At 38.2% G+C, this 492,903-nt stretch overlaps 8 protein-coding genes and 1 long non-coding RNA gene across 16 annotated transcripts; 6 read left to right on the forward strand and 3 right to left on the reverse strand.

Moving 5' to 3' along the window:
- Nucleotides 1–101,920: 101,920 nt before the first annotated feature.
- On the forward strand, nt 101,921–115,031 carry cttnbp2nlb (CTTNBP2 N-terminal like b). The gene is made up of 5 exons (XM_004070744.5): nt 101,921–102,067; nt 103,930–104,037; nt 110,547–110,798; nt 111,011–111,118; nt 112,339–115,031. Exons 1-5 carry the CDS (start codon nt 101,999–102,001, stop codon nt 113,629–113,631), a joined length of 1,830 nt encoding a protein of 609 aa, XP_004070792.1. The 5' UTR covers nt 101,921–101,998; the 3' UTR covers nt 113,632–115,031.
- A 59-nt stretch (nt 115,032–115,090) lies between these two features.
- On the reverse strand, nt 115,091–120,055 carry capza1b (capping actin protein of muscle Z-line subunit alpha 1b). 3 transcript variants are annotated; one of them, XM_078950581.1, is made up of 11 exons: nt 119,938–120,055; nt 119,668–119,800; nt 118,629–118,692; nt 118,486–118,537; nt 118,225–118,288; nt 117,841–118,047; nt 117,669–117,748; nt 117,408–117,486; nt 116,689–116,760; nt 116,504–116,566; nt 115,091–116,361 (listed from the first exon to the last, which is right to left on the reverse strand). In XM_078950581.1, exons 2-11 carry the CDS (start codon nt 119,704–119,706, stop codon nt 116,221–116,223), a joined length of 861 nt encoding a protein of 286 aa, XP_078806707.1. In that variant the 5' UTR covers nt 119,707–119,800; nt 119,938–120,055; the 3' UTR covers nt 115,091–116,220. The 3 variants fall into 3 exon arrangements, with proteins under 3 accessions (XP_078806707.1, XP_004070538.1, XP_078806708.1); XM_004070490.5 differs by lacking the exon at nt 119,938–120,055 and having other exon boundaries at nt 119,668–119,908; XM_078950582.1 differs by lacking the exon at nt 119,938–120,055 and having other exon boundaries at nt 116,695–116,760; nt 119,668–119,903.
- Nucleotides 120,056–120,119: 64 nt separating this feature from the next.
- Nucleotides 120,120–129,209, forward strand: LOC101160809 (acylaminoacyl-peptide hydrolase). The gene is made up of 23 exons (XM_020704704.3): nt 120,120–120,263; nt 120,676–120,805; nt 120,891–121,017; nt 121,142–121,229; nt 121,338–121,413; nt 121,518–121,609; nt 122,099–122,173; nt 122,285–122,422; nt 122,557–122,648; nt 122,741–122,781; nt 123,766–123,887; nt 124,005–124,065; nt 124,184–124,281; nt 124,420–124,471; nt 124,595–124,683; nt 124,810–124,948; nt 125,082–125,165; nt 125,566–125,646; nt 126,836–126,924; nt 127,207–127,397; nt 128,332–128,434; nt 128,519–128,625; nt 128,722–129,209. Exons 1-23 carry the CDS (start codon nt 120,252–120,254, stop codon nt 128,825–128,827), a joined length of 2,193 nt encoding a protein of 730 aa, XP_020560363.2. The 5' UTR covers nt 120,120–120,251; the 3' UTR covers nt 128,828–129,209.
- A 547-nt stretch (nt 129,210–129,756) lies between these two features.
- tlr9 (toll-like receptor 9) lies at nt 129,757–133,637 on the forward strand. Its single transcript, XM_011477168.4, has 3 exons — nt 129,757–129,990; nt 130,214–133,186; nt 133,283–133,637. Exons 1-3 carry the CDS (start codon nt 129,874–129,876, stop codon nt 133,487–133,489), a joined length of 3,297 nt encoding a protein of 1,098 aa, XP_011475470.1. The 5' UTR covers nt 129,757–129,873; the 3' UTR covers nt 133,490–133,637.
- A 2,356-nt stretch (nt 133,638–135,993) lies between these two features.
- LOC101160317 (ERC protein 2) lies at nt 135,994–315,771 on the forward strand. Of its 3 annotated transcripts, XM_078950583.1 has the most exons (19): nt 135,994–136,197; nt 138,454–139,554; nt 143,497–143,520; nt 143,677–144,423; nt 151,754–151,909; nt 153,159–153,251; nt 154,005–154,172; nt 171,435–171,602; nt 186,748–186,885; nt 188,852–189,040; nt 193,387–193,422; nt 201,726–201,919; nt 209,858–209,951; nt 218,991–219,143; nt 222,006–222,166; nt 258,567–258,714; nt 265,602–265,763; nt 271,452–271,514; nt 314,557–315,771. In XM_078950583.1, the coding sequence occupies exons 2-18, from the start codon at nt 138,700–138,702 to the stop codon at nt 271,476–271,478; spliced, it is 3,513 nt and encodes a 1,170-aa protein (XP_078806709.1). In that variant the 5' UTR covers nt 135,994–136,197; nt 138,454–138,699; the 3' UTR covers nt 271,479–271,514; nt 314,557–315,771. The 3 variants fall into 3 exon arrangements, with proteins under 3 accessions (XP_078806709.1, XP_078806710.1, XP_078806711.1); XM_078950584.1 differs by lacking the exon at nt 218,991–219,143 and having other exon boundaries at nt 135,996–136,197; XM_078950585.1 differs by lacking the exons at nt 151,754–151,909; nt 153,159–153,251; nt 218,991–219,143 and having other exon boundaries at nt 135,997–136,197.
- Nucleotides 196,368–199,327, reverse strand: LOC144994105 (uncharacterized). The gene is made up of 5 exons (XR_013657508.1): nt 199,020–199,327; nt 198,448–198,505; nt 198,244–198,305; nt 197,337–197,432; nt 196,368–196,847 (listed from the first exon to the last, which is right to left on the reverse strand). It is a non-coding gene; the product is annotated as an uncharacterized LOC144994105 (long non-coding RNA).
- Nucleotides 315,772–317,298: 1,527 nt separating the features above from the next.
- Nucleotides 317,299–329,774, forward strand: wnt5a (wingless-type MMTV integration site family, member 5a). Of its 3 annotated transcripts, none has more exons than XM_078950586.1 (6): nt 317,299–318,353; nt 318,756–318,910; nt 321,294–321,445; nt 323,186–323,433; nt 327,131–327,423; nt 327,984–329,774. In XM_078950586.1, the coding sequence occupies exons 1-6, from the start codon at nt 318,314–318,316 to the stop codon at nt 328,440–328,442; spliced, it is 1,347 nt and encodes a 448-aa protein (XP_078806712.1). In that variant the 5' UTR covers nt 317,299–318,313; the 3' UTR covers nt 328,443–329,774. The 3 variants fall into 3 exon arrangements, with proteins under 3 accessions (XP_078806712.1, XP_078806713.1, XP_078806714.1); XM_078950587.1 differs by having other exon boundaries at nt 318,809–318,910; XM_078950588.1 differs by lacking the exon at nt 318,756–318,910.
- A 26,362-nt stretch (nt 329,775–356,136) lies between these two features.
- Nucleotides 356,137–482,082, reverse strand: cacna2d3a (calcium channel, voltage-dependent, alpha 2/delta subunit 3a). Of its 2 annotated transcripts, XM_078950589.1 has the most exons (37): nt 481,591–482,076; nt 481,325–481,406; nt 465,662–465,778; nt 452,246–452,305; nt 429,444–429,606; nt 419,123–419,254; nt 418,220–418,431; nt 417,328–417,402; nt 410,234–410,323; nt 409,236–409,349; nt 404,250–404,328; nt 400,510–400,643; nt 396,840–396,857; nt 392,256–392,327; nt 391,890–391,970; nt 391,259–391,333; nt 389,628–389,711; nt 389,464–389,535; nt 388,788–388,849; nt 388,653–388,720; nt 386,892–386,937; nt 386,432–386,529; nt 385,278–385,371; nt 385,010–385,105; nt 384,769–384,890; nt 384,038–384,115; nt 370,893–370,954; nt 369,619–369,663; nt 369,464–369,526; nt 368,302–368,372; nt 366,318–366,393; nt 366,142–366,194; nt 364,345–364,400; nt 362,592–362,706; nt 358,080–358,197; nt 357,045–357,122; nt 356,137–356,974 (listed from the first exon to the last, which is right to left on the reverse strand). In XM_078950589.1, exons 1-37 carry the CDS (start codon nt 481,716–481,718, stop codon nt 356,882–356,884), a joined length of 3,282 nt encoding a protein of 1,093 aa, XP_078806715.1. In that variant the 5' UTR covers nt 481,719–482,076; the 3' UTR covers nt 356,137–356,881. The 2 variants fall into 2 exon arrangements, with proteins under 2 accessions (XP_078806715.1, XP_078806716.1); XM_078950590.1 differs by lacking the exon at nt 396,840–396,857 and having other exon boundaries at nt 481,591–482,082.
- On the forward strand, nt 376,303–382,439 carry lrtm1 (leucine rich repeat transmembrane protein 1). Its single transcript, XM_011477165.4, has 4 exons — nt 376,303–376,839; nt 378,496–378,874; nt 378,979–379,184; nt 380,688–382,439. Exons 1-4 carry the CDS (start codon nt 376,803–376,805, stop codon nt 381,194–381,196), a joined length of 1,131 nt encoding a protein of 376 aa, XP_011475467.1. The 5' UTR covers nt 376,303–376,802; the 3' UTR covers nt 381,197–382,439.
- Nucleotides 482,083–492,903: the final 10,821 nt, after the last annotated feature.

Consider the following 492,903-nt stretch of genomic DNA (forward strand, 5'->3'; position numbering starts at 1 on the left):
TAAATATTTGTTATTCTCAGACAGGGGCAGGTGAAGGAATGCTTTATAGACAGCTTTGTGAAAAACAGATAGTAATTTCATGTAATTATGGTTAGTAAAAAGTCTAGCTAGTGCTTAAATAAATTGTAGAGTTTAAATATCGGCCTCAAGTATCTATGTCATTATCTATTGGCCATCATTAATTCATGGGATCTTGTGTCAACTTCAAGCTTTTAAAAAGTAAAACCGTTTACTGCAGGACTCCTGATTGAATGAATCAAACACATTGGAAACTGGAAATCTGTTAATCTTTGTCATTGTAATGTGGATTCCACTCTTAATACAATTTCAAAACATGTTAGTGTGAACATTGTGAGATAAGAAAAACAAAACTTCTAAAGGTGTCTTCACACCAAACGCAAATTGTGCAGCCAGTTTCAATGTTAAGTCAATGTACAGACGTGATCAGAGGTCTTGTGGTGCAATTTGAACTTCAGGCATGGAGTGTCGGTCTAGTTAATAGCGTGTTTCAAGTGACATGTCATGGCATAAATTCCGATATGTATACAAGTTCAAATAAATCTGCACTTTGGACAATAATTTGCGCCCAATCCATCAATCAGGGATTCTGATCAAAATCGGATTCTGATCTGGTTCTCCTACCAAACCTTGATATTTTTCCTATTTGTATTGACACAATAATAAAAATAAAAATTTCTAGTTTTATTTTTTCTCTCCTTAGACTATTACAAGACAGAAAGTCACCAAACTTAGTCACAGCAGATGGAAGTTTAGCTAATAACGTCCATCAATCAGATGCAGCTCCTGCAGTAGATGGTGAACCTCACAGTACGATGTCATGAACCCAGACATGGAGACAAGTTTACCGACGCCTTTGTAGAGCTCTTTAAAATAAATAAACTTGATCTTCTAACATCATCCGTCTCTTTCATGCATTGTAAATGAGATATAACACAGTCAATGTAGCAATGAGGCGGAAAACTTTGGACAGTAGCTCCTTCCACACAGCGGGAGTGGCAGGTTTATGTACACATTTTTGGACAAGCGTAGAGCAGGGAATTTGTCGTGCGTCAAAACAGAGGCAGCGGATGCGAATTTGCCCCGCTAATCGTGTTCGGTGTGAAAGAAGCCCAGGACTTGAACATAATGGTAAAAGAGTTTCAATGAAGGCAATCTCATCATCTAGAGGTTTTGAATGCCTATAAAGACTATGGAATATTTTCTGAGACTAAAACCTATTTCTAGCTTTATTTAAAAGGGTTCTGATAATTAGCAAAATAAAAGAAAAAAACAAACAAAGTTTAGGTTAAAAAATTTGATTAATTTTTACTTATTACAACACCCTTACAAATTCTGAGATATGACACATTTCTGTTTTCATGCCTTGGAATGAGAAGGAGTCACAAAATCTATTACATGACAGTTCTATGAACTGCTGTGAGACTGAGTTGGGATGCAGTCGCCTTAGAAGCAGATAATCCTTTTTTCTTTTTTTTCTTTTTGTTTAACCTCTAAAGACAGAACCGCTTTGATCCAGTAAGCTCCGTCTACTAATGGAAAAGTTGAGGTAAAGGTGACAGTTCATTTTCCCTCAATATGGAACTCACTCATGTTACCTTGATACCTCTGCTGATGGCTGTCTCAAGGCTGCCATTAAAACACACACACACACACACACACCTACACACACACACACATACGCACACACACACAGGTCTGGCTGTTTCACACACACCTACTTCAGTCAGTACAATAAAAGGACTTTCTTCACAAATAATTCAAATGTTTTTGCTTTTGCTGCAACTGAATAAATTTTTATTTTTTGGCTTACTTGAACTCAAATATTTGTGACTTCCCAGCAAATTTTTTGCTTAGTTGGTTAAATCCTTATTAGGTTTTTAAAAAAATATTCTGTGAATTTTTACTCACTTAAACCTGTTTTTGGAGTGCCACACGGGAGATGGGCTGCATAGCTTTGTACTGTTAGCGAAAGCAAACAGTGGCAGCAGAAGAGGTTATAGACGCGTTCTTGGCGCCCTTCCACAGCACAAAGAGACAGCAGATCCTGCATTCATTCCAATCCTGTTAAGGTCACACTTTTGTTTACTGCTCCTTGAAACCAACACCTCTGCCAACGCAGGCTCCACATCTCAAAGTTAACTTTTGAATGCATTGTCTAACATTTAACTTAAGGTGTATTCAGACTGGGAAACCGTTTGGTCTGGACACAGTCGACTTAATTTGGCCCCGATTGAGTCCTGAACCTTGCGTTTGGACTGTGTTCCGACTGCCATCAGGGGGACTTTCCTGTTATGGACTATTTGTAAACAAAACCATGGGTCTAAAGATCCCTTCAGTCATTGGTCAGAAAATGGGAGGGCGGGGCAAAGGAGCTAGAGACAGAAATTATGGAAGGCCTGCACTTTTAGTCCAATCAAACTGTATATTTTGCTCACAAGTTTTGAATGTCTGTATAAACATCAGGTTCAACACTTTTTACTTGCTTTTTTAGTCCTGTGGAATCATGCTGCGGGGCTGTTACTGGCAAGAACACAGCTAAGAAGGCACGATAAATGTTTATAACAAGGATTGTTGGGAAAACAAATACATGCACACACACACCCTCTCAAACACACACACATGCATTTCACAAGGAAGGTGGGACCATCTGTCCCCTACCCCATCTCTGGTAGGGGGTACCGGGCCCTTGCCAACAGTGACCGTATTCCCTGGGTGCTGGCTTCCTGTGCCCAGCAGCCCTCTCTCCACGCAGGGAGAGAGGGCCGGGGGGTATCCGAGCCCCTGCGTGTTTGGGTTCTGGTCCTTGCCCCTAAGTGCTGGGCCTCGCCAAACTTTCAACTGTGGGCGAGCCTGGTCTTCTTGTGGACCCCCTCTTCCACTGGGTGTCCTCCTCCTGGGTGGGGATGGCTGGCCCCTGCCTTGCCCTCTCCTGGACCGGGTGGGTGGCTGCCTGGAGCGCCGGCTGGGTCTTCCTTGGCAGGTCCTGGCTCGTACCTGGAGTTGGGGGTGGGGGGATGCCAAGAACTCCTGGGTGGTGATGGGGTGCTCGTCTGGGGCTGTGGGCGCTCTTCTGGGGCGGGGCCCCGCGTTGGGCCCTCCCGGTGTGGCGGGGGGGCTGCTCTCCTGGTTGGGCAGGAGCTGCACTCTCTGTCCCCCCATGCCTCCCTGCTCTCTGGCTTTTGGGGCCCCCGTGGCTGTCCTGCTGGCCCTGGCCTGGGAGCGGGATGTGATCGCCCGGGGGGGCGGTTGTTCTCTATCTGCTACCGTGCAGGTGTTGGGGGGTTCTGGCTGCCGCAGCTGCTAGGGCGAGGGTCTTGGTGTGGGGATGGCTGGGAACTCTCCCTCCTTCTTCTTACATCCCATCATCCATTTTAGAAGAACATAAACACTCACGTGAGCACAGCTGTTAGCTCACCTTTGCACAAATAGTTTGCGTGATTGAATGAAATACCTGAGACTAGTTGGTTTGAAGCCATAAGTATGCATGTGTGAACATTATTTGTATTGTATAAATGTTGACATGTGAACATTTTTGGAGCCAACAGGTATGTTTGTGACTTCTCGGTGTGTGTGGACAGGCCCCGCTCTTATAGACTTGTATTACATCTGAACTGTAATGATTATAACCATCCAACAACTTTTTGCTTAAAAAATGGTTTACCCCCCCCCCCCCCCCCCTTCTATAATCACCCTCCTATCCTCCCCCTCTCTAACATCCCTCTCTCTCCTTACCTCCTTTCCTTTTCCGTCCGGTCCAACACAAATGATTTTCAAATATGATTAAAATGAATAAAGTTTGGCCTCGATTACAAAAGGGGTTTATTCAGACACACACTTGGTTTGTCAGAAGATTCATAACCCCTGTTGTTAAAGTAAAATATGTCCAACACAAGAGGCCTTTACCTCTAATCTGTTTGCCCAGCTGTTGGACAGGACAAGTAAAAAAAAAAAAAGACAGCACCTGCCAGGTATTTAATTCAGAGGAAGTCTCAACCAGGGCGGGTGGAGTGGGGTTTTGAGTTTTGAGTTGGAGCTGTGCTGGTTGGATTGTTTTTCTTTTTCCCCTCTTGGTTCTCAGCACTCTTATACTGCTGGATTGTGTTATTTTAGTTTGGGGTTGGACCTTGGTAGCATTTATTTGAAGGCTTTGTTTCCTTTCAGCAGTTAGACTTTGTTCGGCAGGCTTAGCTGGGAGCTGCTGACTCCGACGGTCAGTTCGGCTGGGTCGTCTCCCTGACGTATTTTACGTTTGGCCAAGGTTCCAATCTCTCAGTTTTGTCTTTTTGTTTTAACCAGCACAGTAATTATTTCTTTTTGCTTTACAGGACATGGGTTCTTCCACCCAATAAACTGTGTTCCTCAACTTCTTGGTGTCCAGTTTTCATTTGTGATGGTCCCTTTGTGATTTCCCCTAGACTGAGACAGGTTTGCCTGTCGGGGCCACAACACAGATTATCAGGGGAAATGAACTCTGGCTCCCTTTCAGCGAGCCAAATGTGTCCAGTCTGAACACACCCTAAGCAAGAACCAAAAACTTGTTTTCATCTAATTTATTGAACCTTTGTTGTACATTTATTTTAAATAAAAAAGAATAAATTGATATGTGGTTCTTTTTTGTAATCCAGCACATCTGTGCTGTGTGAAAATCTGAATTTGTATCAAAGCTATTACATTTTTTCTTTATTTATGACTTTTGATATGAATTGGCATTGGAAAATGTAAAAAAAAAAAAATAAGGCCACACAGAGTAACACAAACATCAATTAAACGTCAAGTAAGCAGGTAAGAGGTCCACTGTAAACCTCCAGTAAGCATACTCAGAAAAAGGCCCTGAAAGTGCACTGTAACTCTTCTCCCAATTTTCTCCTCCATCACTCTTCTCCTCAGGGCAGAGGAATCACGTGTAAAGAGATTGTTCCTGTCCTATCCACTTACTCTCAAAGAGAATCTACCAGCAACACACACCTGCAGTAACACTCCATGCAATCTCTCTACACAGACAAATGTACATTCAGCAATGTCTGTTAAATATTATACCCTACATCTGAACACACCTAGGTCTTGTCAGAGCCCATCAAGACTTAACTTACTGCTTTTTATTGTTCCTATACATTTGCAATTTTAAAGTGATCAGGCTATTATGATTTTAGGGACACTTGACCTAATTTTAAATTTTTTTTTTATTTTTTATTACAGTTTCAGTATTTGACCCTTGTTCACAGATGGCATTGTGAGCCAACAAACTGAATTTATCCTGCAATTAATAAAAATCTATGGCGGGACTTTTCCAAAAATCTCTGAAGCTACGACTAAATCACGGTACCGCCATTCTTATCAAAGTGTCTTTACTAGAATCAAATAAACACAACGAAAAAAGTATTTTATGATCTTTCCTATTCCTAACTACTTTGTTTTATCAGGGCCTATTTGGATGAACACAGCTGATCTCCTGGAGATGGTAAATATTTTTAGATCATTTAATAAGGGCAATTTCCCACGGCACACCTGACCATCTCCCATGGCACACTGGTTGAAAAACACTGCTTTAGAAAGCACTTTGGTCTTAACCCTTGTGTTATCTTAGGTGACCCCACCCTTACTTTGACATGTTCTTTCTACCATGACAAAGGTGGATAAAGGTGGAAAGATTTCATGTAATCCATGGACACCAGTGAGGATCACAAATCATTGAAGAAATGGTTCAGCGCACTGTCTAGTGGGTCTAGATGGCCCAACTCCCAACGTTAAAGTGCCTAGGATAGCACAAGGGTTAAAGGAGTAATGAGAACACTTTGATCTGTAATGGCGTTTGTAGTGTGACTGTTTGGGATTGTGGACAAAATAAATTCTTTCAAATTCAGACAATGTAATTTTCTGGATTTTTTTCTCATTTTGTCTATTGGTTGAGGTATAACTGTGATGAAAATTACAGGCTTCTCTCATCTTTTTAGGTGGGATAACTTGCACAATTGGTGGCTGACTAAATGCTTTTTTGCCCCACTGTACACCAAAGATAAGTGGTTGAAAATTACTTGACAGGGTACAATTTTACCTAGTAGTTATGTATTGATTTAGAGAATGCCATGATCCTTTTGAATGCACAGATTCTAAGCAAGGGATTAAAGTACTGTGAAAGTGCTGTTTTTCTAAGCTTTTACCAGAAAGGTCGCTGCCCTTTCTGGTAAAAGCTTAGTAGAAAAACGGCACTTTCACAGTACTTTCCCCCCTGCTTAGAATCTGTGCATTCAAAAAAAAAAGAGATCAAAAGGTCACTGTCCTTGGGCTGCATGGTGACACGGTGGTTAGTGCTCCTGCCTCACAGCAAGAAGGTCCCCCAGTTCCAGTCTCAGCTGGGGGATCGGAAACAGAACCCCTATGGGGGATCCTTCTGTGTGCAGTTTGCATGTTCACTTAGTGCATGTGTGGGTTTTCTCCATCTCTGGCTTTCACTTACCGTCCAAAAACATGCTTCATATGTTAATTGGTTACTCTAAATTGTCCCTAGGTGTGAATGTGCATGGGTGTGTGATTTGTGTGGCCCCTGCCTTCTCCCACAAGTGGATGGGATAGGCTCCGGCAGCCCCATGACCGGATTTAGAAGATGAATGAAATGTCACTGCCCTTTGAAGCAAAAGGCTAGTGGACATGCAGGTGAATGTCCCACTGGTGACCTGGATTATTGACAGCATCACATATAAACTACATGATGTGTGGATGGATGGTGAGCAGTGCCAAAGTGTCCTCACTGAGTGGTCTTCCTGTCTGTTTATCAAAATTCTGGACGCTGATTATGAGAGTATGAAAAATGATTGGTGGAGTGATGCACAGGGAGACTGGCAACTCCACATGAACTGACAAATGCAGTGCATATTATTAACCAGTGAGTGTTTGTACTGATTGGGATATTACTGGGGTGTCCACAAAGATAAGATGAGCTCTGCAGATGAAGCTGACATCTTAAAAACCAGACCCACCTGTCATTTCTTTCCAGAGAACTCTGCAGGAGTCTGCAGGGCCATCATGCAGATGTTTGGATCCAGCTCAGGATGGAAATGATTGAAGCAGCAAGATGAGGACAGCTGCCGAAGGTCAAGTTGGGCAAGAAAGCAGACTTTGTCTGAGTGGAACTGGACTTGTGCCAAAGTTTCTCTGTATTTAATACAATGTTACTTCTTCTCCTTAAAAATCTCAAATAATGACTATCAATAAGGGCAACAGAAACCCATAGGAGGTCCGCAAAGTCAATAACCTTCAAACTGTTTCTAAAGGACAAGAAAACAAGCAAAACACTGTCACCATTCTCTTGTTTTACTAACAAAAAAACTTTTTCAAGCAATGCTTATATTATTGTGCTTTTTTAGTGAATGTTAAAAAGCTCCCAGCTCATTTAAGAGAGGCAGACACAGTTTCTGTTCTCAAAGCTAGGCTTAAAACATTCGTCTTTGGACAGTCTTATTGCCAGGGTAGCTAGTAATCAGACAATATTTAACTTATTGCTCCCCCTACCAAACCTACTGTAATGAAGTTTGAGCGAATAATTGAATTTTCATTACATCCATAATACATATTTCTTCACAGATCTAAGCAGAGAGATCATGGTTTCATAAACTTGGCTAGGAGCACTCCTCCTGCTCAGATTAAAACTATATTATGTCAATACTGATATACTAAAAATGTAGATTTTCTATTATTGCCATTATTATTACCAATATGCTATATGTGTCATAGTGCATGCATGCAACATACTATTAACATGTTTGAATTAACAATTAGTTAGTAGTTAGTTGCTAGTAGGCTGCTAGAAGTTCGAAGCTTGGGAAAGTATGGTCCACTGGGGTTCTGTCCTCTATTCTCATTTTCTTCTCCTCTCCCCTTTTTTTGATCATTCATTTATCATTTAGTTCTCCATGCCTCCGTTTGGTGCAGTGCGATTCATACATTGTCCCTCTTTCCTACTCTTCTCCTGGGGAGCTGGAGTGACTCCAGATTCCAGGTAGATCATCTGTGCTCCTGTACTTGTCCGTGGACCTCGTTTCTTGCTCGACTCGTGCCCCCAGCCATCCCCCAGTTCCATCTGGATGAAGCCCATCTGCTATATTATTCAAACATGTAGAATTTGATAAGCTAAATCTTCTTTAACAGTTCTGGTACAATCACCTGTCTGTCCTGAGAGAGGATCCCTCCTTCATGTGGACATTCTTGAGGTTTTGTCGTTTTTCTCTCTCCCTGGAAACTGTTTATTTTTTCTTAGGAGTTTTCCTTACCAAGAAAGAGGGTGAAAGGGCAAGGATGTCCAGTTTAGTTTAGTCCTTTTAGTTTAGTTAAGCAATCAGCTCTTTTATTTATAATTGATTGTATGTTTTGTACAATTAGTGAAGCCTGTTGAAACAACGATGCTGTAATATTGGGCTATGTACATAAAAACAGAATTAAATTGAATTTTATAGCTTCTGTTTTGCTGCATTCTAAAGCAGATTTTCCCTCATTCATGATGCTTAAAGTTGATCTCTGTGTGTCTCCCAACTAGTTTCTAACACAACAGCCCTCACTAATTTAATTGTGCAGCCCTTCCCTTATTATGTGCATGAGTCCCGTCATATTCAACTTTTTTGTGTTTGCTGACTTTTCAATTTACGTTTTAATTTATTTCTTTGATTTCTCCTAACATTTAAGTTTGCAAAATGTTTTATCAGATTGATAGATTTTCAACAAATTAATGAAAAGCTTTCCCTGTTACAAAATAACTTGTTCAAAAAAGTATCAAATTTTTCTGACATATTTTCTAATGACAAAACAAACAAAACAAAGTGTGTAAAGTAAAATGTGGATATCTGTCTGCATTTGTAAATAGAAGCACACTCCAGAAATTTGTTTCTGGAAACAAATTTAAAGTAATTTCAAAGCCAAAACCTTTTGTCCTATTTTTATTCTTCCTCCGTCTGTGATTAAACTTTTAAGCTTCTTACTGAGAAGTATGCTCAAATGATTTCCTGTTATTGCTGTGCACCAATATGAAAAATGGTAAACTTTACTTTGTAAATACTGAGCAGAAGACATCGGCCAAAAAAGCAACACAGTTGATTTGATTGCATTTAAGCAATTTTTTTAATTTATGTTCCCTGAGATCTATGCATCAAGAAAAATGCAGCTTGTTTTCTTTTTTTTACCCCCACTTCAACCAATCTCTTTTCAAGGGTTGTCCTCTGTTTCATTTGTATTAAGAGTTGGGAATCTTCTTGGATGATTGCTTAAGTACTTGGAACATCACTGCATCCTAATGATGATGACGAGGAGTAATCACTGAGGGTTAATAAGGATGCACAGCACTAATCAGGACTGTTCGTACCTCCCAGCCTTTTTCTGAAGTCACAGGAATGTAACTGATTCTGCAGGAGAAAAGCACAAATGAAATAATAGATTGAAGGACATTTATAATTGTAAAACTTATATGGGTGGGTTTATTAGTTTCATAAGCCAACATTATTGTGCTGCTGCTAATACACGCTGCTTGGACTATCACTGTTTGGAGTTTCCTTCATTCAAAATGTTTAGTGATTTGTGCAGATTTCTCCTTTTCCTTTGCCTTTATTGTGCATTTTTGTCCTATTTCCACTTGCTATGACCTGATGGCCAGCACATGCTGTTATTCTCATTTTGCGCACTTCTTCTCTCAGTTATTTATAGATGTTGTCTCGTCAGTCTTTAGATGAACCAAAATGTCCTTTAAAAAAATGAAAAGGAAGATAAAAATAGTAACAAAATCCCCGCCACACGTTTCAAGAGGTACAGCAGGGGCAGGAGGAGACAGACGGCCAACTTTTACAACATGCTTAGAAGATTTATTGGTAAAAAGGTGCTTTATTGCAAAACTACTCACCAGGTTCATAACTTCATTTCCTAATTTAATACAAAAAAAGCTTCACAAAATAAAGTCAAATTGAGCTCATGAAGAGAAAAATTACATTTAAGTAGAAAAGTGACACCAAAAAAGATGGTATGTACTACAACACAATAATGCTGAAAAAAACAAAAAAGAGAGACAATAAGGACTAGATAATAATGACATAAAGAGTGTAAACCATTTAATTTTGGTTGTAAAGAAAAGAAGTTGTGCACAGAAAGAACTCTAAAAGTTAAATATCTTGCCAGCACGTCTGGACTCTGCTCACAGCCTGACTGTGTTTTCTGGGGTCAAAGTCTTCTTATATGGTCAGAAGAAGGTGCAAGTTCATGAAGGGCTTTGTAACAATTAAGAATATTTTTAAACTTTTGCTGGGAGGAAGTGCAGCACAGCTTTAGACAGAGGCAGCATCTCTCCATGTACGCCTGTTGCTGCAGAATTTTAGATTAGATGAATCAGATTGGATTGGATTATCTCAACATCCCCTTAAAAGGATTTTGGGATAGTCCAGCCTGGAAAAATACCTGTGTGAGTAATTTTTGTTTTTACTATTGCTCTGTGGTAGGAAATCTTTGAAAAATTGCGACGTTCAACCGAAAAGCACCCAGCTGTGGATATTTGAGAGAGGATGGCTTGGAAGAAATCATCAGTAACTCCAAGCTGACTGTCCTTTTGTTGCAGAGGAGATACACTAATGACTAAAGGTAGCAGCAGACAGTATTAGTCTCCAGTGATGACTGGTGAGAGACTCAGCACTGATCACTGTGGCACTTTTAGATGAGGGGATGAAAAAGGGGCTGGTGCTCATGCAGTAACTATGCCAACCTGTATCAAAAGGACAAGGTGAGAATGTGTATGGAAGTTCATCTTTAGCGTTCACATTAACAGGTATGGTAAACTGAAAATATGAACATGCATAAACAATTAGCACTTTACATTTAATTTATTTTAAAAAGATTTTTATGAAACAGACTGAGGTTCCTCCCTTCCAGGTGCAGACGCACTGGTGATTGTTTGATCTACATAGCTAATATGGCATAGCGAAAGCCTGTCATGAGCGATCTGTGGACGAATGAGCACACTTCAGTTGATATGGATAATTCACAAGGCAATGGCAGGCAGGGAAAAAAAAATGTTGTTTAAGAGCTCATGAGTGCATTTCAGTATTTGATGGGGATGATGCTGTGAGAATAAATGTCAGAATCCGGCAAAATGTCACTGTGCTTTCTCTCAAAAATAAATTGTTCTTCAATATTAAGGTGAAATAATAAATGAAAGTTATAGTTAGTTGGTGCCAACTTTTAAGCCTAATTCATTGATCAGCTGCTCCGGAACATTTAGCCAATGTTAACGTGATGAAATGCTAAATGGAAAAGAGGAAGTATTATGACAATTAAAATGTAAACTGATTGTTACGCCCTAGTATTGGTCTAGGGGTATAACATTTAAGTAATTGTTTTGGCCACCAAATTTAAATGCACAAAAACACCAAACAACTGTCTCTGTAAAAAAAACAAGTGTATTTACAAATTAATAAATAACAAACAACAATAACAGAAAGGTGAAGCAAAAAGGCTTCAGGGTGAACAAAGCCCAAAATAACAAACAAAACTCCAACCTATCTAAGCCCAGAAAACAATCGTATCTGAACCAAAAGAAAAGAGAAAACAAAGACAAACACTATCCTCCCAAGACTTACAAAAACCGGAGAAAACAAGTAGTAAAGAAAATGGCAGTTCTCCCCTACAGCTTCACTTAAACAAAATTAGGCCAAACAAAACTACAGAGTGGGCCTAAACACACAATTACAAGTACAACTAAGTGCAACACACAACAACACAGGTAATACAAACTACAAAACAAAATGGACAGGGGGGCCACGCTGCAGAGGAGAAAGGTTGCAGCCAAAGTCCCTTCTCCCAGACTGGAGGTCCACACTGTGTTTTTGAAGGCTGCCTCCATCAGTTTGGGTCAAATAGGAGCCACACCTTCATGCACCACACCTGGAAAGAATCAGACACACATACAAAGATCTACAAAACCATAGAAGTCCCACTCTGATACAAAAAAAAAAAAAAGAAAATACACAGAAAACAGAACAAACAGAATAAACAAATACGGCCACAGCCGTAACATAATGAAATTGTTGATTTTTATATAAAAAGAAACCATGGCATCCAGGGTGTCTGCCAAAAAAATGAAATCAAATGAAAATACATGAATAATTTTAGCAATTAAAAAAATAAAATAAAAAGCACTCACAAAATATGAACATTTAATTTATCACAATATTGGTAAGAAAAACAAAACTGTAATTTTAAAAGAAAGCAATGATTGATTACCTTCTACTTCATGTTTGACACTCCACAGGGGTTAAAACAAATGAATGTGGCAGCATGGAGCAGGGGTAGAGTGGTCAACCTCTGACTGGAACATTGAAGGTTCAGTTACCGCCTTACCTGTCCTCGGGTAAGACACTGAACCCCATGTTGCTCCTGGTGATTACAGGTTGTTGCCAGTGTTTGAATCCATCATTGTATGATTATATGCGTGTGTGTATGGGTGAATAGTGACTGTAAAGCACCTTGGGCCTTCAAGATAAGCAGTAAATCAATAAATAAGTATACACCATTTATCATTTTAAACAGTTGGAAGGAACAATTTGCAATTAGCGCTTTTAGGTACTCTAATATTATTGATTTCTTAGAAAATTTTAGATAAAAAATTCACAAAACTTAATAAACAATTCACTATGGAATCTTGCTCAAATATGATGGAATTCTTGCAAAGCTGTCCTGGACAATATAGCTTGCCTGTTTTGCTAAAAGTTGTTCTGAAACTAAACCAAAGTGATAATTTTTGGTAGACGTTTAAGAATTATAGTACTGATAAATGGATAAACAGATCATTTTTAAGAGTGAAGTGTGTTTCCTTGTGTCAATTGACAAACTTGTCATGTATTTCGGCTCACTGTGCAGTGGATCTGTTTCCCATTGTTCATGTTAAATGTAAGTAAATTGTGTATATATTCTATTTTGACTTTACCATCTTCTGTGATGCCACAATAGCTTTTGGAAATTCCAGTATTCCTATATTCCACATATTGTTTAATATCTGTTGAAATCAGATTTCAATGTTAAACCATGTAAACCCTTTGGAGACAGTATTTAATTAGAGGTTGCAGCATCAGGCAGGGGACTGAGGTATAAAGGTTGTTAAGTAACTATCTGTTTTAAATTAGTTCCTGCTAATCTAGGGGCAAGGTGATTGTAAAGTTTCACCCTATCTCATTGTGGACAACTTGTTCAATATCCTATTGATGTAGAATTACTTAGCACACCGCGTACATCTTTTCTTCTTTGGTACCTTCCATAAGAACATTAATTCTGTCTTGCAAATCCTAAAGTTTCTGATCTGAATGCAAGAAGTCCATTCTAGGACTCCATATCCTACAGCGAATACAGTTTATCTCATCAATGCATGTTAGCAATTATAGCATGATATGTCAAACTTTGCCAGCAGGAGCATTGGAGGTTTAGAGGAGTCTAATTAAGAGAACAGAGTAAGCTCTCCTTGCCTTGGCTATTGAGCGGACTCAGCCTTGCTTTCCTTTAGCTTATTTTCATCATCAGTGATAAAGTGGAGTTGTGTGAACAGAATACATCAGTATCTGGTAGAAACCCCCATATGAGACAAAACATGTAAACCTGACATTTTCATAAACTGGATCTCACTGAGCAAAGTGGTTTCATAAAAAATATACTCCTTTTCTTTTCTTTTTTTCAAGGATCATTTTTACTTTTGAAAATCTAAAAAAAATAAAGATATTCACACACTTTTCTGGTGTTTGCATAGTTTTGTTTGACCCCTCTCTAAGCCAACATTTTCAGCTTTAGCATAGGTTGAACAAATTTTGCAAGACATCAATATTGAATTGTGAGTTTAATAATAAAAAGTAAGGACAAAAAGGACGACGTTTCTCAGCTTGTATTGGAATAGGGAGGAGGAAGACACTGTAACCCTTGCCAACTATCCAACATGGATAAAATCCCTTCTTTTTCTTTGTTGAACATTGGTCAGTGTGCAAACAGTGGCAAATGTGCCCTGAAGCACAAGTTCTGACCAAACAACAAGTTGAACAAGGCTTTCGTAAATCCCATTGTGAGTGTTTCTCAAAAATGCTTGTATGAAAAGGAAACCCTGCTGCAATGCTTACATCAAGAGCGTCATGTGAAGATGCTACTGTTCTTTATCGTGTTTGATTCATTAAAGTGGGTTTGAAGATATCCTTTCTCTGCCTCTTTGGTCCTCCTGCTTCTTGCGATCTTCATCACTGCCTTATTTCCTCCGATCCTTTGGATGTGCCAGACCTTCAATTTAAGCAGTGATTTTCTTTTCTCATCTTTGTTTTCCTTTTCCAGACTAACACCCAGCTGCACAAACAGTGACGTCTTGCAGAGTCATACAGTCTAACTCTGAGAAAAACCCAAATTTGAAGATGTCTTTAAGGTGGATTGGAGAAGGACTCCTAGGATAAAACCTTGCTAGAATGTTTGTAAGAAAAAGGCAAATCTATACTTTCAGGAAAATTGAGAGAATTTCTTTTACAGATGGAATAAATAAAATCAAAATCTGTTAATTTGTACACACTAAATATCTATTTCTGTTGTTACTTTTCTGCATTATCATTTGTTTGTCTGAAAGTGGAGCTTTGTGAAATTAGTACATAATGAAACTGTTAAGGATGTATGATAGGGGTTAGCATCTTTCTCTCGCACATGATTCAATCTCAATACCTGTCAAAAATCATTCAACTAAATTTGTCGTGATACGATATAGTCCACATTTTACCTAATTATTTACCTAAATAGGTATTCCCTTCTCTACCTCTGCCGGTTCCAAGCCCGGTTTGAGAAGGTTGCGTCAGGAAGGGCATCCGGCGTAAAACATTGCCAAATCTACCATGCGACTCGTTCGGTGTGGCGACCCCTGATGGGAGAAGCCGAAAGTGGAAGAAGATTTACCTAAATAGGTAAAATCTATATTAAATTATTCATCTGGCATCTCAAACTAGAAAGGAAATGCCTTTTTACGAGAAAAACCTTGTTTTTCTTACTGTTGCTTTTTTATTTAAGCAACAAAAACAAAATCTCCATCAATTTTTTACCATTTTACCAACAGAACCTTGTTTGTTTCAACCTGCACTGCTGTTACTCCCAGCGCTCGGCTGATTTTTGTGTTACGTATCTGTATCCTCTACATCCCTAATGTATGATGAAGAATATAGAAGATATTATTGAGTGAATGGAAAATGTAATTTGCTTTAAATATCACACAACTGTCACCTTTTTCATTTGCATTTCCCATTTGCAAAAAAGAACACTCAAAATACCCAAAAAGGACCATGATGTTGCTTTGAATCTAAAAGTGTCAGGTCATTGTGATGGTTTTGGGACTATTTCTAAAGCAGGTAATTTAACTGGTAATTAGATGTTATCTCATAAACTCTGTGCTATACTGGTAGCTTTTCTGGATTGTCGTTGTTTTCTCACTAAATAACTCCTGATCCAAAACCTAAAATGACTAAAGAGATTGATGCACTGAAGAGGCTCTTCGGAAACATTATTACCCTGAATCAGACAGGCATAAAAAAAGGATTCAGAACTGCCTCCAAACAAGCTGAAATGTATGCTGTTTGCTGATTCAGTGCTTCTCTACATTAGCTGTGTGGTACAGTAGATGATTCTTTCAGTCAGAGGTGCACCACAAGGATATACATACATCATAGAAACAGCTGGTTATTTTTGAAGCTTTTCTTAAGGCACATTTCCATTGTTTCATCTATACTGATTCAAAAGTCAAGTATAGATGATTCCTTGCCATAATTGAAGATGGACAGGAAATGTGAACGTCAACCAGCCTGATACGAGCGCCTGCATCTGATACAACAGAGGGATCCGTTTTCTTCAGCAGACCCGGCAGGGCTTAACGAGAATCTGCGATATGTTGTTATTGATCACCACTGTCAGACCAAGGCTGGGATTCACAGCAGCTTATCCTCCATTCATTATGCCAATGATTAAGATGTGTCAGGCAGCCTTAGATTCTCGTTACTTGGATGGAAGCTGATGGTGGCAATGACGTGCTCCCTAAATAGTGATGTGCCCCTGTTTATTTCTTGGAAAAATCAAGACATTTTACACAGAATTGCTCAGAATTACTGACACAGACAGCGATCTATTTGTGGTGTTCGTATTTTGAAAACTTAAATGGGCTGCAGACCATGAAACAGCTGTGCCTCAACCTGCTGGAGACATTAGTGTGTGAATGTGTGTGCACATGTGCATGCATGCTCGTCTGTTTTAGCTCCTTCATCTTTGTTTGCATATGGCTGTATGTGTTTGTACGTGTGCATCATCACCCTGTCACACTGTAATTATAAAATGCACCTGATCCACTTCTCTAACAAAAATGGAAAAAAAAAATACAAACAACCTTTTGTTCTCATTTAGAGGAGACAGAAAAAGAAGGCAGTATTATTTGGTTGTTACTGCTTCCAGGCTGTTCTAAATTCATAAAAAAGGAATAAGCTGGATGCATATGAATGATTAGTGTTTTCTTGCAGACAAAAAATGTCTGCACTGATTACTAATCAGTTGATTAGAGTTTAATCAAAAATCTGACAAACTTTTGCAATCTTTTTTAAGCTGAGGCTCTCATGCAATAAATGGCAGTGGGACAATAATTTTATTCAACAAGTTTTCCTTAAACCTGCAAATATAATTATTCATTTATTTTTTTTAAATATTCTCAATTTAGCCACTTAAAGCATTTTTTCTGTCACTGACATGTTTACGGTATTGCTTTCCAAATTTCTGCAGTTGACTCGTCCTCTTAACCGGCAGGTAAACATCCAGAAGGGGGACACTAAAGCAAAAAGCAATCTGGCAAAACAGGTTGAAATTCTGGCAAATTTTAAAATAGCACTAGTGAAATTGAGAATGAATTGGTCCCCTAAAAGAGCAAATTCTTTTCTCTATATTTCTCTGAAATTTCAGTTTCCACAGTGAATCAACAACAGGCAGCCCTTTTAAGGGAAATCTACCATCTTCTCTGAGGAGGATTTCACAGCAGCTGACACACTTATAGTCAGGTTTTATCAACTTGTACTTTGAAAAAGAGAGAGGGAAACACTGACAGAATGACAGACAGATATAAAAAGAGGAAGAAAAAAAGACAAACTTTTGAGAACACAATGCTGATTTCTGCTAAGAAAATCTAAAAGTTTTAAGGATTTCTTAATATTTACATTTTTGTTAATTCAGGAGGATTTTATTGTAAAATCAAGTGACTAATGTCTTGAGTTGCAAATGCTCCATGGTTCAAACAGATACTTTATTTTATGACATAATCTTTCCTTAAAATAAGCAGAACTGATGTTGGGAGGGGGGCATTCATGAAGGAAAGGTCAATACCTAAAATGTTTCTCAGTATTAGAATTAGGAGTTTCTCTGTAATTATAAAATGCTTTTTTTTGAGTTTATGTGTTTTTTCTTTTCAGTAAAAATGCAAAATTTTCGAAATACTCTCAAAAACATTTTCATTTTTGGAAATGTTTTAAAAAATGAAAATTGCTCCTTCTGAGCCTTTTCAGATTAAAGTTATGGGTTTGACAAATTTTTGTCTAATTTAGAGAATTTTGATAGTTTTTTCTTTTTTACAAAACAAGCAGCTTAAACTTTGGAGTAAAAATAGCAAGACCCTCATCATCTGTTGATCTCTCTCCTGCTCCTTTCGATATATGGAAAACCCATTAATGCAGTTCACATCTGTCGAGTGTTTAATCACTTTTCACTTGAAGTTTTGATAATCATTGTCATCATCATATTGAAAACAAAATTGTGTCATTCTGTTTGACTATTTCATAAATACCTCAAATGCTCTCAGTCTTTTGTCACCTTACAGTCTTAATCATCTTTTTCTCTGTTTTAAGCCATGTTTTCCTCACTGTTCTACCCAAAGCCTATTTTCTTGTACATCAAATCATCATGTTCTCTCAGCTTGATCTGCTTTCAAAACCCCTCAGTAATCTTCCTGCATTCCTGCTTTCATCTGCTACTCTTCCCCACTCGCATGCACCGTCTCATCCCCTTTATCTTTCCGGTGTCTGTGCCTCAGATTCCTTTAAGCTGCAGTTAATGATGAATGAGACCCACCCTTGGGGCACAGACCTGGGAAGCTCTGTGGGGTGGTGCTCAGCCACCCACTGGACATGTGGGCCTGATTCTTTATTCATGGCCTGCACTAACAGTACTCCTACATCTCAGTACCTTTACCTTTGAAGGACCGTCACTTTCATAACTCAGTGATTTCAAAGTTTTAGCACTTCACCATTTTTTCTGCCTTTTTCTCAACTTCTACTTTCTCAAAGCAGTTCCTTCCTTTATCTGCATGGCGCTCCTCCATGAATCAGGTGTTTTACTCAATTTATCTCAGAGTGATTATTTTCTGAACAACCTCATTTAAAATCAGGGACACATTCTCCCCTAACTTCCTGATAAAGTCTTGGGGTAATGGCAAAGTTTTATTTAATGTCTCATTGGTGGTTTAGTAATCTATCATTCAGCCAGTACAATAAGAAAATGCAAATGAAAACAAAAATAAAAAAAGACCCACATCTATCTAATGGTGCTTTTGCACAAACTGTAGATATAAAAACTTTTCACCATTTAAAAGACGATTAGCAAACATTAGTTCATTGTAGACGTTTGTTGTTGCTTTGGTTCAACTGAGAGAGCTCTTAACTGTCATATGGAAGCTTTTCTTCTGGTAAATGCAGCCTTCACTTTCAGTGTTAATCTCACGCTGAGCAGCATTTCGAGTGCAGGTGCAGAGCTAATCCTCACAGAGAAGTTGTGAATATCAGTGATTCAATTGAAAATCTTTGACTGTAAATGCAGGAGTTAGCTGCTATATCACCCACTGGTTTGAAGGTTAATAAGGCTTTGACACGACCGATTTAGAAACCACTTTGTATGGTCAAACTCACTGCATGTCACACTTCTTTGAAGGCATACTATGGTTTTATGCATCTTTATGTGTTCTTGAAGTTCTCTATAACTATTTCTATTAAAATCAATGTCCTTTTGTTTGTGTATCTGTTTTTCTTTTTTTTATTTGACATGTCAATTTTTGGCAGTCTCCCATTGTTGCTCTTTGTGAGTGTTTCCCATTTCTGTATAAATGTTTAAATAATTGGGTGAAAAGATGGTTCGGTTTGGGCACAGCCACGTGTATGATAGGTATCATATGTGTTGGTATATGAGTTGACATTAAGCTTTCAACACAGTGGGGGTAGTTGGGGAACTCCCCAAGACAGAAAAGAAGGCCAAGTTTTAAGTGACTAGCAAGATGTCAGAGCTCTGACCATTTTCTTTTTTTTTATTTCACCTGTCCCAACCACAGGGTTTCAAAATAAAACACCTTCCACTTTGTTCACAGTTTAACACCACTGACACCTCTTTTGATTGTTGTAATTTTTAAGTACCACCTCCATGTTATCAAAAGTGTCTGCTATTGAAATAAACATTTTGGGCAAATATAATGAAATATTTAATATTCAGTATTTTCTTGTAGCACCGCACTTAACACTCCAGACAAAATTCAAACAAAGATATAACTAAACAAAATGATTTCACTCTCACCCCTCTATTCCATCTGATGGTTTGTCCCCATCAGCTGATGAACGCTTGTGTGCATCAAGACAAAGTCAAAACAATTTTCTCATATATTACTTTGTGATGTTCATGCTGTATGAAAAGAGATGATTGAGTGATTGGGATGGGAGGGCTATTAAAAATACCACACATTCTGTAATTTACTGTAAGCTGTCATCGTTCAAAAGGTTAGATACATATGAAGAGGTGGAAATAAACGGATAGGAGGCAGATTTTATTCTGTAAGTCTTTTGAGAAAATCCTTTAGACTCAGCTGGGTAAAAAATTATGATAAATTTATCACTTTCACTTTAGTTTCAATTTTCTGACCTGAGAACAGTTCCGCTCTTTTTTGTATACAATCTTTTATTAGAGGCAGATGAGTCAATAGTGAGTTTGAGTGTTGCCACTGTCAGTGACTCAACACCCACTAACTCAAAAGATTGACACGTCAAAGATGTGGCTTGAAATTGGAGACAGGAAGTGCTGGAAAAATGGGTTTTGAAGTGTTCAAAAGTTTAAAATGGGTTTAAAAAAGCTAGTAAAACAGTTTAAGCACATTTTGACTTTATTTTATTAAGTTTCATGATGCTACTTGCCGTCATGAAACTGAAGTCAAAGTTTAAGTTATTGCTGCCAACATAACTGACTTTTAAAGTGCTCTCACTGTTTTAATCTGCCATCCAGCATAGTGGTGACAATGCCAGGCTCATTTAAAAAGAGTACACACTATTTATGTTTGTGTATGACAGGACATATGTAACACAATGTGGCCTTTCTCCTATTATATTACTACCCTGCCACTCTAAAGGAATAGCAGAAGCATAATAAACTGTGAATTTCTTGTCCTTCCGAAGTTACCTCCTGCATGGACAAATGCTTATTTTTACTGACAGCAGCGTCAGCATCTCCAGCGAGATGATTGGAGCAGTCAAACATCTCTAGCTTAACAATATTTACATCTCTTGACACACAGCTACGCCCACAGTTACAGGTTGCTTGACCTCTAGTTCATTCCGGCATGTTTTATTCATGAGCATGAATCTTTTCTTAAGACGTCAATTGTGGCTGTAACTTTCTTCTGTCAGACATCCACCTCCCTATCATATCAACAATAAAAATATGCAACAGTATTGATCACAGTAGAGACATTAGTATTGATCACCTTTGGTGTCTTTTAAGTATCAAAATAGCAGTTTTAAGAGAGTCTATAATGTAAATACACATATTTTGGTACATATTGGAATCCAAAAGGTCTCATAAGTGTAATGCTCACAAGAGAAAAGATTTATCTGTGAGGCTTGGTGCCTTTATAGCATAATCTTTTATGCTTTATTTTTTATCAGCATATTTTCAGGTTTTGACTCCTCCCGTCACCATGCCGCCTGCATTTGGGTCCTCCACAACCACCATCACAGTCACAACCCAAAAATAGTTTGACACATAAACTGGGTAACCAAGACAGCAACTTAGAGATTGAAGAACATTGTGTTCTTTCGCTCTTTACAGTATTTCATCTTAAAACATGGCTGTGGGAAACACAATTCTTTCTGTGCAAGTACTTCCACTGAAACACAACTTCATTTGATTTCTATTTCTTTTAAGATTCTAAGTACCAACTTTTTATTTTAGTTTATCAAGCTAAAACCAAAGGAAGTTAACATGTGACAGGGATAATCAGGTATGTTTTGGAAAAACAACATGATCCATAAATAAAAGGTTACTTTGATCCATCTCCACAAATTTACAAATCCAAAAGCTTTATAAAAATGTATTAATAAATTTAACCTTTAAAACACTAAAATGTGTTAATATTTTTGTATTTACATTTTATGGACCAAAAGTGTGACAAATACTGACAAACAAAGCATGCATTTAATGTAGTCTCTATAGTTTATAGCCAAATTTAAATGAATAATAAAACTTATAACTAATTATAATTATATAATGGGTAAACTCAACAAAATTTAGCAGCTGACAGGGCTAAAGGTCACGATGTGGAAACATGCCAGTAAAAAAGGTATGCTCTTATTATTTGCAAAGAAAAAATAAAAGAGAAAAATCCTTTAAACACATCCACTTTTTGGGCTGGTTTTATTTATTGCTTTTCTTTTTGTCAATTTTTGAAATGATTTTCAGTCACATTTTCTTTCTCTTAGAACTCATAATCCCTCTTCTGATCAACATAAAATGTTTGGTTTGATACATTTTACTGACACTTTCTATTATTTTAAGAATGTTTAGCAAAATAAATTTGTTTTCTGATTGAATATGAAAACAAAACACAGTTTTCCTTTTCTAAAGGGTTGCAGGAAGTGGAATTAGGAACGCTGACTCACAAAATGAAGTAAGTGTTGCTGCAACTAAAGGTTTACATTTAGAATTTAAAACCGAAGCTGTTATTTCCTCTTTTTCTATCCTACTCTGCAGTAGCTGCCAGGAAAAGCATGATAGTTTGAGTTTAATTAAGCTAAATGCATTTCCATTATTGTTAAATGAGTAAATACTTATGCATTAATACAATCTAATAAATAGTGAAATATGTACTTCATAGGTACAATAGTCATGAGCAACAGGAATCAAAAAAGGTTTTCTTAGAAATTATTCTGCTGCTGCTGCAACATTAATGAAGGAGCAAGTTCCAGTCTGTCCTAATACGTCAGCTCACCTGTTGAAAGACAGGTTTTCCATCTGACTTGGCCGCATGGGTTGGTTTAAGTTCCAGTGGAACGTGAACTGAAATGGTTAATGAAGCAGAAACTGTACCCATGCATGGAGGTCCTGTTGCAATCACAGGTCCTCCCCCAGATTGACCACACACAACTCAGTTTAATAAAACTTTTAACAATGAACCTAAAACATTTTCAGGGTTTGGTCTAAAAATGTTAAAATGTACCTAAAGCAGGATCTCATAGGGACCAAACAAGTCACGAGGGCATTACTAAACTCAAACATATAATTATTTCAGTTTATATTATTTTTTATAAAAAAATTAAAAACTTTACAAATTATCTGATTCAAAAACATGGAGGTTAAATTATAATTAAAGTGAGTTCAAAGGAGGTGAATGCTATAAGGAAGAGCAGTTTAGTTGACGATTTGGATCTTTTTTTCTTAGGTTTTAATTTTTGATTGGGCCGATGCTGTTCACTTCCCCGGCTCAGTTTCGTTCTGATCAGTTATTCATTGCCTTTTTGCACAGTGTCATGCTGTAAACCCAGAGGCCACAGAGTCACATCAGGACACTGTAACATAAGGGGCTGTCGCAGTCAATGAAGGAAAAGTCTCATTCAGTTAAAGACACAGAAAGAAGAGTGGTTTCAATTACATCTACTGGCAGGAGTCTTTAAAAAGGGTTTTAAAAGATACCAATAGAAACTTTACTAAAACACAGAACCTAAAGATTTTATTTTAAAGCTATCAAAATGCAATTTTTAAAACAACAAAATAATTATTTATGAAATGTAATCTTCAGAATGCATGTAGAAACATAAATCATAGATATATATTTTTGTTACATTATTTTAAAAATGTGTTTATTTTTTCTTCAATACTTCTTTTAGTTATAACTCAAATTTATCAACATCTATAAAAGCTTTGTTGTAGTGTCTCAACTCGCCAAAAGTTTTTCTGTAATTTTTTATGCAAATTTGTCTTTTTTTAAAGTATTTTTTACATGTGTCTATGCAAAACTATCATATGAATGAACTCAAAAGGGGTGGGATTATATAAGCTCTCTTCTTTCCACTGCTTTCCAAGCAATATATATAGCTCTACATGACATTAGTCAATGATCACTGTATTTAATTAAGCAAATCGGACTTAGGTGTGTCTTTGTTTTTTCTGTTTTTATCTATGCATTTTATTATTTTGCAATAAGTTTGATAAATCTGTGTGATTTTTTATTGTATTGACTGCAATGCTTGAAATCAATCAATGCTTGAAATCAATCAATCAATCAATGTGCTTTAGAGTATTTTCAGTTCAGACAAAAAGTTCACCTCTCACTGCTTGTTTTTCTCCAGATATTGAAGCAAATTTTTGTTTGCTTTTATTGTGACATAGAACATTTGGCTTGTGTGAACTTCTTTTTTTGGTATACATTATCACTGCCCATTATCACTTTTTGATCCAGACTGGGCAGCCAATCAGAATCAAGTATTCATCCAGACCATAGTATAAACTGAACTAACTAAAATATAAACACCCAGGAAGAGTGTTAATATTCACCAATGTGAATATTTCTTTAAAGCACCTGGTGATGTATTAAAGTTTGGCTTTTGTTTACTGAAGCAATAGGCATCAGAATTGGTCTATAAAAGAAGCAGAACATTGAAGCCATGTGTTTTTTCTTCCGCTCAACAGTAGAGTTTGGTAAATCCACTGCATACTCTTTTTATTTTTTTGACTTTGAAAATAATGCATTTAGAAATTGCAATATCCATTAGATGCTGGAAAAACCTTGGTTTCTACTAGATGGGTAATTATACCAGAAATGGTCCTAAAAAGGTGACATCCACACATTATCTCTATCTTGACCTCTGCAATACAGCTGCTAACCAGCATTGCGTTCCTGCGTCACAGTCCATAACACAACACACCTCTGCCCTGATAATGCCCCCACAGTGATGTTCCCAAGAGTGAGAACACACACGTGCACACACATAGACAGCACATCCTGTCCTACAGAGTGACATCTGTTGCAAACTCATTTGAATGACGCCACAGCTGACTGAAGACATGAACCTGGGTGCTGTATATGCAATAATTTGTGTAATGAGGTCAAAGAGTTAAATTTATGACAAAGGGCAGTCTTTCTCCTGGATTACAACCATTCTTGGTTTAAAAAGGTTTTGTGCAGATGAGCTGTCAGCATTATTGCTGTGCTTACATGTGATATTCATTCAGTTTAAAACGCTGCTCCAAGTGTTACCACATTAGACATTCAGAAAATTTAACTGGATTAAGGACAGTCACTAATCTTTTTTTTCTTCTTTTTTTTCGCTAAAACCCTCCATAAATAAGTAAATGATTATAATTATGCTGAGTAATTATACACTAAAGATATTGTGTGTGTAGTTTATAATCATTCAATAATCCACAAAAAATTACGGCATAATGCCCAAATGTCAACTTCAATCAAATTCACACCAAAAACAATATGCATGCTTGTTCATAAGTGAGTGCATGTAGTGAACAACACAACAGCAATTAAACGTGGCTTTGTAAACAATAAATTAACTGTAGTGCCCTGAATGAATTTCCTGAGATAATTAAACTGGATCATCTTTAATGTTCATGCTGAAGTAATCAAATGTGAGGCATTTGCCAAGTCCATCAAGACAAAGTGAAGGCTGTTGTAGATGCAAACCTGATTGAAACATCTTTAAAGGTCAGCAAAGTTATGCCAGAGAAAGTTTAATTCAAAATCACTTCCCAAGAGTTTTATTTTACCTCCCATATTTTACACAAGGACGCCCTGTATTTTAAGGCGCACCGTCAATAAATGGTCTATTTTTTCCATACATTAGGTGCATCAAACTATAAGACACGTTAAGCGAGACAAAAGAGTCAAAGATAAGTGTTTCAATCAGTCAGATTTTATTTACTGTTTTACTTACAAGGGGATTCCACAAAATTCTGACTAATGTGAAGAAACTAATGAGTTAAAATACATATGGAGTTGACGTCAGCTGGATTCTGCTCCATTAAAAAAAAATGTTTAAAAAATTAATATTTTAACTTTCCTGAAGCACGGTTAAACTTTCTGATTTATGGTTTATGAACATGTGAAATACTGATGATAAAAAATATGTTATACAGTTAAAAATATATTTTTAATGGTACTGTTAACAAGCTGTGCTTAAAGCTGAGATTAAAATAGTATTTTGCTCATGGAAACACACATTTGTCTCTATAATTGATAGCAGAGATGTTATTAATGAGCACCCTGCTGTGAAACTTTTAAATGCAACTCGTCGCTGCAAAACAAGATTTCTTTCGCATTGTTAAACTATTCCCCTCCAGGTCTTACATGCTGACTGCATTTTTTTAAGGTACTAATGAATAGCTAGTTATCAGTTTATCATTGATGGCATTCAGAACCCTCACAGTTTTAATATAAGGAATTTTAATGGGCCAACCCAAGAATAACTTGGAGAAATGTTTACAGTGCTTACAGTGAATGTGGTTAGTGGTTAATACCATTGAAAGGAACTGTAATTTCTACCTTGTGTTTCTGAACAACAGGATCTTCATTATCTGACACAATCTTCTGTCTACTTAATGCTTGATATCCTGAACCAAAATAATTTTCAATTTGACAATAGTTAGACTAAACCTCAGTCATATTGTTAATTTTTTTGTACTTCTGTGTGGTGTAAAAAATGAAATTATTGCAAGCATCTGTTAGCTGTGGTCATTGGTCATATATCATTCTTGATTTTCCAAATTTCCAGAACAGTGGCCTCTGTATGAAGTCCCTGTTTGACCATCTTTTGATCTAGTGGTTTTTTATGCCGTTCCTAGGATGGGAGTTTAGTAGAATTTCACCTCTGGGCTGTGGGCGGGGATGTGGGCACATAGCCCCCCCCCCCCCTCCCCTTTTTCACATCACCCATGATGGACCTATCTGTTTAGATTTATGTTTAGATTAGACGTACATGGATCTAGTTGTCTGCAAGTGGATGCATAATGGAGCAGCGCAGGGAGCTTGTGGCCCACCCGTCATATGTTCTACATAGCAAATACACTCTTTTTCACAAAACATTTTTTATGTGTTCCTGATCCATCATAATTTGAATAAAGATAACTCAGGAATACAATTTTAAGCTTATTTTTATATATGTGTTTCTATGATCAGAGGTACGCTGAAAAAACATGCTAAAACACCAAAAATATGATTTTCATCATAGTGGGTCTTTAATGCATGAAGATAATGTATAAATACTTTTAATAAACTTGACTTACAAAAGAACTTTGAAACAAGTTTGTTCTTTGATGCCATACAGGATTTTTGGAGTATTTTTGCTTACCGGTAATATAAAGGATGTCATAACCCACATTAGGTCCTGCTCACCAGCTTTGGTACACATCTGACCCACATAATGGTGGTTGGTGGAGGTACTAAGCTTTATGTGCTGGGCTAGGTTTTTGAAGAGGCTTTAAGATGAAGCAAACTCTGTTCTTGTCTGCAGCTAGAGAACTCTGATCAATTTTCTGCCAGTGTTTGCACTTGTTCATCATTTTAACTTTAAAACACAACAACCCAGTCATATACGCGTTAGACGATGAGGAATGTTTTCAAAGAGGTAGAAAAACAATTCTTTGCCTTTTTTTCAAGGCAAATTATTTTACCAGCAATCACAGTAGACAGTTTTTTTGCAGGACCTCATCACATTAATTGTATTTAAAGTGTGTCTGACATCATTCATTCATCTTCTTCCATTTATTCCCTTTCGGGGTCACGGGGCTGCCGGAGCCACTTGTGGGCGAAGGCAAGGGGCACCCTGGACAGGTTGCCAGTCTGTCACAGGGGAGAGTGTCCACAATCACACACCCACACACTCTCACATTCACACCTAGGGATCTGACATCATCATTCTGATATTTTTAAATACAATATTTTGTTCTGATTTGGGTTTTACAGCTTTTTGAGCTAAACTTCTTTTTAAAGTCAACTTTGTGACCTTTTGTGGAAACCATGTAACTAATTATGGAAAAAAAATCTCCTACAACCTCTCAAACATCAAAGTATTTCTGAAAACACTTTTGCAACATATTTATGTGTATTTAGACTAATTAGGGATTCTACGCATTAATAACACCTTAAATGTGAACTCACCCTGACCCATTTGATGAACAGCTATGTCTCATATAAAGCCCTGCATGAATTATTCACTTTGTGCCCTGTAGCTTTTCATGTGAGCACTGAGGCCAGAGTAGAAATGCAATCCCACCAAAGACGGAACTGTTTCTACTTTTTCTTTCCTTTTTTTAATTCCAAGATGTGAGCTCCTGCAGTGAGTCAGACGGTTGTGCTCACCATAGCCTAGGGGCAGTCTGCATCCAGAACATTTCATCTGGATATGATTTCAGGATATAGTGAGGAGAACTCTTTCACTTTCCGGAGCATGGGGGTCAGTTGGCCAACAAAACACGGGTTTTCCATTAAGCACTGGCAAAGCTAGTGTCGCCTGCGGTTGCATATTAGGGAAGTGGGAGTTCTATCTGTCACAATGCAGCCTGTGCCATGTCTCACAATACTCAGCTGGCCCAATACTGTCAACCATGAGAAAAGAATTGACCCAAAAAGAATGATTGTGGGGAAGAGTCCTGAAATGGAGAATATAGCATGAAGAAAATAACAATTCTTTTTTGCCTTTAAACAGAAAAAAAAGAAGAGAAAGGAAAAGAGAAAGATTTAATTGAAAGTCTGACAGGGCCGAAACAAAAAAAAAATGGAATTCAACTTAGCTTTAGGGCAACTACGCCTTAAAAGTCATTTACTCCACGTCATCCAAGCAGGTCAGGGAGCAGACGTGTGCACAGATGTTGAACAAAAAAACAAGGATGAAAATAGTTTTAAGGGAAGCAGAGATAACAAGTTGTTTATAAGATGTGAAAGCCCAGAATAGATAATTATTAATAAATAAATAAAACATACAAAAGTTAAGAATAAAAATTAACACTGTTCTTGACCTATTCCATCATTTAGAGGAACTTAGAGTTAAAAGTGTATATAAATATTAGTACATTTTTACACATAGCAAAATAAATAGGATTTTTTTCAGCTGGCTATCTTTTAACTTAATATACATTTTAAATAGATTTGGTTGCAGAACTTTAGTGTCACAGCAAAGTGTCACTCATCATTTCTGGCTTAAACCCAGAGTTGATCCTTGGTCTGGAAATGACCATTTAACACAGATTTGTGTCAGTTTGTTGACTTTTTAGTTACACTGCTTCTCAAACTGACAGTAAATGTAGAAAGGTAAAAGTTAATTAGTGTGTGCTGATGCAGAACAACACAAAAATGTTGCACCCTAAGGAACTTCTAAAGGCACATCCTGACCTGCAGGCACCACTGGAGTTCCCACAAGCTTTTACAGGATGAGCTTTCACAGAATTTGAAAACCTAAAGGCACAAAAGGATAATCCAGCATTGTTACATTCTGATGTTGACTATTAGGTGGTGTGTACAAATAATTTGACTTGCTCTAATGTAAAGTGTGTTTTTATAGGCTTCCCAACAGGTATGAAATGCAAGGACAATGATTTGACCCATTATACACAGCATGCTTGTTTAAAATAAAACCAAGTTATACCTTTAAAAGCATTTTTCTATTAAATCAGATGGATGATCAGATGGATAAAGATAATCTAAAGACATTCATAACAGATGACTTATTTGACTGTGTTTTAAACAGAACAAAAAATTAAACAGAAAAAGCGTCAAGCAACACCAAGATCATTTTTTTAGCATTGATTAAACATGGAACCATTGACAACAGGGTGCCAAAATGAATAAAAGAAAACTAAACAAGAAAAATGAACAAAACAAATAGAATGTAAAGATAGCTTTGTCAAATCTCAGCAATTTAAGAGTGAAGGTTTCCAACTAAAGATATGAGACAGTAAAACTCTTCAACATTCTGAGACATCAACTATGGTTAGAGCTTAATTTTGCCTTATAAAAAAAGGCTAAAGAAAACTGGAAGTGTTATTTTATAAAGGAAATGAGTGCTGCTTAGATAATTTTGATTTTCCTAATGAAGAATTTTATTAATAAAAGAGAAAAAAACAACTGCCACAAAACAATAACCCCACAAAGTGTTTTTATAAAGTAATTTTGTACATTTTATGTTCCAGCAACAGCAATATTTCATTTTTTTCCGTACAGACACATGTTGTAAGGATATTTCATACCTGTACATGTAACTTTACAGTGCTCTGAATTAAAATGTCAGAAAGGATTCATCTTTTACTTTTAAATGTATAAACTATTGTCAGCCCTCCAATAAAAAACAGTTTAACTCGTGAATACATCAGAATATCAAGGTAAGTGTTCAGCTGCCTGCTAGATGCATTAAGAATGTCCTGGCTGCAGCTGGACGGGGCATTGATGCCAGGCTGGGTTGACTCATCAGTGTTCTCCTTGTGGTGGTCATGGAGTTGGGCTAAAAGTTTGGGTAAGACCAGTCAGCAACAGATTCTTTGTCTTCAAAAAAGACACCTGAAACATTTGCAGGTGGTGTTCTGAAGCAACTTTGTCTGTTGCAGATCAGTGAATCCGCACTAAAAAATGATGCAATAAGACTAAGAGCCAGAATTCTATCTTGAATAGTTAGTTTGGTGACTTCACCAAAGCTAAGTTAAAAAAGAAGGCAGTGATTATCAGGTCCAGGGTATTTAAAAATGGAAAATACCATGAATAGCAGGTAAAAAAAGAGTTGTGAAGCAAAAAACTAATATTTCTTCTAAGAGTTAAGTTACACAGAGTTGATGATTAGACCATTTGTGTTTTTGTAGTCCTTGATCTTTGAAAAGTTAGCAAAGAAAACAAGAAAACATTTAAAAAGTCCAATTACAAGTTGGCATGTAATACTTTGCATGATTGTGCGCACCTGATTGAAATTCATGGATGTACTTGTAGTTTCAACAGTCTCTATGGTTAATTGTATATTAGGCTTGAGAGGAAGCACAAAAGCCTTTCACATTAACATATTAAGTTATGCGCAGATGGAAAACTGCACAGAGAGCTGAAAGTGATGAGCAGAGCTCCAAATGAACTTTTTTGATCACTAGCCAACACTACCAGTAGATTGCCAATTGAATTTCCACTTGCCAAATTTGTTCTGGAAAAATAAAATAAATCTTGTTCAAAATTTGCAAAAAACAGCGCAGTTATTCAAATTTGATTCACTAATCTGCTTTTATTGTTCTTATTGTAAAAATAATCCAGACGACAAAACATTTTTTCTTTGATGACAAATGCAAAAAAACTTGAATTATGACTTTTAAGTCATAGATTTACGAGAAAGAAAGTCATGTGAATGAGAATGTAGGTATGTGAGTGGTTAAGGATAAAATAGGTATTGTATGGCCCCTCATAAGGGGCTCTGGTTTGTCATTCTTTCCAAAATACTCAATTCTAACGCCTCAAACTTACAATAAAACATTTGCAATTCTTTGAAAAGAAAATTTATTTTCCTTAAAGTGCCACCCTTTCACTATGTAAGGGGTGACATGATGGCATGAATGATCTTGAAAGAGATATTTTGGGCATCCCAACTAAGGGCAACTCAGATAAAAGAAACTTAATGAAACACAAGTTTAAGGATATGTATTCTTTGTTCAAATCAAAATCTTACCATTGAGCAAGAGTAAAGAGTCATTGGTTCATCTCATCAAGTACACTCATTTTTATATTCCAAAGTGATACATTTGCTGAAAGTACTATAGTTATGTATCAGTCTGCTATCTGTGGAATATGCTTACTTGTGATTCGTAACCTAAAACATGCATTACAGCACTTTTTTATTTCTGCCATCACTATTAAGATAATTAGCACTACTACTCTGTAATTTCCTCTATTACTATACATGCTTCTTAAACACTCTGTGTTAATTTGAGGAGGCAACATTGTCAAAGTCACTCCATTGAGTTTTATGGGCTGAGGAGCAGTGATGATGACTCCATTACACACATATTGACTTCAGGTACGTGATTTCCATGTTCTTTATGTGAGTCCGCCTTAACAAATGGTCTGACTTCCACTCTGTACTGCTCAGTAACTGCCATTTAGCAGCAGGGTAACAGATGGCTGATATCTACGCTACGCCGTGTTATTTGTGTTCTGTTCACACAGACGCAGAGACATGTAATCTGTGTGTCATAAAATCTAAAGTTTCTCATCTGAAACAAAACAAATACATGGCAGTGAGTGAAAAAAAAGCTTTATCACGCAAAACAAAGAGTCAGAACCTTTGTTCTCCTTATACTTACCCCTGTATTAGAAACAGAAGCTTTATTGTTACTGCAGGTTGGGGGTTAATACAAAAGAAACACTGCAAGCATTTAAGTTGCACAACAAAAAAAATGAGCCATTGCAGTTTAGTGGAAAACATCACTGCTTGATTGGCAATAAAATAAATTGACTTTAAAAGACAAAAGCTTTCTAATTTCCTTTAATTAAAGTTTGCCACAGTAATTCAAAACCCTGCATCCTTAATCTACAGCCATTAAACAAAAATACAATTGTCTGTGTGGTTGATCTGATGATAAAACACAATGTTTCAGTATGCATTAATTGTATTGCTATTTGCGCAGCACAAAACAAAAGTATACTGGTATATGGAGGCAATTTATACTTGGAGCCAGACATTGTTCTGGGCAATAGACGAGGTTCATATTGCAGCCCTGCAGCCCAGAGTTTTATTTTAATTTCTTTAGCTACCACCAAGTACATAACCTGCTGGGCTCTTGGAGATCTGAGATCTCGCCTCCACTAAAAAACAATTGGGCTCCACTTTAGTAGAGGAAACTAACCCCATTGTCGTAGACACATCCCACTGAAGCTGCTCTCCTTCATCATCTGACTTCACTGACAGGGACCCATGTCTAATAATCTAAAAATTTCCCTGGTTAAACTGATTGTTCAGAGATTCTTTTTCATATTTGACACTTCTGACTTCACATTTTACTTGTGGTTTAATGTTTGAATGGTCCAATTTTTGGGGGATAAATGAGGGTGAATATTCAGGTCTGAGACCCAAGCTTCAGTTGCTGTGAAACAGATGGTTAGCGCCTACGCCTTTGCAGTTCATTATGACACTGGACACATTGTGACTGGAATGTTCATGCATGAAAACCGGCATGCATAAAACCGAGACCACTCGCACAAAGTTAGCCTTTTTTACTGCTACTCATAGATTAGGAGGGCACTGAGGCTGCCTGGCTGATTTGTTTGCACACTGGCATTAGATCATTTGTGTGTGGCAACATGTACAACTGTTCTTTTTGCGGCAGATCAGTTGTAGGCTATCGGTGGACTTCACCAGGAAAGAAAACATAATCTCTTTTACTTGAGAAATCAGACTTTTAAATTTCCTTTAAAATGCTGATCACAGTTAGAAACAAAAAGTCAGATAATTGAGTCTAAAACTTGTTTGTGTGTGTGCGTGTGTTTAGAACAAATGCAGAAAAATAAATAAAAAAATGGCCAGATGTTCCATTCATAATGCTAAGTTTTGTTTTGATGACAAACTGCAAATATGACCTGAATGTTATTTTTTATGCTCTCTTCCAGCAAGAGACTCTTTCTGTCTGACACACTTTGTTTTTGACAATAAACCTTGCTCAGAAATATTTCTACCTTACAGTATTTTACTTTTTTGCTTTTTCCTCAGCATATTGTGACATGCAAAACATTTTTCTTATAATTAAATGAACAACACATATTTTAACCAAGTTCTGCCTCCGATTGTGGCAAAACATTTTTATGGAAATAGAGAATCCAACTAATTACACATTTTTTACATTTTTTATTTTATTTTAGTTTTTAATTATATGTCATGGGATATCGTTTGGAGTACTCAAGCCAAGAAAGCAATTAAAGTAAAATAATTTCCCCAAAATAACTGACAAATGTGTTAAAACAAAAATATTACAAGTAAAGAATCTTGGAATGACCAACCCAGAAGCCAAATATTTATTTATCTGGACTGTGTTTATTCTGAGTGGGGTCTGTGGAATTGCTGGAGCCTATCACACCTAAGATAGGGCGCAAAATGGAAAATCCCTGAATTTAAATCTAAGGCAGTTAATGAACTGGAACAATCACAGCTGTGGTAATTACAAACACAAATCTGGTGTGTTCATGGTCTAATGGGAAAAAGTAATTTTTTAAGAAACGAAGTACTAAAAAAGTCAACAACTTCAAACACAAATAAAAACACATGTGTTAACAAAACTAAGAAAACTTTATGAAAGACACAAGCCCCTCAAATGTGCACCACAATTATGACTGACAGTTTTTAAAAAAAGTTGTAAGAAGTACAAACTCAAATGGAACAGAAGTTTCTAGAATAATTATCGTCGTGTGGGTAAATAAAATAAGGCAATTCCTTTGTTTTCACTTGTTTACTGCTGATCACAGTTTTTTGAGTTGAGTTGCACCTAATTATGTTCTATTGACTTGTAATGAAATCGAAATGGCAATGCTTGTGTATTGTCCATTTTGGTTATTTCTGAAACTTAATTCATGTCAATTAATATTTATTATATGCACTTTATTCTTAAAAGCAAATGATAGAACCCCTAATTCTGTTGCTCAAAAAAATGCTAGTAAAACTAGACGGGTATATAGACACTGGATAAAAAACAATCAAACAGATTTTTATCAGTTTTTCATTGAAAAATAACTATTTTTCCTTCTTTCCCCTATGCTGTTTTGCCATGCTAAATTATAATCCAGTGAAAGGTTTAATCTTCTGAACTGAGGGCATATACACTGAATGTCACTGTCAAGGTTAAACCAAATCTAGAAAAGATTTGAGCTCATTTTCACTCCTGCTGTAGCAGCATCAATGAAAAGAACTTAATTGGAAACAAACAATTCACTTATTTTATTTTCGACATGTTCCACATTTTTGAGAAGACACTACATCACAAAGGCATGGCTGCAACAAAAGAATATGGTCCTTACAGATCTCCAATGGGAAACTGTTAAGACATGAAAAATGGAAAGCTATGTTTTTTTGGGGTAGCAAACAAGGTTGAGTGTCACTTGTATTATTTTCCTTTCCAACCCCAAAATTTCCCCTAAATGCTGCGAGAAGGCATCATAACAGCCTTCGGTGGCAAAAGCGTTTTTTTTTAACACAATTGCTGAAAAACTGCAGCTCAAACATAGTTTGAGCCATCTGCTTTGGGGTTTCTTTTAATTACAAGCAATGTGATCTCAAACAGAGATTCACAAGTTTGGTTTTACCCCGAAAATAACGCACAATTTAAACAATTTTTGGATAAACATGGTGGGGAGTCAATGAATCACTCAAAGTTCAAAGACCTTGACATTTTTCCCTGAAGCAGTCTAAAAAATCAGCAGTACTTGCTCAACGCTGGTGTAAGTGTTGGTTCTCTGGCGATTACAGTGGGTTACCTTTGTGTAGAGTGAATAGAACATCTGTGATCTAATAATATCCCCTTTGCCATGCATATTTCATGTGTTTTTACAGCTATTTCTCAGCCTGCTTTGGTGAGTCATTTAGTCGTACATTTGGATGTCACAGCATACCTTGGCAAATCAGACTCCATTTCCTGCTCAAATTACAACTCATGTTTAATTCATGACTAATACATACATTCTAATTTGACCATACTGAATTATTGAGGTAAAACATGATAAATGATGAGAGAAACATTGGTTTGGAAGCTTAATCATATCCAAGAATTGCTTGTATAATGCAAACTTCACATTGCACAATTTTAAGGAGGGCAGAACACCAAGGGAAAAACTAATCAATTACCGGTAAGTAGTCTGCAGTTCTTCTAGTGTTCTGAATGATCATATCACATCTGGGATCTGTGAAAAAGCATTCCCGGTACCATGATAGGTGCATTGAGGCTTGATACAGATCATCTCATTTGTTAGCTCCCTAACCTAACAGTTGCCTCAGTGTTACTAAATTATGCAAGCTTGCACTCAATCAGTCAAACCAAGCCAGAACATTCCAACTCACTTGGTGTTTCCTTGACTGGAGCTGCTCAAGTGGCAGCTCCTTGGAGCGGCTTTGTGTTGTGGAGGTTTCCTACTGAATGTCTGCTGTTACGATTTTGAGTTTTCTAAAGCTTTTATTATCCATCTTCAATTCTTCCCAAATGGATTTTCTGTTTAAACAATAATTTTAGCATTAGCTTTGATAATTAAATGATAACAAATCTAAACTTGTTTGTGACATGCTACATGTTAGCCGTGTTGGGGTATTTACGATACCTGTGACTCCCAGCCTTATTTAACAAACATTACTATTAACACGCATACTCCTGACCTTTTTAGTACATTTAACAGTACAGTCCGACACAGCAACACGTTAGCAGCGTTAGTCTATTTACAGTAACACCAGTGACTGGATATGGTGAACTGGACAAAATGATCCCTCCCCCCTCGCGTTCCAAATAGGAAGTACCCGCTGGCTCCAAAAAGCTAAAATCCCATAGACTTGAGATTAATAGAACATGCATCACTCAGTCATTACATTTATCAGAATAACTATTCTTGCTCTGATACCTATTTCAACATGTTCCTGCTAAACCTACATTTTTCATTATATTTTTTTTTATAACAAGTTATTCATTTTATAAACTGACCAATTAGATGCCTCAGTAAAAGCATGTGGTGCCCACTGCCCCTGTTGATTGACAATGTTTGATTGATAGATTCTTCTGAGCCCATTTTCCGTGGTATGGATGTGGACAAACCGGTTTACCCCTGATTGGCGACAGTAGTTGCCATAGAAACGTTGACTCAGACCACTCGAACCAATAACTGTCATCTGGCTCCAACATGGCGATGTCCGTATCTTGGAAAAATGGCGACTGCTTTTGCTTCATTTTGTTGGAGCCAGAAGTAAGGCATTTTCTACTGGTGATGTCGTACTTGCTCCATCCAGTTGTCAATAAACAGTCAATGAGTGACACCCAACCTTGTTTGCTACCCGTAAAAAAACAAACTGATATTTTGACAGAGCGCAGTTTATCTCTCAAAATTGCTTTGACCTAGTCCGCCTTATAGTGCATTATAGTTAAAAGCTTCTTCAATCTGAAGATGACAACTCAAGGACAGTTCTTAAGAATAATTGAAAATAAGAACATGGACGTATAGATTTCTATTCTGTTGTCACTCTGTCATCACTGCTATCACTCACGAGGGCTAAATCATTAGGAATTCTTGCTAAATGTAACACAGATGTGTGGTTTATTTTTTCCCATAAGTCTATGAAAAACTGCTGGGACGCTGCAATGATGTCAGAAGAATATCTACCACAGAGGCATTTCTTCTCATTGTTCTTTAACAATTAATTTTAATTTAATTTTTAATTTATTTTGGAAAGAAACCTTGACACTGTGGAAGCTTGATCTAATACATCCATAAATAAATGATTACTTCACTGAAGATCTGCAAGCGGTAAATAAAAGTAAAAATATTGAAAATTCCAGATAAGCCAAATGTAGTCAATTTTTAATTCAAGCCAAGGCTATTTGGTTTTAATTTTAAAAAAGTTTTTGTGACTAAATTTTTTAACAAAGATATACAAATAGAAAGAGCTCAGATGGATGTGGAATGGAAATTTCTTGCATTGTGTCTGAGGTTGCAGATGAATGCTAGTGTGGAGGTGGCTCCTCTAAATTTCATTATTACCATCAGCAGGAGAAAGTGGCAACCTTCTGCTGCAAGAAAAATCTGCCAGCCCCCCCCCCAAAAAAAAAGAAAAAGAAAAAAAAGAGTAAACAAAAAACGGCACAATCCAACATTTTAGTAAACTTCCTCCACACAACGTATCCACGATTTCTGATCACAAATATTCCCCCAGCATCAAGGCTCTGAAATGATGGTATGTGTGTGACACTGAGAGAGAACCATATACCATATTTTCCGAGCTATAGAGCACACCTGAGTACAAGCCGCACCCCCCTAATTTATAAAGGATAGGCCATGTAGTACACACACAACCCGCACCTTTCTACAAGCCGCATGTTGTAACAAATTATTTGGTGAGTCACCGATCATTCTGCCCCAAAAACTGTACAACTACAATCAGCCTCAGAGAGGCTGAAGTACACAGCATTTCAGCCAATTTATTTGATCACACCCAAGAACATTCAAACAGCATGGACCTCAATTCTGCTCACAGACCCCTCAGTCATGGTGAGGAACTTTACACCCACAATTCCCCACTTCTCATGAGTCTTAGGGGCTTGAGGCAGGGCTAACCCCAGGTCGCCACACTGTGTTGTAGATTGAATATGTATATGTGCTGATACCACACGCATGTCTAAGAAGGAGCAGGGAGCTGCAGCAGAAGGAAGGGAGAGCACTGAAACCATGGAAGTCTTCTTCTTCAGTGTGGGATTGGAATAGCGTCAGACATTCTTGGCCACACACTCTCTGTGTCTCCTTCGATGTATTTTCAGTGTCACTCTGTGGCAAATTCACTCCTGAGCTTGCTCTGTCCTCTCCGTCACACAGCAGACCGGCTTTTCCAAACCCGTTGGTGACGGTGGATTTTTTCACATTGCTTTTAATGAAGGGTTTTAACTTGAAAGCTGCGTCATATTTTAGTGGCGGTCATGTGCACTTTGGGTCTAATGGCACCAAAGGATTGTGGGATGCAGCGAAAGTAGGGCTGAGCATGGGTGTTTCTTTTTGTTGCACCATGACTGAAGGGTCTAAGAGCAGAAGTGAGGTGCATGCTGTTTGGCTGCTTGTGGGGTGTCAAAATATATGGACTTGTTGCCTGAAATGGGACTATACATTCAGCTACCTCTCTGAGACTGTTCAAGGCAGCAACAGGTACATCATTATCCCCATGTCCCACACTTACCTTGTCTGGTGGAGCGCCCCTGGCGGCTGTCAAAAAAATGCATAAATTAGCTGCATCATTAAATAAGCCGCTGGGTTGAAAGCGTGTGACAAAAGTAGCGACTTATAGTACAGAAAATACGGTATTAATTAAAAAAAAGAGACAAATGGGAAACGTAGTGGTCTTTAAACTGTAGAATGATTTCAGTTTATTTTTACTTGTATTTGCAATGCTTATCTGATGTGAACAAAACCTCTCGTTAATTTTCATTGAAAATGATTTGAACTCAGTTTTGGGAAAGCTGATTTAGACACAGGAATTTCATAGGCTTTGCAGACTGTGACAAAAAAAATTGACATTGATTATGACAACTGATTGAGGTGCTGAGGTAAAGTGGTCAAACCATGCCCTCCCACATGTCTTTTGGCAAGACATCAAACCCCATTGCTTCTGGATGCCTCATTAGAACCTTTCAATGTTGCTCTGCTGTCATATAACGGGGTGACTAGGACTGTGAAAAAGTACTTTGGGGCTTGAACAAGGTAGAAAAGTGCAATAGAAATACAAAAGTCAATCATCAAACTGACTGATTCATCTTTACGTGGTCCATTTTCATTGTTGTAGTTTGACCTGAGCAGTCAAATGTCCTCTGCCATTGTGTTCATTTAGCTTAAACAGAGGTCAAGTTAAATTGTGCAAATAGAAAAATCTACCATTCCAATCTACTTTAAAATCTCTCCAATCAGCTCTCCACTGACCTGCAGAGCTTCCCAGAGAGGTCATTGAAGGATAGAGAAGGCATTGACTCCTGAAGGCAAAACGGTGTTTGGATCGGATTTTACCTTCAAAGCTGACTTGATTTAACATGGCAAGATTTTCCCAGATGCATAGAAAGATTTAGCTTCTTATTTATTTTATACCATCATGAAACTTACCGGTACATAGATTTGTGGCGAGAACCTTTAGAATGCATTCTAACACCACATCCCAAAGGTTTTTCCCTTTTAAATAAACAGTCTTGATACTAGTATAGTAGTACTCAAATAGTTTCCCTGGGTACGATTACATAAAGGCATCCGTCAGATTTACTCTAAATAGGAGAAAATGCTGATTATGTCTTCTAAAGGGGTACTGCAAGGTGGTGTGCTGATTAGCCCTGTTGCCTTACAGCAAAGAAAGTCCTGGCTCCAAACCCCCATGAGAGATTTTTATTTGTGAGCTCTCCCTATAGATTGTTTTTCCTACTGAACTTTTCGACATTGAGCATCACTTAAGATTGTCCCACATTTAAAACTCCACTGCCGTCTGTTTTGCGTTATAAAACGAAGTGACAAAAGCTGCAGTGCTGCACACAAAATTCAGTGAAAAGCAAGAACTAAAATATGTTGAAAGTGTGATGTACAATCTGAAGACATACAAAATGCAGGTTCTATCCATCACAATAGACAGTAGACAGAACAGCAACAATCCACTGTGGAATAACACAAAAGGAGTTGATGATTATTAGGAAAAAACTGTACACCAATATTTGTTCATTGATTGCATTTTTAACAATTTGAGTCCAATGTTTCAGTTTTTAAATCAGCAAAGCTTCTTGTCTTCTTTTTATTAGAAAATATTTGAATCTTTGAAATTGCACCGCTTTTGTTGGTTCAAATATTTTACTCTTTGGCCATTTCTTTAAGTCAAAGTCCTCCAACCAGAACATTTGTGACATAGGTCATAATTAATTATCTGCATAATTACAATTCTTCTCTGACACACTATTCAATGAGATAGAGATATTGCTATTGGTTATAATGAGCTGCTAAATAGTTGAATGAATATTGAGAGTGGACTTGAGCTGACGGTTTGAAAGAGCTCTCAGGCACATCCTTCGATGAATTATGTGAGTTATTCTTCATCCGTTCCTCCACGCATTCCCTGTAATTTCATCCCACTCAACAATATGCAATTCAATATATTTTCAAAAGAGTGCAGTAGCTGTGATTGTGCTAATGGCCTCAGCTGAAGGAAGTACAGTGATTTTTATTAAATATAATGAATGCATGAGACTCATTTTTTACGGGATGTCAGTTTTTCATGAGATGCAAAGAAGTCAAATTGAGATTGTTGTGGATCAGATTCACCGTCAATGCAGTTGGGATAAAATATGTGTAGTTTAAAGTCTTATGTCTTCAGCAGCCATGACAAATGATTAACTCTAATCATGTGTCTCCCAATGCTAGGACTCATGAATCATTCCGCATGAACAGATTAATAGCTCATAAATCTTATGAGGAACATTATATTTCTGCAATTAGAGCAGCCAAGCTGCAGCACTGGTCTCATGGTATATTCAAAATGTTTGGTGAATATTAAAGTGAAAGAACCAGTTAGGAATACAGATCTGAGCTCACAGAGGAACTGACTCTCACTGCAGAAATACATCACAGCAGTCAAGTGAAGCTCTATTAATGACAGAGAGAATACCAGTGGGGAATTACAAGATTTGATGTGAACGATGCACTAGTTCTGCCACTGTTATCAAATTGTTGAGAATCGTCATTAGCCCATTTACAAATAATGGTTGCCGTTAAAGGATGTTTTTATGAGATGCTGAGAAAGATGATCTGACTGGGGCTCATGATAACATTAAATGAATGACAATTCTAAAAACAGTGATTTCAAAAAATCAAACATTTAACACCATATGAACATGAAGAGAAATGGAGAGAGTTCTCCTTTCTTCCAGCGTCTCATCAATCTTATTGTAAGCATTTCTCATTACAACTGTGTGCTTCCAGTGAGAAAGCAGGAGATACTCCTTGGGGTGCTAGAGGGAAGTGGTGCATTCAGAAACCCATAATAGTGTTTGAGGATCTCACAATCTGTAAATGGTTGTATCTGAACCATTTAATACAGACAGCAAACTTTACTGGATTCGGTCTCGATTAGTGATGTATTAGCACAACTTCCACAAAGGCCTAAAACTGAATAGTTCTGGCAGAAAACACTATTTTTAGAATCAATCCTTCCATCTTTAATCATTCTTATGTGTTTAAGAAACTCCAATAAACGATACTTCATGGAATGAACTTCATAAAATCAAACATCTAGCTAAGTTTGTTTTTCCTTCAACAAACTATATTTAATCACTTTGACTGTTAAATGCAAACTTAGTCTCTGCTTTCTTAAAATGTATTCACCTTTGTGTTTTCCTGTTATTTGACTGACTTTAAAATAAATCACATTTTAAAAATTATAATAATAAAAAAAATCCAGAAAAATATATCCGTAAATAATGCATAAATCCATAAAATACCACCTTAATTGTATTCCTCTGCAAATTCTGTGTTTGTAAATGGATTTATGGCGTGGAGTTGCTTTTCCTTACTTTGTGTTCTAATGCATAATCTGTTGAAAAGACATAATACAATTATGCAAACTCATTTTTGCAACAAGAAGGGAGATACAGCTGTTTATCTAAACAATCACTAAACGTTCTGCTTGAGTCATGAAGATAATTTCATGCTATCAGGGTATCATTCTCATGAGGTAAACAAATTAAGGCTTTAAGTACAGGAGCACTATGGATATGTTTGAATGGTTTAGGTTAAAAAAGAGAAGAAGAACTCGTCTTTTCTCATCCAAGTTTCATGTGGTTTTGCTTGTTTTTTAGTATAAGTGGTCACGAGAGGTTAAATGCTTCATGATTACTCTATTTTACATAATGTGTGAATACATTTATTCTCTGTTTAAGTAAACCATGTTTACTAGCAACAATTATGATCCACTTGGATCTCTATCTTACAACATGGACTCCTGACTCTCAGTGTATTTACTTACTTAACAGGTTGGTTTTGTCAACTACTGCCCTTCTGCTTTGTTTAAATTAAAAGTTTAGTCAACCATCATCAGCTGACTGTACCGTGAAGCTCAAATGATGCTAACAGAGTCTGAGTTTCTTCATCACTTGTGGTATTAAGCACAAACTGTACTTTTCCACCTGACTTCTCTGCTGTTTTTAGTATGAATATTTAATCTTTGCCTCACACCACCTTCTGTTTGCAACTTTTGTGCCCATTTCTTTTTCCATGTTGTCATTTTTACGACAGCACCCTCAGTGTGAAATCATGAAATGGGATTGTTTTCTGGAAAATACACATTAATACATTTAAAAAGCTTAATATCTGAGATTTTTTCAATCGGTCAAATATGAAAAATGCACTTCTTTATTAAGATTAGGGCAAATATACAGTGGGCCAAAAAAGTATTTAGTCAGCCACCAACTGTGCAAGTTCTCCCACTTAAAAAGATGATAGCCTGTAATTTCTATCATAGGTATACCTCATCTATGAGAGACAAAATGAGAAAGAAAAAAAATCCAGAAAATCACATTGTCTGATTTTGAAAGAATATATTTGCAAATTATGGTGGAAAATAAGTATTTGGTCTCCTACAAACAAGCAAAATTTCTGGTTCTCAAAGACCTGTAACTTCTTCTGTAGAAGATCTTCTGTCCTCCACTCATTACCTGTTTTAATGACACCGTTTCAGAATCAGAATCAGCTTTATTGGCCAAGTACAGAGCATATACAAGGAATTTGGCTGCGGTGTCTTATGCTCTCTTGCAAACCAAGCGAAGTATAGAATATGTGTAAAAGGGTAAAGACAAAAAAGATAAATAGTTGTAAAAAATGAAGATAAATATAAATGCAAAAAAAATACAACGGTAGTGGTCAGTACGTGTCGTGTGAAATTTTGGGGGTGAATAGCATAAACCTTGACAGGTAAAATTTGACCAAAGTCTTCACCCAACCTGGAGGAAATATTTCCCCTTCACTGCAGTGGATAGCCCCACCTTTAGAGCAGAAGGAGCAAAGAGAGGGTTACACAAACAAACTGCCCGGGTAACCAAGGGGTGGCTTAGTAAGAAGTATTTCAAGGTCCTGAAATGGCCAAGCCATTCTCCAGACCACAAACCCATAAAAAATCAATGGAGGGAGTTGAAAGTGTGTTGCCCAGCGACAGGCCCCAAAACATTACTGCTCTAGAGGAGATCTGCATGGAGGAATGGGCCAAAGTACCAGCAACAAAGTACCAGTATGCAATTTTTTCAATTATCAAGATTAAAATCAAAACCAGTAGATATAACCGAATGATTAACTAGACATTAATATTAACTCTGGACACTTGTAACTAATAATTATTTGTTTAAAATTAAGTATTTTTATTTGTTTTGAAATGAATAACAAAAGCATTCCTACTTTCTTACACAGTAACAGTAAACTATTCCATAAAAACTGTTCGTAAAGCTAACCTTTAAAATACAGAAATGGACATGAAGTGAGGCAGAGAATTCATTAATTCAAATTGTGATTTAAATTCCAATCTTGCTGTATTATCCTCTGGCTGTTATGTTACTTTGGTACACTTAACTACTTTGTGTTCATCGTCTGGCCGGTCTGGGTCATTACTCATGAGTGTGTCTAAAAAATGGGTCAGTATAATGGCTTGGTGTGTCCCAATGTGAACTCAAAGTGCTGTGCACCCCTTAAATGTTAAAATATGTTTCAAGGCTTGAGTGCAATTTGAGTCTAAATAAAACCAGTGGCTATGGTAGGTGCAAATTTTAGTAAAGAATCTTGCATTGCCACTTTTACCGAAGCAAGACCTCCAGAAATAATGTAAACTTGGAAAAGTGGAATTCAGGCCATATCTTACAGCAGATGGAGTACAATGTGTTTTTGTTCTCCAATTTCCTGTCAAAATTACAAAAAAATACCACCATAAACCTTTCCACTTGCTTTGTTAAATCCAAAAGCAGAACTTCTGTATACCAACAGTATGTCTATAGAGGTGCCTCTGATTTATATAAACATGTAAATTTAAATGCTAATCTGAAAGTAAAAGGTGACTTCTAGCTTTTTCATCAAACCACTTGTGTAATATGAACTCTTATTTCTCCCCCCGTGTAAGAAAGGTGAAATGCAATTTTCTCTCATCTCTCTGCAGTTTATTTTGTTAGGCCATAGCCTGCACGGATGCAAGCTGAATCACAAACACATAGTGCCTTTCATATGCATGCTTCTAAAGCAGAGTTAATTAGAAAATATATACTTGTGTGTGAGGCAGGGGCAATAAATATTGTCTGGTAATGAAGCTGCTTTGCTTTTTCTATGTCATATCATTTGCAATCCGGGTTGGACTATTGCGTTAAAGTGAACCCACAATACCTTTTATCAATGTGCTTCACATCACCAAACACACCCTCATCCTTCTATGCTCACAGATGGAATGGCTCCTACATGTAAATAAGATTCCTGTTATTTCTTCACAGAAACAAATTTATCATAAAATTAGATCTATTTACAATATTGTCAACAATTGGCAAAGACATCAAATTTTTCTAAAAAAAATTTTTTGTGATGATTATCTGCCTCTAGGGATGTATTCAAAGCCAGGAGGGACTTTGGCTACAAAGCAGAACCTGCTTTAAAGAGCCATAACCTGGAAATGAATATTCATTCAGTTTTGGCAGAAATATTTGCATTCTATGCCAAACAGAGGGGGAACTCAGCTGCAGGATGTCAGTGTGCCAGGTGTGATCATACTACAGGAATAGAAGTGGTTTTCATACCAACATGAAGTCCTCCGAAAAACGAAAAAAAAAGAACCAATGTCTATCAAAACAGTCCTGCAGGACTTTAATTTTCACAGCCAGGAAATTGAATTGCCTTAAGGTTGGTTGTTCTCACAACATGATTGTTTAAGTTTGTACCCTCATCCAGTCAATTGATTTTGACTGACAATATTTGACAGACTTCCAGTTAATTGCAGAATTTGTATGCATGCATGTATTTAGCACGCAAGCTTCTTAAAAGAGGAGAGTTCTAAGACATAAACAGGTAAATCTGATTATGTCTAAGGGGGTGATGCAGTAAATGCATGCAATAAGACAACTTCAGTGACAACTTTTTAAAATTACCGAAGCAAACATTATAGCAATTAAAATAAATAAATATGACCAATTAGGCTTTCTATCAGTTAATCTACATCAATAAAATCTAAATTAGGCAAGGAAGAGACAATATTTCTATTATAAGACGTGTTCTTTGAATTTTCATTTTATTCCTTATTTAATTTAATCTTGTATTCTGCCCATACATTATCAGCTGTAATGTAACCACTGTAAAGCACTGCAAGGTTTATTATTTATTTATTTTTTGGGTTTTGATTTTTGTTTGTTTGTGTAAACCTTCAACTGTATGAATGTTTTACTATAATACATTTCTTTGGCGTGTTATGAAAATGTTTGCACTTTTGTCTTTTTTATAGTGTGTCTTTCACTAAATGATTGCTACACACAAGTAGCAGTCACTAGGCTACTTTAATCTACGGCACAGTAACCTAGTGAACTGCATTTCTTTGACTTAATATGAAATAAAATGGTAAACTATTTAGAGGGCCTATGCAAAATCTGCTTTTTTAAACAATGCCTTATAATGTCCATTCCTCACAAAAAAGTCCCAAAGCAGAATTTTGATCCATTTCATCCATCTTTGAGCATTTCTCTCAAACCTTGAGCTCGGAGCACCAGCCCCTCCCAATCCACAAAAATGAGTGGGTATGTAGCTGCATTGGACAAAGTAATCGGAATAAACACCTGATCAGAATAAAAATGTGTCATGTAAACGCACCGTTCGGAATACTCTGTCCCGATTAGACTCTATCAGAAGTCAGAACTCTGTCTCCCCCTCTGGTCACTGGCGGAAGCAGTCTCCCAGAGTACTGAAGCACTTCATATCCCAGCACACCCAACGTGCACTTCCTGGATGCCACATACCTGACTCTCATTCACTCAATTAACCACAGCTACCAGTCGTGTTCAGACAAAATAAAGGCTGATGTTTTTCCCACATGTTTACGTAAAGATAATAAACAACAACAATAATAATAATTAAAGCGCGTTTAGAAGATCATCTTGCGCCATGCCGCAGCTTTTTTTGTTTACCAAATAACTTGTTATTTCTTCTACGGTCGTTTCTTGTATTTTAGATAGTTCTGTGCATGTCCAAATGATTTATTCTGACATCTATTCTGACATATTCGAAAGTGTGGGATTTGTAAACGTTTGTTACAATCGGATAAGGTTTTTCTTTATGCATGCACACAGTTCCATTCTAATCCAATCTTTGATCCGATCCAAGATATTTTGCACATGAAACCCCAGCTTGTGTGAAAGTGAGGAACAGTATGGGTAAAGGAATCTGTCAAAAAGAAACATATTCATGTTTATGCATGCAGAAAAAATGTGCATACAACATTTAGTTTTACGTTTAACATGTCTGTTGTAATTTGTCTTGAACATTGCCCATGTTAACTCACTGTAAAATATGTCACAGGAACTAAGGCATATAAATCGAGTTCCCAAAACATGGATTTTTCCAATTTGCGTATGCGTTTTGACATTTATTTATTAAACTAAAATAAAATAGAACTTTTTAAAATGTTGTTGATCCCATAACAGGTAAATTATCTTGTCACTGCAGCTCTGTTGAAAATTGAATCAAATAGATGATAATACAGTGATCTCCGGCTGCATTTTGTCGATGCCAGGCGTCAACAGCTGATCATGTAAACAATGCACCAGCGGATCGTTGCATTTCAGACCCAGAAGTGGTGAAAAAAATCTCAGAAAGGGGTAGCAGACATGCAATTCTACTCATCTAGGGCCTCATTTATAAACGTTGCGTACACACAAAAGAAGGCGTACGCCACTCTCTACGCAGTAGTTGATATTTATAAAAAGCAAACTTGACGGGAAAATGTGCGGTCCTTCACGCAAGCTCTGACCCAGGCGTACGCACAAAAACGGGTGAAATGAGAAATGGCGACACCGTCGGCAGATGGAAGAAACACGGGAAAGTGAAAATGACAATACTGCCTCTCAGAAATTACATGACGACTTCACAAAGCAAGTCTTACAATTAACAGCCTACACGAACACCAGTTTGATCGATCAGCAGTGAAACAAACAAAAACAAAAATCAAACGAAAATTACAACAGAAATTCAAATGAACACTTATTTTCAAAAAGAAAAGTGACATATGTTCTGCAATATTGGTATGTTGTGCAATTCATCCTCATAAATAATAGTTAACAGAACGAAATAATGTACAAAACTGATATTCTCGTCAGTGTGTCCGTCTGGCGGAGCAGATATGGTGCGGGCCTGCGGACGGACGGACAGACGTACTAATTGTCCACTGGGGAAAGTTGTTTTCATATTAAAACAATTCTTCATAAGCTATGGAATTATGGTATTCATACATATGCCTTTAGTTTGTTTTATCTTTGATAAAACAATTTATGGCGTAAGTCTCAACCATTCACAAAGCAACAAGAAATTACATTTGCGCTGAACAATTTCCCATTTCCACGTTGATTATTACCGACATCTGTAGCTTGTCAGATGCAATAAATGGATGGAAATAAAATGCCCCATCACAATGTGTAATGACGCACAATGGCTGATTTTGCGCTCTTAGAAGATGTGGCAAATGGAAGAATTCGGAGAGAACGCATTTTTAGACAGCAAGAAGACTTGCTGGCAAACAGGACGAGTGGCTTATGAGCCGGATTCCGACTTACCCGAGCAGTACTGTTGGACCTCTGCGGGCTTTTGGGCCTGGCGTTACAGAAGAGCACTCGGAGGAACAACGCGTGTCACCCGGTGCATCTGGCGCTCCGGTGCCCCCCCCTGGCGATGCAGCGCTAGACATTTTTTATACCTCGACTTTGATGTCCGACCATTTCTTTTTCAATTCGGCCACGGTCCGAGGTTGTGAAGCTACAGCATTTGGCGTCTGCCACCGTTCGCCACTCAATTGCCTTTTTGGCACTGCAAAAGAGTGCAGACGCTTTTTTCCCTGCTCCTGCTGCTTCCTGCTTTATTTGCTTTTTAATCATTTAATTAATCTTTTTTTTTTTTTTTTTTTTTTTTAACTTGTCCTGTCCAACAGCTAGGCAAACAGATGAGAGCTGAGGGCCTCTTGTGTTGGACATATTTTATTTTAACAAGAGGGGTTATTCATCTTCAGACAAACCAAAGGTATGTCTGAATAAACCCCTTTTGTAATTGAGGCCAAACTTTATTAATTTCAATCATGTTTGAAAATCTTTGGTGTTGGACCGGACGGAAAAGGAAAGAGGGGAAGAAGAGAGAGGGACGTTAGAGAGAGGGGGGGGTAGGAGGGTGATAATAGGAGGGGAAGGGGGGTAAGACCATGAAGCAGCATAGAGCAGACAGGTTTACTGGTTGTTTATCGTTACGGTACGGTTCAAATGTAGTACAAAAAGGGCGGGGCCTGTTCACACACACTCAAATATTATCAACACACCTGCTAGCCGCAAAAATGTCCACATGTCAACATGCACACAAAACAGATAGTGTTCACGAACGCATACCTATGCCTTTAAACCAACTAGTGTGAAATCTTTCATTCATTCAATCATGCAAACTATTAGTGCAAAGGTGAGCTAACACCTGTGCTCAGGTGAGTGTTTATGTTCTTCTAAAATGGATGGTGGAATGTGAAAAGAAGGAGGAGGAGCGCCCAGCCACCCCCACACCCATACCCCCGCCGCAGCAGCAGCGGCAGCCGGAATTCCCCCAACGCCACACGGGAACAGGCAGGGAACAACCGCCCCCCGGGCGACCAAGACCGCCACCCAGGCCAGGGCCAGCAGGACCGCCGCGAGGCCCCCAGAGCCAGAGAGCAGGGAGGCGCAGAGGGAAAGAGAGCGCCGCCCCAGCCCAGCCAGGAAAGCAGCCCCCCGCCGCGCCGGAAGAGCCCAACGCAGGGCCACACCGGTGAGGGACGCCCACAGCCCCAGACGAGCACCCCACCACCACCCAGGAGTTCCGGGCATCCCCCCGCCCCGACCCCAGGTACGAGCCAGGACCCCCCAAGGGAGACCCGCTCCGCACTCCAGGCAGCCACCCACCCGGCCCACGGTTGGTCCAGGTAGGAGCAAGGCAGGGGTCCGCCGCCCCCGCCCAGGAGGGGGGAACCCCGGGGAAAAAAGGGCGGCCCACAAGGGATGTTATAAATATGGCCCGACCAGGCTCGGCCATGTTGGAAGTTTGGCGGGGCCCAGCGCCCAAGGGCAAGGACCAGGACCCACCCCCCAGGGACACGAACACCCCCGGCTCAGGTGTAATATGAACCCCCCCACCGTGCGGAGAGAGCAACGGGACACGGCCGCCATCGCCAAGGGGCCCGCACCCCCCACCAGGGAAGGGGTAGGGGACAGATGGACCCAGGTCCCACCTTCCTTGTAAAATGTGTGTGCGTGTATGGGTGTTTGAGAGGGTGTTTGTGTGCATGTGTGTGTGTTTATGTTTGAATGTATATATTGAAGGGGGAGGGGTGTGTGTACTAAGGGGGGTGCAGTTAAAATTGGCGAGTAGGGCACTAAGGGGACATCTCCTGATTACTCACAGTGATGTCCCCTCACCCTCCACACCAAGGGGCCCTAAATGTCTAAGGTGCGGTTAAAATTGGCGGGTAGGGTGCCAGGAGGACATCTGCTGCTTGCTTGCAGTGATGTCCAAGCACCCCCCCCTACCAAGGACCCTACATGTCTAAGGTGCAAATAAAACCGAAAGAGGGGGGGCCCACTCCATACGGCAACCATAGGAGGGGGGCCACTCCCAAGTAGCCCCCCCCCAAGGCGCATCGCAGGCTAGACCCCCCACCCCCTCACCCTAATATGAGGTTACATAAGGAAGGGGGTAAGTTGGGGACAGCTGGTAGACTGTCCCCCGGTGGTCAAACAGCCGTCCCCCAGCCCACCCCCAGCAAAGGGGCCAGGGCCACCCAGCCCAGGGGCCCACCCCCGGAGGCGCCGACACCCCAGGCCCGGCACCACCCACCCCACACAGAGAGAGAGGAGCCAGAAAGCGTCACCCCCCCCCGGAGCAAGCCCAGGCCCCCACCCCCAGACGCCGGCCCTAGAAGAGCTCTGGTCAGGCCTCGACAAGACCGAGGAGGCCAACCGGCCGAGGCAACCACTGATTGCCTCAGCGGAGACCCCGACCCGCTAGCCCCCCCGACCCGTACTAATAATGGGCCCCCCCTCCCCCCCAGAACGCCCCCCCACAGGACAGGGCCGACAAGCCCCCCACCCCACCCCACCCCAGACCCCGCAGCCGAAGCGGGTGACACCCAGAGCGACCGGGGGCCCCGAGAGGGTTGTCCCGTCCCGTCCCAGAGCCAGGGAAGGGCCGATCCCAGCCCCAGGTGCAGATGGGCAGCCCATCCGGCGCCGCTGGGCCCCCCCCACCCGAGCAGGGCCCCCCGCCAACCCCCCCCAGCACAGGCAAAGGGACCACCCCCCCAAGCCAAGCCAGACCACCACCCCACCCCCCCACCACGCACCCCCACACCCAAGCCCAGAGGACCACGCAGCGCCCCAGCCCACAGGAGACCAGAGAGACTGAATTCTTTCAAAGTTACTTGAGCTTTGGGCTGACATTTTTTCCAATAATTAATTAATCATTTTTAATCATTTTACTTCTTCCACACATCCTGGAATATCAGACTGGTCATCCTTTTTTGTGACTTCTACCTATACAAATCAATATTTTTGACAACCCAGCGACATGTCCGGAAGAGGAAGAAAAACAAACTCCCACTGTGAACGCTGTCGGATCTACCAACAAGAAATAAAAGAGCTACAAACACGGATATTTACTTTGGAAACTGAAAATGGACTTCACAAGACCCTTCCAGTAACATCGGGTGGTAAGAAGCCTGCTCTTACCACAAACGAGAAGAATAACAGTGACATAGACCTGAGTGATGTTGTGTCCTTTCCAAAACTTTGTGCGGAGGAACTCTGTGTTAAGCCAAAGCGTAAAGATGACAGAACATCCTAAATAAACCTCACAAACAGATTTTTACCCCTAACACAATGTGATATTGAAGAACACAGTGAAATTGGACCACAGAGAAGGAGTCATAATGTTGGCAACAAAGCACAGGCAGAAAGAAAATCTGTGCCAAACGTCAAGGTCAGAGATACGCTGCTGCTTGGAGATGGCGCTATCAGTGGAGTCAGCCACAGAAGAATGCAAACTTTATGTTGCCCAAGTTCTACTGTTCCAGTGATTACAGGACTCTTATCTAAAGTCTTGTACCAAGGAGTTAAACGAATAATCATCCATGTAGGTGCTGTCGATATCAGAAAAGAACAGTCCGAACGTTTGAAAAAAGACTTCATCAAGTTATTTGAAGAGATTGACAAAGTAGAGGTTGAAGCATTCATCAGCGGACCTCTTCCTAACATCGATGGGGTGTCACTCAAGTTCAGCCGTCTGTTTCAGCTGAACAATTGGCTCTCCAGAGAGTGTGCTTCCAGAGGATTGCATTACATTGAGAACTTCAATACATTCTGGAAGCGAAAGGACCTTTTCATGGGAAGAGGCCCACACCTGAACAGAGGTGGAGCAAGAGAGTTAGTGAAGAACCTCCTCCACGCTCTGGGGCATAGAGGCCAAGGCCCTGAAAAGGCAGCAAGGAAGGACCGAGCCAGTGTCCCAGGAACCACAGCACAACGGCAACAACAACTACCTCCACCAACACCGGTCAATGACTTGGATCCGGCAGCACCAGCACCACAACCACCTCCACCTAAGGACTCAGCTCCACCAGCATTACAGCAACCACCTCCATCTAAGGACTCACCTGCACCAGCACCACAACAACTACCGCCAGCTAAGGACCCAGCTGCAGAACCACAACAACAACCACCAGATTTGGCCCCAGAAATTCCACCATCTGACCAGCTGTGGGCGCCCCCTGCTACATCTACTCCCAGTGAAGACTCACTTTCCTTTTCGTCCCCCCCACTTTCACCCATGGCCCTACCTAGCCATTTTGATAGCCTCATTAAGTCAGGAATTAAGATGGCTCCCCTAACACCTGTGAGCCTCACACCACACAGGAGCTCTCCTACCCCTCCAGCGCCCCCTCCTCATCCTTCACCCGAAGTCCCTCCAACACGGCCTTCATCCAAACCCCCTCCAACACCCAAATCCCGTCCAGCTCCCACTCCTCCCGGTCCATCACCCAAACTACCCTCAACTCAACCTCTCCTGCGCGCCTCTAGACGTACTATTCCCCGGAGCTAGGATGAAACGGGCCCCCAGTGTCCTAGGAAAGGTTATGTCAAACTGGGGCCCTGTGATGAACAGCTTCTTCTGGTGCTATACCTGTAGTTGCACCACGTAGAATGCAAAAAAGGGCAGTTAGACTGTCCAATCAAAGAAATCTAGTTCACATCCCTTGCAAGAAAGTTTTGACCAGTCCCAAAGAAACTAATCTCAAACTTGCTGCACTCAATGTCAGATCTTTATGCAACAAATCATTTTTAATCAATAATCTTATCTCTTCTTTTAATCTTGATTTTATGTTTTTAACTGAAACATGGCTTGACAAAAACACAGGAAACATAGTTCTAGTCGAATCAACTCCCCCCAACTACAAACATGAATCGGAAATACGAGAAAATAAAAAGGGTGGAGGCGTTTCTGCACTGTTTAGAGATAATATTGCAACCCGCAGACTATCATTTGGTGTGTTTTCATCATTTGAGTATGTGTCCTTTAAGATTGAGTTAAAACAAACTCCTCCCTTACTCTGCATAGTTATGTACAAACCTCCTCAGCACAGCCAAAGTTTTATTGATGATTTCACTGAAATGCTCTCAGTTGTGTGCACAGACTTTGATGGTCTAGTCATTACAGGTGATTTTAATGTTCATGTTGATAATGTCAATGACAGAAATGCAAAAGAGCTCAATGCTGTCCTTGAAACCTTTAGTCTAATTCAGCATGTAAGTTGCCCCACCCACAGCAGAGGGCACACTCTGGACCTGCTCATCACAAGGGGGGTTACTATTTACAATGTCAGTGTGGTTGATGTCGCCCTCTCTGATCATTTCTGTGTATTCTTTGACCTGTCTGTTGCTCCCAAACCACCGCCTGGCCCTGCAGTTGTCCAAAGGAGACAAATAAATGAGAGCACTAGGGCACAGTTTGTAGAAATGATAAACCCTGAAAACGTCTCTGGTGCCAATGTTGATGAAATGCTGAATTCTGTTACTTCTAGCATCTTGAATGTTCTGGATGCCATTGCCCCTATGAAAGTTCAATTGAGAAAACATAGACAGAAAGCTCCCTGGAGGAATGATGATCTAGTCAGGGCACAGAAACAACAGTGCCGCAGAGCCGAGCGAAAGTGGCGCAAGTCAAAACTCCAGGTTCATTATGGAATATATAAGGCGGAGTTGTACGCTTATAACCAGATCTTATGCAGAACAAGGGAAAGGTACTTCTCTGAAATAATTGGAAGTTGCAGCAGCAACTCTCGTATCCTGTTCACAACAGTTAACAGATTAACTAACCCTCCAACCCAGCTACCAATAGAATTGGTTTGTACACCTAAATGTAATGAGTTTGCTGTATTTTTCAATGTCAAGGTTCAGGGCATTAAAAAAGCCATCAACTCCACAACACATATAACTATCGAACGGCCACCTACTCACTCTAAGCTGACTCACTTTATACCTGTCACTGACCAAACTGTCCAAGAGACCATCACCCGTCTGAGCTCGTCTACATGCTGCCTTGATGTGTTACCCACTAGATTTCAAAAGTCTGTTTTGAACAGTGTGTTGCCATCAATTACTCAAATAGTTAACATGTCTCTTCAATCTGGAATATTTCCAGAGGCCTTAAAAACTGCAGTCATTAAACCCCTCCTGAAAAAGAGCGGTCTTGATCCCACTGTACTGAATAATTACAGACCTATCTCTAATCTGCCATTTTTAGGAAAAGTCCTTGAAAAAGTTGTCTACCAACAGCTCACTGACTTTCTCTTATTAAACAATTCGTTTGATGTTTTCCAGTCAGGTTTTAGACCCCATCATAGCACAGAAACTGCTCTTATCAAGGTAACCAATGACATCCGCCTGAACACTGATGATGGAAAAGTCTCTGTCTTAATCCTGCTAGACCTGAGCGCTGCCTTTGATACTGTTGATCATGGGATCCTTTTGCACAGACTCCAAGACTGGGTTGGCATCTCTGGATCTGCCCTAAATTGGCTCAAGTCTTATCTAGAAGACAGGAAATATTTTGTTGAAATTGGGAGTTGTGTCTCAGACTACATGGGCTTGAATTGTGGTGTGCCCCAGGGATCGATCCTGGGACCCCTTCTGTTCAACCTCTACATGCTGCCACTAGGGCAGTTAATACGCAGTAATAACATATCTTATCACAACTATGCAGATGATACTCAGATCTATGTGTCACTGACAACAGGTGAATATGGGCCAGTGGATTCTCTCAACCACTGCCTCCAACAGATCAGCGCGTGGATGCAGAACAACTTTCTCCAGCTAAACTCAGACAAGACCGAAGTTATTGTTTTTGGCCCACAGAAACAAAGAGAAATTGTCAGCAGCTACCTTCATTCTCTGTCTCTTAAACCCTCAAATCAAGTCAGAAATCTAGGGGTAATCATGGACTCTGACCTGAACTTTAACAGCCATATCAAGTCAGTAACATCAGCAGCATTTTACCACCTGAAAAACATTGCCAAAATCAAAAACATAATCTCAAAGCGAGACCTGGAGATACTTATCCATGCATTTGTCTCCAGTAGGTTAGACTACTGTAACGGCCTGCTCACCGGCCTGTCCAAAAGAGCTGTAAAACAGCTTCAGTACATCCAGAATGCTGCTGCTCGAGTCCTGACCAAAACCAGGAAGTATGATCACATTAGTCCTGTGCTCAGGTCTTTGCACTGGCTCCCTGTACCTCAAAGAATAGACTTCAAAGCAGCTCTGCTTGTGTACAAGTCTCTCCATGGCCACGCACCAAAGTACATCTCTGACATGTTAGTGCCATATGAACCATCTCGTACTCTGAGGACCTCAGGGACCGGCCTCCTGTTGATTCCCAGAGTCAGAACTAAACAAGGGGAATCAGCGTTTCAATATTCTACAACTAAAATCTGGAACAGCCTCCCTGAAGGCGTAAGACAGGCCTCTTCTGTGTTCATGTTCAAATCTAGACTTAAAACATTTCTGTTTAGCCGTGTATATGACTGAAAGGTCCTATCTGCACCTTTCTTTCCTTCCTTTCTTTTTAAATCTTTTTTTTTTTTTTTTCCTTTTCTTTTAAAGTAAATTTTATGTTGATTATTTCTATGATGTATTGTGATTTTAATGCATTTTTCTGTTTTGTGAAGCACCTTGAATTACTTTGTGTACGAATTGTGCTATACAAATAAACTTGCCTTGCATTGCCTAATGCCCACACTGTGCCCTCCAAACAACACTTTTCTCCTCTTTTCCACCTCGCCAACGATAACTTCTACTTCACATTGAGTCAAGTTACGTTTTTTTCATTTCCTCTCTGTGTTTGCCATGATCTCGCAAGACATGAATATTAATTTGTGGGCGTTTCACGGACTATTTATGGGCAACTATAGGCGTGTCATGAAGCCGCAAAAGCTGCGCTGCATTTAGAATTGGTTGTGATTTATTAAGGGAAAGATGCGTAGGATGTGCGTGCGCACGGTTTTATAAATCCGAATATTTCTGTGCGTACGCACGTCCTATGTTTCATCCATACGCCACTTCTGACGCAAATCCTACGCAAAGTTTTATAAATGAGGCCCCAGATCAGGATGACAAAACAAAAACAGCTAAGCTAACTTGCAGCTAAAGTAGGCAGCCGACTGTTGCTGCACTAAAAAAATCAAATAAATTAATAAATAAAAACGTCAGTAGGATCAGAATACCCAAATGCGGCTGGACATCGCTGTTATAATCTGTTGTTTTATTATTCAACAGTGCTATTGTATCAAGATAATTTCCCTTCCAGATGAACCATAACATTCTAAAAATTTAATTCTGTTAAGTTTAATAAATGAGGCTCGAAGCGCACGCTCACTCGGCTGAATCGATGTCTTGGGACTCGATGTTTATGCCTGTGACCCTGTGACGTATTTTTGATTAACAGCGGAAATTTCTTATTCAAGACAAGCAAGAGTCATATTCAAAACAAAGACAAATTGTATTCAAAACAATCATGTCAAACGTAAGACTAAATGTTGTTTTTAATATTTTTATTTTAAGTTATGCACTAAGTATTAATTTGTGCACAATTTTGTCTTTATGCAGACGTTTTTTATTGACAGTTGTCTTACCCCATAGAACAGCCTCTTCCAAGAAGAGTCTGAGCTGCTAGCACCGCCCCCAGGCTAACAAAAAACACCCACTTTCTCTGCAGAGCTATTGGTGTTTGGCAAAAACGCTTACATTTTATATGAACAATAGGCACACCTTCCCAGATATTCGGATGTTGTTTGTTTTTGTGGGGGACACGCAGACACACTGCTGAGGCAGACTTTAGGTTGACGTCATGAAATAGGGGGCACCCACAAGAAAGGAAAGGCGGTGCCTTAGAGATCAAGTCATCTTACTTCTAGGTAGGAAAATGAGCGTGCGAAAGTAACACCGATTTCATTAAAAATATGTTCGATAGTGTGCCAAAGGTAATATATTAAGGATATAGTTTACTACAAAAGTCTTAAGAATAGCATGATCAATGCCCTTTAAATGTGGTTAAAAACTGGACAGCGTTGATTCTCTTTTTTTGAAAATGTTGCAAATAAAAGACAGCCAGGTCCAAGGGGGAAAAGTAAAGCAGGTCTGCAGCTGTAACCAAAGTAAACAACAGTATTCGTGTCTTTCTACCAAAAGCTGAGGCTGTTCTGTTAAATATTGTAATATATACATCATAGAGTTTGCCTCTGTTTGCAAAAAGCTTTCTTGTTATAAACCAAAAGGACTTTCCCCACACAAGTAAAATATATGTATGTTGTTTGCTTTAAATATCATTACTTCAAGTGTTGGTAGCATTTTGCAGGTGCTCATATTCATAAATTTGCAAACCTATTGAAATCAAATCATAAATATTGAGCATATTAATCATCCTAATGTATATGTAATGAATAAAAAATGATGAAAAAACATGATAAAGGAAACAACCCAAATGAAATAAAGGTTTAAAAATCTGGAAAGTGCTTTAAAATGACCTGGAAAGTTCCAGCTTTTGCTTCAGTAAAGAAAAAAATGCTAAACTAAAGCAGTGAATGAGCAAGAACTAGAAAATAAATCAATTTTATATGTGGTGTGTGAATAGTTCTGAAATTGAACTGGAGTTGAATGCTGTCAGGCAGGAACTTTTTAGGAAAGGCCGATTCACATTTTATTCAGTACCCATGAAGCTTACCCAGTTGCTAACTTCTTTTACACCCTTAGGAAATTATAGAACTGACATACAATATTTGACGCAACCACAATAGATTTGGAGCAAAACTAGTTCTGCAGGTAGCTTGAGAAATACAGTTCTAAATGTGTCTCCAGGTGCCTTTATAAATGAGTCATGTGTACAGAAACTCGGGTGTCTGGCCATAAAAACTGGAAATATCATGGTTGCTGAAACATCCTGTAAAGTGAATCAAGCATCATTAGAAATTTATGAAACAGAGGAAAAATGGTCAATAAAAGTAAATGGCACTCCTCTGGTTGATATATTGCTTGAGAGAGATGGTTCAAAGTAAAAGTAAGTTCTTTGTCAAGCCACTAACTTCCAGCAATAATAGGCCGAGTTCTTTTTCTACCCCCATGGCTTCTCCCTATCCCTCCAATTGTAGGGGCACTTGGAGGGAAAGAGGTGTCTGAAATAGTTTTCTGAAGGGGAAACCCTTGTGACGGATGGCTCTCTATTTCTCCGCCACGAGTGTAATCTACGTTGCGCTATGCCGCGGAGGAGAAAAGCATTTCTTCACCTGGGTGAAGAAGTTTACATGCAAATGTAAGTAATCACGCTTTGCTTTAGCAACTATTGATAACGTCTGAATTAGAAGTCGCTATTTTTGTATAACTCTTTGTTTAAAGGACTAAATGTACGGGTAGGGAGAAGCCATAAGGGTAGGGGAAGAATTCGGATTCGGCCTTAGAGTACATGTCGAAAACGTTTGCAAGCTTTATCAAATATCTAAGTATGTCAGGCCAATTTTTGTTTTCTTTCTTTTTACCTTTTTGTGCCACACAATGCAAGTTGTGACAAAACCTCAGTGTAATGAGGAAAAAAACAAACTGATTGGTTGCACAGATTATAGGGTTTTTTGGCTTGATAGAGAAGTGGCCATGTGTACACATACACACACACAACACACACACACACACACACACACTCACACACATATACCGGTACAGAATAAACTGTTAGAAAAAAAAAAAAAAGATGTTCTTATGGAAGCAAATGGACAGTTCCCATTAACCTGAATCTGATTTATTCACAAGTGTATAAAGGACAACTATCCTGGACTGTGCAGCTGCTAACACAGAGGGAAAAGTAAAAATCAAAGGGGACTCTGGGGACTCTGGTGTAGCTCACTTAATGAAAAACTGCAGCATTTTTATGAAAAATATGCAGCATCACAGCTGGAACCGTAATTTCCCTGAGTATAAATTGCAGGAACCAAAAAAATAATAATAAAGAAGAAAAAATCGTACATATATCGATCCGGAATATAAGTCGTACCACTAGACAAACTATGAAAAAAACAGTGACTCATACTCCGAACGGATGTTGACTAAGTTGAAATGAAAATTAGTTTTTTGATCTGTATTTATTTATTTATTTTTTTACCAACAAGTGACGAAAGCAGCTATGAACTATCACACAAGGATTCCCACTGCTAAACTCAACAGAGACTGGCATCAGAAAAAAGGCATTCAATAAAAGCAAAGACAGTACACCCCTTGTTTGAACTACTGTCAGTAGGGCAAAAAGTTTAAGGCAATAAAAGCAAGAGCAAACAGACTTGGAAATAGGTTGTAACCCAGAGAGCCAGCTTTGATGTTTCTTCAATCCAGAATAGTGACCCCTTTGATTTGTGTTGAAGTTTGCTTGTAAGTTGCTGCTCCTCTATAATGCTACCCTAATCAATTGCTTATTTTTTGCTGCTAGTTTTATGCCGTTCTATATTTTATGCTATATTTGGCTTATGGCTTAAAGTTTTATTATTACATAAGTTGTCAAATACATGAATATAACATTTGGTGGTTTAACTTCCAATACAACCTTTGATGCTAATTATTAAGCATAAAAGGGTACAGTACTTTTAGTATGGTCTGACTGAAATTAAACATAAAATTTCTAAGTTTTGGTAGGACACTCCCCACTTGAGAGGAGTCAGTTGAGTTGGCTCGTGCATCTGGTCCTGATGCCTTCAGGACGCATCGCTGGGGAGGTGATCCGGGCATGTCCCACTGGGTGGAGGCCTCTGGAAAGACCCAGGACATGGTAGAGACTACGTCTCTCAACTGGCCTAGTAACGCCTCGGGGTCCCCTCAGAAGAGCTGGAGGAAGTGGCCAGGGAGAGGAAAGTCTGAGTATCTTTGGTTAGACAGCTGCCCCACGACCCAAGATGAGTGGAAGAAGATGGAAGGATGGACTTTACCACTAAGCTGTTTTTATTTTTAGCTGAACTGTTAAAGTAGCAACAAACTGGGTCAAATGTCACATAAACATAAATGAAAATTTAATTTTTAATTATTAAAAAAAGACCATTTCTGCAAAGCTACGGAAAAAAAACATGAAAGAAGTTTCCTTTTACTTATACTATTCAAGACAAGATGACTGTTTAAAAGAGAAATTTTGTTGTTTCTCTTTCGGCTTTTCCCATCAGGGGTTGCCACAGCGAACGAGTCGCATGGTAAACTTTGCAATGTTTTACGCCGTATGCCCTTCCTGACGCAACCCTCTCAAAGCAACCGGGTTTGGGACCGGCACAGGAGCAGAGAAGGGAACAGGGAGCAGCCCGGAGTTGAACCCCGGTTTCACGGACGGAAGGCGCCGCAAACCAGCACGAGCTAAACCGGCTCCCTGTTTAAAAGAGAAATGAATGGTACAAAAATAGTTATTGAACATTAAAAAGCTTTATTACAGCTGGAAAGATTAACAATAGCATTCAATTTTACTTTGGCGGGATCAGTCTCCCTCTAAAGGTGCCCTGTTAAACTGTCTTGGGGGCATGTATTGAGTGCACATTATCGTTCAGAATAGCTGTCATTTTACCTAGCTTAACCTTTTCTACCACTTGTTTCACACAGTCGTTAGTGATTCTAATTATAATGCACACTTCTGAATCAACGAATGGATTTTATTTCTGTCAGAATTGTGAGTAGTCGTTCTACGGCTGAAGAAAAGAATGCCAGTTATCGGGAGCAAATAAAGAAAGCACAGAAAAACTTTAAATTTGTTGATTTTTTTTGGGAGATGAAGTCTGCTGTTGAACCCTCTAATATGCTTTGTACAAATTAAGAACTGCTACTGAACTCTTCCAAGAAACTTCACCTTTCTTTCCTACTGTACATGGGCATGTTCTGGGTTCTGGAATCATCCTGATGTCTGAACATTTCTCTGCTTTAGGTCAAATTTCTCAATGATATTGAGAACTACCCCCTCACCTTGCACTGCTAGAGAAAAAATGTTTACAAATGTATGCTTTAATTTTTAACAGGACATAAACCCCTGGTTCACTCGGAAAGGCAGAAAGGGATCAAATCCATAAACAAAGACAGTGCTAATTGCAAGCGTTGCTTATTAAATTTGAACACTGAGGATCGATGTAGCCATTGATCTGCATGTTCAAATAATTTGTTGCATAAGTAAAAGCCTGAATGCAAATAAGTATTTCATAGAATTGTCAAGTGCAACCCTGTAACGCTGATAGTGAAACTAATGCCTAAGTCACATGCGTCCGTACGGGGGTTGACCCATACGGGTGCTGCTGGGTTTTGGGTTGTCAAGGTCTGTGGAGGGTTGTAAACAGGTGAGGCTGCATTTTAGGGTGAGGGCAGGTGTGTCTTGCAGTTCTTGGAGCTCCGGAATGGAAGGTTGTAGATTTAATTCAGGCCGATAAAGATTTTTCCACAGAACAGACTGGCGACAAGTGATTTTCAGCCTGTATCTCCAGAACAGAAGGTCATAGAGACTCCAGAGATAATTAAAAAATTACCCCCAAAATGGGCGTAGCTCCGGAACCATAAATCCTAGAGAGAAACAGACTTCACCGATGAAGTCTACATCCCATCTCTAGGACCTTACTATCAAAGGTTAGAGGGAGGTATGACAACCCCACAAAGCCCTATACGCCTTACACTTATGAGTCTGAATGGTAATATAGAAAATGGATGGATTGAAAATAATGTTGAAATTATATTTTTCTCTATTTTAGTATATTGCACAATATTCAATTAGCCTTGCTAACCAACACACACACACAAAAAGCGGAAAAAGATGTTAAAGGTCATGTAAGGCAAAAAAAATATTCATTAAAAGGATACTTTTCATTTCAGTTTAAACTCAGCATTGGAACATTTTTCAAGGGTGATAAAGACAGCAGACTAAAACAGACAAAAAAGCATAAATGGCATGATATCCATCATCATTATCACTGCCAATTCTTCTCTGCAGCTCAACTTTGAAGTCATTTAATGCTATAAATATTCTCTCATGATTTTTCCAAGGGTTTTTATCTGTTCAAAAAGCTGAACGGGTAACTGAGAGGTCCTTTGAGGCTGAATCCCCATTGGAAAATGAAGTGATTTGAATATAAACTATGATACCCAGAGATGTGCATTCTTTGCCAGTAGCTTGAAGTGGAATGGGAGAAAGATAAATATGGTGACAAAACTGAGGAGACAGAAGATGAAAAGAGTTGTAATGCCAGAGAAATCTGATAAAAAACTGATAAGGAATCAATTAGCTCACGTTATCGTTGTTTATCTCAGTCATCTAAAGAAGTGTCCCTTTTTTCCATGCAGATACTCTTAATCGTCAAGATTCAAAGAGGATTTCTGGGATGTTTCTTGAAAGATGAAATATATCAGAAATTATGAATATTTTGGCCTGAGGGTATTAAAAAAATTCCCATGATTATAAAAACATGAACTTTGATTTTATCAGATATTACAGGGATGAGTGTGCCTGTAATCCTAGTTTGTCCTTCAACTGAAGTCTCCTTAAGATAAAACCAATAAAATAGTTCTAACTTTTGTGCATATGTTTAGCTGCTTATCAGAAAAAATCAGTCAGCAATGACAAATTTGGGGATTTCATCTGAAATTTCTGCACAACTTCTGCAGTTTTAGAAAGTCAGTCCAGCATTTTAAAACCACACTAACAACTGCCTTTTACAAATAATTCCTTTTTTTTTTCTCAAAGATGAATGAAATGAGCAGACAGGCCAGGTAACAAGCAGACTAAAGGTGCCTGAGCATTATTGTGAAATATGATTTGTTTTAGGAGACATCAAAATATATCTAAAATATCAGAGATAACACAGACTTGCAATCCTATTTAGGTCAGCGCCCTAAAAGTTTCCTCGTTCACCAACCTCTTTAAAACTGTTGAAGAAGATGAAAACAAATGTACAAACAAGCTGCATATAACCTTAAATCATTGAGTTTCCCCTTCTTGGGGAGTACTCTCTGTTGGCTGACATACCCAAATATTAGAAATGGATTTGGCCCAGCCCATCAGACATAGGGACTGTTTGTAGACAGAGCTAGATTAGCATATTCATAGATTCCCATGCACTGAAAGGTTTAGAGTTATTCACAAGACATTTTTGGGCCGGGTTTTCAGATTTCTTTTGGTACTCTGTAAAATATAATGATTACAAGTACCACTAATGAGTTGTTTAGGGATTCGGAATTACTAAATTGGAAAAAAGGTTATTCTCCGTAGAGCTCAGAAATACTCTTGTCTTTGACCCTGCATCTGAAATGAGCTTAAACTGTCAGGTTCATGGATTTGAAAAACAAAGCTGCTTCATGTGCCATAAATTCATGAAGTGCAGATGTTTATTTAAAGTTAAATTAGAACTCTATCTTAGTTGATAAGTTATATTTATTTATGCTCAGACAGTACACATTAATAAAACAATTAAACTGAAACTAGTGGATTTGTTACTTAATTTATAATCTTTATAACAAATGCCTTGTATTTGTATTTATCTACATCTATCTCTATATAGATAAATATATATATGACATGTATTTATATATATGTAGATGGGAGCCGGTTTAGCTCGTGCTGGTTTGCGGCGCCTTCCGTCCGTGAAACCAGGGTTCAAATCCGGGCAGCTCCCTGTTCCCTTCTCTACTTCTGTGCCGGTCCCAAGCCCGGTTGCTTTGAGAAGGTTGCGTCAGGAAGGGCATCCGGCGTAAAACATTGCCAAGTTTACCATGTGACTTGGTCGTTGTGGCGACCCCTAATGGGAAAAGCCGAAAGAGATATATATATATCTTGTGGCCAATCTAAGGCACACCTATGCAATAATCATGCTGTCTAATCAGCATCTTGATATGGCACACCTGCAAGGTGGGATGGATTGTCTTGGCAAAGGAGAAGTGCTCACTATCACAGATTTAAGGCCCATACACACCGGGACGAATATTCGCCAGCGTTTTTCGCCACATTTTTTGTGTTCACACCCAGGCGATTTTCGCTGACGATGAGCCAAGCGAACATGCAATTTCATTCCCTGACATTAGATGGCGCTTAATGTAAACAGAAGTACTCCTGTACACAAGGTGGCGCTGCGCAACTTTACGCTTCTTAAACTCGCTTTTCCCTCAGAAGAAGAGAGCAAGTATTTACGCGCTTGTCAGAATCATACAAAGAAAACATGAATATTTCAAGCACCAGTTGCTCCAACTGGTGCTTGGTTCAGGGATATTTTAGAATGTCCGTCATTATTTCTTCGCGGCTGTGTAGATGCCACTCGGCGTCTATCTTCTTCGCTGGTATGTGTGCTCAGCAAGGCAGTTTTGTGTCTGAGCGCCCCCAAGTTGTGTTTTACTGTAACTTCAGAAGCCCCAGACACGTGTGCAAAAGCGGCATTCTCATTGGTCGAAGAGATTTCGACGCGACGCGTCAGAAAAAAAACACGAACCCGAGGCGTTTTTTTTTTTTGACGCTTTGACGCGTGGCATTTTTTCGCGTTGGTGTGCACACGCTCATTGGTGCCCTTTGTTTAGTCACGAGGCGTTAAACGTCGGCGAAAATCGCATGCGAAATTTGTCCCGGTGTGTACGGGCCTTTAGACAGATTTGTGAACAATATTTCTGAGAACTGGTTATTTTGTGTATGTGGAAAATGTTTCACATCTTTGACTTCATACCATAAAAAATGGGAGCAATAACAAAAGTGTTACGTTTATATTTTTGGTCAGTGTTGATTCCTACAAGTGCACAAAGTTAAATGTACAAAAATAATGAAATGGTTTCTGAAGTGAAATAGTCAGTTTTGTGAGGATTGTGCACTTTTTTTGCTTTGACTGTTTTTATTTGTTTTTTTTAGGTTCTTTTCATGTTCTCTTTTCAGGTTTGCTCCTGTCAGGCCCACCAGGTTCAAGTTATCAATTATCCACAGCTGTCTTGATTCAAAGGAGTGATCCTCAGTGTATTAAAGGGTCTGGTTTTCAGATGATCCTTGTCAGGTTGTCTGCTTTGTCGCACATTTTGTTTCCCCTTGTCTTTCATGGTTTTGTCAAACTTTGAGGTTCTTTATCAAAGTTCCTGCCATCAAGCCTGGTCTATAATTTTTGGTGCCACAATGCATTTCCTGAGAAGATCAGTGTCTAAATGTGTCAGAGACCAATAGGTTTGCTGACAATCTTAGCCGCATTTTTAAAATAAATGACAGAAAAATCAAAAACTTTAAAGAGCAAAACTGTTATAAAATTGAAAAAGCTGGATGAAAAGCAAAAATTAGGTCTTCCAGGTGGATTTTAAAAATAAAATGTAAGCTGACTTTATTGGGACCATAAGAGAGAAACCCAGTTATGAGTTGAAAAAGACTATTTTGAGAATGGAAAAAACAATTTTTGTAAACCTGCTAAACTATCATGATAGTGTGGTTTGTTTTAAAATGTTGCAGCGTGTGAGATGGGTTTTACTGGTTAGCTGCTTTAAGGAAAACATCAAAACAAGAAAAATAATCTGTTTATATAGTTTAAAGTCAGTTTCTCTTACAACTCTGGTTTTTAAGCAAGTGAGAGTAATACCATGAATCCCCATGAAGAGGGGTAGACAAAGTATTGTAGTCTACTCTGATGAAAAAAGTTAATTTCAACAGGACGAGTCACATTATCAGCAAAAGTAGTAGTTAAAAGTAGAGTAATACTCATGCAGACTTTAAGTAAGATACAATACAAAAAAGTTTTTACTTTAAAACTTTTCCAATTTAGAAATAGCCCTACAATTAGCTAGATAGTATAATGTATTTCTGTTAGCAAAGGTTGCATAGGTTTAGAAAAAAACTTTGTCTTTTCTTGTTGAGCCAGGGCCCAAGTTTACCTCCACGTTTCTTTTATTTTCATTTAAGTCACATTAATATGTTGTGTATGTAAGTGAGTTATATAGACTACATTTTGTAATAGTTACCTGTAGACTTCAACAAAAAAATTAAACCAGAAAACTGAAAAAAACAGTCTAACCAAAAAAATTCAAGAGTAATCATTTCATAATTTCTCTGATACCACCAGTACAGTCTACGTCAATCTACAAAGAAAAAAAAGGGATCAGCTAAAAGATAAGCAACAATCCAGTCTTTTTAGCTTGTCAGAAAAAGCAATGAATGACACCAAAGTGGTGCAGTTTGTGTGAGCATTGGGTTACACATAGTCAGTGTCAGACAGAACCTGAATGGGGAAACCCAGATATCATTGGATCTATTGGCTTGGCTATTGTGTCTGCAGCAGTGAGCTGAATGCATGGGAAAAAGGAGAAGTATGGAAACATCGGAGACATTACCTCTGAATGACAGTCGATACCACCCTGGGAGAATGCACGACATTAAATACTGACAAGGTTTGTGTGCACTTAAGTGATGACAAACAAATGTGTGTGTATGCAAAGGTTTTAGTGACTTGTGCACTTGCATGCCAATGTAGGGTCATGTGATGTTCCCAGCCCTGCAGCTATCTTTCCCTTGCAGACCGTGCCAAGGTTTGGAACACTGTTGAATATTTCATTATTGCCAGTGATGCTGGGTTTTGGTTCTCACCCTATGTGGCCTTGGGCTACATGGTATAATGGAAACCTAAGTGCAAACAAAATTTTTCCAATCAATACCTGGAAAAAAATACTCAAACAAATCCATCATTCAGCAAAGATGTCATTTATTAGGTACATCGATGTTTCCAAGCAACAAAATGGTAACAGCAAGCATCCTTATATGAGAACCGCTGCACATAAATCTGTTATCTAAATCACTGGAAAACACACTTTCTTGCACAGTGGTATACATAAGCGAAAAATACCCCGTGCTCAGACATTGAGAGGCTACAGTGATGTTACAGCCTACACTCACAGGAAGAGGTTTAGTGATCAATAGAAAATGAATAGTTCACTTAAGATATCTCTTTGAGATGTTCTTCTTTCAAAAATGACCCAAGTCTTGGTAGATGTCAATAAAACTACCCTTGAACTTGTTTATGTGCTAATAATATTGAATCACACCCTGTGTTTTGAAATTATAGGAGAAAAAAAGACTGATTGTGATGTTCTTTGAAGCTACGTACACACCAGGCATGTGTGGTGCATTCAAGAACCTGCCGAACGTGGGTTCTTAACCCATGGTGTTGACACTGGATTCTCACTGATATTGCTAGCGCATGGGCTCATCGTTCAAAGAGGCTTGGTGTGACATGTCGAAGCGGTGGAAATCTCGTGAATCTTGCTCCAGGCTTTTTCTTTCACAGCTCTATTCTGATGTACGAAAGACTTGGTGTCATAGAATTACGGCACAGATTAGAATTAGTAATTTCTTCTTTATTATCGATTTTTTTAAACTGTTGGTACCACCATGTTTTGAAAATGATGCGACCTGTTTGTCAAAGCAGAGTCCCTGATTGATCAAAAGTATACTTTAAATTTCAGTGAACGTTCAATTGAATTGAATTTGAACATGGAAGCCCGAACCGTTCATATGCGTGTGTTCACATAGACTTTTTCTTGGAAATCATTGCTTTAGAGATTACACCTTGATTTGGAGAAGCACGTGAAAACCTTCTGCAAACATCTTTGAAAAGAGTGTGCAACAACATATAAAACAGGAGAATATTAGTTTCTTGATGCTTTCTAACTAAAATTTCTTCAGGTCTGTTGGACTTGATTACTATACACTAAGAATCTGGATGCTGCAATATGTGTCTGGTGTGAGAGCAACCCTTTCAAAGTGAAACAACCCAGGGAAGCTTTGTAGCATCCACGTTGCATCATCTAAGTACGAGCGGCTTCGGGCCACAGGTTGTCAAAAGAATATTCATGATGTTTGTGGACACACGGCGATTCTTCTGGTGAAAAATTCAACATCACCGCTCTTTTCTGGAGGCAGTAATGACAGGCCAGGACAAGATCCATAAATCAGAAGCCGGTGGGGGGGAGGCTCATGAGCAGAGGGGGAAAAAAATAAACACAAAGGGCAGACTCGATGTCTTCATTCAGAGAACATGAGAAGTTGTGCATGAGTTGTAATACCCTGCAACCATGATGCAGTCTGTGATTCTTAACAAACTGACACTAAACGTTTGTGTACGACTCCAAAATCCTGTTTAAATAAGTAATCTATCAAACACAAGCGTTAAAACCCCAAAATCTGCTAAAAAAAAAAAGTATTGATATTCGCGGTATTTTGGATTTGGTTTACTGGGGCCAAAAATTAATAACATTAACATGCTCCATATACATACTTTTCTGCTCCTAGCATCCCAAATCAATGCCTAACTGGGGTGTTTACCAAATAAACACATTAAATTTTACCCAACACAGAAAAGAAAAGAAATCTAATCGTTGCAACAGGACACAACAGTAAAATCGTATCAGTAGAAATATATCTTCAGCTCCTGAAACCCATGATTTTTATCAGTTGTTCAGGATATTTTATCAGCAATTTGCAGAAATGTGGTATTGTTGTTGTTTTCTAAACTATAAATTACTCTGAGGTCCAAGCTTGTTGCTGCCACCACCTTGAAATAGTGTGAGCAGTCGAAGGACAGACTGATTCATTGCTGTGTTGTTTGGTGTCGAGAAGTCATCCGCTCTATGACACTGTGGTGCCGGTGACTGCTGTTAAGTGGGTGGGGCGGGTCATAGAGGTAATTACAGAGCTGCTGGTTTATTCTACAAATGTCTTCTTTGCATACATAAACATTGCTGTGGGCGACACATTAAATCTCATGTAGTAGGATGGTTGATTGACTGTTTCTGTAGTGCTTTTGGTAAGTGACCACTTAAAGTGATTTTACACGACAAGCCACATCCACCTGTTTGTGTGCACGTACACCACACTAACTTATCCCATGTGCATTTCTCTATCACAAAAGTCCTTATTAGTCGCACTCAAACACAAATAATACATCGAGGGGCAGCAGGCGGTTAAGTGTTTTGCCCACAGACACATTGTTACATGTGAACCGCCAAGGCCAAAAACCAAACCACCAATTCTATCAACAGATGACAACCCACTGCCTTTGCATAAGTGAAATGAGGCTCTGTGGACCTCGGTGCATTAAAGGCTATGTGTGAAGTGCTTTTTTTTCACATAGGCTCCACATCAGAGCGATTTCATTGATACGTTTTATTTTTCTTCTTCACTAAATTCCTTTCCAAGAGAAAAGTCACTCTTATAGCAACAAATAAAACTGACTATTTTGGACAAACAAACAAAAATTTCAGCTTTGACATAAAATCCAGAGTGAGCATTTCATTTTTATTTTCCATGCCTGATCTAGAATTTGAATTCTCTCACAGTGGGGTTGTAGCGGTTGGATCAGCCCAAACAGATTTACCCTATTTCCAATCAGAAATGATTGATTGCCACATAAACAACATTAGGTCTTTAAATCTGCCCACAGGATTGTTACCAGCTGTTTCCTGACTGGATGACTAATTTAGCGAGGCTGTAGTGGCATTTTAAATTTCCCTTTTTCATTAGGAGTGAGGATGAGTTCTTAACAAGGACATGTTCCGAGCAGCTGGCTCTGATGGACATCTGCCATTTTGTCCCTTGGGCGTGATGTTTTATGTATATTTATGTTAACAAACAGCATGTTGACACCGGAATGGCAAAAAAAAAATAATGAGATGCTTATGTGAATATGCAGAAGAGGAAGAAATAAGGTTATGCTATGCAGAGGCGTAGAGAATCTTAGCCCTTCTTCAAATCACTGTGTCACTTTCCCTTATAAAAAGAGCTGCATAAGATATGCATGTGTGCCAGTAACCTAGATTTTGAAATGTTTTATTTGACAGTTTTTCTCCTGTTGCTGAACCAAGTTAATGGGGGCTCTTCTCACTGCTTTGATGTCTCCACAAAAGTTGTGTAAGTAACAATGTTTGTGTGAGTGCATCTTTACTTTCGTGAGCTTCTGCAAATCTCTTTTTTTTTTTAAATCGAATTAAAAAATTAATAAATAAACGAGTCAAACTAGGCCACCGATGCATGCCTGCTGCCGTTTAACTGGCACAGTATACCCATCGCAATAATTTTTAGTTCAAGAGAAATGTGACTGGTAGGGCAGAAATCTTGATTTAAAAAAAAGGAATAACTTGTTGCAAAAAAAAAAAAAAAAAAAGGATTGCGTTTCAAATGAACTGTTGAAGTCACAGAGGGAGTCAACACTTCCTATTAGCATGGACGCACTTTTAAGGTCATAACAAGTTTATTCATTATTCAGAACTGTACTGTACATTATATTTGCATAATTGCTGCATTTTTGTTTTTTTTGTATTCTGTAATTGTTCAATAAAAAAAAAATTATCGTGTACACAAACAGGAACATGTAAACAAATGAAAAATAACCACAGGTACACTTATAAAATGTATAAAATCCAGGAAAATGTTGTTCTTAAATCAAGCATAGACTGGAAAAACGAGAGAAAGTCGAGATCATGTTCTATTTCCTTTAATTATCCTGTTTTGGACTCAATGACTCAAATGTCATATTGGCAAAAACAACATAACAACCTACATGCACCCATTTTTAGTTTGGTCCTTGATTTCATCAAATTAGTGATTCAAAGTTTGAATTTTTATGGGAATAAGTACCCTTTAGGTGACTGAATGTGGTCCTCACAGAATTATTCAATCGAGGTCAGTCTTGTCGAGGAATAGGTTACTGCTTTAACCACAGTAGTTAAGCACAGTTTGGCTTCTTTTAGAAGAATTGAGCTGACAGGAAGATTGGTGCAGTGTCAAGAGTGATGCAACATGTTTGTGTTATAGAGTTGAGCAAATAATTGAAACTGACAAAGTAAGAAATGACCTCTATTCTGCCCTCATTTAAAGCTGGGAGCTGCGGGTGGGATTTCAAAGAATTAGACTCTGAAGCAGTTACAATCAGCATTCACTGGACGCTGAATAGACTTCTGTCATCAGAAGGCAAATCAATGTAGAGCTGATACCAAACTAAATGAATTGAGGTGGTCTGAGAATATGGTCAGGTCAGATTGAATTAGTCTGCACAGACATATGCTGTTACTGATCTAAAAATATCTATGATTATGTTTCTCAGATGAACTGTAATGAATGATATAATATTGGAACATGGCAATTTAAGAAGTTAATGATATCAGCAGTTAATCATATGGCCATTGTAATTAATGTGGGTAAATTATATTCAAATTGTTAGTGATGAGATAAAAAAAAAGACTTTTACATCACTAAAACAGTCGAAAGCAGTCTTATTTTTCTAAAGGGTGAGGCCAGACTGTATGGCTCCTGCTGGGTTGATGTCAGTGAGAAATGGACCAGACTGTCATAAAGTGTCTAAGGTTGCAGACCCCTGGTCTATTTTATAAATGCTTGAACTGTACTGTCAAAGACTACATACATTTTAAAGGCAAACACTGAACAGAAACATTGTAACAGGAACAGAACAATGCAATTTCTAGTTTCAGGAACTTTTAAAATCAACTTTTAACAATCTTAAAACTAAGATTTCAACGAGAGTATTTGAACTTTAGTCCAAAACAAAAACAAAAAGTCAAAACTAGGATACGTTACCTCATAATTACCTATAAGAAAGCTGTTCACACAAAGTTTTTTAATGAAGCCCCATCTTCACAACAGTTACTCGGTGGACTCAGTGCTTCATTTATGTTCCTACATGCTTTCAAGGATGTCATTTCTTTTTTTGTGTGTGGCCTCTCAGACTTAAATTAAACATTGAGGGGTCTGTACCATGCTTTTCTTAAGCCTTTCAGAGGAAACTATATCCATATAAATGATAATATATTACCTTTAGCACACTACAGAACACATTTTTTTCTGAAATATGAGTTATTTTAGCAGCTGTGGTCTACCGATCACCACTATCTCTGGGGAGAAAGTGGGTGTGTGTCTCAGCCTGGGGGCCGCGCTGGCAGAACAGACTCTTCCTGGAAGGGGCTGTTCCTCACTTTCACACATTTGAATGTAAGAACCCACTTATTTTCGTGGTTTGGGATGGGCTAGTGCTCAGCTTTTTTATCGTCAGAATTATATGAACCGATCAAAATATCCCTTTGGGATTATTTTTTGTGAGGAATGAACACTATAATACACTTAAAATCTCAAAGAAGTTGATTTTGCATTAAATAGGCCCTTTAACACTAACAACAGTCTATGCGGTAAATCCCAACCAATCCTGACTATTGCCACCTCACTCCATTATTGCAGCATGTTAACAATATTTAACTTACACTGTGCTGGAAGTAGGACAAAACAACAATCCTATAACTTACAAAAACTTTTTTTTAAACTTTAGAATAACTTAGCGCTGCATTTGTGACCAGCAGCCAATGGGCTTAACAATAAATATGGTCACAACGTGATTTTATAAAGAAATGCCATTTATGAAAAGTTTATTTCAACCCAAATTTAGATTGCTGGGAATAAGTTCCCAAAAAAAACTAAAAGCAGCTATAAATTCTATTAAAAATATTATAAGAGCAAAAGGAGTTCTCAATCTGCGTGTTACGCATGTAGATTAACAAAACAAAGGACAAAGTACCAATGTGAACATGGTAAAAATACATGGCAAACAAAATGAAGGGGAAACCACAAGAAGAGGCAGCTTTTGAAGATAAAATCTCTTAGGAAAAAATTAAATTCAAGGCAATAAGTAAAAGCTAAAAACAAACAAACCAAAAAAATAGATATGACACTTCTATGATATGAATATGTGCTGGTCAACGCCTGTACACAGAGTTTTTAAAAACGGACAAAACCAAAATCAGAAAATTGATCTAGTTGCCTATATCATTTGTCATACCAGTGACAATTGTACATGTGTCCTCATCACAGATTAAGTGTGCATTCAGAAGGAAATTTGGTACTTTAACAAGTAAACGTTTATGACAACATTTTGTTTATTTCTCACCCACAATAAAAGATTAAAATTCCGATATTGCATCAAAGGAATAAAGACATGTCAAAGGGGAACTACTGTTTTCACGTAGCTTTAATGTTATGCTAACATAAGAGGCAGCAGAAAATCAATTAAACTACATATTTTAAAGCTTTGCATTAAAATTTCCTCCAAACAATTTTTTTTTAAACACAAAAAACAAAACTTGCACAGTGTCTACCACTAAAAGGTTAATTATTTCAAGAAAAGGGTTAGTGTGAACATCCACATTTTCCATTTCACCTTGATCTCCCATCGGAAACCTCCTGGAAAACATCCAGCCCAACCAACCATGGGTAAACTACTCTCTCCGTCCCTTGTGTCCTTCAGTTCTGTGACATGGAAGAGAATCCACCCATTTTTACCAGATTTTAATGAATGTTTATCATTATAATTTGCGTCATAGAGAATATAATTTCTTAAAGTCTTTATTTCAATCATAAGAGTTTTTATTAACCAGTAAGTTTTGAATTTAGTTTTGAATCTCTTTAGGTCACTCTAACCTGCTCTTTGCTGAATACAGATCTGTTTTGAAATAAAATCCTTATTATGAACAGTAGCGTTTCAGAAAGTATTTGAAGCACAGGAACAATAACATTGAGCAAGTTTATGATCAATTTTTCATTAAAATATTTTCTTTAATTTCCAACAGAAGGGTTAACAATTTACTTTTTTAAGAAGCACATTTCATAAAGGGAAAAACTGAAACTGACATTTATTTCGGGAATTAAGGTGCAGCTGTGCCGCTCAGGACAAATCTGATCTCTGAAGCTGAGCAAGTCTGCTAAATTAGTCCTTGAATAAGTGACCAGTTGGGAATACCATGTGGCACATGCCAGGTGCTGTAAGTTATTGCAACCACATAAGGTCACTTTCCTGCGTTACCATGTGGCGATCTCAAGTGCAGGTAAATGTAAGGGGGTTAGTCACGAAGGGCATCTGCTGTTCAACTAATGCCAAACCACATGTGCAATGTGTAGCCAAAAAACACTTTTGAAAACAAATAAAAAAAGTCAGATTAATAATGCATCCCACTTGTTCAAGCAATTGGCTGCTGTTTATTTAAAAAAAAAGGATTCTCTTTGGCAAGTATGTAGACGCCAGATTAAACTGTAGGCACTCGTCATTTAGCTCTGCAGTGACAGACAATCTTTACCATTATCCAGGTGTGTCAGCCAAACTCTATTACTGGAAAACTCCTTTTTTGTTTTGCTCATTTGTTTGACTTTAAAATGCAGAGGCAAAGACAAAACGCTTTGCGTGCAAAATAAAGACCATGCAGAGACACCACTGTAAAGTGTCTGCTTTCTTTCACCTTCAGTCGACAGTGAAAGCCAGGATCTCAGTATTGGTTGACTGAAAGCTTTCACACTGTGACAAATGTCACATTTTTCCATTCTAGCAACAAAAAAAAAAAATGTTGAAAGCCCTCAGTAACTCTGTCACTACACCATGATGGCACATAGAAGTGAGACTGCAAATTTCTTTATTTTTTTTCTGCAACAATGCATTTCACACAGCGGGGTGGGATAAAGGAGACACCACAAACAGGCCGTGTGAGTAAAACTGTTGTGAAAGTGAATACCATGGAATACCAAGTCCATTAAATTACTAAGAGACTATCGACAGTCTAATTTGATTAGCATGATAGCAAATAACAAATAACAGCATAAAACCTTTGTTGTAAATATTTCTAGCTTGACGGGTAAAACATAATTAAGTAAGCTGTAAAAGGGCAGAAGAATCCTATTCTGAAATGAGAGAACCATCATTTGAGAAATGTCACTGCCTCTCTGAGACAATGACAGTTGACATAAAAAGGTAAACTCATTACATAGTATTGATGAAGAAATGAAATAGAATTATTTTCAAACAGGCTATAAATCTTATGCACTCTCTATCGGTTAAATACATTTTAGGTAATCACTTGCAGTATGAGAAAATGTTATTTTTTTATTTCAGAGAAAAAAGGAAAGCAAAAATGAAAACTGTTATTTTGCCATTATGGTGACACTCTACAGATAAGGCTTGTGATAGAAGTGCATACAGAGCTGCTCAGGATAAAAAATTATTTGGATAATGTTGGAAATAAGCTAGTTGGAGATCCACAGCAAGGCTAGCAAGTTCAAGTTCAGGTTCAGGTTCTCACAATAGACCTGGGTGGTCACACCACTGTGGTCCCTCCTAAGCAAGGCTTTTGACCCAAACTTCTGCAGTAGAGCAGCTCAGAAGCTCCAGGTAGATCTGGGGCCTCCATGACTATGAGAGTTCACTCTCAGTCAGATTTTGTTGTTATTACACAAAACTCCATTTTATGGCAGTTTACAAAATATTCAATACACCAAGAATCAAATAATCTTATGAAGGGATAAACATTTTCTCTAGACAACATCAGTAGATAAATAATTTGTGTGTCTGAACACATCCATGTGTTAACTTAACTGCTAAAAGTCTATGATTTTATTGTTTTTTTTATCACACAAATATTTATGTTATATCATTTGACTCCAGTTTTTCAGTCCCTCCAGGATCTTGAGGGCGTTTTTTTTAATGATTTTTGTAGCCTTAAAGAGGGGAAAGGATCACTATTCTTATTCAAAAATCGTGACATTTTTCAATTATAATTAACAAAAAACTGAAAGAGGGTGTACAAATTTTAAAACAGTTGCTGCTTTACCAGTCTTTGGTGTGCAATGTTTTGTAACCCCACAAAACAGGCACAGTGTTGATGACATTCTTAATTAAATAGTGTTTTTTATTTAATAAATAACCGTTTTTTTTTTTTACATGTTTGTGCAAAAAATAACAGTAAAACAATTTAATACTAGCAACATACTTGGCAAATTATACAAAAAACTACCAACGTTTTATGTTGAAAATTTACCATTTAATTTCTAATTTGGCATGCTGAGGTTTAATTTCTATTTATCATTAAATTAAAAATATCTAAAACAAAATAATGTCTTTCATCATGTTTTTCATCAAGTTTTTTATTTTATTTTCACCAGCGTAACTCATTCATTCATTCTTCTTCTAAACCTTTTTTGTCCCTTTCGGGGTCACGGGGCTGCCGGAGCTTGTCCTGGGTACTCATGGGCGAAGGCAGGGGACCCCCTGGACAGGTCGCCAGTCTGTCGCAGGGCAACGCCAATCACACACGCATGCACACTCACATTCACACCTATGGACAATTTAGAGTGACCAATTAACCTATGAAGCATGTTTTTGGATGGTGGGAGGAAGCCTAAGACCCCGGAGAAAACCCACACATACACGGGGACAACATGCAAACTCCACACAGAAAGGTCCCCATTGGTGTTCTGTTTCAGGTCTCCCAGCCACCGTGGAGCCTACTGTTACTCTTCATTCATTTAGGCAGTTAACTTAATTTCAAATTTCAAAAATATTTAAAGAAAAACAGAGTGGTCTCTGCTCTCTCTGGCTTTCATTCAAAATAGATGCTGGTGCTGATTGGTAGATACAAGGGAGGGAGTGGCCTCTCGCTCCTCGTCTCACTCGGTCGCTCACAGTCTCAGCAGAGCTCAGCCGCTGTCTGGAGTTTTTCTTGAAAATTATTTGATCACTCGTTATATTAACTCATTCTTGTCCTCTATCCTCTTTCTGGTTGCTAGAGCTAGTGCTAGCAGTAGCAGTGAAGCTACCAGTCCAGGGGCATTGGCGGTGCCAGCAGAGACGGACTCATTGGGCGGTACTTCAAATTTGAATCTCTGTGCTCAGAGTGCACACTTTAGCACCGTCAAAACCCACAGCTCTGGTTTTCCCCAAGCCAAAGCCTACCAAAGCCTAACTTTGGTAAGAACACTAGCTCATTCTTCCCAGGCTGGTATCGTAGAAGACCATGGCTGGAATATTCAGCAAAGCTTGATGCAACCTTTTTGTTTCCTGTGTCGTAAATTTGGAGGGAACAATGACAGGGGTCTGGTTTTCACAAAACAAGGATTTAATAATTGGGAAACGGCACTGGAAAAAGACGAGGGACTCATAAAGCATCCATCAATTCAATGCCACATAAAAAAATGCAAAAACCTGATCTGAAACCTCCCAAAGTCAAAGTCAGCTTTATTGTCAAATATGCTGCATACACAAGACATACGGCACAGATGAGAGAGAGGCCACAGGGGAAACCATTAGTAATCGGTTTGGGCCCACTCAAAAATAAATATTATTAAAAAAAAATTGGAGAAGTAGCTTAGTTCCTTGCAGTAAATGAACTTCCACTTCGTGGCAGTGTGGAAAGCTCAAACAATGATTTTTCTGCAGGACTTTTCTTAAAAATGATCGATTATACACTGACAAAGGACTCCAAGATTAACGAAATACTCTCACAACATCCAAAATTATTTAAAAATTGGCCAAAATGGTAAGAAAAAATTCAAGTATGATTATGACAAAGCAGATTCTGCTGGGTTTTGTATCAAAAGTGATGGAACCGGATAAAGATGCAATGTGGAGAATCTGTTGGTCATTATCAGGTTTGTCTGTAAAGGTATTTCGGAGGAACACCTGATTGGTCTGCTTGACCTCAGTCAGTTAAATGCTGAATTTATTATCACCCAAATTCTTGAGCATCTTTCAGCTTAAGGTTATAGTGCAGCTGAAATTGTCAGTCAGTGCCATGACGGAGCTTCTTTCATGAGTGGGGTCAGGGGTGGCGTTCAGGCATTATTGCAAAAAAAGGTAGGGAAGGATGTACCTTGTATCCACTGCTACAACCACCAACTGTGAGTTATTGGGGCAAGGGCGGTTTTTTGTTAATCCCTGTGTCTCACATGTCCTCGTTTCAGAGATCTTGATTTTCCCTCCAATGTCAATCTTCCCACAGTGTGTTCACCTGCCTTCCCTGATGTGCGCATCTGTGTGTAATTGTTTAATCAGAACTCACGCGTATAATCTGCGTCTCCTCTGCACTTGTTTTGTGCGTTTCACTTAGCTATGAGCATCCTTATCTTCAGAGCGAGTTTATCATTAAAGCTGAACTTTCCTGTGGAAATCCTGCGTCCCGCATTTGTGCCCACACCGCATCCTGACACCAACTGCATTTGGCAGTGGTCCATGCAATGCAAAGAGAGCCATTTGCAAAAAGCTTTTATGATCTATCAGGATCCCTGCACTCATTTTTTTATCGTCATTATGTGTCACAGAACTATAATGTTCCCTCCCGAAAACAACTGTTGGGGATCAGGTTGACAAGCCATCATGATGTGACCAAGTGCCTTGTGGAGAATCAGGATGCTATTGTGAGTGTCCTGTGTCCAGATGTTACAGAGAACAGAGCTGCCAATGTTGATATCTGCACAGAGGAATCAGGGTTACTGATGATGTTAAGGAGGCATCCTTTCTTTGAAACAGGAAAGTTTCTTCTAAAAGTCCTCAAAGTCTGCAGATGCCATGCTGCAGGCTCATTCTGTTGACCCGTGCTATGATTCAGAAGTACTCAATGCATCTCTGCAGGCTCTGAAGCAGATGAGGGATGAGGAGAGTGAGATATTAGCCAGCATGCCTGCACCAGCTGCTAAAAGAAATAGAACAATGAGCTCAGTGCTCACAGGTAGTGTTGACATGTCCACTGTGGGCCGTGCAGAAGACTCCTTGACTCCTTGCCAGGCTCTGAAGAGAGCTCCTCTAAACATTTTGGACATAGCCATTGTACAGATGGAGTCAAAATTTTCCAAAAGCAATCTTGACCTCATGAAAGCAGTTGTCTTTAACCTCAATCTCCCTCTTTTCTGGATATTAAGTCCTCTGCAGAAAATGGCAGGAAGTGACAGTGACAAACTTTCTAACAAGATTCATGTCGCAAAAATACTGTTGAAAAAAAGTTCAAAAAGACTGATGCTGGCGGCAATGTAAAGTTAGTAGTCCTAGCCAGTGTTTGCAAATATCTACATGGATATAAGAATGCCTTTCTTTAGCTCCATCGTATGTTCTGTCTGTGACCTCCATTGTGATTAGTGTATCATCTGCATCACGTGAAAGCTCTTTCTCTACTTTTTCACAAGTTACCTTAAATAACATCATAATAGCTTGCATTTTAAGTCATATTCTTAAATGATTTTACATATTTGTGAAAGGAACAAAACAAGGAATTAATCAAAGCAGACATTCAGACCAATGCTGTATAAAGACCTGCAATGGGTGGCTACTCACATTAAACCGTGCAAATATAACCTGTATTAACAGGCTAGTAAGCTTTTGGACCCTTCTGTTATTTAAGTGAAATTTGTACCAATGGCAAGCTTCAAACATTCAACAGGAAGAACATTTACAGCCACAGCATCAGGAAGCATATGTTTGAGTCGCTGTGTAAACATCAGCTCTTTAACAGGAGAACCTTTTTCTCACAACTTCAGTTGCTTCTGAATAAACTCCATGTAGTCCCAGATTAATCTCGGTGTCAGTACACACAGCAATTTGTCTTGACAAATACATAACCTACTCTTTGAAAATTAAATTTTCAAAGAAATAAAAATGACCTGTCATGTCTTCTTTCTAATATCCTTTATTATTCATGAATATAGCAATAAAGTAGCTGAATTTTTCACCATATCTGTGTAAGTTTTTAATACTTCTCTGCTCTGAAACATCTGCAATGCTTTGCCTGTGGATTTATCATCCATCAGACAGACCCTTGAATCTCCACAGCCCAAAACAAAACGAACACTTTAGTTAAGATTTTACTCATTGTTCTTAAATCCTGACTTGACACTTAATTCAAAAGGAAGCAAAGCATCCCCAACCTGCCATAAGTCATTATTTCAATTTAGACTAATCAGTGCTTTTGATCGGCTTCTCCTGACAATCACAGGTTACTCCAAAGTGCAGAGACTAATAAGCATTTGCTCAGGAGATTCATTGAATTGAGCCCTTTCGTAACGCTGATCACTCTTGTTAGTATGCAGTAAATTACATTTCCAGTTTGGATTTGGATAGAGGGAAAGATGGGAAAAAGGGTGAGTATTCAGCAAAATCCAACAGGTTAGTTCTGCTCAAACCTTTTGGGCAAAAAAAAAAAATCCAGTGCCTCAGACTTCTTTTTTTTTTTTTTTTAACAAAAGCTCACCATGTAACCATTGCCTTTTCCATCCTTCACATTATCCCTGGAAAGTTCCTGCAAACGCCAAGAATATTCAAAGCTTTGAAGACACTCCACCCTCAATCAGCCCCCATCTTCCCCCTACAGCACAATTGATGCTTACCAACAAGGTTGCCTAGCACCAGTTGCTTAGTAACCACCAGGCCATTGCCTTCTACCACAAAACGTCATGCTAATTCTATGTCAGAACTATTTTTAGAAGTGCCTTTGATGTATCCCCCTCTCTGGATTGACAGAGAAAGTCTTTTTTGAGTGGTACTTGGTTTCGAGCTTCAGCTGCTCATCTTGGGTGGAAATTAGAAGCTGGCAGCTGCCATGAACAAGCATTTTCTTACTAAACCAGTTTTGTAATAAAAAAAGGGTCATATCTTAAAGTGTAAGTGATCATAGCTGAGTGCCTCTAATTTATTTTCCTTTTTTGCAGAGATTAACAGCTGTGATGGTCTGGTGCTCAATTAAAATAAACATTTTTTCAAAAGTTTTATGCTTCTAAAAGTGCTTTTTCTTGTAACAAGGAAGTTGATGAAGGAAAGAGAATGGGAAATGGCACAAAAGATGTCCAACAAAATATTTATGTTGACACTTTTTCAGATGTATATTCCAATTTAAAGATATATCATCCCTTATTTGTTATTTAAAATGACCCTACCTTAGAAGTGATTATGTTTACTATTTGCTCAAATTGGTGAATGTAATTAGAAACCAAACTGTAGGCCAGGAAAATAACTTTTTAAAAGGAATCACCAAAATAAAAAAAAATGAAATGTTTTTTTTGCACTTTATTGCAGCTATCATTTCCTGCTGGCAAAGAGGAGTTAATGCCAAGTAATTAGAAAAATGAATAGAATTCTTAAAAAAATATCAAAAAACAATTGCATACTTCCTTCAGAAAGGGGATACTTCTTAATGTCCGTTTGTATATAACATGTACTACAGTTTTCCTGCCAAGGCCCTCTGTATGTTATTGTTCTGTGATTTTTTTTTTAGTAAGACATAGTAGCCTTCACTTTCTTCTTCTTCAAGCATCCATCAAAATATTAATCACATACAAGTCCAGAGACACAACTCAGCAATATGAAAGTGTCTCATTTAAAATCTAGGTATAAATGGATTATTATTAGGCCACTGCATTCATGTTAACTCGAAACCAGACTCCTTTATTTACAGGTAATATAATGAATGATGAATGTGTTCTCCAACATACCCTACATACATGTCAAAAATGTTGAAGCACATCTAGTTTTAATCAAACACGTCGTCTCCCAAGCTGTGCACTTCCCACTGACAACAAGGAAGCAAAAGCGCCAATTACCCAGACAACAAACCATTAAGTAACTCTTTTTGATGCGTCGTGTGTTTAATGGAATTTCTTTGAAGACAGACCCAGCTGAGGATTTCCCTCTTTGCTTGTGATCAGCCTGTAAAACTTTAAAGACCCACTCCAATGAAAATATGTTTTTGGTGTTTTTAAGCATGTTCTTGTACCATTTCTCTCATTATGGAGGAGATGTGTATGTGTGTGTGTTTATGTATATGAAGAAATTAAGCTTAAAATTGCATTTGTGGGTATGTCTTTTATTTAAATTGTTGTGAATCAGGAGCAGACAAAAAAATGGAGTTTGGAAAGGCTGGTTGTGACGTACATAATTTTGTCTAAAAACAGCATAATTACAATTAGTAGACCACTGGCAGCACTTGGCAACAAATGGATCAAAAGCCCACCACCCCCGGAGTGGGACTTTAACAGCAAGATGGAATATTATGTTGTATGTTTGAAAACTGTTGGATTTACATAAAGCAAATATGCATATCCTTTACAACTTTTTAAGGTTCTTTCTTACAGAAAATACATTGTTTAGTTTTGATAAATATAGTACCCTATTCCAACAACCTGGAGGAAGCATAGACACCTGTGGCTAAATATCATGACAGGTATTTATATTCACATATACTAAATAATAATTCCTTCGACTTGATCATAACCCAGCGATCATTTATCTCAGTCTCAACTCAAGGACATTTTACACTGACAAATAACCCAAGGCAGCAGTAAAGTTGAATAGCCTTGTAAATTCTAAAGTCAAAGGTGTCCATAGTTAACAAATGTTACATCGTTGGAAAGGCTGTGGAACCGTGTAGGATTTGAAGTGACAGGTCATCAGAATCTCAATCAAGAACATGTGATTGTGCTGTGGCAGCATTAGATCAAGCAGCAAACAGCTTTATTACGTCTGTGATCCTGAAGCGCCCTGACAGTTTTATCTGCGCATCCTTGTCTTTTCAAAGGAAAATAAATAGCCTAACTGGAGCAGCACAGAACATGTTTTCATTAGTTTAATGACGAGTGGCGTTGGATTCACTGCCTCATGGTAGCTGCTGGCTGAACCAATGTCAGAATTTGTTTCACACCCATATATGCTGACAAATCCCCCCCAAAAAATATTTGTTTCTACCAGTTGATACCAAGCCATTATGTTTATACATTTCATTTTAGTCTATCAGTAAATTTGAAAAAAATCTGAAACGTCTTGTAAACCAATCTGTTCTCAGAGACAAACCTTATCCTGGACAGAGAAAAGAGGGAGGTTCATGTGATAGAGAAATCATGGAATAAATTTGAAGCTGAATCTAGGCCTCGTTTTTCATGCCAGAATTGAAGTTTTAAAATTATTTCACACAATTAAATTACCTATTTAAACAACGTGAAACTACCTGAAATAAATTTGAAATATCCAAGTAAGCCTAACCACCATTTAAAATTGCAGCAGTTTATCTGCACTGACTTTCAGCTCCTCTGATCTGTTTCTGTAATGAGACCTTCAGGCTGTCATGCAGTAGAGATCATTGAAGATGGTTACACTTGGCTGACTGCTCTTCTTCAATGAGTCTGACTGTACCCCTTGTATCTCCTACCGTGATTTCCCAAAAGCTTAACACCTTACCCAAAAAGTTGTGTGTGGTTGGGTGTGTAGGCGTGTTTGTGTGTACATGTCTTAGGCCCATATAAGAAGTTATTTCTTCGTCCGTGTACTGTCTTACACAAATGTGTTGGCTCCTTTTTTTCTTTTTTTACCAATCTCCTAATCTTAAATGTGTAAACATCTGCATAATGTTTAAATTGTATTTCCTGGTTCTTCAAGTTTTTAAGTTCACTCTCGTCCAGGGGTCTGCAACCTTTAACCAGAGCCAATTGAATCCATTTCTCACTCCAATTTGCTTCACTGTTGTCTTTGCATCGCAGCCAGAAATTTGTAAATGAGAAGTGATCCTTATCCTTATTTTCGGACTATATGGCACACTTAAAATCCTTGAATGTTTCAACAAGAGGAAACCTGCCGTAAAGCAAGCCCGCTTTATGTTATCAATTCTGGTTGCACTTAATGATCTCCAGTTGATTCTCTATGGTAAACGGTGCTATAAAATCTGTCAAAATGTTTTAGTACGACTTGGTAAACTATGAAGCCCCACCAGTGAGGAATTGTTGGAGCATTTTAGGTATAGCCTGAAGCCTCGTGAAGCTATAAGAGCCTTCTGGCTCTACATACTGCTAGCTATACTCTACTACTGTGTTCTACTTGTGAATAAGTGAAATAATGTTTGACTTATCTGCGTATTTTTGTTTGTTTTCTTTTTCACTTGAAGCACCTTTTAGTCTAAACTTTACTTATAAAAGTTCAAAATAATTTTATTTTTCTTCAGAGAGCCATAATGGAGGGTAAAAAAGCCATACGTGGCTCTGCAGAACCTTGATGTACAGTACGAGGCTAGATTACTTTCTGTAACCAGTTAAGAACTTACAGCAAAGTATTTCACTTACTGGTAGTTTAGATTCAGTGGAATTATTTACTTTAGATTAGACTTCTTTGTGTTGTTTTTCTTTGCGCTACAATTCAGTTCAATTCCATTTTATTTATATAGCCAAATATTACAACAAAAATCCTCTCAATTGGCTTTAAATCAGTAATTGTATAATGAACATGGAGTCATAAAAGTCAATCGGTAATTGTTAAACTAAACTAAACTGACTAAGCTAAACTGGGCATCCCTGCCCTTCTCGGTAAGGAAAAACTCCTTCCGGATAAAAAAATAAAATAAAACGGGATTCCGAATAAAAAAGAAGAAACCTCAGGGATGTCCACAGGAAGGAGGGATCCTCTCGCAGGATGGACAGGCAAAGCTCACAAAAGATCTGGAAGACAGTTTTTTCATGTTTCAGCATTTTAAAAAAAATCCTGCAGCAAATGATACAAAGCAGGGTGGCTCATTCCTGGTCCTCGAGATCTACCACCCTGACTGTTTTCCAGATCTCCAAGTCCTGCTAGCTGCTGATTAGTTCAATCAGATCTCTCTACATTCTGGTTGAATTAACACCTGGTCCAGGTAATCAGCAGTAAGCAAAACAGGGAGAGCTGGAAAACAGGCAGTGTGGTAGATCTCGAGGACCAGGAATGAGCAGCCCTGTTATAAAGCATTTATCAAAGTCTTTGAACATAAAACAACACATAAGTTTGGGTTACCAGTGGAATAATACCCAAAGAAGTTTCCAAGGAAAACTCGATGCACAATCTCCTGCAGAGAAAGAAAGAAAAGCATTATCAGTGATTTTCCTGATTTCTAGCAGAAAAACGTTTATAGTTTTTAACCAACTGAATCCACATGAAGCACACACACTTGATCGTTATAGTCTATGTTACTGCAGCGGAATGCCCCACAATTAGAGCTCTATAGAGAGAGGGGGAAAAGAGCTGGAAGGTGAAAAGGTCTCTGTGGTGGAGTGGTGGGTTGAGAGAGCGTACAAAGGCTCGCTGCTTCACATGGCACTTTATAGCATGACCTTCGATCACAGCATGGCTGTGTCTTTTGTGCTGTGCATTTTCGAGCGCCAGCTAAAAGCTTTTCCTGGCTCCTTTGAGGAAATAGATTTGATCATGGAGAGATGAGAGTGACACAGAATAGCAATCTATACTAAGGCATCTACAATTTCTCCCTCTTCCAGTTTCTTTTATGTTTGTTAAAATGGTGTGAAGAAACATCCCTGTTTAGTCCAGTTCAGTCAATAGAAGGTTTTGTATCTATCATGTACAGACTTTTCTTCATCTTTCACATTATCTATTGGGTATTAAGAAGTGTTGTCTGTTTGGACGAATAGGTTAAGTAAGTAGTATCTTCTTTATCCATTTCCTGATTTCCTGATTTCTTTGAAAATATTCCTCTAATTGTTTCCAGTTAGTTTAATTAATAGAGGAAAATGAAATGATAAACATAAAATAGGCAGATGTGAAACCGCAGCTACTTTAAATAGTTGCAGTGACATGGTTAAGGGTTTTTCCCTGACTGTGATTACATACAGTGGTTTATTCTGGACACAGAGGAACAGAGTGTGCCTTGAGCTGCAAGGAGACTGGTGTTTATCCAGCAGCAGCTCTTTTATCCTTTGATCTTATTTATTGACATCCAACATGAACAGATCAGAGGCTGTCTGTTGCAATACTGCGTGCTGAAGATTAAACTTTGCAATACCTCTGCCAGCCTCATGCAGAGATCCTGTAAACACACTGAAATACTCTCTGACTTGTAGCTACTATTTTTATTGTCTTCTGTGTTTTGGATGAGAAACAGAGTGATTTGCTGAGCAGGAGGGAACAATTTGTAATTTTCTCACTGTATGCTACATGCAAAGCTGTCTACGCCTGTGGTGAGATCTCTGGAGTGATGCAAAATGTAAAAAGAAAAAGAGGCAATGCAGAGGAATGTGGCCCAACTATAAAAAGAGACTTTATGGATCTTCTTTAAGAGGATCGTTTGTAAAACAGAAGAAAATAATGATTTAAAGTGTTATCTTGGGAAAAGATAAAGGGGGAGTTATGCAGACACAAATTTTATTAAATTTTTGTCTGCATCAGATGACTGTCTTTTTAGGTCTTTGTATTTTTTTAATGAAAAAAAAAATAGACATTTAGTGTACTAGCCCCGAGTTTTACGTTCATTTTACAAATAAATACAAAAAATTATTTTGACATGCCATCCAGTGTAGTACCATTCTGTCAGTATTCAACAAAGAATTAAATACCAACTCCTGTTTGTATCAGCAAACACAAAATCTGCCACTGTAGTAACCCACGTAGACCACAGGTGGCACTAAACCAGGTATTAGACACAGAGCAATAAGAAAACATGACATGACGTGACTGAATTGGTGGGGGTTTCAAGATCTACACTAATCTTCCTGAAATTCAATGCACTACATGGAATAGCAACAATGAAAAAAAGGCAGAGGAGAGCCATGGATAAAATAATACAACAATGCAAATGGGATGCAATCGTGTACTTCTCTTTGTTGGGGCTATTTCATCAGCTTTTTAGAGTACTAAAACAGTGGGACTTATCATTTAGACTTACAACAGAAGTTCATTAGTGATTAACACAGCCATAAACATCCCTGTTAAGACTCCTGTTAAGACCAAGCCAAGAGGAAAGTTTGAAAATGATATTGTGCCAGTAGGTTTATGACATTTTTAAAGAAACAGACTCAATTCTCATAAAATTATATAATTAATTCTCATGGAGTGCTAGCATCTGTTAACATTCAATGTTTTGAAAAAAAAGTACAATTCTGGGCAGGTTGAGGGGAAGTTAATGCACGACAGGGTTAATTCATGGGTGGACTTCACAAAACTACAATTTTACTCTTTTTCATAAAGGTTTATAGCCCAGTTTAGCAATGTGTCTGCACAGCTTGAGTCTTTAATGGAACTTGGGCTACGCATCTCCCAGATTTGAAACTCGTCTTATTGTTTTGGCTTATATCTCGATTCTTATGTGTTTTTTTAGTTTGTTTTTTGGTTTGTATATGTGCAGGTTGGCTCTGGCATCTCCTGGGTACTCCGCCCCCTTCCTGTGGGTTTCCATGGAGCTCTCATATGTGTCTGTATTTTAGTTAATTGGTTCAGTATTTAAGTAGATGTCTATAACTCCTCAGTTTCATCTCATTTTGTATCCTTATCTGCTGCTTTCCAAGGTCGTCACTGAGAATCTTTTGTCTGTGATTTTTAATATTTTTGACCCACACCTGTGAGGATTTCTGTCAATAAACTTTGGATTCACCTCTTCCAATTTGTCCACTGGATCTCTCTGCACTTCTGCTTTTTGTCCTAACACTTGTCTTAAGACCTTATACAACTGTGCTTTTGCAAATTGTGTACTTATCTTGAAAATCAGATTTTAAACAATATGTTTGGTTATCATCATTGAAACTCATTTGTCAAAATGTGTGCAGGTATTATTGTGATTGAAAGCCACAAATATGAGCAAATGTGTAGTCAATCAAATCTGAAAAAAAATAGTGGACAGTGATCATTTCTGTTTTAAATCTTATTTTTCTTCTGCACATGCAGAGGAAGGATATAAATAATAAAAAATATTAATATAAAATATTAAATTCTGACTTCAGAATACCGGTACATTCCTGTCTGCTATTAATTAGTAAAGATCTCCTTGTAGGACATCACGATCTTTGATTAAATCCATGTTTAATCTAGAATTTATCGATACTCAAGTGTGAGATGGGATTTTAGTATGAAAAAAAAAGATTTTTAGTGAAACACCTTTTGGCAATCTTGATTTGTGTTTCTGCAAGATTCCAAAGAACTGGGGTCGGATGTATACAAGGTTAACAGAAAAAAATTATTAGAAGAAACTGATGATTTTACTTTGAAGTTAGAGGCCATAGTTTTACTCCACAAATGGTGGTTTGCTCTCTGGGTGAAAGCTCCTGCCACAGATGGGAGAGATTATGTATCTTGGACTTTTGTTAAGGATTGAGAAATGGATCAAATTGATGATTTGATGAAATATTTAGCAAATTATAAGATGGATTGATGCAACTGCCATAATAAAGTATCATTCTGTTGTAGTGGAGAAGGACCTGAGGCGGGCTGAAATGTAAAGCTCTCGATTTACTGGTCTATGTTCCTACCCTCACCTTTGGTCATGACTTTCTCTTAACTGGCCCGGGACCGCCTTGGGGGTTCCCTCTAAAGAACTGGAGGAAGCATCCTTGGAGAGGGAGTTCTGGGCATCTCCACTGAGACTGCTGCCCCCACAACCCGGCTAAAGATAGGGGTAAAAACAAAAACGCATGGATGTTGGAAGTGATTATTTGAAATGGATCACTAGTGCAGATCGTTGTAGCCTTTTTATTGCAATGGAGTATAAGGTGTTTCAGTTTTAAATTATTTATTCTTTCTTTCTCTCACACCTTGGGCTGCTCCAACAGGCAGCACCAAGGTGTCATAGAAACATAAATAACTCAACAGCCTGGCTTTAGACGTGACCCAGAGACATAAATCAGAGATTGCATCAGAGTACAATAATATGAAATTACATTTACAGAGGGAAGTAAAATACAGTCATGCGTTCAGACTCATGTCTTCACTCAGAAATTTGTGTTTGTTAATACAGATAAAAAGCAAGAATACAGAATAAAAAAATAAAAAAGCTTGTCTTTGTTCTGGATGAATGGCATATTTACAAAGTAATACCCTGTAATTTGACTTTGTGTAGTAGGTCAGCAATCTGCATCAATTTAACAGCTGGTAATTGTCCAAAGTGATTTTTTTTCTTTTAAAGCTAATGAAAATTGATTTCTGCTCTTTTCACATGTGGTTTCTGTTTGGCTGCAGCATGTGTTCCTTCCACCTCAGCCGTATTGATGAATGTTGGGTCAACGTGAGGGGCCATGTGATCCATGAGGAGTTTGAATCCATCACTACAGTGAAAGGCAGACAGTGTGATGATGAGAATGATTAACAGCCATTTCCCTGGGCATTCGTCAAAAAGAATTCAGTGCTTTCTTTTGCTAACCAGAAGAAAAATGAATAATTACCTGTAGCTGGAAGTAGTATGTGAAAACGTCTTTGTATTTTTCTGTGTGAACACTTATATTACTGATACATTTGAGGTTTCCTTAAAACCTCATAAACTGCATGCAGAAACTGCCAGATGAGAGTGGGGCAGCAGATAGAACAAACAACAGTAAGAATACAAGCATGGAGATCATTTATTGCTGCACTCAGAGCCAGAGGTGAAAGGCAGAAGTTAAGAAAACTCACAATAAAGTAGAGGAAGCTCTGAGTTTGCACAGAATACTAGAATAAAAATGTTCTCCCTGTCCTCACTGTTTTTGTTAAAATGTCTGTGCTGTTCTTGCTGTTTTACTAATTCCAAATGAAAGAATTTTGGATTATAAAATTATTTTTTTTGCCATTTAAAGTCCCACTCCAAGCAATGCTTGATCTATTGTAAAGTATTCCCAGTGGTCTTTTATATTTGGTAATGCTGTTTTGTGGCAAAATCAAAAGTCTGTTTTCTAGGACATGGTTTCTGCAGAATGGCAGTAGTTCAGTAGAAATTCACTTCTGAGTTGTGGGCAGTTGTTGATGCATAGCAATCCTACCCCAGTTCATGTCTTCCATATGTTTACACGCTCTCTTGCTAGTTTACAGCCCCTCACAACTCCAACGTAACATTAGTGGTATAACAAAAATGGTGAGCATGGATCTATCCAGTTGTTTAAAGCCATTTAAAGCCAGATTCCAGCTCAGACGAGGAAAACGAAGGCGTCACAACTTTAAAGTTTTCCAAACTGCATTATTTCATTTTCTCCTGATTCACAATGATTTTAATAAAAAAATACTCAAAAATGCCATTTAAATCTCAATTTTCTTTGTATATGTCCTCCATCATCAGAAAAATGCTACAAGAACATGTTAAAAACACCAATAACACAACTTCTATTGGATTAAGAAATATTATCAAATGCATTTTATTTTTCTGCAAAATGGAGCAAAAATGTTGAAGTACGTGGCTCTTTCTCTATGTGGTATGCAATTCACAGTTTAGGTATTCATGTTTGAAGGAACTTGTATCCAAACTCTCACACACACTCTCACAGACATTATTGACTTCGTGAGAAGCTGACGAACTAAGCTCAGCAGCATTGAGCCATTTCTAATCCTTTGTGTTTGCTGCTTTTGGTTCGTTATGGTAAAGAAGAGAGTAAACAGAATAAGCAGACACCCCTTCAGCAAATCCACAAATGGCTTTCACAAGTAACAGAGCCCTAATCCAACAAATATGTTATAGGACCCACTAATTTTTTTACTTGGAGAATCTGAGATTTTAGGTGTGAGAACAAAGTGAGAACACACACACATAACACAAACACGCACTACACAGTTATTTTCCCATGCAAAGCGCTGAACCGCTGAACGGCTTACCTTCTGGCTCACAGCACAGACTTTTTTGTTGTCGTGGCACATTGGTTAAAAAATTGTCTTTGTGGTGTTGTACTGAAACCACTCTATCACTGATATTGCTGCTTTATTGCCAATAGGAGGCTTTACATAAAATATTGCATGTTACATAATACTCAGTCATTGCTTTTAAACCTAATCTCATGTCCCCAAATCACACGTGATTATGCTGCATGTCGGTATTTGGCTTTTCACAGCTAACATGTTTATGAAGGTTCTCAGTCATCCCGACCTTGTTACCACAAACTCTACTCTTCGGGGAACTGGACTTAAAAAAGCTGATCTAGAAGACATTCCCGTTCTCATTCAAGCAGATTTGTCAGTTAAATTTCCGGTTATTTCAATACTGACCACTTCAGAGAAGTGACAGCAATATCATCTTTAATAGTTGGATGTCATGTGAGCAAGTGTAAAAGTTCTTAAATCCAGTGATAATTAGAGTAGTTGGCTTCTTCTTTGCCTTTCGGCTGTTCTCTCTATAGGGATCGTCACAGCGAATCATTTGCCTCTATCAAACCATATCTTCTGCATCCTTTTTGGGCATGCACTAACTCACCTGCATGACCTCTTTGGCCTTCCATGATGAAACAACAAGGGAGCACAATAGAGTGCTTTGTGGGCCAGTCCCATGTCTGGGTGAATGCAGAGGATTGTGTCAGGTTGGACATCTGCCGTAAAGTCCAATCAATCACAAACAGAACCATCAGAGTGGTTGGCTGATGTCCAATGACTTAGTGGGGGTTTTGTTGAGTTAGAGTTGGAAACACTGGTTGAAGTTTGCCTGTCTATACAAACCACTTGCTTAAACTTTGTAATTGAGACATTTATCACTTGCAGTTTCGTCGTTTTTGCCACTTTCCAAGGTGTGAAGCGTTTTCAGAGAACCTTGGGGAATTAAAGTGTAAAGAGCTTGGGAATTGCACTGCACTCTGGATAGAAAGTCAGTCTTTTTTTTTTGGTTCTCAGTAAAAGTATGTTATAAAAATGGCAGACAACAAAAGATGATATATGCTAAGTAATCTTTTTGTTAAACAAAAATGCAAACACAATAGCTTACTGCTTCTTTCAACATTTGCTGTCGCCATCTTGCAAACCAATCTACAAAAACAAAACAAAAAACCTGAATTCCATAACTGTGTACATATCTGTTTTTATTTTTTTAATAGAAGTTTTACTTTGTTGACTCCGGAGCCTTGGACACGATTTAAAAAATAATAATATGGCACATTGTTCCCTCCAATTAGCATTTTGTGTGCACAGAGTAGTATTTTGTGTGCTAAAATGAGGATTTTATTAGGATTTTATGCAGACAAGTTATCATTTTGTGTGTACAAAAGGCATATTTTAAGGGAATAATTCATTTATCTATTTTTTAGGTCCTGTCCAGGACTCTGTAGTTAACATAGATTGGCATGTGTCGTTGAAGACTCATTCATCTAGGTTGATTCCATCATAGAAGTAGGTTTAGGGGCTGTCATCTGGACTTAGTTTTTAAAGTTAGAAGTTTCACCTCTTATCCAAAAGGCTTTGTCAATTCTAAATTAGCTGGTAAAAGAGCTGGTATATATGTGCTCATTAGGGAGGAGTCAGACCTGGAACTGGTTGGTGTTGTCAACTTAGCCTACATGGTTTCGTGGCCCCTAAACCTACTACTATGATAGTCTGGCGCAGCACAGTTTTCCGTTCTGGTTGTCTATAATTTCATTTTCATAAAACCCCGAGGGTCACCAGTCTGTAGTAAATTTCATTTCATGCTAACATGCTTACAAATCACCTTCCACAAGTCACAGGGGTCATAGTTAAAGTGAGTGCAGCACTGTTCATGAACAGGTAAAACAGTATTTTTTAGGTGTGAAATAAAAAGGAAAATAAAAACAGTTCTTGGGCCCAAATCCCTTTTCAAGTCCCCCGAAGATAATTCCTACATTTTATTTCAATCAGTCAAAAACCTATGTTGGAGTTTCAGGATGTAAATTCAAACTTGACCTTTATAATTTTGACAATACATTACTTTAATCTATTCAAGTAATAATTACATTTTTAATGGTTTTATTATTGTAATGTTATTGTAATGAGTTTCGAAAAAAAAATTGTGTACAAAACATAAATCTGTGACTGAGACAGATCTTTCTTTTCAAATATATGCTGTGCATAATAATATAACAACTATCTCCTTTTCAATGATGGCCATGCTTTTCATGTTCCTAGGCAGTTATGGATAAAAAAAAAAAGAATACAGGACAGTTAAAATAATCATAATAAGGTGATCTGTGCATGTGAATAATTTGACTCATTTTTTTCCTTCAGCAAATTAAACAATGCACCAGCTTTGATCTATGGCTGGGTAATGCAAAAGATATAAACATATAATCCAGCTATGTCTGTCATTGAATTAAAAAAAACATGACTAAAATAAGGAAATATGTAATCCTTTGCAAGATCCCTACAGCAAAGATAAGATTTGTTGTGTTTATTGAGAAGCTTAAAGTAAATCTGAAGAAAACTAATGGTTTGCAAAACTTTGCAAAATAGTCATCAAGCCTTTGATCCTTTCATGTTAGTCTGTTTTAATCAACCCCAAATTGCTTATCACTTCACTTTTATTATTGTGACCACATAGAATTGTGGGACTGAGCTTGTTTTTCTCATTTTAAAAAGGCTGGTCTGGTATCCTCTGCTAAAGGAGATAATAAAAATGCATGAGACCTCCCCACATTTTTAATTAACTAATTTATTTAATCGAATTATTTTATTTACTTCCGGGTCATTTTGCTCAGTAAGGATTCTCCCTTTTATCTGGACAGATGGTGTCACAGGCTCGAAGTTGGAGGAAGGGCTCAGTTTACCGGTACATGGATCTGTGCATACTAAGCGACGCAAGAGTTACATCTAAGCCTTTTTCTAGCATGAAAGGATTAGTGATGAACTGAGATGAGTTTAAAGGTTTAATCAATGCCAGCAGAGGGATTTTCAAAGTGTAAGGTTGGAGTTGTGGTATTATAACCGTATCTCACTCTGAGGGCATCAAAGACACATTTTTGTCAGAGCCTGTGGTGTTTATGAGATGAACACAGGAGGTCCTTTAGCATTAATGCGTAAGAAGTGCCGATAACAAATTCTTTAGATTATTTTAATAATTAATTTATCACAGGAAAAAGGTAACTATGCAAAAGTGACGACGAAGATTTTGGAGAACTTAGTAGTGGGATTTTTTTTTCTGAACTTATTGTACTTTTGTAGATACTTTGTCCCTGTTTCAAACATTGTTATGGCGCAAAACACATGTTAATCACATGTATTGAACACTTATACACTTAGCTATTCAGTGTTTATTTATTAAGTTGGATTTCAATTATATATATTTTTTAATAACAAATTACCAGCTGCCACAGTTTATTGGAAGGGCCCTTCACACAGGGTCACAGTAGATAAGGTTTTTCATGTCTCTTTGAGGGGGTTATGCAGTATGTGTTTCTGCTTTAAATTACATTTTTCCTGTTTTCCAAACTAGTTTTAACATTTGCAGTAAAATACTTTACAACATAATATGACATGGTCGTTCAACATCTGTATTTGAGACTTTACAGTTTTGCCATTGTGTAAAGTGCATTCAATTGCCAACTACAGCACAATTGAGCCCTAATGTTAGTTTAGTATAGTTGTTATACATTTTCTTCTTAGTTTAGAGGTATTACAAAGATAATAAATTGGTATTTTATTCAAAAACACAGCTGAGACAAAGTGTGCTACATTTAATACTATTTTTTTTTTTTACAAGTGACGGTCGTACTCCAGAGGTAGAGCGGTCAAGCTCTGTTTGTCAGATTGCAGGTTTGGTTTCCGCCTCGTCTGCCCATGTGTCGAAATATAATTGTGCAAGACACTGATTCCCACATTGCTCCCAGTGGTTGGGGTTGGCGCCAGTGTTGGGCAGTCGAGCCATCAACAGTGTGTGAACAAATGAGTGCATGGCTGAATGGGAGTGTGACTGTAAAGCACTTTGGGCCTTTTAAGAGAGAAGCGCCCCTTTACTCTATCTTATTTTTGTTTTAATTGGTGTGGCCAAAACAGGAGTAGCCAACAAAACTGACGTATTTACAAAAGTGGCCAAAGAATGCACGCTGAATAAAAGAGTCTTCTCCAAAACCCCCATCTTGGCAAAAGCACTATGGAAAAGATTTTGAGTAAAGTATTGGTGTCTTTACAGTGATGTTTGCAAAGAACTGCTGAAGGAGACGTTTACATTACTTTGAGGAGATTTAAAGGACGGTTTTTGTATTTTCAAAATTTGGAGTTGCACCGACCTCAACTTTGTCTCCCACTGCTACTATTTAATAAGGGTCAAGTCATTGACTCTGCAGAAATGAAATTCACACCAAGGCTGTCAGCTTCTGTGTGCCTTTTGATACATGTACAGCAGATAAAGTATTAATGAGTTGGCAGAGAAATGGGTAAACAAAAAATCCTTATGGAAACATTATCATCTTTCACTCTCCTCCTCAGTGCTTAAGCTGTCATTAATACAAGTTTCTCACATTCAGTTTTCTCACTTTATGTTTCTAGTTTTTTAAACATCATCATTGTGACAGCGTCGATAAGAAGCGTGTGCATAATAGGTGCCTAGTCAAAAACTTGCATTCCAAAACGACCATGCAAACATAACCAGTTTGGTGCTGCTCCATGAGCAAAACACAGATAAGAGTAAGAACAATGTCAGAAATGCTGGACTGAAAGCAATCAGTGCTGAATTTAAAGCTGTTAAAGCCTGAAGAAAAAGTTTTTATTAAAAAGATCTTCTCCAGGCAACAACTCAAGAGCAGAAATCGGGACAAAAACACAGATGCTGTTTCTAAACCAATATTTATAAAATGTCTTTAAAGCAAGTGAGAAGTTTCCAGGTGGTCTGTGTAGATCTTTTGTTGGTGAGCAGAGACAGAGACTGATGGTTGAGGTAAAGCTGGGAGGCAGCAATGACTCAGGGACTCTGCAATAAGTACAGGCAGTAGTGTATGTGCAGAGGCTGACTACAGGACAATGATGAGCAGATGTGACAACTGAACCTTCAACAAAAAGAAGCAGCTCAGTTGCAAAGACATCGTTGAAAAGCATCCTAAAATCCCACAGTATTCCTACTTTTTGCTACTTTCTTGCTCTGAAGGTTGTGATAAAAGATTATTGTTGGACAAAGATTACACAAGTAATCTTTAACAAAAAAAGATGTTGAACTTTCTATTGTTTTGCAGCATGAAAAGTTTCCCTTAAATGCTGGATTTAATATGGGATTTATTTATAATGCCTGGGGGCCTGACTTTGACGTCTGAAAAATCTGTTTGTGTTTTTGCAATACATTTTCTTGTCAAGCTAAATAAGTGAGTGCATGAGCGTACATGTATTAGTGTTTGTCTGTGCTCCACTAATAAAAAGAGTCACTCGTCACGCAGACAGTAGCCAGACATCCTAAACCCCCAGGCTCATGTCCAACAAATCAGAAAAAGCTTTCAAAACACACTAAAGATAGATTGAGAGATTATGAGTCCTCCTCCCTTAGCAGCTTTCACACATTCAAAAAATGCTCTAGGTATTACAGAGCAATTTTAAAAAGTGACCCTTAAAAGCCCTGAGACTTTACTGTTGCACGTGCAGCCAAATCCAACTGTTGTTGTTGCTACTTATAGTGCAGGGTAGATCAGTATTCAATAAAAAGAATATAATTATGCACAGCATGGAAGATTTTAAGATGAGCAAGTCTGTTTTGAGTTCATTCAGTGGCTTCTTGGGTGGGAAAAAGCAAAAAAGTAGGTTTAAAATGATTGAAGCCATCAATATTTATATATTTAGTTTTTTTCTGAGATTTAAAGCCTTAAAGTCTCACCTAGTCAACTTTTGATATATTTTCAAAGCGTTGCCAGTGGTCTTTTCATTATGATTATGCCACATTTAGCCAAAAAAAAAAAGTTGTTTTCTAGGTCATAGTTTCTTCAGAGCGGAAGGAGTTCATCAGAAATTTGCCTCTGAGTTGTGGGCAGGATCACTGATGTGGAGTGAGCCTGCCACATTTCCCATCACCTCTTTGTTTACACTCTCTCCCTCTAGCTTACAGCCCCTCACACCCCCAATCCATCATTACAGGCACAACAAAAAAAAACACATTGAAGCTGTCCAGCTGCACAGGTTTGAGCCAGATACCAGCTCAGACAAGGAAAACAAATATACATAAATCTGTTTGTCCGCACATGGATCAGGGAGCTTGTGGCCCGTCGACTGTAGTAGCTTAATCATAATACAGGCTTTTTCCAACGCCTTTTTTTTTCATCTGCTCTTGATTTACAACAATTAAAAAAACAAAGAAATACTTAAAAATGCAGTTTTAGTATAATTGTCATGGCGCCTGTGTCAGACTCCTCCCCCTCGAGCTCTGCTCCATTCTGCTCCTGATTACCACCAGCTGCCGTCACTCTCCTCATCACCACTTCGGCTCTTAAGGAGCTTCAACGCCTCTAGCCAACGCCAGTTCGTTGCCCTTCAATGGTGACTCGCCTGGTCTCAGTTATGCTCTGTTTTGCTCTACCTTGCTCTTGATCCAGAACTAACTCTTGTTCTCATGCCTCAGGAAACCACTTCATGAGTGATGCCAGTGTGGACCCTCTGCTAACCAGCACCAGTGAGCCTGCAGCCTCTACCTCTGTCGCTAACCGCGTTAGCACCTCCAGCCACGCCACAAGCCATTCTCAAGTCCGGACCTCGTCAAAGCCAAGCCATTGTCTTCCACGGAGAAACAATAAATCTTTACTCACCTTCCACTTACCTGTCATTACTCTGGGTTTGCTCTGCCTGAATATCATGACAATTTTCTTTATGAAAAATGCCACAACAATGTTAAAAACACCCAAACTATGATTTTCATTGGAGGGGTTCTGTAGCTGTAATCTTAATCACATTTACATTCACACTGTCACAAGTTGTAAAAACTAAAATATTTCTGAACTTTTTAAATTTAAAAACCATCGTATCATTGCAGACATTTTAGATCTCTTTTCACATGATGTTGCTCTTTTTTACATGTCAACTGCTGCTGATCTAAGTCTCTAACAGTGATGAAACTAAGACAAATACAACTTTAAAGTTTGAAAGAACTATCTTTGAAGTTACTGTAAAACAAGGTTTAAGGTCTGATTAAACTGTTTTAGCCAGATCGTGTTCCAACCATCACTTTGACCTGACCAAAAAAAAACTTTTCATCAATGAATTCTGCGTCTAAGTGTTCAATGTTTAGCGTACTCATTCAATTGATTTAGCAGTTTATCCATCCCTACAAAATTCTACTCCATTATGAAACCTTGAAAGTAATCAACAGTAGTCTGGGGCATTTTGTAAAACTACTGCCTGACAGGAGTTGGATCCAGTTCCTTGTTATATTTAAGACTTACTGTGTATCACAATTTATATTATGGTTTACAATACACCTTATCCCAATTAAAGGATTTGAACGTGTTCATATTTAAGTTATTTTTGACAAAATAGGTTTGGACTTGACAAGTGTTGAACTTCATGCTTAAATTCAGACCCCTGTCGACAGGTCTGTACAAAGTTATAGTTTGACGGCTATTAACGATATGTCTGTACAAAGTTAGAGTTTGACTGTTAATAACGCCCCCTGTTCAACTCCCAGCATGACTTAGCACTTTTGAGCCCCTCTTTCTGTGAGACAATAAACAGGGTAGTCAATAGAGGAGCAGTTCAAGACAATTAATTAGTAAAATTACATCATCAGTCAGAGATGGGGCTCAAAACAAAAAGGATACTGCTTAAGCTATTTTTCTCAGAGAAAATTATATTATTTTTAGAAATTTATTTTTCTTTGCACCGATTTAAAAGCAGTTGAAAATTAAAAACGTTTCCAGCCTCCAGTTTCCCATTTCCATCATCTATTATGACCCTGCACTGCCCTCTGGTGGCGAGAATACCAAACCTTTGATTTGGTTCACACTGAACGAGCAACAAAATATTTTTTTTTTTTAGCCATTAATTTTGCACAATTCTTGAAATAGCTTTTGCTGATGGCTGTGCTTCAAAATTAGTCATCAGCCTCCTCTTCATGCTCCAGTTTAAATGTCTCTTCCTGCTGTCCGGCTGCCATGTTAATGCAATTCCAGGGTGACTCACTGAAAGGCTTCCACATTCAAGGCAGAGAGAGAATTATACACACTAACACACAATTACTGCATCAGGAAGGTGACATTCACCAGGGCTCTACTCAAATAACCACAAAACAGAGGTTTTGCAATAGCAGTTGTAACAATTCACCCTCCACTCAGCGAGGGGTATTTAAATGGATTTTAAATGCTTCTGTATCTATGAAGCAAAACTCTTCTGGGGAAGTGTGAGCTGCAGTGAGTGTGAGGTTTGTTGACCAGACACCCAGGTGTCCCCGTCAATGTCACAAGCTGCCTCTGACACAACGAGCTAACAGGAGATCAGACATAATTAGCAGGTCAATCTCTTCCTCCCAGACAACATCTGGAGGACATGCTGGTCATCCAGCTACTTTTAAACACCTCTTTTTGTCCCCTGTGCTCAGAATAGCATTAAAATGCATTTCACCTCACACTAGTTTTGTACCAGGGTGTTGAATGTTGAACTGAGCTGCTCTCCCGGCAAACTAAGACCACATCTGATGTATTAACTGAGATAAATTTGAGACGTTATGTATGATTTTCGACTTCATTTGCGGTAGTTCCATTCATTAATGTCACCATTCTTGGAAACGCATCTTTGATACAAGACCATTGCTGGTAGACTGTGAATGGACACACATTGACAGATGATGTCTTAGATTGCCCTGACAGAGCCAAAGGCAACTTTCACACTTCAAAAGAGTTGGAAGGTCCTTGCTATGTCCTCATGATGCTGAAGTTAAATAAAGGAAAAAGAAGCATAAAACATGTTAAAAATGATTATTGTTACAAGAATTTCTATATTTAGGGACAGGACATAATTTTGTCACAAAGAATAAAGACAAAAAAGGCCAGTCTAAATCACATATAAACTTCATTTGAACACAATGGTGGCAGAATCCAACTTACATGGTGTGCACAACAGATGAAAACATCAAATCAAATTAAACTTTCTTATATATCCCTCTTTTTTTAAAAAACGTAACACAAAGAGCTTCACATTAAGAAAAAACAAAATAAATCATATAAAAACAAGCATGAAAATTACAATAAACCCCCCACCCCAGACCTACACACAACCACCAGCCCTATTCCCACCTCCAACCCCCTAACTGATGGAGATAGAGAAGGGGAAAACGGCTGAGCACAAAAACAAAATGTTGGTTGTTGTAAATGCTAAAATGTGGGACTTCCCTCTCTGTTAATAGCTGCACAGCCAGCCAAATGCAGCATCGCAGGCAGGGACCAGCCTAACCACAGCTAAGTGGCGATGCAGGTCCCCGTGTAGAGCTGCAGCGGCTGAACAGCAGTTGACCCAGAGGGAGGGGGTCCAAATGAGGAAGCACCGGAAATGAAAATTGAATTAAAAAGTAAACATACTGATAGAAACAATAAACTAAAAAACATTGAAATACGGAATATTAAAATAAATGATTAATAATCTAGTGTAAATTCATAAAACAAGATAAAATTGATAAATAAATACAAAATTAAACAAATAAATAAAATAATGAAAGCCAGGTTAAAAGGTGTGCCTTGATCCTTTTCTTAAAAGCAACTATGCTCTCTGCGCCCCTCAGGTCCTTTGACCAACTGTTACAGAAACAAGGGCCGTAGTGCTGAAAAGATGCCTCTCCATAAGTTTCGGTTTTTACAGTGTGAATGGTTTAGAAGACCAGAGGATCTCAGGGTCTGCGAGCGTTCACTTTTTTTTTAAAGGAACTTCTCAGTATTTTTACTTTTTTAAACTTTAAAAAAGTTTCTTGACTTCCCCGTTAAAGCCTGGGCTTTGGTTGTCATTTCCACTACTCTGTTGTGTACAAAAGGTAAAAATTAAATTAAAATAAAAATGTGTTTGAAACCAGTAAGTCACCCAGTGAGATGAAATGTGTAGCTGACACTAATTTGGTGTCCAACTAGAACTTGACACAGTAAAGGTTAACCCCTTTCTAAATGTGGAGGCTTCTTCTTTCTAAATTTTTCTTTTTACAAAGTAAAGTTTGAATGCAATGCTAATTAATAAACAGAAATACAATGCATTGGTAAAAAAAAAAGTTTATATCTTAGTAATATAAATACTATTGGTAAATATGGGAAGGTGTGGGGATGAATTTTCTAGTCCTTTACTATGCAGTTTAGTACAAATTCTAAACACAGTAAATCAAAGTGTAACAGAAGCCCTTTACTGGCTATAACGGACAAAATAAGGTCAAAATAATCCCAGTTTAGGGGTTTTATACTGTGTTCACTAACAGCAAGCAAAGACAAACCTTATTTTTAGGTGTACATTCTGAGTTTTAAACTGATAACTAATGGGAGAACTTGAATTATAATAAAGCACCTGTGTGTATTTCTGGTTGGTAGATTATAGGGTTAAATGGACCATCACAGAAGAATAGAATTATTACCTCTCGATTTTTTTCTCCAGTGGGCGACTGACTTTATTAATTTTAAAACAAATATTCTAAATTGTGTTTTTTCACTCACTAAATCTGGTCCAGGTTCTGCACAGTATAGCATATGTAAATAACTTCAGATTAAACAAAAAGTTATTATGCTTAGTCCTTGCATTGTACCATTCTTTTGCAAGACATATAATAATATTTATAGTACACAAATTGACATAATAGTTCATAACAGCATGCATAATGTTTGCAGCTTGAAGTTAAAAAGATTAAGCAGAGCACTGAATAAGTCTTACTGAAACCCTCATAAAAACACTGCCTGTGTCTTTGATGTCAATGAATAATCCTTACCATAAAAATCTGAAAAGTGTCTTCCATTACAGCACCGCAGTGTGGATTTGTAGATTTAATAATTGTCATTTTTCGTAACAAGATATTAAAAAAAGAAATAGGGTTGAATGGTTTGAAAGGACATGATGAACAGGTAGTAAAAAGAGTTCAATAAAGGGCTTTTACTAAAAAGTGTAAAATATTTGGGCAATCATTTACGGTAATTTAAATAGCTGCTATAACCATTCAGAGACGTGACTGCAGATATTTTGTTTCCAGGCAAAGCAGGATTTTGTTGACTACTACAGTGATAGGAACCGTCACAGGAGACAATGACCAACTGGGAATCTCTTCACCCTGCGATCTGGGTGAACACAGTTGCAATGCCTACATTTGGCCAGTAGGGGGAGATAAAATATCAGAATATTAACATAGCTCTAGCTTTTTTGGCATGTAGGCTTAAATCAAGTCTTATAATGTTATTTCTACATTTTTGACAATTTAAATTAAAAAAAAAAAACGTTTCTTTCAATTTGGATACGAAACAGATTTTTTTTCATGCATGGAAGCAAGCTAACGCGCAAATTAGTGGTCAATTTTAAAGAATCGTCAAGCACTATTGCAGTGGGCAATCCTCCAGCATTGGACGTCCGAAACAAAGGGGTTTATCCGGCAGACGTGGGAACGCCTGTGTCTCCGCCCCCCGCAGAGAACTTCGTCAGTCATTGGTCAGTTAGTTGCACTCCGCCCTTTTGATTGGCTGTCTGTCTAGTCAGTGAGCGTCTGTTGTTCACGATCGCCTGAAAGCAGGAGCGCCTGTAACAGTGGACTGCTTTGATACATGCTGTTTTGGAGTCACATTTTTTGGATTTGGACAACAATTAACGACAAGAGACTGAAGTGCATGAAGGTATGTTCCCATTGTAACCTTAAACAAAGTAGTTTCAGTCTCAAACTATTCTTTTTTACATTTAGGTAGGAAAGTATAATGCTAATATAAAGGCTCCAAGCTGATATTTTTGCACAATACTTTACTGTTAATGAGTTGTTTAAATCTTAACATAAGCAGTGTTATTTGTCAAATGAGTCCCCAGTACATTCCCAAATAACTGCAGGATATGGGCAAGGAATTTAGATTTTGAGTTCACCATCAGGTTAATGGGTGTTCAGTATTGATTTTGCTATTATCAACACAGCAGAACCACACATGATCACCAATGTAGTGATTTGTGTGGCTTCAGTGACACAGGGTAATGAAAGTTTATGCTGCCAAGTTGAGAACATCCCCATGTGTCAGACAAAGGCCCAGGGTGGGTGGCAGGTGGATCCTAATGCTGTTCCTCAGCATGCACAGCTACCATTAACAGCGACTAGTGCTTTAAACAGGAGCAGGCCTTTGTTAAATACATTACTTTTTTATATATTACAGCAAGGGAAAAATAATGTTGGATAATAAAATATACCACAAAGTCCAGGATGTAACCTTTTGCACACACTTCAGGAAGGTGTAACTAATTATGGTATATAATGTCTAATTATTTTTGCTCAAATCAAGAATTTTATTGCAAGTGTATGTAGTATTAATGGCTCTGTGTTGAAGATTTCAGTGCTCATCATTATGAGCTGCTACTTTAAGGACTTTAAAGTGGGTTTTAGCAGTTAACTTCTGAGTGATGTTCTTCATGGTTTGGGTATCAGTGGAATGCGGGAATGACTTCCCATGGTAGCTGATTTATAGACCTTGATACTGGATGACAGATGGGGAGTGCAGCCAACTCCTAAAATTCTCTCTGTTGTCTGTACGTAAACATGTGTTAGGACAAAAAAAAAATGAAATCAGCTTTTATAATACGGGACAAGTAAGTAGCTTGTGATTAACTGCTGGTTCACACTCTGTCACTGCACTGTGAATGTGCGGTGAGCCACAGAATGCACCCAGGAATTCTGCAGATGGAAAATAGTCTGGGACATTTTTCTGAAAGAAAGTAAATAGTGCTTGTAGAAACTCAAGAGGAATTTTAATAGATGCAAAACTATCAAAACAAAACAAATAACAGAGAATAGAGGTGGAATGCAAAATGCAGCTTTTTATTTACAGGGTTTAACAGGTTAATGGGTGGTTTGGAATTAAATGGTTTATTAAGTTTCTTTTATTTGACTTGACTGCTCAGTCAAATCTTGCCAAACACACTTATGATAATCAGAAAATCTCCCATGTTCCAAGGAGCTGAATACAGAAAGACTTCTTGGAAGTTCTTAATAGGTAAACTTTGAGATGATTATTTTTCTCACACAGTCATGGATGATGTCAGCTTTAGAAGTGCTGTGTCTTCTCCTCAATAGTCTTGCACTCAGATGAATCACAGGATGCAGTGGATTAAGTGTGGTCTGGCTAAGAGGTTAAAAAAAGGTTTGAAGGTATACGTTTTGCCTCAGTTTTGTAGTTTAGAGCATAACATTTTTTTGGCTGTAGACATTTCAAACTAAATAAGGCAGTAAAGTTATCATCAGTTCCCAAGTAAACCTCATGTGTAGATAGCTTGTTGCTTATAAGCCTGAGCACAATTCAGCAAGGCCACATATGTGGCCCAGAGTCCAACAGCGTATAACTTCTGTACCAGACACAAAGAGAACTCACTTATGTCATGTGCTACTAATAAATCAGTTTATAACACTCAAAGTGCTTAAACTTGCTCAGTTTATAGGATAACAGTAAGATGAAGAAATAAATGCTTGTTTTATAACTTATTCCATCTGTTCTATTCACTCCAGGTGGAAAACATGAGTGTAGATGCTCTGAGCAGAGTGGAGCTGCTGACTCTCCTCAGTATCATGGAGGGTGAGCTTGAGGCTCAGGAAGCAGTCATCCACTCTCTGAGGGTGAGTTTGAAGCAACACATCAACGCACCAACGCCCTCGCCTATTCATGCCATAACACACATTTAGGGAGTATGTCTACGTTTTGTTCACAAAATACATTTTACACACTGGGAGAGGAAAAGAATCCCTTGTTCCTATGGTTTTAGGATTGCATGTATAAAACCTAGGATCAAAGAAACAACACATAAGATACTGTGGGTCATTATGATTTATTTAGAAAAGGTACTAAAAGTTGAAAGCTGGGTGTGGGAAACTAAATCCACATATTAAATATCTTGTAAAACAGTGTTCAGTAGAAGTAAATTCTGTATGACGTAATCGAACCTTTGAATGATTGAGACTTTTGTCATCTATTTTTAATGAGGTGTCTTGGAATTATTAAGATTTATGCATATTTTTATGCCTTTAATCCCTTGATTAAAGACTACTGTATATTTGAGTTAAGGGCCTACCTTCAATTACCTTATAACAATAGCATAAGTCTTTGCTTATTTATCTGATGCATTATAGAATTTGTTGTGTACTTGGGTCGTACACAAAAGCTCATAGTTAATAAAACAACCCAAGTCCTGTGGAGGAATCAAGCCTGAATCATTAACCTACAACCCCATGCTTAATAATGAACAAGATCTATGTGTAGATATATGTGCTGAGTTACGACATTACACCTTCACTTTGGTGTAATATCGTTAAAGTAAACACTTTTTACAGCTTTTAGCACTAAGATGATCTGGTTTTAGCATTACGTAACAAAAAAGAATGTGAGCTCACTGGGAGGGGATATGTAAACAGGAACCTGAGGAAACACGGCTTGAGAGGACAATGGCACAGCGGCCATTCTGCGATTAAAAGCCTTTTATTTCAACAGAGCAGCAGTGATATTGCTAGACCAGTCCACTGTGTGTGTGTGTGGGTGTGTGTGTGTGTGTGTGCTCCGAGTCCAGACTCATTGCAGTTCATAAAGGGGACATCTGAAGGAGGTCTTCTGTGACGATTTGTATCCCACCTTCATTTTATTTCATGCAATTTAAGCTAATATGAAATAACAGAAAAATGTTGCTGCAACTAAAAATTTGACTTTTTAGCCTTTCTGGATTGTTGTTCGGAAGTAAATTCTAATCCTTAAAAGTCCTTGAAATGCGGATTTATGTATAATCTAATACAAAAAGTCACCAAAATACCGCCACTTTAAACAACTTAACTCTAAAGTGCACATCGTGTAATAAACCTCAGACATTACTCAACAACAACTTCAAAGATGACTACTGTTGGAGTGCAGTTTCTCCCATGCTTGTTCCTTAAATCCCTTTTTGTCCTGTGTGACTCATTCACTCATATCCAGTGAAAGACTCAAGCAACAATGCTTTTCAGTGTGTGTGTGCTTGTCGTCCTAACAGCTCTCTCCATGCCTCTGGCTGCTTTTCCCATTCATGAGTACAACAGCTGTCCTTAGTTTGGATTAAACTTCTCAGACCCTGAAAGCTCGGCTTGCCGTCTGAAATTGGGATTTTGGCTCTGTGATGATGAGAAATACAAGTCACAATTGTTCTATTGTAAAAAAAAAAGCCTTCATTAGGTTAAAGTGTGTTTTTTTTTTTTTTTTTAAGTTGCCAAGATGTGATTACAAGGGAATTTCAAGTTCTCAGGTCTTGGAGAAGGAAAGGAACTTAACCATTTAAAATCTAAGGAATGTAATTTTGATTTAAAGTGCTCCACACACCCAAGCAGTCCCTTTGGAAAAGGTATACTTAGCTTGTTGCGTTTTTTTTGTTTTTTCTGTTTCCTAAACATAGCCACATTTTGGGGGGTCTTTCATGCTTTACTGTGACCAATGCTGCTGAACCCTCCCACCCACTAAAATGAGAAAAAAAAAACCTCCCCACACACATTTTGGTGGTCTGTGGATCAACTTAAAGACTGTAGTGTTTACTTAGGAGACGATGTTCAGTGCTGTAGGCTGAAATCACTGACTTCCCCTTTTCCCATTTAGGGTCTTTACAGCAAATTATCTCTTGGTCAATGCTGGTGCAGAATCTTTGTAGAGAGTAAGGACCTGCTAGCCAGATAATGTAACCAGTTGTGCCCCTCTCCTTCCTACAGTTTAATCAGTAACACAATTTGTCTTCAACTGGTGATGAAATGCAGTACGTGCTAGAAGTTTCCCTGCTTGTGGAGATGATTGGAAGACAAGTGAAAAAGGTTTTCAAATCCTTCCCGCTGTTTCCTGCTTTAAATTTGTTTCCTGTCACAGCAACCCCATGGATGCTTGCTGATTACTCAGGGCAACCGTGCTAAGTAACTTTAACCCATGCTTTACCCGACTTAACAACTTTTTTTAAAATCATTTTCTGCTTGTACTGCACTCCAAATAAGATGGTGTCACTTTTGGGACATGTCTCTGCAGATAACTTTATGCTGTTTCTATTTGTCGTCACTAAGAAAGCAGAACCACAGTTTAACTGGAGGGAACATTCCTGAGAACTAACAACAGACAATCCCTGCATTCCAAGAGGTGTGGCACATCTTTTGAGCTGACAACTGCTTTTATCTAAAGGGAGCTAATTCTATCACTGTTTTTGTCTGAAAACCGCGAAAATTTTCTTCAATTCAGCAAATGAATAAATCCGCAGATTAAATATTAAGTGGATTTGATCATATTTTCTCTGATTTTCTTATTGTTTTATTATCAAATAATCAAAATTGCAGTTTTATGATTAAATTTGTCCCATTTTGCATCACAGCTTTTACAGTTTAAATGCTCGGCTGATTCTCTGCGTGGAGTTTCTATGTAGTCATATCCTCTAATCCTAAAAGGCTTTGTCTGTTTTTGTTGGCTGACGCATTTTCCTGATTCTTTAAACAATAGCAACTGGCTAAGGGTGTGTTTTTCAGATAAGAGTGTGGACTGTTACGACTCAGGCCACTGCCCATATCTGACATGTTGTCAAGACTTGTGCAAATACGTTCAAATATCAAAAGGCAGCAGCAAAACGGTTGCCCTCTAAGGCAAAATATTCCAATTGAAAATCCTTTCAAGCATCAGCCCATGATATCAGTAACAAGCGGATGTTTGCTTGACTGCATCTGATGTGTTTCTCTTTGCTAATGTGAACACACAGTTCTCACCGATCGCTGGTCAACTGAAACCAAGACCTTTGATGTCTGCCTTTTTGACATTATATGACATATTTTCACCCGCACCTGGTTCTCTATATTAAACAGGAGATTGCTCTGATGCCAGGAATGAAAGCAATAAAGTTCGCCAGGCCAAACCAAGACAACAATCAGTCTGAGGTCATAAAAACTACAAACCGTCGCCCTTGCCCCATAACCGCTAAATTCCCTTTCCAGTTAAATTGTTGGCCCATTTTTACACTAAAGCACTTCCTTGTTAAAATGAGTCTCCCTGTTTGCCATGTCTGAACACAGACGGAGGACATGTTTCATCACTAACCACTCGTGTTTGCATTTGTAAGGTTGTAAAAGATTACAATGCGGTGTTTGCTTGGTGTTCTTACAGTTAACTCACTCCTGTATATTCCTAATGTGTAGGTAAAAAGACAAGTCCTAAAACCCACCTTATTGCATGTTTTAAAGCAAAGCTAATCTTGCTCTTATTCCCTTGTCGTTTATTTCATCTGGATGTTAAGAATCTGATTTCAGAGCACTGTTCAAGCAAGGGGCACACCCAATTTTCCTACACACCTTAAAAGGATCTGTGGATCCACACAGTTGAAATTGTAAATAACAGGAGGAAACAACATCACTTTATTCATGTAAAGTTAGACTTTACACATTGGTGACCTTTTTTTTAGCAGCACTTGAAGGAACATAGCAAGAAAGTTATAATTTGTTTTAAATGTACAGGTACTGGGATTCCCCTTTATTTTCTACAGTATAAGAATAATTACATAAAATGTTAATGTGAACCTAAGCAAATCTATGATGTGTGAAGAAGAAACAACAGTAGCACTTCACCAAACATTTCCACTATCAGCTCTCTTTAGAGGAATGTGTGCTGAGTGATTAGAAAGTTGCACAACCAAACACACCTGTGCTTTAGAGATTAAATCAAGAACTGCCTTTCTGCTAACTTTATGCTGGGTGCATTAACCAGCGCTCCAAAGTGTCAAAATGGGAAACGATAAATATGAATATGTTTTATTCCCAACACACTGGTGCAAATGATCATTTAGCACATTTATTCTGGAGATATTAAGCAAAGTTACTGAGAAGTTTCAATATGATTTGCATTTGGTCCTATTTAAAAGGCAAGTTCAATAATATGAATTTCTCACAATGTCTCAGTTTCATTTTCTTTAGAAAACGATTGTCTTTGACAGATAAACTGGTGCAACAAAAATGACACGAGGTCAGAAAGAATAAATAATGCACAGTAATTCATTTATATGATGTGTCAACATGATTTACAACCATAACTTTATGCGTTTTATTACCAACAAGTATAATTTGCACAAAGTGAGTGTCAGTGGTAGTTTACCTAAAGCTGCAAATTGAGCTCTCCGAGATGATATTTTAAGCTGTTCTTTGTAGGGCAGTGGATGTAACAAGTGGTTATTCTGTTGCAGTGTGATGAAACATAATTTACCAGTTCTGTGTTCATAACAGACCTTGCTTTTACTGCTAAACTACACAAACTCTGAGTTATATATATAGAATGGCTGACTTCAGTTGACGGTTTAAAACAATTGTTTGTTTATTAAAATAACAAATAAAATCCTCTGATGCTAAATATGACAATAAATGAATGTTTCAGTCACAGATAAACACTCAGCACCCCTCAAAACTGTAACATAGTGACTGCTGGAGTTCATTGTGTGACAGCCATTCCTTAGGAATGGCTTTGCGGCTCATTTCAGCTCCCAGAGGTCATGTATATACCCTCAGGTTGCATGCAACTGACTGACAATGAGGTTTTTCAGGTGAAAGGCATCAGGTTGTCCCTCACACCTAGTCGCAGCAGCTGGAATGCATTGAAGAACAACAAGCTTCAGCATATCCATTTCAGTGGCAACTGCATTCAAAATTAAACCGTGTGCATTTGTTCCCACGGCTTTCTATAAAAGGTATTTGTCATAAGTAGTTTGGCAGGAACGAGGACTTTGGAGCCAATGGGATTTTGCCTCTTGTGCCCTTTCATGAAGGGAAGCACACTCTGTCATTATGATCAGAACTGTCCAGACAAAAACCAAGAGAGACCAAATCCACTGATTGGGCCACCACACACACACACACACACACACACACACACACCCACACACACACACACATACACGCGCAAACATGCACAGCACCCAGCCCTTAATAGCCAGCTTAAAGGGCTGTTTCATTGAGGGGAAAAGGGAGTTTTGTCTAGAGCTAAATGAAGAAGCATTTGCTTTCCTCTGAAAGCCAACACAGAATCACAACATACATATACTTCCATGCTTTGAATGCTAATTCAAAGCGCCTGGACATGAACATTAACCCCTTTCTTGTGCATTAAGGCTTGCTTAGACTCAAACATTGCATGAGTCTGACAGCACTGAGACACTGCACAGGTTGTGTTATCCGTTCACAACCTTTGATCAGTCTGAAAGAGCCCCAAATGCAGCATCCCTGCTGAAACCCTCTGGGTGTGTTTCAGTGCCACAGTAAGAAAACATTAAAGAAAAGGGATGATGACCATCCAGCAGAAGAACACAGTGCTGTGACAGTTTGTCAGTGACTAGTGAGGACCCCATGAAGTGACAAAGACAGACACCCGAAAGGGAAACCTAAGTGAACCATGTTGCAGATGCTTATACTCACAGGGACTCAAGCTGGCCCTAAATGTCTCCAAATTTAAAATCTACTGTTTTGTTGCTAATGAGACCCCCTATGGCACTGTGACACAGAGTGAGGTCAGCAAGGTCGCATTCTATTTCATTCAAAGAATCCTAAGCAATATAGAATAAAGTCACCTTTACTATAACTTTTTTTCTACTGATCCAGCTTCTTCTTTTAAACAAATAGTACTTTGGGATTAGTTGAATGTGTTTCCTTTAAAAACATGTCATGTTTCCGTCTAAAAGAGAAGTTAAATGACAGTCCTTCACCCCAGCATCCCCGGGGAGGAGTTAACATCTGCCCCTTGTGGGGGTTGGACAGCAGTGCTTCACCTCTTTGTGTTTGGGTTGACAGGGACGACCATCTGCTTGCACTCATGCTGACAATAAAAACAGCACAGATTTCCTGCACACTCACAGAAGCACACCCATTTGATGTGTATGTTCAGTATTATTTACAGGTTCATAATTGGTTTTTGTTTTACAGTAAGAATCTCACACAGAATTGCTTCATGTACTGGTCTGTGGAGCCGTAAAGGAGGCTCCATCCACTCAAACAGACACTACCCAATAAACACACTGCTCTCTATTCAGTTAGGATTTACTATACACACAAATGGTTTGAGCACAAGCTTCACCAAACAGCCTAAACTAAATGCATGTGTTGTGTGTTCTTGTTAGGCCCGGCAAAGAGATGCTTTTGTCCAGGAGCGCTACGGACAGTATGATCTAAGCGATCCTTTCCTGGCCCTGCAGCGGGACAACAAAGCTGCAGAGCACCAGCAGACACTCACCCAACCTCACGCACATCTGCAGGGCCGGGCAGTGGGTCCAAACCCTCTGGCTGTGCTGAAACTGGTAATGACCCACTGCAGGAGGATGCAGGAGAGGATGATGGGACAACTGGCTGCTGCTGAGAGCAGACACAGGAGGGTAAATGGCAAATCACACCCATATGTACCCACAGAAATTCATGTTAGGTTAAATATTTAGTAGAATATCTTCTAACATAAATATAATAACATGAAATCCAGTTTGCCTAGTTTCCCCACATTTAAAGTAAATTTATTTCCCAGGGTGATAGGCTTGAATATTTTAAGTTACAGAGTTCTAAGTCTATGTTTCATTATTTTTTCCATTTACAGGTGATAGCTGATCTTGAGGAGGAGAGGAAATGCTACGCCCAAGAATCTGCGCGGAGTGCTGACTTTGCTTTCATGCTGCAGACAGAGCGAGATAAACTCCTGCAGCAGGTGTGCCTTGAATTGCCTTGAACATAGAATGCACATAAATTTTGCTTTTTTTTAACAAAGGTAAAATAAACGTAAAAGAAGAGCAGCCATAATTATAGTCTGCTGAGGTGGTTTGGACATCTGGCTGGAATATCACCAAATGCTCTTCTAGTGAAATGATACAGGCTCAGTCAGGATGAGACCCCAAAGCAGACCCTGGACATGCTGGAGAGATGATATCTCCTAGACTGGCTTGGGAACACCTTAGTATCTTTTCAAAATAGCTGGAAGAGGTAGACAGGGGCAGGAAGTATGTGGCTGCCTATGAAAACTGCAAGAGGGACCCTGGACTTAAGTAAATGTGTAGGTGGCAGATGAGCATTTTTGGTGAATCTTTGTTTTTTTTAAAGGCACAGAGGCTCAGTTCCATCTCAGCCGGGTGGAGAGGGATGGATTTTTGTAAAGAACTGACATTGACACCAAGGCACTTTTCCCAAATGTACAAGCAGAAAATTTTTCCATGGGAAACAGATGACGAAGAGGCCATTGTTTTGCTGTCCAGCAGCCAAGGGACTTTATGCTTTCAGGAAACAAGAGATAATAGATGTTCTATTCTAATGTGAGATCAGCCGTGAGCACAGCATATGCACAGAATGCAGACTCAACACAGAGGACTTATGCAAAAAAGATTTCCTGAGTGTCTTCCTCAGGCTTTCCTGCCTTTGGTGTTTTGTTCCATACAAACCAGAGAGGGCACACGATTTAGTTTTATTGTCCCTCATTTCCTGTTTCAGACTCATCAAAGTTTTCAGGAAGTAACCGTCAAACAACCCTGCTGTGAAATAACTTTTCCATAAACATGCCAGGCAATCATTAACGTGTTGAAATAAGAACTGCCACTTGTTTGTGTATCTCTGATGTGACACATCCTCCTTATGGATTCTCTTTGGGATTGAGATCTATTAGATTGAACCAACTTTAGAAAAATATCAGAAAAAAAAAAATCAAGAGTTGACTGACTGCAAAGGGGATAAGCCAATCTAAGCCATGTCTCAGCAAATTTAGAATTTATATCCCAGGCAGTATTCTCTGACAAGGCAGCAAAACAGCACAACTAAAATTACTTTATTGTTAACAAAAGAAAAAAAAGCTCTATGGACATAACAATGGTGTTTTGCCTCCTTGTGGCCAAATGCGGAACAACCTATTTGACACAATGCATTTCTGTTTCCTCCTTGTAGTTGGAGGTGGAGTGTTCAACAGTGCAAAGGTTAGAAAAGGAGAGAGCACAAGTGGTAAGCAAAGTGGAGGAGTCACTGTCCCAGCAGCAGCAGCATTCCTCGAACCTAACACTGGAGCTGCAGAAAGCAAGTAAGCAAGCTCAGGAGGAGGCTCAGAAGGTGTCCCAACTTCAGAAGCTGCTACAAGTAGAGACAAGCGCGTCAGAGGAGCTTCGAGCTATTCTCGAGGAGGAGAAAAGCAGGTCAGCCCAGGTGGAGGCCAAATTAGAGAGGCAGCAGGCTGAGTTTCATGCAGAACGAGGCCAGCTAAAAGCCAGGCTTAAAGCAGAAGAGGAAAGAAGCAGGGAGCTTGAGAAGCAAGTGCAAGAACTCAATCAGAGGTTGGCTGAACCTCAGAATTGTATAGGAGTAAAGGAGGCCATAAAAGAAGTAAAGGAGTCCAAGTTGACAATGGTGTCGACCCATGTTCAGACAGACCACAGTGGAAAGATAAATGTCGCTCCTAAATCCTCCCCACTGCCAAAGACCAACGGCCTTCATCCTCTAAAAGATATAGACGTGTCACAGGAGGAAAAGGGAGCAGAAAATGGAGTGGAGAATGGAGGTGGAACATCTTTGCATTTCCCTCTTCACCCTGTGTCCCACCCTCATCCTCATTCTCCATCCAGCACCGCCTCCTCTTCCCTCTCCTCTTCCCCCATCTCTTCTCCAGTTCTTGCTAAGCGACTGGGCAGTCCAGGCTTCCATCAGTCCTTCTTCCATGCTGGAGTAAACCAGCGATTCCAGGCTGCCAGGAACAAGTTTCAGAGCCAGGCTGAGCTGGAACAGCAGCAGCATGGTGGTCCCCTTTCCCCCAGAGACCTCTCTCCCACCTCAGCCTGCACTTCTCCTCCACCAGAGCACAGTCCAGCTAAGCAGCTAGCTCGCAACACAGTCACTCAGGTTCTGTCTCGGTTTACCAGCCAGCAGGCTGGAGTCAAGCTGGCACCAATCAGTAGTTCTCCATTTGGGACAGACTACCGCAATCTAGCCGCCTCTCCTACAGGGGGGAGATCACCCTCTTCAGGGCCACTGTCTCCTGGTATCCGCTCCCCCCTCACTCCTCGCTCAGAGAAGATCCACGCTTCTCCAATACCACTTAAAAAACCAGGTATCAGTCCAATGCCAGGCTCACCGAGCCACTCATTGAGAACAACCCTTTTTCCAGAGCTGACTGGGAACTGTGGACACAGCAACAGTGAGCAGGATGGAGGGAAGGGATCAGACCTGGTCTTAACATCTACAGGTTCCTGACAGCATCATACAAACACTACTTCCAAAACAAGTCAGGAATAAAAACATCTTTTTTTTTATAATATCCCTGTCTCCTGTTCCTTGTAAAATGTCTCAGTTGCACTAAAACTCCATAAGTGTGGTTTTCTATCAAGTCAGAAAGCGGCTTACATTCAAGCTGATGATGTGACAGGTTTAGAGCCAAAGGGTGGCACAAATATTGAATGGAAAGTCTGCATGAAGGGCAAAAATGTTTAAACAAAATATTTTCTAAATACACAGAAAATGAAAGAAGAGGAAAATTGAATAAACGTTTAAAGGCACTAATTAGAAATAATTTTATCTCTTATTCAATTAGAAAAAGGTTATGAAGAAACAATATTTTCATTTTTTTAATAATTAAAAAGAAACCAAATTAGAAAAGAATTTGCAACTGAACACATTGAGCTTCATGCTGAACATTTTATTTGCAATCAAGCATAATAAAATACTGGTTTTAGAAATAAAATGCTGTTTAGCCATGTAACCCTTGTGCTATCCTAGGCACTTTGACATTGGGAGTTGAGTCATCTAGACCCACTAGACAGTGCTCTGAACCATTTTTCTTCAATGATTTGTGATCTTCACTGGTTTCCATGGATTACATGAAATCTTTCCACCTTTATCCACCTTTGTCATGGTAGGGAGGACACGTCAATGTAAGGGTGAGGTCATCTAAGATAGCACAAGGGTTAAAAAGAACATCTGCTCTTCCATTAACTGACAGACAACTGGAAAACAAGTCTTTAGAACTAGGAATAAACATATGGATGCCCTTTCAATTTGTTGTTTTTATAAACTGTAAAACAAATTCTATAGTCTATACTTCATACAACTTTAATAGATAACGTTCAACTGACTGTTCCTCTCCAATTAACAATTACTTTAAGTTTTGTTTTATTTAAAACACTAACTACTAGCAAAACTGCTAAAAAAGTACTGGGAGTTTAAAAGTAGTAGTAGTTTTAACCTTTTTCCAGATGTTGTAAACTATACTGTAAATATCTTTGAAAAAAATGCAGCTGCTGTAAACAAAATTCACATGCATGTGTTCTATTCTATTTTCCTCTTTATTAAAAACACTGAGCTTCGTATTCGAAAGAAAGCACACTTTGCACTGCTTTGCTGTGACAGGTTTTAGATCAAATCCAATTCTTTTCAGGGATGACAGTTCAACAAGTTTTATTGTAAACTTATGCTATCAGCTTTGTATTGGAAGCTAATGTTTCCTTTCTCCTCTAGTTATTACTAGTCAAACGGATTGCAAACTGTTAAGTCTTGTAATTTTTTTTCTGATCTAATTAAATGTTCAGCAGTGAATATATCTTAAACATTGCTTTGAACCAACTTTATTTTCAATAAATGGTTCCTCTTTGAAAGTTTCCATTTGTCAGTTTTTAATCAACTTTGAATTCCAAGTACACAGTCATCAGCAAATAAATGACAGAAAGTCAACATGTTTATTCCATTTGTTTCAACAAAATAGGGCAGTACAGTCTTGTGGTGTAAAGTAGAAGTATAATCTGTGGGTTGTACACAACACATAATTCAGTTGGCAAGTTAAGTGATGAGAGGTGGCCGACTCTGAGGTCATGTAATGCAGAAATCCTATTACAGTACATCATTTTGCCACACGGTTATTACTGTTTTGCATTCATCTGGAATTGGTAACTACAGTTTGTTACAGTTACAGGTGTGATACTTTAAGACTTTCAACAAAATCCTGCATATTAAAATAGAAATATGCATACAAGAAGGAGGAATTCTTTACCATAGGAAAGAGAATTAGTCAAAACAGAAAATCTTGTTTATATGAGCATGTTTCCCTTTTACAAAGGAATGCTGCACAGCAATATAGAGGTTTTCCCAAAGAAAGAACAAAGAATGCATGATGGATTCAGCAGTAGAGACAGCTATGTGCTATTCCTTCATTACAGCTTCCATGGGTGGAGAATCCATACGTCAGTGGACCATAACAGACAAAATGTAAACATTCTATTTGATTTGGAAAAGCACAGAAAAAACTTAGAAGCAGAGCTATGTCAAGAATTGTGCTAACTTTGAATTTCTTTATTTAATTTGCATGGGATTATACAAATTGTTGGTTAATTAAGGTAAGCTTATTTTGGGTAATATGTCAAATTACTGCAATTATGTGTCAAAATCCTTTCAAATTGCAGCCGTACTCCCGTTTCAGGACACATTAAGACAAAAGAAACCTTATTCTGAACTGATATTACACCACACTGCAACCCTGTTCTGATGCTTCATTCTTCCCTTTAGTGTTGGAAATTGTAACATGTTCATAGCTGTGAGTCACGCCTAAATGTCTTTTCTCTAAACATTCCTGAGCACAGCTCTGCACACTGTCCCCAACAGTTTACACCCCAAAGCAAACAATGAGTTCTGAACTTCTACCTGCACCCTCGTCACCCCAATGTGAAAATCTTTACTTTGAGAATCCCCTGCCCCACATTGATACACTTATGCTTTGGTTAGTCCTTGAGCATACATAAATGGTCTGTTGGCCCAAAGAGGCGTGCAGCATCCAGGTCAGTGCACGATCCTACTCTAGGCGTTGTGCATCTCTTTGCCAATTTTGTAACTCAGGATTTTATTCCAGTCGATCTTGGTGCGTGTAACAGGCAGCTGGCGACGCAGGGCCTTAAAGGTCGTGTCAGACATTGTTTGGTAGTTCTCATTGATTGCAGTCTAGGGGCAAAAAAAAGAAAAAGAAAAAAGGAAAATCCAAATTTTACACATGCATGCAGCCCCTTTAAAGTACATAGTGTACACTATTCTTTAATATAGTTCAAATACTGATTATAAATGTAAATAACATTCTCTTACTAACCTGGTAGTCATTTTCAGCATTCTCAATAATGTCAACAAATTCCTTTGCAGTCTGGCTTTCGCTCTGAAAATAAATAAATACATTTCCACACCGGGTGACAGTCCTATCAATCAATACCTGTGGCTTCCTCGATAGCATTTTATTTCATTTCTATTCAAATGATCATGCTACATATTTGTACTCACGCTCACAGGTATTGACTCTTCTATCTCCTTATGACTGACCAGCTGCACATTCCCATCCTCATAATAGTGCACCTACAGGCAGTCAAAAACACGATTGAGTGAAGGAAGGTTTGAAAAAGAATCTTTTTATATTCCACTTATAACGTACAGTAAAGCACCATCATTCATTTTGTTGCCAAAAGTAGATCTATGCTTCCAAAAAACAAAGATAAGACTGGTGTTTACAGTCTCAATTGTCAACCAATGACTATAAAGCTAGCCATAGTTTAAATTTGTATAAGCTTTAAGGTAAAGGTTAGATTTGTTTCAAACAGAAAAAGCATCCTTGTATGCGTTTTATAATGGATTGAAAGCCACAGTCAACTTCTTCACATAACAATCAAGAGTTTATTTTTTATCATGACATTAAAGGTTACAAGGAATGTGTGATAAAAGAACCTTCAATGTTACCTGATAGGGTTTTATTCAAGTTAAAATCAACATTTTTAGTAGAACTTGTTTAGTTCAATTATATATTTCCCCTTTACTCAATTTGCAACAAACCATTTAATCCAGGACTCCACTTAGTTTAGCATCGCATTGAATGGAAAAAATACTGAAGAAAAGTTTATTTTATTTAACTGGAAATAAATTCAGGGATGAAGGGGTTAACTATACTAACACTGAATTATTATTTCCTTGAAAAGGTTTAGCCTCTTGTCATTAAAAAGCAGACTGACCTGAATTTTCAATACTCCAACAACATGAGCAGTAGACTGACCAATAGTCAGCTTCCACTCTGACCTACACCGACCATTCCTTTGTTGGAAAAAGAAATGTTTGAGATTACAATGGGAAAGCAACATGAACCACACAAAAGGCCAAAAGGTTCAATTCTGAAGTATTTAAACACATTACTGCAGTGCAACTCACACACACAAAACATTCAATCAAACACAGAAACAAAAAATGCTTTAAACTGTTCAGGAAAAATTGCCTACCAGAAGTTCTTTGGCTGAAATTGATGGCCCTCGATGCAGGCTATGACTGTTTGCTGACCATCAACCGTTTTTCCATATACCTGCAACACACCGATATTTTGGATACGGTTATTAAGAAACCAATAATGCCGATCATTCTAAATGTAGAGTCTTTTGTGTTTTGATAGCTCACCGTACAGACTCCAGTGGAATAGTGCTCTTTGACATAGGCACTAAGGGCAGTATCACATGCATCTCTCCAACTTCTTAGAGCTGTTTCCCCTTCATAAGGCTCCACATCACTAACCTCTTTTCTTAAGTGGTCAAAGTGAAATGATAAATGGTTTCGAGGGTCCAGGAAACGTCCCTGACCCAAGTCACCGTGTTCTGTGATCAGGACCTAAATAGAAATGACATTTCAGTCTGAAGAATCTTGCCTTGGGAGCCTAACACACTCATTTTTCATAGGTGAGGTTTTAGCAAATAAAGTTTCCATTAAATAAATTACCAAGTGTGTTACAGTGGCATAGCATATTAGGCAGAAGGCAAACGTTTGTTTTAAAAGAAGGATACATACCGGTTCTTCATATCCTTCTAACTTGGCAGGAGTGAACTGGTCCATGTTGTACTGAGCAAAGGAGCTGTGCAGAGAAAAAATATATATACAGTCAAGATAACTGCTAACATTTAAAAAAAAAATGGTTTTGCTATTACAGTTTGTATTGAGGTGTTTGCATAAATGAATGTCAGCAAGCTGAAACAATGAACGAGACTCTGGTGTGCAACACTATAAATTATTTATGCAATGAATTCTTTGGGAAGGCTAAATATGACTCACTGTGAGGCCCCCTCTCTAAGAAGGTTGTCATTGTTAAGAAGAAGCCGCACATCTAGAAAGACAGAACATTTTCAAATGAATACAATTAGTATCTTTACTAATCGAACATATCCAATAATATTGGTCATATATATTTATCTCACCGTTGAAAACCTCGTTGAACTCTCCAGGAGGGGCGTGAGTCACAAAGTTGGCAGCAATGCGGACCTATAAAAATGAGAATAAAATAAAAAGGGGTAAATTCACTTTTTGGTATTTGTTTCCTGGTTATTATCAGCATATTTTTGGAAACATGGCTACAATTGGAATGAAATTAATCCAGAGTTCCTATTTTGCAGAGTTATTGTGTTCTAATTCAAAAGATTTTTCATCTTTATTTAAGACTCTCGATTACTGAGAAAACTAGCTAAATACAAAAGCAGCAGTGGTTTGTAATTCAAACTAATAATTGAGGAAATAACAGAGTAACTAACACGATTGTAAAAAAATAATACAAAAACAGTGTCAAAATTATTTTAATAATGAGTAAATTGTGTTATTCTACTTTGTGGAATGAACTATACCCTATAGTGGTTATATCTTTAGATATATCTTTACAAGAAAAGAAAAAAAAACATGTCAATCCTCTTTAAAAATGTTTTAAGGTAAAGAAAGGGGAAAGAAATCATAATTTAAAGAAATGTGGAAGAACAAGGTTAAGTAATTTAACCTTGTAATAAACTTTGCCTTTAGAGGCACTGGCTTTTCACAGGGGCTTCATCAAGACTTTTCTCAAATCAAGATAAATGTCTGAGCAAATTATGATCTGTTACTTCAAACCAGAAATATTGTTAGCTGCAAATGTTAGCTAGAAATGTAAACGTCGTACCCTCTTTAATGTTGTATCATATCCATGCCCTTAAGTTATTTTCGACGTGCGGGTAAAAGCTTTTACCAAAACCTCGAAGTTCCAAATTATTAAATTGCTAAAATCCAATTAATTTCATATGTGAAAATTCAGTTTTACTAAGGTAAGCTTAGTTTAGCACGGTCTGGTAAGCAAAAGATAGCTTTAAAAAAACCTAATTGACCTATTTCAAAGGGAGAAACAAAAATGATCATTATACCAATTACACAATAACGTATTATGGGCACAAATATTATGAGGGGGGGAAAAAGAGAGCAAATATGAGATCATCAAACCTTCTCTTCATCTGACAGCGGCTCCTCAAAGTCAGCCATCTTGGCTTTGTGACTCCACCCACCCTCAGTTTTGAGTCTATGCCAGATACTGGTCTTCACCTTCTTTCTCTCGAGCTCAACCGAGGTGTATATTCTACTCAAATAAAAATAAAAATCTATCAGACAGAATGTCCATAAATTCGCCTCCAAACTGGATGAGTTACTTTAAAAATCTACATTCAAAGTGGTGGAAACTCAAGAGGGCGTTGACAAATAACTAGCAATATTTACCAAACAACAACTTCCTGTTTCAGATTTGTCTTCAGTATAAAACTTTTCCTCTCTAGTTCAGAACAGCGTTTCAAATAGGGTGGAAATTGACAATCAGTCAAAAACCAACATCCAAAATTGATCTGACATAGGTCAATTATACACTGCGTGTGTACACGAATAACCAGGAGCAATGCAGGAAACATTCGGCTTTTATTTTTTTGAAACAGGAAGTTGTGACAGGTTTCTAGGTTTGTGTCCGGTTGGCATTGCTAGTTTTTATTGTGGCATCAAGGAAATATTCCTTCCGAGTACAAACAAGGACCGCTCCTGTTATGGAGTCACAGGTATGAATAAAAGAAACGATAATAATAAAAACGAACGTTGCATTTTGAATAGAAACCCCTAAATTACTTGTAAATTTAGAACACAAAAACGAGTGTATTGAACTGACTCGTTAGTCTGAATCCATGGATTCTGTCCGTCAGTTCCGGCAGCACGGAAGTTCCTAGTGAATGGACATAACTCCCTGCCAAATGGAAATAGATTGATTGCTTCACTATTTTTCTTTGCTTAAAAATCAGCTACTGCTTAAGTTTAAACTTCAAAATTTTGCTCATTGTAAAGTGAACATAGTAGTTAAGATGTGTTTACTGTGTCAACTTTGTGTATGCTAGCGTCCTAGCATGAGGTCATTGTTCGCTGTCAGAAACTAAGTTCGTTTTACTCAGACGCTCATATTCCTCTGCGGGTCGTCAGGTGGTGACCAACCCGGAGGAGATAGCCAAGCTGTACAGAGAACTCAGCCTGTATCCCAGTCTGAGCAGAGCGGATGTGGGACCTGTCATTACCTCTCAGTATGGAGGCAAATACAGCAACATCTACACAGGTACTTTTGCTTTGCAGGGCACAACTTATAGATAAAAAAAAAAGTGTTTATCAATAGCCCATATTGTTGTTGCTTTTATGAGCAGAATGGAGCCAGCGAGATTTGGAGAGGAATGAAAATGTCAAGTTTTGTAGGCAGTACATTGTATTTCACGATGACAAGTCTTTGGTCTACTCTGGAGCATCAGGAAACTGCACCGAGATCAGAGGAGAGTATGTACAATAAGAATGAATCATGTTTTTTTAAAATTATATTTTATATTTATACATATTTTTAAAACTATTTCAGCATTTATATATATTGGCTGAACTTGACCTTCTTTACTTGTGATATCAGGGTGCTAAGTAAGGATTCTCCTTCCGGTGAAATGAAGGCAGTTGTCAGAGAATGCACGATCAAAGGAGAGGAAAAGCAGTTTCTGGAGGTGTGTAGTTGTTTAATTATCTTTTAAAAAAAAAAAAACGAGTTATTTTTTTATAAAACGTATTCCATGTATTTTCCCTCCATTTCTTTATGTTGTGTTGTCTTACAGATCTGGAGTAAAAACATCAAAATGAAGAGCATCAATCTGACAGCCTTGAAAAAGCACGGGAAAGTCTATGAAGATGGTGAGTTTTGTTATGGTCATTTTTTTTTTTTTTTTGGTCTTTTGGGAATGTTACCACCATGGCACATCTGCTGGTGTTCATCACACTGTGTTTTCAATCTTCAGAGCAGTTTGGCTGCCTGGTCTGGTCACACTCAGAGACGCACCTGTTGTATGTGGCGGAGAAAAAGAGACTAAAGGCTGAATCATTCTTCCAGGTCTGTTTTTTTTACCAGCCTGCATAGATGGCGTGTCAGTGCCATCCATGGATCTGCCATCCAGTGTCATCTCATCTCATTATGGCAGACTAGCTTCCCCCCCATGTCTGGAATGTATTGAGTTATTGAACACTGAAACTGCTTGAGCTATCTGTTTAATCAGGTGTATTTGCTCATGTTTAGACTGAATTATATTCATCCTGCAAAGTGAGTTTAACAAACATGCTGGGATTACACAATGTTACTTCAGTGTCCGATGCTTGTTAGTGTTGTTTTTCATCGACAAAAATATTTTCCATCAGTGGAAACACAACAAACTCGTTTTTGTTTACGTTCTTTAAGAAACGGTAAGAATCTGGCCCACCTTTCAAACACAATGTATCGTATCAACACTTAGTTTCAGTTCCAATTCAGTGTTTCCCTAAAAGTATTAATGTAAATCAATAAAATCTAAGGTCAGGAACTATTGACGTATTTTTTTTTCTTTAGATGGTACCTCCAGAGTTGTCTTCTTCTATAGATGAGGAGGAGACCACAAGGTTGGACAAAAAAGAGACTGTTAAGGTGATCCTGCTTTATTGTTTCTTTAAACTTTTACAGTTTATGTCGGTAGTTAATGTTTTTCTGTGCTATATTGTTGTGAAATATTAAGTTTTTTTCATCTCAATCCTGCAGGGGGAGCAATTTGCCTACCATGAGGACTGGGGGGAAGCCTTAGTCAACAAGAGCTGCCCTGTGCTTTGCGTTTTGGACATAGAGGGTGACAACGTATCTGTGCTAGAAGGAGTGCCTGATGATATTTCACCTGGACAGGTCCGAATTTATTTATTTAGATTTTTCCTACAGAAGTTGCAGCCTTTAGATTGTCATCAAATTCTTAAATACCTAATCGATCTCCAGAGGGATATTAAGTCTGACATACAGCATCCATGCTGCTTTTTCTGCAGGCGTTTTGGGCTCCAGGTGATACAGGTGTGGTTTTTGTTGGCTGGTGGCACGAGCCTTTCAGACTCGGCCTAAAGTTCTGTCCAAACAGAAGGTACTTACAATTATCACTGCTGGGGGAACTCAAAAGATTTGTCAGAAGGGGCCTCTTTCTGTGCGATACTTTATGTTTCATTTTTTCTGCAGGTCATCTCTGTTCTATGTTGATCTCACTGGTGGAAAGTGTGGTGAGTAAATACTTTTTCTAATTTATAAGATGAAGTGTAAAATCAAAATAACTTGATTTTATACTATAAAATCAAGTTATTTGGTTTTATACTTCTCACATATGTTCATTGTTTCATAATCAACTTAAATCAACCAGTAAGTATTATCGATGAAGAAATACTTAAATAAACCTTGAATAAGTTTGTAAAGCCTCTTAAAACTCTTTTCCTTTGCTCCTTGAAGTTTCTTTAGGCTGGACACAGTGTAATTTTAGGGTGTATTCAGACTGGACCCTGGATTGGTACCAGGAACTCCTCTCTGACCTATCTTTCTAGGTGTTCTCGGTTCATTTCCAATCGAACTGAGCTTCGGTTTGCTCTGAGATTCCTTAGTATGAATACAATCCGTTCTGAACCAAATAAGCCACCATAGCCGACAGAAAAAGGGTCCAACTATATGTGGGAACATTTATTTTAACACAGCTGAAAACACTTCTTATCTGCTTTTCTGTGCTGCCATGACATCACCTTAAAGGCTACCTTGTAGTTCCTTATGAATTCTCTTTAAAACGGCACAACGATGAGACAACAACTCATTGAAATGTGATCGGATGAATTCACACTCATACATTTTTTTTAAACGTGGTAAACATTGTTTCTCACCGTTTTCCCGACAATCTATAAGCAAACATTGTTAAGCCTGACGTTGATACAGACAAAACTTGTGAGCGAAATATAAAGTTTGAATAATTCTCTGTCTCTAGCTCCTTTGCCCCGCCCTCTCAATCCCTGACCAATGACTGAAGAGATGTTTAGTCACATGATTTTGTTTACAATCTTTAGTCCGGAACAGGAGAGTCCGCTTGACTGCAGTCTGAACTCAGACCAAACGCAAGGTTCAGGACTCGATCCGGATCAAATGAACCGGACTGGGTCCAACCCAACGGACTTTTCCAGTTTGAATACACCCCTAATGTTCATTTCCGTCTGTAATCTTCAATTCAGAGCAACTTTCGTCAGGCTCCAGTGCAGTGTGCTCTCCCAGGCTGAGTCCAGACCAGTGCCGAATCATCTATCTGGAGTGTTCTGTCTATGGACCGCACATGCAGTGCAGCAAAGTCTGCATGGTAAGACAGAGTGGACCGCCCTTTTATTTTGATCAAACACCCCTGTTCTATTAAAGTCAAGCACATTTGCCTATTCAAACCAACTTTTTTTTTTCTTCTGGCATTCTTTGTTTTCAGTACGACTGGTACACTAAAAAGACCTCCGTGGTGGTTGATGAGGTGAAGCGATCAAAAGAAGGTTAGGAATTCCTTGGGGATGAGATGAGCAAAGTGAATGTTTTATTGCGTATAAAACTTAATGTCTGCATTTACACAGATTCTTCTTTGTGTGTGTGTTTTTTTTTAAACCGTCACAGATGGTTTTGCTGGCATCTATTGTTCTCAGTTGTCTCCGAAGTGCTGGTCAGCTGACAGTCAGCGGGTTCTTATTTCCTGTCCTCAGCGCAGCCGCAAGGTACATTTAACAACAGTCAAATATTAGGAGATAACTGAAAGTTTAGGAGACATTTATCTTCTTTAATCAACATTTTTGTGAATTCTAAGCTGTCTTAGTTCTGAAAAGTTCATATAATGCTGTACCTATGATGTACAGGATCTTTTAACAGTGGATATCAGCACTGGGAGTGTCACCTCTCTCACTGCAGGTGGGTTCTGGTTTTAATATTGGTGTAAATAAAAACTTTTAGTATCTGTATCTAAGGTTCTGCTTATGACTAAGTAGTACACTGTTATTAGCTAATGAAGTGTTTCTTTGTTTTGTTTCATAGAGTCTGATATTGGTAGCTGGTGTCTGCTGAATATAGAGAGAGATCTTATGGTGGTCAGCTGCTCCTCCCCCAACTGTCCTCCATATCTGGTGCTGCTTTCATTAACATCCTAAACATTTTTAATACATATTTTATATCCTATTTATGATGTAACCTCTTCCATTAAGCTTTACTGCTTTAAAACTGAAGATTGAGTATAATCTGTCTTCTTCCAGAGGGTGGGCTTTCTTCCCAGCAGGGATTCTCAGGAGAAAGTGGTCTGGGTTACTTTGGAAGGGTCACAAATGTTGCCAGATATTGGCTGGCAGATCATGACATTTACTCCTCCACCAGAGCAAGACAACAGCCAATACCGTAAGATTTCATATAGTAAATGATGCCCACTTGTGCTGAAACGATAACTGTGAGCCAGGAATACCTGGAAAAGGAGGAGTTTTGTCAAGGGAATTATAAAACGGATGTCCCTACAATGTTTTCTGTGTTTCAGCTGGTATTGATTTTGAAGCTTTGCTGATCAAACCAAAGGAAGTTAAGGCTGAAGGAAAGTTGCCTCTGGTCGTCATCCCACATGGTTTGTCTCTGATTGTCCTTGTTTCTTTGGTCGTGGACAGTTAATAAAATTCTCTCTTGTGTTTAACATTGACTGATGTGACTCCAAAATAAAATAGCTTTGTATTTGAAAGTAATAAACCTTCACTATTAATCCAGATAGGATTTATTTTTAGGATTGACCTCATGTTTGGGTAGTTCATCTAGAGCTACGTCTGATAAGACTGGCATTGGAGACAGTGGTTGCTATGACAATGGTTCTCTTTGTGAAAACCTAAGCATGATCTTTTAGTCTTGTTATTCTTATAATGAAGAAAACAAATTTCCTTACTTGTTTTAACATCAATGTCAAGCTTAACAAATGCAGCAAAAGTTGGGAATCATATGTGACCAGACTTTAAAAAACACGTCTCTTTCATAAGGTGGTCCTCATTCTGTGATTGTGGCTGAATGGATTCTGTCCTCCTCTGTGTTGTGCAGCATGGGCTTTGCTGTCTTACTAGGTAAGGAACACACACTGCAGCAGATGCCATGGCTTCAAGTCTTTATTTGGTTTTTAAGGCAGTACTTCCCGCCTTTATTCTCTACAGTTTCATACAATTGTAAATGCTTTGTATTTTGATTGCTTTCTTGCTATCTATCTGACTGATAGATGCCAGGAGTGTGCTTTAAAACAAAGTCCTTTATTCTTTATGCCAATATCTTTAAATGACCCAAGCGTATCTTTCCCCCATTTTATTTGCTTCATCTTTTGGTGTCTTAGCAGCTGTGTCCCAGAATTAAAAAAATATTGAAGATATAAACTGTTGGAATAACTGTTTAGCTGACAACATTGTTAGCTTTTTTTAAAAAAAAGAAGAATCTAAATTTCACTTTAGTACCAATCAAGCATTTTTAACAGGTAAAAATGCTTGATCTTGACTGCCATCTTTCTTTCTCTAGTTTAAGCTAGGTTTAGGGAAAAATGCCCCAATAAGATTCAACATGAGACTTTTTTTTTGTTTAAACCCTGTAGGCTCAGATTTTAGCAGCCGGTAAATACACAGTCATGGGATCTTCCTGTCAAGTGGTTATCTCTCAGTTTCTATAGTTCAATGTTTCTTATCTTCCTTAAAATATATATGGTTCTGTTTTATCAACAAAAAAATCACTTCTTGTTTTAGTTCCTTTTCGCGAAGCATGGTAGTAATATCTTTCTTTAATGTGAAACATTTAAACTCTAATTGCTGTTTGTGTGGTTGACTGATGGAAATGTTGATGCCTCACTTTGGATATTTACATTTAGTCGTTTTTGGGTAACCTTACACATGAAGATCGTCTTTGTGAAAAAGCTGGTTAATGTTATTTCCCTGTCTATGCGAACAGACATGCATGTCTCAGGAAAACGTTAGTTAGCAAGGAAGTATGTGCGTCTGTTTACATTTAAATTCACCAAACCCAAAGCCTCTTAAACAGCAAGTAATCCAAACAACAGAGTTATTTTAGACAATCTCTTCAATCCAGAGTAATGAGATCCAGAAAATTCTCTCCATTAAGGCCATGCAAGCCACTGATCATTTCAATAAGACTTGAGGAATCCTTTACATTTTCCAAATTGCAAGAAGGGATCTGTGGCCAAAATGTTCAGGACTGCTAGAAGGACTATTTCCCAATGTATTGCCTCACACACGAGTGTTTTTGTCGTCCTTTTAGTGAACTATCGAGGGTCTCTTGGCTTCGGTCAGGACAACATCCTCTCATTGTTGGGCAACGTCGGCTCCCAGGATGTCAAAGATGTTCAGGTAAGAACAAAGGAAATGACAGTGACACCCGATCGCCATTTCAAACTTTTGCTGCTCTTGTTTCAAAAGCAATTTTCAGCTGTGTGTCGGGATCAGGATAATCTAGTTTACTGGCTTATATTTTTAGTGGTTTCTAGTTGCCATGGTTCCTCTTTAAATCGTGGCTCATAATAGCTAGAGTTATAATAAGCTTGACCTTTTTTTTTTTTTATCCTTCTCTCTGCTCTTATTTTCATGTGTCTCACAGATGTTTTACCCTTTTTCATGTTTGCTTCTCACCAGTTTGCCGTGGAAAGTGTCCTGAAAAATGGCGAGTTTGACGGGCAGAAAGTAGCAGTTTCTGGGGGTTCCCATGGTGGTTTTTTGGCCTGTCATCTGATTGGCCAGTATCCAGGTTTCTACAAGGCCTGTGTGGCACGTAACCCTGTCACCAACTTAGCCTCTATGGTTGGCAGCACGGACATCCCAGATTGGTGAGCGTGCACTTCACGTATTCTCTCTTACATTTATTTTTTCAAAAATGTCAGTTGTGCAAAATGAAATTGGAGATTTAAAAAAAAATCTATTGATCTACATTTTAAATAATGACAATCCATTAGATGTATCAGTTCAAACAAATGTTTTAAACTTTTGCCATTATTTTTTAAAGATAGAAAGATCATTAAAAATGTGATTTAGAAAGCATCCCTTTCCCTAAACTGTCTACCCGTATATCCCAGCTGACTCTTTTTAGGGTATTTAATTTTTTCAATCTTACTCATGTTGCTCTTTCACCAGAAACACCGACATAACTGTCAGGAAATTTGTTTAAAGACACACTCCAATAAAGCTCATCTTTTTGGTATTTTTAACATGTCTTTCTAATGATGGAGGACATGTATAAAAAAATAAGATTAAAACTTCATTACTGAGTTTTTCTTAATTCAAACCATGGCGCAGCTCAGGCAGATGCATAAAATGCCATTTGAAGAAGCTTGTAGTTTTTACGTAAGATGGTGAGCCACAAGCACCTTGCTCCACTCCATTCCAAAGCAAGCAGACAAATAGATCCATTAACATTTTCCTCGTCTGAGGTGGAATCTAGCTCCAATATTGCTCGCCATTTTTGGTGCACCGTTAATGATAGGCTGGGAGTGTGAAGGGCTATCAGCTCATGGGAGACGGTGTAAGCAACAGCCCCACCCAAAAACTCAGAGAATGTCTGATGAACTCATGCCGCTCTGCAGAAACTATGTTCTAAAATGGCATAATCATAATCAAAAGAACACATGGAATGCTTTTTTAAATTGGTGAAAAAGATGATCAGAGTGGGACTTTAAATTTTTTGTTTTGTATAATTTCAGCCACAATATTCAGTTTGGTACTTGTATTATCTGCTCGACTGGTGTTTAACTGTTTTTTTTGCAGGTGCGTGGTTGAGGCTGGTTATGACTACAGTCACGACTGTTTACCTGAGCCTTCAGTTTGGGAACAGATGCTAAACAAGTCCCCCATCAAACACGTCACGCAGGTACTTGTGACGAAACCAATCCATTACTCACCAAGGACTTTACTGCTTTACTTTCATATTTCTGTATTTTATTTGTGAATGTAGGTGCAGACACCAGTGCTGCTCACTTTAGGGGAAGATGACAAGCGTGTACCCAACAAGCAGGGAATTGAGTACTACAAAGCTTTAAAAGCAAGGCAGATCCCTGTTCGGTAAGGAAACCCCAAAGTACAAAAACAAAAACCCTGCAAGCAGAGAAAATCATCTCTGTAGTTTAACTTCATAATGTTCTGATGTTTATTGCTCAGGCTGCTGTGGTACCCAGGCAACAACCACTCACTCTCCAAGGTGGATGCAGAATCAGACGGCTTTATGAACATTGCTCTGTGGATAATTCAACACTTGAGTCTGTGATAACGCCGTGTGAAAAAGATTACCTCAACCGGGGTTAAAAAAAGATCTGTTTTTAGGTCCAATCCAAAGCATTGCAGCTTCTCTTCACTAAAGGGCAAAATCCTTTTACTCTCTTATTTTTCTTTCTTTTTTTAACAGCAACAGGTTCTTCAAGTAACTGTTTAAACTTTTAACAGCAGCTGATGAAAAGCCGTTGTGTTTCTACAGAAATATGATTTTGCTTTGATTTTGCAAAAACGAAGGGCTTTTGAGTCTTAGCTTTGAATGATATTGAAGAAATAAATTCTTTCTAATCACATTTTCCATTTTTTCCAATTATTTGAAGTCAAATCAATGTTACTGTTTGGATTTAGTGCATTTAATAAAGTGATTTTGAAACTGCTCAGAGTGTGGGATGAATCTGTGTGTGTGAAAAAAGGGTAATCTGTACTGAAGTGATATATTCACCATCTGCGGAATGACTGCTGTTGTTTTCCTTCAGAGTAAATGTCAGCGTCATTGCGGGTAAACGATTAATTACACAGGAAGCGTCAAAAACGGCAGCTTTGGATCCTTCTGCAGGTGGTTTTCTTTTTTCTTTCTTTTCTTTTTTGTATGCTTTCAGTGCAGACTGATGACACAAGTATCATCTGGGCTAAATGCAATCACGAAACTTGGAAATGAGTGCTTGCAATCAGCCTAAAAAGAGCTTGAAGATGGTTTTGGTTCATCATTGGATCAAAACTATGATTTCAAAGATTCTAGTATTTCTTAAGTGGTTAACGATTAAATAGGCCCTACAAGGTTGATTGCCAATGGCGGATTCTCCTTCTGTCACTTGTCTCTACCTTTGTATAGCCACAGAGTAAAAGCATAGAAAAAAAGATTAAATGTATGCAGAGGAGACTACATCAAAGATGTCTTTTTTTGTTTTAAAAAATACAATTTTGCTTTTAAAATCTGCCAACAAAATGTTTACACATGGCTTGCCTCATTGATCTCAGTTTGGTCACATGGTTTGGTCCAGACTTCTGCATCTTCAGCCACTAACTTTCACTTCTGCTTAAATGAAACCTGTCACTGCACGATCGGAGACATGCAGTTTTCAATTTACAGAGTCACTGCTTGGATTGCTGTATGTACATTTTGCAGCAAATTTTAAACTACATTTACAGACTCCTATGGTAAGTGATGCAACTTTATATTCTGTACTACAAAAATCTTTATTTTATTCTATCAGAATGTAAGCAATGGCTTTTTGTATTACAATAACAAAGTTTTTAATATTTTTTTTAATTTTAAATGCATTTTTGTTTATTTAATTATACCTGTCTTTACATTTTAAATGGCATGCGTGGATTATGTATTGGTGGTAAATTATGTATTATTTGGTGTCCTTCATTTTAGGCATCGGTGACAACTTCCTTCATCCTTCTCCACCTTTTTACTTTTGGAAATACAATAAATACCAATTTTTTACCATGTGAAGCTGACGTGAATTCCATCTCCGTGGACTGCTCCTTCAGACCTCTCAAGTATACACCCTCGTTTCAATCTTCCTCTGTGTTGGAGATCAATTTGGGCTACACCAAGATAAAACACGTGGGACATCATGCCTTTGCAGGTGTCCCAAACCTTAACACTTTAAGACTAATGGGCAACTGTGAACCTGACAGACTGGGAACAGTGAAGAGCCAAAAATGCAGAGTCGAAATTCACCGCGATGCTTTCAAAAACCTTCAAAATCTCACATCTCTTTATCTGTCAAAAAACAGCATGACCTCCATTCCTCTGTTACCTGCAAGTCTCCAGTTTCTCGATCTTCAGCTCAATTGCATTATTAATATTATCCATCCTTTAAACACGCCAAACCTTCACACACTCTTACTTAGCAAGAACTGTTTTTATGCAAACCCCTGCAACCAGTCTCTTTACATCAGCACAACAGTTTTCAGAGGGCTTCCTAACCTGAAAAATCTGTCATTAGGGTATAATAATTTGACTTCTGTCCCTAAAGGACTACCACCATCTCTGACAAGTTTGGATCTAAGAGAGAACACAATCACAGAAGTCTTAAAAGGAGCATTTTCCCATTTGACTGCCCTTGAGAACTTGAATTTGGAGTGGAATTGTCAACGCTGTGATCACGCAGCACGCCCCTGTTTCCCCTGTCCAAACAATCTCCCTCTTCATCTGCATCCAGAGGCATTTTATTTCGAGAACAGCTCCATTTCTTTTTTAAGCTTGAGAGGAAATTCTCTAAAAACAGTTCCTCCTGGCCTTTTCAAGCATTTGAAAAAATTAAAAGGCCTGGACCTTTCCGACAACCTTTTAGCATATGAAATCCGAAATGGGACTTTTTTTGAAGAGCTCACAGGCCTTACTTGGATTAGTCTGATCTACAACTATGAACCACTAAAGACATTTTCAGAACTGATCCTGTCCCCGCACATAAGCAAGATATCTGGTCTTCAAAGTCTCCTGCTAAGTGGCAACTTTTTCCTCAAACTTTCAAATGACAGCTTTAAAGTTCTGTCTACACTACGGAATCTGACTAAACTGGAGCTGAGAATGAACTTCATTAGTGCATGTAACCTGACCTCCCTGAAAAAGTTATCATCTCTCAAAGAAGTTGACCTCTCCCAAAACATGCTCAATTTCCTTCCATGCTGTTCAAAGTCCTCATCTGGGATTGTGGACCAGGAGACTTGTCAGAACCAGAACTTGTACACAGATCATGTTCACGAACAAATTCCCATCGTGGTAGATCGAGAAAAGACATCAAGAGCTGACACGTGGAAATCCAACCAGCAAACTCTGCCCGAAACGGGAGAAAACAATGAATTTAAAATACAACAACCATGGGACTTTAAAAAAAAACTTTGCCATCAAAAGCTTGATTTTGATCTGTCCCAGAACGACCTTATGTCACTGAACAACAGGGTTTTTGTAGGGCTGGAGAATGTAGGTTGTCTAGATCTTTCTCTCAATTATATGAGCCAGACATTGAAAGGTGGGATGTTTGATGGCATGAAAAAGCTGGTGTTTCTTAACATGTCCTTTAATAGACTTGATCTTTATAACGCACATGCTTTCAGTGAGCTCAAGTCCACTCTGAAGCTATTGGACGTTAGCAATAATGACTTTCATTTTAAAATGAGGGGCATGGGCCATAGTTTCATGTTTCTTAAAAACCTAACAAGCTTGGAAGTGCTGAGTCTGGCAAACAACGGTATTGGGATGCGAATAGATCAGAGGCTGCTCAGCAATTCTTTGAAGTACCTGTACTTTAGTGGAAACCACCTTGACATCATGTGGGGCTCTGACAACAACAAGTATACCCACTTCTTTCAAAACCTGACAAAGCTCATTTACCTGGACATATCAAACAATGGTCTTAAATCCGTCTCAGAACAACTACTGATCAACCTTCCAGTAAGCATCAAAGGTCTCAGCATCAGCAACAATTTACTTTATTATTTTCCCTGGCAAAACATCTCAACACTTGGCAATTTATGCCACCTAAACCTGAGTAGAAACCTTCTGACTTATATGCCACCACAAGGAGCAGATTTTGGACCTTCTTTTTCCCTTCTGGACCTCAGTCACAATCATTTCACTTTTATTCCTGAGAATTTCTTCAGCAAAGCTACGTCCTTAAGATACCTATACCTCAATCACAATCAGATCAAGGCGTTGAGCAATCAGCATCTCCCTGCCCTCTTCAAAAATGGGAGTTCTCTTCATGAACTTACCCTGCATGACAACCCCTTTCAATGTTACTGCGACACATCTTGGCTTGCAGATTTCTTGCGCACCACCTCCATTCAGATTCCCCACCTGACCACTCATGTACTCTGTGAATTCCCAGAGTCCCAGCAGGGAAAAAGTCTACTGTTCATGGACCAACGCTCTTGTCAGGACATTTATGGCAGCTTGGCCTTCCTGATCTGTTCTTTTTTTACTATAGTGCTCACTGTTGTACCTCTCCTGAAGCATCTGTATGGCTGGGATGTGTGGTACTGCTTGCAGGTGCTGTGGGCTGGACATAAAGGCTACTCTAAACTGCCTGGTAACGATTCCTGTCATCACTACGATGCTTTTGTCGTGTTCGACACCAGGAACGGGGAAGTAAGGGACTGGGTCTACAATGAACTGACTGTTAATTTGGAGAAGTCTGGAAACCGGAGATTTTGCCTTTGTTTGGAAGAAAGAGACTGGATTCCTGGAATTTCCTGCATCGACAACCTACATATGGCCGTAAAGAACAGTGGGAAGACTGTTTTTGTGCTGGCTAAGGGTGCACATGGAGCTGAGATGATAAATGGTGTGATGCAGCAGGCTTTCTTCATGGTTCAGCAGAGGCTTCTGGATGAGAAGGTAACAGTTCAATATTCCTCTTGGTGTCATTCCTACTTCATCTAAACCTGGTGCTGTCTTTTAACCCTTAATTTTTCCTGAATCTCTTTTTTGAAGATGGATACAGCCATACTGGTTCTATTGGATGAGACGTTCCCGAAACTCAAGTATCTTCAGTTGCGGAAGAGACTGTGCAGAAAGTCTGTGCTGTCCTGGCCAATGAATCCCAAGGCTCAACCTCTTTTCTGGAATCAAATGAGGGTTGCACTGGCATTAGATAACCTGAAACTGTATGATAGCAACATGAGTGAAAGCTTTATATAATATTTTAGCAAACTCAGAAAAAACAAAAAGACTATTTAACATAACCAGGTAAAAAATGATTCCATTTATGTAGCTATTTTGCTTTGTGGGACTTCTTTTGTTCGTACTGCCCTTTTTGTTTTAGACCAATTGTGCTCTGTTGTACTTCCTGAAAAAAACCCAATCAGAAGCAGAGGTCCTGCAGCAGGTAAACTGTTCTAGTCTTTTTATAATTCTCCAGGTTGCCCACACAAAAGCAAATTTTGCTTGTTTTTAAATAAATAACGGCTTTATTCAAAATTGCATCAAATTGTAAAATGTTTAATATGTTTCAGTACTTCTGGCTTTCAGGATGCATTTAAGTCTCCCCCTGTCTTGTGATATCACAGAATGTATTAGTTTCATGTAACTTTAATAGTTTGGAAGGAATTTCTGGGTTTGAAACAAGATTAAGATTATTTAAGGCTAGAAACTTGGATGCATAATCGATAAAATATATGAAGAAGGGCTTCAGTGGCATATTCAATCGAAAGCATCCCCACCCTTAATATGACAATTTCACTTCTCTCTGTTATTTCAGATCACAACCAACTTGATTCATGAATTTTTTCATGTTGCCGGGAAGATGATAACAGAAAATTTAGATGATGCTTTTTCTGTAGAACCTGCAGTTCACTTTTAATTCGTTTTATTTTTAAAGCTTCCGGCAATATAAAAATACCAACATGAAAGTAACAAATGGTCAACTTAATTGCCTATCTGCTGACTGAAAGCATTGTAGGCTGCAGCTGCAGTTTCATATAAAGCTGTCTGAAAGTCTTGTTTTAAAGTGAAAGTCTTGTTTTTAAATGTTATTGTATTTTATGCCCAGCACTTTGAGTGACATGTGTTGTTGTAAAAGTGCTATATAAATAAAGGTTGATTTGATTTGAAGGAAAAATGAACTTTTTTAACCCTTTAACTGACTGCTCAACCAAATAGTTTAGCACCTTTGAAAAAATATTGCCAGACCCACTCCACTGACATTTGTCTTCTTGGAGTTTCTATGTTCTTGGAGTATTTTTCTTTTGTTAATGTGACGTTAAACAGCAAGCCAAAAGCTCCAGGCTCCACTCCATTTTGACGCATCCACTTGTAGAAGGCCAGATCCTTGGATGTTTGCTCGACTGAGTTGGCATCTGGCTCAAAGCTGTAAGGCTGGATCTGGCTGACAACTCAGAGGCAAATTACTGAGCCGCTCTGCAGACACCACTTCCAAGAAAAAAACACAGGTATTTTGCTTTAGGCTAAAAATGGTATAATCATAATGAAAAGACCACTGGAAACACTTTTACAATAAATCAAAAGATGATTGGAGTGGGACTTTAAACGCATTGATTGTGTTCATAACTCACCTATGGCAACAAGAAATAGGAAAGAAAAGTAATTTTTTTTCTTTGAAAGAAGAAAGAAAAATTATTTATTTTTCTTTGTGGGATTTTTTTAATTATTCGAATTAAACCTCTTTTGTGGCTACTTAACACTGCGAATTATCTGCCTCCTTTTAACCTTATCCTTTGCATCCTCCTTGCCACCCTCATATTTTCCTTGAATGCATCCATGAACCTCCTCTTTGGTCCTCCTTTGGGTCCCTTTCCTGGTAGCTCTAACCTCTGCATCCTTTTACCAACATAATAACTGTCCCTCCTCATGTCTAAGCCGCCTGAATTTGAAGTCTCTGCCTATTATCTCCAAAACATCTAACATGAGGTGTACTTCCTTAACCAATTCCAAATTGCTTGCAGATGCCCTTTTTCCATTGTTGTCCCACCTCCACCTTTACCTCCTCTGTCACATCTCACCACTGTCTTACAGCTCTCCAGACTTCTTTATACATAACTTTTTTTTGTTTTTCCGGATATTTACACAGTCCTAAACCAGATCCACAAAGACACAAAGCAGCTCTTATTAATCTTCTCTGAGGTTTTCCAGAAGCCTTCTTAAAGCAAATACTGCAACTTTTTCTTGTCATTAAATCATGGTGTTGCTCACAGATGCTCACATCTAACCTCAACCTACCTGCAATTGCTTCTCCCCCATAAATCTGTGGTGTGCCTTTTCAGATGAATTTCTCTGTAGTTTCCACAATTCTGCCCCCCCCCCCCCAAATAAAAAAAAAAAGGAAACCAGAACGCTTTTCTATTCTTCAGAACAGAAACTCTACTGCCACCTCTGTGCCTCACCTGTTTACGTGAGGCAAAACCATCAGGTATGAAAGTTCTATTTGCTGTTGGTATAAATGATTTAGATTTGGTTTCACTTTAGATGCTCTTTTTGACACAACCCTCTGCAGTTACTTGAACTTGGTACCAACACATAGAAGTGTTAGATTGTCTCAGTTCATTGTTGCATAATATGGACCATGTGTAATGGCATTTGTTTTAATCCATCAATTCATTTGTAGTAAAACTGCATGTTCACTTTTATGTAATAATAGAGAATTAATTTATCTGTTCTTTCGTGGTGGCATCAGCTGGCGCCTAGTGTAGGTGTATATGGGGTAAGGAAATCATCCAATCGTTGCGCTTTGGCGCATGAATCGCGCACGCGCCAGCTGGGTTAACGCGCCCAAGCGGTTCCAGTGGCAGGACAGGGCAGGTCAGGAGCTGAGCTGATGAGATCATGGAGTCTGCGCCGAGGTCGGACAGGATACAGCCGGGATTCAGTGGTGATGGAGAGGTACCTGTCCGGTAAGATGAAGCTGCAGGCTGACTCCGCACCTGGGCTGTGCGTTTTTATAGGAGCACACATCTGACACATGTCCAAAAAACGTTTGAAGACAGTTTGCGTGGTAGATTATTATGTAAAATAATGCTTGAACTCATGTGGCCGTGTGCATGAGCGAGAAACTAATCCCTCATTCCATGCTCGTAGTAGAATGATTACGGCGTCTGCGTACAGGATGCTCACATGTAGAGCAGCCTTTTCGCTTTATCAAACATCTCTACTTTGTTTTGATTTTTGCATGAAAGGCTGTCAACTTATGAAGAAGCAGGTTTTGGCGACAACTTTTGGCGCAAATGAACGTGTGTTTTGTTTTCCTGCAGTTAAGGAGGTGACTTCACTTGCACTGTTCTTCGCAGCAACAGCTGGTTGTCAACCCAGAAGTGAGCGCAAGCACCCGTAGAAAGATCCGAAGTCAAGTAGACGTTTATTCCCAACATTTTCACTCGTGTTCTCCTTTTCTGACCCAGTTTTCGTGTAGCCACTGTGCTTCAGCACGAGAGTATTAGGCTGCGTAAAATTGGAGCGCATCCATCGAAATGGAGCAGTTGACAGTTCTGTCTCAATGCAAATATGGACACAATGTTTTATTAATGCCAGCTGACAGGAACCTATATCAAAATCGTATCAAGAACTGAATCTAACGATAACCAAATTACACCAATCTGCCATTGTTCACCTATTTACGCAATTACTGATTCCATTGCTTTTTCGTGACACTTAATTCAATGTTAAAACAATCATGCATATAAAGGAATAGACAGCTAGAATATGACTGACAAGCAATCTTAGCCAATCTCTTAGTTGCATCCTGTGCAGAGATTCCCAGCACCCAATCCTCTTAGATTAGAGGAGGGATTATGATTTGGATTTGCCTCCTTTTTGCAGTTACTATCTGCTCCATCATGGACTAAATAAAACTTATTTTGATTCCCTGAGAATAATTTCAAAGCACCTTTAATTTTGCATGCCCGTTTTTAGTTTTGTTTTTTTCATTTTACCGGCTACGTTTTCCACTGAATATTATAATGATCTAACATTACTTGTTAAATTAAAATAGACTTGGTTTCAAAGTTTAGCACAATTTAGAGTTTATCTCAAAATTAAGTCTAAACTTTGGTCTTGTATTTTTATTTAAATCATGCAGCATGTCAATTGCCAGGCATAGTTTGACTTTAGATCAGTATTTTTCCCATAAAGTATTGGTAGGTAATAAATGCAATAACCCAGTGCGAGCCACCTAGTGAGCCACTTTTGGTAAGCAGAACTGGCGCTGCGGGATGAACCGACCCCAATGTAATAACTGGTCATGTTACATCTACTATCAGGAAAGTCGTTGGTAACCTTTTGCATCTAACTTATTGTTTCAAGTCTGGCATTTATAATAAAAAATAGCTTTATGTGCCTTGACCAAGGTCACATCATAAATACCCACATTTGTATTCTATTTCTAGTACTATACTATACGAAGCCCATCGAGACGACTGTTCTAGTGAATTTGGGCTATACAAATAAAATAAAATTGAATTGAATTGAAATGAATTACTAGTCTAACTAAAGAGGTTGGGCAATTTTATTAATATTTGAGAAAAAATAAGAATTTTAAGATTGGTATTTAGCCTGTGGGTGAATCTCTATGCTACCCATCAGCCCTATTATTTAATATTAGTGTTCAAGCGTAACGATGGTCAAACAAACCAGCATAAAGCAAAACACTATAAACAAAGGGGCTATTGTTTACTTTTCCTGTTTAGGAATGACTCAAAAATTATAACAATCAATATCTATTGTCAATTTTTTAAAGCTATGTGTATTATGTCTTTCATTAAATTCTCTTTTTTGTATTGTAACTTGCTCATGTTAACAGGCTGTGAAAGCATTTTGATTTTTTCAAACCTTCTGGAGCCTAACATAGTTAACTTATGAACCTTCCTTTGTTTTAGAAATTCTAGATCTAGTTCTGAGTTACTCCTCACTCGTTTCACCTGTTTTAGATGTTATGCATCAAACATAATATTTGTTTTAGGGTCACAAAAGGAGGAGCAGCTTCTGAATTTGAAATTACTCTGAAGTGCTTGGAATGGAGGTGGAAGAGGTAGGGGTCGGTGAAAAATTAGGGCTTTGGCTGTAAAATTGAGATTCAGCCCATGTGTGTGGTTTTTAGATGCTAATGTCTTTTCTAACATTACTTTTGTGTGTGCTTTATGCCTTTGTTTGCATAGAATCCGCAATGATCTTCACTGTAAATGAAATCCCAAGACCACTGGCCAGTGTGAGCCTTATCTGCAACAATTTAGTTATAAAAGAGCCAAAAAAGACTCAGCCTAAAGCTATACAGCCAGAGATGGGTAGGTGAAAACCAAGAGGCCACAGGAGGCCTTTATTCAATGCATCATTCATTCTAGTCCCACAAAGGGATATGAATATATTTTCACCTCCAACGTTTTCTTTACAAATACCACATAACAATGCCTTTAAACATTAGACCCAAGCCCTCGCACAGCAAGCTGTCCACCGCTGCTGCTAAAGGCAGCAGCCATGTTGACGGCAACACAACTCATTCACGCTTCTCCAGGTCCCCTAAACAAGGAAAAGGCAAACAGGCTGTAAACTCGACACCAGGGTGTCGCTCTGGGCTTGAGCCAGGGTCCGTCTGTGGGGGGGCGCCTGCCACGGCATCTAAATTGACTGGGACACAAGGGTCAGTTTCAAGGCCAGGCTCAAAAACCAAAACTGGCACTGCAGCGACCAAAGCCACTTCATTTGGGTCAGCAACAGCTCCAGGTGGTAAAACTCTGTCTATGGAAAATATCCAGTCTTTGAGCGCAGCCTATGCAACTTCCAGCACCCTGTACCCAAATGAGCGAGAGTCCTTAGAGCCGTCTGGTGGATACCCCAAAGGTACTATGACAGTGGGTCGGAGTACCAGCCGCTCCTCCTACACTGGTGGGACAACACCCATGGGAAGCAGCCCAAACATCACATCCTCTGGGATGCATCCTACGTCAGACCCCTGTGGAGAACCAAATACGCCTTCTAGCATGCGTAAGCAATCTGGAAGACGCAGGCAAACACTAGATTTGGCTGGACAGGAGGAGGGTTCATCAAATGACCTCCAAGCTCAGCTGAGAGACCTGCGCAGAGAGAATGACAGCCTCCGGAGAGAACTAGATGGAGGGAGAGATGGAAAGACAGGCCACAATATGAATAGCGTGAACTTCTGGAGCCCAGAACCAAAAAGAGACAAAGGAGTTAGGCGTGAGGAGGGACTACGGCCTTCAGCTCCGAAAGACCACTACAGGTTGAGCCAAGAAGATTCACAGGTATGAAATGGAACAAACACTTTTACAAAGGTAAACTGCAACATCTATTGCTTGAGCTGCTACAATTAAACCAGCTTTTGAAATTTTCAATTGGGTGTCATATATTTTCATTATGAAGATATCAGATCTTTCCAATCACATGTCACTTTCACCTCTCTACAATTACCCCTGCTTCATTATCCCTTTTGTTTTCCCCCTAAAGGTTGCTTTGAAAAGCTTCTGTTTTGTTGTGTTGTGGCTGTGTTTGCCAGCCTCCATGTTTCCATGGAAACTTGCAATCGTGACAGCAACTCAAGGTGTTTGCAAGATTCTTAAAAAAAATCTTACAGCTTCTCCTTGAGGAATGGTGGCCAGTCTGTTCTGTGTCATGTCTTCTCTGTGTTTATTCCAGACAGTCTGGAGTGTTATCCATCTGTCTGCATCACTCACTAAATGTCCACTGTGGAGTGCCTGCTCTTATTTTCTTCAGGTGTTTATTGACCCTCTGTTTTTGTTTTGAAAAGTACTTCAAGCGTATGGCTTAGTTTTGTTGTCTTATAGAGTAACATTTTCTTAGTAAAATTAAAAAATGATATACTGTTGTTACTAGAAACAGTTACTTTTTAATTTCTTTCAGCTGCCTTTTCATGTAAAGTGAAATCATCATACACTTACCTTTTTATTGTAACCAAGGAAAGGCCTCTACATTTAAATTTGCAGCGTTTTCTTCTCACCTAGTCATAAAGTGTGAGGTCACAGTGATACACGCCCACACTGACACAGACACACAAGTTCTTCTTATCTCAAAACAGCCTTTTTTGATATCATTTTAGAGTTGAGCAAAATTTCAATTAAAAAAGGTCTGCGCTGTCAGACACAAGCTGTTGCAGAGATATAAAAACTTTTTGGGGATTTGTGTCTCTAATTTATATGGAGCTTACTTGCTTGGCAGTCATCTTTGTAATAAAGTTAATAGCTGCTATAATTTCCAGTAAATGTCAGATTTAGACATGAAAAGATACAAACACCTTGTTAGCATTGGTAGCTGCTTTATATTAGCTTATTGCTTATCAGCCAATATTTTTACAAAGCACAAAGGATCATCAACCTCATGTGTTTTTGTTCTTAACTTTAACCTTTTGTTCCCAAAAGCCAAAAGACACAGTCATAAAATGCTATGTGTTGTTGCTGAATCTTGGTTTTTATCCAAATGTTTACAACCTTTATCTTATCCGTTCTTTTCTCTCCTTTGTATTCTTTCTCCATTTGCCCCTCATTTGTTCGCCGTGACACACTTGAATACATTTCCATCTAATGGGAGAACTTTGCTATAAGCATCGGCAATATCACCTTGCCTCTCAGTCCCCCCCCCCCCCCCCCCCCCCCATTACCACCTGCTTGTTTTTTGTTTGTGGCTGTTGAACTCTTGAATGTGTTTGTGTACCTTTTTGTCTTATCTCCTGGTTATGTATGTGCTGCTGTGAGGTGTTGTCCTCCGACTCTGACTTGATATTCAATGCCGGTTCTTGCATTGATTATCTATGGTCAGCCGTGCGTCCTCTCCACATCCTCTAACTCTGTGTCCTTCAGACTCTTCAACTCCTGTATGCCACGAGAGAGGAATTAGCATATTGGAACAAGCATCATCATAACTACTTTTAAGGTTCTACTAGTTCTTTTATGCTTTTTGGAATTATTAAAACATTACTTTGGCCGTAATAAAATATAAGATAAAGATGAACTAAGTAAAAGAAAATTAAACATTTAAGTGGTGTTTTTCTTATTAGAAATAGAGGGGAAAGAAAAATATGCATTAGGAGGTGTGCTAAACCTCAGCAGCACAGACTGCTGAGGTTTGCGCAGATTTGTATGCGCAGATTTTGATTTCTTTATGTATTGCTGTTTTTTAAATTTTAATTTTAATGCTACTGCTGCAATTTTAAGATAAGTTTACTGCATCTTAAAGTAAATTATTTCAGATTATGAGGAATCTACTCTAAACCATACTTTAAAAAAAGAAAAAGAAAAATCAATGGATTTTCTTCTGCATTTAGTGGGATTTTTCATCTGGAGAACCCGAGTCAGCTTCACTTTTAAGTACTGAGTGGATGGCCAGCATTCAACTTTATGGTATTTGAAAGCAGAATCCATTATTTGCAGCAACAAAAAAATAGCCCTAGACCACAAGTGTCAAACTCAAGGCCCGGGGGCCAAATGTGGCCCTCCATGTCATTTTATGTGGCCTGCGAGAGCATAAAAGTTTTTAATTTCTTAAAAGAAAATTAAAAATTGGTGTGTATTTATTCATATTTTGGGGGAATCAGGCTTGAAATATGGGATTGGGCAACTATACATTAGGACTCAAACACTGTCCATATAACCTAACCCGACAGAATCACATTTAAAAGGATTAATGCTAGAATAACAAGCAAACATATGTTTTCTATGCAACTGTAATTGTCACTTCAAAAAGTTATAATACATAAATAATTAGTTATTTAACATTAAGGAGTCGTTACATTTTTTTGTCAGTACGTTTAGTTACATATATAAATTATATCTGGCCCTTTGAGGACAGCCGCTATGCTGATGTGGCCCTCAGTGAAAATGAGTTTGACACCCCTGCAATAGACTATCACACTACCACCACCTAATTTGGTTACTGGAATCATGAAAACAAAAGAAGAAAAAAAAAAATGAAACTACTTAGTCATCATTAGTGGATCATATATAATGTGATGCAAACTTTTTAAAAAGTTAATTATTTGTCTTCAATTCAATTCAAGTAATGACATTGCAAATAACGTTCATCAAGATTTTCATCTCAATATGTCTTTCTGGATAGCTTGAGATAGCCATTTGTGTTCTTCACATGCCAGCAGAGGTTTCATCTTCACTAATTCTTCATCAATGCCATATTTTCTTCAGTTTTTGTGGTTCATAAACATGTGCATTTAAGGGCAGCCACCTGGGAAGGGTCATCCACCCTGTTTTATGTTTTTTGTCTATGGTTGTTGCAGTGATTTATTACATTCCCAAAGCTTTAGAAAGAGTTTTGCAACCTTCTAGACTGATTTTTTTGAGGTATATTGGTGCTACTTTAAATATTTACCTTACTGGGTGTCTTGTTATTGCTTAAATAAATTGGCATCTATAAACAGCATTTATACGTGGATTTTCTTGGTCTAATATTTTCATTTGTTTGATAATCTGAAGGAGTAAAGAATAATCATGTACAAATAGAAAAGTAAAAAAAGAATGGAGAGTTTTTAACACTACTATTTTCCCCAGTAAAATTTTATTTATACTTATAATCTATTATTTGGCCAGTTCCCATGATGCAGTATAATGTTAGTATTGACTACTATATCATCATGTAACAAATACACCAAACTGACAAAACTAGATACTGTAAATAAAAATGTTTTCCTTGTCGAGAAATATTAGTAACTCATGATGCAACAAAGATTTCAATTCAAAAGTGGAGAAAATTGTTTTAATATAAAAAAAACAAAGCAAGAAATCTCACTTGCTTTAACGTTTGAATGATTGTTGTAGATGATGCAGAGCCTGTTTCCATGCATAGCTCCAAATTTACTTTAGTTGAACTTTTTAAACCTTTTGAATATATGTGATACAGATTTTTTAAAATTTTTTTGGTTCAGAAAAATTGGTTAAAAGAAATTGTCCAAAATTTAAAAATACCTTGGCATTTCCCTTCCTTTCTCTTTTTGTCACTTTATGTGTGCATTTGTCATTTTTATTTCATCCTTTGTTCCTTTTCTGTTTCTAAAAGAAATCTCGCCATCTGGTGGTCAAAGTGAATAACTTTGAAGCAAAAGCTTTTACAAAAACCTTGTAATTCCCATCATGCAAGGATGTATAGGCTTTCAGAGGTTTGTGTGCGTTATTTTGGATTCATGCATGTGTGTGTATGTTTTCTACATCACTTCTCTGCTGCAGTCAGGGGATATCAGAAGAAACAAGGTCTGTTTTTCTTTTTTATGTCAGCTTCACATGAACACAGAAAATCATGTGTGATTGTACTTCTGTCAATATTCATACATGATGGGTAATTTAATGTGGGTGTTGCAAATTAAAGGAGGATGTTGAACTAAAAAACACAACAATGTGTCTTCATAGCATCTGCCACTAACAGTTCAGGAGCTTCAGGAGGAACTGAGAGCTCACAAGGAGATGAACAGTCGATTGCAGCAGCAGCAGCAGCATGGGAACTCCTATCGAGAGCACCATATGGACCAGGACTTTAGAGGCCGGCCCAGTCCTGGCCACAGCCCCAGGCAAAGTCCCAGCACCCTGCACAGCCCTGCATCAAAAAACAGCCCCAAAGCAAGCCCGTCCAACACCTATAATTCAAGGCAACAGGAAGCTGACATCATCATTCACAGCCCTGGATATGGCTGTAACACTGCAGTAGCCACACAGAGACTCAGTCCAGCCAACACCCTTCAGCCTGGACTAAAGAACAGCTCCAATCTGTCCCTCTATAACCCCAACTACACCACTGGAGTGGTGCCCAGCTGCAACTCTTTACGCCCTCGCAGCCCCTGTCAGGTGCCTAGGTGTGACGGTTTTTCCTCACCTCGCCTTGATCCATCAGAGGAGAACTTCTTCAGATTGCAGTCGGAACATGACCGGCAAGCCAAGGAGCTGTCTTTACTGAGAAAGACCATGGAAGAGATGGAGACGAGAATTAATTCTCAGAAGCAGACGCTGGGTGCACGAGATGAGAGCATTCAGAAGCTTTTGGAGATGCTTCAAGGCCAAGGTCAGGCCCAAGGTCACTGGGGACGAGGCCAGAGGACAGGGATAATTACTATGGCAGCACAGGAGGCCGAGGCCCAGTTGGAGAACATGCACGTGAGAGAGGTTTGTTCTTTTTCCTGAAATATTTTTAAAATTTTCCTCAGATCTCATAGTAGAAATAATAATGTAGAATTTTCTGTAAATGCTTTGTAGGGAGCATTTCTACCTTATGCACACAAGCGTCTTTTTTTATGTCTAAGTAATTTATGTAAAAAAAAATGAGATTAAAATATGAATTTTGCAGTTCTTGAGTAAGTAGCCACAAATTCATTCATTCAGCAGGAATGTGGCTTTTATGGTGTTTATGGAACTACAAATATTTGTGTCATTAATGTCTCTTTACTGAAATAACTTTGGCCTTTTGTTGGTGCTTTTAGATTGTGTCTGTCGATGATATTAGCAAAAATAGCATTTCTTCATCTGTACATGTCTGTGTGAATTTGTTCATGTGCTGTATTATGTAGAGTGTGAAAGCAAAAAGCAGCTCAGTTGGTCTTATCAATGGGCTAGATTAACATACGGAGAGCTCTAAGCCTGTGCTCAGCCATGCAGTTTTCTGCATGCCTTCTACTCTCCCGTGTATGCACATGCTCAGATGCTCATGTGCCAGTTGTCTCTGCAGTGTGTTATGGATTTGGCAGCCGTCCTATTACATATGGGATGCATTGAGCTCGCTGTGAGTACAGCTGAAAAAGTTTTAGATAAACTGAGAATATATAGCAGTCCATTCAAAACAAACAACTGCTTCATGGTATGAGTCACCCTCCTTGCATTCATCAGTCTTTGTCAAAGGCCATCCCTGCAGTGAGTTCTGAAGCGGCACAGGTGTGCCTGTATCCTCCACCATAAGGGCCGGCAGTAGGCTGCTCTACAGCTCCTCGTTCCTGCCATATCTATTTTTAACTCCCTAATCTTCTTAGCCTTTAACTTCCCTACCACTATATTTGTGTGTGTGTGTGTGCTTCATGTCTTTGCATAGCTCTGATTTGTTTGTGTCATGATGTTCTTGTTAGCTGCAGAATGACAACACGGAGATCAGCAATGTGTCCAGTCAGAATAAATCTGGGGTTCTGCGAGCGTGCATGTGTGTCTGTATGTGTGTGAGCATGCGTACACATCTGGAGCCTATCGGCTTATCACGCAAGAACACTCCCTCTCAGGATTGCCGATGGCTGGCGGGATCTCCACTCAGCCAGTTTTTAGCACACTTTTTTTTTTAAGGACCATGTGAGTGGCACGACCCATTTAAATGCAGCCATTGCTGTTTGTGTGTATGTGTGTGGCTGCATATATGCAGTTTATGGGACCCAAGCGTTCTTTGTGTGTAAGAGGTGAGTACCTGTTCTCACACAGTTTTTTTTAACCTTTTGACAGCTTAACACATGGTGTGTGAACTGTGCAGAAGGAGGGGGGGGCAACTGGGTCTGAGTAAACTGTCAGGGAGGGATGTGCTCTCCTAAGGTAGAAAAACACGCAGTGTTTGTCTGAATATTAATGTATGATTAATGAGCAAAAACACTGACCTTCCTGATTGAAAAGAGAAGGTCTTGTTTTTTTTCCCCTTTTTTCTCTCATCCCTCTGCTCTCTTTTTTTCGATGTGGATGCAGCATGTGGATACGTTTTCTGCATGACTATATATCAATAAAGACTTGCCAGACATCTCTTTGGGTGCTCAAAGGAAAAATAATCTTGGGAAACCTTTATGACTTATTCTTCTTGGTCTTAATAAAGCATTTTTGTGCCCCACAGCTAGAATTTTTGTATGAATTTTTGTAATTTTTTCATGCATTGCAGTGAAAAATGGTCAGTGGTATTGTGGAACAGCTGTCCTCGACAATGTTCATTCAAGCGGCCACTTCCAATGAAAAGTCTATGTAATTGTGTGCAAATGCGCTATTCGGGCTTCCACGTTCAAAACTGTCGCACTCACACACATTTTTAAGACAGTTTTCGGGCTCTAAATACAAAACGCGCAGCCCTTAAACGAACTTTGACCATTCATGGACTCGGATTTGGTAGTGGGGGAATTCCCTGAAGTGTCAACCATTTGAAAATCGATCAAAAATAACAATTGTGGTTTGTGTCTGGCCAAGATTATATGACACCAAGTTGTTCATATATCAGACTAGAGCTGTGAAAGAAAAAGCCTGGAGCAAGATTCACAAGATTTGCACCGCTTTGACATTTCAGACCAAGCCTCTTCCAACAGTATGCGGCGAACATGCGCTAGTAAACAGTAAAAAAGAAGAATTTGCCCCTCACTGCTTATTATTGTGAATACTGCAGGCTAAATGCAAGTTCTTCAATGTGCGTCACATATCTGGTGTGACTGTAGCTTTATAGTGAAGGAATTTCTTCTGATGAACTCCAGGGAAAATAATACTAAAAGCTTTACATTGTGGCACACAATTCTCCTTTCTTGACCCATCCTGTCAAGTGGACTAACAAATACCTTTAGTTTGCTTTGTCAGTGAGTCGGACATCATTTGTGAACTTGCACAACATTTTCAATTCTACCTCCTTTGAACCATTCAGGACTTACAGACCACAGCCAGATGTGAAACCTCCTGAAACAGCTGCTTGTATTTGTGGTTGTATGGACTGCAAATGTGCTGTATGTATAGGTGTGGCGCCCACTCCATCACTCCCTCACCTGCTGATGTGTTTTGTCAGAGGGACAATGTGTGCACAGATGCACTCTCACTTGTGTTTCCTGTTCAACTGTGTCTGCTGTCAACCTGTTTTATCTGCATGGGCTGAACATAACGGGGCACTGGCACATCTGCTCAGTTGGATGTTGAGATGAGCGTGTCTATGTGACATCAGGAGAGAGATTCCCATCTCTTGACTTTTGCAGCAGAAGTTTTTAGTAGTGCCAGCACAGTCCACAGAGTGGCAGTGTTCTGTTAGAGATAAACTGCAATCCACTGTGATGAGCACTTACAACTGCACACTGGGAGGCAGGAATCAAAAGATCCAAAAATAACAGTCTCAGACCAGTGGTCTGTTTTGACCCAGCCCTGTCAAAGAAATGCTCTCACATACATGCAGTCTCTTTTTGTAAGATTTAAACTTTGGCATATATGACTACTTTCTTGCACATCTCTCAACCAATGTTGTCCCATAGACTGCAGGGGTTTTAACGTGAATTCTAGTTTCTTTATTGTAATATTTCCTTGACTGTGCTCTTAATGACTCTGAGCATGTTGCTCTGCTGGTTAAAAAGTGATCGCTTGTGGCTCCCCTGGCGTCAGAATTGCTGCTGCTTGTTTTGGACTCTCCTTCATGTCTGTTTCCCTCTTTTAAACTCAAATGAAACTTTGAGAATTTATGTTTTTAAAACTTTCTAATGGCCCATTGTTAAAAGTTGAACTTCACATTTGTGGTTTTTTCCCCCATTATCTTTTCTGTGTACTTACATATGCTAACTGGCTTCACCACAAAATCATGATGCCTCCTTTCGATGAGTGTTTTAAGTCTCTTTCTTTCTTCTCCAGGCAGACATGGTATCTGTAGCACTTTGATTAATTGCTGACAAGTCTGTCTCAGATGGGGCTTTTATGCATTGGCTACTTTCAACCTTGGCCCTCTCTACAAGCCTTTTCATGCTCAAACCTGGGCACAAAAACTCCACACTAAATCTCGACACTTTCTCCAAACAACCCTTTCATCCTAAAAAGATGTTTATTCCCACCATATTTCCATTTGTCTTGTCAAAACACTCTTTTAAGAGACCCAGATTTCTGGTTTCCATAAAAAATCGTAAAAAACAGGAATAAAAAAAAAATACCGTAAATTAAATGTTAAAAGACAAAACAAAAGCAGAAGCCGGAAAAGGTACCATAGGACATCTATGATTGGATGATGATATTTGTCCCTCATTTTAACAAAACTAATTTGACATGTAGAGATACAAAAAATTCTCCATACTAATCATAAGACTTCTATTAGCATGCAGACATTGAAGACATATTTGAAAAACCTCAAATGTCAATTGTCTGTCAATTTTTTGCATATTGTTCTTGTATATTTGGCCCACTTCATGCCCTTAACTTAAAAACTAGTGTTGAACCTTGTGACATAGCTTCACTTAAGATATTCTGTAATGTTGCATTTTCATTTATTTACTCTATATACTCAGTGATAACGACCTTAAACACATGGAGCAGATAGGACAGTACCTAATGATGTCTTCTCTTCCACCATTGCAATACATTTTGATAAAAAAAGCTCTATAAATTTTAAATCTTCAAGGCAAAGATCCAGTAAAGATCTATGGGAACTGGATGGCAAAACCAACAGATCACACATTATTACATATTCGATTAGTAAAATATTAGGACTGTTGTAGTAATGAGAATGAGGGTCTGTGAGGGGCATGCCCTGACAGTAGTAATCCCCCCCAACTTTATCCATAACTGACATGGACATGAAGATATTTTCATTTTCATTTTAATTCAATTGGGGGAATCCTTTTATCAATTGTTTTGGTCAGGAACAACATGTCCTTTAATTGACTTCTCAACTTTCTGGTTCTGTGTTCCTCCTTCATGTCAGTCATTTTAATGCTTTTGGCTATGAGACCTCTCTCGAGGTTCATTTTGTCATGGCTTTTTGATTTTGCATATGCATTTCATTTTCAGACCTTATTCAATTGAAGAAACACGTGTGCCACTTTCCAGCAGCTGCAGAAGGCAAGTCTCGCACTGCTGTAGAGATAGAGTTGTCACAAAAATAAAAGAGAAAGATAAAAAATGAGTGTCAGGTTGTTGATGATCTACAGCTTTGAGTATGTTTTTAAAATTCCTTCACATTGACAGTTGATTTTCTCCTTGCCTTAGACACCCTCATGCATGTGCTCCAACACCCCGACTGTGACTGATAACCAAAATGACTGCTTGCTAACTCAGTTCTTTATCAACCATGTGTATTTTTTTCAGCTGAAATGTTTCTGTCTTAAACAAAATTAGTCATTTTGCGATATCATGGCTGTTGGTCATCAATTATTGATTGAAAAAGCTTAGCGCATGTGCGACTGAAGGTGTTGCTAAGCAAAGGGGTGTAGAGAGCCAGACGGCTGGGAAAGAGACAGACATCACAAATGGGACCCAAGAAAAAGTAACGTAGAAGCTGAGAGACAGATTTGTATTACTTAAAGTTTAGTGTGTCATCTACTTGATAGCTGAAGGTAAAAGATAAGGCTAAGAAAAGAGACGACAGCACATGTTTTCACTTAAGACTATTAGATCCGTTGGAGGAGAAAAAAAGTTATATTTTGTGAACAAACAGGTACATTTTGTAGCATTAATTTTATGGCATTGTAATTGAAGAAGAACTAAGGGACAGGGAAAGAGAGGGATACAAACCTAGACAGGACAGACTGAGAATATCTTTTCAAGTGTATCAGAAGCTGTAAGCATTTGAAGGTGCTAAAGATGATGAGTCGCCAAGCCTGCTTTTACCGGGTGCCACCACCGGAACTTCATCGGCGGACCCAACTTCATGTTGATCCGGCCAACACCAGAGGTCTACAGACAGTCATTGATACAAAGGTAGGAATAGAATTGGGATAAAACTCATCAGAATGGACAAGATTTAAGTTAACATATTTATTACATCAGGATAAAAGTACAGTACAGTACATACAGAATCTTGGGAGTGGTAATCCTTCAATCTCATTTCAGAGGTGTTCCAGAAAGTTCTCTGGTTTAATCGGGTATCAGTTTTATGCAACGCAGAATGTTAATTATTGATAGGCATAGCTACCATGGGATCTGTAATCGAGAAGCTAGCTGAGCAGAAAAAAGCAGTCACAAACTTACATTCATAAATAGTTTGAAGAACATTGTCTTATTGTTACCAACCATCTGTATGGCAGCCATACCCAAGTGGAGTCCATTATTGGCCCATGCAGAGTTGAGCACTTATTCAATTTGTTTCAAATGTCACATATGGAAGCTTTCACTCTCATCTTAGCCCTTTGAAGTTGTTACTGCTGTGAAAAATGCAGCTGACTCCACATGTGTCTGTGTGTATACACACCCCCACACACACGTGTACAAACATGCGTGTGCACGCACACACATTTCCATTCAGTAATTGCTTGTTCCAAAAGTGGCTGATTTATAGCAAAACCACAGTTATTTTTCACACATACTTTGTGATTTGTCTACCAATTAACAAACTGCACATGTGCTATTCAAGGATGCCTACAGTGTTGTAAAAGGCCAACTTAGATCTGACTGACTTAATCTGAAAGAACGAAGCAAAGAGAAAGACATGAGGGCCCTGACATGTTGAGGAAGGCGGGGAGGTACACTAACTTTCTCTGACGGTGCACTACTTCTGATTGACCTTGTGTTTTTCCTTATAAAATGCTGATGTAAGCATTCTAATTCTTCTGTAGCCGAGCATGTAGCATTTAAAATGTTGCTGTGGAATCTGTAATGTTGCTTTTTTTTCACTTTGTAATTGCAGAGCACAAACCCCCCTTTCTGTTTTGATCCTGATGTTATCTGGCAGGTACTGTTCTGAGTGCTTCTCTCTTGGTTTTTCCGTTAACATTAGCTACCGGTTATTTGCAGTTTGCCTCCCTTCTTGTAGTAAATTCGGTTCCTGCATCACTGTTGATGCAGTTGAGCTTTTATTACAAATAATTTTGGGTTCAATTCACTTAATTTTCTTTTGCTAACTAACTGTGGATCTTGTCACAACATGATCACTTTGAATTGCGGCCACTAATGGAGCTTTACTTTGAAGGAGTATACTTTCATCCTTTTGCATTAATGTTTAATATATTTTGGCCTTTGTGCATTTAAGTTTGATGCGTGTGTGTGCCTTAAGGAAGGTATGTACAGTAGGGCACACTCGGTAAAGCTGATGTCAGAGGATGTAATAGAGGTCAGATGTGTGTACACTGTTTGTGGTTCATGCAGAGGGCATCATGCTATCTGCTTTCAATTATTTCATTATTTTTCTGTTCTCTTTCAAGTTACAGACTTGATTGTATGTGAGCTAAACAACTTCAGAACCAGTCCATGACAGATGCTACCATTCTTGTAAAAATACCTCGAACTTGGTTTGAGTAAATATGCCAATTTCATAAGTTATTTTGCTTTAGTCAATATTCTTTCATTCTTTTTCTCCTTTTATTGTTTGACTATCCTCTGTTTTTCAAGTTTCATATATAATTCAAAGGAATGGAAGCGTGTCTTCTTAGAGTGACGTGTTTGGAAAATCTTGTTGATTTTCTCTTTGTGCATAGACTTTATTTTACAGGATTAATCAACATGCTAATAGTATATTAATTTTTCCTTTATTCCTGACATTTTTTTAAAACTGTTTTTATTCCTAATCACCTTTTTCCTTATTTACCTACCATTGCTGGTGCAGGATACCAAGATCTCGTCCCTGGAAAGAAACATCAGAGACTTAGAGGATGATGTTCAGATGCTTAAAACCAGTGGGGTGCTGCACTCTGACGACAGGCATAGTGAGCTCAAGCAGGTGGAGGTCTACAACAGCCACTCTAAATTCATGAAAACTAAGGTAGAACTTCACTGCATGCTTTATAAGCTGATGTATGACTCAAAGGATGCATGGCTGCATGCCTGCAGACACATATATATGGTATGAAACTCTATTGCATGCTCACTTAAAAAACAGCATAAAATAAAACTTTACAACACTGCAGTCCTGGTTTTTAATGCATGCATAGAATATGTTTGTATTTAAAGATTCTTCATGGAAGACCAGTAAGCAACACAAAGCTTGGCTTGTATGTTTCTGTAATACTGTATCTGAATGGTATGTGGCTGCATCACACTGGGGCTGTTTGGTCCAGACCAAACCTTGTCCCCTCTGAGAGTTAGTATTATTTTGGCATCTGAAATCTGAAGTCTCATTTCCTGCAAGTCTTTTGGCCTTTTCTACCTCTCCTTTTGGTGACAGTTGTCTTTTTGATTAACAGTTTCTCTTTAAAACCTGTTGTTCTGATGTGAGCAAAGGTGGAGACAAGAGGGCTGTAATGTAAAGAATTTTGAGCAGTCAAGAATATTAGAGGACATTTTTTCTTTAAAAAAAACACAAACTGATTGTTTAGTTTCAGTTTTCACAGAGTTTCAGTCTATGGCTGATGGCTGTCGTTGGTGAATTGTGTTTCATGAGAAATTGCATTCATTAATGGTACTCTTTGTAGCCCCTATTTGTCAATGATTCAGGGAAGTTCCTGATGCAATCATAAAAGAGATGTTTTTCATGAATACGCCTCTGACAGATGAATGTGAGCTTACAACAGCAGAGGAACAGAGGAAGGAGCTCTCTCCTCACCCGTGATATACATCACAGTAATAGCCCTGGCTCGCTTTCGCATGTCTCATCTTTCTGTGTACAGTCACATGGAAACACAGACAGCAACCACATATGCAGACATGCACAGATTCATTCTATATCCTTGAAGTGTTTAGTGTCCTGGTCTTTCAGCGGTGCTGGTGACTGGTGTTGAGGTGCCGCTGTGATAAGAGAAACTGGAGAGGGCAGCATCCTTGTGCTCTCAGGTTCCCTCTCTAAACAGTTTCTGAACTTTGATCCACACAAAAATGAGAAAAAGTGTTGAAAATGTTATGTTCTGATAAATGAACACTTAATTGCTAAACACAGATAAAGAATTATTGCAGAATGTGACGCCTTGAGAACCCTTGGCTGTGTTGTTGAGTATTAAGTGTGAAAAGCCATTGCTGTGCACATAAACATTGCTGCAGTTGAGTGGCTTGCTTGCCTCTTGTTTCTGTCTTTGTAGGAGAAGGCCTTATCACCATGTGTGTCTTCCATCAGACCAACTCCCTCCTTCCTCTTCCCCACCCAACATCCTTGGATCACAGAACAGGCAGAAGTACCCCACTCATTCATCTTTCTGCTCTCTCATTATTTCTTTCATTTCCAAACAGTCTTTGCTTTTACTTCTAATCATGATTCTTTATCTTTGGTATCGGTTTAACCCACCTCATAGTCATTTCCTGATTTTTTTTTTTCTATCACTACTTTTAATCTCACTGCAAACTTCTCTCTTAGTGTTCTGCCCATTTTCTGCATTTTGGGCTTTTTCTGTGACTGCAGGTGTTTTGGCCCAAAACTGTGATCCAATCAGAATGTCATTTCAATGAAGTAAGCTTTGTTCAAAACATTTTAGGAAATCTCTTTCTTCAATCTGTATAGAGCTATTTTGGCCCCAGTAGACACATTCCAGTCTGCAGTGCACAGCAATTATCAGCGCAGAAATATTCATGTGCTAGTGCATTCGATTTCCTGTGTGGTTTTCTGTCAGATCTGTATGAATTTTTCTTTAAAACTAATAATTTTCTATGTTGTGGATTTTGTATTTTGGACCTCTGTGTGAAAATTGATTGTAAAACTTGGCAAGTTGTTCTGTGTAGCAAGACATGACATTTCAGATCATGTATATAAAATAAATGTTTTTGTATGGGTGAAGTGGCTTTGAAAATGTAGAAAAAGTACAGTTTTCAAACTGAATAGCTGCTTGCTTTTTAACTTTTGAAACAATAGATGTTTTATCACTACAAAAGAGTGATGTTTCTGATTTGATTTAAAGGTTTTTATATCAAATGCATATGTGTTTGATTGTCAGATAGAGACGCTGAAGCAGGAGTTGAACAAGAAGGAGTCGGAGATGCAGGCCCTGCACACCAAACTAGAAACACTAACCAATCAGAACTCTGACTGCAAGCAACACATTGATGTCTTGAAGGAGTCACTGGCTGCCAAGGAGCAACGTGCAAATACATTGCAGACAGAGGTAAGTGGGTCCATGTTCATAAACACTTACACATATTTTAGCGATTCGAACACCATACCTACTATTTTTTACTTTATATTTTTAAACAGCAAATATGACATCTCTGATTTCCTGAATTAAAAACCTTATAAGTGTGATTTTTTTTTTACAAAATGTTCATCTTCTTGTTCTGAAGATGAAAACTGGAATGGTTTAAAAATATAAAATAAAATATTTTTTTTCACATGAAAAATTGTTCAAAGGCATTGTGGTCTATATTTGCCAAAAGAGTGAGGATCAATGCACTCTGATTTTCACAGAGACTTCTGGGAATTTACTAAGGGCATTGGATTTTGGAATTGTGGATTTGGACAGATCAAAATGGCGGGCAGATCATGCATCCTCAGCACAAACTGTAAAAAAGTTTCTCATTGAAAGACCCCCAGACATTTTTTTTTCTAAGAAGTAAGACAGGTCAGCTTAGGTATAATATACATTTTAAAACTTGACTTTACTGGCATCTTTCTTTCTCTTCTTCTAGAAAGGCATTAAGGTGGGTGGTAAAATGTCTGTGTGTGGCTCACCAGCGGCTCTTATGTGAGGGCGGGTCAGTCAACCAGCTGTAGGAAAGCTGGCAGCATTTTTTTTCCATTTTTAAAATTCGTGGACTTCTATGATTTTTATCTGTGATATTAGGGGTGGAAGTAGACTGTAATGGGAGAGCAGGTGTGTGTGAACATTTAGCATGTTCCCCCGTCACTTTTGAAACTGATACTTTAGATCGCTTTGTATCTGCAGTTGAGAGCAGCCTGCTAACTATGTCCACTCATTGGTACAGGAAGCAATTTGAGCCAAAATTAGGTGTAATTGTCCAAACAAGTGCAAAGAATTTTGGCTCTTGCTGTTAGCTGAATACATCATACCTAAAGGAATTGTTTTTCTGTGGGTGGTTTTGATATGTCTGTGTTACCAAGCTCAATAGTGTTTCCACCTTTTGATGATGCTTTTGAATCACAGTGGGACATTGTTTTTGTGGTGACATCTACAATGATTTGGACTGAGCACTGTGGAAGCCATTTTTCTACCAGTGTGTCTAGTAACATGTTGGCAATCAACAAAGATTCAAATCTGCATGTATTTATGATCAAAATAAATGCACAGTTTAAGTTTTGATGTAGCTGAAAGTTGTTGTTATTGATTAATGAAAACTGGAATTAATGAACCCTCTCAACATTATTACTGAGTCATGATTTTCTTCTTCTCATGAGGTATCAATCAATTTTTTCTTATTACTTTTCTTAGCCTAAATCAACATAATTTAACCTATTTATAACAGTGGTCCAACTTTAGTTTTTCATTGAATTTATCAAGAAAAAAAAAAACATATTTTTTTAAATAATAATGATCCTGTGGCAGCTCATTTGTTTAGAGACATAAAGCTGTGCAGTAAAGGAAGGAGCAAAAAAAAAAAAAACTGGAATGAACTGAGGCTTTTCTTTTGTTCTATGTACTGCTGCATGTTTTCTCAGAATAACTGTCAAGAAATTACAAAGAAGGTAGTTTTTACTGGTTAGTTTCTTAGCTTGAAAAGATCGACATGAGTCAAATTTATCTGTTTTTGTTATGTCATCGGTAATAAATTGTCAACCTTTTCAGACTGCATTTTTCCCAAAGAAGCTGTATGTTTTTAGATATTTCCGTAATTTAATATGACCAATTTTCTTTTTTATCTTGCAGATTTCTGCTATAAAAAACAAAAAAGAACAAAAGAGCTACAAAAACTTTTTCATTATTACATTTACATACTGGGTAAAAGCATTTATAAAAAAAAGACAATACCAATGCAATTAAAATGATGACATAATTGTTGGTAAATTGCTCATTTTCCCAATTGAACCAGTATGTTAGGAAAAATGATCGCAGCCCAAAGAAATAACTGGCTTTGTCCATACTGACACAAAAACTCGTAGAAGTGGAGTCTATTTAAAACAGTTGAACTGTGTTGTTTAGTCTGTTTACAATGGAAAGAACTGGATTTCAAAAAAGCAGAAAAGAAACTAATTTAGCCTTGCTTCTATACGTGAGATGTCATCTTTAACAAATCACAAAATGTCTACAAACATTTTTAAGTTAAACTTGTTTTCTTCTTTGAAAAGATAAACAAATAAATAAATAAATAGGACCTACATTTGGTAGTTTTTGCTTTAAGCGACTGCACATAACATTTTTTTGTTCCAGTTAATAATTGCAATTTATCGAAATATAGTTTTTCATAAAAAATGTCAAAACACACTTCAAATACTTAAAGTAAAGTACTTATTTTAAACAAAATACACATAGCAAAAGTCTCAGTGTGAAACATGGTTCATAATATTAACTGTCAGACACTGAACCTCTACCAGTGTGGCATACTGTGTGGTAAGTTGGGGCCCTGAAGCCCCTCAATTTTAAGGGTCAGTGATGACAAAAAGTTGGCGAAAAGTGTTTGAGAGCTTTTCTGAGTTGTCCAAGTATCTTTATATGCTGAAGGATTTCCAATAAACCTGTCTGCTAGTGTTAGAATAAGATGTTTTGCTCAATTAACTATTTCTGTGTGTCAACATCTCTGTGGATATCTTAGTTTTCCTGTTTATGCTTTGCTCTTTTATTGCATGTCAAGGCTATAAAGTAGGGTACTGTAATGGTTCAAATGTTCACCGCTTCACTGTGTTTGCGGCCTGTCCTCTCCTTTATAGCTCGCTGCTTCTTCTAAGACTGTAATTGGATCCAGATCACCACAGATGCACACAGCTGCAAACACAAATCCGTAGACACAAAGGACACATATGCTGTCAGTTCTGATTGCTCCACTCTCATCTTTTGGTCTCGAGAACTTCCTCCAGCTATTGAAGTGGCATTTTTTCCCACTTCAGAGAGGTTCGGGTTTCCTGGACTAAAAGGGTAAACCGAGGGATGAGTAAAGATATTTAGTGTGCATTAGTGGGCCCGCAATCGACCAACATTCCTTTGCTGCATGTCAGTCATTCAGCTGGAGAAGTCAGACGTTCTCTCTGGATCCCCCCAATCTTCCATTGCTTCCCATCCATTCATATCATTGCTTCATCCCCCTGCTCCACTTTGTTTTAGCTTACTGCACATGCCATTTAAAATTTATCAAGCACCCAACATTATCCTTTGTTCAAGGCTTGACTCTAGTGCATCAAGCCCTGCTTCATATACAGCAACATTCACATATTAATATAATTGGTTAAGGGAGCTTTATATTAGAAACATTCTAAAAGCAGTTTACATCAGGATGGGACTAAAGACATGCTGAGCGCAGAACAGAGAAGTCACTGTGAGGAAAGGAATGAGTAAATGGACCTGTATTTATTTGTCAGTCAAAGTTAAGGACAGCCCCCTAATGGCTATGATTGAATCTGTCTAACAAGATAACAAGAAAATGTGGAAAATAATGAGTGTACATGTGTGTGTGAGCACTGAGAGCCTGTCAGTATCAGTGGAAACTTAACCCTTTAATACAGTAGATGTGTGTGTGTTTCCTGTCCTGATCTGGACAATGCTGGGCTGTAATGATACCCTGGCAGATCGGGTAACCTAATAGAAACTGTCCTGCATATTTAACTAGTTGCCAACAAAGGAACAGCTAATCCAGCAGCTGAGAAATTTGACAAGGTTTTGTTTGACTGTTTAATTATAAATTTAGAAATTACTATTTTTTTTTTTAAAAAGGAAAAGATGCAAAAGACAAAAGACTTAAGAGGTTAAGAGGTGAAGGAACTACTTTGAGTCAACAAATTTACTATTTCTTGTTGAATAATGGGCTCAAATATTATGTTTGCGCACTGAAAATATTCAGTATTTACACCTGAGCTCCACAGAGATACTCATAGAGAATACCAGTTAAGTGCTTTAAAACTTTCCAATAATGGTAAAGTGACCATGCCTTTGAGAGGTATTCTCTTCTTATTTTTAAGGTAATTACTTGTCCATTCAACTTCTCCTAATGCAGTACACAGCAACAACTCAAGCTTCACTAAGGTCTAAGTCTGCTTTAAGGTGTTAATGCATCGACTGTATAAGAGAACTAGACTGAGTGTGACGTTACCCTTAGAAAATGGCTTACTTCTGGCTTCAACCAAATTAAGTCAGTTTAGTTAACATTTTTTTGCGACATGGAAGACGCTATACTGGGGCCAAACTATGTCAGTATGCTGTGATTGCTCCAAGCTAGTCTTTTCTATGGCAACGACTCTTACCAATCAGAAGTGAGCTTGTTGGAAGTCCACACTCTACCAGTTAAAGGTAGGTTTGTGAGAATCTGCCAATCAAAAGTTCTGATATGAGACCACATGCTTTTACTGAGGCATCGGATTATTATGGGATTTTGGCTTCTTGGGGGGTACTTCCTGTTTGGAGTATGAGGAAGAAGGGGTTACTCAAAGCAGAAATCAGAACAATAAATCCTATAAAACAGATATTCAATGGATACTTGGTAGTTGATGTCTATAGGTTTTTTGATGTAGTTTGCCTGTAAAACATAAGCTAACATTGCTCTTCAAACAGTTTTCTTTTAATGGCATGACTTCATATGTGTCTACCAGACTTAGCAATTATTTTAATAATTTTAGATGAAAACATAAGAAAAATCATTGTTCGTATATGAGAAAAGTGACAGAAAAAAGGGGAAGAACACAGCTTTGTGGATAAACGTATTGGCTGCAAGCATTTGTAAGCACATTTTTGTTTGCTTACTCTTTCTGTTACCTTATTTGCCGTATTTGTCACTTTATCTTTTTTCCCAACACTTTTCTGTTTCTGACTTTTTACACTTGCTCTGAGTTAATTCCCTTCCCCACATCTCTACCCTGGACACAAATGACATCAGAATAAAGAACATGCATCAAATCAAAAATAAGTATAAAGTTGGTGAGCTCACCAAAAATGACCAGGATACTGTTGGGTTGAGGTTGGAAATGTTCTGTACTTTCTTTAGGCCTGACCACTAATGATCAACTTCACATTAATTCTTATGAGTCCTGGAGAAGCTTCAACATGTGTGGACCAGCATGAACTTAACCTCATTTGAACTCGCTTGACCATAGCGACTGTTCTTAGTCCCAGCAGCAGGATCTTGGGTTCCTGGACTGTTGTGGTTTGGGATTCTGTGTGAATTGTACAGGATCAACCCTGCTAGAACAAACATGGAACAGTCCAAAAAAAAGTCCTTCCAAGTTCTTCTGAGGCCATGTGGAAAAACCATAAAGCAGAGTTGTGGGGGTCATCTACACTCTAATCCAATCTAATTCAGCAGCTCCACTGTGATTTAGTTTTTTCTTAGTTTTAACTGCATGCTATCAGCAAAATAATACTTTATATAATACATTTGTTTGTCAGTGAGCTTGTGTTATGTGGCAGAGTTGTGACAGATGGAGAGCTGGGACTATTCCTCTCATTACATTTTGGCCCCTAAAATATTAGAATCATTTCATCTCATTTTAAGCAAAAACAAGACTTCCACACCAACCAATAAATTACATTTAAAAGTCAAATAATTGTATTTCTTGTGGACTTAACTTAAAAAGTAATTTCAGGAGTTTATGCAAGACCTATTGATCTTCATCTAAGACTATAGATTGAGTAATTCATGCATCAATGTCCCACCCAAACATTAATTTTAATTGTTTACACTCATTTTCATAAATCTTTATTGCTTTTAATTTGGAACAAACTTCAAACACACATAAACACAGAGGTATAATGTTAGCTTTGCTTGGTTTTGCTTTTCTCCAACAACTAGTTAACCAGAAACACTAAGGCGATGACGGACAAACTGAGATAAGCCCCTTTCCTTTTGTTCTGAACCCCTCTCTGCTCAGGGTCACTCTGACTTGGTTGACCACTTAACCTCTAATTTCATCCACACATATAAACACAGACACACAATGGCACCTTTATACAAACACTCCAAGCCACAAGAATACATTCAGAAAACAATGTTCTGCCTAAATTACAGAAAGTTCAGCCTCTGTTAACAGGAGGTTTCAAACTAAAACAAAGAACCCTGTTTTTAGGGCACATTTGTCTGTTAAAGTCTTCTTGCTCCAGGATACGGGGTTGGAAATTAAACAATGGCTGCGCGGTGAAAGTAGTTTGAGGTGTATATGAAATTTCTAAAGTCTTTTAATGGCTCATTATGAATACAAAAAAAGAAACCCTTGTTTTGAGCAAATAGGGTTAAGAAACTCAAGCTTTAACTAATGCTATAATTTTATTTTATTTAATAACTATTGTAAAAAAAATGTTGACCACCTAAACCAATCTTTAACAGATGCAGCATAAAAAGTGGATCAGTTTAATTTAGATTCATGCATGCCTCTTCTTTCCACTTGTTGCATCTGCTGACAGCAGACAGCTCAGTTCAGCTATGACAGGAAGTGGAATCCCTTTAGACAGGATGCATTTACATGAATGAAGCACAGGAAATGATCAGAGAAGGCAAACGTGTTAATGACAGAAATGCCTGCAGCGTGTCAGTGTTTATCTGTGTGTGCGTGAGACGTGTCTGTGCACCTTTTGTGTTTGTTGAAAGGTGTAATGATGATGGATGGAGGGCAAAAGAGGAATTGAGGCAGCTGTGCAGTAAGGCTTAGTGTGATTGCACTCGGGGTGATCCCCTTCATTTTCAGTTATTTATTCATTCACTCAAACAATGCCAAAAAGACCGACTTTCTGGCCTAGAAAAAAAAAAGCATATCACTCATTCTGTTGATAAAGGATTCTTTGTTAGTGGATCCTGAGGATTTTGGAACGTCTGTGTGATTGTGTCAGCTTGCAGTTGTGAGTGAAATTGTGCATGTTTTTCTTTTTTTGTCATGCTGTACATCTGTGCTTTCCCATGTTCTCTTTGTAGCCTGTAGGCATAGAGCTGTGTTCATGAGGTTTTGTCAACACAGGTTTTGGGGTACAAGGAGACCTCGCCCCATTCTCCACCCTAGAGCCCCTGCTGTGAGGCAGTTTACATCTGCTAACTATTTTGTTCTGGCCTCTAGGTAACTCTTCTATTCAATGGTTCTTTTGATGTGACTTGCTGTACAGTCAACCCATGACTGACACATAACCAACCCTCAATGTCCGGGAATGCCCCCTATTCTTGCAACACTACCACAATGATGACATATCTAAGATAATTAGGAAATGTCCAAGGGAAATAGTCATTTTTAAATCCTTTTGTGACACAGCTGTATAATAATGTTTGAACATAAGTGTCCTACACTGAGAATATCCTTGTACAAGAGCCAAGAAAGACCAATGCTCTGTGTTAGGACTTGTCTGCAGGTGTTTTTAGGCCTTTGCCAAGCTGATACAGGTATTAAGGGTTGTTAATGGTTTAATTTTTTAGTACAGCAAATTGGAACCAACATTTCTATACAGGCCTGTCTCACAGGAAGCATCATAAAAGTGAGATTGAACAAAAAAGATATCTAACATCTGGTTAAGTCCCCAAACTAAGATACAAAGAAAACCAGTGGTTAAAAAAATCCTTGTCAAAAAAAAAATAATATCAAAATCACAACATTCCTGGCACACAAAATGCTTTGGTGCAAATTTGTTTTACTGTTTTTAAAGGCAATTTTTCTCAAAACTAGGTTACTGTGAAACATTTCAGAATCATAATCATTTATCAAAACCTTGAAAGATTAAAACAGGGTAAATCAAGTAAATTGATGAAAACAAAAATTGCAAAATGAAGCTAAAAAAAAAACAAGTACTCCGCATGTAGCTCCATGGTCACAGCACAGTGCTCTGCTCTTTCTATGCAGAAAGATTTTCACCCTAAATAGTACGAGTCACAAAGCATCATGTTTCATGACATTACATGTAAAACCAACATGTAAAAATTGATTATCACAATGCACAAACAAATCTTTTTCTAGATGTTTTGCTTTCTTGATCTTTGCTCTGCTCACCTGTTTGTTGAGGAGCTAATTTATTAGTTTTTATTTCATTTATATTTTTTAATTAAGACAGTGCACATTATTTAAATGTTGCATTAACTTCTATGTAAATGAGACAGAGTTCTCTAACTGGTTAATTATGGTCCGCAGCAGCAGTCACTGACTGCAAGGACCATATTGTTTTCACAGTTGGAAAGATTTCGACGCCTTTCAGATTTGATCCCCGCCGCATACTCGAAAAGTCACCAAAATGTGCACACACCTGGGATAAATTGAAAAAGAATTTTCCACAAAGTGAACGTCACACCCCCGAAGACCATGACATCACGGCAAGCGATCCCGTAAAAAAAATGAATGGGCTGAAAATCGCGTAAGGGGCCAAAAAAAAAAAAGTCAAAATACTGTCAAGAAACTGAAACACATGTGTTGGAGATATCCCAAGAAAGTTCTGAAATCATTATGGGACTGCCACACGACCTACGGCTTGGTGGCTATTTTGTGGCGAACTTTGAGAATTGGCGAAATTTGTGTTTTTCCACAATATGGGAAAACTACACTTTTGTGTGAGGGATTTTCACGAAATTGCACACACTTGCTGCCAGCTCTAGTCTACAAACACCACAGAAGTGTTGTTGACCTTTGACCTTGGGAAAGGCTGCCATTTTGCATTTTTTTTAAAAAGCCCCTTTAGCGCCACATACAAACGAAAACTCGTCCTAGGGATTTTTAGCTATTGTCTCGTAACCTCTCAGGCATCCATAGCAGGGTGCTGTGGACAACATGTTGAAATAAGAAGTTGTAGATTTTGAACGGCGTGCATGTGGCAAATTCGCAACCGTTGCGATCTTAGCTAGCTCGCACATTTTCTTTCGGAACAAAGGAACGCTGAACAAAACGATGTAACACACGACAAGATCGATAAAGGAATGTGGCCGTGGTAAGCAAAAAACCGTCGCAAAAAAATGTGCTGACTCGGCAAAAACAAAAAAATTCGGAACTATCTTTTGAATTGACTAACAAAACCAATATATCCTTGTCTGCAATATCCAGAGGAAGTTTTGAAAACATTACGGGATGGCGACATGACCTACGGTCTAGCGCCCATTTTGTGCCAAAATCTGTGACTTCGCCATTTTTCACAAAATAGAAAAATGATTTTTTTTCTAGCGATTTTCACGAAATTTGACGCACATGTTGGTAGCATAAGTCTACAATCACCTATGGAGTTTCGTCAACCTTTGAGATCGGGAAACGGCCGCCATCTTGAATTTTTTTATAAAAAGCACCCTACCAGATCCAAACGTAAACTTGTCGGGATTTTTATCAATCGTCTCAAAACCTCTTGGGCATCAATGGCAAGCTACTTTGGACAGAATGTTGGAATTAGAAGTTGTAGATTGTCAACTGCATGGGGGTGGCGAGCTAGCAAATGTGGCGTACTGTTATAACTCTTATGTTTATCAATGGAATACTGTGAAAATTGAAGACACGCTTTCATGGCTGGAACTGAACATAATGGAAAACACTGGATATGGACATATAAGGAATGTGGGCGTGGTTAACAAAAAAAAACACTGTTACTAAGGACAACAGAAAGTTTACTTTTTCGATTCGTCTGAAACATTTCGTCATCCCAATGCGACCTAGACATTACATGGTTGCTATGGAGATAAAATCAACAGAAAAGCCGCCATTTTGAAAAAAGTGGATTTTTTTTAATCAACTTATGAGAGATAGCTCTCAACAGTGGAGCAATGTGTTTTTCTGAGTCAGTTTATGATGCTGATCGCTATGCTAGCACTTTTAGCCACATTAGCATAACTAGCATAGTTATCAATATTAACATCTTAAGCAATGTGTTTTTTTGAGTCAGTCGATGATGCTGATCGCAATGCTAGCACTTTTAGCAACATTAGCACAACTAGCATGGTTAGTATAATTAGCATAACCAGTTTTGAGTAGCCTTGATCAAAGGTGGGCGGTTAGGACGGTGAGGGCGAATGTGTGCGTAGAGGTGGGCGGCGGGACCGGGTAGCGCCTGCGGGCCACACAAAGCCACTTGCGGCTTTGATTTTTATTTGCTGTCCTCTTGCAGGAAAGAACAGTCAGTTTGATTATAGGAAAGACACATAAACTTACAAGAAAAGCATAAAATAGTAGTGGTCACACAGGAGTCAAATACAAAATCACAAGCGAATGAACAAGTCCAGAAAATGTACATGCATTATCTACTTGTGTGTACCGGACTGTTTATTAGTTTTTTAAAGATAAAATAAGTGACAGAGTTTTTAGTTTAGCTGCCAGTGTGAGTTCCATGACTGTAAGCCTCTGATTGACTAAACCATTTGACCGAATATTGTCCTGCACTTCTGCACATTACAGTTTCCTCTGATCAATGCTCTTGTGCTGCATATATTTTTTTTAAATATACAATGAATTATATAAAAAATGAGGCTGGTATCCAGAAATATCTGATAACTCTCAAAATCTCCAAATCTTCCCCACATCAATTCATTCTTTGGCTCTTTCATCTTTTCATCTTCAAAATAATGTTTGAGTGGGACTTTATTATTATTTTTTTAAATCCTTTTTTTTGTTAAATTTATCATTTTTAAACAGGGGGAAGTAAAACCATCTCTCAGTTGTACTAATTTGGGCAATTGACAAACCTTCTCTGTCAGACTGAGACATTTTCTCTTAAAGTGACAATTAATCCTATTAACTAACTTAAATAAGTTCACTTTGTGGGCTGCCTGCACTCACAAGGAATGTTTTCAGAACAGGCGATGGCTCGTTTCCCATCGCTGAATTGGAAGGTCAGCAGGAGTATAAATGTTGCTGTGCTGGTGTTGGTGCATCCCCAAGCTTTTGCTGCGGTTTTGCTGGTCGTGCCATCTAGACTGTGGTCTGCTTATATGGTCTCCGTGTTGTTTTTTGCAGCCCTGTGGCAGCATCAAGCACAATACCTTTGGATATTTGCTTGCCTTTTGTAAAAAAGTGAGGCAAAAGGAGAGGAGATGAGAACAAAATTTGTTGTTTTTTTAACTTTTTTTTGCTTAGCTATTTAGTTTTTTTGAATCCACAGGTGTCTGATAATCTGAATTTTTCTTGTGGACTAATAGTCTTTTTTACATGTAGAAATAAGTTTAATTGCTTGTGTATGTAAAAACAAAACAAAATGTAAGTAATTGTATTTGAATACATATGCAAATGCTGGATAAGCTTGCTTCTGTTATTAATTCAAAGAAAACACATGATGGCCAAGAATTTATATTTATATTTTTGAATACATACCACATTTTTTACTTTTTTTTCTTCGTTAATTGTATGGTGTTGAGTGAAACGCTGGAAAGTCAATGTGGGGAAAGATAGGGTGTTATAGATGTGTTTTTTATTTATCCACTTTGCCTCTCAACACCGTCTCCAGTTTCTCTTGTGAAATTTAAATGTATCTGCTTAAAAGGAGGGTAAGCCATTTACTTTTCTTTTAGACCTTCCTTATTTCTTTCTTACTTTAAAACATTAATTGAGATGAGAAAATGTAGTCTTTGAATCTGATTCATATTGGGAAAATCACTTGTTACAAAGAAACACAAATCCACACGCAGACTTCAGGGGATCTAGCATGAAAGTAACCAGGCTCAATAACTTCAAGAATTTCTCAGTCTTACACCAGCTTCCTTAGAGTTTGAGGAAAACTGCTGAGGGTTTTGAGTACAATCAAAAGTGTTAAATGTCAGATGGGAACATGAGGACTGGAGATGGGTGGTGTTAAAAGCTGAAAAGCAGACAGAAGCAACAGGTCAATTACCCTTTTTTTTCCACTGTCCACATCCCAACATGTATTAACATTTCAAGGGAAGCTTTTCTGCAGTGAGCCCAAACCCAATGATCTGAGAAGAATTGCTATAATCTCTTTCAATCTTCTCTCACTCCCCCTGCCTTCACTCTTTCCCCCCTTTTATCCCTTAATCTATCATGTATCCTACAGTCTTGTCGTGTTTCTTGTCTATTCTGTCTACAAGGGAGTGCTTTAAGAAGGTATTAGTTCGGTGACTTTGCAGTGCTATCACAGCTTAGTGGGCCGGTGCAGGTGAGACAGCAGGTTTTCCTGTTCGACCCCTTCGCCTGCGTTGGTGGACTTAGCTGGGCTGTGCTCTCTCTCATTCCCTCTGCCAGTGAAAATGTCTTGACAAGAGAAACACACACTGGTGTTGTAAGCACCACATGGTCATCAACTGATAATAACGTGGACATGCATACTTGACAGAGAAAGGATTAGTGCTTTCATGACTTTGTACATGTGTGAGTGCAAAATGTGATTGAGGGAGGACAGAGGTGTTCTCAGTACCAGATTTTGGTTGCCTGCCAAAGAAGCAATGTGAGATGAGTACTTCATCATCTTACACCTGGGGTACATGGTTGTTTCTGATGGTACAACATGAGAACCCCCCCTCCAACAGTCCCAGGACGTCAGAATCCTTGTTTTTTGCTCACATTTTCCCTCACCCAGGACAGTTCTTCTCTGTATGTGCTTTTAGAAGGGCAAATGACTAAATTGACCGCTTTACCTCCGTAGTGGGAGCTTACTTTGGTCACTTGCCTTCATAGTGCTTTTATTGAGCTCAGTGCCTAAACTCATGACCACAGGTAAAAATAGTGTGCTGTCACTTCTACTGTTAGCTCGAATCCAAATAGCTTCCCACCCCTACTGCTTCTCCCTATTCCTATATTTACCCCTCCAAGCAGAGAAATATGGAAAAAATAGTGTCTTCAGATTTGGAAGTTACTACCGCTCGATTTAGTCATCAATAGTTGCCTTTCATTTACATTAGTGCATAGCTGCCAGTGCTCAGAAAATACACAATATCTGTTTTTGTTTTTTTTTTACTTTAAAAAGCAATGAAAAAGAAAATATTCTGTGCTTCAGAGCACAGCCACGAGAAGAAATTTCTCCTTCGTGCCACAAGTGCAACAGTGATTATCCTACTGGCGGAGGGATACCCAGCCCTTAGTCGCTATGGATCTTTCTGAAAAAAACACTTAGGGACATTGCTACAGCTTCAAATGCCCTACAATTGGAGGAATAGGGGAGTAGCCAGAGGGAATAGGGAAGCAATTCAGATTTGGCATTAGTTGTACAAATACTTGTACATATTGCTCCAATTTAGAATATTTGCCAATCTATAAATATAAAAACTAAAATGCTACGTACATGCCGGGCATGTGTGGCGCGTTCAGGAATGCGCTAAATGCAGGGTTTTGAACACGCTTTTAGAATGTGGTGTTCACACAGGTCTGTCACTACTTGATTCTAGCACATTTACTTACAGTTGGAAGAGGCTTGGTGAGAAGTGTCGAAGGGGGGCAAATGTCTCAAATCTTCCTCCAGGCTCTTTCTTTCACAGCTTTATTCTGATGTATGGAAGACTTGATGTCATATAATTCTTGCTAGGAACAAACCGCATATTAATTTCTCCTCCCTGATTGACCTTTAAAAAGTTGGCACTTCCATGTTTTAAAAAGGGCGCTAATCATATGTCATTACCAATTTGTAGTCTCTGATTGGTCAAAGTTTAATTGGTTTAACTTTTGATGCATGCCCAATTGCTATGCGTTTTGCACATACATCCTGAAAATTGACTTAAAACTTGCGTAGCGATGCGTGAACTCAGTAGTTTTGAGACCCCGAAACACGCAAATATGTGGATCTATATTTTTTATAGACTTTTTATCGAAAGTGGTAGCTCAAGGTTGTGAATGTAGCATTACAGGGGCAAGCAAAACCTTGGCATCAGTTTCAGTGATGGTTGTTGAACAATATAACAGTAATCAAGTAAATATAGAGTCAGATCTGTTTCCTGAGGATCAAACATTGATAGCTAACATGTTTCCCTTACATTAAAACCTGAAGCACATGGTTTGTAATGTCTTTTAACCCTTGTGCTATCCTATGGGGTAAGCTGACCATTGACGTGTTATCCCTACCATGACAAAGGTGGATAAAGGTGGAGAGGATTTCATTCAATTCAATTCAATTCAATTTTATTTGTATAGCCCAAAATCACAACAACAGTCGTCTCGATGGGCTTCGAAGTAAAACATGAAATCAAAAGGATCACGAATACAAAGAGTTCAATAGAAAAATACTAAAATGAACTAACAAACTGACTAAGCTATACTGGCATCCCTGCCCTTACACCCCCCTTCGCGGTAAGGAAAAACTCCCCAAAAAAACGGATTCCGGAAAAAACGAAGAAACCTCAGGGGTGCCCACATGAAGGAGGGATCCTCCCCCAGGACGGACAGGCGATTTACCAGAACTCTTAGAGAAGAATTAACTTATCTAAATCTACAACTACATATATAAAAGTCCAGCAGACGAGCTTCATCCAGCCGTGGTTGTGGGGACAGTCAAAGGCGCGAGTCGAGCCGGAGACAGGAACCACAGCCAGGTGTAGGAGCAGGAGCAGAGACGAGGTACTCGGTCAGGTACAGAGCAGAGACGAGCCAGAGATGAGCCAGAGGCAGGATCCACAGCCAGGTGTAGGAGCGGGAGCAAAGGCGAGGTAAACGGTCAGGAACTGGAGCACGGATGAAACAACTGGAGTCTGGAAGCACTCCCACTCCCCAGGAGGGGAGAGGAAAAGAGGGACAATACATGAATCGCACTGCACCAAACAGAGGCATGGAGAACTAAATGATAAATTATGATCAAGAATAGAGGAGAGGAAGGGTAGAAGTAGATGAGAAAAGAGGACAGAACCCCAGAGCACCATAGTTACCCCAGCTTCAACTTCTAGCAGCCTTTTAAAAGAAATAGTTATTAAGTTTAATTTAAACAAATTAACATTAAGTTAAATAATCTCTGAATACTAACTAGTCTGACAATAAGCCCGTCCAAAGAGGAATGTTTTCAGTCTAACTTTGAATGTAGAAACTGAGTCGGCCTCTCTTACATGAGCTGGGAGTTTATTCCATAAGACAGGAGCTTGGTGGCTAAACGCTCTACCTCCAACCGTACTTTTACTAATTCTAGGAACCACAAGCAGTCCTGCATTTTGCGAGCGAAGTGTTCTCATTGGATGGTAAGGGACTATGAGGTCCTTAATATAGGACGGGGCCATTCCATGTAAGGCCTTATAGGTTAACAGGAGGATCTTGAACTTGATTCTGGAATCAACTGGGAGCCAATGGAGCGAAACTAACACAGGAGTGATGTGATCTCTTCTGCTAGTTCCAGCTAACAATCTAGCTGCTGCGTTCTGAACAAGCTGGAGACTTCTTAAGGAACTCTTAGGACACGCTGCTAACAAGGAGTTACAGTAATCCAGCCTCGACGTAACAAATGCATGGATGAGTTTTTCAGCATCATTCTTAGAAAGTATATTTCTGATCTTAGCAATATTCCGCAGGTGAAAAAAAATCATGTAATCTATGGAAACCAGTGAAGATCACAAATCATTGAAGAAAAAAGGTTCAGCGTCTTGTGGGGTCTAAATGACATCACTCCCAATTTCAGAGTGCTTAGGATAGCACAAGGGGTTAATAGAAAGTCATTGGCTAGCAGGGTGGAAGCATTTTTATTTTTATTTTTATCTTTTTTTTTGTAGTGTGACAGGCTAAATTAGCACTTTACATATTCTTTTTTTTAAGAAACATAAATAGGTTCTGCAGGTTGTTCTGCTAAGATATCTCCTTTTTTGTTCCTTTAGGAAATTCCCAATTTCAGTTGTTATCACTGTTTTCTGCAAGCATGAAGAAGTTGGTTTGTCTTTTTAATGTACTAGAGTTTCCAGGTTGTTGTATTTTTCCTATGATGTAACAGACCAGACCAAACAGGACAATCTAACCCTTTCCCCTCTGAGAATAGATGCTTCAGACTCTTAGGTGCCGATTCTCATCCCAAAATTGTACTGCATTGCCAGCTGGAGGTGCCCTATTTGAGGGCAGTCCAACCACACCATCCACAACAGTTAAAGATACAGCTCTGAGCTCAAAACCTTCGACACCTTTTGCACCGTGCCTAGAAATAATATGTTTATGATTTATGAACACCAATGGGGATGAGTTGGCAATATGATGTGGCTCCTGCTCCAGTTGTACATAGACCAAATGGCCAATTGTAATGAGCCCAATAACCTATATTCCAGAAGGAGTGTCTCCAAATGGACAAAGCACATGTGGAGTATTTGGAAAAAGTCACTTGCACTCTCTGATGTCCCAGTGAGTAAAAAAAAGCTGATCTAACATCCCACAAGTGGAAAGAAAACCCATTGATTTAGTTGAATTTGACACACCATAAGTGACTGTCCCTGCCATGAAAAAGGTACAGACTGGACCCACACGAGACAGTTTTATATCCTTATTCCTGAGACTCTCACCACTAATAGTCTGTCAGTCTGGGTGTAATTTCTCATATTTCTTATCACGGTCAATTTTTACACTGTTGTCTTTAACTTGCTGTGAAATACATCCCAGCAAGAAAAGTCCCCCCCAAGATTTTTTACTGACTTAATTTTACCTCCAAGTGCTCAATCTTCCTCTACAAATCTCCCAGACTTGTTAAATATTTGGGAGATGAGCAGAGGAGTCTTTTTTGAGTGTTTTTGCTCTGTCTACACAGTGTCCAAGTATCCCTTGTTAAAACTATCATTAACATCCTCTCTCTAACTCGCTCCCTTTATGAGTGTGTCTATTGAATTCAAATGAAAAGCACATATGTGCATGTTATGTTGAAATGGGTTCACCATGTGCACCGTAGCAAAACAGAAATCTATCATCTTTCAGCTCACAGCCAGATACGGAAGATTTCAATGTGTGTCCATGAAGTGAGCTCCGTGATCTATGACAGCATGGAAGGCCCTCGAAACTATGGAACAAGCTCCACGTTCTCAGTCCACAGTGGGTTATGTTGTGGATATTAGGGTAGAGTCCAACTTTTCTGACCAATGTGTTAAGAGATTTTAGTTTTGTGACGTACTAAATCTTAACACATACAGTAACCAACCTGACTCAGACTTAAAAAGTCTCATTGTGTGAGTGCTTTCTCTGCGCAATATTTAAGTGATTCTAGTAGACTATTACCCCAAGTTGTCGTTTGTATTGATACAGGGTTATATCACACTATATTGGTTCCTAGGTAAAAATTAGGGATATAATGATGCACTTTTCCCACAATTCAGCTCAAACCTTAATTTTTGGGTCATAGTTTTATTTCAGTTCAATATCTGATTTGTTTATTATAAAACAACAACTAATAACTTGGAAAAATCCTTTTTTTAACATTATTCTGTTAACTTTTTATTGCATTTATCAACTTCAGGTGGATGCTCTCCGAGTTCGTCTGGAGGAAAAGGAACAACTGTTGACAAAGAAAACCAAGCAGCTGCAGGATTTGAATGATGAAAAGAGCACACTAACAGGAGAAATCAGAGACATGAAGGACATGCTGGATGTCAAGGAGAGAAAAGTCAATGTTTTGCAGAAAAAGGTAATCCACATACATTTTACTCTCCTTTTTTTACTTATTCAACTGTCCCAGTCTGCATTCTACCTTTAGTCATTTAGTCAAACAGGTTATCAAAAATAACAACAAAGAAAGAAAAGATAATAATAGCAAGATGAGAGAACTAATATCAAGAAATGCAAACATTTCAAGTTCAAAGAAAAATGTTCTGTGACAAACAGCAGGTAATGATACAAAAGAAGCATTTTAGTTTAGCCCCAATGTAGTCTGTTTTGTTGGTAATTTCAGGGAATGTTAAAAGACATCTTTCATTAATACATTTTTGAGTATACAGGTGTCCTTAGACAGCAAGAATGTTTTCTGTAAAGGGATTAAACCTCGAGTTAAGTAGATATTTGCATACATCAACTATGTAGGACCAGATAAGGAGTCTGAAAATGGAATGAAAAGACAAATATTGTAGATCGGTGCAATATGTTTAGAGAGGGATAGTTGGTCATATGTTCAGAAAGATCCAGATATATGAGGACGGAGGAATGAGCAAGCAGACTTCAGATATGATCATACAGGCCACATCAAAACAAATGAGATTACACGTTAGAATTTAGAAAGCTTTTTTTGATACTACTTTTACTGTTCTCAAGGTTTCATAGACAGAAACACTGTTTCCTACAGCTGTCTGTGTTGGAAGGATTTTGAAAGTGGACAGACTGATAAACCATCAGAAATCATGAACATCTCTTTGAAATGAGCAAAAGTCCTGTTTCATTAATTTGTTTTTTAAACCGATTCTTGGCAACAGTAATTTAAAACCAATTTTTGATTCACGTCAGTCTATTTTTAACTCACAACATTTTTGTTTGTTTCATGATATTTCAGTCCTATGTGGATATTTCTTTCATTAATGGTGGAGCACCAACACTTTGTCCAGGTCTTTATTTATCCTTTGGTGCCACTGGCTCAAATGAATCTAATGGATTATATGACCTTTTGTGTGTGGCACTCTTATTAACTGGAATGTTCCCAGAGGACATGGTTCCCATCCGGAACTATGTCATAGTTCTGGATGGGAACCATGTGAGAAGACCAGATCATGCTGTTATTTTAGTGGACACTGATGTTATATATCTTACTGCCAGTTGCTGCCTGTGGCACTTCCGGACGTCAGCCAGTCAGGTGCTGTAATCCTCCATAGAAACAGCTACATGTGGTTTGGTTAGTCTTTGTTCTTCTATTTTAAAGCACACGTAAAGCAATAAGACAGCTTCTGTCAAGGCCCCATTCATCCCAAAATTGTGTTTGTTTTGTTAAAAGTTCAAGTCCCATCAGCTGTAACACACCTGTGTGTGCAAAATTTGTTCTCAGCATTCGTCACAGTCTTGTTCGAGAACTAGTTGGATGCCCCAATCTAACCCTTTGTTGTTGAGTGTCAAGCACAGTATGTTACCTCCCTAAATAATTGCAATAAAGCAAACTGTGTTATATCTTTTTTTCTATTTAGCAAGCACCTACCTGTTACTCGGCACTTCTATTCCATAACCAGCAATTGATTTTTGTGTAATGACTAAACTTTATCTGTCTTCATTTCATCCTTCTTCTATCTAACAGACTTATTAGGAGAAAGTCAATTGTGTGAATACATAGATTTTTTTTAATCGTGTTGATCTCAAAATTATACATAGTTACGATTCTTTTTCAAAAAGTTTGTTCTCCTCAGTGATATATCAATTTTTAGTATTATTTAATTTTTCAAGTTATTCTATATAGTCTAATATTTTTTTTGAAAATATTTCCAGTTTATCATTGTTTTCATTGGTTTCCAGAGTTTGTAAACCAGAGAATAGCACTTTAAGTGAACTTGACTGTACCAGGAAAAGATACTGGTAACACTTTTTCAAGGCCTTTTAAATTGTTACTTTAATGCAACTTTAATCTTAGCTACATGGTCAGTCATTAATGGATGAAGAAGAATGGTCATTTGAGCTAAAGAAACAAGACTAGAAAGGAAAAAGACGGTTCACACTTCAGTGGCAAAAGCTCTGTCTTGTTTCTATATACTTTCTGCATCTTCATGATGATGTGGCTTAGACTCCTTCAAGCATAATTTAATAACAGCTTGTAAATGAGTGGACAGAATCTGTCATTCAGAGCAACAAGTCACTTTTGAAATTTATGGTCACACACATCCATAAACACTCACACACATATGTGCACCGCATGTTTGAGAGATCCTAATGACTTTAATAGGGTACATATCTAAGCAAGGCACGGACTACCTGTGGGGACAAGCTGGTTGTTCCTCTATACACTAATTATCAAGACATAAAGTTCCTCTTGCAATTTCCTTGTTTCCTCTCATGTCTTAAAACTGTCCTCCCTCCTCCCTTGCTAAGTTCATTGTGATTTTGCTGTAAGGGTCACACAAGTGTCAGTCTTTTTGAACAGCACATGACTGTCTGTTAGCTGAGCTTATCCAAAATATCTTAACCCTTGTGCTATCTTAGATGACCCCACCTTTATATTGATGTGTTCTCCCTACCATGACAAAGGTGGATAAAGGTGGAGAGGATTTCATGTAATCCATGGACACCAGTGAAGATCACAAATCATTGAAGAAAAAAGGTTCAGCGCACTGCCTAGTGAGTCTAGATGACCCAACTCCCAATGTTAAAGTGCCTAGGATAGCACAAGGGTTACACAAAGGTTTTGTCTATTCTTTTTAACCATATTTCTTCCTTAAAACAACCTGTTGCATATCACAGACTCAGCTCCAAGTTGTCCACAGGGTCTATAGCCTTCAGGTTTTGTTTCAGGGCAATGGCCGAGTTTCTTCTTAGAGCCAACACTGCCTTGACTTCTGGACAAATTATTTCTGGATTACTGTGAAACACTTTTACCTTAGGTGGCGCAGTGGTTAGCGCTCTTGCCTCACAGCAAGAGGGCCCCAGCTGGGGGACTTTGTATGTTCTCCCCGTGCATGCGTGGGTTTTCTCCAGGGACTCCGGCTTCCTCCCACCATCCAAAAATATGCTTCATAGGTTAATTGGTAAATCTAAATTGTCCATAGGTGTGAGTGTGAGTGTGCATGGGTGTGTGATATGTGTGACTCTGCGACAGACTGGCGACCTGTCCAGGGTGTCCCCTGCCGTCACCCATAAGTGGCCGGGATAGGCTCCGGCAGCCCTGTGATCCCGAAAGGGATAAACGGAAGAAGATGAATGAATGAATGAATGAATGAATGAATGAACTTTTACCTTAACTGGCTGTGAACTAATTTTCTGTAGACGGAACACCTTAATGCTAAAGTTATTTTTTTTCTAACTGTGAGTTTTCAGGAATTAAGCAGCCATATTGCAAAATCTGCACCTTATTGAAATAATACCTCAGGTTTTGTCTCAAATAAAGCCATTCTCAGCTTTTTATTCTCTTGTCAGTCAATCAGTTACTTCATTTGTCCTTTGTGATGGCTTTGGGGAGGAAGATGTTAAATTCACATGATAATCTCATCATCCAGATAAAAAAAAAAATAGCAACACAAAGATAACCATCAAAGTCTGATTTCTTTTCCGGGTTTTATTTTTCCCTTATTTCTTGTAAACTGCATCCTAAAGATCTGTATACAGTAGGATATCCAGGATTTTTATCTAGTTTCCTTCCTAGAGTTCTACTCCATAAATCAGTGTATTTAAAAAACAGAAGCTCGAGGTCAGTCTGTGTGTGTTTGAAGTATTTATCACTGAAGATACATGTTTTTCATGAAAATAAGTGTCTATAATAACAATCATAATTTTCCAACCATGTTTTTTTTTTACTTTTAACTTTTAATACACAAAAACAGAAGTCCATAAAAACATCTGTAAAAAAAAATGTTTCTCAAAACTCCAATATTTTGCAACCACCTATGTGACACGGGAGATTGTGGTTTAGCTAGAGTAATTAAAAAAGTGGAAATTCTTATAAAATCTTCAGAGTGGAATTAGTCAACCATACTTTGTCGGGCTGGTAGTCCTTTCTGCATAATACATTCACTAATGGACAGATCTTTAGAGGGTTAAGAAGATGCAGCTGCTGCTTCGACAAGGATTCTGTCTACACTGCAAACAGGTCCAAGAGCCCACTTGGTGATGATAATAAAAGTTGATGACAGGTCAAGGGGTGCATGGTGTTTGAGTGTGTGAGGTATGTGTGTTACTATAACAGTCAAAAACTGGTTGGAAAAAAATGGCAGAAGTCTTTGTTACGAAAGAGCTGTTCATATTTTACCAATTTAAGCAAACCTTTGGTTGTCTGTTAAAACTTTTTTTTTTAATAATCTCTACTTAAAGTGTGGAAAGATATGCAAAGTACTTTTTGTATTTTAAGATGATATGGGATTCAATGTCTTCCCTCTGTAGCCTCTTTTAGAGTTCTCGGATCTTATTAGTAAAAAGGGTAGATTTGACTGTCACTGGAATAAGGAGCACTTTGTGTGGTCAAGTTAGTCTTATATATCACAACACAGAACAGAGGAAGCTCTGTTTAAAACCCTTGGTCAATCGGAGCGTAACCAATGCATAATGACACATGTATTTATTTATTTTTCTGCTTTTGCCTTTATTAGCATTTTCCTGTTTCCTCTTTGGCCAAGAGGGTAGAGGAGTGGGAGGTACATGTGCAGAGGTGGTTGTGGTGCGGTTTTTGGCATACATGTGTTATTCATGTTCAAACGTTGTGGTCATCTCAATCCATATTCATATTTTTAGAAAGGCTGGCCGTGTTTGTAAAAGTATAGTATCCTATATCATGTTCCCTCCTATAGCAGGCACACACATGGAGGTTTGATTATGTCTGCGATGGCTGCATGTGTGAGTGTTTCTATGTGCTCATGGAAGGATACCCTGTCCATAACCAGCTCTCTTAGCAATGATTTATAGTGGGTTTTCTTCCTCGAGGGAACAGCCCTCTGTTTAAGTGGAGCCTCTGCTATTTTCTGTTAGCGCCTTCTCTGGCCAGGTGTTAGGGACATAACTGTGGAGAAAAGTAAAATGAGAAAGTGATGTTAAAATGAATAGTCATTCCTTTAATTTATTTGTTCATTCATTTATTTTTTACACCCACTTCTTCCTTTTTAAAATCTCGATCTGTCAGTGTTCACGAACTACAATCTGGCAAAAGGTGGAGTAAACTTTGGACAGCCTTTGCCTTTTCCATATTTTATATACGTCATTTTTATCTTTTATTTTTGTACAACCATCTTCTCTGTATATACGTCAGATTTTCTTTTATTTTACGTTTTGGCATATGATGCACTTATTTGTGTTGCCCCTCATTAAAAAGAGAGAATGTGCAACTACTTGTAACTGCCTGCCCTCTTCTTCCAACATGATTCATGAATCACGAAACCAAACCAAATCGAAATCGAAATCGAAACTGGGTCCTTCGTCGAGTGGGTAGGCCAGATGTGAACAGCTGTGAATTTGGACCAGTTTAGCCTTTAGAAAATTCCAGCCGTTATATCAGCAAATGTCTTGTCCCCTAGCAACCGTGAGTCCCGAACAGAGAAGAGTAACATGGCATTGAGCTCAGAATTTTCCTGGCTTATTTGATACAACTTTTAATCTTGGAGGTGTAATTATTAAGAGGTGTACTTACCTCTACCTCAGGTCCCGCTTCATAGTCCGCCATCGTTGACAGAAAATCTCTGGGTTCGGCTGCAATGCCTCTTGGGATATGGATAGCATATAAGGATACACTTTTGGTCAAGCTAACGTGCTGTGTGTTCCCTTGCTAAATAAATAGAGAGCACTAAAGGTATTTCAGGTGAAAAATTATGTGTCTAAGATTAGTATTTCTTCAAGATCTCTACAGATAACTCTTTACTGTATTTTATATATGTGTTTCTGTGTGTCAGTGTGTGCAATCTTGATATATCTGTGAGGCCACCAATGTCTTTCATCCTAATGGGTTCCAGCTGGCCAATCACAGTGCAGAGACAAAGCCATAGATAAGCCGGCTGCAGTTTGGGAGGTTCTGGTAAACTGCTTGTGATAGCCCCCCTCTATATCCCCCTGTGCTCCTATCAGCAATCAGCCAGGGTTAATGGTGAGAGCCAGAGGCTGGTTGATTGGATCCAGGCTGAGCATCAGTCAAAACAAATGGCGTGTTGGGCCACATATCAAGCCTCAGTCACTGTAGTCCATCTTTGCCGACCTAAAAATGTGCACTTCCCTTTGAGAAGCAAAGCGTAGGATCTGATGGTATCCTCATGGTGCCACATCGTAACTCAGCCTGACCCGTGAAGTTGCTGGCAGTTCATACTTACAGATCTGTGAAAAGCAGTCAGGCTGATGTTCTCTGAAGAACACTCTGACCTTTGGACCCTCAGCTGAGTTATACGACTGTATTTCACTCATTTGACCAGGTCAGCCATGCGGGCCTGGATCAGTTGAGAGGTGACACACAGTTGTAGATTCTACCATGTGTTGTTTTTTCTGTGCCTGATAAAAAGGCCCTGTTCTCTCTGCCTGCAGAGGAGAAATAGAAAATACTTAATAGTGACAGTGCTGGAAGCGTAGGGCTAAAGCATCAGCGTAATTACCCAGCAATCATTGCAACATTCCTCAGCTGGGGGAGCAGAGATACAGTCTTGAGCCTAAAGAGCATGGACGTGGATGGACTTGGCCACCAATCACATCACACACATACACACACACACGCATACACAAATGCTTACGTATGCACACGGCAGCTTGCACAAGTGTAATCTGTCTTCATTGAACAGCTCTGGGCCGGCAGAACTTGCAAGTGCTCATTTTGCTTTGTGGTTGACCAGGAGAAATCACTGTGAAAACAACTCTCGCTTAGTTTTTCTCTGGGTGTCTCTGTCATTCATGCAGTGTTAGCTCGGATCTGTGTTTGTGTGCTTGTGTAAAATGATGAATAGGTTGAAGGCTTAAATGGCCTGCTACTAATAGCCACATGCTCTGAAAGCGTGTATGGGGACAGGGGGAGGCTGTCTATTTGTCAGAGGTGAAATCACTGTGTGTAGCTCCCATCTCCAAAGTCTGACCAGACATTTATCATAATTCTGTCTGTCTGTCTGTCTGTCTGTCTGTCTGTCTGTCTGTCTGTCTCTCTCTCTCTCTCTTAATTTTAAAATGAAATGTGCACCGTAACCAAAATTGCCATGAACCTAAACAAGATGTGACAGGTGTAAAAAATGTACAAATACTGAATTATATAGATTTGTCTGACATAGCATCTCTGATAATCCCAGTCTCAAACTAAGTGCTAAAAAATAGATCCCATTAGAGTTCTTGAGTTTGAATTTATCTTGAAAATTATTATTGTTATTCTTTTTTGTTTGTAAATTATTCTATCAAACAATTAAACAACAATCATTAAAGCAAAGTTCAAAAAGCTTTCGCATAATGCAGACCTTTTCCATGGAATATATTTACTAGTTTATTTTCTCAGATCTTCTTTCCTTTACTGAAGGAGAGCTAAGGATTTCCTCCTTTTGATTCCAAAATTCTCAGTTCTGGAAGCTCCTTTTTTTAGAAATTTGGTTCTCTTGGAAAATAACTTGAAATTTCAGAGAGGAAACAATCAAATGAATATATAATAAATGTCTTGGGCCATTTTTTTTTAAGTAAAGATAAGAATTCCTTCATGGGAGGGGGGGGCCTTTTACAGCGGCTTTTGTTCTTTGTAGTTTTTTAGTGTAGATGATTTTAGAACTTGAACACTGCACTTATCGATATGCTATTTCTTTACCTTCTCCTTCAGGCACCAGTTTTCATATAAACTTGGTCTACTCTGTCATTATGGGTAATAACAGATGAATAATAATAACTTTTCAGTCAAAGAATAATGACTTCAAAAGGTCATTCAAGATGGAAATGGTTTGGCATGTCATTTGATATTTTTAAGACCTCTATGTCCTATTGTTCCTTTCTTAGCCAGAAACTACTAGTTTGTAGAAATCACAGTTGTGAGGTTGCTGGATGCATTATTTTAACGTAATACCGTCTTACTAATCCATGACTTTTATGTCTGGCTGCTCTTTTTTTTTACTAAAAGATATGAGATTTTTAGTTTTGTTGGGTCTGTAAAAGAGAGAAAAAAAAATCCTCCTATGACTGTATTTTACAAAATGAACGACATCTCACTTATTTTTTTAAATTCCGTTTAGAAAATTTTAATGAAAGGGAAAAATCAAAAATGAATGATTAAAATTAGTGATAAAAAGAAAATAATAAAGCAGTAAAAGCATTACTTCTCTATAAAGTTGTGACAGTGTATAAAAAATACCACATGGAGGCGCCAGTTTACACAGGATGATTGCACAACAGTCTGTCAGCTTTGACCATTTGTGGCAAAAAAAAAAAGATAGGTTGTTGGAGGGAAATGGGTTGAAGCAAAAGGCCATCAGACTGAAAAAGTAATTTTGTAACCTGTTCTTGATGACCTGACTGTGTTCTTTGGAGATCCATGTTAAGAACTTTGTGAAACAGAAGCATTTTATTGGTGAGACAAAAATCTTAAGACAATCCCAGCGTCTTGGAGACTTTGCAGCGATAGGATAACACACTGTATTTAAGTCTTTGTTCTGGGTTTTACTGTGACCTAAATTTCTCTGGGGAAATCAACACTATGTTTCTACATATTACACAGTTTGCGGTTACTGTCCCATTGTGTGTTTGTGTGTCCATGAACTTAGATGTTAGCGCCAGGATCACTGGGTTTTACAACTGTTCCTGTTATATTTTCAGAGGTGACGACTATCAAGTTGCTTTTCTGAAATGGTAAGCAGTCATGGTTTGGTATTTTTATTGGTCCAAAAAGTTTTAGAATTACAAATGATTTTCTTTTCATGGTGGTCATGGCTCAGAGTTGGCCTTCTTTTTTGTTCTGTTGAAAGGAATCCATTGGTGGCCACAAAGTTCTAATTCTTAGTTTGGATGAAAGACAGACGGGTCAACTGAGTTTGCGGTTCTACTCTTAAGCAATCTACTTTTAGACTATAGTTTTGAGCATGTGACACAAAAACTGACAATCTTTTTACTTTACATATAAATCTAGACTTTGCAAATTATTGTAATGTTAAGTTGGCAAAAAAAAAAAAAAAAATTCCCAAAAAATTTGATTATCAAATAATTGGCGTATTGTAAAACAAAACAAAGAAACACGACAGAGAAAATCTTGGTAATAAAAACGTTTTTTTTTCATACTTTCTAGGAACTGTTTGTGTGTCTGAAGTGACTATCTTACATTCTTACACAGCACATCTTGCTATCTTCGTTAGGGCTTCTTTGAAATGAAAACATTTAATTTAGTGACTCATTCAGATTTTCTAGGTAAATTCACAGTAAAAGCTCAGAGCAAAATGATCCCATCTATATTTTATCTAACTTCATCCTCAAACCTTGGAGGTCTTCATCCAAATTATTGGTATGTTTTAACTTTTATGTATTTGCTTTACTTCTTAAGAAAAAGAATAACAAGTTGTCTCTGCACTTCACAGTTGACCAAAAAAGATAATAATAGTCTTTTGCAGGATCTTTGGGTTAAACAACTGAAACCCAAACTGGGTTTATTGGTTTTTGATGGTGTTTGCAATCCACCTTTAAACTCTAGAGTTTCTTCACATTTTCTCTTAGACAAAGACATCATGATACAGCAACAGCAGCATTGTTACCTACCATTGACATCTCTCTAATATAATTGAATGCTTCTGTCGTTAACTTTGACAAACTAGGAAGAAACACTGGGCACATGCACTTCACCATGTTTGTTTTATCTTAAAATGCATTTCTTTCATCATTTCACTAGACATTTACACCTGCCAGTTTTTTTTAAAGTTTTCATCTGAGATCATATTTTTGGAAGTGTTTTAGAACCCAATTTAATTCTAATATTCTGTGTTATTAACTATATGTTTGATAGAAGTAAGATCGAGTGACATTAATTCTGAAGGATTCTCTAAGTCACATAAAAGGAGTCATCACAACAAAGTGAAGGATAGCCTAAAGATTGACTCATCATTGAAGGTTCATCATTGAAATCTTGTTAATCACAAGTACAGTAGGTAACTTGTTACTAAAGCATCATCTAAATAAGCAAAGAGTTTATTATACTTGTCAATATTTCAGGGTCTTTCAAGGAAATGAAACAAAAATTGTGTGATCTATGAAGACGTATCGACCAATAAGAGACTTTATTCACCAATGTTGTAGATGTCATTCATAATTGTTTATTAGACTATGTTTACATGTATATTTCTACTTTGCATGAATTATTCCTAGCAATTAAAATGGCATTCAAGCAATAGAAATGTGCTTTAAAGGCCCACTCACTCATCTTTTGATCTGTTTTAAAAGTGTTCCCAGAGGTTATTATGATTAAGCAGTTAGGCAAGATCAGAACACCTGTGCTGTTTTCTAGGACATACTTTCTGCAGAGTGGCAGTAGTTCATCAGAAATTTGCCCCTGAATTGAGGCGAGACTGTTGACATGCAGTAAGCACTCATTTCCCATCAGCCCTTTGTTTACACTCTCTCCCGTAAACTTACAGCCCCCCATAATCCCTAACTAACATTAGTGGTGCAATAAAAAACGACGAGCAATATTAGATAGATTCCACCTCAGACTAGGAAAATGAAGGCGTTCATGGATCTATTTGTCTGCAAATATGTGCCTCACAATGGAGCTGAGCAGGGAGCTGGTGACCTGCTGATTATAGTTTTTAGGAAGACACTACAAGCTTATTTCAAAGGCATTTTAGTCTGATCCTAATTCACCATGATTTGAATGAAAAATATTCAGAAAGGCAGTTTTAATCTTTATTCTCTTTACATATGTCCTCCACAATGAGAAAGATGCTACAAGAACATGTTACTAACAGCAAAAATACAACTTTCATTGGAGTATGTCTTTAAAATTATTTCTAGCAGTAGACTGACCCATTATTGATGAAGTTAGATTGCCTTCTCGATTGCCTGTATTTCTACTGCTGAGGACAAAGCAGCTAACTCTCTCTCTCTCTCTCCATCTCTCTATCTCTCTCTCTCTCTATCTATCTATCTTCGGGGCAACAAAAAGTATTTTCTCTGTAGACTGGGTAACATCTTGGTGTTCCCACATTTTCTCTAAAATCGATACTGGAGTGACCTCACTCTTGAGAATAAACTGTTGCAAACAATTGCAACAGTGGTTTTAAACTTCACTCATAAAACAGTAAACTCTACTAGAATAAATGAATGCTGTAACCTTCAAATGCATTTTGAAAATACAACATTTGATGGATCGTTTCAGGTCAAAACCAGTGAAAGGTACTGTTACACCCTCATTGCCAATTTGAAGTAAAATCTGGTTTTGTTCCATCTGCTTTTTGATCCAGCCAAATATGTGTTTGGAATAACTGAGACAAAAGTCATGGTTTCTCAAGAGGACACATGCGCACTGAGAGACCTAGAAACCTGGCTCTGTCTTCCGCACTGAGAATGGTGTGAGGTGTGAGTTTAGAAGAGTGGTTGGTAAGACTGAGCAATGGTAGACACTGCAGTTTTATGATGAAAGCCTCTGCAAGCTGGTGTGCATTTGAGACTTAGAAAGCGTTATTTGAGCGTATTGTATGTACTTTAGGTACGAAAAGGACAGTTTCATAAGTTAATACATCAACCAGGTCAGTGACCTTATCAGAGTGTGCCTTAAGACTGTGAGGTCTGGGGGTTCAAATCCATGTTTGGATCATACTAAAGACTGACAAAAAAATGCACCTGGTGTCTCCTAGCTTTACACCTAATGTAGTTGGATCATCAAGTGGTTTCCTACCACATCTTGATGGGGACAGTTCTCTTCTAGAGAATGAGTTATGTGCAGAGAACGCATTTCACAAACACAGATGTGTGCAAAGCAATGACATTTTAACTTTAAATTTGCATACAACACACCTGTCTTGGAGTTCAAGCATTCAAATTGTGAAACGAGTATTGCATTTTGTCGGAAAGTAAAGGGCAGAAATTAAAGTAGATTGAATCATAAATAAACCATATCAAGCTTTAACTAAAAAAGTCAAGTACTAACAATGCTGGTTTAGAAATGACAGCACTGCAACAATGTAAAGACTTCAATGAACATTTCAGCATTTTTCCATCGGCATATACAATGAACATAGTCACACATTTCTGAGATTTTTTAACAAACTTCTTAAGATGGTAAATGTGCACGTTAGAGATGCACCCGTTTTCAAATTTCTCAATCATTTCTGATCGTTTATTTGTAAATGGACTTGCACTTCCAATATTTAGTAAATTTTTAAGGTTTTAAATGACAAGTAAAGAACTATTATTTTCTTCAAAAAATACGTGTTTTTGGTGCTGATGCTTTTTTTTATATAAATATATCTTTACTGATATCTTAATATCCCTTTCTTGTATTCAGTGCAATTTTTTTTCAATCTAACTTATTAGATTCCACCATCTACATGTTTTCACTTGATTTCCAGCATTTTGGTTTTCTTTTGTTTATTAGTGAGGTAACTTAAAAGAAAAAAAAAAAAAAAACTTAATCCTTACCGTTCTTGGACTGTAATCAGTGCTGATGTTGCACACATTAATTTCTGTCAGCTTCAAACTGGACTCAAATCCCTAAAAACATAATATTATGGTACAATTTGCACTTTGGACCAATGCAGCTTTTGTGTTAAGATGGACTTAACTGATATTTGCCCTGAATGGCAGCACTTCTCATCATAATTAGCCTAATCTGAAAGTCCCTTTTCCTCCTAAAATCCGAACCGCTTATTCTTTCTTGTTGATCTGTGGAGTATTTTTCCTCAGAGGTGGTTAAAAATGGTGACAAATTCTTTGTCCTCTCTCCCATATCTGTGACTGATGTGACCTGTTTTTGTCCAGTGTAGTGTAAGGTTTAAGCTGTGTTTAACGTTTTTTCTGCACAATTTCACAGAAGGTTAAGCTTCGAAGCTAAATATTACATTGAGGGCTCGTTATTTAGTGTGGCCATGCCAAAGCAAACTTTATGCTGCTGAAGAATGTAATCATTTGTCTAAGGACCAGGGGTGACATGCTCAATTTGACCTAAAATAGAGCTCTGTGGTGCCCACAAGGATATGGAGCAAGGGTGTGCATGAGTGCGTATGTATACATTTGGAAGAATAAGTTATGTCAAGCTACTGGGCTATTACAACTAGAGGCCAAAGCTAAATATTCAGTTTGTTTGCATGCTCTCCTTTGTTTACGTCATGTGGGGCTAAGCATGTTAGAGTGCAATTCTTGTCAGTCTTCACCAGGGCTGGACGATGTGAAAACAGTAAAATGAGTCAAGTCAGATGAGCCTACATCCCGGTCAAACGAGTGCTTCTCTCTATGGTTTATTCAGGAGAAACCAGCACAGGGAAAAACCCATAAAACCCTGCGGTTCCTTTTTCTTTCTTATAGTTCCCACCATAGAATCCTTTCTAACACACCCATTGTAATTATGAATTACTGGGAATCTTATCAGACATTGGTAGTGTGAGGCTTTCACAGCATTCCCTGAAGGCTGTTATGTCCCTATCAGTATTGCACTGACCTTCCAGAGCTTTTAACTAAGTTGTGTAATGGCAGTCATTAGCATATCAAGATCTGCCGAAGGGCCCTGGGTGTTCTTTCCCTCACCGCCACTTTCCCTTGATTGCCAAGATGGCTCCCCGAAATCTTCACTTGACCCCACCCAGGGCCAAAGAAGCCCTGCAACTTCAGCATAATTAGATCCGTTTGTAAAACAGCTCTAGAGATTCGAGTACTATCTGCTTATGCACCCATGACTGGAATGCCCTTTGTTCCCCTTGCTATTTTTTTCTGTAGTCTCTTGTTGAAGCATTTTTCAAAATCTATTTTCTCTTTTTAACTCGTAATCATTAAATAATGAGTTTTTTTCCATTTATTTTCCTCTTTGAAGTACACTGACAGTCCTAATCTGAGGCAGGACTGCTGGGATCAAGTGTGATATTGATGCCTCACAGCTAGACTTTAATGCCATTTTCTAAAGAAAAGTTGGAAAAAGACAAAGTTGGAGACAGAGAAATAAATCTGCTTCTTGTGTGTGTGTTGCAATAATTCAGGATGTTCACCAGCCTTTCAATTAAAAGCTGTTCTTTTTTAATAAAGACATCAATAATCCAGAATGCTGAGAAACGTGCCCTTATTGAAACCAGGTTAGGAATGAAGCAAGTCAAGATATCACTGTGTCCTATCATCAAACGTGCAGTCCCTTTGAAACTAGTATTTAGACCCAAGGAATCTTAGTGCACGGCAGTGTCCCATACCATCTGTGAGTGTTTTTTTTTGAATAGCTTTGAGCATTGCGGATGCTCCTGTGTGTATTTGTGTGTGTTTAGGCTCTGTTTTCCAGATGTTCATCAGATAATAGCTCTTGCATCTCCTAGCTATTATGCCATGGCTTTAGCAGCAGCATATGAGCTGTACAAAGAACAAAGACCAGTGAGTCAAATTAACGATTTAAGTTTTTCCCAAGTTCTAACTGTCCTTTATTGTTAAGCTTATTGATTTAATAAAATAAAGTAGAAATGCACAAATTAAACAAAAGGATCAGCATTCATCAGAATCAACTCGAAAAGCAGACTAACATCTGATCAAAGAAAGCTGAAACAGTCTCAGACAGTGAACGTTTTGCTGATATCTGATAAGTGCATTTGAAGTGAGAGGCAAGCTAAATCTGATCCAAACCTTTCTGACACATCTGAACATAAAATGTGCAGCATGAGACTTAAGGCAAAACAGTCTTCAAGGATTGTCAGAGCTCAAATAACAAAACCAAGACATTGGACAGGACACAGAGTTGGATAGATGAAGTGCAACACGTTTTTAGACTGAAGCTACAGAAAGAGACCTGCAGCACAGTCAGATTTCACTCAACTCTTTTCTGTTATTAAATTTTTATTAAACCGTGTTCATATTAACCCAACTTGTGCAGTAGAAATACTTTTTTCTGATTTTCTTCACTGTCATTCCAACTTATCATACAATGTCAATAGTAAAGCTGGGTTCACTCTACCCAGTTCTCAGTTTAGCAGATTCTCTGTAAAACTTATTTTGACTAATTTTAACTGATTACATCCTTGTTGTAACAGTATTCATGTAACACATTTTTTTGTTCCTCTCTGCAGATTGAAAACCTGTTGGAACAGTTAAAGGATAAGGATAAACAATTGGCTGGACTGAGAGAAAGGGTCCAGGGTCTTCAGACTGACTCTAATAATACTGACACGGCTCTGGCCACACTGGAGGAGGCCTTATCTGAAAAGGTACTGTGAGAAAGATGTTCTTCTGGAATACTTCAAAAAAATAAAAAAAAATAAATGCTAAAGTCATATGAGACATTGAGGTAGAGAAGGATGTATAATAATGAAAAAACCACTGGAAACATGATGTAAAGGCTAATGTTTTATCTGTTATTACCAGGAAACAAAGATCCAACAAGAAGTCCAAGATACAAATAATAAAGATATACAGAATATACAGATACCATTAACAAATTTTTGAAACTATAATACATATTTTTTGGACTATAAGTCACCAAAAATGCATAATAAAGAAGACAAAAAAATCATTTTTAAGTTGCACAGAAGTAATAGTCACACTTTTTGGGGAATGTATTTAACAAGATACGTAACCAAGAAAAGACATTTCATCTTGAAAGGCAAATCATTATAATAATAATAGACAATATCTGCATGCTTAAGTACCATAACAAATTAATGCTTGTCTTGTTTCCTGAAACATAGGAGGAATCTAGCATACTAGCACAACATATGAATAATCATTTAGATAACCATAGCATACAAAAAACACCTTAACAAGGCAACTAAACTCTTTATATCACTAAAAATCACTAAATTCTCTTCAAAAAAACTCTTCATCCTCTGTGTTGCTTTGCCACAATTCTGCCAAGCCTGATGTAAGACTGAGCAGCGCTTCTTTTGCATTGCTTTCAGTAGATATACACACCCACAGTGCCCTCTAGGAGTTGTTGCAATTTTTTCTTTAATCGCTTATTAATCGCAGCTGAGTATGAGCCGCTTATCTGGCCAAACTATATTTGAAAAACAAAAAATGTGGTTTTAAATAGATGCAACATTTTTCAAAATCTTACCTTTACCTCTTTAGATTTTTCGTTCTTTGCTTCCTTCAATGTTTCTGTTTTTATTTTTCTTATTATTAAATAAAATGCACAATTGGTCAATTTGGTGCACTTATATCAAATTGGATATTATTCTAAAGCTCAAGACATCTATGGTCAGTTTAGAAACAGAAACCTTAAATTGGTTTCTGTTGCTTGTTGTCTTTGAAGTGAGTACCATAAAGAAACAATAAACGGTAAATCTCTTGGCTGCACCAGCCCATCTGTTTACTAAAAAAACCACTTCAGATGCAGTCTTCATATAGTTTGGCTGTAACGAGGAGAACGTTGGCAAACCTCTCAGACATTGTGGTCTTCATGGGGTGTGTTTAATGTGTTTACAAGAGTAAGTGTGTGTGTTGCTAATCAGTAACTCTGTCCCAAACTCACTGTTGGAGCCAGTCACTGGCCGCGGCATTGCGGCTATGATTAACACTTCAGAGCTTAGCCTCTTTTTGCGTTAGATGTTTTCCTTTTGTGTGTCTCTGTATGATGTTATGTCTGTGTTTGCATGTTATTTTGTGCTTTGCACTGAGGCTGGTTTCATTGCAATGTGTTTATCCTCAAGTTTTCTAGGTATTTCAGGATTTGGAGAAAGCAGTCAGGGTTTGTTAGCTAAGTGGTCTCTCCAACTTTTTATTCAAAGCCCATTATACAGTGGTGAACTGTGCATCTTGGTAAATTAAATTTCCCAACTACACAGAGGTTTAAAGCTGCCAGTCATGTGGTCGTGCCACATATAAAAACATTTTAATAAACACCTTAGTAATCACTTAAGGGCACAACTATTGTCCACAAAAAAGAGACACAAATCCTGTATTAGGCCACCTGTGCTGCACATCTGACCTTTGTGCAGTTGTCAGGACTGCTCCATAGCAATGCGCAGTTTCATCACCGCCAATGTGTCCTTTTTTCTGGTAAAGTGATGCTTTTCAGTTACTAAAAATTATCAAACATATAGGGATTAAAACAACAAAAATACAAACAGTTGTTTAGTAGAACCAATTCTATACAGTTGCTATACATCAGTATAAATCTTTAAACTATATTTGGTATAATGCTTCTCAAAGCTGCTATGTTTTACTGTTCAGGAGCGGGTGATAGAGAACCTTCGGGAACAAAAAGAACGAGAAGACAGAGCTCGGACTGAGGAGTTGGAGCAGATGCGACGAGAGAACCAGATTTTAAAGGACAAACTTTCTGCCCAGCAACCCATAAAATTGTCACAAAGCCCAGCTCCCAACCACACCTCAACCCAGGATCAGAGGCCAGATGGAGAGGTCAGTATCATTTAAAATAACATGATCTTGATATCAAACAACTTTATACTCAAAGTAAAAAAATGAAAGAGGGGATATTTGTGCGTGTACTTTGGACGTACACAGCAGGGACTACAAATAAACAGCACAATCTCTACAGACAGGATTTGCAGGTTTTAATATCCTGCTCACAGCCTGTATTTAGACAATTAACTATAGTAACTGTAATTTCACCCTGTCTCCTTAAGAAAGTCAACAATATCGTTAGAAACTCCCCAGCAATCGACTTGTTTGTGCTGAGTTTCACAGCATAAAGGGATCAATTAAAGATGAGAGATTTATGGAGGTAAAAGATCACTCTTGGTGCCAATTCAGAGTCCCTGTTGTTTCCTTTCTTTTTCTTTCTTCTTAGATCTTACAAGCCAGGGCAGACTCTGTCCTTTCAGAATGTTTTCTTTTCTGCCCGTACAAACATCTCATTCATGTGAAACAATATCCCTCTGAAAGTTGATGCGACGGCACATGAAAGTGACATTGCCCCAGTAACTCTTTGTAGTACAGAGATCGGCTCTGACTGAAGTGCTGCCTCTAAACTGACATGCTCTTTTGGTCTGATTGCTGTGGATTTGTGCAGCAATCATACCTGCTTTGTTAGGTGAAGTTTCCCTATGGACAGGTGTAGTCTTGGCAGTTTTCTGCATAAACGGGATATTGATGTTTGGGTTTTATGTGGTTTGATTGGTTTGCATTTTTCTAAGAAATTAAATAAATAAAAATTAAATAAATTTCTATAAACTGTGTTTTAAACTGTGTTTCGCTGAGTGAATTTAGTTAATAGTTATTGATTATAAATTTGATGTTTTCCCTACCCAGAAGAATTAAGACAACTCGACCTCAGAGGCATCCGCTTTCACTCCTTGTGGGTGCCGCCTGTTTCATGTCATCAACCTAGAGTCGGCCTCGACAGCGTGTCTGCGTTTCCCCCTCGAAAGGAAACAACATCCGAACTTTTGCAAAGATGGACGTGTGGAGGCTTACACTCTTGATCTAGCCAATCATTGCTAGCTCCACTGAGAAAGTGGGTGTGTTGAGATCCGTACACACGAATATTGACGAATATTGACGAATATTCGCCAGCTTTTTTCGCCAGCCTTTTTTCGCTATGTTTTTTGTGTTCACACCCAGGCGATTTTCGCTGACGATGAGCTGAGCAAACATGCAATTTCATTCCCTGACATTGGATGGCGCTTAATGTAAAACAGGAATACCCCCTGTACACAAGGTGGCGCTGCTTAACTTTACGCTACTTAAAGTCGCTTTTCACTCAGAAGAAGAGAGCAATTATTTACGCGCTTGTCAGAATCATACAAAGAAAACATGAATATTTCCTTCACCAGTAGCTCTAGCTCCAGTTCCAGCGATGAAGAAATTATTGTTCTGTTGAATGATGAAAGACGCCGGAAAAGACGTAGATTTTGGGGACATCCCATTGTTACGAGAAGAGAAGAACATGGGGAGTTTTATCGACTGGTATAAGAGCTGAAAATGTATCATGAGCGTTTTCGGGGATATTTTAGAATGTCCGTCAGTGAGTGCATCTTCTTCGTCTTATTTCTTCGCGACAGTGTAGACGCTACTTGACGTCTATCTTCTTCGCTGGCATGTGTGCTCAGCAAGACAGTTCTGTGTTTGAGCGCCCCCAAGTTGTGTTTTACTGTAACTTCAGAAGCTCCAGACACGTATGCAAAAGCGCCATTCTCATTGGTCCTATAGTTTTTGACGCGGCGCGTCAAACCAAAAAAACGAACCCGAGGTGTTTTTTAAAAAATGACGCTTTTATGCATGGCATTTTCGCGTCGGTGTGCACACTCACGTTGGTGCCCTTTGTCTAGTCACGAAGCGTTAAACGTCGGCGAATATCGCGCGCGAAATTTGTCCCGGTGTGTACGGGCCTTTAGTGTTGGAGCGGTGCTGGAAAGCAGACTCCTCCTTAAAGGGGCTGTTCCTCACTTTATGATTACACAATGTGAGAACCCGCTTGTTTTCGTGGATTGAGAGGGGCTGGTGCTAAAAGTGCTGTTTTTTGGGGGATTGCTCAGAGATATGTGAATGGAGCAAAATTATTCTTTTGGAGTTGTTTTTTGTGAGGAATTAACATTATAATACATGTAAAAGCTTAAAAAAGGTAAAGAAGTCAAGCAAGAAAGAAACTGAACAAACCAAGTAAAATATTATTTTCATATTGATGGGCTTTGGGCTGTTGGTGAAAACAAACAAACAAACAAGCATGCATGCATGCATGCATTCATGCATACAGACATACATGCATACTGCCTTTCATATGCATAGTACTACAAAGTGCTGTACATTCAAGAGTTATAGGAGTGTGCGTTACATAAGCATTTGTCTCTGTACATAGTTTATGAATACTCATTTGAAGTAAATTACAGTAATTTGCAAAATAAACAAAGTTACTGCTAGTGCTTTACAGTACTGAGTTATTTTCCTCTATAGCACATACAGGGTATGTATTTGTCATAAATGAAAGGGTTCATTCACTGAATCTCCAGATGTTTAGATAACCTCCTGAGCTAAGATGTGCACTCTGCTTTTTATCTTCTGTTTAGTTTTATTTATTTATTTACTGCAGTCAACCTCATTGCCTTCCCATAAAACAATGAATGTTAATGCTAGAGTTACCAAAGAACTTTAACTAAACATTAGACTTTCACATTTTTGAAAAGGGTTTTGACTCATATCAATAGAGGCACCGCTATAACCTTTTTTGGATTCAAATTATTACTTTTTTTAAATCATATAAATACAGTTTTACTCTTCACATCCTCTTTTTTTCCTCTAATACAAACTAACATGTAAACAGGCTACAGTTTTATTAATTAAAGGTTTAAAGGAAATACTGCTCACATTGCGGGAACTGACAGTGACCCCTGACTTCTAATTAAACAAAAAACGTAAACAGTCTTTAAAAGGTGAAAGTTCGGGTTAAAAGTGTGAAATAATAAACCCAAGAAAAGTCTTTCAACGCATTATAATAATAATTTCACTGTACAGGTAATCATGTCTAAACTGGCCTTTAATTCACTTGTCATAACAAAATAAACTTCCAGTTGGATCTGCTGTCCCTTTAGCTGTCGCTTCTCTTGTTTTGGGTCAAATGTGATGGTAGTGGGATGCAGAAAAGAGAAAACTTTGCATTGCATAACATTTGTTTATAACAAGTATAAACATTAAATAATAATTAAACAATGAAGATAATTAAAACCTTTTGCACAAAATGACCACAAAATAACAACAACAGCCTGCTTTGCATGTGTGCATATCCATGTTTATTCTTTAAGGATTCATTTATCACGCTAACAAAAAGTGACAGGTGACCTGCACAGCTCTTTTCCATGGCATTTCTGTACAACTGGGAATGAAATTACAGACTTGCAGACTATGAACTGATACGTTTTAAATTCAAGATGAATTGTTCTTGATAATAGTATCACCTTTTAAAGCTGATATAAAATAATGTATGAAATCTCTGTGTGTACATAACCTCTGGGTTTTTGGCAAAAACATGACATTCTTAAATAGAGTTGGATAAACGACTGTAGGTCATTGTAACATCACAAGTGCTGTGTGTTTAGGTGTTTGTGCAGATTTATGTGATGAAGTTAAAATGACTGGCCTCAGCTGTCTCAACATGTGGAATGATCTTCATGGACAGAGCAGACAAAGAGAGATGCAGATAAGAACAAGAAAACGAGAAGTAAAAATGAAGATAATGTCAGGTTAGGAAGTACCTCTGGGATATTTTTCTCAGAGTAAAAAAAAAATAAAAGCTTATGCATGTCTTCACATACAAATAAACAATTAAAAAAAATAATTGAGATGTTTGGTGGTCTCGTAAAATCACAACCCAAACAGCGGGAGTCAGTAAGGTTATTATGAAAGTGACTGAACTGCAAGCTCAACATGAAGGATGGCCCCAGGAGGCAAATGATAGCAGAAAACCACAATCATGAGCAACAGTGGAGCTGGGGTGGAGGGAGGGTGAGAGCAGGTCCCAGATGAGCTGTGTTGAAGCTGGGTTGTGTATGTTACCACCTATTTCATAATGCATGTCCCATTTCCAGAGCTTCAGACTTTTCCACATACTATCCTTGAAATGTGCGGTTGTACTTTTTACCATTTTTATTAAATGCATGATGAAATGCTGGATGAAGAGTTTTAAGATTGCTGGTGACTCACTAGACACTAATCATCAAGTGTCTGGTTCAACATCGCAGTCCAGGAGCTGCATCTGGTGTGAAACCTACCAAGTCCCCATGCAGCTGATCTCTATTTGTTTTAATCTGTAGGTCCAAGTCAAAGTCGATCCTGCTATTGGTCCAACTGTAAGTACTAATATGTTACATCTTGGATTGATGTAGATTTTAGAACAGGGTTGTCGTATTCAAGGCCTTGAGCACCACCATTCAGCTATTTTTAAGAATCATTGTTATGCCAAAAGAAATTTTAGTTGGCAGGTTTGTTGGAAAACATGTAAGACACTGACCTCAAGGCCTGGAGTTGTGTGTATAAGGTCATTTTCACACAAGCATAGTCCTATAATCTTGTTTTAAAATATGACAAATTTTACTGCACATTGTGAAGGAGGCGGCGGAAACATCTTCAAGATTAGCTGCCACTGCTTCATTTAAACAAAAAAAATAAATTGTGTGGTTATGAATGTAGACCACATGTGTCAGACTCAAGGCCCGCGGGCCAAATGTGGCCCGCCATGTCATTTTATGTGGCCCGCGAGTAGGGCTGTGATGATGACCGCATCACCGAACTTTTTTTTTTTTTTTTTTTAGTTTTCTTTGTTGAAAGTTCAGCATATGGTGCAAGATTGGAACTATAATAAACACATTAAACACGTTCATCTTTGCTGATAATTTACTTTTTCTGCTAGTCCTGTGTTCAGACTTTCCTTCTTTCATTCATACTGGTCTCTGCTTCTCTCCCACCGCGCCTGTCACTGTCTTAGGTGCGCTCTCTCACTGCCATTGCTGCACATGGCACGCGGCTCCCTTACACACACAGGCGCGTATGAGGGGCCGTATAAGACATTATTTATTCTGAACCATTCACATTCATACATTCTTGCTCTCACAGTCATATATACTCTCTTTCGCATACATATATTCTCTTACGCATCCATATATTCTCTCTCTCACATTCATACATTCTTGCTCTCACAGTCATATATACTCTCTTTCGCATACATATATTCTCACTTGCACATCCATATATTCTCTCTCTCGCATGCATATATATTCTCTTACGCATTCATATATTCTCACTTGCACATCCATATATTCTCTCTCTCGCATGCATATATATTACTTTACACATACATACATTCTCACTCTCATTGTCACTCTTAAAAAAGAATGTATGTATGTGAAAGACAAGTATATATGAACGTGTGAGGAAGAGTTTATATGTGTGTGTGAGAGAGGAGTATGCATGAAACGGAAGTTACTTTGCATGAAAAGGAAGGCACTTTGAATGAAAAGGAAGGCACTTTGAATGAAACGGAAGGCAGATGATTTCTCGTGCTCTGATTGGACGAGAGGCCGCCACCTCCCATTTTGAACAGACGCTAACACGAACCAATAAGAAGGCCATCGGAACCTTAAGAAATATTTTATCTTCACCTCAAGTGGTCACAAATCTGTCTGCATCTCTAGAGACACAAAGGAATGTCTCAAATACCAATAATGGTAATAGAAGTGCCACCGAAACAGAAAATCCGTATCCACCTTATTCCTAGCCCCCATGAGCCTTTGCGTGAATTATGGGCGACACTTCCTGTAGACGCTGGAACACGCATTTACATTAAAACAAATTCCTCTTGTTTTCGATCCATAACTACATATAAATGTGGGAAAACCAGCTGTCATTTCTTAAAAAAGGCAACGGTGAGGTGGAGATGAAATATTTGTTAAGGTTCCGATGGCTGCAGGACCCCCGTGGCTACTTCTTGCCGGTTCGTTTTTTTTAAAAAATAAACTTTATTAACAATATCTTGCACATACAAAATACCAAACACAAAACTCCACTGTGTGCAAAATACAATCTTCACGTTCGCCATGAGAATGAACAAAAAAACATAATGATAACCATGTAAAACAGGTTATGCAAAAAGAAAACAAAAATAATAAGGCAAAGGAATCTGTTAAAGTTTCAGGAGAGACCATGTTTCAACTGTTCTGACAGCTTTTTTGTTAGTGGAAGATTTAATACTGTTCACATACAAAACCATTTCTTTCTGAAAAACATAAAACACGGTTTTTTTGTTGGCATATTTACACTTGTGTATAAAGTATTTAGCCATAATTATAAGTAAATTAACTACATATATTTTTTCTGCATTAAGTCTTTCTTGTGTAAAATATCCAAAAATAATATGCTCGTAAAATAATCTATAATCTTCACATAGATGAGTTCTTATAAAATGTATCACATCTTTCCAAAATAGTTGAGTGAAATAGCAAAACCAAATAAGATGAGGCACAGTTTCTGGTGAGGAATGACAGAATGAACAGTTTATGTCCAGATCTTTTTTAAACTTAGTAAAGAAATGTTTCACTGGATAAAATTTGTGAAGAATTTTGAAAGAAATTTCTCTGATTTTATTGGTGATGAAATACTTTTGTGGCAGGGTCCAAACCTTTTCCCACTGAATTCTACATCCAAAGCTGTTCCAGTATGAGATAACATACGGTTTTGTGGCAATCTCATTTTGAAACAGAGAACGGATACTTTGATTATTACTGCTAGCTAAAAAACATACCTTTCCACAACACAAGTCTGTTAATTTGGGATTTCTTGCTTGTTCATGTTAGCGTCTGCACTGTAATCCCTAGCGAGTTGACTGAACTTAAAAATTATTTTGTAACAGATTACGCAACAGTTAAGTTATATTATTAAAACTTTTAAGTTAACATTTATTAAAATTCATATTGTCAGTTGGCTTACATTTGTATTATTTCATATAAAAAATATTAAGATTCCTCAACTTATAAAAGAGAGATTATTTACTTAAAGTTTTTAATATTTTCCAACTAAAAAACGCTTTAACTAACTATATTTTTATATTACTCAACTCATAAAATATGTAAAATTCACTCAAATGCTTTATAAATTCTTTAACTCATTAAATGTGTAGCATTGAAAATATTTAAAATTCTTCAGCTTAAAATGTATTCTAAACAGAGATATTGATACTGCCCCACTACATTTTAAAGGCTAACATTGATAAAAACCAACAAACGTGAAGGCCACACAATAGTGATTGCTTAATACACTTTTTTTAATTGCTCTTTAAAAAAAAGCACAAATATCAAGAGGATGAAGAAACAATAAGTGCAATAAAACTGCATTATAAGAGTGCCACACAACATATTGACAAAAAGAGTTGGTTTTGTATTTTACGGCAGAAAAAGCAAATGATCACAACAAAACACATTAGTTACATAACACTTAAACCAACAAATAGTCCATTCTGGAAGACTCACTCAACGAAACATTCTTCAGCGTCAATAAATGTCCTTTCAGTGGTTTGCTGTCCTCAAGGCTCAAGACAGCATTCTGAATAAATATGAAGGCAAGTTCAAGTTTTTTGGGGTGCTGTAGGTCCAGAGCATAGATGTCCCCGAAGAGTTAGAAGAAATTAGTCAGCCAGATCTGTGGGACCACTGACGGCAGCATCCGGAGCGTCACCACGACAACTGAGAAGATACCCACAGCAGTGTCTGTGAGGTCTGGTATTCTGGAAAATACAAAACAAAAAACACAGATGAGTTCAGACCCTCAAAGATATTCATCACACTAATGTCCAAAACTGACATTCCTGCCATCTGTCAATAGGAATCTTTTCATGCTAACATTCTGTTAGCTTTTAATCAACTGGCTATGATGTTTTAAGGACCAACTCCAATTAAAATTGTGTTTTTAAAAAGTTCTTTAGCATTTTTCTGAAGGAGGACATTTATAAAATAATTTAAGACTAAAGCTTCATTTTTCTGTATTCAAATAATGATGGATCAGGAGCAGAAAAGGTAAACGAAACTCCACTCCTTCCAATCAGGAGTCCCTGATGTTCGCCTTTCATCTTCCGTCTCAGTTTTAAAACCATTTAAAAATATCACTCAGTTTACAAACTACAAACAATTGCCCTATTTATTATGTCACTCAATAAAATCTCAATCAATATTAAAGGATTAGTGAAAACCATTGACAGGGAGTCGTGTGCACTTACTGTACAGGTCTTGAAGAAGTTGGAGGCATCTTCATGCAGATAAACAGGAAGTGCAAGGAGGACAAGTGCCCGTCTCATGTTCACGTCACGCTGGTCCTAAAAGAATAAAAAGAAATATCCATTACCTTTGAAGCAAATGCAGAGCAAACACTTCCAATATTTACTTAAGGAACTTTAAGAAATAATAAAATGATACCTTTTCTAGATGTCTATTTCTAGTAAGAGGACAATACAGTGTTTATGTCATGATCCACTTCAGGTCAAAGACCCAAAGTCATTTGAAGGCAAGTTACACCGTGGCTTCTTACAGCTGTTTACAAATGATTTGTTATCCGTTTTTGAATTATGCACATTAGAAATTCACCTGGAGGTCATAAATCCTAACCAAGCTGGCCAGTTCCTGTCTGTTTTGGTGGACTTAGTCTCAGAAAAGGGCAGCTTTAAGTTACACAAACATGTAAAAACTGCACAATTTCCTCTGACTGCATCTACTCTACATAAATCCATTTCAGATCTTGACAGATGAGTTTTCATGGTTTCAAATGATGGAATGGTGCTAATGCAACATCATTTTATTATTGTAATATACTGTCATAAAGACATGACAATATTCCAAAGTGTCTCCACATACATGGCAGTGGAAACACTTTGGAATATTGGCTATGTAGTACTGCAGTATTATATGTAGTACTGCATAGTGCCAAAGTAACAGAACACAACTTGCACCTCCATTCCATTGTGCCACCTTCAGCCTGCAATCTAAATATGTTTAGTTAAATTGTAAATAATTTCAGCTCTATTTAGACCTTTGGCTAGTTAAAATGTGCATAAATGTTTCCATGCTGCCGTATAAATCTAATAATGGTAATAGTTCAGGATGAATGTATTAAATAAGTATAAAACTCACCCACTGACAGGTCTTTTCTGGTGAAATGGTGACTTTCTGGTGAACTTTCTGAAGTTCAGTATCTGAAAAAGTCCAAAAGAGATTTTTCAATGTTAAAAAATGTTTCAATTATATTCTGATCAAAAAACATTTATTGCACTACACAACCTATTGCATTTTTTGTTTTTTTAAAATAGCTCTAGACAAATAACTGAGACAAGTTACCTGGCTGGCCTTGGCGTCTACCTGGAGGTGAAACACTGAACACTCTGTAGTTCGGTACCTGAACACAACACGAGCACGTTGATTAATTTATTTTTACAAAAACCTTTTTTATAACGGAGATCAGTGATTTATAAAAGCTTAAAGCTGCATTCAAAACCCAATGCTTCCATGTAGCAACCAGGCTTAAAACTGTTGGCGGTAGCTCCTCCCACACAACCGTTAGAGGCTTTGAGTGACATTTTTGGACAAATGTCCAGCAGCAAACTTTAGCCACAGACAGAGGCCTCCAACGCGAATTTCACACGCGGATCATGTTTAGTGTGATTGCAGCATAACAGATCATTTCTACCTCTGAAAAAAAAAAAACCTCATCACTGTCGTAACTTACGGGCAGAAATGCATTTTGGGTTTGGCTCGCCATACGTCTGCTATGACAAACTAATCATGTATACATTTCCACATTAATCTCTAAAACAATCATAACACACATATGTTAACAACAGTAAACCACATTTACGGTAGTATAAGAGCATTTTTAAAGCATTCATTCATAAACCATGAACGATACTTACCAAATTAAATCAGGGCTGAAGACAAGACGGCACCATCAGCGATGAGGCGGATGAAAAAAAAACCCGAGGTTGGGGCGTCTTGAAGCGGGACGAAATCGCAACGCTTTGCAGAATAATAAAATGCTCGACTTTCAATTTCAAACGTCGCATACTCGCATTCGGCAAATCCAACATGGCCACCTGAGCTAACGTAGAGAAAACGAAAGACCCTCCCACCAGTACGTGATGACGTCATAACGCTACTTCACGGATCTTAAAATTTTTGAGTGCCAGATACAAATAAGCTTTAAAATATTTTGCACTGTTAAGTTAAATTTGAAAAAATCTTGATAGAGCTTAATACTTTATAGTTGAATCAACTACAAAATGACATTTAAGTTGTGTAACCTTAATAGTAATGAGTCAGTACAAGTGATAGGGTTTAGAGTGTGTTCAAAATGGGAGGTGGCGGCCTCTCGTCCAATCAGAGCACAGGAAATCATCTGCCTTCCGTTTCATTCAAAGTGCCTTCCTTTTCATTCAAAGTGCCTTCCTTTTCATGCAAAGTAACTTCCGTTTCATGCATACTCCTCTCTCACACACACATATAAACTCTTCCTCACACGTTCATATATACTTGTCTTTCACATACATACATTCTTTTTTAAGAGTGACAATGAGAGTGAGAATGTATGTATGTGTAAAGTAATATATATGCATGCGAGAGAGAGAATATATGGATGTGCAAGTGAGAATATATGAATGCGTAAGAGAATATATATGCATGCGAGAGAGAGAATATATGGATGTGCAAGTGAGAATATATGTATGCGAAAGAGAGTATATATGACTGTGAGAGCAAGAATGTATGAATGTGAATGGTTCAGAATAAATAATGTCTTATACGGCCCCTCATAGGCGCGCGCTTTCAGAAGCACACATCCTCATTCTACAACAGAAGTTTCAGTCTCGTGAAGAAATACAACAAATTTACTGCGTTCTAATTATTAATTTCCATTTGTATTCATTTCCGTTACAAGCTGCGTGCGTTCTTAAGTTCACAACACGGCCGCCCGCCGGAGGATTTTGTGTTGGGGGTGTTTATTACTGTTCTCAGTCACTCTGTAACACCAAACATGAACGCGCACTGTTAGATTTCGATGAATATCACTACATGTTTTGTTTGGGAACTATTTTGTGCAACGTTACGTGTCTGTATAAACAAAGGCGGAGCCTCCTGCCCCGCGTTCTTCATGGGTATCAGGCTCATGGCTACCAGAAAGGTGACAAAGTGTCTGCAGTCTGTTTATTACTGGGCAATTAATAATATTCTGAGACAATGTCTGTACCAGAGAGCACAGGTGAAACTTCGCGTGCAGCTAGAGAGCGGCCCGCTGCAGAATAATCAACACGCACCCGCAACACACGTGTGCGCGCTCCCTCCTCCCAGTCCTACACACGACGCAGCGCGCTCACACAGTCGCAGTCAATCTACAACACCTATATAGTTAGTTCATTAGTTAGATAGGTAGTAGTTAGTTGTTACTGTTATTTGTTAATAAAGAATACTGCATTGTAATTGTATTTATTTCTGATGCGGCCGCCGGGGGATTTTGTGTTTTTTTTTTTTTTTTTTTGGGGGGGGGGGGGGGGGGGGGGGCTGCGGTGATAAAAAATCCGACACGTCACAGCTCTACCCGCGAGAGCATAAAAGTTTTTAATTTCTTCAAAATAAAAAGTGTTGTGTATTTATTGATATCTAGGGGGAATTGGACTTGAAATATCGGATTAGGCAACTAAACATTAGGACTTAAACACTGTCCATGTAACCTAGCCTGACAGAATCAAATGTAAAAGGATTTATGCTAAAGTAACAAGCAAACATATGCAACTGTAATTGTCACTTTAAAAAGTTATAATATATAAACAATGAGTTATTTGACATTAAGGAGTATTTACATTTATTTTTCATTACATTTAGTTACATGTATAAGTTATGTCTGGCCCTTTGAGGATGGTAAATGGTAAATTGCGTATACTTATATAGCGCCTTTCTTCCTACAAGGACAAAGCGCTTTACAGTCACAGACCCATTCACCCAGTCACATACACATTCACTCACACATTCAGACACTGGTGGCGGCTCCGCTGCCAAACACAGGCGCCCGCCTACCACCAGATGCAGCCACTATCTGATGTGGCCCTCGGTTAAAATGAGTTTGACACCCCTGATGTAGACAGAGGCAGTCGGTACGGAATCAGGAATCAGGCCGCAGCTCTGATTGGACTAGGTCTAAATGTCTCCGGATGGCAGCGATCCACATCAACTGTCACCGGTTTATATAAAATGTCAGTATACTGCCCAAGCAACACTCGGTGCTGCAACCCAACCACTTCTTCTTCTTCGCCCTTCTTGCGTGCTTTGCTCGAATAGTGCAAGCACAATGTTCTGTCTTCTCAGTATGCCACCTGCCTGTCAATGGTGTTGCGGCTCCCTGTGTTTTAATTTCTGTGGGAAACTGATCCAAATGGCTCTTTGAGTGGTAAAGGTTGCCGACCCCTGCTCTAGAGTCTTTTAAGTGTGTTCCTTTTGTCAAATAGTGGCCTGTAGGGACCAGTTAAAGCACAACATTGAAATTTCTACATAAAATGTGAAAAAATTGATTTTAATTTACTTTCCATGTTACTGTCTTTGTATTTGCACTTACCCTCCCTTGCATTCACAAGACCCAAAACATGGAGGACGCAGTCAGGATTGGTCCTGACATCGCCGACCGTTTGAGGCTTCTAGAGCAGGAGGTGGCCCGCTACAGAGAAGAGTCTTCAAAGTCCCAAGCTGAGGTTGAGAGGCTAATGGGAGCTCTCAGGGATGCTGAAACTGAGAAATCATCTAAGGAGAAGAAAATTGCTGATCTCGAGAGGTGAGGGTCAAGAATTTAGTGACGTTCAAGTCCATTACAAGACAGCATCTGGATGTCCTCAGAGAACAGCATCTTTTCAAGTGACTGCATCTTTGTATGTCTCACTTCGTTCCTAAGTTCTCTATTTATAAAGGAGTAATCCATGTGATATAAACTGTCTAGATCCTCCCCTCCTGCAACTTAAAACCACTTCCACTTAGACACAATGTTTGGGTTTCGTAATAACTGTCTAGAAAGGTGCATTGAAGTATCTCTATGTGTTTTAATGATTTGGTTTATTCTGTCTCCTAATTTGTTGTTGTGTGTCTCCAGACCTGGGTAAGTAAATATTTAACATGTTTTTTTTTTAACCTAACCTTCATCACTGTGTCTGCTCATTCCATCCATGCACGTATCGTTGGAGTTGCCTTGATTTGCACCCAAATTTGTTCCAAAGCATCAGATCTGACCATCCCATTTGTATGGTGAAAGCAAAGTTCATTCAAGGCAAAAACTCGTAGCCTTAAAAAAAGCAGAAACACAATCAAAGCCTTTCTGTGTTTTCTGATTTATAACTTAGGATACATATGGCTTCTCTTTGTGTGGATTTCACATTTTTCTACTATCGGTGGTGATGTCATGTGTGTGCTTGTTTTTTACCCCCCCACTATCGCTCCATGTTTTGGGGAACTTACCTCTGTGTCTGTGAACTTAACAAATTCAATGTTTATTTTTCTTTAAATATCTTAAGATGCAGTCAGCGCATGATTTTTTTTTCTTTTCTCATGTGTGTGTGTTTTTGAGTTTGCCGGGCGGCAGACAGCCAGCGGCATGCCGGTGGGAGGTGGTGGATCTGGCCCAGACACTAGTTGTTTATACTACTCTGTTTATTACTGGCAGTGTGCTACTCAATTATCATTTGATTTATGGATTGGCATGGTGTGTACATATACCCCAAATAAGTGGTTGTTTAATGCCAAGATAGAGGCACTGTGTGTATGTGTGTGCGTGTACGTACATCTTCATCAGATATGTGTGTTTTTGTGCATGTGCCCGCGAGACAGAGAAATTATTATTATTTTTGTTTATTCTTGTTCAATTGGAGAAAATGAATTGAAGCTTTTGCAGGTAATAAACGTTACGCTCGTCCGGGTATTTAACAAACCATAGCTCTGAGAAAGTCATTTGAATTAGCTGCATGTGTTGGACTCAGTAATATCCTGGACCATTTATTTCTCTTTTTTACAGACTGTTCTGGCACTAAAAGATCTAAATACTGACTCGATGTCAGACGCATCGAGCGGAAAAGGAGTACAGTGCTAGTGCGATGTTTCTAGTTTCTGTTTCCTCTTACCTTTTTGTGTTGTTCACACAGCCATCTCTTGCCGCGTATTCGTTTTTCTTTGCACAGCCATCCTCAGATGAAGAGTGTTTGGGATTGTTGGAAGACTTGCTTTTCCCCTCAGCTCGTTCATCTTTTCTGCGGCGGCTGTCTCATTAGTGTCAAACAGTCTCTTCTTTCAGCTCAACCCTTCCCTTTTCCACAACACACACAGGTCAAAGGCCACATGGAGGTCAGCTGCAGGTTATCAGAGGAGTCTATTTTATCTATCTATCTATCCATCTATTGTAATCACACGCTTTTCCAAAAATTCCTAATAACAGATTTATGTTGGGTTGTCATACAATAAAAATATGTCTAGGGTAATGTTTTGGATTTAACTTTAAACATCAATGCAAGAGTTGCATGTGAGGGGACGTGCATATATTTTATTTGAAAGCATGCGTGAACCGTGTGGGCTTGGGTGAGTGTTGATGGGACATTTGCGTCAGAGCATACAAGATGTAGTGTTTCTGGGCAGAAGAGGAATGTTGTTTTACCCATGGTGTTTGCTTTGAAATGCTTTCAGATGACCTCTCAATCATGATCTGAGAAGTGTGAAAAACAGTTGAGCAAACACACACTTTTTCACCGACTTGATGAGTCATAGATAAATGCAGTGAGCAGGTGACTGTAATAAATGCAGTTTGGTAAAGAGGAGACACGCAGCTTAAATTTGGTATATTCCAGTGTTGAAGTGCAGCTCATCGGTCATGTTTTTATGCAGGTAATGGTCTGCATTTAATCTTGTAAATTTCCTGTTGGCCAATTTGTTAAACCTATAGGCAACAGTTTACGATGCATCACTATGTGTCTAAGTTGCTCACACTAAAACAAATACACTGACAGAATTATTAGTCCAAGCTCTCAAATCTAATGGAGCATTTTTTTTAAATGAGTGACATATTAGGGAGTTTAATTAAATGGTGGCAAAGGTTGTGCTAACACCAAATGAAAAGGATACTGTATTTTTTTTTCTTGAATGGTCCTATAAAGCTGTTTCTTTTTTCTTTCATTCTTTCCCTCTCAGTATTTATTATTAAGCAGTGGGATTGTTTTGTATAGTCTCCTTATTGCTTTTACAGTTCTATGCTTTTTAGAATTTAGCCCCCACAATGCGGTTAAGGGACTGAACTTTGACAAATAAATCAGTCTCCCAGTCTCACCCTACCACACTCACGAGGTAAGCGCTCTGGTATGTAAGGGAGGAAATCAGGAAAAGGGAGGTGCAGGCGAGGATTTGGATGGCCTATATGTGGACGTACAGTATGAATGTGTTTGTGTGTGTGTTGGGTTGAGACTGAGGCATATATGGATTGGTAGGGGACATGGAAAAGGTTACTTTAGAGGAAAAAGTCAGTGGTACATGGCTGTGAAAGACTCGCAAGGCTTGCAAAATGCAGACATGTTTTTTACAAAACAGCAGTGTAATGGATTCAGTACAATTTTTAAAAAAACTATATGTTCAAGAAAAATAAATGACAGTTTAATTCCCAAATGAACTGTAAACATTTAGTCTAAGATCCTCATAGATGTGACATTTGACGGTAAAAATAGGTTTTCAACACACAGTCAATATGTGATCATACAGTATAAGAGAGCTGGACTGAGTGAGCCCTCCCCTTTGGCATTCAGATAGGAAGTACCCAACAGTCCCAAATAGCCGAAATCCCATTAACTACTACTGAGAAATAAACATCATTCTATTTGTCAGAATAACCATTCTTGCTCTGCCACCTCCTTGTCAACACGTTCTTGCTAATCCTAATTTTTTTCATAATATTTTTGGTATAGCACAAGTTATTAGAGTTATTATCTGGCCAATTTGATGCCTTAATAATGGTGTGTGGTCTTCTTACAAGCTCACTCCTAATTGGAGTAAGCGGCTGCCATAAGAATATAGACTCGGACCGACTCTGACCCATCACTGCTTATTGATGATTTCTGGTTCCAACATGACGGCGGCATTATCATGAAAAAATGGCGACTGAATATACTTAATTTTTTGTTGGAACTGGAAGTAAGTCATTTTCTATGTGTGACATCACACTCACTTGCTCCAGTTCTCGTATACAATCAATGTACGTCATCTACCCCAGATTTTTTTAAATAAAAAAAATGCTTTTGTCTTTGAACATATATTACAATTAAAATGAAAAAACAAGAATTAGGAAAAAGTGGCATTTTTTTGACATTTTAGTACTTATGGGAAAAAGGAAAAGTAGCCAAGTTTGATCCTGCTTAAACTATACTGCCAGCCCACCTTTATTAACTTCTCTTTTACTTCATTCTCTTTCTGTAGAGATAAAACATATTAGCATTTTCTCCAGATGATATCTGCTTTAGTTTGTTCTGAAACTCTGAGCAGTAATATCAGCCCTAATGTGTCCCTGCCTGCCTAAAATCTTAGGATTAAGTTCCACCCAAATGTTCATTAGAAGAGCTAAGGAAGAGACAGAGATATGAAGAAGGGTATACAAATGTGGATTATATTAAAGGCTGTTCCTTTGTTTAATCTTCATTTACAAATGAAAAAGTCAGCTGAAAAGCTCTGCTTTGAAATTAGACCCCATTTAAAGTTCACAGTTTCCCACATTCTGATTTGGTCGAGTCCCATTGCAACCACAGCTTCCTGCCTGTTAGCAATCCCAGGTCTTTCCTGAAATCATTCTCTTGCTTTTTTCTGCATTTCTCAAAGACACAGGATAAAATCATTTTTGAAGCAAAAATGAAAAAGACAATAAATGCAAAAATTACAGAGATAGATTTAAAAAAAAAAAGTACTTAAGCATATACGTAGAAATGAAGAAAAACAGATTTCTGTTTTGACAGCCAGTAATGAAAGGGATCTGCTTATATTGGAAAGTGACGGCATGAAGCGCTCCAGGTGGAAAAAGAAAATGGAAATGTGAAAAATTACTTATTAGGTTGAGTTTAAGAAACTGGCTATGTGCTGCTCTCTTGCTCTCACTTCATCCTTCTCCAAAGAGCAATTGCAATAAAACAGGATTTCCCCAAAAGAATTGACTTATTTCCATAACTAACAAGCTACAGGTTCTTGCATTTTTCCTCTCACACATACCACAGCCAGATTGCTTCTCATTCCCACTCTGAAAACCCCTATTTGCCTTTGTGTCGGTCAAAACACTTAACTTCATTTTGCACCGATGGCTGGATAGGGGTGTATCAGTTATCAAATGGGACCAGCGTGCCTGTTGGTTTATACACCTGTGCCAGTAGCAGCAATGTTTGTGATAACTGATATGCCCTCATGTCAGGTTTGTTCACCATGGAAATGCCTCTGAGCTCGGAAAACACAGACTTCAAAGAAGTGAGTCCATGATGCAGATTATTCATTCTGTCCCTGAGTGTGGGAATTTTTCATTTTGTTAGAATTGTTGACTACTTATATGAAGGCTATACATTAAAAGTTTTTTAGTCAAGGTGAATTTACCGTCTCGTTAGCTGCATTTCACTGAGCACTGCCACTACTCACAGGAGCTAAAATACACCATCACGATCTTGAGGACTCTGCCAACAAATGTTTGTCCACATGTCGGGGCAGCTTGTAGTTTTTTTTTAATGTAAATACGCAAGTTGGATGTAGAATTAAAATGTGGTGAGTTTTAGCAGTGGCTTACATTCAGGGTTGTTGATTTTCCTGTGCCCTACCTAGTTTGTCAGTGTCAGCTTCTCTGTAGGATTTGTACATTGGCGCTCATTTGTTGAGCTAGTAATCTAACTCAATGGATGAGGGTAAAAAAAAAACAATTGTAGATACAGGCCTTTTTCAAGTTATGTTAGGATTGTTAACAGTTAGTGTTTGTTTTATTTGTTCTTAGTTACACTTTAACCCTTGTGCTATCCTACGCACTTTACCATTGGGAGTTGGGTCATCTAGACCCACTAGACAGTGCTCTGAACCTTTTTTCTTCAATGATTTGTGATCTTCACTGGTGTCCATGGATTACATGAAATCTTTTCACCTTTATCCACCTTTGTCAAGGTAGGAAGAACATGTCAGTGCAAGGATGGGGTCATCTAAGATAGCACAAGGGTTAAAGTGCAAGAATTAGGAATTTTCTTTAGAACATGTGGGGAGGATGTCCCCTAAGTTAATTTTACTCTTCTTAATTCTGTGAAAACTTTTTAAAAAATTGTTTTTGAACGCCACAAGGTTTTACAGATCTAAAGTCACACATTTTTATGAATTCTTCCAGGCACTTACATTTTTTTACAAGGTAAATCCTCAATCCCTGCAAAAAAACAACTAATTTCTTCTTGCATTTAAGAAAAACCAAAAGCAAGGGATTTAGATTCAAAGTATGAAAATAAACTGAATTGAAAGAGAAAATTAGAAGTTATTTTTCAAATGCACTTTGTAGTTATACCGCTGCACCAAAAATTCACTTGATGTTTTTGTCAGCTTTTGTATCTTGAGTCAATCCTTAGAGCATATTGAGCCAACATTTGATTTCTTAAACTGTGTCTGATTTCCATCCATAATCCTTAACAACTAAAAAATTATAAGGTGCAGGACTATATAGTGCTTACTACTTTTTTCTTTTTTCTCTTAAACAGCAAATATGATGTAGCCAATTTCCGGAAATAAAAACCTAATAAACGTGAACATTTCACAAAGACTATTTATGAATCCACTGAGTTCAGAAGATGAAAGCTGGGATGGTTTAGTAAGAATAAATGTATGTACTTTTTTCTCATTAAAAAATCATTTTAAACTCAATACATTGTGTTCTCTATTCGCCAATCTCGTGAACATTGATGTAGACTGGTTTTTCGCAGAGACTTCTGAGAAATTTCTAGGGCACTGGATTTTGGAATTGTAGATTTGGATTCAAGACAATTCAAGATTTGGATTTGTTGATTAGTGCACTAAGTATTAAGTGGTAATGGAATTCAGACACAACTTTAATCTCCAGTTTAGAAGTCAACAAACTTCTATTGACTAACTTAAACCACAAATAAAATGCTTTCAAGTTAAGGTGTTTAGCACTTGTGTCATTTTTTAGAGACTGTTGTTAACTGTTATTTTGAAATCTGAGGATGCACTTTATTTTAGACCGAATAAGCTCTGTTTTAGTGCAAGTAATGCGTCTTTTCGTCTTTGGCTTTGTTTATTTAATTGTTGCAGTTGATGAGCGTATTCTTGAGAGATTCAAAGAATGTACTTTTTTTTTCTACACGACTGTTTATTTGTGCACAAGTGTGTGCATCTGTATGCAGTAAATTGAGTAAATGAGAAAGAACAGGTCTTAGTATAAACTTAAAGGCACACAAATAAAATCAGTTTGTTAATACACAGTTCAGTTCTGTAATAAGCACCTGTGCAATAGACAGTGTTGACAGCAGATTTATTACCAATCCGTGTGCGCATTTCTGTCACCGTGTAAAGTGTTTATTTATTCTTTAACGACTTGTGCCTTCATGAGTGTGTGTTATCCAACTGTGGGCCAGCACAGTTTTTGAGAATGTGAGCTCAGATGTGGGTCCTTGTGTGCATGAGCAAGCTTGCATCTCTATTTGGCTTATGTTTCTGTGTTTTTCTGTTGAAAGATTTACACTCCGGTGTTTCACCTTCACCTGTCAAGTCTTGTCTTGTCCCATTGCACTGTGTTTCTGAGAGCAGACGCACACTAAGGCTTTGTGTTCTGTCTGATTTACTGCACGTTGGCTCTGCTATTCAAACAGTTGATGAAAATAAATTAAAGAGAACACTGAAGCAAAATAATGTTCTCTTAAGTTCAAGCATTTTAGTTGCAGAACTGCATGTGGTGGTTGCACAAGCAGACCTCTGTCTTTCTATCCACCCATTTTCTATATACCCCCCTCCTCTCTATAAGGGTCATGGGGGGTCTGCTGGTTCTTACAGCAGCTGTCTCTAGATAAAAGCAGGACAGACAGGTCCGCAAACAAAGTCATTCATAAAATCATTACATATATTTACGTTAAAGCGTGTTTCTTTTAATTCAGGAAATATGCTATAAAAAAACGAAAACAAAAAAGCTGTCAACAACAACAATATGTCCCTAGTTTAGTTTTTGCTTTGCTTTTCTTGGGAGGGAAGGCAATCAAAATTAAAATGTGAAGCACCTTAGTTAATAATTAAACTCTAAAAAATACATATATTTGAATTTAATTCCACTTATAAGGACTGAGTTGATGATCAATTGCTTGTTTTAGTGCCATTTGTTCTTATTCTATGACTTATGGACATTCAAATGCATTTGTGCAGCTACTGCCCCCTATAGGGGAGGATATGAAATCTGAAATGGCAAGGCCCTGTGCAATATTTCATGCGGCATGCCTAATGTACCATTTTGTTTAGTTTATTTGGTTTTCCAAAATGTTCTTCATGTTGCACGTTTGCCTGATAAGCCTAAAAAAAATAAACTAAGTGTTCTTTCATTTCATTTCATGCTACAATGTATGAAATACTATTGAAATACATATGATGCCAGTTAATTCTAAATTCTCCATACTTTATTTTATTTTATTTGTTTTAAACATTTCAAGCAACTTGTTTTTTACTTTTTTGTTTTATTTGTTTCTGTCCGAAGGCAAATCAAGTCTCCAAATATCCAAAAGCAGATGGTTCCATGTGAGATGAGGAAAGATGTTCTGGTAGACGGACACCCCCACTCGTTATCACAGGTTTGAATGCCTTTTTGTTTGTTTTTTTGGACACCTTTCCATTTTTTCAACAAGTTGAGGTCTTTAGATATTTAGGCTTAAGATAAACTGATCTTCTTCTCAGCAGTTTTTTTTAAATGTTTTTTCCTCTCTTTTGCTTTTCTTTTCTATACATGCAATCCCACTGAAAGTTATTTCTCCTCTTCTTGTAACTCTCTTCATGCATAGATGTTGGGACAATTTTCCATTTCCTTCATCCTAAACCTAATGAAAAAAAATGAACCAAGTTTAGTCAAACATATTTCTTTACTATTGTGTGTATTTTTTCACATAACACTGGCGGATATGTGATTTTATCTTTGTCAGTTTTCTGTTTTTTTATATTCCTAGTGTAGGGATACTTGAATGCATTCTGGCTTACTAACCTGTGACAGAGTGTCTAAGTAAAAACAAACAAACAAAAAAAGAGTTCAATCTTTTTCTAAGGAGGGATGTCTTTGAATATTACCAGGTACAACCTCAAATTATTTTGGAAATAGTGCATTAAAAGAGCAGCTTTTAAAGGCTTTAGAATTGGAAGTGCAGAGGAATTATGACATAGTCATGCTCTAAAATTGTTTGGTTTAATATTTCAACTATGCCTTTTATATATTATAAAATATTGACCAAAGGAAACATGATTGATGGAGTGGAAATAATTCTTCAAGCTCAAGTTCCAGTTTATTGTCATTTATTCAGGATATTCTACCCGCCTGTTTTCTTTCATGCAGTTCTGTTTAAGTATGCCTCAGTTCTGGTAATAACTGGAATGAATTATTATGTTTCTGATTGAATCTCATTTTTTGTTCACTGCATCAACACCGTTTTTTAGTGCAATAATTTCATTTAGCTAAATGTGGGTTAAACAATGTTTTTAACTGAGATTTCAATCTTATCTTGGATGTGACATCCTATTGTGCTGCAAAGATCATTTTTGAACCTTATTTATTCCATAAACCAGGGGGCAAAAAACAATAATAAAGTAAAAAAAAAACAATTATGACAACATTTTAGAATGGTGTCAAACATATGCACACCACTGGTAATGGTTATTTTGACAAAAATATATCAATGTATTTAGCTGAAACTGTTTTTGAAAATGAATCTACAATGTTATATATCGAAAAGTTAGTGAAGCAACCAATGAAATTCATGGACACTAAAGTATTTTTTTTAAACAGCTGCTGTTATTTTATTGACTGAGTCACAGTTCTTGTCAAAGTATATTTTGGAGTCCTGTTAAAAGAGGAAAGAATTTAACAGCCTGCAAGTTGTATGTCAAAAAATCAGTCTATGTTAGCTTATATATAGTAAATTGCCCTCATTGTACCTGTTCAGTTGGCCACCCTCTGAGCACAAATCATTTGAAATAAATCTACATCAAGGTTTATCTCACTTTTTCACTATGACACGACTTGATCAACATGGCCTTTTCTGCACATATATTTTTTTGTATATAAATCTATCTATCTATCTATCTATCTATCTATCTATCTATCTATCTATCTATCTATCTATCTATCTATCTATCTATCTATCTATCTATCTATCTATCTATCTATCTATCTATCTATCTATCTATCTATCTATCTATCTATCTATCTATCTATCTATCTATCTATCTATCTATCTATCTATCTATCTATCTATCTATCTATCTATCTATCTATCTATCTATCTATCTATCTATCTATCTATCTATCTATAAATATATAAATATGGAAAGACGGAAATTTACTAGATGTGAGAACAAGGTTCTGTTAGAATGCTACTACTCAAGTAATCCCACCCAGAAGGGTTACATGCAGAGAATGTGGAATGAATGGATTTTTCGAAAACCCACAATTAAGGCTAACTGCCAAACAACTGGTCGCCCAATGCTCTAACATCCACAAACGGCAACTCCTATCACAACTTGAGATTGAAGCGATTCAATACAATACCAAGGGAGAGCCAGAACAGCAGGTCAGAGAGGACGCTATACCACATTCCCACTCTGAGCTTGGGTACACAGCCCCAACAGCTACAGATTTGCTGAGGGAGGCAGCAACTGACCTGAAAGACAAGATCATGTCTAGAATGACCACTAGGCAACCTCGACACCAGCTACAACGGTTAGGTGATGTACCGCCTGAAAGTCTTCTGGAAACTGAATGAAGCATTGAGGGCAATTCCTACCACAACAGTGACAGAAACCAATGAACTGGTTTACATTTCAGCAGCAGTGATCCTTGAGATGCTTGGCTATAAGAGCAACCATGGAAGAAAACAATACCCACCATGGAAGCAACGGTTAGAGGCCAAAATCAAGGCAACTCGGAAGGATGTGAATAAGCTGACAGAGGCTCAAAGAGCCCTGGCCTGGGTGGCGGATTTGGTTGCCCGGGGGGCGGTTGTTCCCTGCCTGCTCCCGTGTGGCATCGGGGGGGTTCCGGCTGCCGCTGCTGCTGCGGCGGGGGTCTTGGTGTGGGGATGGCTGGGCACTCTCCTTCTTTCTTTACACATTCCTCCATCCATTTTAGAAGAACATAAACACTCTCCTGAGCGCAGGTGTTAGCTCACCTTTGCACTAATAGTTTGCGTGATAGAATGAATGAAATATTTCACACTAGTTGGCTTTAAGGCACAAGTATGCGTGTGTGAACACTATCTGTTTTGTGTACATGTTGACATGTGGACATTTTTGCAGCTAGCAGGTGTGTTGATAACATTTGAGTGTGTGTGTGGACAGGCCCCGCCCTTTTTGTACTACATTTGAATCTTACCGTAATGATAAACAACCAGTAAACTTGTTGCTTTATGCTGCTTCATTGTCTTATCCCCCCTCCCCTCCTATTATTACCCTCCTAACCCCCCCCCCCCTCTCTAACATCCCTTATTTCCTTTTCCGTCCGGTCCAACACCAAAGATTTTCAAATATGGTTGAAATTAATAAAGTTTGGCCTCAATTACAAAAGGGGTTTCTTCAGACATACCTTTGGTTTGTCTGAAGATGAATAACCCCTATTGTTAAAGTAAAATATGTCCAACACAAGAGGCCCTCAGCTCTCATCTGTCTGCCTAGCTGTTGGACAGGACAAGTTAAAAAAAAAAAAAAAAGAGAAAGCAAGTACTTAAGAGATACAGCCAGATGCCCATACCTGAAGCACTGGAAACTGCCAAACAAAGGCTCTTAGCCTTGAGCAGCCGCCTAAAGAGGTACACAAGAGACAATGAAACCAGACGAATAAACAGGCTGTTCGCAACTCAGCCTGTGAAAGTGTACGCTCAGTGGCAGGGTCAGAACAGCCGAGCAGACCCACCAAGGCTGTAAACTGAACAGTACTGGAAAAACATATGGGAGAAAGAGACAGCACATAACAGCAATGCCCAGTGGCTGGTCTCTCTGAGAAAAGAACATAGCAACCTCCCTGAACAGAATCCAGTAGCCATCACAGTGGCAGACATCCAAGAAAGAGTCTTAGGTATGAAGAACTGGACAGCACCGGGCCCTGACATGATACATGCCTACTGGCTAAAGAAACTGACCGCACTCCACGAGAGTCTGGCAGCACAAATGAACCAGCTGCTAAGAGATGGGACTCACCCCGAATGGCTAACGAAGGGCGAACGATCCTAATCCAGAAGGATACCTCAAAAGATGCAGTCCCGTCCATCTACCTGCTAATAACCTGTCTGTCCACAACATGGAAGCTCATGTCAGGCATCATTGCAACCAAGATAAATAGGCACATGGATCAATACATGAGCAACACACAGAAGGGCATTGGTAGAGACTCCAGAAGACCCAAACACCAACTCCTGGTTCACAGAACAGTCGCTCAAGACTGCAGGTCATGACACACCAACCTGTGCACAGCCTGGATTGATTACAAGAAAGCCTATGACTCAATGCCACACACGTGGATCACTGAATGCTTGGAGCTGTACAACATCTACAAGACTCTAAGAGTCTTCATAGGAAACTCAATGAAGCTGTGGAAAACCACCCTTGAAGCAAATGAGAAGCCACTTCCACAAGTGTCCATCAAATGTGGGATATACCAAGGTGACGCTCTGTCCCCACAGCTGTTCTGCATAGGTCTGAACCCCCTCAGCCAAATAATCAACAAGACTGGCTATGGATACCGACTCAGAAATGGGGCCAACATCAGTCACTTCCTCTACATGGTTGACATCAAGCTATATGCTAAGAGCGAGCGTGACATTGACTCCCTGATCCACACCAACAGGATCTACAGTACTGACATTGGGATGTCATTCGGGCTCGAGAAATGCAACCGGATGGTGAGAAAGAGAGGCAAGGTAGTCCACACAGGAGGGGTCTCACTCCCAGAGGGAACAATAGCAGACATTGAGGACAGCTACAAGTACCTTGGAATTCCGCAGGCAAATGGCAACCTGGAGCAGGCAACAAGGAAAGCTGCAACAGCTAAATACCTCCAACGAGTAAGGCAAATCCTGAGAAGCCAGCTCAATGGCAAAAAAAAAACCCGGGCAATAAAGAGCTACGCACTGCCAGTTATCATATACCCTGCAGGAATAATAAGATGGCCAAATGAAGAGATACAGACCACGGATGTTAAGACACGAAAACTCCTCACCATGCATAGAGGGTTCCATCCCAAATCCAGCACCCTGAGACTGTACGCTAGCCGCAAGGAAGGAGGCCGAGGACTAGTGAGCGTGGAAGCCACTATCCAAGATGAAACATCCAAGATGCATGAATACATCAAGCTCAACGCCCCAACTGACAGTGTGCTCAGTGAATGTCTCAGGCAATGGAGGGCAGAAGATACAGTGCTGGAGGACAGATCCTCATGGGAGGGCAAACCCCTGCATGGGATGTACCACCGGACCATAACTGAAGTGGCTGATATCAAGAAGTCCTACCAATGGCTAGAAAGGGCTGGCCTACAGGACAGCACTGAAGCGCACATCCTGGCAGCTCAGGAACAAGCCCTGAGCACCAGAGCAATAGAGGCTCAGATCTACTACACCAGACAAGACCCAAGGTGTAGGCTGTGCAAAGAGGTGCCTGAAACAATCCAGCACATAACTGCAGGGTGTAAGATGCTGGCAGGGAAAGCATACATTGAGCGCCACAATCAAGTGGCTGGAATAATATACAGGAACGTGTGCAGAATATGAACTGGAAACCCCAAGGTCAAAATGGGAAACACCTTCGGAGGTGGTAGAGAATGAGAGGACAGAGATCCTGTGGGACTTCCAGATCCAGACTGATAGGATGGTAATGGCGAACCAACCAGACATTGTAGTGGTGGATAAAGAACAGAGGAAAGCCGTTATGGTGGATGTGGCAGTGCCAAGCGATGAGAACATAAGGAAGAAGGAACATGAGAAACTGGAGAAATACCAGGGACTCAGAGAAGAACTGGAGAAAGCATGGAAAGTGAAGGTGACAGTGGTGCCTGTGGTAATCTGAGCACTCGGGGCAGTAACCCCCAAGCTGGAGGAGTGGCTACAACAGATACCTGGAAAGACCTCAGACCTCTCAGTCTAGAAAAGCGCAGTGCCAGGAACAGCTAAGATACTGCGCAGGACCCTCAAGCTCCCAGGCCTCTGGTAGAGGACCCGAGCTTGGAGGAGAAACCACCCGCGGAGGGTTAGAGGGGCGTTTTTTTATTTTTTTATAAAGGCAAATGAACACTATAGAGTTAATGAATCAAGGTAATGAAAAGTCAAAATCCTTGAGAACTTCTCTCACCTGAATTTCAATTTAACCTGTAAAAACGAATTTTTTTTCTTAATATCCCATTAAAAGAAGTATATATCGAGAAGCCCTTCATTTCAATTGTAACTGCAATGACTTATAAATGACATAAAATATATTCAAATGAACTCTTAACTGCTGTTTTCTGGCAAAACGGTAGAATAACAGCAAAGTGGTAAACAAGAGTGAACAGCCTGAGCAGAAAAGGAACAATATATAATGGTATGTAGTATAGAGAGGATTTCTGATTGTGTGAGAAAAATGCATTTATATATCAAACAGAGTTTGGACTGTAACATTTAGACTGAATTAGACAAATCGAGGACGTCTAAAGATGTTGCTTCATCAAGACTGGTCTGCTAAAAAATGCAAGCAATTGTCTCTTGTGATCACCACAAATAAAGTTTTGAATGAAAGTCGGTCAGGCGTTGGCAAATGCAATAATCTTTATTCTGAAATGTGAAATTGTTAAGCAAAGTGGAAACTTACTGTTGTTGCTGCTGTTTATACAGTGAGGCATGTTTTTTGGACTCAGGAAAGGCAAAGACCGAATTGAAACTTTTTTCTCTGATTAAATCAGAGTGGAATTGCATTTGTTGAGAGAATGACACTGCATACCAGAAAGAAAAAGCAAAAGAAAAACCATCTATCTGGGGCCAGTTTTGCTGCATTTTAGCCAGTACCGCTTGACCTCAAAAACTGATAAATGCATTCCAGCTCATAAAAGCACATTCTTTAGGTGAATGTTCAGACTTTTGTCAATGTGGTATCCTGAAAACACACCATTATACCAAAAATAAAAAATCATTATGAGTGAATACTTTCATGTTATTGTTGAGGACCCTGAGGAGAGCAGTTCATGAGAAGAATCCCAACAAGATTCCTGAGATGAAGCTGTTCTGCATGAGAGAATGGGCCTAAATTGCTGCAAGCTGCTGTGGAGGACTGAATTACTGGATGATTTGGTGTCGAGTGTTAGTCTACAAGGGGTCACACCAAATAGTGGAAAGACAAGTTCACACTTTATGCTTTGCCGTTGTTGTCTATTTTATTTAGTTGTGTTTTTTTCTGCCTGTACTTTTGAAAACTTCTGCTAAAATCTGTTTTTCACTTTTGGCCATAATATGCAGAAACTTAAACCCTAGAAACGTTTCAGTAACACTGCAATCCTGATTCTGTAATGTAAAAAACAGAAGAACCCAATTTAAATTAAAAACAGCCTGACAAAAAAAAATGTTTTCAAGAAATGCAACAAGAGGCTTTATCCAGTGATTTGCTAAAATATTCTGCACCCCTTGTTCCTCTCGCTCTACTTTCCTTTATCTCTGGGTCCATCAGGAACAGACCACGCTCAAAGGGTAAATCCACACAAACAATCTCTCTCCGTCGTTCTAGGACAGTTTATGTGGGATGGAGAGATACCATCTTCCAACGCCATTGTCTCCATCTCGCAATGCTGCATTTGACAAAACAGAAAAAACACTTCGGAAGCACTTACCTCAGGTTTTCACACGTGCCTTTGTTTTAAAAAATAAATAAAGAAATAAATTGTATTGGCTTAAAAAGGCTGCATGGCTAAATGTAAGAACACACTCAGTGATACATTAAAAGAAAAAAGTCTTCTGGTATTAAACCTATTTGAATTTTTTTCTTAAAATGTTGGTCTTTCATGTTCAAGTCTAGAGTTTATGCGGGGTTAAATATTTGAAGCTGAGGGTACATTGTGCCCAGTTGCTGAATAAAAAAAAAGCATTCTCATACCCTTTGCTCATTTATTTAGGTGGTTATAATCCTTCCATCAGACTAGAAAGAGCCAGAGCCATTCTAATCCTTTCCTGGGGCTTTAAGTGATGATTGCTGCTGCTGAAGCAATTATCTTTCCTTTCCTTTTTGCTTTCTATGTCTGCATCTCTCTTGCGCCCCTTTTTACCACATTTGTATGTTTTCTTCAAATTCATTCATTTTTTCTGGTTTCTATTCAAGCTCATCCATATGCACAGGCACAGAGGTTTGCACCACACACGTGAACATGCAGCCTTTCTGGTTATGTTGCACAGAGGGGTCCACCAAGGAAAGCCACCTCTCAGTGGGGTGTAAAAGAGTAACACTTCTGTCTGTTATCTGAGGTCAGACCACTAGTTGTTGATTCTAGTGCATCAAATTACTGCCCGTCTGTCACATTCAATTACAGTTTTAGAATGGTGATACACAGTATGTTTCTGTGTGAGTTTGTCACTTCCTTCCAGCTGTTATGCTAAGAAGGTGAGCAACAAGCATCCACTTGTTACTTTTCAGCATATTTTCCTCGCATTTAGAGGTAATCCTGTCTCCATAGTTCTTGTCTTTATCGCTGAATTACTCTGCAGATTTGTCTCTTTTAGCACTGATCTGATAATTGCACCATCCAAACAGTATTCTTCATTTCTGTGGAATTTGGAGGCAAGCGATAAGCCAGTCGCACACAGCCTGCGTGATCCAGGCGCTGTCTCTTCAAAGGTCTTTCACTACAGCTGGGGAATCCATCATTGTTATCTTATGAGACCGCTCTTCCTATTCTTAAAACGCCTTTTTAAAGCACTATTAGACCAAGGAACATTCATGTTGCAGCTCAATTACTCTTTTCATGCGTTTAAAGCCACCAACTTTATGTTAAGTTATAAAACTTGTGCCATTTTCTAGGACTTTACATGTTGTTCAATTGCTTGGTTTTCCCCTGGACACCGTTCAATATTTCCTTGCCTGTTCAGCAAGAGAAGTGTGAACGTGTGAAAGTGGAAGTCAGTCAACGCTTTCAGATTCAAAGAAAAAGTTGAAAAAAAGAGGAAAAACACAGGAAATCAGGAGGTTTATTTTTCCTGTCTACTGTTTTCTTTCACAGTTCCATCAACTGGTGTGGAGACAGATCACTTTCTTTTTCTCACCGTAGGTGTCAGAGAGGCCACACACAAATCCAGCTCAAAAATGCGTACAACCTGCACCACATGCCCTCTCGGAAATTTGCACACTCACAGGGATATCAACTTGGATGTCTTATTCCTTATAAACTCTGTCATTTTCACCTATCACATCTTTTTCTTTTCAGATAAATCTTGCATCTTCTTTCATTCTTTTATATGTTTTTTTTTAGTTTGAGCAAAAGCATTAAGTGAAACTTCTCAAACTGAAACTGCCAAGAAACCTGTGGACAATCATTTGGTCTTAATAAACTTCTACTAATAAAAATCTTCCTTCTCTTGGCTATTTTTGCTTTTTTCTTCGAAATCATCCCTTTTTTCTCCCCCACCTAGCCTCTACTTTTCGCTTCCCAGGGTGCCATGCGAGACACGGCACACCGTATCATGGAGCTGGAGAAGGCACTGAGGGAGAGCATGAACACAGCTGCACACAGGGAGGCTCTCTGGGCACAGGAAGAGGCTGAACGTGTTCAGGCGCAGAGACAGGTTTACATGATGTTTCACATGCTAACCCAGGACCCAAACTAGCAACCGCACTCGTTATTCACACAGAGATACTGCATCTTTCACCTGAAAGTCCGATCAGCTCATCAAGGATCAAGAGAAGATGTGAAGAACTAAACTGCACCTTCATGTGGCTGCAAATAGAACTGCACTCACATTGATGTCAGAGAGAGAAGTATCTTGGCTACAGGACACTGACCCCAAATTATGATTTGTTCTCTGTCTTTATTCCCAACTTTCTGTCTATTTTCATGTATTGACCAGTTTACCAAAGTCTTGATCTCTGCTGGCCAGACTGCATCTATAACAGAAATGTGTGTGTCAGCAGAGGTGTGTCTGCGGTGGGAAAGAGAAAGAGGGCGATGAGGCGTGCTTCCTCCTTGTGTGAGCTTGCATTTGAATGAGAATGACCTTGCATTACTTATGACTGCCACAAGTAATATGAAAGCATTGGAACAAGGCAGTGCTATGGCCGCACTGCTTTTAGCAAAGTGTAGTTGAAAGATGAAGAGAGGGGACGGGTAGACAGGAGGGCCAAGAATCAAAAGGTCAAATTCAGTTTAGAAAATTCCGAGGGAGCCAATGTTAACTGTGGTTTTTTTTTCTCCCCTTTCTGTTCTTTTCTCTCAAGTTACATTTAGCATGGATACCATGTTTAGCAAACACAATTCTGATCCGCTGAGATCTTAGAAACAAAAGTATATTTATCTCTGTGGTACCTATCCCATGCATGAGAGTGAGGTTTGGTCACAAATAAAGCCTCTCTTGATGTGACACATTCAGACTTGTTGACCCAAAAGCTTTAGTCCACTTACTTTTATTTTAAGTCTTTCCAGACTCTATGCTGAGAGTCATAATGAGCCAGGATGCAGTCACACATGTGAACATGTCATGAGCATGTCAAAGTGACGGTGTTGACAGAAGGTCCTGTATGGTCCTGTCACATGGTCTAATGTGTGTTGGAAGAGAAAGAATTAAACAAATCAACCACATAAGAAGGCAGTAGGCCAGTCATCATCATCCAGCTCAACAGCTGTCAGTCAGCGTTCAAGCAAAAAGCTTTGGAGAGAATAGATAAAGGGATAGTTCTGTCTGAAGGATCACCTGACTCTGGCAGCACTACAAAACAGCCAGCCAAACTCCTGTTCTCACACCCCTCCTTTTAGTCTTTCCCTAATTTTCTTCTTTCTTCTCTCTCTGTCCCGGAGTAATCAGTCTCATGACGCATAATGCGCTAAAAGTCTTCTATCAGCCTGACCTGCTGAAATGGAGCACGGTTAATGCCCTGGGTCACTTTTCTTCACACCCTGTTCTTTAAAGCTCTAACTCCATCACTGCCTCTCTCTGCTTCTTTTTTTTCTCTCCCAAAATCACTTCTGCTGTCGTTCTCAGCTCCTTTGCGTTTGGCTTCTTAAGTCTTAAGCAATTATCTTTGCACTTCCTTTCTTTCCAGGTTTGTTTCTTTTTCCTGTGGTGTTTGAACTGGGCCTTTGAACCAATAACACGATGCAAATGGACAAGAGGGATTTGGTCCTTACTCCTGAGCCTTGAATCAGCTTATCAGCCGAAAAGGCTTTGGGGCAGTCTAAGGGAACCTTATTCTAACTAGGGGGCTTTGCCTTGAAGTTGAGCTAAATTAGCACGCACAGGCTCTTTGCTAAGCTGATTACGTTTCTAATTTCGCTAAAATGCATTGTATTCCCTATTAATGATGTGATTGTGAAGTGAAGGCTAACCTGGACTTATTAGGGATTTTAGAAAGGGGGAGGCTTGATAGACATGTGCGATAGGTGGAGATGTGTGAATGTTGCTTTTCCTATAAAGTTGCATCAAATTCAGCTGGGAACATGACATCAAACATAAAGCAGAAAATTTCAGATAAGTTTTATTGACGTGGGAATTTTGACTTTTTTTTTTCTGTCATTAGGAAAAGGTCTTGTGTTTTTGTGCTGCTGGAACAAAAACTTTTTTTTTCATCCTTTATACTTTCACCCCTGTCCTCTTTTGTTACTTATCTAATATTCATGAAGAGCGAATGTGAACATTATCAGACATCTGTGAAACACACCTCAAAAAGAGAAGGAAGAGGAAGAGGTCTGAGAGTGTGTCCTGAAAATGTGTGAATGATTTAGTTCCTTCATAAAAGAGGCCCGATGGATTTTTTTCAAGTCTATAACATTGGAGTTTTCCATAATTTCCTTCCATAATCTATTGCTGTTTCTCTTTCTTTTTTATCTCATTGTGTTAGTTTGAAATGTCTTATTTGACCGTCCAGAATCTAGAATCTGCATTTCTGTCAGAACTGAACAAAGATGGTACAGCCTCGTGTTTTTTATGACACTATCTCAACATCTTGTCCACCACTGGTTGTGAACTGCTGGCTGTGCAACAATTAGACGTTTCCTGTCTTCGGATAATGATGCCCTGAGGTCACATCCTGTCTATCAAGCACTCAGGTTGAACACAACGGTTTGAGGGCATGAGTGTGAGAAGGAAGGAGATGCACTTGAGAACTCAAACATGGTCTTCAACAGCTTTAAAGTACAGCAACACTTGAGAGAGAGATCAAATAGGAGGTGAAAGCTGAGAAAGTAAAGGCAACAAGTCTTAATGCTTAAGTGCCAGCTAAACAGTGAGCACTCTGAACAGTGAACTTAATGATTTTCATGTTTACACTGTCATTTAATCTAGTTTTAAGTATAACATCACTCATGACATTTGGGGAACATACAAATCTATGGATCAGATATGAAATAGTGTAAAATTTAGTTTACATACTTTAATACATTTTAAATTGTGGATTATAGTGGTTTCACATACTAAGGCAGTTCTCTTTTCCAATAGTTGGAGGAGCTGATGGGGGCTTTAGAGAAGACACGGCAGGAGCTAGATGCTACAAAACTGCGGCTGTCCTCCACCCAGCAGTGCCTACATGAAAGAGATGGACACCTCAGCAATCTGCAGCACGAGAGACGCAAACAACTGGAGGAAATTCTGGAGATGAAGTTAGTGTCACTCTCTTGTCTATCACACATTTAAGGAGCAAATTGGTCAGAAATTCCTAAACTGGTGTAGTATAAAAATAGTTTGTTTCCCTATTTATTTTTTTTATTTTTTATTTTTTTTACAAAGCTCTTGGTTTGGGTCTGGAATTTTATGATTTCTGAATAATTTAAAGTTGCAGGTTACGAATGTGTGTGAAGCCCCTGAATTATAACAGTGCTAGTTTTAACAAATTCTTATGCATTAGATTGCGGATTAGACTGTAAGGATGTGGGTAGTCCAAGTACTTATGATACATAATGAAATATAATTAAGTAATCATCCAGTCTCCTTCCAGATTGTAAATCACAATTCTAATATATTTGACCTCTGCACACTTTACAACATAATAGGAGGCCATTTTTCTCAGCTAGCCTGCTCACATGTTCATGGGTGTTATATAGACATCACCCTTGAAGTGTGCTCTGAAGCAGGATCTGCTGCCTCGTGAAAATGTACATTTATTGAGGACAGGTGGTGCAGCCTTAGACAGCAGGTCAGATAAATGTGTGCAGCTCTTCCTTGACTGCTCTTTGACTCAAAAGGTGCGAAAGGAGGAGGAAGCTTGCAAAAAAATAGAAAAAAAAGAGCCTCCATATGTTAGGGTGTGTCAATAAGTGGGTTTGAATGTGTTGGGAGGTTCAGCGTTCTGTCAGCTCGTTGGCTACATGTCCTCTTAGAGTGTTCTGACTGATGGAGCATAGCACCACATATCAGCCTGTCATGTAACAATGAGTATTTAATAGAGACAGTTATACATTTGAAATTCAAACTCATAATAGAATTACACCAAGGACAATTTTCTTGGTTGATTCAAATTACAAACTATGGGAGGTCTTTCTGATTTTAACCCCTTTTGATTTCCCTTCAAGTAACTATAAAAGACTGTGAAAAAAATTCAAAATCTTTTCACTTTCCAAACTCTTATTTTTGTTAAGCACGTTTAAAAGATAAGTACACTTTTAAGTGCCCCACTAAATATTCAGACGTTTTACAGGCAGGTATGAGTGCCAGGATGAGGATCTACAACTTAAATTTTTTTAGATTTGATTTAAGCTTGGTGAGTTCTTTTGTGCTTACAGTCTCTTGTTTCGTCAATTCGTTAGTGTCTGCCTCCCCTTGTGTGGAGATCACACCAAGTTTAAATATGCCTTCATCCCTGCTATTGGAGTCAGAGTTTGTTATCACACATTGTATTTAAGTCCATGGATTTTAGTAATCAACAGACACCTGCATTGTTTTTCCCCTTTGTTATTATGTTTGTATGTTTTACATATTTTTTTATTTGGGTCTATTAAGCCATTACTCAGTATTTAGTTTCATGTATGGTTTCTTGGGGGGCATTTGAGACACCCATTACAAAACGGTGGCAAGGCCCCGGGGGTGGATGAAGTCCACCCTGAGCACCTCAAGTCTCTGGATGCTGTGGGAGTGTCTTGGCTGACACGTCTCTGCAGCATCGCGTGGCGGTCGGGAACCGTACCACTGGACTGGCAGACAGGGGTGGTGGTTCCCCTCTTTAAGAAGGGGGACCGGAGGGTGTGTTCCAACCATAGGGGAATTACACTCCTCAGCCTCCCTGGGAAAGTCTATGCCAGGGTACTGGAGAGGAGAGTCCGTCCGATAGTCGAACCTCGGATTCAGGAACAACAGTGCGGTTTCCATCCTGGTCGTGGAACAGTGGACCAGCTCTACACCCTATCTAGGGTGCTGGAGGGATTGTGGGAGTTCGCTCATCCAGTCCATATGTGTTTTGTGGATTTGGAGAAGCAGTTCGACCGCGTCCCCCGTGGCATCCTGTGGGGGGTGCTCTAGGAGTATGGGGTCCGGGGAGCCTTACTGAGGGCTGTCCGGTCTCTGTATGACTGGAGTAGGAGCTTGGTTCGCATAGCCGGCAGTAAGTCAGACCTGTTCCCGGTCCACGTTGGACTCCGGCAGGGCTGCCCTTTATCACCGGTTCTGTTCATAGTTTTTATGGACAGAATTTCTAGGCGCAGCCAGGGGCCAGAAGGGATCTGGTTTGGGGACCACAGGATTTCCTCTCTGCTTTTTGCGGATGATGTTGTCCTGTTGGCTTCATCAAACCGGAGCCTCCAGCGTGCATTGGGGCGGTTTGCGGCCGAGTGTGAAGCGGCTGGGATGAGGGTCAGCACCGCTAAATCTGAGGCCATGGTCCTTGACCGGATTAAGGTAGTTTGCCATCTCTCGGTGGGTGGAGTGTCCTTTCCCCAGGTGGAGGAGTTTAAATACCTTGGGGTCTTGTTCACGAGTGAGGGAAGATCGGAGCGTGAGATTGACAGGCGGATCGGAGAGGCGTCCGTAGTTATGCGGTCGCTCTATCGGTCCGTCGTGGTGAAGAGAGAGCTGAGCCGAAAAGCAAAGCTCTCAATTTACCGGTCGATCTTCGTTCCAATACTCACCTATGGTCATGAGCTATGGGTCATGACCGAAAGAACGAGGTCCCGAATACAAGCGGCTGAAATGAGCTTCCTCCGTACGGGTGGCTGGGCGCTCCCTTAGAGATAGGGTGAGAAGCTCGGTCACCCGCGGGGAGCTCGGAGTAGAACCGCTTCTCCTCCACATCGAAAGGAGCCAGTTGAGTTGGCTCGGGCATCTAGTCCGGATGCCCCCTGGACGCCTCCCTGGAGAGGTGTTCTGGGCATGTCCCACTGGGCGGAGGCCCCGGGGAAGACCCAGGACACGCTGGAGAGACTACGTCTGTCAGCTGGCCTGGGAACGCCTCGGGGTCCCCCCAGAGGAGCTGGAGGAACTGGCTGGGGTGAGGGAAGTCTGGGCATCTCTGCTCAGTCTGCTGATGGATGGATTACAAAACAATGTCAGCTCTGCTGCTAAAAAAACTGCTGTGTGAAGTTGATGCAGATTGTTCAGTGTTATTCCTTTTCGGGTCTGTGCGGTGACGCATCATAGACAAGAGAGTACAGCATAGTAGCAGCATAAGTTTAATTTGAGGTGACCACAAGGAACCAATAAAAGTTTCTCTTAGTTTTAAAAGGCTGGTGTATTTAACAATACTGTAAGTGTGATGCTACGTACACACCGGGCACGTTTGGTGAGTTCAAGAATGTCCTGAACGTGAGTTTTTGAACACGCTTTTAGCCCATGGTGTTCCCACAGGTCTATCACTACCTCATATGCTCACGGTTGGAAGAGTGTTGGTGTGAATCATTGAAGAGGTGAAAATCTCGCAAATCTTGCTCCAGGCTTTTTTTTTTTTACAGCTCTATTCAGATATGTGAAGAGCGTCATATAACTCCGGCCGTGCACAAACTGCAATTATTAATTTCCCCTACATGTTTAAATTTATAACACTTGACCTCGGATCAAGTACCAACTTGATCATTTAGAGGTAATCTACGCTGAGAAAAATGCTCAAAGATGTGATTCGGAGCCGGATGTAAAGACAGCATTAGCTTTCCTGGCTTATTTTCATTGGGTGGGTGCACATCACCTTGCCTGTCTGATTGATGCACAGCATTTTTTAAACTGCCAAAAGAGTGATTTACTAAAGGCACAAGACTGATTTCCACTCATACTGTATGTGCACACAGGACAAAAACAATCAGTTTAGTGGCACAGGGACAGGTTAGTCAGTTGCAAATCAGATTGACTGTGGAATACAGTATCAATCTTTGACCAACAGTTGAATGACCCCTGTCTGTCTCCTCCTATAAACATCAGTTTACTGTCTGTTTTAAATTTAAAGAATGTGTTTATTTAAAAGAGAGAATCTATGACACAAGATACACATGCAATCTGTGCTTATAGGTGTGTCTACAAAATGACGAAAAAGCCCTGAAGCCCTCTATGTGAATGATACTTTGGTACTTGAGTGACAGTGGTCTTGCTTTTTTGCAACATTACCATCAGGACATATGTAAGGAAGAAGCTTAATGTGATGGTTGGTTGAAATAAACAGAAACAAAACATATGTGTCTTTGTCATTATGTTCAAGAGTTCTTCCAGTAGACATTGGTGGGTGCTATTGGAGGGGCCACAGGGGGCATGTGTGTGTGGTCTGTTCTGCACCGGATTCTGTGTGTGTGCAGAGGTTGGAAGCTAGTGTTTGGGGTCACTGATGATGAGGATTAAAGGGCTGTTGAATTGAAAAGGGAGTAAAGCTTTGTGAGACTAACGTATATCGAAACAAGCCACAAAGATATGCATGCAAAATGCAGGCGCAACCTCAGCGTAACTCACATATAATCACTCACGTCTGTAGACATGCACATACTTACACAAACTGCGGCTTTAAAAGGGGCCATATTCCCGCAAAACAGCTCTGGTCCAAGTTAGAATCGGGAAAACTAAACAGGAAAGATAAAAGGTAAAGTAGGGTAACCAGATGAGGAAAAGAGACAAAAAGAGAATGACAGAACTCAGAATAGAATTGGCATCGAGGGGAGGGGGACATGTTGTGGGGCTGCACAAAATTTCAAATCTTTGAAATCATGAGAGAAGTTTGATTGCATGCCAAGTTTCTCCTTCTTTGCTCTGTAATGTGGCATTTGTCAAGAAGGCGGGGCTGAAGCGAACTGTCTGAGGCACGTTCCCTAGTGAACCGGAGAGTTCACTGGGGAACTCTCTGTGTTTTTCAACGTGTATGTGTCGAAGTCAAGAGGAGGGAGGAAACTCCTGACTTTTCAACACTCTTAATGAAGGAGACAAGAAGGGGAAAAATCCTATTTAATATCCTCCTCTGGCACGCTGGGTTTCCATAGCTCATGACTTACCCATTTGTGCACACATGTTTGTCTGTGTTAGTATGTGAAAGAGTATTTTCATATTTTTCATTCTCTGGTCACACTGGAGCTGAGTGGTTGATGTTTAAGGAGCAGAGCTGAGCTCCTCTATCACCCTGCACCAGATCGAATTTCCATCTCGTGTAGTGTCCACACCGACAGACACAGATGGCCTCCAGAGGAGCTCCTCATTAAATGAATTTAAGGTCACAAGGTGTAGGTGCACAAAGGAGAAAATATGTGTTTGGACATTTTAAGTAGTCGGTCATCGAGCTGTTTCCGTAGTCCAAATGGAATAACATACATGTACAATGCTGCTGATACTGAACCTGATCCTCCTGCAGACACTGTCAATGTGGTCGACATTAGCTCTGTTTACGTTTTGGTGGTAGCCATATATAATGGAGCAGAAGAAAAAGCAGCAGAAGATTTGAGGCAGGCTCATAAAGGCCACCGCGCAGAAACCATGGAAAGTTTTGAAGTTCATGAAAGCGTGAGCTGAAAATTTGAGAGATGCCGGGGAAACCTTGCAGGCATTTAACAAAAAGACCACAAACAGTTGACAGAGGAAAAGAGGGGTTGGAGAAAACAGAAGGGGGAGGAAGTGGTAAAGGATAAGAAAAAAAGATGATAAAGTGAGGGGGTGATTGATGGAGAGTTTGATGGATGGAAGAAAGGAGGAGGAGAATGATGGAGAGAGTGGTGGATGAAAGAGCAGAGAGAAGATTGAGTAGAGCTGTAAGGAGTGGGAGGGAGTGGTGTCCTCCGCATGAAAGGAATAGAGGAAAGGAAAAGCACTGGCAAGAGAAGAATGTTTTAATGCTACAAAACACAAATACAAACACCCATGCTTAAAGAAAAAGAATTTCTCTCACACTCCTGACATCCAGATAGTTGTTTTTTTTAATAGTAACCACTATATGGTTGAAATTAATAAATAGAAAATTTAGAGCAAATAAATGCTAGAGATGTCAGCTAACTGCCGTGTTCTTCCCAGCCAGCAGTTCTTCATTTATTTTTTTATTTCATGCATTAAGTGACACAAGAATCTATCTATCTATCTATCTATCTATCTATCTATCTATCTATCTATCTATCTATCTATCTATCTATCTATCTATCTATCTATCTATCTATCTATCTATCTATCTATCTATCTATCTATCTATCTATCTATCTATCTATCTATCTATCTGTCTATCTGTCTATCTGTCTGTCTGTCTGTCTGTCTGTCTGTCTGTCTGTCTGTCTGTCTGTCTGTCTGTCTGTCTGTCTGTCTGTCTAGATAAATACAAATAGATATATCACACTGCTATGGGGAAATTTCAAAAACTTACATTACATTGATGATAAAGAAATTCTATGTGCACAGGGATGTCACATATTTTTAATGCATACACTTGTATTATATCAAGTTGAGAACTCCAGTAGAAACCTTTACAAGGTTTTGAGATTGTATGCTTTAAAGACAACTTCACATTTCAACTTCAGCTCTCATCTGTTTGCCCAGCTGTTGGACAGGACAAGTTAAAAAAAAAAAAAGACAACTTTACATTTCAGGATAGACATTGCTTTTTTCATTAACCGACCATTTTTGAGGCTAAAATTAGAACATTTTGCAACCATCCATTAATTGTCTAAATCTGCCTGCTCCCTGTTCGGGTCACAGGGTTGCTGACCACAAAAACCTATAAAAAGACTTTAAAGTCAACAAACTTTCTGCTGCTCTGCACAAACCTTGTCCTAGAAAACAACACAGGTTTTTGAATATTTTTTCAAAAACGGTGTAATCATAATTAAAAGAACACCGGGAACACTTCTAAAATAAATGATAAGAGGATTGGAGTGAGACTTTTGAATTCATAGATTCATGGATTTGTTCTTGACATTGATATCGGGATCTAGACATCTATGTATGATGAAATTGCAAAGTAAAATAATTTGAAACATTGAGAAGTTTAGGTATACCTCTGGAATTTGGCTCTTCTTAATGTTTAAGTGACTTGAATGATAATTGATGGCCCAACTTAATTAGATTTAAAATAAAAAAATGAAATGATTATCTTTTCCTAAATCTTAATAAAAAAAAGTAGGATTAACAACTGTTCATTTTTTAAAACTTGAAAATTCATCTTGGACAACTTCCATGTAGTATTTCAACATTCTTGGCAGGTAAGCTCCTCTAAGCATCTTGTAGAGCTTATCACATTCGCTCATGGATTTAGGCTGTCTGTGTTACTTCTGTCTCTTCATGAAACTTCCAGCTGATTTACTGATATGAACTTGACTCAACTGAGCTCTTACTTCATAGAATAGAATTCTAACGGCTGCAGAATCCAAAAGTGTCACTCTGTATGACTAAATGATCCGATGCTCAATGCTGTCATTCGAAATACTTTTTTAGGGAACACCTTTTACTCACTAAACATTATTGTCAAGTTCCTTTTCATCTATACAAGAAAAGGAAGCATACATGAGTCCGAGACAATAACCAAAACTGTTGTCTACATCTTTTCACAGTCGTTTTCTGGCTATTACAGTAAGTCATAGTGTAGTTTAGAACAGCATTATGACAGCATTATGAATTTCAAATCCCTGTGCTAGACATTTTGTCTGCGCAGGAACATCTCCATGGTTACGCTGACTAAACACACAGAGACCCCAGCTATATACTGGCAAGGTCATGTCCCTGCTCACTGATCTCTCTTAGGGCCCTACACCCACACATGACCTGACACCCCAAAAGTTCAAACACTGGTAAATACATAAAACATATGCATATTTGCTGAAACACAATAATAGAAAAAAAAATCACAATTCCATGTAAGGCAAGAAAGTTTTTTTTTCTGTGTTGACACTATGTTAACCTATATTTCCTTTATATTAATAAAATTTGCCAAAATGCATGTTTATACGCAAAACAACCATTATCAGGCATGGATGCAATAAGATAAGCTTAAGATAAGCTTGCACATTCAGGCCGGGTTTTTGGATTGCTGCTGTTGTGACAGTGTAATAATGAGACTTTGAGGGTCAGTGCAGTGTGTGAATGGGATTCTCTGTATAAGAGATTTGTGTGTGTTGCCTCATGAGAACATCAAGCCATTCATCATGTCTGTCTTTGCTCCAATGGCCTCTGACACACATGTTTATGTTCGACGTGTGTGTCAGCTGGTGATCCTAAAAGTGTGTTATTATGTCAGCGCCAAGACAGCCTCCACCCTTCTTCTCCTCTTTTCAAGTTTTGTCAATGGAGGACTTGATCCGCTACCAGTCACATCAGGCAATATCAAATATCTAGGTATTTATTTCTCCCCCAAGCCATCAGAACTAGTGGAACTAAACTACACCCCATTACTGAGAAGCATACAGGATGATGTAACCCGCTGGGTCAACCTGCCTCTGTCCCTCATGGGCAAGGTAGCTACAGTAAAAATGAAAATTTTGCCAAAAGTTAATTATGTCTTTACGATGAGCTCCACACAACTGCCACTAAAATGGTTCAAAGCATTAGACTCATCCATTTCAAACTTTTATGGAACAATGAACTAGCAAGAATTAGTCTAAAATAATTAGCAAAAAACTTCCACGGCTACTTTCTTGCAAAAAGATTACAATACGTCTTAAAATGGTGAAAAAACAACCCAGAAACCAACTCATGGTTGGACTTGGAACAGGCTTTATGTGGAAAGATCAACCTGTCAGATCTACCATTTATCAGCCAAACAAAAAAAAATAAATAAATACAAAAATGGACTGCTTCCAAAGTAGTAATATAAACACCACTTTAACAGCCTGGTGGAAATTTCTCAAAGAATCAAACTCCTCACTTTTACCATGGAAAATGACACCCATCTGGAACAACCCAGACATTCTTATAAACAATAACATGTTACACTTTCCAGCTTGGCAAGCATGGGGCATAACACTTAATACACCCTTAATTATTGATAGAAAATTCACAACACCCCAGGAACTACAAGGACAACATGGAATAAATAACTTCTTGGAAAACCAGCAACACAAATCTACAATTACTAAAATGTTAAAACACAAAGATAATGACCTAAAACTACCAGAACTAGTTACCTCTTTGGTTAACCTTTCATTTAATAAGACTCTCCAAAATATACAAACTCTTATGCAACCTAGATAATAACATTTCAACGCCAATAACAAAATGGGATGCAGACTTGAGCAGCAGGACAGATCAAAGCTTTTGGTCAGAAATATGTCTAAACACCTTGAAACGAGGGTCCTGGCCTGGATCCCCTGGTGGGGCGGAGGGTTATCCTCCTGGCTGTGCCTGCAATCTCCATGGTAGCTCCTTGTTCTTTGGCGTTAGGGTCCCCTGCGGTGGTCCTGCCAGCCCTGGTCTAGGTGTCTGGCTGGATTGCCCGGCGGGCAGATTTCGTCTATCTGCTATACCGTGCCGGTGTCAGGGGGCCCTGGCAACCGTTACTGCTTCGGCGGATGTCTTGGTGGCCAGTCTCACTCTTTTTACATTCTATCATCCACCGCAGCAGAACATAAACACCCACCTGAGGAGAAGTGTCAGCTCACAGTATGTATGACAGATTGAAATGCTTTACATGTGTTGGTTTGTATGCACATGTGCATGTGAACTGTAATTGTGCGGAGTACATGTTGACATGATTGTATATGAAGGTTTTTGGAGCCAATTGCTATGTTTATGACACTCAGTATGTGTATGGAAAGGCTCACCCCTTTCGTGTAACACTTATACCAGACAGTAATGATGATAATCCTCCCGCATCTTGTTGCTTAATGATTGTACCTGCCACCGCCACCTTTTTTAGTCATCCTCCAGATTTCCTTAACTCCCCTTTTCCCCCTCTCTTCTGTGCCCTTACCCCCTGTCTCCAACATCCCTCCCTTATTTCCTTTTATTCTTTTCTGTCCGGTCCAAAAAAAAAAAGACACAAATGTAAACAATATATATAAAGTTTAGCCTAAATTACAAAAGGGGTCAATACAAATACACACCGTGTGTGTCAGAAGATCCACAACCCCCTGTTGTAACAGTAAAATATGCCCAACACAAGAGGCCTTCTGCTCGGCTGTTGGACAGGACAAGTTAAGAAGAAAAAAAAAAGGAGGACTTGATCACATTGAATCTCTACATCCAAGACATACTCATTAAATAGAGATAAAGAAAAAGCAACTCAGGTCACATAATTTAATCTGAAAAAGGAAGAGTCCAGCTAAAATATGTGACTGTTAAAATGAAACAGAACTTTAAACTGTCACACACCAATTAGGTGTTGACTATTCAAACATCATAGTTTTTTTTACTATGCTGTATTTCAACAGTTGTTTATGTCCACATGGTATCCATGGCAAACTTTGTATCATCCTGTTAACAGTTTAGTGAAAAATTTACACTACAGGTTGTAAAATGCCAGTAAGACAGACAAAGTGTTGAGATTAAAATCTAGGGCGGGTTACAAACTGTAAATTACAGAGAGATTGAAGAAAAAAGGTCACAAAATAACAAAAATGGGAAGTTGTTGTTTTTTGTTTTGTTTCTGAGCGTTACTCCCATTGTAGGATCCTAATTCATTTCAGTATCCCTTTACCTGATCACTCCCGCAATTCCAATCTTCCAAACTTCCCCAGGGTAGTAAATGCTGCCCCACCTCCCTTTTTGTCTCGTTTCTTTCTTGTTGATCTCTAGATGGGTGGACCAAGGCCTGGAATTTATCACACTTACCTAATAATTACTATCACAGGAAATGGTGTTGAGGAAGTTGGTGCACTAGCCTTGCTAATTAGTGTCACTTGCAAACACACAGTAAAAAGGCTGCCCCGGACTCTGCACCCTTGGGGTAGCAGCTTCCTAAAAAACGGTCCTTCCTTCAGGGTGACTGAAAGAATGAAAACGAAGGGCATAAAGGGAAGGAAGTAATACAGTCACTACACATGGTCATGAAGAAAATATGAATCTGATTGCAGATTGATATATAAACATACAGGCTGGATGATAAATGGCAAGCGAGATGGAACACTTCGGCTTCATTGGAGGAGCATTGAACATGTGCAATGACTGATTTAGAAAGGAAAGTGTGACGGGTTGCTTTAAAATCCATCTGCATGTAATATGTTGTTGGAGGTGCTGTGTTGTAAAACAGCTATTAAAGCGGTGGCTTACTGAAATGCCCTTATGGTTTACCATTATAGGCACATGAAATACTGGTATACCCACACAAGTGAGTCAATGGGGCTTACTGGCATTTATTCACACACTGTAAACACCTTGGAGGCTCTGTGGTTGGCACTCACACCTGAAATCAAACTCTTGTTTTTCTTTTCTGTGGCTTCGTCTGTCATTATCTGTGCAAACATTTGGTGCCTAAGTCTGCCCTTTTTCAGTCTCTCTTTTATTTTAAATGTCAAGAGCAAAAATGATTGTGCAGTGTTGTCATGAAGGTTTTCCTGCAGACTTTCAGACAAATTTCTTTGCATAATTTCAAAAATGCTAGACCTGAAAAAAATCAGTCTCTCTGACTCTTTGTGGAATTGCCCTACTTTTTCCTTGACCCTGTATATTTGAGTACTGCTCAGATGGTCCCTTTGAGAGTTTAATAGGGAACACTAACTAAACTGAAGGAGCTACTCGGATGAGCAGCTAAATGCCTTTTTAAAATCCATTTGCCCTGAAGAACAGAATCCTGCAAGCGGCTGAATGGACCATTTCCTTGCATGGGCTGCTTCATCTCTGTACACCAGTCAGGAACCACAACAGCAGCCCCCGGCACTTCTGGATTTGGTGTGTGTGTGTTTGTCTGATCGGGTTAATTCAGGGATGTAAACCCAAACTGTAATTATCATTATGGGCTTCTCGGCAGAGGTAGGAAACAGCCCGAGCAGGTTTTGATGAGCATGTACAGTATAGCTGTGCTGAAGTAAATTGGATGTTTTTCTATTTTAATTTTCTGTAAAACACAACAAGCCAATGCATGATTTTGAGTGTGTGTTTATGTGCATGAGGAGGTGCACAAGTACACTTAGAATGAGGGCCATTAGGGATCAAAGATAAATAGATTGGTGTGGTGGGTTTTTTCACTGTTGTTTGGCTCTTCACATTCATTTGGTCTCTGCTAAATGAAAACACTTAAGAAATAACAGTTCTCTTGAGGCTAGTGGGTATTCAGAGTCTAGAGCTGTATAGAAAATGAGCAAAGTAAGAGCACGCCAGCAGCTGAGGTGAAATCAAATAATAGGAATTAGGAGATAACAAAAATCCAAGTTATACATACTGTAAGTCTGTTGAACTCTTCACTGAGATTTCTAACAAAAACAACGTTTATTTTCCCATATATGCCTGCGGTATGAAATAAAGATATACAGCACTGTTAAGCCTTTCAACTCGGCAGTAAATCCCATTTTTACAATATTAGAGAGTCTTCGTCCAAGACAAATACAGCAAGACAAACCCACAGAAAAGCAAATACAAAAGAATCAAACAAAAATACAATTTGAAATGCAAAACAAATGTATTTGGAGCGTGCATTGCATTTTTGCAACAATTCAACCACAGCCCAACTGTCCTTCATCTTTAAAGCTAGCACCAGTGAAACAAAAGAGGCCTTAATGTGGGTAAGGAGGCTGCATACAGATGGGACAGGTCATCACTAAACAAACAATCTTGCAGAGACTTGATAATATTTTACTTTTGGCACAAAATAACAATTTATTTGTTAAATATTAGTTTTTTCCTGAGCTCTTTTCCAACCTGAAGTAAGGTGACTCAATCTCTGAGGTTCCAGCTTTAGCTCCATGTGGGTGCTGCCCATTTCATGACGTCTATCTAGAGTCGGCCTCGGCAGTGGGTCTGCATCTGGCCCCCGAAAACGAGCAACATCCGAACTTTTGCAAAGATAGATGTACATGTTTTGCATATAAAAGGAAAGTGACTTTGCAAATCCTCTCTAGCAATGTGTCGACGTTTCCTTGGGCAAGACACTGAGCCCCACTTTGCTCCTGGTGGTTATAGGTTGGCACCAGTGTTCAGCAGCAGAGCCACCTTCAGGTAGTGAATGTGTGTGTGTCTTGACTGTGAAGCGCTTTGGACCTTCTAAGACGGTAGTAACCCTTGTGCTATCCTAGGCACTTCACCGTTGGGAGTTGGGTCATCTAGACCCACTAGACAGTGCTCTGAACCTTTTTTCTTCAATGATTTGTGATCTTCACTGGTGTCCATGGATTACATGAAATCTTTCCACCTTTATCCACCTTTGTCATGGTAGGGAGAACACGTCAAAGTAAGGGTGGGGTCATCTAAGATAGCACAAGGGATGAAGTGTTATACAAGTATACGCTGTTTACCATTTTAATTAGATAACAGTAGTGATAGATTTGCCACAAAGAAGATTAAGCTGCCAGTGTTTTAGTCATCAATGAAAGATTTCTTTGCAAACAGACTTTCGTTTGTGCCAAAGAGTCTCCTCGGAGCAGACACTAATAACTCCAACCGAAGACACACTGTCTGCATGATTATCTTTGTTTGAAAGCAAGTACTGTACACAAATATTGAGTGTTAATTGTAATGTAGACTCAATGTTATATGCCATTAAATTGCATGCTGAAAGTTAAAAGCCCCAAAAGATCTTCCATACTGATATTTGCTGTATTTATTCCTCCTCATGGATGGAAATAACAGTAGCAGAAGAAGCAGATTAGTTTACTTATAATTGTGAGAAACTTGTGAGAAGACTTCATTTCACACTGCTTTGATGAATTTGTGTGCCCAAATTTTAACCTGGTAATGGATTTTAATATTTATTACTTATTATACTTACTTAAACATTTTATTACTTATTACATTGACATCTTGATCATTACGCAATATTTATGACAGTTTCTACTCTAGAATCGATCTAAAAAAAAAGTTCAAATATTTACACCCAACATGAAATGGCATGCTTCAGATGTCTTTCATAGTCTGTTGTATTGTGTAAAAGCTTTTGTTACATGTTTAATTTTGGCAAAACTCAGAAACGTACAAATAGTAGAAATACCTTCAAGTCCTTTGATACTGTCACTTGAAACTTCGTGCCCCTCGGATAACCGGATGGAGAGATTTAGGAGCAACCCCATGTGAGCTTCCTTTCTGACAAATAACAATACCTGGCGTGTCTAGCTAAGACATGAACTGAATATGGCTTGAGCTTGTAAGTAAACAAAACAAGCCTTTAAAAAGAAAAAAGGCTTTAACGCCAGCTAACACTGACTAAACTGGCACGCTTAAATGCGTGCATCTTAAACATACATTTGTCACACTCGATGTAGTTTCAATGCAAAATCAAAAAAGGAATAACAAAAGTGGAAGCCGTGTTTTATCTTGTGCTTTTAATGTTCCCTTCTTCACACACGCACTCGCGTATCTGACGTGTCTCTGATCCATTCTAGCCACAGGTCAGGTTCAGCGTTTAGTCAAATCAAATGTACGTGTTTGGCCTTGGGTTACACACTCTGCTGAATTAAAGAAATGGTGCACATGTGAATAATGGCTCAGTTACCCACCTACACACACAGTCTTTTTAAAATAGACCCTACATTAAGGTAAAAAAAAGAGCTGATTGTCTTCTTCCATTTTAATTGCTTTTATGTGATAAGATCAGCTCAGGGGTGCTCTCCTACGAAGGATTCCTGTGCTCATCAAACAACGGCAGACCACATCACACACACACAGGAAGTTCTTTGCTCCATTAGCCAGCTCATAAAATCCTGTGTGTTTAGCATCAGAGCTACATTAGACAATACAAAAGGCCTACACACAGAAGGATAAAGATGGTGAGGCTGGAGGTGCCCTGACAGCCTCTGAACTGAGTCCATGGTTACAATACAAGGGCACCTTGCTCCTTAATACCTAGCACTCTTTTTCCAAGCATTTTAAAGTTTCATTTTCTTTCTTATTTTAAAGCAAACAATGATAACTAATTTGACTTGATTTCTTTTTTAAGAATGTGCTGGTCTTTCTATTTCTTTATAGGACAATGAAAAAAGAGTTATACTTGACACATTCAACACCTCAAATGAAGACAATTCTATTCCATCCCTTCCCACTGTCCACTGCAATTTTTAGCAAAGTAAAGTGTCTCTTATGAGGTGTTTAGTAATAAAAAAAAGGGAAAAAAAAGTGAGACAGGAAGAAAAAGAGGGAGGAGGGGAGAGGTTGGGAAGAAGAGAGACAAAGAGGCTGACCCAGAGTGAGCTTATCCATTTTTCTTACTTTGATTTGAAACAGATCCTCACTGTTTTTACTGTCCAGGCCGCAGACAGTGAGATATCACCTTCTGGTCAGGCTCCACAGCATTTAATTCAAACTGAAAGTCCATCAGTATGTCAATGGTTTTTCTCTGTCAAGAAAGAATGCCTTAAATATTTAGAGCACAGAAATAAGTTAGAAATGTAACTAAGATATCCCATAAATAGTGACATTAACTTCTAACATAAAAAATATGTGTTGTTAAGCAAATTAAAATATTCTATTGAGGAATATTTCATATTCCTCAATAGAATAATTTACTAAAATATGTGTATTTTAGTAAAAGGTTAAGTGAAAGAAAGTACTTAAAATAAAAGCTTTATATAATCTTTTTGTAATTTTGTGTACAGGGAATGTCTGGCATGTTTTGATGGTTGCAAGTTTGATCATGTTTGGGGTTAGAGCTCTGTATAGCTCAGGAACTAACCCTAGGACTGTATAGGTGTGTTGCTCTTGTGTGGTGTTTTACCATTACAAAAAAAGATAAATAAAACGCAAAGAATCGTTTCCACCACAGCTGTGAACTGTTCACATGCACTGCTCAATATAACACTCTCTGAAACTCCATAGGTATTTTTTTTCCAAAGTAGCTTATTGATGATTGAGCTGGTTTCTGTGTTTATAAAGGCTCTGAACTTAGATAAATGTTTTAACTTTACAGTCAAAATGCGGAAACAGCAGTAAAGACTTGCTTTTGTTTTCATGTTTTTGTCTGGCACACTAAAAAGTTTTACTACATCATGCATGACTATCATGGTTCATGTCTCAAGCAACAGATTTGGAACAGTATGACCTATTTTTAAGAAGTGCCAACTTACAAAAGACCTTCCATCCTGATGCTTTGCAGGAGCTCAGTGATCATAGTTTTCTTCCAGTGTTAGCAAATAGACAACTGTGTTGTAATATTGCCCTTTATATATGAAACTGAATTGAATGTCACACGATGTGTCCCTCTTTTAGATCTACAGTATTGTAGTCCCTAACTTCAATGCTCTGCCACTCAAGTCCTACTTACACTTATTTACTTATACTTATTTAGCTTCAACAATTATTCAGATAACCATATCATAAAAAGGTGCTAACAAGTCAACTAAACTCTTTATATAATTTCAAATCACTAAATCCATTACATTCTTCATTTTCTGTGTAACCTTTGAAAGAATTTAGCCAATTCTTTTGTGTTGCTGTTCATATCAAATACTGAAACACACACAGTAGTGCCCTCCAGCAGTTGTTACTATTTATTTAAAAACATCACACATAAGTCGCATCTGAGTATAAGCCACACCGCTAGCCAAACTATGAAAATACAAAACAAAAACAAGAAAATGTGACTTATGCTCTAAATCATAGGGTATATCATTGGGCTCACTTCTGGTGTTGTTGGCCAACCTCTGATTGCTCTTTTAAACACATTTGTGTTGCTACTGACATAAATAGATCACTCCTGAAGCTCTCTGTGTGTATTTCACTACCACCTGTCTTTTATACTTTGTATTCACATACTCAAAAATGAAAAACATTAAGAAAACTGATGTTTCATAGGATTCTTTCAGATTTTTCTTTCTCTTTATCTCATGACCTCTACCAAAAATGGATGCATCATAACACTACTTTTATCAAGAAATTAGTTTCAAAGTTTTTCTGATTATCTTTATTTAAGCCAATGCCACATGGGAGTCAAGTTGATTACATATGTTGCCAAGACTGATACATATGCTTATGGTGGGGATTCTTCTCTTAGGCCTGGAATAAGTGGAAGACGAGAGAGTTGGAAGAAGAGAGACAAGGGGATGTTCATCGCAGGATTTGCTCTGTGGTAGACCTAAGTGCTTGCAGCTCTCGTTGTGCCGTTGGCCATGTTTGAGCATGTCCAATATAACAAGTCACAGGGGAGCCTCCACCAGAGCACACATGCAGGCACAAATACAGAACTAAACCATAGAAAAAGAGTTTTATGGGGCTGAAGATTTCAGTAACACGACACCTTAGAAAAACACTGAGCAATAAAGCAATTGTGACACATTGTTTAGATTTTCCCTCTGGCATGGGTTGTTTATCGCATCCAGTGTCTGTTTCCTAAGATCAGTCCCCTGACACATCACTTGGTGAGCTCAGTGCATGATGAATGCATTTGCGTCTGCACATACACATTGGCAACAGCAGCTCACACGCAGAATAAACACCCCAAACTTCCCTGCATGTATACAGAAACGCAAGCCAATAAGTCTGCCGGCAGGCTTTGCAGTAGATATGTTGGCATGTCAGTCACAGAGTGTTATTGTGCTGCTGCTTCCTTTTATGGAGTTCCTGGCATGTCTAGAAACATAGCTGCTGATAAAAGAGAAATAAACATTTATTTCTTGCTTGTAAGATCATAGGTTTCACAAACGCCAAACATTCTTTCAATATTACTGTAAGCCTACAATTTTTCTATTGGTTAGTATTTTGTCCTCTTTCAAAATCCATAAATTTCTTTTGTAGTGTAAATTAAAAAAAAACAAAAAAAAAAACATACAGGACTCCTCATGGTGACCAAACAATTTCTTACATTATGGATACATCTGTAGCTTCTTGGTATTTCTGTCAGTTAAAGGCTTAGCTGAAGTTAAAGGTTTTAATGGTATATCATTCTACATGCTTTATGAAGTAAACAAGAAGCTTGATCAACTAGGCTAACTTGAAGGATCTGTTTTTTTAAGCCAAACTGGACTTAAAAAGGTAAGACACTATGTTGCTCATCTAAGCTTCTCCAGTTTTCCAATAAGCAGCTTACTGTCTTTCTCCATTTTTCAAAGTCCATATATCCTAAAGAACAGAATGCTGACTCTATGACCTAGATGAGTGGGAATCTCCAAAGATTGCTCAGTAGATAATTTCAGAAGGAGTCAGCTTTTATATATCTGGGGATGTTGGGGCTTTTTAGAGATAGAAATGTCCTGGATCGCTAATAAAACACTTGCAAGTTCTTTTGTTCAAGTGCACAATAGAATAAAACAACTGTTTTTTTTTACCCAACTCGTTGCACCTTTTTCTGACAGCCAGTTAATTACCTAATTTTCAGTCTGTTTAGGATTCATACCCTTTGAAACCGTTGCTATAATCCTGTGGGCCTGTCAGAACATCAGCCAAATACAAAGTGTTAATTTAATTCTACATTATACAACATACTCAGGCAGCCAAACATCAAAACAGAAAAAAACAAAAATAGTCAATGCCCAGAAATAGTAGCAATGTTGGTGAAACAGTACCAACCCTAAACATCCAATATGCATGCTAAATGTAAGAAAGCTTTTAAAAAATTATACGCAAACACACAAAGTGGCACCAATACACATATACTTAGAGAGCCTGAAAAACGTTACAACATTTTAATTACATTTCTTAAGCTCAACATCAAACAAAAGAAAGAGTGCAAACTAGGACTGTAGCTACTGTAACAAATACATGTGCACTTTTCCATACCATCAGTCAAGCAAAGGAATCAGTGGAAGCCATTGTTAAGAGGACTGTGATGTAATCTACCTGGGGAGTTGGCTGGATGGATGTGTTATCTATCTGGAAATCAGTGGGTCTGTCAGCAGCACCTAACAGCATACTACCTTAGGTCTCTTTATTAAAAACCAGATGTATGCTGGAATTTATGCACAGGTGCGCAGGAGAGTCAGCTGAGCCTTTATGACATGGCTAGCGTTTATGTGTGAGTGCTGTCTGTGAATCCCTTTGTGTTGTTCGCCTGTGATGTCTGTCCAGTTGTAGAAGAAAACAATAACAAAAGTCTAAGAAGAAGAACAGCATTAATCTGTTTGATGCACTGATCACAAAGTATGTTCTGGTACTTGTGTTTGTTCAAGCTTGCAGCTTCAACTCTCCCAAGTTGCAAAGTCAAACTTCCACTTTTGAGAAGTGTTATTATGAAGCTGTGTTAAATGTGTGTATTCAGCAACTGTGCAGAACAACTGTACTTTCAAAGCAAAGGTACATGTCTTTTGTGAATTCACACCATCTAGCAAACAAGCAGTCAGTGACACAAGGTACCAGAGGCATCATCTTTCTACACGGACTTCAACATACAAATTACCTAGATTATAGAGCGGCGTGGGTGTATATGTCTGCTGGTGAGTGTGAGTGTCTGTGTTTATCCCCTACTTGTGCATCTACAGCATGAAAGAAAAAAATCGTTTTTTTCGTCCTTTGATTCTTTAGATGTTCTTTGATGAATTTGTGTTGTAGGTTTGTAAGCAAATATGCCTAAATGTGTGATTCCCCATGTTAAGTAGCACTGAAAAAGGACTTTTTCTTTCCTAAGTTTTTTATTTAAAGGGGCCAAGTGGTAATAATGTTACTCTTTGATCCTATCGTCATCGCTGATCTGTCTAAATATACGGCATACTTGCCCAGACCTGGTTACATCTCTCATAATCAGCACCTTCTCCTCGCTTGCAGCTTGTGTGTGTGTTTTTGTGATGTATGAGAGAAAATTCTCCCACTTAATTCACTTTCATAGTTTCTGTTTTTGAATTTATCTCCCCCCTCCTTTTCTTATTAAAGCTCTTTAAAGCCCCGCAAATGAAGTCTATATAAGTGTGGTTGGGGTTGGGGAGCCTATGTGCAGGAGCTCTAAAAGAACATATGTACTTCCTGCTGCTTCGACACAAAACAGAGCAGGTTTAGATTTTTTTTTTTCCATCTTTTTCGTACATTTTACCATCGTTCATTAAAAGAAACTGTTAAATTCTGTCTGCATCAGACGATCGTTAATCACTTGAAGATGTGGTTTTATGTTTGTTTGTGCTTTGTCCCCACAGGTTTACCCATGCATTATTTTAATTATATGCCAGCACATTGTATTGTTAAATTTACCCTAAAACAATTATTTAATCCCCCCAACACACTGTAAAATGAAATATCATATTTAGTCCCATACATTTCAATTATTGGTTAGTTAATAATAAACACGTTTTCACAGTCTTTGTGTCGTAATCATACATCATGATCTTCTTCATGAAGCCATGTGAATAAAAAAACAGCTATACTCATAATATCATAGGAAATAAGCTTGTAAGCTCCTCCTTAACAATAATAATCAAATGCTCTCAATTAAATGAGTAGAAGCTGATCTGATAAGGTTTGTGTCAGAAAATGTTTTGCCAGTTTTATATAGAGTACAGACCAAAGATTTTGACACTGTCACCTTCTCATTCAAATGAATGAGAAGGTGACAGTTCAGAGTAAAGGCCATGAGGAAGATACTTTTCAAATGGATCAAGCTTAATTCAGACAGTGCAATCCTCAGAAAATCTGAAAACACAAAAAATCTGTTAAAGAAATACAACTAAGAAAAGCTTAGAAACAACAAGGCCCAAATAAAAAAGACAGAACACGTGCGGCTTGTTTAACAGGGTTGCTAGGAGAGAACGTTGTTCTTTCCCAATATAACACATCTTAAGCTTGAAATGTGACAATAACAAACCACAGGACGTCTGCAATGAAGTACTTTGAACTGACCAGACCAAAGTGTTTTATTTATTTATTTCTTTTTGGTTTTGTTTTACATCTTGAGTAATAAAAACCAAATGCTGCATGCTGAAGTGAGCTCTTTGCCTTCTGTCAAGTTTGGTGGTGGAAGGGTAAAAACCTTAGTTGCAATAGAAGAGCTGAGTTGGCTGTATTAAAAGAAAAGCTAGAGCCTGTATACCGCTGACAATGAAAGCTCAGTCAAGAAACTGCAAAGACATCAGTTCTTGTGCAGTTCTTGTTCAATCCAAAATTGATTAAATTTTTTGCTTTGTTTTGTTTGTAATTTTTGTGTAACCTTTTGAGACGATTAAAAGTGGTTTGATAGCTCTGCTGGTACATGGATAATCAGTGTTCAATTTCCAAGGGGGCGTAATGAGCTTCTTCCAGTGTGGCTCTGTGGGCAAGACCCTTCGCACTACTGCTTGAGTATATAGCCACAACAGGGCCCAAGTCTGGATCCCCCTGTGCCGTCAACACCTATTCTGTTTGGGATTAGTTCATTATGATGATAAGACTAATGCCTTTTTTGGATTCCAGTTAAATTGGGAAAGACTCCTAACCTTTCTGCCAGAAAACAAGACCAATGTTTGGAAGAAAAGTGATGAATAAATAATTCTTTTTAAACAATTCTGGGGGAAAGGTTCAGTCTTTAACAACTGCTATACACACACACACACACACACACATATATATATATATATATATATATATATATATATATATATATATATATATATATATATATATATATATATATATATATATATATATACACACACAATACTTTGTCTTGATCTTTTTTTTTTGGATTCTAAGTTGTGTTGTTTAAGTAAAACTAAAACTGCTTTTCTTTGTGCTTTTATTCTTCAAAACACAAGTGAGTGTTAGTGTGAGTTTATATATATATATATATATATATATATATATATATATATATATATATATATATATATATATATATATATATATATATATATACATACATGTTTTTGTGTGTGTGTTTTTTGCAAGTATTGTAATGTTGTATCTGGCTTAACTAATATGGCCAGAACACACTTACAGTTGAAAGTACTTCACATGGGCTGTGTAGTTTAAATTGTGTGACCTTGTGTGTCCTGTACACACTGACGGGAAATAGACCGATTTAAGCTCCAATGAAAGCTTTAATTCTGACAGTAACAGAAGCCATACACACACCATCCCACTCACCCACACATTCAACAGCAAATTTGCCCAAAGTAAAGCCCTATATATATGCTAAAGTAACCATTAATTCAGTTGTGTAAGAGTCTGGCAGAGTTTGTGGCAAACAACCCGTACAGATCTTTCTCTTGGCCCGAAGCCGCTTTTCAAACAAGGTCCCATCGTCATATTGGTGCTATCCAGGAAACTACTGAACGGGAGTTTTTTTTTTTTCTTTTTTTGCAGTGTTTTAATCTGTGTGAGTTTCTATTGCTTCTTTATGGGCAGTGACTGTGGTGGACTTCCTTTCCGTTGTGGGTTGGTTGTGGTTCCTCTGTGGTCCAGTAGCAGACCTTGTGTTGTCCCCACTGTTGTCTCGTTTTACTTTTTTTTATTAATTTTTTGGTGAACATGTGTATTTTGCATTTTGCTATGGATAAGAACACCATTAGAGTATGTGGCTGTGTGTCACAATGGAGTTCTTTTTTGTGACATTTTAGCTCATTTGGGCCTGACGTTGTGAGTGTGTGCTCTGTTTCTAGAAGACCAAAGTAAAGAACCCATGTGGAGAACACGAAAGATAGGAGGCATGGAGAGAAAGAGAGGAAAGCAAGCTGGGTAATTGAGGGGTTCAGGGTAATACTTAGGCCAAGGGGGCTGTTTCAACGTGTTTGCATAACCTCCTTAAACTTAACATTTAGCCACCCTTTGGAGTGAGTACAGGGCATGACAGAGCCAAAAGAGAATGAGAGGAAAAAAGATGCTGAATGATAAAGGTCTAAATCTCAGGCAGAGGTGATGCTTCTCTGATCACTCTCTCTTCATTTTGCAGAAAAAGAAGGAGAAAAAAAAAACTTATAGAACAAGAGAGAAAGAAATGATTGCTGTTGCTTTCCGGTCCATGACTTTTTGATGAAGTGTTTGACCAAGACTTTATGTTACATATCGCTGCACACAAAGCAATAAATGCAGTTTTGTAAAGATGCAATATTAAAAGTATCCTGCTGGAATTTGTATGCGTCAATCACAGCTTAAAGTCAAACCTTCACTCGTCTTACTTCAGCACTGAAAGAGATGGGGGGAACAAAAAAAAAAAAACATTCTCCTTACTGGTTGAGTTAATAAAGAAGAGTTGGCTTCAACATGTTAAATAAGGAGGAAAAGTTCATTTAAACCTCAGAACACGTTATTGAGGAAAATAACTTAATAAGTTTTAAGTTTAAAGTTTTTTTTAAAGCATGTTTTACGAACAACAACTTACAGTAATGACATATATATGTATAGATAATATGATTTGTGTATTTATTTTATTTTTTGGTAACACTTTATATTAAGATTCTTTAACAAGCTTTGTTAACACATTAACAAGCATTATAAATTAATTTATAGGGTGTTAGTAAGACATTTATTAGTACAATAAGTCTAATAAGGTTTATTAAATTACTGAGTTAACACATTTACAAGCATTATTATTAGGATTTTTCAAGATGCTAATGATGCATTTACTGATATTATAGGTGCCTAACAAATGTGTCAGTGTTAATAAGCTTAATAAGATTTATTAACAACCTTTGTTAACAAATTAAGAAGTATTATTATTGTTTGGGGTTCTTGTAAGATATTTATTAGCATTATAGATGCCTGACACAAGCCTAAGTGTTCATAAGATTAATAAGTTTTATTAACTAACTTAACAAATTATTTGGCTTTATTAATGTGTCAGATGCTAGGAAGATATTTATTAGCATTATAGATGTCTTCCAAATACCTGAAAGTGTTAATAAGATTTATTAACATCTAAAGTCAGACCATTGTCTTCTGAATCCATATTACTAAACTGCTTATAAGCTTTACAAATGTATTAATTAACTTTGTTAATAGTTTATTAATTGTTTTGCAGCACCTCATCTAAAGTGTGGACGTTTTTTACCACAAACAACCACAAAGCATAAAGATTGTAAAAAGAACTTTATGACATTAAAACAGACTAAACATACACAAATCGTTCTGTAAAAGATAAGCTAACACGCTAACCTGCCCATCTTTGATTTTGAATCAAAGATGGGCAGGTTAACTAATGTCACCATTGGCTAATGAATCTGTCAATCAAACTCATCAGCAAGGGGCCTGGGCTTGCTCCGGGGGGGGCCGGCGCTTTCTGGCTCCCCTCTCTCTGTGTGGGGGTGGTGGTGCTGGGCCTGGGGTGTCTGCGCCTCCGGGGGTGGGGCCCCGGGGCTGGGTGGGCCTGGCCCCCTTGCTGGGGGGGGGGGCGGGGGACGGCTGTTTGACCACCGGGGGATAGTCTATCATCTGTCCCCAACTTACCCCCTTCCTCATATAACCTCATAATAGGGTGAGGGGGTGGGGGGCTTAGCCTGCGATGAGCCTTGGGGGGGGGGTTTACTAGGCAGTGACCCCCCTCCTGTGGTTGCCGTATGGAGTGGGCCCCCCCTCTTTCGGTTTTATTTGCACCTTAGACATGTAGGGCCCTTGGTAGGGGGGGTGCTTGGACATCACTGCCAGCAAGCAGCGGATGTCCTCCTAGCACCCCACCCGCCAATTTTAACCGCACCTTAGACATTTAGGGCCCCTTGGTGGGGAGGGTGAGGGGACGTCACTGTGAGTAATCAGGAGACGTCCCCTTAGTGCCCTACCCGCCAATTTTAACCGCACCCCCCTTAGTACACACACCCCTCCCCCCTCAATATATACATCCCAACATAAACACACACACATGCACACACACACTCTCTCAAACACACATACACGCACACACATTTTGCAAGGAAGGTGGGACCTAGGACCATCTGTCCCCTGCCTCTTCCCTGGTGGGGGGTACGGGCCCCTTTGCAACGGCGGCTGTGTCCCCGGGGTGCTGGCCTCCTGGGCCCGGCGGTGCTCTCTCCGCGCGGTGGGGGGGTTCACATTACATCTGAGCCGGGGGTGTTCGTGTCCCTGGGGGGTGGGTTCTGGTCCTTGCTCCTGAGTGCTGGGCCCCGCCAAATTTCCAACTGTGGCCGAGCCTGGTCGGGCCATATTTACAACACCCCTTGTGGGCCCTCTTTTTTCCCCGGGGTTCCCCCCTTCTGGGCGGGGGCGGCGGGCCCCTGCCTCGCTCCTCCCTGGACCAACCGTGGGCCGGGCGGATGGCTGCCTGGAGTGCGGAGTGGGTCTCCCTTGGGGGGTCCTGGCTCGTACCTGGGGTTGGGGCGGGGGGATGCCCGGAACTCCTGGGTGGTGGTGGGGTGCTCGTCTGGGGCTGTGGGCGTCCTTCTCCGGTGGGGCCCTGCGTTGGGTTCTCCCGGCGCGGCGGGGGGGCTGCTCTCCTGGTTGGGCTGGGGCGGCGCCCTCTTTCCCTCCGTGCCTCCCTGCTCTCTGGCTCTGGGGGCCTTGCGGCGGCCCTGCTGGCCCTGGCCTGGGTGGCGGGCTTGGTCGCCCGGGCGGCGGTTGTTCCCTGCCGGTTCCTGTGTGGCGTTGGGGGGATTCCGGCTGCCGCTGCTGGTGCGGTGGGGGTCTTGGGGTGGGGATGGCTGGGCACTCTCCCTCCTTCTTTTCACGTTCCACCATCCATTTTAGAAGAACATAAACACTCACCTGAGCACAGGTGTTAGCTCAACAGACTGAATGACTGAAATATTTCACACTAGTTGGTTTTAAGGCATAAGTATGCGTGTGAACACTATCTGTTTTGTGTACATGTCGACAGGTGGACATTTTTGCAACTAACAGGTGTGTTTATAACTTTTGAGTGTGTGTGTGGACAGGCTCCGCCCTTTTTTTGTTTTGTTTTTTTTTTTTCATTTGAACCTTACCATAATGATTAACAACCAGTAAACTTGCTGCTTTATGCTGCTTCATGGTCTTATCCCCCTTCCCCTCCTATTATCACCCCCTACCCCCCCTCTCTCTAACGTCCCTCTCTCTTCTTCCCCTCTTTCCTTTTCCGTCCGGTCCAACACCAAAGATTTTCAGACATGTTTGAAATTAATAAAGTTTGGCCTCAATTACAAAAGGGGTTTATTCAGACATACCTTTGGTTTGTCTGAAGATTAATAACCCCTCTTGTTAAAGTAAAATATGTCCAACCCAAGAGGCCCTCAGCTCTCATCTGTCTGCCTAGCTGTTGGACAGGACAAGTTAAAAAAAAAAAAAAAAAAAAAAAAAATAACTCATCAGCAAAACAGGCGTGCTCACTTTCAGCCAATTGAATGGCCTCTTAGACTTTGCTTTCACACAGGTGACGAAAAAAGCCCCGCCCATCTTTGATTCTGCACCGGTCGGTCGTTAGCGTGTTAGCTTTAGCATGGCTCCTGTAGGTTTATTGTCTTTGTTCTTCAAAAATGACTGGCTTGTGTAACTTTCTTGTGGACTTTGAAGCAAGGCAAATGTGGTTGAATGCTGTTGGCATTGAATGCAGAGAATTGTCTCCTGGTGATGGGATTTGCAATGAATGTTTCACTCAGGATAGATGCTAATACTTTATCCTTATTAGCTATGATGCTAGTCATCCAACAACAGTATATATGTTTTAAAAAAAAAAATATTTCTCTGAATTAAATTTTTATATATCTTTACAGAACAATTTGTGTATGTTTAGTCTTTTTTAATGTCATAAAGTTCTTTTTACAATCTTTATGCTTTGTGGTTGTTTGTATTAAAAAACGTCCACACTTTAGATGGGGTGCTGCAAAACAATTAATAAACTATTAACAAAGTTAATTAATACATTTGTAAAGCTTATAAGCAGTTTAGTAATATGTATTTAGAAGACAATGGTCTGACTTTAGATGTTAATAAATCTTATTAACACTTTCAGGTATTTGCAAGACATCTATAATGCTAAAAAATATCTTACTAGCATCTGACACATTAATAAAGCCTATTAATTTGTTACGTTAGTTAATAAAACTTATTAAGCTTATGAACACTCATGCTTGTGTCAGGCATCTATAATGCTAATAAATATCTTACTAGAACCCAAAACAATAATAATACTTCTTAATTTGTTAACAAAGGTTGTTAATAAATCTTATTAAGCTTATTAACACTGACACATTTGTTAGGCACCTATAATATCAGTAAATGCATCATTAGCATTTTGAAAACATCCTAATAATAATGCTTGTAAATGTGTTAACTAAGTAATTTAATAAACCTTATTAGACTTATTGTACTAATAAATGTCTTACTAACACCCTATAAATTAATTTATAATGCTTGTTAATGTGTTAACAAAGCTTGTTAAGGAATCTTATATAAATATAAAGTGTTACCTATTTTTTTAACTAAATGTGCATCATTGGACTTTAGTGTATGTGACCGTTTTGACTGAAAATGTCTCATAAATAAAAGAAAAACAAGTGTGGGTCAGAATGCCTCATAGAATATGACTGAAAATACAGGCCTTGTAATGCTTTCACTAAAAAAGAAAAATAAACTAAGCTACAGTGACAGTAGAGTCAGAGCGATGTCATAACAGCCATTATCAACAAAAGATGGTTTCTTGAAAGCTCAGAATCTCATGTAAAGGCTCTATTGTCAAACTCCATTCATTGACACCGCCATTGTTAGGCCTCAAGACTAAATAAATTACAGTTTGAATACATATGTTTTGTTAGAGGATGTTCTGGTTTAATATAGTTTCTTTTTTATTTCATGCGGGGGGAAAAATACATTAACATTGAGTTCATGCTGCTTGGCGCCATCAATTGTCAACAACTGGGTATTTTGTTTGCTGCAAAATGCCCCAAAAAAAACCTTTGATCTCAAAGCATGACCCTGCTTGTAAAGCATGGAGGCAGAGCTGACTGCAAAGTATAAGCTCACTTCTAAGGTCTTCTTCTCCAATTTTGACGATCAGTTGTTTTTTGCTATTGATGCCTTCTTCTAGGACTGTAACTTGTAAGTTTATATGGGTGAAATGCTTTGAAGATGCTTAAAGGGAACTGAAAAGATTTAATAGACATACTCTAATCACTAATACAATGAATTCAGCTCAGGAACAGACTTCAAATTTCAAGCACAGCTAAGTAAACTTGCATGTTTCGCTGCTGCCACAAAAGGGCCAAACAGAAAAATATTTCCAAAATGTAATCACTGTTGCCTCACATAAGTTTGAACAACTGATGTTAGTTAAAACTCGCATCTCCGTTTTTGCATTCATTATTTTGCTTTCATTTCATCCGACTTGAAATGTTAAGACATTAGGTTTTTTTTTTCTATCTCTCCTTTTGTATGCATTCTCTAACAGTAGAAGTGGCAGTGCTTTAAATGTTTATTATTTTAATGTTTTTGTCAGTGTAAAGTATTTTTTTTATTTTTTTTGTGTGTGTCAAGATGGAAAGACATAATGCAGAGCAGACTATGGTTTGCTGAAGGTCACTGATATTTGTAATCAATTCACAGGCACTCATTAGATTGGTCTTTTTTTTTTTTTTAACTTGTCCTGTCCAACAGCTGGGCAGGCAGATGAGAGCTGAGGGCCTCTTGTGTTGGACATATTTTACTTTAACAATAGATTGGTCATTAGATTGGTCTTGAATAATATAGTTTGCTGGGGAAAACTCCAAAGAGTTGCTTTAATGCACTATCGTCCATTACTGTCATTGAGGTACAGTTGGTTGTAGTTGTGTAATAATTGTAATTAATTTTTGTACTTCTTGTTCCTTCTAATTATGCATGATAATACTTCAGCATGTTCTACACAGACAACGCAACATACGGTCATCGTAGCAGCAAGGTGACAGGATAGTGGGGGTGCCCTAACGCAAATTTAATTAATTTTACGTGGAAATGGGTGGTTTTATTCTAGGGGGAAAAAAGGCTTTTTTGGGGGGCGTTCATGCGTCCCCTATGAGATCACCACTGACTGTCTTTCCTGAAAAGCTTTCCATCCCATAACAGACAAAAACAAATAGAGTATTCACTTTATAAATACGAAATATTTAATAACCTCTAGTTTATGTTATCCACCATGTGCTGAAAAGTATTTTTAAAAAAAGTTGCTGATTTTACTTTTCACTTCAGTTCAGGCCTTGCTGCCCAAATGACTGTAAACACAAAGATTTTCCTTTTTGTACAGATAATTCATAAATTTCCTTTGAAATCTGTATATACTTTAAATTGTACATCCGTTGTAACTTTTGTTTTCCTTTTTTCAATGAGTTTTAAACAATAATTTAGATGAGTATAGACGATTATTGATTCTGCAAGGACTGCACGGTGGAGCAGTGGTTAGTGCTTTCATCTTACAGTGAGATGGCCTTGGTTCAAATGTCGGCTGTGTGGGGTTTGCGTGTTCTCCCCGTGCACGCATGGGTTTTCTCCAGGCTCTTTGGCTTCCTCCCACAGTCCAAAAACATGCTTCATAGGTTCATTGGTTATTCCAAAGCAGGGTCTTAGAATCCAGGCCTCAAAGTGTCCAACACATTTTCCTACCAACCTGCCATTGAAGCTCCCTATTGGCTAAACACACGCGATCCAGGCACTCAGCAGAAGATAAAGTGTGTGTGCGTGTGTGAGTGATTGTGTGCCCCTGCGAATGACAGGCGACCTGCAGTGTGCCTTCACCCAACAGTAGCTAGGAAGGGCTCTGGCATCCCCAGGGTTGAAAATGAATGGATGATTCTCCAAGTAGTTCCATTAAAAAAATGATAGAGGTGTTCATCATAGAGAAGCACCTCTGAGAGACCATGCAGAAGACAGGGTAAGATGGAGGGAGCTGGTTTCCTGTGGCAACCCCTGAAGGGAAAAGCTGAAAACAAATTAAGAAAAAGGGGTGTTCATCACAGATACAATTCAACTGCACAGAATGTAAAAAAAAAAAAATTAGATAAAATGAACAAAAAAATCACTTATTCATGATTTTCTGATAATTTATTTATATTTTGATGCAGAAAATAAGTATTTGGTCAATAAACAAGTTCCCTGCAATACTTTAAAATGTAACCCTGGTATACCCCAGGTCTTCACTGGGCTTGCACACTCTGCAGTTGATATTTTGGCCTATTCCACCAAGCAGATCTTATAGGATTATGTTTTTCGAGCTGTTGCTGGGTAAAACAGAGTTTCAACTCCTGCCACAAGGTCTTTATGGGTTGTAGGTCCAAAGACTGGCAAGGGCACTCCAAACAAGTTGTGGCGTTCCATTTCCAGAAAAGCAGCCTTAAAGCATTATAATTCCTCCCCCATGCTTCACAGTAGGTGTGGTGTTCTTGGGATCAAATGGATAATTCAACCCCCTCCAAACATGGTGTTAGGTGTGTATACTTTAGAGTTCCATTTTGGCTTTATCGGACATGATGGCATTCTCTCAATCCTCTTTTGGGTCACCTAGATCGTCTCTGGCAAACTTAAGACAGGTTCGGACATGTCCTAAACCGGGGGATCTTTCCAGAATGCAGAATTTGAATCCATGATGATGTAGAGTGTCACCAATAGTAACCTCTGTTATTGTCTTTCTAGTTCTCTTCGGGTCATTGATCAGTTTCCCCATGTAGTTCTGGGCAGTGTTCTTACCATTCTCAAGATTATTTGTGGCGCATGGGATGAGATCTTGCATAGAGTCACAGATAGAGAGAGAGCTTGTTTGTGATTTTGTATTTCTTCAATTTTTTAAATGATAAATTATTTCTCCAAGATATCGTCTCACCAGGCTGCTTGCTTATTGTAGATTAGTTCATTCCAGTCTTCTTTAGGTGAACGATCTTTTCTCTGGTGTCCTAAGACAGCTCTCTGGTCTTTCCTAATGGAGAAAATTTGCAGTATGACTGTTTAAAGGTGTGGACAGGTGTCTTTTATACAGATAGACAGTTCAGACAGGTGCCATTAATTCAGAGCTACGTGATTCTTGCTTGTTTGTAGGAGCTTAATACTTATTGTGTAAAGACATTCTTTAAAAGCATACTGTGTGATTTTGCTGATTCTTTCATTTACATTCTGTCTCTGACTGAAGTAAAGTTACTCAAACTTCAGGATAATTTTTCAAAAGTATCATTTTAATTTCCCTTCGACAATCAGATACCTGAGACTTTCTGGAGTAACTTTTAGTTTAATCAGCTTCTTCTAAACTACTGGGTCAAAGAGGACATTTTTTCAGCAAAGTGCTGTAATCCAAAGGAAAGGTAAGAACTCTTGAGGGATTTATAACTAGATTAGCTCAAAGCTGCATCACACCACTTACCAGTAACACTAGGGTAAATATCTCACAAACAAAGGGCCGGCAGCTGTCGAAGGCAACATTTTCTCACAGCCTGAGAGGCTTTACACACCAGCCAAGTAAATCTATTGATCAAAACTTTTGAATTTTGCAAAAGGACTCGTAGCTCAGCTGAGCAGTTGATTAAATATCCCTCTAGTCCCCGCAAGTAAAGAAATAAATTAAAAGGGAAAACTAACAAGCAAAAATAAAAGTACACAGAAGCTTAAGAATGCCATAGCTTTAGATACTCAATTGCTTTAAATTGCTTTGCAAAATTCTATACAGTTCTTATTTAGCTTCAATAATGTAGATTTTGTTCATTGTTTTATGGGTAAGATTTGTAAAAGGTTGCTGCACCTCAACTTGTGCACATCAGTGTGTGGCTGCAGTCTTCATGTGTGCAAATAGATTAACTGTCTGTGTGTTTTTTTCTTCTTTCATTAAAAAGATTCCTCGCTTAATGTTTAAATAGATACAGCATAATATAAACCTCAAATCATCCCGTTAATACTTTATGAACTACAAAAAAACAAAAGAAAACTGAGTCATCTTCATCTATTGAAAATCCATCTTTCATAATGCTAAACATTTCTTTTAGAGCATAATCAGTTTGGCTTAAATTACATTCTTGTGACTTTTGGTCTTTGCAGTTGTGCATTTTGCTTTAACCCTTTGTTTTGACATTGAACTGGAACACACTCTTTATCTCTTTATGTGCTCTTGCACGTAAACAAGCGGCCACCTGGTCTGCCTCACTCTTCCCCTCTCTGTCTGGAATGCAGTGGTGGCCGTCTGGTCCTGCTCATCTCCGAGAGTAGTCAACCATCTCTCCTCATCCCTGCTCCCACTCTAAACATTTGGCTAGTTTTGGCAGATTTGTTGATTTTTGTCCCCTCATATTTTCCCTCTTGTTGCTGTAAAACTTATACATACTCTTTCAATTAGACTCCCACCACAGCCACCACCCACCAGTCAGAGCTCCAGTGTGGGAGTGGGGGTGAACAGAGTAAGTGGGTTGTATATTTTATTAGTGTAACGAAAACACACATAACCTGGTCCGGTTCTGTGAAAGCCATCTGCTGTCATGCATTCTTTTTGGGAATTTAGCTTGTAAAATGCTCTGTTCTTGTTCTGACTTTGCATGTTTTGCTGAATATGAACCTGTAAAAAACTGCATGGGGGTTTATCTTTAGTTGGTATGAATAAGGCTTGCGTTGTTTATTCAAATACATACAGCCCTATTTAGTTTGGGGCTGCTTAAAAGAGGAAGTTGGAAATACGCGCGTTTTGGAAGAAGCTGGAAGTTAGTTGGTCCAGTCTAAATCCAGCTAAAATCTGGCCTTCGTGAACTTTATCCAACCCATCTTCTTCCTTGAAATGTCACCGTCTTAGCTGGATTTGGAGAAAGCTTACCAAATGAAGCTTAAGCATGTGCTTTTTGTTCTAAAAAGGCATCTCTGCCTTTTGTTGTAAATAATACACTTTTCCAGGACCGTAAATAATAGTGTCACTTAACCATGTACCATTCTTATGTCTTCTGCTGGATCTCACCACAGGTCTCCTGTGCTGCCTTGTCAGGGGCCCCAAAGACTCATGCTGCACCTTCACAAACGCACAGCAAAGGAGCAGCCATAAAAAGCCAGACAAATGTTTCTGCAGATCTGGACAGTTAAATGCTGAAAGTAAATGATCAAAAACTATAGGATAATCAATTTAATGGACATTCTGGGAACAGGTTCGACTTGATTTTACTGAGATGTATATAAGAGAAAGCAAAAAAAATTGCAAATTTGAACACATGCACACAAACAAACGCAACATGTGTACAAGCTACACTTTCGAGGAGACAGTATTAATGGTTCCCTTGTGGATCTTGCAGACGCATCTGTTTTTATCCCTCTAACTCTCCACGCTCATAATTTCAAGAAAGTCATAACACAAATTCTAAACACATATCCCTCAACTATGACACTTTGGAATAACAACACAGAGTGGGCTAAGCTGATTTAGGGTGAGCTAGTGCTCTTAAATCTTTACTTTTGCTGTTTTCTTTTTAATGTCTTTCTCGTTTTTGTCCCATTTTCCCTATTGTGTAGCACAGGTGGCACTTAGTGGTCTGAAAAACATTTTTCCTCCTTTTTGTTTACTTCTAATCATTTATTGCCTCCGCTTACTCTCTCCTGTCCATTTTCATTCTGTAGTTTTTCTTCTTTATTCTGATAAATCTAACTAATGCTCACTCGTGCGGCCATCATCACCCCATGTCTCAGAAATCTTCTTGACCTTGCAGTCACCCATGCATCCTTAAACACCTTTTAAACATCACCCCTACCGCAACGATTCCTTCTTCACGCCCTCCTTCTCCTCCGATTTTGCTTTGGTGTGATGAAAAAAATTCTCTTTTCTTATCAATTTACTTTTGTTTTGTTTGTTTCCATTTATTTCTGTCCTTCCTTTTTATCTCCTCTCTGTCACATGCGTGCACACACCATCAAACACCTAAGCAGTCTCATCACTCAGTCGTGTACTTTCACCATCCGTCTTCTTCTTCTCTAAGATCTGAATGTCTCAATATGTCCCGAAGACGGTGGAGGTTCAATTGGAATCATATGTTTTAGCTGGACTGAGACCCCCCCCCTCCTTATAAATAAGATGTCATTTCAAACAGTGCTGTTCTGGAGAACCTTCCAAAGAGCTGAGAAGCTTCAAAAAAACTCAGCTGGCTCCACATCTGCAAGCATCAGGTTTGTCAAAGCAGGTAAATCATGAGGGGGATTTTTCAGTTGAGATTCAGCTGCAGGTGAAATTATTAGAGTTTAATAGGGATTTTTTTTAATTAATCGGAAATGTAATCTTATTCCAACTCCATACCCTATCTGCTGGCCATTACATTTATTATTTACATAAAACAAAGTATAAGGAAAGCAAAAGAAGAGAGGATGAAAGAAAAGAAAGTTCAGCCACTCAAGATCAGTAAGCAGATACGGCACATGCATTTATCTTTGTGAGTGGTGGTGGAAAGGAGAGCTGCATGTGTGTCTGACAGATGAATCCTGTCTGCCAGATTAATGTACTTTGCAAGTGTGTTCTACAACTAAGGCCAAATGGCCACTCAAATTAGATGTGATTAAATACTCCAGTGTGAGTCAGGTTCAAAGACTGTTTGTAATACTAATCAGCGCTTGCTCACACACATCCAAGCACCATTCAGACACAATCACTGTCTGAGGAAGTGGGAGCCAGCGTTTACTTGCAAACTAATCATAATAATGCCCCTTTTTATTGTTTTAGGAAGACATTGATCAGAAGAATGCTGCACAGCTTGGTAAGCATCCACAGAAAGATAGCGGTGTAATGTGGTGTGTTAATTTAGACTGGAGTTAATTTACTTTGCACTTGAGCATAAGCAGCTGCTTTGGTTCAAGGCATATGTTCGGTTGGACTCAAAAATCACATTTTTTGAAGCTGTTTTTGTTTGGAAATGCAGGTGAATCAGATGTAACAGCCGTATTTTTGTGTTTCACCTTCTTTTACCTCCTCGTAAAAGCTGTTGTTTGGAATCATTCAGAATGACGGAAATCTGTTGACTACTGCAAAGTCTAGTTGGTCAGACATTTGGCAGATCAGTCACAAAGCAGCTGTATTGTCGGCTGTGCACGTCTCTTTCTTTGCTGCCAATTGGGGGCAATGTTATGATCTGAAATAGCAAGTAATGTAATATCCTCTTTGTTGAATTACAGTGTTATTTTGACCTCAGACGATAAGACTGCCAAGCTGCATCTGTGTGAAGTTAATCTTTGAAAAAGTAAGAGATATAGCTGTGAGACATCTTGGATGTGATAAAGCGGTCTGGTGTAAAAATGTCCATCATGCAGGTATGTTGAGGCTGTGAATCTGACAGACTGCTTTTGAACTGCCACACATTGCCTGTATATGACTCTGTGCTTCATCTTTATATTTCATCCAGCAAAGATTAAAGTTAAGCAGTGGAAATAGTTTTGTGGTTTTTATTTGTCGTACAAACAAATCTTAAATCTGTTTACATTTAAAATATGATTTTTCATTTTTTTGATATTGCTGTTTTATTAAAGAGTTTAGTAATCAATGTGATCTAAAGCACTTGCTTTGGTCGAAGTCTTTTGTGGGTCCAAACATATTCCAATTACAAAAAGCATTCATTTGAATAAGGTATGGTTACATTGAAACCATCACATTTTCAACATACGCTCTGATTTCTGATTAACAGTGTGATTACCTGTTCCTTTCTTTGTCAGAGCCCACATGCACACCCCATACATGTACGCGCACACACAAGGAGAACATCTATTAGGAAGTACAGAAAAACACACATCACACGGACGTCTTATGAATTACTTTGAATCCAGATGCGACATGCAGATAGTTGCACTAAAAACACAAAACATCAAGTCCTGGGCCAACAGGACTTCACACTGAGTTCAGTATGTTTATCTTTGCAGTGCAGTGATTTCTACTGGGACTTAAATCATGCAACAAAAACACCACACTTCAGGTCAAGTTTTAATAGAAACCAAAGTTTAGTTTAAATGCACACCCTCCCACTCCTTTCCGCTACCACTTACCTCCCAATCCCACAGATCACTGCACAACACATACTTATGTTGTGTCAGTTGAAAGTCTGAACTTATGTTTATTCATCTTAAAATACCACGAGTGTAGGGATTTTGTAGTGATCAACCACACAAATAAACCAAATCCTAATACTTAATAAGGTTTCGCCAACTTTTTTTTGTGGCTACTTTTTTATCCAATCCTTAATTATACTTTTACTGTTGTAGCTAAAGCGGTGGAAATGGCCAAATGGCCATCTGTGAAAATGTTTCTGCTTCTAAGAGTGTTTACAAGAGTAAGTAGACAATGTGTTTGTTGCAGCTCTGGATTTACAACATCCTTCTTGATGGTTAGGATAGACATCAAAGATCCGCTCTGAAGACATGGTCTTCTCTTCAGAAGTTACGCAAGGCATGCACTCAGGTCATCTTGGGGTGAATTTATACATCTGGTTCTGTGTGTATGATGATGTGTTTCCGCTGCACCTGTAGACAGTCATTTGTTGCCACCCTGTCTGTTCACACACACACTCCTGTAACTAGCAGTGACAGAAGAAAGATGTCATTTCCTCCTCAGTCTGCCTCATCACTGACTGTGGGACTTTTACGTGCTCATGAGTCACAATGAGGTATCACCAGTAATGCACTTAGTGAACCACTTCAAAGATGTCTGCGTCTTTTCTCTGCATCCACTGTCTGAGTTTATGTCATAAGATGAGTTTCCGGCTTTAGCATTTTATTTAGAAAAAGCATTTCTTTTCTTTCCATAATATATTCACTTAACCAAGACTTTTCTTCTTGCCTTTCTTTTCAATTTCTCAGGCAACAGGCTTTGCTGGCAGCTATCAGTGAAAAAGATGCCAACATTGCCTTGTTGGAGTTGTCTTCTTCCAAGCGCAAGAAGGCCCAAGAAGAAGTGATGGCTTTGAAGCGGGAAAAAGACAGGCTCATGCACCAGCTCAAACAGCAGGTACATTTTCATGCATCAAGCGAGGTCCTTGATTGGGCTCATAAAGTGTGTCCCTTGGTTCCACATGTGAAGTAAAATGAGTCAAATTTGGGTTTTAAAATAGACTGTGATATAAACTTGATTGTAAAATTAGTTTAGTAGTAAATCCAGCTTGTTTCACTTACGGAAACTCGTGGAAGTGAAACTATTTAACAGCTTTTTTTTATGTTTTCATTTTTAATGCTTAATACCTTGTTCTACTGCTGTTACAAGACATTTTATAAATAAAGTTTAGTTGAAATTTGCAGCTCTCCACCTCTGAAACAATGACTGTGGTGAACATGAATCAAAGGCAACCTTGTTTTTCGGTCACAGTTGAGGACCAATTTTGTCGTTTGGTATCAAACTAGTCTGGGAAATTAAGACCTGATGCAAACAATCAGACTCTGCTTACATTACTGGAACCTCATGGTAAAACTTTTGAACTTTTAAAACCAGGAACAGATAAAGGTTAATTGAATGTGGTAGTTAACATAAAATACGTCTGACCCTCAAACAAAGTGTGTGTTGTGTCGTTTTGAGGTTAGTCACAGAGGTAGGAGCGGTCATTCCAAATCTCACAAGATAAACACATTAAAAAAGCTTTCTGATAGTCATGTTGGAGTCAGCATTATTACTGTAAATGTACTCTGACTTCACAGACATTACTGGGCATTTCCGTTAAACCATAACCAGGCAGTTATTTACTTATGGCGTTGACACTTGTACCTGCATACACAACCGGTTCCCATGCTACCCGGCTTCTCTGAATGACCCGGGGCTGAGGAAGGTATGTGGGTCATTAAGGTCTGCTGAGACCACATCAGTGACTGATCTAACATGAACGCTAACAGTAATGAGCCACCAGCAGGGAGCCATGTAGTCACTGGGGCTTCTGGGAAAGATTGTATGTTTTAAAAGTCAACAGATGCAGCACATGGTTGTGCATCTAGGTGTAAGCCTATTTTTGTGTCTCGTAAACAGTAAACAGTTCCTTGTGGGTGAAATTCCATTGGTGGAATTTCAAGGAAAGACTATTATATGTTTATCGTCTTTTGATTCGTCATGTTTTCCTGTTGGGCAACCAGCAGTTACAGTCCACCTGAGGATGTGATGAGCTTTAATTGCAACGATGTGGCTTGTGGGGTCTAAAACAGGGGATAAAAAAAAGAATCAACTTGCAAAAGAAGAGTATGATGCCAGTTTTTTTCTCTTTCTCTTTCTTGACAGACACTTGCTTGAAATGGTTTTGAGACATACTCGCAAGAGTAATCACCCACTCTTTTAATGCAATTTTGCTTTGGAAAACCAGTCTTAAAAATAATTTCCGGTAATGATAGGTCTTAATATTAGACTTTTAAAACTTCAAAACATTTCTATAAATAGATCTATTCAGTGAAATATTGTAAAAACCCTTTCCAGTGGTCTTCTAATTATGATTATGCAATTTTTAGGCAAAATCCTAAAACCTGTCATTTTCTTGGACAAAGTTTGTGCAGAGCAGCAGGAGCTCATCAGAGACTTGGCTTTGAATGGTTGGTGGGACTATTGGTGTGAAAGTAAGCCTTTGCTAACATCCCATCATCCCTTTGTTTACACTCTTTCCAGCTAGCTTACTGACCCTTACAACCATAAACTAACATTACTGGTGGAACAAAAATGGCGAGGTAATTTTAGGTTCTGCCCCAGCATTTTATATAAGTGTAGTTGTGGACTTTCTTTGCTCTTCATTATTTTATTTTCCAGCCATATTTATGCCGAATCGCTGCTGTTCTTTAGATCAATGGGTTATTGCATGGCCCAGTTTTCACCCATCTTTAACCTTTAGACAGATGGCCACATTTGCCCTGTCGAAAAGACTGTTGTGCCAAAGTCTTATGGTCAACTCGGTGACTGCAAGGTGCTAAAGTCATGTGGCTCCAAGACGTCCTAATCATCACACCTTCACTGGCAGCTAAACAGTGAGCTGTAGGTGTTGCAAAGCTTAGTTTATGCTTGGCAGTGGCCATTAAGTCCGAAAAATTCGACTATGGCCTTGCAAAAATCCTGTGAGTGTATTTTTTTTTTTTTTTTCTAGCTAGCCTTCTTTAAAGAACACTGCTTAAGACCTTTAATCCTGCTGTCATGGACTTTGACGTTTTATAAGCTCAGATAAATACTGCTAATCATCAGCCCTTAGTGAGGCAATCATCAAGTGTCGGAGTTGTAGGACTCCAATTGTAATTCTCTGAATGTTCCATGATCAGGAGACAATTCTTTTAAAGGCTGCTATGCACAGAAACTTGCTAAAATGGTGTGTTAATGTTTGCACGTATATGTTTTAAAGCAGGACATTTTATTTATAGAGAAAAATATGTGCAGGAAAAGATAAGGTCTTTCAAACCCTTATGCACGGCAACATTGTCCACAGGTAAATAATTTCATTTTTTTCCGAATAAAAATAATTCTACAATTACATATTTTCAAATGACATAACTCATGTTAGTATCAAGTAATAAAATAGATGTGTGAATGTATGAAGGACTTTTAGATATGAAAATAAAAATAAAAGTGAATAACATCCATTGGGCGACAGTGGCTCAGGCGGTTGAGCGGGTCGTCCAATGATCGAAGGGTCGGCGGTTCGATCCCCGCTCCCACCAGCCAAAAATGTCGTTGTGTCCTTGGGCAAGACACTTCACCCTCCTTGCCTCCAGTGTGGCTCCATTGGTGTGTGAATGTGTATGAATGCCCCGGTGTTGGCGAACTGGCAGCCACGCCTCTGTCACTCTGCCCCAGGGCAGCTGTGGCTACATCAGTAGCTTACCATCACCAAGTATGAATGAAGAGTGAATGAATAATGGACATAATGTAAGCGCTTTGAGTGTCTGGAAAAGCGCAGATAAATCCAATCCATTATTATTGAGGTTATATTTAAAAAATAAATAAATAAAACATTAAACATAGCTCATATTTGACAGAGACGCACAAACTTGTAGAATAAAGCTTTTGTTTTTCTGGGTCCAAGGATGAGTGTAAGCATGTAACAGCTGGTCATACAAATCTATTCGCCTGCTGCCCAATCCATCCTGTGGCCCTAAGACCTTCAACAACCATTGACACTCAGCTGATTGAGCCTAAATCCATCTTACGTAAGCAATATTTCTGTCATCTAATTAGAAAAAAAAAGATATACTGTGATTGGTCATGGTTGGATCAAAGTTTCAAGGATCATTTTGTCTATGTGATTCTTCTATTTTTGTATGAGTCCAAAGACTAATCCCACATCTACAAAGGATACAGAGAAGCATTCATTATAGTCAAAAACAGCTAATGAGTTGTTTCTGTAGAGAATGATGGTGCTTTTCCAGCTCTTTCTGTCATGTTGCAGCTGTGTAGAAGCCATTTCATTTAAACATTGTCATTTACTAATCTGATACACTGACATTCATCTAAGATTTGAATGTCAATCACAGGTTTTCAACTATATATGGAAAAGTAGGAAATCATCCAGGAAATGTTGAAGAAATATGGGACACTTAGGAGAAAAACAGATCTTGAGTTGACCTTTTTGACCACAACACATTATAATGTTATTAACATGTCTGTGTGTGCAAATACCTGTGTGTTTAGCTGAGAGTTTTTTTAAATGATTCGGTTCACTCCCTCATTATTGACAGTCATATATTTAGAGAAACACACAGACACACACATATGGGGTGCAGTGTTTAGTCTTCCTGAAGAGAGCATCCCATGTGGGAATTCTCTGAGTAGCTCACCACCTTGATGGATGAACACACAGCAGTGCGACTTTAAAGCGGGAAAAGATGGAACTGAAAATCGGAAATTTGTCTTTTACATTAACCACTTCACCCTTCTCGTCCTTCTTTTTAAGAATGCACTTGAGAATCCTTCCTCTGAGTGAGAACAGGTTACAAGCTTGATGGAGCTGAGTCACCACTGTACTCTGGTTTTAGGCTAGCACAGTGCACGCAGATGCTCCAATTCCTGAGACTTGATTATAGAAGTGTGTACAAGTGTTGCACACCCTCTCTGCAGCTGCTGCTTATTTAGGGTCTTTCTTCTAAGTTTCCTGTGTCTATACGTGTTAATGGTGCTCCCCTCTAATCAGGGTGGCTTTGTGATTTTCAGGGAACTTGTGTTGAAGGTTGTGGTGCAGCTGTGAGCACAACATTCAAGTCTGCCTTTTATTTCAGGACCGCACATTGTTACACATGCAGACAAAAACAGCTCAGCCTTATGGTCTGCTTTTCTTAATGTTGCCAATAAAACACTCACTCACCTTATGTTGTCCACCCTCATTTCAAAACACTTGTCTCTATTGGTCTGTCTGTGATCTACAAGCAGGCTTTTAAACAAGCTGTTTACTCTGCAAAGCTACAAATTAACGCTATTTAAAACACACAGTCAACCTCATAGGCATTTTACATGCAAAAACTTTTTTACACATGCATTCAGAAATAAGGTCTCTAGGATGTGTGTGGCTCTGTATCTCTGTATACATGTCTTTCCGTGTTTGAATAAACTTAATGACAAAATGTGGCCTGTCTTGACCACACAACTAGGCTCCTCTGCAAGTGATTAATCATTCTGTTCATCTGTGTTTTTGTCCCAGGTCATAAAAATATTAACTATGAGTAATTACACAATCACCTACAACCTTAAGCATAAATTAAGCTACCACATATGGTTGAGTTTGTGCTTAAACAGACTGTGTTTCTTGTTATTTTACAAGCAAAATGTAGACATTTAATCTCTGTAACTGTATATATATATTTTTTTAAAGCCTTCAACAGCACACATGCTTAAAGGTCCATTTTGATGAAAATCATGTTTTTTGCATTTTTAACATGTTCTTGCAGCCTTTTTCTGATGGAGGACATTTAACCCTTGTGCTATCTTAGATGACCCCATCCTTGCATTGACGTGTTCTCCCTACCATGACAAAGGTGGATAAAGGTGGAAAGATTTCATGTAATCCATGGACACCAGTGAAGATCACAAATCATTGAAGAAAAAAGGTTCAGCGCACTGTCTAGTGGGTCAAGATGACTCAACTCCCAATGTTAAAGTGCCTAGGATAGCACAAGGGATATATAAATAAAATTAAGCTCAAAATTTTAGTTCTCAGTATTTCTTCATTCAAAATGTTGTAAATCAGGAGCACACATAAAATGTTGTTTTAGAACATCCATTCTAATGCATCCTTGCAGACAAATAGATCCATGTATGTCTTCATTTTTCCTATCTGGCTTAAAACTGTATGTCTGGACAGCTCCAATATTTCTTGCCATTTTTGTTACACCAATAATGTCAGGTTGTGGTTGTGAGGGGCTGTTAGCTAGCAGGAGAGCATGTGAACAAGTAGATGTCGGGAAGTGGGGGCGGGCTTACTCTACGCCAACAGTCCCGCCCACAACTCAGGGGCAATTTTCTAATGAAGTATTGCCACTATTTGCTGCTCTATTCTAGAAAAGAACACAGTTTTTTTAAGTTGTGTTAATCTTATTTCAATGTATAACTATTGTGTTGTGAAATAAAAATTAAAAAGGTTCATCTTTTTACTTTCATTAATGTTTTATTTGAACTCAGCTGAAAACACATTTATATTGCTCTTCGTGTTCGTGTACACAGCACGCACCAGTATCTGCTGTGATGTCATCAATGTGCAACTTTGGAGATTTAACAGAATTAACCCAAAACACTTTTAAAGAGTTCAAAAGATGATTGGAGTGGGACTTTAAACTTACTTTGCACTGTAGAGATATCATTGGCTCCATTCTTTATCATTGATAAATGATAATGACAGGCGTTGTATCTGTTAAAGAGAGGCCAGCCTAACTCTGTCTCACCTGCTAATGTCAGTGCCAGAAGTCACGAGCATATCTACACCTTACCCTAACTTTTTTCAGCCCCATCCCAACCACCCTACCTTATCCAAGCCACTCCTCTCCAATTTAAACTAATTGCTAACCTCTTTAATAGCAACCACATCCTCTCCTGTGATCCTGCCTAGCTCGTTTCCCCACTCATTAGGCTTGAGCTTCTTATCTTCACACCAATGTCCCAAGGCTGCTAACTACTCTTAACACCATTCCTCTGCCTCTCTCCATCTTTTCAGTCAAACTTTTTGCCTCTTCCTGCTTAGGCTGTCTCTCATTTAACGGAGGAGAGCAACAGTGGCTTTTTGGATAAGAAATGTCTGCCTGTCTTTCTTTGGACACCCCCCCCCCCTCCCCCGCCGCATCCAATCCCTCCTCCCACTCTGCAATCATAAATGCCCTCAGGGGAAATATGAACAGTTAGGGAAATGATATCTGCACAGATGGCCTTGCTCCAACAAGACTGAGAGCTAATGTTTGTCAGCCTACACTATTATCACCATCTGTAGCAATGATGTTGGCAGGATGACAGGCATTTCTATTCTCACAAATACACAGATGTAAACTTAAAGTGTTCATAATCTCACTTACTCATTTAAAGGCCTCTAGAAACATATTCAAGTGTAATTTTAATCAGTATCATCAAAAACAAGTTTACTTCATGTTTACCAGAATGCCTGTGGCCTTGGGCTGCACAAATCTCACTGAGTTTAGGAAAATTTACAGCCAATTAAAATAATCATCTGCAACATTAATGACATTTGACAGGCTTACAACATTTTAATCAGACACTTAAACCAACACACCTTAGGAACTGTCAAAATCTGTTAGCAGGGTGTTTTTATCAATTGTAACAGCTTTTAACATATTTCTCCTGATCCAAAGTTTCCTCAACTAGTTCATTTTTAAATATTGTGACATGGCTTGGTGTGTTTGTATTATAATTGCGTTTCCCTTAATGCTAATGTTTATTTTTTGTCCTTCCAGACTCAGAGTAGAATGAAGCTGATGGCAGATAATTATGAGGAGGATTATATCCATCCACAACATCATCCTCATCATTTGCACCACTTGCATCCAACAAATGTGCATCACCGAAGCCTGCCAAGGGCAGCACCCCATGCCAACCACCGCCCCCCTATGGATCAGGTCTGTACAAACTTGCAAGAACACTTTAAGGCCACATCATTACGTGTGTAGCAGAGAGCACAGTAAAAAATGCATGATGTAGGTGATCACTTCTTTTTTCTTCTTCAACCTCTTTTGTGCATTCATAGTGAAATTAGAACAAGAAAAATTGTGTTTTTGGTGTTTTTAAAATGTTTTACAAAACATTTTCTCATGATGGAGGACATATGAAACAAAACAATTAAGCTTAATATTGCACTTCTGAGTGTTTCTATTTTCAAAATGTTGTAAATCCAGAGCAGGTAAAAAAAAAAGAAAGCTTGTGGCTGCAATGTACTAACTACAATCGGCAGGCCTCGAGCTCCCTTGTCCACCCGATTCATCCACCTGTAGACAACTAGGTACTTCTTAATTTCAGTTTCAGTTTTTTTGGTGTAATGTTGTACTTTGTATTGATTTTAACAATATTATCAGATTTTTTTTTTCCCCACAATCTCTAAATGGAGACCTTTTGGTAAACTTTTGTTAGCTTTAAAAATTATTTGTGCACAAAGCTTTTTATTTTCAATAGCTCTTCTTCAATAATGACATCCCATTGGCTCTGTTTCCCTTTTCAAAGCAGTTGGGAGTATAAAGTTATTATGCACTGGGTCCTTTCACACAACACATCACAGAGCAAAAAGTGGCAAAGAAGTAGTATCAGAGGTGCTTATTTTCATGACCCTTCATCTTTGGTAATAAATGATTGACAAATCTGGTGAGACAAAATGCTTATTGTTTTTGGAATTTGTTAAACGAAGACCATAGGTTTCCCCTTATTCAAACTCATTTCAATTTCTGTTTTCATGGGTTGAAAACACCGAAGTGGCAGTTAAAACAGGAAGTACTACAGTAGAATTCCCCCAAGGACAGCAGTTGGACAGAGCTTGTTTACACAAGTTGACATGTTTAAGGCTTAGAATTTTTAAAATCCTTTTAAAGCTATAACTTCATAATTGTCATTTCCACCATGAGTCAGTTGCGGTCTGATTTGACAGAACCAGATTTCCTGTCTCCCTTCCCTGTCTCCTCTCCCTCAAACACCAAAACTTTCTGCCAAGTTTGAGTTTTCATATCATTTAGATCAGAAGCCTGAAGGAAAAACCTGCCAAATGAGGAATTTTGATTGATGGCATTTATATGTGAGACTAGTTTATATCTATCATTCAAGTCTCGCTAATACTTTTGAGTGTATTATCCTCATTGGCCTTAGGTGATGTCAGATGTGCCTAATGACAGCAAAAAGAGAACAAACAGTTGTTGTTCTCAACACAGCAAGTGCATTGTGTGAGCCATCAAATGAGCACAAGCATGTGCTTGCCCTTATGTCTGCAGATGCGTATGAAGATGCGTATGTGTTTATACTGCGGACACAAATGAATGTGCTTACGGCAGACAGCCATCTTCAAAGAAAAACAGAAAAGACTGCGCTGTCTCTTTGATGAGCTAATGTCATCAAAGCTTTTTGTGATCTGAATGTAATTCAAACTCATCATGGCTCTGTTGTTGTAACTGGAGGCCTTCCAAACCATGAAAACCTGTATACGTCTAATAGGCTTTCTGTTTGGCTTGAGTTTGGATACCTGGGGATTTCCAACTCAATATACATTTTGATAACTGCTTGATGATTGTGAAAACAATATTTAAAAATGACTTTTGTGTGTTTGCAAACTTCAAAAGAACATCAGAAAATTGTCAAAATAAGTGTAAGAGGGAGCCCCGGATCTCTTTGGTTGGATGGATTGAAAAGCCATGCATACGTAAACATACTTTAGGATTATGCATGAACACGGGTTGCTGGTTTCAATAATTCCACACCTTGCATGCCTTAAGAAAACCTCCTTTTGATTATTCAAAGAATGTATAGACCCATGCTTGATTCAGTCTTTTTAGTCAAAGAAAGATACATCAAATTTGGGTGCATTAGGGTGCAAAATGGGAATGTAAAAAAAGAACAGTGATAATGATCCTGGAAACCACCTCGTGATTTCAAACAGAACACTATCACGTTCTGACATGCAGTGTTTTTCTGTAATTAAAATCTGATGTACCTCAGTAAAATATCAAGCTTTTTTTGTAATGCATTCTTTATTTATTTATTGAATTTTTTAAGACTTTTGTCTGGCTAACGCAGCTTTAGCAAACATTTATCCGGCGCAACCTTCGAGGTTCAAAATTAAGAGCAACGTGGGTTTAAATGTCTTGCACAAACAATGTCTGTCAAACCTGAAAGTGGGTCCTCTTCATCACTCAACTGCAAGACAGCTGATCAACCTTTTGAGCACCATCCACTATTGTAGGGGTGTAACGATCGATTAACCGATGATTTGATTTATATTTCTGTAATCCAACCAATTCTTCTTTGGTAAATTGTTAATTGAATCGAATCGAATTGACCTATACCATTATATAATTGTCTCAAAATGAAATAAATCTATTTTAATTGATATTGTAAGAATATCTTTTGTATTGAGGCATGGTAGGTTTATTTTACAATAATGTGAAAATGAATAAGTTCCATGACAGCAGACAACACACATGCGATGCCAGCATAAAATGATCAAGCCGCCATCATGTGTGGAAAAACTTTGAATATAGCAAAGACGTGTGACCTTACAGTGTTGTATAAAGTTCTAATAATCTTCCATTTGTATTATTTTGATGTGGAAAAACAACAGTTGGCTGAACTTTATGAAACTAAAATGTAAATGGATTTGCAGCTAATTATTGTCTACTTGTTTGTTTGTACACATATTTACACTTAATTTACATTTGATATATTTACATTGAATTTACACTTGATTATCTTGCAAGAAATACAAGGAATTTGGAAAACCTCACCTGCACTGTTCAAGATATTTATCTCTGAGTGACACTAGTTTAATTTTTGACTAAATTTTTCCTGTATCGATTGACTATTAATCTTATTAGCAGCTACAAATCATAATATTATTAAATTAGTTGTGAATATGAATTGTTAAACTTCTAACTACTTCAAATTATTTGGAAGGGGCTCTGTTCTAAAGGTCATGTATATGATTAATAAAAATAATACAATATCAGTATAATAGACATAACACTGTTTTAAAAAGTCTTCATAGCAAAAACTGATCAAGTATCAAAAGTTAAAATATGTGCAAAATTGTGTTACATTAGGAAAAATCATGAAAATGCATCAGATCTTCTGACAAAGTTCACCTTTTGAAGTTCGGTGACACGTGGATTCTTGTCATGGCTAGTGTGTGATACTGATGTTTTCAAGAGGGAACCATTTTAGACAATTAATGCTAAAAGATTAGAAGAGGTAATCACACACTTTTGTAACTTCTATGACTAGTGCATGGTTATGCTGGACAGCCTACTCAAGTTCCTTTCTGCAACTAGCAAATATGTAAACCAAAATTATTTCAACATATTTTATTTAGTAAATATTTCTTTCTGTTAATCCGGATAAGTATGTACAGTTCAATTAGAAAAACATTGCAAAAAATTGTGAAGTTGAGATAGAAACGTTCAGAGCAGGACATTACTTCTTTCTACATTTGGAAATTTCTAGTCTCCAATATGAAAGCATTGCAGTGCTGTGAAGTGCCCTTGATTGTTATCTTTTATGATCTAAACAAGTTTACTGGAATACAGACATTTCTCCATTATAATGAAAAACTAAAATGAGATAAATATGTGTTGCCGTTTTTCTTGTTATTGTAGTAACTGTAAAACAAGTCATTACAGTGGAAAATATATTATTAAAAAAATCAACAAATTCTCTAAAACTGTATTTTTTGCTGTTCAATGAAAAGCAGATCATTCTTCATCTGTATTTTTGTTTTTTGTTGGCTCTCAGTTGGCATCATTACATCAGGCATAGAATGCCGTTGCAACTTCTCCTGCTTTTAAATGACTTATTTTAAGAGTCCACTGTGGAACAGACCACCATGCTTTGTAAACTTGGTTAAAACTTTAAGTGGTTGCATGACGAACCACTTTCAGCACCTGAGCCTTAAGTACACGGTGGAATGACAGCAATGTGTATCTCTGGGCTTCGTTTGTCAACCCCTGAACTCATTCCAACACCACAAGGAAGAAGCAGCTGACATACTACAACATAGAGCCAGTGAAAGAAATAACAGAGCCACTGGTATTTCATATTAGAAAAGGTGAGGCAGGCATTAACACAGTTGATAATCCTGACCTTACCACAATGCTGAAAACACTAAAACCCTCACACAAAGAGCATAACTGAAAATGTCTTTAGTTCCCAGCTTGTCTTAAGTGTTGGTTTGGCTGGTCCCTTCTGGTGTTTCAGGCTGTTGAGTTTAAAAAAAAAATAGACTATTAAAAATTTTGAATGCACGTGCTCACCAAACACAGTTACTTGGTGAATGATAGATAGATAGATAGATAGATAGATAGATAGATAGATAGATAGATAGATAGATAGATAGATAGATAGATAGATAGATAGATAGATAGATAGATAGATAGATAGATAGATAGATAGATAGATAGATAGATAGATAGATAGATAGATAGATAGATAGATAGATAGATAGATAGATAGATAGATTAGGGGCGTTGTGTGTGTAATGAGTGTGTAATAAGTATAAATACTTTCCCTTAATTCCAAGCCTTATTTGTATGAGAACAACCCTCTGTCAGTGTTTTTAGTTATAATAACTTCCTCCTTTTCTGTTCTTAATGAGTCACCAAACTAATAATTTAAATTATACCACACCTGGGATTGTTCATTTACCAAATTTAAAGCTCGTTAGTGCAATCCCTTTTTTGGTTTTCTGTCAGTGCAGCTGATTGCATAGTTACAGTCCTGATAGGCAACCCTTTTGAGTTGTCTGGAAAAATTTGACCACAGCATTGTTTGCCAGCCGCCACAGAAATCAGACAGAGGAAATTGTTCTTTGTCTCCTTAACCAATTGTTATTGCTAACACATTAACTTATAGTTCCTGCTAAGTGTTATCTTTAACTACCAAACCAATATGTTCAATGTTCCTTATACTCAATCACAACACAAATCTCTTCACTGTGGCCTGGTTCATAACCCAGCAGCTAAGCTCATTTTACAGTTTGGAATAACAGCATTAAACAATATGAAGATGTAGTAATCAGTCATCCAGTAGATAAGATAAAGATACTTTATTGATCCCAGCTTGGGAAATTCAGTAAATGTTGGTCCAGGTTTTAACTGATTGACAACTTTATTTATCTATTTTTTTCAGATGCAACAACCTTTTTGTTTGCATTTCAAATCAAATGTAGGATATGTAAAGGAAAAAAAAACACATTCTGTTGTTCAGTAAAGCATTTCTTAATTTCCATATAATTAAACAGAAAAATATTCTGCGGTGCCATACCAGACTTTTTCATAAAATAGCACTAATTACATTATTTACCTGAGGCAGAAGGCAGAAGGTTAACTGTTATGATCAGTGACAGACTTGGTAAACTGAGAATCAAGAGGATTTGATGGATTGGGCCTTGAGCATTTTTTTATTGCTACAACTGAGCTTTTTTGTGATGGCTACACCTTATAGTTCTCACCTCTTTTATGAAATCTGTCCTGCCACAAAAAGTTTTTTTTGGATAAAATGCCCCAAATGGGCATGCTTGTGGTTATTGATTGAATAATGATTGTTATAATTTGTATTTGCAGGATGATGAAGAAGGAATTTGGGCATGATGGTGATTACAATGAAAGCAGGACTACGAGAATACAGTAAGTTTCTAATGTAAAGGTATTTAAAAGAAAAAATATCAATTTTAATAGTCTTTTCTGGTTATACCACAAAAAGCCCAGCTTTGACAGGGATTAGTGTAACACAATCTAAACCATTTTACGCAAATGAGTGAACTTCAGAAGACTGAAAAGTATCATTTAATCCAGAGGTTTATGAGAGTTTTCCATAAGGTGACTCTGGTGGTTGCGCAGCATATGGCACATGAACTTTATGGTTACATAGGTAACTGTGTGGTTAGACGTGTACACATTCTGCTCCCTAAGGCAAGCAGAAAAGAACTCATAGGTGATAAAAACGACACAGTGAGAAAAAACAGAGGTGGATGAGTCTGGGTCTCTGCATGGCACTTTTCAGACATAGTAAAATTTGACCACATAGCTCCACCCTGTTGTGTGCCATTCTGTGGAGAAGTCATTACAATATAACATTGAACAGTCATGGTATGTGTGTATGTGTGTGTGTGTGTGTGTTTCTCTGAAAATGCATAAAATGGAGAATTCTGAGTTATAAAGAACAGTTTCTGTTTTGGTGGTTTTATATTGAAGCCCCCTGCTGAATCTGAATACCTCTGAACAGAGGCTTCTAGAAAGCAAGCTGCACTGCTAGTGTTATGGTTTTCCTTAAGCTTATGAGCAGCAGTGGCAGTTCTAGCTTGAAAGTCACCTTGGTTAAACCTTAAACACGGCACTATTTCATAGAAGTTTCTATCTAAGAAAACCTTTGATTCTGTGAGGAGACAGTTAGGTCGTATTGTGTGCTCTGCAACAGAAAACCTACATTTTTTACATTTATTTTTCTTATTTTGTGTGTGCGTGTGATTGTGTGTTTGTCTGTGTGCAAATATGTTTATTTTGCACACAGGACATAATTGGCGATATCAGAGACCGAAGACACTTCAAAAATTCTTATAAATGTCTCTAAATGTACTGACAGACATTAAATGAGTTTAAAATAATTGTTTATTTATAAATACATTTAACATTAAGCTACACCTATTAATCATTTCACTGAAGTCAGAATTAGTTGAGACCAACTTGATCAAGTACAATAAAAAAATATAAAAACTTCATCCCCTCAATAAAAAAAACAAAAAAAAAACAACATTGGATTTAACTGAGCTGATTAATTTGATGTTGTATTGATGTTGTAAGTTTTGAAAGAAATGTGTTACTAAAATGTTTTTTAGTAATACTTATTAAATAAATAACAAATTAGTAAAACTATACTTATAAGTATAGTTTTACTACTTTAATACATATATCCTGATATGAATAATACAGCTTTGGACACACCTTTATGCTGGCCATGTTTCTCTTTTTTTCCCCTTTCACTTAAAGTAAGCTTCTAATACGTTAGTGGTTTTTGTTTTGTTTTCGTAACATTAACCACAGTCCATACACTACCTTTTCTTCTTACTAATGTTATCTCTGGGTCTACCTGTAAATTAAACAAGTAAAACCAAAATATTATAAAAAATTTGGCCAAAAAACAGGTTTATTATAAGTATATATTTATGAATAAAAAAAAAAAATCCTAAATAAGTAAATAATTCTGAATGAAATTACTTGCACATTACTTAGCCACCCTGAACGACTGCCCACAATCTGCTTGAGACTGTAATAGGAATGACATGAAGACATGAAGAGACAGATACAAACGGCTGAAAGTATGAGGGGGGGGAAAAACCCACATATATTCCAAGAAAAAAAAAAAATACAGTCTGAAACACATGTGTAATGAGTTTTGCAACAATGATGGTTTCTTCTGCTCCTATCGAGGCTTCTTGTAGAAAACTCTATGATTATTTGGCTAACAGCACCAAGACAGAGAATGTAAATGTGTTTGTTTAAACCAAAATAAAATGCTTTCTAAAACACAAAAGCAAGGCAGATAATAAATATTTGTGTTATTTTCTAGCTTTAGACCAAGTAACCGCTTTGTTAGACATGCAACCTGCACTCACTGGTACAACTGTCCTGCCAGTGTCATCAGCGCAGAAGATCTGAAAGCATTCTGGGCCCATAAATGAAAGAGGAAAGAAAGCAAATCTGGTTATTATAAAGTCTACTGTTGAGTGCTCTTTAATCCCTGCTGTCTGCTGTATATGTTTATAAATGTAAAATCAAGCAAGCGACGGTGCCAATCCTAAACTCCCCAAATCCCCCAATTTCTCTGGAGCATGTGTAAATTCAGTGGGTGCGGTTCTCTCTAACATCTGCAATGTGGAGCAGCTCTGCACAGATTAGATCCATGCACAGATTCTCCTCTAACAAGTACAGATCGAAATTGTCCAAGGAGGACACAAGATTTTCTGATGTCTGTGGTGTTTTGGGTCATTCCTTTGTTTTTTCCATGACTGATCCAGATTACATTAATTTGAGTTTTTATTTTTTGAGCTACATCTGTTGGTTTTAGTGACTTTTGCATCATTTGAAATTGCTAATATACTTTCACCAACTGAGTTTGTGACTGACGAGATCTTACTGTAGGTACATTTGCATAGTGGATATTAAAGTCAACATCTTGAGTAGTAACACTTTACAACAGCCCTCTCTTCATAAGTGAGCATTTTTTTTATTTAAAGTCCCATTCTAATCATCTTTTGATCTATTGTAAAGTGTTAATTATGATTATAAATTGCTTAATTTTTGGCAAAATCAAAAAACTCGTGTCACTTTCTGGCTAATTGTTTCACCGGAGAAGCGGAAGTTCATCTGAAACTCGCCTCTGAGTTGTGGATGGGAGCTCGTGTTTTCCCGTTGTAGCTTCTACGTCACACCAAGTTAGTTTTTGATTCACAAGGATTCGAATAAGACTTTAAAGTTTATTTATTTATTATGTATTTAAAGAGGAGACACTGCACAAAAGAACATTGATCTTGAAACACCAAAACATGTATTTTGCAGTGTTATGCAATTTTTTTCTAATTTCTGCTTGTAGTCCTTACAAAAGTAAGAACAGGAAAGTAAGAACAAGTCAACGAAAAATATTTTACATTGTTGAATTGTTAAAGAAAAACTCAGAAATGCAATTTTACTCATAATTTCCATTATGAGATGAATGCTACATGAACATGTTAAAAAAAAAAAAAAAGACAATTTTCATTGTAGTGGAGTACTAGAAGATAGAAAGCTGAAAAAGAACACATTTTGAGTTTATCTTTTCCCTTCTTCATTTTGTTTTGGTGTGTTGATTGTTAGTCCAATAATTTCATTCTAGGAATTTACAGTCCAATAGTGTGTGCATTAGCAATTAGTTTGCTTTCTTTTCCGTCTAAATGGAAATCTCTTGAGTGTTCATCTATAATGTTTCTGTGTGCGTTTGCGACCGTGTGTGCCTGTGTTCAAAAGAGAGCTGCAAAACTATACTGCACTACAGCAGCCCACATAACCTAACTTAATCCAGTCCATGTGTGCTGAGAATGCAGCAGTGTCAGGATTCACTGTAATGAAACAGACCACACTGCCCCCTTTCTCTCTCTTCCCATCCCTCCATCTTTTTCCATTGCTTCTCGTCCTGCCATTTCTTTTCAGAGTTTAGCTTTGCTCTCTACTGACTCGTATTATTTAAGGTTAATGCAAGCTTGTGTTGGTGAGCAGACTACAAGTGAAGTACCATCAATGTAATATCATAATGGACATTTGAATTTATGTGGTATTTGTGTCAAGAGTTCTTATCCCAGTCTAATATAATAATCCTACCGCATTAGCCTTCAGTGTAAAGTGGTGTTGTGGCTAGAGATATCAGTGCTACTCATCTATCCACTCCTGTAATGCTGGTAGTCCTCTATTTAAGTGCAGCTCTCCGATATTAGCCATCTTTTATGGCAGAACAGATGGAAGCCATTCAGCAATATATAGCTACAGTACAATATGGCCAAACCTAAAGCCCATTTCCTGTCCCCAAGTGATCCCTCGCTAATGTGACCAAACCAACATGACAACTCAGATAGAAAAATAAAAAAAAAGAGAAATTAATTGGTGTCTCTTATGGACAACCTGGAGGCCCACTGTGACACTACTATTTAAGTTCCTGGCAAAACTAAGTGGTAAGTTGAATTTCTAAACATCCAGGTGTGGATTTGAACTATTTAACCACGGTTCTATCTTTGAGAATACTTCTCCCTGATTGGTTCTCTGAGCTGTTTATGTTCTGCTGTTGATTACAGACATTTTGTTTACCCTTAGGCCTCTTAGAACCCCTCTAATGAAATAAGAATGTCGTTTTTTCACGGAGAGAACAGGAGATGGGGGTTGGAGGGAAAGATAAATCAGAGCTCAGGGCCAAAGAGTCAAAGTGAGTACAGAGAAGATACTTTACTGAGACTAACTTTTGTCTTTTTGTGTCAGGAAAAAACCTTGACGCTTTACAAACAAGAAAAGAAATGTAGTTCGGTGTGAATGCAGAAATGGAGGTTTGGAGGGAAAGAGACAGTTGTAATCGAGCTGAGGGCAAGCATGCTCCAATTAAAATATGTTTATAAGTTAGATTTATGGAAAGAAAGAACGTTTCTTGTGATCTTCTTGTAGATTCTTGTTGTTTTGGATCTGTTACAGAAATGTTGCATCAGAAGCTGGGAATTGTTAATATTTAAGTAAGTGTCTTGCTTTATTTTGGACAAATTTTTCAAGGATAGGAGAGTCTTTTTTTACATTTTAACATTTTAAATTGGGCTCTAAACTGTACATTTCTCCATGGACCCAAATCAAACTTTAAATGTGTGTTTGTGCAATTGTATTGCTAACACTCAGTCAAATTATGACTGTTGTCTTACTTTTATTTAAGATAAGTTTCGTAAAAATTCTTACAGCTCTTCAGTTAATTTTGTGTTATGTAATTACACTTTTTTTCTTTAAATTACTCTAAGAGCTGCCACACTGTTGTTGCTCCAAGGCAATAATCTTAGGTTTACTTTTTGATACAAAAGCTTCACACAGACTTGCAGTATGTTCTGTATGAATTACTTGAAGTAATATCTGTGCTGAGTAGTAACACTTTGCAAGTGCTTCTCAAGTGCTGTCAAGAGCCCATTAACAGTACTATGTTAAAAAAGTATTTTTTAAAAAAGTTTTAAAATATAAAATTACATTAAGGTTTCCTCTTGTAGAAAACAGTCTGCATTAGCTAAAGCTGCAGTGTATCATTGAATATTGTTAAATCCACAAAATGAACAGCAGACGCTCCACACAATATTTTTTTTCTGACCAAAAATATGATTATGTAAATAAAATTACTTTTAAATTCTGTTAAAAAGTTATCTTATATATTTTAAAATCTTTTCATTTTTTTTTATTTTTCTGCTTTTATATGGATCTTAGTTTTTATGGTAGGGGGGTTGACAATAGATTTTATTCAATACCATTAATGTTAAAGTAAACATAAATGTTTTATTTAAAGAAAAAAGGTGTCAGATAAGGCCGAGCAGGGAAACCAAAAAAAAAAAAAAAAAAAAAAAAAAAAAAAATGCCGGTGTAAACAGGCAGAAAGGGAAGCAAACAGTATGGACCAGCACCAGAGGAAGGCAGTGATAAGACATATATACTGACAGACTGATGAGACACAGGTGTAAACGATCAGAGGAGATTGGAACAAGGGAAGTAAAACTCAAAACTTGTGTCAGAATTCCCACCCTAAGGATATAGTGCGGCACTAGATAGCGCACGGAATTTTAAAAGCAATTCGGACACCATCCTCACTACTACTTTTTTTTTTTTGTACAGCAGACATGACGTCATCGATTTCATGAAATTCAAATCTAATGAATATCAGCGTTTTGCAACGATTATTTATGAGTCCACTGTCTTCTGAAGATAAAAACGGGGATGATTTATTTAAAAAAATATATAAGTACATTTTTTTGGCAAAAATTGTCACAAACTGGTCTATGTTCACTGATCTAGTGAGCATCAATGCAAACTGGTTTTTCACAGAGACTTATGGGAAATTTCTAGGGCACTCGATTTGGGAATTGTAGATTCGGAAAGCACTACAAAATGGCGAACGCATAGTGCACTATATAGGGGTTAGGGTGGGATTTCGGACATAGCCTAAGACATGCAGGAAGAAACCTTCAAAAATAAAACATGAAGCAGAACTACGGCTAGAATAACCCTAATCATGACAGCAGGATTAAAAACTAAAAAGAAAAGGGATTTCTTTGTTTGGCAACACGTTCTTTTCTTTGGTCATTTTACATGTATATTTACCTATTTTCCTCCTTTTTAAATAAATATGCTTTCAAATTCTAATAAAATAGAGTATTAGTTGTTTGATTGATTTGTTGACACAAAAGTAAGAAGTCAAGGAAATGCTTGGACAAGCAGTTTAAAGTAGGGTCAAAAACAAAGCTTTAGAAAACTTGCTGGAAGATTAAATTAGGGGGATGAAACTTGCATCTGGTTAATCAAAATCTCCCTAAAATCTGTTTTAATTTAGCCTATAATTGTCAGGCTGCAGTCTTATGATCAGTTGCTAAACCATGTGTGTAATGTTTGGGTTTTGGGATGATTTAAGTTCGATAAGTTTTATTTTGCCTTGTGTCTTTAGTAATCGGTAAACTTTGTCTTAGAGGTCAGAGGAGGTGTCTGACCGAGGCATTCTTTCAGTCAGCTGTCAGCATCATCTGTCTGTGAAGTCAAAGGTTGTTCCACTACTTGAACATGAGAGGAGAGAAGTCATTAACTTGGCAACACCTGAGCGCTGACCCCTGCTGCACATGGACTCTATCTCTGTGCTTCTTAACAAACTTCTGTTATCAGCTTCATAGACACACAATGGAAGAAATCATCTATCAAAAGTGAAATAGAACCAAGCTGAACTCTAGCTCGCTCTTGTGTGGGCAGGAATGAGCCATTTTCTGAACATTTAGGAACAACTGGGACAAATTAACAGGAACGCATAGTTCTTTAAAGGCAAAATGGTAATTTCATCAGGTAAATGAGGACCAGCGGGAGAGTTATTTTGTTATTGTTGGCCTATAAAACTGTTGACAGATGGAACCCAGAAACAGGTCTTCAGCCCCTGCAGATAAATGAGAAGGAGGCTGGGTAGACGGGGGGAAAAGGGGAAGGAATGGCTGGCAATGGTAGGATATGTACATGTTTATTCATGTCCCTTCTGTTGTGGTTTCCTTGAAGTTGTAAGAGTGAGAGGATGGCATAGCACCTGGTGTGTGGATCATAAAGCAAGCTCCATTTCCCACCCACAACACACTCATTACACACACATAGACATGGCCACACACATACTCCCTCGTGCGTACCTTCAAAACGCGAAGCTTCTCCTAATGATTGGGTTTGGGAACTCTGTGATTTCAAGTAAATCCCCACTCGTCAGTTCTTATGTATGTAGTTTGATTTAAAATGTGCGTGCTATTCATAGAATCTGAGTAAATTTGCAAAATCCTGTGAAGATCATAGCATCAAGATAAGGAAAATACCCACATTTGAAGAGATTAGCAGCTGATGCTCAACTTAACCAGTATAAGTGAAATGTCCTCCATAAGTTCAGAAATGACACTAAAATTGGGCAGTCAGACAGGCGGACAGATGGGGCAGACAGTTGGCTGGATAGTTCAGACTCCACAGTAAAATACTGTCTTTTACATACATTTTGATTAAATTTATGGGAATCAGATAGTCTTAAGATTTTGTGTTTGGGACAAACACAGTTTGTTCTTTGTCTTTCAGCTGCTCCCTCATACAAGGATCACAACAATAAAAGAATTTGCACAGAGATGATGTTTTAAATTCAGATGTCCTTCTTGGAGTACCAAGATTTGTACTTCATCCATTTTGGTGGTTCCCGCTCCTTTGACGTAGCACCGTTGCAAGGGGTGTGCAATTAGAAGGTCAGGGATTTGAGCCCAGTTTAATTCACAGTCAGGTTGTCTTAAGAAGAGCATCTGTCAAAAATCCTCTGCCAAGTTGCCATGTTAACTCATTCACGCAATATGTCAATGATTTGCAATGTAACATTTAATCCAGGACTCCCCTTTATTTAGCATCACCTCATACAGAAAAAACATAAAAATATCGTTTTTTTATATATTTGGAAATAGATTCCGACATGACGGTTAATGACTTTGTTGTGACTCTTTGGAGATACTCAAAACATTAAACATGAAAAGCTTATTGATGGTTTTTACCTTTGTCTTGTACAACATTGAGAATTTCAAAATTTAATGATTTATTTGTAGGGTTCCAGATCCAACTCCACATCTTTTTTATTTAGTTTTTTCTTTTTTCTGTTTGATTGTTTTTATTTATCGTATTTATTTATTTTATTTATATGTTGACAACAGCCAAAGAGGAGAAGTGGGCGCATTTTATTCTGAGGAGATGTCACGGACAATGTGTCTGTCTTAACGGAGTTAATAAAATGGCCATAAGTAGTGCTGTGTCCTCTTACTTTGGGAAGTAAACTGCCATCAAACATAACTGAAGAAGAAGAAAACATTTGTAGTCCTGAGCCTTAACATTTCTTTTTCTTTCCTTTTCTTAACAATAAAGGGAACTTTTTTTAGTCTCATAAACATTTTAATTGTTATAAACATTTTAAGAGGATATTATTGTTATTAACATCAGTAAAACTCGATCGCGTAAATGACAAATATTTGCGCATGCGCAGACTGATTGGGTAGCCGTTACAGATTGGGTCGCGACAGGAAGCTCTACCTTTTGACGAAATGCCTTTTAGGTAACAAAAAGTGGCTAAGTTGACCTAGGCCACTTTTATGCAGAGAGGAAAATAACCACAACAAAGAGGTTAGATCACATTGTGTTTTTTTCCCTTTCATGTAATATGTCACAAATTTGGATGGAAAGCTAAATTTTGCAGACAATTATTTGTTTTTTGTTTTTTGATGAATGGAAAAACAGAATTTTTTAATTTTTGGAATTTACTAACTTGTATTTTATGAATCTTACCTTTTACCAGACTTCTGTTTCTGCAGCTGGGTTTGGGTTTAGCAAAGAGATGGATGAGTGCTCCATAAGAATAAATGAGACAGGCGGCGTTAACTACATTATTTCTACTATTTCTACAAGAAGTCACTAATAGAACTGTATAAGGCCAGAAACAATTCATTAAACAAAAAATGTCACTTTTGCAAATTTGCCATGTAGAATTATACCATGAATGTTTTGTACCTATCAGCAAATAGCAATACGGGGCCCCTAAATAGCGTATTGAATATCCACATCATCAGGTTTTGTAAAAAGGGGAGGGAGCAGACAAGATTTCTCTTTAACCCACTCCTTTTCAAGCACACTGTATTGTTTTATGTCTTTTTTAAACTTTTGTGTTAATTTCAAATTTGTGTTTCAAATAAAATGAAACTGAAACTACATTCCTATTGAAGCATTAAAAGTTTGTAAATGCCTAATGTGACTTGGAAGGCTTATGCCTAACCAGCTCATCTTTCTGTCTGAACATGCATGATGCAATTCAGTTTATGTCTTTAAACTCATCTGTCCTTTCTGTGTTCCTGTTCTTGTTATTCAGTTGCTTTCAGGGCAGAATTTTCTTGTGGGCTCAGTTTGATGAAGTGGAGCAATACCACAATAAAAAAATGATTTCCTTATTTAGTGTGTTTTATTTCACACTGGACATTAAGGTAAATTAAACTACCTAAATATGTAATGCAGCCACATCCGCTCTTTGTTTTGAGGCATTGTGCCCATAACAATGCCAACCAAAAAGAAAAAGTAAAAATATAACCACACACCATTTATAATTAAACAAATGCTCAACTTTTTTCCCATTTTAGTATTTTTTAAAATTTGCTGATATTTTAATGTATTTTTTAACCTATGTAAGACAGTCCTTTTATATTATTTACTATTTTTAGTAAATTACCACACTTTCAGCTTTCAGTTTTTACAGTATAGGTGAACCACATCAGGGTAAACTTACGAGGAAACCAAGACCCTTGTTTTATTTATATATGCTCAGGAAATGGGGTTTGAATATTTGGTCCACATCAAAGTTCAGATGACCTTTCACCTGCTCAAAAGAAGTGGACTTCCCAAAGAGACAAACTGTGGTCTGAACCAAACAGGCCTGGTTTGAATGCAGCCTTAGAGTTTTGCTGGGTGTGTGCATAAAGAATATGTGCTTTTGAGTAAAGGAGAGATCAACAAAGCGAAAAAAAGGTGATAGATCATTGCAGGATTAAACAGTGTTTTCTGAGCTTATTGGGATGACAGTGCACAAAAGCCCTTCCCTCGGGAGAAACTTGCACCTGGGAAAGCACTTTGAGTGTCTGCATGCATTTGTGCGTGTGCGTGCCTGTGTGTGAACTAAGGAGCACAATATTGGGCGGAAAACTTGGTGGGTGCTCAGAATTTAAATCCAGTTCTGGATTACTTTCTTAAGGGAAAGTCTGAAAATCCACAAAGCTGCATTTATAGAAAACGGTATATGGATGTAGAGACAGATAAAAGGAAAAAGACGTTTTTGCAATTTTTGTGAATGTGTTATCGTGACTTCCTGATCAATTTATGACACTTTAGATTCATTAATTTAAAAAAAGATAGGCAGAGAATTGTTTGTATATCTTTGTCAGGACTTTTCATTGATATGATGCATTCCCTATGGGCCAGCGGTGTCCATTTTTAATTCTGGAGGACTGATGTCCTGCGTCTTATTCCTGTGTTTCTTTGCTGCTTCTCATTGGTGGAACACAGAGCATTGGTTGGGAAGGGATACCTAAAAAAAAAGCAAGAGTCTGGCACTTGGAGACTCGTTGTGGGCCAGAGTCCTTAAACATTTAAATTCCAATTTCATTCCAAAAATCAGGACCTGACCTCCAAACTTAAATTAGCAATTAACTCTTATTTGGTGTCCTCACATTGTTATTATATCACTTTAAAACTCAACTTCTCCATTAACCAGTAATAGTTTATTTTTAACCTTAACATTAAGATAATCTAAATCTAAAAATGATTGTAGAATTTACGTACTGGTCACTTCACAGGCACTCATTTTAAAAGAGATTGTCCCTCCAAAGCAACAGGTAAAAGTACTCCCCACACACACACACAAACACACACATGAATACCCACAGTTTATCTAAGGCTTCTCTAGTCCAGTGTTTTTCAACCAGTGTGCCGCGGGAGATGGTCAAGTGTGCCGTGGGAAATTGCCCTCATTAACTGATCTAAAAACATTTTCCATCTCCAGGATATCAGTTCTGTGTTCATCCAAACAGGCCCTGATAAAACACTGAGTATTTAGGTATATGAAAGATCATAAAATACTTTTTTTCTTTGTGTTTATTTGATTCTTTTAAAGACATTTTGATAAGAATGACGTTACCGGGATTTAGCTGTAGCTTAAGCTCTGTTTTAGGAAAAGTCCCGCCCCTTTAACTGTCTCCACCAATCATTCTTGGAGTCTTAATCACACGTCATCAATCTGACCAATCAGAAGTGATTAAAGTCTTCAGTTCCTTGTTTCGATTTAGCTCATAAGTCTCTCAGTTCTAACAAAAATACCAGCTAAAGCTCATCTTTAGTGGTGTAGCTTTCCACAGAATCCGGTGTCAGACCGTGGAACAAGTGAACAAAACAATGAAGTTCAGAGACGCTTGTCTGTCTGCAGTCGGCGGATTTTTCCACTACATCTCCCATGATGCATTGGGTTAAAGTGACAGCGTACAATGAGTTTCTCCTCTTAACGTCTTAAAACAACAACGAACACACATCAAACAGTTTTTGAATCTTTTAACTTAACTTTTATGACATCTTTTAGAAAAAAACAGCTGCAACTTCCAGCTTTTTCTGCCACAATTATCACAAAAAAGCATGTGAGATTGTGGAGGGACTGTAGATCAATACAGACTATGAGCTTTTCCTTTTTTTTTATTCTTGGATACTGGTGTGCAGCGGGATTTTTGTCAAGGTTAAAGTGTGCCGTGGCTCAAAAAGGTTGAAAAACACTGCTCTAGTCCATCAAGGTATATCCCGCTTATAAAGACCCACCTCTGGGCTGTCAATCATACAGGCAACTTCCTGTCTGAGGCAGAAAAGGCATTCAAGTGTTAAAATAGGGAGTTGGAAATCTGAAAATGTGTGTTTTGTTTGAACAAAATGACTCACACTACTTTATTATGTGACCACTCTCTTAAAGGCTGTAACACAGCTTCACACATGTACTTCTAATAGATAAAAAAGCAAAAATGAAAGGTTGACAATGACATTAAAAATGGCAAATAATTGGTTAAATTCAATACATAAAATTAGTTTTATAGTTAAGTAGGAGACTTATTGATTTCTTTACTCTTTTGAAAAAGCATCAGACCTATCAACTGACATTTTCATAGATGTGAAGCATAGAACAATTGAGAATTAACTTCCTCCAGCTTTAGGTCATCCAAGTGTAGAGTGACTGAATACATTGAGCAACCTTTGGTCTGCCATTCAGCATTAAAGGTTGACCACTAATTAGGCCTCGTATAACAGTAGGCTGCACTTTATTTCTCACGCTACCCGATCGTGGTCCCAAAGGTTGTTCATGTTTAGTAAGCCCGTAAAAGCTCATACAAGTTCAGCGTTGACATTATTCAGAACAACAACGCTTTCCTTTGACACGGGTTTCCTCCTGTTGTCTCACTGACCTCTTTGAGTATGTATACCGTCTATTGATATTAGGCCTATGGTCACAAAGTGTGTGATGAGCCTAATGCCACAGAGCACCCATATTATTAAAGTAGTAAAAGGTTTAAAAGCCCTTAAGTCGTAAAGGAAACATATTATTCCCTTCTTTTCACAAGTTGACACAGTTTCCTGCAGTTTTAATGAAATAGCTAACATGCTTTAGTGAAAATACCCAGCGGATACGGTAAAACAGCTCCCCATTTTACACCATGTCTTTTCGGCAAAATTCCATGCAGCAGGATTGTGTGTGTGTGTGTGTGGGGGGGGGGGGGGGGGTCTTTACTGCACTCCACCCCCTTGTGCCTCTTTTGAGATTGATGTGCAGCTTTGCTGTTGAAAAGTAAACACTCACCGAAGCAAGGGATTAAATTAAACATCAGATATTAGTACAGCGGTAAAATTTAGTGCTAGAAATATTTTTGAACTAAATCATCCACTTTGCATAAGTGATTACAATAATAAATACCAGAATAAAGAAATAAGTTGGAACTGAAGTGGAAACGGCTTATTTTTCCCTTAAAGATGGTAACTGACCTAATTTTTTCAATTTCTGTTGGAGCTCTACCTTGGATGGCATAACACTTGAGTACAATGAACTATTGTTTTTTCCTTTTCGAGTCTTTCTGCTCTTTTCCTTAGACTCATATTTAGCTGAAGAGAAATTCTTCAGTATTTTTTCTTTTAGGAAAAAAAACAACTTTAAATTGTTTGGATTTCATGAAACTTGACAGTGTTTACACTTATAAAAAGCCGGACTGTTTCAGTGCCCTGTTTTATGTGTGTTGGGGGGCTGCGTGAACAAAAAGGACATAAAAAAACGGAATTACCTGACCAGGAGGGCAGGCTGTGTGGAGGGCCAAACCTGGAGATGGTGGAGGTGGTGGCAGAGCAGAGGATGCTGTCCAAACTGGACAACATAGTGAAAAACACTGGTCACCCCCTACATGGAGTTTTCGCTGACCAAAGGAGCGCTTGCAGCAATGCTTCCTATCCCAGTTCGTTTTTTTCTGTGTGGAGTTTTCATGTTCTTTCTGTGCATTTTTAAGGTTTCTCTTTTTTCCACCCACAGTGCTTATTCTTAAGTTGATTGGTGGCTAAATTGTGGCTCAGGGTCCCTCGATGTGAGTGTGTGTGGTTGTATCTGTCTGCATGGGCCTGCAATGGACTGGCAAACTGTCAAAGGAAAGCCCTGTCTTTGCCTGACATCAGATAGCATAGGCTCCAGCAAACCCTTTAAATGTTTCAACCGCTGGCCTGCAGTTTTCCTGAGAAGGTTTGCCGCTCATCGTGATGTGTTACTATCAGTAGTTTGCGATGGGCAGGGCCCACTAGACCATCTTGTCAGGTCAATCTGAGGACCAAACCCTCCTTCTTTTTGGTTGGTGGCTCTAAAGTAGTTGACAGTGTGTATGCACCCTCATCTCAGTGGTTGTGGCGTTGTCTCTACATTTTTTTTATTTCTATGCCATCTTTGATCCAAAGTTTGTGCTTTTTTTTTCTATGCTTTTTGTTTTGCATTATCCCGACCCATGATGTGATTTATTTACTTTACAGGAATCAGATAAAGTAGACTTTGGAGGTTTTCTTGTTCTGATTTTTTTTTAATCTTGTGAGTCTTTCTATTGTCTCCTCCTCACATTCATTTTTGTGCTGCTTTTTATTTGTGTTAAACCTATGCCCCGTTTCAACTATGTAAGCATTTCTATTACAAAGATAGTGATGCGTCATGACGGGTGCGAGAGCTTTAGTGAAAAACTGCAGGCCAGTAGTAAAAAAAAACCTTAAAGTAGCTACACATTTGTCCATCCATTTTTCCAACGGAAAAAAAAAAGAACTTGATTTCCCTACATGTGAAAGTTTTTTCTAAAAGAACACATAATGTCATTCTGTAATTCCGGAAAAGCTAAAAAAGATATGAACAAGGCATAAAAAAATCTAAGATTCAATCTAAGATGAATGCAGGGCAACATCACACTATCCAGCCTTACATATGAAAACCCATTCCTACAAAGAACGCTGAAAAACATGGACAACAATGAACGACATTTTAAAACAAACAGAAACAGAAACAAGCAAGTTCAATGACAAATTTGCTGAAGAGAAGATACTTCACAACAGCTTAAAGCACATTCAAACCAAATTTTTTAACAAGAATTTAAAATAACAAAAACCCAGCAAATCAACAAATTATCACAATGAAGCAAGAAGAAAAACATGACCAGTGAAAGCAAGCCAAGGGCAAATGAGGAGTGGTTCTTCAACTGTTCCCTCAAATACACAGTGAAACAAGTTTAAGCTAAAGTTCTAAATTCCACCATCATACTATAAATAATAGCAAAAATTCTCAAAAATCATTTTATCCTTTACCGTGTGTAAATTCATAAAAAAATATGCTCCCAAGTGCCTCTTGGTGGACAGTATTAGATCAGTTACACATAGTTTATCAAAAACTGGTGAAAATAAAAATAAAACATTCTTGGGCATACAGAACACCAGTGGAAAAGCTCGTAACAACTAGCACAAAACTCTATACTGTCAGTTGAAAAGATAATTTCCTCATCTTGGTGTCATCTTACTAGTAATGGAAGGACGAAAGACAACACATATTGGAATGCTGCCAGTGTCAAAGATGGGCATAAACAAAGAAAAACAACAAGTGAAAAGTGAAGGAACACAGAACAAAGAAAAGGCAATGAAAAACAGGAAGAAGGTGAAGAAATCTACAAGTAAACTATACCTTTTCTGGGGGAAAACAGAACTTTTTGAACATTTTGAAAATACCCATTCATCCATCTGTCCATCCATCCGTCCATTTTCTAAGATCGCTTAAAATGTTTTGAGGTACGGGATTGCTATCCCAGCCTATCCCAGGCATTGTTGGTCATAGGTGGGGTATACCCTGGGACAGGTCACCAATCAATTAAAGGCAACTCAGAGGCACAGGTGTGTTTACACACACTTACATCCATATTCTGAAAAGATTTTTTTAAGTTGATGGTTAATTACTCACCCATGACAAAAGCCAGCAGAAAAAAATGTGTGCTGATTTTATTTCTTGATGGTTTTTTTTTTTAAAGATTAAGTGCAGCATCCAAATCTCACATAAAAATTAGACAAATATTGGTTCGCCTGAAGGACATAATAGTTTCAATAAGGAGAGATCTTAGGAATGCGAATAAATAAAGATTTATTTGTGACACAAAAATGTGCTTGAAATAGTGCATAGTTTTTTTAAGGTTAGGCTCTGGGCAGATGACGTCTTTGTTCTGGTGGAATCAACTCATATCATAGATGTGTAAACCCCAGAGCCTAGACGCTGATGGTGGTTAAGGGCCAGTCCACAACGTGGTATTGGTCCAGGTGGAGAATGGTGTGGAGGAGGGCCTGCAAAACCATCTGGAATGTAGAGATAAACGTCCATGAATATGATTGTGAGTACCTGAGAAGAAAAGGTGAGGAATGTGGCTATCGGTTTAGAGCAAAAAGTGGAATTGATGAGTGTGTGTAGACTGAGTGACTCAAGAACCCAGCTAACTCTGAAGTGAGGTAAATCTTTCTCATTGAAGTTGCCCCATTTTAGAAGAACATAAACACTCACCTGAGCACAGGTGTTAGCTCACCTTTGCACTAATAGTTTGCATGATTGAATGAATGAAAGATTTCACACTAGTTGGTTTAAAGGCATAGGTATGCGTTAGTGAACACTATCTGTTTTGTGTACATGTTGACATGTGGACATTTTTTGCAGCTAGCAGGTGTGTTGATAACATTTGAGTGTGTGTGGACAGGCCCCGCCCTTTTTGTACTACATTTGAACCGTACCGTAATGATAAAAAACCAGTAAACCTGTCTGCTCTATGCTGTTTCATGGTCTTACCCCCCCTCTCACTATCACCCCCCCCCTCTCTAACATCCCTCTCTCTTCTTCCCTTCTTTCCTTTTCCGTCCGGTCCAACACCAAAGGTTTTCAAACATGGTTGAAATGAATTAAAAAAAAAAAAAAGTTTGGCCTCAATTACAAAAGGGGTTTATTTAGTCATGCCTTTGGTTTGTCTGAAGATTAATAACCCCTCTTGTTAAAGTAAAATATGTCCAACACAAGAGGCCCTCAGCTCTCATCTGCCTGCCTAGCTGTTGGACAGGACAAGTTAAATAAAAAAATTTAAAAAAAGAAGTTGCACCAAAGTTCTACTAATGGTGGAAACAAGATGTAGATCTAACATAGAAAAAACAGGGTACACAAAAAAAAAGAACTGGCAATGATAATGTCAAGGAATTAGATTTCCTGTTAAAGTAACATTAGATTACGTTTAGAAAGCTGTTATTCTAACTGTTGACCAGGTTGATTTCTTTTTTTTCTCTTTTTTTAAATTGGGCTATACAATGGTTGGTTTCTAATTACCTCTAACTTTCTCCTCTGATTAACTTCATATATAACATGATTATAAATAAATATGGTGAGGTTTGGTTATTTTAATCTGAATCAGTGCAATGACATGTAGTTATAACCCAGGGGGAAAAATTGTTATGAATGAAGCTCAGTCTCCAAATGTTTGCTTGTTTGTCGATGCAGTCATTTTCAGTCAGGTTAAACTTTCCAGTGAAACGTCAGAGCTGGACTTCTGAGTGACTTTTCATTTTTGTCACAAGATCTACTCCCACAAGCAGATTAGCACAGTGCTAATCTGTTTGAATGAGTAGATTAGCACTGTAGCTAGTCAGTGTGTCCTTTGCAGCCAACTGTAAATCACTGTGATAATCCAAAACATCAAATCAATGGGTCAGTTTACTTCTGATGCATTTCTTTGTTATACATGCACTATCAAGCAAGTAAACATGCACAGGATTCACAAAAACAGGAGAAGTCACTATTTTGCTCAGATTCTCGCCTGGGTCTTTGGAAGAGCTACATTTGTTAGATGACATTCAGCACAAGATTAGAGCCCATGTAAGACCCTGCTCAGTTTACTTTGCCTGTGCCAAGGGGATCTGTGCTAGCACACATTCTCATGAAACCCAGTAAACATTCTGGCACAACTGAGGCATGCATGCTCATATTCACATAGGCAAGCAAATGCTCATTGGATACATTTTTCAGAGAGCAAAAAAGGTCCCTTAACTATTGTTAGGTAATTATTTTTGTATTGTTTATTACAGCTTGCCTCACACAATTTCACATACAATGGTGACAATCTTTTCTTTTCTCTCTATTGTGGTTGTGCTTCTCTTTAAAATGGGGGTATCTCCACCTGGGGAATGAGACTAGTTCAGATCGTAGCAGTGAGCATGAATAATTCTGCATTTCTTTCCCACTTATTTGCAGTTCAGCTGAGAAACTCCAGTTTGTATGGAGTATATATCGACGACAGGCTTACTGTGTTTTATTTTAGTTTTGGAAAGACATATTAAGGACCATAGTTGAGGCGGTTCAGTTAATTTCCTATGCATATTTTTGTTAAGATATTTATGCTTATTTCCTGGGGTTTTTTCCTTGGTTTTGGGGGAGTTCCATTAGAATGCACTCTTATTGGACTAAACCAGTGCTTCTCAAATAGAGGGGCGTGCCGATGCAATCCCAGAGGGGCGCGCAGTAGTAGCGGTTTTAGGTACAGGTAATAAGGGGGGCTGCGGTGGCAGCGGCTCAGTGCTTGGAAAAAAATCTGCACCACTGTTGGTTTCCTATTATCTGTTATATGACATAGTTTGTAACAGCCTGAAACTGTGAACTGCCGTCACTGCAGCTGCTCCTGCCTCCTGTCACACGCGCGGCTCGCGTGTGTGAGAAGGAGAAGGGAGGGGTAGTGGGCTCAGGCTGCGAGGTGGAACGTGCACACGGAACGCTCCCTCTGATGTGCAACACCTAGATCATCATGTGCCTTTAGATTACTCAGCTCATGCTAATAATGTCATTCTTTATTAAATGTTGTAGATATTTTGATGACGTGTCTTTATTTTCCATAAGTGTATTCTTTGTCTGCCTGTCGTTTAGTTGGTGTCAGTATTTCACATAAAGACAGCAGGTAATGCAGGAAAACAGCTGTACTTTTTGAGATCATAAATACACAATCGATCAATTAGAGAAAAAAATCAGCACAATGTTTTAGTGGTGCTGTTAATGTTTGAGATCAATTTACATTTAATATTATTTATTGATTTAATTATTTTTCTCAGTATCAAATGGTTCAATTGGTCAAATTGTTTTTACTTTAAATAAGGACTGACAGATTTTTTTATTTCAGGCACTTTAAGCTTTTTTTCTGCTTTAGACTATAATAGGGTTTCTGTGTGGCAAAATGAAGCTAATACTTGTTTAAAGTGGATTTATATTGCTTTTTTCTTTTGTTAATGATAAAAGATACAATTTTAAGTATACTTACACAATTTTTATAGATACTAACCTAATATATTGTCACTGTGGCGAGTGGGTGTGTGGGGATGGGGGGATTAGGGGGGGCGCAAAACATTTTCTTTTTCCTAGGGGGGCCTTGCAAAAAATAATTGAGAAGCACTGATCTAAACAACTTCCTTGTGTGGTTTTGTTTTTTCCCCCCAGATATCTCCACACCATGTAGCATGCTATTGTCCATGCATGTGGTTGATGTGACTGTAATTGACATAAAACAACAAAAGCAATTTTCCTCCGTTTTATTTTATTTTTTTCTTTAGCTAGCCATGTTCTGTAGAGATGATGGCTTGTATATCTCTGGAGAACTTTCCACTTTACTGTTAACATGACAGCCTTTCATACTCAACATGTTTTTTTGCACACCCCAAAAACTAGAAATTGTATGTTTTATTTATTTATTCCTAGGGGAAAGACAATAAATGTCCTGTAACAGATGGTCTGTTTTTTTTTAAGTATTGCAATCAACCATCTGCAACAAGAATGTTAGATATGAACTGTAAACCAGCTGGCTTAAGGTGTAAGTGAGAGGTAAAGGAGCAGGAGTGGCTTTCACGATCACTTTGGGTTTTTTTTCTAAAGAAGAGGAATGCACACTAGAATAAAGAATAATGCCATTTATCAATGAGTCCATTTGTCCTTGTATTTTTCTCCAATATCCCATCTAAGGGTGGACTACCTTGTCAAATGGTTAATATAGGACAAGTTTTCACCCTGCAGCTATGGGATTAACTACCTGCTGGGTGGTCCTCCTTTTGCTGATCTCGGAACAGCACCACAATGTAATGCACAGGCGTTCTAAGTGCTGGCAGTAGGATTGAGGTTAGGTCAAAGAGTCGTGTGTTGGACAATGATTGTCTTTTTGACATTTATTATACAACTCTGGAAAGATAAAACATCAAAATATAAGTGTTCTCTTTGCCATTTTAGATGGGTGAATTTTTCACGGGAGCAGGTAAAAAAATTGTTTGAAGAAAGCTGCTTAAAACAGTAGTTTGATGGGTAAAATACCAGTATTTTATGTTTAGATAAAGTGCGGGTTAGAATGATAAATTATAGATAACTCAAGTGACAAGGGCAGTGGTTTGGAACTGTGGTAAATTCAGAATACAGAGTGATGAGCTACTTACTGTTCTTTTTTGTTTGTTTGCTTGTTATTGTTTTTTTCAATTTTAACCAGATAATCGGGTGATCCTTGGGCCTACCTCTTTCTTTTGAGAAGTTGGTTATTGCTAAAATTAAGATCTATAGTTTCATTCACTTACAGGTAGTGTAACTAATAATTAACATTGGGTTGATGATATCAAAGCAGCTAATTTAAAGAAAAAAAATGTTGCTTTCATCTTATTTAACTTTTTTTAAAACCACATCTGAGACCAATTCCACTGCTCTTTCAGATTCATCGTAATAGCGGCATACCAGACGTGTGAAATCTGTTCCGCTTCCCAATAGAATTTCACAGCTCTGCTTTTTCTCTTAATCTTTCTATGTTGCCTTGTTTCCGGCCATGCACAAAAACTTATTTGCAATACCTGGTGAATCAGAGCTGCTTTTCAACTGTTATCTGGTTTGTTTGACTTTTTCAGTGGGCATATCGGTTATGTCCCCTCAGAATGCATTTACTTTTTTCCAGATTAATCTAATCAGATTTGACAAAGGAGCACATGACCATGCCCCTAAAGTCACACTCTGCATGATTTCAACATTGTTTATTAGATTAAGGTTCTAGACTTTTAAAACTGGTTATATGTGCATGCGTCAGCAAAGTAAATGGTAAAACATGCCGAGCAGGGGAGGACCAGAGTCAAGAAACACTGCTCTAAATTACTGGGTGCAAATGTAGAACTACTTTGCTGCCTAAGACCCATTATGATTGTCTTTTGATCCATTTTAAAAGCGTTGCCAGTGGTCTTTTAATTATGTTATGATTTTTAACCCAAATCCCAAAAACTGTCGTTTTCTAGAACACAGTTTCTGCAGAGTGGCAGGAGTTCATTAGAAATTTGCCTCTGAGTTGTGGGTGGGACTGTTAGCTCGGTGCAAGCCCGCTCTCACTTCCCATCACCCATATGTTTATAAGCTCTCCCGCTAGCGAACCCTAACCCACAACCTCAACCTCACATTGCCAGTGTTATATGAGCAATATTGGAGCTATCCAGCCAGATGCCAACTCAGACGAGGGAAACAAAGACGTTCGTGGGTCTAGTTGCATACAAGTTGGATGCATCAGAATGGAGCAGAGCAGGGAACTTTTGGCCTGCCCATCTTATATTTTAGCAATTAGCAATGCAACCTTTTTCAACTGAATTTTTTGTTCTGATTTACAATATTTGAACAAAGAAATATTAAGAAATGCAATGTTGAGCTTAATTTTCTGTATTTATGTCCATGAGAAAAATGCCACAAGAACATGTTAAAAACACCAAAAAAACTATTTTCATTGAACTTGGTCTGTAGCCTTTGTGCTATCCTAGGCACTTTGACATTGGGAGTTGGGTCATCTAGACCCACTAGACAGTGCTCTGAACCTTTTTTCTTCAATGATTTCTGATCTTCACTGGTGTCCATGGATTACATGAAATCTTTCCACCTTTATCCACCTTTGTCATAGTAGGGAGAACACGTCAATGTAAGGATGGGGTCATCTAAGATAGCACAAGGGTTAAATAAACACATGAACATCTAAGCAATCAGTATATTCCAAGCCATGGATATTAGGAAGCTTGAACATCTTATGTTGTGAATCAGTGGTGTTGGATATAATTTGAAAAATGTAGTTTTTGCATTGGGACAGTGAATCTGCCTTTCAGATTATCTAGTCATGGGAATACTGCCCGTGAGAGAGATTATGCAGGATTCTACAGGTAATTAGTGGAAAGGTGCCAATCTCTTATTGTTTTGCCTGTCTGCTTTTGGTTGGTGTCCCTGGATAGATGCCCTTTTCTTTATGTGACATCCTCAACTTAGACCGTGGTTTAACTATTGAGTCTCTTAGGAGTAAATTATCTGCCAGATTAATCTTTTTCTGTCTGGGAAAGTGCTGCTTTTTAAGGCGAGATTGACCTGAACTACACTGACTGGTATATTTACCTCTGCCTTATCCTACAGCAACATATACTGTGATAAGGTAGGAATGTCAAAGTTTTGAACATGTGGAAAAAAGCAAATGTTGTGAGCTTCCTTCAAGTGTGTTGACTTCCTTAAACACAACATTATTTAGTAAACATGTGTTTATACATTGGCTTATAGGGGCTTAGGGTTTTCTGGATGTGGCAGACCTTAGCAGAGAACAGTGTGCATAATGCTTGTGTGCATGTAGGAAGGGAGTGTATGCTAAGTCTTTTTAATCATAAACTCCATATTCTTTGAATCAGACTGTTTTTTTTTTTTTTCTTTACTGAGCCTGACTCATGACATGGTACAAAATATACATAAATTGTAGCCACAAAACAGTTAAGACAATCACTAATATGTCAGTAGTTTGTGACCACAAATGTGTTACCACTATTCACATAATTGGGTTTACTGTGAGAAAAAACACAACAACACAATGATATGAAGTACAGCTACATGATACAAAGAGACATTGTGATTGAGTTTAGGATGGGAAAAAGCTCCAAATGCATTCGGAAAAGCCTGAAATTGAAAGAAATCACAATTTCAGAGAAACATTTAAACAGAATTTCAGGGGCCAGGGGGCTGCACAGCCAGTTATATGGTATATCTATTTTATGGCCACAAGTTACTATTTGATTTGTATGATTTACCTATTTTGTGGCTACAATCTACCTTTTTTTTGTGCCATAGCATATGGGCTCCTTTTAGCTTTGCTAATAAACTAAATAAATAAATTGTTAACTAGGGACAGTCAAAAATGTATACTAGTAAACTATCCATCCATTTTCCAAACCTGCTCCATCCATTTTGGGGTGCTGGTGCCTATCCCAGTCACTGTTGGAGAAAGTCGCATTACTCAGAGACGGGCAAACGCACACACTCGCATCCACATCTAAGAAAAAAATTTAGATTGAACTATTGACGTGCAATGCATGTTACTGGACTTTGGGAGGATGCCGGAGTGCCCAGAAAACAAACACACACGCATGGGGAGAACATGTAAGAGTCTTACGGAAAGGACACAGCCAGGATTTGAAATACTTTTTAGAAAACTTTTTAGAAAAGAGAGAAAACAACAGTTACTTGTATAGTAACGACCTTTTTTTTTTTTTTTAAAAGCTAAGTAGTAAGAATATTGATGGTAAAAAGGATTTCTTTATAGGAAACCGATAGCAAATTGATAATCAGACCTCATTTATTTTTTTTTTTTTCGACCCCCTCCCCATTTCCCAACACACTGTCTTTCAGCCACATAAAATACCAATGTGGGATCATTTGAGTGTCTTTCTAGGCAAAAATGCTTTCTTCTCTTTGTGACTTGCTCTGGTGTTATCTGAGAGGTAAAAGTGTGTGTTTACGTGACTGTATGTGGGGGGTGCAAGTGCTAAACCCAGATCCTTGCCTGATTGCGGCTGCAAAGACTTGAGTTGACAGAGAGGATTGAGAGTGTCATCTGTGGGATTAAGTGTAATGACTAAAACTGACAGACAAGACAACTTTGCGCACTTGCACGAACAGAAGCATATGCTCTTAAGATTTTAAGCACAAACATTTATACGGATAATTACAGAGAGGTGCCTCAAAGACTTGGGATAACCCCATGCATACATTTTTGTAGGCAGACCATCCTATTACTGCCTGAAGGTATTCATTAGAAAGACAGAAACATGATTACTTTCACTCTGTCTTTACTTTTTTAGTCCTCCCTTTTAACTATTGTGTGTAAGAGTTAACTATGTATACAAAAAATCTTTATGAACTATCATTGAACCATGAGCTACCTCATGTCAGACCCTCCTGGCTTGGAGAAACACGCTTAATGTGATAAAATGAGCACTGGTGGTATTGTAAGTTCTTTAAAAGTAAATCCAAAACTGTTTTAGTGTATATTTTATCAATTTCTTAATCAGCACACATTTCATCAGAAATTAAAAGAAGAATGAAGGATCAAAATATAGTCCACAAAGTCCTACAAGTCAACAAATGAACAAGCATGTGTGGAGCCTTTGTCGTGAGCCCAGCACATCTCCTTGCTCAAAGTGTACTGTCTATGTCCTTAATATAGGCAGCTTCCTGGTGGTTTTTCTTGTGCCTGGGGATCCTGCTCTGAACGTTTCTATCTGAACTTCACAATTTTTTGCAATGTTTTTTTAGTTGAACCATACATACACATCCGGATTAACAGAAACAAATATTTACTAAATAAAATATGTTGAAATAATTTTGGTTTACATATTTGCTAATTGCAGAAATGAACTTGAGTAGGCTGTCCAGCATAACCATGCATTAGTCATAGAATCTACAAAAGTGTGTGATTACCTCTTCTAATCTTTCAGCATTTATTGTCTAAAATGGTTCCCTCTTGAAAACGTCAGTATCACACACTAGCCATGACTAGAATTCACGTGTCACCGAACCTCAAAAGGTGCACTTTGTCAGAAGATCTGATGCATTTTCATGATTTTTCCTAATGTAAAATAATTTTGCACATATTTTAACTTTTGATACTTGATCAGTTTTTGCTATGAAGATTTTTAAAACAGTGTTATTTCTATTATACTGATATAGTATTATTTTTATTAATCATATACATGACCTTTATAAGTAACATAATCTGCATATATTTTAGATAACTGATCTGCATTTGCCCTGTTGATTTCTAAAATAGTTCTTTTTTACATAATAATTTAAGTAATTCATCTTTTTCATGTGCTTTATTGACACTTTAGGATTCTTAACTCTGTCTGATAAAAGTTATGAACCCGATAATGATAAATCATGTAATAAAATGGTTACGGTAGAACTGGGGTGGGATTATATAAGTTTGCTTCCTTCTTCTCCCTTTCCAGCAATATTTATTAATATGTCTAATTATCTTAAGTTTGATTCGTCATTGTGTATACCTAATGATTGTAGTGTTTTTGTGTATTATTCTTATTTGATTGCTTGAAATAAACCATTTAAAATCAAATCTAATAAAAAAAATTCCAAGTCAGGACTTACCGTCACTATCCAATCAGATAGCAGCTGATAAGTGTGGCATGCAGCGGCTTCCCTGACACCCGCCAAACCTTCTTGGCCAAGGTGCAGACTTCCCAGCCAAGTGTAAACACTTACAGCTTTTAAGTTTTTGTTTGTTTGTTTATGTTACCTTTTTTTTTCTTTTAGTTAGGATGATCCTCTTTCATTATTTTGCACAGTGACAGTGACTTTAAGAGGGCCGGTCAATTCAGTTTGTTATGCAGCCTGTTCCCCCCCACCTTTATTTTGAACATATTTGCAAGAGTGAGACAATCCCAGAAAGCATTTCCAGCCTGCAGGACTGTGTTTAATGATGGCAGGAGCATGGCTTCAAAGAGATGCAATCCTATCTGCATGTGCAGGAAAGCACACATGGCCGTTATCTTGCTCCTCACATGCTCCTGCGCTTGCTGCAATGAATAAAAGAGCATGGGCTCAAACTGTGTTGTAATTTTGCAGTACACTTCTTAACCTTTACTAAGACCAAGAAGTTTATCCAAAAAATGAGAGGTGTTTGTGAGCAAACATTTAAAAATGTCTATAAAACTGATGCACACATCTGCTAACTGACTGAACAGTGGAACACACAATTGTGCTCTAGAGGTGAAATGTCCTAAGCTGTAAAAATGAGGAAATTTGGAAATTAATAGGCAAACTGTGTAAAGAGAATTGCTTTTTTGTTAACATCTAAAGGGAAACTGAATCCAAAGCTAATATGTTTTCCATTTGTATCACTTCTTTAAAGCTCTGTTTTATAGTTGCTGGCGACTGCAAACACTTCCAAAACACAACTTTCTAGGATTAAAGTTAAAACCTAACAGTACTTTTTTTGTTTTCTTATTTAATTAAAACATAAAGGTTACCAATTCTTGGAATTTCTTCTAACAAACATTATAAGCTTTAACTTTGTTTGGAAATGTGAGATTACAAGGTCTACACCTGACCTTTAAACAATTTGCCTGAAATTTTAAAGTGAAGCTCTGGTTGAGTTTCAATGTTTGAATGTGTGTTTTTGCACACATGCATGACTGTGTGTCTCTACTGCCTTTGAGGTGTGTTAAGGTGTGTATCTTTTTTTTATGTTAAACACTACGTTTCTGAAGGGTTTGGTTTAAAGGGCATGAATTGTGCGATCCTGCATGTGTGTCAGCCAGCAGAGGGGATGTGGTTCACCTTGCACTGGCCACCTGTAAGCCATCGACAGAAATTAGCCTCTTTAGTCCTGATGGGATGCAGAGCAGAGAAAGAAAGGGGTGGTGAGAATGTTGTTGGAGGGCTTTTGATGGGGGTGTGGAGGGTTTAGGAGGTGTGCATATGTGTGTGTGTCTGTGTGCATGTGTCTGTGATGGATATTCAGGGGGACCATTTTCAAAACTGCATTCTCACTGTGCCATTATAAGTCAGAGGGAAGGAGAGACAAGGTATAGACCATACAATGGAGCCATTTGTTTCTCATTTGTCTATACTGTCTGGGGATCTGTGTGTTTATAGTGTGTATGTGCACATGTGTGCGTATGTGTGTTACACTTATTTAACTCTGGTATTCTGGCTGAAAGCCCAACACTGCTTCAAAGTCGTGCTACGACTCTAATAAACATTCACAACCTGAAATCATTAAATATAGTAAACAAATAAGTCATTAATACCAAGACCAGTCAAAAAAATAACAATAATAATAATTAAAAAAAAAAAACGACCCAAAAGTTAAGATAGTATGCTTACCCACAATCGTGGGTGCACGACTTCTCCCATTTCCACCATGGCAACTTTTGGCTGTGCAGTTTAAGACTGGTAAGACTAATGATGCAGTCCTTGTGTTACTGCTTCCTGTCGATTGCTGGAGGACTTCCTGTGGCAGAGTAATGTGGCCTTGATTACAGTCTACGTCTTAGACCCCTGGAGCAGAGAGCGGTTTTGCTTAAATACATGCACACGCACACACATATGTGCAATAGATATAGAATAACCCGTGTCCCTCATGTCAGATATATGATATCACTGACCAGGAGCAATGGAAATACTGAGCATCTGTGTTTACTTCTTGATTCTTTTCTCTTGAAGTTTCTCTGTCTGTTTCTGGTTTTTCTGCAGTCACTTGTTCTCAGACCAGGAGCATGTTTGCAGTGATGAGGGAAAGACTGTTGCTCTTGTGTTTTTTTATCAGCCAGTACTGGCACCAGACCCCACAGCTGAGCCATGGAACAGTATGGTGCTTAGCCAAGGGGATCCGAGTTTTAACATGATTCTTCAATTTGTGAGATCAAAACTCACCTATCCTAACGAAAAAGGGGAAAAAAGGAAGATTTTTCACTGCCTTGGAAATATTCAAGAACTACCATTGCCCATTTTTATCAGAAAAGGACGACTCATTTGAAATATGGTTGAGTTACATAGATGTTAAAGGTTCTAAACAATGGTTTTACAATGTACAAAATAAGCCAAGATAGCAACCAAAGTTGGCTTGTTCCAGTAATCTCTAGTCTTTTTTTAAAATCACATTTTTAAATACATCCCTCTTGCGTTTATGGAGCAACTAACTTTTAAACATTTTAAACCAAGTGTAAGGTTGTCATTCCTCATATTAGCTCTTTAGAGTGTGTACATAGTCCCTGTGTGTAGAGCCACTCTCCAAGGGGAAATTGTTAGCAAATGGGCTCCAACTGCTGGCCTTTTAGCTTTGCAAACACAACCTGAAGGCCTCCCCCAAACCTGCTCCCTCAACTTAACCATCAAGCTTCAACCACCCTCCAAAATTCACCTGCAACAATCCGAAGGCTCCTAATGCTCCAGTTTCTCCCTCCCTCATATTCTCCCCTTTTCGGTCTCTCTCCCACTCATGCAGACATTTCCATACGTATTCATCATTCCCTCTCTCCCCCTTTATGTGTGTCTCCTTCCTCACACACAGAAGGTCATTCCTGAGTGGGTAAATAGAGTAAATTGAGCCTGACCCCCAGGGTTAGCAGAGGCTATGCTCTCTTTTCATGTCAAAGCCATCCGAAGGCTGATTGGTTGATTGCAGTGCTCTCAGCTTCCCAAAGGCTCCCTTGTGCTGCTGTAATTGCCCTATCATGCACACTTACACACATCCACATACTTAACGTATAAGGGCATACACACAAGCACATGTGCGCATTCATGCTAATGCACACACGCATTCTTAGTGCCAGATGACTTAATTGGTGTTAATTGTATAATGACAGTAGTGAATTGGGTCTGGGTCAGAGGTGACATAGGTTTGAGTGGAAGGGGGAGTTGGAGAAAGAGAGTTGAAGGTTATGGAGTGAAGTTGTTTTTTTTGGAAATGGAATAAAAGTTAACAGAAAATTTCTTGTTTTTAAACTCAAAATACTTTTGGTAAAACGAATGTTTGTACAACAAAAAGCACGTATTACACAAAAGAAAAAGAAAAAAAGGAAATGTATGCAATTTGTTCAGAAACTATAGAAAGATAAAACTGCTAATATCTGATAAGGTATTTCTATTCTTTCCACCTTTTTATACTAAAAATGTGCAGCCGATACCATTTACCAATTCATCAACTAACAGTTCTGCAACCTTCTCAGTGATGAAAGAAAAGAAAAGAAAGAAAAAAACAGATGTGATTCCATGGCTTACACTTAGGACTCCAATTATAACGCACTCTAACCAATTGGATCACTCTAGTTTTGTGCATCTAAAGTCAAGTTCTCATTAAGGAAGAACAGATCTTTTTAAGTTTAAAGCACAAAAATGTTCTACTGTCTGTTTTGTATGACCTAATTGAATTGTAACACAGTTTGTTCAAGGCAGGTATGTCCCTCCTTGAAATTTCCCAGCATGCCCGTAGGAGGGCTTACCGAATGCACACAGACACTGGCGACCCTGAATAAAATTGTGTGGTACTGATATTCACATTACACGCAAATTCCATTCAAGCCAGTCAGCCTCTGTGGCTGAATATGTGTGTGTCATCTATTTGGGCAGTGTTTTGAGTGTGAGTGCTGCACCTTCTGAAAGAGGTCTATTGGTGAAAACGTTTAAGCCATCATCATTAGAGTAGTTGGTAGAGAAGTATGTTTCAGTGAAGAATGTAATTGGCCAGCCATAGTGCTATGTAATCTTCTCATATTCTATGAAAACAGCAAAGGCTATTGGGCATAATGACCTGTTTAAGGTGGGACCTTCCCATGTTAAACACACAACACTTTAGACTGATCCAGGCTGGGTCTGAAAAAACAGACAACTGTGGAATATTAGACGTACCTCAGAAACTATTAAACCAATTAGCAACACCACACAACAAAAATCTGAGGTGAAACAAGGTTGTGGTTGCAGACATTCAAGTTGCAAACATCTTTTGATGAATGCTTTAATCTCCTTTTTGGATGCAGTTGGGTATTTTTTCTCACTTTTTATTTTAAAGTTTTCCTGTCTATTCTTTGCCATTCTGGTCACTCTTCAACCATTAATGTCTGTGTGATTGTGGCAGTCCCTAGCTGTTATGTTTCTTGTTTTCCAATTGATGTTTCCAGTTTTTTTTCTTGTCTATCTGATCTCTAATTGTTGTAGTTTCTAATAAATACTAGTAATTTTTTTTGTTTCCAATATTATTCTTGTTGTTGTTTTTAAGAGATTAGGAATGATTAAATATAGTTTTTTGTATTCTGTAAATATGTTTCAAGAACAATGTAAGTCCATCTTTATCATGTCCTTTTACCAATGGAGTTACTGACTTTTCTCTCTGTTTCACAACAGATGTTTGGTGTATTGTGCTTATCTGGTTTTTTGTCTTGTAGCTGCTGCAATGACAAACAAATACCTTTTGTCCCATAACATATGTTCCAGGAGCTTTATGTTAATTCATTTGCTTCTTATGTCTTTTCTGCTACGTGTTCATCCTAAGACAGATTTTTCAGTAGTTTTTCGTTTTGTCTGTCTTTTTCTTGTCCTCTCAGACCCAAACCAGTCGTCCGTACTGAGCCTGGTTGCAATACAATAAAAGTCAGGTCAAAGAAAGATTTAGAGTTGTATTTTAGCCGTGGTGTAGGGGTAGAGTGGTCAACCTCTGATTAGAATATTGCAGGTTTGGTTCCCATGTGTCAAAGTATCCTTGGGCAAGACACTGAACACAACATGGTGGTTATAGGTTGGCACCACTGTTCAGCAGTGGAGCTGCCTTTGGAGTGTGAATATGTGTGTGAATGTGACTGTCCCTTCAAGAACCTTTTACCTTTTTTGACTTTTGACTTTAGAAACTTTGCAGTCCCTAGAATTAGGCAGTAGTAAGTTGTTGAGATACAGCGTTATCCATGTATATTTTTATCCAATTTCACTGGTCCTTCTAAGTGTTTTCTGGAGGGTGGAAGGTTCCGTATCCCCCTTGTTCTGTTTTCAGGAGGAAGAGAACAATAGTCAAAGGTTTGAGGAGAGATGGCTCATTAGTGACATAGCCTTATGTTCACCCTCTCTGGATATATTCACTCAATATTACATCTATCCATCATGTGGCTAAACTTAAGTCACACATGCTTTCTGTACCATTCAAAGCAAGATGTCCACTGTACATATGGTAGTCTCATCATTCTTCTGCTCATATGGAGCATGCAGACTCACTCGTGCAATGTCTCTGTGTATAATTCTGAGTAGTTTTCTAGTGTATTGAGTCTCCCAAAATTATATTTGCACTGTTTTTCTCTGGTTTCTGGAATACACTCCCCACAAGCTCAAATAGATGCTTAACCCTTTAACACAGGCGATGTCGCCAGCGACACACAAACAGCAGACGCTCTATTACATACCATAACTCCTCAGCCATTCATGCGATCAAATTGGCTGATTCTGCTGATTTCCGTCAATTCCGAGTTGAGAAGCAGTTCAATGCTGGGCAAGGCTGCTTCTCTCCACTTCAGAATCTATTAGAATTACGTTAATTGTGAATGTTAGTTGAAGTTGAAGGAATGTAAACACTGGAGCTAAAGATCTGTTGAAGAAGTTCCACACCACTTTACTGACTAGTCTGTTCCATTAAGATGAATGTGTGAGAGACAGAGATGTTTTTTGTGTGTCCTTGTGTGAGTATCAAGTGCTTGGGCATTGTTACCTGTTCCTTGGTCCTCTGTAGGCTCTGTCTCCGGGTGAGCCTTTGATCTAGTCAACAGGAGATTCCTATGGTGTGAAATAGCCCCGACCAGATTTACTCAATGAAAGAGCAGGCTTTAACCACTGTTATTATCCTTTTGTAGAATGTCCCTTCTTGCCTCTAGACTCTACTCTTTTTCTTTTTTTTTTTTTCTTTTTTTTGTAGTTGTTCTGGCTTTTACAGACTTTGTTGTTTTCTTGTAATTTTATAAATTTCCAGCTAGGACATGGGGAAAGGTAAAGAGGTTGGGGGTGAGAGGGATAGAAATGTATACTAGAGTTTGTTCAATCACATCATTTCTTTCAGCAAGGATCAAAGAGAACAGTTTCACAGAGGTTGGAGCAATATAAAAAAAGTATTTTTTCCGGATACCTAAAGTATGGTTTTGCACATAAAGGATACTGTCGCTGTGATCCAATATTTGAAAATGTATTAACCGAAGTTACAAACAATCCAAAGTTTCTCTTTAGTCCCAGCAGCTAGAAGAACCACAATTCTTATAGCCTTTTCTTCTGTCCTTCAGAGATTTTGACAGCCTCACTTCAATGTGCTATTTCTCACAGGTGTTCAGGCGTGTCTGTCTGAGCTGTCCAACTTGTGACAGAGCCTTGGTGGGGAAAGACACAATGTAATTATCCTTGTGAAACACTATCCATGTAAGACAAACACAGCACACATGTGTACTGGCAGTTACAGGAGCTGATGCTAATTTATTGCACTGAGCTGTGCAGTGTTTTGCGTTCTTTAAAACCAGAGGGACAACCAAAGGAGTGGAGTTGAATCAACATAGAGAAAATTATGGTGACATTGTTTTCTCATTGCAGATTTAGCCTTTAGCCAAAGGAATAAAGAATAAGAGTTGGATCTTTACTGTATCATAGTTTAAGTGATTCAGGAATGTTCCCAAGGCCAACAGCACATACAGTGAGAGCAGAGAGAGATCCTTGTTTACTTAACTGCGACTAGGCACATTTACCACTCAGCTGGCTTGTGTAACCATAGAAATGTCATTATAGATTGCATCACGCTCAAGATGTAAATTTTTGAAACATAAGTTCATGGTAGGTCTGACTTAAAAGTGTCAATTGCCCATTTGAAGCAGGTCTTTAATGTGTTTGCCTGAAAAATATTGTTGTGGGGGCAACCAGATTTCCAAAGTTTGTTACACGCGGAAGATGCATCAAACCTTTTAGCTCAGATATATGTGAGAATTTAGCCATCTCAGAAAGATAAAGTTTTCATTATGGTGCCAAAAATGCAAATTCTTCATGTTGTTGTTTTTTTCATCATGCAGCTAGAGACGATGCTTTTACAAGCACATAGAATAAATGCTGCACTATAGCAGTCTGGGATATATGACTCAAACTGTCAAAGTATTTTTTTTAGTGTATTATTTTGCCTAACAAAAAACGCAGCTCAGCACAGAATGAAATAATGTGAACTTTATTCTCCCATCACTTAGTTTTGGAACTGCTTGAGGAGCTAATCTATAACCTTGGTCTATATAAACAGTAGGAATGATTGCAGCATTCACATTTCATTTTGGTGTTCATTTGGGTATTTGAGCACTGTTTTAAAAAACTGCGGCCTTATCCTTTAATGTTTGAGTGTCCAACTGTTTCAGTATCAACTGCAGTCATTGTATTTTCTAGCCACAAGTGGGGAAGGAAAAGTATTAGTCCATCCAAAAGCAGCAACTCACATTTCTGTTACATTTTTTGGTGCCATTTTTCTTTTTTTTTTTAAAGCATTGTTATTTTTGGGGAGTCTCTACAAACTCCTCAGATTCCGGGAATCTAACTCTGGGCTGTGCTATTGCTTTCTACCTTTTTTTTCCCCTCATAGTCATACCATAGTAGACTTAAACTTGAATGCTTATGTGTGTTACATATTCACCAACTGTTTTGGCGGACTTCCTCTTTAAAAGCTACAGCTGTCACACGTCATTACAGCAAACTGGAAGAGAGATGTCAGGTATTGCAGTTAAACAGAACCATTCAAATATGTGAAGAAATCTGAGTGATGGTTGAAAGTCACAGTCTGTGACCTGAGAAAGCTTCTACTAAACATCAGCACATGACCTTGCTTGGGAGGCCTGAATTCTTTCAGCCTTAAGCCGATACTATTCCCAGCACCACCCAGATTAAATAGACAGAGTTCACACATAAACATATACATAGTAACATTTTGTACTTTAAGAATTACCAGAATTTTTCATAAACTTTACTTACATTAATGTAAAGTGTAATTTTTTACTTTCCTTATTCTGATTTTATCATGCCTTGTGGAGCGACGCAATGCACCAGAGCGTAAAAGTGGTGTCTTTGTCCACATCCCAAACTTTTACACACAGCCAAAACAGGTCTGGATGTACTACAGTGGTTGATCTACTGTACATAATTCTTTTTAAATGGGAAAATATATTTGCATAGCATAACCTGTACTTGTAAATGTCAAGTGTGCGCCTGTGTGCCGTCAGTGTGGATCACTCTATCACTTCTTTTTTTATGTTCGACTGTGCTTTCAGCAGTAAATATCATAAAACTATGAGTTGTTTTGTCACAGCCAATGAAGATTATTTACTTTCTCACTACAGGGGGAGCCAAACCTGTCACTTTCTACGATGCTTATTTATGATCCACTCTTTCTGCCTTCAGGTTTTACAGACAAGACTGACAATTTGTAAAAATTTACATGTTTAGAGTTCTACGGTACTCAAGAGGCTTTTTTATTGCTCAAAGACATCTGCATAGTTAAATTTCTGATCACCTTATTGGGTCTTTTTCTGACCCTGTCAGTTGCCCTGTGGCTCACTTTAGCTCATTGCTATTTCCTTTTTTTTTCCATTGAGGTGCCACTGCTACTTTCTCACAACCTTAATGCTGCGACTGAGTTATCTCTCTTTATTTCATCTAACCTCACAGAAAACTACTGCATATACAGTATTCCCCAATATTCGTGGGGGTTAGGGACCAGAGACAACCATTACTACACAGAATCAGCAAATACGGAGAACCTACCCCTCCCCTGCGGCCGAAGAATGTACTTCAACGATCCTTACTCATTAAAAACCCTTCTGAAATATTTATAATCCTTTGTAAGACATTTATTAAAGAAAATTGGAACATTGCTTACATTAAGATTTTTTTTTTTATTCAAAACAATTGACTGTACCGTTGCATACTTTAAAACGCACATTAGGAGTGTTACTCTGTCACTCTGTGCCTTGAAACCAAAAGTCCGTGCTTCCTCCTTCATCAGTTAACTGCGAGAGGTCGATCATCTTCTTCCAGAAAAGGTCGGTTTCATCCATTAATCATTCAACCAGATGATAATTAGCCTATGCTCCCCTTCTCCCCCGCAGCACCTCTTTCGGATGAAAAACTTTCATCCAAGCGTCTTGAGCTGAGTTTTTGTGATGAACCGGAGGAGTCACATGACAAAAAAAACTCTGCAAATACGTAAAACCGCGAATATGTGAAACCGTGAAGTGAAACCCTAATAAGCGGCGGAATACAGTAACACTTAAGGAAATGAAAAAAGCATTTTTATGTTTGTTGTGTGCCTTTTAAAAGACTGTTCTTGCAAAACAGAAACGTAGCATCCTCTAAATCCTTGAATTGCTGGCTTTTCAATATGTTTTTACTGCTCAGAGTTTATCCCAGCTGTGAGATGTGCTCTGCTCAAAGTAAGACATCTAAAATAGGTTTTTAGGCTTTTTTTTCTTATTCCTCCATTCTTTTATATTGACACAGATGTCATACTAAAGTAGAGATCACTTCAAGACCACCAAGCAGTGTAAAAGCCTCTCTCCTTATCCCTAGCGTATATCATATATGCCTCATGTCCTGGGGCTATACTGACCCCAAGAGCACCAAACAGACTTTGCTGACAACATGATTGGTTCGTTCAGAGAACAGCTTTACCTTCTGCTAAACCCTATTGTAGTGCAGGCCTGGAGTGAAGTGTTCAAGAAACCCTATTTTGGCCTTTTTGCATTAAATTTTTCTGTTATCTCATTTTGTGTCAATGTAAAATAAGTAGAAAAGAAAAAAGGCCACATCTGCCATTTTATGATATTAAATAAATGAGTACATGAACTGCAAAATTATATATATAATCAAACAAATGAGAAAGCCAATATACAATTGTACTGAGGATGATAAATCCATATTTGATCAGATTTTATAGGGACAGTTAAAACCAAATACACAGTTACACATAAGTTTGCACACATGCAGAGACACATTATCATAAAAGAAAAAGAAACCCAATATCATCATTATTTGCTGAACTTGTTTTAAGTGATGCTAAATAGAATTGAGATGACCAAACTAAACCAAACTTAATCATTTCAAATGCAAAGCCTGTTTTCTATTGTCTCTGAGCCCATGCAGCAGGCACACATCTGCACTCAAGTAGGCCTTAAACTTTGCTCTAATTACATTAAGTTCAAGTTCAGGAATCTCTTGCTTTGTTTTAGATTAGGTTCGGTAATCAGTCATATTTTATTTATGTAGCTTTAACTAGTCATGCAGTGATTGATAAAATCTGAAGGGTAGCTCTTGTCACATGTGTTCTGCTGCATCAGATTCTGCTAGAGCAGGAAAGTGGATTCTGTGTCTCCTATCTGGTGTGATACGGGGGCAATGAGAAAAGAAACTGAACTGAGGGCAATAAAGAACAGATGGAGGGACAGAGAGTCTGTGGGCAGTTAAAGAGAGGAAGCAACATGTTGGGTCTGCAGCAAAAACTAATGAGTCAGTGGAGTTGGTGCTGTCTTGAGAAGACATCAAGAGGAGGGTGCAGCATTAAACAGCAGTAAAGGTCATGGATTGACTGCTCTAATGAGAACTTCAGTAGTTTTTTTTTTTTTTTTTTGATTACACATTTCCAAATGTAAAGAGAGGAAGAAATGCAAAAGTCCAGAAACACAGAAAAATATATTTTTTCATGTATTCCAGACAGCAGCAATTTTCCTGCTCTCCTTTCTTTTTTCATCTTTAACCCCTTGATGCCTGAATTGATTTCTATCTATGAAAAAACATGACTTGTGTTTTCGCTTTCGAGTAGATGCTAAATTAACCCTTGTGCTATCCTATGGGGTCAAGATGACCATTGACGTGTTCTCCCTACCATGACAGAGGTGGATAAAGATGGAGAGGATTTCATGTAATCCATGGAAACCAGTGAAGATCACAAATCATTGAAGAAAAAGTTCAGTGCACTGTCTTGTGGGGTCTAGATGACCTCACTCCCAATGTCAAAGTGCCTAGGATAGCACAAGGGTTAAGGTAAGTTTGGAACAGAATGGGTTTGATGCATATTTTCATCAATAGGCATTAAAAATAAAACCTTTGACTGGGAGGAACTTTAAATTTCCTCTAAAGAAATGTTATTTCATGTATTTTTGTAATATGTAGGCCAAATGGTGTATGGTATATATTTATATGGCACTTTGCTACCTTCTTAGAAGGCCCAAAGCTCTTTACAGGGACAGTCCTATTCACTCAAACATTCACACACTGATGGTGGCTCCGCTGCCGAACACTGGCGCTAACTTATACCCACCAGGAGCAGTGTCCGGTTCAGTGTCTTGCCCAAGGACACTTGGGGGGGCAAGGTAAGAACTAAATCTGTAATCATCCAATCAGAGATTGACCGCTCTACCTCTGCACCCCGGCCACCCCACAACTCATACAACAGTGTTTCCACAACTTACAGCTAAAACAAATATATCATTTTCTTCACACACGGAAGTTTGTGTAAACCTGTGCATGTGCTTCCTGATGGGATTAAACCTTCTAAGTTAAGTGAATGCCACCATGCACTTCTAACCCCATCCTACTTTAACCATTTATTATTATTATTACTAAACTCTCCATTCTTCCTCTCGTACCCACATAAGAATTCACCACAGTCATAGTCGAAATCTACTCTGTACATTTTCTTTTTTTTTGTTAAATGGGGGTGAGAGGCTGCTACCGTGTCAGTCGGCATTGGTCTCTTATCAGACCATCAGACTACCCTCAGATTCTCTTTCCAGATGGAGGTGAGATAGGGCTTCAGAGGCCCGGACTCCCGCAAACTCTAAGAGCATGGAGGCCTCCCCTGATCTCCTACCTGATGCAGATGCTTTAATGTGGGCTCAGGTTTCACGTGTCTCCCCTGCCCGGCTGGGCCTGCACTACTTTCAAGATGCATACGTGTTCAGGCCTCTTGATGTAGGGCCCGGTTCTTTTGGGCCTCCTCTGCTCTTTGTCAAGGTTAAGCCCCAGGTCAAGGTGTTGTTATGGTGCACAAGATCACTAAGGCAGCGGTGCTTTTCTCTTTGTGCAATAGCAAGTACAGTGGTGTGTCGTATACTAAGACTTGACACTTAAGCAGCTGGCCCACAGCAGAGCCCTTGAATTTTCTTTCAGTAACAAAAACACTGCCAATCACACTTTCCCTCGTGAATCATCCAGACAAAAAAGCTTGAAGGATTTAGAGTGAGATTAGGTAGGGAAGAAATTCTAAGCTCGAAGAGTGACAGATCAAAAGGGAGGGGGATGACAGATAGAATTCCATACAGGTTTTGTTGCACAAACTTGTATTTTGTACCTGCTACAACATTATGCATTTTATGGACATACTTTTCTTTTTGCCTTGGGGGGGAATTTCACATGATTAGGGAATCTTTGAACCTGTCTCACCAATAACATTTTTTTTATCCACATCATCTGATGTGTGGGCCAATGCATTTCTCTGCATGAATTTTAACAGGCATGCTCGTGTGCTTTTCTTTAACCGGCATTCTTTCTGTGCAAAGTTAAGTGCGTGGCGGACTGCTTGTGTCAGCAAAATGCGTCAAAACAACATCTACACGAAGAGCAGGTAATGCAGATTCCACCCTTGTCATTTTTTGCTCTGGCACACCTTGGCTGGACTCAAACCTTAACTCCACAGAGGGCCCTACATCATTCCTCATCGGATTAGAGGGGTGGGGGACAGAGAGAGAGAGGGAGGGGTTAGAAAGAGGACTTGTTTTTAAGTTTGCAGAATGTTTGATGGTTGGGCTGAAATAAAATGTAATTTTAAGTTGCTGCATGTGTCTCCTGCATTTCTCTGTTTAAGTAAAAAGTCAATTAAATGTGTTTCCATAAAAGGAAGGCTAAAAAAAACACTTTAGATGCATGTGTCTAGCTGTTGCTTCTTCCTGGAATTGTATACTTTTGATGCACGAGATATACTTTTTTTCAACAACAGTCAACTCCACCTAGTGGTCTTTGCAATAAACACATTTGCAGTCAGAAATGAACTTCTGTTGTGTTAACCTGTGCAACAAACTGTCTTTACTTGGTAACTTTTTAATCAGAAGGAGAATAAATGTAAGTGACCCATATAAATGATTACATGTTGTACCTGATAAGTTATCTCAGAAATGTGGTTCATAAATGTCTATTGAAAACATGATAGTTGTAAGTGTGCTCAGCATCCTTTCCTGGCATCCATGAGCTTTGCTCACACTTACTTTCACCCAGCATGTGTTTGCTCAGATGAAGGAAATTATGTAATTAGCCAGCGAAGAATTGTTTTCTTTCACTCTTTACCCCCCACCTCCCACTCCGCCTTTGCCCCCTCTGTCTTTCCATCGCCCCCTCCTTTTTTTCCACTCTCTTTGTCTTGTTATGGTCCTTCTTACTGAAGGAGATGATTCTTTTTTAACCTGAGCCACGCCCTCTCTCATTCATTTGACTTCAGTGAAAGAAAATAAAGATTCATTTTGCAGTTCCATCTTCCTCACTGAAGAGCAGCTTTGTTGAACATCAAAGGGCTTGGTCTTTATGGGTGGATACTTGGGGTGTTGCTGTTGGGTAGCACCAGACACAGTTAGTTAGCTAGACTTGTGCAAGGAGATGGGTTTAGAGGTACAAGGAGGCAATACTAAGGAGGGGTGGGTTAAGGATGGGGGTGCAGACCTGGCATTTTACTCTCTAATTCTAGCCGGCCTGGAGGCCCGGAGCGCTAAGAAGGGCCTCACTGTTGCTCTCTGGATCAGCCAGGTATTGCTTACATAAAAAGCAAGTGAAAACAGCTGTAGGGATAATTAGCTTGATTCTCCATTACATGCCATGAGGGCCAATAACTAAAAAATTGAGTTTTGTTTGGGTTAGAGCTGCAGCCCCAACCAGGAGGAAGTTGTAAAAGTCAGACTGAGAAAAGAAAGAGAGGAAGAAAAAAAAGAGAAATTTGGATAAATGAGTAAGCTCTCAAAGTAACTGTTGCTGAGCAGATATTCTACTTTGCTGTGTGATGCATTTTGGATAACAATGCAGAAATAGCTGTGCTTTTTAACTAAGCAGACACATAATCAATTTTTTATTTTTATTTTTGTTGTGTTTCTTTGGGAATTAATACTCATTCAAATGTTGTTTAACTAAAATATTCAGTTAAAAATAGCAATGATTGGGTGTTGATTTGATTGAGCACTTTCTTCTTAGATGTCAATACAAATGTCATTTTTATCTTAAGTCGGCATTGGACTTATACTGACTCTGCTTAGCTCTATAGCAAATCTATAAACATTAAAAAGTTGTGATTTTTTTTTCTGGTTATGTTTGGCCAAAATTCCTCAGAAGTGCAAAACTTTAAACCTTTTATTTCTTAGCAAAAGTTCACATCTCATCAGAACTGTGGAGTGTCGTTTTATCTCTATTTGAAATGATTAAAAACTCCAAAAATGTATTATGCATGTCACAAAAAACATTGGATAAAAACAAGATGCGTAGCTTAAGTGTGTGTTTTTTTTTGACAAGTACTAATTCTCCACACATGTCAATGAGCTTTAAACAAACAAATAAGTAAAAAGGACAGTAATACATTACATCATTACATACAAATATAATTAATTTAGATAGACCCACAATGTCCCTTTAATATGAACCAGCTTTGACTCATCCAGTCCCACATCCACCTCTCATTCAGCACTCTTTCGGAAGAAATTGGAACAACACGAGAAACAAGTCAAAGCCTTCCATCTGGGAAAATGTGTTATTACACACCTTCCCCTAAATATGTTAAAAGAATAAAAATATCATTAAAATTTCAGTGGATTGGAATTCCTAAATATTTACATTGTACAATTGATCAATTGTGTTTCCCATGATGTGAAATAAAGGTTTGCTCTTATTTATTGAAACTTTGACCATGTTTTTTAAGATAGACCTCCCCTTTTAGATGCTTCACACACATGCATCTAAACACATGATTTTTGCTGTTGTAGTCTTTTCAAATTGCACCCACAAATTTGGTCTCCTCATTCCATATCATTTCTTGTCTCACATCTTTCGTCTTTGTACGGGGAGCAGAGGAAGGAGCAAAATCTTTGTACTGGTAATTGAATTTAGCGTGTTTCTCTTTTTTCTGCAGGAGTGAAAGAACATCAACCACAAGTGAAAGAGCAGCACTCTAGCATTGGTGGTCCCAAAATTTTTACAAGGATCCATTTAAAAGGTCGTTTATACTGGTGCACTTAAAGACAAGAAGAGTTTCAACCACTCACATCCTGACTGTTAGATTTGATATTCAATCCTCAGGCATGTGGAGCTTGTGAGAAAAAACCCATTAACAAAGTTGACACCTAACAGCCTGATAGGATTTTCACTTTTGGGGGCTTCGCAACCAGAATTTCACCACACTGCTGGTACAACATGAGGGCAAAAAACCCTAACATTACAGTAAAGGTTTAGTAGAGCTAAAAGTACGGGGAAAAGTTAAGGTTTTATTGAAAGAAACTGACAGAGTCTGCAGGGAGCGTTTTCTAACATTATTAAATAAATCATTTTTTCTATCTACAGACCCTGGCTCAACAAGTATTAATATGAGAAAGTGTTCACCTCATCTGATCCTGCCATCAAGTATGGGAAGAGTGGAAGAACAGGGAGGAGGATTAGGGTTACAGAGGGAGTAAAAGATTGGAATGGCTGATTGGCGCTCAAGGCAGAGAGAGAAATTGTAATTTGCCATGTACAAATGTGCATGTTTGTCATTTTCAGACTTTCAGAAAGCTTGTTTTATGTGTAGGGGTTCAACAGGATAATTTAATGGATACATCTGTTCGGCTGGAATGAGTTTCAAATGGTTTCAAATTTATCAGTTGCTACTTTTTGAAGAATACTCTGGAGTGAGCCAGACTTCTGCCACCGACCCAAATAAGTTACAAAACTTGGTTTAGGTCAGGATTGGAAAATGGTATTACATCATATTTTGATTCATTTTTTCTTGAAATTCAAAAGCTGTTTTTTTAAACGAAGCTGAATACATTTGTATTGTCAAAAAAAACTCTCTAAAATCGTCTAATAAGCTAATTATAGGGAATACAGCAGACATTGAAATTGGTTCTGAAAAGCACATATTGAAAAACGCTTGTAGTGCACTGCAGGAAGTGTCATGAGCAACTGATGAAAAGTTGTGGCTAGTGATGTTTGGTTGACAAAAGCAGATTTCTCAAAAATGAGGGTTTCCAATGACACTTAAACTCAGGAAAACAAAATGCAATATAGTTTTAGCACTCCGTCACAAGGAGCTGACATGTAAAACAATCACAGGTCATGAATGCCCACAGCCACACCGCTACATCTACTCATTAACAACATCAGCACCGGCGTCACGTGTGACTTTGTGAAGTGAAAACGTCTGTTGTGTGGCGGTATTGAGGCGTTGACAGAGAAGAAAGAGGAGCACTCTTCAAACACATCTACAGGCACGTCATGCTCTCCATTTCTGCTCTGCCAGAGGCCATATTTGTTGATTTTTGGGCCCCAAAATCATTAATTTAAGTGCAGACAACAGGCAAAGAAACTTGAGAATGGTGTCCAGTGCACATTCCTTGTTCCACGCTCACATGCGCGTGCATGCACAGACTTTTAGCTGGTGACACATCCATGCAAGCACAGTTCCATGGGTACACGCTTATGACCAGTGTTGCATAACAAATGATGGCTCTTTAACTGACTGTTTATTTGTTTCTGTATGTAATGGATGGTTCTTCTTGGCGAAACAGCCCATCAGAGTGTGGCAGGAAGAGTGGAGTCAGACATACTCTTCATAAATGGAGGACAAAATCCTTTTGAAGACAGTGCAATAGTGGCACCTAAACTAAAACTCTGCCAATTTGGAATTTTTGTACCCTTGCACACATAGGCCTTTGTTTTTATATTTGTTTTATGCCTTAATCTTTGGTTTTTCACAAGCCCTTCTGCAGTGACTGATGGTTGCGTCATCAGTGATTGGTGGTTATTTTGAGGCCTGTTTGCTCAGCCAATGGGGCGCCCCCAGCAAACTAGACATACATCATTGTTTCACAGCCCTAAGGAAAAAAGTGACTTGCTGCTGACTGCCTGAATAACAGACACATTCCAATAGCTTTTTTCTCCTTTTTATTAATGAACACTTGATGTCTGGGGGACTGCCAAGTGCATTTAAAGAATTCTTAAGGAGCTCTAAAGACAGTTGCAGGAGGAAAATGGTCTCACTGGAACAAAACAAAATGTTTGCTTTGAAAAACTGTGCTTCTTTGTAGAGTCTGAGTTCTGTGTAACAAGTTTTAGAAATGACTTTTAAACAAAATTTAAATTATTTTATATTTCTTGCAATTTTAACATTTGTTACATTTCTTTGCAGTTTACCTTTTTTTTCTTCTCAAAATCTTTCTACAGAGCCGTGGAAACGTTGAGCTCCAAGCACTGGCTGATGCTGCTCTGCCCACCTGGTTCATAAGCAGATATCCACACATACTCCTGTACCTCAAAGTACTGTAATCGTGTTAGGTGATGTGATGATTGGAAATGCTTCATCTTTCTAAAGAATATCACTTTCACTAACTAATTCACTAACACACCCCCCAAGGGGGAAATGTCCCACACCGGAACATCAGCCACAAGTGTGGAATCTTAAGCTCTGATTCTCTATGGCTGTTTTCAACAGACTGCAAGCTGGATTTGTTTTACGGTACCATGGTGCTACAAAGTCCTGGCTTCACCTCAACCAACAGTCACTGCGCTGCTGTCTGCTGTGAGCGTGACAGGCCCGAGTCATCGGAATAAACCATAAACCCTTGCCAGTGTTGGTCTGGTTTATGTTGGCAAGAATGTGTTTACTTCTGCAGCTAAATGTGTAAAAATGACAACATGGGACTTCAAGATCAATAATCCGCAGAGACCTTTTCGATGTGCTGTGCCAAAGGAGCCATCCCAGGACAAATTCATGAGATAGAACTGCAACTGACTTCCAGATTCCTCTTAAACCACTTCGGTTACGCGTTTCTCATGTTTCCTGCACAAAGAGCAACAAGAAAATGCATACTTGGGCTTGAAGATGGCCCAACAAACAGTTTGAGTATCAGCTTCCACCATCCATGAAAATCCGGACTTTATTTTACATGGTGGGAAACGAAGCAGAGCTGGCATGAAGTATAAGCAGTGTGTTTATGAGTTTTCCCTCGTGCTTCAGCCTGCTATGTGTGTTTAATGAACCAACATCACGTTCTTTATGATTTTATACAGCTGAAACAATATGAGTGCCACTATTATGTTTTTTTATGTAGCAGCAATGTGTGTCTTATCATATTGACGAGTGATTTGTTTTGTCTATTTATTGATCCTGTGAACTTGTGTGATTATTATGAATACAATGAAGTGACTTGTAATTGAAGACACAGTGTTATTGCTTTTTTCACTGTACCATATGTTTGACCTGACTGTGGGGTATAATGTGCAGTATTGAGAATTAACTCTGCGGCTAAACAGGGTGTCGCTTGTGGGACTGTGAGAGTTTAGGGGGGCACAGCTGTTTTCACCCTTGAATTTTTTTTTCCATTCATTTCTGCTGCAACCTTGTTTCTTTTGTTTAAATAAAAAGACATTTTCACAAGAGCTGCAACACGTGTTTCCTCAGGAAGACAATAATGCGAGAACCCACTTCTGTGGGTTTGGCAAATTTAGGCAAAACAAACGAGTATTTTCCCAGGATTCAAGTTTTTGCCACTAATAATGGCTGCTACAACTGTTGGACTCTTACTGATCAAGAAAGAATTCCTCCCAGTTTTCATGGTCTACCAATTCTTTCTCTTTCTCTCTCATAAACTCAGCCAGATGTTGCCCAGTTTTCTTCCTGAGGGAACATGGGGGGATGGAGGCGTGGTAAGGCACAGTGGAGGTGGAAGAGGGGAAGGAGGAGAGGGGGGAAGGGGTCCTGAATTGTGGCTGGGCATGTTTTAAGTGTTTTCTGATGCAGTCACGGCTTCCACAACATCCACTAATGTTGGTGGGAACCAAAACACCAGTGATGGGATTTTCTGCAGGCTACCCACTGAAATCTAAACAACAGCAAAAAAAAAGAAGTTTCACTCATGTTCTTAACACTTTTGTAAAAACTTGAAAGTTTTGACAAATTATGATATTTACAATACTTCTTCAATAAAAAAAAACACAATTTGATAATTTATAAATCTTTAAAAGCCTCAAAGCCTATTGCACCACATCAGTGTCCAAATTTCAATGCAAGAATGAGTAACAAACCATTTTCTGTTCCTTTTCTCACTCAAGTCTTATCTCCTGCTGCATCAACTCCAACTAGATTTAGAGTGTAAATTGTTTAATTTGGCACCAATCGGAGCTTCTGATTATTTTACACCAAACCGTATGATTTCATGACTGTAAGCGGGGAATTTATCAGTCTCCTCTTTATCCTCTAAAGGCCTCTAAAGGCCTGGGCTGTTGTTTGATATGCCTTTTTTTAAAATTTCTCTTTGTTATTTTGGCTTTGATAGCAGAATTGACTACAGTGGTAAAATAATCCAAAATGTGATGTCCATGGATGTGGAAGCCAGGTCGTACTGTCCCACTCCAATCACCTTTTGCCAAGTTGTTCCCAGTGGTCTTTTAATTGCGATTATGTAGTTTTTAAGCAATTTCTTTTAAAAACTGTGTTGTTTAGGTTCTGCAGAGTAATAGGTCTTCGCCTCTTAAAATTTGCATCTTAAATTATGGGTGGGACTGTTGCAAAGAGTAACAGTTTACACTCTCTCCCGCTAGCTTATACAGCTCCTCACAACCCCAACCTAATATTACTGGTCCGAGCAACAAGGTTTTGAGCCAAATACCAGCTCAGATGAGTAAAACGAAGATGCACATGGATTTATTTGCCTACAAGTAGATGCATCAGAAAGGCAAGCTTATGGCTTGCCGTAGTAGCTTCTAGATCAAAACTACAAGCTTTTTTCAATGGCATTTTGTGTCTGCTCCTGACTCACAAAGATTTTAATAAAGAAATACTTAGAAATGCAATCAATTTTAAGCTTAATTTCGTTTATTTATATCCTCCATCATGAGAAAAATGTCACAAGAAAATTTTAAAAACACTGTTTTCATTGGACTGGGTCTTTTAAAAACAAAAGCTTGATTTGGGACCCAAGCTGACTTTGCTTCTTTTCCTAGAGGTTTCCTGATATTAAGTCTGTGTTTTGGCATGCACTCAGGTAGTCAGACTAATGCCCCCTTCTATTAATTTTACTGTTTTAATCCTTTCCCTGATTGATATTCTATTGTGGTTTTCTTAATCCAGGTGGGAGTCTGTCACGCATCTTTTTTATTATTATTATTTTATTTATTGTTCTACCTTTGGTCAAGCCAGCTCTGCCTCATCAAGAATGACCAAACTGTCAGATCGCCCTCTCTGTTTAGAGATAGTGCGCCATGAGATTATAAATAGATGTGCCGCAATGTGCGCAAGGTCTCCAAGTGATGAAAGCAGATTGTGTAAGCACACGGTTCTGGACCCTCTTGTCCAGAGTCTACTGAGGTGGTAACCTGATCTGCAGCCGCTGAAAATCCTCACTTTGGCCTGGTATGGATAAAGTAATAGCCTCGGGTTCTTTATAAGTTTATTTTAGGTAATAGAGAAGCTTGTTTTGTTATAGCCTTTTCCGCCCTTTCCCCTCTCTCCGTCCCTCTATTTCGTTCCTATCTCTAAAGTTTTCCCTCCGCTGAAATTTCTCGCTTTTTGAGAGTTGGAAAACGGGGAGATTTGGCTGTGCTGCGAGGCGCATGCGCTCTGCTGCATCCCAACCCCTTCAACCCCGTTGCTGCGTCCGAGCAGGTGAGAGAGGGAGGGATACTTTTGTGCGCACCAGCACAGACAGGCGCATACGCACGGTGTGGGAGCACGACACGCTCGGAGACTAAGCAAAGCCGCAGTTGTCCACAGACCGTGTCCTTTTCCTCCCCGTGGAACCGAGCGCGCGACCCAAACGGACTGTTTGTAGATTTTGGAGCATGCATTTTTGGGGCTGATTCTTTTTTTTTAAATTAATGCTCCAGTGGAGACGGGTGACTTACTGTGAAGACCTGTAACTCTGGCTGAACTTCAACTTGAGCGGCGGTTCTTGTTTTTGCAGCATGGAAGTTAAATTGACGAATGGTTTGCGGCGTGGATCACCGTGTGGATCGTTCCACAGGTAAAAAAGGCTATGACCTGAACACAGAAACGGCTGGATTCTATTCTCTTCTTGGCAGGATTTTATACTGTTTTTTTTTCTTCTTGAGTCTATAAATTTTCAATTGGAAGAGTTTTTATTTGGTATTGTTTTTTACCTGGATAGACAGGATAAAGGTGATTTCAATCAGAGATTAAGGACCACAATCCCTTTTAACCAGCGGTACTTGGATTGCCGTAGTTTTTAATTGCCACTTTACCCGTTACGCACTGAAAAGTTAAATTTTTCTAGCCTTAAATTTAAAAACAAAATTATAGCTGCTTTTCACAAGACTTCTAAGCTACTTGACGCACGGAGAGCTATCAGATTTTTGGAGACGCCGTGCTCACCAGGACATCAACTTTGACTTGATTAATACTTCAGCTACTTTAGACACTTCAAGAGGGCCTAATAGGAAGACGGAATTTACCTTAAAGGATATCCTAAATCCACCTGGGCTGCACTGGAATTATTGGTTTGATTTCGTCTCCACTCCAGAGAGTGGATTATCAACAACTTCTGATTGGCCGCGTCTCCTGGTGAGTATTCAATTTGTTCTCTGAGCTCAAGTCCAGTTGATCTTGTAGAATGCGGTTATTGGATCAGCACTGGTTATTAGATGTGGATAAAAGTTTCTGACAGATGTGAAATGTGAAACATGCTGCTGCAGCCTTCCACCCCCTGCCCCCGCCATCCACAATCATTCAAAGTGGCTCATGTCAGTGTCCCGTTGTTTGCAACAGTGACTTAATCAAAAATGACCCGCAGGTTGTTTGAAACGAATGATGACATATTCTGATGAGTTTTTTCACTTGACGTGCTTGATGTTCTGAACATTTGGCGTGCTCGCGGAGCTGTGTCCTGGGTAACTCTTTGCACCTGGCTCCCCCTCCTGGATTCTTGGAAACATTAAGAAAGGCGCGCACCAGTTTGGGGCGATTAGAGGCGCATAGTGTCTATAAAAAAATGGATTTTCCATGCAGTCCAAGTAAAACAAGATTTGAAAGATTTAAAAGGAATTAATTAGTGCTCGATGTTTATTTTTTCATAGTTTTTCTACCAGCATAATTTATTTGAATTTCATTAAAACGTGTAAAAAAGGCCTTCATTAACTGAGTGAGTATAATATACGACAATGCTGTTCTTTAATAAAATGCAGATTTAGAATTTCAGAATGTTAAACAAGCACATACAAAACCACCAGCTCTCTACAGGAAATACTTTTTTAATTAAGAATGTGTGAAAATAGTTTAAGACTTACGTGCTTTAGACCAAATTTCTGCTGATGGTTGATGGTTGCCCATGGTTTTCTGGATGTTATCATCCGGAAATGTGTTAAGGATGCTGCTTTCAGTGGCGAAAAAGAAAAAGAAAAAAGCATTTAGTGCAGACTGGGGTCAGATTTTTAGAGTGGTCAGTGCGCTCAGGTTTTACGATGCCTGGGACGTCCAGGGCTTTCAGTCTTTACAATAGAATAAATTAATGCAACCTTCAACAGTAAAAATAACTAAATATACAAAAGGATACATATTAACAACAAAAGCTTACAAGATCAACACTAATAATAATTGTAGCCTGGCTAAATAGGAATTTTAAATAACCCCATGGTAAACACACATGTTCACCAGTTGATCAGACAAAATGTCTAAAATAACTTTTTTTTCCTTATTACTATTAAAATAATTATATCTATATTTTTTTAAATCACAAAACTCTGTATTTTAAACTTTAAAATGTAATTCTTCATATTTACATTTTCTATCATGCAAACCGTTTCAAACCAGTCTTTTCTATATATATTATTTAATGTGTAAAAAAGAATAACATTTAGATTTCTGCCGAACCTGAAAACTGCGCGCGCATGCGAGTCTGCCATGCGCGCGCGCGGTGGTTGAACTTGGCTTTGACTTTAACGAGTTTTAGGCAGGTCTGGGTCTCCACAACTCAACCCTGGAAAAGAAAGGAGCGTAACAAATTAGAGCTGCACTCAGTCCCAAAATTCACACACGCCCCAACTCAAAGGCTGGCACATTCACTGGCAAGTTCCAGCGTGATTATTTCAACTCATTTTCTACCTAACTGGCAACCAAACTGTGAGTCAGAGTCATGCAGTGGTTCGCAAATAGTTTTTCTTTCTTTTATCCTCTGCAGCTTTGAAAAGGCAAACATCTTTTAAAATGTTAACCCTAGTCGGCCTGAACCTCAGTTAGTCATCATTGAAGGGCATAAACGCTGGCTAGAAGAATAAAGGCATTACGTATATTGATTGATTTTGCTTTATAAAAAAAATAAGCTTGTTTGAATAAAACTGAAATACTTAATTAACCAAATTATAATTACAATAAAAAGTAATTGAGATACACTACTCATTTATACCTATATAAATTAAAATGAAAATCACAATCTTTAGCTTTCCAACGATAAATAAAATTGTCTGTGAAATGAGCAGCCAAAAAAGCACAGTCATTTCTATTATACAGGTTGAGACAATTGTTGTATTTAAAAAAACAAATTCATTGCAAACATTAATTTTATCTGAAAAGGCATTTGGCTGTGTGCTTTTGTGCATGTGTTAAATGTACAAACCCTGAAATGTTAGGAATGTATGCCCAGCTGTATGATCATTGTGTCGTCTCCGCATGAATGTCTTATCAGTCACATTTAGACCTTTAGGCCTTTTAGGTAAATGACAGCTCTGGTGTTGCTTTGCAAGCATTTGTGGCCTCTGGGTCCCTTCACACGTGAGCCGTTTGCCAATGCAGATGTGCAAAAATGTGTTTAAAAAGCAAATGTTTCTTTGTCAGATCTTGAATGAAAGACATGCTCAAACTTTGTATTCTCCGTGATAAAATATGCCTGTAAAATAAAAATAAGAAAGGAAAAACACACACTGACACACATCCTGTCCTGTTCCCCCCACAGATTTGTGGTAGCATGAATCTCGCAATGGGCTGTGTGTGTCGGCCAGTGAGCTGGCCCCCCGGCAGAATATTGGACTCCAGACACTGTGTCTTTGCTGTTACACTCGTCATGCTTCTCATGCAGGTGGTGGTGGTGGAAACCAACACTTGGTGGTACGTATTTCTTTTTCATTTATTCTCCAATATTTATTTATTTATTCCCTGCTGTGATGTGGAGGACGTGTCTCTCAGCGGTGAGGTGCAGTTACTGCATTTTTGAAACAGAGTAACGGTGAACAAAAAAGATTTCAAGCCGCTGTGAGAGTTCTGTACTTTGTAATTTTTTTTTACCTGACTTATTTTTATCAAAAAAGGCTCTTGTTTGCTGGGTGAAAAATGCCAGTTTCAGGTTCACCACATGCAAGATAATACAACTAACATGTCAGAAACATCTCTTTGACTTATTTTAGTTTTATTCCTTCACACTGCCAAATCAAAATGATGAATAATATAGAAATCCCAAAATGTTGTGATTGGAGGCATGTGTTTGAACATAAATTTAGTGTAAATTTCTTCTAATGCTATAGAGAGAAATAACAGGGTGCATTGCTCTTATTGCATTAGAGATAAAGGACAATTATATCAGTTTTACTTATAAAGTCCCAGATTTTTGTCCGTCTGTCTAAAAGAGCATAAATCACTTCAACAACAAATTCCTGCGTGAGGGTTTTATGTGGATGTGAAGATCAGTGCTTCAAGGACGATTTATAACGTGGAGGAGATCTTTCTCTGTTGGACTGAGTTCCCTGGCTGCTTTGTTAAAATTCAAATCACTGGCAGATTATAGACTCGGCTGAGAACTTTGCATTAGGTCTCTTGAAACAATGCGTTTCTCTGGGCAAGTTTCTCTGGGAGAGCAAACAGGTGTGAATGATTTAGTGGATGTTGGATGGGTGAGACAGCATCATTCTGCATGTGTGTGTCTTCTTTTTTTACTTGTCTGCTTGTGTATTATTCCATCTTCTTGCAGCAGAGTTTCCTCTGTCGGTCAGGTTACACTCAGGGCTAATTGTGTCTCTCAAGGGGCTTGGAGATGGGTTACTCTAATTGCCCTGTGGTCTGGAACCAGATGCTCATCCTGGTGCTCCTCTTTCTGCTCTAGCTTTGTTTGTTCCTGTTCCCTCTTTTCCGCTCTTCTTTCTTCTCTGTCTTGGAACGGCACGTTTGTTTTTACATTAAATAACAATAATACATTTTTTTTTGTTTCCTTCCTGTGGCTCAGCCAGTTAAGTGTGTAATCTTTAGCATTTCTATCCAATTAATGAAAAAAAATATTTTTCTTCGTTTTGCAGTCAGTTGAAAGCAAAAAGAAAAAAAACAACGTCAGACAATGCTGTTAAACTAAGTGTTGCAATTTAGGACAAATTAATAGGTTATTCATTAATTCTAATGGCTTTGAAATATTTAGCATATGTTTAGTTTAAAAAAATGGTCAAAAAGTATTTTTATTTATTTGTTTTTAGTTCTTAAAATGAAGTAAAAACGTTTTGTTTGCCTTAATTTTTTTCTCTCTACTTTCAACTGCTTGTGTGTTTTTCTCACTAACAGACTACTGACTACAATTAACTTTCAAAGCATTATTGCATTAAGAAAATGTCATAAAATGTAAGGGAACTAAAAGTGATGACAAGTAAAGGCAATAGTCAATTTGGCTTCTATTGTTGTCTTTTATTATTGTCTATGTATTATTGGATAATATCACACAGTGAACTTGTTGTCAAACATTGCAATATGAAATACCCGAAGCTGAGAGATTTTTCAACGCCGGTTAAGTGACAATGATGATCACATTAGCCTGAAAACGTGCTTACTTGTGTTTCATGACTTTATGAGTAAAAAACGATGTCCCTTCAGGTCTTTGGCCATGAACCCATTGCTGATCCCAGAGGCCTACATCATCGGGGCGCAGCCTCTCTGCAGCCAGCTGGTGGGGCTGTCACCAGGTCAGAAGAAGCTGTGCCAGCTCTACCAGGATCACATGCAGTACATTGGTGAAGGTGCCAAAACGGGCATCAGAGAGTGCCAGTATCAGTTCAGACATCGGCGTTGGAACTGCAGCACAGTGGACAACTCCTCTGTTTTTGGACGGGTTATGCAAATAGGTAAGAAATGAGGTAAATAGGGTATATATACAGGGTATATATGCTCAGTTTATGTATGCTCTATTTTCCTACTTTTCTGAACTTTTTTAATGTAAAGTCTGTGTTTATGTGCATAAAAAAGAAATATGTGTTGCTGATGAGCAGCTGTGCAGAGTTGGTGGCTGAGTTTGCTGGCTTTGGCCTGCTAAAGCAGCTCTGTTATGGAGCAGGAGGGAAGCAGAGAACCTGCTTTTCCCCTGATGAATGAGAGACAAACACACACACCCAAACAGGCACATATCCTGAACTATGGTGAACTACGGCCCTGTATTTGCACATGAAGAAAGTACAATGAGTGTGGATTTTTGTGTATTTGGAGATGTGTTCAGTCCAACGGCTTTACATACTATTTTCATCACTTTTGTTAATATTAAGTTTTCTGATAATGATCAAAAAATTATAATAAGTAGAATTAGGCATGTAATCAACATAGATTCAAAATTTGTTTTGATTGCAAATACTGTTATGGTGTTGTATTTCTAGATTTCTTCAAATGTGCCATGTGCCCTTTCATATTTGTGATTTATTTTTCTTTTTAAAGAAATCTGGAAGAGCGTTTGTTTCCTTACCTAGTAAAATGATTGATAATTTTTCAGATTGTAAACTGTTAAAAAAAATTGAGCATATGTTTTCTTAGGTTTGATTTCAATCTACAAAGTTGAATTTATCTCTGCAGTTGTTCAGTACTGAACAGCCACAATTTGCAGTTCATGAACAATTTAAGGTTGTAATAACAGTATCGGCATAACTCAGCTGCCCTGGTGTCAACTGTTCTGACAAAATTAAATGTCTAGACACGAGTTGGTGCCTATCACTACATGGGTGAACAACATTTATTATTTTCTCCCATCATTTTTCTGACTTTTTGCTGTTTTCATTATAAAAAGGTTTATTTTGACTGTTTTATCACAAATTGGGCCACTCTAATAACAGAGAAGTAAGAGGTTGTCAACATGGAAGAACTGTGCTAAGTGTAAAAGAAAAAAAAAAGCTACAAACACAAAATGCTGTGAGAAAATGAAGGCTGTTAAAAAAAAAAAGAGAAAATGTTTGGAAATTGTTAGCACAACATTTGGTTTGTCAGTAAATGCTCTCTAATTTGCAGCTGTTTTATTGTAAGTGGATATTAAAAGTCATAAAATTGAAACATTGTGCCATTACAATAAGGAAGGGTTAATGTTTATCTGCTGGTAAAAATCAGAAAAAAAAAGTTTTTTGGGGATGTTTCACAAGTTTTCTATTGCAAATTTGGAAAAATTGTTTGTAAACTGCTATTTATTAAAAAAAAAAGCACAACAAAAACAACACAAAATACTAATTAAAAGAAATTTTAAAAATCACCCATGGTTTACCAGAATAAAAACAACATTTAAAAGAACAAAAAGGCTTAAGCAGAACTGATAGGCTGGAAAAATATTTCCAATTATTTGACCATAGAGACTTTTCAAACTAAACTGCTTCTTACAGTTACTACATCCCTTCAGATTTGTAATCAGTTTGTTTGTTTAAAGGGTGAGGAGAAGTCATTATGGTGTTAGGTGACAGTTGCATGTGAACCCTGTAACCAAAGCATTCTGTCAGGAGATGAGAAAGAAAAATCATTGACATCGATGTAAATGGTAAAGCCTGTTAGTCCATCCGCAAACAGCTTGATGTTCTGTGGTCCACAGCTGCATATATTATTCAAGATTCACAGTACTGTAGCCAACCTCCATGGATGTGGCTGCAAAAGTAAAACTGATGACACGTTGAAGAGACTAATGATATTAATGGGAACCAAGAGCCCGGAACCACCTCCAAAGGCTTTGAAGGTGAACTCCAAGATCACGGTGTATCATGGTCCATTCGTCGCTGTTTGAGCCAAAGAGGGTTTCATGCGAGGCGACCAAGAAGAACCACGGCTGTTGAAAGCAAATGATTCAAAAATTAGACTGGTATTTGCCACAGTGCAAGTCGACAAGCCACAAAGCTTCTGAAAGAATGTTCTTAGGACAGTTGAGACTTTTATGAAGACACATCAGCATGGACACAAAAATGAAGCATGGAATAAAAATGGTTTCTTCCCTACTGTAAAACATGGAGCATGAGGCACTTAGGGGGCTAAACACACTTCTCAAACTTAACACAACTGTTTTTGGTATTATTTACTTTTGTCACTTATAAGTTTTTGAAGTGACGTTTGCTGTTTTTTCTTTAAATAACATAAGTGCACCAACAACTTTATTTACATGTGTTGATGGATATTCATCGGTGGAAGCGTCAAGCAAATCTTTTGTGTGATCTTTCTCTCTATGTCTGTAATGCAGCAGGCATCAGCTCCACAAATCACAGAAACATTACCAGGAGCAGATATTTCATTTTTCTTACTCCTCAGTAACAAACTTATCTCAGGCTATTCTAGGCAATGTAAATATGTCCTCCTTCACACATCGCCATGCCTGGTCCTTGTTTTCTTCAGGTTGCGGTGTAGAGACGAAACGAAAGTGCTGAACACATTTCTACTTTTTGGCAATTCTTTAAAGGCAGATGTTAGTCACACGTATCTACATGCAACCAAGCACAGAAGTGGATACAAAAAATTCATGGTGGCCACACGCAATGCAGCCCATTGTTGCATTATCCGCACATATTTTAAGTTTGTCCAAAACCAAATGTTGCTGATGGTCACATATATGAACCTAACCTGTCCTCCGGGTCTGTGTGGCCAAGAAAAAAGTTCAGCACTGGTTGCTGGTATTTAGAACATTAAGTGTGAATGGTCCCTTTTTTCATTTAGTGTTGCATTTAACAAATAAATCCCATGATTCCCACTTCTTTTCTGTTATTCTCCCCCATTTGAGCATCTGAGGCCAAAGGAATCCTCGATTTATCTTTTTCATTTTTCTGTTCTCTACTTTCCTTTATTATTAGGGATTAAATAGAAATGTCCAACTTTCTGTCCTGTTGACCTTTTTTACTTCAGTGAGTCTTGTTTGTTCCCCCATCTGTCTTTCTCTAATCATCTGCTACTGTCATGATATTTCATTCACAAAAAATTTTGGCCCATGAGACACACGAGAGCTGCGCGCTCTTCTTTTTACTTTCAAGCCTCATAGTTTGGTCGTCTGTTTCTTCTTTGGTCATATCTCCTCGTTTCAGTTATCTGTGGCTTTCTGGAGTGACAGTGTATACTTACTATAGACAGTTTGTGTGTATTTGTCTCAAACTCTTGTCTCTAAAGTGAAATGTTGCAAAGGAGAAAGAGTGGGAGGTAATGAGCATTGGCTCCAGACTTGCACAGTTATGACAGATAATGTTAAAGGGTACATGTCACTACCAATTTGGAAAAACAGCAGCTGCTTGTTGATAAGTATTTTTTGTCACTTGAGGGCACTTTCTTCTCCTTGGCGTATGCCCAACAACAGCAAACTAGATTACACTGTCCAACATGTTGATGATGAGCCTCCAGCACTTGACTCCAGTGCTCTGTAGCCTTAAGCAATGGGTAAATGCTGTTATATGACATCACATTTCATGACGCCACACAGATATTTAAGGAAAAAATCCCAGCACACAAATTGACTCTGAAAGTTATTAATGTCAAATGACAGAGGGTCATTGAGACACTTTCACCGATCTTTGTGTGAGCTGATGGTGGTTCTTTTGTTTATATCTGCAGGCAGTCGAGAAACCGCATTTATGTATGCCATCAGCGCAGCAGGGGTTGTTAACGCTGTGAGCCGTGCCTGCAGAGAAGGGGAGCTCAACAGTTGTGGGTGCAGTCGTGCGGCCCGTCCGAAGGATCTTCCCCGAGACTGGCTGTGGGGCGGCTGCGGAGATAACCTTGACTACGGCTGCAGGTTCTCCAAGCAGTTCGTGGACGCACGTGAGCGAGAGAAGACCCCTTTGAAAGGCTCATATGAAAGCGCACGGAAGCTGATGAATCTTCACAACAATGAAGCAGGAAGGAGGGTAAGATTTGCCAGTAGTTTGCTCATAGAGATGCTGATCTGATGAGCTATACATAAAAATCCTTAGATTCAAAATGAGAAGAGGTAATTAAGAGTAAGACTTTTGTAGAAGTCAGGCAATCCAGGTCAGTTAGATTGATCTTGGCTGATCAGCTGGGGAACAGCTTTGTCTGCTCCATCCCCGTGAGGCTTTGATCTGTTGGAAGATGGAGTCATTGGAGACAAATCTGGGGTTTTTCCTTTTCAAACATCTTGAACCCACCTCAAAAGAAACATAATGCCAGATATCTGTTGCCAGACTGTAGGCTTTTAAGTTAAACAAATGAGTGGACAATGTTTTATTCTGTGAACCACTGGAGACGCAGACAGGATAACACTGTCCTCTGTAGAAAAGTGATTCCTTATGACCATATGAGCACCATATTAAAGGGATAATCACACAGAAAGGACAAGTTCAGAATATAAAGCATGTGTGACTAGGGCATGTGATATTTTAGCACTTTTCCAAGAAAGAGTCATCACTTTTTCTACAATAACCCCCCCATTTCTCCACCCTTCAAGGCGGTGTTGGAGCTTGCCCATGCGTCCTGCAAGTGCCATGGCGTATCAGGATCTTGCAGCCTAAAGACTTGCTGGCTGCAGCTGGCAGACTTCCGCAAGGTGGGCGATTTGCTGAAAGAGAAGTACGATAGTGCTGCAGCCATGAAACTCAACTCGCGTGGAAGAATGGTGCAGATGCACAGTAAGTTCAACGCGCCCACAGGTGATGATCTGGTGTACATAGACCCCAGTCCAGACTACTGCTTGAAGAACCAAAGCACAGGCTCCCTTGGCACAGTTGGGCGCCTTTGCAACAAGACCTCAGAGGGCATGGATGGGTGTGAGCTGATGTGCTGCGGCAGGGGTTACGACCAATTCAAGGCAGAGATTGTGGAGCGCTGCCACTGCAAGTTCCATTGGTGCTGCTACGTCAAGTGCAAGCGCTGCTCCAAAACCGTAGACCAGTTCGTCTGCAAGTGAGAGGGAATGCTGGCTTGCAGTGGGTGTTCACAGTGTGAGAATGGAAGAAAGAAACTATATAAATTATATTTATAGAGTTAAACAATTATGTCATTGCAAAAAGACATTCTTTAAAAAAAATTAATAAATACTTTTTGTCTTCCGAAACTGAGAGTATTGTTGAATATTTATTTTAAGATAGTTATGTTTTATTCTTGCCCAGTTGTTACCAGCAAGTTTTGCTTCCTTGTATTTTTAACTCTTTGAGTGCCTAAAACTTGCTAAAAATCTTCTCTTTTTTTTTTTTTCTCAAAAAACATTGTTTTTTCAAATGTCAATAATGAATCAAACTGTGCTGCCAGTTTTCAAAAAAGCATGGGGGGTTTTGTGGCATTTTTGGCTCATGATGCTCAAGTAGGACTGTGTGTCGGGACAGGAATGCTTGTGGTGGGTTTGTCTTCGCAGGAGCAATTTCAACCCAGCCGTCACATACTTGTCCTCTTTAACCACAAGTACTGCAAAGGACACTGTTGGTTTGTGAGTCCTTGCTGTATCGAGGTTTAAACAAGTGGGCAATTTTTTTCTTCTTTTTTAGGGGGGTGGGGGGTGGGGTGGGGGTTACTGGGCCATTTACCAGAAGCTTTAATACTCCCCAGGTGCTGCAACAAGCCCTCCATCGTCATGCACTTTGATACAGAGTACAGTACCTCTGTTCAGCTGTTCTCCATTTATTCATGTTATAGTCTACATTTTCTTCTTATTAATTCAAAGTATCCACTTAACATTACTTTACAGTACTTATGGTTTGATTTTATACGGGCAATGTTTTGGTTACAGTGGTTAAATATTCAATGCTCTTTGTACATAGTATGTCTATCCAGCCAATCAGTAAATTGTGCTTTTTTTTTTCTTCTTAACCAGATATTCATTTTTTAGGCTTCAAGAAAGGAAACTATTGTCTCCATAATGGAAATGTTTTTGAGTTTGATGCCCTTGAGTTTTGTGTTCACAAATTTGGCTCTCCCTAATGAGGCTCGTCACCATTTTTTTTTTTTTAAAGGGAAATGCACCTTATGGTTCTGAAGAAAATGTTTCCTCTCACTCATGTTAAGCGTTACGGTTTCACGTGTTGATTTTCACATGATCAGATTTGAACATGTCCATAAGCCTCTTGTACCACTCTGTTTACTTCATGATTACCAACAAACTCGGTCACTTCAACTATGTATATTTATAAGCTTCTTTATGAGTCTGACCTTTGTTAGGCATAATGTGTTGTAGCTAATATTTTGTTACTTTTTGGAAATTGGCTCACTGTGCTGTTGTTTCAATAAATATCAAATGTAAAACCAACTGAAATGTATTTACCAATGCCTATTTTTCCCTTTTGGTTAAAGCATTTTATTTCTGAACGCATATTTGTCTCTTAATTATTTAATCTTTGAAATACTTTTGCCTACTACCTCCAAGTATGATCCATTTTTCTCTCAAACTTTAGCAACATTACAGACTTTCTTTGTATTCAGTCTTTTCACAAATTTGCAGAATTTGGTTCAGTTGGTCTAAGCCATTAAAGCAACTGTAAAGGTATGAAGTGAAGCACAATGTTTGTCTCTAGAGCTACAGAATTTGACAGAGGATTGAAGTTGTTTTCTTGTGTTTTTTACCAATACAGAGTAAACTATCTTTTACCAGGATAATATAGAAAGGAATTCCATTAAAATACATGCTTATGCATGCTATACATTGCCAAATACTGTCCGTGTGCTTCAAAGGAAAAGCAGAACAATGAGTACTGAAAGGCTAAATTAGAAGCTGGTAGCAACGCATTTAACTGAGAGAAGAAGAAAAAACTTGAAAAAGGAAAAGTGTAGGTCTAAGGTTGCAGTGTAAACGCTTCTGAAATTGACCAATATTTAGACTTGTAAGATGATACAGAGTGTAGAAGCACATTCCAGACTTGACCTTTGACCCTGTGTGAGTGCAGCTGAGCAGGTGTGTGTGTCCTGTTTGTACATACTTTTCAGCATCATGACATGTGTTTACATTTCTGATTTTTGTCACACAGGCCAAAAAGGCAAGTAAGACACCAGGTTTCCATACGGAGTTGGGTAGGAGGAGACATAAAAGATTTTTTATTTTTATTTGTTTTAAGTTCAAGTGAAAATTTTTACAAAACTGAAGCTCTTAACAGCAGCCTTGTCTGAGATGTATTGTTTTGTGAACATTTGGGTCAAGTCATTCTGGATGATCCATCTAAAGACTTAATGACTGCTGTACAATCACAAATACAGGTGAAGAGCTCATTGAAAATATAGAAGGGTGGGTGAATGGATTTAATCTGCTAACACACAGGTGCCATACCTGACACACAAAGAAAAAGGCTCTAATACTTCCAAATATTCAAACAAAACAGAACTCTGGACATGAAAATCCTTATCGAACGTTCTTCCTTGCTACTTTAGACAGCTGATGTGGGTGAATATTTTTATACCTGTCATATGGTGTATGTTTTATGGGGAACCTAGGATTCCACCTGTCAGAGAGTTTAGTTTGGGGACTGTACATAACAGTCAACTTTTTGTATAAAAAATAGGGAACAATTATAACAGCAGATAAACACATGTGTAACCCTTGTGCTCTCCTAGGCACTTTAACATTGGGAGTTGGGTCATCTAGACCCACTAGACAGTGCGCTGAGCTTTTTTCTTCAATGATTTGTGATCTTCACTGGTTTCCATGGATTACATGAAATCTTTCTTCCTTTATCCACCTTTGTCATGGTAGGGAGAACACGTCAATGGTCATCTTGACCCCAGAGGATAGCCCAAGGGTTAAAGTTGTTTTATCCTTGCCCTACACAGTGCAGTTGAGAATTCTTTGTCTCATTGAGAGCTAGAATTTAGCAGGAAATAATTAAAATGAGTCAAAATCAGTTTGCTCTACTCTTGACAAGAATCACTTGATTTAAGATAGTAGAACACGCAAATTGCACTACAATTTTTGATTCCATTTTAAGGATCTTGTATAAATGTTGAAAATTTAGACTGGTATTCATTGTCATTATTTTGGAAACAAAACAGATTGAAGTTTAAGAATAAGTTCTAGTTTGAGATTTTATGAGGATTTATTACGATGGGCCAACAGTTACTTGTACAGCAGTTACTTGAATCGTGTCCTCATTTTGTTAACATTTTGTTCCAAAATGAGTCATTTTCATTTTATACACTAGTTTTTTGTCACTTTAATCAAAATAAACAACACTTAACACTAAAAACTCACATAATACAAACACATTGTTTAGTACTAAGGAAGAAAACTTTCTAAATGGCTAAATGACATTCAATTTTAAGCAATTCTATCTTGCAGTTAGCTTTTTTGCTAATATTTCTTTTTTTTATCCTGTCATTGTTTCTAGATTTGATATCTTACTATCCCTTGTGCTATCTTAAATGACCCCACCCTTACATTGACATGTTCCCCCTACCATGACGAAAGGTGCGAAAGGTGGATAAAGGTGGAAAGATTTCATGTAATCCATGGACACCAGTGAAGATCACAAATCATTGAAGAAAAAAGGTTCAGCGCACTGTCTAGTGGGTCTAGATGACCCAACTCCCAATGTTAAAGTGCCTAGGATAGCACAAGGGTTATAAGATTTCTTTTCACATAAAAGTTAGGAATATTTGAGGTATGGAAAGATCATTTTACTACTTTCTAGGGATTTTTCTTTTCACGGTTTTAGGCTACCTCATTTTGCAGTGTACACTTTGCATGATTGGTTGGTGATGATTGCTGCTCTAAAATGAATTGTCGTTTGTCTACAATATTAATATAAGACCAACCAAAACATCAGACACAATGGTTTTTTTTGTTATGCTTTGTTTTTTTGGTGAAAGGTGGTGGGGATTCAATGGTTGGGGCCTGTTTTACTGCATCTGGATCAATATGACATCACCAAAGCAATTGCTGATTTTAGTCATTCAACAAAATACTAAAAAGATGATGGTCTATAAAGACAAGAGTCACAGAACCTATCTCTATGTTTTGGCCTCATAAAAGTATAGACTATTTTAAATTAAGCTGACAATTTCAATTGATTTGAATTGTTTTAAATAAAAAAATGTATTAAAACGTTTTATTCAATGGATACAGTTGAACTAATCTTCCTCTACATTGTAAAATATCAGGTTTCACATGATGATATAATAAATTTCCTCCACAATCTTAGTTTGATCTTTTGTGTACACCCTCTTGTTACTACTCCACATTATGACAAATTAATGCTGGGATAGGTTTTATATGGATATAAGTGAGCCATTTTACAACATGGCCCAAATAAAACAGTCATTACACAAGGGGCCGTGCAACCATTCATGGAGAAAACACTTCAGTGTTTTTTTCTAAAGTATTACACAAGCGCTGGTAAAGCTTATCTGCTCGGGCCAGAACAGACAATGCTCCATTTCCTGGCTTTTGCTGTAAAACTACAAAGGGACAAATTAGAGTTCTCCACAGAGCTTAGTTTGAGGTCATTTATGATTGCAGCTGCATGTTTTAGAGCAAAAGGTTGGAGCAATAAACTGTAACACCACAGTCGGGAACGGATAGGGCAGATGAGCTGGAGCAGCACAGTTACATCTTCCACCCATTTTTGCTCCTGGATCAGTTTCTTTATTGAGTTTTCTTTATTAAGTTGTGGTGGTGACTAAGAGTTACTGCTAATAAAAGACATCACATTCATTTGTTTTTATGGATGTCTCATGCATCACTGTCAATTGAGTGATGCTCTCACACTTCTAGTCAAAGCTAACTATCCACAGGTTGAGTGACAGACTACATCCCTTTTAAGGATGAATTTAGAAAATGTGGCATTGTACATGTCTTAGTTTATAATAACAGGTGCAGTAAATATTTCACCTTTGTTAGGTACTGAAGTATGTAATTTCCTTTTCAATACAAAAAATGACTGTTATATTACAGGGTATTCATTTGATTTTAGAAAAACATGCTACTCATTTTCTTTCAGTTTTTCCCTTTCGGGGTCACGGGGCTGCCGGAGCCTATCCCGGCCACTTGTGGGCGAAGGCAGGGGACAACCTGGACAGGTTGCCAGTCTGTCGCAGGGTAGAATGTCCACAAACACACACCCATTCACTCTCACACCTATGGACAATTTAGAGTGACCAATTAACCTATGAAGCATGTTTTTAGATGGTGGGAGGAAGCCGGAGACCCCAGAGAAAACCCATGCATGCACGGGGAGAACATGCAAACTCCACACAGAAAGGTCCCCCTGTTGATGTTGTTTTTCATGTCCCCCAGCTGGGACTTGAACCGGAGGCCTTCTTGCTGTGAGGCAAGAGCGCTAACCACTGCGCCACCGTGCAGCCCCTAAAAAAAAAAAATATTAAACATTCTACTGCTTTGCTCAATTGTCATGTAGAGTCGATTCAGATTGCATTTCCATTTTGTTTTCATCACAAAATTATGGCAAGAGCATGAGCATAATATCACACAGTGGGACATGATTATAAGCAGTCCAACAGCAGCATCTTTTCACAGTAAAGTTGTAGTTCTACTTTACAGAGAGCAAAATGCAAGGTTGTTAGATGCTGACTGATTCTGTCGGTCAGCATTATGGCTTCCACTAGTGTGGATTTTCTGGGGTTGCTCAGGCATCAGCACAGTTCTGGTAATAAATAAAGCAGAGCGGTTACTTAGCTGTCTTTTGTTATGTTTTTAGAATTGTTCCAACTTTGGGTGTATAGTTTTTTCTGTAAATAAAAAATGTTACCTTTAAATAAAATGAGATTTAAAAAGCATAATATTTTAATAAAGTAAGACAAGTCATCCTATATTGTAATAATATTCATATTTGTAAGTATCTTTGTCAACTAACCAATCATGATGATAGATCAGGACCTGTAGTATTTTTGTCAAATGCAGCAGCGAAGAATTTCTTCTGAACTAAAGATGAGTTTTATATCGCTCTATAAAATCCTAGTCTCATAAAATTAACATAAACAAAAGTAGAAGATTAAAGCTTTTAGTGAGCATTTGAATATAGAAGAACAAACACTTAGGCTGCTTTAGGCTCATTTGGTCTATTTGTTTGTAGGTGCACCCAAGCATTTATTGAAACTAATGGATCAGGTTTCTCCAGGTCTCCATTCAATTGGCTTCCAGTTTAAATATTTCTTTTCACAGAAAAATGTTGACATCCTCAGATCCCATCAAGTTATTATAGTTTCATATTTTTCAACATAGCTCTTTTCTTCCATGTGGTGGGCATTTCAATGTTTCTTGATTTTCTATGAATTGGCAGAGCCTTATGGGGTCTTTCACTGTTGAACCATTTTCCCCTCTTGAGTTTGTTTGTGAGACAATCTCTGCACCTCTAAAGTACCTTTTGTCAAAGATTTAATTTGAGTAGCATTGCTAATGCTGATCCATGCCACTGATTATGCTCCTTAGTCTTTGCTATACTGCAATTCACTAAGGATTTTGCCCTGATGACTTTCCATAAGTGATTTTTATCTTTACTTCCCTCTCTATAGACCCATTCCCTTAGTTGATTACTTGTTTATTTCTACCTATAACATGTCTTTTAGTATTTTCCTTTTCATCCTTGTCTTTTCTCTCCTCTCTGACCCAGCATTGAACTGGTTTGCTCTCTGTGATTTTGGTTTTCTGAGATTCTTGTTTTGAAAAGAAGGTAACTTATTTTTCAAGGGGGAAATATATTTTTTTGGCCATTCTTGGTCTATTTTGGGAGTATTTTTTGTTATCACATTTTAAAAAAAGCTATTCAAAAATTTGTTTGAAATGGATTGAGCTAGAGTGGCTTGGATTATTGACTTTTTAAATGTTAGTGCTTTCTCTCTTTGCCACTCAGATGACTAAACTGTAAAGTAGCTCCATTAAAAAAAGTCAATGATTTTGATCTTTGTTTTTTAGATTTCTGATGATAATGAAAAAAAAAATCCATAAAAGAAAAGAAAAATAAGCTCCATGTCTTCAGAGCTGTGTTGGGGATGGTGAAATGTTGCGTGCATGGAGAAATCAATCTTTGCATTCTTTGCCTGGAGTCACAAAGCAGTGACTGTGCAATAACTGAGAAACTGCTAGAAAATCCATACCAAAAGAAATATGGAACCAAAGTCAAAATGCATCCAGATTTGTTTTTCTTTTCTTTTCTCTTAACATTCAACATTGGAATATATTTTACTGTGACCTCCTCTGACTAACTTTTTAACTTTTTCTCTTTTTTCTTCGGTATTGTTTAGCTAAATAACATGAATCTATTCACCTCTTTCCAGATCCTTTGATAATAACTGTTTTTATTGTAAGCACAAACACTTTCAAGAGCTGTATTTTAAGTATAAATAAAGAGTATATTCCCAGTTTTTCATGCATAACATCATTGTAAAGTTTGGTGAACAGGTGGGTGAAGTAACTATGAATTTCTAATGCAGGCCGTTCTGAGATGGAGCTACATTATTATATGGGTTTATGTAGATTCCATCATAAAATCTCAGCTGCATTGCTGTTATCTAAAATCTTTTGTTTCTGAAGAAGAGAGAACATTCTAGTAGTACACTTCTCAGAGCCAAACCAAATGATCAAAAGCTGTAAGTAATTCAAGAACTGAACCCAAAATGTTGGGCTGTGAAAGACTAAAACATCTGGATGTTGAACAGATTTTAATCTAAGAACATCAAAGGAATACTAAACTGACCTGGCCAATCCAAGAAATCCCCACCAGCACAAAGTACAAATAAATGGTAATTACAACATTAAAAAAGGTAGTTTTCATGAAGGCAGAATATTAGAAAAATAAAAGTCCCACTATCTGTCACACACCTAGGTGTGCGAAATTTGTTCTCCGCATTTGACCCATCCCCTGGGGAGCGGTGAGCTGCAGACACAGCCGCGCTCGGGAACCATTTGGTGGTTCAACCCCCCAATGCTGAGTGTCAAGCAGGGAGGGTCCCATTTTTAAAGTCTTTGGTGTGACACTGCATGGGTTTGAACCCACAACCTTCCAGTTACAGGGCGGACACTCTAACCACAAGGCCATTAAATATTTTTTTTTATCAAAAAAAAAAAAAAGGGAAAAAATAAACTAGTATGAACATCAGGAACCTGTTTGCAGCTGCATTGAAATATCAATACATCAGAAGAAAATTAGCAATCAAAATGTTTAGCAAACTCTGTTGTGGAAAGTGAGTTTCAGAAGCTTCACAGATTTATGCCTAGAACCCCTGCAGCAAACAAGTGCTATATAATCATTTTCAGTCTTTACAGGGGAATACTGGAGCTCTCCAGCAGGAGCTTCAAGATCTGCAAAACAAATGTCAGGAAAAGTAAGCAGTGTGACTCCAGTGTTCCCCAGCGAAAGCCAACAATATGACAGAGCATGACAACAAGCAAAAGGATAGTCAGATCTTAGAGCTGTGACAGTTGCAGGGAAGTTCAAGTACAACTATTAGAAGTGGAAACTGCATTTAGGTGAGCAGAAAAGCACTGAACTGATTTTTAATAAAGAACTTTGAAATCAAATAAATACATTTGAAGAGCGTGAAGGGCTGGCAAGTGGAAGAAAAACGTTCATGCTGCAAACTGAAAATGTGGCTCTTATTGAAGAGATTTGAGAGGTTAGCTACCATATCCAAAAGAAGAGCGCTGAGGAGGTAAAGAGGAAAGCCTGCAAAGGCGCAGAATGTTGTAAAGTCTAAGATAACTCTGTGTGCATTCCTCCAGAGGACTGGGCTTTTGAGCGTTCACTTGCTGAGATGTAAAACCTGAAAACTCGCTAATTTGCTATGATGAAAATATACACGGGAAATGGACCATATTATTACTGTGAGTCTGTATAAAGGTTCAGTCATGCTATCATGAAACTGAGAACACCATTATTGTCAGTTCACCCACCCACACGGTTCAGGCAGGATGCACTTGAAAGGAGAAATAAGGACGAATTGTCATATACACTCATCAAAGTTTTAACCACCACAGGAAAAAGGATATAGACCACAGAAAGACATCCTTTCCATTAAATTTTGGCCATCTTCCTCCCGATGACTGACACCTTGGCCAGTTAGTGCCCTCATTAAAAAGCACTTAATGAAATAAGGTGTTTAAACGGAGGGATTTACACTGAACCCTTTGTGGTTAAAGAATCCACAGCAGTGCATATGGAAAAATGGAGGCAGCAGGTGAAGTCCTGCTTGATCCAGTAAAACTAACTCCTTTTTAAAGGTGAATAGTGTCCCATTCCTCCACACGGCTCTGCAAGGAGCATTTCTATTTCCCACGGACTGTGCCTTTCCTTAATGCAAAGCTTGGGAAGCCATGGAATTTCCACTAATTATGAGAGAAGTTTTTTTTTCTTGTAAAGTAGGAATAAAAAAAAGTTTTTTCTTGAAGTCTATGCTGCAATTCTTCAGCAAATGCTCGGTAAAACAACTCACCTATACTGTACATTTTTTAGGCATGCTAATTGCTTTTCTGATAACCTGATTAACTGTTTTTGTCAGATATAATTTGGCTGTGTTGTCTGACCTCACAGGAAGAGATTGATTGTCCCTCTCAGACTGAATAAAGGATTCTGCATAACAACTGAAGTGAAGGCCAGCTGAGAATCATTCATTTTGGTGCAAATAAGACAGAAAATGTTGAAAACAACAGAGATTTTTGGATAATATTCTTGCGGATAGATAGAGTAGCTTTCTAATTTTCAATTTCATTTTAAGTAGAACTGCTGTCAGTTATGTAGTGATGATTGTTAATTACTGAGTAAAGTGTTTGTGTTGTATGAGGCACAGTCAACCTGTCCATGCATTCAAAGGTTGGCAAACAACTTTAAAACCTAACACAACTTTGCTTTTCTCATCTCTCCTTCCAATATAATCCTTCATTCATATTCCATAATTGGTTGTTTTTGAGTCTTCAGCTTGATGAAAATCTGACAAATCACAGCTCAGCACGTGGAGCAGTAAAAAAGGTGTTTAATCATAATTAGACTGGGTTCTTGAAAAACATCCAAATCAAGCTATTGAATCCACTTGATTTTATCAGAAAATATTTCATGTGTTAATTCTTTTAGTGTATAAACTGTGGAAATAAAATAAAAAAATCTGAAACCTGGAAACACAAACTTCTGGTATATGCAGGTTTGTGTGAGCCATTCTTGACTGCTTATGGTAGCTCACTGACCCACACAGTTTGCTGTGTAACTCCTGTACTGAGGGGCCACCCTTATTCAGCCATTTGGCAATCCAGTTCACATCAAAGCTGATGGAAGGCTGGCTCATGGCCCAGCACCATGACAGACTGGCGGGAAGCCCAGAACTCCAACTCCTGGCTTAAGGCCTACAGGCCTAGGGCTGGAGGTTGACAGGACCCAGCTATGAGGGCCTGATGAATAGGTTCTGGCACTGGGTTGGTGGTGTGTTCAAGTCCGTATGCAATCACGCACACATATACCTACACACACACAATTCAGACTTTGAGGAAAAGGTTGTGATTGGCTGGACTGTCAAGCAGAATGAGAGAACCAGTTCGAGGTTTTCTTTCACCCAGACATGTGACTCCCTTGGGTCTTATGTCTCTTGTCCTGTGCAGACAAATGCAAAAATGCACCATATAGATTATTATGATGTAAAGAATCTTTTCCGAGTTTTCATCTTACATGGAAATCTCCATTAAACATTGCTGAGAACAGCATGAGTAAAGACTTCTTACGGTTGGAATTACTGCTACTTTAGCTCAGAAATCAGGTAAAGAACATTTACTGCATTTATAAAAAAACAAAACTTATGCTAAAACATGATGCATGAGTTGCTTCTATGCTAAGATCATGCTAAACATGCTATGATAGGGAGTAAGATGAAACCACTTTTATTTGACGCTCTTTAGAAATGTCTGTCTTCCTGTATTTCATTTATTAAATACAGCGGTGATAATGCCACTTTGTAGTATTGTGCAATTCAATTTTGTCTGAATTAAAACTGGAATAATTTCATCTCAAAGATATTAAGAAGAAAAACAAATGGGGAAAAAAGCAAAAAATGTTCCATATTGACTTTGTAACGTAAAAGAAACAAAAAAAAAACTAAAAACAAAGCTCAAATGTAAAACATTGATAAAGATGTTCGGCCTCACAGCAAAAATAAACAACATTGGTGCCTTTTTTTTATTCATTGTGTTATCGTTTTTCCTCATTTCTGATTGAAAAAAGAGCCTTACTTTAACCCTTTTGAAGTTGTGTATTTTACATTACTTTTCAAGGTTTTTCAACTCCCTGATTGTAATCACTACAATTCTATAATCTGGGATTATCTACATGTTTCAACTGACAAAAGTCCCTTTATTTAATGATGTACCCTTTCTGTCTTGTTGACAGCTGAGATAGACCTCTGAGCATAAACAGGTTTAACATTTTTATTTTATTTTGTAGTTTTTAGAAATATTTTTGCAAAATGTCTCAAAAGAGGTCAGCAATTCTTTCCACATAAACCTTGAAGTAATATTTCGATACTGGTCACAGTGACCTGATGACTTCCCTCATACTTTATAGTGCCAGCTGGAAACGTGATTGATTTGGAACACAGAAATGACCTCAAACGTTTTTACTCTGTAATGCATTTTTCTAAAAAAAAACTAGTTATAACTAGTTATTCAGTTATCAAAAAACAACCCTTTTTTTATTTTGCTTGTTTACTAACTTTGTTTCAGTCTGTTACTGGCACTTTTGGAGTGGTATAGTTAAGAAAAACCATTGCCTACTCCATCAAATAGATTAATAACTAAAGGATTTAGCATTTAAAAACAAAAATGTCCCACACTTTTGTGAATAAAGGTTGTTCTTCATCATGAAAAAGTGCCCTCAATATGTCTGCTTAGCTTTTTTAACCATTTTATTGAATGGACTTTTCTATTTGACAAAGGCAGCCATTAAAAAAAAGGAGAGCATTAGTCTGTCTGCAAACAAAATTCAGATCCTGATTCATCATCTCCTCTGAAAAAATGAGTTCCTTGGATGTGTAGGATGTGCTAAAGGCACATAATTAAACCTTTGATAATAATTTGTGAAAAGAGCACTAATTTCCATCCAGACATTTAAAACGTCAGTAGTGCTGTAGTTGTTAATTAATTGTGGAACACCAAACGAGTCATCCGACTACAAAAACAAGCTAACATGAACCAAAACAGTGAGTTAACCTGATACATATCATTGGGTCTGCCATCAACCCTGGGGGCAAGTCTAATGAGACCAAATTAAATGATGGAGGTATTTCACCATGTCACCTTTTTTTTAATAACATTTTAGTGTGACTGCATTTGATGGCCAGAATCCAAAACACACATTCTTGAATGAAAACTTTTTTTTTTTTCTGGGCGTTGGACCCAAAATACTCTAAATGTAACAGAATGACGGCATAAAGATAAATTACTTTTGCATATAGAGTGGACGTTGTACACTAAATAAATGTGAGGACATTATGTGCAATCACAGGGACAGTCCTGAGGAAGTTGTTTTCAGGTTAGCCGCCCCAAAAAAAAAAAAAAAAATTCCACTGAGTCGCGATCGACCCGTTCCACTCACTTTCTCCTTTTCCATAGCTAACAATGAGGTGAATTGAGGTAGACCAGTAAAACCAGTCACCCATCCCAGCAACAGTCCAGTGCAAACCTGCAGACATGCCTAATACCTGTACAAACAACTAAATGTCTGCAGAAAAGATGTTTTTCCACTGGAGGATCCCACAGAGAGCAGAGGGGAAGTTTATTTAGGAGTGCAGAGCATTTTTTTGGGTCTTGTCCATTTCTGTAACCTTTGTGTAGTATTTTATTGCACTTAAGAAGATAAAAATGTTACTTATGTGGAGAGGGTTAGGCAACCGTGGAAAAGATGACACAAGTTCTATGTGTGAGAGTTTTTGTGAGTGCGTGTGTTCAAAGTGGCATTTCCTTTTATTTGTGTTTGCCTGCATTTGTGTGTTTTCGTGAGAAAGCCTATATTTATGAATGTGTACGTTGGATCAGTGTGTTGAACACTGGCCTCTATAAGGTCCAGGTGTTTTCAGTCATGCTGTGGTTCTGAAACCCTCAGCTGAAGGTTTTTAAGGAGCTGGTTTTCCTTTCAGACATGTCCTTCTTTTCTGTTCTGGTAGGGAGACTTAGTCTTGATTTTGCAGACACCACTCACTGACTTCTGCTGCCATTCATGTCAGTTCATATGCTGAATTATCTATTGCATCCTGGAGCCTCCTCTTTAAAAGTAAGACATAATATATAACATGAAGTAAACCAGTCAGACAGTATGATGTGTTTGCATTATTCTTAGAAAAGGAGTGTGAGGCAGACAGATATGCGCGGGAGGACACAAAGATGGGAGAACCACATGGTTGTCTTCTTTGTGGCAATATAAATGGGTGTTCCCTTGAGCTCCCCGAGCTTTAGGAGGATGCTGTTCTCAATGGTGGCCATCACACACACATACACACTGACATGAAAAAGTAACTTTACAAACAAGGTTTTTATATTTTCAATTTTCTTCCATTTTATTATTTCATTAAATGAAGTCGATTTGCAGACCCTTTATCCAAAACTAAATTCCAACAAAGTGAAGTGGCTTATCCATGGCAGTTGGGATTTGAACCACTGGAGTTGGAAAACAAACTGTTTACAGATAGCTTTAAATCTGAAAGGAAATGTGGTGAATATAAGGAGATACCAAAACTACACAGGGGCCCAGGTTTGTAAGTCCTATGGATGTGTAGGAATTTATAATTAATAAATATGCCACTGATGGTCTGCACATTTGGATTTTTCTTGGATTTATAATAAACACCACAAGATACCATCAAAGAAATCTGCTGTTGTTTAGATGTTTGTGCAAGCGTTTGTGCTAAAATAAACTTGTCAAAACGTGTCAAAAGTTGTTAATTTGACTTCAATACAGATTGGAAATAAAAAGGCTTTTTACATAATTGCACACTTTTCAATACCTTTAAAGTGTTAAAAAACAGTAGTCTTGAAAAAACATTAACTTTATCTTCAGTAAAAAGCAACTGCAAACAAAAAGAAAGTGAAATGTGTGCAGCTGGCAGCTATAAGCTCTGAAACACATTTTGTAGACCAGCAGAGACTTTGCTGCGTGGCAAAGGAGAGGCAGTAGATGCAAATTTGCCCGTGAATCACGTTCAACGTGAATGCAGCTTGATTGGTGGTCTTTCTCTACACTGGACTGGCTGTGTCTGCGCGTTAGCCGAAAATAACAATAACTGGAATAAAACCTAGGGCTACTTCTGGCCAAACCAAATAACATCAACATTACACATAGTAACATTTAACACCAACATTTTCACTTACTTCACTCTCTCGTTCAGTTTCCGATTCATACTCCTGTATTCCTCGGTATGTGTAGCAAAAGCCAATCCACTTCTGGTGTACATTCTGCAAACTGACCCCCGATCTGTTGTGACATTTAAACCCGTGGTGATGTCACTTCCACTAAGCCTTTCCTTTTATTTACAGCCGAGTTCTTAGATGCATCGCTTTTTTTATGTTTGCATTTTATTTCTTTTATTTTTGCACAGCTTTTTTTTTGCCGTGACGGCGGTTATTATTTGCAGCGTTTTTTTTAATTTGTATTTCCTCTTTTTTATTTGCATTTCATTTTCTTTTTGTTTGCAGTTGCTTTTTTTTTTTTTTTTTTGCTACTCGTCTTTTTGCTGCAATGGCGGTTCTCGGCCGCCGTACTGATCTCTATTTGCAACAAACAATCCCTTTGCTGCTTGCATTCTCTTTCAGCTAATTGAAGTCTATGTCCGTTTCAATTCTCCATAGTCTTGCAGTGGTTAAAGTAGCAAAAAAGCCAGCTTGCAATTGTGTTAAAGTCAGGGTTCTGACATTTGTTGTCTGGGTGATACAAGATAGATGTTTAAGAAATCCAAACCATTCTCTTTAGCTGTAAGCCTTTGCATGCAAAAGTTCCTAACTCCTTTTAATAAACTAATATTTAAATCCCGATTTCTGTAATAACATAATAAATGCAATCTGCATGTAGATTGTCTTACACAAAGGACATCCAATCACAGACAATCTACAGTATATGTTGCATTTCCTTTACTTTTCCCTACTTAAATTGAAGCCTGATACTATAAATCTAAAGGTGTTCAAACACACAATTATGTGTATTTTATCAACGTTATCGAAAACATTAAAATGTTACTCTGGCAAAAGAAAGTAACATGCTGGCGTGAGGGAGGACAGCATTTCCTGGCAAGCTTGACTTCAGTCAGTAAAATACCTCAAAATCAGACTACTTCAGCAAAACTTAGACAGCCATCAGAAAAAAATAGGAAAAGTCATGTCAGCTCTGTTACACGGGCAAATGTATTTTATTACATTATTATCATTTAAGAATGTATTTTATTTTGAACAGCTTTAGTTAAGAAATTGGAAAGTTGTTGTCGATCACCATCAAATTACAGATGAACAGGAGACGGCGGTAAAAAGCCGCCAGCGGTGTCCCACAGTAACTGGATCTTTCCCCGGGGGAGAACACAGCAGCTTTTATAGCTCAAAAGTTTGAAACCCACAAACAACAGCACATAATAAAGTAATCTGTTTTGGCCTTAGCATCCTAGCAGTTATGATTTGAAAAGTATATGCACTTTTAGATTCAAATCTGAAAAGGTAATGTGAAAATCTGATCAACAACACATGGCACCTTTAGGTAAGTGATTTCCAAATGGACATCTAGTTAGATTTAAAATAGGCCTGACATCCATCAAGAGGGACAGATGCCACTACTCAATTCACTGAAATGCATTAGTATTTTTCTATACTGATACTTTCAAAATTTGTATCTATAGGTAATAAGTTGAGTATTTATTTACTTACATCCATTAAATTAAATCTGATTCCATTTCAAAATAAAAAGTGCCAATTACAACAGTTGTCCCAAAGTGCGACACAACAAAATCAAGAAAAATTGAACCAATCAAAACCAAAATTTGGGTTCCAATTTACATAAGATATTTTCAGATTTCTATCATCCATTTCAGTCTGAATCATTCTAAAAAGCACAACTTTGCTTTGACTGTTATAGTAAAAGTGTGTGAACAAAAGATTACATTACGATAGCCCATACTCAGTAAGATAATAGAAGATTGTGGAGAGGACACCTTTATTCAAATTGAAAAAACCTATTAAAGAAACATCATACCAACTTAACTAAGAAAATGCAGACAATCTTAATGGTGACTGCTTTGATCCAAGAACATCAATGGAATATAAATGGGACTTTTTTGGGAAAATAAACTAAACATGAAGACAGAACATAAGCCTGTTGTAATAAAAAGCTAGTATGGAGTTTAAAAAGCAAATTTATGGAACAACAAAATTAGAATGCACTTGCACAATGGGAAGATTGCTGTTATGTAAAATATATATTTTTGCAAAGGAACAAAAATTAACTGTATTTTGTACACTAACTCAATATAAGAGTCAAGTATGTCAAGTATTCAAGTATTAAAGTTACACAGACTGGAAGGACAGAGTAAGTATTGTTTTTGATAACAGGATTCCAACTAAATCATTAAAAATCCTACAGTAGACCTCTCAAAGAACAATTCACAAAACCTAAAGCTTTGTGTATAGAGCCTATTAGATAATGATTAAATAATGAAGCCTACTATGGCTTCATGAGACTAATGAATGCTTTGAATGCTGCATGTCAACATGTTTGGCCAAATAAAAGACTATTGCATTTGTCTCCTCTTCAAACTACCCATTCAGTCATTGAATCTTTTTAAAGGTTCTGTTTAACAATTGTGGTTTGGTCTGATTAGCTGCTGTGATGTGTGACCTGTAGCAGGTGCTGTTTGCCAAGAAGGTCTTTCCACATCAAACAATTTGGTTGTTTTATGTGCATTTGTCCCATCAGTTCCCTTGCATACTTTGCAGATAACTACCACTTTCTGTTCATCTGACCAGATGAAACCAAAGTATTTCCAAACTTTTAAGAAAGGTTTCAAGAGTACAAAAGAGTGGCCTAATAGGTGTAATGGGGTTAGATAACTGTCTATGCGGCTTTATCAGTGCAGCTGCGTCTCGTGCACCAAGAAAAAGATTAAGATTGTTCTTTTCTCACACTCAAATTGCCTACACAGTTTTTTTAATTAGTTGGCTGTAGAGTGAAGAGACTGACTACAAATGGACAACGAGACAGAGATCAGAGATAATCTGAATGAAGTGCAGAAAATTAAAAGAAATATTTTTTTCTAACAGGAGAAGTGAGAAAGCTCAAAGTAACGGGAACTGTGAAGTCCACTGTTCAAAACTTCAAAGATTTAAATGAAAAACTATTTCTTTAGGAAAAACATTTTTGAACAGCAAATTAGGTGCTACAGCTATGTAAAGTTTTCAAAGATTGCACTCATAATAATGTAAAAAGAAAAGCAAACAGACATATTTTGTAGTTTCGACTTTGCCTCCCTCTGAGTGACCAAGCAGTGGAAGACACAAGAACACAGATTACATCTAAAATTAAGGTATTGGCCAGAAGAAAAAGCAGATCAAAAATTCCTCTTAAAAAAAAAATCAGACAAACCAAGACTGAACCCATTAGAGAAGTTGACTGAACATAACTTTACTTTTTCGAAATAAGCAACTAAGCACATTAAAATAACAGAACTAATCACACATGTGGGGACATTTATTCTGGGAGATTATCCAAGTTAAGAACACAAAAAATTAAGACTTGCACAAGTACTGAATGCAACAGACATGATGTTTTCCTATTTCCCCAGTCGGAGCACTTTCTGGTACCCCTTCTAGAGACTCCAAGAAGGCTACTTTACTTCTGTTTAGGCTGTAAGAGACCTCACAATGACCTGGGGCCTCATTTATAAAACTTTGCGTAGGATTTGCGTCAGAAGTGGCGTACGGATGAAACATAGGACGTGCGTACGCAAAGAAATATTCGGATTTATAAAACCGTGCGCACGCACTTCCTACGCATCTTTCCCTTAATAAATCACAACCGATTCTAAATGCAGCGCAGCTTTTTGCGGCTTCATGACACGCCCATATTTGTCCATAAATAGTCAGTGAAACGCCCATAAATGAATATTCATTGATTGCGGAACCATGGCAAACACCGAGAGGAAATCAAAAAAACGTAACTTCACTCAATGTGAGGTAGAAGTTATCGTTGGCGAGGTGGAAAAGAGGAGAAAAGTGTTGTTTGGAGGGCACAGTGTGGGCATTACTAATGCCAAAAAGGCACGTGAGCGGCAAACGGTGGCAGACGCCGTAAATGCTGTAGCCTCACAACCATTCGAGGTTGTCAGCGCTCCATCGGGGGGGGGGGGGGGGGGGGGGGGGGGGACCAGATGCATGCGCCGGGGGACCAGGCAGAGCGCCAGATGCACCGGGTGACACGCGTGGTTCCTCCGAGTGCTCCTCTGTAACGCCGGGCCCAAAAGCCCGCAGAGGTCCAAAAGGACGGCTCGAGGAAGTGGGAACCGGCTCATAAGCCACTCGTCCTCATTTGCCAGCACGTCTTCTTGCTGTCTTACTCCGAATTCTTCCATTTGCCACATCTTCTAAGAGCGTAAGATCAGCCATTGTGCGTCATTACGCATTGTGATGGGGCATTTTATTTCCCTCCATTTAATTACATCTGACAAGCTACAGAATAATCAGTAATAATCGACGTGGAAATGGGAAATTGTTCAGCGCAAATGTAATTTCTTGTTGCTTTCTGAATGGTTGAAACATACGCCATACATTGTTTTATCAAAAATAAAACAAACCAAAGGCATATGCATGGATACCATAGCTTATGAAGAAATGTTTTACTATGAAAACAACTTTCCCCAGTGGACAATTAATACATCTGTCCGTCCGTCCGCACGCCCGCACCTATATCTGCTCCGCCAGACGGACACACTGACGAGAATATCAGTTTTGTACATTATTTCGTTCTGTTAACTATATTATTTATGAGGATGAATTGCACAACATGCCAATATTGCAGAACATATTTCACTTTTCTTTTTCCAAATAAGTGTTCATTTGAATTTCTGTTGTAATTTTCGTTTTTTTGTTTTGTTTGTTTCATTGCTGATCGATCAAACGGGTGTTCGTGTAGGCTGTTAATTGTAAGACTTGCTTTGTGAAGTCTTCATGTAATTTCTGAGAGGCAGTATTGTCATTTTCACTTTCACGTGTTTCTTCCATCTGCCGACGGTGTCGCCGTTTCTCATTTCACCCGTTTTTGTGCGTACGCCTGGGTCAGAGCTTGCGTGAAGGACCGCACATTTTCCCGTCAAGTTTGCTTTTTATAAATCTCAACTATTGCGTAGAGAGTGGCGTACGCCTTCTTTTGTGCGTACGCAACGTTTATAAATGAGGCCCCTGGAGGTGCAGGGATGCAGCATTTGAATCACTCTTAGGCTGGTTCATCATCTAGAACCCATCTATTGGAGACAATATCACTGGCATTTGCTCCAGACAGGATAGCCCCAGAGAACAATGTGATGAAGTGTCAAACAGACCAAATTAAATGGAAGTGATGGATATAACAACAAATGTCTTTTTGTATTATTTCCTAATATTGAGCTGTATTAAAGAGAGAAAAGCAAACCAAAATGAATTCAGTCTGGGAAATAGATGTTTCTTTTTTAAATACAAAATTGCATAAGCAATGACAACAGTTTCATTTTGTTTTTGCTATGGACCATCAGAAAAACATCAGGAAATTGGTAAATATAGATTTATCACACATGCGGTATGCAGCCTTGTTACATCAGGTCATATTTTTCTGCAGCTGCTCACTATACACGGATACTTCTTAAACTCACTGACCTGAATCAGTAGAAGACAATGACTTCTACGATACCACAATTTCAATTAGAAGTTTGACGTTGGCTTGAAATCATTACCTTTCAAATCAAAAATGATTATTATTTAAGTTTGGTCTTTTTGATGTTTGCTGGGATCTGCATTGTTAAACAAAAGACAGTTGTCTGCTGGATCTAGTTTTTGCAACTCTGTGACCACTTAGAGTCTAATGAGAAGTACATCTGGAATTTACAAAAGCAAGTGATGCATCACTGATACAAGTATGCTCTCACACAACTGATCACCAGGTACAACTACTTTTGTTGCTCTCCCTGTCATTCAGTAAAAAAACAAGGTAAATAGTTGAAAAAGTCCACCGGATTAACAACATTTGACCCTAATTGGAACCAGACCAGAGAAGACTCTGGACTCTGTCATTCTCTTTTGTTTTTTGTCTCTGCTGATGGTATCATAATAGATTGTGAAGACAACGGTCTCCAACATTTTTCAGACTGCGGACAGATTAAATGTCAGACAATATTTTTATGGAACGGTCCATTAAAAATTTTGTTTGAAAATTGCAATTTGTAAATTGTAATCTTTCAAATTAAAAATCTGAAAACATCAGTGGATTTTATTTTTTATTTTATTTTTTACATGAGGAAGATTCAATGTTGTTGATTTGTAGAAAGGTGCCTTTGATTTGTAAATAATTCAATAAAAGCAACTTTATAGTTTTTTTGTTTTTTTTATAGAACACCATCATAACACTGACAACTCAACCAAGTCTCAGATCATCTTTCAGGGCAAAAAGATTTTTCATGATTTGTTTTTACATAAATCCTGATTCATTGTGTATTTTTTAACACAAAGGAACATTTTATGTGCTTACGTTTCTTGACAGATGCCTGCCTAACTGCCATTGGAAAATTCATAAATGTCCATTTTACAAGTTTACACAAATCAGCAACTTTATTTGTTGAATCTTCAGTCTCTGTAAAATGCTCATGGAGACACGTTAGGTTAGGGTGTAGAGAACCGCTGCAGCCTTTATTTTCCTTTTCATTCACATAACCTGAAGTTCATCTGTCTCATTACGTCATGAACCTGTCATCCCAACACCAATGCAGAAGTAAGCAGTGTTACAGATGCCCCCTCCTGCAGATGAAACGTCCCGTTTCAGCATAAAACAATAAAGATGAATGAAAATAGTCTGTTATATTAGCATTAGAACGTTGAAAATGCCAAAACGTGCTCCTCCTCCTCGGACGGAAGCGTCACAGAAACGTAGAGATATTGTCTTTGGTGGAGGAAGAAAGGATTGAAGTGGAAAGCTGCAGGGATACCGACGGCTTCATTGGGCTGCAGAGATCCTGCAAACCAACCATCAATAAATAAAACTTTAATAACTCATAAATCAAACAAATGAGCTTCCAAACATTTGGAAAGTTATCAATAAACATTCAGCTCACCTGCTCAACAAAGTTTTGTCGGTCTGCTCTGCTGCTGCGCGGCGTTCACCTGCTGCTCTGCATGCTCACCTCCACTTTAATCTTGTAAATTTACGAGTTCTTTTCTCATAAATTTACGAGTTTTTATCTCCTAAATTTACGAGATAAAATCTTGTAAAGTTACTTTTTTCTTTTTTTTTTGGTGGCCCTAATACTCCGTTGTACAGTAACAATTATTTTTCTTCAACTTTTTTTTTATTTCCATTAATATGTATACTCCGTATCTATTTCTTGGCCTTTAAACGGTCAATAAATTACTTGGATTGTTAATTAAAATTCTGAAATATTTTTGAAAACAAGTCTGTGTAAACTCACTTATATTTTGAGCTTAATAAATACATTCTTTTGATTTAAAAAAAAGTACACAGATATTACAGAGGGCTAATTAAGATGTAGAAACTATATACTTCTCCTGTTTGTATCAGTTTCATGACTTCATCTAAATCTTAAGACTATAGTACACCTGCATTCACCTACATCTTTTATGTAAAAAAAAAAAAAAAAAAAAAAGCCCTAGCGCAAAATGATTGCACACAGTTTTAAAGTATTTATCATATCATTTTATGGACTCTTGTTCTGTTTTAGTTTGTTCATTTTTCCCAAATTATCTTTTTTCTCCACTCCATTTGCATCTCTCTCTTTGAACTTTGCCTTTTTTTGTCTCTGTCTTGGAATCATTAGGTTGGTAATAATTTACTCCAGGACTTTATGAACCCTCACTGATCTTTTACATGTATTTCTTTGTAGTGCCACTAATAAGGAACACACAAACACTCAACAATGCATCCAAACTCGCATGCCTTAAAGCTAAATCATGTCCAGATTAAATTACAGATTTGATTATTTGTGATCGCAACATACTTGTAACTCTGGAACTGCACGCTAATCAAACAAATGAGAACCTTTATTAGCAGGATCTGTAGAAATCCGTTTCCACCAGTGACAGATTTCAGAGAACAAACCGACAATGTTGTAGTCCAGCTCACGTTAACCACAAACCACAGATCATCACCCAACATCTTCCTGTTGCGATGTCAGAACATCAGACGTTCAGGACAACCACTGTGAAAAAAAGCAGTAAGCATGCATGCATAAAAAGCAAGTGCATATTGCACACATGAATGTCAATATATCTAAAAGTACAACTACACCCCATATAACATACAACATATTACAGTGTGGTGCAGGCAAAGATTTGTGACTGACATAATGAACAAACTCTTGGGTGTTCCTAAGGTCAAAAGAGTAACCATGGATAAGGGAAGGGTGTGTGTGGGGGTATGCAGGGGACACAAAGGTAAATAAAAGTCACATTGCAGCAGTGATCTTTCCATCAGGGCTTGGGGTTGTAACCCTATCCATCTTTTGGATACTCCATTATGCACAATAGGGGCATATAAATCCCAGGGCCAGGCTTGCTCAAGACCAAACGCTCAGCTGTCCAGCCAAACTTCTACTTTCTGCTTTTTTTCCTCTTTATATTAGGGAATTTAATTGACCATTCCAAATACAAACTCTGTCACGCAATTCCCAGCTTTAAGGATTTCTCCTGCAGAGAGACCTACTGATTTTATTTTAAAGTAAATTTGTTATTTTAAAATTTCATCACCAAGCAGAGCTGTGTGACCAGGTCACGAGTGAAAAATGTCCTCACAGCAGAGTTATATATTCCGATTTTTGACTAACAATAACGTGCTATTCAAAATTCAAATCCGGCAACTGCTTTTAAACTTATACAACAAATATCGTAAAAGTTGAATATTTAATTTTGAACGTTTCTAATGTGAAATATTTCTGATTTTCTGTTTTTGCCATGTGTGTGAGTGAACATTTTTGTCAGAAAAAAAGTAATGTGCAGGATCAACCTTCTCGGGACAATCCATAAAGTAATGACATGCCTCTACTGTTGTTTGCATTTATCCATGTGTGATGTTTGCATCATTCTATTCCAAGACCTATTTTGCAAAACCTTTTTTTTTTCTGTAGCTGATGTATCACATGCCCAACATAGATTAATACAAACATCTTTGGCTTATGGTGCTTATTTTAACTCTCCAAGAATATCTACTTTCCCCTTCTTTGCTTGCTGATTAAAAAAATAAGTCAGGCTAGATATTAATAACACTTCAATACATTTTGCGAAACTGCCAGCTTGTATCTGACTTTCCACTTTCACTGCTTTGCTAAAACCAGTTTCTTAGGTAGGGCTGTCACTAACAATTATTTCAGTAGTTGATTAGTCAATGATTATTTTTTGATAAGTCAACGATTATTGTTTATGTAAGTGATGGGTAATTTCTATTTTTTTACAAAAGGTGACAGTGCTGGTACTCCGTGGAGTTTGGCGTCATGTATGGTACTGCTGATGCTCAGCGTATGGTGCATTTACAGAATTTCAAATTTCACATGTTTAGCTCATGAATTTCAATTTCACCTTATAAAAGATAAAAAGTTTAAGGTCCCAGCTAAGCTATATGCTAGCACAAAAAAAGAAATAATTGGCTCACAAGCTATAGGGTTTCTGCACTAAATCATTGTCTCAACTTCCCACAGAAATAATAAGCAAAAATATTTTTATGGACACAGGCTTTACTTTATTGCAATTAGTGAACAGTAAAATATTCTAAAATAAGTTTTCCTCCACTAGTTTGCAAAAGTGACAGACAGGGTGCAGCACCCCAATCATGTCTTTTTATCCATCTTCTTCAACCATTGAAAGAGGTCTCATTCATTTAAAAAATACATTAAGGATGCTCTGTGTAAATGTTGTGGCCATCTCTGGCCATCTCTACAGTCAATGGTGCAGACCAGAATTTCGGGCTTCTGTGTCGCTACGCAAGTTTTTAATTCCGGTCAGGAGCTCTGCCTACATATGGGGCATTCATTGATTGCGCGTTGACAGTTCAACCGGTTGAACATTTTCACGCTGAATCGCAGCAACACAGCACTGTGACCAATCGGAGACTCTGATTCAGTAGTGAGGTGTGGGTGGCGTTTGTTTCCAAACATGGAAGTACCAACCACTATAGAAATGATCACAAAGGAGTTCTAATTCTAATTAAGTTATAATTGCGGTTTGTGTCTGGTCGGATTAATATTACTCCAAGACAGACTTTTATAGAAACAAAAGGTCTGGAGCAAGATTTGCGGGATTTGCACCGCTTTGACTTTGCACACCGAGCCTCTCCCTATTGTAGGTGGCAAACGAGGGCTGATAAACAGTAAATACACAAAAAATAATCTTCTCCCCGTCGCTACTTGCATGTCTGGCACTTGTCAGAGGTAAACACAACCAGCTGTGTGCACGTTCATAAAACCGAAATGACAAAAAATAACAACAAAAATGAGTCGACAATACCAAATTAGCGACAAGGATTTTTAATAGTCGATTTGTCAACGACATTGACAGCCCTATTCTTAGTTTAGATTAAACTCACAAGTCCTTTTTTTAGCTTGAGGTTATATTGGGGATAAGTAAATCTAGAACTACAGTGAATAACTCTTTGTCCCATCTAGTTAAGATTAAGCTGCAAAAACTTCCTGGAAAAAAAGGAAACAGAATATGGACCAGTCCACACTAGACCCAGCTCCAAGAGGATTATGGAGAAATCAGCCTGCCCTCCATCACCTCCCTGACCTCTAATTTTACTTCCCCTCCTTACCCTCTTTTATCTCCATGGTGTGCAGTCATGAATTTACATCTATTGAGCTGGGCCTGCACTCTAGAAACTGGCTGCATGCATTTGAGTGGCAGAGGCAAAGGTAAGGGTCCCCATTTAGCCACTTCCTGTTTAAGGGAGCCAATATGTATGCCCCTCTAGGCCTTTGCTGTGCTTGCTGTGTGAGGGAATGAGGCTTTTTGAAGGCTCTATGTGCTGGCAGAGCTCAGATTGCAGCTTAAAAGACTGCATGAAATGCTAATGTTGAAAAAGCTCCTTCTGCTTGTTTAGACAAAAAAGAATGGAATGCTAAATATATGACTAAGACTTGTTCTGGCTTTGTTATTTCATATGTGGTTACAGGAGAGTTGGAGTACGCTCGAAGGATGCTTTGCGAACTTGCAGCTGGATAATTAGTAAGCTCTAATCATCAAATATATACTGTATGCTAAGTTTTAATCAGAGCTCTGAAGCAAGGAGACATGATGTCTCTGTTTCTCACAGAACTACACATCCAGACTATTAGTACAGCTGGATGTTAGGTCTTCAACCTCACCAAGAGGTCCCACAACACTGGAGGCTTTTCTTCCTGTCACTGCATGGGGTAGAGGACTAATTCTCTGTATATGTATGCATGTGTTGAAGGCGTATGTTTTCAGCTGGCACCTCTCAGCCTTGGCAGGAATGTGTCTCCTGGCATTCGCAGGAACAAATTTGTCTTTGGGCTTTGGTGGGCTTTTCGCCTGCAGTGTGTGGATATGTGCATGTGTGAGTAAGGTACCTGAAGAGGTCTGCTCATTATCACTGCAGTAGTGACTACATGGTCAGAGCAGCAGGGGAAATAAGGTGTGGAAGGTTGGTTCCCACAAGAATGATAATGAAGGTATTAAAAGGTGAGAATAATTACTGGTTCAATGTTGACAAGTTGCAAGTATAAATCTATAAGATTAAACAAGACAATCCACATCTCTGTCAACGTCATTTTGCTGATTACAAACATAAAACACAGAGACATTGAGTTTTAAAACTCATTATTGCTATATGGAACATTGACAAAATTACATTTTGCCAGCTCTTTTTTAGCCTTTCTGTGTTGTGGTCACCAGCTCCGTGTGTGGTCCCAGTGTGGTTCAGCTGTTCAAAATCATTTCAGTTAAACATATCTAAGGTCTTCAAAGCCAACCACCAATGGGATCCACTCCATCAGAGGTAAGAACAAAAGCTTTGCCCTCTGTGTGACCGCCTGTGTGCACGTCATGTTTATCGTGTGTGCGTTTAAGCATGTTTAAAACCGTGACAACGTGCACTTTTGAACGTGTGAATACATGCAATTCACTGTGGTCCGCCTTCCAGGATATTAATAAGGACATTTCTCATGCAGTCAGGACATAATGGGGAGCAAACAAAGATGGAGCAGTGTGAGACTGATAGATTAGTGTTTTGAGGCATAGTTCATGGGATCACTGACTCCTTTTTAAAGGGTTTCTTCCCACATTAAACACATTTTCATGCTGGAGGAATTTAGATTCCCTTTGAGAAAAGACCTTGTTTTGATGATTCCCTTGGTCTTTAAACCTACTCCTTTTGATAGTGATAGGTGGGTCAGGCTTATCAAAGTACACATTTGTTGTATTTAATGATTTTTTTTATTCTTTAAAATGCACAAGTTTCAACAAATGTTTGTAGAGAATTATTAGTTTTCCTCAATTTTTATGTTGTATGACTAACTGTTGCTTGTTACCACATGTGTTGCTATGGGAAATCTGGTCAGTATGAATTTGTTGGCTTTTTAGCATGTGATTGAAATATGTATCACCCTTTTGTGTGCAGCCAAAGCAGTTTACAGAAAACAGAAATAGGCATTTATCATTCACAGCAACAAGGAAGGTGGTAACAAGGTTGCCATTGTGGCAAGTCCACAAAAAGAAGATTGCGTTCCCAAGGCAGTCTTTTGTACACATGCTGCAGACCCTTTCCCATAACTCATCTTGTAAACAGGAAGGAATCACAGAGCAGATCGGGTATGTGTTAACCCAAAACAGCTCCAATCTCATTATGCAGTGACAAATGATAGTCTTTGGACCATAGAGCAAAAAAGACAACTGAGAACCATTACAATCCGAAAGTTCTGAACAAAGAACGCAAAAGTAAAATCTAGATGTGCAAAATGCAGAAAGTTACCATCTTGGTTGAGGAGGAGGAGGTGTGTGGCAGCAATGGCTGTTTAAGAGCTTTGGAAAAAGAGGGAAGACGATGCATGCGCTGTTGACCACACAGACTTTAGTGTTGACATGAAGACTACAGCAGAGCTTCCCTCGACTGGCAAACACAAAATCTTTTTTCTTGTCTTTTACCTAAACACCATGATTTATGCTTCATGTTTATGCACACAATGATTTTCCCTTAGTTTTTAGAAAATACTTAAGGATTGTTTGTATCTATTGTTAAACAAATACAGATGCATTTGTGGTTGCTCTTCAGATCCTAAGTTTTTTATTTTTTGTCTTCTGTCCATGGAATGGGGAGTCTCTGGGGCAGAGCTGCAAATGACTGACAAAATGGAGAACCAGCACATGTACATGTCTCTTTGAGGTCAATTGTTTTAAGCAGCTTGGATGAGGTGTGTCTGTCTGCCTTTTTTTTTTCTTTTAATTCAACAACATAACTTTAAACAAGCGCTGAATTTTTAAACACAGTTTTATTACAAAAGTACACAAACAGGACCAACATTGTTCCATAAGGCAGAGCTCAAATATCAACAACCACTCACATCAGAGGACTTAAAATCTTGTAGTCACAGTTTGAGAACCACTTTCAAATCATAAATAAAATATTTGTGTTTTTTTAACCGCTAAATATAATATATCTTTTTTTTTTTCATTACAATGGGTAAACGTAATTAGACAGACACTGAAAGATAACCCAGGGCCACAAAATCACCTTCATGATCATTTCTTATATCATCAGAAGAAATATTGTCCATAACAAGTTGAAGTAGGAGAACATGTGTCATTCTCTCCAAAAGGGGGGTTTGTTTGATTGATGCCCAGTTCCAATTCCAGCCACAGACCCCTAGCTCTTATCTGCAACCTGAAAGAACTGAATTGTTGACCTTTAATCCAACAGCTCATTTTATGCTACTGAGTTTTCTGTTCACAGTGTTGTTTGAATTTTGAAGCTCCTTGAAGCATTTTTCTTGATTGTTTTATTGCTAAAGCACCTTAAAGATTACCACTTAGCAGCTCATATCTATTCATCATTTTTGAGTGGCTACTCAAGGTTAGGGATCCTGTAGGAGGTGGGTTGAAATTGGGCATCATTTTTAAAATAGGGTCAAAAGTGTTATTTTGCTGTATTGTTGCATTAGTTTTGCAAGCTAAGATCCAGGACAAGATGTGGACTGAGAAACACAAAGCAGTTGTGGTCACCTGATAAAAACAGCAATAAGTAAGGAAAGCAGTATGGAGACAAGACTTGAGATGAGTGTCACAGCTCCTCCACACTCCATCGAGTTCTCCTAAAAGTGCACAGGTAGAAGAAATAAATAAAAAACACAAAATTAAAAGCATAAGTGAGTGTGAAAATACCTCTGGATGAAAAGGGTGGCAGGTGTCTGGACGCCTCCTGTCCTTCTGCATTTTCAGTCTTTCGCACTTAAGAGATTCGTTATGTGGAGCATAAGTTAAGAGAATAATGATCCATGTGTGAATTTCATTGTTTTCCAAATAAAAAGCACCATCCTCCTTTTTGGCAATAAAAAAGTTCTATAATAAATAAAATAAAGGGGCTTCATAGACTTTTATTTTTGTGCTATGCACAGGACAAACTAATTCTAGTAACTGCTATGCTTTTGTACTTTACCAAAAAGCAGGCTCTATACTTTAGCGAGAACTCCAAAACACAATTAACAACTGTTGACATCTACACGGCAACAGATTTTAAAGAAGTGCACATTAAAGGAGAATCTAGCCGATCCTGTGGTAGGAACCCTCAAGACTAGACTGGATTGCTCCACAGTGGATCATCACTGCATCACAGAATGAGCTGCAAAATGCTTTGAAAATTACTCAGAAAGCACTTTAGGAAAGATTGTTTGGTAAAATGATGTCCTTGAGCCCCATCCTCAGATCTTGTGCCTCACCACAATGTGTCATTTATTTTACATGTAACTAGTAGGGGGTATGACAAACTCCAAAAATCCATCCTCTGCACTCGCATGCTCTGACAAAGAGCAACATTCCCATTTCATTCTTATCCCAGTTAAAATAAAATAATGGATAAACACAGGGTAAAACAATGGCTCAGTTTGACATGCACCAGTCATTTCTTTTGTCTTAAATTTCATTTGAATTATAGATTACCCCCCCCCAAATCAGTTGGATGAAATTGAGTTTTCCAAGAATGAAAAAAATATATATGTATTTTTTTATGCCTTAAAAAACATGTTCAGTTTTATTTTTATGCTATTTGTTTTCATAGTAATGCCTATAAATTGTATTAAAAAAGACATTCCACTCCAGGGATCACATCAGCCCACATTCACAAAATGAAACTCAGTAGTCCCAGATGAGCTTCCTCTCTTCCATCTTAAGGCACCTCTGTCCAATCACTTTCCAGTAAAGGATATACATGATTTCTATGGGGTCCATTGTGATTGGCTCAAAGAGACTGCAGTCGCACTTGTTGTCCACCACCACCATGAAGAGATTACTACTCGGGATCTGCTGAATCACAAATGACCTGTCGATCACAGCACAAACAGGCAGAAAATTGAAAATGATCAGGAATCGAGTAAGGAAAGAAAGTTAAACATTTTTTTAAATGTGATACCCAAATATTAAATGGTTTACATTTCAACATGGGCTACAGGATTCATCTTAGTGTTTGCCTTAAAAGAGATGTACAACATTTAAGCTTCATAAAGCATGTTTGGAAGATGAGATTTTTCCTATGGAGTAATCAGTAAACGCAGACAGAAAATTACACAAGACACGCACATTTGTGTATCTGCCTTTTAATCAGGTCCTTTCCAAGACAAGCACCAGTGGAGCGTGGAAGAATATAAAACAGTCTACTGCGAGACGAGTGCAAACCTTATGCTAGCGTTCAAAGCTTCCCATGAAAGTGTTTTACAGGCCTAGGGAATCAGCCTCCTCTCGAGTGATTTATGCCCATTCATAGATGAAAAAGAGACTAATAAAGTGGATATCTTCTTTCTATCACCTTTTTCTCTTCTGATCTCTTCCTTGACTCCCTCTCCTCCTTTACAGCTGGTTTATTTATTCAACATTTATTAGGCTTGTATAAAGACACATACATGTAGTTCTACAATGTAAATTGAACTTTTACAATAATACAATCTCTGACCTTTTGTTTAGAGGGTTTGATGACAAAGAGGGTCAGATTTGTCAGATTTAAGTGACCTAATTGCTCCACTATTGTCGTCTTGAGTCCTCATATAACAATGTGACTGATTAAACTGACTAATATTGGCCTCAAGTAGTTACAGTCCACTGCACTTTAATAAACACGTTTCAGGGCGACTGGCAACCTGCAAACAAATGCTCTATATAGGCAAAGCTTGTTCCAATCAGAATAAATTTGGATCCACTAAGGTTTTCCTAATCCGTGCTCTCCCTTGCAGAGTGCCAGGCCCGTCCAGTTCTGCCCGCTGATAGAAAGCAGATCAAGCATTCTTGGAGAAAAGACTTAAACACATCCTGACAGCACAGCTGCTGGCCTTGAACATACCCAGTGTTGGGAAAGGGAGCACCACACCTCGTATGAAAGCACACATACCACCTAGATGCATGCCAAAAAATGTACAATATACATAAATGCACAGCAGCAGAAATTAATGCATGCTTTACTGCAAGTAAAGTTGGTTTAGGGGATTAGTTGTTAACATATTTGCTGATTTGAAATGGTTTATGTTCTTTGCGTACCTCTATAAATTTGTTCTTAGAAAAGAAGAAAGATGGCTCACATAGATGTAGTTTTACATTGATGTTCTCACAAGAATCTGCAGTTGATTCGGATAATAATCAAACTACAGGCACATCGGGCATGTGACGTGCGTTCCAAGAACACGCTAAATGTGCATTTTTGAACACAAGTAGCCCATGGTATTCACATTGGACAAGCACGGTGGAGCTTCTTCTCTTTTTTCTACTGTTAACTAGCGCATGTCAGCCCATTACAGTTGGAAGAGGCTTGCTGCAAAATGTCAAAGTGGTCATGAATCTTGCTCTAGGCCTTTTCTTTCACAGTTATGTTCTGATATACAAAAGACTTGGTGTCATAGAATTCAGGCCGGGCACAAATTACAATTATTAACTTCTCCTGATCAATGAACCGTTTGATGATCAATTATCAAACGGTTGGCACTTCCATTAATTAAAATGGACACCATCTTTGTTTCACTACCAAATCTGAGTCTGTGATTGGTCAAAGTTTGACCTGATTTAACTTTCAACATGTGTTCAATGGCTGCGTATTTTGTACGTAGAGTCTAAAAACCGGTCATAAAAACGTGTGTAGCTGTGCGTTAACTCGAGAGTTTTGAATGCGGAAGCCCATGATGTGCATTGACGAGTGATTAGATCAGGGGTCTGGAAACATTTTGACTCCTGGGCCACAAAGGGTTCTAAAATTTGACAGAAGGACCAAACCAGAAGCATGCTTAAAATGTTTTGGTAATCCACCTCATTACAGAAAGAAATAACATGGAATCTTGATGAAAACATGCTTTTATTTTGATTGAAATTCAATACATGTACTGTAGTTTAAAACATAACATTTTAGAATTTTTATTTCAGAACTGTGGCTTTTGTTCTCATTTTAGAGCCAATTTCACCACAGGTTTGATGTCCTTCAGAGAAAAACGCAAACTTATTGAAATGCTGCGTTCAAGTGGTGTTGGAATTATCGGAAAAATTACTGTTCGACTCAGAAAACACACATGAACATCAAAAGACACATCGGGCATGTGAACACATACCTCTTGCGACACACACAAAAAAAACAAAAAAACTTTCAACACCACATGAATTCAGGATAAATATTATCAAAATTTATTTGTAAACCGCCATCTATGGGCAGACAATGAGATATGGCAGGCCAGATTTAATAGTTTAATAGGCCGCATATGGCCCCCGGGCCATTGTTAACGCACCCCTAATTTTATAATGCATTTTCATAAGATGTGGCCATTGTAAGGCCCATTGCCAAGTGCAGCGTAAAAGTCAGCTTTAAAGCTGCTTATCAAAACATTTCACTGTTTAAAATACTAAGCTTTTAAAAAACAAGTTTTTTTTCTTTTAAAGAAGAAAATGTTATTGTAAAGCAACTTTGTGAAAAATCGCAATATAAAAATGTTCTTTACTTACAACACAAAACCCTAGGAATCCACTATTAATTGTCAATTTTAGAATTCTTAAAAAAAGAAAACTTAATTTGTCAAAAGCTAAAAGAATGTTTTGTGTGTGTGTGTGTGTGTGTGTGTGGGTGTGTGTGTGTGTGTGTGTTGCATTGGAGCTAAATCCCGCAAATGGACCACTTTCTGTCAGATGACTTATCTTCAGTGGTCAAAAGAATGAAAACCTGCGTGTGGAATACAGACAGTCAACACAGTCAAGAAAATTGTCACTAAGACGTGGTCAAACACATTAGGAAAAATACTCTGTGGAGAATATTGTTATACTGGAGAAAGCGGTAAAGCACAAGAGAAGATTATAGCATTCACTACATTTTCATGTTTCTAGTGGTTTGTCAATCATGGAGTAATGGATATGTGTAAACAAAATGACACACGCATGCCGTCACGAAACTGCTAGAAAGCTGGTTCCAATTGCAGCAAGTTTATTAGCTCAGCAAAAAGTTCTTAAAGCTAAATCAGGGTCAGGCAGGTAGGGGTCAGTAATGAGCATGGGAGCATCAGAGAAACAACAAGAATAGTCACTATCCAGACGAGAGTCAGGGCAGGAGGCAGGCAAACAGAGTCAGAAACTAAACAGGGTCAGGAAATCAGAAGATCAGGTCTGCGGGCAGAGTGGCACAAATAATACTTCACACTGAGTGAAGCTCAGTGCAGTGTTTTAGTATACTGTGAGTGATCTGCAAATGAAAGTCAGGTGTGTGGCATCCAGAAACTGTGCGCTGGGGTTGCTGGGAGATGAAGTGCATTTAGAACTCTAGAGACTGTTCCCGCCGGTGACCAGAGGGGGAGACAGAGCTCTGACACTTGCATACTGTGAGCCAAAACACAATTAAGAAAGGGTTTATGGTCAAGAGCTAAGAGGTAGATTTCGAATGGTATGAGGCATAGACAGGAGTCTCAATGAAAATATGAGAAAGGCCTCAGTGAGACTGTAAGCTGAAACAGATGTTTATCACCATACCCTTTATAACAAATATAAGCTGTAAAACTTCGCACATGAACTAAAAAATCTGCTGTGCTCTGTCAGATTTATTGCTTTTCTGTTGTTTACAAAAATAGAATATAAAAAAAGGATCTTGCAGTCAGGCGTTGCTCATAGATAGGGTCTCTGCCTGCTAATCTATCTGCCATCATCACATCTGTCACATGTGGATGCGGATGCATGGGTGACAGTCTGACTGGGTGCTTTGTGTGTTGGGCTGCACTGCATCCCCAGCCTCGTCTCAGACATGGCATTGAGGGCAGTGGTTACACTGCTGACCTTGTGGGGCTTCGGCGGCAGCAGACACACAAGGAAAACACGCACATTCACAAATACAAATCCATGAGCTTGGCAGGTCCACAGCTGGGAGCAATGAAGGGCCCATTGGAGGGATCCAGAGAACCCTCCACAATTGCCTGACAGAAAATCCCAAATTGTTAATGGGGACCACACTCATTTTCTCATTTTTTTTAGAGGAAGCATTTTTTTTACTCCCCTTTCTCTCATCTTGAAATGCCTCATTCTTTAAACTGCAGGAGAGCAGAGTTTATGTTTTCAGGACTTTCCTGTTTTTCAACAAATAACTTAAACATGTCCCTTGTAGTTTGTAAAGAATATATAGAATACTACACAAATACACGAGTATAATAAGGTTGTTTTTTTTTCAATTAGTTTCTGTATTGATCTTTGTATGTCTCTTGGAGTGTGTCATACTTGAAACAGCCATCACAGTCAATGTTGCCCATGTTCTCTTTGATGGTCCTCTCTGAGATGAAAGCTGGATACTCCGTGTCACATGGTAACTGCATGCTTCGTCCTGTCCGCTGAGCTGAAGACACGAGAGAGGCAAAAAAATGGAGATGAAACTAATAAAAATGCTTGAAAAAAATTGTGAAAGAAAAGAGCTGTCCAAATTGGTGGAAAAGTTACCAAACATGTAATTAAAGAGTCAACATGCTCAAAATAACAACAGAGACATCACAGGTGGAGACACCACACTATTGCAAACATAGAAGCATGTAGGAAAACTGCATTTTTGGACTAGAACTGTATCTTGTCCTAATTTGTAATGTAACTCTGGGCCAAATCCTTATCAGCACATTTCTTGAACTCTCCTGCCACCCAGAGGTTCAGAACAACACAACAGGATCCCTCAAACTGCTCTTCCATGTTTTTCAGTAGATATTGGACTTAACATATTAGTCATATATTCTTATCAAATCCAGATTTCATTCTTAGCTTCATCAAAGCTCGCTTCTCGTTATTTTATTACATAGAGGAGATTGAAGATCATGTGCGATTGGAATGGAATGGTTTAATTACAACTAATCTGAAGTGCCCTGCTGCTCTGTGTGTGTGTGCGCACGTTTTGCATACAAACTATACGCATGTGCAAGCGTCTAGGATTAGTTCAGCCTGAAAAGCTGTGTAGATTGGGTTACGAGCTGCTAAGTAGGGGTGTCTGAGCTTTGTGTCACTTGCTTGTGTGGCCATTGTAAAAAGATATAGGAAGAGCTGCTAAGACCTGAGACTACCCAGCTGTGAAATTGTCTCCACTGCTTGGCACAACCCGATGTCCAACTTCACTTTATCCGAGATTAAAGTATGCAAGTAAAGCATTTTGTGCCTTCATTTTGTTGCAATATCTTCCTATGAAATCCACTAAATATTTTATTAATCTCAGGTACAATTAAAACGGCAGTATGGTGAGCTTGTTTATTTTTCCAGACCATTGACTTTTGTTTTCTACAAAATGAAGTATAGTATTTTTAGCCTGAAAGAGATTCCTGCTAAATATGCATAAGAATATGCAGAAGAAAAATCAATGGAGATGAAAAAAAAGCAAGAAGAGTAAGAGGATTTTCTTTCAATCCAAAATGTATATAATAATGACATTTTTGTTCTTTATTTACCACTGGCAGAACAAGAAAGAAAAGATTGTGAAACACTATCCTATCTGGTGTACTTTTTTAAAAGAGGAACAAATGTGTTTTTATTAAACATTTGTTATAAGAATTATAAGAGCTATGCTTTTTTATACTTTAAAAGTGTTTAATAGATGTCATAAGAAATTTGTTGAAATTAATTTAAAAAGAAAATGTTTATATTGGCGGTTATTTTATTTAGCAAGTGAAGCTCCTTTTTTAGGTTTAAGATATCGGAGAAAAAAATCTTCAGTAATTGTGTTATTTATAGTAAATACACTTTATTTACACCGGAACAGAACATTTGTATCTACTGTAAGAAACTCAAGTTTAATTGTGAATTTACCAACATCAAACTTGAGGACATGCATTTTATTAAGAAAAGCAAAAGTTGCTTTAAGAGTCAAAGTCCCCACCTGAATCACGTTTTGACCTGTTGTAAAAGCATTTACAGTGGTCTTTTAACTATAATTATGGCATTATTAGGCAAATAAAAAAAAAAAAAACTTGATTGCTCATTTCCACAAAGTGCTCTCTATTACCTTTTGCGAAGAGATCTGAGTTCCACCAACTGTACAAGTTGAATTCAAACAGGAATCTAAATACAGAGGCAAGAATAAGAAAAGAAAACAATAAAACTAAGGAAAGCCAATCTTATTAAATAGTTAAGTGAATGAGAAATTACTTCAATAACTTGTCTCTTTCATTCATATTTTAAATAATTCATTTTTTTCTTTTTTGTTCTTTTTCCTACCCTAAACCTAAAAACCTGGTCAGTTTTTATCCCCTGTTTAAGGGAATCTTACACTGTGCACTTGGGAGATTGAATGTAATACTGCTATAAAAGACCGTTTTAAAATAGAACAACAATTTAGCCTGAGCTCGATTTTGTATTTTTGACTCATAGCAATCTCATAAAAATACTTAAAAATTACCCTGTGAGACGAGTGTTTAATCTAAACTCATATGGGAGCCCCTTCATGATGTTCTACATCAACAGCTGACCACCCAACAGAACCAAACCATAACTACAGTGTGGTTTTACAGGAAAACCCAGAAACATCAGGTAGCCATTAGTGTTTGTGATCAAAGGGGATAACTTCGACATACGTGTGAAGATCCTTGTAAACAAACACAGGGTCAACATGCAGTTGGCTCAAACACAGTTAATCTCACTCGAAAACCACAGTTAACTATCATCTAAACGTCATCTGCATCTCAAAACGGTCTTAAAATAAAGACGGAAACTTTGCACTAATAACAGAAATTTACATGACATTGTGCCATTACTGAATGAAGAAAAAGTAAGCTAAAAATAGGAAGCATTTTGGGGGGAAAAAATGAGTAAATCATCATTGCTACTACTGGGCTATTGAAGCTCAGTAAAATTTTCTACTGAAATGCTTCTTACTGTACAGGTATAAGCATATCTACAAATAAAACATTTAAGAAGATTGATGCTAAGGAAATAAAAAATAAAAAAATACTTTTCTGCAAGACACAAATAAGATTAAAAACTTGGAAATAACCTTTAGTTTAGCTAAATGGTCTTTCAAAGTGTCCATAAACAGGCAGATGGCTGGTTCCAATTGCATTTCCAATTGAGTGAGGCTCAGTACAATGCTTAATTATACTATGGAGACGATTCCTGCTGATGACCAGAGGCGGAGACAGAGCTCTGACTTCTGACACCAAAAGGTACGTGACTTCTGGAAAAACATGATGTTTGACTGTACCTCACAGCACCATCTTTGGCCTAAGTCAGACAGAAGTCATACAGGCTAGAAGAAAAGGTGGAGGTGGGCTGGTGGATTGAGCTTGTTCTGCAGCCATCAGGATTGTATACTTTGCAGTTATTTTTAAGGAACTCCTCTGTATTATATCAATGTTCTATGGTCAAATGTGACCATGTGCTAGCTCAACTGAATATATAAGTGAAGGGAGACAACGTGAAGAGCATCCATTAGTCTGGAGAAGATTTGTTTATAAAGAAAAAAAATAAGATTTTGTGGAGACAAAGTCAAAATTCAGAATATGACTCAATGACATTTTCTGGAACTTAACAGAACTTAGCAGAACCAAATGTCTGACAAACCATTATTGTTTCATATTGTTGCTGTCAACAGTTACAAAAGTTACTGAACTATGGGGCCTATACTTTTTTTGACTGATCTTTATTTATTTAGGTTGTATTCACTAAGTTCTGTAATTTGAAAAGCTTTGAATAGTTTTTTTATTTATCCTGTATGTTAAACATAGAATCAAAAGAGGGACCGTAGTACATTTTGTAACACTTGATTTTTAAAGTTGCAATATTGTTTAATACAAAGAACTCTTACATGACAAGCTCAGTCAGGATCCACTTCACAGCAGAGAGGAAAGCAAAGTAAGGCTAAACAGAGAAAAGGTCTGAAATGTTCAATCTGGCACAAATGTTGCAAAAGAAATGGCCAAACTTTGAATTCAAACAATTTACAATCATTGTAAAGGGTTTTTAAAATAAGGGATTACTCACATCAAGCAGAGTGTGACCACTGTCACTACTCTCTGAATAAACCCAACACAGAGCCTGGTAGTCATATAAAGTAACCCTAATGAAAAAAGACAAGGTTAACAAAGAATGTCAGGAAAAGTTTCGCTTTCAGTTTTATGCTCTGTTTGGACAATATAGCCCAGGAAACATGATTTTACATCTAAACACATTTATTTAATTATTCATCCTAAAGGTCTTTTGTCAGGTAATGAGGTTGTAAGAAGAACAATGATAGAATAAGTTAAATGAAATGAAACCTGAGAGCATCCTGAGTGGTCCCTTCAGGTGAAGTGGGTTGGTTGCTGTGTGTTTATAATTTGGCGGATACTGCAAGATTTTCAAGGGATTTGGGGCTTAATAGACCCTAAGGGTGTGGGATTTAGGCCTTCCCGAGGGAGGGTAAATCTAGGACTTTAAAGTATAAATACTTCCTTTCCCATAGCCCTGTAGAAAAGCTAACACACCTGACACTTCTTACTTGTGAATCACTAAGAAAGTGTGTAATGTCTGAGTGGGCCCAATATATCCATAGCCTCAGGCAGAACCGGTGACACACAGCTTTAACCCATATAGGAACCAAAAGGCAGAGGTGAAAAGTAGCCACTTGGGTTACTGGAATTGAGTAGTGTTTTCATAAGACTATACTTTAACTTCAGCTTGAGTACAAAGTAAATCTAAAGGTGTACTTTTCTACATTCAGATTATCTCTTTAGAGGTCAAGATACTGTAATTTACTACATCAAAGCTTGTTGCTTCACAAGAACGAAGATTGTTTGGAGGAAAGTGGACCTTGTTGGTAATTGGGTTTATTCTTTGTTTCCAGCCTGTAAGATTGTTGAAGACTTCTGCTATTTCTTGAAGAACATAAGGAAGTGTGAAGTCACTTGCAGATTTCTGATTGGACAGAGTTTGAATCTGTAAATACAGACATGCATTGTACTTTACAGCTCCTGCTGATCACTTTACTACGAAGTTCCAATTCCACTAGTTAGTTTAAGCAACACCATTAGAGTAACACTGTCAAACTGGTTTAAAGAAGTACAAATCTATCTGGTCTGAATCTTTCTGGTTGCATCTTTGAAAAAAAAAAAGTCAATTTGATTCAATGTAAAAAGGAAACTGCTGCTGCTTTTTTTGGATAATGCAACAGTAATTTTACTTAGGTGGACTTACTTATACAAAATAAATGTTAGTTTACTGCTGAATGGTGATAAAATTAAAGACTTCTTTTTAAATATCATGTTGCAATTTCAACAACACTTTCAATGTTATTTCAGTTGTTAAGTGGCAGTCCATGTTATGATGAAGTCTCATGAGATGTCAAGCTTCCTTTCTTGGATGGATCTAGAAATTGTTTTGCTCTTAGCTTTTGAAGTTCATCCTCATCCAAACATAGTTGTGTCCTTCTGTGTTGATTTGTTAGCTCTGACTTGTATGCAATAAGACAGAAATCTCTTATCCAATATCATGAGGGCACAAGTGAATTCTGGCTGCAGTTCTCTCGATGGGAACTTATTTGTGCATTATGTGCAAAGCCACATTGTAATTTTTTCACAACTTTGAAGCCCTTTGAAACTTTATTCATACTTGTCTGTTTTTACTTGTGTGCTTTGTAATGCAGGAATTACATTTCCAAATGAACTGCAGTATCACTGGCATTTTCCAGGAGAGGAGCTTTAACACGTGCACAACATGCATTTTACCTGCTGTCATCCATGTGAATGACTTCATTTTGAACTAATTCTTGCACTTCAGGAAAAAAATTACCGTAATCCTCTAATGAGAACTCATCTGACTGAGGGTCAAAGTTTCCTGCTTTTACCAGTCTACTTAAAATCTGTCAACACAAGCAGAGGCTGAATTCTATGCCCTGTCTATTGCTATACCAGTACATTTACACACATATTTAAAAACCAGAACTTGCAAATCTAAGTTAAAATAGACTAGTTCTGTATAAAAATCTTACCTTTTGAAGGAGCCCATCTGCAGAAGTTTGTTCATGACTGCTCCTTCAGGTTCACCAAAAAACGTTCCCGTCTGAAGTAAAAAGCACAGATCCTTTTTAATAAAATAGATTTATCAGCAATAAGATACACTAGTTATTTTGTAAACTAGCTACAAACAAAAATATGAATTCACTTTTAATTTTGTTAACACATCAAATTGAACATTGTTTTTAGGTGAAACCGATGTGTCTCCAAAGACACACAAAAAAAAGACTCCATCTTTCCGTCAACAAGTGAAGAAGCCACAAAAAGAACATAGAGGGGTAAAGGAAGGGCAGTGACAGCCAGTGGACTGGTTTCTGGATGAGCCAGAATTAAAGTGACAGCATGTCTGCTGACTGCTAAGCACTGTGTATGTCTTAGGCTGCAGTTTACACAACAACCTCAAGTATAGAACTTTAAAATATACAAGAAAAATACATCTATACATGACTTATGAGTGTTGGATAATCCTTTCTATGAGAGATGTTCCTGTGACAAGATGTTGCATTTAAAGTCCCACTCCAATCATCTCTTGATCTATTTTCAAAGCGTTCCCAGTGGTCTTTTAATTATGATTATCATTTTAGGGCATAGATTGTCATTTTTAGCCAAAATCCAAAAACCTATGTTGTTTTCTAGAACATCGTTACTGCAGAGCGGCAGTAGTCCGTCAGAAATTCACCTCTGAGGCGGGACTGTTGGTGCGAAGTAAGTCCACCCCCTTCCCCATCAACCCTCTATTTACGTGCTCCTCCCCAGCTTACAACCCCAACCTAATATTAGCGGTGCAATAAAAAAAAACGAACAATATTGGGGCTATCCAGTTGTACAGTTTTGAGCCACATTTTAGCTCGAACAAGGAAAAAAAAGACGTCCGTAGATCTATATGTCTGCAAGTGTATCCATCAGAATGAAGGCAGTAGGGATTGCTGTAGGTTCTATGGCACATCTACAAGCTTTTCTGATGGCATTTTTGGGTCTGCTCCCGATTCACAATGATCTGAACAAAAGAATACTCAGAAATCCAATGTTAATCTTAATGTTATTAATGTCAATTCTGCAAGAAACACGTTCAAAACTCCAAAAACACATTTTTCATCGGAGTAGGTCTTTAAGTAATTCCACGTGTCCGTGTCTCACCAGACTGTTGTCCTCAGCTACCAGAATGAAGCCATTGTTGTCAATAAGGTAGCAGTTGACATTCTGTATAAAAGAGAAATGTTTTAAAACTGTTAGGAAAGTTAAATACGAACAAGTGAAAAGCTACAACTATGCAATAGTGAAAAGAAACTGACCTCATCATCACAGCTTATGGAGCATTTCCCATCTAATGCAGTGCACTAAACCAAATGTAAAAAAAAAGTTTGCATTAATAAGGAGCAACACATTAAAATGACAGTTTAGTTGGAAAATAGGTCAATGATTATTCATACAAATATGTTAAGCTTTCTGAAGTGTTTACAAAAAAAGGTGTTTTATTCAGCTTTAAGTTAAAGGCTGAAAGAGATTAGTTAAATGTATTGACCACCATGAACTGTGTGTTGAGACCAAGGCATTACCACAATTTAAATAAAACATATCTACATAAAAAATAAGTATCCCAGGTTTATCCTGCACAACAGAATAAAGGCAAGCCAACAGATAGGAGCATTTATGTTGAAGAACAGCCATGGTTTGGACACAGATGTGCATGACAACAGAATTCCTTTCTCACACATTGGTTTTATATATCTTTTATTTTTTTCATGAAAGCGTTTTTCTTTGTTTCCAGCAGCCAGCTGAGCCTCCGGAGCAGGTGTGACTGACAACATGAACTGCATCACTCATCATTATTTTCAATGGAAATTGTTCAGCGAGAAGCCAGCTTGAGCACCACCATGTTCTGCTTTCTGCTCACGGAAGCGTAGAAAACTGGGTCTCCTGGAGCACTACAGCATTTAGTAACCACAGATGCTGCATGCTGGAGGTGCTTTTTGCATGTTGTTGGATGGTGTGTCTGCTGTTGTGCCAGCCAGTATCAAGATCACATTTGATGTGTAGGTGGACATGATCCAGATTTGAGAATCAGATAAATAAAAACACAACTTTAAAGTGTTTTGAGCACATATTTGAAAAGCTTCAAAAGTGCACCATCTGTCCAAATAAGCAAAATGTGCTTTTTTTTAATTGACCTGATTCTGAGACATTGGAATGCATTATTTGTGGTTGATGTACCACAGGAGATGGTAAAAATATATTCATTTTCTTTGGGCAATTTGAAAATTGGGGGGTTGAAATCCTAGCCATATAAACCAACAAGCAGATTGCCCCACATTTGTGCTTATGGTGAAAATAAGTAGTGTCAAGGCTAAATAAAATATACTGAACAAACTCAGAGGGGTGAATGTGGCATATAGACTCCACTCCACTAAAAAAAACTCTGCAACAAGATACAGAATTTGACCACACGACAATTTTGTTAGTGTTATTACTGCGTTATTGATTACTTATATCCAAAAGTGTTGTTGCAGTTTGGATTGGATTACAGGAAAACATGCAAAATGCAAACATGCATGTGTTTACATGGTACCTGTCTGCAGGCTGTCCAAAACTTCCTCTGAAAAAACTCCAGTTTCATCTGGATGCCCACAGCTGAAACAGAAACAGCAGCATCAACACAAGATAATAAACATAAGATCTCCAAGTGTCACCTAAGAAGTTAAAGTGTGACAGTGTCTGTATATTACTGTACTGTGTGCCTGAAAATGTTTCTAATATTCCAAAACCGACACCACTATCAACAACCACATAAAATCCATCTATTTTTCTATTCACTGGCTCCCTGTTGCTATTCCAACATGCTTTTCCAGAGTGGCAACATAAGCTCTGATCCAGCAGGTCACTACGCAGAACTGACCCAAATTTGTTAAGTGGAAAAATGCAATTGCTTGCATTGAATGTGTCAGGTTGTTCAAAGTAGGCTGTGGAAATAATGTCACATTTACTTCCAGGCATTACTTTCTTCTTTTTCTCATCCTCCTCTCATTCTACCCCCTACCACTAAGAATTAGCAGAGCTTTGCTGTTTCTCAGCAAGAGGGGAGGGGGGTGTTCTTTTATTTTGGGAGTCTGTGAGTCTTTGCTGGAGCATATTTAAAGTCTTTACGCAATTAAAAACAAGTATCATTTAAAAACTATGTTATTTCTAAAGAACAAAAAATAATGGTATTGAGGGACTTTTTGAATTATGGAGGCTTCAATTAAACTTACATTTAGAGGAATTGTAAAATGTTATTTAGTAAAATGTTGAATTTCATAATGTTTTGTTCCATAAGAAGACTTATATTTTTACATCACAACAAAACATTTTGTTGCAAATATTGAATTTTCAAATTCACACCTTATTTGTTTCAAAATAGATTGTTGTAGTTTATGGTGAGTCATTAACAAAACATAAAATATATAAAAGTAAATGAAAATCCCTTTTAAAAAAAGTTTTTCTTCAAACAATTGTTTTTGCGTTGCTTAATAAGTCTTTATCTAGTCTAGACTTTATAGTCTACAATTATAAAATATCCCTTAATACATCTGATGCAAAGTTTTCAGTGTTTGGGGTTTACCCAACTTTGCTGTAATACAAGGAAGATTGTTATTCTTTTTAATGATAAGATTACTTCAAATTCATGGTGCATAGTTGGCAAATTCATAGTTGGTAAAGCCTTGTTATTTGTGTTTGTTATTTTAGGACCTTTTTTTTCACCTTTCATGGGAATTGAAGCGTTCATATCACCTTAATTTATTTTATTAACTTTGGCTTAGGTTGGCTGTTTGATTGCCTAGAGAGTTTTTGTGTATTCACTTTGTAGGCATATGTTTTTTTTGTAAATGAACAAAAACCCTTGTTTGGTAAAGTTAGTTTGGTCTAAGCTAGAGTTATAGTAAGCTTTCACATCTGCCAAAAAAACTGAGCTATGAAGAAATCAACTCCAATGTGAACCATGAAAGGCATCAGAAGACCTGACCGTGCCCTTCAATCTACACAAGTTGGATGCAAATGAACTTAAACTCTGTAAGACAATTGTCATGAGCCATCACATGAGAAACAGGGGAGTTCTCTGAGGGGCCGTATAAGACATTATTTATTCTGAACCATTCACATTCATACATTCTTGCTCTCACAGTCATATATACTCTCTTTCACATACATATATTCTCTTACGCATACAGTTCTGCTATGTGGACAGGGAGGAGCAGAGGATCAGGTGGTGGACTTTTGTTTTATGGGAGATCTGCATAAAGCTTGTTGAACAACTAGGTTGGGCTACAGGGGCGATCACTTCTATACATTTAGCACATATTGTACTGGATCACCTTTTATAAAAACCTACATCAAAATTCATCTAGGTTTTGAATGCATTGTGATCCAACAGTTTTTACGAAATAAGTCCCAGAAAAAAAAAAAGTTAATGTGTAAACCACGTCATTTACAATAATTTTTAGTAAATGAAAGTTAAACAAAGTTTCAACTTCTAAATCATATAGTCAGAATTCCATTTTTTGTTGTTTGTTTTTATTGTCATGCAAAAGTTGTGGCAATAGAATATACAAATTTTTCTACTTTTTCTACATTATATGGACCAAAGAAAATGGCATTAATGGCATATACTTACATATCTCTTTACTACCTTCTTGGAAAGCCCACAGCACCTTACAGTCACAGTCACATCCAAACAAACATTCACACACTGCGGCCTAACACTGGCGCCAACCTATAACCACCAGGAGCAATGTGGGATTCAGTGTCTTGCCCAAGAACCCTTGAACACATGAGCTGGCAAAGCAGGAACCAAACCTGCAATTTTCCCATCAGAGGTGGACGTTCTTCCTCTGCATTTATGAATTTATTTTATTTGGTTCTTGTAGCTTTTCCTTAAAATCTTTTGCCAATAACATTGGTTAAGTGAGGAAACATTTCACCAAATGATATAATGTATTGTAACTACACCTCTTTATGTTGTTGTTTTGTGTAATAAATAAATAATATATCTGGTGTTTCATGTAATGCATTAAATATTCATTTTAGTAGTTATTCCTATATGCCGGTAATGAATCATTATAAAACCAACAAGCAAATATTGTTTGTTGAGCCTGAAGCTATCAAAATTCAAATTAATTGATTAATTGGTTTTTTTCACCTTTTTTAAGAATTGAAGCATTCATATCACCTGTTTTAGTTCTTGCCCAGAGGAACAGGTAGGTATTAAGCTTAGCCAAATCCTTTTAGTCACATGTAAAACTGAGACTGATTTAGCATTCTGGCAGAGAATGAGTGGTTTCCCAAAACTAGGAACAGCTTTTTTTTTTTTTAGAACAACTACATATTTTAAAAACACATTAATGCAAAAAATGCAATTATCTTACATTTCTATTAAGTTCTGTGATGTCTGCTCTTTGCTTATACAGCATTTAAAATAGTAAGTTTATGGGATGGCTTATTTGTTAAGCGGAAAGAAAAATCTTTTCAAGCTGGGGCTCAAAATATGTAATAGAACTAGAGGTTAAAAGTACATTGACGTTGGCGTCTACCTGGATGATAGCTCAGAACAAAAGCTTATGACTTTTTTACTGAGGGAATTTTCCTGTACTCCAGAGGAACATTTAATTTCCCTAGGTAGGGTTTAAAGACTTGGGGATATTTATGCCTTAAACTGGGGTTATGAGTTTGAATGTGAAGAGACAGAAATTCCACTCTAAATCCACCACACACCAATCTAGTACTGGTTAAATCCTCAGTAGGAATGACATCCGATTTTTAGCCTATAATATTTCTATTTTTAATACAGATTGCAGAAACGTAAAAAATGTTCATCAGCACAAAAGGACTTCTTTTCATTTTTCAAAGTGGTGTGCCCTGGTAAACCATGACTATTTATTAGATATACAGTCTGTTTGTGCAGATTTCCTCTGCATTTATACATGAGTTCACACTCCAGTGGGAGAACAAGAAAACACACATTCAGACATACACAATCAACTCACAACTCAGATTCCCCATGGACTTGTGTTCTTTCTTCTTCTTCTTCTTCTTTTTTTTAAGTAAACAAACCAGTGCGCCATGCAATATTTTCTACAGAGCCTGGGATCTGACATGGGTAAGTAAATTATTCGAAAAATTACACGAAATAATTAATTCATGGGAACGAAATAATAATTCACGTGATAAGTCATTCAAAAACAATGATATGAGCAATACTTGGATTGACAGCAGATACCTTCACATTTCTGTCTGTGTGTATCTCATTACAATGCATGGAGGACAAGGAGGATGTTTAGAGATCGAAAATAATCATTTTAAAAAGCTCTATAAGAATTTGTAATTACGTCTCCATGTCTGGGTTCATTCACATCCAGGTACCCACTCCGTTCAGGGAAATCAAACTGGGGGATCTTCTTATTATTGTCTCAATGAAAATAAGGAAAATATCATACGATATAGGATGCCCGAGCTTGCTGCTTCCCCATAACGCACCTGCCGCTTTGAGCTTTTGCTTTTCATGCCGGCATTCGGGCAGCTGGCTGGCTCCGGTATGGGGTGTTGTAGTTTAGGGTAGAATAAGAATAATAATATTCACTGAGGTAACTTGTCTTTTATTAACATACTTGTTAGCAGTCAGTTTACATCCGAAGGGTACATGCTACATATTCCATCAGGCATCCCACTTATCTTATTGGTGCATTCAAATACAGCAGGATAAATGTATATCCGAATATTATTTTGTGGGAACTAATTAATTGTTTATTTTACCCATGTCAGGTCCCGGGCTCCGTAATTTTGCATTGCTGTAATGTAATTCTGTATCCGTAATTCTGCATTTTTCCATAACAAAAAGAGTTTCAAATCTACCCATCTCCTATGTTCCTTTCTCATTCTATTTATAGAATCTTATTTATCTAAGACAGAGGCGTTAAAAAACTGAGGCTTGATTAAGAGCTGAAAATTCCAAACTAAAATAAAAAATACTTGAATGCCTTTTATTTGCACATACATTTACAGTTTTGTAATTTTATTTTATTTTTTTAGAAAAAAAGTCTAAAACAGTTGCTGAGAAACTAAGCCTTAAGCATCATCTCCAATGAATGTGACATACAGGACAAAGGAGTCACATGATGCTGTAAGTATATTTGCACTTTATTTATTTATTAGCCTTTTTTAAATGGGGAAAGAAAAAAAGAATCAGCCACACAAACTAGATGAGAAGACAAACTAACATGCGATACATGTATACAACTGCACTGAGCTCAAAAAAGGAACATTTGAATGTGCACAAAAGCTCATCCTCTCAAGCACATTTACTGAGTGTCTTTTCAAATAAATCATGTATTCAGCAGAAAACCTTAATTAATGTAGACTGATGACAACCGTGTCTCCATTTTTTTCTGGGCAAATTGAAATAATTGCTTGGCCCTTCAGCATAGCAAAGAGCTTAAATGTGAATAGACAGGAAGGCAGTTGTTGGGAAGAGTATAGCCTGTAAAATCAATCTTACCCACAGAAAAAAATATTTGGATTATCAATCTCTTTCCGCTTCTTTTATTTTTTGTGCTCATAAAATGCATATACGATCATACAGCGTGTAACTCAGCAATCACTTTCACATGAAAAGGAACACATTTACGGCAACAGTTTAATAGAGAACCGTGTGTGTTCTTGAATGTGTGCATTCATGTGTTCTGTGTTGCTGTGCTGGGGGCGTGTTCTGCCAGCCCCCCTGCCCACGGCTTACGCATAATATCATCAGAGCATGCCATAGCAGCGGGCTTTCTCTATGTTCACTGTGTGTTGAGGCAGGGAAGTATTTTTGTCGACACACTGCGGTGTAAATCTAAATTTGTCTTCTACGAGTCTTGCCAAAGCGATTGGCAGTGTAATGTGAATGTCAGTGAATGGGTTGTGCTGTTATTTAAGAGGAACAGCTGTCCGTTGGGAGATGACACACTGTCACACACACCACTGCAACTGTAGATTGGGGAACGGGGCAAAACAGCAGACAGGGGGGTTGATTTCAACTGAATTGTGGGTATTCAACCTAAATGGGCAAGGCGAAAGGCACCGCAGGAAAAAGGGTCATTTTAAAATGCAGGGGAAAAAACAGAGGATATCTAGTGGTAGTGCAATAAAGAGAGAGACTGGGAGAAAAATAAAAAAAGACAGGGAGAGAGAAAGAGAAGGAGGCAGAGCTTCTCTCTCTGACTGGCTAACTGGCTGGCAGTGAGCTCTGAGCGCTGATCTGCCTGTTCTGATGGGGTTTCATGCCCTTTCGGCAGTTCCATGGACCCTGAGGGCAATACGGAGTTCTGTTGTTGATCTCGTTTTGCCTTTTCTCACCTGTCAATTGTAAAAGCCAGCTCAGAATCAGGACAAGCTGTTCCAAGCTTCACCAACGACAAATGGATCATCAACCAGTAACCACAATCCAAGAGGGGAGATAAAAGAGCATTCAATGCAAGCGGCACAGACACCACTGGCAGAAATGAGAGGTAGGAGCTACATTATTTCTGAGGAGTTTTGATGTAATTGTGAGTTTTATTGGTGTCCTCTGCAGGTGTGCACAAGTATCATCTGTTAAAGCTACTGTTGTATAAACTGTTGTATAACAGAAGGTCATAAAAACATGGTTACCACAATTCTCTTCACTCTGATTTTTTTAAATCAAATTCTTATTTTTAGGTGAAATGACAAACATTATCCCTGTGAATGTTTGCTTTTCTTGCTGCAATTTGGTACTGATGTGTGTGTTGTGTTGATTGAAAGTGGTACCGGCTCAAGGTTACGAGTGCATGTCATTACAAACTTCTTTTCATATACTTTAGGCTAGAGGGGCACATCAGAGAAAAGAGCCAGTCTTCTGCAATGACCTTATTTTGTAGTTGATGCTACGTTGTTATGATCTACTTCTTAACTGAAGCTGTTAAATTGCATGAATGTTTGTTTTTTATTGTAATCGTGAATATTTGAATGAATGGGTCACATTTACACATGTAAATGTCTAAATATAAGCTAAAGCATTACAAATTTTGCACCACAACCAGAAAAATGTGAACCCATCCTACTGTAACTAAGATAATATGCATCTAGGACCCAATGGATCACACTAGCTGGAATTGAACATGTAGCACCTGTGGTTGAATGCATATTCATTTTTAATACCTCTAAAAGAAAGTCAACAAGCAAATAAATCAATATAAATGATTGAATACATGATTATCATGGCCTACACCAAACTCAATGTTTAAAGTAAAAGTATTTAAGTAAGATAGTTTTAGAGATTTATCTGTGACATTAAGTTGTAGAATATGTTGAAATTAGCAAAAACCTTTTGAGGCAAAGTTTATATTAAAATGACTTATTTTTGTATGACTATTTGAAAATGTATTTGCTCCATCGAATAACCAAAATGTTTGCTTCATGCTTTATGCTAAGCTGATTTAAAGAGATAGACCTAAGGGCTTTGTTACCAAGAATCTTGTAGAAGATGTGACCTGATTTTGGAGAAAAAGCTTTTAATGCCTTTAGAAGAAACCAAAACACGTTCCTGTCTTAAATATGTTTTGAAGTTGGCTGCAGGGACAGTTTAATCTGATAACAATCTTGGTACAACTACTATATCTAGTATGTTATCAACTTGTGAGCTACCAAAGCTTGGGTCAGAAATTTAGCTTGAAGCTCGTCAAGCCAATGCTATAAATACTGCAGTGATGTTCCAGAAGGAATTGACATGTGAAGGCATCTCAAAGGGAATCAGATACCTAATATGTGCTGTGTATGGATTTGTGTGTGGGTGAGGGGTTGTGAGGCTTTGGTGGAGTCACTGTCTGAGGGCAGTGGAAGGCGGATGTTAGCACATTATTCTAATAGTTATTTTTGTGTTCAGTTGACAAAGGACAAGCAATCAGAACTAATTCACAGTTAGAAAGTTATGCCAAGAAACTTTACAATGAAGGTAAAACAGTAATAATTTGCTTTTCAATGGCAGTGGCCAAGGCAGCTTACAAAGAGGATATTATTGTTTCCATTAATGTAGTAAAGGTGGAGGCTTTTGCTGAAATCAACTGAGAAAGAAAAACTAAAATTTAAATAAAAGTAGCATCGTGGTTTTTTTTTCCTTGTTGCACTAACTGTCTGTTTTTCTTCAGTGATACTGGTGTGTGCCCTCCTCTCCCCACTGTCTTTGGCTCAGGCCTGTCCAAAAGAGTGCAGTTGCAACAACAAAGTCGTAGACTGCCGGGGTCGCGGTCTATATGACATTCCTCGAAGACTACATCCAGAAACTCAAGAACTGTACCTCCAAGATAACCGCATCCGGGGAATTGTATCAATGGCTTTTCGGGAAATACCCCTTGTCCGTATTCTTGATCTATCAAATAATTCTATAACATCTATTTCACCAACTGCTCTGCTGGGTCTGAGGACTCTGCAGCGTCTCAGCCTGGCACACAACAGCCTCAGAGAGTTCGACAGGCGACTCCTCATTCCAATTCACTCACTTTCTCGGCTTGACCTTTCACACAACAGGTTAGGCTATGACATCAGAAAACATAAAACAAATTCTCATGCTTTTAACTTATCGTATAAACATTTTTCTATTTAATTAACTACTTTCTTGTCCATCCTCCCAGTCTCGGAGGGTTGCCTGGAGCCATGGGGGACAGCTTAAAGAACCTCAGCTTCTTGGGGCTAGCATACAACAGGTTAACAAGACTGGACCGCTCACTGATGGAGGCTATGACGCTCCTGGATGGCCTTACACTACAAGGCAACCCCTGGAGGTGTGACTGCCAAATGATAGGCCTGAAGCTCTGGCTGGAGACGTATGTTTTTAAAGGTCAGAGAACACAGACTATTTGCTTTCTTACTAAATACAACAACATATTGCGGAAACAATTAAATATGGCAACATATACAGTACTATCACAAAAGAGATAAAGGGAGGCGTTTTCCTTACACACGTCCCACAACTCTGCCATTGTCTTTTGCAATTTAACAGCCCTCCTCTTTTAAGGTAGAAAAAGACTATAAACTATAAACACACTACTGGTGTGTCTCACAATAGCTTTTGGCTTTAAAAGGCAAAGCTTTGAATGTTAACTTTTAAATATTTCAATTAATTATGCAATGACAAAAAGCATCACAGACATTTATGCAATTTTATAAAAACTTGAAACACTTACAATCAAGCTTTAATTGTGACTGGTTGTCTCTGTTTTGCTGCGTTGAGAGAACAGCAGTCATTAGGATGCAAATTACAACCGTAGAGTAAAAGCTTGGGCTACATGTAGCTGGGAGTTCAGCCTTAATCTCTATGTAACCTTAGCTTAAATTTCATTTTACTGGATGAACATTCTAATTATTGCAAAACAGAACAATAGATCTGGTTTTGAGAATGCTGTCTCCCAGTAAGCTACTGTATAATCAAACAATCAGAGAGAAAATGTGTTGCCAAGCTTGCTTGAAACGAAAGAAAAAGACATTTCGAGGACACCCCATAGGAGAGCAAACTAACTGTCGTTTCAGTTTTAGTGATACATATTGTAATTTTCTTGTGCTACTAGTCACGTTCTTTATGCTAATGCCTTCTGAAAGGAAGCAAGGAAAAATAAAGTATACTTTCAAGACCCACTCCCATTAAAAATTTCTTTTTGGTGTTTTCAACATGTTCTTGTTGTATTTTTCTGATAATGGAGGACATAAATTCAAAGTCTATTAAGCTTAAATTTGCATTTTGGCACATGTCTTTAGTCAAATTATTGTGAATCGGAGCAGACAAAAAAAGTTGTCGGAAAAAGTTTGTAGGTGTGACGCAGAAGCTAGCACAGTCGCATCCGCTGTTCCCTTCTGATGCATCCACTTTTAGACGACTACATCCATGTAGGCTGTTTTCCTCATCTGAGCTGGTATCTGGCTCTAAACTGTACGGCCGGATAGTTCCAATATTGCTTAGCATTTTTGTTGCACCGGTAATATTACGTTGGAGTTGTGAGGGGTCCTAGCTAGCAGGAAAGAGTGTAAACACATTAATGATGGGAAGGGGGCAGGCTTACTCCGCGGTAACAGTCCCACCCACAACCTAGAAAACAACTCGTTTTTTTGTTTGTTTGTTTTTTATTTTGGCTAAAAACAGCATAATCAAAATTAAAAGACCATTAAGAACAGTTTGAAAATAGATTGGAGTGGGACTTCCAGAACTAGTTTAAGTTTAGGGCTACAATATTTAAAACTTTATTGATCAAAAAGGAAATTCTGTTTTGTATGTTTTGATAAAACAAATTCAAGATTTTTATGCTTATCCTTGTGTGTTCCCATATGTTTTTGTAAATCTGATCCTAAGGTGGTGCCATAGATGAAGTGCTTTGCTCCCAGCCAGAAGAAATGAAGAATAAAGATCTGCAAAAAGTTCCTTATGAGCTCTTCCATGCCTGCATGGCTACAAGCTACCACTACCTGTTTGCCAACATACATCACCTGGAGTCTGAGAGGCTACTGCGAGGACACACTCATGGCAATCATGCTAACCCTGCCATTCATGCCCTACATGTTCCCATGGCAATGGGGGAGGGCTTTGGTGGGGGAGGAGGGGGAATGACAGAGTGCGAACCCAAGCAGAAGCAACGGCCTGTCAACCTGCGCCATGCCATAGCCACGGTGATAATCACCGGCGTGGTGTGTGGCATCGTGTGTCTGATGATGCTGGCTGCAGCAGTGTATGGATGCGCCTACGCCGCCATCATGGCCAAATACCAGAGAGAGTTAAAGAAGAACGAGGAGCTGGCGGCAACAAAAGGGGCAGATCATGCCACAGCAGATGATAAGGAACCACTGGAAAATGCTATCGCGTAGGAGAAGGATGAAACTTCCCCAAGACTTGAAACTCTTTGCTCTGGAGGTCTCAACCCTTTAACTTGATTTTCTCTGGATGCCATGTGTGGGATTGGGTGTAAATTTTTAGAAAAAATTGAATTTGTGAAAAATAACTATTTTTACATAAACTCACCATACAGTTAAGATCTGGGTAGCACAGGTATTTGACTATGCACCAATGAGAAGAGTATCTATTGTATGCGGGTCTAAGGGGCTGGCCAAAGAATTCAACAATGTACATTTTTGTTCTAAGAACTGCATATCAATAACAGGGGCAAATTAAGATATATTTATAACTGTGTACTAAAAGGTATTTGTAATGTTTGGTATTTGCATCCAGTAACTTTGTTATTTATTATTTTTTTAAGGTAGACCTTTGCTGTCTTTTAGCTCCTGTTGGTTTAGAATTTGAGTCTGTTTTAAATCTGTAATAACTCATGGGGAGTTTTTGTAAGTTGTGCCCTGAATTGCCATGATTATCCATGTTTGTATGACAAAAAAGGGTAATCTATATTTCACGTTTGACTGAACGTGCGTGTGGATTAATGACCATCATACGGAGAAATATTCTAAAGTCTGTGCCTAACGATGTTCTATAGTTTTGTGATAAATATGTGTTTTTTTAAAGAATATTTTCGCAGAAAGCTAACCTGAAATGGAAAATTCATTGAAGCAATAATGAACCAACAGCAAATGCAAAGTCTATGATTCATCCTCCTCCTGTGACTTTACGCCTTTATCAGTCTGACTTATCATACAGCATCTTTTGAGGTCAGTTTCAAGTTTGTTTTTTACTTATTACTCATTTGTACTGGATACAGAAAATTAAGTGGTAATACATTAATTATGGTACAAATAGCAAAAGATTATGAATACAGTATGTACTTTTTATTGGAGAAAGTTAGTTAGCAGGTATTTTGTGATCTAAATGTGGAGGTTTGTCTTTTGATGTTAAAAATCCTAAAAAAAAAAAAAATCCTAATCCTTTGAATCCAAAAGTTGCATTAAATTTATTCACCAACTTCTGATACAAAAGTTAAAAGAATAGCTGCCTCATTTTCCTTGATAATATTTCCTTTAATATTAATTTCAAAAGGATTTCATTGTCACGTTAGAATCTCAGAGGATTTTGAGTTGTTTTTCTGTTACCACAGTTTATTATTAAACGATTAAAAAGAAGAAGACTTTTAAAGTGTTAATAAAAAATAAACTGAAGCAAAAATGGATTTATAGCATGCTGGAGTGTAGACAAGCACTTGAAGGGGCACAGATGCCTTTGGTTTCAATGCCCGAGTTGACTTTTGTGGCAGCAGACTCACCGCACGTGGCTTGGGATGTGACCAAGTACACCGACACACACAAACCCGACATGCTGGCGTACATACATTTATATGAACACACACACAAACATTGTGACTTTAGAGATGTCTGCAGGGGCTGTGGTGTGTGATGTCATCAGCCTGTCCTGTCAAGTTAGTGTGTTAGCGTATTCATAAGTCTACAGCTCAGTGGAGCGCAGGCCAGTGAAGTGAAAACTGGCCCCAACCAGCCTACGCTAAATTAGCATTCTAGCCTACATCTCCTCTCCCATCTAACACTCTTATATAAAATCATCTCTGTGCGCAAACACTCAAATAACAAGCATGAGGGTCACCGCTGTACATCAGCACCCACTTTAACTTTATGCTGTTCAGAAATCCTCCCTTATTAGTCATTGAAATTTAGGCACAGCTCACTATTATTTTAAGACAGCAGCACTAGAATCAACGGGGTCAGATTATACTGCGAGCTGGTGTTAACTGTGGGCTGCTTGTGCACCACTGATGTAAATCTGATGAAGACTCCGTTTGTATGTGTGTGCATGCATAATGACAGTGCACAGACTCTCCCATCTCTGTCCTTCTGCTCCAGTGGTTTCCCCTAGGCATAGACTACCCAGAATGCACTCCTTTTATGTCAACACATTCAGGCACTGTGAAATAATTTGGTATTTTTTCCTTTTTTTCTCTTATTTTAGGGTGTTTGCATTTTATATAATTGTAGGCCTCATCTTTTTTGACACTGACCAGACATTATTATTTTTAGTCATTTTACTTTTATTATTATGAGTTAGATGTCCTCCACACTCTTTTCCTTTGTGTGTTTTGGACATTGGGAAATACCAAGTCTGTGTAGAATTAATAAAAAGAAAACAAGACCAAATTATCACACTAACAAAAATTAATACAAATAAAATATTATAATTTAAAAATACTTATTAATATTTACTGGTAGATTTCAATGTTTTCCTTTTTAATTTGTGGCAAAGTTGTCTTTTACATAAATGACAATAAGTTAAAAAAACAAAAAACCTAGAATCTGCAGCTTATGATCATTTTTATAATTTCACATCATCTGTCAAATCTGGGGAGATGCATTAGATAAACCATGCATTAAAATCTCCCATTTTCTAAAATGTTGTTTGTACTATGGAGATTCTACTTTCCTGTATCTTTCTGGTTGATCAATTCTTTGTTTACTCCCTTACAAAAAGCATCAACTTTTATCAGGTTGAACTGTGTCAAGGAACCACTGAGAAAGGAACCGATCTAAACCAATCTTGTGTGTTCTTACAGCAGTAAGTGCACAAATAAAAAAAAGACAGCAAAGTGGGCAGCGAGTTTTTCATTTCAAAAGAAGGAAAGTAGTACTGGGGGAGGCATATGTGAAGTGGGAACATAAAGCACAGCAGTGTACGGCAGAGAATACTGCAATACTCTCAATGTAGAGAATTGTGTGTTTGTATGTGAAAGAAAATGGCTCACTGGAGTCCCTCCTTACCTGCAGCAATGGGAGATTTCCTCTCATCCAGAAGTTGGATAGCAGTACTGGCCAGCACAATGCTCTTGTTTTCTGATCCTAACCCACAAGCACAAGAAAAACAAACTCATAAACCATTTGACATCCCGTTCATTCATAACTCCTTTGACTACATTAGCTCTGGCCCCATCAAAGGGTTGAGAGGGAAATAAAAACAACACAAATATCACAGAGTACCATTAAATGGCTACAGAAATGACTAAAGTCCTGGGAAGATGAGTGCATCTGAGGCAAGTCCAGACAGAAAATAGCAGGCTTTCAGGTTACTTATGCTAGGTGGTGATAAAAGAAAGCCTGAGGCTGAGGACAGATGAGAACTCATTCTGTCTTTCAAGGACAGACCATTTCTTGGACAAACAGTTGAAACTGAATGTGTGTGCGTGAGACATCTGCGTATTTGTGTGCTATTTCGTGCGTCTCTTCTGGGTTAGTCAGCATGGAAAGAGGTGAACCTCCTCTCAACATATCTTATTTCAAACCACAACAGTCATTATAATCCACAAGCACTCAGTCTAGAATTTAAAGAGGGGAAAAGAAGCTGTACAACCAGAGCAAATGACCAAAAAGGGTAAAAGATGAAAATGTGTAGACTAATAGTAAATATCTTTTATTAAATTGTGTCAAACATTGTGTAACTGTTCTACAAAACTTAACAACAGAAAAAAACTATCAACTTGTATTCAAAAACTAACCTGTATTGAAAGGCAGAGAGTAAACAAAGGTCCCCGGAACTTGTTCTGCTGCTCTCTTATACCACAGCGGGAAATGATCTGCATTGAACACCCCCTCTTTGTCTTCAGCAGTCAGGAAGTCTCTTGAGGCGGACAGGAAACAGATAATACAAAAATGCAATCTTTCCATTGGAGCATCATATGTATGAAACAAGGATCAGTGCTTTTGGGAAATGATGAAAAATACTCTGAAGAAACGTACTGGTTTGTAAGTTCATCAGGAACCACAAAGAGGTTTATCCTGGACAGTCCTGTTCTTGTGCCCAGGTAGGCTATTTCCACGCCTTTATCTGAGTTTCTGTTGGTGGGACAAATTTAAGGGACCGTTATTTCTAGACAGTTATAACATGAATGCAAATAAAAGAGTTTTAGATTTTTGGGACAACGTTATCAGGAAATCGTTAGTGAATAACATATTAACAGTAACAGATTTTTTTCCCCTTCAAATGTCAGTAGAGTGGGTCACATACTCTGACTTGTTGAGTACCAGGCTAGTCCAGTAGGCCTCCAGTGGAGCGGTCACCACTGCGTCAAATAGCACTTCCTGAATCAGCTCCTTGTCACCTGAGCAATAGAAAAAAAAAACACACACACACAAAAACAGCATGTTAAAATAAAGAACAAGTCACAAGTGGATCACACACATGTAGCTGAAATAAACCTTGAACGATTTAATACGAGTTTTAAATGTGTAATGACAAGAGAGGGCAAGATTTGAAAAAGAAATAACCAAGCTTGAGTAAGGCAGCAAGTTACATTTCTTATATTTTTAATACTAAAGCCGTACTGCAAGTGCAAAATACAAGGAAAAACCTTTTTATTTAAATTTTTTTTTTCTATCAACAGGATAAGGGGCACCTTCAAGAAAACAAATTATCCACACCTTTTGAGTAATTTCAGTGAATGAATTTGAAATTATTTTTCAATAAGTGAAAACGTTTTTTATTTATTTATGTATTTAACCTTTATTTATCAGGGGAAGAGAGATTAGAAAAATAAATTCTTATTTTCAACTGTGGCCTGTGATGTTAGTTAAATCAAATAATAAGTAAAAAAAAAGTGAAGTTAGAGAAGATGGGGTTGTTTTCTCTACTTTTATTGCAAGTTCCATGTAAATCAACCGATGATAGTGTATGTGATAATTGTAGACTGTGAGGGCTCAAGTTCCAAGTGTTAACACAAAAAATACCATAATGCAATTTGGGTTTGTTTTTTTTGCAAGAATCTGGAATGTGTTCTAAAAAAACAATACTATAAGTTTTTTCTCAAAGACTTCTTTTTTAACTAGATATTCATTTTAATGCTAAAAACAGTAAACTTGAGATTCAACTAATTATTTTTTGTAATTTAAGGTGGTCCAAGTTCCCCAGTCCTGAAGTCTACTTGCCAATAATACATTACAGATGAAAAGAAAAAAATCTTTGTAGGAATAAGTCCCAAATCTTTACTTGAAGTCCCTGATGGGGTCAGTTTAGTGCCTACACTTTCCAGAATCAAGTCTTGATCCTTGTGTTTCAGTTGGTTGTAACAAAAACAAAGAGCAGCCTAATGTGATGTGATGAGTGATGTAAAAGCAACTAAACGTTAAGAGCTAGTTATGACTTTAGTAATGACTCAAACTCACACTTTAAGTGGGGTCTGTGTCCATTGAGGTACAGTTTAATGGCTTCTATTTGGGATAGATGGCGGTGCTCAGGGTGCTCGTCTGTATTGCAGTATGTCCTGGATCACAACAAAAGCAGAAGAAAATATTACACCACTGTAACTTGCTCCCTAAATCTTTTCTTTTCTGATGATTTCTTTGCTAATACCTTTAGTTTACTGTTTATTTTAGTGTCATAGTTAAGCATTATGCATCAAATCTATTTTCAGTTACATTTAAACTGGAAAACATGTTCAAAAAGTGGAATGAAGCAACGCAAGTTCTTTTTTTTTCATTTACAAACAGCTTGAAATGTGTCTATGAACTGCCTCCTCACCTGTATTCTCTAAAGTGGCAGATCTGCTCAACGTGTTAATAGTGTAATGCTAACTTTTTACACGCATTGAAGGGCAGACGTGTAGCATGACTGTTTAACCCTCACCATTCATCTGCCACTGCAACATCAGGGTGTTCCAAGTCATGAAGCCCTGTAACAAAAATAACAACTTTATGTTTACAAGTAAATACTGAAATATACTAATTATGCATTAACAATAAAAAACACTAGCAGCACAAGTTCTAATTCACGCCCACTTCAATGCACTATGGGTGAAAAATGTACTTTTTGAGTGAATGTGACAGGTATGATTAGATCAGGAAGAGCCAAGGCATGCTCAGACGGCTCAGCATGACAGACGTGTTTAAAGAAACACACGGGCAGAAACACACGCAGACGCGTACACCTCACATGAATATTCACATCCATGAAGCCTGACATGAAAGCAGTGAGAAATGTATGAGGAAACACACACACATACACACACAGGGACAGACGCACACTGTCCAAACAAACACACAAGCAACGCCTTCCCAGTGGAAGAAAAATATTTAACTTTCTGCTTGGTTGAAGATTTTTAATTCGTTAGCATTGCAGTATTTGTGTGAGGCTGAAAGAAATGCTTGAGAAGTTAAAACAGGGCAAAGGGTTTTAGATATTTTGTTTAGAGCACAGACTGCTTCACATTTTAAACTGCAAATCTGTTGTAATGAAGGTCTTTTAAAACTACAATGTCATAACACTATACTGACAGGGCATTTGATCACTCTGTAAAACAAAATGAAAGTTTTCAGCTTCAAAATGGCACAAAATAAATGGTTGCAGTCAGATTAGTGTCCATGATTCCAGTTTTTTTCTGTCAAAATAATTTCAGTACTTATCTGTTTCTTAAAAAATGCACAAAGAGTAGTTCAAAGAACAAGTCACATGTTGCTTTTGTCAAACTGGATTTCAGCCCATATGATAAAAAATAAAAGAAGACAGACCAAAAAACGAATGCAGAATTTCTACTTTTTAAAGGTTAACTCCAATCATCTTGTTAACAATTGTAAAAGGCTGTATTATAAGCCAGAGGTCTTTTAATTATGAATTTGCAAAAAGCAAAAGCCTCTGTTGTTATCTAGGACATATTTTTTGCTGAGCGGCAAGTGTTCGTTAGAAATTTCTCTTTAAGTTGTGGAGGGGACTCTTGAGATGCAGTAAGCCAACCCCTGCTTCCCGACATCCATCTGTTTACACTCTCCGACCAGCTTACAATCCCTCACAACCCAACCTAACATTAGCAGAGCAATAAAAAAGGCGAGCAATATCGGAGCAGTTCAGACGAGAAAAATGAACACACTCAAGGATCTATTTTGTGGATGAATCGGAATGGCGCAGAACACAGCTTGTGGCCAGCCGATTGTAGCTCCTACGTCACAACAAGCTTTTTCAAACAGCATTTTTTCGTCTGCTCCTGATTCACAACGATTTGAATAAAAAATACTCAAAAATGCTACTTTAAGCTCAAAATTCTTTACATGTGAATTCCACCATGCATTTTTTTTAATCAGAGTGGGTTTTTTTTAACACAGTTTTAGATAATTGCAGCTTTTCTGAAGCTTATTAAATTAAAAAAATATATACTTAGCTCAGAAGTCAAACATGTACAATCATAAAACAAGTTAGCTTCAATTTTAAGCAAGGTAAAAAAAGTAACACATGATCTTTTAGTATTTTTTAGAAGTGTGACAACTGTAACTACTTCAGCCGAGAACAAAATGTAACACAAATAAATATTAGTCCAGAATACCTAAAAGACAAAGAAAGAATCCCTATAAATGATAACGTCTTAAAGGAGAAGTGGGAATCAAGATAAATACATACCTTCATCAACTGTAACATCCCCTCTGAAGAAATATTTCCCATGTCCTCTGGAAAGAGCCACCCCTAGACTGAAAAAAAGCACAAGTGTGAAAACAAAAAAAACAAAGTACCTTTTTTAATCATTCATGTGATTACCTGAAAGGAGTTCCTTTGATATCAGTGTAGAAGTAATCATTGTGCAAAACCAGCACACGTTTCTAAAAAATAGAATGATAAATTTATAGAACACTTGCACACCACCTAGGCAGTGACAATTCGGATGGAATTTCTTGCCATTTAGCACCATCTAGTGGAAAAGAAAGTACATTAAAAAACGGGTGGAAGTCTTATGTTCTATTGAAGAAGGAAGAAGGTGCCATATTGTGTATGGGGGGATTTGTGGAAATACTGTGTCTCACTCTTTATTTACCTATTCAATAATCAAGCTAATGCATAATGCTCTTTAAGCTGTAAAAATGCAAAGTACATACAATGCATACATTTACATCCTCAAACACCCAAATGCCATTTTCTCTCTCAGACAGGCATGTAGTTCAACAGAATCATTGGGCGGCTTCATCCCCCCGCATTCAGAGACATGTGCTTGGCGGAGATAAGGAGCTCACACACAGAGACACACACCAGTGCATGCAGAGCAAACCAAATCAGAAACTAAATCCCCAAGTCAATCCTGTACATCACTGTGCCAAGTTTAACAGCCCCCTTGCCAGAGTAAATTCCCTCTGCTTTGTATTTTTTTTGTTCACCTTTGGGAGCAAATATATTTTGCTGCTTTTTTTATTTTTATTTTTAAACAGTTTGTATTTCTCACCCCTTTGTCCACACTTTTTGTCACCTCCATAGAGAAGGTCCCTGTTTTCCTGTTGACCATGGCATTTCTCAGCTAAAAAACACAAAAAGAGGCACTTATCTCATAATTTCAATGATCAGGGTAACACTTTGGTCGAGCTTAATGTGCATTTACAGGTGTCTCACCGTGTCATCCTTGTCCTCCCATTCCACCTCAGAAAGATCCACACTGCTGTAGTTTGGTTTCCTTCGCTTCTTACCGTCTCCATACTGAACAAGTAGCCCATATGAACAGAATGTTTTCGCAACAATTTTAAAACAACATTTCAGGTAAAATGTTGAAAACTTATAGTTAAAAAATATATAAATCAAAATTGTAATTGTATTTGTTATTTTTTTCCTAAAAAGATTTTTTGAACCACTCAAAATAAAATATTTGTAACTTTTGGTGAGCATCAAAAATGAAACCTAACCATATTTGTCTAACAATAGCAAAAATAGCATGTACCATCAACTACAGCTAGAGGTGGGTAGAGTAATCCAAAGTTGTCCTTAAGTGGAAAAAAGCACCAGTTTAAACAAATATTACCAATGGTAATTTAATTTTTATTTTTAGCAGAACTTTTAATCGTTTTATGAGATTTTGAAGTTGTTTAATTAATTAATTAAATTTTAGTTTTAGATACTGAGTCAGAGTCCAGGGAAAATAAAATAAAAGTTGTTGGCAACATAAAACTCCTCTTGTTAGGCGTCAAAAGCTGTTCATTGATATTCACAATTAAGCCCCATAACCATTCGTAACATATTGGATACACATTTCAGAGATCCCTATCTCATTAACAGGATCCAAAATTTCCTTAAAAACCCATCGACTGTACCTTTGTTTTTTTGCCCTGTAGTGCATCATCATTCCACTAGGGGCAGTAGAAGGGCTTTTTCTGCTAAAATGGCTGCCCGTGAAATCTTAAAAACACTTCTGGCAATAAAAGTTTTGCTAATTTTCAAACTTTATAGTAAACATAACTGATCTATTCTTATTCATTTAATTAAAAATGGCTACTTGCTGCATTGAAAGAATGTCAAATTTGTTGATAATTAATTCTCATTGAGCAGTACAAGGTGCTTTTTTCCTGAACACTATTGTCAATATTTTTGCATTTTAAACTAACATTGTTGTGAGCAAAAACAAAATCACCCAAATGTATCATAATCAATACCATCTGTATTTCCAAAAATAGTTTTTTGTTCAGTTCATCAAAAGGTTAAAAAAACATCTTAACTGCAAAAAGAAACTGAATTTTTAGTTTAGTCTGTGATGTAGTGGGCTTTACAGGGTTAACACGACGATGTTTAAACGCCCTTCAAGTTTGCTGCACTGTACATTCTCTCTTATGCGTTCATTTAACGTACTTGAATATATTTTTATTTGGTTTTAGAATTGTGTTGTGCTGTACAACTTTGTATCTTCCTAACTTTTTGCAGGTTCCTAGACTTCCTCAGCCAGCCTCTGTCTCTAGTGTATTTGTACAATGAAAGGCAATCAGAGCTATTCAGAAGTGCTATTGCTGGTTATTCAGAGAGCAGCAAAGGGGTTGGCTATGCTCTTTTTAAATGCACATGCCTTGTAACCATGTTACAACACAGAGCGCCTACAAATTCACACAAATTGTTCTTTGGCAAGCTCATCTTTGTTTCCTCAAAGGCTGACAATAAAATATGTAATTTACTTGTGAAAACTACAAATTAATATGACAAATTTGACCTAAAACATCGGGATGCTGAAAAGTTAACTGATACAAAGAAGATGTAGTACTCACAAGTGGCCGTAAATCTGGATGGGTGAGGATATATCCATTATTGGTAATTGCAAAGGCATAGCCATGGATGCCCAGCTAGGATCCAAATAAAAGGACATTGTCACAATGGCACACCATATTTAGGCAAAACACATCTATAGGTATATACACAACTTTTTTTTATCTTTGTGGCATGTGGAATAACAGTTTTTGTGAGAAAACTTAACATAAGAGGATTCACTTATCGGTGCCCGAACAAATAACACCTTTTCAAATGTCAAAGCCAGACTCCCAACCAAGCTTCAGATCTGCAACTGGAATTAGCAGCAGGGATGTCACAGGCACAACACTCAGAATGCATTAGTATACGTGGTGTGGAACTTTTCTGTCATTTATTGCCTTGAGGAATGGAAAAGTGAGAAGACCTCAAGAGAACTGTGATATATTTGCTTTTGCCTTTGACACAAAGTTACTGAACTGAAGAGTTGGGCAGATTTGCAGAATAAAGATCCAAAGTCAAATCCAGTTACTTTAGATTAGCATCTGCAATAACAAAGCTTAAAAAGCAAATGATTATGTATTAATTTGCCAAGAATTACACAAAGTGTAAATCCTCGAAAGGGTTATGTCACAATATCCTTAGATACATTACCTTATGTTTGGGAATAGTTTTGAGAAGCTCCGAGACAGGAACATCTGTACCAACCACACCTAACAGGATTCCGTGGTTTCTCTGGAGGAACAAAAAGTACAATACTCACCTATGTTTGAAAAATTATTGAAAATAAAACGGTCTCTAAAAGACATTGTCTGTGTAAAAAAAATATTAAAATTTTAATGAAATTAGTAATCGTTCACTTTATTTACAGACTCAAAAGGCAACTAACAAGCACAAGCATTTTTCACAATTTGTCTAGTTTCTCATAGCCTCATTATTTTAGGGTTAAGGAATAAAAAGGTTATTGAAAAATGTGAGAAATGTGTGAGAGTGATGCTACAGAACTCCATGTGAACTCACAGTCTCATTTTTGGTGCTAAACACTGGCATTGCTACTGTGGTCATCAGAACTGGACCTTGACCGTCCTCCAACTGTCCATGTCCGAGTGGGATCATCAGCAATGGTGCAGCAATTGAGAGAAAAAAGAAAAGAAAAAAACAAGACTGAGAATAAAGCAAATGGGCAAAAATACCCTTACTGACAAAGAACATTTTGTAAAACAGCACTGTGGATGTTATACATACAAAAAAACAAAAAAAATCTGATCAAGTCATGTCAAAAGTATCATATTTTTGAAATGGCACAAAATCTGTCTTGTAATGAAGAAGACAGTGTTGCTACAGCAAAACAAGTCATTTATCTTCATGAGGGACTGCCAAAACTTCCATGACATGTTTTATTCATATACATTATTTGCCCTTAATTGTATTCAATAACAGCCTGCCTTTGATCTTTTTTTCTCTAAAAAAAAGTCTTATCCAGAGGCAGTGTTTCCAGTTTGAATCAGGCTATCTGTTCCTCGCCAAAGACTGCTGGAATAATTATGATGTTTATCTTTCCAGCAACTGTATCTCATAACAATATCAATTAAAAAAGAAAAGCTTCAGACTACAGTCACAGGGGGATTTCATGTCCAAAAAGAAAAAAAGAAATGATCCAACAGCCTGTGCTCATAAACCGATTAAATGTCACTGGATTCAGCATTGAAACTGTATACCAGCAGCAAGCATTCTGTGTTTTTTTAAATAATACAAACATAAAAAACGTTTTCAAAAAGCTGTAGCTCCTCTTCCTCCAACAGGACCTGGCCCCACTTTGCAATCAACAATAACAGACAAATACAGTACATTATTAGTATCTACTCTGCCTCAGACACAGATGAAGAAGAGAGATTGGTGACCTGTGTTCAGACAGCTGGTAAAAGAAACCCAGAGCGCAGTATTGGACCGAGAACAAATCCCACCTAAATACAGCTGCTGTAACAATGAACGGCCTTGCTACTGCAGAATGTGATCGATCAAAGGACAAGAACAAGCAGAGCATCATCTAAAAATACCAAATCTATTTCCAAGCCCAGGTCTGCTGGATCGTACTCTATATCCCCAGACTGAGTAATTCCTTTTATGTATACTCTCTGAAACATTAATCTTGTAGCTGGTGAAAATCTAGCCTCTCCCAACCACTTAGTTCAACTCTATACTGATGGTGGTGACATTAAAAGCTGCACAGAGAGAGGCTTCAATCAATGGATATCTTGGATACAGTGCCATCACATCTGGAGAGGGATTCTCACTAACCACATCCGGGAAGTAGAGAACTATACACTTTTACAGTGTAGGTCTGACCCTGGAAGGGACAAAAGAATCCTGCAAAATGTTTTGTTTTGTTGTTTTTTCAAAAACCATAATGGCCTAAAGACTTTAAGCTAGAGTATGACCTCTGTTGGATAATTTTCTTGCCTTTGTGGATTGTCATCAACTAGACAGATTAGCTCTGCTGTTCAATGAGAGGGATCTGGCTGCAGACAATAAATAGCGGAAATTACATAACTTTAGGTGAAAGGTGTTCTTTGTTTTTCTAAATTATTTCTGTTTAAATATTTGCTTTATGATTCAGAAGTTAAAGACAGGGGAGTCTTTGCAATATAACCGTTCAACAAAAGTTTAAGAAATGTTTAAACCCCAAATGGGTCTTATCGTTTTCCTTTGTTTTAATGAACCCGGGCTTTTTTTTTAGGTTTGAAACAGAAGTTGCTTATATTTGCATTTCTAACACAGATCCATTCTTTGTGTATGATTTTTTTTTTATGAATTAAGATTTAAAATCTTAAAACGTACAAGATGTACAAATCATAACAAAAATATTAATACAATATAAATATAACTTTTCAAAACTGATATTTAAAAAGTTTTCTATTTTTTTTTCTTTTAAGGCCTCTTGTGTTGGACAGATTTTACTGATACACCAGAGAGGTTGTGAGTCTTCTGACGCACAAGGTGTTTATTTGTATAAACCAATTTTGTTTTTATTTTCGTTTTATATATATATATATATACATATATATATATATATATATATATATATATATATATATATATATATATATATATATATATATATATATATATATATCTATAGGGGGGAAGAGAAAGGTGGCAAAGCATGAAGAGGGAAAAAATGGAGAGGGGGATTAGAAAGAAAAGAAAATTAAGGGGGGTGAAGTGAGATGATACGAATGTCAAGCTGCAGTGCTTTGAGAAGGTTAGATTTTGAGCTTCAAAACATTAAGCTAGATCGGCTAGAAAGAAAAATGTTATATCCAAGAATGAAATCCTCACATTAAGACGAGTTTTTATAACTGACCATGGATCGTAACAGAAAATATCTGATGCGTCGATCCCTACACTGTTAGGAGCGATAGATATTGCAGACAGGAAGCAGTGTGACAATGTGCATGTGCACGTCAGGGTGAGGTACAAGCACGTTGCCAAAGTGTACCATGTCCTAATAAAGTTTTAGTGAGCAAGAAAAGCTTATGGTGGGGCAAAAACTTTTAGTTTTATTGCTTTTAAAATCAACATTAACAACAGTGTTCAGAATTGTAAAAAAAACTTAGTAATGATAAAACAAAAGCGTTTCTTAAATTTAAGATGGGAAAAACAGTTACTGTCAAGGTTGCCGGTTAAACTAAAGATACATGGGGGGACTTCTGGGTCTGGTTGAGGACTTCCGGTCTGCAGCCTGCTACTCCCGTGTTTAATTCCTTACTCGTGCTACAGGTAAAAAAAATATATGTAAATAAAAAAGCATAATATACTGACATAAATACCCTGACATTTACATTTTTCAGGTGACTGAGATAAACCTCCCAATGCTACTTTATAGAACCCTTCACAATCCAAGTTGCTTTGACCATTTTGGGCTGATTGGGTGACATTCTTCCCTTGAGAAAGAGCGAGCTTAATGATGGTGATCTGTGAAAACAGCGGCGCCTAAAGCTTCCTTCCCTCCAGAGTCCAGGAGAAGAAATGCGGACCCCACATGGAAAAGAGCTGGCACAGATTCAGCGAACCTTTTTAACCACACAGGTGTTTCGGGATTATCTATGCAAGTTCTCAATTGCCTCAATCAGTGTGAATGTGCTATGAAAGCGTGCAGTTTATCATAATCTGTCCTGGTGCGTTTAACAGTTCGCTACTTCAATTCATCATCAAGAGGTAATCAACTGCTCCAAGCTTTCCGTATGTCTTCTTTTATAATCAAGTATTAATCATTTTCACGTACATGCGCATCTGAACCCCACAGCTTTCCTCCTTCTCAGTGCTCCCTGATATTTTGTTTCCTGAAATATTTAACGTTCTCCCTCAGAAATTGCTTATATTTTTCCTCTAGAAATGCGTTCACCCCACACCTCTTTTTCCCACCATGCTGACTCACATCATCCCTGAGCTCCTCCGTCAGATCATTTGGTGGAGCGGGAAACAAAGCCAAATGAGCCAGAAAACGATGGATGAAAGTGGTGAGATGGGAGGGAAAAATAGGGAAAAGGGAGGAAAGAACAGAGCCAAGGTGTTGTGAAGGAACTGGAGAGGGTGAAGGCAAACAAACTAAATGAGAAGAAAGGAGAGCTAGGATAGAAAAGACAGATTATTGGGTTGGAATAGACGGTTTGACCCTTCATCTCGAAAGATGATACACATCAGTCCCGGAACACAGATCCCTAATGCACATCAGGTTACCAAAGGAACAATTCCAGCTTCTTATCTGGCAGAAAGACCAAATAAATGGGCATATTTTTTCAAACAAAGAGACAATGGAAATGTCTTGCTTGTCCTAACTATCAAATCAGAAAATCCAAGAATTCATTGATTCATCCGATGCCATCTTTCTGCCGAGTCATTTGAGTGAGGGTCAGGGTGGATCTGTCACTTTATCGAACATATGGCCTGCAAGCTGTTAAAAGCAACAGCTCCAAGCGGCTGCTGTTAAAGGAGAGACAGAGCAGTCCTTTGCTCTGTCATCATTATTTTATGGTTATAAATGTGCTTATCTCCACCCACATATGATTCATAAATCACTCAGAAATGAAACGCGAATGAAAAGGGATAAAAAGCATCAAAACAGATCCCTTGCTATGAACCATTAGGTTTATACCATGAAAATTATAGAACAGCCTTTTATTTATTTATTTTTAAGAGTTTTACCATTGTGCTATCCCTGGCAGTTGTGTTTTTTACGGCATAGTCTAAAAGCCAAACAGCAAATTGTGGCCTAAATTTCAAACAAAACAAAAAAATCAGTTGGCAGGCCGGGGATCGTGACAGTTATGGACAACATCTCATGAAAGTGTGTTTATTCAGACATGCAGAAAAGAGTGATCCACCAGGCCAAAAACAACCGTGATGTGAGGCTCGACTCAACAGGGAAACCAACAACACGACAAATGTCACACAAAAGAACGGTGTGGTACGAAGTTCACCACATCAACATCTTTAGATCACGGGTATAAAAACCAAAATGCGCATGCAAATGAAATGCACAAGAACACTGAGCAGGCCTCCACGAAGCACAGTACAGTCATGACCTCAAACCAGAATTTTTACCTTTTGTGCTTGGGGAAGCTAAAGAGTTCAGATTCAAGAGGAGAGGGGGAGGAAAATTAAAATAGAGAGGGTCAACACATTCATGGATAAGTGACAGAACGCCTTTCAGAGCAGTTTTAGCTGAATGGAGTGAATGTGGGAGCATAAAATCTACTAATGCTAAGCGGTCTGCACTGGCCAACAGCACAAATAAGACCGCCATTTAGAGACAGGTATTTTAACAAATAATATTCCTCAAAGAATGCATCAAACACAAAGAAATAAAGTAATTGAGAAAGGTAGAAAAAGAAAAAATGAAAGGATAAAAAAAGGAGAAAACATGGAAGGTATTTGATTTTGGAATAAATAGACAGCTGTAGGGCCTCAATTGTGACAATACTGCATTACATATAGGTATTCATTGAGGAATTTAAGCTAAAGAATGTGTAAAAAGAATATTAAGCAGTTCCAGTTTTTTGTGGATTATACAATAGTCAAAAGACATCGCCATTGTCTTTTTTCCATGATTTTGTCATGTTTTAAATTCTATCTAATCACTCTCCAGGTTTTCTGTTGATGTTTTTGTTCATTATTTAAGCTTTTAACATATTTTTTTGCAATCCACTTGTTCATTTACGTAAGGAGTCATTGCCTAATTAAAGACTGTTGAGGTTTAGTTTCATTAGACTTTTTTTAAAGCTTTTCTAAATTCAAATTCAAATTAATTTTATTTATAAAGCACCTTTCATGTCAAACAGACAGTTCAAGGTGCTTTCCATAAAAAACAAACAAGAATACAATAAAACCAATCCCTACACATGTAATAAAATACTTAAATAAGCCCCTCATAATAAAATACACAAAAACAAGCACAAATAAAAGAGAAATTACAGAGCTTAAGAAAAGAGAACCCAGAAGGCGCTGTCCACCCTGACCTCCTGTTGGCCGGGGTGTCAGCATCTATGCAGCACAAGCACAACTCATCCCCAGCACCTCCCGCCCCAGAGACCCCCAACCCCCAGGTCCAGTGCGCCTAACATGGGAACACCAGGCCTGGCAGCCCGGAGGACCCGGAACAAGAGATGCCAGAGGACAATTATGGCCAAAATCTCTGGGAGACCGAACACTAACACCCCAGCCAAGGGTGAGAAAACACTCGTAAACAGTCTAAAATGTAGAAGTAATAAAATAAGAAAGTTAAAATATAAAAACAGCCAAAATATGAAAATATTAATTAAAATAAAATAAGATAAGTTAGTGCATAAAAAAGTCTGGAATATAAATTAGAATAAGTTAAGACATAAAAGGACTAAAAGGCATTAAACAAATATGTGATACAATAGCACATAATATATGAGAGTAAAAATCCCACATATGAGATTAAATTAAAAGCTGAGTTAAATAGATGAGTCTTTACTTTCTTTTTAAAAACCTCAACAGTGGATGAATCCCTCACATCCTCAGGCAGGCTGTTCCACAGACGAGGTCCGTAGTGTCTGAACGAGGCCTCGCCGTGGAATTTTGTCTTGACCCTAGGGACCCTCAGCAGGCCAGCGCCTGAGGATCTAAGGGCTCTGGAAGGTTCCTAAGCTAAAAGCCAGTCTGATATACAAGAAGGACCAAGACCATGGACACTCTTAAAAAATATTAAAAGAATCTTAAAATCAATCCTGAAGCTGACAGGGAGCCAGTGCAGAGATTTTAAGATTGGTGTAATGTGCTCCCTCTTCCTGGTTCTCGTTAAAAGGCGTGCAGCAGAGTTCTGGACTAGCTGCACGCGATTGAGAGTGGTTTTCCTTACACCAGAAAGGAGGGCATTACAGTAATCTAATCTTGATGTAATAAAAGCATTAATTAAGATTTCAGCACTGGCTCTAGAGAGAAAGGGTCTCTCACTCGGGCGATATTTCTCACATGGTCAAATGCAGTCTTAGTTACTTGATTCACATGTTGGTCAAAGCTAAGATCTGCATTTAGAATAACACTGAGGTTCCTTACTGTATCACATATGTTCATAAAGTGGGTTGACAGATACAATTGGACCTTTTCTCTCTCAGCTTCAGAACCGATAACCAAGACTTCAGTTTTGTCCTGATTGAGCTGCAAAAAGTTCTCTCCCATCCACATTTTAATATCTAAAATACAGTTTAAAAGGCTCTCCAGGGGTCCAGTGTCACACATCTACATATAGTCGACACATCTACGTATAGTTGAGTGTCATCAGGAGACCTATGAAAATTAATTGCGTGTCTCCTGATGACGTCACCAAGTGGAAACATGTAAAGATTAAAAAGTGTGGGACCCAGGATGGAGCCTTGAGGCACCCCACAAGTCAGTTTGTGCCTTCCAGATAAGAAATCATTTAAATTAACAATAAAATCTCTGTTTGTGAAGTAGGATTTAAACCAATTAAAAGGTGTCCCGGTAAATCCAACCATGTCGTGAAGTCTGTTTAAAAGGATAGAGTGGTCAACTGTGTCAAAGGCTGCACTCAGGTTCAGTAAGACTAAAACAGATATTTTCTTCATGTCAGCATTGGACCTGAGGTCATTTAAGACCCTGACAAGTGCCATTTCTGTTGAGTGATGAGATCTAAAACCAGACTGAAACTTTTCTAAAATGTTATTTTCATTAATAAAATCATTCAGTTGAGTAAAAACAAGCTTTTCTAAAATTTTTACTTAAAAATGACAGGTTGGATATCGACCGGTGGTTATTTAGATCGGCTACGTCTAAACCACTATTCTTCAGAATGGGTCTCACTATAGCAGTCTTTAGGGTTGCAGGGAAGACTCCAGTCTGAAGAGAGCAGTTCAAGATATTTAGTAATTCCTCCTCACATGATGTGAAAACTGACTTAAAAAGTGAAGTGGGGATGGGATCAAGAGAACATGTTTTGAGTTTCATTTGGGACATTACTTGTCGTAGCGCTACAGCATCAATCAAGACAAAACTGTCGAGCGTTCTCTCACTTTTCTACAAGCTAAACTGTTTAAAAACAATTACCCTAGTGGCAGGGCTAGCAAAATACCCCTCTGCAATGTAAGCATATTTTAATTTGTATATCCCAGACACCAGCTGGTAAAAAATACACAAAGGTTTAGATTCCATCTGAATAGACTAGAAAATACATTGAATTTCTATTGAAAACTTATTTTTTATTTTCCATTCACTGTAGAAAAATATGGAAAAATGCTCAGTGATTCAAGAAAAGTTTAAGAATGCAGCAACAGATTTCAAAATAAAAAAAAGGCTTTGGACCCATAAAATATACCTGAAAATCTTTCACCTTGGAAGCAAAATTTATAGAAAAAAAAGAAAGAAATAGCAGTCAAGATAATGAGGTTTAGGACAACTTTGTGTAATCCTCACATCACAAACGTGTACACATTCACACTATTTGCTTAATATCTTCACCTGCTAAGCACAGACTTTTTCTGCTAGTGGTCAGAAATGCATTATTTAAATACTACAATGTGTCAGTGGCTGAAACTTTGTTTTAATACTAACATAATCCACTCATTCTAAACATGAAGAAAAATGCTTATTCAAACCGTACGTTTATTTTTTTTAAATTTAGTCCTTTACAGTCACTGCAAGTCTTCCCTGATGGAAAATATTAAAGGTAGTGAAGATGAGTAACAATGAAGGAGCCTGAGTTCAGTGTCATGGGGCTCCACAGACAACTCACAGTGCTGTCGATGTACGCCTCAGTCCACACTGTGTCGTGTTCCCGGTCAATTACTTTGGGACGACTAAGCACATGGAGATACTCCATTACATTTTCCTGCACATCTGCCAGTGTGGAAACTTGAGTGAAATACCCTGGGAAGCAAACAAAAGAAAGACATCGACATCAAGGAGATCATTAGAATTTTTACAATCAAGTCTATTACATTAAATAACTGACTTTCTAAAGGTAATAGTAGAAATCTCTAGCCCCATGTGTGTCTTTTATTACATAACAAGAAGAGCAAAATTGTTTATGTGGTGTATCAAGAAAAGTTGAAAAATCTGACAGAGTTTTTTTTTTCTCGCGTAATGACAGAAAGGAAAAAAATTATGAATATATATATATAAATATGCATACATAAAATAAAATCTGACTAATACAGAGCCCGTGTCCTGACATTAAAAAATTAAAATATATCTCGTTCACACAGATTAATATCTTGTTCCCACAAATTAATATCTTTTTCCGTGTTTATGAATGACTTATGACGTGAATAACCAAATTAATTATTGCATTCGCACGAGTTAATCATTTTGAGGGAACGAAATAGTATTTCGAGGGAACGCAATATACTCTTTTGGGAATGGAATAGTATTTCGTGCAAACAAGATATTAATTTGTGGGAACAAGATATTAATCTGTGTGAACGAGATATATTTTAATTTTTTAATGTCAGAACACGGGCTCCGTAGGCTAAACATACTGACAAAACAAAAATAATGGCCCAGTATTGACAGGTATCCATAAACATTAATTGTTGGGATTTTGGAAAATCAAAATACAAAGAGATTTTTTTTAATTATAGTAATTAAAAACAAATCAAATGTGTTTTACAGAGAATAGATTTTTGTATTTAGAGGAAACCAAAATAAATTAAAAACACACATCCCTAATGTCCAAAATATGAAACCACAAGTTATTGCTACTTCTGCGCTTTCACTCTTACACATAAACGTTTGTGTTTTTTCAGGGCTGCAGTTCAGAACAACCCTAGTTTCCAAAGTGACCATTTTTCCTGAGTTGAAGCCCTGTTTAGAGTTTACAGGGTAAGTTGCTGAACAAAGCTAACCACTTTATTTCCCTTGTGATTCACTGCAGCTACATTCCAAAGCACACAAGAAGGCACTCACACCTCTGCACACTTTCTATTCGGAGTGCCTACACTTAATCCACCTAAGTCCTACTTAATGAAAATGCTTTAAAAAAAAAAAAAAACACTGAAAACCTCCAGTTTAACAAACTCCAGAAGAATGGCAATAACTGACTTCCTGTGAGATCAAGGTGTTTTATTTTGAAAGCTCAATGGGTAATTGTATGCTATTGCGTTGACATGTAATTAAATCTGCTCTTGATTTGCTTTTATTGTTTAAACCTTTTGTTTAGCTTTTCTTATTCTTATTCATGCATGATTGTTTATTACATTCTCTTACTTAGTAAAAACTTAATACTTGGCAATGAAACCAAAACCTATGAGAAACACATTATGAGCTTAAAGTCATTATTTTTGGCGAATGTATTTAAAAATGTTATTTGAAATTCCACATCCTTTTGGCTACCTATAGACAGAAAATAGGTTTAAATTAAACCTCCACCTTCCATTCCAGAATTTAATACAGCCAGGAAATACTGAATATTGCAGTTCCAAAAATAACAGTTGTAGGTAGGTTGCAGAAGGTATAGCACTATCCCATTGACTCAAATCTTAAAAAGTCTGAGTTTACACCAAAAATAAGAGCATTTACATTTTTTTAAAATGTCATTGTAGCTTTATATATATTAAAGACGAAAACTCTAGGGGGGTTGTTTTAATCATATTTTATTAAAGCCCACTTTTACACATTTTTAGAGGCATGTCTATTTGAGTGGCATGTAGGTGAACTCTGAAGAGCTTCAAATATTACGTTATCTCACCCAATGTAATGAGAATGTCATTGAGGTGGTACGAGATCAGAGCTATCTCCATTATACAGATTGCACCTTCTCCCATCAAGCTTTATTTTTGCCATGTAGAATCAATGTGTGACGTCAAAGATCAGTATCATACTGCGACTGTAATGCAATTAATGTGATGCTTGTGGACATATGAAACTGAAAACTGTCGTCTCAACATAGAGACAGAAAGTAAGAAAAAAGAAAGAAGATAAGAGCACAATAACAAAATAGGAGAAAATAATTAGGACCACTAGTTTTCCACCTAAATGTAAAAATAAATAAAAAATAGAAATTAAAAAACTACCAGTCTGAACTTAAGGCATCTTAGTAAAAAAAAAAAAAAAAAAAAATTCTCAGCATATGTTGCATCCTCAGGGGAAAAAAAAGCCAGATTCCAGACACACTGAAAATATCAATTAGAGTTTTTTGTTTTAATATAAATGTAAGTTTTTAGTCACTTCATTTGACAATTTTGGACCTAGTATTTGCAAAACAATAAAAACTTTTAAAAATTTGTCTCAAAAGTTTAAAAGCCTTTTTTATTATTATTATTTTATTCCAGTTTCAATAGCAACAAGAAAGTACCGCACATCGACCTTCACCTAAGTGTTGAACTTTGACATGTTCTTTTTTTATTTAAATATGCAAAATTTCCACCATATCTTACAATAAACACTCACACACACATATGCATACAGCTTTACATCACTCAAAAAAGGATGTCGGGGTCTGTCGTCATCATTTAAAACAGCTTTGAACTCAGAATGAGTGCTTGGCTTGGAAGCCTGAGGGCGTCCTTCAGGCTGAGCCACTGGGACCAGTGGTAAAGAAAAATGAATGTTCCCTGCTCTCAATGACATGCCACGCTTGGTTAGATACAGGACAGCAACGACATGAGTTTGCCAAAGGGTCTGAATATATTCAGAAGTTAACTTATGGGGTTATGTATAAGCAAAAGATACACAACAAGCTGTCAAGATAAAGTGTAAGATGATGGATGAGGAGACAAAGACAAATGTAAGGGAGAGCTGCAAAACTGCAGGGGCAATCTCCTGGCAATGCTGTTACCAATTTGTTTAAATTCTTTAGAGGATTTCTCAAAAACACCTTAAATATTTTAAGTTTGGCTCTGAAGATTTATTAAGGCAAATTTGTGGTTATTCCTCCATCAAATCCTCAATTCCATAGCATATTTTTTATGTAAACAATGATGACACAAAATACCCTAAAATAATATAACATAATAATAACATTTGTTACATTTTCTTCCACATCATGAAACAGACACACAAAATGTCACCATCGATCCTGCTCTCAAACTGGATGAACTGTTTAATACACAGTTTTATGGACACTTCACCCAATTATTCACACAGTGTTACAAAGAGGCATACAGTTAAAGAGACATGCACACCCTTTGGGTGACCTGTGGTTTGCTCGTCTTATCTACTGTGGCCGGAGGATATGGAGCCAGACTGTCTCTGTCACCCATATCCCTGCTAAATTTAGAAGCTGATGAAAAGTGTTCTGCACAATGAGACAACTGTGACCACACTCAAAGCAGCTAAATGTAATAGCTCTAATTGAACTATACACACACCCGTTTCTGTACAGTACACTGATCACTGATAGAAATGCCACATCACAAAAGGTGCAGGTTTTTTGATAAACAATGCTCTAAGCTTAAAATATACACGTTCTCTAGAATGTGTCAGATTTTCATTGGAGTGACAGTTTATTAAGAGAAAACAGGGTTCAGATCCCACCTTTGTTGGCACAGGCCATCCACTTCAGATTCTCTGCAAAGGCAGATTCTCGACCAATTAAATAAGGGAAGATTCTGACCTATGGAGACAAAGAAAAAAAGACAGTTCCAGCGGTTCATTTTAAACTCTTATTATTATAGACCACTTCACCAGATAACACTCAGTATCTGGAAAGAGGCTTTTTCTTTGTCTACTGTAGTCTAGTGAGTGCTAATCTTTTGTAATAGTTTTGACAGTGACATGCAAGTTTTTTTAATCTTTCCTTTTGATTTCATTTAGTTTTTGTGATTTAAACAATGTTTCATTAACTCAACTGAAGGATAGTGAAATGCAGTTTGGGATGAACAAATATAAAACTGGAAAAAGCTAAAAAAAAAGAAAATGTTTTTTTTTTTATTAAATCCATGTCAGGAGCCACTTCCAAATAAGAGCCATTTCTAACTTTACACACCAGTTTTGTTGCAGGTGTAGCAGACAGGTGAGTGCGTACATATGTGTATGTGTGTGTGTGGGTGTGTGTGTGGGTGTGTGTGTGTGCGTGTGTGTGTGTGTGTGTACAAAGAGCAATGTTGCCAGACAAGAGCAGATGCAAGCCTCTGGGTGTGCAGCTGCTGTAGTTTGCATGCTTCCATTTTTCACCATTTCTCTCAAGTCTGACAGTGACTGCATCCGTGCACGTATCCGTGAGCATGAATGCACAAATGTGCTGACATGGGTTATGGGTACGAGCCTTTGTAACAAAGATTTAGGTATCGGTTAAGGACATTTGCTTATGTTGTTTGAACGAATGATTCAAATAATCCAATATATATGCCACCTTCCTGAAGTGTTACATGCATCATATTATCTGTTATTTGCCAAATCAATTTACACAGCAATGTTTGCTTTTTGTAAAGCAGTCAAATATGTGTACTTTTATGTTTTTGTAAGTTCCCTTGATGTAAAGTGAGAAAAAAAAAGTTTTGTTACTGTGTTTTTGTCTTTACAATATAGAAAAAGAGCCAAACAAACAAACAGATGGCTCCTTTAAAATACAAAACTTTGGTCTAATCAACTTTTATGTGAGAAAACTTTAAAAAAAAATAATAATAACATAATTGCTTGAGTTTTCTATTTAAAAAATATTATGATGGCAATGTTCAGAGTAACATGTAAGTGAAGCCACAGACAGGACTGTGATTTCTTTTGTTTTTCAGTTTTTGCCAACACAAGCGAAGGTCAGAACTACATCCAAGGTTTTCTCTTTATACACAGTAGAACACAGCTATGCCACTTTCCTTTATTTTATTTTTTTTTGCTTTCAGACAGCAGTAAAATATGCTGGCAAAGGATGAAGCTAAAGCCTTAGTATGCACTGTGAAATGGTGGCAGCAGATAATGTGTTGCTAGAGAGCAGAGACAGTATTCACAGAGGCAACACTACACAGGACAGCAGTGTTCCAGTGCAAAATGAGGCTTACAGTAAGCCCATCTGGCAAACATGTGCTAACTGCTAACTAAATTCTTATTCCATCTTTACAAGGTGGTCCTGCTTCACTTCTCTAGAGGTTCTTAAACATCTAGAATGCCACAAACTTTTCATTTGTAAAACCATTTAGACAATATAAATTAAACTTTCGGACTTTCAATATTTGAGAGCCAACCAAGTGTCAGACTAAAGGTTTTAAAGATGGAGTTAGAAAAACACCTTGATATCTATTTAAAGCTTTTTCTAGTTTTTTTGCAACCGTGTTATGTATATGTAAATACTGTGTATGTGTATAAAATCAATTTGGCATAAAAAAGGGTCTTGTAATATTTAGAAAAAAAATATGAAGTATACATTGTATACATAAACTGATGCATTGACACAAAAATGTAAACATGTGCATGCTATACATGAACATTCTAACTTGATTAAATATATTATTACAAATCATCTTTTTTTCACATCCCTGTTGGAATAGTTGTTCATAATAATGTCAAATTGAAAGAAAGAAAGAATTGTCACATTTATTTTAATTTTTTAAGAACATTTTATTATTTTGACTCCACAGTAACACGTTTTTGAAAAATATACCAACAATAAGACATTTATGAGATTATTTCGACATATTCACGCTAAAATGACCCAAAAATCTAGATTTTCTTTTCTTTTCTTTTGACTTTTCGTCACTACACAGTTTATCACCTAAGTGACATCTGTCAATAAATCACAAAAGATATTCATGACCTTATTTTTTTATATTCAGTTTTCCCAAAGCCTGCCTTCGGGCTCAGCGTGATGTTGTGTGGCGGTGAAGCGACAAGGCTGGCTGGAGATAAGCCATTAAAAAGTATCAATGGAAGAAGAGAGAGAGTGAGGTAGACCCACTGTAGTGTGTGACAGAGACAGAAGACTACTATTAACAGTTGGAGTTCTTTTAAATGGATCTACTTACCTTGCCCCCTCTCAGCTAACTGCTTAAAGGCAAGAGTTAGTAGGAAGGGGTCTTTGGAGTTGTTGACAATTTTTAATACAGATCACACATCCATCTTAGCTGACAGAACATTTTTACTATAAATATCTCCAAACTTAAAAAAAAAAAAAACTGTTGTGCCATCTTATCACAGTGCCCACAACTGTAGACCTGCATCTAAGGTTAAGTGAGAAGTTTAAATCTCCACCTCAACTTAATTGATATTTCAATATTGCAAAATTTAACCCCCTTCCAACATTTAGGTGTGCTTTATGATTTCATTAACCTGTGCAGAATACTCTTTACTTATTCATGCATTCATAATCCAAATTGCACCAAAAAAGAAGAAAACAAAAATGGTCAAATATTAAACCTTCAGAATATTTAGCGCTATGACAGAAATACTTAGAATTAAAATTCCATATTTCTGCTACATGTAAGTAAAATATAACCTGGCAAGAAATTATGTGGACATCATAATGACATCACAATCTTTTCAACTCTTATGCTACATTCACACCGGGCTCTGAAACACGCATTCGAGTACCCACCTTCGATTAAAAAGTCTATGTAAACGTGTGTGTATGCGTGTCTTAGGCCTCCGCGTTCAAAGCTCTTGCATTTACGCATCGCTACGTAAGTTTTTACATCTGTTGTATGTATTGAATGCGCATTGAAAGTTAAACCCGCTGAACTTTGACCAGTCAGGGACTCAGATTTAGTAGTGATGCATGGGTAGTGTCTTTTTGAAAACATGGAAAAGCCTTTTTTTTTTCATTCATCATGAATGAAAAAAAAGGAAAAGCCAATCATTTGAAAAGTGATCACAAGGAAGAAATTATTGATTGCAGTTTCTGCCCGGCTGGAATTTTATGACACCAGGTCTTTCATATATTGGAATAGAGGTGTGATAGAAAAAACCTGGAGCAAGATTAGCGAGATTTACACCACTTTGACATTTTGCACCAAGCCACTTCCTGTAATGGTTTGTTTTTTTTTGCCTTAGTTTTTGCTTCCATTTTGTGTCTGTCATGTTTGAGTTCTGCTTCCTGTTTTATTTTGAAGGTTTCCTGTATGTTTTAGTTTTGAGTTTTACTTCCCTGGTCCCAATCTCTCCTGATCGATTTCACCTGTGTCTCGTCAGTCCTGTTTGTATACATGTCTTGTCTCTGCCTTCTTCTTGTGCTGGTTCATCCAGTCATTTCCATGACCGGCTCCTTCCCTGTTTACCTGTTTACAGCAAAAGCTACTTTTGTTTTTTTTTCCCCTGCTCGGCAGCGCTTTTGTTTATGGAATTAAAACCCCTTGACTTGGAACCGTGTGCCTCCCGTCTCTGAGTTTTGGGACCTTCATCAACCCCCCTACCTGACACTTTCAACTGTAGATATTAGGGCTAGTATCGGGTAGCAATAGTTCAGTGTGAACACCAAATGCTAAATGCAAGAACCCACGTTCAGTGTGTTCCTAAAAGCACCATACATGCCCAGTGTGAACGTAGCTTGAGATGGAAGAAATCTTTAACAATTTAAGGCTATTCTAAAACTGTTTTTTTTAGGTCTTTAGACAGTCAAAGTAGAAGGTCCTTTTACAGCAAAAGTGATCGACTTGACTGAATTTCAAATTCCATCTATAAAAAAATGCAGGCCAACAATCACTATTCCTGTTTTTATGGGAGAGATGCCATATAAAACTATTAACGAACGGTGCATAATTGCATGCTTGGAATAAAAGGGCTAAAAAGTTCAAGATCCCTTGAGGGCTCCCTGTGAAAAACAACAATCTCCGATCTGATCAGGGTGGTATTTTTTAAGACTGCTTTAAAGCAGGGAAAAAAGTTCAGCAGAGTAATAAAACAGCGTTTATGAAACCTGCACTGGTGTCTAATGCACAAAACAAAGGGCCCCAGGAGAAAAACAGAGATTGATGGAGCAATGTTTTGTTTTTGTTTTTTTAACTGACATTGTGAATTTCCTTGGACAGTTTTCATCTACTCAAGTTATTTTATATATGTCAACCATCATAAGAAATTTGTGACAAGAATATGTTAAAAAGAGCAAAAATATGATTTCCATTGGGGTGGGTCTGTACAGAAAGGTCTGTGAAGAATAGCACAAAATTCCAAAGGAAAAGGGTTTTACTGGTTATGATCTCTAGCTCTTCTGTGCAGCACTTTACTACGCTTTTTTAAGTTCTTTGACATATTCCTGCAACCAAATACTTAAAAATAGTATGTTGTTAGATTTAAAATGAAATGATAAAATGTTATCCCATTCAAAGGTCAGATTATGTCAGCATGGGCGAGGGTTAAAACTATAAACTAATCCATTACGCTTCTCCTTGTGAAGCACAAAAGGTCTTAATAAAAACTAGAAAATTAGTATTTGAGTGGGGAGCAATTGTAATTTAACATGCATTTGGGACACAGGGATGTGTCCTTTTTAGATATTTTTTTATAGCTTCAAAAAGTTGTGAATAAAGGCTCATGTGAAACACAGGCCTGCTAACCTTAATAAATATGGAGAATAATGAGGTGTGTGTCAAGCATTACCTTCCTATCTGGCCAGTTAAACTTGGCAAAGATAGCATCATATGTATCGACTGCCCCATCTGTCACCAACATTATGGCCTGGCTGCACTCACTGCCCCTCCCGGTCTTGTTGAACTGGACATAAAGAAAAAAAAAAGAAAAGAGTCTCTTTAGTTCAGATTAGAAAAATGTTAAACAAGTTTGTATGTCACATTGCATGGCTTCACAACACAACATTAGAAAACAAACAAAAAAGAGTGCACACGGATAAAAGGCTTTGCCAGTGAAAAGTTGATGAAATTCACAATGCAGTGTCCAGTTCCTTGTCATGCAGAATGAAAAACAAAAGATAAATGTGTGTTTGGGCCTTCATATTAGAGTGTATGTCATTCAGTTTGAGTTTCATGCCTACTTTCTTTGTTTTTCTGTCTTTTGCAAACTGAGCTTCTCATCAAAGCTAAACCGACCTATTTGTTTTAGATTTAGATTTTATTGATTAATTTCAAGCATTAAAAAATAACTGAATAATGCAATAAAAATGTACAAAACACATATATCAAACTAATTTCAGATACCAACTAATACATTGATTATAACAAAGAAAAATTAACAAATTCTTTAAAGGTGATGCAACCTTCTTGCCAATGTATTTACCTGTACTCATAAGCATTATTTTGGCAGTAATGCACACATTACACACACATCTCATTAGACTCACTAAATATAATGATTATCAATTAAAGTAAAAAAAGTTTGAGTTGCTTCTTAAAATGGAGTGGGAAAAAGCTAATTTATATATTTTCACATATATTATGTTATTTCTTCATTTTTGCATAGTTACTATAATCTGTTCCCTATTAGATCAAGTGCAGATTATTTTATCGAGTATTTATCGAGTGCCTATTGATGATACTTGGAAAACCTTCTTAGTTCAGTAAACACTGATATGAATCACACTTCATGTATGCATGTATGTGCATGTATGCTTTATATACGTCATCCGTCAGTGTGATACTTACATCCCCAAGAAGACTGAAGGCTTCAGTAAGTGCTAAGTCCAACATGCCGATGCCTTGAGCAAACAGCTTGTCAAGATGTTCACGGAAATGCTGGGGGGGGGGGGGGGGGGGGGGACACAAACACCATCATGGTTACGGTGTTATGCACACTAAATTGAAGTTAAATCATCAGAACTTACTGGAATAATTGGCCAAGACAAGAACAGGCTGAAAAATACTGAACTTAACTTATTTATTTTAGGGTGTTTTTTCCCCTCTTTTTATGTAAAAAAGAAAAGAAAATAACTGTTAAGGGAATATTATTGAAGGAAAGGATTAAACATCTAAATGTTGATCTGAGTGACTGACAACTTCTTTGCTCTTTGGGCTTTTTCCAGATAAGCTGTTCCATTATGGTGAAACAAATTAAAATTTCATGTGAAATAACTACTAGATTCTGTCCAGTTTTCTGCTCCCCTCATTTTAAATAGCTGTTTGTTCTAGCTGGTGCACATGTGTGTTGTTAATTGTGTTGCTGTGCCTGTTCATACATCTGATTGTGCCATCAAAGGTACATTTCCTCTCTAACAATCCATGACTAGTTTAATGATGTCATCAGCCCAAAGGCTTTCACATGTTTGCCCCAGTATTTGCCTTGATGAGCAACACACAGAAACACAGATGTACTAAAGCAGACAGCTCAGTCTCATCAAGAGCTGTTTACATCCTGATGTTGCTCTTTTAATAACCCCAAATGACTAAGGTTCCACTTTTCTTCCTCAAAGAAATTCACTTTAAAAAACAACAACTTTTAGACACAATTCCCACACAAATTCATCATGCATGCGTAATAACATCACACACAACCATCAAACCCCTTCTGACCTAGACTCTGCCCACACCCTCAAAGCCTTTAATCTTTCTCTACCTTCCTTTTCTTCACTTTTGATTATAATAGTCACTTTATCATTTCTCTGCTCTTTTCTGATGGGAGCAGAACAGTCTCTTTACAAGCATTAAGGTCATATCAGAGCTCTTTCACTACAAGAGGCAGAATTATATGTGCGCACGCACATCCATAAACGTACACACTGCACAAATAAAATAGGTAAAATTCAATCCATGCTACCATGCAGTGGTAAAGTAGAATATTGAAGTTCTTTGTGTATACAATGTTGAGGATGCTGCTTTTAAGCTAAAACGCTTGCTCAACATGAAATCGTTTACATTTAAAAGCAAGATTTTTGTAAGCCTCATTGAGTCTTCCTCCATAATCCACCAATATATTTTGGCATCACACACTTTTCTAATTTAGTTCCCTTTCGTTCTAATTTACATAATTTAAGGGATGTCAAAAACAGGATAGACCCTCAGAGCTAATGTCTTAGTCTCATGCACCTGTTCGGGTGCATGTGGCTAATTTCTTAGTCTCAAGCACCTGTACTAAGACATCAGCTACATGCACCTGTTCAGGCGCATGTGGCTAAAGTCTTAGGCTACGTTCACACCGCAGGCTGAAACGACCCAATTCCGATTTTTTTGCCCCTATGCGACCTGTATCTAATCTTTTCATGACAGTCTGAACGACACAGATCCAATCTTTTCAAATGTGACCCAGGCCACTTGGCTCTGTGGTCCTGAATCCGATACGTATCCGATCTTTTCAAATGCGACCGCCGTCTGACAGGCCAGGCCACATGAATCCGACCTGTACGTCATTGATACGCTACAAACTTCATCATACTGCATTGAAGTAGGCGGGAGCGAGAACATAAACATCAACCATGGCGGACGATGCTGCTGAGACCAGTCAGTGGAAGGGAAGCGAGGTCACTGATTGGATTGATATTTGGGTGACAGCTCTATTGAGGCCAAACTCCAGGGCTCTAATCGCAACCGGGTGATTTTTGAAAACATTTCCAGCTAAATGGCCGAGCGTGGTGTTGAACCTTTCCCGCGATTACTTTTTTTTTTCTTTCTCCCCTTTCCGACCGTGGTCAGAAGCGCAGGGGACCCAAGGCGGATCCTCCTCCTCCTCCCGGTTCTGACCCTTAGATTCTCCAGGATTCTCCAGAACGGGTTAATAAAGAGTCCATAGCATTTATTCTGGGGGAAATCTTCTTCTATGACCGTTCTCCTTCCTCCGCAACACACAACATGAATGCGTACCCACATTGCTCCCCCACCCCCATTCTCTACCGCTGCACTCGCTCTTCTCCTGTCTCTTACACACACACGCGCGCGCAGCCCCAACACATACACATCCCCATTCCACAACAGTGGGTACAGACGATCCTGGCTCCAATGCCTTCTTAAAATGAGAAGATTGTAATTGTGCTGGCTCCTTTGTGAAAATAAATTTAATACTGCAAAAAGAGCTTCAGTGTTGACAACACTGTTGTTGACATCCATGTTAACGTTAGCTACTTCCGCAAACGAGTGACGGCGTTCATCGTTGAGTACTCTTCTGCGCATGCGGGTCAATTCTGAGTCGTTTCACGGTCACACTGGAGATCACAAAAGTTCGGATTTACTTGGAAATGTGAACGGGCTTGCGAAAAAAGAAAAAAGGATTTTTTTCAAAAAATCCGAATTGAGCATTAAGCCCTGCAGTGTGAACGTAGCCTTAGTCACATGCACCCGGACGGGGATTGACCCATATGGGTGCTGCCGGTTTTTGGGTTGACAGGGCCCATGGAGGGTGGTAGACAGGTGCGGCTACAACTAAAAGGGAGCGCAGGTGTGTCCCTTAAGGTGTGTGCGGCCACCTTGAGGGACATCATGAAAATGCAATTACAATTGCTGTGGGTGTGGTAAGTATATCGTGAAGTATTTTTCAGGATAATGCAAGTCGTCATACAGAGTTTTGCTGTTACAATGATACTATTGTACAGTGCCTTTACACCGTACTCTAATCGCTGGTAAGGTGCGCATACTGACCCCTTACTGACCGCATGCATATGCTGCGTGCACTAGGTGTGCCATTAATATGTAAGTGCTAGTAGGACGCCCATACAACACTACACTCTGATTCTCTTTCATAATTTGTAATAGTCAGGCTGCAAGCACACAACGTGCAACGGGTGTGCAAGGGCATTTATCACTTGAACACAACTAACAGGCCTCTTGTGCAGTGTTTGGGGGGATGCCTGCATCTCACTTACCCTTACTTAGCCTTCATGTTGTTTAAAATACCACTCCAATCATCATTTTATCTATTTTAAAAGTGATCCCAGTGGTCTTTTAAATATGATTATGTTCTTATTAGAAAAAAAAAGAAAAAAGCTACTAGTTTTCTGCAGAGCAGCAGTCCGGTTCTGAGTTGTCAGCAGGACTGTTGACACATAGTAAACATGCCTTCATTTCCCATCAGCCCTTTATACTCTCCTGCTATATGGCATTTCATCTATTCCATAAAGTGAAAGGGCGTACAGACAACTGAGCGGGCGTATTCAGGAACTGAGGGAGGAACCTTACAACCGTGCAGGCGCAATTCTAACCGGGCGACCCCACATTTTACAATTCCAACATAAGGCGAACATAAAATTCTTACATTTTCTCCAAATTGTACAGCGCGGCCCTAATGTGTTGTTGTGTGACTTTGGTAAAGAGGACCTAGGAGAGAACAGCATGAGAACGGTACGGAGAGAGGTGAGCACATGAAAGGAGACCCCCCCACCCCCACCCACCCCAAAGGTGCAGATATGTGCACAGTGCAGAACAACTTCGTTTTGGAAACCCTGGAAATGCAAAGAGACTCGATTATGAAGCACAGTTTAAACTCCAAGCTATCAGCTACGCGGAGGAATATAGGAGGAATAGAGCAGCTGCAGTTCGGTTAGAAAGATCTTCACAGATTTGGACTTACGCCCTCAATAACTCTTCTGATAAACGTTCAAATGTGTCACCAAGTGTCTCAATCATTTTGTATTAACACAGAGTGAACTACAAACGCATTTCTAAAGAAAAAAGATCGTTTTTCTGAATTTCAGAATTGTTCGCTTCAAGCTGTGAATGCAGACATGCAGCAAGCCGGCTGCAATGAAAAGCTGTCCATCCTCCGCTCCTTTTACTGGGACGCAGCAACAGGCGAGTTACGCCACACTTTTGGACTGTAACTAAAGCTGGGGCTGACGCATCTGCTTGCACTGATCTTTGGAGCCGCGCGGCAATGAGACGGACTCTTACGATGACGAAAGGGAAGTTGGGGTGTTTGATAGAAATGTAGCCCGGCTTCATTTCAGATACAGAAGATGAGGACTTGGATGGATTTTTGGATGCTGATTGATGACTGAAAAAATAAATCACAACCAACTCAGTTTTGCACTCGCTGCCTTTTTAAAACACACACCAGCATGCACGTTTTACCGGTATGTGTTAACGTTCTATACAGAAAAAAAACACCCATAACTGAAACTGTGGAGTTTAATCCAGTGCTGTTGTATTGTAAGTAAAGGAGTGTGTTATGGAAAATAATGGCTTTAATTGCGTGTTTGTGTGTGTATGTCTGGCAGGTCAGTGCGTGGTGTGGCTCTTTGACTCTCACATTTAAAAATTTCGGCTCTTTGTGTCAAACTTGTTCGCCACCCCTGTTAGTGTTAAAGGCTTTAATAGAAAAAACGGTGGATATAACGTGGATTAAAACGTTAACCAACGACCCAAGAACAAGGTAAGAAAGTGCAGCGGGTTTTTTTGTGCTGTAAGTTTTTCTCATGTGAAAATCACTGCATTTGTTACCGTTTTAATCCACATTACAGCCGCCATTTCTTTTCTATTAAAGCCTCAAAAAGAAAGTTCCGCCCCGCTGCCTCGCTGGATTAGACATGCAAATTTCAGCCAGTCAGATCAACCAGAAACACATTAGGGCTGCTCTGTACATTTTGGAGAAAATGTAAGACTTTTATGTTCCCTTTATGGTTGTGAAAGTACTGTATATAGAAACTATGATAAGTTCCCGAACATGCCCGCTCAGATGTCTTTACCCTTCTTTCACTTTATGGCAGAGATGAAACGCCATACTGCTAGTTTACAACCCCTCACAACCAGATAGCAGACACCCAAGAAGGAAGAAAAGAAAGAGCAAAAACTATGATGGAAAGACAAATCCCTGCAGGGTATGTAACAGTGACAAACAGAAGCAGAAGAAAAGAGAGCTTGAAAAAATGTGGAAGGTGAAGGCAATAGTTCACGTGGTAACTGGAACACCTGAACAGTAGAAGAATGGCTTCTTCAAATTTAAGGAAAAACATCAGTGATCTAGAAAAAGTGCAGTCAGAGGAACAGCTAAGATCCTGCACAGGACCTTCAAGCTCCCAAGCCTTGGAAAGAACCCCCAACCTTCAATGGAATCAAACCACCAACAGATGGTTATTATGTATGGAAGTCTTGACATTCTAATAAACAATTACAGATAAAAAAGAATCGTACATTTTGCAAAGACATGTCAGTAGAGCCAAGCATCCAAACTGAAAGCTTCCTGTCCATGGGTAAAGTAAAAAGTATCTGCCTTGTCTGCAGGTGTAAAAAGTACTTTTGGGTTTGATGGCTGACTCAAACTAATTAAAACTAGTAACTAAAAATTATCTCACAGTTTACCTTACACCCAACACATGCATACACATATTTTCAGTCAATGGAGATGGTGTGTAGAAAGTGGTCAATGCTGTTGCATCCTGAGGTTTGGCCTGAACTAATGGAGGTAAGCAATTTATTTTTAATGGAATTTAAAAATACAAAGGTGATTGGATCCAGGGAGATGGAATTTTAAGTGGGCACCTGGAAGTGTAGCTTTAGTGTGAGTGCTGCACCTAAAGGCCCGTACACACCGGGACGAATATTCGCCAGACGTTATTCGCCAGCGTTTTTCGCCACGTTTTTTGTGTTCACACCCAGGCGATTTTCGCTGACGATGAGCCGAGCGAACATGCAATTTCATTCCCTGACATTAGATGGCGCTTAATGTAAACAGAAATACTCCTGTACACAAGGTGGCGCTGCGCAACTTTACGCTTCTTAAAGTCGCTTTTCGCTCAGAAGAAGAGAGTAAGTATTTACGCGCTTGTCAGAATAATACAAAGAAAACATGAATATTTCAAGCACCAGTTGCTCCAACTGGTGCTTGGTTTCGGGGATATTTTAGAATGTCCGTCATTATTTCTCCGCGGCAGTGTAGACGCTACTTGGCGTCTATCTTCTCCGCTGGTATGTGTGCTCAGCAAGGAAGTTTTGTGTTTGAGCGCCCCCAAGTTGTGTTTTACTGTAACTTCAGAAGCTCCAGACACGTGTGCAAAAGCGCCATTCTCATTGGTCGAATAGATTTCGACGCGAGGCGTCAAAAAAAAACGAACCCGAGGCGTTTTTTTTTTTTGACGCTTTGACGCGTGACGTTTTTTCGCGTCAGTGTGCACACTCTCATTGGTGCCCTTTGTTTAGTCACGAGGCGTTAAACGTCGGCGAAAATCGCCGCCGAAATTCGTCCCGGTGTGAACGGGCCTTAAAACGATTCAGGAGACTGTGCCACAGCAATGCCATCCATCTATTATGGTGTTATCATAATATATGAATACAGCACTCCAGTAGGTGTTTCTAAACTGATCTACTATGCTCTTCTCCAAATTCTATTAATTAAATTTGCTAAATCAAGTCAAACCTATTGATCTTAGTGTAAATAGACATTGTAAAGAGTGTGTTTACAAAGAGCATGAATGAACACAGGAGAATGGATGACGCATTTGTCTAAAAACAGCCCACTGGTTTAGTAGTGTGCTGTAAGGATGCAGGGTGTTTTTCACTTAGTGTCACACTCATCTACTCAACTGTTTGTGTGGTTCAAAGCCATCTCCAGGAAAAGTGCTTAGGACTCTGTTCAATTTCTCTCAGAAACTGGCTAGGGAACCTTTACTTCCCCATCTTCAACGAGAAAATGATATTTTCCTCTTTTTCTACCCCACATTTCTACTGTATCTGATTTTAAATGCACACTTCAATCAAATCTAAATCTAAACTTCTTATCTCGTTTTTCATTTTTTCTACAGTACATAAATAACCAAAAACTCAAAACTGGCTCATAGTTCACAGAAGAAAACAATAAAAGGAAAAAGGAAAAAGAAACATACATCTTTGTTGGTGACGTCTGCTTGAACCAGTGTTCCATTCAGGCAGGGTTCCACATAATGCAATTCTTCATTGTACTGGTGAAACAAAATAGACTGCTTTATTTTAAAAACACAATGTTTTGAAGGTTTTTTAGACATTTACAATTCTACAAACTTTGATCAAGCCTAAACCTGCTGTAAAAAGCATTCTGAACCTGACGCCTGGCACTCCATGATAATTCTTGCCATTTTATGCATCATTATGAATTAAACTTCAAAGTAACAAAAAAACTATGTAAACTGGTTTCTTCCAAAGCCTTTAATTGTTCACTAATCTGCGCCTGTTTATTTGAAGTCAAGAGTGTACTGCATTATGCTACAGAAAAAAATCAGCCTTTTGTCAAACCAGCGTTTAAGAAGACTGGTTTTCTCTGAATGTCATGTTCTTGTTCTTGTTCTTTTGTTTTTAGTACTACTGTGCAATTAGTTCAAATAATAGGTATTAACATAGCATAACACTTCCAAACTTTCAAGTTTTCATAATTCAGTGCCTCTTAAGAAGGCAATTTTTGGTAAGTTTTTCTCAAATATCTCCGTACAAACAGCAAGGGCATGAAGACGTGGTTGTAAAATTTGCAGCTTGCAACCCAAACAAATATGAGATTTGACCATACAATTGAAAAGCTTTAAAGGCCTGAAATGTGAACACAATGGATGTGATTCCTGAGGAAAAACAGAGCAGAAACAACCTCCTATGCATTTTAAATGTTCATCCCAATGACTGGTAATTAGTTACTGGCATGACTGTAAAAGGGCTGATTTGTTCCAGCATTTTTCATCATGTAAAAAGGAAAGGAGAGATGAGAGTTTGTGTTTGTGTGCGTGTCTGATCGAGACATTTACATTGACTTACAGCAATGATATTAAAAAAGTCGTCATCCCCAAGAGTGTCCAGAATGGAGGAAACTGTTTGCCTGGCAATAGTCAGTCTTAAGCCTTTCATGCTGCCACTGACGTCAACCAGGATCACCACATCCTTTGGGGAGGTGGCTGCCTGGATGTACCACTTCCGATTCCGACAGTCAAAAGCTATGACCCCGTGTTCATCTGGCTTCCATTTGATTCCTTCAAAAGATTCCAGTTGAAAGCAACTATTAGTAACCTGCTGATTCAGAACAAAGAATGAGATGTCTTAAACCACAATTGTTTTATTTTATACATGCACATATGCACACAGGTACTAAAGCAGGCATTTTCTTTCAGTCCATCGTTCAAGAAAAAGTCAGTAAAGGTAGTTGTTTAAATAAACATTTGTGTGATTGTCTTTGTTTAAATGTGTTCCAAGGAATTAAGAAGCATTAATTATATTCCCTCAGGTTTTCAAACTGCAATGACTTTGCAAGCAAAACACAATTAGAAGACTGCTGTTCAAACTAATAAACATGTTTTCAAAAAGAACTTTTAAAAGTTCAACTGATGGATGTGAAAAAGAAATTTCCATTTATCCACCAATTCAAATGTCTTATGCTTCACTTGTCTCTACCGATGCCACTTCACTTGTTTTCAAGTGTTTTTCTCCATCCTCTTCATGCTCTTTTATTTTGCAGCAGCTGCACTCTCTCACTTTAACCAATCTCCTCCGTTTTTGCCTCCCACCTAGCCTCCATCAACCTCCCTCCCTGATCCAACCTTTTTCCCCCTGTCACAGTCTGTCTGCCACTAAAGATTCCCACACATCTGATATTCTGCTTTACCAAGGCATCAATCCAACTGTGAACACAGTCAGTGAGCCCACCTGCAACAGTCACACACTTACCTGGATACTGCCTGAAAAAGCCTTTGGCACTACCGAAGTATTGCCATATGAGGGAAGGATCTCTCTCAAAATTATCCACAAACACTTTGTTGAGCGCCTCAGACCAGTATACTCCATTAACAATGGCAGAATCTAAAGAAAAAGATTACAAAGACAGACCAGAAGGGATGGCCATCAGAACAAACGGGAAGAAAGAGAAGGTTAAGTGGGTGATCTTTCCTCTCTGCTCATTCACACACCATGAATTATGTATTTCAAGTCCAAAGACTGGTTCAAGAACCTGTTCATTAGAGAAAGATGCTGAAAGACTCTTGAACAGATTAAAAAGACAGGAACAGAAAAATGCATTTGGAAAAAAATTTAAGCAAGAAAATGGTCTATTTTCTTCCGTACTGTAAAAATCTTAATCAATAAGGTACAAAGACCAAAAATTATTTTCAAAATCTTTTTTTTTTTTTATAAACTTTCGTAATGTATATATTACCATTATATTATTTTGAGTTTTTTTTTTTCTTAGATATAACATTGTCTGCACTGTTTTCTTGGCCAGGTCACATTTATTAAAATGGATAATTAATCTCAACAATAGTATACCCAGAATAATTAAAGTGTTATGATATTTTAAGAAAACTCCTGCTCAGATTTGTCCTGTACCCTGTGATTATATCGTTGATCATTTTAATAACAGACTACAGTCTTCCATAGAGTGACTCCATTCAAGACAAAAACAGTAAGAACCACTCCTAAAATGCCATGGAAGACTGATGACATTAAGCATCTGAAACAGAATTGCAGGAGAGCAGAGAGGAGAAACAGCAAGACTAAATAAATTATTCATCTAGAAATTTTAAAAGGACAAATTGACAAATTGACACTTTTATGTAAGTATGAGTACATGCTCTTCAGGAATCCATGAAATGAGATGTGGAGTTCCCCAAGGGTCAATTTTAGATCCTGCCCTTTTTAACTTGTATATGATGCCTCTTGGAGATGTCATCAGGAGACACAGCGTCGACTTTCACAGCTACGCTGATGATACACAGCTTTACATCACTGTGTCTCCTGATGACCTTAAACCTATTAACACTCTTTTAAATTGTAATCATGTAAGGCAGAAAAATTTCTACATATCAAGCAGGACAAAACTGAAATTTCAATCATCGATTATGAAGACAAGAGAGAATTATAAACCTTTCTCAATGTGTGAGAACCTGGGGATTCTTTTTTTAATCCACACATTAAAACTTCAAACTTACAACTATTGCAGAACTCTGCGGCATGAGTTCTGATGAAGACCAGCAGGCGGGAACACATTATATCCATTTTAATATTGCTGCATTGGCTCCCTGTGCGTTTCAAAATTGATTTTAAGATTATTTTAATAGTTTATAAATGTTTTAATGGTCTTGGACCTTCTTATTTAAGTCATCTACTTTAAAGTATGAACCATCGTGGACCCTGAGCTCCTCCGGTGCTGGCCTTTTAGCTGTCCCTAAGGTGAGGACCAAAACTTGTGGTGAGCCTTTATTCTGGCATCATGGCCCTCACCTCTGGAACAGCCTGCTGGAGAGTCTCAGAGCCACAGAGACTGTAGAGGTTTTTAAGAAGAGGCTCAAGACCCACATTTTTAAATTTTGCTTATCGTTGATCTTATTTGCATATTTATTCTATTAGTTTTTAATATATATTATTTTATCTATTTAATTGTATTTTATGCATTTAATCTCATTCTCAATTTTATGTTTCTATGTATCATATGTATTTGATTTTAGCATCCTTCTATGATTTGAGCCCCAGTGTTTCTTGTGGGGCTCTTTTCTGCCAGGACTTGCTGGCTCGGTCACTGGTTGTTGCCGCGGTTGTGGCCCTTGCTGGGGCGGTTAGAGTTCAAAATTGCAGCCTCTCGGGTGTGGAGTGGACCCCGATATTCCTATGGCCGAGATGGCATGAAAAGATTCCCAAATAACGTTTCCTCACAGCAGAACCAAGCCTTAAGTTTCTTTTAGAAGCTACTTTTCTAAGCAATCAATGTGTGTGGTCATGGGTAGTATGTGTTAATGGAGGGGAATGGGGAGGGTGAAGGGTGGGTTGGATTTTTATTGTAATACCGTGTACGTTTTTTGTTATTAAATGTAAAGCGCTTTGAGTTGCGCAAGGCATGGAAAGCCCTTTTATAAATAAAGTCTGAATAATTGAATTATATTACACAAACTTATTTAAAATTAATGATTATAATTTTTTTATTCATTTATTTTTATTTTTAAAAAAGGGTAAAAGGCCAAAACCCCAAGCACCTTACAGTCACAGTCCCATTTACACACATTCACACACTGATGACAGCTCTGCTGCCTAACACTTGCTCCAACCTGTAACCACCAGGGGCGTTGTGGGGTTTGGTGCCCAAGGACAGCACAACAGATGGGGTGGGCAAAACAGGAAACAATTATGTGATCTTCCGATCAACGGTCGACCACCCGACGTCTGTACCATGGCTGTCCCTTAAGTGTGTTATTGTCAAAGCAGCCAGAACAAACCCCAAAACATTCATCTTTCTCAAAACAAAAGAAGAAACGAATATAACACAAAGTCTTTCCTACTTTAGAGTTGAATTTTTGTGTGACACATCTGTGTTTGTTTACCCAGAAACATCGATTATTCCATTTTCGTAATTTTTGCTCCCTAAATAGTATTAACTTGCAAACAATATCGTTTCATATTTATGTGCATTTTTTAATATATATGTGCAGTATTTTTATTAAGATATGAAATGGGCTTTGCCAACTATCCAAGTCAGGGATTTACATAATTGTTCTTTGTATCCTATTCTAAAAGTTTATTTTTCATTTTCAGGCTCAGAAAGTATGGAGTGATATTTCTGCCACCACGTTGCACACAAAACTTTCTAAGTTGTAAGTTAAAATATTAAATATTTGCTTTTCAATATGCTCACAAATTGTTTTTAGCTTTCAAAAAAAATTTTTGCTTTCAAAAACCTTTTTTGCATTTGCAAAACATGTTTTGCATGCGTTGTGTCAAATCACGCTTTTCTCGTATATTTGATTTTGCTGACCACTTTGAGTGCGATTTAGCGTGATAAAACTGCCACTATTGCCACCGCCAAAAAAACATTTGCATGTGTTGTGTGTCATCTCACTTTTTCCTATCTTTGATTTTGCTGAGTTAAGTTTCAGTTTGACGTAACAAAGCTGCCATCAAACAGCTGGTGATTGGTCCAGATTCTAACCAATAGCCTACGTGCACGATAGAACTTCCGGTTAACTTCCGTGTTTCGAGTGTAAGGCCGACAACTTCCTGTCGGTCGTGTTATTGTTGTGGGGAGTTTTGTTGAGTTGCTAGTTTTGAGTAAATAGGAGCGGATTTCGGGTAAAAGACAGGCGTTTGGTATTTCAACGCGTGACAAAGACATCACAACATTGTTGTGTACCCGTGTGCGAATTTGTCAAAGTGCAACAGTACTATAAGCTTTCATAGCTTTCCAGTATAATGTGTCGGTGAGAGCCGAATGGATGGTGAACACGGCGGGAGGACTTCACCCCAAGCAAGACGAGTCGTGTTTCGTATTTGCAGCAATCGGAAAGAAAATGCGTCATGTAAACACGCCGTTCGGAATACTCTGCCCCGGTCAGACTCGAGTCATTCGGATCAAAATTTCTTTTCCGATCGAGATAAGTGGGTTATAGCGATCGTTTATCCGATCGTGGAGCATGTAAACGGTCATTCCGATCGTATGTCACTACTGCTCTGGGTTACGTCATGCATAGACGGTGTTTCACTGAGAGAAAGCATTGGAGCTCATACGGGACCGATCAGCTGCTCTGCGGACGCCCCACGTAAAGCGCCGCTCCAGTCTCGTCCCGCTGGCTCTCCCCTCTCTTTCACCCCTCACGAGGGAGATGCAGAGGGATGCGTGTCCACTGACGTCTGGACCCGGCATCAACCGAACTCTGCATTTGGGCTCCGGTGCCAGTGGACGGAGTGAACCTCTCTGAGCAGAGCAGCTGGATTTCTTAATGTGTTTGAGGGGAGGGTGCTTTGTTACGTGTGCGTTTTGTTGTTTTGTTATGTGTGAGAATTCGGACTGCGAGCCGACCCGCCGCTCTGGGTTAGTGGCTGCCGGACTCGCGTGGACAGAGCAGAGCACACAGTGCTTGTGAGCTTTTCAGAGCAGAAACGCTGCTCAGTCCTTAGAAACTGTTCAAAAAAAATCACATGGAATTGTGTTTCTAGTTGTGCCCCGACAAAATAAAGGCTGATGTTATTCCCAGACATTTACGTGCAGCCAGGATGCAGATTGCAGCGTTTCCCGCATGGTTAGTCCTGGATTTTGTGCCCATCAAAAGGCTAATGTTGTTAGCCCGGTTTGTTAGCCTCTCCTAACACTGGGTTATTCTTCCAGCTCCGTACTTCTTCCACAAAAAAAGCACTGACCACAAGGATTAAATATAAAATGATGAGCGGACAGGCACTTCATAATATTCATTACATTAATAAAAGCACGTTTGGAAGATCGCCTTGTTTGTTTACAACGGGACACATTCCCTTCCGGTTTTTTCGACACTATTTTTTCGACACAATATTTGCCCCTAAAAATAGGACAAAAGCGAGATTTGACACAATGCATGCAAAACGTGTTTTGCAAACGCAAAAAAGTTTTAGAGAGCAAAAAAAAGTTTTTGAAAGCAAAAAAAATATTTGAAAGCGGAAAAAAAAAATCAAAGCAGAATAAAAAACTATTAAAAAGCAAATATTTAATATTTTCACTTGCAATTTAGAAAGTTTTATGTGCAACTTAAAAAGTTTTGTGTGCAACGTGAGTCATAAATGTCCTGATAAGGCAACAGCTGCTCAGGGCTTGGTTTTGCAAAAGACAAGGATGAACAGACACAACCAGAATCAAATGGCAAGAAAGACTCACCTTTTAGAGAAAAAGCAAGAAGGCACAATATAATTAGAGACAGACTCTCTAACAAGAACCAATGGAGTAAAAAACAAGTTGGAAATAGATTTTCCATCATCTTTTACAGAAGCAACATTGTTTTCCTGTCAGCAGTGATGTCAGTAAGTCATGATTTAATTATTTTTAGTGAAGCTAGTGGAGTAGAGAGGTGCCTGGATTAAATCCAGGCCTCCATTTACACAACAATGCAGTCACTTCTGGTGCAGTTTGAGTGTCTGTTACAATCTAAACTCATCATGAGTCTGGAATATGAGCTCTACTTTCCACATAAGCTTTATATTATACTCATCTCAACTAAATTGGTTCTTTCTTCAATCTTATCAAAGACACTGTCCTTCAACAAATGAAAGCATGCACACATACTCAGATTAAAAAGTAGAACTGTGACAATGAAATTTCAAATTTCCCTATTTAGCATACTTCCATTATTTAAGTTATTGGCTTATGTGTGGTGAAAGAAAGGAGAAAGTAATAAAAGAACAAAGAACTCTGAGGGGAGAGTTGATAAGCAGTGCACACATGAATGTGAATACACGTAGATGTGAGCGATGAACTGTGTAGACCTTAGAGCATATCGACCAGCTGTAAACGCATGCTCGGCTTCACTGCATCATTGGTACATGTTCCTGTCATGTAAGCTCATAAAAACAATTATGTGGGCTGTGTTTTGGTTGCATTGTGCCGTTGGAAGATAGATGTTTGATGTAGCGTTTTCTTCCTGCAATCAATTTCTACAGTCATAACATTCTACGCTATCATGGATTTGAAGTTGAATTCATCACTACCAATGCAGCACAATTTATAAAGTACAGACAGTGCAGCCGGCTCTTCAGCAGCACAGGGAGCCGGTTCACATTACAATGATGTGGATAAATCAGGTTTACTTTTTCGTTCAGAACAACGTTGAGACAGCAAGAAGACATAAGATAAACGACACTAAATCAAGTACCTCACTTTATTCATCAGTTTTTACGGTTCTCTCTCACAGAAATAGCCTCATTCAATGTTGAGGCTTCAAGCGTTTATTAAACTTAGACATGCTCCGTGAGGGTCACATTTGTCAAATAACATAAATGTATAATTTTAAACGGCATAATTTTTTTTTTTTGTGTGTTATCAGTGTAACAGGGAGCTATGCAGTTAACTATAAACCCACTTAACCTGCAAGACATTTGTTAGTTCTAGTACACATAGCAGTATCACCATAGTTGCAACTACTAAAAGTACTATGTATGTCACTACCTGTCTGTCAACACTACCGTCACATGTGCAATCACATGCCCCTAAAACCCATTTTAACCCTACCCGCAATATAATCCTACCTACCCCGCATGTTTTATTGTACTTTACAATGTTCTTTTGCTTTATTGTAGTTCACCTTTTGTGATCTCGCTGTTTCGCAGATTTCTTTTTCAAATTTTGCATGATTTGTTTTGTTTTTTTTACAGTCCACTGGGTTCTGCATCCTGATTGGCTTTTCTGTGCAGTGTCTCCTCTACAGAATGCGTTATCTTTGGAACGTAACCTTGTTACTTTTCTATATGTATTTTTGCAAGGTGTTGTCTGTTACAAGTACTTCTCAATTACTTTATCAAGTCAAATGGACTTTTTTCAATGAATAAAACTCTGTCCAAAATATACAAACTCTTACGCAACCTAGATAATAATATTTCACTTCCGATAATAAAATGGGATGCAGATTTGAGCATCATCACAGATGAAAGCTTCTGGTCAGAACTCTGTCTAAACACCTTTAAACTGACAAAAATTACAAACCTGCAGCTAATCCAGTTCAAAACTCTTCACAGAATTTACTACACTGGACAGAGGATGTTCAAGATGGGTTTCAGTAACTCAGACATTTGTGAGCACTGTGACAGTAAACTACCTGACAGATACATGCATGCACTGTGGTTCTGCACTCCTGTCCAGGCTCTCTGGCAGCAGGTATGTGCCGATCTATCAGTCTGGCTTAAGGTTTCAATCACGGCTTCACCATCACTTTGCGTACTTGGTGACATGAGTGCCATCAATGTAGAATGAGGATTATTATCTATCATCTCTTTGTATTGCTAAAAAACAATTTTAATAAACTGGAAAAACAAGAAAAATACTAATGTAAGTCAATACAGAAATCTCCTGTTTGATCATATCAGCTTGGAAAAAATGTCAGCCCAAAGTTCAAGTAACTTTGAAAGAATTCAGTCTCTCTGGTCTCCCCACTTAGGGAGCTGCACTCTCTGTCCCCCCATGCCTCCCTGCTCTCTGGCTCTGGGGGCCCCCGTGGCGGTCCTGCTGGGGCGGTTGTTCTCTATCTGCTGCCATGCGGGTGTTGGGGGGGGGGGTTCTGGCTGTCGCTGTTGCTGTGCGGGGGTCTTGGTGTGGGGATGACTGGGCACTCTCCCTCCTTCTTCTTACATCCCATCATCCATTTTAGAAGAACATAAAGACTCACTTGAGCACTGGTGTTAGCTCACCTTTGCACAAATAGTTTGAGTTATTGAATAAAATGTTTCACACTAGTTGGTTTGAAGGCATGAGTATGCATGTGTGAACAGTATTTGTGTTGTGTACATGTTGACATGTGAACATTTTTGAGCCAACAGGTGCGTTTATAACCTTTTAGCGTGTCCAAATGCCATGTTTCAGCTCCTTCCACAGATGTTCAATGGAACTCAGATCTGAGCTCATTGAAGGCCACTTCAGAATAGTCCAACGCTTTTCTCTCAGCCATTCTTGGGGGGTTTAGGCTGTGTGTTTTGGATTGTTGTCCTGTTGGAAGACCCATGACCTGCGACTGAGACCAAGCTTTCTGACACTAGGCAGTACATTTCTATCCAGAATGCCTTGATAATCTTGAGATTTCCTTTTACCTTGCACAACTTCAAGACAACCTGTGCCAAATGCAGCAAAGCAGCCCCAAAACAGAACTGAGCCTCCTCCATGTCTCACAGTAGGGACAGTGTTCTTTTCGTTGTATGCTTCATTTTTGAGTCTGCGAACATAGAGCTGATGTTCCTTACCAAAAAGCTCCAGTTTTGTCTCATCTGTCCAAAAGACATTTTCCCAGAAGCTTTGTGGCTTGTCAACATGCACTTTTGCAAATTCCAGTCTGGCTTTTTTATAATTTCCTTTCAACAGTGGTGTCCTCCTTGGTCGTCTCCCATGAAGTCCACTCTGGCTCAAACAACCACGAATGGTGCGATCTGACACTGATGTACCTTGATCTAGGAGTTCACCTTTAATGTCTTTGGAGGTTGTTCTGGGCTCTTTGGATACAGTTCCAACTATCCGTCAAACATGAAGGGAAGGTGCTAGGAAGGTTAGAAGTAGTTTGTATGTTGTTTTTTTTCTGTTTGTTATGTTACAAAATTAACTGTTCCCTTCTCTACTTCTGTGCCGGTCCCAAGCCCGGTTGCTTTGAGAGGGTTGCGTCAGGAAGGGCATCCGGCGTAAAACATTGCCAAGTTTACCATGCGACTCGTTCGCTGTGGCAACCCCTGATGGGAAAGGCCGTAAGGAAACAACAACAACGTGTTACAAAATTAACACAAAAGGTCATTCCTTCAAAACGTTTAGGGTTAAATAAATGCTCAATTTCTTTTTTAACTGTGATAATGTCTACTGTTATTGGTTTTATTTACAATTACTATAGAATTTCTCTCAAGATCAAGTCATGATGTCATGCAAGGACATCTCCATTCGCTTTTTCTGACTGCCCCACAGCTAGGCCAGACCACTATCATAGTGAGACAAAGCTGTCTTGTCTGGAGTGCAGGTATGTTTATGCGTGGCTAACAAGTCAGCTATTTTTCCTCTAAATCAAATCACATTTGCTCTTTTCCTTCTGGACAGCTTCACTTGACTTGCATCTTCTTTCATTTAGTTGTGCTCTCTCTCTTTCTGCAGTCTTACTCGCCTTTTCTCTCCTTATTCTTTTACCTAATAGCAATTAATCTGTTACTCAGTCCCCCCGTCAATCTGACTTAACCTACTTTCTTTCTCATTTACTTTTGCACGCTTATGTCTCTCTCTTCGTGTTTCTTCATTGCTTCTGGTTGCTGGGCCAAGCTGACACGACATGTTATGTCCATGGAGGGTAGTGCAAGCCCTGTAATTCTCTGGTAGGATTTGAATAGATGTTAAATTGAGAGACCCTTTTTTTTAATTAAATGCTAATTAAGTCAATTTATGGTAAGAAGGATTCAAGGAGTTACAGTTAATAAACTTAAATGGACCTCGTGATAGAGGCTTAGATTCTATAAACCAGATTATAGTACTCTTTTTGAAAGACAGAATGAGAATCCATTAATAAAAGACTCAAAACAATGATATAGAGCACTAATATAATGTGACATTAATTTCTATTTCCTGTTTGACTTCTGCTTAAATTAGATATAGAAGAACAAAATAAAAAGAAATTACCAAATAATGTAAAAGCCAGAATGTTTCAAAGCAGCTTTTAAAATTACATTAGACAGTATAATTATGTCCTTTTATTAAAAATTACAAAAAAATGAACAATGTTTTTTATTGAACTTGCTAAAAATTGTTAAAACTCCTTATGAGTATGTTTCGGTCTTATAATGCTACATACAAACCCAGCATTTGACACGCAAAACACGAAGGCTGTTGCCAAATTCCCGCCTTACTCCCTTACTACTGAAAAATCTATATAGCGCGGGACTGTCTAGTGTTCTGGATTTTAAAAGCAACTCAGACACCATGCTCACTACTTTTTTTTTGTTCTTTAACGGCGAATATGACGTCATCGATTTCTCAAAGTGAAAATCTAATTGATATGAGCGTTTTGCGACAAGCATTTGGGAATCCACTGAAATCTGAAGATGAAAGTTTATATTTTATTTAAAAAATAAATTTAAATACAATTTTTTTGCAAACATTTTTCAAACACAATGCCTTGTGGTATATATTCGCCAATCTAGTGAGCATCATTACATACTGTTTTTTTTGCACAGACTTCTGGGAAATTTTGGAATTGTAGACAGAGCCTTACAAGATGGCAAACGCCCTCTATAGTGCATTATGTGCATCACTACCAAACCAGAGTCCCTGATTGGTCAAAGTTTAGCCTGGTTTAGCAGTGAACACGCATTCAATTGCTCTTTTTTTGTAAAAAGAGCAGAAAAACGGATGTAAAAACTTGCTTTGTGAGAGTTTTGTATGAGGAATCCCGAAATGCGTGTTTATGCACGTTTGAATAGACATTTAATTGGAAATGGCCGCTTGTATGTGTGTAGTCAAAAATGATGGGAAATCAGCTTAATAGTGCATTGACTCTAAACACATATTATTGCACATGCTCTTAATCAGTCAACATACCTTTGTTGTACATGTTGGTGGGAACCTGCACAACACTGAGGGACAGATTGACTGAAAGGTTGTTAAAATGGTCATTGGGCTGCAGGATGAACTCTCCTCCAAGCTCTACGTTGTTCCCTTCCTCGTTCACTTCATTGATCAGCACTGCGTTGAAGTATTCATACTGAAAGAGATGAAAAACAAGAGGTAACAAAAACAAAGTGCCCACTTAAACTTGCATTCTTAAAACCTAGAATAGGTTCAAGTTGTTAATCAGAAATAACTTTTTGATTTTGGGTGTCAAGGTATTGCATTGCTTGGTTAATTAAGTGCCGAGTCAGAATAGTTTGCATTCTAAGGTAACCTGATTCTTTGCATGGTCCCACAACCTGCATGTTGATGCAGAAGAAAGCTGCTGAGTGGACAAACATCTCTCCAGGCTTGTGCACGCTCTCTTTAGCCATGACACTCTCTACCTCCAATCTATTCTTAGTACTGCATCAGGGAAGAGTATTAATAAATCATAAAGTGAGATGAATACAGAGCACATGACTCTGCATCCCAAAGTTATACCCTCTGCAGGCGTATCCCTGCAGAGGGTATAACTGATGCAAGACAGGAGCCAAAAAACGGGCAAAGAAGATGGGGAGAGAAAAGCAACACTTTATGGATACACTTGTGTGTTTGTTTGAAACAGAATTATAATAATATTAAAGTTTTAGGACATAAAATGAAGTTAATCTTTTTTAAATGCAATTTAGATAAAGACTGCACTTATAGAAACACTCGTTTATAGTGTGATAACAGGTGCAGAAGTGATGGAAGCTATCTCTGTGCATTATTTTGTTCATACACCCATTTCATCAACTTCAACCTGTACAAGGTCATGAAATTGTGCTGGAACCAACCCCACTTTTCACAAGCAGAGGGATGGTCTAAACCCAGGACACCTCATCAGTCCATCACAAGGTTATACAGACACAAAAAAACAGAGTCAAAGTCACCCATCCAGTGTACATGCATGTTTTTTTTGGACTACAGGAGAGAAAGAAGAAAAACTCACAAACACACACATATTCAGCAAACTACACACAGATATGACTCAGTATTTGAAACCCAAGTCATTTACAGAGTCAGAGATGCCAACAAGTAGACCACTGTCCAGCTTGCATTGTTGTGGAATTGTGTAGTTTTAAAGACTTTACCTAACAGATGACACTCCATTTGAAGGCAATTTAGTCTTATGCTGAGCAGTGAAATAAAAAAGCTTTACAGCTCTAAACATATTGAATCAATGCTGTTTACTTTACTTTTACTGCAAATGAGATGCTCAATTTTCAGATGTTACTTGGTTACTTTCTGTTTTCTCCCCCTCTCCCCTATTTGTACTGTTCTGTGGCTGGGCAAGAAATAAACAAAAGAGAACCTCTTGTGTTGGAGACATGTATTTTATTTTATTTATTTACTTTTACAATTGGGGCTCTGTTATTAAGTACCTTGAATGAATCAGGTGTAGATTTAAATACATCTTTTTTTCCTATTCTAATAGAAAGAAAAAAAAAAAAAAAAGTAAAAAAAAAAACTAGTTTTGTATTTAAAGCTAAACTTTACCTTTTTTATTGTTCTTAGTTAAGTTTCAATCAAATATTTGTATGGGGCTAATCAAAGAATGGAACAGACAAAGCATCAAACAAAGAAAAGCCATTACTATTTACCACGGCTATAAATCTGTTTATTTAAAAACATTTGAATAATATCCATTTTTTTCTATTGTATTATTGCTACAAGTGACCAACAGATAACACCTAACAGTTTTTAGTGTAATCTTTCACATTGGCCATGGGTGACTTTCCCTGAAAATTTAATAGCCTTTTTCTTTTTACTTGCTGGGTAAATCCATCACAGTGAAGAACAGAAGCTTGCTGAACTTTGATAAAGTCCCTCTTTAACTGTCACGTGTGATCAGCAGACTTTACAGATTTCTCCCTCACATTCTGCTCTGTGAGATGCAGTGGCTTGTCTCTGAACGCAGCCTTTAACAGTATGACTGAGGGGAGAAAGACATTTGTCCAGAGATGAGTTCTGCTTTTTAATGCTAAAATTTGAAGTAGTGTTTTTGTTTGATGTAAAAACAGCTAAAAACATTGAATTATACTGGAAAATGTTATATATTAATTTAAATCTTTAAAGGTTTTATATAGTTATTTTTGTATACATTGTGTGCTTTGATTATGTGACTTGTTGAAGCCAGTTAGATACATTTTGATCATTTTGACTTTTTTTGCTCAACATCACTTCCCGTAAGTTTATTGATATAGTTTATGTAGTTTGCAATATAGAGCATAGGTCAATAAGGAATTTCAACAATGCTTTTTATTTCTTGTGTCGTTATCCACATTGATCACACTTTAAGAAACTGGGAAAAAGGGTCAGCCCCTTTAAAACCGTTATTCAGATAAAAATTATTATTGAAAAAACAGCATAACTTTTTTGCTATATTTTGGCAAGTGGTAGAAAACTTCAGGCTTTTTGAAAGTGCCTGCAAGATCCTGGAGGAATAGGGCTGCCCTTAAATATACTTCAAAACGTCTGATCTTCTGAGAGCTGCAGAGAAACAGGACCAGGTCAGGGAGTATAGGGTGGAAGAATGGAATTGAAGTTGACTGCAACAGAATAGCAAAAGTCGGAACTTCCAATTTTACCCAAGCTCCGAACCCCAACCAATCACATTCATTCCAGCTGAACAACCATTTTCTACCAATTTTCACCATTCAGATTCTTTAAAACCAGCTGCCGAGTATTGCCACTCATAACTGTATTGACAGACGAGCATCTAATATGGTGGAAGGTTGGCGCCAATGTTCAGCAGCGGAACCGCCACCAGTGTGTGTGGGTGTGTGTGTGTGTGTGTGTGTGTGCGTGTGTGGGTGTGGGTGTGTGTGTGTGTGTGAATAGGTGACTGGGTTTGTGACTCTAGAGCGCTTTGGACCTTCGAGGAAGGTAGAACGTGCTATACAAGTACCTGCCATTTACCATTTACCATAATTTTTAAAATTATAAACCAACAAAAGTATCCCATCATTAAAAGTTGCTTCATGCTGGAGGAATTGACAAAAAAAAAAGAAAAAAGTGATATAGACATCAACATGCGATAACAGAATTGTGCAACTATGCCATAGATAATTGTTACTTAGAAGTAAAATATTTACTTGCACACTTTGAGCTCAATCCATGATGTACATGAGACGATATTATCATCATATCCCCTTAAATATAGAGTTTAAAATTGCCTTGCTAGAGTAACCTGGTTTCTTAAGTCATAAAAACCAAAAACTTGGTTTATATAACCAGAGTATCTTAAAGAAGGTAATTTTTCTAGACAGAGTTAGTTCATCCGCTTTTGTCAAAAGCATACAAGCGTGGTAAAATAAAAACTGGGGGTGTGGAAAAGTTGCTACCATCATGTAAGTAAACCTAAAAGCTTCAGAAAAGAAACCAGGCTAATTGGCACATTTAGTTATTAACCAGAGGCACACAGTGTCTCTTGGTTCAATGGAGTTAAAAAACGACTCGTCTGCAGTGACAGCAGTGGCCATAACGAAAGAATAATGGATCAGCCAAAAAAGAAGAAACAGCCTTTAGTTTTGCATCAGGAATGCAGTATATCTGCATCATAAATTCAGTTGTTTCAAAGGGGATCTTTACTACTGTCATTTATGTAAAGTTGTACAGCTCTTAACTTTATTTCACATTTTGAATTTTAAAACGTATTAATATAATGATTTACACATTGCACCCATAGATTTGAGTTAGTTTTATTGTGACTTTCAATCGTCCAGTGGCTTTGAATTTGAAAATCACAACGCATACCACACAGTCTATTGCAAATTTTAAAGTACATTTTCGACAGTATTTTCCACACAATAAGTCGCTTTGGAGTATATGTCGCAGACACCAAGAGATACATAATAAAGACGCAAAAATCGTATAAGCCGCATAAGAGTATACTGTTGAGAGAAATGTTAAAAAAAAAAATCACATATAAGTCACACCTGAGTACAAATCACACCTCCACCCAAACTACCCTAAAAAAAACTGCAACTTATACACCAAAAGCTATGGTACTAATGAACCTAACCTGTTTTGTCTGTGCCAAGGTGTTTTGGCAAATGCTCGTCTCAGGGCTGAAAAACCCGACAAAACAATTGGGAGATTCCATTTAAGCAGGACCAGTAAGGGGTGTTAATGGGTGTTTTCCTGTTGCTGTTTTATTTAAAAGGAGTCTGAAGAAACCACTTGTTGGTTTATGGTTGATGTAAAAACTGTTACGTAAGTGGGAAGATATAATTGTTTGTCTTCTGTATTGCATGTGTGGTGTAAAAGCCCTCTAATTAGCAAATCATTTGTTCTTAGTAAATAAAAGGCTGCTACTGCTAGTCAGGATGCTCAGGGGGAGGGAAGGAGAGAGCAAACATTTTTTGCTTCGGGGTTCAGAGGCTTCAAATAAAAAATATTGGACTGTCATATAGACCCTATTACACATCATCTAATTTAGAGTCTGTGTAGTGTAACTCTTAGCAATCATAACTAAATTATCTTTATCACACACCCTTTTGTTTTTGTTTTTTACACTTATAAATTGTTACATTTAAGCTTTTCCCCACAATCACATTGTCCTTCATGTGTGAAATGTTATTTGTGTTATTACAACTCCTTGAAGGCAAATCATTTTGCTATTCTTCCACATTTTCCTGCTTTGTTGCATCAATTATTTTAATTTTCTACACACTAGGGACACGGAGAAGCCCATAGCCGCTGACTTATTGTTGAAACAGACTTTGAAGAGTCAAAGAAATTAGAAGCTTTGAAATCTGCACTACATGGCCTTCCCTAATGACAAGAGTGAACATGCAAGAGCTACGAGCTAACTAACCCATTTTAACCAGTGTCTTTATTTTAAGAAACATCTAAAACCTGAGTTTTTTTATTTTTGTTACTTCCATCTTCCCAGTAAAGCTCTAAACTATGTGTTCATACGAACACAAAAAAAAAAGAACAATGTAGGGGGGTTGAGTCTTTAGCTGTTTTCTTGTTAACTAAGAAAACTTTGTCCAAGGCACCAACAACTTGTTAACTAAAAGAGTTTTATGTTTGTGGATATTTAAAAATTGAAAATCTAGAAGAAGAAAAAAAACTTGTTTCATTTATTTATTCTTTTTGCAATAAAATTGAAATTTTGGTAAATATGAAATGGTTTATAAAAAGTGTTAAATACTAATTTCAGATCCCTTCTGAGGAGCTGATTTTTAAGTAGCTGCTAGCAGAAGCAGCTTTATCACAAGCAGTATATTGCAAGTTCCAGTTTGAATAGAGGTTGATTTAAAAACCACTTGTAAAAGAAAAAAAAAAGAAAATTTTGCTAACTATAAAAGTTCAACAATAAAAGCACTTTGTGTGTCCTCAAACAGAACACATAGACGGAGATGCAGCCTTAGGGATGACTCTTGCATGAGAAAAGTGAATTGATTGCTCATGGTAAGGACAAAACAGCCCAGACTAATCTCAAGTGACTGTGTGCAATTTATTTATCACTGCACAATCCACACTCAAGCACACAAACCTCAAAAGGAATTCACTGCGCTCCTTTTCACATGAACACACTGTCCGCTGTGTGCAAAAAGATTACCCTCCCCTCCAGTTTGTCCAAGGCACCAACAACCTACTTGAGAATCTTCTTCGATTCTCTTGAGAAGCACCATCAACTCCCCAGCACTAAGCAAAACTAAGATAAAGCCATCAATTAGGCTAGCAAGCCCTGTGCCTATCAGTGTAATTAATCAGACCTGATTAGACTTAATAGCCTTTTATCAAACAGAACACTGCCATTTCAAGGTGAAAGAGCACTCCCCTGTCCTATTTTAGCTTCTTTTTTTCTCCTCCTTTTTAAAAAACTGGATCGGTAATGAGTAGTACAATTTCAAATTCCTATGAATTTCAGAAGAAAGTATCCCCAGTATTCCCCAAATTGCAACACGAAAATTCAAACATCCTTTTTAACAATAAATACATAATGTAGACATGCGCTGTCAAACCAAAGTCACATTTGTGATAAATAAAATAAAAAAAAAACATTTTAACATTTTATGGCTAATTCTTGCACTATGGGAGTGCTGCATGAGGACTGTCAGTAATGGAAGTAGAATCATTTGTAGTAACCTTACCTCACCTGTAAATTGTCCCCTAAGCAGACCTTCAACCAGGCTGCAAAAGTATAAAAGGAGGACTCACAACAAGCCACCATGGCCTAATGCCTCTACCCTCAGCTAAATGGTCCAAACCCATTAAACTAATCATTCTTCTTTTACAAAAAACACATTCTCTCAAATAGCTAACTGAACACACGGTCTATGCAATGAACTGGAAATGTCACAAAACATGGATTTGTAATATTTTTTCCAACAAGGTTACAATTTGTGTTATTCTGCTGTTGAAAAAAATTAATTGTACAGCAGTTAGTCTGTAAAAATACAACTCATTTGTGTACAACCATGGCAAGGTTTTGTTTCTCATCCATTTCAGCACTTTTGCTTGATGGTTATAGGCTGAGCATCTAATGGAGTCTGGCGGATGGGCCCATTGGCGGATCTGAATCATCTTTGTCCAACCACCACTCCAGGAACTGTTGAACAGATGGAGCAGCTGGGGAATAGGTGAAGCTCAGTCCTCATACCCCCAATTTAGAAAAATTCTTTGTGCATGTGTGGTTGTACACTGGACAGGTAACTGGGGTATCCTGTACTCTTCGCGTAGTCCAAAGATTGTATAGAAGAGCTAGTTAGAATTGTAGCTTCCACCTCTTTCTTCCGTAAACATCCGTTGGTAGATAAAGCAGTCAAGACTGTTTTTGTTTGGGCTTTACCTTTTGTTTCAGAGAATTTGTAGCTTGGCATGGCTTTTGTTTTATTATTTTCATATTTGGCTTAACTATTTGGTTCCTCCCTCCCCCTCAACACTGTTATAATTATAGAAAATAATCCAGAAAAAAATGTAGCCACAATGACAATACAGCATTTGTGCCATTTGTCCTGTTATGGTAATTTCAACAGTTTTTGTTGTTGTTTTTTCTAACGACAGATATGCAAACATGTAGATCTTGTTCTTAGAATAAAAGCAAATATCTATAAAACACACAAAACAAAGCATTTACTTTTGGCAGAAATGAGGATTTCCAATAGCTTCAACAGTTTGTCATAACTATTAAAAGTATGTTCATTTTGGGTGTGTTTAAAAAGTAAATGTTGATAAATGATCATTGAATAGCGAAATGTTTCAAAGAAAAAAAAAATCTTGAGACTCAAGATCTATCACTCCAAATGGATGGAACAGATACTCATCATCAAATTCCAGGCAAAGAAAACATTTATTTTTATCTGAAAAAGACGAAATTGGACTATTGAGCAACAGTCCAGTTCTTCTCCTCCTTAGCCCTTGGAAGATGCTTCTGATATTGATTTCAATTCAGAAAGGATTTGACCATCTTTTTACCAAGTTCTAGTTTCTTGGCCCGATTTGATCCAATGGAGCTGCTCAGTGGCTACTGGTTTATCTGGGGTTTCAGATACCAGGGGAGAATGTAAAACTCTAAAAATATGAAGAGCATGAATATGAACAGAGCATCTTCAGTAAAGGAGTTTACTCTCAACAGGGTTTCTTCTGTGCAAATAAAAAATAAATCAAATAATTTCCCTGTTAATCAGCTTTTTTACTATGGTAGCTTTATAATACAAAATGGTTCACAGAAAGTCTATTTTTTACTGTGAGACAGCTTTTTTTCACTTCTTACATAGAGTTATCAGAATATTGGACTTCTTTTCTGTTTATGATAGGTCAGCTTACAGCTTGGTAAAAATACTTCGATTATCATTCTTTCAAAAAAACTTTTATATAGCTCTAGACTTATGACAATTTTCTTAACTAAGTTCCAAATACATTGCATTTAGACTCGTATAATGTCAATCTTACACAGAGGAGAATTTGACCAAAAAGGATAAAAATGTTTTACAATAAAAATAAAGAAGGATAAGCCAAACACTTAACTATCACTCGTTAACATGCAATAGAAGTCTTAACAGTAATTGGTAGTGGACTCAAAGGTGTGTTGTCCTTGCAGACAGAGTAATCAGAATATGCAGGAGAGGGTGGAACTGGCCCAGAGGGAGCTGGATCAGAATGAACAGCCACGCGAAGCACTCCAATGCTTAGCGCTGCTTTCTAAGGAACGTCAAATATTCAGCGCTTCAACAGGCTTACTTATACATTCAAAACTTGTATCCCTAAATTTTAATTCAAATTACATGTTTTTTAAGTGTCCACAATGTGGGTGTTGGTGTGGGTGCTAATCGTGTGTGCCCACATGCATGTAGGATTATCTACGGCAGCTGAGATGTGTTTGTCCAAATGTGGGAGTATGTATTGGGCAAGTCAATTATGCCATTCCAGCATTACAGTGAAGAGTGTGCAATGGCACTAATGCAGTCCCTGATCATGGTGTTAACAACCTGACTTTAACACCGCAGTGCATTAAGCTGAGAGACGGCACATGTATCAACAGCACCCACTCATTCAGTCTGGAAAAGACAGAGAGGATTAATAAATGTTAGCTCAAGATAAAAAGTGGTGTACATTTTAGCTCCCTTCTTTAAAATAAAGACAAAAATGTTATTTAGAAAGAAATGTTACATTTTTCTACACATTGCACAAGTTATTCCCTAAATTTAGATTGAAGAACTATTAGTTTCCCTGTGTAAGATGTTTGTTTACCTTAGATGAAAAATAACTAAGCAATATCATAACTTATGGGATACACTTCCGTTTCCGGGTTACAGCACGGGCTGACGGCGGCTATACAACTATCTTCAAATGACTTAGAGAACAGGGGTGGGATTATATAAGTTCACTTCCTTCCACTCCCTTTCAAGCAATATTTATTAATGTGTTATTATCCTAAGTTTGATTAGTTATTGTATGAATGTATAACTGATGATTGTATTGTTTTTGTGTATTGTTTCTATTTTATTGCTTGAAATAAACCATTTCAAATCAAATCAAAATCTAACAATTTAAATGAGGAGAAGTGACTTAATCATATCACTAACATCCTCGGTTTATGCCTAACGCAATTGATGCATCAAATTTGCGTCGGATGCCTTTCTTTCTATGCATGTCAAATTTGCTACACAATACTTGTCCAAAAATATGTTGATTAATTTGATACCCCACATGCAAGAAGGAGGAGCAACCAATTATGGTTTTTGATTCTCATCACTACATTGAAACATTAACTTTATATCTCATCTGAGTCCCTGATTGGTTAACGTGACGCGTCATCTTTCCCAAAGTTCAGATTTTTTAACTCTTTTAGCGATGCAACGCCCATCACGATGCCCAAAACACGCTGCTGCCGGACCAACCCGACACTCAATGTGTGCCACACGACCTCTTATTGCATCCGTAGATTAACCTAATATAGAAACTGGATGCCCCTGAGGCACAAATTGTGTTTGGTTTGAGCGCAGCAACACAACTACCCTTGCAGGTGGATATGGGCTGTCTGCAGGAAAAACAATAGGCAAATCTGTATGGCATGTGGGTGGCCCTTACAGAGTCATAGATCGATCTGAGACCAATAGGTCAAAATTTTTCAAGTACATCTTTTTCTACAGGCATGCTGCAGTTCAAACACTTAAGGGTGGGTAAGGTTGAAATAGGAAAAACGCAGGGACATCGTACAGCTTTTACGTTTTTAACCCCCCCGAACACTGTATACTGCGCAAGGACCCCCATTAGTGCTGTTCAAGTGATAGGTATGCTCTCCTGACTGTTAGAAATTAGGAAATTAAAGAATTAGAGCATAGTTTATGTCGGATCTTGTGGGCACGTTTACATATGACCTGCAGACCTTGTGTGTATAGCATTTGTGCGCTGTCAGTAAGAAGAAAGTGCATGCACCTTGCCAACTACTGAAGTGTGACATAAAAGCACTGCACTACGGCATCCCTCCTAAGTCAGAATTGCATATAACTTTCAGTAGCCTTATTAATACTTCACAATACACTTCCCATATGCATGACAATCGTACATTCTATTTTCATGATGTCCATTGTGCATGAGCCTCAAGAAACTGCAAGACCCACTCGTGCTTCTCTTACGATGCAACTCCTCCTCTCTACGACTCTATACGGGCCCAGATAACCCAAAAACCCACTGCACCGGTACGGGTGTATGTCATTAAGACAGTAACGAATTGATATTGCTGTGACAAAATATTTCAGAAACAAAGGAGACAGACATTTGAAGATTTTGGACATTGTCGTGAGCATTATGTTCTATCTGGTTTGGGATGGGACTTTGATTACCGTCTTTGTCAGTGATTATAAAAAAGTTCCAGATATACAGTACAGACCAAAAGTTTGGACACACCTCCTCATTCAAATGAATGGGAAGGTGTGTCCAAACTTTTGGTCTGTACTGTACGTGATTAATATAGTTAAATATTGAAAAAAGTAGTTGCTCAACTCTCCTCACCTCTACAGGAACCTATTGATTTCAAATAATTAGATTATGGTTAATATGTTTTTTTTTTTTTTTTTTTTTTAGTCTATTCAAAATTGAAACTTATTTTCATAGAAACATGCCAATAGATTGTTACATTTTAACACTTTCATTTTTGGTAAAAATTAATGTCTATAGCCTGTAGATAATGACAACCTAAAAAGCAGATTAGCAAATTAGAATCTTAGACCAATTAAGGAGGATGTTTTCAGGACGAATGTCAGGTTTCTCACAATATTGTTCATTTCTATGCACTCAATACTTGATCAAGTTTCCTTTCGCATGAATTGCTGAATAGAATGGAAGCCCAGGTTGCTTTGAAAGCTACCTTGTGGTCATTTACTTTGTTAGGTCTGGTGTCTGTTATTTTTCTCTCACAACAACCAATTGAATTTCTAACAAGTTCAGGTCAGGCAAGTTTCATTGCATATCAAGCACTATGATCACAGAACCAGCTTTTGGTATCTTTAATACTGTGAGAAGATCCCAAGTCCTGCTGGAAAATGTCTTCATCTTCATAGAAGACAACATGAAGGGCTCTAGAGTTTCCAGGCTGGATTGATTGTGGACCTCAGTAAACCCACTAGACCAACACCAGGAGATGACAAAGCGTCCCAAACCATCTCTGACTATGGAAACCTTACACTGGAATTCAAATAATGTGGAATGTGTGCCCCTTTAATATTTTTCACCAGACTCTGATACCTCAATTTCCAAATGAGATGAATGTGTTCTTTTATTTGAAAAGAGAAAATTGGACCATTGAGTAATAGTCCGGTTTTTCATTAGCCCATGTTAGATGCTTCTGATGTTGACTTTGGTTTAGAAAGGAATTTTAGATGAGGAATACGAGCTTTTTAGCACACGTGTAGCATTTCTCAATGTGCTGTGGCTCCTAGTGCATTAAATCCAGCCTTAAAGTTAAAGTTCCACTCTCTGTCACTCACCTAGGTGTGCATTTGACCCATCCCCTGGGGGAGCGGTGAGCTGCAGACACAGCCGCACTCGGGAACCATTTGGTGGCTTAACCCCCCCAATCCAACCCCGTAATGCTGAGTGTCAAGCAGGGAGGTCCCATTTTTAAAGTCTTTGGCCTGGGTTTGAACCAGGGTTTGACCTTCCAGTTACAGGGCGGACACTCCAACCATAAGGCCACTGTGCTGGGCCAGCTTAGTCCACTTCTTGCTTTTTTGAATAGATTTTGCCTGGCCATCCTCTCACGGCTGCACTTCTACCTGCTTCTAGAACACCTAGTCCCACCACACTTAATACTTCCTCTTAATTTTCTGTTGATATTCTTGAATACACCACTCTGTGAACAACCAGCTCATTAAGCTTTTTAGGGCTTGTCCCCCTTGTGAAGTCTTTCAAACATACGAACAGCCTAATCCATGTTGTTTTTGCCTACTGAACACTGAACTACATGATATACCATTTTAAAAGGATCAGGAAAGCTTTGCAGGTGTTTGAGTTGATTAAGGTGGAACATCGTGTTGCATCTTGCTGCTGAGCTCCTCCCTTTCTTTGCCCCTTTTGCTTACTTGACAGGTGTGGGTCAATTATCTTGTTTTGAACCTTCTGAATATGTTAGCCAGATGAGGTTTGAACCAACAAAGGAGAGCTGGAAGTGTTTGTTTCTGTGCTGGATGGTGGGGATTTTTTTTTTTTAATTCTCTGTTTCCTTATACTACTGGGTTTTGTAATTTTAGTTTTGTGTTGGGCCTTGGAAGAATTCCTGACTGTTTGTTCCTTTGGGCAGACAGCAGGAAGCTGCTGACTCCTATGGTCAGTGCGGCCAAGGTTTAAATCACAGTCACTGTCTATTTTTGAACTGGCACAATGATAGACACAGAGTTTTCATGTAGAATTTACTGTCTCTCAAGCTTTCTGGAATCTATTCTTAAATGCTGTCACACTTTTTTTTCCTCGGAATTCAAATTTTTTTATCCACTGGTTTGATTATTAGGTGTCCATAGCCTGCAATCCATTATATTCAAAATAATAGGACAATAAGAGGACAGACTTGAAATTCTCCGATATAAATTATTCTCTATAAAACATGAGTTTTACTTTTTGAATTGTTTGACCAAAAACATGACTTTTAAGTATTTTAACTTTTTTAAATCTACCTGCAGGTGAAGTCCTATTCATAATCAATTCGATTATATCTGAAATTAGTTTACTCTGCAACTACAACAACTTCTAGAAAAGCTCTTTGCAAGGTTAAGGAATGTTTTCAAAGTTTAAACATTTTGCAGTTTTATTTTTGAGGTCAGGTACTGATGTTAGATGAAAAAGCTTGGCTTGCAGACTTTGCTCTGATTCATTCTAAATCATCAAATTGTTTTGCCATTCAAGTGTTTAACACCTTGTTCATCAGAGTTCCAGCTATGATTCATCGCTCCAGAGAATCCATCTCAACTCAACTGTTCTAGTGTCTAGAGACACCATTTGCACCAACATTTTGGGATCCATGGCTTGGATGCAGCTGCTTAAAAGCTAATCCATGAGACTCTCTACACACTGCTCTTCAACTAATCTGAAGGCATTTCAAAATTTGCAAGTCTGCAGTGAAAGTTGCAGAAAGTCAACATCCCTTTGGCCTGCTTTGGAAGTTTATTTGGCTCTCTTGGCCTCTTTGCGGTAATCAGCTGCTCCCTAAAGGTTTCTCTTTGTTCTAACTCCATTGACAGCAAAATGTGGAATATTTAGAAACATGGAAATTTTACAACCAGGCAGATTGCACAGAACCACACTAAAATTTCAGTGAGCTCCTGGGAGCTACCCATTCCACAACTGTTTGTCGAAGCACTTGCATGCCTGTAGATGTATCACTTTATGCGCCTGGGACCATGGAAGTTATTAAAACACCTTAAGTAGTTATTTGGATAGAAGTACAGCATTACATATAAGTTGGAACTGAGTGATCCCTTCAGACTAGGGCCACTTTTTATTTGTCAGCATCTAGCTTGGCAATTGGCTGTTTGTCTCCACCCCGCAAGGGAGTACTTCATTGGCTGCAGAGGGCATAGGAGACTGCTCTCTTATTTCCTTTTTACAGCACATGAGCATTGCGGGTGAAAGAGCGAGGGAGGAAAATCGCTGCAGATTACCGTGCCAATTTCACATGGAAGCAGAAGAGCTCTGGAAAGGGTAGATAAGGAAATTCCTATCAAACTGCTGCCAGCCAAATGTGTATCCAATAGCAGTAAGTCACACAAACATTTAAAAAAAAAAAACAAATAGTGATGGAGGAGGTTCACCCTACGGGTGGATGCGGTATTTTTAGCTCAGCTGGTGATAATTACCATCTATTCACTATGAGCCGCAGTGAAATGCACTATTAGAAATGCCACCATCAGAGCCGTGCAGGCACAAGAAAGTGCACATTTACATGGCAGTACACATGCAGCCCGCATCAAATCATGCATGTAAACAACTTCTGCATTTTGTCACTGCGATAATTTTCCTTTGCTGCTCAAAATATTGAAAGTACAATTAGAAATGATTAATAAAAGCATAAATTAGTTAATGATGTACTTGACAGCGCATAATATCGTTTAAACCAGTACTTGACAACCTCCACGCTTCCTAGCGATGAAAAAAATTCAAACATGAAATTGTTAGGATAAAAAGAAACTTTTAAAAGTTATTCAGCATCCTTTTACTTTAAGATACATAGTTTGAATACATTTATACATAAAAAAATATCAGTCATGTCTTTAAAAATTTTATTGTAGAGCAGTAATTAAAGTGATGCAAAATATTTGTTGTATTGGGCTAAAAACGCAAGTGCACTCAAATATTTACTCACATATTGACTATAGTAGCTTATAAAAGTTCCACGTGTTAATTCTTAAAATACTACAATTTAGGTGCACTAGTGAAGCAGATGTAAATTCATGACACGCGTATGATAAACGTCACATGTTGACAGTTACATGCTCTGCTCCGTCTCTGCGTATCTGGGTCCGTCACAGTTTTTTTTATTCCTCTTAAACCCAACATGCCAGAAAAGCTTTACTAGTCAGTCAGTCAGTTAGACCCTCTACAAAAGAAAGTGAAGAACTGATACCAAACAACCAAATGATACTAAAATGGAGAAAAAGGAGAAATTAAATACAAGACACAAAAAAAAACATTCTGAAAAAGTACATGTGAATATTTCTTTATACTAAACTAAATTCTAATGAAACTGTATATTATTCTATTATATTAATAGTTACTCATTCTTGGTTGAACAACAGTTGATAAATGACTTGTTTTGAAAATGACTGCATGTGAATGTCACTGAAACCTTTATTTAAAGTTTCAACAGATTTTTGTCACTTTTCCTTAATTGGTTCACATCCATAAATTTTAAGATTTCCTCTATATGGACACAACTTTAGCCATAAAACTCCAACACTCCTTCAAGCTTCCACAAAGGAAAATAAAAATTATTACTTTTTTGCTTTTGAGGACATCACACAGGGTCAGAAACAAAAGTGAAATAAGCAGTTGTACTTAAAAAAAATACTGAACTTTAAGATGTCGAAGGAGTGACTCTAAAAAGAATCAAAGCCACTAAAAAGAGAATTTGCATTTTTATGTGAGAGCATTTTTATTGAAACATCAAGCTGTGTAGATGCGGGATGAAGTTCCTTTCACAGATGTACAGACAAAAGAACGCAAAATAAGTCAAGCATGATCCAGCACATATTGTTTACATAAAAATCTCGATATTTTTTTTTTTATATATAATTAAAGGCAAACCAGAACCAGACAGTCCACAACTTTTAATTAAGTGGTTATCAGGCTTTACATCAAATGTATAGTCTCAGCTGACTCTCTAGACTACTCGGTCTAATAAGGGGGGGTTCGCTGGAACCTTGGCCAAATACTTTTTAACTGTTAGGGAAAGTATGAGCACCTATAGAAATGGACACAAAAGATGCTGACTCTGAGCCAGAAATTGAAATAAAATGTTAAACCATTTATCTAAATCCAAAGACTGACTGTCACGGGATGGAGGCTCGAGAGCCGGTAGGACCCAGGCGCAGAGATGGGAGGCAAACGGGTTCAATGGCAAGGGGTTTAATTATAACAAACAAAAGGCGCTGCAGAGCAGGATGACAACAACAAAACAAAACTCACTGTGGCGTGGAACAAGAAACGAGGAACATGGCATGACAAGGACAACCAGGACAGGAATAATGGACCAACACAGGAGGAGGGCAGAGACAAGACTTAAATACAGACAGGGCAGACAAGACACAGGTGGACACGATCAGGGCTGATGGGGACCAAAGGAAGTAAAACTCAAGAAAACAGACAAGACAGGAGACTTTCAAAATAAAACAGGAAACAGAAACAAGACAGAACAAGGACCAAAAACAAGACAACAACTTCAAATCATGACAGTACCCCCCCCTCAAGGAACCGCTCCGAGGTTCCAAAAGTCACATGAGGGGGGGGGCTCGGAGGACAAACCTCGACGGGCATAAGTGTCAGAGGACGGCCGGGAGGCCGAGCGGTCCGGCGAGGCAGGTCCGGAGGACGGCCGGGGGGCCGAGCGGTCCGGCGAGGCAGGTCCGGAGGACGGCCGGGGGGCCGAGCGGTCCGGCGAGGCAGGTCCGGAGGACGGCCGGGGGGCCGAGCGGTCCGGCGAGGCAGGTCCGGAGGACGGCCGGGGGGCCGAGCGGTCCGGCGAGGCAGGTCCGGAGGACGGCCGGGGGGCCGAGCGGTCCGGCGAGGCAGGTCCGGAGGACGGCCGGGGGGCCGAGCGGTCCGGCGAGGCAGGTCCGGAGGACGGCCGGGGGGCCGAGCGGTCCGGCGAGGCAGGTCCGGAGGACGGCCGGGGGGCCGAGCGGTCCGGCGAGGCAGGTCCGGCATGAGATGCGTGGAGTCGTCAGGCGTGGAGTCGTCAGGCGTGGAGTCGTCAGGCGTGGAGTCGTCAGGCGTGGAGTCGTCAGGCGTGGAGTCGTCAGGCGTGGAGTCGTCAGGCATGGAGTCAGGCATGGAGTCAGGCATGGAGTCAGGCATGGAGTCAGGCATGGAGTCAGGCATGGAGTCAGGCATGGAGTCAGGCATTGAGTCAGGCATGGAGTCAGGCATGGAGTCAGGCATGGAGTCAGGCATGGAGTCAGGCATGGAGTCAGGCATGGGCTCTGGCGGGTCGGGCCAGCAGTCAGGCTCTGGCGGGTCGGGCCAGCAGTCAGGCTCTGGCGGGTCGGGCCAGCAGTCAGGCTCTGGCGGGTCGGGCCAGCAGTCAGGCTCTGGCGGGTCGGGCCAGCAGTCAGGCTCTGGCGGGTCGGGCCAGCAGTCAGGCTCTGGCGGGTCGGGCGTGGCCTTGGCAGCGGGGGTCGGTCGGGATTCAGGCGGAACCCCCCTGGGCGCCGGGACGGGTCGGGGTGCAGGCGGCACCCCCCTGGGCGCCGGGACGGGTCGGGGTGCTGGCGGCACCCTCCTGGGAGCCGGGACGGGTCGGGGTGCGTCCGGGACCACCACTGAACGTGATTGTGGTGCATCCGGGACCACCACCGGGACATGACGGGGATGAGGTGCATCCGGCACCACCACTGGAAAGGGATGTGGTGCGTGCCGGACCACCTCTGGAACAGGAAGGGGACGGCGGGGACGACGGCGACGACGACCCCCCCTCATGGCGAGACGGCTCCCTCTCCAGTCAAGACGGCTCCCTTCCATAGCATACGATGAGAACTGGGCCTGGTCGAAGACCCAAAATGTCCTGGTCTGCTCTGCTGCCAGGCAGTAGGCCTCTAAAAGCCGCATGTCCCGCTCTGCTGGGTCCAGGAAATAGCGTTGGTCCATTCTGTCACGGGATGGAGGCTCGAGAGCCGGTAGGACCCAGGCGCAGAGACGGGAGGCAAACGGGTTCAATGGCAAGGGGTTTAATTATAACAAACAAAAGGCGCTGCAGAGCAGGATGACAACAACAAAACAAAACTCACTGTGGCGTGGAACAAGAAACGAGGAACATGGCATGACAAGGACAACCAGGACAGGAATAATGGACCAACACAGGAGGAGGGCAGAGACAAGACTTAAATACAGACAGGGCAGACAAGACACAGGTGGACACGATCAGGGCTGATGGGGACCAAAGGAAGTAAAACTCAAGAAAACAGACAAGACAGGAGACTTTCAAAATAAAACAGGAAACAGAAACAAGACAGAACAAGGACCAAAAACAAGACAACAACTTCAAATCATGACACTGACAACAGTGTGGAGCAGGAAAAAAACTTATAAAACTAAAATGTGAAATAGTATACAAAAATCTGATTTATTTCTCACCTTCGAGTATGGTTTGTGTTTTTGATACTAAAATAACTAAGAATTGGAAACTAAATAATAAACTTTAACGGCTGTTATTACATTTGTGTTGTTAAAACGAAATGTTTAAAAACTTTAAATGTCTCAAAATAGACAGCAACACTTTTACAATTTTATGTGCTGAATCACAAAGTTAAGTGTAAGCTAGAGCTGGGAATCACTGACAAAATTACAATTAAATTCATTTTTGATTTACTAGTTCACAACCTAAATTGCTATTCAACAGTTTAATGAAATATTGATTGATTTTTCAAATTCATTCCAAAACCAGTTTTGTTGTTGGCTAAAGTGGCACTTTCAATAATTGTATTCAGGAGTTCTCCCCAAAAAAAAAAAATCTGAAATGAGTTTCTTTCCCTAAAAAATACAAGAAATTACCTTAAAGTAAAAAATGATTAATAGATTTGATGAACCAATTTCAAATGTAAGTACAGAGCTCAGAATACAATCAAAATAGGAAGGATTTTTTACATTATTATCTCCCCTTTGATTTGCTTATTATTTTTTAAAAATCTGAACTAACATGCAGGACATTGACATGTCAGTCAAATCAATCAGTAGCTTACTGAAATAGCTGTAGTTCAGATACTTCTAGTCCTATTTATTCCTGTAATATTGCATCTTCATTGTAATCTTTGCTTTTACGTGTTTATTGGTGATATATCTTAAAGTATACCTCATGTCCTCTCTGACTTAAAGCACAAGCAGCCCAGAAGGAAAAATCCAAAGAGGTCACTCTTGCTTTAAGCGAACAGCCATCATTATGCACAACTGTTGCACAGCTGCAGGTATTTATAGCTCAGCAATTTGCTAAGGAAATGCTGCAGGCTACACTGAATAAATGTTAAAGTACCAAACTGAAGTCACATGCGCATCAGCAGACACTTGCGTGTGGACGGTGAAAATAACCACATGTTTATGCTCCTAAACCTTCTTTTTGCCCCCCTCTTTTCCAGAGTTTTAGATGGAAAAACAGCAGTCTGCTTATAGTACAGCTTAAACTTGTATCTTACCTTTGTTATGGAAAAATGATACATTTCACACTTCACAACTGTAATTCCATTTCAAAAAATTAGCAAGTGGCTCTCTCATGAATTTGTTTGAGTGTCAAGTAAAATTTAAATTACAGTACTTGCACATGCTGATCCCACACAAGGTCACAGCTAATTGAAGCCCAAAAACAAACAAATACATCCATAAGTGGTAAGATTATGCATTAAAATACAGGACCAAAAGGGAAAAGAGATCAATATTATGGGACTACAACAAGATACTGGTTATCATATTTCTTTATTTAAAAGCCGAACTTGAACGTGCAAAGTTTATGCCACAAAAATGTAGTTTTATAATGTGCCATAAAAATGCTTTTAACTTAAACTGATCAAATTTTTTGTATCATTTGCTGTCGACTTTTTCATACAACTTAAACTAACATTAAATAGTATAAACTTTTCTCATTTTATTTCTCACCCATTGTCTGTCAGTCCAAGCTTTTATTTTCAAATGTCAAATGAAATTGCAGGTCATGTACAGATCAAGCAGATGACAAAAACAATGAAATGTGTAAACATGTGCACTATGGGGAAAAGATTCAGAGCTGAGCTGCAGTCTGTACTTGATTTGGTAAACTATCTTCAATATCCAGAAAAAAGTCAAAAACTGCTTTGCTGAACCTTTGAGAACTGACAAAGCAAATGCACACCCGCTTCAGTCATCCACACACAACAAAGACTCCATAAGTGGCTTAGCAACAAATACTCACAAACCGACTCAAAATCGTATTTATTCTTAAGAACCTAAACTTCAGTTATTGCTCCTCATAAACTTCATTTAGAAATGTGTTGGATGGTGCTCAGCCCATTATTTTGTTTTTTTTTTTTCACTCAAACACTCAACACGGAATCACAACAGCAGGGCTGCAGCTGAAAAGAATTACAGCCGTTAAAAAAGATCTGGAGCAGAACCACGGGACTGTGAGGTACAGTAGAACTGTGGCTGGAGCCAAATGTTCTCTTGATCACAAAAAAATATAATTACTAGAGTAGGACTCCCTGGATGCAGTAAAGATTATGTTCCATTTTTGAAAGCATTATGACTTTGATCCCATTAATAGACACGATTTAATTCGATTTATGCTTTATGACCAGCAAGGCTGGTAAAACATGATGGGGCTTCCACTTTGGATTCAATTTACTTCATATATTTAAACAACTGTTTGAGTGCATACTTTTAAAACTGACATGACTTAAGAACTAAAGCTCAAAGAATCCACTTCCAATTTTCTTAAAAAAAAAAAAAAATTAAAAACCTGACTGACTTTTATAAAAACGGATATCAGTAAACATTAAGTGCTATATTTTCTTGGGTGTTATTTTCCAGTTTAAAATGTATCTATTTAGATATTCACCAGATGCTTCACTGTGACTGGCAGATGTTATCAATTCATCACAAAGACATGCGTTTGCACATGCATGCTAATAGTGAACCAATCCTTCTGTATCTTAGCTATTATAACTGGACATAAGATGCTAAACAATCCCACATAAGATAACATCTACGGTGGTCCTGAAGTGTAAAACACATCAACAAATCACTCAGTGCAAAAAAATATTAAAGATCACAAGGACAATAAAAAAGCAAAACAAATAAAAAAAACAGCATCACATTTTGAAAATTAAAGAACAAAATTCCAAAAACCATAACATAAAAAGAATAACTATTTCAGAAAATAAAAGTTAATTTCAGAAATCAAAATGAGATATTAAAAAAACGAAACAAAATAAGAAAGCGAAATGGAGAGTTATGATGGAACATCACTTATTGGACGTTTTTGGAGCTTTATTTTAAATTGTTTTGGTTTTTTTTTGTTTTTGAAAATACAAAGTCACTTTTTTGGATTAGCTTTGCTTTTTTTGTTGTTTTAATCCTTAATATGTTTTTGCATTGAGTGATTTTTTGATGTGATTTGCATTTCAGGGCCACAGTTAGAATCAAATATTATGTCAAATAAACAGCTGTAATACTGTATCTCTTAGTAAAAAAAAAAGATGGCACCTTGTGTCTCACTGTAACCAATATATACAAATAAAGAAATAAAAATAGCTGGATTTGACTGGACTGCCAACCAACTAAAGGCAACAAAAATTAGTCAAATCTGATTTTGTTCTTATTTAGGTAACTGGGTTTTAGTTTAAGAAAGGCATAAATGAGACAGAAAGCAACTCTATTCCGTTTGCACCAGTGCTTTTATTGCTTCTATCAAAATTTGGACTAATGTGTTTGGGTTTCACACATTTGTTGCAGTAACATGTCATATGTGCATCTGAAATGTCAGATTCTTCTTCATTTCTTTTGGGGACTCTGCCCTACTCAGATAAGAATGATGACGCTACGTCTGGTCAATATGGCAACAACCGTGCAGATCGCCCAAGGGTAACGTGTACAGCACACGCTTAGTCTTTAAAGCCTAATTTCCACTGGTCTGTCTGCATTGTGTTGGCACACAAAAATAGAACGTTCATTTATCAATCGGAATGTTTACATTGCCTTCATCATGTCTGCATCTGACGTCCATCCCTCTGCAATGCAATGCAAGCTTTACACAGGAGTTCTATTTCTAGTGCGTTGATGAGTCAATGTTGAGGCAAACAGTTGGAGAAATAAGAAACAGGTCCTGATTTCAAAATAAAAATTCTGTTGTACTTTCAAAATAAAACTTAATTGAATTTGATTTCATTTAATATATTTTAATTTTATTTAATTATGCACGTCAACACAGCAGAAAACACTGGCGTCCATTTTCACCATTGACAACAAAAGTTTAATTATGGAAGTATGAGGAAGGAGAGGGCATGGGACCTGCTTGCTTATATTTTGAATAGGTGAGGAAAGCGGGACAAAGTAGTCAGCACAGGGGGGTGGCAGGACAAACCACTCCTCCAGGAGCCGAGGGGGAGGGGAGGGACAGACCGGAGAGGCAATTCAGAGGATGTGGTTTAGTAGAGGGTCGTGAGACGGATTCCCCACGCAACGCAACAGCGATGCACTGCAGACTGACCAGTGACAGTCTGGGCTAAGTATATGCTTCTAACTCTCAAATCATAATCACAAATGTTTTAAGCTGTGTGTCAGACAGATGTGACAACTTCGGAAAGTTTATTACTTACACAGATATAAAGCTAAACTCTATGAAGATTGCAATGACAGTGAGAACTTCCATGATGTAATATCAGAAAAGCCTTTTAAAAGTTGTCCCAAATCTTCAGAGAGATACAACATCATCACCCGTATCCACAATTAAATCTCAATTAACGCTAACGGAAATTAACAAGCCCTAAAATGGCCCTTTTATCTTTTCTTTTAAACTGCCACAATCGCTTCAAACCAGCAAAGTTTTGCTCAGTGAAGGCATCTGATTAGATTATTAGATGCCCATATCTAATTTTATGCCATGAGCTATTCTTAATCTCTGATCTCTTGCGGGATGTTGAGCACCTTCATTATGTGCATTAACATGCACAGCAGCTCCAGCAGGACCATGAACAGCTGAGTGACATGCTGATACGCAACTGTACCACTTTTATGAAAAGTCTCCCTACATGAATCGTTGAAAAAGGAAAGGCGGCCTGGCCCTGTCAGGGGAAGCAGCCAACGAGATCATTAATGCTTTTTCATCTCATTTCTCCCCTCGTGTTTGCAGAGCCTCTTGTCCTTTACTGGGCATTTTCCCTTAATCCCTTAATCAGAGGAGAGGAGGCTTCAATATCTTTTTCTAGACTCAGTTTAAATGACACACTTCAAAGAACATGGCGTTTTAATTAGGTCTGAGTTTGTAATCATTTTGACTAAAATATGAAAAGTATATGTAGACTTACTTGCAGGTCTGGTTCTTCTTCATGCTGAAGGTGGGCCTCTTCTGCCGCCTCCACGAGTCTCTACCGAAGAAAAAGGGCAAAGGCAATAGCTCAAAAGCAAGTTGATTTGTGCATCAAAAAGCCTAAACAGTAGAAAAAACTGTTCAGAGAGTAGGTCTGCAACCACATTTGTAAGGGCCCCCTTAGCACCAGAGCACCACTAAAACCCCTCAGAACACACAGACAGACAGCAGAGAGAACGTTGGCCAGCATGTAAAAAGAGAAGTGGGTTATTTTACTAAATGGTTCACCAGAAGAGGTAATGACAGCCTGGGGTTCTTTGGACACTATGACAACAAATTCCATCACCGGTTCACGCGGTTTTGCACACGCACTGAACATGCCCGCACACCAAAACCCACATAGACAATCGTTATGTCATTAACCTCTTGCTGGTATTGTCTGCTGTGCACACCTGTGGGGGAAGAGTCTGAGAGTCTTTCAGTAAGCAGCATCTCTCATCTCATGTATTTCTCTTATTGGAGCAATTTTCAGATAAAAAGTGTTATTGAATAAAAGTGAATGCAGTCATAGCCTTTTTTTCAAGAGATATTTTTTGAAAAGTGCTGCCAAGATTAAAGATAAAAAGGTCTAACAATAACTAACACTGTTTAAAACCACTCCAATGAAAATTGTGCTTTTGGTGTTTTTAACATGTTCTTTTTTTCATTATGGAAGACAAATACAAAGAAAATTAAGCTTAAACTTGCATTTCTGGGTATTTCTTTATTCAAATATTTGTGAATCAGGAGCAGACCAAACTATGACACTGGAAAAAGTCTATAGCTGTGACATACAGAAGACTGCAGATGACTAGATCCATGTACGACCTCGTTTTCCTCATCTGCTAGCATCTGGCTCAAAACTCCAATATTGCTCATGAATATTTTAGTTTGGTTCCCCCTTGCACTTCCTATGCCCAACCCTCAAACAGGAAGTGATGTCCTTGGCCACCAGAAAGGAGGGGGGAGAAATGTGACTAAAAAAAAAAAACAGATCAATAAACAAATTTTGACCTGTGGTGTATTGTGTTCTTGTATTACATTATGTCTAAAAGGGATGAACTTTAATAGACAGGTGACAAGTACGCAACACTATTTTGTCACATCTGCCCACAACTCTAAGGAGAATTTCTAATGAACTACTGCCGCTTTACAGAAACTATGTCCTAGAAAATGACACTAGACTTTTGATTTCTTAAAGATACAATAGCATTAGACTCTTGTGTTAGATATTTACATATGCATCTTTGGACTAACCATAATGGTCAGTCCAAAGGTGTTCTAATTAGGCTATGATTCCATGCATTTCCACATCATTTTTAAAGTTAATGCACTTCCAAACACACTTCTATCAGACAATATTTTTGGTTTACTGTTAAGATTGCCAAATACTTTACATTTAACACATATAATACAAATGGTAAATGGCGTATACTTATATTGCTTGTTTCTACCTTCCTTAAAGGCCCGTAGCGTTTTACAGTCAAAGTCCCATTGACACACGCATTCACACTGATGGCGCTGCCGAACACTAAAATGTAATTTTCACGAATTCTATCACCTTTACTTTTAAATTCAAACCAATTAGTTTCTTCTAGAAGGATTCCATATATACTGTAGACCTAACACAACTAAAGTTGTAAAATAAAGTGGGAATGTAATGGATTTGTGTGATTTAAAGATGATAAAAAAGAGAATATTGGCTGAATATTGTTTGTTTGTTTGTTTGTTTGCTTATTTATTTATTTATTTATTTATTTATTTAAGCTACATAGTCATCATTCTTTGTACGTGGGGGCCATGGGTCATATGTTTTAACGGAGGGGAGTGGGAAGGGTGAAGGGTGGGTTGGGTTTTTACTGTAATGTTGTGCATTTTTTGTTTTTAATGTTAAAGCGCTTCGAGCTGCACAAAATGCATGAGAAGCGCTATTTTATAAATAAAGTTTGATTTGATTTGAAACAACACAGATCAGACATTTTGTGTTAGAGAATGCCATTTCCTTTCACCTGGACTTAAATCCAAACAACTGCTATATATTACAGAAACTGTAATAAAAATATTATTCAAGTTGTTTTTTTATATCCTCTGAACAAAATCTGACTGAGAACTGAAGCAATATCATATAGAGGTGCAGTGATTATGAAAGCAATTATTACAGATGAAACTGTGTCAGTCTGTGCGGTATGTGATCTCCTGCAGAAATTGCCATTTCTGATGCTCAAAGGTATCATTTTGCAATCAGCACCCCTTTGAGAACTTTTTTTTTCTTTGCATTATTTCCTTTTGTTGTAAATACATTTAATGTTCTTTTTTATTGTTCAAATTTTGGCTCTATATCACAACTCTCAAAAACCTTTAATCTGACAGTTGTGTACAACCATCCTACCTCCCCCACACACCAACACGTCTGCTTACAGATGTGATGCTCACAGTATACTTGCATTCTGAGTAAGTTCTCTGTCTCACAGCTGCTCCTGGAGCCTATGAATACCTAGTAATGGACTTCCATTTCACATTTCCATTCAAATAGCTTTACTGGGTAAACTAGTGCAATCAGTGAGCTGATTCAGTTGTGCTGCTGTTGTGTGCATGCCGGCAAGCTGTTTTGGGAGGCAAACATTGTAATCTAGAGTCTGGCCAATTATTTTCCTCACCATAGCAACACATCACCACTGAATTTTGTTGCATATCATTTTAGCGATTTTTGATTGTGTGTATAATGATATTGTTTTTTTTTTATGTACAGGTATTGTGAACAGTTCTGGTTGTGCATAACATATTTGTTAAAGAGTAAACAAAACAAAAACAAAAAAAGGGGTAAAGTAGAGTAAACTGAGGAGTGAATAACATTTGATAAAGCACTAGGGTGTGCATCTCTAAGTACTGTGTATCTGATAGCATTCTCATAAAAAAAGCTATAAAAATATATATTTTAATGCCTTAGTACAGAATAATTTGCATCCAGAAAATATTTATTCTTTAACCATACACTAAACTGTGGTTCTTATCATTGATCTAGCATTCCACTGGCCTGAACACAACCCCTTAGAAAATGCAGAACTGTTTTGTTCCATCTGAAAGTTCCACTAAGCATGACATGGAATCAAAGTAGCTTTGAGTGCTGAACTGTTAATAGAAGATGTGAGATTATAAGTTCATTGTTTTCGTCCAATTTTCTGTCTGCTCCCTCCTGGTGATGGAAATTGACACATTTCAATAATTTACCAACGTTTGCCTGCTAAGAAGTCTTTTTTTTCCTGTAGCCTGGGTAAATAAGCTCCTTGTCTACCCTAGCTTCTAGCTGCTTAACAACTACATCATACCAGTGGTGGTGCATGTCAGACGTGTCTATATTCAATCACTAAAACTTAGTCACGTTCACAGCGTACAACACTTGGGGCTGGGCATCACTGCCAACATTCCTGAATCAGGTAAGTTTCAAAAATTCACAAACCGATTAAAAATGTATTCATTTATTCATTTATCTTCTTATCCGTTTGTTCCCTTTCAGGGTCACGGGGCTGCCGGAGCCTATCACAGACAGTCTGTCGAAGGGCCACAATCACACACCCATGCACTCTCACATTCACATGGACAATTTAGAGTAACCAATTGACCTATGAAACATGTTTTTGGACAGTGGGAAGAAGCCCAGGGAGAAAACCCATGCATGCACGGGGAGAACATCCAAACTCCAGACAGAAAGGTCCCCCATTGGTGTGCTGTTTAGCATCTTCAAAAATTTAAATGCAAGTACATTTATTCTTAACTTTTCAACTAAATGTATTTGGTGATGAACAGCATTTTATTCATAACTTAATATAACTTGAACAAAGGTGATACTTTTATTATAATATCAAAACATATAAATTAAAAACTAACTTAACAAATAAATAATAAATAAAAAATATAATAATATAATAAAAAATAATATAATAAAAAAAGCTATGATGAAGATAAATCAATTTATGGATTAGAAAAATTGATTCAGTGTTAAGTATAGATCAATTTAATACTTATTGATTTTCTTTTTTTTACTTAAACCTAGCCCGACTAATAAAACGCCGTATGAGAGCATGACAACATCACGCTTGGCCTTTTAGAAGCAGAGTCTTTTAGTAGATTTTTAAGCATGTCGTAATACAACATTCTGTAATGGTAATTTATCATTGTTGTAACTAATATTTCATTACACATCTGAACTTCATGTCACTTTTATATATGTTGGCACATTTGGTGAAATCCTGTGCAGATCAGACATACCATAGTAACCTGCTACTGTACAAGTAAGTAACCAAAGAAACAGGTTGTAGTCTTTTATTAGAGCTTACATTCCCACCTGTTTCTGCATTGCAACATAAAAAATATAAAAGGCACAAACCACATATCTGTAGTTCTTACTTTTTGTCTCATACCAAGCAGAAACCCGGTAGTCAATCACTGATCAGCATCCTACTCAAAGGGACCAGCAAAACATTATTTTGTTATCTCTAGTGTTACCGGCTCTTGCCTAATGGGTTACATGTAGAAGGTTGGTTGTTTTCTTTTCTTTTCAGTTTCAGAATTGCAATACTTACTCGTGGTTTTCAACATTTGATTGAATGAAAAATAAATATTACAAGTTGCCAGTCAAGCCAGTGTAAAGAACATAAAACAAGGCATGTAACCAGAAATCAAACAATATTTCTATTTACCTTCTGTCTTGACTTTCAGCCCTTCCTCACAGACAAGCTTTGGAGCAGTAGGTTAAAAATAACTTCCACAGTGGCAGGGAGCTTTTCATTTGGAAAAATAGATTAGAGATAAACAGATACTACTCCTTTCTGTGAATTTCAATTGAATCATATCACCAAGATGATCGCTCCAGGTAGGGTGTTAGTGTTGCTGTGGGACTATGTAACAGTCTGTCTCCCATACATTTAAATGAGCCTGGCACATCTGTGTGAATGTGTGTTTCTGCCAAAAGGCCTGATGTTTAAAAAGAGAGGAAATTACTTTTCATCATTCTGGTGAGACTCTGGCTTACAAGATGACAACAATAATTAAACTGACACGGTCAGAGAGGCAGGCCCCGTTGTGTCTTTGGAAAAAAAATTAAAAAATGATTTGAAAAAACATGCCAGCTACACACATCGACAAGCCTTTGACTAGCTGACAGAGAAATGCTAAAGATACGGACTGAGGAAGACTTGCAGTTTTTGAAAGAGGATCTCCTCATTATTGACTGACTCCTGACATGTTTGTGCTGCTCTCAGTGCACAACAAATATCTGAAAACAGACAATAATTAGACTTATCTAGAGAAGCCTGTAGCGAGAACAGGAGGATTCTGCCTGTGAACACACAAGAACAAGAGTTAAAGAACTCTGTTCTACTGGCAGTGAAAGATATGCTTTATGTGCAGCTATGAATTGTTCAAGTCTTTGTTTGGTTTGGTGAACAAAAACCAAATACATCTATCATGACAGAGGTTTAAAAGAAGCATACTTATATTATTAAGACTAATGACCTTCACCACAGTTAGGAAACACTGCAGATTTCTTTACTTCTTCCTGTTTACATTTGCTTTTTGTGAATTTCACACTGATCAGCATTTTTTAATCCTTTAGGGCTGGAGATGTTGCTGGCAAAACCTAAATAACAGACGCTCTTTGACTGTAACTCTGACTGTTCAGACGATCAACGCCAATCGGCCGATTTTGATGCGGAGAAAAGTGACTTTTTATACTAGGCAAAGCCGCTTCTCTCCGCGACAGATCCAGCGGACTTACATCGATTGCATAAGCACTTCACTACTCTACAGTGTTGCATTGCAGCGCAAAGCTGCATTTCTCTCTTTAGAATGTGCTGGAATTACTTTAATTAGGAATACGGTTGAAGAGTTACTGTAATCAAAAAGAATATAAACACTTGAACTAAAGCTCCGGTGTTACAGGATTAAACTGAAAATACACTATTCTTCTAAAAAACATTTTTTTAAAAGAACAAATCATTTTTTCATGAGCAGGTTACCTACTAAATCTAAAGTTTTAGGGCAGGTAAAACCAATAACCTTTACAAATACTGTCATTGTGGATGCAGCAAAAAATATGTCACTGTTAGCAGGACCTGTCATAATGCTGGGCTTCTGCTAACAGTCCCTGTGACAGAAGTAGAAGGAGGTTAGGGTTACATACATTATTGACTGATTTTTTAGTAGCACATTAAGCTTTGACTCAGCATAGTTCTAACATGAACAGAGATGAAGTGAAGTGGCCAACGTCTGAATGTTTTCCCAAGGTAACTGAAAAGTGCACAGTGGCTCTGGTGCTGTATGCCTCGTCTGTTTTAGTTGCACTTCTTTGTGGTCTGGCTGCACCCTTTAGGGGTCGCTACAGAGTATCATTCACCTCATTCTATCCTCTGCACCTTCCTAGCTCATACCCTTATGTACTCCTTGACTACATTCACAAACCTCCTCTATAATCTTCCTCTGGGCCTCTTTCCTGGTTGCTCTAACCTCAGCATCCTTTCACCAACATAATCACTGTCCCTTCACTGAATGTCCCCAAACTATCTCAATCTGGCTTCCCTGCATTTATCTGTTTTTTTTAAACACAGTATGAGTAAAATTGTGTTTCCCTCTTCATGTTTGACATTTGATGTTGCACACCCATGTATCATTTTTTATCATTTAAAATAAAAACTAATTTGCAATTTTAACCCCATACTTCACAACCTATCTTGTACTATTTAATATAACTTTACACCCGAACTAAAAACATTTCTGTTAAAAAAATAAGCTAAAATTGGTGCGTTTATAATTCCTTTTACAGGTTGTGATTATGCAGTCATTTATCTAATGAATTAGAAATCAACTAATTCACCTGCATGGTTTTAGACTTGGAGGAAGTTGGGCTGTCAAAAGAAAAACTTGGTGCAGGAAAAACCTGCAAACTTTATAAGAAAAAACTCAGGGAGATTCAAACAGATGTGCTTTTTTTTACTTGAACCATGGATTCTGATAACCACAGAGTATCTGTAAGGTCTGAAATCTGTGTCAACACCAAATTAATCTCAGAGAAATGTTCTTGGATAATTTGAAGTTAAAGTCACATCACTTTTTGTGAAAGGAAATGCTAACTCAGACTTGGCTTTTTGACAGGTCAGGTCCTCTGGGTCTTAGTTCTTCCAGAGGTCATGGATGATCTGAGTGGAACTGGCCAGGGTCAGCCCATCAATAGTCCTTTGGACAGCAATTAATATTGCCAAAACCAGCCAGGAAAAAGTTGCAGAATCAACAGAACGGAACAAAGTTAAGCGACACTTTGCTCTCTCCGTTTTTCATGCTTCGACTAAATCCAAGCCAAGTTGGGAGGGGATGACATCGTGACAAATAGAACACCGGAGAGAAGAGCAAAGGAAGGAGTAAAAAAAAAGATGAATAGATGAATGGCAGAAGGGTGATTTGAAACATCAAATGCCAATAATCGATTGTTGTCAGCTCTCAACAGTTTCGCTGACTAAAAGGGAAAAAGGCTTACTTAGTATGCAACCCTTCACACTCGCCTCTTCTTTCATATTCGAACTTCCCTTACATTGTTGTTGTGCTCAAACTTTAACTTTGACTTTTTCTTCTTCTCGACATTTTTTTTTTTCTTCTTCTCGACATCTATCCTTTCACACCTGTCCAGGCTGCATGCCCATTTAATCATTCTCCAAAACCATTCCATGTACTTTGATATCATGCTGACAAGAAAACAACCTGAGAGGAGCAGACAGAGGAAAGTGTTTCTACTCTGACATCTTCGGGCTTTGACTTGACATTTTTGGCCATCACTCTCAGCAGAAATGCACGCACCCACATCCACACCCACACAAGTCTTACTATGATTTGAGACTGGTGATATCTCCTGAAATAAGTGAAATTACAGAAAGTGGTCCAGTGAGTTCTGCCTGGCCATTGGGGTGTCAGAGACAGCCTTACCAATTCCAGCCTCCACAGCCCCATAACTAACAACAAAAGCAGGGAAAACTGAGCCACGCTTTTAGAACTGATGTTGAGAGATTGTATTCTATGCACTCAGGTTGACTATGTGATTTTGGGATTTATGCAACTTTGGCATATGAGGAGTAATGTTTATCTTACACTACTATGGGTCCCCGGTTTAGAGTTCAGGGATGTATGTTGACCCTTTAACAACAGCACAAAGTCGCTTTTCTCAGTGACAGAATCAGCTGATTCACTTCGATTGTAAACTGAGTGGCCTTGTGGTAGAGTGTCCACCCCAAGACTGGATACCAAAGATTCCAAATATGGGACCCAGTGCCTCCCTGCTTGACACTTGATATTCGCATAGGGGCAAAAAAAAAAAAAAAGAAAATCGGAATTGGGTCGTTTCAGCCTACAGTGTGAATGTAGCCCAAGCTTGGTATTTGGGAACGTCGCAGATGGAAAAATTACACAAGAAAATAAAAATGCTAGCGGACCTAGATTTATAGCAGGAAAAAATAAGATGTATAATAAAATGACCTTCTATAAAAAATATTTGGAAATATGTTCCATATGCATGCAACCTCTAGATGGCTCATTTGGCTCCATGCAGGACTGGCACAAACCAGAGTTCGATTCCCAGGGGGCGCAATGAGTTGTATCTTTTTTTTTTTTACTTGTCCTGTCCAACAGCTGGGCAAACAGATGAGAGCTGAAGGCCTCTTGTGTTGGACATATTTTACTATAACAACAGGGGTTCTGAGTTTTTTGACAAACCAGAGGTATGTCTGAATAAACCCCTTTTGTAATCAAGGCCAAACTTTATTCATTTTAATCGTATTTGAAGATTTTTTGTGTTGGACCGGACGGAGAAGAAAAGGAGGGAAGAAGAGAGAGAGATGTTAGAGAGGGGGGGTAGAAGGTTGGTTATAAGGGGGGGGGGGGGGGGTAAAACCATGAAGCAGCATAAAGCAACAAGTTGCTGGATGTTGGCCAAGACCCTTCACGCTACTGCCTACTTATGTAGCCACAACAGGGCCCAAGTCTGGGTCTCCCTGTGCCTGTCCCCTGCCTGGATAAAATATAGTACTGTGTCAGGAAGGGCATCCGGTGTAAATAATCTCTGCCAAACCACCTGTGCAGATCAGTGAAGGCTGATCCACTGTGGCAACCCCTGAATGCATGCATGGAAAGCAAAATGTCTAATTATCTGTTAATCCAAGCGGGAGCCATAATTATCTCCTTAGTCAAGATAGCTGTTGCTTAAATTTCCAAATCAAATCTTAGGACAAAATGTATTTTCAAAATGAAACCTAAAAAAAAAAAAAAAGGAAATCAGCTTTTGTTTGCAACCAAGATGGTCTCCAATATTGCTCTTTGTAAGCATAAATCTTAATGTAAATCAGCCTTACATCTTTTTTTTTCTTAGTGATTAACAGGGGATTGTATTAGAAGTGGGAAGAATATAAAAATGCACATATATAGATCCAAAGAGAAGCTGGTGCCTTTGAGTAAGATCCTGATCAGTTATTGACCAACGGGTTTCTGCTTGGTATGAGACAAAAAGTTTATTGGAACTTGAGGCATTACACCTGAGAAGATTTAGGAAGGTTTCATGCCTTTAGTCATTCACTCAGAATTTATAGATCAAAATAGGCCAATCTGTTATCAGTGAATGAGCTTCTTGGCTAGAAATGAGCAAGTAAAAATATTTTAAGCAAAAAAAGATGACTTCTTTAAGCAGGGTTCTGTTTTCATTGTATTCTATTAGGGGCCAACATAGGGCTAATTAATAGACAGCATAAAAACGTTTTGTTTTGACTTCATTACTATTTGCTCTACAAGTGTTTCTCTCCATGTTTTATATGCAAGTATTCACCATTTGCTCCAAATTAAAACTGTGTTAAAATAGCTAAAAGGCAAATTTGAATGTTCCCTGTGAAACTCACTGAATATGTTTATTCACACTGAAAAACTTCTGACAGGAATTTGGCTATCATAGAAATTCAATTTGACTTCTGCTGTGTCTTCTATTGTGTACACGTGGAAATCCACTATTCTATGCCGGCTGATGACTTCAGAAGCATGGCTGTATCAGCAGGTACAGAGAAAAGACTGCCTGCCATAACAGGGGAAACAGCCCCAAGAGGCAAGACACGCTCTTTACTTTGAAATGTATTTGTCACATGAAACACAGTTGCGCTTGACTTCAAAGCATTAGTACAATAGTTGCATGCGTTTCAGTTTTTGATTACACCTTTACTGTCTTTGTAACCAATTTTCTGCCTCTCTTTTAATGTTGGAAATGAACTTTTTTTAATTATAGGAGAAAAGGTGATGAGTTGTTATGTACTGGACTCCTTACTTTCAAATAGTGATGATAGTCCATTTTCTCAAACATAATTACATATTATTATATATTTTATGAAGTTTGTAGCATGCTTAAAAACATCCCCCACATATTATATCATTTAAAGAGAAATGTTTACATTAAAGTAATTTTTTGTCTCTTTCCTTTTAATTTAAGATTGTTTTGAACACACACAAAACAAAAGCTAGTTTTAAAAAATTTAAGACATAAATTCCGATTTATTCAGGTTCTCCTTCATAGCCAGCATTAAAAACAAAACAAAATGAAAGGTACAAAGTTTATATCATCAAAAGATTTCTCCTCTGACTGTTAACTAATGTTGACTTTTAACCATTAAAGTCCCACTCCAATCATTTTTTGATCCATATTAAAGTGTTGCCAGTGGTCTTTAAATTAAGATTTTAGCCTAAATAATAATAAAAAAATAAACCTGTGTCGTTATCTAGGACAGAGTTTCTGCAAAGTAAAAGATGGTCTTTAGAAATTCACCTCCGAGTTGTAGGCATGGACTGTTGGCACGGAGCAAGCCTGTCCCCATTTCCCGTCTTTCATCTGTTTACACTCTCTTCCGCTAGCTTACAGCCCCTCACACCCCAACCTAACATTAGAGGTGCAACAACAGTGGAAAGCAATACTGGAGCTATTCAGCCGTACAGTTTTGAGCCAGATGTCAGCTCAGACGAGGAAAATGTAGACCTACATGATCTAGTCGTCTACAAGCGGATGCATCAGAAGGGAATGGAGCAGGGAGCTTGTGGTCCGCCAATGGTAGTCGCAACTACAAGCTTTATCCAGTAGTATTTTTTCGTCTACTCCTGATTCACAACGATTTGAATAAAGAAAAACTAAGGAATACAATTTTAAGCTCAACTTTCTTTATATATGCCCTCCATCATCAGAAAAATTCCACAAGAACTTGTGGCACCATTTTCATCTGAGAGGATATTTGATACTGAAATTGTTTAGATCTTTTTTTAAAAACCCAGAAAGTATAACTAATCTCTCAAAAGGTTGTTTTTTAATAACAACCACATCAACAAGAGCGCACTAAACTTTTACAGGTATGTTCTTTAAGGGTCAGAGAAGCAGGCGTCTCACAGCAGGTGGTAGTGAGCGATAAAGAGGGGGCATGGAAGAGAGGAAGAGGAGATTAAAAACCCCAATGACAGGCTAAGAAGGGCACTCGTGCAGAAATTGATTGACCAAAGAGTCACATTTACTTTACCAAAGAGCGGAGATGGTGAAGGGAGGGTAAACGGGGGTTACTAATCGTTAGGGGGATCCTCCCAGACCAGATATACATGTTTTGAAATAAGTGTGGAAAACTTACATGTTCACTCAGACAGGGTTTAAAATTAAAAAGGTGTAGTTTTTCCTACTCCACTCTCCACTTTCTGTTAGCTTAACTAAATGGCCTTTTTAGCAGTCAAGTGCATCGCTTTGGTTACCAGCATTTCCCCTTCTTGTAAAACTCCAAGCAGCCATTATGCTCTGCACTCTTATGAAGGCACACAAGCAATGAAAAAAGGACTTAAGAGCAACCATTAGATAACAAAGTTGCCTCAAATCCCAGGGTTACACTATCAAGGAGGTGTGAGATAAACGATTGCTGCATGAAGGAGCTTCATTAGAGAGATACTGACGAAAGGCTCCTCAAAATGGTAGCCTGTTTTAGAAAGTAAGTGATAATGGTTCAAATAGAAAATGCATTATCTGATAGAAGCTGCAATTTTTCAAAACATTTTTTTGCCAGCAGTTACTTACCTGTAACAGTCTAGTGGTAAAAACCCTTCTTATATTTTATATTTGTCTGAAATTCCCTTTATATGGTTAGTAAAGGCAACAGCATCCACAAGTAAAAGTTATTGCCTTCAAAACGTAAAACCAAGCAGGGTCATGCAATCCAACCAAGATAAGATATTGATTGTGGAAAAAAAATGCGAGTAGTCCTAAAGTAGGGAAATAATTTGTCACTGTTTCACCCATCTCCTCCCCCAACCCCTTTTATTACTATAACCCCTCTCTTCCTTTTAGTTTGTGTCGTTGGACCAGACTCTCTGAGAGAAATCCAATTTCTGTTCACAGCACCATGTTGTTCTGATACCATCTATCACCTGGAGCTAGAGCTGGCAGAGAGCGTGCTTGTCAGAGCAGAGCAATGTGGACACCTGTTACAACGCTGACACATATATACACACTCGCACACAACCTCACACACACGCACACAGATGGATAGTTAGACGATGGAAAGTACAGAAAACAGAAAACCTCAGAACATAAAGAGAAGTCCTGTGAAACACGGCAAATTGCAAAACTATCACTGGAAAAAATGTAAAAATCACTTGAATGACAGACCTTTATTGGTTTTAAATAATGCTGTATGCAGATTCTCTGCTCTTCTAACTTCCTCTCAATCAGAAACAAGCAACGCCAGGTCTCTTCGGATTGATGGATATTAAAGCGTTCTGTTTGGAGGAAGAATCTAACATTTCTATGCTCAACTTGGCAAATGTGGAGTAGATTTGCTTGTCTACACAAAGAGTATAGTCTTGGCTTCAGATTTTTTTTAATGAAAGTTGTTTGGCTAAACTGGTACACAAGAAAACAGCTTTTTATCTTTGCAAAACCAGTGAATATAACTGTTGGTCAAATTTGTTTTTATTTTGCTTTTAATGCAGGATGTTCTTTGTGCAGTTTTTTATGTGAAAAGAACACATTGTTTGTGTTGTTTTTTAATTAAAATTGTTTGTAAAGCAAACTTTGACATTCAACAGTTTACAAACCAAAAAATAACCTATTAAACGCAGAACTGCCCCTTACTAATTGCACTGCAGAAAATTACATTGTTTATCTATTTTTGCATCTACTCCTCAAAACGTCACCAATAGTAGATGACACAAAAGCTAAAAACTTTAATAATGGAGGTGTTAAGTCCACCTTTTTCTTCTTAAAAGTTTTTTTCTAATTTACTTTTTTAATATTTGTTCTAAATAAAGTTCACATTAGGCACAGAGGATGAGGAGTCCATACCTTCATGGCTTGGGCTTTCTTGTGAAACATCTCCTCCATGTTCTTTGCCAGCTTCTTTACCAACTGTAGTCCATCAATCTCCTCCACCTGCACTGCTCGCTCAAACTCCTTGTATTTCTGAAAAGGGAAATTTGTTATCACTTTTACAGTATCACAACAGAAAACAATTTTGTCACTACTTGTTGACTGTTTTTTGTTTTTTAATAAAGAATCCATGTTTATACACTTACCGGTATCAGGTTTTACCGCAACATATATGTCAGTTGAAGTTCTGTCTCCAAGTTTTGAACTTTAACCTTTACATTTTGCAAATATTCCAAATCACTAATTAATTTTATTGTTAGGTTAAACTTTTCCTTTTTTTTGCAGTCTTTCTTATACTGTTAAAGTGCATAAAGCAATTGTTGTGGTTGCAAAAGGTCATACAATGTTTTTTGTCATTTTCCTTTTGTGTTTTCAAACATCTTGTTTTTTTTCTAATATTTCAACATTTTATTTTTATTTTTTTTCACTTAGGTGAAACACTGCGACAGACTAGCGACCTTTCCAGGGTGTCCCCTGCCTTTGCACACAAGTAGCCGGGATAGGCTCCAGCAGCCCCATGACCCCAAAAGGGACAAAACGGAAGAAGATGGAAATGAAATGAAAAACTTAGTTGAAACATTTTTTTTTGCATTGACCAATCCAGGAGAGTTCATAACCAGATCATGAGTGGATGACCATCACCTGCAAGTGAGACACTCAAAGTAAAGCACATGGGCATGTGAGAGTTAAAAGCCTCAGTCATCAAGATTGGTGTCTAACTTTTTTATGAGAATAGAATTATACCATTAATTAATTAATTTTACAATTACCATATATCAATGTTTGCCAAAAAATAAACTAATAAGGTTTTTCCTGCAAAACAGTCATAAAAAAACAACTACTTACTGTTTATGATCTGCTAAAACATTTGAGAAAGTGAGAAAGACTGCGTTGTAAGAGATAGAATCAAATATTATTGTGCTGCTAAACCTTATTTATAACATTATTATTGCATAATGTTTTTTTGTGACTTCGAAGGGCCTTAAGATGTTACTTAACGGTACTTAAATAATTTAAGTAGATTTGAAATATATTTTTAAACTTGGTGTCAGCTGTTGTGAGGACGCATTTGTGAAACAGTATTGCTGTTGTTGTTGCATGACCAAATGCTATGTTTTTTATTTTGCTTTTAATGCAGGATGCTCTTTGTGCAGTTTTTTATGTGAAAAAGTACACATTGTTTTTTTATTAAAATTGCAGAATTGTTTGTAAAGCAACTTTAAACATTTAACAGTTTAACATACCAAAAAATAAGCTATCAAACACAGTGCTGGCCCTTACTAACTGCACTGCAGAAAATGACATCATTCTGTAATAAACCTTCACTGAGGCGCTCAGCTAAGCAGGCGCCTTTACTGAGGACAGTGACATTAAGTCCTTCTAATTCCACACCCATGTGTGCCACACATTCACATGCATACAAGACTGATTTAAGTGACGGGAAAAATTGCATTTTAAAAATTTTGGCCAAAGCTGCGGGAAAATGTTTTTTCACTTGGGGGATTTAACAGATTACTGCCATATCAAATAGCATGCCCCGTCTAATGCTGTGCCAGCCTGCTTAGATGCATGCTCTTAGCTACTACTGTGCAGCAAAAACCATGACAAGCTACGAGAGGTAAAGTGAAGTTACACAATAACTTCTGAGTTCAGGCAATCATCTGAAAAACTGCACACACATCAAACACAACTGACACCAATATTTTCTTCATTTCATAAAATTTTAATCATGATAAATTCTATTATTATTTCTCTTAAATGTTAGTTGAAGTACAATAAGTGGTTTTAATTTTCATCAATATCCTGAATTGTCCCAATGAAATTGTCCCCCTGAATTGTCCTAACAGTATGCTTGTGTGTGTTTCAATGTTTTGGTTTTTTTTGACTGCGTAACCCTTGTGCTATCCTAGGCACTTTAACATTAGGAGTTGGGTCATCTACACCCACTAGACAGTGAACCTTTTTTCTTCAATGATTTGTGATCTTCACTGGTGTCCATGGATTACATGAAATCCTCTCCACCTTTTCCACCTTTGTCATGGTAGGAAGAACACGTCAATGTAAGGGTGGGGTCATAGGATAGCACAAGGGTTAGTTAATGTGTTTGTTAACATTAGACAGAGATGCAATAGAACAATACAAGACCAGACAGCAGAATAGTTGAAGGCAAAAGGTGAAATGATGACAGAAGACAGGCAATACGTTTGCCAATAAATGCGAAAGAAGCTTAGAGAAAGTATCAAAACTCATTAAAGGCGCAACTGTAGACAAAAAGTGAGATTAAAAAGTAGAGGAGGGAAAAAAGAGCTGGACCAGTAGGAGGTAAGAGAATGGAGGAAAACTACATCTGCACTGCTGCAGGAGGGACATACGAAAAGGAAATCAAGTTAGAATCACTAAATTTACATTTTTAACACTAAAAAATACTCGAAATTCTTGTTTTTAATTGCTGCCTCAGATTATTATTGCAAAAAACACATGTATAAATAATTCTCTGCTAAAGGTAATGGAATACTTTAAAAGCAAGATTCAGGTCCAAAGGCAAATAAACTAATACAATAAAAGTAAGTAATAAAAAAACTATTTTCAGGCATTTGAAATATCCAAAATGTACTAATCAAGACACTTTTTAGTGAGAACAACAGATTTAATTACAATAGATGAACCATCTGCTCTGAAAAACTTTGGATTGCATCAAAAAATGAGATATCACAAAATGTATGTAGAAAAAAATAAGATAATTGCATTTGCCAGTGCTGATTGACATCATTACTTCCTCCTACAACAGCGCTGCTAATTAATTCCAGCCTTAAATCTTGTGTTGTGTGACCAATCAAAGTGACTAGCTGATGACTCAGAAAAAAAATCAAATTAAAAAAAAAAATAAGTCACAGGAAGCGTCACGGTAAAAGCAGGAAAATTATAATCCGCCCCCTGGCTGGATGACAGGACAACAGGAAATTCCTGCTTTAAACGAATTCTCTGTGCTGGCTGACTGCAGTGGGATGCTGAAGCTGGCCGGTCAACAGCTGCTGAAATATGACAGGTTTGCTCTCCAATTTGTCTTGGTTGATCCTTTCCTCTGTATTTTTTTATGTGACTGTCTTCTTTGCCTCCTTTTTTTATTTTACAATGTCCAGTTTGCACTTAAATCGCAGCTGCTAACATTTACTTCTCTCATTTTCAATAATAACACTTAGTCAAGTATTGTCCTTCCTTTTAACACTGACAGGCTTCTCTGATTGAACCAGCACAATATCTATAAACTGTCCATTATTTTAGTGATATAGAAAAGCAATGGAAAGAATGAATTTCCATGTAATTGTAGTCATATTTGTTTGGTCAATGCTGTTAGCAGAAAGGCAAACGCTGACCTGTTGACCACAAGATGTCTGGAGAACAATGTTCAGTCAAACTGAGCGAAAAATAAACGGACCCACTTAGCTCGAAGCTCTTCTCCTCACATCACATCGTGGTACAGACATAGAAAGGACTTTGCAACATGAAAAACAGGGCAGCACCGTACAAAACTGGTCCCCCTCAATCCCAGCCTTTGCTTTAATAATCAGGAGCCTTTTATTATTGATAAAGTTCTCTTTTCACTGTGGCACAGGACAGGTGGAAATATGCTAAACTTAGAGCAAACAGTGGTATTTACAAAAAGACAAAGAATCTGTCGACTCTGTTAAATTATGCTAGAACCTTGTTCTTTTTTTCTATTGTGAAATTGTTCCCAGTCTGTAATAATTATGCAGTTTCTGGCCAAAATCAAAAAGCATTTGTCTTTTTTTTAAGACAAATTTTATGCATGTTTTATTGAGAGGCTCAGGGGAACCAGTCAGTATTTGGTGTGACCACCATTGGCCTCATGAAGTGCAACACATCTCCTTCGCATAGAGTTGATCAGATGGCCTGTGGAATGTTGGTCCTTCTTCTTCAATGGCTGTGCGAAGTTGCTGGATATTGGCAGGAACTGGAACACGCTGTCGTACACGCCAATCTAGAGCATCCCAAACATGCTCAATGGGTGACATGTCCGGTGAGTATGCTGGCCATGCAAGAACTGGGATGTTTTCAGCTTCCAAGAATTGTGTACAGATCATTGCAACATGGGGCCATGCATTATCATGCTGCAACATGAGGTGATGTTGTTGGATGTACGGCACAACAATGGGCCCCAGGATCTCGTCACGGTATCTCTCTGCATTCAAAAGGCCATCAATGAAATACATCTGTGTTCTTTGCCCATAACAGATGCCTGCCCATACCATAACCCCACCACCACAATAGACAACCTGATCAACTCTATGCGAAAAAGATGTGTCGCACTTCATGAGGCAAATGGTGGTCACAAAAAATACTGAGTGGTTGTCTGAGTCCCCTGAGCCTCTCAATAAAACAAAACTGAAGATTTCAACGTGGCCTTTTCTTGTGGCCAGTCTAAGGCACACCTGTGCAATAATCATGCTGTCTAATCAGCATCTTGATATGGCACACCTGTGAGGTGGGATGGATTGTCTTGGCAAAGGAGAAGTGCTCACTATCACAGATTTAGACAGATTTGTGAACAATATTTCAGAGAACTGGTTATTTTGTGTATGTGAAAAATGTTTCACATCTTTGAGTTCATACCGCAAAAATGGGAGCAATAACAAAAGTGTTGCGTTTATATTTTTGGTCAGTGTAACTATAGGTCAACACAAAGTTTGTCAGTTACACCATGCCCCTTGGGTTGCTTTTGGGTTTGAAAATCTTGTCAGTGTCCTACACAGCAGAAAGTTGTTCTTTTTGTCTGATTTTTTTTAGGTCATGTATGATTCTGTGTATAACCGTACACTAAAATGAAGTTATTACCAAAGAAAAAATAAAAGCTGTACAAACTCAACAAAAATACACTCATCATTGCAGCAGAGAAGAGGAAATCTGGGATTTCAGGGTCAGTTGTTGAAAAGTACGGTAACAAGAAATTGTTACAAAACCGAAATGGCTGCAGTACAGGCTTTTAATCTGTTGAAATCCCTCTATGCAAAATTTCAACACTGCCAAAACAGCCACTGTTACACACAACGCTGCATTAAGCTGCAAACTCCGGTGCAGTACTCACTTCAAATATAAACACACAATTTATCCGTTTACCCTCACTAAACGGTGACAGGCGGCATCAAGCTTTTGTGTTGGGAAAACTTTGCCCTTCCTAAATAATCAAAGCAAGCGGTTTTCACAGGTAGATTTAATGAATAAATTAACAATAAAACAATTTGTGAAAATGAGCCAAAACTATTGATGGCGTATATTTTTGCAGAAAATGGTGGCTTAGTTTTAGGAATGCAATCATGCTGAAGAAATATTCAACGTAGCAGTCAAATAAGTTGTACATTGTTTGCCACTGTGATATACTGATAAATTCTGGGTTTTTACAAACCATAAAACAGTTTGACAAAATGCGCAAAACTATTAAAAGTGTGCAGTTTGTGAAAATGCTGAAAAAACTCACGCACATTTTTTAATGTGTGTATAGTGTGCAAAAACTATTCTACGTGTACTTTTTTGGAGGGGTTATTTTTTTACTGATTAAAACTTTTATTTAACAGTACTGTAAAAACCAAACTTTTTAATTCATAAAAGTCAAATGGAATAAAGTCAAATTTCTGAGCTCATAATTGTGTCAATTGCCACAGTAGCTGGTTATTTTCATGAAAAAATAGACTGATAGGTATGAAGTAAAAAATAAAAAAAGCAAAGAAGAAAAACTGTACTTCAAAGTCTAATAGCTCTTTGTGATGCTCATTTTAGAGCTTGCTCTCAACCCTGCTGATCTCCACTGTAACAAAGAAGTATATTGCTAACCTCCCACACAAGCTCTTCCCACAAGCCCCCTTACAAGTCCCTGTAAAAGTCAGAAGTCAGACTTTTGAGGCCTCAGACTGCTGTTCAATCCATACTGCACAGTATCTGAATTCATCCACCTTACATCTGCAAGATGTTTTTTTTCATATGCACACATTTTTGGTTTAATCTTAAAATAAACCTGTTTCAGCTATTTGTATCTAATTTAAAAAAAAGATTTTGTCTCTGAACCTGCAGGAAACATGAACCCCCCCTGAGTGCTGAAAATTGTGCTTGTTTATCAAGACAGAGACTCAGAGCTTCACATCTGATAGTAAAGATTTTAAGTCATTTTCCAAATTTCCCATGCAGCAGAAGTAGAGAACCAAAAAACAAAGTAACCTGTGGTCTCTGTATTGCCATCACTCTCTGGCTGCAGCAGTTTAGATTAAAGAAGGATTACTGGGAATTATTTAAACATCCAGTTAAAGCAACATAGTAGTGGTTAAGTCATTGTCAGATTTATAAATGGATCAGTTATTGCTTTCAAAAACAGGGTGCTTTAGACTGTTGTAATCATGTAGACTGCAGTTAGCTTTAGAAGACTGTTTATCATGGGAAAATAAAATACATCATAGTCAAAGGTGCATATATCCAAGGTTGTCTCGAAGAAGTGCTGAAGGTTAAAGCATCTACATCTTAAATAAATGTATAAAGGTTTGAGGTCAAAATTCTGAATTAAAAGAGTCAGTAAATCCAGGTCTTTAGTTAAAGCCAGAAACGTAACAGTACATGGACTGAATTTTCACACTTCATTTGACTCTCTCCAGAAGAAAAAGGTCATTCATACACCAACAGCTACTGAGTGTGTTCTTCATTAGTTATATTGTTAGAATGCTGCTTGTGGGTTTTGAGAGCAACAGTAGGACAACAGTTGTACCACTCAGGCTTTAAGAACCACAGAACAGTAATGTTTGACAGTTTATCCTGGAGTGCACACTGTCATTAGATGTGCACCATTGGGTTTTCCTACTATTTCAACTCGCAGTTCCATCATGATGCAGTCTGTATCTAAAGCCACACAGGAATTAGAAGTTTGTCAATAGTTCTTCATCTCAATATGGTGTTGAGATGTAATCCCCCTTTCCCACAATGTCTCCCCCGAGTTCTACTTAAGTTGAATAAGAAAAACAATCCAAGAGGTCAAATTAACAAATTATTTGGAGATGGAGAAGAAGATCTCACAAAGCTATGGAGACCAGAGCCTGCCAAATCCAAAGCTGGTCTAACTAAGCCCCTCTTTGGCTCAAGCAGTCCTGTAGCACGTTTGCACCTACAGATCATTGGCTATCCTCACCTTAAGACCCCAACTTCTGACCAATGTAATTAATCCTATGGTTCACTTACCCCGACCCCAGCTGCAGTTATCTTTTACATTTCTTAAGGTCTTTGAACAATAGAATGCTTACTAGAACATGAAACCTACTTAATGATTACAACCAGGCCTTAAAAAAGGCAAAAGGTAGCTTTTAAAAAGCAAAAAGAAATTAAAGCAAGTATATAAAAAGCAGTAAGCAGTTTAAATCTGTCGTCTGTCTGTAGTTCTTTGCAGGGAGTTGATTTTCGCAGACTCTTGGAAAACATTTTTCAAGCTTAGCGTCACTCGCATTGTTCCCTGCTGCTTCCCAAATCCACTGGCTGCATTTTTCACAGTCTTGGATTGATTGCTGCAGCAGCCAGCATGAAAGTGGAACGTGAGAGCAAAACATTGTTCTGTACTTATAAGGGCAATATTCAGTCTTGCAAGTGGAGACGTATTATGAGAAGTTTTTGGACCACAGCGTCCTCAAAGTTTACTTTGATGGATTCATCGTGAAATGAAGGATTTTCACACTTCAACTGCAGAAGCAAAGAACCTCCCAAAAAACATAAACACCAAGTTGATCCCAAAAAGTGGAAGTGGATATGCAAATAATGAAACTTAATAATACAAATATAGGCTATGTTAAAATAAAAATAATAAGGCCTTTAAAACCTTTAAGTACGGAGTCCATAACCAGACATGGTTAAAAAAAATAGTTAAATTGTTCCCACGAATTGGGATTTCATTACCACAAAATAATAATTTGTTCCCACACAATAGTAATTTGTTCCCACACAATAGTAATTCCTTCCCACAATAATTAAATCCTTCCCTCGAAATAATAATTTGTTTGAATGAAAAAGTATTTAAAATCCTCAAAGCCGACTTTTCTGGCTGCCCCAGATTTTGTTGAAAATGAAACGTATCTTCTCATTTACTTCGTTAGATTTGCAAAGTTTCACTTTGCACAATCGCTTATTACACTGTTTCCATTAAATCATTCGGATTTTTTAAATTATACAAATAAACACCAACTCACACGATAAGTCATTCAAAAACAATGATGTGAACAATACTTTGATTTAAAATAGGTGCATTTAAATTTCTGTCTGTGTGTATCTCATTACAATGAATGGAAGACACAGAAGATGTTTAGAGATCGGGTTTATTTATTCTGAAAAGCTCTACAAAAGCATCGGTAATTACGTCTCCTTGTCTGGGTTTGTGAGATTAGAGACTCTCCCACTTCATTCCTGCTGCAAAAGCCGCTTTTCGTCACTACTTCCGTGTTTCTGTACTTCTGTGAACCACATTAGTTCAAGAGAAGAAAAGAAAAAAAAAAGAAAAAAAATCAATCGAGAAGGTATTTTTATTATTTTCTTGATGAATATAAGAAAAATATAATAAAATTCAGGAGGCCCGGGCTGGCTGCCTCCCTATCCAGCAGCGGCGCTCTGTCTGCCGCCCAGCACAATCACTCCAGCCCCACGGACCATGCGACAGGCTGGCAATCTGTCCAGGGTGTGTCTCCAACAACCCCGCGACCCCAGCATGTTAAGAAAATTAATGCAACTTGTGCAAAGTTGTTGGTCACATAACTCTTTAATTCAAAAAAAGCTTATCCATTGCAGTTTTGCAAAAGTATGTCAATTTCGATACACCGGAAAATACATTTTGTTATATTATTGCTTTAAACCAGTTATCCTATTTACAGTAAATATGTAACCGGAAGCATTTAAGTTCATTTCTGGTTGAAAATGTGGGGTGTGTAAAAGGTCAAAGTTTTTTGAGGGAACAGATTACTATTTTGAGGGAAGAAATTGCTATTTCGTGCAAATTAATTTGTCTTTTTTTTTTTTTTTTTTACCCATGTCAGGTCACAGGCTCTGTATTTAAGGCTTAACAAACTAACAATACAATTTTCAAAACACCCCATGAAGCACAGGTGGATTTCTGCTCTATTTTTTGTTTTACTCCCCTACAAAAAATACATATAGTAAGGATTTTCCAAGTTGCATTGAAATCCAGGGCGCTGGATAGTTTTTTGGTGGTTAGGTAGTAGTGAGTGAATTTTGACAAAGTCTTAGTCATAAAAACATGGTTAACTAATTTAATTCAGTTTAGTTAATTAATTTGTACTAAAAAATGTTGACTTTTTTTTATTTAGTCTGCTTTTGTTGGTTTTGCTTCAGCAGTTTTGGATACACGGGTAAATCTGTGACAGAAAACAAAATTGAAGTCTAAAGCTGACATGACTTATAAAAAAGAAATCTGAATATCCCAGCGATAAGATTGGTAAATGTAAACTGGAATGATGATTGATGGGGTCTGGACTTCTTTGTTCTCTTCATTACATTTCTTCACAAGTGAAATCCACATTAGTGACACAGTGAATCTAAGCGGCTGCCTGGATGATTGATGTTGACAGCAGCAAGTCACAGACAGTCCTTCACACGATGCTGCACTTGGTAATTTGTTTAATAGTACTAGCCCTGCCCCTTAGTTGGCTAACAGTGAAGTGTGGCACCGGGTGAATAATGTGTCATGGTTACAGAAGAGCATGCGCACATCACTATTATTGTGTTCACTGACGGCCAGACTAGCCATGGCGAGATGCTCTTTGTCTCCGAACCAATAGGACGGAGGCAGATCCAGAGCAAAGCCACCAATGGGCAGTGACAGTGAATATTAATCTCCAGGGATCACATTCATCATCCCAGCAGCACAGAGCATGGGGTGTTATGGAGCAGTCCTAGGGTAAAACATGTATGTGAGCATTATTGGTAGAAACTTTAAGGTAAAGTAAGTAAATTATTTTCAATAATTACAAGCACATCAGAATATTTTATGCTGGAAAATGAACGGTCATAAAATTAAATTATAAATGCTAACCACACAACAAGTCATTAAAAACCACTTGATTTTCTAAACCCACAAATACGGTGTCAGCAGATGAAATCCTTGAGAAGTGAAGTCATTTGTTCCCACAGCAAAGTGCTCTACCTCAATGCTCTTGGGCTTTCTACATTAATGGAAGTCTGTTGGACTAAGCATTTTCTTTCCACGCGATTCTCAGCAACAAAGCTCAAATTAGAATACGAATGAAATTCAGGCTGGGTCCTCCAGCAAATCCTACTATTACTGATAAATAATGGCATTCATACTCTGCATCTGATTCCATCACAATTTGTATAGCCTTGATTTTTCAAATGTCTTCATTTTTTTATTTAAACTTTATTACAGGAAGAAAAGAAGAAATGCAAAATTTAAAATATATAAATAAAGGACCTCCACAATCCGAAACTTGTGCATGTGCCACATGTATGTATGTATATATACATACATATGCATATATATACATACTGTAGGCCTGCACAATATACCGCAAATTTATCGTTATCGCAATATCCAGCTCTGCAATATGCATATCGCAAAAGACGGCGAATATCGCAATAAATCGCAAACCCAAAATGTGTTAAAACAATCTTATGGCAGCTTGAAGCATTTAACGAATCAAATAAATCCCTTTATGCTTTGACCAATCAGATGGACGCCTTCCCATTGTTGACCAATCAGATGGAGGCCTATTATGTTAACCCTGGTCCTGAAGAGCCTCAACCCTGCCTGTTTTCCAGCTCTCCTTAACCAGCTTGCTGTTGATTGGCTGACTCAAGTGATTTCACATCCTGATTGACTGAACACACCTGATTTTGGTTATCATTATCTAGCAGTCTAGGGAGAATTGGAAAACAGACAGGGTTGAGGCTCTTGAGGACCAGGGTTAGCCACCCTGACGTTTGTCCCCCATGTCGATGAGGGTCATTTGGAGTATAATTTTTAAACTGTTGCAATGAAATGGGAATGATGTTTTTGTTTATTTTTCTATTTGTTTATTTACCGCAAATTTATCGTTATCGCAATATTGATCACTAATATCGCATATCGCAAGTTTTCCTCATATCGTGCAGCCCTAACATACTGTATATCATTGTAAACATATCATTGTAAGGTTTCCATGGGTAATTATTTTTTTCTTAAGGTCTACATCACAGAACCATAAACATGCTGTCTACTCAAAATCTTGCTAATACAATTTGTTTAAATGCTTTATTACATAATTTTGGGAAGTTTGTGTTCCAAAAAAAAAAAATCACTGGAACTCCTTGATCTGAGTGAGTTTCTGAGTTTGTAGCTCGCCCCTGCTAAAACATCAAAGAATGGCAGCTCGGGCTGCACTCCTGCCGGCTAACACTGTAATTAACTTTGTGACACGATATCCATCCTGCTTTTTTTTTTTTTTGCTCCTAACGCTTCTTCCAAATGCACACTCACTTTTAAACACACACCTACCTTTCCCTGCCCCATTTTTCCACGACCGGTAAAAGAAAAGAATTTAGCAAGACTGTGCTTCGATCAACAAGAACATGATAGGGAGACAGGAAAAGAGGCGGACGGGAGAAAGGAAGCTGGGAAAAACGGGACAGTCATCATTACACATCTCAGAACACCTTTCCCTCACCTCATTGCCAGCCATGCTGGACAAACCTGACAGCTATTCAATTTTCCAAAGCTTAATCTAATCAGCATCTGTCTCCCCCTCGCTGAGACAACTTAACCAGCACTAGAGCTTCGCAAAAGATTGGCAACAGTCTTCTTTAAAATAACACTTTGAAACAAATGTTTACACAAAACGTTCAATTTGGTTTAAAATGCTTCTGGTTACATTTCAGCTTGTTTTGAAAATTGTTTGGTGATTTTGAAAGGTAAATAAAGGCTCAAAAACAATTAGATTTTGGAGGGGAAAAAACTACTAATTGGAGAAAACAGTAACAATTTGTTTTTTTGTTTGTTTGTTTGTTTTCTTAGTTGCATGATGTACTGAAACATGGATACAACAGTTAAATTGTTTTATTCAATTATTTACGTTTCCCTGACTTACTGCATTACAGTAAAACAAAAGATGTAGAGATTATATTTTCAAATCCTGAATAACCTTGAATTGATAGTTAAACGATGGTCTATTAATAGATATAATGAGTACTGATTAAAGAAAAATTAGAGACTACAAGTCATATGTCAGACTGGCAGGCAGTAAGTGTTTTTTATATAATCTGTGATATATATGAACTAGTTTTGAATCAAAACGAAAAAAAGGAAATACCCACCTATTACATTTTGACTTTTGATTTTAAATGTTTCCTTTTAATACAAATTCTATTGTACTTTTTACATTTGTGTTATCATCGTGGTCTTTTTTTTTTCATCTTTAAGGATACACTCCCTGCCCTCTCTTTAAAATTATTGTCACAGTCTTGAGAGCACATAGCTCCAAGGCAGTTAAACGACATGGTTCCACTTGCACCCAATATTCCCCATGCAAACACACACGCTCACTATTGTTTGCTTGCAAAATGGAGTTGATTCCAACATAATCTTCTCACACATCATTACACCTTCCTATCATCCTGCGCTCTTTGGCCCTGGATATGGGCAAAGGCAGGGAAGACCGGGTGTATAGGATTGAGCATGCTTTAAGGCTTTTCACCTGCTGATATTTCCTCACTCTAAAGTGGAACTTATTGTTTCTTTGAAAAAAAAAAACAGACATACATGAACAGCCACATTCACACTGACTGATCGTTTTTCCTTTATCTTCCATTGCCAAGAGGCTTGAAGTCATTCCAGTGTCACTAAATATCCCCCTTCTTCGATTCAAGAAAATGACATCATCCGCAAGGGGAAAACTCGTCCATTCAACAATGAGCCCACAGACACAGCCATCACAGCCAGGCCGGCTCGTCTGGACAGGTTGCTCAATGATACATGAAATTAAAGATTTCACCGGAATAGCAGTGAAGAGGGTAAAACACACAAAGTTAATTCCAACCATCAGTGGGGAAACGTTGGTGCATCAATAGGACTCCTTCCCTTTATATGTGGGTGTGTGTAGAAACAAGCAGAATTCATCCATGCTGTAAGATTAGAGTGCTTACATTGCTAGGTAGGATGCTGACACTGGATTTAGGTGACAAATTGAGACCACTATTGATTGATTTTGTTGCTTTTTTTTCTTTAAGCAAATGGGAAGCCTCACACACACACACACACACAAAGGTTCTGACTCATAACCTTGAAACAAGAGCTGTTTCCGATGGGTGTAGGTAGTGTGAAGCCGTATTGGAAGGGTTGGCAGATGCTGACAGGTGGAGAAAAGAAGCAGAGAAAGGTTTAAAAGTGGGAATAAATCAATCAAAATAGATTTCTGTATGATTAAAATGGGGGCTAAAATTATGTTTTGTTTCATTGATTAATCTCAAATTATCTTTAAACCTTTTTGTTAACAACACAAATGCAAAAATTATTTATTGTGACAAGTATTAAATTTGACTATTTTGTATAATTTAATTACACTTGCACTCAGAGTCAAAATAACAATAAACCTTGTTTTTTTTGTTTTTTTTATCATCTGTAATTATTAAAACTCTTGTGCTTGTGAAAAGTATGTCTTATTAAAGATAATTAAGTAGGTAGTCAAGCATCAAATTAAAGCAGAGTCAACACAAAGGAGGCATCAAATTAAATTCCGACCGTTCTGACTTCTTCAAACACAATGAAGCAGTAATTCCTTTAGATTTTTTTTCTACTTTAAAAAAAGACAATGGAAAAGTCAATGAGCAAATTTTTACCTTTTTTTTTCTTTAATTCTTTGTAAGGTTCATTAACATTTTGTGTTTTTTGTGTTTTAGAGACTACATCTACGTAGACCATATTTCAATAATAAATTGCTAATCTCATTTTTCAAAATGGTTTAGTGTTTGTCTGTATGAGTAACGCATTCAGGGGACTTTATATTTCCAAATGAATTAAAAGCCAGAGAGATTCCTAAGAAGACAGTTTATCCATCTGTCTGGAGAAAACCTGCAAACATGTCAGTGCAAACGCTCACTGAGTTCTTGGTCCTTTAATCCTCCTTGCCGTGTGCAACTTTCCACGTCTCTTAACCGATCAGCTTATTGAAAAGCATGTGCCTTGGGGTCAGCTGCTGTCCCATCTCAGCATCCCCACTCTATTTCAGACTTACAGCGAATTAGAACATTCATAACATTTTGGCCAAAGTAATGTGCTAGCGCCTTGCATTCATTTATCAAATTTGTGAATAATAAGTGGGTCGTTATAAGTTGCACGCTTGCATCATAACAGTCTGATGTGAAAGATGCAGTTCACCAACTACAGTCATCCTGTGTCTTTTCTCTGCTCAATTAACCCCGTGGCCTTCATTTGCATTTCCCAAGGAGGTCGTCACTCTGTTGGAGGGTTATAGATATATATTTTTTGAAGCAGAAAAGATGGAAGAGGCTACAGTTTTCACCCAATCAAGAAGATAATACCTTTCATCTGACTTATCAGCAGCTAATAAAATACATGCTGTGGGCCATGTGAGCGTGCACTGCCTTTGTCATGTCCCCATCAGTCCATGTCTTAGTTTTGTGCAAAAGGCTGAATTGGTTCCTATCTATGCATCCTTTCAAATTGCGAATTTGTCTCATATATCACACCCAAATGCATCATGGGTCGTGTGACTGCTAACCTGCAATCCCAACCCTGCGTCTATTTGCCTGCTGAGAGGTCAACGTCAGCGTGGCCTTTGATCCACTAATTATCCATTAGCCAGTTGGAACAGAAGTGTCCTCAACTGAGCCTCCACCACCAAAATTAGCATTTCATCACACTTAAATCTTGCATTAATATGATAAAACACAGTGGAAGATTGAAGGGAGACAGCTGTGATGAGGCATAACAACAGGTAAAGCAAAGGAGGGGTGCTGTTGGAAATGTCAGAAACACTCAAGTAGACAGCAATTAAATGTGCTCTTTCCTGACGGTTATTTGAACACGCACGTTTTTGAGTGAATTCATCTGCTGGAATTAAAAAGTCACATTTCCAGAATAAGCTCTTTGTTCCAGTCTAAAAGCAAGACTAATTCAAAGTTAAAGTGATAAGAAAAAGGCAAAAACTGAAATAATACCATCATTACTAGTTGAAAAAGTCAGTTTAACAAATCTTCTGAAAATCATTTCTCCAAAAGTGATATTTTTTTAGTACTACTCAAAATGGACCAGAAATTATGTAAAAAAAATCCAAAATAATGTAAAAACGTTGTTTGTTTTTTTAATCCCTTTTAAAAAATGTGTTCTACTGCAACAGGCACACCTTTTTTTAGATTAATAAAATCTAAAACCTTCAATATGATTTTAGAATGTTTTATTTTTGATTTTTGTTTTTTTTACAAAACAATGAGGGGTAAAATGTGAAGTTGGACTTACAGTGGTGTGGACATTTTAAATCCTATTTTTGTTTAGTGTAAAATTTGTATATTTGCACAGCTCACCTTCTGCAGCAGCTGGGAACCAGAGTACTTTGCAGAGATGGACTTCATTTCCCCACCAAAGGCTGAGGCCCATAGTTTCACTCTGTCATGTCAGGAGACACAAAACAAACAAACATTTCAGAACCTGATAAATGTGGAGAAAGCATGTTCACAAAGTACTTAAGTTAAAGCTTGGATTTCCCCTGCCAAATGTTCTTTAGTGCACGTGCATCTGAAACAACGACTGAAAATGTTTGTCTGAAAGGGATACCCTCCCCAATACTCACACGGATGGAGGGATGCTTTGGTGGGTGCCTCCCTGCCCGCTTGCCCTGATGCTCAGAGTTGAGAGAAGTAAAACCATCCAAGCAAAAAAAGCCCTGGTGGAACGCGCACAGCTCCGATCCACCTGCATTTTAGGGACAAAAAAAATCACGCCCCCCTTTGCGCGCAATTTTCAGCTTATTTTTGCCACCGTGGACTTGAACTCAAATCCAGATCTGCAAGCAGTGAAAAGTACCAGTCACCTGCGCTGACTGACTAAATCATTCGTGGCAGTGTGCGCAGCTCTCCAGCTGGTGCGGGACGCGCGCTTCTGCGCCGCATCTCGGGGATGAAATAAAAGAAAAAAACGACAAGTTCCACCTGCTGTGAGAGTTATCCAAAGTGCACACGGCTGTGTTACCACGTCTGAAGTCGAGCTCTACTCCTCCGGCAATAGGGAATCCGTTCAAAGGCTTTGATTGGCCAAGCTCACCCACTGAGAACCCACCGTGCAGGTTTGGGGGGGGACCTGGGAGCTCATCAAACGATGCAGCGCAAAAGGAGCACGCCTACTCCTCTTGAGTGATGCGACTACCCTCCACTCCCTCACACACACACACACTTATCCCTGAGAATGTGAGGATGCTGAGGGTGCCAGTATTGTTGTTGAATGACGCCATGCTCCAGTCCTTTTCCTTTCCCCTCCACTCACTGGCTCTACACAGCGATAATAGCCATCCTTTTGCTTTCAGGTCAGATCAAGTCATGCACTGTATGGCCAGTTCACTGAAGCAGGAATTACTGCTGAAGAGCTGGTAAAAGAAAAAGAAGTGTAGGGGAGGGGGCCTGGGGAGGGGAGGGGGGGGGGGGGTCCAGCTTGGGGTGGGAAAGAACCAGATGATAAGTCAGTTCTGCTTCACAAAAGCATGCCAAATGCACTTTGCAGTGATGTGGCACTGGCAGTGTGTGGGCATATGGGATGTGAAAGAGGATGAGAGCCCCTGGGCGAGAGACCCTATGTGATGGATTGTATTTCGCAAAAAAAAGGAAGGATTCTGGCCAAGCACGGGGAGGGGATGAACTTTGGCTGAAAAGCTTCTCCGTGCCCCTGCACTGACAAAGCCCACTAAGACTTACCAGGTACAGGATCAGTGTGAAACAGCTGGAAAAACTTAGTGGACTTTTCAAAAATGTCCACCAATGATGAAAAGCGCCATTTAGCTGATTTCTTTTTTGTTTTTATTAATGTTTGTACAAATGTTCATATTTTGCTCATTTAAAATATATTCTGTTCCAAAATTGAAAATATATTGATCCTCAAAAACATTTGTTATAGTTTGAACTGTTAAGAAAATAGTTTTGATCTGTTGGAAAACTAGGAGGGTCCTTCAAAAAGCTCTTTATTAGTTTCCTCATCTTTCTTTTCCTTTCATGAACAACCAAAAATACAAAGACATGTACTCAATACAACTTTATATTTCTTTGACTGGAAGGGGAGCACTTTGAAGAATCAAATTCTAATGTCATTTTTGCCCATTTATTAAAGATTCACTCCAATGAAAATTGTGTCTTTGGTATTTTTAAGACATTTTCATGACATTTTTCTGATGGAGAACATTTATGAAGAAAATTAATCTCAAAACGATATGTTTGACTATTTCTTTATTCAAATAGTTTTGAATCAAGAGCAGACCAAAAAAAAATGTAGTTGGAAAAATCTTGTTAGTGTGTTGTACAAGCTACAACGGCAAGCCACAAGCTCTCCATTCTAAAGCATCCACTTGCAGACAAATGGATCCATTTACGTCTTTGTTTTCCTCGTCTGAGCTGGAATCTGGCCCATAACTGTACGTCTGGACAGCTCCGATATTGCACGCCATTTTTCTTGCACCTGTAATGTTAGGTTGGGGGGAAATTAAGGGCTGAAAGCTAGCAGGAGAGAGTCTAAACAGATGGATGATGGGAAGGGGGCTTGCTTACTCCATGTCAACAGTCCCACCCATGACTCAGGAGAATTTCTGAAAAACGTCTAACGTCTAAATGCAGATACCACACTGTTTATACATATTTAAATATGCATAAATACATTTACATATTTTTTGATGGTTTGGCCATTAGCTATTCATGATCACACAGTAAAGAGAAAAAAAAAGATAGTCAATGAAGTAAAAAGATGGTTGAAGTACAAAAATATAAAAAGTATATTTGTTATAACTCTCAAATGTACCTATCACTACAAACCATCACCCATTCATCTAAACACATCTAATCTATCTGCAGTTTAAAATCCAGGGTGAATAGAAACACTTGTACAGTAACATGAAACGATATAACAAAAAAGAATGGCTAAGAGCAAAACATCTGCTTCCTTGATCATCAGTAAAGCCTTTCCCTTCTTAGACTTCCATTAAATCTACATTGAGCGTTCGCAATCCAGAAATGCTTAACAGTTTAATAAACTCAGTGAGATTGCCTTTAAATATTTTACAACAAATATTAAGTTAGGGGTATTTTCATCTTTGCACAGGTCTATTGTTTGTTATTGAAAATAAATAAATAGAAGAACTGTATATCTGTGGCTAATTCTAAGTCCTGATTATTTACTGGTCACTTGACAGATTCTGTTTATTCCAGAGGTTAAGAGTTTTTCTGAAATTGACTGAAAATACCCCAAAAACGAGCGTTTACTGTGATCATCAGAACATTTTAAAAACTTTTTTAATTGTCTCAGCTACTTATGCTGCATTTCACACCTTGACAGTTGATGAAATATGTTTGAACTTCCTCCTGTCTTGTTTTCATTTTGCTCCTGTAACACCCGTTTCCTCTTCAGCTCATGTGGATTTGTAGTTGGTAGTACTGAGCCTTACCTGGGCTTTAAAAGCCTCTATGAGCCGCTCCCAGGAGTAAACAGCTTTCCTGATTCATGGCCATTCATCAGATCTCAGACATCTTTTTAAGCAGCACACATTTCAATTCAGGTTTTAAAGAGATCTTAACTAGAAGTGGGGAAAAGACAAAAATCAAAGTAAAAGATGAAAATTATACACAAGATAAGTTGCAATTTAACTACAACCGGTTACAGAAGAGACACCCTTTGAACTGAATGGAGACTTTAGATTTACTTAGATAAGTGACAAAAAACATCACATAGAGCATTAGTGAAACTTTTAGGAATAAATCACCACTTGTGTCCATTGACTTTTTTTTTTTTTTGTAATTTTTATCGTCAGCGGTCTTATACAATAACTTTTGGATTCCTGAACTGTTTATCACAGACTTCATCATAAACAAAGATGAGTAACCAACCAAAAAGGGTGGCTGGACAGAGCCAGTAACCCTTGTGCTATCTTAGATGACCCGATCCTTACATTGACGTGTTCTCCCTACCATGACAAAGGTGGATAAAGGTGAAGAGGATTTCATGTAATCCATGGACACCAGTGAAGATCACAAATCATTGAAGAAAGAAAAAAGGTTCAGCACACTGTCTAGTGGGTCTAGATGACCCAACTCTTAATGTTAAAGTGCCTAGGATAGCACAAGGGTTAAGTTACATTTGACTGCAATAACATTGCAACAATGTGAAGTCTACATGTAAAAATAAAATGGGATGACTAAAACAAAAACTGAATGATTAAATCAGTGTTACTTCACCTAGTTGGTTTTTCTGTTGACAATTCTTCTAAAGCAAATGCATCCAGATGGGTTTTTTTATGTTTAGCCCACAATAAGTCTTTTTATTGATAGGTCAAGGTTTCCATCCTCAGTTTTATGAAGCATTTTTGTCTTACTTTAACAATACTATGAAACCAGTATGAACTCTTACTTGATGACCACTTCAAAATTAAAATTATTTTCTGTTTTACCTGTAGCCTTCACCTGAAACTACTTATAATTTGTCTAATTACAAAATGATAGAAAAAAAAGCTGTTATTTTTTTCTTCTTGAATTATGAAGCAGATAATCTAAAGAAAATCTACCAACATGAATGACACTTGACCTTCCGATGCTCATATGATAGTTTTTCTCAAATTCTTTGTCATTTTTTTCCTTCTACAATCAATTGCTGATTGTTTTTTGAAGAATAATTATTTAAAGTATTTTATTTTGAATTCAAATAAAGTTTTTTTTAAATGTACCCTTTAGAAGCCATTAGTGAGTAGAACCATGATGAAGAAATACACTTTTTCTTTTGTTTTCAACAGAAACTTTCAGAAAATGAAAGCTGATCAAGCTGCTCCAGTTTTCTGCAATCAAATAAATGTCACTGCTCCTTCTCATGCAGAAGAAATAAATAAATAATCCATTAGAAATCAAGCTAATCAGCATCCATTCTCTCTTTTGTGTTAAAAACCTTGTTGCACCCCATCAAAAATGATAGGGTGTCACCCATCATTTATTGTGCCATTGTTTTCAACCTGATTATCTCTGTACACAGTTACACTTAGCAGAAAGAACAAATTGGCATGTTATAAAAGGAAGAATTTTGTACAGAAACTCCAGTAATAAATACCTTTTTTTGGTTTGGAAAGCAGTTCCTAGCTCCCAGGATAGAATTTTACCTTGGTAACAAAAATATATCACTTAAAAGTGACCTTTACCACCAACTTCAAACAGTCAAGGCAGTTCTGACAAAAATCTGTTGCTTCTAGAATATTCAGTCACATTATCCCCGCAAGCTAAAATTATAGGCTTGAAAAACAAGGACAAAAAAAGGGAAACCTGTGACGCTGAAGAGCTGACATTCGGAAGTGAACTTCAGCCTGACTTATCACCTGTGAAACCGTCAAAGGGGAAAATGAATGATGACGAGCTTTATTCTCATGCTGGCAAACTGTCCTTGACTTAAACACTCGCTTTGCATTGTTGTCAAAGTCTGACGGATGAAGGCTGTTGCAGGAAATCAGGCCCAGCAACCTTTGTCTTTAACAATAAAATATATTAGTTATTATTCTTCCTACTTTCTGCTCATTGACTTTGCTTGATTATTTTGTCTACCTTCTCAGAGCTGGCCATTGAAATTGTTCCCTCCGGTGGTGCACCTGCAATCTATTTGCTAATTGACTCTGTTCCTCTGTATGCTAAATATCTGCTTGTTCCACTTCATGTCTGAAACTGTTTGTAGCTTAACAAACAAACAATCAAGACCATCAATCAAGGCATTTATTCTACATCACTTTTGTACAGTTAAATGAATCACATAATGCTTACAAAATAATATTTGAAAATATCACTTTAAAAAAACGGTTAGGACTGTTTTCCCTCCCCTCTGGAATGACCATTTTTTGATGTGGTGCAATTCTTCTGGTGGATATTCTGAACAACTGATATCTTGAACTGTGATAAGCCCCTGGGGGTTGGGCTGTTACAATTTAGTCTGACAAGAGTGTCTGTTCTTTGTCTTTTTGGATTCATGAAGATACTCAGGAAGTGGGATTTTTAGGAATCTAAAAGACAGTAAAGACATTTGTTATTCCTAAATTATGTCTATTCTAGACAGCAGTTGTTGCAGTTTATTTTAAAGTGAACAGAAAGTTTCAGCTCTCAGGGCTAACAAACCGTTTCATAAACAAAACTCTGCATAAAGACAGATTTGATCAGGAAACATTTTAACTGACTTCTGCATTTGTCTGTCTGTAACAGTGCATGCTAATTTCTGGTGGCAATGAATGCAAGTTAAAAAGTTAGTTTTGAGCAAAAAGAAGAACTTAAAAACACCTTTATGGTCCAATTTGTGTAGTTTTTCGAGCCAAATTCTATATATTCCCACAAAACCATGTTTTCTAACGAAAAAAACAGCTGCCAAGGGAAACAACTGTGTTGGCTTTTTTTGTACTGACCTATTATAAATATATATGTGACCGTATATAAAAATATATCTGCTGGATTCACAAAACGGAAAGACCTGCACCTGCAGAACATTTCAAAAACCCCAGCCTTTCTACATGCTCAAATAATGTGAAGACTTAAAGAAATGGAAATTAGAACGGCAGGTGTGACTTATGTTGTATGTTTAATGCTGCATGTGCGTGTGTGTGATGTTACTTCATGAAAACGTTGTGACAAATGGTTGTAGAAAGACAGGAAGTGATAAAATAAAATAGGTACAGTATGTTGACCTCTGAGCCATTTTAAATAAATAATATTGCTCTTAACCCTTGTGCTATCTTAGATGACCCCACCCTTGCATTGACGTGTTCTCCCTACCATGACAAAGGTGGATAAAGGTGGAAAGATTTCATGTAATCCATGAAAGAAGAAAGAAGAAAAAAGGTTCAGAGCACTGTCTAGTGGGTCTAGATGACCCAACAGCCAATGGTAAAGTGCCTAGGATAGCACAAGGGTTACGTTGAATTTTTAATGAAATCCACTTTTCTTATGTTTTTAACTCACACCTGGGGTTGAAATAGAATTAGATGACAAGCCATAACATATCGTTATGCAAAAATGAGGAAAGTGCGCACCAAAATCCCATTCAAACTCAAGGCAGGAGTTACATGAAGAACAGGAGTTTCTGTGAGGCATACTATTAAAAAAACACACGCACACGCAAATGATGCTGCATGCAGAGTCTCAATTTCGTGAGACTCAACTTATCAAATTTGTTTTCGATATTTTTAAAAAGTGCATGAAGTGCCTTGAGCAGACGACTGATTGCTTTTCTTTTTTAAGGGAGGAGAAGACTTAATGAGAGAAGCTGCTTCATTATGTGGAGGAATAAGCGGGAGCCGCATGAGTGGACTGTGTTGTTTTGAGCTGCACACTAAAGTTCTCGCTAAAGTGTCACATTATGTTCAAAACGTGTTCACAACTGATATGCCCAGAGCGTCCCATTTCATTTTACATTCCCCAGTCACTTCAATTAAAGAAAAACACTTTGCCATTACAAGTCCTTGTTATTATTCTTTTGTTTCTCTCTTTCCGTCATCAGTTTATTTCAAACATCCAATCTCCTTTTTATCCTCTTCTTGAGCCTCAGCTCACCTTATTAAAATGTATATTTTCAAATTATTCTTCAAAAGGCAAACACTTTTCCCAAAGAAAAAAAAATATCCCCATGTAACAGAAAATTGCATTTTGAATGAGCATGACCAGATAGAGCACACATGCTTTTTTTCATGATTTGTTTGAAAACTGTTGCACAACTGCAAATTAAACACTTTATTCATTACTTTATCGTTTTTCCTTGGTCTTTTTCCAGTTCTGAGACATTTATGCAACAAAATATTCAAGAAAGACATTCTCTGTCATTTTTAGAAACACTGATCTCTACACCTGGATCCAGAACAAAATGAATATTTCTACAAAAGACTGCTATTTGAACAACAAGAGTTTTGACAGGGAGACCCACTTAATGAAACTTTTTTGCTCCACACTTGGACTGTTTGTTTAAGACCCAAAGTCTGCTCTGTCGGCATGATAACTAACTCATTTGCAATGATAACACACTCAAGACCCCAAAACGAGGCCATTCGCTGCGGCTACGCTAATAGAGGACGAAGAACTCAGAGGCTGTAACTTGTTTGACTTTGATGTCCAATTAAGAGTCAACTCACCAAGGCCTGACACACATCAAAATGCCCCCCTGGGCCAAATCAGTGATTGACAGAGCGGGATAATCCTACGCAAGAAGTGCCGAGAAAATTGTTTGTGTTTAATCACAATTAGTCCCTCTAACTATGTCAAATATTCAAATGATCAAAGAAGTACAACAACACAAAACTGAAAATGTGTGGTTTTATTTTTTATAGGTTTTGGGTTTCATCCAGCTGTGTACCAAACGTAAATATGGCTTCAAAACACATGTGACCCAAGCCACTGATCATCATCAGCATCATCCGATCTCTTGTGCACCCCAAAAGAAAAGCAGCTTAAACGGTGGGACCTTGCTATAGTTTGACTGCAACAAAGGGGATGTGTGAAGTACCCAGTGGGCCTGTGCTTTTTGGCTCACAGCTTTACATATAAAACAGGCTGGCCTATCTGTCTCTGCACAGGCTGTGCCTGCAAAGTCTGCTTTGCTGGCTTTTAGCACTCTGAGGATCTTCACTCTGGAGTTCTGCACACGAAGAGATTAACAACAAACACTAAACATGAACCTTCTGTTCAGTTCTCACACAAGAAGGAATGTAAATCATCAAGAATTTGGGTTAGAGAAGGCAGAGCAAATCTGCAGGCACATTAGTCAAAGCTTTGGAAGAACCCTCCCTTAATCCTTCCCCAATGTTTGTGTGCATTTTTTGTTTATGCTAATCTAAATTCTTCTGCAACTATGTCACCAGTTATTGTGGCAGCCACCTATGCAGCAGAGGAAAATGTATACATTTAGGCAGAGCATCTGGACTTCATGAGGGGAAATGGTTTTCCAAAGGCTCTGACATGCGCACATACTGACATCTAGAGCATGCTCCAGGAAGTTACACTCTAAAAAGTCTTAAGTTTCCCCAAAAACAGGACATTGTTTGGCCAATCCTGAACAGTTCCCACATTGTTTTGCAACACCATCTTTCCTCCACATCAGCGGGTCATTTACCCTGCTTTATGCCTTCTCCTAACACTTTGGTTATGTCTAAATTTCTTCATTACTCAATACATAGTGCACTATATGGTGTGTTCACCATTTTGTCGGGGTGTCTGAATCTGCAATTCCAAAATCCAGTGCCCTAGAAATTCCCCAGAAGTCTCTGAAAAAACAGTGTGCATTAATGCGCATTAGATTGGCAAATGTAGACCACAATGCATTGATTTGTATGATTTTTGTGGAAAAAAATATTGTCATTTATTCTTTATGTACCATCCAAGCTTTCATTTTCAGTGGATTCTTAAGTAGTGTTCGTAAAATGTATTAGGATTTTACTTCGGTAAAGTGATGATGTCATATTTGCTGTTTCAAAAAAGTAGGTAACACCATGTCCAAATTGCTTTTAAAATCCAGGGCTGGCCTTGAGGGCCAGCCTCGTGCTGGTTTTACAGAAATCCTGCCTTACCTGCTGCTGATTACCTGGATCGTGTGTATTTTGCCAAGAAGAAGCTACAATGGCAGGTTAATTGGAAAACAGGTAGGCCCCGGTCTCTGAGGCAGTTTGACACTTTTACACTAGAAAGCCCCCCACTATAAAGTTTTTTTAGAATATAAGGAGTAAGAAGAGAATTCAGACATAGCCTTCATCTTTCTATTTATTTACTCTGTCCTATAAAGAATGAGAAAAAACACCCCCCCCCCCCCCAGGCTGAGCCTCCATTCTTATTTCAGTTTCAAATTTCCTGAACAGCTATCTAATTAGTTCTTCACACAAATATTAGTCTACAATAAATCCTTTATTTCATTTGCATGGTATTGGCTGTATGTGGCAGCTATGTGGCTAGTCAACTGACACTGTTTGAAGTACTGTATACAGATAATTAATCTACCATAGTGATAACAAAACACTAATTTAATTGTGCATCTTTTTCTCAAGAGGTAAAGCTACCTGCTCCACTATTGCTGGTTTTAACGGTTTTTCCAAGTTGTGACCAAAGTTTTTTTGTTTTTCAAAGAAAGAAACTACATTTTCGCTTTTATGCCATCATATTTGTCCAATTTTCAACCACACACTTTGATACTAATACACTTCTTAGGCTAATGGTTACAATAAGTACAGACAAAGAGCGTGACAAAGGTCTTGGATTATTACAGACTTCTTTTAGCATTAATTGCCTTATTCTGTAACTGAATTTACTGAAACAGCCGGTTCCACAAAGTGGCAATTTTCTGAAATTACTGCTGTTTGAAGATAATTGCATTTAGAGAGTAATGATGCATTCCAATAACAAGTGCTTAAAAAAAAAAGCTCATAACAATGCTTCATTTGGACGAATGAACAATTTGCCTTTTTGTTAAATAAGACTTAATAATGACTGGTTGAAAAACAAAAGCTCTTATTTCTTCATTTGCTTCTGATTTAATGTTTTTTTTTCCTGTAGTAATTTCATCAAATAAATTGTTTTTATTTTTTTATTTTTTAATATCTTACACCAAGGTGCTTAAGAGTTAAGGCTTGGATATGATGGGCTATATAATTTTAAATAAGAAAAAAAGTTGCATATAGTTGAAGCTGGTAATGCATAAGAATCACCTTAACTTCTTGGCAGCAATGCATTTCTGGAGATTGGCATTTAGTCTGTTGCATAGTTAGGTAATAGCGCTCCAATTTCATTCACTGTTCTGACATCTAGTGGATATTTGAGTGCACTTCATGTCAGTCTAAATCAAATCAAACTTTATTTATATAGCACTTTTTCTATAAAACATAACACAAAGTGTTCTGGGCCTTTTGATTATTTGATTGATTGTTCACTGTTTTTAAATAGGAAAATGATCTCTACAGAAATTGATGTATGACAAAATGCACCGCTCAACTGAAAGTATCGTTTTAAAGATGCTTAGAGTCACGTTAAAACATCTCTGTCAAAAACTGTCTAAAGTGCTACAATGTGACTAGCTGTGTGCAAAATAAAGGGTGAGACTTAAACAACCTCAACTGTCTAAATCTGTGATAAGAACATTTACTGTTGTTCTAACTGATTTACATGTCAAAACTATATTTACAAAAGCAAATCAAATGACGTTAGGTCAAATAAAGAGTTTTATTATTGGCAATACTTTGATGATTCCTCTTGTCAGGATTTGAAATTTATAGAGCCTTATTGTCAAGTTCTGTCATGTGGGGAAAAACGTGTTCTCTTCTCTGAGGTTTTTTCGAATATGTTCTAAGTCAGGCAGCTACTTTAGAAACCTTCCAACATTACTTCCTCCAAAGATTATGTGATTATTTAACCCTTGTGCTATCTTAGATGACCCACCCTTACATTGTTGTGTTCTCCCTACCATGACAAAGGTGGATAAAGGTGGAAAGATTTCATGTAATCCATGGACACCAGTGAAAATCACAAATCATTGAAGAAAAAAGGTTCAGCGCACTGTCTAGTGGGTCTAGATGACCCAACTCCCAATGTTAAAGAACCCAGGATAGTACAAGGGTTTAACAAAGAACGTGTCCTCCTTTTGTCCATGGTAAATATGAAATAAGTAACAATTACAAAAAGAAGTATCACCACAAACGTAAAAAACCAACTCACTGTTTCAAAATAAAACAAACTCGTGACGCATGCATGTTATTAAAATTACAAAAACATTATTTACTAAGAAAGTGTATAATGGTTAAAGTGCAAAAGTAATGACTGCTAAATAAATGAACAAACTATTATATTCAGAACAGGAAGATAGATAATCAAATCCTTACACTTCAAAGACAAATGCGCATAACAATTTATGTTCTGTCTGGCTGTTATAG

Source organism: Oryzias latipes, chromosome 7 (assembly GCF_053564925.1).
Source record: "Oryzias latipes strain Hd-rR chromosome 7, Olatipes_Hd-rR_3.1".
In the NCBI taxonomy this organism is placed as follows: domain Eukaryota; kingdom Metazoa; phylum Chordata; class Actinopteri; order Beloniformes; family Adrianichthyidae; genus Oryzias; species Oryzias latipes.

What these genes read in the sequence shown, in the direction of transcription:
- lrtm1 (XM_011477165.4), top strand. Translation starts at nt 376,803, where the DNA reads ATGCAAGCGGCACAGACACCACTGGCAGAAATGAGAG. An exon ending in CTTGACCTTTCACACAACAG is followed by an intron (nt 378,875 to 378,978) that starts GTTAGGCTATGA and finishes CCATCCTCCCAG; the next exon opens with TCTCGGAGGGTTGCCTGGAG. An exon ending in GGAGACGTATGTTTTTAAAG is followed by an intron (nt 379,185 to 380,687) that starts GTCAGAGAACAC and finishes TCTGATCCTAAG; the next exon opens with GTGGTGCCATAGATGAAGTG.
- cacna2d3a (XM_078950589.1), bottom strand. Translation starts at nt 481,718, where the DNA reads ATGCAGGTGGATCGGAGCTGTGCGCGTTCCACCAGGGCTTTTTTTGCT. An exon ending in GGGAGGACAAGGATGACACG is followed by an intron (nt 389,536 to 389,627) that starts GTGAGACACCTG and finishes TGTGTTTTTTAG; the next exon opens with CTGAGAAATGCCATGGTCAA. An exon ending in CAAAAAGTGTGGACAAAGGG is followed by an intron (nt 388,850 to 389,463) that starts GTGAGAAATACA and finishes TCTATTTTTTAG; the next exon opens with AAACGTGTGCTGGTTTTGCA.
- cttnbp2nlb (XM_004070744.5), top strand. Translation starts at nt 101,999, where the DNA reads ATGCTGTTTTGGAGTCACATTTTTTGGATTTGGACAACAATTAACGAC. An exon ending in AGAGACTGAAGTGCATGAAG is followed by an intron (nt 102,068 to 103,929) that starts GTATGTTCCCAT and finishes TATTCACTCCAG; the next exon opens with GTGGAAAACATGAGTGTAGA. An exon ending in CTGAGAGCAGACACAGGAGG is followed by an intron (nt 110,799 to 111,010) that starts GTAAATGGCAAA and finishes TTCCATTTACAG; the next exon opens with GTGATAGCTGATCTTGAGGA.
- LOC101160317 (XM_078950583.1), top strand. Translation starts at nt 138,700, where the DNA reads ATGCCTTTAAACATTAGACCCAAGCCCTCGCACAGCAAGCTGTCCACC. An exon ending in GGGATATCAGAAGAAACAAG is followed by an intron (nt 143,521 to 143,676) that starts GTCTGTTTTTCT and finishes GTGTCTTCATAG; the next exon opens with CATCTGCCACTAACAGTTCA. An exon ending in ATCCTGCTATTGGTCCAACT is followed by an intron (nt 193,423 to 201,725) that starts GTAAGTACTAAT and finishes TGCATTCACAAG; the next exon opens with ACCCAAAACATGGAGGACGC.
- wnt5a (XM_078950586.1), top strand. Translation starts at nt 318,314, where the DNA reads ATGGTTTGCGGCGTGGATCACCGTGTGGATCGTTCCACAG. An exon ending in GTGGAAACCAACACTTGGTG is followed by an intron (nt 321,446 to 323,185) that starts GTACGTATTTCT and finishes ATGTCCCTTCAG; the next exon opens with GTCTTTGGCCATGAACCCAT. An exon ending in ACAATGAAGCAGGAAGGAGG is followed by an intron (nt 327,424 to 327,983) that starts GTAAGATTTGCC and finishes CCACCCTTCAAG; the next exon opens with GCGGTGTTGGAGCTTGCCCA.
- LOC101160809 (XM_020704704.3), top strand. An exon ending in GGTGAAGCGATCAAAAGAAG is followed by an intron (nt 124,066 to 124,183) that starts GTTAGGAATTCC and finishes AAACCGTCACAG; the next exon opens with ATGGTTTTGCTGGCATCTAT. An exon ending in GGGCTTTGCTGTCTTACTAG is followed by an intron (nt 125,647 to 126,835) that starts GTAAGGAACACA and finishes TCGTCCTTTTAG; the next exon opens with TGAACTATCGAGGGTCTCTT.
- tlr9 (XM_011477168.4), top strand. Translation starts at nt 129,874, where the DNA reads ATGAAACCTGTCACTGCACGATCGGAGACATGCAGTTTTCAATTTACA. An exon ending in TACATTTACAGACTCCTATG is followed by an intron (nt 129,991 to 130,213) that starts GTAAGTGATGCA and finishes CCTTCATTTTAG; the next exon opens with GCATCGGTGACAACTTCCTT. An exon ending in AGAGGCTTCTGGATGAGAAG is followed by an intron (nt 133,187 to 133,282) that starts GTAACAGTTCAA and finishes TCTTTTTTGAAG; the next exon opens with ATGGATACAGCCATACTGGT.
- capza1b (XM_078950581.1), bottom strand. Translation starts at nt 119,706, where the DNA reads ATGGCTGACTTTGAGGAGCCGCTGTCAGATGAAGAGAAG. An exon ending in TAGAAGGATATGAAGAACCG is followed by an intron (nt 118,048 to 118,224) that starts GTATGTATCCTT and finishes ATTTCTATTTAG; the next exon opens with GTCCTGATCACAGAACACGG. An exon ending in AAGAGTCAATACCTGTGAGC is followed by an intron (nt 116,567 to 116,688) that starts GTGAGTACAAAT and finishes ATTTATTTTCAG; the next exon opens with AGCGAAAGCCAGACTGCAAA.